The sequence below is a fragment of the Melozone crissalis genome, unplaced genomic scaffold (genome assembly GCF_028551555.1).
Source record: "Melozone crissalis strain CALT ecotype California unplaced genomic scaffold, PUWL_Pcris_2 ptg000036l_1, whole genome shotgun sequence".
Classification (NCBI taxonomy): domain Eukaryota; kingdom Metazoa; phylum Chordata; class Aves; order Passeriformes; family Passerellidae; genus Melozone; species Melozone crissalis.
This window is the reverse complement of record NW_026535814.1, coordinates 5,756,185-6,332,900: the sequence shown is the minus strand read 5'-3', so window position 1 is coordinate 6,332,900 and position 576,716 is coordinate 5,756,185. Positions and strand designations below refer to the sequence as shown.

The 576,716-nt window shown below is 39.4% G+C and overlaps 4 protein-coding genes across 7 annotated transcripts; 2 read left to right on the top strand and 2 right to left on the bottom strand.

Moving 5' to 3' along the window:
• Positions 1-10,859: 10,859 nt before the first annotated feature.
• Positions 10,860-66,254, top strand: MAMDC2 (MAM domain containing 2). The gene is made up of 13 exons (XM_054283236.1): positions 10,860-11,454; positions 39,444-39,709; positions 40,431-40,515; positions 41,546-41,683; positions 43,966-44,222; positions 46,895-46,988; positions 49,576-49,722; positions 50,611-50,876; positions 60,323-60,416; positions 62,108-62,260; positions 64,017-64,276; positions 64,899-64,983; positions 65,299-66,254. Exons 1-13 carry the CDS (start codon positions 10,860-10,862, stop codon positions 65,358-65,360), a joined length of 2,502 nt encoding a protein of 833 aa, XP_054139211.1. The 3' UTR covers positions 65,361-66,254.
• Positions 66,255-69,116: 2,862 nt separating this feature from the next.
• On the top strand, positions 69,117-110,386 carry SMC5 (structural maintenance of chromosomes 5). 2 transcript variants are annotated; one of them, XM_054283266.1, is made up of 24 exons: positions 69,117-69,274; positions 70,546-70,687; positions 71,772-71,824; positions 73,952-74,114; positions 75,289-75,423; positions 76,021-76,161; positions 80,749-80,910; positions 85,227-85,298; positions 86,106-86,361; positions 87,531-87,685; positions 90,181-90,294; positions 91,278-91,372; positions 91,569-91,701; positions 92,575-92,748; positions 92,878-93,047; positions 97,713-97,836; positions 99,014-99,136; positions 101,226-101,351; positions 101,985-102,080; positions 102,429-102,533; positions 102,745-102,864; positions 105,647-105,826; positions 105,915-106,010; positions 108,718-110,386. In XM_054283266.1, the coding sequence occupies exons 1-24, from the start codon at positions 69,180-69,182 to the stop codon at positions 108,856-108,858; spliced, it is 3,171 nt and encodes a 1,056-aa protein (XP_054139241.1). In that variant the 5' UTR covers positions 69,117-69,179; the 3' UTR covers positions 108,859-110,386. The 2 variants fall into 2 exon arrangements, with proteins under 2 accessions (XP_054139241.1, XP_054139242.1); XM_054283267.1 differs by lacking the exon at positions 90,181-90,294.
• Positions 110,387-115,706: 5,320 nt separating this feature from the next.
• KLF9 (KLF transcription factor 9) lies at positions 115,707-130,175 on the bottom strand. The gene is made up of 2 exons (XM_054283500.1): positions 129,575-130,175; positions 115,707-119,357 (listed from the first exon to the last, which is right to left on the bottom strand). The coding sequence occupies exons 1-2, from the start codon at positions 130,041-130,043 to the stop codon at positions 119,125-119,127; spliced, it is 702 nt and encodes a 233-aa protein (XP_054139475.1). The 5' UTR covers positions 130,044-130,175; the 3' UTR covers positions 115,707-119,124.
• Positions 130,176-190,099: 59,924 nt separating this feature from the next.
• TRPM3 (transient receptor potential cation channel subfamily M member 3) lies at positions 190,100-573,100 on the bottom strand. 3 transcript variants are annotated; one of them, XM_054283455.1, is made up of 26 exons: positions 572,915-573,100; positions 326,127-326,206; positions 325,283-325,487; positions 316,751-316,964; positions 313,541-313,665; positions 307,237-307,408; positions 287,430-287,604; positions 277,077-277,200; positions 260,591-260,663; positions 253,514-253,614; positions 250,821-250,955; positions 248,189-248,239; positions 241,847-241,882; positions 241,568-241,708; positions 240,117-240,146; positions 238,761-239,050; positions 237,679-237,907; positions 235,055-235,222; positions 227,849-227,989; positions 222,416-222,544; positions 218,296-218,547; positions 213,116-213,290; positions 203,924-204,074; positions 203,181-203,380; positions 201,923-202,055; positions 190,100-192,715 (listed from the first exon to the last, which is right to left on the bottom strand). In XM_054283455.1, exons 1-26 carry the CDS (start codon positions 573,098-573,100, stop codon positions 191,266-191,268), a joined length of 5,166 nt encoding a protein of 1,721 aa, XP_054139430.1. In that variant the 3' UTR covers positions 190,100-191,265. The 3 variants fall into 3 exon arrangements, with proteins under 3 accessions (XP_054139430.1, XP_054139431.1, XP_054139432.1); XM_054283456.1 differs by lacking the exon at positions 572,915-573,100 and adding an exon at positions 450,775-450,955; XM_054283457.1 differs by lacking the exons at positions 241,847-241,882; positions 572,915-573,100 and adding an exon at positions 450,775-450,955.
• Between the last annotated feature and the right edge of the window lie 3,616 nt (positions 573,101-576,716).

The window sequence follows — 576,716 nt, the reverse complement described above, 5'->3', positions numbered from 1 at the left end:
TTCTTCCTTGGCTTATAACTGTCTCACAAGCAAGCATGGAGTTTCCTTTCTCCCTGCCTTTTTCTGGCTGGCACCAAAACAGAACTCAGACATAACATATACTTTCAGGGTTACTTAAGACTGAAACAAAATGGTTTCCACAAAAGGAGTTACTAGGGAAAACTAAAGAAGTAATTTTCTATAGTGCTCCATTATTCTCTGGTATTCTTTGCTGTTTCCATCTAAAGCCTAGTAATTCCACAGGTCTTTGGATTAAGCTGCAGAAAAGATCACAGGTTCTTGTTTCTTGGTTACAGAAAGGACTGGATTCCTAAAGGACTGGATATCAGAAGATGAAATAGAAGTTAAAATGAGATTTTTTTTTTCACCCTCTCTTTTGGAATTCATAATTTAAGTTGCAAGCACCCACTACCATTTAATTATCTATTGCAGCTTGAGGATCAAACAGCTGGAATTGGATCTATGTGCATTTGCAGAGTCTCACTGCACTTATCTTGGTGTTCTGCGATGGATGGAAACATACTGACATGGCTGGAGTGCTGTGATGGATGGAAACAGATTCTTTAGGAAGGACAGGCTGGGTGAGTGAGGAGATGGAGCTGCCCTTTGTACAAAGGAGCAGCAGGAGTGCATGGAGCACAATCCTGCAATGGCTGGCACACATGAGTGGTGTTGAGAAAGGTCTCTTCTACAGAAGACATGCTTAGGAAAAGAAGATCTGCTTCAGAGAAGATCTGAAGACCTTCAGATAAGGTCTTCAGAAGATATTCAGATAAGGTCTTCAGACAGCTGGAAGACACTTCACTTTCACTTGCCCTCAGGGGGTTCTTCAGTTCTTCAGCTTTATCTGCTGCAGAGTTAATGCAGTAGAGCACAACTCAGGAATTTTCCGGACTCCACTGAAGATGATTTCCTGACATTGGTGACTGAAAATCCAAAGAAGTTCTGTTGTTCCTGTTAATTTCACAGAAAAAATAATTGGTTGGTAATGTGAATATTGGGAGGAGCCATGACTGCAGTTAGCACAAGACAGTGTAGTTCACTGTGTGCAAATACCTGATGGGGGGCATAAAGAAGATAAAGCCAGACTCTTCTAATGGCACCCGGTGACAGGATATGAGACAAAAGAGAAATATAAAGAGACAAAAGAGAAATATGAAGAGACAAAAGAGAAATATGGGAAATTCTATTTAAAGAGAAGAAAAAAAATTTTTGGTGTTTGGACAACTAAACAGTGGATCCAGTGTCTTAGGCAGGTGATGGAGTCTCCATTCTGAGAGAGATATTAGAAATCTGGTTGAAAAACAGCCCTGGTAAACTTCTTGTAGCTGATAGTGCTTGAGCAGGGGTTTTGACTAAGGGACTTCCAGAGATACCTGCCAACATTTGAGATTCTGTGACATGGGTCTGTGATAAAAATAGATTCCAAAGCACATTTCATGGTAAATTTTAGAAAAGCTTATTCATAGCGAAATTACAGGGAGGAATTCCAGCTGACAAAGCACTCTTCCTTTAAAAACTCAGGAGCATCAGATTTCTTCAGTCTGTTATGCACAAGCAGCAGAACATGCTCCTATTTATTCTCCCATACACTTCTGTGGCCCTTTCAGCCCATGGCTTCACTGCTGTGTAGAAGGTGAGCTAAGTGTCACAGTCATCTCCCATATAACTGGGACTAATGGGCACCATCAATTAATACTATTATTCACAAGCTGTCAGCTGGGGTGATGACTTGCAGACCATCAGCCAAGTATGAAAGAAATCAATACAAAGTTAATCAGGAGATTATGTGTTGACAATGCCCAGCTCTCCCTTCTCATAAGGCTAGGTCTGGACAAAGGAGTGAGAAGCCTGGTGCTTGGGGCAGGTGGAACAGTGATGAGCAGCGGCCCAGTCAGTCTGAGGAAGCTGATGAAGTTGTTGCTATGTCACGGTGATAGATGTAAGATGTGTGTGGGAGCCCTGCCCTGGAGCTCTGCTCAGACCAGTTCTTGTTGGCCCACCTGTAACTGAGCACCTCAACCCTTATTCTGGTTTGTTCTCTAGGTGGCTATAGATATTGGCACAATATAATCATAAACCTCTGTGTGAGAGTTCACTTGGAAAAAAACAGCTTAGGCAATCCTGCACGTCTCAGAGCAAGCAACAATTGACATCTAGAAACTTCTGGAAACAGGGTATCTGGCAGCTTGCTAGTTATTGGACCCATCTTATGATGCTAGAACTAAAAATGGAGTGTTCCTAACCAGAAGAGAACACAACTCTAAACATATACATGTATTGTGTAAGTCAGTCACAGGGCCTCGTCCATGACTGCACATTGTTGTGGAAACCTCATATCCAGTGTCATTAATTATTAGTCATTTCCCCCCTTGGACCTTGCCATATACTGTAATCCTCACTCACTGCTTTTGTCTCTACATGGTTGCAAGAAAGCCACAAAATTGTAGCTTGGTTGACAAATGAATTTTGCTTGTTTACCATGATGTGCAGCTTTTGGTGCAAAGACCACTACTGGCTCATCTGGTATGAGGTAGCCAGGGTGCACAGATTGTTGGAGACATTGACCACATCAGCTGACAGGGCAAAACCACAGCCACAAGAAGGGGTGTAATTTTGGCTTTTCTTTGTTTGCCTAAGTAAAATCTTTAGAAGAAATAACCTCATCTGTTTTTTAGTTTTAAAAACAGGAAGAAGAACTTCTAAAGTTTCTAGATTTAATTTTTTTCTTTAGAGATTATCAATGTGAGTCAGTCATTCCTTCTGCCAACCTGGAAGCATTTATTTTGTCCAACAGTCCCTAATAATTCCTAGGGAACAAATATTTTAACCTGTGGAAGACACTTTTGTCCCTGCAGATTGTCAAATTGGCAAGGCTTTTTGGTTGGAAATCAAATCAAGAATGACAAAGTGATGCTCTCTCTTTCACAAAAATTGGCTTCTAAAATACACAGTACACAGGGATTTTTCTGTACCTCCCAGGTTTGCATTCTTTGTGTTCATTATTTGGGTCCTATACTCCCTTAACTTGGCTTACATAACATTTCAGTTTGAGAAGCCACACTCTTCCCACACCAACCCCAGGGCAAACTAGGAAGAAGTAGACTGAATGATAAAATTGGGATGTGAGATGCCAACTAGGCCTTAACTGTTTAAATAACACTAAATAGATAAACACCTGAGCTTATTAGCATGCTGCCCTCTTGCTGAGGAATGAAACGGATGATTCCAAACAATAAACAACCACCCTGTTCATCTCCCTCATCTCCCATTTTTCTTGTTCCAGCAATTTCCCTTCTCCTAGCACTGTAATAAATGCTGCACTAAAGATTTTCAAAACTGCTTGAGTGCCACAACATTTGCAGATGAAAACCAATTGGTATAGCAGGGAAAAGATTGGCCAGTTTTCCCCATGAAATAGGGTTTAAGTCAGATCAATTGGCAATGCAGGAGCACTGTGGAGCTGCCATTCAGGTTTTTCATCAGGTAGCTAACAAGTTATGACCTGTAATCAAAGTAAGCAATACATCACAGAGATTCTTCTTTGTTGTATGTAATCTGTTGAAATGCTGGCATTTAACATGAGTGGGCTGGGGTACCCTGTGGCAACATCTGCCTGCACAGCTTTAAATATATATTCATCTTATGGCCCATATATTTATGCTATATATCAAATAGAAAATCGATAAGCAGCTGGAGCTGCCTCTTTGGAGGGTTGTAAAAGTGAAGCTATACTTCTTGTGATACTCAGCAATCTCTAGCGTTCAGTGAGTGTCCTGATTTCCTTTGCAGTTGTTGTAAAATAAAGAGTATTCTTCTCTTTGTTATGAATTTGTAAAACTGCAGCCATAGTTTCTTCAGGCAAAAATGCCATATGTATGTCAGCTCTTTTGTTTCTGTGGTGGTTGGTTTGTTGGTTGGTTGTTTTTTGGGGTTTTTTTGTTGGTTTTTTTTTATTATTTTATTTTTTTGTTTTTTAATCTCATACACTTCCTATTTGATGTTGCAACTGGGACTGCTATTGCTGTGAGCATGTCTTTCATTTATGTACATATGTACATGCACTTGCTCTATTCAGCATGTTTCAACAGAAGAGATGGTTCCAGTGCTGGCAAAGGGAAAGGTCTGACACAGGCAGGAGGAATACCCAGCTAAGAGGTGGAGTACTGCATGCCTTCAAGCCACACAAAATTCCAGCCCAGCAGCCAGGTGAGTGCAGTAACCTGCAGCTGTAGGACCTCAAACCCTAAGGATACAATGCTGAGATGGTGTCTACTAGCTCTTTGCTGACTCAGGAGACAGAAAAGGATCTGACACAGCTGAACTAATCCTGTGACAGATCTCTCTTAAAGAGGGCAACCCTTTTTTGCAGGATTTTGATAATTTTTTGGGCAGAAATTTTGCCCCTGACAGGGGGGTTCATGACCCTATTTCAGTCTCAAGAAGCCCCTGGAAAGCTACTTTACAGTGGGATAAGGCACATGCAGGTCCACTTCACTGAATTCTAAAACATAGACTCTAATGATTTTCAACAGCACTGAATAAATCTTCCTTTTTTTGTCTCACTTCCTTTTCCCCCCCTTGTTTTCCATCCCTGCACATATCGTCATATTTGGCTTTGTCCTCTGTTTTCTACAAAGTTCTGCAAAAGTAATGTCATCTGAGGAAGAAACTGTCTGCAGGGCATTTATTTATACACAAATAACGTTTTACCATGGCAACCCTAATTTTTTCCATTGTGCAGTCCTCTGTATCATGAAATAGCTTTTGAACAGCTGGGCATTCCCCTGCTTCTTCTACAGCTGATATCTCAGAGAAATCTTAAAAGTATATTGTTGCAGGCACAGAACCAATAAACAAAAGGGACACAATTGATAGAAAAGGTTTTCTGCAGTTACCAGTGGCTTTTGTTCATGACAATAAGAAAGAGTTACTTATTTTAAAACAATCAGTGATGTTAATTGGCTTATATTTGATGTTGTAGGCCTAATTGTATTTACTTTTACATGTATACTGTAGCATCTGGTACAAATTACTGTCCATGGTGTTTTGTTATTTCTGGATTAAAAATTTTTGTTTACAATTTCTTCTCTTACCTGATTCATTCCACAATGTCCTAAGAGGATAATGGCACTTGAATGCTTTTTGAGCAAAAAAGTACTTTCTATTTTCAGAGCTAAAATTTGCAGCAGAATATAGGTAGTCTGTACTGGAAAGAACAGTTTACTTTGGCCAATTGGACACTGGTCCAATGTGGTCTTCAGATAACTCACCCAGACCCTGACTTTAAACCAGGTACCTTTGTGGGGGATAAGACCTGTTCATGATTCCAGATGTGTTCTGAGTTACAGCTTTTCCTGAGCCCAGCTGCCATCCCAGGTCTTTGGGCTGAGCAAGATGTTGCTGACACTTCAGCTCTGAGGTCTTTGATTTCCCTGGCCCTAAACCAAATCCTAACTCTAGTTTTATGCAAAGCAAAACTTCTCCAGTTCAAAATATACTCTGTCCTTCTACTCTATCCTGTGACCATCTGGATTTTCCTGGAATTTTGTCTTCATGGGAAAATGTTGCAATTTACAAGCTAGAGTTACACTGGTACATCTTGTTTCAGAGTACTGTGAATCCCTTTTAAAATGAAAAATACACTTGTGTTGGAATAAATATTTAGGCTATATTTTTGCAATTAGTCCTTATTCTCTATTTCACAGAATGACAGAATATGGTGAGTTGGAAGTGACCCACAAGGATCATGGAGTCCAGTTCCTGACCCTGCACAGGGCACCCCAAGGGTCATACCAGGTGTCTGTACTTATTGAAATTCATCTTTTCATGTTGACCAGCAAAGGTTGTGTTTTCATCTAGATATAACTAACCCTCAGTAACAGCACACTCACAGGACGGCTTTAATTGAAGCGTTTCTTTTTGTTCTCACCAGAGTAGCTGAAATATTCACTAAAATGCCTGAATCTTTAGAAGTTCTGTGGGTTTGTCCAGGAACCAAAATCTCCTTGAATATTAGTCCCCAAAACCCAAAATATGGTAACATTTCTTCCTTCTTCTTCCTGAGTTCATTTCCTAACTGCTCATCCCTAGCAGAGTATATGGGGAATTCTAGAGCTCAGCTTTGCCTTGAGAGGTCCTCACTTGTGGTGGTTCCTGTCTCTTGCTAGTGAAGCAATGTGCTGAAGCTTGGACTTATTACAAGAAACTCCCCTACATGGCTGCATGTGGAAAGGCTACCTTTTACTACTACTTTTTTCATCTGTAGTTCTCATGGCTGTGAGATTGCTCATCTCCCTTTGGCTCTCCTGCTTTGCCAAGGATGGTGCTACTGCAGCTCCTACCTACTGGCTTCCTTTCCTCCACAAGGCTGACCAGCCTGAAGTGTGAAGCTGTAGAAGGGACTCTTGTAGAGCTGCATTCCCTAGGATGGATCAAGCTTGGGTATTCTTGTGACATTCCTGATCACTTATACCGACTGCAAAATCAGTGACTTGAGCACCTTCTGTTGACAGAAAAGGACAGAATTTGTAGCTAAAAGCAATATCCAGAGGCCTTCAGGAGCCATTACCTGGCCAGCAGGCCCATTCTCAGCCTTGTAGTCAATGTTTAGATACTGCACAGTTCAGTCACAGAATCACAGAATAATCGAATGGTTGGGGTTGGAAAACACCTTTAAGATCATCCAACCACTAACCTAACACTGCCAGGTCCTTGACTAAACCATGTCCCTAAGTGCTACATCTACATGTCTTTTAAATTCCTCCAGGGATGATGAATCAACCGTTTCCAATAATCTGCTAACTGTCTGGTTTAAAAAAAAAATCATTGAACTCAGATGTGAGAAGAATTGTAAAACGTTAATTAGCTATTAGACTGAGCATTTTGTGGCAAGCTATTTCTCTGGCACCTGAATGGTGTCTCCTTTTTTTGTTTGGTTTTTGAAAGAGGAAGTTGCTGTTTGCTGGTGCCAGCAGAGATTTAACAAAATGACAGATCACTGGGACTTAACTCATTTGGTAATTTCATACGCAGGTGTCATTCTTGACTGCCCCTTTCACTCTTCTTCATGAAACCACAATGTGGTAAAGCAAGAGCCCACTTTGTTCCAGCATCTGGCTTTCCTTTACAGGGAATTAAACAAGGTTTGTAAAGGTAAAGTAAGTTCCTAGTAAAATAATATAGAAATTATAAAAAGTAGCCTGATTATTTTAATATAAGAGAGAACTTATAATGTACGAGAGGGTTCCTGAGGTCTCTTTATTGCCCCTCACAAAGAGTCAGCTTTACTGAGCAGTGTCTGCATGCCCAGGTTTAACTTTCCTGAGATTGGCCTCCTGGTCTTTTCCCTGCTATGAGAACCCCACATATTACAGAATTATTGAATATTTTTTAAGGATTTCTCAGCTCAGTCACTAACTAAACTCTTTTCTGTAAGCACTACCTATAGATATACATGTATCTCATATATATATACTTATATACAGCAAATGCTGACTTGGCATCTAAAGCAGATCAAGCCCTCCTGTCTGTTGTTGTGGCTCTGTATCACAGCCCTCAGCAGCAGCCAATCCTGCCAAGCTCAGTTGCTGCAGAATTCCCTTCACTGAGCCTCAGCAGGTGACACAGCACTGCCCTGATTGCAATTTCCATTCACAAAGTCATGTGCTCCTTAAGATCAGTCACCCACCCTCAGCAAGCAGTGCAGAGCTCCATGGGTCTCCATGTTAGTTTTCAGAACATCAGTGAGTAGATGCACCTTCAGTGCTCAGAAGAGTAAATACACAGAATTGAGACACAAAAAGTTGAAACAACACAATGAACACGTGCATTTGTTAGGAGTAAACCATGTTGGGCTGTGCAGAGCAGGGCATTCCAAAGTGTTATACAGAATCAGTTCAACAGAATGTAAATTAATTTCCTCTCTGAGCCATCCCCAAAAGCACATAGGTGTCCCTGCTTTGCTGGTGAACACGTGGCTCATGCCAGAGACAGCAGTAGAAGAGCTTTCCCCAGTGCCCCAGCTGCAGCAGTTGCAGTTTGCTCCTAAGAGTACCACGTGATAGCAACCAGAAAAATGAAATAATACTGCCAGAAGTTTTTCCTGCTCATCCCATGGGTACATTTCTTCTCTTACTCCACCCTCAAATGGTAAACTATATGGGAGCAGAAATGTCCAGCACAGCCACTGGCTGCTAGTACCTTCTACCTTTCCAGTGGAAGTATTCCTACAGCACGAAATACTTACAGAGAATGGAGAAGACAGCAGCTGCAGAAACTGGCTCATAGGCAAGATCAGAATTGTCTGAAATTGTGAATCACAGGACACGATGGGCAAAGGACATAAGAAATATGGATATGCCAAAGCAAAGTTAGATTAGATGAACTCAGCTCAAATGATTTGTATTTTTCTTATTGAAGATAAACACAAAAAGGAAAAGATGCCAGGACTTCTGCCTAAGTACACTTACAAAGTGTCATGCATGATTATATTTCAATTAAAGCATAAAAAGCATAAAATAATAATATTAACACGTGTATATGAGAAGACTGAAGTTTGAACACTGAAAGGTACTACAAGACCCCATTTCCTTTTCCAGTCCTGATATTCTTTTCCAACTGAGAACAGTACTGGTGTCCAATGTCTGAGAACAAGTGGAAAGTTTGGATGTGCCTGGGCACGCAAAGAGGTTTTTTTTATTAAGTGTATTTTCCAGGATTTCAAAGCAAACACTGGAGAGGACAGTATCTGTAGAATTGAGGACAAAATCTGCAGAGAATTTGGAAAAGCTCAGACTTTAGTTGCTGCTCGTCTCCTTCTCTGGTGCTGCCATTAATCTGCAAAAATGGAGCCAAATTAATAAAAGTCAAATGGTAGCCTGTGGATTAACTTCATACTCAAAGCAAGCTCACTTAGAAATAGGAGTAGACAGGAGGTGTAACTGGCCTCCTGCCTTATGCTAGATCTCTGCATTCCCTGTCTCAAAAGGTAGTAAGGACAAACGTTGCTTACCCATTTCCTGCCTGGTCAGGAACAAACTGGGTAAGTGCTTATGGAGCTAAACTCAGCCATCTGCAGAAGCCTTTTGTACCATTCAAATACTCCTATATAACAATTAATGGGGCTTCTGACATTTGTTTTCCCTTGCAAGGTTGCCTGGTTAGCATGGCCTTGATTATGTTACTCCATGATATGAAGAGAGCAACTTAATTAAACCAGCAGCAGGAAAGGATGGGGTGAGATTTCAGGAAACATGAGTCAATAAGGGGCAAAATGATTTTACAAATTCATTATTAAGGAGAATGTCTTCTATACAGTTCTTGGAAAAGAGTTTAGTGGGCCACTGAGGTTTTACACCAGTTTCAGCAATTTTAATGCCATCTCATTCACACACACCTGCTACTTCCTTGGCTGCAGGTGCCAGTTTTTATAACCAGTTTACACATGGTGCTGTAAACTTTGGTGGCTGACATGTGAAGCTAAGCCACTTCTGCTAAGAGGTGGAACACCTTGGAAACGAACAAGGAAAAAACTGAGGGCATGAGCCACTTCAGCTGCTCTTAGTGAGTGCTTATATTGGTGAATCATCAGCATCCAAAGGCTATTTGTGCCATCAGCTTTTCAGAAGTGGTGTATTCTAGATAATGCACTAAACTCAATTCTGTGTAAAAATAGGCATGTGTCAAAGCTGCTGGAGAAATTTAGCTAATCAAGTAATGGAGATCTTGAAATTGGCCAGAATAAACTTTCTAACTCAATTTGAAGGATTAGAAAGCAAGCATTCTTTATCTGCACAGGACACACAGAGGATCAAACTCTTTTCATTCTGTGTGTGAGGTGAGACTACAACAGGGGGTTTGTCCATTGTAATAATACATATTCATTAAAAGGTGTTTCTTATCTAACACATAAATATCACTTCCCTAAAAATAATTTACACACATCCACCTCCTGCTGGAAGTCCTTTTATGGTCCTGGAAAGTAACAAAAGGGGTCTCTGGTGGTCCTATTCACTGAATGCTTTGATATTAAAGCATGGTAATAAAATGGAAGTCTGTATTTTAAATACTACTGTGTGCCACCAGTCAAATCTGAACAGTATGCTATGGCTGCAGCTCTGATTAGACAAATAATTCAGAATTTCTGTATTTGCAATGCAACAAATTAAGTGATTTTAATCCCTTTTAGATGTGAGGTGAGAGAAGGCCACTGACGCAGTTGGCCTGGACGCCCTGTCCTGTGAGGAGAGGGTTCAGCTGGGAAGAGAGGCAACTTTGGCAATATCTAACAGCAGTCCCGGACAGGAGAGGAACAGAGGAAATGGAGCGTCAGGACTCATCAGGGTGGTGCATGGTTGGAGAGTGAGAGGGAGTAGCACAGCTGAAGCAGTGGAAATTCAGAGCATTCTCAAGGAAGAAACACTTTCCCCACAAAAACAGCCCAGGATTGGAGCCAGGCCCAGCCAGGCCAACCAGCCTTGGAGGTTATCTACCCCCAACTGAGCAACCTCCAAGCTCAAAGCTGGCTCTGCTTTGAGCAGAGTTTGGACTGGATGTCTCTTGTGGTCCAAGAGCTGAGCTGCTCTGTAAACTGATGAACTACAGCACTTGGAGCATCTCAGCAGCTGCTGGACCATTCTTAGCTAAAAGTGCCAGGGTACCCTGCCATGGTCCTCTGAAGGTCCGGTTTAGTGGAAGGGAAGGACAGACAGGCAAGGTGTGCTAACACGGGAGCTCTGGTGCAGTGGGAGCCCCCTCATCCTCTGCAGATGTGTTTGAGTGGTGATCTTCCTGTTGTGCACAAACACCTGACAGGCACTGCGTCAGCCAGAGCCAAGCTCTTCGAGTGGTACCCAGCGATGGTAAAACAAGGACGGGAGCGATGCGCTGCGTACAAGCTGAAACGCGGGAAAACAACACTTAAACGTACGAAAGCACATTTTCCCCGCGCGGGGGGAGGGATACTCTTCCGCAGGCTGCCCGGAGAGGCGGCGGCAGCCCCCGCTCTGGAGGGCACTGCAGCCTCAGCCGCTCCGGCCCCGGGCCACCGTCGGGCCAGCCCCGCTCGGCGACAGGAGCGGCACGGGCCGCCCCCCGCGCTGTCCGCGGGCCCTCCCCGTGCCTGCCCCGCCTGCCCGGCCGCTGCCCTGCCCTGCCCGCGCCCCGCCGGCCGGGGTGCCCAGGCCGCGCTCCCGCCGCTCTCCGCGCCCCGGGGAAGATGCCGCGGCTCTGCCTGCTCGCCGCGCTCGGTAAGCGGCGCCTCCCGCCCGCCCGGGCTCCGGGGCGGCGGCGGCCCCCGGGCCGGGCGCGCCGTGACCGCGGCTCGTTTTGTCCTTGCAGCTCTGCGGCTCGCCGGGGCGGCCTTGCTCTCGCCCGGGTCGTGCACCTTCGAGGACAGCGCCTGCGGCTACCAGTGGGACTACGCGCATCTGCCCTGGACGCTGCACGGCGAAGGTGAGAGCGCCGCCGCTGCGGGCGCAGCTCCCGCTCACCTTCCCCCGGCGCTGCCCCGGCCCGCGGCCGCCTCCCGGGTGCCGGCGGCGCCGCCCGGCGCTCGCGGGGAGCGGCCACCGTCGGGATCCTCCCTGTGCTCCCCCTGACAACGGGCTGGCCCTGCGGGGAGGCGTCTGCGCTCCCCCGGCACTGGTATCTCCGCAGGTCTCTGCAGGATGCCTCAGAAGTCTCCTTGCTTTCTCTGTCTTTCACGTTTTGTTGGGAAAAGGTGTCTTTTATAAGACCTCTTTCTAAAAAGACCAGTCACATCGGTCCCATTCCTTACGCATTATTTTCCTTGTGCATTCCTTATGCATTATTTTCTTTCTAAATGTATTTTGGGTTCTACTCCAAAAGTTGATGCATTTCCAGGGCAAGAGACAGTCTTTGCCAAGAGTATCTTTGCGACATGTTCAATTAAGACTTTTCTCTGATTTATCGTATGTCCAGTTCAACAGAAAAAGTGAAGTCTTTCAGTAAGTTGTACTAGGCTTTACAAGACTAAATGCTGTTGAAAAGAATAATCAGTCACTGCACAGTGTCCATGCAGCTCTGACTGCTTGGTAAGTTTTCAGCGTGGGCTCCAATATTTGACAGAATCTACATAAACAAAAGACTAAACAAAAATATACACAGCATAGTTGTAACTGGGTAATAGAATAATTTAGTTTTGATTATGTGTTCACCAAATTGTCATTCGTGAAGTGAAAGCTGTGCTCACACAGAAAGAGAGACTATGTGTTTTTAAAGTTTTTAAGTCCAAAAACACGTGCCAAGAATAATGAAGAGGTGAGTACAGATACAAAGAGATAGACAGCTTCTCAGAAACCATTAATCAGTGCTCCATTCAAAACTGGCTGGTCCAGTTTTGTATTCCACTTGTCTCTCATTTGAGAAAAACTGTTTTTTACCCCTGATTCATACCCAGTTCTCACCTATGCAAAATAAGTCACCTTCATTGCTCCTTTTTAGTTTACTCAGTAGGCTTTGAGAATGTACAAAAAACCCTAACTCAGAAAAGCCTGCAAGGATGTAATAATTGAAATATGTGCTTTTTCTCTTTTTTGATATATATTTCTTAGTGTATTTATTTATTTAAATATACATAGATTTTCCTGTATTTTTGAAATTTCCTGTATTAGTAGAAATTTAGTTACCACCTTTGCTGTCCCAGCTATGCCTCCCAACACCATGCCCTCCTAGTCTGTCTGTCTGCAAAGCAGCACTTACTTCCTCCTTGAGATTTACAGGCAGCCGCATGGTAGTGGTATTGATTCAGCTCCAAGGGACTGGGAGCTGCTGGGAGCAAAACCTACGTGAGTGGGTGTGCATCATGTGGTGCACATCCACGCTGCAGTGTTCCAGGATATAAGGACCTTTGACCAGGGCTTTGGGTCAGCAGCAGCCTGCTTTTTTGGTGCACAGAACACAATTTTTGTTACCGTAGTTTGATCTCTCTTTACAAACAAATAGACCAGCAGCTGCGGGGCTTCTGTTATTGTACATCTCATTTTCAGAGATACATAACTGAACTGCTGTACTCTGGGAGGATGTGTGGTATACCAGCTCTCGTAATTGGCATAGTTCTGTCAGGATTTCCATTATAAACAGTTTTTGTGCAGTCTGTAATTTGATCATAGCAAGACATTCTGTGCAAACATTTGGCACACAAGGTATTCTATTAGTCTCCTCAGAAATACATTCATAGAATCACAGCTAAACCTAGCTGAAAAGAATCCATTCTAATCTGCACAGCAGGTGTGCAAAACTAACCTTCCTTAGACGCTCTTTCATTCTTTTATCTTATAAAACCATGCCCCTTTTGGCAGCACTGTGTCCTGGTATTTGCTGGTCAGTGTATGTGCCTGTGGCGATTTACTGGGACAACAGAGGAGGTTGAGAACAGGAGACACAGCTTAGCTTTGAATTGTTCAGTTTCTCCTTGCATTGCTTCAAAGTTGCTTTATTATTTTAAAATATTATTTGTGCTATAGAAATTCACAAATAACATTTTAAAATAACAAAGCAACTTTGCATTCAGTGGGTCTTTAACGGGGATTATGTGACTTGCAGTGCAAGTTCTTGCATCTTATAAATGTCTCAATAGTGTAGTCTTGTGCCAAACTGTCAAGGTGATGTAAATATAACTAAAACCATGCCCAGAAAATTCCGCTCCATACTTGAAAGTATTTTGCCCAGTTGCCAGGGAAGCCAGCATCTTCTGATGGGCCAGGCACACAGAAAGGAAGTATGAGTTTTGCTTTTGTTTGCAGCTACACAGTCCCACTTAAATGAATGTATTTCTAAGGTTCAGCTGCTGTTTTAAATGTTTCTGGTTTCTCTTTAGTGTTCCGATAGTTCCAGCATACAATAATTTTTTTTGTTTAATTTTAGAATTTTCATAATTGAAAAAACTTTAATTTTTAAAGTTTTGATACCTGTAACTGGCATTTTAGGGCCTATTTTAATCAAGTGCAAATCAAAAGAAAATACTCAGTGCTACAAAGGATAGCTGTTTCACTGCTAACTGCTTTACTCAAGACTGGCAGGCCTGGCCCTAGTGAAGTGGCTGTTTGTGGGAACAGCTATAAAGGAAACAATTCAGGCATCTGTCCAGTCAACCTGTGCTCCCATAAAACCTCTGCTTCAGTGAACCCCTCTGTCAGCCTCAGGCTCTCTCACATGACTCTGAATTCAGGAATAGGACCTTCAAGCATATCAAGGTGCTTTTTTTAACTGTCAGCTTTTTCAGTGACTGGCGAGCTCAGTGTTTGCCTTTTAGAACTATGATGATTTTAGCAGACAAACACCATGCAAGGGAAAACGCAACATACAGAAAAAGCTGGACATAAAGGGGATATAAATTTCTGGTGAGCCTTGGGGTGGTTTGGGAAGCACACCCATCTGAGGTCATGGCCCAGGCTGGTTAAGCACAGCATCAGGCTTGAGGCAGCGTGATCCCTAAGGAGCCAGTTCTGTTTTCAGTGTAGCATGGGAAATTCCATGCAACATGTTCTGCTGTTCTCTTTCAGGTGTTTGTAGGATACCAACTACACAAGAAACATTGTAATGTTGTTGCTTAGGAAGAGAGCGTCATTATGTAATCCTGCTTCTGAAAGGAGCAACAGATCAATTTGTATGTTACCAGTGATAAGATCTGAAAGCTTTGTGAGTTTCTGCTATGCATAAACAGAGGTGACAATGGTCCATTTTCATTTCAGTGGTGTAGGCATTCCCGCAGAAATGTTACTGCATTCACGATGCCTCTGAACAGATAATTTTACTTTAAGTTCAGAATACAAGACAAAGATTATACTCTTGGACTCAACCAATGGATAGGAAATTTAGGAATCACATCTATATTCATCACTACTATAGTAGTTAGAGATAGTTGAGAAGCTTCAACACCATGCTGGTTCTACTAACACCTGCAGGTGTATGGAGCATGAGTTCATGTCCAGTTATTTTGGGACATAGAGCTTTGCACATGCAAAGTGGCTGATTTTCACAAGAATTCCCTTTTTTGTCAGGAGCATATGTGTTTGCAAGACAAATACCAGTTAATTCTGATACATGCTGTCAAACTGTGTAGGGTAAGATTCATCAAATAATATTGAGATTTTCTTTAACCAAATTGCACAATTATTTTAGATGGCAGACATGCTCTGGAAATCCAAAATGGTCTTTGAAACAAAGGAAAATGCTGTGTGTGATAGGCAGTAATCCTCAGCTGAGTAATTAATAAAACCATGCAGACTCACTTGAAACAGCAGTAGGAAACACAGCCTTGGTTCAATTGTAGGCATTCTAAAATGTTAAGTTTGGGCATTTTTTGCCAAATCTTACACTTAGTCATGGCCAGCACAGAGCTGGCCATAACATGATGGTAAGAACATCCTGCTCACAAACATTATTAGAGATAAATTTCATTAAACGCAATAACAATGGCATGTCTTTTCTGTGACTCTGGGCAATGTTTACATTTTTGCTTAGAATATCTGTACAGCACTTTATGTGAACTGTGGGTATGTTTTATTTTCCATTGCCCTTCACTGTAACAGAGACCGGTTTAATACTGCTAAAAATAATGTGCATTTTGGCTTTCAGCTTAACTCTGCCCTAATGGAGTTTACTATGCTGCATCAGCTTGCCTGGATTTAAGCACTAGATAAGAAACTTGTCTATTATGACAGCAACCTATAAGGAAGAGTGATTTTATATTGGCAATATGCTCCAAAAAGCAAGAGATCATTGTTTCATGTGCCTAATGAGTTTTGTGGCACTGAAACACTAGAGCTGTCACTGGTAGTTGATACAGCTGAATGCACCTGGCTCTCATAGGATAATTGACAGCTTCAAATACCTATTTTTTGAGTGTTGCTTTCCTTCAGAAATTCTGGAAGTGTGTATTTCTTCATATCTCATGTCACCAAGGGTACATTTTAATAGCCCACATTTCAGGGGTTTAATAATGCTTTTCTTTCTGCAGTATTTTGAAGGAAAAGAGATAGATTTCACTCAGAAGAGTGATGAAATGGATTACATTACATACAAATATGGCCATTTTTTCTTATTCTTAAAGCATATGCCTATTTTTGCCTATTCCAAGATGCTGCTCCTGTGGTGCAGTCCAAACAGTGCACCAGGTAACAATTTATAGAAAGCAAGCAACATCAATAACAGTAGCTTCAGGAAACTGAAGTTTGTCTTTTGGAACAGATTTATCGCATTGCTACACTTAAAAATTTTTGGAAAATAATTTCAAGAGACAGGACAGCTATTGCAGGCCATCAGATAAGTCAGGCGTGAGAGCAGCAGCATAAGGAATCTCAAATCTAAACATTGCCTGCATACCATTTAAATAGCTTGTATTTACAGCTGTGCCATATGACTTAAAATTGACCTCTTTTGATCTGAGCTCTCTGATCTTGAATGTCACATCATGTGGTTGTAATATGCAGAGTAATGAAGCAGGTGATAATTGGCAATCCTAGATTTTGTGGCCCAGGAAACACAGTTCATGTCTGATATGTGCTCTGTCATGCTTCTTTACAAACCTATTGGCAAATAAATTAGCACATTTGAAGGCTTAGTTTTCTTTCCATCTATCTACAGTACTTTCTTGTATGTTTGGAAATACATAATTTGAAAACGTAAAGAAAACTTGTAACATTGCTGGCTTTGTACAATTCTTGTACAAGACAAGTGGTCTTGTGTTTGTTGTGAGATCACTGTGTATTTGGGAGTCAAGGGGACTTGCACCAGCTTATACCTAGCTGCAGCAGAACTGGGCTGGCATACCCCAGCGCTTGTTTGCTGGCAAGTTCTCAGTTGATGAATTCACCCTGCCACAGGAGCTTATTGGTTTGGGATTTCCAAACCTGTAGCCACAGCATCTCTGCTCTGAGTGCTGTTTGATGGAGGGTAGCGGCCCTTAGATTGGCATATGGTCTGTTTTGCCTTGATCTGATAATTAAAATGTTGGTGTTCCTGGCCAAAGTAATTTAATTTAGGGAGACAGCTGTCCTTACTGAGGAGCGGGGAAAGAAAAAAATTTCTTTTACACTTAGACTCTCATGTTCTTCTTGTTTTCCTTTACTTCTGGTGCCATTTCTCCTGTACACTCTACTTTGACTACTCAGCCACCACTCTGGTGTTAGCAACTCCCTTCTTCATACTGTTTTCCTGTTCAGGCTGTCACTGGCAGTTTAATAGTAGTACCTGCCATGTGTGAGGAGCATTCCATTTTGCTTCAGCCTATCCCTTGTCTTGCTGATCCCAGATCCCAGAATTTTACATTTTGCTTGCCCAGGTGTAACATCCATCCTAGGCTCCTGGTTATTGGCATTTTTATTGAGCTATGCCCAAATTACTGTTATTAGTGTATTTTTCCCCATCTTCAGAGGCAGGTCTTGTGCAGAAAAAAAAAGACAGCCAAGGGCACTTTATGTCCATCAAGAGCTTCAGCAGCAGTTGCCTGTGCATGATGACACTTGTGATAAGTCTGGCCTTTCCATTTGCCGCAGGGGAGCAAACAAAGCCCAAGTTGTTGTCAGTGAGTCACTACATGAGAGATGAGTTTCAAAGCATTCCTCTTCTCCACAGAATGGTAACATTCTCCTAAGTGTATTTTCATATACAGCTGTTACTGATTCAGCACTTACAGAGTCGACAACTGCTGTCGTGCATTTTGCACTGAGCCATAGAATCTGGCCACAAGTGAGGGAGGATGGCTCTCAGAAAATTAATGTTTACTGAATATACCTTGCACTTCTGACAGTAGGCTGGACTTCGTTTTGCATAAAAGTACTGAAAATAGATGATTTGCCACTTGAATTTAGGAAAAAAAAAAAAAAGAAAAAACTGTAGGAGGGCAAAAGAGAATTTGGGAGTTGTGATGGAGGTGAAATCACCTCAGTCAGAAAAATCACTTGCATGTAACCCCTGGCCCTGCAGATGTTGTTGAAGTTACCTAAAATTCAAGTACAGACATGCAAATCACTGAAAACTGCTAGAAATATTTTCAGCTTTCTGAAAAAGAATGGAAGATGCAAATGAACTGATGTTAAGCTTCTTTCAGGAATTTCAAGATGCAGCATGGCATGAGCTTTTTTATCAGTAAAATGCTGTTAGGCAATATTTTGTGGTTGTTACACCTATTGCATTACATGCATAATAATTTTGAAAAAAGAAGAAGAAAGCCAATCATTTGCCAGTTCATTTTTTTTGAGGGAAGGGAAGAAATTTTCACTATAAATTTTGGTCAAGATCCAGTGTGAGTCAAGATCTGTAGTGAGGAAAAGTAAGCTTGCACTTGTGCTGAAAGGATGGTCACAGATACTCCAGAAGCACTTCTACTAGTAAAGAAGATTTGTTCATCTTGCATATGGTCCAGACTGTTAAAACTTTAATAGAATCAGCCTGAAAATGCCCTAATATTCTCATTATATAGGATGCTGTTCAGTAGAAATATTTGGAAGCTTATTGAAAAAGTAAGTCCAAACCAGTTACAACTAGCCGGTTTTGTTCACTTTTTTTGGAGCTCTCCCATGATGTTACTTTCTGAGACGTTTCATCCCCAGCCACTGTGTGCAAGAGCAATGCAAGCAAAGCTATAATTACTGACTGATTAAACTTACCAAATAGGGCCAAATCTTCTGTGGTTACATCTCATGAAAATATACTTTAAAAAATGGGGAGATTTTTCTTTAACGTTTGCGTTTTTACTGTCTTAACAATACTTTTTTGTTGTTGTGCTACAGAAGGCCAGATAAAAGGCCACAGTCATCCATGTAATTTTATATAATGCTTTGATTGCTTAGAATGCTTTATATAATTTGAAGAGTTTTATTGCTCCCAAGGAAAAAAGTAAGCCTCTTTTGCCCCATCTTTCACTGTGTCTCCAGACAGCCAGAGATTAACGTGTGATTATTGTAGTCCTTCTTCACAGCACAATCAAGCCAAAGATTCCTACAATTTTACCTAACAGTATAGTGGTCTTTGATTAACAGTGTGTTCTACACTATATGGCTGTTTCTTTCCTCCAACACATTTTCCTTTGCAAATGTGGCTCAAGATCAGTATTTGAGACTACTCTTCAAGTGTGAGTAATTGTGTTGGTGTACTTTGAATGCTGTTTTGAATAGATATATTCTCTGATAGAGTATGAGCTACATGTTACTAGCGCTTCTCTCTGTTCTGAAAACCTTGTAAGTCTAGTATGAAAATAACCATGAATCATGGTAATTAGAATTCCATTTGAAACATTAGCCAAAGTCTTTTAGGAAACAGAGTCTTCACAGTTTTCAATTAGCAAACTGTTAAAATGTTTTAAGAGGCACTCTTGTGATGTGCCAAGTTTCTTCAAAATTTCCTGGGCTGCAAAATGCATTTGATATTAAAAATGCATAAAGAACTACAGTAATGGAAGGGCAGTTTACAGCTGTTGTATACAAAACCATATTGAGATACAAAGTTATTAAAGGAGGTAATTATCCATATTTCAGATGATCTTATTTTTTGGATGTTACATCACTAACAATTGATCAATACTGTGACACTGTTGCCTTGTCTGTCCCTCATGCTTCGGAAAGACTGGAGCAGGCTTCTGTGTGACAGTGAACTCTAGGGAAATGCTAATGCATTTGTCGCAAAATTTTACACCTGGAGAGTAAGGAAGACAGAAAATTATACCTGATTATACCTGTGAATAAGCAGATTTCCCTGTTTTCTAGTAATAACATTAAAGATGATGTTCTAAGGCACTAAACAAAATTTAGATTTACTCTGTAAACGCTTCTCTTTGGTAAAATTTTTAAGTGTTCCAAAAAGAACTTTCCTCTTGCAGTAGAAATCCTCGGCAGATACATAAGATGGGGAACCTTAATTGTCCAATGAACTTAATAATTCATTTGTAGATCTGGCAATGAAAATATGACTCCCTTCACCAGCCTCTTTCATGTTTGCTAAACAGTGTTTATTCCAGCCTGGAACATGGTTTTTTGCTTTTCAGAAAATACCATGAACATGACTTGAGAAGGCCCTTGAAAAAGGCCGGAGTCAGCAGGTAGGATGAGTGCTTTCTCTGGGTTAGAGAACTGTGGAGTGCAGCAAACACCACTCAACATCTGTCTGTTCATTCCAGGGTTAGATGATAAGGTTGGTGCCTGGCTATAAGAACCCAGCCAGGCTTATGGAGTTATAGGCACCTGTAAGGCAAAGTCACTTCTGAATTAAAATCTTTATGGATGCTGCAAGATCTGTGAGCACTGGAGGGTCTTTTGGGAAAACATTCCATGTTTTTTATATTGTGGCCTAGTTAGGAACAGCTCAGCAGAAAAGGCCCTGGAGGCTTTGGTGGGTACGAGGTTGGACATGAGCCAGCAATGTGTCCTTATGGCAAGGGCAGCTCGTGGTGGCCTGGGCTGCATGAGCAGTGTTGCCAGCAGCTCAGGAGTGACCCTTTCCCTCTGTTCAGCACTGCTGGAGCCCTGTCTGGAGATCTATCCAGTTCTGGCCTTCCCAGTACAAGAGAGACATGGACATAGCCGAGAGAGCCCAGTGAAAGATTGTGAAGATGATTAAGAGACTGCAGCATCTCTAGTGTGAGAAAAGTCTGCAAGAGCTGGGACTGTTCAGTCTGGAGAAAAGAAGGCTTGAGGGTGAAGTTTATATTATAAATAAATAGACAGACCTGAAGGGAGGGTGCAAAGGGGACAGAGCCAGGCTCTTTCTGGTGGTAGCCAGTGACAGGACCAGAGGCAATAGGCACACACTACAACACAGAATGTTCCCTCTGAACAACAAGAAGCACTCTTTCACTGCGAGGGCAGCTGTGAGGCTGTGGAGTCTCTATTCCAGCTGATACTAAAAAGTTGTCTGGACATGGTCCTCAGCAACTGGCTGTAGGTGGCCCTGCTTGAGCAGGAGGGTCTGAACAGATGATTTCTGGTGGTGTCTTCCAGCCTTAACTAGTCTGTGATTCTGTGGCATCTATGTATTTTTGAATGAAAGTTAAAAAAGCCCTGCTGCAGTGGCCTTTCAGAGATATCTTCATGCACAGGAAAAGAACATAAGAATTTCTGGTTCCTTTTAAAGTTAAGAATTAAACAGAATAGTCGCATGCTATGTGTATGTATATATGAAATCTCTGATCCATTTGAATGTATGTATATATGAAATCTCTGCACCCTCATGCAAGAGAAGAAATTAGTTTGTTGTAGATCCTGTTAGATTAATGACCTCTTAGTTGTAAGCAGGATACAGAGAACTTGCTGGTTACTGGTATCTTTGGAGCTTGACTGTCATGTAGCTAATGTTTCTAATGCTTATGGCTGCAGAATTTCATGGGAAGCAGACAGGTTAAAGTGTAGAGTGCTCTGATGCATTTTGTGACAGGATCTGTTCTTTATAATTTCCTACCTTTTTAGTAATTTCCTTTTGAAAGCCTGGCTTTGCTGTGTTCTGTTTAGACATGGTTGTTATCCTGAGGAAGTTTTAGCAAAATAGTTGTGCTCCTTCTAATCTTGGCAGATCATTCTGCAAATGAACCTCCTTGACTGAGACCACAGTTTTGCAGCTGTTTGGCCAAAGTGAATTGAGTTCATTTTAGGCCATATGAGAGAGTTGATGGTAACTGGCATCATTGTTTTCTGGAGCCAGCCAGGAAGCAGATGAATGAATGAACATTGACTCTGAGTTGCTCTCAGCTCACCACTATGTTCAGGCAGGTGATGAAACAGATGTAGATGTCTGTGCTCCCTCCCACGCATCTGTTTGGGAAATAAGAGTCCTTAATTCTCCCAGGCCATGTATCCTCAAGCTGGCCTGCAGTTCATTATCAGTTCATTATTCATTATCATTTATTGCTGTTGTCTGCTCCTAGCAAATCCCATCTTCTCTCCTTCTCCTGAGTGCCAGATGTACAGCAAGTTATATTCTCTGCCTTGGACATGTAAACACTTGTGGCAAACAATCACAGTCATTTGCGGGCTCTAGGCACAAGCTGGAACCAGCAGACTGGGTACCTGGTGACACATTTCTTCATGCTTCACAATCTTCCTGAGATATTTTTTATCCCAGGAGAATCATATTTGTGTACCCAAGTGTCAGTTTTGTCCTGTATGATTACAGTAGTACAACAGTGAGAACTGGAGTAATGCCATTGTTGCTATATTTTGCCTCTACTCCATAGTCATTAATTTTCCATTATGGAGCCTGACAGTTTGGTGTCATCTTTAACTGTTCAATTCAGAAAATTTACTCAATACAGACTGCAAGAAAATGAGGAACTTCTAGTCCTTCTCTGGCTTTGGGCTACAGGTTGGTTTACTCCCCTGGCTGAGAGCAAATTTGGATATGGTTTTCCATTGTGTAAACTACTTTTTGATTGTGTCAATTCCTGACCTCTTAAGGAAAATAAAGTCTGCCTTGAGTGCTAGAATACACAGAGATACCCAAACACAAACTGCAAATGCAGCTATCCTGGTGCCTGGATTTTAAAAGCTAACAAATATAGCAGCAATAAATGTTTCAAGAAATCTGGATATATTAGATATTTTCTTCCCTTAGAGGTAGGCCTTAGCAACATGATAATGTGGGCACAAGCAGCTATAAAATCTGACACTGTACAGAATAAAGTCCATTTTCCAGTCTGTGTCATTATACAGGTTTGCTTAATGTTTGCATCTGCAGCTTAATATTGAGCTTCACAGTGCTCACTGTCAGTATTAACATCTTCACAGACAGCCTCGAAAACTCACATCTAGCTATAGAAATGCTTCATTTTAAGATGTTGTTTTATAGCATTTCAAGTAGAGTGACCTTTAACATTTTGAATATGCATCCATGTAGCCAGGCAGTGCTAATCTAAGCTGAGCTTTGCAGAAGTTTAGTTGAAGTTCACTAACAAGCAGAAGGAATTCAAATGAATGAAGCTTTTCTAGTTCCTATACAGTCATTGCTTTGCATTTGCATTCTTACAAGACCTTTCACAGAGAAATTTCTTTCCTGGCCAAGGATACTCTTGTGTGCTTGAGTAGAAACATGAGAAACTTTATACCAATACCAGATTGTTCTCTAAATATAGCCACTTCTAGTTGTTATTTTAAACTGAGTGTCAAACTGGAGAGTTATTAGGGCAGTAACTGTGGTTTGTTTGAAAAAGAAGAGAGAACGTTGCACAGTGAAGTTGTCTTATATGGAAATAAGATGAGTGGTATGTGTAGTTTGGACTACCACATGTAGGTAGAAACCTGAGAGCAGTAATCAGTGTTTGTTTTTATATAAACTTGGAGTGAGTATAAAGTGAATATAAATTCACAGCTGATGGATGTTGAAGCCAAAAATAGGGTTACATGATCAATCATCCCTTACTAGCATAGGAATGAGAATCTTTTCCTGTGCTGGGTCAGCTAGATATTTTTCTGTTAGTTAAAAAAGTTCTCTTTTCATGGTTCCTTAGACTTTGTGCTGGTTTTCTGATTTATTTTTCTAATTTTTTTGAGAGAGACTATTTTGTGTTTTCTGTTAGCTATGCATCTAGAAGGAAGTTTCATTGCTATGCCTATGGTTGACCTGCAGGTTAGTCCACTGTGAGAAAGTTGAAGCCCAGAGCAGTAAGAAGTCTCGACAGAAGTCCACAGACTGAAAATATTTAAACAATTCTGTGAAAAGGCCAAAACCTCCTACTTTATCTTTGAAACTTGCTGGAAAATGGAATTGTTGCCTGCTGGACATCTGCACTTGCTGAATCGTCCTCATAAGGTCTTTTCTAATGTAGTGGCTGTACCATCTGATTTTGTATGAGCTGCCTTGTCCTGCAGTGTACGCCCTGGCAGGGAAGGGTGGCAGACAGAAGGGGCCTCACAGGAATGTTTTGCTCTAGCCTGATGGAAGAAGGCAGCCTGGAATCTTTTGGGAAGATGTTTGCAGGCTTTACCTGGCCAGGGGGTCTGTGCATTTAAGCACAGGCTGGTGAGGAGGTTGCATGGTGTGCCCAGGGAAGCTGCTGCAGGGTTTCCATTAGTGCTGCTGTGGTCACTCTTGTCCCCTGAGGTGCCTGAAGGTGGCAAGAAAAAGCCCTGCAAAGGCATGGAGGAGAGCTGAGGAGTGGTAGATTGTCCAAAGCCATGAATGCATCAGGTAGGTAGACCACAGCATATCTGTTGAAAAGGCTGCTGAAGGAGTCCAGGTCAAAAAGGAATTGATATGCAGCATGGAATTTCAAAATTTAACCAGGAGTCCTGGCTCTGCTTTCCAATCACTTTATCTCTACCAGCTTCTTATATCAGTATATTACCAAATAATAAATCAATTTTTTTCCAGAAAGCTGAGAGAATTATAAAAATTTTGAAATATCGTGACCTCTGTCAGTCCTCTATCAACCACTTCTGCTGGCCATCATCTCTAACTAATGCCAGTAGTCTTGTATCAGCAACAGTCTGCAAGCATCCACAACCAAAGAGCCATAAGCTGTGAGGGAGGATGGACCACTACTGTGACAACTTCAGTGAGCATCAGAGATGAGCATGAGATGGGTTGCTCAGTTCCAAACTTTTATTCATCATTGATGATTCCCTGCTCAGAAGAAATCAAACCAATTATATAAGTAATACTCCAAATAATTGTTTTTGCTCTTTTCTCCAGTTGCAACATATTTTTAATTTTCATCTAAAGCGATTAATTAAATTAATTGCTTTTAAAACACCAACTGTAATGAACTAGTCTATACTTACTGCTTTATTCTCCTATTTCACCAGCTTATTGCACAACTGCATAATATTTAATAATAATAATGTGGAGATAAGCACAACACAGTACAGTGCAGGCACAGAACTGAGGGCAAGAAGTGGGTGTGGACTGTAGGGGGAAATGAAGACCACCGAAAACTATCAAAGCCCTCTGGACTATTTCCATAAAAGTCTAAAAGAATGTACCATGTGTGGTAGCCGATTCACATAGAAGGCAAGAAACTTATTTCCAGGCAGGGATAACTTACCTGTAGGAAGGTAGCTCTGCAAAGCCCAGATGCTTGGGCACTTCCAGGACCCAGCTGGTTCAATACTAGAGCCAGGACTGGTGACATCTTTTTCTTCCTTCCTTTCTCTCTTTCTCTCTCTCCTTCTTTAATTAACATCTCTCTTCCTCTTCTCTTTTACCCTACGCCTTTATCCAAAACCCGCTGTTTTGTGTTCATATAGCAGGTCAGGAACAAACACACCAATTTCCTTGCAAGGGTATAATTTACTAACAAAACTTCACAAGCTTTTGCAGGCTCTCTGACTTCTGTCATTCCTTTTGACTGGGAGCCTCTATGAATCTTACAGAATCTTTCAGAAATATGTTACCTACTTGCAGGGTGTATTTTATTGACCCGCCCCATTATAATTTTTTTAAAACGGAAATAGTAAAATGCATATAGCAAAGTTCTTTGCAGCATTCTTGTGTCATTACATTTTCCTAAGTTCAGAATGGGAAGAGTTTTTGCCTTAGATAATTTTTTCGTACTAGATCAGCTTCTATCAGCTTCTTGGTACCTTTAGAGACCAGGGTTTTGAAGACTGGTATGTGAGTTCTTGTGCTTTCTTTCCTTCCTCAGAACACTGCAGCTGTAGGGCTCAGTACTTTGGGTTACTTCAGTATCATGCATTGAAAAGTTGTCTTTTCTGAGTTCCCAATGGTTATAAATATTCCCCTTGTTTTCCAAGATAAAACATGGCAAGCATCTTCTCTTGTGCCCTAGTTTACTCTCAGCTTCTGAGGTGTGGAGGAGCAGCAGCTCCGGGAGTTTCCCTCTGCATGCTCTGAGTCTTTCTCCTGCTTCACAGCAGAGGGAGAGGCTGGGCACCATGTCAGAAGGTTGCACTGATACCCCGTTTCATGGCAAATCTCATGTGTGTGTGTGTTGTGAAGCAGCTGTTGATGCTATTTGAGTCTGTAGCTTGGAGCAGAGGCTGGAAAAGACATCGCTACACCTTTTTTTTTAAAGAGTCGAGCAGCCTGTGTATGAAATTTGAACCCAAAATAACAGTTGTCTAGTTAGTCTAATTGCTCATTAACATTTAATAAGAAATTAATTGTCTCTGTATTCCCAGAGATGTCCATTGATACTTCTTGGATGAGCACACCTGCAGATTTCTTCAGTAAACAATGAGCTTTCTCTGCAAGCAGCAGAAATTTCTGGCTCTGCAGGGTAACAGGCGAAGCTGGTGGGATCAGCTGCAGGGACAGGCTTGAAAATCTGTTTCTTGAATTGTTTCACTAGAAGCAAAGCAGTGAGGCCCTGCCAGCAACCAGCAGACATGCCAGCACTCCTGACAGAGCTGTGAGCAGTGCATGGGAGCACTCACATGCGCCCCATGCGAGCTCCTGGCTCCCATTTCCCCTACAGGGACGTGTATTTGCAGAAAATACTTTTGCAGCAGAGAATTTGCTCTTCCTGGGGAAGCTGCAGACACAGAGAACATGTGTTTGGGATCGGCACTGAATGTGTTTGTTGATGCTGTATGAACTTTGGTAACGCCTTCAAGCCTTGCAACATTTGCCTTGTCTCAACTTATGAGTTATACTTCATGGCAAATATGACACTAAAAAGCATTCTCAGAAGACGTGGACTAAGGACTGTTTTTAGAAAGACCACACAAAGCTTGGCAGATAGAGCAGAGTTATTTCTGCAGGGTTTATTTTCTGCGTAGTTTGTTTTTATTCAGAATAACTGCGAGGCACATGCTGCTCAGTTAGGCTTGTGTGTTCACACACTTGATAGCACAGCCTGCACAGGCAGACCTCCACGCTGAAAAACAGCAGCAGGAGCTGGGAGGCCACAGTGCCACAGTGTGCTTATTCTATGCTTTATTCATACCTGGGCATCCATCTGAGACCACTCTTGGGTACTTACTAACAGCCAGCTGGGAGGAGGTGAGGTCGGATCTGCTGGCACATTTTGGGGTTCTTTAACTGCACTGTGAGCAATACTGAAATGCAGGGTGTACATTTGCAAGGGAACTACTCCTTTGGGGTAGTGCTAAGTGCTCAGTGAGATTTAGTACACTGAGTGTAAGTTAATTTATACAGTGTTTTATGGATTTACATAAACTTCAGTGATGTCTATTTGATCACCCTAGGGTCACAGAATCACAGAATATGCTGAGTTGGAGGGGTCCCATCCAGATCATCGAGTCCAACTCCTGACCCTGCTCAGGACACCCCAGGAATCACACCATGTGCCTGAGAGCATTGTCCAAACTCTTTGGGAACTCTGTCAGGCTTGGTGCTGGGACCACTTCCCTGGGGAGCCTGTTTCAGTGCCCAGCCCCCCTCAGGGTCAAGAACCTTTTGCTGATATCCAATCTAAACCTCCCCTGACAAAGCTTCATGCTGTTTTCTTGAGTCCTCTCACTGGTCTCAAGAGTGCAGAGACAGTGTCTGCCCTTCCACTTCCCCTTGTGAGGGTATTGAAGAGCACAGTAAGTCCTTCCCTCAGCCTCCTCCTCTCTAGGCTATTTAGGATATAAAATAAGTGGAATAAGTCCTAATAGCCTTAGTGATCCCTTAGGGGGAATAATACTAATATAATAATAAAAATATCTAATAAGAGGCTATAAACTCAATTACTTTGGAAAGTTTTGATAAGCTTTTACATTGACTTTGACTGTGAAACAGGAGTCAGTGAGGACATCTTGAAGAAAACAGTTTCATGAACTGGCAGGGTCAGATTTTTTCAATGACTCATTTATATCTCAGGTTTTACTTCAGTCTTTATAAATGTGTCTTATAGCTCAAGTGGGATTTGCTGAATTCCTTTGTGAGCAATTGCCCAAGGATAATACTGGATATTCACTGGAATGACATTGCTGAAAATACTAAAATTCACCAACATTCTCAGGAGCTTTTCACTTCAAAAGTAATCTAGGAAAAAAAATTGAAATGTTTGAGGCTTTTGTTACCCATAAAGTCTTACCATCTGTGGTGACAAATGTCCCAGGGCAGCTGGGGAGTACTTGAAGGGGATGCCTGTAGGAATTCATTTGTTGACTGTTGCCTAGCAAGGGGAAGCAGAGAGGCCACCACAATGTGACAGATGTATGAAGACTGGACTGGGACAGACAGATGGCAGAGCCCTGTGCCTGGTGACATCTGATGGCCTGAGGCGAATTTAGATGTGTTAGGTGGTTCACTGAGTTGGACAAAGAAGGGTTTGACAAGCTATTTTAATAAAAATAAAGCCTAGGGAAGATAAAAATATATCAAACCTCAATTGTTTACAATCAACAGTTAGATACGCCATAGAAACACAAATACTGCTTCCTAAATCTCCTAAATGACTAAACAGTCATAGCATTGACTGGTATCTATCTCTTTCCGTCCCTTATATCAGAGTATGCTCATGGAGTTGTCTTTTGCTTTTGATACTAAGCAATCCTCAATAATTTTGGATAGTTCAATTATCCTGCTTGGAGCAGAAGCTCCATGACTGAATCATCTTCCTGTGGTTCTAGGGACTGTGACTACTTAGGGACAGGGGAGAGAATCCTAGGACATCAGCCCCTCCCCACTGAGGCCCACAGCATCCTGTAAAACACTTTGTGAATTTTATGGATATTGAGACCTTCAGTAAATTCACCACTGTCCTAGAGATTAGAGTTATATATCTTGGGACTATTTTGATAAACTCTTCCCCAGTTTTGTGGATTCTGGCTCAGTCTGTCTGTACACCTCATACACACTTTCAGTTGCTACTAGCCCCTGCCAAGCAGAAATGATGTACAGAAATGATGTACTGCAAGCCTAGAAGCATCCCTAATAAACTGAAGCAGTCTTTGAAATAGTTATTTGATGCATGCAATTGTGCAGAACTCCAGGAAATGTTAGCCATGGCCTGGTGGTTGTGATGTTCAACATCAGTAGATGTGTTCCTTGACTGAAGGTTTTGTGATTGTGCATGTTGAATCTTCACCATTGCATGCCCCTGGTGCAGGATGCAGCTTGCTGGGGCAGAAGATGAGTCACTGCAGCTGCTTTCTTGTCAGTTTCTCAAGAGTGGCCACCAAGTGAGTAGAGCAGGAAATGAGGGGCTGCCCAACAGCAGCCAGTGACAGACTCATCAGAAGACAGTGATCTCCAGCAGGTTTTGGAAACGGATGGTGTGGCTAAGCCAGTTCCCTCAGGTGACCTGTGACCAGGCTACTGCCCACACTCATCAGGATCTGATTAGCTCTTTCTATAGCCAGCTGTTTCAGCTCATGTATATAAATATGTGCCTCACCTGTCTGCAGCTTTGTTTGTATTTTATGATGTGAGATCATTGATCAGCCCACCATGAGCCTGCCAGTGATCCCAATGATTCTGGTACAAAAAAGAATATGAAACCACTAAGCTTATGTAAAGCAGGAAACTGAACTCATGGGAGTTCAACTTCTGATGTTAGTGAAACCAAATATGTATTTCAAGTTGTTTTTTTTTTTTCATCTGTGTAGGACCGGGGGTCCAGCTGGGTATCAGAATAAATGGAATTTCTACTACCTAAGTGGATCTATAGTTTCCCTTGGAGAGACAAGGCTTGTGGACAGAGGTTACATTTTAGTTGATCTGATGTAGCTGGGAGAGACAGACAAGTGTTTAGGCACATGAGCTGTTTTCCAGGGTAGTGCAGCATGCCAAGTGATTTGGCAGATGCTGAGAGAGCAGATCCAGGCAGTAGAAAAGTTTAGCTTTTATAGTCATGCAGTTAGTGCATCCACATGGTTTGCAGATGCACTCCAGAAGGCCACCAGCTGAGGTTTTTTTGCTTCCCCAAGGGAAAACCTGGTCCAGGACCTCCCATGCATGCTGTGAACCTAGTCCACCATGAACCAAAGCCAAGTCATGATGGGCAGACTTGTTCCTGGCTCATGCCAACTCCAAAGCTTACCTGCCCTCTCCCTCCCAGCACCACTACTTCCTGTGACCAGTCTGACTGCTTCCCTAAGCCCAGGATTGCTTCAGAGCTTGGCATGGATGTGAGCACCATGGGCTTTTGGTTTAACCACTTTGGAGCACACCAAGGACATGACTCAGCCAAGAAATCTTTACTTTTGACATGCCTGATCTTTCAGATGATGGAAATCCAGACATACAGAAACCAAAGCAGTGTTGATTGCGTTGGAGTATCTCTTCTTCTCTTTCTTGAACTCCTACTCCCCATGGCTGTTCTTGTCACTCTGATCCAAGGAGGAATAAATGCCCCATTTTAAAACACAGCAAGAAGTCCCTTGTTTCATGGTCTGGCTCACCAAATTCCTTCTGCTGGCTCCCTGTGGAATGCTGGCCTACAGTTTGATGTGGATTGCAGTTTTGATAGTTTTTTCTTCCAAGATGTGCCCCCAAAGCTGTGTGGACTACAGTTAGGCAGGTTTGCCTTGGCCAGGCTGAGATGTGCTCATATCAGAGAGCACATTTTGTGCACATAATACAATACAGAGCAATGCAATACAATACAGAGGTTGTAGTATGTCACCTGCATACTGCTCTACATCACATCACGTGCACCTATGCAAGCAACTAAAAGGAGTGATAAGCGAAGTAAATAGACAACATAATGCAAAAGGAATGAAATTTTGTATTTTTCTGCTGAAGGAGGGATGCACTCCACCAAGGCAAGCAGCTGCGCTGGAAGAAATGTCACAGTGCATTCCTTTGTGTGTTTGCTCCTGGTGGAAACATGATTTAACAAAGAAATAGAGCTAATAATGGAAGAAACGAGAAATGTAAACAAATAGATGCTTGGTGATTTCTACTGTATCTACTTCTTATCTTTAGTATTCCCTATGCACTGGGGGCAATGGAAACTCATTTAGGATGCCAAAGAATAAAGGAAAAACTCTTTTCAATTATTTCCCATCCAGAAATTCACAGCAGAGAACCTTGTGTTTCCAAATATTGCCTGTATTGGAGACACAAGATGTTGATGTATACCAGCTAACAGAAGTCATGGAGATGTCTTTTGGAAAGAGCTGTCTCAAGGAAAATCAGAGATACCCAATAAAAACTTGGCAGCCTTTGTGTCAGCAGATGAAAAGTTGTCAAAATTGTGTGATGAGTAGCATGAAAATGAGAACTGAGTGATGTGAACAGCAGTTTCCTGAGACTGATGGGTCGGTTGAAACAAGAGAAACAAAATTTGAAAGTGCATGAAAATTGTTGAGGTCATTGTGAAAGGAAAAAACCACATGCTTGTGGCCCAGAACAAACAGGAGATCTGATGCATGATGTAAGGATCTTGGGACTTGAAGGGGAACAAGGAGAGGAAGCATCCCCAGTGCAGTGGAGCAACTCCTCTAAATCAGAATCAGAAAACAGCAGCTCAGGCTGGACCCTGGCCAGACCTCCACAGGCAAGCTGATGGATGGAGGCTGGAAGAATTTTCCAGAGTGGTAGTAGCTGCAAGCAGATGCTGCAGTCACAGAGCGTTTCAGGCTAATTGTATTGGTTTTGACAGGCTTTCTAACAGCTGCATTTCTGAGCTTCCTGAGGGAACAAAGGCCAGGGCAGGAGGTGGAGCTGGTAGTTAATTCATAAAGCATCCTTTGGGAAAGGAGACTTGGAAGATTTAGGCCCCAGGGCTGGCAAACAGTTCTCTGGCGTGGTCTGGGTGAATGTGGCAAGAAAAAGATCAAATCATTAATCTCAGTTCCTGTAGGGAGACTCAGCTTGTAAAGTAAGGTGAGCTGGAGAGAAAGCTGCTGGAGGAACTGCTGTTGCCAGGTTTGTCCATTTGACCAGAGGAAAGTGTGTGACTACCTGTCTGAACTGCCTGTGTGTTCATCACACCAGGCTGTGCTTTTCTAAAAAAATTCTTCTTTTTTTTAACATACTACTCAGCTTTGTGGGAGTTACCTGGAACCCTGTTGACTCCCTGAAGATGACTAGCACAGGAGCAGATCTGGTGGGGTATTCAGGTTCCCTCCCTGCCTGGAAGGGCAGCCAGGTGGAACCACAGGCTTTTTATGGAAAGAAATTATATCTTTGGGCTTGAAACTGCAGCTGCCCCTGTAGATACAGAAGAGAAAGCAAAACCTTCACAACAGCAGTCACTGCAGACAATAAACACAAAACACCCACCTCCTGCTTCTCCATCCCTCAGCTGCTTTCACAGACCTGCTTTTAAGAAACCATGGAGGACACAAGGAGGCTTAAAGAACAGAATGTTTTTTCAGTGATGACAACACAGATTAGTCCCAGGGTATACCACGTAGGTTGTCTGGTGTGAATCTAACAGCTTAACAGAAATAAAATAGTCTGTGGCTTGATGGGAATGAAAACAGCGGTTACACCCTGCAGCATCAGGTAGCTGTAACCATGGCACCCCCTTGAATGTCTGGGACTGACACTCTACATTCCTTATGTCGGCCAGGCTTTTCCACTCAGCCCTGTGTGTGCTGTGAGTGCATCCATCTGTTCAGGGGAGAAACTGCTGCTGCAAGTCTCCCACAGGCCAAGGGGAAGGGATTAAACACTGCTCTGGCAAAAGCAGATCAGTGCTTGTGTTCTTTTGAGACAATTTAATAAGTAACACTCTGAAATGAGCTACCTACCCTTACAGTTTTAATCAATCCCTTTTTACCAATGAAGAGAAAGAAATAGGAGCACGTATAGGTGAAGAAAATGACACTTTACTAACAAAACAAAATAGCAGCAGGCAAAAAATAACACTAACAGTCACTAGTTACGAAGGTGCTGAAATCTCACCGGCTCTTGGGGAGCAAGGGGAAGCTCCAAATGGGGGAGTGAGGGTGCCCTCCTCAGGCACTGCATGGTCTGGGAGACACGAGGAAGACACAGACAAACTCTGTCCGGTGCAGCCTTCTCTCTGGATCAAAAAACCTGGAAGGCAGGAGCTTCCCAAGCAGTTCTGGTGGCAGAATTGCTGGTGTAGCAGAGACATCAGCCTTTGGTTCTCTGGGTGCTGGTGCTGGGGTCTTGCTGCCTCCTGCTGAACTCGGCCGGTGTTGGTGCTGCTGCTGCCGAGCTGCGGGTGTGTTGGGGGGCAGAAAGGATCTCCCCAAGCACTGAGGCAGCACCCTCCAGCCCCTACAGCTCTAGCCCCACCCTGCAGAATTCACTCCAAAACAGGCTTTGATTGTGAAATGCATCTTCTCGCGTCGCTGCTGTTGTGGGTCCACAAACCTGCTCGAAACAGCCTCCTCTCTCTGAAGGCAAGAGAGAAACTAAAAAACTCACCAAGGGGAGCCTCAGGCTTGAGGCAGAGCTTGGAGGCAAGGGAGCTCTGCTTGGGGGACCCCGGCTTTAAAAAGACCCAGCACCTGCTGGCCCCCTGTTTCCTGGCACACTGCTAGGTCTTAGAGAGACAGTAACAATTTTGGGCACAGGTAGATGTGGAATAAAATAACATTTTGGGTTATCCACCACATTGTTGCTGCATTTTCTTATCTGCAGGATACACTTCATTATTTTGTCCCTCTGGCTCTATTGTTAATATTTCCAACTATGTTTTTCTGGAGATGTAAGAAGACTTCATAGATCTCAGAAATGTACTGCTTTTCTACCCTTTTTTCTTTTTTTTTTTTTGGAAATAAAATACAAAAAGAAATCCCAAAACTAAAGCCAAGACCCAAAATTGAAATTCTGAGATTCCACAGAAGGCATCGATAGATCAAGTTTTGTCCTAAGGAACCCTGGTAACATTCCTTCCTGTTTCTGTATGGGAAATACAGAGAAAAATTAAAACAGGACCTTGCAAGTGTTAGACATTTCTTGAACGGTCTTCTGTATAAATGAGTATTTAATCAAATGTAGTTCTAAAATTTTCCTGCCTCATAGTTCCTTATTATTGTTTCTCTTGGAGCTTGCTGCTTATATTCAGTTTTTCTTGTAAAGCTGTACTGTGGCTGAACTAAGTGAACAGCTGTGTCAGACATAAACTCTACCAAGAGCCAGAACAAATCTGTGGTTACCCTTCCAAATTTTTACAGAGGAAATGTAACATTGAACTGGTAAATTTTTTTTTTATTTCAGTGGATATTTGGGGGCTTTTAAAAATTTTTCTCAATGCAATTTGTTTTAGTTTATTAGCCAGCATCTGGCTTTTTTGTCTTGTTTGTGCTATTTACAGCAGAAGCAATCAGTGTAGTTTCTGTGCTCTTTTTTGGAAAAAGCACAATTTCTGACCTCAGTAGCCCTTATTCCTTAGCCATTGATGTAACCACTGCTGACAGATCTACTGATGCCCACCTTTATGTATATATTTTTGGAAAACTTGGGTGAATGACTCATGGAGTTAGTGCATCACCAACTGTAATTGAGAAGAGCTTTGTATAGAACTGCTTATTAGAGCAGCAAGATGACAGACATTGAAACAGGAGGATTTTAAATATCTAGTTTCATCGGTGCATAGTTGCACTGAGGAAGGATAGGCTTGAAACCCAGTGTCCTAATTCCCCCTGGGCTCAATGTTTTGCTTGAACATGGAGGAATATAAAATGAACACATGCTTGGTTCTGTAAAGTTTGATTCAGTTGTCAAGCAGAAGACAGTCAAGTTACATGGTAGGTAAAACATCATCATAGAAATGTGAGTAGAAAGTGCGTTACTTACTAGCCTGAGTAGTGAGAGAGGGAAACACATCTGAGTCTCCTTTCTCCCACCCCTTGTCCTGGCTGTAGGTGTTTGCCTTCACCAGGCATCTGCTGACTGTCAGCTGTCAAAGGTAGTTAGCAATCCCTGGCTTTTGTCATGTCTGCAGAGGTTTGTCTTTGCTCAGGAGTGAGCAGGCCTCATTGATAGAGATTTGAACTAGATGTGTCAGGGAAGGAGACAGTGTCAGGTTTGCCCCTGACAAGCTGTGGGATGACATATGAAGGTTAAAGGGACAGGGTGCAGGTGAGGGTCCTCAGCCAGGGGACCTGAGACGTGCTGGCCACATTGGAGCACATTTGATGTCTTGTGGAGACAAGCCAGGGGCTCCTGAGGTAACAGAAGCCAAGAAACACCAGTGAAATATCTCAGTGAGATTAGAAAGTATTCCTCCAAGAGGGCAGCTCAGCTGAGGTGCCTTTGCACCTATACACACTGTGTGGGCAACAAACAGGAGGAGGAGGAAGCCACTGTGCTGCTGTGAAGTTATAACCTTACTGAAACTTAGTGAGACAAATCCCATGACTGGATTGCAGCTATGGATGGCTACAGGCTGTTCCAGAAAAGTAAGGGTGGAGGGATTGCCCTCTGTTTCAGGAGGTGGTTTGAGTGTAAATTCTGTCTCTGAAGAACAGGCATGAGCAGGCTAAATGCCTGTGGGTAAGAATCAGAGACAGCAAAGGGAACCTCATGGCTGGTGTGTTCCACAGGCTGCTCAAGCGAGGGGAGCCTGCTGACAAAGCAGCTGCGAGAGGCATTGTGCTGGCAGGCTCGTGTCTGGCCAGGGCCTTGAACGCTGGGCAAGTAACAGGATGAGCTGTGGGCAGTCCAGGAGACTCCAGCAGTGCACAGAGGATAACTTCTGAAGCCAGGTTATAGACAGCCCTACAGAGGGGGTGTGATACTGGACCCATGGGTTGCCAACACAAGTTAATTTGAGCTGTCAAGATTAGAGACAGCCTGGGCTGCAATGATCATGCACTGAAGGAGTTTGCAGTCCTGAGGGATATGGGTCAGGTAAAGAGTAAAGTCAGAATGATGAAATTTAGAAAAGCAAAATTCTAGGTTGTCAAGGATGTAGTCAATAGGATCTTCTGCTCTGAGGGACAATAGGAATCTGCTCTGAGGGACAAGGGAGCAAAAGAATCCTGGCGGATCCTTAAGGTTGCTTTCTGTAGAGCACAAGAACTAGCAAAAGGAGGAAAAGTTCAGGCAAAGAAGGCAAAAGACTGCAATGGGTTAGTTGGAACCTGCTGGTTGAACTAAAGGGTAAGAAAGAAATCCACAGTGAGTGGAAGCAAGGACAGGTATCCAGGGGAGACTATGGAGTCACAGCCCAGTTGTGTAGGAATGGGGTGAGGAAGGCAAAGGCAAAGCTGGAGCTGAATTTCACAAAGGTCAAAAAGAAAAAATAAAGAGCATCTATATGTCTGTCAGCCAGAAAAGGAAGGTCAAAGAAAGCATTTGTCCCCTTGATGAGCAAGGCTGGCAAATTGGTAACTAAGATGAGGAGAAGGCTGAGGTGCTGAAAAGTTTTTTGCCTCAACCCTCACTGTCAGCCTCTCTCCGCATGCCTCTTGAGTGAATGGAGTGTAAAATGTGGCTGGGGGAAGCCAAGTCCCTCAGAAAGAATTAGGTTTGTGACCACCTGAGGAGTTTGAGCATACATAAGTCTGTGGTACCTGATGAGATGTATCCCAGAGTCCTGAGGCAGTTGACTCTACAGTTGCCAGGCCACTCTCCATGATACTCAAAAAGTCAGGTCACTCAGAAAATGACAAAGAAAGTTCAGCTTTCCTGTATTTGCACAGGAAACTAAGGGCTGCATCTACCTCCCTGAGCAAGTAATTGCTGGAAATTGCATGCTTGTGTTTCTGTGTCATCAGGCTTTTCCTAGAGTTTTGTGATTGCTCTCATCTGCCTTCCTGTGATTTTGAAGAATAGCCCTCTCTTGATAACTCCTGAATGACTGCTATAAATTAACTGTCATGGGCATTTGCAGGAGGACTGTGGCCTGCTGCAAAATGGAGCTGCATGTTACATTTTTGAGAGGCTACATCACTGTGCATTCATCAAATTCTCCACAGACTGGAAAATAACCTTCTATTACTCCCACAAACAAGTGTGGAAAGTTGTCTGCTTTAATCTAAGGGCCCCCCCCTTCTCCTTGCTTTGCTCTCACAATTGCTCTGTGTCAGTCCTTGAGGTCTGCATTGTGAGACCTTCCTTTCTGCACCAATGGCCACTGCTGTTACTGAAGTACAGTTTAGGGCAAAGGCTGTGTAGTCAATGCTGCCATTCATTTGGAAGAAATTTAATGTTGGCGTTTCGCATGCTTGGTACTGCCAAGTGCCACGCTCCCTGATCCTGATTAGCAAAGCATTTGAACCTACACATAAAGCTCTCTATCAGTGCTCACATTGATTTCAGCAAAGCCAATTATACATTTAACTTTTCAAAAGAAGCTAAAAATTATTAGGTTGGGAGTGAGAGCACTCTCTTTCTGGAGAGTTAATGAGTATGTAAAATTAATCCTTCTAGAAAAAGCAACCAACCCCCATCCCCAGTTAAAAAGGGAGTTCATGATCTTTGCTCTCATACCTGAGGTGAATCAAACAAAAGTGGGAGCAAGTGCACAACACACAGACAGCAGAGTCAAATTTACACTGACATAATCATCCCGATTGGAAATTATAAGAGGCTTTCTTTGAAACCACTATTTTTGTAGAAGAAACCTTAGTCTATATACACTTAAGTTTTAAAACCTGGCAGCCATTTAAGCCTCATAGCTGGTAATTTGAGGTCTTCATGTGAATGTATTTTCCTATGTCAATGCTGATTTATTTCTGGAAAAAAAAAAAAAAGGAAAGAGATTACTATTATAAGAAGGATCTGTTTTCTATGGGGTTTCTCTTGAAGTACAGGCTAAAACAGGACTGAAATCTAAACTAAAATTGCCAGGCATGGATTCCAAATTGTAGGTTTCTTTGTCAGTAAAATGATCCAAGTTCAGGCCAGCCTAAAAACATAGATTCTTCATCTGAATAGGATATTATCAATTACATCAATGAAAACCAAATGTGCAAGAAGCATTTGACTTCTGATGGAGTCTCGGTGATTTCCCTCTATCTTCCTGTGAAAAGGCATGCGTACCTTGGGCAGGCATATGTCAGTAAATAAATGCTGTCTGTGCTAACTTGTGTGAGCTAACTGGATTAAAACATGAAAGTGGTTGCTACAGACTTCCTTGTAACATAGTGGCAGATTAAGTATTTGGCACGCACATTAAATGCCTATTTTAAAATATTTATTCATGTGTTTATTTTTCTTTCAAATACTGCTGGAGTAACAAGTTACTTGTACTTTACCAGTTATTTTGTATCTGCTCCTGGGGGTCTGTGGGAGAGGACTTTGGGAACCCCATAAAGCAGATCTGCATGTGTGCTTTGCCTTGATGGGGTGATGACCGTCTGTGCAGATGATTTTTCTCCTTCGGAGAGAATACTTTAAAAAAGGCAACAAGGGAGCTTCTGAGAAACAACCCCAGCGTGTCTTGATAGAGTGGGAGGGTACAGGCAGGATTTGGGAGGGGATTTTTGTGCCTCAAAGACAAGCAATGTATTTAACATCAGTGTAGTAGCTGCTGACATTTCTGAGTTATCCAAGTATTTACATATGCACGGAAATTGACAAGCTCTGTGGTCAAGTGAGATGAGATTAAAGAACAAGTATATTCCCTGGAAAGTGATGTGCTGCTAGGTGAAGGCCTAATTGGACACAGGCCCTGACAGCACTTTTAACTCATACTTGCAGCTTGGGTGGTGAGAATTAGGTATCAGAAATGTGATTTGTCTAATGTACATTGACAATAGGTTAGAAGAATCCTTTTCCTGATAATCTGGGAATGTGGGACAACATTTCAGACATGGGTGTCCTAGTTTGTCTTACTGTTTTGTTTTGAGGTATTTTGGGCTTTTAAAATTTATTTTTAAGTTTTTATTTTTTGTATCACTTGTTTCTGGCATTGCATTTCAGGTTTCTGTGACTCTTGTAGTCCATTTAACTCTTGGTTTTGGTATCTTAGTAGAGCTTCCAGGACCATGCTTATGCTTCACTATAATTTGCTGTTGTCTCATTTTTCTACACATTGCTTCTTTTCTACTTTTTTTTGCCTCCTCATGCACTTTTAGTTTGTCATTGCACCCTTTTATTTTTATATGGAAGGCTGTTTTAGATTTTGTCCCAAGGAATAATTTTAAAATAATCTTGGACTACTGGTATGTTTAAATGTTGCTTTACATTCTGTAATTTTTTGAATCAGCAGACTTGAACATGTCAGTTTTACTTAGAAGTGTCTTTCTAGTTTTGTTATTTGAAACCAGAAGTGCTTTGGGAGTTTTTAGCTGCAATGTCTCATTTTATGTGTTGATTTTAAGCCTACATGAAAATAAAAAGTTTTGATCTTTAAAACAACTAAATATTCCTGCAAAATATTTCTCTGTGGGTAATGTCAATCAAATTGTCTATCTACAGCTATCAGTTCCAAAGAGTACTACTTAATAATCTGCTTTACACCTATAAAATATCTCGTCTCAAATTTTCCAATAATTTAAAAATTGTTTTAAAAAGACATGGGAGACACATGAAGTCACATTTGGGAGAGTACAGCAGGATATCAAAAGGTTAAGTAACTTATCAGAGGTAACTCAACCTCCTGACCTAGTCCCAGAACTACCATTCTTTCCTAAATAAGTACTTTCTCCAGGGATGCAAAAGCGAAGCCTCTGACATTTGTTATTGTGGTGTGTGTCTGTTCCCAGGACATTACATTTCTGTGGATACATCTTACGAGGGTGAGAAAGCAGTGCTGTCCAGCCCTGACCTGTACTCCGAGGAATGGAGCTGTGTCAGACTGATCTATCAGATAGCAACAACTTCAGACACCTCACCTGATCCTGCCAGGCTCAACCTGTACCTGAGGCAGGAAGGAGAAAGTTTTGATCGTTTGCTGTGGTCAGCCAAGGAGCCATCAGACAGCTGGCTCATAGCTAGCTTAGATTTAACCAACAGCACAAAGAAGTACAAGGTAAGCCCAGTTAAAGACACAGGCTTTCTGGTGCAGCCCCGTGCATATGCTGGGCTGCACAAAGCTCTTTTTTTAATATATGCAGACTTTGAGCCCTGTTCTTGGCTGTCATGTCTAAGGCTGGCAGCACAAGTCAGCTGAGCCCTCTGTCCCTAGCACCCATGAGCAGGGCTGGCACGAGGCAGCGCTCTGACCAGCAACTGCCTGGAGCAGCTCCGGGGACACACGGCCAGACGAGGCCTGCCATGAGGATGCTCCATCTCCTGGTATCCCTGAGGAGCTGCTGGTGCCAATGGCAGATAGAGGAACCCCCAGGTCCTGTGTCTGCAGCTGTGCTCACTTATTCCTGCCCTCTGTGTCTTTCTGGAAGGAGTCACATGCTGACAGAAGAGTATTTCTACCCAGAAACCATCATGTTGCATCATTCCCAATAATGTCTTGCATAACCACAGCTGAGGAATATAGAATTCCATACTCTTAAATGAAGTGTGGGAATTTTTTGCCTTGTCTCATTGTCCTTCAGCGTGTCTTCTGAGGTTAAAGAAGAACACTAGCTCCATCTTTAATGCATTCTGCCAAGCTCTCTCAGCAAAAGCACACCTGACTGTAAGAGGATGATGGTTCCCCAGGAAACATTTAATTTGTTCTCTTGTTTATCCTGTTTAAATATTCAAGATACTAATGAAATTCTAAATATGACGGTTTGGTTTATATTGTGCAGCTGGTACTGGAAGGTGAAATGGGACAAGATAAATCCACCAGTATAGCAGTTTTTGAAATCAAAATAACTTCTGGATATTGTATTGGTAAGTACTCTTCTCTCAACCCTCATATTCTCTGCATGGAAGAGAATGTCTTGTTGGCAGTTTTAAAACTGGATGGAAGATCTGGCTTTAAAAAACAGACAATGGCTTTTTCCTAATTGAAAAGTACACTGCCATATTCAATACAGATAATATTTAAGCTAAGAGTGCACAAACTAGTAAGTGGGGTTTTTTCATCTATCTCTGTGAAATATATATACACAAATACACATGCACACACACATGCACACACACAGATATATATACATATATGCGTATTATATACAACAGTGTAATTCCAAATCTATTTATCGTTCAAGCAGGAACAAGTGTTATATTTTAAAACACTTGCACTGCTTCAAGTATTAGACATAACAGCTGCATGACTATTTCTGTTCTCTGCCTGCTCATGGCTTCCTTACAAGTATCATCTTGAGGCTACAGACAAAAAACTGTGCTGATATATATATATATTTACACTTACTACCATTTCCTCATGATATTTGCTAAAAACTGCTAATGAAGTTCAAAAATTCCAGTGTCTAGGAGGCTGGGAGATCTTTACATTTCTCTGATGGAGTCCAACCAAGTTGTCACAATTCTTTGGCTCTGTCAAGGAGACAAAGCAGTTGCATTACTGTTATAAAATACTTATCCCGCTTTTCTTCTGGCCATCTCTGATTTACAAGGGAAAGTTCTGTTTTGACTATTTACTACAAGGAGGTGGTGTATTTAAATCTGCTTTGTTTGGTTCTAAATTACAGCAGTCCTATCCTGGCAAATTGTGAAAATACAGATTGGGCCAAAGAGGATGGAAATGAAAATTTCATCAAAAAATTATCAAAAAATTATCAAAAAATTTGGATAGGTTTGCTTCTGTTTATTATGAGTTCTTAAATGCTGTGTCCAGTTTTATAAATACAGGCATTATTTGCTCTGCTGCATGTGAAGTGAGGTCAGTGCTTAGCAATTTGCTGTTCCTATTTCTGTGATGAAAATGTGTGCACTCAGCTGGTGGTGTCTGCAATTGCAGAATGTGACTTTGAAGAAAATCATCTTTGTGGCTATGTGAACCGCTGGAATCCTAACGTCAACTGGTTTGTTGGTGGAGGGAACATTCGGAATTCTCAGTCTATCCTGCCCAAAGACCACACACTTAACAGTGCACTGGGTAAGCAACAAATGTAGAGCAGAAATATAGTGGAAAAATCCGAGTGTGTGATTCATGTATGACTCTCATACTGCGAGTTATTATTATGTGAGTTGTTTCCATTGTGGGGTTGGGGTGGGGATGGTAAGAGTGATTTGTGGGAAAAAAGGGGGATTAGAAAGAGGTTGGGGGATTTTGCAGAAGTTCAGACAAAATTGCCTGTAAGCTTTATAAAAAGGTTGTTACACTCTTTGCTAGGATTCAAAAATACTCAGAGATAAGAGTAGAATTTTGGATGTGAGAGCTGGAAAACTCAACTTTCTGTGTATTCTATATGTATGGACTGCAGTAAATTTTAGATTCTTGTACTGCTGCTCTGTACATCTGGCAGGGGTTTTCTTTTCAATGACTATTGAGAAAATTGAGTAGGAAAACTAAGGTATTAAAACATGCTTGGAGAATCTTGGGTGAAACTGTACAGTTTAGAAGTCTTGTTTCTTTCAGTCAAATGTGGTGCTGTTAGAACAACCCCTCAGAGACATAATGCTGGGAAAAATTATTGGAATTTTTGCACTTGCCTGGTATGAAATGCTTATCCTGTAAGACCTTGATCAGGGAAGAGATTTTTACACAGCTGTGAGGAAAGCTGTAAGATAACTTCACCTTTGCACAAGGTACCACAGCAGGTGATGGTCAGGACGTGGGGCTGGTGCTGCACACTGTGTGTCTTGCTTGATGTCTGCCTGATGCTTGTGGCAGTGCAAGGAATCACATCTCATGAAAAGCAGGGTTGATCCTCTTTCCTTAACTCATGCCGCTGTGCCTTTTTATTTACTTCACAATTGTGTGAGTTGAGTACAGAGTGTCTCTCCATGTCTTTGTCACCCCCTGGCACTAAAATGCCTGTAAAATTCTGATTGAAGTTTAAACTCACCACAACTTCAACAGCAGACAGTGGATCAGCCTATTAAATAAGTACTATGAAAGGAAATGCTCCCAGCTGGGAGGGATGTTTTCTTGTAGCCACAGCATTTCTGTTTCACACCAAGCCCTCGCTGCTGAGCATTTACTGAGAAGACTTCAAGAAGCCTAAAGTCACAGAAGAGCCTTCTTTTTGCAAGAATTGGGCTGTGAAGTTGCATCATCCAGGGAGATTGTAGCTAAACTATGAGATGTGCTAAAACTGCAGAACAAAAGTGAAGCTGAGAACCTTGCAGGCAAGTATGGCTGAAGTCACCACTCCCTGGCAGTGGGCAGTCTGAGGGAGACCCACAGCCAAGCAGTGCTTTCCCCTCCTTCCACCCGAGTGGAGCGAGAAGTGACCTCTGAAGGTCTGAGAGTGCTGTGTGCCAGTTGATGTCGTCGTGCCACTCAAACTGAACAGCACAGTTTGCAGTGCTCGTGCTGAAGTACCCCTCCAGTCTGACACTTCTGTCTTCTCCAGGCTTTCTACTTGTGAGGAGCCATTTTTTGTTCATCAAATACTGTTTGATGCTGTGCTTCTGGGAGTGCAGAAGAAGAAAATGCAATGCACAGCATGTTTGTGAACATGGATGTGTCCTCCTTAAATTGAGATAGCACTCCCGAAATCAAAATATTAGAAGCTGTACCCTTAGAAAATCCTTCAGGTCATATTGGCTCATATTCATGATGGGGAGATACTCTCCTCAAATGTAATGCATTTTGCTGGTCATTAACATCTCCCAAAAATCTTCTTTAAGGATTTTACATAAAAAGTCCAGTCTATGCAGTAAAAATAAGACATTTTTTATAAACCAAATTCTAGATACACTAAGTGGATATCTTAAGGACTAAAAGCTATTTGACAATAATTTGATATATTAAATGAACTGCTTTGTAGAAGATGAGAAAACACATGGCTTACAATCTTGTTCATTTACTTGAATTGCTTCAGCCGAAGTTGCACTTAAGAGAGATGAAATACTACACCGAGGGAGATAACATGGTTGTTGCACATTTTTCCATTTATGAATGGCTTCCAAAATTTAGAGTTTATTATGTTTCAAATATAGATAAATATATTATTTCTAATAATAATAAAGACTTAAGAAAAGAAAGAGCTGGGACTGACTATTTTGCCAAGTGGTATCTTAGCCAAACAATTTTGGGTTGTATGTAGGAGGAAAAGAGAGGAAAAAAAACTTTTAGAATCACTAAAATTTTCTAGGAAGCAACCATGTTGCTCATATATATGTATGTCTAGTCCTTGTTCATCTGCTGATACTTCTTGTACGTGGTGTTCTTTAAAGAGTGTCTTATGCCAAATGTTTCTCTGCTTCTAGGTCACTACATGTACGTGGACTCTGTGTATGTCAAACACTTTCAGGAAGTGGCCCAGCTAATCTCACCAAGGACCACAGCCCCAATATCTGGCTGCTTATCTTTTTATTATCAGCTTAAGCTGGAAAGCAGCATTGTTTTTACTGTTTACCTGAGAGACATGAGTGGATTTTATGAAGAGATCTGGAAAATAGACAGTGCACTGAATGCAGACTGGGCGTTGGCAGAAGTCGACTTCAATGCGCCGTATCCCATGGAGGTAAAGCAATCCTTCCTGCTCGGTCCAGCTGCGGCTTCCAGATTGCCTCAGACACGAGTGCCAGCTCAGGCCAAGCCAGGAACACAGCAGGCACCATGCAGTATCTGAAAGACAGCTGCAAAGATGTTGGTGATCTGTGATATAGTTTACCCTTTGCATAAAGGTCAAGGAGAGATCGCTTTCCATACTCATGCTTGATTTTGAAGCCAGGGGGTTTAGTGCTTGATCAGAGTATCTTGGGAGGTTGTAGAGTCTCGCTGATGGGAAGTTTTTAGTTGCTGAATAATATCAAGGTTCTCTCCATTCCCTGTTTCTATGTCTCTCTGATTCATTTTTGAGGATGCTGAATATCATAAAATAGTGCATAAGAAAAATACTGCAGAAGAAAAATTTTAAAAAATATTTGAGGTCTATTCTCCACCTTACTTAGATCCTGCAGTTCATGAGAGAAAGTCCAAACTTGGGTCCTTTGTACAGTAGTCCTTAAATGTGAAAGACAGCTCTTGATGGTTATTACAATGACTGTCAAGAGTATTAGAAAAATATTGAATATTTTATTCCCTAGTGTTTTCTAAAAAGTACCCCAAACTTAGAAGACTGAAATAAACAATGTATGTATATTATATACATACACATATACTTACATATATGTATATTTTACACATATAGATGTAATTTTTGTATATATACAAACATATACTCTCTCTATACATGCATGCTTCTAATACATGGATTACAGATAAATTCTACTTGCTTTAATTCTACCTAAGTTATTTGCTAATTCACCATAACCCTGTAGACTTCCAGAAATTACTAGGGGTAAAGCTAATTTTCATGAGATATTACGTAGGCCTTTTGCACTCTATAAAGTCAGTGATAATCCATTCAAATCTTCACGGGAAAGGAAGGCAGCTCTCAGAAGGCTTCATAATACAGAATGGTAAGTGAATTACTGATTCACTTAATATAAACTAAATTCATGTTTAAAAAAGGGAAAATCAGTCCTAGCGCTATCGATGGAAATTAATTAATGATCACTTAGAACTTGGCAATACTGTTGTTGAGTTCATGAAAATATCCTCTCATTTCCTGGCAGCATTCAAAAATCCATCCAGAATGTTGGAAACTATCCATACGGGAATAAATAGCAAAACACAGGATGTTGTACCACTGGGTAAATGCACAGGGAAAGCTTGTGTTCAGCAGGGTATGCAACTTCAGCTCTCTCAGTTAAAAAAAAAAAAAAAAAAAAAAATTAAGAAGGTTTTTAAAAGATTAAGAAATATTGTCCAAGAGGGAGATGCAGATAATGAAAAGTATGGAGAAGTTACATCAATGAAATAACAGTTTTCAGCCCTTATAAAAAAAGATGGAAGTAGAATATGTTAGAGGTTCTTAAGAGTCATGAAGGACACAGAAAAGATTAACTGTTCCCTGTTTCTCAAAATTTACATTGCTGTTCCAAGTTCTTAGTTACCATGTAACAGTTTTAAAATAAAGTGAACAGAGGGTCTTTTCATATGTGATTCAACCACAGAACTCACTTCCACAACATACCTAGATACCATTATTAAGATCAGTTAAAAAACTGATCAGAAAAATTAATGGGAAAGGAAGAATTCATCAGGAATATAATGTAAGGGAAGAAGAACTGAAAGCCTGTGATTCTTCGGGGCACCTGTAGGTGCTCTCTGCTGGAAAAAAGGCACTGGGCTACACAGGCCTTTAATCTGCTCAAGAAATTTCTATGTAATTTAGCACAGAGATAATTTAATAGAAATAATATTAAACGTTAACACATAAATTCTTTGGTTACTTCGAGAGGGTGTTCTTCTTTGTTTCATCTAGCTAAAGAAGATTGCTCAGGATTCTTTCACTAGCTCTCCTAGTCTGCAAAACATCACAGGCATTGCTTTCACTGAAATGAATCTCACTCTGAAAGCTTTTGTCCTTATTTCCTTGCTTTGTCCCTGGGGCTGGCTCTCAAAGTTTTCCTGTATCTCAGACCTTTGATACTTAAGAGAAATTTTAAGACACTTCCTCAAGAGTTATAGACGGTCCTCCACTTACTTGAGGAAATTATTTCCCCTGGGAATGACTAAATACAATACATTGTTTGATCTTTGTGGTAAACAAAACACAGCAATAGCTTTTCTGGTTCTTAAATAAATTCTGTACAGGAAGTCTTCCCTGACAGCTAATGCCAAGTCATGGGTTTCAATATCTGAGGATATTTACAGAAAACTATAAAATTTAATATATTAATAGCAAAGTAATGAACACAGGGGGTTTTTAGCTCTTGATCCAGATAGATTCTAGATAAAACTGGAGGTTTAGTCAGTACAGGCTGATGATTGTGAATAGTGGTTTTGTATAATACAGTGGCAGAAGCCTTACTGCATCTTTAAAAGTGGTGCTTCATAAAGCAGAAGAGCTATATTCCTTTTGGTGTTTCCTTGACCTGGAGTGAGCAATGATCTACACCTAAGGTCAGGCTTGATTTATATCCCTAAGAAGTGATATAATTTCATTATTCCCAACACTTTCAGCACTATATGAGATGTGCTGGAGTCTGTCTGGGACATTCAGTCAGAATTCTGTATTTCAAAGATGTGTACCAAAATTATTGCTGAGTGTATGGCAGACGAATAACAACTTGTTATAATTTCTAGGTAATATTTGAAGTGGCTTTCAATAGCGCCAAGGGAGGTTATGTTGCCCTTGATGACATTTCTTTCTCTCCGGTTTACTGCAGCAATCAGACAGGTATGATGAGCTCTTGCTGCTTTTTATCTCCCTTGTTTTCTCCCTCTGCCTTGCCCCTCAGAACTGTGTCAGTATTTGCAGTTTTGGTGCTACCTTCTCAACTGACCAGCACCACTGGGCTCCTCTTCCTTCCGAAGACATAACAGCAGATAACACCTGTGCCATTCATTTTTTTGGAAACCAATTCTTAATGCTTCCTTTCCAAAGACCTTGCCTCAGGGTTCTGCAGCTGGAGTGCTGGACTGAGTGCTGTATTTGCATCACTACTGGTTTTAAGAAATTACCACTTGCAGGCTTGTCACAGAAGGAGAGGGTGGATTTTCCCAGGTGTGATGGTATGAGGAAGAAAATGCCCTGGGCTTTTCATTAATGCCAGTGTAGGCATTCTTCACGCCACATGCCCTGAGGTGTTCTACAGAGCCAAAACATGAGCTTTGCCTCCCTGTCTTCACTCCTCCAGGAGGTATTGCTCATCTCAGGCAGGGCGTGTCTGTCGAGTATTTGTTAGGTTTTCACAGCAACAGACACCACCTGAATCCCTGTGACCTCTGATGCAGAGGCACTTGGCACAAAGGACATTGGCATTTGTGAGTGCAGCCTCTTAAGTAGCTGGTTGCTGCCATTTTACTCTGGCGCTAAAAGATAGTCAAAAGTAGATGCCATCTTTTCCTTTGGTCAGAAGTTTGAATTTTTTGGCAAATTCTCTAAAGTGATCAATGAAAGAAGGGCTGGTTTTTTCCCTTTTTATCTCAGAGTATCTGCTAGCTCTGCCTCCACTGCTGAAGTATCACTGCTGAAGCAGGCAGGTGCCAGATACATTAATCATTACTAATCCATATCTCATGGCTGGGTAAATCCATTGTTTCATTATTTCCTCAATAACTTTTTGGTATTTGCTTTATTTTGTAACAAAAATCCTAAGCTATGCTCGCAATTTTCACAGGGTTGGAGCTGCTCATCTGTTTTTTCCATTTTAATTTTCAGACAACTTATATCTGTTGAGAAATGGGATAAATTTTATAGCATTTTCTGCCTCAATGGTTGAAATTCAGATCTAATCTGAATGGATCAGAATCTGTTCTGAATATGATAGGTTCAACTAGAACTCCACCTACTAACTTTGATTTTGAAGGTTTGTTTTGTGGTAGTTTTGGGATTTTTGTTTGAGAAATGAAAGTAAATTATTTGCTTTATAATCTTTTACATACAACATATACAACATATACTGTTTGATCCTTCAGACTTATCAATTATTGTCATCTTCAGTTCTTCTGAGTAGAAATGTTAGAAAGCAAGAGCTCTCGATTCTCCTTGTATTTGGCCATAGTAGTATATATAACAGCACTACATTTTTTCTTTATTTTTTTCTAGAAGTTTTGTTCAACAAAAGTCTTGATGTTAGCCAAATGGAGGAAAAGGTACCAGAGTACTTGCTCAGCAAAGGCTGAGTCAGAATATGGGTTTAATGTCACAGGGAAGTGCTCCCCCTGCCTTTTCTTTAAGTAGGAAAGCAGAGGTGGGAGGCCATGGCTGCAGAAAGAGTTAAGACACATAGGAGGGCTTAGATTTGGCCTATCTGAGACTCCAAAGGCCTCAGGCATCACTCCAAAGCAACAATTTTTGTTCTCCTAAAGCTGATAGCCTGTGTACCTGCCACTGGTGTAAAAGCTCTCTTCATCTCCATGAAGAAAGGTCATATGTGCTGCTGTAGAGTGATGTACACAATGTCCTGTGTCTGGGCTCCTGGCAAAGCCAAAATTTGCAGGATAGCTTTGAGTTCTGCCTCTTCTTCCCTAAGCACCTTCTATAAGCACCTTCACCTCACCTATGGTGAGGCCTTTGAAGAAGTAGAAATGTTTTACTTACTAGCATGGCCCATATAGTATTTTTTCAGATTGAGGCAAGTTCTGACCCATGAATTCCATACTGCAGGTCTAGAGAGAGCCATCTGCAGGGCTGGGCGGGTCTTAGCTTTGCTTTTAATGAACTTTACTATAAATGGTTCAGCTTTCTTCTCTGCAGTATTAGCACTGTGTGAGGCGAGCTCCGGAGCAAAGTTGCCATGAGGTGGTACAGGAACTAAAAACTGTTTTGCTTATCTACTTCCAGCATGCACATGCACACACGTAACTATACAAAAGATTTTTAATAAATGCTCTTTAAAAAAATACTAAATGTTGATGTTCAGTGCACACACAGGCACATGGACACACTCATTTTTTCTGAATAATCTTTTGAATGAAGAAGCAGATAAAAACAAATGGTCTGAATGTCTTTGTGAATTACTTATCCTGGAGGAATAATCTGGTCTTAGTATCTGGAGCTCATTTGTGTTTTAGGGGGGCTATGAAGCAAAGTTTCTCCTGGCTGCAGCAAAAAGTATAAGAAGATAAGACCAACTTGCAATAGAAATTTGATAGTTTGATTTCATCATGGCTGTGCACTATATGTGTAACATCTTTGCACATGCTTATCGTCGGTAAAGAAAAGCAAGATGAAGCAAAGTATGCTCTGGCATCCTTCTGCATCAAACCTATGTTTATCACACTGTACTCATCCTAACAGAACATATGCATCTTTCTTTTAGGAGCTCCTTTCAATCCTGCCAATGCAGGCTGCAATTTTGAGGAAGATCTGTGTAATTTCTACCAAGATCACAAAGATGGCCCAGGATGGAGCAGAGTGAAAGTGAAGCGCAATGTGTATAGAGCAGGAGATCACACTACTGGATTCGGTGAATCAAAACTGCTTTCTCCTAGAAGAGTCAAACTATATATAAGTGTTGTATAAAAGGTTAAGGTTAACCTATTGTATCATTGTTCACTTTGTTAAGTCATATCACTGCCACAATGATTACCTTGTCTCAGTGCAACTCTCTGCCATTAAAGATCAGCGCTTACAGCTTGGTCCTGTCTGGAGCTCCAGCTGTGCTTCCCCATGTGTAGAGGAGGAAGGTCACCTATTGAATAGTCAGGCAGGACCACAAATCAGAGTATCTTCACTGTAGTGCTCTCTAGTTGCTGGAGGGATGAATCCAAAAAAATATGGAAGTAAATGTAATAATAGGTTAATGCATTTTTTTTTAGAGAGCAGAAGTGGTCATTTAGCTCTTCTAGGCTTAGAATAGTTGGCTTTTTTAAGGGAGAACATTAATATTGTGTAGTGAAACCACATGATGAAAAGACTGTTAATAAATTCTGAAATTCAGACATCTCTTTGAGTAGAGTATTCATGGTTATTAATCATATGCACTAAGGTCTCAGTTCTTTATACTTGGTGCAGGGAGTAATAGGCCTTGTACCCCACCCTCCTTTTTTTTTTGTCTCACAGTGCTAATCCTGAAAAGGCTAGTTTTCCAGTGAGGCCAGCAACCCAGGGAATTTTTCAATATAAATTTGATAAGTGCTTATTTCTGGTAACTTAGCCATGTGCTAGTTTAGCTAGAAGCAGACAGGATGCTTTTGGAAAAAAATTGTTATTTCCTGTCAGAGTGTGATAATCTATTTCTTGCCAGTTGGAACTGTTTTTATAACCCAAGTCTGATGCAATAACAGAAGCTGCTTTAATAGCAAATCAGCTGTATTAATACCATATTAAATACAATAATTATGCTGTCTTGCAGGCTATTATTTGTTGGCAAACACAAAGTTTACATCACAGCCTGGATACATTGGACGTCTGTATGGCCCGACCCTGCCAGGAAACCTGCAGTTTTGTCTGCGTTTTTATTATGCCTTATATGGGTTTTTCAAGATGAGTGGCACTCTTGCAGTTTATATTTTTGAGGAGAATCATGTTGTTCAAGAGAAAATCTGGTCTGTCTTGGACTCTCCAAAGGGAGTTTGGACTCAAGCTGAAATCTCCTTCAAAAAGCCTATGCCTTGCAAGGTAAGACTCTTAAAATCTTCCAAATTCTGAGACGAGATTTTCCTTGCCTTCTCAGAGTTCTTTGTTATAGGATTAATCCTAAGTGAGCTATACCTGCAAAGTGAATTAGCTGGAGATTTCACCAGAGGAGGTCTACCAAAAGCCATTTGAGTCTTAGTTTCTTAGCATGCTCCACATCCTCTCATTTTCGTTTGCTTGTTTCCTATGTGAGTCATATCATCGTTGCACTCAGTTGCAGATTTTAATTAATCTAAAAAGTACTGGTAAGTTCTGGTCAAAATGGGGATCTGTTCCTTCCCTAAACTCAACTGCTGGGTTACAGTATGAAACTAGAAGTCAGTGTAAATGAGAGCAATGGACTTGAAGAATTAGCAATGTCTCCTTGGAGAGGTCATTACATTATCTCAGCACATTAATAACACATTGGTACTTGACATCACCTCCTGAATAAGTCCTTAAGCGATTGTAATTCCTTATCTCCACTCTTTTTTCAAAGACTGACTTTTACACAGATTTCTATAAGTGCTACTTCTGTATTTATCCTGATTTCTGTAACAGATTTTCACTATCAGTGAATCATCTACAGAGAACCAGATGGATCACTACATGTTGGCCAGAATGTGACAATATGTTGAACATTTGAATGGAAACTTGTCTTGCAACTCTCAGTATTCCTAAATTAAAGACAAACATAAATATTTTCTCCACTAAAAATTAGTTTTTGAAATAACAGCAGTTACTGACCATAAAGGTCAAAAACCAGCTGCCTAACTGTGTTTACACGCAAATTTACATTTAAAATTTCAGTCCTAGTTTGGGGAAGTGTTTTATGTCAGACACCTGATATCTTAAAGTTTCAATGGGTTTTTTATGTACTTTATCCATAAAACATAACAGAATTTGCAATTCCCTTTCAAGTGTTAGAGAGTAAAAAAAGAATTTTATTAGTGCCCAGCAAGTGCATACTAGAAAAGTTTCTCATAGTATCATCCCAAGATACTTGTAGAGAAGTTAAAATGACAAGCTTATAATTTACTTTTGTCATCTCCTGTTTAGTATTTCTTTATTACTTCTGGAAGGGTTTAGTAGCATAATCAACTGCATGAGTAGTGGTGACATCTGAGCATGACTGTTAGAACTGGTTGACAGTCTTGGAGGTGGCGTGTTTTTAGCATCAGACATATACATGGAAATTCTTTTCCAGCATGAATTTGTGAAGAGCAATTTTTGTTTTCCTAGAAGTCAGGATATGTAAAACAGTTGTGAGGAAGCTTGCCTCCCTGCTTCTGAGTATGGAGATGTGTAGGAGGGGGAGAAAAACTATGTTCTGCAGAATGGTTTATTGGCCTCTGTCAATTTTTAAAAAACTTCTCTGGAGGCTTCAGGTCTTGTGAAGGTCTTCCTTCCCATGGAAACAAGTTGCAAAAGGTTTCTGTTGAGGAGGCATTCCTCAAATATCACAAAATATTGGGAGATTTATTTGGCTTTACATAAGTCAGCATGTGTTTAGCAAACCATAATTTAGGCACCCCTTAGCTAAATAACTGTATTTGACAGGGGGTTAAGTTCATAAGGTTTTCCTTAGATAAACAGAACAAAATGGGTGAAGTTCTGAAACATATTAAATGGAAAAGTACATCAAGGTGTATTACAGATGGGAAGGTAGCATAAAAAATACAAATATTGCCAAAGTTTAAGCATGTCTGCTTAAGGCAGAGGGTGAAAACCTGGTGTAGTTACAGACTGTCTGCCCATAATATTTAGAAGTAGGCTCAAATGCAGTTGCACAGTGAATTTGATTCTGACTTTTCCTTGCAATCTCATGTCCAGCTCTTCAGCCTTAATACTTTTAAAAGTCTTTTCATGCTTTATTTTGTTTGTTTCTTCTTTTCCAAGGCAACAGAAGGAAACAAAGTATTACTGTGTGGTACTGTGTAAACACTCAGGTTAGTTATCTGTGAAGATGTGTCTGCCTAGTGGTGAAATAGCTGGCAAAAACCACGCTACACATTTCAGTGTGGGGCAGCCCTGGAGGTGTACCAGAGCATGTTTTGGCTGGTAGAAAGGAGTGGTAGGAACCAGCAAGTTAGGGACTACGCTTCTGTCTCTGGAGGGAGACAGTGCTGAGAGACATGACAGAAGCTTGACCTCTTTTGTCCTGTCTCCTGCAATCCGCCCTTATGTCTCTTGTATCCTCACTGAGGCATCTTCGTTTTATCTAACCTGTCCCATAGGCAATGAATCACCCCTCTGCCCCCCACCCTAGTCCTCATCTTACTCTCAGCTCTGGACAATCCAATTTTTTTTTCCCTGTAATATTATTCATGTTCCATTCTGTTTGCCCTGCTTGTCCCATTTCTTACAAATTTTAGTTTCTCAAAAACTAATGACTTGACAGAAAAGATAGCACTGCCATAAAGTTCAGACTCTTGACACTTTTCTGCTTCTACTCCAAAGCCTTGGAGTGCTCAAGCTTTTCACAGAATTTTTTTGTTTAATAGGGGCAAAATAAGCCCTTTTTCCTAGCCTTGTTCTCGGAAATGATGGAACTGTTTTGAATTAAATCTTCCAAAATAAGGCTGTACCAAGGACCTAGCATGGAAAATCTGAGCTGAGATCATTGTGTCTTGGCAATGTTATAGACAAGTGAAAAACAGTCCTTCAGTGGAGAGAGATGGTCTCAAAATAAGATAGGGCTGCCACCTTTCCTCTAATACAGACGTAGTGACTGATGAGCCTATTTTATTTTTTCCTGAGATGTATCATATGTAGACTTGGATGGTAAGAAGTTGTACAGTAGTTTGGCTGAGCATCTTCTTGGTTACCAGGAGCCACTTTTGGATCAGGTCAGCCCATGTGGAAACAGTAAAGAGTCTCCTGGCACTTCCTTAACAGCCAGTCAAGTCAATGATAATGTGTCCTGAAGGTCAAAATTATTTTTTCAGCCAGAAAACAATTGCTATAAAATAACCAATTACTCACATCCTTCATCTTTTTTCTCCTACAAATACTACTCCCAAAGCTTTGAAAAATATATGAAATCCATCTGATACATTTTAATTTTGATAGCATATTTGTTTGCATCAGGACAATAAAAAGATGCAGATTTTCAGTTCTTGGTTTCTGTAACGGTTTTTGCAAGTTCTTTTTGAATTAGCTAACTGCAGTCTGGCACAAGTTGATGGCTTGAGTTCTGTGAGCAGGAAATATGAAGCTGGCCAGCTGGCTTTAATATGACATTTTGAAAATAAAATGTTTTAAAGGCTAGGCAGGTATGATCCAGCTAAGCAAGTCATAAATGTCTATACCTGCATACATATATGTGTGTTTGTGTGCATATATATTTATATTTATATATAGGTGTGTGTGTGTGCACATACTGTAAATACACATGCTGATAATGCTAGTGAAAAGGCAGGGAATTTAAAATCCTGATTTTCTAATTTGTACTTGCAGCACTGTCTCATTATATTGATTTATACTGTACCCAGGAAATCAGTGTGAGAAGAAAGAAATACAAAAAAAATTTCTAATGTTTTTTGACATCACTTAAATCCTTCATGGTTTATTGTATAAGCCTCTTTAAGGGCAGCATGAAAACCTAAATCTGAATTATATAGATTATTTTCAGTTGATAGAATGTACTGAAATTGATCTTCCATGCTAATACATGTCAGGAAAATGTAGGAGCTAACTGGAAGAAAATTTGACATGTCATTTACATCCTTGAGAAGCTCACATGAACTGTGAAGCAAGAATCTACATTTTAATATTTTTTGTGTGTGTGTGTGCGCACGCGTGCGTGCACGCATGTGTGCATGTGTATGTGGGTAAACACCAGCATGGAAAAATATTTTTCTTATGCAGCTTCACAACGAAGTCCAAGTACCTAGATTAAAATGAAGGTTTGAGTTCAGTTGGGTCTGCTTTTATCAAATCTGCTCATTTTTGCTAGATTTGGGTTACCATTCTGAAGCTCAGGTTTTGAAAGCAAACATCTTGTGGTTTTTATCCATCATGCAAGCTTTTGCAATATTACCTGGTAAAATAGTGCTTGAACCTCCCAAAGAGTTCAAAATCAAATCCTCAGAAAGGTAATTGGCATAACAGTCTATCCTACTACCCTATCTAGCTGTGGCTGCATTTTTATTTTTTCATTGCTTAAGTATTCTCTTACTCCTCTTTGACGGTTTTTTCCTCACTCTCTTTACTTGAGTTTATCTGCTTGCTTTCTCTTATCCTCCGCAAGTAATTTTAGTTGCAATTGTGAGAAAGGAAAATCAAGTGACTCTGTGTTGCACTTGAATATTTACATGTTTTAAAACAAAGAGAAGAGAAGACTTTCTCAGAACAATAGTGAGAAACTTTCCTGCAAGATGCTGTGGAGGCCAATAGTAGACATATATTTAAAAAAATATTTTAAAAAATAATGGAAAATGGACCTCACAGTGACTGTAACCACAGTGGTCCAGTCGTGACCTCCAGTTCAGTAAGTTCTTCAGCTTTTTTTGGGTCGGACATAATATAAAAGCTTTAGTGCTGGTTTGTTTCTTGTACTGTTTTCCCTAAATATCTATTATCACCCTGCTGCCTTCCTGGTACTTGATCGGAGTATCTTTGGACCTTTCTTCTCACATCATCACCATGGTGATGCTCAATGTTAAATTATTCTTGCATTTATTTCTCTTTGCTGGCAAGAAATCTGTATTTCCTGCTTGTCCACTCAAGTCACAGGTAAATGACTAAACTAATCTTGGATAAACAAAAACCTAGATCTCTGTGATCAAGTCACTAGTGTAAAAAACACAGTTCTCTAGTCCTCCTCCTCCTCCTCCTCCTCCCCCCTCCTGTTCCAACAAAACCTTTATTGGTCTTCCCACAATAAGGTATGCACCCTAAAGAGGCTGGAATTAGCTGCAGTTTTATAGAACAGTCCTGTCATTCCTTCCCTTACCTTTTAAAATGAAAAACTTCTTGAAGGACAGTCACCAGAAATGCCTAAAATAAGAATGGTAGAGTTAGTTTGGGAACAGTAGGATAGTGCTGCTAAGTGGGAACCTCAGTTCCTGTGGTGCTTAATACGTGGTTATGGAAACAGCGTACTGGAAACTGAAAAAAGTTACTTAGGTTAGGAAGCAGTGCCTAAATGCCTTGCATCTTCTTACTTGCTAAGCAAGGTGATATGTTGCATGAAATATTACACATCTCCTTTTGGAATCTCCAATCCTTAATGGTCAGGAAACTGTTTAATGGGAATGAGGATAGAGCCCTTACAGTAGATTTGTGGAAATCTGTGAGGGTGGTCAGGGACAGATGACAATATCAGTGTCCTGTGTATATTTGTGTGCCGGCAGTGTTCTCTACTGTGCAATCCAGCAAGAGGAGATGTAGGATAAACAGCCTGTGGCACTAGGTTGTTTTGTTAGCTTTATGTTTCTCTTTCATTGTTTGTTTCTGCCCTTGGACAAGAAAGGTTTTCAAAAATACTTGTTCAACTGTCGCAAGCTTATTACCAATGTTATCCAATTATTTACGTAGAAGCTTTCATATTACATTATTTTTCCAATAGAAGCCAATTGTATTTACATGGCAAGAAACTGAACTTGCCTGGCAAGTGTCATTTTAAATCAATCTGTTTTAAATGACAGAAGCTCGCAGATGTTCTAATTTTGGCTTACTTGAATTCTTGATAAATGCCTTTCTGACTGTTTAGGCCAAAGAAATACAAGCCACTTAAAATCTAGTTTTATTTAAGCTAGCTATGAGTAATTTGGTCTACACTTAAAACATCTGTATTGAAAATCCCTGAGACAGTCAAAATGGTTTTCCCATCCCCTGTGTGGCCAGTCCTTGGCTTACATGCTTATATGTAAGCTCTTTATTTGCATAACTGACTGAAAAGTCAGGCTCCCTGTCTTGTGTGAAAACATCTTGACTGCTTATTCCTGTCAGGTCACACTTTTGTTTCTAGTATTCCAATTATTTTTTTATTTTGTAATACTTGTGTCACTGTGAAGAAGTTAAAACAGTAGCTTCTCAGAAAAAAACCCATGTGAGACTCCACTATAACTGTTCTTCTTCTTTAGGAAATTGAACTTTGAATGTGTCTAAGTGACAGACTGAGTTTTGTGTCTACACAGATTTACAGTGTGTCATTTAAACTAGGAATATTCATTAGGATGGAAAAAATAAATTACCTTGCTGCAGAGGCATAGGTTGCTTTTAAGTCACCAGTTTGGACTATTTGCATATTTTTCTTCTGTTTGGCTGATCTGGCTCTCTAATTGAGCAAGATGTATATGTTCTGGGATAAACAAGGAGGAAAGAAAACACACAGAACATATAGGGATCCAAGGGAACATATAGGCATCTTCTTTTCTCCTGTTCTCAGTCCAGCTCCCACCAAACCTTCTATGGCAAGCTTCCCACTATCCCTCCTTACACTGAAGGTACCTTACTGCATGTCCTCCTATTACTTCTCCTCTAAAAGCAGATTAACTTTATAAGCGTGTGAGCTTTAATTCCTTTAGCTGAGTGCTAAAGATGAGAAGTCCCTTCTACCTCACCCAGTATCTGCAGCACAGCCCAATGTGGTGTCTTAGCAGAAGCTTGCTCAACCGGCCGTTTTCATCTGGCATTGCTCATACCTCATATCATCCAGGATAAGTGCTAAGAAAGGATTATTGATATTTTGAGACTGAAGGCCAGGACCATTGATTAGGCACTGCAAGATAAACAAACCAGCTTCTAAGCTGGGGCAATGGTTTGGAAGGAAACTGACTCCCCAGCCATGTCCTGTTATTGGAACAAAAAGAAACATGACAGATATGTTTTATTTTTCAGTAACACGGGCAACAACTGCCTTCACTGGATAGTGTTTTTAATTTAGCGTCCAAAATAGTATGAGAGTCCAGGAATCTCTGTTACCTAGCTTGAAACAATCAGTATGTTGTTCATCTGCCATGCCTTATGACAAAAAAAGCTCAGCACAAAGAATCCCCTATTGTCTTCTCCAAGGCATGAGATAAAGTCATAAGGTTTTATTTTGGAAAAATTGACCAAGCAAATATTTTAATTCAAAACAAGAACAAATGCAAAGCAACTTGAGATTAGTTCTATTGAGACTGCAAGAAGGATTCAGAGATCTGACTTAGTGTGAAAATTAGTAGTTTTGTAAATCTAAGTTGATACAATTTTGGTAGGTAAAGTTCAAATACTCAAATATTTTGCTTTATGACAGAAAAGTATATTTAAAACAGAAGAAGAGTGAATAAATTTGACCTGTGAATAAAAATGTTCTAGTCCATTGCTTAAAATTAAATCAAGAATGTAACAACAAAATAAATTGAGGGGACTGTAACAATTTCAGTAGATTTGCTATAGCCAGTACTGAAAACTCTGCACTCACAAGTACATGCTCCCAAGTAGAAGACTTTGTAATTTCACCCCTGAAATTACAGAGTTTGCTCATGGCAGTGTGTCCCTCAACACCACAAAAATCAAGTGGAAAACTAGTGAAACTTAAGCAACAGATGGCAAAGCTGAACAAGTCACTGAACCAGATCGATCCTTTAGTTGTACAAAGATTACTGGTTCAATGGCCTTTGAGAGACCACAGTTATTGTTGCGATGCTTTTTAAATGGAGGGCTTTCTCCAGGACCCAATGGGTAGTTACACACCTTGTACGGAACAAATTACTGCAATCTAAGAATAAAGAACTTAATCCCGCTCCCAATGAGGTCAGTACTAAAGCATCGCTTAAAACATGACTCCACAGTGTGGAAATGTTATTTCACAAATGGGGACTGACTTCACTCTTACATGCGTGGTTTTCTGAAGATTCATGGATTTAGGGCTATAATATGTCTTTAGTTCATTACAAATGTTCACCAGAATACATTTATTAAAATTTTGGCCAATGGTATTCACCCAATGTCAGTATCTTATTTTATGCTTATTTTATGCTTTTTTCCAAGAGATGCTACTGTTTTTAAGGGATTGCCCCTGTGTCCTGACAATGAATTTATAAAGTATGAAAAAATTTTTGTCCTGTTAAACCTTGAGGCTAAGATACAGTTCCACAGTGGGGAGAAAAGAACAAAAAAAGGTGTGAGGTTTAGGCCACCATATGCTGAGCAGTTTTGCATTCTGTGCAGGGGCACTCCTTAACTCCATACCAGTGGTAGTTTACAAGACAGATAATCAATAATAATCCGGCTTGGGAGCACTGAATTGAAGATTTTCAAAAATTGCTCCTCCCTGCACAGCATAATGCATACGCCCTTCCAAGTTTTTGGTGTAGTTCCTGTTATTATAAGAAAATGAGTCAATAAATACTACATAGCAAAACAAACTGGCAAAATACCATGTAAGTACCATACTGAAAGTGTTACCAAGGCTACTAGAAGAGAACGTACTAAATAATGCTCTAACAACTTTTGAATGCCGTTTTGTACCCATGTGAAACTTGTCAGTCAGCATTTAACCTCAAATATGCAACTGAGGTGTTGTCCAGAAGATTAAACAGTTAGAAGTGACAGTAATCCATCTGCAATCACTAGAATAGAACTCAACACAAAGGAATTGTTTTGAAAAACTCCTCCTGAATTATGGTCATAACCCCAGTGGTCAGACAGATGGTTTGGTGTAGTTAGGACAAGAAAACCGCCAGCAGTGTTTTCATAAAATAAATCCTAATGTGTCTACCGTAATTCAAAGAAATCTGTGTCAATTTTGGCAGAAGGGCAACTGAGAGTCTTAGAGGTTCCTTTACATTTTATTTTACTATCTCATGAGTGACTTGTATTTTCCATGGCAGAATTAATGTTTACTCAAATCAATGATCTTGGATGCTTTCATTAACCTCCACAAACTCAGATGAGCACTGTGAATCATGCATAACATTTCAAGTCTCCTGCGCTACGATGTCATGGCACTGAGTCATTTATGAATAATCCCATTGTGTGCAGTAGTTTGAGTTCCTCTCTATTATTCTTTGTATTTTGCCACAGCCTTTTTTGTCCATCACTCCACATTACTCCTTCAAATTTATTTTTCCATGGTTAAAACCTCCTAGTTTTCAGGATAAGATAGCTGAAGATATTTGAGCTGTTCATGTTGGGTGTTGGGCAAGAAAAAAACACAGCCTCAGTGAGTCATGTTTTCTCAGAGACAAAAAAATACTCTAGTAAAGTGGGAATTACATAGAGATATACATAATTTGCCTACAAAAGTGAGAAAATATTTTCTTTACATTGAAAACATACATTTAGTCCCCACTAGAATTGATATTTCAGTCATTGGCAGAATGTGCCAAGGCAAAGTGCATCCATTATTCCTGTTCTGTAGATTTTAAAATTATCTGTGCATTTGGAAAAAACACTTAACATTTCAGACTCTTAACAGTGCCAGGTTTTATACATGACACTTCCTTCCTGTATCACAGGTTGTCTTTGTTAGCTGGTGTAAAAGCTTCTGGGACTGTGGACTTGTGGCACTGGATGATGTATCATTGAGCCTGGGAAGCTGCCAGGCTGCTGGTAAGACCATGTGTATTTGTCATCCAACAGCTGCTATCCTTTTCAGAAGAGTTCATACACCTTCATTTTCCAAGCCTGTCCTACAGCTGACTTCATCCTGTTGTGGTTTCTTGTCTTTTCTTTTTTTTTTTTTTCCCCCAATAAGTATTGCATAAATCCTATTTTTGCAAAGTAGCAAACATCCAGCAAGGACCAGTTTTTGCTCACAGGGGTACCAGCTAACTCCTAATCAATTTCAGTGACTCCAGAGCAGTTGCATATAGGTGAAAGGTCCTTTGAGGGCATTAAAATAAACTCACAGTTCAACTGAGTGAAAAGTAGTTTTCAAATGGTCCTTAAGAAGCCAGGAATGAACTCTGTGTTTTTCAAAACACAGCGTAATTTTTTTTTTTAGGCAAGAAATATAGTTGTGCAAGGTCAAGGCACAGCCTCACCTGAGCTGCAGTTCTTTGATGAAGACATAGAAAAGCAGTCCAAGACTCCCACTGTAGTGAGAGAAACTGAATGGTTTTCAGCAAAATTTTACCCTCTGACATGCACAGGCCAACCTCTCTGAACTCACCAAACTTCCCCTTTTGTGGCTTTGTGAGGTTTGACAATACAAAATTGTATCCTGATTTTTAAAAAAGTTCTCATGAGGCAGGCACAATCTACAATCCCGTTCCTCTTTGGAATAAAGCCATGCCTTTGCAATGATCCTAATAGCTTTTTAATGACCTATCTTGATTGGATTTTATGCATTCAGGCTAAAAAACAGAGAGAAGTCACATGTACAAAACAAGATGCCATTTTTCCAAACTATTTCCAACAGTTGTCTTGCTGTAATTTTTAAGTAATTGGAAAAGGAACCAAAGCTGCAGAACTGGTATCTGGGTGTAGAGTCATGCCATGGCTTGTCTCTGATGGCAGCAAAATAAATGCCTGAAAAATGCCCCAGAGGTATCAAGGCTTCCTCCTCTTCAAAAGGTGTAGGCAGCTCAAAATGTTTCCTTCTGAATGACAAATTAGGATTACCTGACAGAAGCTTCTTGGCATGCACCTGAATTATATCACCTTTTGTATGATCTAATAGAATTGAAATAATGAAAATACTCCAGTAATTGCAGCTCTGTGGTATGTTGTAGGCTGCAGTAGAGTCTGGTGCCAAAGGAACAGAGGACAACTAAATGTGGCAGTGATTTCAGTTCACAGAAACTCCAGTCTTTGACAATGCTCATTTATTATGCATGTTATACATGCTGGGACTTATTAACCTGCTTGGGGTGCCAAAACAGTGAAGAAAATTACACTGGTAATTCTATAACAGTTATAGAATCATAGAATTGCTAAGGTTAGAAAAGACCTCTCAGACCATTGAATCCAACCATTAAAACCAAAAGATCTCATAACATCATCTAGTCCAAAACACTATTGTGAAGACTAATAAACTGTTTTAAAGAATCCTAGGACTAGTGAATCCTAGTTACTGAGCTAGACTAGGGCACAGATTTCCCCAAAGATGTGAAGAGATTTAAATTAAATTTTATACAACAGTTTGAAGGTAGCTCGTATAAGCTTGTAACTATTGTAAGCATTGCCAGGTAGCTGTAATTGATGTCAACAGGTGAGGAAATGCAATACATTACTTGTGCAATCTTTCCATGTATCGGTCGAACGTATTTGAAGTTTTAAACTATATCCTCTCCTTACAGATTTGTTGCTGCCCACTCCTGGAGAATGCACTTTTGAAAAAGATGAGTGTGTGTTTACCCAGAAGAAGAAAGGTCGTGGGAGCTGGCACAGGAAGAGGGGTCCAACTCCCACTTCTTACACTGGACCAAAAGGAGACCACACTACTGGGGTAGGTGAGTTAAATTCCACATTGAACTTTCAGAACAGAGTTTGGCAGTTAATAAAAAGTATTAATTAAATATTTTAAATTATAACCCAGAAGATAGAGAAAGCTTTTGCTCTTCTATTCAGAAAAGTTACCAATCAAACTAAATAAGCTCATTACACAGGGAACTCATGCGTGGTTTTGAGAATATGACATTTAATCTGAATTATCTCTAGGCCATGTCAATAATTTGATTGTCATGTCCCAAAGTAGCCTTTTCCTTAGGAGATAAAAGAAGAGGATGACTGTCCAGATCTCACAGAAAAAGCTCCTTCCAAACTCCCGGCTTACGTGAATATTCCCTGAAAGTGACTTTAGACCTATTTTCAGTTTACGTGGATCATTAAGTAGTCTGAGAAGTGAGGCTGATAGCTTGACTTTAAAACTGAGAGCCTTTTAAGCCTGGTCTGTGAATGATTATTTCTTAGTTCATTTCTTAACAGCAAGCTGTGCAAGGGGCTGGGATTCTTCTGTATGAACCACTTTGGGTTCAAACTTAGAAGAAAACATGAAGAATAAAAGAGATCCCACAAGCCTTTATCTTGAAAATGTGCTCCACAAGCTCACTAGTGTGCAAGTTCAAGTATTTAGGACTCCCATTAGCATGATGGCACAGAAAACTGCATCACCACCAACCATAGCCTAAAGCATACCCTCAGATGTACCTGCAGCTGTCTCAGAATTCCAATGAATCAACCTCTATCAGAATGCAATTCCTGGTGCAACAGCAGCTGTAGTATATTCTTCCTTTGGATTCTTTTCTGTGGCTACATATTTCAACAGATATAACCAAGTTTTAAGAGTTCAGGCCATGAACTGGTGGAAGGCAAATTCATGCCCCTCATTCCATCACTCAGATATCACCAGCTGGAGCAAACTGAAGTGTGTGAGAAGACTGAGGAGCATCCCCACATCCCATCTGCTGCATAAAGCAACTGTTCTGTTTTGAGATGTACGCTCTGCCGGCAGACAGTGAACTCAGATAATGCAGGAACTCTTCATGCAGTCCCAGTGTTCCCTTTTTGTGGTCTGTCCCTTTACCTGTCTGTCTGTCACCAGAAGTCGTGGGGGTGAGATTGCCTTCAGAGGGAGTGGGAATTCCCAAGGATCAGTTAGACAGGCAGAATGCTGAGAGCAGCAACAGCAGCCAGTGGATAGTTGAGAGTACCTTGTGGTACTCAAGAGTCCTATTTTCTGTGCAAGCCCCTAGTGAAGACATCTCCTCTCAGCAAGGTTGTAGTTTGGTGGTGAGCAGCAGTAAAGAGAGAACATGAAAAGGAACATTATCTACAGCTGTAGATCCATAATTCATGCAGTGTATTGGAGAATTCCCAGGCTGGTTTGTACCAAACCTAGTGCAATCCATTTCCAATACTTTGTTGTTCACTATGCATAGAAGTACCTTCAGTTAAAAATCAAAACCTAAAGCTCATATTACAGCATAATAAAATAACTTGCCTTTTTCTCTAAAGACTGAATCATATTATAAACTTGTTATAAAGACTAGATCTCTTGGCTTTATGAATTCAAACCCAGCGTTATTACAGCACACCATTATTACAGTATCTCAAATATTACAGTTCACAAATGCAGAAATTCTGTGAATCATTAACAAAATAGTTTCAATCATGGGGTTTTCTTTAATATAATGAGTATATTGAGCATAATGAACTTTCCAACGTAATGTATCCTACTTTGCTACTATTTACTTATGTCTTTTAAAGGATACTACATGTATATAGAGGCATCTAACATGGTCTATGGACAGAGAGCATACCTAGTTTCAAGATCACTAAGAGGAACATCTGGAAAACAGTGCCTGACATTTTTCTATCATATGTATGGAGCTGGGACTGGATTATTAAGTGTTTATCTAAAAAAGGAAGGGGATGATGAAGAAATACCTTTGTGGAGGAGGACAGGGGAACAAAGCATCTCATGGCTAAGGGGACTGATAGAATATGAAAGTGATACAAACTACCAGGTAAGAAAAAAAAGCAAGAAGCAGTCAAATTGGAATATTGAAATGAAGTATGTACTAGAATCCAAGTTTTGTATTGTTTAAAAAAATTACAATAAAATGTTTAAATGTAGGTGGCATTGAATGGATACCTGAAGAACATGAAATAATGCAACATTTTACAAATGAAGTTAGGGAGGGATTTATTAAAGACATGAATAAGTGGCAAGTAGGAAAATAGTTATGAATTCAAACATATTTAAATGTATTAAATGCTATTTTAAAGTACTTAAATTTAGATGCTATCATTTTTTATCAGTAGTGGTAGGGCTTTTTCAAGATCATTTGTGTAATTTCTTTTCCTTCAGTTGTCTGTAGCCCTGTCAAGATTTGACACAGCTACTGAGCTGTGATGAAATGGCAGCTTCTTGTAGGATGATCTTTCTAAGGGGGCACCAAGGAGAAGGAATGATGCAAAGCCAGAGGTCTGTCCAAGGAGAGGGGAAAACGAAAGGCAGAGGAAAGGAGAGGGGAAGGGAGAGCAGAGGAGGGGATAAAGGGTATCCCTTGAATAGGTTGCATGGCTATTATTTTTTTCAGTCCTTCCACCATTTGGATTAATGAAAATTTGTATTTCACTTTACAGATTATTTTTGAGGCAATCCGTGGTGTGTCAATAAGAAGTGACACTGCTATTGATGATATTCTGTTCCAGGCAGGACCTTGTTTGGGTAAGTTTCAAGATACTTTGTAAGAGACACCTGAAATTCCCAGTGCTTGTTTGTGGGTGAGTGATGTTTCCCTTGAGTCTCCTTTTGAATTTAGTATCAGGCTGCTGGGTTAGTGCAGAACTTTTACCCTCTAATAGGATGTGAGATCATCCTCAGAATCTCAACTAGTAAACCAGTGGCTGTAAATTTTTTAAAAACCACATGACCATTTAATACCATTTAAATCCAGCATGCCAATTAAATTCTGCAGTAAGTATTCTTATGTATGACAAAAATAAAAATAATTACAGTATTTCTTCATTCTTTGTATTCCAGAAGTGGAAGAAATTCAGTTCTCATCAGGCTATCCAGACAGCTTAAATGAAATTGAGTATTAAATATAGTCTGCTGAAAGGAATGAAGCACATTGAAGACCTGTATGTTAGAAACTGCACGAACTGCCTGTTTTAAAATATGATTTAATTAAATACTGGTCTGGTTTGAATACACACCAATACATAGGAAAAACTTGGAGCACTCATGTTCCTTGCCTTTTCAATGAAATTATTGACTCAGGGCTTGTTAGACCATAATTTTTTGATACTATTTCCTCTTCTGCATGAGGTATCAGTTATTACATAAAGACTTCCCATTTTGCACAGATCATTCATTTTTAATTTTTTTAATGTTTCTGGTATATAAGTAAAAAGAGGAAATTCAAGTTGCACAATTGAAGTCCAATATTGTGTTACCTTAAATCTGCATTCAGTGAATGTTTTGTGTTGGGGATAGAATGGATTTTTGTTAAGAAAATTATAAATGCTTTGAAATAACAAAGAAAATAGTGTTAGCTACTAGTATTATCCTACAGGTTAAGTGCAATTATTCTCAATGACAAATCTCTCTGGGAAACTTAATACTCTGCTGGCAATTTTTTGTGATAGTGTATTATTTTACTATAACAAATATATTTGTCAATAACAAACTCACTTCCAGTGTTCAGTATAATTCAGCATGAGATGCTGGCCTGTGGAATTATATGAAATGAAACACTTTAAAGCCATAGGTTTTCTGGGATGAGAGTCTTGATGTTTTCGGATTTTTTTTTATTAAATAAGTTTGTACACTCACAGAGAATGCACTTACACTTTGCCCAACCACAGATGTCTTGCATTTATATTAATAGGAAATCGAATTCACGTCTTGTTATTTTTTAAGGTTTTATGTATTTGTGTGTAAGGTTTTTTTAAAATTTACTATAACTTCCTAATAAAATGAAAGTTTGAGTATCATCCTATTGCTCTGCTCTATATTTCGTACTAATCAGTGTAAGGGGAAAGAACTGAACCTAATAAAGTAGCCTGAATTCATTATTTTTAACATGAAGAGAATGAAATGTGTGGATCACATTACCTAAGAAGGCCAACAAAAAGTAATCTGAACTGCTGCAGGAAGCTATGTACTGAGTGGTAGAAACTATTCTTACAGCCACCATATCCTGATCCTTTCAGAACAAAGAATATGCTTCTCCTAACAGCCTATAAGGATCAACAGCACCTGGGATGATCTAGGCCCTTGCATCTTTTGTAAATTTTCATTTTGGTGGCAGAAACAATTGAAGAGAATGTTCAATGTAATACGTTCAATACTCATGCATTTATTTAACCACACAGATTGAAGCCATTTTTCGGTTCCTAGAGACTCAGGAAGAGCCAGAAGGAATTGGTATCTTATCTGCCTCTCCTAGGTACCTACAGTCTCCCTAGCCAGCTGCTTATGAACACGTCACTCTTGCTATTATTCAAAAACGAAAGCAAACAGAAATAATGGACTGTTTCCTATGCATCAACACAATTTTACAGTTGTTCTGTGAAGTGCATGTTTTGTTATCAATATTCAGCTCAAATTATCTAAGCAGAAAACAAGTGAAGATGAAGTGGTTCAGATAATCAGACTTGGTGGTTCTCTGTATGTAAATGAAATGAAGCATGAAGTACAACTGTTAGGCTCTATCTCTAAAGTTTTACATAACTCTGCCTCACTCCATCAAAATAATCAGATTTAGGCTGATAAAATAAAAGCCTAAATGAAGGATTCTAACCTGTTCTCCACTGAGTAATTTCTAGGCACCTCAGTGCTACAGTGATTTTATCAGTATTACTGAAGGAAATACTTATCCACAAGGTGTGAAGCATTGTCCTGATGAGGGGAGGGGGACAGGGGGGGAAGCAAAAAAAGGTGGGGGAAAAAACTCACCAAAAAAACCAAACCAAAGAAACACCTAAGTTCTTCCCCAAGTAGGGAACATCACCTTTTCAATCATTTTTTTTGCAGGAAGTAAAGTACAGAGGGAAAATTTGACCGTTGGCTTTCATTTACTTCAGTGTCTGATGAATATCAGTTCATAGAATAGGAAATTCAGAAACTAGTGAAAGAATGGCTACAAAACATTTGAAAACTGGGTATGGTGCATTAAGATTTCTCCACTAGCAAACTTCAGTTTTATGGTGAGATAAAAAAAATATTCTATTAGCTCTGTCCAAATCGGAAACTCCTCATGCAATTGATTTCTGCCCTGGAGTCATATTTATTTACTGTTTTTTCTTTTCTTCACTGCTGCAGTAGCTGTACCAGTACCACAGTGGGGCAAAGAACAGCTCTTTTGAGACTTGCCATACCAGGCCTGTTTAATGTCTGAAAATTCTTCAAAAGCTAGTGAAGACCTTACAAGTAATTGCTTTGATCCCAGTTGTGTCACAATCTGTAAAATGGAAACGAAAAAAACCTTGAAAAGCAGGTAAATGCCCCAAGAGGTAATGGGCTTGTATTTGCTTGCCATAAATGTAGCTTTGTGCTGGACTGGAGCCCAGCTTATCCTGAGATCACTGTAAAGCCCTTTTATTGTCTTCCTGTTCAATACCATCCTTATTTTAATACTGGTTTTATTTTTTAAATATTGACCCATTAATTTTCATTTTATCATTATCCTTAATAATTTCCAAAAAGAGGGGCCAATTCAGATCTCATTTACACCAACAGAAATCCAGAATAACAGCTGTTATAAAATGTCATTGTTATTCTGTCTCTGTAAAGTAAATGAAATGGTATTCTGACTATGGTGTCACACCAAAATAAACCTAATACAAACTTCACAATAATGAATATTAATAAAGACATGTCAAGCCAAGCACTAAAAGAGCTGGCATTTTGTCCACCTGGATGTGAGCAGCGCTTGCCAGTGTGACTGCCCTCACTCAGGAGACGCAAAGGAGCAGCGGTGTAGGGCAAAGCCTGGAGAGAGCACGCTCCTCTGGCAGTGTGACAGACACACTGAGTCCTGTTCCATCTCTCATGTTTTGAGAGAGAAAACCTGACTCTGATCCCACCTCAAAGAAAAGACGAGCCGTCTGTTGTGATGGATTCCCCGGCCACTCAGGAGCTCTCCGGGGGCCTCAGCCTCGATTCTTGGCTCCGGGGCTCACCCTTGAGCTGTGTTCCCGGGAACAACTTCTTGTCTGACAGCCTGTCTTGGAATGTTATCTACCCGAACCATTAGCCTGAATCATGGAATCACAGAATTGCTAGGGTTAGAAGGGAGCTCTGGAGATGATCTATTCCGACCCGCCCTGCCAAGGCAGGGTCATCTACAGCAAGTGACACAGGAATGTGTCCAAGTGGGGCTTGAATGCCTCCAGAGAGGGAGACTCCACAACCTCCAGAGAAAGGCTGTTACAGTGCTCTGCCACCCTCAATATAAAGAAATTCTCTTCATGTTGAGGAAAGCTCTTGAACTTTACTTTATGGCCATTGCTCCTCATCCGGTCGCAGGACACCACTGAAAAGAGTCTAGCAACCTCCTCTTGGCATCCGCCTTTGCATCAATGAGATTTCCTCTCAGTTTTCTCCAAACTAAACACGCCCAGCTGATCATAACGCTGTAAACGAACGCAGGGAACGCGGCGGTGACCGGCCCGCACGGGGAGCGGAACGCGGCGCTGGGCACCGCTCCAACCCGGCCCCCGCAGGGCGCTGCGCCGCGGCCGCCACAGCAACGGTGGCCGCAACGCCCCGCCCCGCCCCGCCAGCCAATGGGCGCCGGCGCTCCAGGCCAATGAGGAGCTTTGGGGCGGCTCAGTCCCGCCCCCCCCGGGCAACCGGGTCGAGCGCGCGGCGCGGGCTCAGCCCCAAGGGGGAAGGAGGGGCGGCCTGGGGGAAACATGGCGGCGGCGCGGGAAAAGGGAAAAGCTGTGCAGCGTGGTGAGTCCCCCTTCGTACCGGGCTCCATCGTCAGGATCTTCATGAAGAACTTCCTGTAAGTGAGCGGGGGGCGTTTCTTCCCCCTTAAGCGGCCGCGGCCTGCTCCTTCCGCCCCGCTGTAGAAGGGCCGAAGCAACGCAGCGGGGTCGCGCGGGTACCGAGGGCTGGCGCGGGGGGGCTGCGGAAAGCGATGTTCCAGGGAAGGTGGTGTCTTACTGGGCGTGGGGCGCTGGGAGACACTGCTGTGTGGGTGACGAGTCCCAGGGGTTGTCAGTGTCGCTTCCCTGGCAGCGCGTTCCCCGGTGCTGGGCAGCCTTGCCCAGAGACGATGGCTCCTGTCGGCCGTGCAGCCTCTGCGTGCTCTTCGTCTCTCAGGCAGGAGGCTGCCAAGCACTGGAGAAGGGGAGACTGCAGAAAGCCCTCGTAAGGCAGTGGCGACGCCTTGAGACCCATTAGGATGAAGAGTGTGTGGTCTTTGCGCGTATTTTTTTCCACCTGCTGTGTACTGCGAATACCATGGTTTTTGGACGTATTTGGACCAGCAGGAATTCGTCGGACCATTTTCTTACGGCTCCATGCTAGCCTTGAAAATCTTCAGTAGTGTAGTGCATGAGTCACGTATTAGGTGTTAATTGAATCCTCAGAGATAGTAGTCAAATCTTCCTCAAGGCTTCATGTACCTTCTCTTCCGCAGGTATATGGTTTATAATATTGCGTTGCCATTATGTACTTTGTACTCCTCCTTTTGTGGTAGTATTTCAGTTCTCTGTGTTTGGCACAGTTCAGGAATAGGAAATTCGTCAAATGATTCCTTATAAATTTAGGGTGTTAACTTCAGTTTGCATGGATGAGTTTGGTCTCTTCCCCTAGTTACTACTGCAGTAGGCATTCTGGATGCACATGGTGAAAGATGTCTACTGCAGTTAGGAAAAAAACCCGAACACTGGGGATGATTTGATAAGAGTTGAACTCCAGAAAGCTACTGCATTATCTGTTTTCTGTCTTCTTTTTGATGCATAAAATAAAATGTGATCCTGGTAAGTTTATTTAAAAAGTTATTATTCTGTTGCTGGATTTTATTCTGCACAGTCCCCGATTTTAAAGAAAGTTCTGAGTACTCTGGCTGGTGGGAATGTTTTTCATGGTGTTTCACTGAAATGTTAGTTTTCACTCTCGAGACTTTCTTACAAAATGGTATTTCACAATTGAGTCTAAAGGAGGTAATTTTATCTGTTTAATAAAGTAATGAAATGTTTCTAAGCAAGTTCCTTTTTTTTTTAAGGTAATATAGTGTTTTAAAATTCAAAAACTTGCTGTGCTTTCCAGGACATACACTGTCTGTGAAGTACATCCAGGGCCCAACCTGAACGTGGTTGTAGGTGCTAATGGCACAGGCAAGTCAAGTATTGTTTGTGCCATCTGCCTGGGACTGGCTGGAAAACCTGCTTTCTTAGGGCGAGCTGATAAGGTAATTATGAGCTTTTGTAATTTTCATAGTTAAGGTGAATTTCATTCAGAGCACTGTCTAGCAGAGGATGGGGGAAAGACTCTCTTCCTTGATTTACTTTACTTTTATAAAAAGTGAGGCATCTGAATTGAAGAGTAACCTGGTCCAGAGACAAAGGGGAGTTATTTTAATTAACTACTAGCTGTCTTGTATAAATTATGAAATGAAAACACCTAAATTGTAGGGCAGTCTGAATTGACTAGAGATTTTATTTGAAGATGACTAAGCATCCACGGTGGGGGAGAAAAATGCCACTTAATGGCCTAAACATTTGATAAGAAGTACCAACTAAAGGAGGAATAGACAAAGTCTAAAATAAATTTCAAAATACGTAGTACCTCTAGAAATAACATACTCACTAACGTGTCTTGAAAATTCATCTGAAAGCATAGAGGCACTGATCTTTGATTTAAATGGAATTTGGATTGTCTACTCTATTTTCACTTTTTACTGTCAAGATAAGCATTGATTCTGTAGTAGGAAGGTAGTATCTTGACATTTTCAAATTTTTGCACTTGCTTTCTTGGATATTCTCGTTGGATGCAATTTCTCTGAGTAGGTTTGGAGCAATGAATCTGGGTGCCTGAATGATTGCACACATTCTCTTGAAGCTGCTCAGTCATAAACAAATGGGAACATGGGAATTGACTGGATGGCAATATTGTGTGTTGGTATTTCTCTTTAATTCTCATGATGTATTTTCATACTATTAGAATAGTCAGTTCTAGTACAGGTACTCAACACTGTCTTTTCACTTGTCTTTGTTCCCCAAATTCACAAGAACTTCTTCCTGTCTGTGGATCTGCTGATTATAATTTGTTCAGTTTTGGAGGCTCAAGTTGATCAGAAATTGTGTGGAGGAGGTTCTAATGCTGATGGTGGAGGATAGTAGTGTCTTCCTTTATTTTTAGTTATTGCTTTATTTTGCTTTTAATTGTGAGTTTTCAATAAACTACATTGTTAAGTAGCTCCATTATACAAATGTGTATTCTTGTAAGATAATACATTTTATTTTGAAATAACAACTTGTAATTTAATTTTGTAGGTTGGTCTGTTTGTGAAGCAGGGGTGCATGAAAGGCATAGTGGAAATTGAACTGTAAGTAGTAAAACTCTTTCCTCATGTGCTTTTAATTGGATCATTTCCCCACACAGTAATTCACAAACTTGTGAGAAAAAAATTTGTTGTGCAGAGGTTTGTCTTTAAGCTTAATTTGTCCTTTTTTGATTTCCGCAGGCTTCGGAACATAAAGTTATTTAGTTATCATACAAGAAATAAGCAGTGATGGATACTCTTGATCTTGCTTTCTGAAGCATTTCACCTTGTCTTGATGTACAAAAAATGCATAGAAAAAGATAGTTCTGTATGGTGTGTTTACCTTTTGATTACATTTAAGGTTCTGATGATTTTGTCACTCCTGCCATCACTATGTGGTGGTTGGAATTCTTTTCATTAAAGAAAAAGGACAAAAGCCTAAGTTTTAAAACAGATTGTTCCATCTTCACTTTCTTATACTGATATTGCTGGAAGGAGGGGCTTGCCTACATTCTCACTGAAAACATCACATATGGATAGAAGTAAAAGAAAAGATCTGACTAATTCCATGTAATACAGTCTTGTAGGTAAGCTGTGGCAAAACAGAGCAACTGGAAATCTTTTGGACTTAAAATTTTATTAGTAGCTTATGTATAGGGCAATACTACATGCATCTTTTTTTGTGGATGCTATGGCACAGGTGATTTTAACAAGCCTTAGCCTAGTCTGTTGCCCTGAATGAAAGAGAAAATAGAGATAGTGACCTGATTCATAGCCTGTGTTAATTTGCATAACAATTGGCCACCCTGATCAGAATTTCAGAGAAAATTTCTCTAAAAAGAAAATTTTATTGTGACAAAAAAAAACCTGCAGCAGGCCTTGGAAAAATTTTTGTCGGTCCATTTTGGTTATTGGAATGATCTGTTTGATTACTGGAATTTTGGAATGATCAAGTAGTGTTCTTTAGTGTTTGGCCAGACAAGATGTATTCAGGAGATAGGATGTCTTTCAAGTAGATGGTGCGGTTGTTTTAACATAAATATATTCCAATGTTACTTGAAATTCCAGAGAGAATCTTGCAATGTGTGAAGATTCTGTGTTTCATAGCTCATTAGACCTAGCATGTCATGGTTGCAGTGTAGTTGAGTCCTTTGTCTGATTGGTAGAAAATGTTTGAATGCAACATGTAGGATGGGAGACGATGCCGAAGATTGCTTTTTTGACAGGAACTAAAAATTGAAGTTCTGTAGGCGTGTGTTGCCTTTGTTGAATTTGGCACTTGAAATGTAGCTAAACCCAAGTTATGATAGTAAAATGATTTTATTTTAATGAAAGGAAGGAGCATGGCTTTTTAGGTCTTTGGAGTGAAGCCTCATAAATTAAAATGAGGTGATGCAGGAAGTAGTAGTTCAGTAATCAAGAAATAGGATTATGCCCCTATGGTGCTTAGTCCAAACACCAGCAGCAGATGTGTACTCACTTCATTCTTAAATGTCCTGAGGTACATGGTCACTCTGCAAGTCTATATTCCCCATCCTTAAGAGTGTGCTTAACAGGCACTAGGCAATTTTAAAATCAAAATGGTAAACCAAAATTCCAGGAGTTTGGCTTAGATGTTATTGCCACATCTTGACCAGACTAAATTTTTGAAAATAGGTATGGAGCTAGAAAACTAAATGAAAACTAATGTATCTTCTGTGGTTTTAAAAAGCAGAAAATGAAAATAAGTATTTTTGTGTTGTATGCTGTTTTTTCTCTAATTGAGTATATATACACAGCTTACTGATGTATTTCTGTGTACTAATACTTAAAGATGTACTGTACCTCCTTCACACCAATTTTAAAACTTATTATTGTCACACAGATTATGCTTTTATAGAAACTGTTCATATTTGTAACGACTTTTAAGTATTTCATACATTCAGCATGAGCATCTCATTTATGTAAGTAACTTCTGAGTTAAGATTTGCAGATGTTCTTGATGTTTCCTATGTGAGTTTAGTTCATCACTGAAGTACTGGATATTTTCTGAATCATGAAAATAGGAATCTGATGCTACTGTCCAGTTAATTTATATTAAATATTTAGCTATCTCTAAATTTTAACAATACTTTGACACTGGGTAACCTTTAAAGGTGGAACACATTTCAGATGTTCTTGGAAGTGTAAACACTTCTTTCTATTAATCAGGTTTAAGTCACCAGAAAATATTCTTATCACACGTGAGATTTATGTGGTGAACAACACATCAGTGTGGTTTATCAACAAAAAACCAGCAACCCTGAAAACAGTAGAAGAACAAATTGCAGCCTTAAACATCCAGGTGGACAATTTGTGCCAGTTTCTTCCTCAGGTATGAATCAATTTTGAAAGATGGTGTGTGCAAATGGAGTGCTGTGGTTTGAGAAGATTTTGTTGCTGGTTAGCTTTAGCAGCACTGTGCCTAGTTCAGTGGGACAGCACAAAGAATGAGAGGGTTGAGGCAGCCATGCTGGTGTGATGGTGAAAGAAAAGAGGAGCTGTGTGACCTTTAAAGCTCACTAATTGGACAATTTTGTACATGTTGACTCTGAAAGGAGAGATGCTGGTGTTCCCTGTCTTCATGTTCAAGTAGCAGCACTTGCTAATACAGCCTTTCTGGTAATGTCAGCACTTTGCTGAGCATAGGGCTGAATGATGTATAGGACTGAATTATTTAAGAGTAAAATCATTCTAATGGAAAATAAGTCTTAAAGGAGAGAGATTAAAGAATACTACTGGCAGTTTCTGTATTTGAATGCATGTTAAAGCAGGTCAGGATTCATGTGTAGAAAGCTAGGTTGCTTCACACTGCACCCTAAAGTTGTGACAGATTCCTTCCCAGTTCATGTGGATCATCAGGAATGATACTGAAAGGAAATCTTATCAGAGCCTATTCATGGGGTTATTGTTGAATTCAAGAAGACAGAAGAGCATTAAAGTTTAGAAAGCTAATACTGCAGAAATAAAAATATGCCAGCTGACATATCGTTCATTTTCACCTGTGTACAGTATTTGTTTGGAACTTCCAGCATACTCTGGTAAAACACCTTTTTCTTTAAAAGAACTTTTTCTCTTTAGTACAGTTAGTTCAGTCAATATTACAGTGTTGATAGTTCTGGTTTATTTGTTCTGTCCCAGTGTACCAACAACAAGCACACTTCTTGCATCAGTCTCAGTTTTGAGCAACTCTGCTCAACAGAGTATTTCGGAGTATTTCAGTATTTCAACAGAAATACTTCAATAGCCTTGTCTGCCAGCTTTGATAATAACTTCCACGTGGCTTAACTTTCCTGTTGGTCCTAGTATTTATACTGCAAAAGATGTATACTGCAAGGCTGCTTCAACATCCTGAGAAGGAATTTTCTGGAAGGCTTGATGCCTACTCCATGAGATGGTCATTAACTATGACAAGAGTTATTTAGCATAGAATAAATCCAATACAGTATTACTGTATTGCACTGGTCTAACTAATCCTATATTTTTTATAACTTTTTAAAATTTTGTAGGACAAAGTTGGAGAATTTACAAGATTGAGTAAGACTGAGTTACTTGAAGCCACTGAAAAGTCCATTGGTTCTCCGGAAATGTACCAGTTTCATTGCGAACTGAAAAATTTCAGAGAAAAGGAAAGAGAACTAGAGGTAAATATGTTCTTTAGAAAGCAGTGAATGTAGGAAAAGTGAAATAAATATTACCCTGACATGTAACAGAATTAGAAAGTGATATTTATTTACCAAGTCTGTGGTGAGTTGATTTTACCAAATAATCTTCTCTCAGAACTCATTCACTCTGACACTCACATGCTTGTAAGTACGAAGATGTGTGCAAATGGTCCAGACCCAAAAGATGAGGAATGCCTGTTGTCAAGTACTCCTTTCTTTGGGATTTTTGACTGGCAACAACTTTCCTAGACAAATATTTTGTCTTCTATAGGTCATTGGCTTATGAATTAAAGCATAGTCCTTTGCTTTAGTGTTGCTCACTTCCTCAAAAACAAAGAGACAGACAAAAAGGAGAAGGACTGGTGTTCCAGGAACAATGTCTGTCCTTAGCCATACAGGCCATTCTTTTAATGCTTTGTTCTCCTGTTCCTGTTGTTTTGGATGGTTCCCCTCCACTTACTGCCGTACTAAAATGTCTCCTCTGATGGTAAATTTCTGCTTTAATGTACAGGTGAGATGTAGACTATTTTCTGGGAACTGTTTAGATACTGTAAAACCTGAAATTATATATTACAGAACTCGTTCAGAGAAAAAACCACCTCATTGGAGAAAATGAAGCAGAGGGTTGAACGGTACAAGCAAGATGTTGAAAGATACCATGAATGCAAGCGCCATGTAGACTTAATAGAGATGCTTGAGAGGAAAAGGCCATGGGTGGTAAGTTTAATTTCCAGTGTCTTTCTCACTTAATCTGTTTTCTCTAAGATTGTGAAATTAGAAATAGGCCAAAAGTTGCTTTAGGAGAAGTGTGACTGGAGTAATTTGAGTATCATTGCTTAATGCTTAGTGCAAGCAGGCCAGTTCTTGAAATTCTGTTCTTGGTCTAACTGTGATGTTTGCTTACATACCTAGCTGCATAGGTTGCTTCAAGTAGTTGTTCAGGCACCTGCACATTTAGGAAAGCCAGTAGTGCAGGCCAAGAAGAGTAGTACTCCTTTTATTCTGTGCAGAGACAACTGGTTTAAACTCTAGACAGCTCTGCTTGCTTCTTTAGCTGTAACTTTTTTATGGGTTTTTTGTTAAAATTTTTTAGCGGTTATATTCCTCTTAATTTATTAGTTGAAGTTTAGTGTGCGTGACAGACATGTCACTGAATTTAAGTTGCCAATCTCAAAAATATTAGCATTTGAGCAGAAAAATATTTAAACACATTTGAAAGAACCTAGAGTAAAGAGCAGGTCATTTAAACAAATCAAAGTAAGTATTTCTGAGGAGCACTTTAATACTACCTTAGTTTAGTGTTGAATGATCAATCAGATTAAATGATTCTAAACAGCTCAAACTGATGGGGATTTCACTTTACTGAAACAATATGTTGTTTGCCTTGTTTGCAAGCTTAGAGTTAATTATATTATATATAAGTATAGAGTTAATGAAATGCAGATATAGAACTTCCAGAAAACTGGATTTACTGCTCGTGAAGAATGCAGAACACTTACTTTTGCAATTTTGCATATAATGAAGCCTCATATGGCTGTGCAAAGAGCATTATGGCCTTTGCATCTTGAGCAGCTGGGAATCCCATCACTGCCTTCAAGTCATCTTGCTAACAGCAGGGGGATTTAGGAGTAGCAGTTTAAATAGATGGATGGTGGTAGGTATTAAGGAAGTAGGATATTCCTTTTGTGATGTCAGTACTTTCTGAATGGTAGGATTTTTTCTTACTACATGTGTTAGCCTGGTGTTGCTTAATAAATGTAGACTGATGCTGATTGTTCTCTGCTGTAAGATACTTGCTTACACAGAGCTCTAAAGGCTTGCTGGACACTGATAAAGGAAGACTAAGCTAATGATTTTATCTGCTGTCAGTTAAGTTGCTTTCCACAAACTAGAGAACATTGCTATTAGTTATGTCATACTTAAGCATGTTTTGTCAGACTTTGATTAAACACCTTATTTCCACTGCTGTCTTCTAGACAGTTTATATTGCTCAGTATGTTAAAGGCTCTTAGTGGTTGCACTCAGTTAACTGTAACTTTTTGACCCCCAAATCCATGGAAACAACAGTGTGCTTTGACACCTTGGCGGAGTTCTGATTGACAGTACAGAATCAGTAGTGTATATTAGATTGACGAAAAAGAGAAGAGAACTGAAGGTAAATGTGCACTTTAGAGATGCTGAGAGCAGCGACTATAGGGAAATTCTAATAAATTTTAACACAAGATCTTTCACGTACTTAATTTACATTTGAAATTGAAGGGCATTGATGCAATTGTTTTACTAGGTAGAGAATATCTGAATTACAGGCTATAATAAAATTTCACATTCTGTTGCTGTTTTGTGATTTGTTAAACTGTGACAGAATTTTACATCTCTTACATTGCAAAGATACCAAGCTCTTTCTAAGAGAAGAATTGCATTGTTCTGCAAGAGCATGAGTTGTTTTTTTTTTTTTGTTTTGACCTAGCACTGTTTAGTCCTTAGAATAAATTGATGGGTTTGTGTTTTAAAATGGGGTTTACTGAAATTGAGAATAGTATGGGAGTTTATTCATCCTTGTTGTAGCAAAGACTCGTTAGCTTTACTAAACTATTTAGCTGCTATTTTCTTCTCTGGATTTAAACCAGATTCTAGGGATTGGAAGTCGAGTGTAATTAATATACTAGAAGAGTAAGGTGCCCATCAGTAGATAGAAATGTAGAGGAACGATGTCTACGAAGTGTCAGTATCAGGTGGCTGCTTCAAATCTGAAGTGGTGATTTGATGTGAGGATATTTCATTTGCTCCGTCCTCCCTTAAATGCAGATTTCAACTTGAATACTAAACACACCTACCTGTTGAATTTACCTTTGTAACCAAGCAGAGTAGCTGCACCTGAAGTTTTAAGTCAGCTGGAAAGCAGATGTATAAACACTGCATGATGTTATGAAATAGAGAAACAAACAGCCTGGAAATATGATAACTCAAATATGACATTAGACTGCTTTTTAATCACAGAGGAAAAGAGAAGTCTGGTGATGAGCTTTTTCATGTTCTGATCACTGTTGAAGTGCATTTTAATTCTGAAGACTCTACTGCTTTTTACCTGAGGAAGATTTTTTTGTTAAGCGATTTTTAGACAGTGACAACTGTTTCTATATATGGAGAATTTTACACCATTTTCACATATAACTATGTCTAATAAGTTTTTGAACATATACTTTAGGTTCCATAGAATTCCATATTTCCTAGAATTATGTCATGTAGTTTTGAAAATGTGTTTTGGTCGAGCTACGTCCATTCTTCTTTTCCTCCCCTCATGTTTACAATTAAGAAAAACATTGGTTTAAGATGCAAACATCTCTTGAGAAAGCTTTCAGAGTTCTGCAGGTCTTTAGTGGAGTGCATGATTACAAGCATCTAAGTTACTTGAGTACAGATACACAAGATCTCTGTATTTTGATTGAGTCAGAATTTCTTAAAATATTAAAAGAATTTGCTGTGTAAAAATTATGTCATGACAGTTCTCTGGAACTTGCTCATACTTTGTATTTGTGGAATCTGAAGTGTAATTGTACATGTGTGCATTTGCTTTCATCTTGAAATAAAGTGCCTTATTTAGAGCAGAGCTGAATTTTAAGCTTAATCTTTCAGATAAGTGAAAATATAATCCTTTTTTCTGTGTAAGTTTGTAGCACTGGCTACTGACTGTACTTCACAGAATTACGGCAGCTTTCATCAAATACCTTTTGACTTTATGAAAAAGATACTGTCAAGAAAGACTTTGGATTTTGTAGCCTAGGTTGATTTATCTGTGATTCATCAGGTTAGTTAAGTAGCTATGAAAAAGTGGTAGCACATAAAGCCAATTCACCTGTTAAAATTAGCTTCCAGGTGGTCTTCATGTAAAATTATTATTACTACTATTACTGTTACTGTTGTAATATTAACCTCCAGGGCTTGGGATAACTAGGCATATGTTCTGAATTAGGGGCAAAGTCAAACAGCCTTCCCTTCCTCTGTCCCCCTGCATACCTGAATCTACTCCTCTCTCTGGACCTCTGAACATCTTATTTTTTTTCCTCATGAAGCTTTCATGGAATGTACGGTTCTCTTATGTTTCTTAGTTTGGAGGGGCTGGGGAGAGGTTCCCCTTCTTTTTGTTCCTTCCTTTTTTAATGTTTTTTCTCTCCAGAGAGTATAACACACACAGAAAAATCACTAATAATGACTCCTTTAGCTTAAACTGCTTTCTCTACAAAATTCCCATCTTCTTGAAGTGGAGCTTCTTGGTCACCCTACTGCTTACCATCTCTTTTCTCTCATGAATGTATCTTGAGTTAAACTTCCTGGATAGCAATGGCTTTGTTGTTTGTCGTGTGTGGTGGAGTTTTTTTCCCCAAAAGTATTTTCTTTCCCCAAAACTCTCTCCCCTTGGTTTACTTCCGCAGTGGCTGTGTCTGTTACTTGCTCTGACAATCTGTCCAGCTCGTTTTCTTTTCTTTCTCCCAAAAGTGTCTGTCGGAAGTGAAGGGAGACGAGCACATCTTATTGATGATCATTGGTCTCAGATTTATTGATCCAATTTACACACTTTTATAGTAGTGTTAATTAAGCTCATACATATTGCAAAAGCTAGGCTCATCATTGGTTACAGATTACATGTCAACCCCTCCTTTGTGGCTACATTCTCAAAATACTTGTGGTTTTCTTGTTGAGGCTAATACTTGTTTTTACATCCTGCTGTTGACTGCATTCAAGGGCACCATGTTTTTCACCATGTTTTTCTGGTTATTTGCTCAAGGACGCAGTGTTGTTGTTTTTCTCGTAAGGTAAAAGACTGAGAACTTACTGCTTACAGCTGCTTTTTACTGCTTAACCAGCTGTATATGATCATGGCCTTTTCCTCAAGCCAGGTCTGCACAAAACTCTCCATAAGTGTCTGTGATTATTTGCTCCTTGGCTTTTAGACTCCTGTGTAAGTAGTCTCAAACTATGAACAGAGAGGGGCTAAGGGGTTTTTTCCATGATCCCAGATGAACTTGGAGACAAGGTAATTGCAGACAAATGGGTTGTTTCTTCTAGTTGATTGCATATTATTTAAGTATTAATAATGTGTCCTTGTTCACTGGTGACTGAATGATCCCTATAACTATTTGTCATTTGAACTAGTAACAGTATTAATTACATAGTTCCTGTAATGCTAGTTTCTGAAAGAGATATTTTTCTAAAACTCATGAGCAGTTAAATAAAACCTTTGGACAGTATAAAACTCTGCAACAGAATACAGCAGTTTTTAATTGTTTTACTTTCAACTCCTCCAAGGAATATGAAAATGTTCGTGAACAGCATGAAGAAGTGAAACAGTGCCGAAACCAAGTTAAGAAAGAACTGAAGTGTCTGAGAGAAATGCAGGCCCCATGGACAAGAAAAATTCAAGAAGCTGAAGAAAATTTAAACAATCTGGATATGAAAACCAGAGATAATGTAGGTATTGAAGTTCTTGTTTAACATAGGTAATATTTCAGGTTCTCTCTGTTCAGCTTTTTAAAATGTAAAGTAATAACCTCTTTTTTCCTAGTGTGTCATAATGATGTTTCAGCAGAAATTTTCCTGAAGCACCTGTGCCCTTGGTTCTTAGTGCCTTCTCTATGTCTGTTCAAGGAATATATTCCTTAGTAAACCTTTAGTAGCAGTTCTTCAGTCTGCTCTTGGTTTTGTAAAAGCAAATCTTTAATGTACAATAAAGAGAAATTTTAAAATCTGCTAGGATATATTGTTTGTAGTTTCCCCAAGTTAAGTACTTCCATTAAATTAGATGCCTGTTTTCATCTGTCCTGTGGTTTGGGTTTGTGGGATGTTCACTCCTCTTATCTTCTTGAAATATGGTTTATTTAAGGTAAATTACAACTTTGCTGGCCTAAAAGCATTCCTCTAATATTGAACATAATTGCATAAGTAGGACTTCATTTTTTAATTAGACAGTAATTGTTCATTAGTTGTGAATATTTTTATGCATAAGGGATTTTAATGGTAAACCTACTTATATGTTACAGTTTATGTAACAGCTGCTCTTCCTGGGTTTATGAAAAAAATATTATTTCCATATGGAAAATAAGAGTACTGTAATTTCCTGCAGGATTTTGATTAGTATTTGCTATTCAGACTGCAGAAGTCACTGTGTGTATAAGCTGCACAAATTTGTAGTGGGTTAAATGATCACATGAGAATGTTTGTTTGTTGCAGTGAGTTCTGTTTGTAGAATGGGGGTCTGAAACTTCAGTGGCATTTAATACACTGTGAGTTAATAAACTAGTTATGTGCTTTGTCAAAAAAAAAGGCGCAAAAACACACACCTTTGCCCCAAATATAAAACAAACCCAAAACCAGAGCAGAAAGACCAGGCAAAAAACTCCTGCAGATTGTTGTTCACAACATTTGTTTTGTTGTGATAAATGCTACACTAACATTAGGAAGTACTCAAGTACCTCATAATTATAAGAAAATTCTTTGGTAAAAGTAATTAGGTTTTGTCTCCTACAGTATTGCAAGAGTTTATTGTGCTGTGAGGCAAAATATCTCAGTGTTCCAAAATGTTGCAGTCTTACTGCTGTTGCCTTTTTTTGGTCTGGTTGGGCTTTTTGTTTTGAAGGTTTTTGTTGTTTAAGGGTAAATGTACTTTCTTAGAGAAAAGTTAACATCTGGAAAATGGAAGTTGATTTTCATAATGCAACAATGCCTTCATGCTTGTGAATTGATAAACTTTGTTCTCATTGCTTGGTCTTACTGTGTTAGGTTTTACCCATATGTATCAAACTACTCTGTTTTTTTGGAACTGGGAGCAGTTCTACTTAATCATTGGTACCTCTGTTCTTGGAATATTGGGCTGTATTCACATCAAAGTAATCTTTTTTGTTAAAGGTTGTACTTTGTTTCTATAAGAAACCTAGGACAAACAGTGATCATTTTAGTTTTAACTTGCAGGGAGCTTGCTCAGCATAGGCACTTCCTGCAAACTAGTGGAATAAAACCTGAGAGAATGTTGGAGATGATTAATTTATACTGTTGAATCAGCATATTTTTCTTTTCAATCTCAACTTGTTGAGTGAAGCTTTCATGTACTGTATATTCAAAAGGTTAACTGTGTGCTAATTAATTATTAATTAATGAATTAATAATAAGTAAATAATTTATGTCTGGAAATTGGATTAGGTACATTTGTTCTACAGTATTCCAGTAGCCAAAAATACAAGAAGAAGGAAAGAGGATAAATTGGAAATAAGTAATTTATAGAAGACTTACTGAGATACTCTTAATACGACTTTCCAGTGATGAGTTACAATTTTGTATTTTATTCATAACTAATAATATTCTGTATATAGTAGTATACTATGACGCTTCCAAACCTGTTTTTTCTGATGTTAAATGATATGTTCAAGTCTAGATTGAATGATTACAATTTTGTCTTGAGCTCAGAGTCCAGAATTGTGGAAAAAAGATGTAAGGGAATGTATTATATATGCTGTTATGGCATTAGCTATTTGCAGGATACCAGGCAAGTTAAGAAGATCTGAGACACGTATTGCTGCTTTCTGGACTTTCATGAAGTACCTTTTTTTCAACTGCTGAAATGGATTTCCCTCACACATACTTTGAGACTTGGGCTGTTGAAATGTCTTTGGAAAGGAGAATCAGTGCTGGTTGCACTGTCAGGAGATAGTTTTGATGTAGTATGAAAGTGCAAGACTTAAGTAGCTTGTAATGGCTTTTAGCTGCTCTGTCATGATTAGTTCCTCACCTTTTCATAGACTGCTTGAATTTTTTGTAACTTAAAATTCTGTCTTTGTACAACTGCAGGCATTTGGCAAGAATTTCACAGGTGAATATTCTGTGAGCCAGAAGGAGTTGATTAGTTTCAATTTGGCATTAAAGGAAAGCAGTTTAATATTTAAGTCTGCTCTATTCTGGATACACAGACCTGTAGGGAATATAATTCTCTTCAGATCCTTTGCTCGAGGCTTATTTCCATTATCAAATAACTTTAATTTTGACTGCTTCTTGAGATCTTTCTCTTAACATGAGGATATTTATGTGAGAGCGGAAATAACCACACCTTCATTTTGTCTTTCTTGAAGTTTGTTGGCAAAAAGCCCAGTATGGATTTGTAGTTTTGTCTGGAAGGAGCTGAACAGCAAAGAAAGGTGGAGTAATTCTGGGAATTGTATTAATATATCCAGATATTGTATTACTTTTTCTCCTGTTTCTGTGTGTAAAAACACTTTCAATTTCTGGATTAGAATAAAAATTTTTAGTAAGACTTGGTGGTTTGAGTGTGTCATGTAGAATGTGGAAAAAAGAAACTGACCCATTTTATAGGAAAAGTTTGAAATGGTGTATTTTCAGAACAGTTTCTTCAGGCTCTTTAAAGGCATTTGAACAGAGTTAACTATGTAATGCAGTTTTCTAGCAATATTTAATGGTGTAAAGCAGTCTTTTTTGGTTATACAATGAAAATCATAAAGACAATTCTAGCTGTTTGTCTGTTCTGTAGATAGGTCTATCTAGAAACATATAACTGAAAATACAGTGGTAAGTGAAAAACAGAATTCTGGTTCCTTAGTAGTGCCCCAATTTTGAGAGCCTTCAGAACCATTTTGTGAACATTGTGTATCAGTTTCCTGGAGAGAGCTTCCTCTTCAGGCTGCCTCTGTGAACTCTTTGAAAAGAGCATCACAGAATCATTACTTCATAGCAGTCAACTGCAAGACCCACATGTATTTCTTCTGTGTTGACTTCATGCAAACCATCTGCACGAGTCTTAAAATTTGGGGGCTTTTTTGAGGTTGGGGTAGAGAAAAAATTCTGCATAGTTTTATTTTCTCCTTTTTTTAATGCATCTTAGTGTTTTCAGTATGACTTTTCATAGGAAGACATTTCTTCTGCTGGGAGTGCTGTGTTGGTTTCCATGTCTGCACTGGAATTTACTCAATCTTTCTATCCTTCTACAGTGTTCCAGTATTCTCTTCACAGTGCTTCAGCCTTGAAGGTTTAGGGAAGGAGGAATGCAGTTTTCAGAGAAAGGATAGTGTATTTCCCCTGTGTTCAGAACTCAGCTGTGTGAGTGCCTGGGCAACTTGACCTAATAAAATCATGCTCTGAGAAAGGATGGGACTGGGTAATGCCAAGAAATTCCTTCCAACCTATATTGTTCTTCTGCTTTATAGAAGCTGAGCATAGAGAAAGAGCAGAGACATGGATGCCTACACATGAGCCAACAAATTGTCGAGCTCAGTTGTGTAGGATCTAGCTCTAGCAAAATGCAGTTCAGAGGTAGGATGACTTGGACAAAACCTGGTTTGGCCATCCTGTGCCTAGAAGCTTAAGCCTTGCTTGCTCTTTAGTATCACCTTTCTTTGCAAAATTTGTTTGGAGAAAGAGGGAAGAACATTTCATAGTTGTAGGCATCTGAATGTAACATTTTCATTGAAATCAAGGATGGAGGTATTTTAATTTCAGATTAGGCGCTTCCTCTCTATGTCATGCCAAAATTTGCAGAGCTATAGCAGAATGGTTGTGAACAGTACAGTATGAATGCTGTTATACAAGTCTTGACAAATTGCTGAAATTATACATGCTACAGATACAGTTAAGAATAAGAAGTGGGTAAGGATGGCTTTGTCAGTAGTAAAATGGGGAGTAAATACTTAGTTATGCATATACAAGATGTTCTTAAAAATCTGACTACTTTTTACAAATATAACTGAATTTATTGACTGTAAATTTAAATATCTTGCTGTATGCAGACTGCTGAAATCAGAAATATTTCCCAGAAATGTAAAGAGAAACAAGATGCTTTGGAGATGAAAGATAAACAGGTAAGAGTCTTGCTGACTTTTCTTGGTGTTTGTTTTTGGTTTTTTTGTCTGCTCTTCTGTTAGCAGAGTGGCAAATTTCTGTGAAGATGCTGCAAGTGCTTGTACTCTTCCCTCCCTCTAGTACACAGTGTATCTTTAGAACTCTATCAGTCAAACGGGAATTACTAAGAGAGAGGTGTGTACTGCATAAATTATGTTGCCTACTAAAATAGACAGTGTGTGTATATATTGATTGACATAAACATATGTACACATGCCATTTGTGATAGGCTTTGAAAAGCTGCAGCCTCTATAGTGTGAGAAGTTACTCACACTGTAGAGGCTGTAAGTTACTGCTTCTAAGGATATACATATTGCATCTTGTAAAAGAAACATCCTTTCAAGGCTGTGAAACAGTCTCATCTATGCACTTGATCACGAAATGCATAGTAAATGAAATGTATAAGGATGCAAAGTCAAAACTTCTAAGTTGTGTTTGGGCTATAGATTTTACTTAATCATAGACTAAACTTCAGATGTATTAAGCAACTGTTAGTCAGTTAATTAACCTTTAAGGTTCTGCTTTTGTGAAAATGAAGGAACTTCAAAAATTGATTTATAGGCATGATTGTATTTTTGCTTATGTTCTTCAACTGCCGTAGTGCTATTGGAACTGTGTCATAGTGCTGTTGGAACCGTAACAGACTCTTGGGGTTTGAGTGCATGGTTATGAAAGCATTTAATAGCAGTTGCACAGGTATCCTAGGTATTTGTTGTAGGTTCTGTATATCAAACTCATTTCTTGTTTGAAATACTCCAAATTTTTAGATTGAAGAAATTAATCAAGCATTCAGAATGAAAAAAGATGAAGAAACAAACAGGCAGAAGAAAATACACCAAACTCAACAAATAATAGAAGAGTGGCAGAATGAGCTGGATACAATGGCAGTCTGTGAGAATCTTCAGCCACAAATTGATGCTGTTAATACTGAGCTGAAAAAATTACAAGAAGAGAAAGCAAATATTGATAACGATGTTAGTGATCTAAGAGCAGAAAAAACCAACCAAGAGCGGGAAGAGAAAAGTAAGTTACTTAAGGTTTTTCTTTGTCAATTTATTTCATTATTTTAATGCATCTGCTTGTACAGAATCTCCTTGTCCTGCTGTAGTGAAATAATTCAAGGTGTTTACTTCAACTACTACTTGTAGTTGGCCTACATGTATAGCAGTCCTCTCTCTTGTTTACAGCTTTATTAAAAGTAACAACCACTTTCAAAATTGAACAAAAAGATGCAAAATTAAAAATTGACCTTAAAACTATCCTTCAAGGAATCAGTATTTCTGATATCTGAGTAAGGAGAGTCCTTTGGCAGTTTGGAGGTTTGGGGGATTTTTTGGTTAAAAAGGAAGGTGTGTAGTTAGCAGATTGTGAAAAGCAATCCCAAACCTGATGGAGAAAGCAGTTTGCTTTGAAGAGACAATATTTTAGCTACTTCATATATTGTATGTAGTATGTTAGCTGCATATGCTGCAGTTCTCCTTCTTAGGTGAACCTTAATTCCAGAGTTTCTTTACATTAGTCCGGGATTTACAATTAGTCCTTTCTAATAAATGAAATAAAATTTAAAAACTGAAGCTTGACAGCTAGTGAAGATGTTATATACATATTCCTCAGTGAATGTTGCTCATTTGCACATACCTGTCTGGTAATCCAAGAACCCTAGAATCCAAGAAGAAACTGAGATAGGGAGTCCAGGTGACCTAGGGAAGGAGACGCTATGTTTTATCTTGAGTAGCACAAAATTCTCAGGTTCTGATCTCTGTCTCTTCTGAATAGTAGATGCTTTCATACACAGTCTCTTGTCACACATTTTGGTTTTTGCTAGCATGAAGTAACAGATATTTCACATTACTAGTCCTACTGTCTCTTTCTTCTGGGGAAGTTTTTGTTTTTGATACAGAGGTAGGACAAGTCTTGAAAAAACCTACTTCCATGGCAAAATTCATGTGTTTTTACTGTGCTTACCATATTTTATTAAACTTTGGATAAGTTTTTAATTCTATTTTAAGCTTTTATAATTTTATTGATTTCTTCAGAAGTAGCAGCACCTCAATTCTGGAAAGAGAAACTTAGTTCTTTCCATTTACCAACAACCTTAGTTTTGGAGGAGTGTAGTCACTAGATACCAGAAAATGCTGGTTATAATGTGTACTTACTGTGGACTCTGTTTAAGACACTACCTTAAATTACAGGAATAATTGATCGCCTTGGACAACTTAATAATATAATGCATATGAAGGAAGAGAAGCTTAAACAGAGGTTCCGAGACACGCACTCTGCTCTTACGTGGCTAAGAAACAACAAAGACAAGTTTAAAAAAAAACCTTGTGAACCCATGATGCTTGAAGTAAGAGGATTTACTTGCATACCACTCTGTAAACGGTTAGATTATGTATGTCTTGCAAGGCTTCAAGAATGACTGGGAGACTTTTGAGACACGTCTTGGAATGTACTGCTAAGTACATGCAGGATATTCATAATTAGAATTCCATAGGCAATGTTGTAATTGAGTAAGGTGGGATGGCTCCTTTCCTCCACAAGAAGATGCCTGTTGCAGGCTTCCTCTGTGGTGCAACCAGTTATTATCCAACTTACTACTTAAGTAGTTCTTAGTTGCTGCTTAAAAAAGCAGTTGCCAATTGAGTATCTGCCTTTACAGCGCAACCTGCTCAGCTGTGCTTACTTCCCTTTGTGATCTCGGAGTAGTTTTTTTGTTTGCTCTACCCAGCCATCTAGAGACACAGAAATCAGTTGCTGGTTTTGTTTTGTGTTTTGGTTTGGTTTGGTAACTTAAGTATGATCTAGAAATAGCAGGGCTAAATTTTCAAAGAGGATATTACTTTTTTTAGTGTAGTATGTTATGTTCTGTGTTATGTGAAGAGGATGAAGATCTCCAGTTGCACTTTTCAGAATTGCAAACTTACTTAATATATTGCTACAATTTAAATTAGTATATCAGAATATTTATATATAAATTCTTACACTTGTTACATGTACTAGGGCTGTTCAAAATTACTTTTGTTTAGAATAGAATCCCAAGTATTTCTTGTTATCATTAGAACTTTGAATTCTCCCTGAAAGACCACATCAAGATAGCTTTATAAATGCTTCAATAAGGATATCTTTACTTTTACATACGGCCTCATTAACCTCTGTGACATCAATTGATGTGTGGATTTGTTTTCTCTCTGAGGTGTAACCCTGCCCATCAGTCAAGCCCCAGGCAGCTGCTCACTCACTGCCCCTGTTCAGAATTCAGTCGAGAATCAAAAGAGTAAAAGCTTAGACAGCTCATGGTATAGACAATTTAATAGAGAAAGCAAAAGCCATGCACATGAGGAAAGCAAAACAAGAAATTAAGTCACCATTTCCATGGACGGGCAGGTGTTCAGCCATCTCCAGGAGAGCTGGGCTCCATCCTGTGTGGCAGTGACTTGGTGTCTTGGTTTTGGCCAAGGATGGGGTTAAATTTTGGTAATGCTTGAGAGGACGTGTGGCTGAGAGGGTGTGGCCAGACCCTAATTTGTTCCATATAACTGTACCTCTTTGCAGGGTGGGTGGGGGAAAGAGACTTTTGCTGTAATTTTGCCTTTCAGGTTGGGAGAAGTCACAGTGGGCAGTCAGCATTTGTTGGGGGTGTAAATTGTTAGTCTTACACCTTTTATTATTGAAATTGCTGCAGTTACTGGTTGCTTTCTTATCTTATTGCTCTTTCCAGTAAATTATTCTTATGTCAACCCATGATTTTTACCTTTTTTTGCCTCCAGTTTTCAACTCCATCCTGCTGGAGCAGGAGGCAGGGAGGGGACATGGGGAGCAAGCAGTGCCATGATTTTAATGGGCCTTCTAAATTGAAGAATACCATTCCTAAACTATGACATTTCGGAAGCCATCACTCCAAGTGTACCTCCTTCCTCTCACATTGTATACTGAGGATGATGATCTGGAATATCCCTTTGGTCAGTTTGGGTCACCTGTTCTGGCTCTGTTTCTTCCCAGTCTCCATCATCCCTGCCCTACCACTGTGGCAGCACAAAGAGCAGAAAAGGCCTTGGCTTTGTGTAACCTGTGCTCAGAGATGACAACCATCTCTGTATAATGAACCCTCTGTTGAGCACAGGCCCAAAACACAGCCCCATACTGGCCACTGTGGAGAAAATTAACCCTACCTCAGCCAAAACCAGTACACTTTGGTATTATGTAAATTAGTCTGGTGTACTTAAAAATTCCAGCTTTCAAATTGCTGTTAACTGTACCCAGCCTTTCTCCATTTTGAAATTATTAAATTGTGTAGTTCTCTGTAATTTTGCCTTTGTGTTTCATGTATAGTGACATGATGTTTAATTACTAGTCAAAGTCAACTGAAAACCACAAACATTAACATTTCATTCAGATTTGGAAGGCTTCATCCATTTTAAGTATGTGGGGCTTTTTTCTTAGGAATTCAAATGCACTTCAGCTTAAGGAGTGTGATGTTTTCTGTTGCTAATGGAAAAACCCTTACTAGTGCTGGAGCAGAGCCATTAGACATAAGATGGGGGTGGTTTCAATTGTAAGGCCAGGATGGAGCGGGAGAGGTGGTATGGTGAGAGATGGTGATAACTCCAGGAGTGCTGAAAAAGGATATGGATGGCTAAAAATTAAGCACAGTGATCTGTGACTTACCATAGGTTTCCTCCCAAGAGAATTGGTTGCAAAAAAGGCAAAGAAATATATTTTTAAAGACATCGTTCTTGGTTTCATTAAATATATGTGTGGATATCATCTTGATTATTTGAAGTGTTTTTTGGGATGTTAAGTTGAATTGTATTAAATCACTTGCTCATTACCTTTCTTTATTAGATCAATATGAAAGACGGTAGACATGCAAAATATGTTGAAAATCACATTTCATCCAATGACTTGAGGGCTTTCGTTTTTGAGTGTCAAGAAGATATGGAGACATTTCTGGTGGAGGCAAGTTGGCACCAATTTTGGAACTTTATTAAGTACTGAAGTAGGAACCCTGAACTTGGGAGTCTAGCGAGTAAATCTGTATGATAATGATAGATACCTATATCATAACAAGTGGATAATGTGTAGTGTTCAAAAATTTTCTTCAGAATTAAGGTTTCCTTAAACCTTAGACTAACTGGATACATGTAGGACTATTAGAAGATGTGTTTTTTTACATTGTCTTCCTCCTTTCTTCCTTCCTTAAGGCAATAATCACTTAAGTAGAAAATACTGTGTACAAGAAAATGGGTAGAGCAGAAATCTACAAATTTAGTACCAAAATTTTCCACTGCCCTTTGAATAAAGAGGCAGGAAGCATCTTTTGTGACATGCAGTGGTCTAAGCAGCAAATTAAGCTTGTTTTTTCATAGTTCTCCCGTCTCCTGAATCAGTGAGAAAATTGTTCCTTTTGAAAGTCAGGCAGATGATGCAAGAGGAAAAAAGCAGAAAATACGGTATTGAACTGTCACAATGTTTCCCAACTACAGTCAGCACAACGGTGTATTTAGTGACAGACTGTCCTGCAGTTTTTGAAGACTCATCCACTCTTCATGGAAACTAACCACTTTTTTATACCTGAACAGTAGTAGTGATATCTGAAGTTCTGGGGGCGTATCTTGCTTGTGTGGTTGTGGAACTCAGTTGAAGGCTGCTTTAACCAGCTCAACTGATCTTCACTTATACAAGTAGCTCTTTCGACTGACCACTTGGCCCTGGGTTTCTTTGATTGCTTTTATTTTCTCTAGCATATAGTGTTTTCAGGGATGTTAATAGAGTTTGCTTTTAGAGAACTTGGTTATTTCTGAGCCAGAGTGAATTTGTAAGTTCTTCCGGAGGTCATCAGTTGAAAATAATTCTGACTCTGAATCCGTAATTAATATTTTATTTGCACGTGGTTTATTTTTCTGGTCTTTACCAAATAATCTAATATAATCTTAATATAGGTGCGTGATCGTCAGAATCTAAGAGTGAATGCTGTATGTGCACCTGATCAATCATGTGCTGAAATTTTACCATCCAGACCTATTGAAGAATTACAGTATGTATCTGATTGTATTCGGATTGTTTTAAATGCAGTGGCTTTGTTTTGTTGCTATATATTAGAATTTTTTATGCAAATCAAATTATCACCAGTTTAGTTCTGGGTTAGTGGGACTTCTTTCTGACCCTTCAGTAACTTCAGCTTGCTTACCTGCTGAATTTGATTTGTGATGCTTACTTTATCTCTTCTCCAGCCGATACGGATTTTATTCATATTTACGAGAGTTATTTGATGCGCCTTCTCCCGTGATGAGTTACCTTTGTTACCAGTACCGTGTTCATGATGTTCCTGTGGGAACACAGAAGACCAGAGACATGATTGAAAGGGTAAAGTATCTGAAGAAGCATAAATGCACCTATGGTGTGGAGTTTTATTTCAGAAGTTGTTTGGCAAGTAAACATGGAGAATGCGAAAAATTGCTTTAGCAATTTTATTTATCCTTTTTGTTTGCCTTGTAGAAGTGGGAACACTTCATTATGGGCTAACATATTGCAAGACATTTTAACAAATTCAGTCAGCCTAATTATTTACTAAGCCTAATTGACAGAATATAGCTGATGCTGCATAAATAAACTGAGAAACATTTTTAGTCAAATATAACTTATCCTGTGGAGGCTTTTTGCTGTTTCTGGTGTAGTGGACATATTTTATCTTTATGTATCTTGAGGTATGGTAAATCTTTGGTTATTTATGGTATCCTTTTTGATATGAAGCTTCTAAGACAAGCAGCTCTGGTATTTCTATGCCTTCTTTTTTCCTACAGACACATTTGCTTGACTAATACATTATAGCTCACCTTATGGTTTCATCTGTTAATTCTTTCGTACTTTGTTTCTTTGTTACACAGGATACCTGTGCAACATGTTAGGTATCTGAAGTAAATACAGTCCTTGTTCACTATGCAGTACCAATGCTAACAGTTTTTCATTGGTGTCTGTAATATCTTGACAATCAGACTTGTTTAATTAGTTATGGTAATATACTCCAACAGTATCTCAACAGTTCTTTGCTTACCAGTCTGAATTACAAGTGTAATGCTGCATTAAACTTAGCATCTTTTTGCAAAGGTTGTTAATAAGTAGGACCTGCAGAAGCTGAAGTTTTTTTACTGTGTTTATCAATCACACTTGTTCCGTGTTCTGAAAAGTATTGCCTTCAATAATGCTTTTGTCAGATTAATATTTTTCTGTATATCTTAGGTCATACAGGAAACCAATCTGAAGCAAATTTATACAGCAGAAGAAAGATATGTTATTAAAATGTCTTCTTACACAAAACAAACCATCACTAGTAACATATGCTTGAAGGATGCACAGTATCTCACTAGTTCAGTGGATACAGAGGAAAGAGGACAGTTGGAAAACCAGCGACAGGTACCAGTGTATTTCTGTAACTGTGTATGTTGTGAACTTTTAGGTGTTTTATCATGCATTAAGCAGAGCCTGCATATGTTAGTATGGCATGCAGTAAGGATGCTAGTGTTGCATTTTCTTTTGTTTCAGGACATCAGTAATACGTTAAAGTCATTGGATGCACGTTTGACTGCACTGTTCGAGAGACAGAAACTTCTGGATCTCAAGGACAATAAACTCAGGCAGGAGAAGAAGGCACTTTTAGAGAGAGGAAACCGGAGGAGGCAGTTGGAATCAAAAATTGGTGTGAAGTATGATAGGTAGGAAACAAGCTATGTTATCTATGAAAAAATCTACAATATCTATGTTATCATTTTAAAAGCAGAGATATTTTTGTTTTCTCTTAATACAGCGTGCTTTTACCCTTAAAAAGTAACCAGTATTTGAGTATTAGATACAGGTGATAATCAAGACAAGGAAGGTGTTTAGAAATTATGACAGTATCTGAGACAACATGTAGCAATGTTCCAGATTATTTTCTGTAATAAAATCATAGGATTCCAGTTAAATATCACTGCATGTATTTACTCAAATATTAGATTATTGTTCTAACTTTGTAGCATATATCTAGATAATGCCATAATGTGCATAAATGGTACTAAGTAAGCATGTCAGGGATTGAGTAAGGCCCCAGTTGTGCATAGTATCATTCATTACATATGTTTTGTTTTTGTGGGTCTCTGCAATTGGTTTTTCTGTTGCCGTTTGTCTTATGAGACGTGAAGTCAAGGCATTTTTCAACTGGTATTTTATTTAAGCACACACTCCCAGTAGGCAGTGTAGGCAACATTAACATCCAGTTTGGACCTTTCTTGTTTTAACCTAGGCACACTGTCTATCAATTCTTCTACTATGTACCTACTGTGTACCCAAAGAGAACTTTGTTCCATCCTGTCAGTGGTTTCTGTTGGTACAGGGCTGTTATTAGTCTCCTGTCTATGGTGAACAACCAGAGCACCTCTTGTGCTGTAGAGTGTGTGCTGTAGCCCCTGACCATCTTGATTGCCCTCTGGGTGAGGTTTTGCACAGTGGTCCAAACTGTGTGCAGTGCTAAACAGAGAGGAAAGATCACTTAACTTGCCTGTGCTCCTATTCATACAGCCTGGTTTGCTGCCAGGGTGCACTGCTTGCTTATGCACAGCTCATTGTCCAGCAGTGCTTCAGGTTCTTCTTTGTAGAGCTTTGCTGCAGTCAGTCTGTCATGAGCCTATATTACTGCCAGACCCACTATCTTCGCAGGACAGGACTCTGCATTTGTCTTTGCTGAATCTCACAATCTTCTGTCAACTGCTTCCCCAGCTTCAGTAGACCTCTGTGAACAGCAGGCTTATTGCTCCCTCCCAGTAGTTCAGTGTCTAATAACCTAACAGCAGGGCCCTCTCTTCGCTCTTCCACGTGCCAGTGAAGGAGTCCTAAACAGGATAGGATCCAGAACATAATCCTTGGTACTGACTTCTGGGCAAGAGAAAACAAACCAAGAGTCGCCATAGAACCACATTTTTTTACCTATTTAGTCTTCAATTAATCCAGACTGTGGTCTTGAAATTCAAATGCATGAGTGGTGTGGGACACAGCACTGAAAAAATGAGAGAAATTCGTCAATATCCAGCAAACTGAGAGGAAGATGAAGCTTATGCAGGTTAATGCTCCTTCTGCATGAATCCAGTAGTGGGGCTAAGCCTGACTTCCCACTAGACACACACAGAACACATCTGAACAGCTTATGTGTATGTAGTTACACACTGCACAGTGGTCATACAGAGCAACTGGACAGATGCAACACTGGTGGTTGGCTCATGTTTGTACTGTGTCTGAGCAACATGAGATTACCCATAGATATGCACAGGTGCATTGTCTGTGCATATCTGCGGGCAATGTGGATCCCGTTGGCAGCTGGTTCCAGACACTCTGAATCTGCGTAGTCAGTACCCCTAGACCTCAGTCTCCTGAACTGCTTGTACCTGGAAATGCAAACCCCTGAGGCTGTAGCCCTGCTTCTGTTGGTCTGTAGAGACTGCCTCCCTCGCCCATGTGTGCCTGCATGCTGAACTGGCTGTGACTCCCTAGTTTCCAGTAGCTCATTCTGTGGTCTTTGTCTCAGAGATACAGAGGTAGCCATGACTCCCCCAATTTGCACCCCATAGCCAGTACTCCTGTCATCTTACCCGTAAGCACATGCATGTGGCAGCAGTCTGTGTCAGGCTGATCCTCCAGTAGGCATTTCTTCCTGCGGTGTCACTCTTAGTGACTCACTTACTGTCTTGGCTCCTGGGCCGCTTACTGTCTGGTGTGCTTTGGTCTTTATTAGGGATCAAACGCTCTCTTGCACACTTGTACCATGGTGCTGGCAGCAAGGACAATCACATCATCCCATGGTACACTTGCTCTGGTCTCCAGCCAGGTGCAGCCATCACAGACAAGCAGGTTTCCCCCTCTGACTTGTGATTTGACTACAATTGCTTGCACTTAGACTTCCAAACATGTGAGTGCCTGAGTAGAAAGCAAGAAAAGAGGGAGGAATGGAGTTGAGTAAAAAGTGAATGTGCCAATTGGGTGTGGCTGGACAAGGGTAGCAACCAGCCCACTATTTACATCTAAGTGTCCCTCTTATCCTCATATTCCTCTGTTTTCCTATATGTGTTATTCTCCAACTTACCTAGTTCCTCCCTTTCCTCACATTTTTTGCCCTCCTAAATATGTAATAGTAAGAGTCCTGTGCTTTTCTGCTGGATCCCATAATGTTTATTCTATAACACAATGTCCAGCACTATGCTGTTCTACAGGACATGCAGAGGACTGGGCTGGGGGCTGAACAGCTTGGGAGGAGTCTCAGTGACAGCAGCTGATAGCGGCTTTTTGACTGCAGAGGTTGAAGGACTCTTCAGTCAGGGACAGTAATGTTACCCTCTACAGACTGAGGTTTCTTTTGACACTGAATTGATAACTAGTGAAGCTGGAGGACTTGGCCTTTAGGAACAAAGATTCAGGGCACTCTCTACTGAGATAACAGCAAAATTGTCAGAAACAAGACGTCTCCTTATGTTATATAATTACTTTTTTATTTAGATATCTTCTATATCATAAGTAGGAACACAGTTTTGTCTCCTCTATATAATTTTTACACACTGCTGCTTCAAAAAGATATCCATGTGTTCATGAGCTTCAGTGAACAATAGGTAACCCTTGTGAACCTTCACAGGACTTGGCCAGCAGTGAGGCTGCTCAGCCACGGTGACAAATTTGGGTCACTCAGTATCCCATAAATACACTGTGGCATGTTTGGTGCATTCCCAGTACTGCTAATGCAGACAGAAATGCCCACTAAAATGTGAAAGAGCCACAAAACCACAGGGTTTCCAGATGAACTGCAGTCAGTGAAGAATAAGTGGTTTCTTAAAGAGGAAGGAAGCTGGAATGGTGGTGTGACTGTCTCTTTGCCAGGAGAGCTGTTGCCAAAGATTGTGCCACCACTTAAATTAAGGTAGGGGACTGCTGTTGGAGTCACAGACAGGCATGTGTTCACTCATTTTCTGTGTGATACCCCTGTAGACTTACTTGACAATAGTATTTTCAGATACTACTTTTGCATTTCAGAGCCTGAAATTACATGAGAGCTGTATCATTGCCTGGAAGAGTGGATTTTTGGTTTACTTCAGTTACTTTTTTGGTTTGTAACATGACCTGTAGGTGTGGTTCTTGGGGACATAGTTTAGTGAAGAATCTGGCAGTGTTAGGTTGGTGTTTGGACTAAATGATCTTCAGGTCTTTTCCAGCCCATCCAACTCTGTGATTCAGTTGTGGTGCAAGAAGGCAGCCCTCCTCAGTCCAAATCGGTTCTTGGTGTTGACTAGATTGATTGGTTTCACACCTGGACACTGGTATTTGAGACTGTCCTGGGACAGAGTGTCCCTTTCTCTGAGTCTTGAATTTGCATTTCCCATCTGCTCCCATGGCCCTGTGCTCGTCTGAGCTTGTGGAAATGGGCATTTCATGGCCTCATGGCTCATGTAGTAGGCCTGGGCGTAGCCAAGATGCAGGGTATTATTTGGACTTCTGGCAGCTTCTGTTGTCTCTTTTATATGTGTGGAGGTGAGCTTCTGTCAGGTACCCTAACAGGCAGCTAAAATTGACGTAAGTAGCAACGGCTTGGTCTCCGTCACCCCATTGTTTTACAGTTGGTTCATGAGGTATGGCATGCCCTTTGTAAATGCTTGATGAATCTCCATGATCACCTTCTCCATTATGCCCGTAGAATTGCTTCCTGAAGGGACTTGTTTTACTGTTTTCACCTTCTCCATTATGCCCGTAGAATTGCTTCCTGAAGGGACTTGTTTTACTGTTTTCTCAGGGATCGAAGCGAGAATGACCAGTTTGTAGTTTCCTGTATCATCGTCTTGGCCTGTTCAGCAGTTTTGAAAAATCTCCAAATGCTTTGCAGCTCACTAAATATCATGGTTCCTCTTCCATGTTCCGAAGCTCTATAACAAGTGGAAACTGTTTTTCTTCACTGAGATGAGGATATATTTATTTTTTGGCTAGACTATGTAACAAGAATTAAGTAAACTTCCTGAACTCACCTGTGTTGTATTGTTACAAAGAGATATTAGAAGAAGAAAAGTTCATTCCTTACACTGATTTTTTTTTTTTCTCTGATTTGAAATTTACAGAAGTAAAGGACTATGCTTGCACAATGATGCTGTTAGTGGCCAAAAGTGGAGTTTCTTTAACTGCTACTTGTTTTGTCTGTTGTATTTCTTTGGTTTAAAGTGCATAGGCTGGGAATGCCTCCGGTATGTTTGGAATGGTTATGATTATAAATTCCTATTCTTGCTAACTGTTGGTATGTCATCAAGTGTAGGAATGTTTGTGTTTTTAGTATGATTTATTTTTAATCACAATGAATCAAATATTGATTCCTCCCATAGTTTAAGACAGCTGGAACAAGATGCTATTGACCTAGAGAAGGAATTTCAGCTGGCAAATGTAAAAATCAAAGAAATAAATAAACAGAAAGCAGAACTTGTTACTGAACTGATGCATCTCATGAAGGTATGTATTTTTAACTTGGTATGTGTTCCGCTTTTGTGAAGAGTCCAGTTCTTGTAATATAAGTGGGAAGCCTGCAACATTTGTTACTGTCAATGTTTTCAAGCTAGCTTTCCTAATTATTGAATAATATTAACTTTTTCCATTTTTCATCTCCTAATTTTTTTTAAGTCTGTATTTCTGATAATTATTTTGAAGTTGCTTAAGAGAATTGTAAATGAATAAACTTTTTCCTCTGCCTAACTTTATACTGTAGAAACTTTGTGTTAAAATGACAAATAATGAAGAACCTTAGCTCACCACTGTAGTCAGATGCTAGCACCCTCAAAATTTCATCTTGTACATCCCCTAGGTCTACAGTAGAAACCTTTTTCTCTTCCATTAAGGGAGAGGATTAATTTGTATTTATGTGCTGATCATAAAGACATGATAAACAGTTGCTTTCAATGGCCTAATTGTAGCTACCCTTTAGACAGTAAACAATGTGTTGATGGTTTTGAAGCCTCTGGACTGTTGCTGAGGCTGACTTGTTTGAAAAAAACCCAAACGCTTTAATGTCAGTGTCATGAAACCAGATTCTAGTGATCATTAAAGTCTGTTACGTAACTGCCCAAACACAACCTTGTTTAGTTGTCATGTGCTGTTCCAGTTAAGACATCAGATATAAGGGTTTCTGTGCAACTTGTCAGTCAGCTGCAACGTCATTACAAGTTGTGTATGTCTTTTGTGTTTATTTTTGACCTTTTCCCTCCCTGTGTGGCATATGACGTCCACCGATATCCACCTGTTGGATTATTCTCTCTGAGTAACAATTGGGATGGCCTTAGCTCTTACATTTCACATGATAGTATATAGTGAGAAGGGAAAGAGAATGGGGCGAGGGAGGGTTGATGTAAAATTGTGGGTTGAAAGTAGACGTGAATATGTATCTACATATGTGTATTTATATCTATTTGGTGGAAATTATATATGTATCTGTAGATACTTAAAAGTACATGTGGACTGTACCTCTTTAAGAACTTGGGTCACCACTTTTCATTGAATTTGACAGCAGTATTGATGACCTGAGCACAGTGTGAAATTATATGCTATGACTAAAAGGATGGGTATTTTCTAAAGTAGTGATTATATCAGTTTTGAGTCTGGTGAAAAAAAACCTACTTTCTTTTCTTCTGTGTAGAGGATCATACCATTGAACGTCGACAAAGTTGATCTGGCTTTTCAGATGACCAGGGTGACTGCTAAGAAGAACAGACTACAAACAGAGTACAAGGCAGGAACTGTACAGCTAAGAGCTGCACAGGTAACAATATTTATGGATATTGGGATATCTACTATGAAAATGTCTCATTGGGAAGCCTTTATGCTGTTGAAAAGGATGCTTCTGTGTCTTTGTTTAGAAGTGGCTGTTAGTACTGCTAAATATTTAGCCTTGATTTCTGTGCTTTGACTTCAGCCTCTTCATTTAAAGCAGAATACTAGCTTTGCCATTCTCAGTTAAGACAGCTAAGCTGCTGTGAAAATGTGCCACTTAGTCATCTTATCCTGGATCCTTTTATTGTAGTAAGAAATGTGTAAACTCTTCTTTGTATAACAAAGCCATGAATGTCATGTCAGTAATGTGTATTGTCACTGGGAAACTCATGTAATGTTTCTAGTTGTCTCTGCACACATCTTCATCATTTAGGGAGAAGCTTGGGCTGGTACATAGTTAGATATCTGGTCAGATTGGTAGACAGGATTTGTGATTTGTAACATTCTGATAATTCTTAAAAATTGCCTCCTTCCTAGTGAATGGTGTGTGAGTAAAGTGGAGTCCCATTGAGGCCCCCTCAAGAAACCAACAGGAACATTGCCACATACTTTCTAATATATAGAAGAAATAAGGAATCAAAGCTTGTGTATTTATATTTGTCTAAATTTTATTTTGTATGTGGGCATTGACAGTAAACTGGCAAAGTTGAGTGAAAATTGAAAATTGACTTACTGAATTGTCAGTGCATTTACTAGTACATGCTTGATATTAACATCAAATTTCTGTTGCTTTCTAGTTTTTCTGTCACATACTGAAGTTTCTCCTGCCAACTATATATTTTCCTTTTCACTGAAGAATTTTACTTACCATAATTTGGATCAGGCATATTCAATCTGTTGAATATTGAATCTGTTTCAGATTTTAAGTGCCTGCAGATCAACTTGAACTCTTGTTTCATGCAGCTCTGCAGACCTCCCTTCAAGTGGGAGCTCTTTATACAGTTGAGAATTGAGATTCCCCACTTCAGTTGATTCAGAATTGATTTGGGCTCTGAAAATGATCAAATACATAAAATTTACGCTTCTTGTAGAAAAAAAATATGGGTGACTCTCACAGGATCTTTTGCCTTCATTATCATGTCAAAATATTTCAGATGAAGCCATTTGACTTTTAAAGTTGTGGGATCCAAAAAACTATTACAGGGCATATGTGGATATCCAGTGGAAGGTAACTATTGTGTTGTACAATAGCATTTATGCTAATTCAGTATAACTTGAAATCTTGGCTGGAAAGAAAAGGGAGGATATCGTCCCTTTACTGTTTTATCTGTACAGCTCTAATGCCAGTCCTTGCAACCCTCCTCTGCAATGGACTTCATGAAGTAGAAGAGATGGTCTAAAAAAGGCCTCTTCTAAAAGTTTTCCAACCTTTCTGAAAGCACCAACTCAGTATAGAAAAATATTTTTACAGTTCGTTTATGGAGATTGTGAAATGCTTATCTATAATGCAGAGATCTTTTGTGTAGTGCTTAGTGGAGAGGGAGGGAAGAACAGGGTTTTTTTGAGTTTATAGCTGCTGAGAACAGGTAACTAACTTGTGTGAGATGATCACTAATGATCATACCCATTATTACCACTTCTGTTGTATTTAGTAAATAACAATCTGTTACAGTTACAGAAAGTAATGTGAGTGACTGTCAATGTCTGTGTCCTGTTTTTAAATCTGTGAAACGAGTATTTCTCTAGCTGTGTGATTTCAAATGAAAACTGAATTTTTTTCACCACTGGAGGGCTCCTATATTTAGCTGAAGTACACAACAGTAAAACTTGGGAGGATAACTCTTGAATCTACATGCACACTTACTAAGCTGAGAGAAAAGAAATTTAGGTATTTCTGAAGAACTTGCTTTTGATCCGTTTGCCTTGGTATCTGTTGACTTGATGAGCAGAGATGTATAATGAGTTTTGGTTAGTTGAAGCAAATTGTTTTGATATTTTAATAGTCTGGTTTCACCTACTTTTTCTGTTTCAGATGTTGTTTATTGGTAGTGTGCTAGAGTTAGCTCTGGAAATTCACAATAATACTTAAAAAAAATATAGTGGTGATTTTTAAAAATATATTTTAATATTTCTAACAGCAACGTTTACATGAACTGGATAATAAGAAGCAACATCTTTTTGACAAGTGCAGGGAACTGATGAAACAGGCTCAACACATCTGCAGATTGCGTCCAGATCAAGATTTTCCAGAAGAATTTAAAGTTGTATGTACAAAAAGAAAATTTCATGCATCTCTTGAATTTCTGACTTCTCCTGCAATGTATTTTTTTTTACTAGAAGGCTCCTAGTAAAGGATTATGTGTACTTCTGTTACTCTCATTAGCCTTTTAAACCACCTTTGCAATAGTGCTGAAATACCCTTTGACTGCTACTTTGTTTTGTGCACAGGGGGGAGAAATTTAGACCTGTGACTTCAATTGAAATCCACAGTTTTGTGTTCACAGAAATAAAGAGAGGCCATGTTTTTCTACCTTCCTCCTCTAATGGAGCAACATCAAAGAACTGAGTTCTGAACCCAGCCTCTCAGGAGTATTCATTTGCATGACTTATCTAGCATAGTCCATGTCTTACACTGAATCTCTGAGTATCTGTGCCTGCACAGTTTAGGCGACTGAAGAGCAACTGATTATGTATCTTAATTATGTAACCTTCCAACCTTCTTTCTCGGTCCAGAATAGTTAGTGGGGGAATCTTGCTATGATAAATCTTGAGTATCTGACACCCTGATTAAAAGTAACAAAATAGTTTATGGTTTATCCAGTTGTTTTTTTTTTTAAAGAAAACTTGACCCCTTTATTAGTATTGCTTTGTAACATGTGCAATCCTTTGTCTTGTAGGCTTTTCAGACTCTTCCAAACACATTGGAGGAAATTGATGCTTTTCTGAATGAAGAGAAAACCAGGGCTTCCTGTTTCACAGGCCTCAATAGTTCGGTATGTTCATTGCTTTCCCTCCCCCTCTACCCACATTGTACTTGTTTCCCACTTTCTGCTAGATCTTTCGGTATAATAAGCTAGACAGTATGAACAATGTGCTGTAAATGCCAGATTCTGCATCTACTCTGATTTAAAGTAGGTTCTTTAAAAAAAAAGATGTTGCAATAATCTGAGAGAAACCAAGCTTTACTGTTTCCTTGCTTAAAATTAGAAATCTGTTTTGTTTAGTGTGCAGTGCAGTAGTCTGCAGTTATGTTTGAACAGTATTGATGCAGTGTGGTATTTTTACAGTCAGAGTTACAATTAGCAAATATTTTGCTGACTGCTTGTTTTTTGTTCTGGCAGGTTGTTGAAGAATACAATAAGCAAACACAAGAAATACAGCAGTTAACAGAGTATCTAGAGGAAAAGAGAAATGAGTTGAATAACTATAAGCAAAACATTTCACAGGTAATAGCTCAAGTTACTACTTTATCATTATTATAATTCTATGTTCTTGTAAGAGTGTATGTACAGAAATAAATGGTAACATTTCAGATTGTTTTGAGTGTAAATGGAGATGCTAACTTCCCTAATTACGATGGTTTTTTCAGTGTAAATGCTATCTGCAAGGGAAAATTCTGGTCTTAAATTGATTTCACATGGATATGTCTGTTTTTAGATCAAAGAAAAATGGATAAACCTCTTGAATGTGATGATTGAACAAATTAATGAAAAGTTCAGTAAGTTCTTTAGTTCTATGCAGTGTGTTGGTGAAGTTGATCTTCATAAGGAAAATGAGGTATGATTGATTTTTTATATAACATGCATATTTTCTTGCATAATGTTTTGATGATCTATTGCTAGAGAAAAAAAACAAGTTGTCGGGTGGAGAAGTTTTTTTTAAAAGCGCTGAACTTTTACTCAACACGTTGAGTGTACTAGAATGGACTTTTCAGTCTGATTGAAGGCAAGTGAGTCTTTATCCAAATGACTAGAACTTCACCTCCTGGCTTTTGAAATTGGCCTGCAACTTACAAAGCTTGGTTAGAAACACTATTTACTTAGCTGTTACTCAGATTTATTAAGCTCATTATTTAATTCTGAATTTTCAGCTAACTTTTGTCCTTTATTATCATCTAAATATTCTGTTATTAGGCATTGAATTGATTTGCTTCTACATGTAGTTACTACTGGAGTCTGAGGGCATTTATGTGTTCTGAAAGCAGCTGTCATTTGGCCCATCCTGTTGCCTTCTCATAACTTTTATAGGTAGGGTTTACCTCTGGTGAAGAGTTTAAAGCATCGGTAGAACTTGGGGAGAAGTATTCAGTGCAGTGAACTGGAGAAGGAAATTTGGTAGTTCGTTTTAAATTGATCACTGAAATGATGATGTCAAGATTCTCATATGTTAACACATAGACTACACAGTAGTGAAATTTAACACAATTTTTTTCTGACTTTTATTTTTTTGTTGTAATTTACTCAAGCAGCTTTTCTTAAAATAGCAGTGGTAGTTATTACTTAGGGCAGAAGAGTGACTGGTAAGGCTCTTTATATGAACTACATAAAAATGTTTACCTGTAGAATAGTAATATGAAAAAATAGAGCATTAAAACACAGATTTTTCAGGCCTTTTGACAGTTACCTCAACAGATCTATATTACACAAAAACTCTGTTTTGAATAAAAGTAGGTTGAAAGAGAGACCACAGAAGGAACAGTAAAGCTATTTAAAAGCAAAAGGCGTGTGGACTGCCTTTTTGAATCTCTTCTTTGGAAGGTCTTGCTTTTCTATAGCAAAGATGTCACAAATAGTTTTAAGAGATTAGCTAGCAGTACTGTGCCAGTGAGTAAAACTTCTTTCCTCAAGGGATCAGTGACTACAGTCTAGAAGGGTGAATAATCTGTTCTCAAGTTTGCACTCCTTGGTGTTCTCTGCAGGAGAATCTTTTGCCTTTCCTGTAGATAAGAAGAGAGAGACTCTTGAGGTTGACTTACTTTTTGTTAGAGATATTTCTGTGACACTGAAGTTCAAGCCTCTGTTAGTCTGCCTTATAGGAGTCTTGAGGTCTGTGGATGCCCTTGGTGACACTACTTGCTGTCACCATTGGATAATAAGAGGAATTGGATATTAGGAGGAACTTCTTTACAGAAAATGTGATTAAACATGGAGTGGACTGGGGAGGGATGTGATGGAGTCACCATCCCTGGAGATGCTTAAGGAACGACTGGACAGAGCACTCAGTGCCATGGTCTGTTTCCCAGATTGGTGTTCAGTCACAGGTTGGGCTCTGGTCTCAGAGGCCTCTTCCACTGGGTTCTTTCTTAACGTTCTAGCAGAAGCCTCTGTTCCTCTGGGAGCAGTCTGACTTCCCTTGGTAACACAGTAGCCAGAATTCGTACTGCTAGCCATGATAACATTCACATTCCTCGATCCACTACAAGGAGTTTTGAGCATCATTTTTGTCAGGTTTTGGAAAATCTCTCAGTTATACAAACGGGTATTCAAAATACACAACTGTGTGGCAGTTGTCAAGGTCTGACTGATGCCATTGTGGCTGTGTTTCACAGCAATCTTTTTAATTTGGTTTGCTAGCCTGTATTTTCACTTTTTCAAACCTACTTTTGCCAATGTATCTGAAATTACAGTGGGCTTAGAGACCTTAGATTCTGGGATTTATTTCTCCTTACGTGAAATTGTAATCAGAACAACTCACAGAATAACAAATCAGTTGGAAAGGCTCAGAAGGATCATCAAGTCCAGCTCTTAAGTAAATGGCCCATACAGGGATTGAACTCACAACTTGATGTTGTTAGTATCATGCTCTGACCAACCAAGTGAACTCAGTGGCCACTGAACACAACTTCAGCAATCCTAGAGAGTCCTCTGGAGACGACTTTTTCATCTTAAGCATGAATGCATTTCATTTTATGGTCCTTCTTTTGAGCCACATCTGTTATCCTGATACCTTGCATCATTGGCTGAGGCTGCTGCCAAGTTTCACTTTCCTGTTAAAAGAAAAGCCAGCACTGGAATCCTTGTGTGTGGTTTTCCCATTGAAGTATAAAAAGGAAATGGCTGTCCTGGATTTGGACAGCAGTGGCTGATGGATTTTGAACTGCTTGTACTTAAACAGGTTCAGATTGGTACACAGCCTACACACACACCATTACTCCGCTCTTCAAATTGATAGTATCCTAAGGCTTTTTTTTTTTCTTAATGGGATTTATAGGGGCATTGCTTTCTTCTTTTTCTGTCCAAGATTTTTATTTTCTTCTTGATGTTCTTACTGCATATAAAAACTTTTCTTAACAGGAATTAATAAATCATAGTCATGAAAAGGGAATGGTGTTGGAAATTCTGTAACAAAAGTAGACATGGAGGAAAAGAATAATTAAGGAAAGCAAATGAAATAGGATTAATATATATAGATGAACCAGAATTAATATCTTGACTTTAAGTTGATCCTGAGTAGTTGATAGACCCATGTACATTTGTATAAATGCCCTGTAATTTGCATGTCATTGTAAAATAAGCTATAATAAAAAGAAAATGAGTTTTAAAGGTACTGGCTTTCACAGGAGGAGTATGAGAAGTATGGGATTCGCATTAGAGTCAAATTCCACAGTAGCACTGAACTTCATGAATTGACTCCGTATTATCATAGTGGAGGTGAGAAAACTGTTTCCACTATGTTATACCTGATGGCTCTGCAAGAACTCAACAGATGTCCCTTCAGGGTTGTTGATGAAATAAATCAGGTGAGAATCAATGGTGTGGTATTGCTCTTTCTATGTACAGATGCTTATGATATAGTGGAGAGAACAGACTTTTTTTTTTTCTTTTCAGGGAATGGATCCAACAAATGAGCGAAAAGTTTTTGAAATGGTTGTGGAAACTGCTTGTAAAAAAAGGACATCTCAGTACTTCCTCATTACACCAAAGGTGTGTGGCAGAAAATTAAATAGGAAGTGTAAAGTGTAGGAGAATGGAATTTGGTGTGATAATACACCAATAAACACTGTATAACTTACCTGTGTTTTACCTAAGAAATTTGGATTAAAGAGAGTATTTGTCCATTTTAAGGACAGTCAGGCAAGAATTCAGACAACTTAGACCAAGGCTCATCTCAGAAGCCTGCTCTGGAGTTGTGGTCCCCACTGGAAGTATCACGTGTTAGCCACCAGTGGATGGGGTTACCATGGAAAAGGCTGTAAAAGGTAATGCCTCTGTCTAACACAAAATTCAGACTGTAACAGAGACCAACTTCCAGACAAGTCAGATGAGGACACTGGAGGAGGAGCAGGCTAGTGCTGCTGACATCAGAACTAGAGGAGTCCCACATGATTACTTGAATAATTTTCCTGTATTAGTCTGAGATTTAGAGGCCCGGAAAAGATGAGATCTGTGCTCTGAGAGTGACCAGTTTAATGGTACTCCTCAGTCAAAATTTAAATAAAGGCAGTTAACTCACTAGTCATGCAGTGATGCAGTGCCAAGTCTTGAAAGGGGTAAATAAGGTGGCTGTCCACCTGCGCCATTAACAGAGACTAATGTTATGTTGAGCTTGATCCAAGACAAATCGAAACAGTAAATATTACTTGTACACCAGGGAGACAAGCAGTCAGTAAGTGTGCTGATTTTCATTAAGAGATCACTCTTGGATCGCTTTATACACTGTATTTTAGAAAATCTGGCTGATACGTCCTGTTTTTTCAGTAAGTAGCATTGGAAGGGTCTGAGTAAGGCCCCCTCATAGCATTTACCTTACTGGAAGGAGATGGAAGGTAATGCTTGCTCTTCCTTCTGATCTTGCAGTATGCTCACCTCCATGCAGTTTGGTCGTTTCCTGACCACATTACTTCTTTGTTGTTCTGTGTTACCTATTCCCTTTTGTCTTCTTGTGATTCTTATTGAATCAGGTTTTCCATGTTCTCTCCTGCTTAGAGAAAGAACAGCATGATCTGGATGTTCAAAGATAGCTCAACTAACTAATGCTTCCCAAATTTAAGGAGTTGCAGAAAATTGCTGCCTGGGGTCCAGAGTTTGTTGTGAAAGTTGAGTCTGTTGTCAAATTACTAAGAATAGAGACAGGCAAAATTTGAGTCTGCAGAGCTAACCAGAAAGATCAAAATTAAAATGAGAGAGCATAATTTAAAAAATCTCCAAACTTTAAAAAAACAAAAAAAGTCAGCATCATGGTAATAGGGAACTTGAGGACTATGTTGCAGCATTATTCAGCAACAAGAGACAGGGTTATGAAGAGGTGGCTGAAGTGCCTCCTTCCCTCTTTCCTCCATAAGCAGGTGACATGATAAGTTGCAATAGCCTGTCACAAGAAAAATTAGTGAGAGAGCACATTGTGTAAAGGTTGACTTGATTGAGAGCGTTTGTGTGGACTGCATCAGAGGATCATTAGAAAGGCTGCACAGGGTGGGCTGAGAAAGCCAGACTCTACTCTTCATGGCTTACCTGCAGTTCCTGAGCCCCTGCTATATGTCACCACTTACTAGAAAGTGTGACAGTTTGTCTAACCAAGCCAAGTTCCATGTGTGTACCCAGTGGATACAGGAAAAACTGCAACCCTGTTTTTCAGTGTGTCGACACCTCCCGTGGTTGTATTTTTAAGCAAGCTGCAGAGGGAAGTGGTATAATTTAATATGCAGTAAAGTTGATTGGGAATACTGTATTTTGAGTAGTTGTGATCCGCTGTCATAGTGAGTAGATGAACTGAATATGTTCTTAGAAGTGGGTTTGAAAATTAGTATTTTTAATACAAATCTGGTGAAACATTATGTTTATTAAACATACAAATAACTCCCATGTTGGGAATTAATCCTTTTTTCGCTGTAAAGTGAAATTCTGAATAATCTTAGGTTAGGTAAATTTTATCAAAACCAGGATTCATTTCAGTACAGACAATCAAAAAATTTGTATTTAAGTGAGAAAAATCAAAAACAGCATCTGGTGTAATGCCTAAATGACTGGGGAGAGGGAAGTGACAAGTTGAGCATCAGTTGCAGGTAAATTGTTCAATGTCATCCTGAGCACTGCTTATAATCTGTGGTTTGCATGACATCTTTGTCTGCTGGGCTTGTGTTTGGCACAGTTTGGATTATTGTAAGTATCCAGCTTTGGCTGTTACACTTCAGAAAAGTAGTACAGGCGCTGGACTTACTCCAGAAGGTAGCAGTGCAACTTGTAAGTAATTTTGATCATTCTGAGTTTCCACTAATGGAAGTTGCTTAGCTCAGAGAAGGACAAGGCTAAAAAGAGACATAGATTTACTTGGGTACAATTACTGTCACCTGTCCTGCCCTGGGGGAAAAAGGGAAAAACATTATTCTGTGCCGACAGAGGAGTGGAGGTATTCTCTGGATGCAGTAAAAAAGCAATGAGGTTGATGGCAGCAAGAAGGTGCAGATTAGATATGAAAATTTTCCTCTAATAAGAATAGCCATGCACGGAAATTGGCTGAAGAGTGAGTCCCTTTGAGGGGGTTTCTAGGAACAAATACACTTCATTTCTCAGGTTGTAATCCTGGTATAGTGATATTTTTGAGATCTCAGGTTTCTCATAGATCTTATTCAGCTTTTTTAGATAATGGGGAACATCTAGCTATTTTGACTTTTGTTTCTGTGTTTTTCACCAGCTCCTGCAGAATCTCACTTACAATGACAAGATGACTGTGCTGTTTGTCTACAATGGACCTTTTATGCTGGAGACATACAAATGGAACCTAAAGCGCTTCAAGAAACGGCGACGGCGCCTTTCAAACATGACTGAATCTTAATTCTACAGAAGTATTTTATATATCTTTATTGAAACATCTGGCTTTCAAGAATTCAGAAATTGTCCAAGAGGAAAACCCTCAAAGAATTGATGATTGTGGACTTTGGTTCTTAAAACTTACACAAATGTTTGATGGATTTGAAATGCATGGTTTTCTTTTTCAAATCTTTCATAGTGATCACTTTCTCCAGATAACCTACTTTTCTCAATTGTAGGTGTAAATAAAAATTTTCCTTTTTTTTTATATTCTGTCAGCTAATGCAACATCAGAAGTGCATGTAATTTTTCTAGGTTATCCTGGACTTATTCTGTGACTGTTGGTTTTCTAGAAGTTGGGGATATTTTTCCAAAAATTGGAATTTGCTTTTGGTAAACAATTTTACTTTACCTCAGATGTGGGTATTGTCCCATTTCCCTATTGAAATGCAATTTCTTAAAATTACTTCAGGTGATCTGTAGAAAAAGAGTGGTTTGTAATGGTTTGTTTTGTAAAAATAAACCTGAAATTAATATAAATAATATTATTATATGACTATATTATTGTTGAGGAAATACTTTGTCTCAAAATTAACAAATAAATATAGTAACATTTCATTTTGTAGTGCTCTAATGATAAGGTTTTCTTGCAAATCTCTTAGCAAGAAGGCCAACAGAATTCCAGGTCTTCCTGAAACAGTAAGCCTAGTGAGTTTGCAGAAGTAAAACTAAGCAATATATAACTTCTTGTGTGTTTATTTTTCTAAGTAAAACTTCATACATTTTGGGTGATAGAGAAAATAGTGCTGCAGATTTGACATGTAAGTTTAAACCCCAGGAGGATTTTACAAGGAGTCAGCTGCATTGGAGTGACTGTACAGTCAATTGCTTTTCAACAGAAAGCCATAAAAATGTTTAATAGAGTGTTGGCCATAAATGTTAAGCATTTGGAAATGTATATTACAACAGCATGTTGAAGACCTAAAATAAAGTTCTGATTATTAAGTTAACTATTAAATAAGTAAAATTCAGCAATTTGGTATCTGCTTTCAGTGGATGTTTTTCTTAACAGCATCCTGGCAATTAACTTTGCTAGTTCAACTGGTATTTCAGGCTTTGATATTCATGCATTCAAAATAAAATAACCCACTACAAAATAAGAGCTGGAATCTGGCAGGTTTTAGGTATTAAAGAGGAAGTATTGTAACTGTTCCTTTGAAGAGATAGATGAGCCCGCAGTGCAGCAGAGAACCACACATTGTTGTTACTGCAGGCCAGTGTTAGTCAGTGGAATTGTGTGACTGTGAAATAAGCTCCTGGAGCAGTTTCTATGATGATTAGTGTCCCAACACATGTACTGAGCAGAAGATACAAAAGTGTGGAAACTCAGGCTGTGATCTAGAGTTAATTTGGGCACCAGAGTATGTTTGACATAATTGAGGCTACAGGCCTGTCTGTCCACTGTATTGAAAGCTCTTGCTTTTAGAAGTAGTCTTCAAAATTTTGTGTTACTGTGGAGTTTGTTGCTGTTACTGTTCGTTTTCATATCTCATTGCTGTTAGAAGTATTCTTCAAAATTTTCCGTTACTGGGGAGTTTGTTGCTGTTACTGTTCATTTTCCTATCTCATTGTTGTTTACAGTAAATAGTTCTTATCTCTCAGCCTGTGATCTTTGCCTTTTGTGCCTCCAGTTCTCTCCAGCACACACCCCCCCTGCAGGGGGAGGGGAAAATTGAACAAGAGAGTGGTGTCTGGTTTGGAGAGTCTTGAGGGGGCAAAAATTGGGGAGTGCCATTCCTAAACCAGAACAGATTGGCACAGTGTCTGATGGGAGGTGTCTGACAGAAGAGCTACAGCATGGGAAGCAGGGGAGGGGGAACCTTGGCTCTCTAGCTTCTCTGTAAATAACTGAGCCAGAATTATTATTTTCACTTGTTACGCACTAAAACACAGTGTCCAAAATTATTTTTCCTAGAACTTTTTGTAATGGAAGCCCTTTTCCCCTCCATACCTTGCTAATTAAGAATAAAACCACGATTAAGTACACTATAATTTGTGAGAGAAAGGATATGTGGAAGTGAGTTAACTCCTCTGCTCCAAAAAAAGTTCTTCACCTGCTCCTGCCTAAACGTCTGAAAAGCACAACATTTCTATGCCATCGCGCACAGACTAGGCTTGCCAAAAGCCATGCCTCTGGGAGGCTCATTGATACAGTGTCCTTTGCATGTTGCAGTAGCTTGGGTGAAGGGCAGTTCTTGTAGCAGGGGCTGATCTAGTAGTTGCTATAACCTCGTTTTACTTTGATGCTAACTTCAGCCACTGACAAGGCTGAACTAGTAGGGAGAGGGGAGGTAAGTGCAGAAGGACAACATTTTTAGCCACTGAAAGCTTTTCAGACATGACTGTAGCAGTGTAGAAAGCCAGCAGGGAAAGCATGGAAAAATAAGGAGCAGTAGCAACAGTAGAGGCAGAAGTAAGAGAGGTGAAAAGCAGCACTAGAGCAGCCTATCAGCCTCTCCTGTGGCTCAGCTCTTGCAAGTGGTGTAATCCTCTGACACCAATTCCCATCTTTATGCTTTCCACCAAATTCCTCCACTTTTTCTCCACTAATCTGCTCCTTGGTTACTCTTGGAAGTAATTCCTCTGTTGTCCAGTCTATCTTCTGCTGATTTGTTACCCCTACTAGGCCTGTGGGGGTTTTTTGGCAGTTGTACTGGTTTTGGCTGGGATAATTTTCTTCATAGAAGTTTGCATGGGGTTATGTTTTGTGTTTGTGATCAGAATGCTGTTGGTTACATAGGGATGTTTTTGGTACTCCTGGGGAGTGCTTTGCACTGCATTTTTGCCTTTTCTGTTTCTCACGCTGTCCTGCTAGCACAAGAAGTTTATAAGAAGCTGGGAGAGGACACAGGTGGGACAACTGACCAAAGGGCTATGTCATGCTGTGTGACATTGTCCTCAGCAGTAAAAGCTAGGGGAAGAAGGAAGGTGTTTGGAGCTATGTCTTCTGAAGTAACAGCTCTGTGTGGTGGAGCCCTGCTTTTCTGGGAGAATAGCTGAACACCTACCTGTGTTGATGGGAGGTAGTGGATGACTTCCTTGTTTTGCCTTACTTGTGCACATAGCTTTTGCTTTCCAAATTAAACTCTTTCTATCTCAACCCAGAAGTTTTCTCACTTTTACCATTCTGATTCTCTGACCCATCCCATAGGGGGAGAGTGGGTGTGTGGCCTTGAGCTGCTGCCCAGGATTAACCCACAACAACAGCGTGTGTTGGTCTCAAAACACGGTGTTGCACTTGTCATTTTTCCATCCGGAGCTAAATGAGATCTTGACAAGTATCTTCTCTTGTTGTGTATTCATAGAAGAGCAAGTCATTTACAGACTGACCTCTTTGGAAGGCATGGTGATGAGAACGTGGCAAGCTAGCTGGAAAGGAATGACAGACTTCTTTGGGGATAAGAAGCCATGCGTAGAGGTGGACAAAGTTGATTTTGCAGGAAGCAAGATGAAGGGAAGGGATGATAACTCAGAAAATGGTGGCAGAATATTCCAGAGAGCCATAGAAAAGAACTGAGAGCTGAAGAGTGCACAGGTAACACGTGAACATGAACATGGACGGTTCAAAAGAATCTGGATCACGTATTTTAAAGGGGAAAGATGTCCAATTCCCCCTTCCCAATTTGTAACCAAAGACTGTGAACATTACACAGCATGACCTTAACTGCAATCCATTGACAGTGGTTTACCTCAGCTTGGGTCAGGTAATAGGTTTTCATGGACAATAAAGGTTTTTTTGGATGGTTGGGTTTTGTGGGTTTTTTGTTGTTTGTTTTAGTGGTTTGGGTTTTTTTTGCAGGGTTTTTACTTGTTTTGTTGGTTATGTTGTTCATTTTCCTAAGGAATTACAAACATGGTGCAAATCCAAAGCAGATGATCAGTACAAGGAGTCCAAAGGGACATCTCAGATACCACCAAGAGTACCAGCCTCACTTTCTCCTCCTGCAGTGAAGCTTAAAGGACTGTTCAGGTGAAAAGCCACTAATACTGCAGTTTTCTGTGGGCCCCAGCAGTGAAGAATCTGATTCTGCTTTATGTTTGCTTCTGAGCTGAACTGTACCGTCCATGAAGGACTTTCTGGTCAGAATTTTTGTAGAATTTAAAATGCACTTTGCTGTATAAAATATACTGACTTTGGCCTATTATATTTTAAATGGTAGAGTTGCCAGTGTGCATGGCAATTCCCTAAGCATCAGTATGTCAAAAATCAGTACGTTCATTAAAAATCCTTGCAGTAGCTTATATTGGAGAGAATCCTTTATTTCGGTTTGAATAAATTTACAGGAAGGCTGTCCCCCTTGAAGTGTTTGTTTAAAAATGATGTGCCTAAGAAATATGGCTTATTAGATGTAAGAGTTGAGTGTAGTTTAGCTTCTAGATAAGGCCTGGCTTATTTCATGCAATTCGGGAAAGCAGAACAGCATTGCACAGGCTAGTAATAAAATGTGGTTTTCCCTTGTATTTTTTGAGAGAGCAGTTATGCATGAGTTTTCACAGGCCCTTAAAATGTGCCTTCTGCTTGGGAACACTGTTCAAAGTCACCAAAGCAGTCATTAACAACAGAAGAGCCCACATGGCTGTATGTGGTGCTTCTGGGAAGCTCTAATATACCTTTCATCTGTGTCTTCTGAAACTTCTGCTGCTGTCATTCTGTTCCCTGACCATTAGCCACAAGAGAAAGAAAAAGCCATTGGGAAAGTCCAAAACTTTTCTGTTCACCTTTGGTTTATTTCTCCATGTGTTCTGAATCCCAAGAGGGCATTGTTGGATCTTGTAATGGTGAACTGCCCTTACGTACTCAGTGATTCTCGTTTGTGCTATGGTTTATTCTTTCCATTTCCTTTGTACCTTGTGTTTCACTGTGCAGACACACAGGTGTTATGTGGCATAAGAGGCAGTAGGCATTATGAAACAGACAGTGATGGGGATTGATATGAAAAGTGATAGGATGTTTATTAATTATGAATTGAAGGTCACAAGCCACTAAAAATACAGCCAGTAGTTGTAGCAATTTCAAAAGTACAAGCTGAAAGCAATACGGATTCTTTTTACCCACAAGCCATGGATGAGCCAGAAAAATACTGTGTGTAATCATACAGAAATAAATGTCTGCTAAGGATTAGAACTTATGTCAGTCAAGATCTTCTCTTCTTGAAATGGGAAGATTTCCACAATACCTGTGGAAGTGTTTGAGGTGTTTTAGATGCCAGAGAGTTTCTTAGCTGAGGACAGCATGGCAGTGAAAGCATGGTAGCTGAAAAATTCTTCCCATTGGGAAAGCTTCCTCTCCTTTAAGGGAGTTCCATAAACAGTACTTGAGTAAGTGGAGTGTTCTGACAATTAGATGTTTGCATTAAGTTACTGATGAAGAAATTTTTCCGATGTGGCTGAGCAGTGTGAGGAGTTCAATGTGAAAGTTTTGCTTCCAAAGCAAGAGTCATTGAGAAAGTAGTGGTTGTTACAGAGCTCTGGTGCATTAATAAAACCTCACAGACTCTTCAGCCCTGGAAGTGTGAATGCTGAACAACATTGTTATAGACTCCTGTGGAGATCAAAATTGTACAGGTCACCCAACTGACAGATTCAGAAAGCCAGCCCTCCTTGTATGCAACTTCCTGAACCACTCTGCAGGCATTTAATTAGACTGTTAAGACATTTTGTGGCATGTTTCCTTTCTTTTGTCCTTGGCAGAGAGGAGAAATGAAAGCACAGGATACCCTTACAGCCTTGTAGAAACTGCTCTCAGAATCAGCAGGTCTAGTTCAGGGTCACACTACCCCATGCCAGCGCCTCTGTGGTGCACCCAAGACTTTGCATGACGTACCCATTCCTAGTCAGAATTTATACCACTCGAGGCAAGACCCCTCTGTAAATGTACTACATCTCAGTGGTTGGAAACATTCTTCTAAGGCCTCCTCTACACTAGGCAGATTTTGGTAGCTGTTCAAATTACAGCACTAAAACCAAATATTAAAAGGTTTAAGATAAAGAATTTGTGGGAAGTCTTTTATGATGGGATTGCAAGGGAATGAGGCCAGTGCCACAGCCCTGTGTCCCTTATTCATAAAATCAATGACAAGCTGAAAAAACATTATGCTGAGTTTTTTTTATCTGTCTTCTAGCCATCCAACACAAGAAGAGAAAACTCCAACTCAGCATTGAGTAAAATCTGGAAGCTAGTTACAAGTTTTGTTCCAGCTGCAGATGGCAATCTTCCACCCATTTGTCCCTGCCTGCATTGCTGGAAGATGGCAAGTTCCCTTGGGTCCAGGGCTCATCCTGCAGTCACATCTGAGCCCTGTGCCCACACACCTGGTTAAGTTCCTGTAAGTGGGTGCTTTCAGTGACTGTGATGCCCATGGCTGTGCATGTCAGGGAGCTTTTTGGCACAGGGTACCTTGCCTTTCTCTTTCAGAGGCCAAGCAGATGCTCTTAATCTCCATACACCAGTGAATCCTCCAAAGCCACGGAAAGCTCAAGGCAGTAGTGTGGATGCAGCATCATTTGCTCACAGAGCAGGTGCGTGGTGTGAGGGAGAGCACCACTCTGAGCTCAAAGGCCAAGGAGCAGTGGGAGACAGAGTTCTAGCGAGCTGGAGCATGCAGGTGATGGGACACTTCTTCCTGAGTGCAAGTTTTGTCTCTAGAAGGAATGCCTGGGAAAACACACTGGAAAGGTAGAGAAAGACAATCCAAGCCAAATGATGACTAGAAACACTAAGACCTTTTAAGCTGGTTCACACGCTGCTCAAACTATGAATTTCATAATGTGCAGTATTTTTTTTTTTTGTGGTCATTCAGGCTGGTTTACATGACCACTGCTTGATTCCAGTCATTCAAGACCAAGTTTGGATTTTTTATTCCTTTTTTCTTTATTTGGACAATATATATATACATATGTACAAAAACACCTATGCCTACTTTTTTTTCTTTTCCTTTTTTTACAATTTCATGTGATTTACAAAACAGGACAGCAAAATAACTTATAAAGAATACGAATACTGTACAAAAATAAAACTGATTAAACTATTGGGAGTTGGTATTTTACAGTGTTACAGATCACTGGTTTGTAGAACAGCATTTTTAAGTATGTGTCCAGTCTGGTGTATGCTGGCCTAAGTCCATCTGCAAGCTGAAAACAGATCTGTAATGTCGGTCATGAAGAAAGTTCAAGAAGTATGTTATATAGCTATACCTTTAAATCCATGACTTCTCTATACTAATGGACTTTCTTAATCAAGGAGAGGAGCTGTCCTAACTTCAGCGCTATTAAGTACTTCCAAAATAGTACAACAAGTACATACAGTATTAGAGAACCTGATTTTCCTTTTCTTTTCCAACACTTGCAACACTATTCAAAACTTAACTTCAAGATGCAAGGATCTAACCTGCAGTTTGTTTTAGGTGTTAAAGCCATTGTTTGCTTTTACTGAAAGAAAAAAACAAAAAACAAACCAAATTAACAAAACAGTACAATGATATCCCCAAACCTGGTAATTCCCAATGCATTCTCTTAGAGATTAATGAATCACATTAATCCTGTCTGTCCAATGCTGAAATACAGCATACACTACCATTTAGGAAGGGTTTTTTTCAGAAACAGGATCTTGTCACTGGCAGTGGTGACACATGCCTTGCATGTCCCACTGTCCCATGGACTAAAGTACCTCCCGCCTATTTCAGACTTTGCAGGAACATTTCTTTAAGTGTGCATTCTACCCCAAATACACAACATGGATACTGTAAAGCTGGCCATTTACTTCCATATATCAGTTAATCCTGGTAGCTAAGTGACCAAAAGGTTTACATACTGATTTAGGAGCTGCTTATCAGCTGTGGCTTCTAGTTGTGGTTGATTGGATGTGAGGATCTCTTGTGTTTCACAGGATCAGGCTTTAATTTGCCAAGTGCTGTATTTGTCCCACAAAATGGCAACAATCCAGACTGCAGGACAGAGACTTGAAATCTAGCTTGATCTTCAGAGAGAAGAACAAAGATGAATAAAGATGCACCTCTGAATCTCATCGGGCTGCTCATGGCCCTGACCCTACTCCACAAGGCAGCATTAACAGTACTGGTAAGCAGAATACTTTCTGTATTTCTTGATCAATAAACATACCAACACTACCAGATTTTATTACAAAGAACTCATGTCCCTATGACTTAATCTGAATACGAGAAATTAAAGTTTGGTTTCTAAAATAAATGTTTCAAAAAGCTGAAACGGAGGTAGAAAGTGTGCTTGGTTTCCTGATGTCTTCACTGAAGAAAACACATCCCTTTTTATTCCATAGACTATTCAATATCCCCAATGCTTTAAAAGAAGTTCTCTTCACATAGACGAAATCTATCATGAGCTACACAGATAAAAACACAGTATGCAAACTGATTTCTATAATGCTGAAAGCCATATACAACTGTAGAGGAAAACACTCTACTCTCCGAGTTAATTTTTTATGTTTGTTTCTAGGAAGCAAGCTTTTTATCAGATAAAACAATAAGATACTGTAATTGCAGGTGTGCTAACAAGATCTTTTATGTACAAAATTTTACAAGATGACCTAAATTCATCTGCAGTGGAGACACTTTGGGTTTCAGTGTAAATACTCACAAAATTAATTTGGCCCTAAGTCTCTAGTAGGGCTGCACCTCCCCTTCCTCTTCTGGAGGAAGGGGAAAAAATCAAACAGAAGAACATTGCTGGAGAAAAATAATGTGTAAACAGAATTCTCCCCCATTATGCAGCTGGGGAGGGGAAAAAGTATATCACTGATAACATCTTAAATTTCATGCTTTTAACATACAAAAATTTTAAATATTCACTAATGATCACATCTAAAAGTTTTCATTCAGTGGTCTTTCTGCTCCTTTTAAAGATCAAAAAATAGCTTTAAAATAAAAGTTAACATTGCTTTTATCACCATTTGACGTGCCATGCATGACACAGGTACAAAGTACTAAGAGAAGCTTATGTCACAGAGGAGTATTGCAAGACACCTTCTATATTTCAAATTAGCTTGTGGTATTCCCCCATACTCCAAAGAAAGATCAATCAAGAGATACCGGAGCCCTTCCAAAGAGCTCCTTACAGTAATTTTAGGTGTTTCCATTATCTGAGTGCTCTTAAGAAAAGGTCTACTCTCTCCATAAGCACACACAATTCCCATAGGACTCCAAGGGAGTTAGGCCATGGTATGAAGAGAATAAATCTTTAAGGCAAGTGTAGGAAGAGAAAAAGCCTTTAAAAAAGCAGCAGTTTGTAAAGATGGTAGCTGCTTTGTGCACCCATTCAAACAAACCACAGCAGAATAAAGCACTGTTAGTGGCATTTCTGTAGTACAGTACTATATTACTGACAAGTAAAGTATGGGATCATATGAGAGACATACGCTTCAGCTCCCACATGCCCGCCACATAATTTAGGCTGAGCTGTTTTTTTCCAGGTAAGTGAATAACAGAGCTAAATACACACACAGTCAGAAAATTACTGAGCTCTTGATGGGGATTTTTTTTGCTTTAAGTATTTTCTTGAAACATACATGTTTTTACTGGAAAAGTCCAGCTGATATTCAAAAGTATAGTTAATACAAAGAAAAGTTAAAAATACCTATTTACTTTAATGGGCCTTATTGAGTATAAATTCACCTTATCTCAGTATATCAATCAGATACTATTGGTAACATATGTAATGTTTCTCTTAATAGTCTCTTTAAGTGCAGAAACGCAGAAGATACACAGAAGTAAACCCACTTCTACAATGTGCTATGGAGTTTTTATCTGAGTTATTTATGTGACTCGGAAAGTGTTTTTACTCGACAGACTCTAAATACAAGCAGCATTACACTGTTCAACAAAACATGTTCATGACACAGCAATCACAAAGACTTTGGGGTCATGCTACTGTGGTGGCACAGGCCAGACCGCCCAGTCCTATGTACGTACACCAGTATCAACGCACACCTTGGAAGAGGTGGTCCCTCCTCCCTGGCTGCCCCTTCCCTCCTCTCACCCCACAGTCCACTTGTTCCAGACTGTTCTCGGGGCAGAGCCAGGAGGTGGAAGATGGGGACGGGGATACTGAGTAATTTTTTTTTTTTAAATGCCGGCTACATGTGCTTTTGGACAGCGAGGGTGACCGGCAGCGCAGTGGATGCTCGTGTTTTGGCCCCACCGCCTGCACCCTCGCCACAGCCCGCCCCTCCTCCACTCCTTCCCCGGGGCCAGCCCTGCCTTCACAAGGAGCTGCTGGAGGTGGACCTTTTGGATCGCTTGATCATGCTGGGGTGGAACTCGGTGTGGCGGCGGGCGTGCTTGGTCAGGTGGTCGCTGCGCATGAAGCGCTTCTCGCAGAGCGGGCAGCGGAACTGCTTCTCGCCGGTGTGCGTGCGGTAGTGCCGCGTCAGCTCGTCCGAGCGCGAGAACTTCTTAAGGCAGTCGGGCCACGTGCAGGGGAATGGTCGCTCACCTGTGGGCAAGAAAGGACGGCGAGAGATTATGGGGGGCAGGGGGACTGCAGATCGGCACATGCCAGCCTTGCTGAGGAGCCAGAGAACATGCTGCTGAGGGAGAAAAGCTGCTTTTGTTTCCTGCCATGGTGCCAACGTCTGTGGAGTTGTTGATAACTCACTTCATCAGGTTTCACTCTCGCCTCCAGCAGAAGCCAAAAATCCCTCCAAACACACAAAACTCACATTCTAGTGCAGAACCTTACATGACCTGAAGACTGTCAAAACAAGAGATGAACTCTGCCTTTGCCTGTGTGTTTTTCATATTGGTCTCACTACCGTAGCTTGGGAAAGGTGTGCTAGAAATATTCCTCTGACACTCCCATTCTACTGAATTATTTGTAACAGTTAGAAAATGGCACAAAAAAAAAAAAATTGTTTAGCTAGGACAAGTCTTTCCATCCCAGGAAGAGCTGAGTGGGGAGGCACTGGGGAGAACAGTGAAGCCTCAGGGCTGTAAACATGGAGGGCAAAACTGCTGCACCTGCAGAGGGAAGTCCCATGCTCCCCTTTCAGCCCTTCCTCTGGAAATCCAAGGTGTTCCAGCAAGTATCAATCTCTTAGACAGCTGGTTTGAAGACAGGAAAAACACCTCATTATTCCCACTCTATTGGAATAAATGTTTGCTATAATGATTAAAAACAAACCCAAACACATTAACCTAAATGACACCACAACTTTGATTTTACAAAACAAGGGTGCAAGGATTGAAGACCAGTCCACATCATCTTCCTGGCACTCCACATCCCTACAGTTCACCTCTGTGGGTTGCATAGGCTTTGCCTTCAGGCACAAACACAGTGCCTCCAAAGCAGCAAGGCTGACCCTAGTACACAGCACAGACGGAAACTGAAGTTGTTTAACTTCACACAAAAGATTTCCACCATGCACTGCTGCAGGTTTGATCCCTTTCATTTACCTTCTTCAGAGCCTCCTGGAGGGAATATAAATGGCAGCTCTATAACAGCTATTTATAGATAACCATGAAATACAAAAACTATCCCAGGGGGTCTTCCAGCTTGGAAGAGTTGGAAAGAAACTCAGGAACTCCAGTATTTCTTAGTACTATGAGGTTTGGTACAACAGGTGAGCTCACTTTACATTCAAAGATCAACAGGAGTGATTTACAAAGTGGGTCCTGGAGTTCTCCCCAGATACAACTACAAACTACAGACTTGAATGAACAGCCCTGAATCCAGGAGGACAATGGTCCATACAAAGTATGGTAGAGCTGCAGGGAGGGACTCACTGATGGCATCCAAAAGGCCAAAGGAGGATAAGGACAGGCCAGGTTAGCTGAGGTGTAGTTACACCAGGGGCCCTGAAAGCCCTAGTAAGCTTCACTAAATAATGCTTCACTGTTTGGGCTCCCAATGATTTGTGCTGCTCAACAGGCAGCTGCCCTATTCCAGACCAACCAGCGTGCCCTGGAGCGGAGCTGGGTGAGTGGCACTGCCTCAGTCACAGCACAGCCCTGTGCCTCTGCCCCTGCGCTGGCTCCTGGGCCTCATGGCCATGCTGGTTCCTGGTCAGGGGAGAAGGACGGAGCACAGGAGGCCACACCAGCTGCCTGCCCAAGCCTGGTGGGGGCAGAGCTGCCAGCCATCATGAGCCAGGGCTACTTTGTTTGTTATAAATGCATTTCTCGGCTCCCTGGCCTCCCTGGCATACGCGTTTTGACACGGATGGAAGACCTTCTGAACAACCACTGCCTGTATAAAACAAATTAATTAAAACAGCATGGAGGGTCACAGGTGCCTGAATGCCACAGCCACAGCTCCACTGTGGAGCAGCACCAGGAGCTGTAGGGAGGCCTCACAACACCACCCCTGCCCAGCCCTTAGCGTCTGAGGCAAGTGTTTCACTTGTGCTGCTCTTTTGCAACCTATGTCATGGCTTCTGTCACAGCTCCTGGAAGCAGGTGGCAGTGGGAGGTGCAGAACAGCTTTCTTGGCCCCTGGGAGCGTGGGAGGACTGCTACACATCTTGCACCTGTGGAGCTATCTAGTGTATGCCTCTGTGTCAGGCACTCACACCCCAGAGCAGTGGGAGCAACTGAGGCATCCTGCCTCATCCCTGGAAACCACATTTCCAACCATCTCCCCCAGAACAGCTCGTCAGTCTGCAGAAATGCCCAGCTGTAAACAGGGAGATTAGGTGCCTAGGCTGCATCAGTCTTTGGGGAGCAGCACCTATTTTAGGCATGGTAGTATCCAACTTGAGTGTCTAAAAGTAGTGTTTAAAATCTGGCCTCAAGCAGTCCTTAAGAAATTGAACTCCGCCCCCACGCCCTCCTGGAATTTCACTTGGGAAGATAAAATGAAGCCCTGCTTCTGGAATTCCCTCTGACACATGACAGGAGCAGCATGACCTCCACCATGGCTACCCCACACATCCATTGCACATGCCAGGGGAAAGCACTCTGAGGTTATGCAGTGTAGGCACAAAGCTTTAGGGAAAGGCACGGCTTGCTCAGGATCACATGAGGATCACCTCACCTGCTGTGCTTTGGTACTGTACTCCGCAGGGAATCAACCCTGGGCCCAGCTGGGGGAAGATACAAAGGCTGCAGGAGCCTGTCATGGTGCAGACACCTTGCTACCAACAGAAAAGCTGCTGTGCATGAGGATGGGACACAGCAGAGATCACGGCGACAGATGGGTGGCCATGCTCCCTTGGAGGCATCAGGATGCCACCAGCACGGCCCCCCATCCACTGCAGAGCTCCCAAGAACAGTAGTGAAGAATGACTCCATCACCTCAGCAATACAAACCTGCAGAAGATGTCACAGCCACTTTGGAAGTTCCTGTATGAAAGTAGGCACTATCCCTGACACCTAGATGTATTAAACTCCAAGCTTCTCAGAGCAGAGACAGGGGGAGGGAGGCATTTCCAGGCCCTCAGGGCTCACCTCCGAGCCCAAGAATTCATGTCTCCCCTTGGTCACAAAGCTGTAAGGGATGAGAGCAGCCCAAAGAGATGGCACCTCAGTGACAGCCTCAATAGGTGCAAGGCAGGCATGGAGTGTGTTTCTGGGAAGCACTTAAAGCAAGGCAGAGATGGCTGATGGCATGTGATAGCCATCCACTCTACAAAGATGGTGGCTGTATCTGCTGTATTTGACGTGCTTTCTTTCTGCAGCAGCAGAGATGTGTGTGGAAGAGCCCTCTGAGAAAACAAGTTTGCAACTCATCTGCTTGCTGAGCAGGCAGTGGCAGAGAGAGCCGCAGTGCAAGCGGGTGCTGCCTCCATCTGGAGACACGGATTTCTGAGCCAGCTCAGGCAAGGCGTGCATCTCCCTCATGATTCTTCTCCCTTAGTTTTGGGGATAGTAACGCTAAAGGCTTGAAACATCAACAAGCAGTGCTGTTATACACTGCTTCCCTTAGTGGCTATATGCTACTGAATTTTTACATTATGCCTCCGATGGGATTTTCCATCAAGAAAATGGTCAAAGGTACATCATGATAATCTGAAACTATGTGTGATTGGACCCTAACACAACAGACACAAGAGGTGAATAATTCTCTTTAAAAAAATAAGATGAGTATGTATACACATATGTATCCAGAGCAGCTTACAGAAGTAAAAAGTGAATGAGAAACTGATTTATGGGTAATAGGAACAGGTGCATCTGCAGACTCCCATTCTTTGCGTTGTGTGGCACCAGGAATAGAATGAGACAGTTTATTCTAAGTTAACAGTGGTGTTTCACAGGTCTTCTCTACAGTCTAAAGAACTACTGCAATCCTGGCTTCCTTTAAATCCCATATGGATGTAAAGGCCTTTGCAGATCCTTTTAATCTTAGCCCTCTTGCTACACCTGCCATTTTCAACTTGTTCCTTCTCCCCACCCTCTACAACAAATGTTTAGTTTGTTCTTTCTGGGCAAGTTTAAACTCTATATCCAAGCTCCTTTGTATGACCTTCGGCAGGTCGATTTTATTTTATTCTGAATAGATTTAAAAAAAAAAAATCTTTTTTCCCCTACCCTGGGACATTCCAGATTTTCCCACACTGCAGTCTTACACAGAAAAAAGAATTCCGAAAAATGAATGCAGAGTGGGCATTAGCAGGCTCATTAACATAAGTACAGGTAGTAGTGGTATCCTGATTAGTCATGTGCCTCCTCACCACAAAACTCTGCTTTATGCGTGGATGACTGAGGTTAGGAGCTGCAGTTCATGGTGGCTTTAACACACAGAATATCTGCCGTCTCAGGTATACTTTCTCCCCAGTTATTTGCTCCACACACTCTGAATGAGCAATTTCCTGTGGGACACTGGAGTTTGACTGACTGAGTGTCCACATGCCAGATATTCTGGTGAAGATAGATCATCTGGGCAGACAGACTGGAGGCCTTTCAAGCAGGCTTTTTCCTCTTCTGAGATATTCCAAAATCAGATCATTAAAACACATGCCAACCAGGTACAGATACTGGTGCAGAGAGAGGTCAGCAGTGTGCATGTTTGGGACCATATGCCTAAACCAACGCTGTCTGGAGCACCTAAACCATGGTCATCTAAGCAGACAACTGACCAAAAAGACAGGATAGGCGCAGATGTTTGGGTTCCAGCAAGGGGTTTAGTCCACCAGGACTTAGGATTAAACACAATAGGTTGGTTCAAGTATTAAAATGCTGCCTTCAGCAAGTACTTAGGGTGTTCTGACATTCTTAAACTACCAGTCAGCAGCTGCTTGGACATACAGCTGTTTTGAGTCTCTCTCCAAAGTCCAGATGCAAAACTACCTGCTAGAACCTGCTGCTGCCGAGCCTAAATTCCAGGAAAACTGTCTTGCTGTTATCCCACTGCGATGCAGTATCAGACAAAAGAGATGCCCTTTCAGCTTCTCTGTCAGAGCACAAACCTCCTTTAACCGTGTTACAGAACGCTTTCTCTGGGGGACTGTGCCTCCATACGCACAAACATACAGAGAGAGAGAGAGCACTCAGGTAAGCTACTTGGGAAAGATCTTTCCAAACCTCACCAGAGAGTAAAATCCGTGCTTTGGTAGCTAAGGCAAGAGCCCTCAGCAGTACATTCATAGATATGTGAGACAAGTTCCTAGCTCTTCTCCTTTCCCAGCTCGTCTTCATGTGAACTTCCTCCATTTTACAGTAATACTTGAATAACAACAACAATGGAGAGACACCAACTCCTAGCCTGGTGCTTACATACCTAGTGCACTTACCTGGGAACAAAGGACATTGGGTAGAAGCTCCTGTCCAATACAAATGATCAAATTTCCTTGCTAGGATGAAACAGCTTTGACAGGGAAAGGAGGAATCCAATTTCACATGTATTCAGAAAGCTAATGTAACTTATGATATTTCACTCTGAATTTATTAGCCAGTGTTTCAACAGACTTTTCCCTCAAGTTTAAAGTATTTATGGAGTGCTCTCAGGCTGTGCACATTAATCATAACCTGAATACAGATGGTGAACTGCGCTACCACAAGTGTACAGTGTCTGAGGTATTCTCTGCCATCACTCCCTCAGACTCTGTTTCTTTAATCTTAAATTGGCCCTCCCCTGCTCTTCCAGCTGCAGGCTTGGAAGCTGTTCAAGGCCAGAAGCACAGGAGCAGCAGCCTGGTGCACAACAACAGAGCAGCCAACAAAGAGGAACAAAGGAGTTCCTGCAGCAATCCCAACAGCTGGCGCTGCAACAAACACAAGCTAACAAGAGCAATGACACCCACCACATGGTCTCCAGTGCCACAGCACAAACACTGAGCAGAACTCGGTAAAACTGCAATTTCAACACATCCATCTGGAAGCAGAAGTTGTGCTCTTACGGATAATGCCTGCTCACTGCTTCTGTCCTACACGTGAACTTTGTCATGCTGACTCAATTGATAAATTTTTCTGGAGCACTTTCCCACAACTGACACATACACTTCCTTAAAATCTTAAATTTTTATCAGAAAAAAAGACAACAGGGAATTGGACAATTCTGAACCTAATCTTGACAATTTCTACCTACCTTATTCAGCTGGCAAGGCTCCCAGTCAGGATCATCATGTTTCTCCAAGACCTGGAAACATGCCCATTAGAACTCCAGCAATTTGTGCATTTTCATTAACCATGGTATTTCACATGGCAATCTGAATTTAACAAAAAAATCTGTTGCCGGCTCCACTTTTTGCTCTTGGGTCCTATTCTAAAGGATCTGGGTAAGTGACATGGCATGAGCTGGACAGGAGGGTCTTAAAACGCTGTATTTCAGATTATGCTCAAACAAAATTACTGAGAAAGATCTCGGTGAGCAGAGGACTGTCAACATACCAGCACCTGTACAGTCTGATGAGTGAGATAATCTAGAACACAAATAACAAAGCACTACAGTTAAACCAAACCAATACAGGGGCTGGTCCAACACCACAACATCTGGATAGCAGTAACAGGCAGCTGGAAATGCTCCTCCACTTCCCTGTGCAGACTGTCAGCCTGTGGGCTCTCACCTCTGCCCAACCCCTGCCTCCGAGCCCTGCTGAAGCCAAATGCTGGGAGCACTTAAGAGTGCATCAGCTGCCTGGAGTAACAAAACTCTCTGCATCGTCTGGATTCAGTTTACATGATGATACAGTTGCCTGAAAAGCTGAGCTGAAGAGGGAGAACTTTTCCCACATCTGGATTTTGAGCATCTAAACTCTTAATTAAGGGCATCTGATGTGTATGTGGAATTCCCATCAATCCCCAGCCTCCCCAGGCAAGCATACACCTAAAAGTCCAGTAGGAGGAAGCATCTCACAAGCTACTTTTATGGTACCTTTCTGGTCAGGAAGGAGGAACAGAGAAGATCTAGTGTCAGTGGTAATGTGCCCTTTAACTGGATTATATTCATACTATCATAGCAAAAATGAATTTTGTACAGCTTGTTTCTCCTGCCATTTTCTCTCCCTGCCCTTTGCCCAGCACTCCCTGCCCAGGCCTCCTGACTGAGATTGCTTTTTTGCTGTATGCCTTCATTTTCCCTGGAAACCTTCTGGCCTGCACATCCGTCTGTATGAAGCTGTTCCCCCTGCTCCATCTTTAAGGCTAATGATAACACTACACACCTACACCTGTCACCTGAACACCTGTAACCCTACACCTGTCATACCCAAACCTCTAAACCCACCTATTTAGAGAATTTCTGTTTCTTCTTAATTTTGGAAGTAACTCTGCTTATCTGCTGTTGCTTGTCTTTTTCTTGCTCAGATGGGTCCTTCACCTTTTCCCAGCCTCTGTACGACTTACAGGACTTGGGTCCCACCTAGGCCTGGCAGCACAAGCAAGGGGACTGCTTGCATAGGCAGGACGTGCAGTGCCATCTGCTGATCTTTTTCTGTAAAGATCAACTCAAAAGACAGTTTCTGATGGATGGCTAATTTGGGCCTCCTGGAAATTGAACTAGCATTATCAAAGGCCCAAACTTCAAGCAAACAGTTATATAGACATTTTTAGTATCTGAAATATGTAATCTTTGAAACAACAAGTTTAAAGAATGGTTAATAAGATAGAGACCTCTAACCTCTCAGCATCAGGTTTTTGCCTTCTACCCTTCTACCTTGATTTGGTATTTTGTTTCTTGCTTTGCATTAGGCTACCAAAGATGAACTGGTGAGTTTTCAGATGCCCAACCACTACACAGAAAGAGAAGGATCTAGAGCTTCCCAACTTGCTTGGTTAGGACTAATGATTAAAGAGAACTGTGAGTACGCACAAGTTCATGGGTGTGAACAGAAATCCTTAAGCCATTTTCCAAGATAGAAATACTGGGATTAAATATTAAAAATTAATACCAGGAAGCTTCAACTGGTGGCTGTGCACCTATTTCCACTAAAGGCTACACTGCAGTAAGTATCCTAGTTGGTGACTGGGTGAAAAATGGCAGAGAGAGACATTATTTGGAAACAAGGAAATAAAATGGTACTAAGGAGGGCCCATTAATGCTCTGTGATATATAGTTATGAATAACTCCAGAGGTCCTATTGAATCCCACTGTTGCTAAGGAATTGTTGTCATCTATAAAGACAATTAACATTATCAGTATCATTTAGCAGTTCAGTTAGCTACAATTAACTTCACATTAGGAAGCTCTGAAAGTTCATTATTCCTGGATGTCTGCAGTGATTTTAATCACACAGAACTACCACGACAGTACATCAGTGTTTCTGAGTCAAATGCCTCATACTTGGAGCTAAGGCCACCCACTTGGGAGCAGCACATGCTAAACCTCATACCACTTGAGCAGTACTTATTATAACACTACTGCTTACAGCAGGCTGTGTGGGTTGTACAGTACATTAATTTACATGTCATCACACAGAATGCTATCTCAGCCAATATCTATTCTGGTTCTCTTATCAGGGTGGATATTTGAGCGTGGGGTAGTAAATGGAAATGATACTAACGTTTTCTTTGTCACTTATGAGACAACATCTTGGAGAGCACCAGTTACACTCAGCCTCCAAAAGAGCATCTGAGCTGCAGTCTCTGAGCTGGTAACACAACTCCTGGCACCGGTCACGAGGTCAGCACAGGGTCACCGCTGACCATCCTCTTTCCCAGCTCAGAGAGAAAGCCTAACCGCAGAGCTCATGGCTGAGCCATATCCCGTAATCCTACCCCTTCTCTCCAGCCTCCAGAGCAGCACGCAGCACACCTGCCAGCAAAGCGCCGCTCGGCAAGGAGCCCCGAGCCTGTTCCTCTGCAGTGCACGCACACCTAGGCACACCGGTGAAACGGAGCAACGGAGCCTGAGCTGGAGCTTAGATGCGGCCACATCCTACCCAATCCTTATTAAATTCTACAGCAATGCCTGACGGTACATTCCTTGGGTGATCAACTCACTTTGTATCACACCGCTAACCATCACCACCAACAGACAAAATCCAAAAGGTACCGTCATTGACAGAACTGATGTAAAGCACATGAAATGTCTTGGTTGTGTTTGTCTCATTTTATTCACGCCTTTCTGTTACTGAACACAACCCTTTAATTCAGAACATTTTTAAAGCAGCCTTTTGTACTCCACTATGATCCGAAGAGCAATTCAGACCTATAAAGGTTTGTATTTAATCACTTACACTGAAGGTCTAAAAATAAACAAATTAACAAACAAAAACCACCAAAACGAAAACCAACAAACGAACAGGGAAGTCTGCAGCTGCTGTCCCCTTGGGGCTAAGCTGCCGCAGATATGTTTTATCTCCAGGTTTCCATGTTGCCACACCCTCCGAGGCGCCCGAGCGAGGGCCGGGAATGGGAACACACAGCTTGATGAATGAAGCCCTTGTGGAAAGCGTCAAAGCTGGATCTCGGTAACCGATAGTGCGAGGCGCTGAAGCCGGCAAGAGCGGGCTCGGTCCTCCCTGTCCGGCGCCTCAATGGCCCGGGATGTGCTCCGCTCCAGCGCCAGCTCCAGCGCCCGACACCGGCTCCCGCTGCCGCGCGCGCCGGGCGCGCCCGTGCCGCCTGCCGGAGGGGGTGTGTCCGCCAGCCCCAGAGGTGCCGCTCGCCCGGGCTCAGCGAGACGCGGCCGCCGCCCCCTCCCGAGCCCCGCCAGCCCCTGCCCCGGCGGCACGGCCCCGCGGCACCCTGCCCCGCAGCCGGGCAGAGCTCGCCGCCAACTCTGCGGCCCAGGCCGCGGCTTCCGACGGCGGGAGCAGCGAGAGGGGCGCGGGCGGGACTGCGCTGCCCTCGCCTCCCTTGCGGAATGGGCGCCCAGTTCTGACCCTACAGCGGCAGGAAACCCGAATCCCGCCGCCCCGGTGCTTCCCTCGCCGACGCCCCGAGCGCACTCGGGGGCCCCCGCCGCCATCCTCCCCTCCCAGCCGCGCCGGACAGCCGAGTTCGCTCCGCTCGCCGGCATCTGCCGCCGGCCCGCGCTGCCCGCGGGGCCCGGGCCGGTTCCCGGCCGGCGCAGGTGGGCGGCGGGCAGGGCGCGGCGGGAGGCGCTGCCGCAGCCCCGCCCGGGGCGGCCGCCGGCTCCCGCCGGACAAGGGGCGCCGATGAGACCCGGGGGAAGGAAGGGGGGCGTGAAGCCGGGGAGACACGAGCCAGCCCCGAGCGGAGCCGGAGCGGCGCGGCAGGGCGGCGGGAGCGCGCGGGGATGCCGGGCGCGCCGCTGGCCGGGTTCATCCGAGGACAAGCGCTCGCTCCCGCCCCCTTCCCTCCGCCACCGCTGACCTGTGTGCACCCGGTAGTGCGCCTTGAGGTGGGAAGACTTGCCGTAGACCTTGCCGCAGCCGCTGTAGGGGCACTTGTGCCGCTTCTCGGCCGCCAGCTTCCCCTTAGGGGCGGCCCCGGCGGCGCGCAGGCGGGGGGGCGGCCCCGGCGGGGGGCTGCGGGGCGGGCTGGAACCCTGCTCGGTGGCCGCGTCGCTGTCGGAGCCCGCGTCCTCGTCGGGGCTCTCCACGCTGTCACTGCAGACGGAGGGGGCGGGCAGCGGCCGGTACTTGTTCAGCTCCAGCAGGCTCTTGGCGATGGCCAGCAGGGCGCAGTAGTCCTTCCAGGCGTCGCGGGGGTCGCGCAGCTCCCGGGCCGCCTCCCCCTCGCCCGGCACCTTCAGCCGCGCCGCCTCAGGCACGGCGGAGCGGTTGGAGATGGAGACCAGGCACTGCGCCGCTACGAAGTCCACGTACGCGACGGCCGACATGGTGCGGCCGCGCCCCGACGACAAGGAGGGCTCCGTCCGCCCTCACTGCTCGTCCGCCGGGCCGACCGCGCCGCCGCCAGCCATGGCCCGCCCGCGGCGCGGGAAAGAGCGGGGCGGAGGAGGAAGGGGGCGTGGGGGCGAATAAATAGCGGGGCGCCGGGCAGGTCCTTCACCGCCGCCCCCCGGGGGCGGCGCGCAGTCGGCGAAGGGGGAGCGCCGCCCGCGCGGCCGGCCCGAGTCCGGCGCAGGGGCCGGGGGAGAGGATACCGCCCGCCCCGCGCCCCGCGTGCTCCTGCCCGGGGGCGGCCGCGCCGGGGCCCATCACGTCAGGCACGGAGCCCCTCCCGCCCCGGCCGGTCCGCGGGCAGGGCCGGCCGGCTGTGTTTACTTTCTCCCCCCGCCACTCACGGCGCCCCTTTTCTAGGGGGGGCGTGTCCGCCGGGCGGCCTCCCAGCCAATCGCCGCGCTCCCTCCCCAGGCCGCGTGCTACTCCGGGCGCCCCGCCGCGACCGCTTAAAGCAGCGATGCCGGGGCACCGCCGGGGCCGCGACGGCGGGGGCGCCGCGGCTCCGCTCCCCGCCGCGGGGTCGCGCCGCCGGCCCGGTCGCGGCCCGGAGGAGCCGGCGGCGGCCTCGGGCGGGGGCCCGTGGTGGGGGCGACCCGGGGCGGCGGCGCCGAGCGGGTTAAGTGGCTCCCTGGAAGTCCTACGGTCCCAGCAACGGGCCGGCCAATGGGAAGTGAGCCGGCTGATGTCACTGGCAGCACTCCGCCAATCAGCGCCCAGTCCCGAAAGGTGCGCAACGCTCGGAGGCGCGGGGAGCGGCGGGCGCGGGGAAGGGCGGGAGAGGCGCGGGGATGCCCCGCCCGGGCGGGCTGTCCGTGACCCCGGCGCGACCCCGGGCTGGCCGCCCTGCCCTGCCCTGCCCTGCCCTGTCCTGCCGGGGCACCGGGGCCCGCCCGGTGCGGCTCCCGTACTGCCTTGGGACGGGGCCCCGGCCTGCGCGGGCAGGAGACGGCAGCAGGGCGCTGTGCAGGAAGCGGGAGCCCGAGAAGCCCTCGGAGGAACCCGGTGGCGGCGCTGGGTGCTCCATTGCCGCAGCGTCATCGTTGAGACAGGCGGCTCCGTAAGGCGGGGCGGAGGGGAACCCGCTGTGCCCCCACGGCGAGCGGGGCAGGTGCCTGGGCGGGGGTCACCGAGCGGCACCCCCGGTAAAGAGCTTTAGGGCCACCTGATAGTGTGTGCCGTTTGGCCTCTGCTAGCAAACATAAAGGTCAGGTTGACACTTACCCCCTCGCCAAGTAAGTGCCATGCAGCCTACTCGAATCCCAAAAACCTGTCACGTCTACCCAAATAACACGCCCCTATCTCTGCCCCATCGAACGCGCAAACCTCGTCGAGTGTTGTGAAAGCTGACTGACCTATGCTCAGCCAGAGAAGAGTGAAAAATTGGATTCTGGAGCAAGCACTGTTTAAAAAAAGGAAAAGAAGTTACCATCATCCCTAAGCCACGCGTACCGAAGTGTGAAGTATGTCAGTGTGTTTTGCTGCTTTGCGAGCATCAGGAGAGAGGGTAACAAAAAGATTCTGCCTTTGAAATAATGCCCGTGAGCCTCTCTACGGCATTCCCCACAGTAACACGGGTGTGCCTCTGAAATAAATCACCACCTAGATGGAGAAGCACTCCTGTTAGACAGAGGAGCTTTTCCCGGCTTTTGTGAACTGCATCCCAAGCAGACTGAGTCCTGGCAGGCCAGGGTCCCTGACTGAATCAGCTGCAGCCCACCCTTCCTGACAAAAACAGACAGGGCCTGAATGGTGAAGAGCTTTATGGATTGCTATTAATTTCATTAGCTGAATGTGGAAATGATGAGGAAGTAGCTACCGAAATGAGGCAGTGTTGTTCTGTTCCTGCAGGAGATAAAAATTAGTGATGTCAGCCATTTTGTATGCTAGCACACTAGGTCACTGTGTGTAACCTCGAGCAGCAATAATTCTTTGCCATGGATAATTGGCATCAGCCATGGATAATTTTATGTGCCATAACTCAGAAAAAAAAATGCACAAACAAAACAAAAGAGCTAGAGGCTAGGTCTGTAAGTGGATCATCTGTAGGCTGATGAAGACCAAAGAGAGAATGTGAATAGAGCAATGTTTCTAACGAGGTGGTCTTCAGGTCTCCGTCATCAGTCAGCGAGTCACTCTTAACCCTGTTCTCACAGCATTTTTCCCAGCTAATCTAGCACCTGTTGGCCTCTGGTGCTGAAGAGACACCAGGCAGAATAAGAGGTGTGATCTCCAGGTCTGATAGGAAGGAGGAACAGAAGGTATTGTTGTTTCTTTACCACTAAAGCTGTAGATATATGTCTGGTTTCTGTATAGTACTGGTGCCTACAACCTTCTGTTTCCTTCAGAGGGGCACCAGCATTTTACACAGAAAACAGCATCTCAGGTTTGTTAATCTGGGTATCCTGGATGTAATTTCACAATCTGGATGTTTGTAATCCTTTTTCACAGCACTTTCAGAGCTTCTTTGGTTGACAGTGTCCAAAAGTTCCTGCTAGGAGATGTCCTAATCCACATTTCAGTAACATGCAAATAGCTTTCCAGAAGGTGACTTGCTTATTTCATGTCAGATACTCACGTTAGTAAACACCTCTTATATTAATTTGTACAGTTCAGTTCAGAGAGGAAAGTGTTAATAACAAATTAAAATTAAAAAAACAAACCTTTTTTGTTTACAAGCTTGTTTTGTTTTAAGGTAACTCTTGGCTAATTTAAAGATTAGAACATAATCTGTGCCCAGTTGCACAATGAGGAAGCATACCAAGCTTTTAAAATGATTCCAATATTCCTCCAAGAATATACTGCCAATTAAGACAATGTATTGCCTTTTTTTTTTTTTTAATGTATCTAGTAGTCCAAAACCCCAAGACTCCAAGGGATTTAGGTCCAAACAATATTTAAATAGCCATGTCAATGTTATACAGAATTTTATACTTGTAGACAGTATCAAAGTTACCATGTTAACTTTCTGAACAGCAACGCACATGTGCCTGGAAACAGGATTGTGCTCACAAACCTGTTTGTCTCCAGATGATACAGGCCATCACTCAGATTTGACTGTGCTGATGGTTTCAGAGCATGCATTTAATCCATAGCTCGGTTTATAATTCACAGCTAATTTTTTGCAATAACTGGGCTAAACAAGGATGTTCTCTTGGACTGTACAAATGTGGCGTACAACTTGGCAGAGGGGTAGGACCTAGGTGATCTTTTAAGGTCCCTCTCAACAGAAGCCACTCTATGGTTCTGAACCCACAGCAGCACTTAGATATAACCCCTGACATCCTTTGTCCCCTGAGGGCACTCACTTGTGAAAGCCTGAAGCCCAAATTCATCCCACTGTTTGCGGCTCCAAACCAGCTTCTGGTGGGCAGATGTTTGCCCTCTGCGCAGTGCCTGGGCACAGGAATGCAGCACATCTGGCTGGAGTCAGGGTGGGACTTTCAGCGGCTGCTTTTAAGGCAGCTGCTGGTTCTCTGCTCCAGAGGGACAGTGCACGGACAGGAGCTGTCGTGGGGAGTTGGGAGCAGTGAAAACTGTGACACCCAGGTGAGTGAGGGAGGCACAGGTAACAGCCAGGGACTCCTGCTTGAGGGGAGCACCGGGAGATGTTGCAGGGGAATAGCAAAAAAGCATGAGAAGTGAGGTTCAAGGGTCCGCAAAGAAGGTGAAGGAGAACAAGGCTGTGTGTTTGTGAGGGACGACTCTTCTCACCAGAGGGATGGGCACAGGTTCTGTGAGAGATTTAAGGCCGTGCAGGAAGAAGAGCTATTTATTATTTCTGAGGCTTTCAAAAACGTCTTCTGTTTTCAAAATCAGAACTTTTCAGAATAAAAACCATGTCAACCATCCTTTACTCCATGCCCCCAAGTCTTGTGCACCTGACCCCATGCCTAAAACATTGCACCCTCTTTCTGGAGGATGAGGATGACATGCACCTGGCAGGCACCTTTGGAGAGACCCAGACTGTGGGAACCCTCAAGTTTTTTGCTCCAAAAGCCAATTTATGTGATGACCTTTAGTGCCACTGTGGCCAAAAAACCTTTATTTTGAGGAGCAAATGGTCTCATAAAGACAGTCTGAATCAGGTGTTCTGCGTCAAACCTTGTTCTATTGCTTTTTGTGGGCTATTCTATGGAGCACAGAGGTTTCTTCTCTGATGGTAACTTTCTTCCAAGACAAAATGAAATCTTTCTTTCTTCTGTATTAATATTTCCTAATATTTTGAAAGTCACAGGCTCCAAACATTATTCCAGATTCTGCTTTGACTTTTTTAATTCTCCAAGGCTCATGGCATAAGCTCCAAATGATTTGACAAGATGCTGAGGGAATGATCAATTGCTAGTAATGGCTGAAATTATATATCAAGATAAATGGCCTGTTTGCTGACATGTGTTCTTTAAGCCCATGGCCACGCTGAAAATTCATGACTGATGTTCTGGCAACATGATAGAATGGTAATTCAGCTGTCATATAAATATGAACACATTATATTTTACACGTGTGTGGTATCTTTCATACCAATGCATTGCCCAGATTGTCTGTATGTATCATCAGGGGAATGCAGCAACCTCTTCCACCAGGCAACTGCCACAACTCCCATTGTGAAGGCTGGTGCGGTAGGAAGGAAGTGCTTTAACCTTTTGAAGGAATGGCTCTCAGTCACTGAACACAGAGCAGACAAAATGTTGCTTTATGTGATGCAACAGAAACCTTCAAATTCAATTTTTGTAGATCAGAAGGATTCAGCAGAGTTGCTTGCTATGTAAAGTCTTTCAAGACACAGTAAATATCTACTAGCAAACTGTCCTTCCATCTCAAAAGCAGCTGTACAGTGGAAGACTGCTGACAGAATACACTTCTGGCCTGAAAATCCAGGAGTATGAGTACTATCAGTCTCAAATTCAACTTCTTTTAGAAGCAAGCGCTGTGGATACAGAACTGCGCTCCTTTCCTGTTTACTACTAAACTTACTGTTTACTACTTGGAGACTATGTTTCTCTGCTCTTACCTTTAACTTCTTCTGGTCTAATTCTACCCTTATTCTGCATGACAGGATTGATTGTGGTCTTGGTCTTGAGGTCCTTCTAATACCTCTTGAATTGCAGCTTAACTGCGAGCAATTCAGCTGCTCTCGAGCCTCTGTGATGGGGATGGCTCCTCCCTGCCGGGTTTATCTCCGCAGTGGTAAGCGTGCCGAGATGCTGTGCCTCAATGACATTACAGTCCGCTTGGGCTCCGGGGAGCTGCATTTCGGCTCGGTTTGGATGTGATAGTGGTGTAGCCATGGCAGCATTGAACTCAGCGTGGGCTAGCTGCTTGAGTATGCACCCAGGATCCCAGATGGGTTTTACAGCCTGAATCAGACACCACCCTGCAGTGTGCATATGGGTGTGTGAGTCTCAAGTTCAAAAGCAGAAAGCTAGACTAGAGTTAATTTGGGAACATCTACCTTTGACTGTCGAGAAGACATCCAGTGAAAAACAAGCTGGCAGCAGAACAGCCACAACATAATGTGGGGAATGTGGACTGGAGGTCAGCCTCCATTGGCAGCCCTAGCTCAGAGCTCATCAGGTCAGTCTGTGGAGTGCTGTTGAATGCAAGGCCTTCCAAACTTCCTAATTAACACTGGCACAAGAGTTGGTGGCAGCTCTGCTGTTTCGCCCTGGAAGGCTGTCACAGTGAAGGGATGCCGTGATACAGGTGATAAGTAAGCACCGTCGGGCAGCTCACTCTTTGGATCAGGTGTTGCAAAAGAAGAGAAAGAAGCAGAAAAAGGAGAGGGGCAGAAAAGCAGCGAGCTCAAGTGCAGTCCGTGGGCTTCGAGGATAGTGCGAGGTCCTCGAGGGCGGACAGGCGGTCAGTGCGGGCAGGGGCCCGTGAGCGGCGCCGTCGCAGCCCCCCGGGCTCCGGGCAGCGCTGCCCGCAGCCCCGCTCCGCACTGCGGGCTGCAGGCGTACGTGCGGCACGGCGCGGTGGGGCCCACCGCCGCCGTGGCCGCTTTAAGGCGGCGCGCCGGAGCGAGGGCCGCGGCGCCGGGTTCAGCTGAGGACACAGCCCCAGTTCTCAGAAATCCCCGCGCTGCGGGAACATCGCGCTCCGGCACGGAACGCGCTGCCCTAGATCGGGGGTGCCGGGCCCGCCCCCCGCCCGCCGCCCGCCCACGTGAGAGCCCCCCCACGCACAGCCCGCCCGCGGCCCCCGCCACACCGGGGCTCTGCGGCTCTTCTCCGAGAGCTGCTGTTTCGTGTTATTGTTTTGTTCGTTCGTTCGCTGGGTTTTGTTGCGTTTTCTTTCTTTTTTTTTTTTTTTTCTAATCAGTATTTTTTTTTTTTTAAATTCACCGTGGGGAGAACCCTGCAAGAAAACGGCGTCATCTTTTTCAACCCTCTGCCTCCAAAAAACCCGCAACCCAAACCCAAAAAAACCCCTTACGTTATTTTATACATAGGTATACTTTAGATTACGTATAGAAAAAATTTTAAAAGCATATAGAATATAATATGTTGTGTATGATCTACATATATAAAAGTAAGATCATGTTATATGACCTACAATATAAAAATACATACCTATATTTTTGTTTTATATTTTATATCTAATAAATGTACACCTATTTTATACATCATTACATATACGCATGCATGCCTACATCGATATATTATAATTACAATACATGCGTATTTAAATAATAAACATGCAAAATGCATGTTACATTTAAATTTTTTATTGTTTTCGTTTGTTTGTTTGTTTGTCTGTCTGTCTGTCCTGGTGGGGAGGTGTCCGAGCGAACCGATGGGTTGGCCTGCGGGCTGGGCAGTCGGGGAGCGGGGAGCCGGGAGCGTTTCCTGGGAGCCGGGAGCGGAATTACAGCCACCCGCGGTTTATTAATAGCGCCGCGCCCGCGCCGGTACGTGTGCGGCAGAGATACCCCTGTCCCAGCACCGACCCCCTCTCCAGCCACGGCCCATCCTCCTCCTCCTCCTTCTCCCCGGGAAGGGGACGGGCGTCCCCGCCACTGGCTCCGCCTCGCTTCACCTCGGATGCCCTCGGCCGCCTCCATCTTCCTCCCTCGCTCCCTCCCTCCCTCCCTCCCTCCCTCCCTCGCTCCCTCGCTCCTTCCCTCGCTCTTTCCCTCGCTCCCTCGCTCCCTCCTTCCCTCGCTCGCTCCCTGCTGCCGCCGCCCCCTCCGTGCGCGCCACCCGCGCCCTGCCCCGACGGGCGGGAGCGGCGCCGAGCCGGCTCCTGCTGCCCGCCCGCCGCTGTCCCCGCCATCTCCCGGGGCCCCGTTTCATCCACTTCCAAAGTCTCCCGGACTTCTGTGCGCTTATGGCTTCCTTTGCTGCGCGCTGTGGGTGTATTTTTGAGAAAGGCGGCATTTCTCTGCAGAGGCGCCTGAATGGGTTAAATCCAGCCGAGTTGACCCATCACTCAAGGGCCTTCAAGCTAAGACGGTGTCACATTAACTCCTCCACAACCCATTGCCAAAACTGAGATGTCACATTAACCCAGAAAAAAATAGAGACCGTGCCACATTAACCCACAGCCAAAACTTGAGATGCTGCCAGGAGATGAGGCGTCACCTTCCTGCTGCAGTAAAGCTGCAGTGCCCTTCTGCCACCAACACCCCTCGTGTGTCCCTGGCCTCCATGTATGCAGAATTCCCGAAATTTTTAATGTTCTGCAAAACCACGATAGCAGGTTATTCTCCTTTTACTTATACACTCAAGATTTTCTGCACAACAGTTCTTGACAAAAAGGTTTTAGAGAGGGCGAGAGGCATGGAAACAACACAGAGAATGCTTGTTTTGTACATCCTGAAAATCATATGTATTTTTAAAAATGTTTTCCAATACAGTATTTCATTTCTTTGTTTAATTTCCTTCCCCTTTATTGCTGTTTTTCATCAGAAACAAAAGGTTCAGGGAGAGGATGCAGGGCGGGGAGAAGGAGGGTAAGGAGAGTTGGTGAGTGTCTGACTTTACATTAGACTTTCCCGAAGTGGGAGTTGAAATTGAAGATGCCTGAATTTTTCTCCCTGGACGATTCTCCCGAGGAAGTGAGGAGCTTTTGCAATCAATCTCTCACCACTGTGTTGCTACTACTGCAAATTCTCCAGCAGTGGGAATCCTGAAGCATTAGCACAGACTGGCATTGGAGCTTTCTCAACTATAGCGCATGGGAGACCTGCTGGATTGCTGTAAGAGTACTGGCGACTAAATTTACAGTAATGTGGCAATTGCCCCTGCTGATGGAGTTGCACGGTTCACTTGTGAGAGCTTTCCTTAGGAGGTTTGGTTCTTCACCAGGAGAAATTCTTTCCAGACAAGCGCCTGGGAAGCGGCTTTGCAGTGCGAGGCCGGGTGTCCCAGCAGACACCGAGGGGAGCAGACGCCGGCAGCTTGCTGTTGTGAGAAGCAGGTGAATGGTGTGCGGAGCTGCCGGCAGTGGAGGGAGGGGCCCTGTGCCTGCCCTCACCCTGACGGTGTCACTCCGGAGCGCTGGGTCCTGCTGCGGACTCCCAGGGACCCAGGAGCCGTGGCCATCCTGCGGCAAGGCCAGCGAAGGGCTGCGGAGATGTTTAGGGGACTTTTCCTGTGAGAAAATACAGGGAATTGTGACTTCAGCCCGCGGAAAAGAAGGCTCAGGGACGGTGGAATCTTAAAAGTGTACACAAATATCTGGAGGGAGGTCACACACAGAGAACAATTGGTGGTGGGCACAAACTAAGAGCACAGGTGGCTCGCTCTGAACGCCGGAGGACACTTTTTCACAAGTAAGGGTGACCGAGCAATGGCACTGGTTGCACAAGGAATCTCTGAGGACTCCATTCATCAAAATCAGCTGGAACACGGCCCTGGGCAACAGGCTGTAGGAGGACTTGTCTGACCAGGGGGTTGGACTACATGACCTGCACTCCAGATGTCCTTTCCAACCGCACCCTGTCTGGTTCTGTGATCTGATAGCTGGACAGGTCCAGTCAATGCAGGTTCAGAGTCAATTTTTGGGAATATGGGGCAGAAAAAGCAAAGTATTTAAACCTATGCCCTGGGTAACCCAAAATGTTATTGTATTGCACATCTCTCTGTGCCCAAATGTGCTTCTGTCCCTTTCAGACCCTGCAGCCCCAAACCAGATGGGCGGGGCAGGGGCTGGGGGTGCTGCGATCTCTTTAGAATTCGTGGGACTGACTGAGGCAGAGGCTCTGTCCCGCTGCTCCCTCTGCCTCTTGCTTTTTTCCTGCCTGTACTCGCAACAGTACCAACACTAGAAGCTGCATTTCTCAACCAAAACCTGTTTCAAGTCGGATTTTTGCAGCATCTGTCGGCAGCTGCAGCGCCGTGCTGGGACAAGCGAAGCAGCCCCACTCCATGCAGTCACCACTGCTTTTGCTTGTTAATAAACTGTTATGTTTTCAGTTGTATCAACTCACCTTAATGGTGGAAAGAGATTGGTTAAAACTAACGGGTGGCAACTCATTTTAAAGTATCCCCCTCAAATGTATTAAACCAAGACAATTCATTAACTTCCTTTCATAATTTTGGATACTGTTGACTAAGTAATATCTTCATATTAATTCTTCTGTGCTTACTGATGCTGGGTCTTGTGAATACTACAGTTCATGTCCCTAGTGCTATTTTACCTTTTAGGATTTGCTTACTACACAGCCTTTGCACATGTAGCACAACATGAACTGAATAGTGCTTGAGTAAGTGTTTGCTTGCATATTTGTGCCATATTATCATAAATCACCTCTAGGGACAGTAGCGAGACTAGAAAGATGTCTCTGGCATTAACCCATTCTCCTAGCCACATTATATTTTCTAAAATAAGATATATCCCTCTTAAAGAATGTTTTATCTTGGAGAGCTGTACTTAAATTTTATGATAGTAGGTCCTGTTTTGAGGTTTGTCTGTACCAACACAAGCTTTATTTAAGGATCTGTTAGGAATCTTAACTTGCTCTTTAACATTAGCTTAACTGTTACATTTGCCCCAGGATATGAAAAGTGCTATTATAGCCCTAGACTGAAGAAAATTAGAAAATACGGAATTGTTTTCTTACACTTACTTTTCTGCTTTTCTGTATAAAAATCAACCATTGATTTTCACTGGCACTCCTTTTCTGTGCTCCTGTTATAATGTTTTTATCCTGTACTGGGTTTAGGTAAAATCTCTTCTCATCAGCCTTGCACTGAAATCAGCTTAAGCTAAAGTCTGTGGCAAAGGAGCTTTAGTCAACTTGATTTTGGCTGTTGCAGCGATGCCACGGCCAATAACCCTGTGCCCTGGCTAGCTGAGAGGGTGGCCAACAGCCCCACTGCAGCAGGGGGTGTCAGTCCCGGTGGCGAGGCCCCAGGACTGGCAGCTTCAGGCACCCCTCGGCGGTAGAAGCCTCGGGCTGTGCCTGCAGGATGAGGTCTCGGTGAGAAACTGCGAGGCAGGGCGGAGCGAAGCAAGAGCCAGACACTCTCTGGGGTTAAACTGGTTTAATGTCCCGGGGGACGACCAGCAGGGGGTGACAAACTGGGAAGGACCAGCAGAGAGTGACCAAGAAAAACGGCAGAACATGGGATTATAAAGGGAGGTGGTAACTGGGGGTGGGATTTACAGAAAACCAATCAGGGAGGAACAGGGGACGAGCTTAACATAATAGACATGAAGGGAGAACCAATAGATACATTGTAAAGGAGGGGCCCCGGGACCTCAGCCAATCACTACTCCCACTGAAGAGAACCTTCTAGAAGACTGGGAGTGGTGGGGAGTGATTGACTGGGCCCAGGGAGGTGAGAAAACTATACATATTTGGAGATATGGGGCGGGGAAATTACATAACAGGGGGGCAACCATGGTAACGAAATAATAGACAGAAACTAGGGCGGGGAAAACTGGGAGGACAGAACCATCACAACAAATGGGGGAGAAACGGAACAAACCAACACACCACAACATCTCCCCGTTTTTTGTTAAATAAAATTGAAAAGAACGGGAAAGTCCATATAAAACTTAAAGGTAATAGCTTAAAATGAAAGAGTCCGTGGCTGATCTTGCCAAGCGCTTTCGATCTTCAGAGAACGTCCATCGGCCCATGGATGGCTCTGAGGTGGAACGGTGGACCCCTCTTCATCAGCAGCTCTCACTGCCTCTGAAGAGAGGTCAACGTAGCGGGGTCGCTCATTTCCATGGAGCCAAGGTACTACGCGTTTGCACTTGGCGCTGTCAGTCTCTCAGGACCAGCTCGCGGACCAGGGGAGCGAAAATCAACAATGAGTCGGGGAGATGTACTAAAAGGCAAAAGGAAACAGTTAGACACAAACTACTTAAACAGATGGTTCTGCCCCAAAAAGTAAATCAAGTTCGGAGGAGGAGTCGGACACAGGGGAGGAAGGTCGGGAGTCAAAGACAACACAAAAAGGGGCACGAAACAGAGGAGGTGAGGAAGAGGATTCATCCGGAGGGAACCTGTCGAGGAAATAAAAATGAGAAAAGGTGGAGGGTTTCCTCCTCCGCTGCCAACATGCCTCTTGTACCTGTGGTACAGCCTCGGTTGCCTTTGCCCGCTTTGGAAGGAAGGGCCTGACCCATTTCGATGGTATCCATTTTGGTCCTGAGGGAGTGGACACGCAAGCGTATCCCCTCCCCCAGGTAACCAGGTCGAAAGGCCCTTCCATTCGCCAGGTCTCCGGATCTCTTATGAGAACTGGAGGCCTGGCTTTCGGCTGCAGCTGTTGGTGACTGCCAAAATGCCGGACAACTGGAGGGTTCAGGTTGTCGAAAGAGCAGTTTAGGAAATTGAGAGTGTACAATGCTCTCGACAACCGGACGTGGGGGGTCTCCACCTTCACTGCCGCGCGTTGTTTTTCTAAGGTCTTTTTCAGGCTCTGGTGGGCCCTCTCCACCATGGCTTGGCCTGTCGGGGAATAGGGGATGCCGGTCTTATGCTCTATTCCCCATTGTTGCAGGAAGCTCCGCAGCTCCTTGGAGGCATACGCTGGGCCGTTATCTGTTTTTAAGGCCCTAGGGATGCCCAGGACAGCGAACGCCAGAAGCAGATGCTTCTGGACATCCGCAGCCCTCTCACCTGTGTGGGCAGAGGCAAAGATAGCTCCTGAGAAGGTGTCAATGGAGACGTGGACGTAACACAACCTCCCAAAAGATGGGATGTGTGTCACATCCGTCTGCCACACTTCACAGCTCGCCAAGCCCCGGGGATTCACCCCAGCCATGATGGTAGGCATCTGATGAGCTTGGCATTGGGGACATGTGGCCACGATTGCCTTGGCCTGGTCCTGCGTAAGATGGAATTGCCTGACCAGACCCGGCGCATTTTGATGGAACCGCTGATGGCTGATCTTAGCCTGGCCGAACACGTCGGGGAGCGGGCCAACCGTGACAGCAGCCGCGGCCAAAGAATCAGCCCGTCGGTTGCCCTCAGCGATGAACCCTGGCAGGTCGGTGTGTGACCTCACATGTATTACGAAGAATTGATGCTCTCGGTGGGAGACTAATTCAACAAGCCTTGAGAGCAGATTAAATAATTTTTGATTTGAGACCTCTTGCAGAACTGCTGACTCTGCTCTAGATACCACACCAGCTACGTATGCTGAATCTGTAACCAAATTGAAGGGACCAGGAAACTTCTCAAATGCTCGGACGACTGCGTCCAACTCAGCTACTTGTGGAGAAGCCTCCACAATGGCAACATCAGCCTCCCACCGCTGAATCAGAGGATCCTTCCAAGTCATCACTGACTTGTGGGATGCTCCGGACGCGTCAGTGAACACTGTCAGAGCATCTAGAGGCTTCCTACTCTGAATCCCTTTGATAGATAATTTAAACTCTGAATTGAAAAGTTTATGGGCCGGCCGATCGACTGCAAAGCGGCCAGAGTAGCTATCTAAAGCAAATTGTAGCATCTCATTAGTTTCAAGCAGTTCATTGAAGGTCTTTAATTTAAGTTGGCCCGAAACCAATTGAATTGGAAGATGAATGCATATAAAATCACAGCCTGCCAGCTCCCTGATCCAAGATCTCGCTTTTCGGATCAGTTCGGCTATCAGCTCTTGTGGCCTTGTCATTCTTTTGGACCTATGGTGGCTGAGTAACACCCACTCTATGATTAAGAGGGGGTCGCCCAGACCCTGGTCCTTTAGACTCTTGTCCCACTGATGGATAAGGCCGTGAAGATGTGGCAGTTTCCCCAGAATGATGAATTTGAATGGCAGGCCCGGATGGTAGCGGTGGGCCTGCCTGGCCGAAATGGTTTTTTGCACATTCTCTAGGGCTACCTGAGCCTCTGGGGTGAGTTCCCTAGGAGAAATCAGCTCCTCTCCCCCTTTCAATAAATTGAAAAGAGGGGCTAGGTCTTCGGTTGGTATACCTAGCCAAGATCTGACCCAATTTAAAGACCCACACAGCTGATGGACATCTGCAAGGGTCTGGACTGAAGTCCTTATGGCCAATTTTTGCGGCACAATGGTCCGCTTTGTAATTTCAAGGCCCAGGTATTTCCAAGGCGGCATCCTTTGAATTTTGTCTGCTTGGAGCTCGAACCCTGCAGCAACCAACGCACTGGTTGTCAGGTCAAGCGCATGGGCAAGTAGATCATCTGTTGGGGCGCAAACGAGGATGTCATCCATATAGTGATGTAACAGGACGACATCCCCAAGGGCTGTACGTACAGGAGACAGCAGCGAAGCGACGTACCACTGGCAGATCACAGGGCTGTTCTTCATTCCTTGCGGAAGAACCTGCCAGTGGTAGCGCTTGGCTGGGGACTCACGGTTGATGGAAGGAACCGTGAACGCAAAACGCGGGGCATCATCAGGATGTAGGGGAATTTGGAAAAAACAATCCTTTATATCAATAATAGCCAATTCCAATTTTGGGGGAGCATTGTAGGGGATGGCATCCCTGGTTGGAGGGGACCCATATCAATTATCTGTTCATTAATTTGACGGAGGTCGGACAGGAGCCGCCACTTGTCCTTATTGGGCTTTTTGATGACAAACACTGGGGAGTTCCAAGGTGACATGGTCTCCACCAGGTTGCCTCTGAGCAGCTGCTCCTGAACGAGCTCATTGAGCGCCTTCAATTTTTGTTTGTTAAGTGGCCACTGCACCACCTGTACTGGCTCATCTGATCGCCAATCCAGCTTCCAGGTAGGGCGCTCCTCAGTGGCCACCGTCCGAAAAACCTGTGGAGCCTTTGGAAGGTCAATTCTGGCTTCCCACTGGGCTAGCAGGTCCCTTCCCCACAGGGGCTCGGTGTAATCTAAAACGAATGGGCGTACAGAAGCCCATTGCCCATCCGGCCCCGTAATTTGTACAACGCTCTTCGATTGCTTAGCCAATTTAAGAACCCCTACACCTTATATGTGTCCGGCTGCGTTTTGCAAATCCCAATGTGACGGCCAATCCCGAGAGGGAATGACCGTCACATCTGCTCCTGTGTCCAGTAACCCCCGCATGATCTTGCGGTCTGCACCCAGAGACAGTTGACACGTCAACCTGGGCTTCTCTCTCCCCACAACCTGGGCCCAAGCAACCGTTGGAGGCGAGGACCCTTGAGATGGCTTGGAGCCCTGCACCTCCTCCGGCACTGGGATGGCTTGGGCGATGACCTGGCCCTTGGGGAGAGAAAGTGGGGGCCGGACGCAGTACAGCCCTAGTGCAAATCGGTCCCGGTTGGTTGCCACCAACCCCGGGACTATGTGTAGGTCTAATGGTGTATATTTTGTGTCCCCAACAATGATCCACCTGCTACGTCCAAGTCTCCTCCAGCTGCCGGGATGCTGAATGTCGGCAGTCACCAGGTGGAAATCAGTGTCCGCAAGATGGATGTCGCGGGTCAGCTGCAGCCTCTATGGAGAAAATGAAGAGATTGTGGTTAGAGCAGGCTGAGGCTGTAGCCAACAGGTACAGTATGTCAAGTCCGGGCGAAAAAAGTCAGGTCCAGTAGAGGCATGTGACGGGCTTTTCTCTTTTCCCTCCTCCCTGCCCGATGTTACATGGCCCGCCTTATTTGTATCGTGGCGCAGGGAGGGACTGCGCTCGCTATCTAGTTTTTTGATGGTTTTCCCTCCTGCTTTCCAGCAGGGCACTCCTTCCTCCTATAAGTTAAAAATTCCTCCCGCAGAGGGCAGTCAGGCATCCAGTGCCCCGTCTTTCCGCATAAATGACACGGGTGGGTGCCTGGATGTCTTCTGGCTGCTCCCGGGGTCGACGATCCAGCTGCCACCGCGCTGTAATCTTCCTCGTCGGTGCTGGAACGCGATGCAAATGCCACTTAGGTCCGCTTGTTCTTTAACTTGGGGTCAGGCGCTCCCTGGTCTGATGGTAATGGGACCTCCCGTGCCACGACCTCCATCATCTGTTTGATGGTAGGCCGTGGGCTACGGGGGAGGGTTCGGATGGCTCTCCTACATTCAGAGTTCGCATTCTTAAACGCCATCCGCCGCAACAAGTTTTCTCTCTCTCCCTCCTCAGAAGCTTGAGTCTCCACGTACCTGTAGAGTCTTTCTAAAAACATTAAGTATGGCTCCTGTGGCCCCTGCCAGGGCTCTTCCTCGTCGTGCTGAGAGAAGACCGCTGGAAGTTTAAAAAAGGCCCTCTCTGCAGCACAACAGGACTCGGTGATCTGAGTTGGGAAGAGCACCCGCGCCTGAATCGCCCCACCAGCTCATGCCCCTGTACCTATGAGATGGTTTGTTGATATCAACTGGCCATCTGCGTCATGTGAGGTTGCTTGGCTCTCCCAGAGAACTGGGAGAACTTCTGCGACCTCCCTCCCCCACTCTACTGCCCAGGCCCTAAACTCCATAGGGCCTAAAAGGCTAGAGAAGAGAGTTCTCAGATCAGCGGGGACCAGATCTCCCTGTGCAAGGGCCAAACGGAGGAGCCCCCGGAAATACTCCGATTCCCGGGAGTACTCTCTCTGGGCCTTGCACAGTTCCTTGATCCGGTCCTGTGCAATTGGCACTCACTGAGCCTGAGAACTCCCCTCCCTGCTCAGGCGGTAGCTAACCGGGGTGGCTTCAAAAACTGGGGCTCGCCCTGGCTTCCGGTTACCCACTGCCCCCGCCCCCCGGAATACAAAGCGTGGGAACCGGAAGGGAAGGCGTGGGAACCGGAAAGGAGGGAGGCAGAGGCGGGGCCTGGTACCTGGGAGGGGCAGGCTGATGGGTGTGGCAGAACAGGAGGTGGTGACTGAACTTTCTCCGCCTCCGAGGTGGAGTCCGGAGGCGGGGCAGAGTGAGGAGGCGGGAACGAGGAGGGACTATTGAGGGGCGGAGCGTAGGGAGGAACAGAGGGCGGAGGCAGAGGAGAAAGGGGTGGAGAAAGGGGTGGATCTGGGGGTAGGAAGGGGTTGGGCTGAGGGAGGAAGGGATTGTAGGAAGGAGAAGAGAAACTGGTGGGAAAGGACACGTGGCCGCCTCCATCTTGGGCTCCATGGGAGCCATCTTGTGGAGGCAGTGGGACATTAACTGGGGGGACATTAAACCGAACACTTTTGGGTATATCAACTGGGTACTGGGGAGATTGGGAAAAGGGGTAGGAAAACTTGCTCCGAGGAGTCTGGCCAGGATCTCCTCGGAGTCCTCCTTTTGGAGGGCCAGGTCGGGCCGATCGAGAGGGGGCAGAGGGAGGATGGAGCCTCTGCTGTGTGCTGGCCTTGAGGACCCCCCTCAAGGGCTCCGACCGAGGGACATGGGGCGAGGTAGACGGGGTAGGGACAGCAGAACTAGGAGAACTGGGGTGAGAACGCAAGGTTGATGGATTTTTCCACAGTTCCCCCTGAGGAGACAATAATTGCAAAACCTTACCCGCCCAGTAAGCGGCTGGGTAAAGTTTTGCGTCCCCAGAGCTGACCTCCTGATCTAATTTTGCCAACACAGCCTTCCAATATAGCGGGTCTTTAATTTGCTCTGGGGTAGTGTTGGGGAACTGGGAAAAAATCCACCTTATTAACTTTTTCAAATCAACCTTCGGGGGATCCAAACCTCCCCCCATTAACAAACTTTTAACTTGGTGAAAGGCTCGCTTTTGAGGGGAACTCTGCCGCGCACCCATCGCGGAACTTAAAAGAAAACGAGAGAAAATCAAAGAAAAGAGTCCTCCTCAGATGACAAAAACCACCCAAACCGGAACCAAAGACAACTAAAACAAGAATCGACCGCTCGCCTGCTCCCACACTACCGCTGGCTTAGGGGATCGGTCCCAGAGCAGGCATGAACCCCCCAGAGGCCAGACAGTATTAAAAGGTTTAGGGAAAGTAGGAGCCTTATCCTAGTGGCGGTCCCCGTCGGGCATGACCACTAGGCTGCCGGTCCCAGGAAGGGCATGAGCACGGCACCCACAGGGGAGAAAAAACAAAAAAGGAAGGGGTGTAGGGAGAAGAGGGGTTGGGAACAGTCCCCAAAGCAGGGCTCAATTCCCGGGAGGGGTTAAAAAGTTGGGAGGGAAGACCCCCAAGGCAGGGGCTTACCAGTCAGACGAAACGGCGAAAAGAAATCCGGTAAGGGCAGGACTCCGCCCTCGGAGCTCTCCCTGGGTGTTAGGAGTTGCAGCTCCGGGTCCACCGGGAGCGCCGCTCCTACAATGGAGCCCGCTGTGACCGGTGGTAGACAGACGTCCAGAGGTCTGATGACCTCGTCCGCAGGGTCCGAGCGACGGCCCAGGCCCCACGTTGGGCGCCAATCTGCAGCAATGCCGCGGCCAATAACCCTGTGCCCTGGCTAGCTGAGAGGGTGGCCAACAGCCCCACTGCAGCAGGGGGTGTCAGTCCCGGTGGCGAGGCCCCAGGACTGGCAGCTTCAGGCACCCCTCGGCGGTAGAAGCCTCGGGCTATGCCTGCAGGACGAGGTCTCGGTGAGAAACTGCGAGGCAGGGCGGAGCGAAGCAAGAGCCAGACACTCTCTGGGGTTAAACTGGTTTAATGTCCCGGGGGACGACCAGCAGGGGGTGACAAACTGGGAAGGACCAGCAGAGAGTGACCAAGAAAAACGGCAGAACATGGGATTATAAAGGGAGGTGGTAACTGGGGGTGGGATTTACAGAAAACCAATCAGGGAGGAACAGGGGACGAGCTTAACATAATAGACATGAAGGGAGAACCAATAGATACATTGTAAAGGAGGGGCCCCGGGACCTCAGCCAATCATTACTCCCACTGAAGGGAACCTTCTAGAAGACTGGGAGTGGTGGGGAGTGATTGACTGGGCCCAGGGAGGTGAGAAAACTATACATATTTGGAGATATGGGGCGGGGAAATTACATAACAGGGGGGCAACCATGGTAACGAAATAATAGACAGAAACTAGGGCGGGGAAAACTGGGAGGACAGAACCATCACAACAAATGGGGGAGAAACGGAACAAACCAACACACCACAACAGGCTGTTTTCTGGGAGAGAAAGAGGAAGTTTTAGATACATTGAACACCATATGGGCACAATAAACACTACACAAATTCAAAATCAAAAAGACCTGCTCCATACCTGATTCTTAATGCTAAAAGAGCATAAACTCCTAACCTGTCTTAAATTTCTCTGAGTTCCTGCATGCTCCCTTGAACAGTTAGGTCTTCATATCAATAAGCATTTGGTTTGCAAGTTTGCCTAGACTTCACCCCCTGCTAAGAACAAGGCAGCTGCAGTGAACCTGCCAGGCCCATTGTGCTGTCTGTAGCAGTAGCCTAGCGAAGAGTTTAAGAAACTCCTTTAAACAGTCTTCAAAGCAGCTCAGAGGCTTTTTGGCATCTTTATGTTTGATTGAAGAACCCTAAGGAGCCCTTAGAGTGAAGCCTGGGGTTCAGAACTCACCCTGTTCTGCCTAAGCATCCTAAGAAAGAGGTTCATTCTCTCATTCAGAGTTAATGGCTTTAAAGAGGAGGGTGGATACCATCTTCTTCAGAACAGCCCACCAGCCTGAGTCCCTGGTTTCAGGGGGTCAGTCTCCTTGGGAAATGGGAAACTATGGTTTTCTCTAAGGATTTATGCTCTAGAAAGAGCCATGTCTTCAGAACACACCAGGCTGTGGTCCAGGTAGCAGACTGGAAGCTGGGAAAAGCCTTTCACTGACTTCACTAAGACTCCTAATTTCCAGAGAGGAGTGTGGCTAAAGGTAATTGTGTAATCCCTAGTATTTTCTTGGCTGCTTAAAATGTTTCGGTACTTAGCATGCTTGCTCTGAAAGCCTTTCCAAGGCTGCTGTTGTAGGGCAGACAGAAACAGGCTCTGCTCTGGCTTCCAGGATACTCAATTAGAAGTGAGCTCCAGTGTGGGGAGTTAACACAGCGCTAAATTAAAGCCAATCAGTAGTGCTGGTGTGAAGGATATTAGGTTGTGCTCGCTGTGCTGATTTGCTTGCATAGCCTTTAGTTTGGAGCACAGGCAGGGCTGGAGCATGGCTGTGCAGCATAGGCTGAGCGACCAAGCCCTTCTCTCCATTGAGTATGGAACTTAAAGTGCACCTTGGAGCTCTGCCCTGCCACAGGTCTGTGAGAAGCACATAAGTATTGTTGCCCACATAGCTGAGATGCCTTGCTGTTGCCTCAGTAACTGGCAGAACAGGTTCCTGTCAATGCAAAAGAATTGAGACACTTATCACTGCAGTTATATTTCTGTTTGCACCAGAGTTCCCTTTCCTTTTCCCTTTTCTCTTTCCCCTTTCTTGTTTCCTTTTTTCCTTCCCTTTCCCTTTTTTCTTCCCTTTCCCCTTTTCCTCTCCCTTTCTCTTCTTAAATCCACCAAATAGTTTCCATCTATTCTTCCCAAGAACTAGTGCCTCTAGCAATGGAGATCTCTGTCATCATAAATGCAATGCAGGCTTCAGGTCCAAAGGATTGTTTTGTGTGCGTGTGACTTCCCCGCAGTGGATCACTGTGCACGTAGGCATTGCAGACTTGCCTGGTTCTGTAAGCAGAGGACAAGAAATGTGCAGAGAATGACAAAAATGTTAACCAAGATGTCAGTTAGCTGAATTTAGTTATGTGTTCAAGGACTTGGGCAACCAGATGGCATAAAAGACACTTGATTTCCACAGTATGACCTCTGAAAGGACATGATTCCCTTATGGATGTGTGTTCCTTCTTTCTAATGCATCTATTATATATCTGTGCAAATATTTATATATATATTTCACTTGTATGAAACCTGGGAAGAACAGTGATCAGTACTCATAGCAAATAATTGAGCGCTAGCTATTTTTATGTTACAAATTCAACACTGAATCAGACAAATGGCATGTCTTGCTCTGGGTTCAGAGCTCTGTGACAAGGTCAGAATGTTGGACCTGATGATTGGCAGTGTGCTGTTGAGCATTTCAGGTAAACCTTGTTGTTCAGATGAGTAGCCAGGCCTTGCCTGAGTAGGTCTAGCTGACTGTAAGCCAATTTGTTTACTTCAGGATACGCAGAGAACAAATCTTTTAAAGACAGAATCAGTGAAAACACTGAGTTCATGGTGGCCTTGTACTGTACAAATTGTGGTGCTGAGATTCGAAACCAAATAATTTAACTCTGTGTAACAGCTGTAGAGGTTCAGTTTTTGAGTGAAGCCACAGGAGAGCTACAGGGAAGCTTTGCAGGATAAATAAGCAGTCCTTCTAATACCATGTCTAGCTTTGTCTTCCACACAAACTTTCTCTGCGAAAAAGTTAGTTTTGTCTCACTAATACTGTTCAAGGAGCAACTAATGCTGTCAGAAGTACTAAATTAGTATGAAATATTCATTCTTATTCTTTAAAGGGGTCAGGAAGAGAGAAAAAATAGGTCTATTATTTAGTCTTTCTTAATTTTGTCGGCTGCCACAAAGCTCCCTTCACTTAATGTGGCAGAACCTGGAAAATTGTCCTTGTATGTTCCAGGTTTATTCTGGCTGAGAACCTTCCCCCACAAATGCATGTGTATCAGAAATCCAGTTATGTGTAGCATGCTCTGGTCAAGTCACTCCAGCCAGAAGCAAAACTGAAAATATAATTTTTTTTTTTCTGATGGCCTGTAATGCAAACATATATTTTGCCTGTTTGGTTTGGATTTAGCGCTGTAAAGTCCAAAGACATTCAAGTATGATTCTACTGGTTGCAATAAAATTTGCAATTTCTTGCTACCAGTATTGCACTTGAAGTCCCTTATGAATATTCATTTAAATTACCTAGCTTGCTACTTAAGTAATTATCTGTATACAGCAAGTAGTACTCCACATGTGCAGTATTTACACCTGCAAGGTGCTCATTGCCCATGGTGCTGAATCTGCCAAGAGCTGTTCAGATACATCATTTGTCCTGCTGAAAATTCAGTATAACATCAAATAATAAAGGTCTGTTGTAGCAAACATCTGCCAATAGAGAAAACATCAAATGACTGTGCTGCCCCCCTTAATATGCATAATGCTGTATTTTGTGTGAGATTGTGAATGGAAATTCAATTTACCTGTTGATGTTTACACCAGCAGATGTGTTGAGGATTTCAGTGTTCATTACATCAAGTAAGTAAATATTCAGTATTCTGTTTTCTTCCTAAAGCAGCATTGGCTGTTATTGACTGATAGCAAAATAAGTTTTAGTATTTCTGTGGAAATTAATACATATTTCCTCCCAGGAGGCCTCCCCTGACTATGAAAGGCAGGAAAAATGTTTAAATGTGCACTTTGGTATATTTACACGTACATAAAACTTTGAGAAGCATATTTCAACATCAACACATTGGGTTGGACTCTGTGATCTTGAAGGTCTCTTCCAACTTAGTAATTCTGTGAATTATGTGAATTATGTGAACATAAGTAGTGTTCTTCCTATTTTACATATAAGCATTTGCTGACTTTCAGTCTGCTGTACCAGAGGAGGATGACAGAGAACAATACTACTCAGCAGATGCCAATGAGGATACAGTCTGTGAGCTGATTTCATCTGCTTCTTGGGTTTCTGAAGGTATGAGTAGGAATTTTCTTAATTATCTTCTTCCCCTCTTTGCTTATGAAATAAATTTGCTTTGTGGAAAATGTATTGATTGATACTGGAGTGAATACAGAAAGAGTTTGTTCTTTGCAACAGATGCAAATTTCATTTTACTTTGATCAGTTGTTACAGACCTTGCAAATGCTCACAGGTGCAATTGGGAAGTTTGTGTGTGGAAGATCATGCAGCATCTTCACCATCTTACTCTGTTGAGATACAAACATTGGACTTTTTGGGATTGCAATCCATTGTTCCTATAAAGTTGGTCTAAAATCCGGGCCTTTAGTTGCCATTGTAACCTTTGTTCTTAATCAAACAGCTTCAAAGTAATTGCCACCTCTCTTAGATAAACTTATTTCACCATGGAGTAGTTTGTCTCCAATAATGTAAAAGATGTGGAAGCACTCTGATAAAGCATCATACAAGTTTGAGAGAATTCTTCTCTTCAAATTAGATGAACATACTGGAACATTCACAAACACTACCTGCCTTATGTGGATTATGCTGGTGGAGCTCTAAATTACACATGCAGTGCTCTCCAGCTTCTCCTGGCATGCAGGAATGCACAGTCTTAGCAGTGGTCAATGTCCCCCCTTTGGGAACAGCTCACTCCAGAATTCTCTTAAACGCTGGCGTATCACATCCCTGAGCATCCCTTTTCTGTAGTCACAATGTCTGTTGATTACTTGATATCTTTCCATGAATTTTAGTTGTTATTTCTATTAAGTACTGTGTGTTGCTGATGTTGTCATTGATGTTCAGAATAGTTTGTACTTTTGCACAAACATAGTACTATACTTAGAATAAGTAGCATTTTAATTTTTTTCAGTGTTGCACAACAAGTATGGAATACAATCTATTTTTAGGTCATACAAGCAATAAACATTGCTTTTGAGTTTGGTGGTGGTGTTGTTTTTCACAAACAGCATATAGTGAAAAGTTCTTCCAGGACAAATATAAAACAGGTTCTGATTCTTTAAATTAATCTCTTGAGATATTCAGTTACTTACTAGGGCATAATGATTGCTATCAATAAGAAAGATGAAACTTTACATTTTTTGAAAGAGGTTGGATATATAATGACCATAAATCAATGTATTTTTAAACAATATTTTGTTTCAGTGAATATTGCTAATTGACTTATCAAAATAAGCAATTAATGGAACCTTAAAAATGAATATGACACTTTATTAGGAGCTATCCTTTTTTTTTTTCCTTTTTGAAAAGATGCAGTATCTCAGAATGCCAGCAGTCAGTGAAATTCTTCAGTTTTTAAAGCATTTCTTGCTCTAGAAGTAAACTTGCTCTTTGAAGTAAACTTCTAGACGAACTCTGCTACTTCCACAATATTGTTTCTGGTAAGTGTTTTTTTATGGAATTATTGACAGAGTTTGTCTTCTGCATGCTGCTTTATGCAGTCTTTTTTTTTTAACAAAATGCGATAATAAAGGAAAGAACTATGAGAAATCATGAAGAATAGGGCATGAGTATGCACTGTCAATTTATGTTTTACAGATAGTATTTAAAAATCCTGCAAATGTGTGTTGTATCCCTGACCCAAACATATTTGCCATTGGCATTTGGAAAATAAAGATCCTTAGAGACCAGCACCCCTTGGATCTCTGAGAGCCAGCCTCAGTAAATTGAGAGTTAGCAGAGATCATGATACTCATTCCGTATTGTGCCTGCCAGAGGAATCGCCAAAAGCTTGAAGAGAAGGCTTGGGAATTGTAATTTCATCCTGTGCTGGAAGGAGCTGCTTGCTCACAGGAATTAAGTAAATTCTCAAACAGCATAAAAGTGTAGAGGAAGAACTGAGGAATGCTTTTAATTCAGCTGCAGAAATATATCCAGAGTGTAAGTATTTATGTTGGAATTTTATCAGGAGGTTTCAACTTCCAGTCTTTCATGCTGAGAACTGCAATGGCAGCTTCCTAGCTACCTCATATGGACATGGGTTTCTCTGCACTGATAGTTGAAGAGCATTTCCTAACTCTATGATTCCTAGTTCCCTGGAATTTCTAATTAATTCTAATTCTAATTCTAATTCTAATTCTAATTCTAATTCTAATTCTAATTTAATTCTGATCAATTCTACCTCTTGAATGATTGAATTTTTTTTTTAACTATCTCCTTACTCTCTAGGATTGGCCATTGGCCAGAGCCATCATTACTCAGCTGATGAGATGTTGTCAAACAAGCATTGCTAGATAGTGCTTTTTATTAAAAACAAGAATGTGCTTTTAATGCTTAAGTAGTTAGAACATTTCTCTTTCCTGGTTTGTGCAAAGAGATGGTTCTGCAGCACTGCAGAGCTGCTATTGGGTAGTTTTAACTCCCAAATTTCCCCTCCACCACCTTTTCTGTGCCTGTTGTGTGTATATCCATCCCTCTTCATTCCACCATCCACTCCATTCTAAGCCAGCAAGCTACTGATAAAGCCTCTTGATGAGGCACTGAAACCAGTACCAACACTGCATCTTCCTTCCTGCTGGAGAAGATGGGTGTTTGATAAGCACGGAGCTTTACACAGGCAGCTACAGCTATAAACTGATGTTGGTTACTGAGGAACAAGTAAGTGTTGCAAATGTTTAATTATGTTGCTCCTCTATAGCAAAGGATTTATATTTCAAAAAGAAAGTAAGATCTAGTCGGTACTTTGTTTCACCCACCCATGTGTGTGGATGCTGGCTGACTAACAGAGACGCTTGATTATATTATAAATAAGTGAGATAAAATGGTTGTGGCCTGAGACCTAAGCCACTAAATGTCTGAGCTGTTCTATATGAATACTGTCTGAAAAATACATAAACTTCTCACATAAAATATGTTTGTACAGTTTGCTTTTAATATGCAACAGAGTCCTTAAAAATCTCAAATACTCTTAACCAGTTTTGCTAACAGCTATGCAGAGCTTGCTGTGTCTGACATATATGTTGTGGAAATGAAAAAGATAAAAAACCAAACAAACAGAAAAACCCCAAACAAAACCACCACCACCACCACCACCAGAAGAACCACCCCAAAATTTAATTGCAAAGTACTCCATAGCAAAGGTACTGTGTAGCTGTTGTGGTAGCATTCATATGCTCATTTTTATCCCTGCAACTAAGAATGAATATTCATGCTAAGAATGAATCTCCCTAAAACAGAAGAAAATAAATGGAAGCTTTTAACATTTGGCTGAACAAACTCCTACAGCTTTTAATGATCAAGGCAATTGCTGAGCAAGAGTATTTACTAGGCCAGGTTACCTCACTGCACACAAAAATAAATAAACGTAGAGGAGAAGGGAAACTGAAATGTGTCTCTGAGCATGCATTGTAATCTATGTCATGTTCCTTTGGGATAACTGTCTGTCTGTAATTTCTTCCTGAGTTATAAGAAGCGCAAATTGCAGTGAATATAATTTTATGTGGGTGGCTAAACTATGGTCTAAATATGAATTGACACTAAGATGGATCTTTTATTTCCCCATGCTTTCCTATTAGGAGCTTCAATTCATGGTTCTTGGAGAATAAAGCCTGCCAACCCCATTCTGATTTAGAACAAAAATATGGATCAGTTGAGACTGTTCAACCACTCGCAGAAAAATCCAGACAAACTTCCCTTTGCAGCTCAGTACCATGAAGAGCTGCAGCTTTGCTGAGAGGTAGTAGTCTCACCCTTGTGATAGGCTGTTGCCCTTGACAGTGTCAGAAAGGATTAGTATTTGGATATGCTTACAGACACTAGAGTGGGAGGCTTGTGAGATATTTGTTTCCTCTCTGCAGCTTGAACATTAAAATAAAAAAAAAATTACAATCCTAATAACTTACATAAACTTAATCAGTATTTGTATACCAAGAGGAAGGAGAGTGTCCTCACAAACGAGAGGCAGAGAAGTAGTTGTTCTGAGAGAGAATTAGTTAATAACAGGGGAAAAACTGAATAGTGGATGAGAGGGCAGATTTACTGATAGGGCTAGTGGATCACAGCCAACTGCTTGTTAAGACCTTACAGCCCAGCACAGATGTCATGAGATAAATAATCAGCCAAGCTATGGTTTTAAGGGGACTGCAGACCTTACTGTACCTTCCTTATTAGCACAGAGTAGTATAGTGCATGTTCTTGTGCTACCAGGCAGTACTTGTGCATTGCTAGACTCCTTTCCCCCATTTAGATTGACTGATTTCCACCTTAAAAGGCTGTACCACTGCACAGCCTCCCACTTCACCACTGTGCCTGCATTTAGTCCCATTAGAAAATGCAGATTGATAAAAGATGTTCTTGTTTTGGAGCACCTGCTATAACCATGTGTGTGTATCTCTATCTCTATCTCTATCTCTATCTCTATCTCTATCTCTATCTCTATCTGCTGGGAAGAGCAACAGCTCTATCTTTCCTTTGTTCTGCTGTTGCCACCAGGTGTTCTCTAGTACTGTGACATGGTAGATGTATGTATATATTTCTCACTTTGTCTCTATAGTAACAGACTGCCAGAAGAAGTCTGGGAGCTCAGCCATAGGAAAAATGGAGAAGTATACCCCACCATCAGGAAAGCAAATTCTTTAGATGAAGTGTTATGAATGGAAGATGAAATGGCACATGTAAGTTTAGATGATTTAAAAGCTGTTCTTCCCATTCTATTTTGTTGCATGAAAGGCAGTTGAAATGTTTGGCCTCACTTCTTAGAGGAAAGTAATGGGCATTCCAATCTCAACGTTTGCTTTTATTGTTAATGCTTTACCACAACTTGTAGTGTTGCTTTGTGGGTGACCACCATATGCTTTTCCCTTTCTTCACCCTTCATATCCATCCCCAATCTACTCAGTGCAATCATACTTCTGAAGAATTCGGTTAATTCCTCAAATTTCTCAACCAGTTTGCTGATTTAAGCCACACAAGTTCAAACGCCCTTGCTTTACTTTCAGTATTCTCTGTGATCCAGCCTCTTACATCCACTTTCATTTACTATGTGGTGCTATCATCACCTCCCCACGTATCATCAGATCCAGCTTAATCCAACACCACCGTGTTCACCACTAAACCCTACCCCCAACTGCTGCATCTTCTAAATACCTCCAAGAATGGTTACCCCACCACTTCCCTGGGAAGCCTGTTACAATGCCTGACCACCCTCTCAGTGAAAAAATATTTCCTAATATCCAGTCTAAAACCTCACTGTCAGAACCCAGGAAATTCCTCTGGCTGCCCTGGATGGCTCGAGCCCCTGCCCAGGGGGCTCAGAGACCTTGGCACAGAGCCCAAGACACCTGTGCCTTTGATCTTGACCCAGGGAAAACAATTACCAACCTCTATATGAAGAATTACGAGTCAAGGAAGTTTAAATAGTGAGTTTGTCACGGGGTGAAAAATAGATTTTTGAGGTTTTTAGAATGGGGGTTCGGGGTCCCAAGATGGAGGAATTTGGGTGTGCCATGTCCTTTTTCCTTCCTCTTCCTAGCCTCCATCTTCTGGGTGATGTTGGCACTTTCAGATTGGTTTAGAGTAGAAGCTCAGTGTCTAACATATGTATTGGGAAATAGTAAATAGTGTACATGTAATTTTTAGTATAAAAGATATCACCATCCCAAGAACGGGCAGTGTGCCTCAACCTGACCTGCCAGACAGACCTCGGTGGGTCAGAGAATGAATTTTATAGATAAGAAACAATAAACAACCTTGAGAATGAGAATAGAAGAGTTCTGACTCCTTCGATGGCTGGGCTGGGAAAAGACACTTTCTAACTGTTATGGTTTAGGCCTGGCAAAGCCAAGGCCCCCATAAATATACCTTTTACCTGATATCTGCTGTGAGATGTGGCCAGGAAATAAGCAAAGCAGGCTCCAACTTAAACATAAAGAGAAGTTTATTAACTAAACTACACACACAATTACTAAACTACACACACAATTACTAACCTACACACACACAGGGAAAAAAACAAGGAGAATGAAAACTACACAGAAACACTTCCTTATCCTCCTCCCACCAAATTCCCAAACACATTTACATTTCCCAAAAAATTATCCACACTCGGTCTGGCACCACCCTTTGGAAAAAAAAATCAAATCTTCAGCTCATAAGGGATAGACGGAGTCCTTCCTTGTGCCACGGACTTCTTGTCACAATCAGCAATCCGCCCGGTATCTTGCTATCTCGTGACATCTCCTTTCCATGCCGAGGTGCTCTCACCACCTGGCATGGGATGGGGCAGGGGCCTGCCTTCAGGGCCTTTTAAGAATGCCTCGTCTCGTTCCAAGCAGAGTACAGTCACAATCCTGGGACCTCTGTCCCCCCCCCATGTCTTCTATACCCCCTGGGGCCGAGGGGTCTCAAAACCAAACTCTCTTGACGCCGAGCCTCCGCTTCCCCCTGCAATACAGCCTCTGCCTCACCAGGAAACAGTCCATGGAAATACAACAAAAAAGAGTCCAGCAAAAAACTGCAACTCCATCTTCCTCCATTCCGTCAACATCTCTCTTCTCCCTTTGCCAGACCCTCCTTACTGGCCTGATTTTCTTCCTTCATCTTCCACTCCTGTCCCTTTCCCAGGAAAGGCAATGTTCTGCGAAGCCTTCATTCCCCAAAGGGTTAAAAGCTCTCCCAGGCGGCCGGACTGCCCGCTGCCCCCCCCCCCCCCCCCCCTTTCTCCTCCCAGCCGTGCTGCCTGCCGGCACATGATATCAAGTTTCAAGATATACAGTTCGAGCACGGGCTGCATTCTCTGGGGGGGGAAATAAACTGGTCGCTCAAGGGTCTGCCACCCTTCCTCCGAACCCGGGCCTACCGTAGATGGCCCACGTGGCTTTCCCCTCCCCCAGCCCAGCCAGCAACTGGGCCGGGGGAGAGACTTCTTCACGCCGGAAATCCCAAGAGGGCTCCGAAGGCCAAGAGCCCTGCTTTTAACCCCTTGGGTTCGTAGTCTCAAGAGGCGGATCCAAATGTCCCACTGGTCAAACTAAGTGCCCATCTTAAATTCCAATTACCCATTGGTAATCACAGCAAAACAAAATATCCCAGATGTCCCATTTCCGGTCAAACCACGACACTAACGCATCTTGGGGTCACTCTGACCAGCAGAGATTCTGAGACCTCACCTGGCACAACTTGAGGCCATTTACTCCTGTCCTGTCCCTTTTTTACTGGGAGAAACTGGGAGAAAAGACTGACCCCTCCACCTTGCTACAGCCCATTCTCAGGCAGCTGTAGAAATCTGAGCTTCCCTTTCTCCAGGCTGAACACCTCCAGCACCCTCTATTGCTCCTCACGGGATCTGTGCTCCAGACCCTTCACCAGCTCTGTTCTACTCGCTCCAGCGCCTTGATGTCTTTCTTGTCATGAAGGGCCCAGAGCTGAAGACAGGACTCGAGGTGTGGCTTCACCATTGCCCAGTGCAGTGGAACTGTGCTTTGTATTCGCATTTTTTAGCTACCACATGTATATAACGTACCTCATGTATGTTACCACATGTGGTTTCTGGGCTTGCAAAGTGTTTCTGCCACATTTCAGAGTGTGAGCCAAAAATGCTACTGCTTTGTCTTGCCTTCAAAGTTCAGCATTAGGATTTAAGGAAACAACAGCAGAGTATGTAGCATATAAAATGTTTTGGTAGCTATTGAAACTAAAGCAAGAAATAGAAAATTAAAGTGATGAAATGCAAAGAATCCAAAGACTCACCAAATCCTTGCTGAGAGATAAAGACTGCTTCCACTTGAGTTTCAGATAGTCATATGTTTGTCTGAAAAATGGATGTGAATAATGAGACCTTGTTTATCTTCCATAGGCCATAAGCATCTCTCCTGTTAGTAGCACTGCAGAAGCTGTTCCAGCCACTGTGCAGGTTTGTGGAAATTGTGTGTGGGTTGTGTGTGCAGACATACACGATGATGTAGGTTTGCTATGGTATGGTAGGTATTGGTCTTTGAATTTATATTGGGTGAAGGCAACAATTGTCTTTTGTGTTCACTGCTATTCTTGCCAATATTTAAAAATTCAGAAAACCCTTGCATTTCACCACTGTCTGTAGAACTGGGGCAGCATATTAGCTATGAAAAATAAAAGACACAGAAAAAAATCTTGTGAAATCACTCCTTTGAAGCCGAAATAAAAACATTGTTATGCTCAGAGATTAATTATGAATAATCGGATTCTGACTTTAATCTGTTCAGTTAAGGGGGGAAGCATAGATGAGTTGAGGAGGAATATTTTTCCATCTTAAAATGATCAAAGTATTTTTGTATATTTGCAGAAATTGGTGGAGACATGACAGGCAGAAATCGGGAAAAGGAATACCAGTTCAGAATAAATAATGGCATCAGATGAAACATGGAACAGATGGTGAAAGAAATGGAAGGAACTTGTACTAGGAGTTATGCAAACTCCTGTTTGGTTTTGTAGAAAATACTAAACCCTCCGTTTTCCATTTTCAACGATTCAGCTTACTCTATAGGAAGCCAGTTACTTGCAGTTTTCGTCTCTGCAGATATACAAATACCACAATGTAAAAATAATGCAGGTACAAAAAAATTGTAACAATGGTCAAGGGCTGTTTGCTCAATGTGAAAGCAGTTAGACTTTGTATATTTTCTTTTGGTTGTGGATTTCATTATTAATTTAAAAGTTTTTCTCCATCCTTTTTGAAACTTATGCACCAATGAACCAGAAGTTCAGTCCTGGAGGAGAGAAATGAAGAAACAATGTGTTCAGGCCAGATATATATTTTTTGTTAGAGAAGGCAATACTGGGAATGAGTAATGTTTGTTGGTTTTTTAACATGCTGATGGATCTGGTAAGTTTAAGGCAAAGCTGGATATAACTTTGTCTCCAGCATGCTTCATTTACTAGCCAACAAGGAAACTGCTTACATGCAGGCATTGTAAGATTGAAAAGACAGCAAGTACCACAAACTTTTCAAGACATACTTTGGAAAGTGTCCTTGTGTCATCCTGCAGCCCAGAGCCAGAGCCTAAGCCTGTTCCTTATAGTAATCTACATGGCACATTGGCCTGAGCTGCATCTCTCCACAGATTGTGGAGATTCCTGTGATCCCTGTCTGCCTTCCCTATTAGGCACCTATAGCCTACAATTGTTACCTACATTGTTAAGGACAAATAACATTCCTTCTTCATGGCTTTTTCTCCCTCTCAGCCTTCACTGTGGTGACCTCTGGTTTCATTTTTTTTTTGGTGTAACTTTGCACTAGGAACAAACTGTCATGAAAGTATAGATCAGTTTTAGAGTCAGTTTGATTTTTTGTGTTTGTAAGAATTCATACCTTTTTCATACCCAGGTTTCAATTAGAGATTATCACCAAACAACAACCTCAGTGCTCTTATGTATATGGAATTCTTGTGGCTTTTTCAGTTCTCTGCATTTCTTCAGATACAGGAAAAAAAAAGCCTGATTAAATGATTAGAGTGCAGTACAAGTCCCACTTTCCTACATTTAAAATGTAACAAGACCCAGTGACTGCTGAAGCAATGAATCACCACAATTTACATATACAGATCAGCAGGGAACATTCTCACAGCTGAGAGCATTCCTTCCTGCAGTCAACACTTAGCTACTCCCATTGCAGCCACCTCTTGGCAAATTCAGATGCATTCCTGTTAGTGTCCCTGAACCAGCTCACGGGCGGGAGGAGGAGGACACACTTTCCATTGCCGGGAGGAGGCCGGAGCCCTGCGGGACCCTTCCCTCTCTGGCATGTAGCAGGGCTCGGCTGGCTGCAGCCTGCGGAGCACAGAGGTGCTCCCCTTTCGAGCTCACAGTTCTCTTGGAGGCCAGTCAGAAGTCCGTGGTGGACCAAGGTGCGGCCCTGCAGTTCAGGTGCAGGTGACAAGCAAGAACACCTTATCCAGTGCTTGGAGGAGCGGTGTTTGCAGAGAGGGGGAGGTGCTCCCACCATCCATCCCCGGGTCACCAACCTTCCCGTGGACCTGCTTTCTCACTCAGACTAAAATCGGCGGAGAGCGAGGGTTAGGGTTAGGGTTGGGAAGGAATGGGTTGGGAAGGAAAGGACCCTCTGCACGGCTCCTAGAGCGGGGCAGGAGAGGCCAGCGCTGGCCCCGCACGGGGGCGAGCAGGGCGGCGGGGCCGGGCCGGCTGCGGGCGGGCGGGGAGCGCCGGTCCCGCTGCCCAGGGTGTATCGCAGCCACCCAGGGCCGTGCCGAGTACACAGTGTTCCCTTCCCGCCCCTGAACTGCGATTGAACTTCCCCAGCCCGCCAAGCACCGGGGAGCGCGCCGATACCCTCCAGGGGGCGGAGGGAGAGGCAGGGAGGAGGAAAAGCAAGAGGGGTGGAGGGAAGGAAGTTCCAAAAGGGTTTATTTCATCCTAAGTACTTAAGGTGGGGTGTTGTTTGGGTTTGCTTTTTTGTGGTTGTTTTGGTGGGGGTTTTTGTTGTTTTTTATTTCTCTGTGTGTGTTTTCTTTCTACGTTGAAAAAAAAGCAAACAAAAAAATTTCAAGGCAATCAGCATCCCTAAGCAAATACACTTTCAGAAAATATGTAGAAAAGAAAAAGACATTGCTTTTACAGAAATAGATTTATGGCACTTTTGTTTTTTTGCCTTCCTGCCATTGTTAAACAAGTACTTTTCCTTTACTCTTCTCTCTGACCCGAACATTATAATTATGTTTCCTTCCCGAAGGAAACCGAAAGTGCTGTGACCCCACACAAGAAAGAAAAGACCAAAGGTTTGACAAAGACCTCATCCCCACAAGTTGTTTTCTTTTTATTAGGGTACCTTTAAAGCCGATGTCTTTCAGAGGTTCTGTGCCATTGTGGTGCTCGTCTCAGGCAAGGCTGTGTGCCCGTGACAGGTGCAGAGGAGCAAATCAAGCAGTTTCAGCCTGCAGCAGGTCAATGTGTCAGCAGGCTCAGAAGTGTGCATGTGTTCCTTGGGACTGCATTACTGGGGCTGTCTCTGTGAAACCTTTGTTAAAAAGGGTTAGCAGCACACTTGGGTGTTTTCCTTGTTTCGTGAAATTAGGTTTGTGCCAATCTTGGATCAAAATGAATAATAGATCTTGAGAGATTTTGGTAGGCACTATTTTGTATAAGTGCCTGTATTTCAAGCAAGTATCACAGTATTTGGAAGACTTTTTGCCTTTCTCTGATTTGGTTTCATTATGGAGAACATGGAGAAACCCCATTTGTTACAATTGTGTGGTATTCTTCACAGTAGCTAAAGTTACCACCTAGTCCAGTAAAATTCACTTTAAGTTTTTTATTCAGAGCTATCTGGACACCATCTGCACATTTTGGGTTTGTCATTTAGTGGTTTTTTTGTAGTAAATTTGTATTCATATTATTGATATGTTATATCCTTAGTGTGTTCCTGTCTGTTAACCACCTCTTAAAATCCTTTACAAATATTGGTTTTAGCCTGTTCAATAGCTAAATGATGCAGCCTCTTGCAGTCCACAGTTCAACCAGATGGAGCAAGAGACTTTTTTTCTCTTCTTTTACTACTGTGCTGCCCTGAATATAAGAAAAATTTCTTGTCTGTCAAATGCCAAAAATTGCAAAAAGCCCCCACTTTGGAATTCTTTGGAATCTTTCCTCTCACCTTGGAATTCTTTCCCTGTGAGATGGGTTATGCCATGTCCCCTTTAAAGTCTGTGCATCCTGGCAGATGCCTTCAGCAAGTGCAAGGGCAACTTCTCAGGTAGCACTTCCTCCAAGCCTTGTTCCAGTTGGGGGTGGATGCGCAGGAGCACCTTTTGGGCCTGATTTGCACCTCTGGCAGCTGATTACCAGCAGTGCCCTGGGGCTGAAGTGACCAATGCAGCCTTGTTACAAGCTGTAAGGCCACGCACGGGTGGGGCCTGCGGTCTGGCTCTGCCTGATGCATTCCTTGCCTGCCAGAGAAGGAGACTCCCACTCTGGTCCCTTGTTGGACCACATCTGTCTTACTCATTCTCTTTCTAACACAGGAACTGCTTGTCCTTGTCCCACAGATATTCTTCTCCCTCTGCTTTTCATCCTTTATCTTCCAGCTGCAATGCCTTTTGGCTTTTCTCAGATGATAGTGGTAGTGCCTAGCACTGCACTGGCAGCCACTTATCAATTCATGTGTTTGTTTCATCAGTCTTGTCATTTTATATTATCCACAACCCTTGAAAGCTACTTAAGACCTCTTTCCTCATGTTTACAAGGCTGTTGTGCCATAACTACGCCAAAAGTACTAAATGGCTCCTTCCTTTCTAAGAAGCAGCCATGTTTCATGGGCTGTGGCCCAGAACTTGTGACCAGAAATGACCATTGCCCAGGATGGGGAGACAAATAAGCCAAACACACCTGGAGCCTTGAAGTGACTGGCAATAAACTCTTCAGAAAAAATAGGGAAGGAGATGTGGAGGGCTGCTGCCCCGAACACTCCGGCTCTCCCCTGCACATCCTCACACCGCTCTGCCGACACCGTTTTGCCATTTTTAGCAAAGTTGCCAACATTGTTTTGCCATTTTTAGCAAAGTGAGTGGCCGCTGAATGTCACTGTTTGGTCTCCGACAGACGGACACACGGACATTTTTCTCTGTCTCGAAATACAGCATCCTTAAGGACAAAACCGAAGAAACAAACCAAATCAATCCAGGCACAAAGACAGAGCTCAGCAGTGCATCCCAGGACAGCTGGTCATGGCATTCTGCCCTGGAAGAGCGGGTGATCCAGGAGCTCTGGGGACAAGCGGGGGCCCTGCTAAAAGAGAGGTGATGCTGCAAGGCTGGGATTGCTGGCTGAAGCACGGGGATCCCGGCTGAGACACTCCATCAGTTTCAGGTCTGTGGAATTTGTACACTTGGTTCACTCAGAGAAGCCATGAGGACTCCTTCACATGCGCAGCACTGGGAGATGGCAGATCACTTTGGCACTGGCCATGCAATGTAGAGGCACAACATTGCTCCCTCCAGTCCTTTCTCACATTATCTCCTCTGACAGAAATCTGTAAGATGCTGTGGGAAATGGCAGAAATGTTCTCCACACCACCTGCCATCATTTCCCAGCAGTCCTGGCTAACTGGAGAGGTGCCAGGTGAGTGGAAGTTAGCAAAAGGGATGCCCTTGCCGTGGGCACTGGGGAGGTCAGGGAGCAGATCCTTTTCAAAGCAATGACACAGCCCGTGCAGAACGAGCAGGGGATCAGGGCCAGCCTGCGTGGCTTCCTGAAGGGCAGGTGCTGCTTGGCCAGCCTGATCTCCTTTTAGGAGCAGGTGACCTCATCCAGTGGATGAGGAGCAGACTTTGGGTGTCGACTGCCTGGATTTGAGGAACATTTTTGACACTGTTTCCTACAGGATTCTCTGGGAGAAAGTGGCTGGTGTGGCTTGGAGGGCTGGCACTGCTCATGGAGCTAAAAAGTGGCTGGTTGGCCAGGAGCTGCATGCAGCTGGCAGCCAGGCCCCAGTGGTGTTGCCCAGGCTCAGTCCTGGGGCCAGTGCTGCCCAGCAGCTGTGTCGATGGCCTGCATGAGGGGATGGATGCCCCTCAGTGGGTTTGCAGTGACACCAAGTTGGGCAGGAGTGCTGCTCTGCAGGACAGCAGGAAGGATCTACGGAGGGCCCTGGACAGGCTGGATTGATGGGAGGAGGGCCGTGGTGTGAGGTTCAACGAGGCCAAGTGCCGGGTCCTGCCCTTGGCTCACAACAGTCCCTGCAGCGTTCCATGGGCTGGGGCAGAGTGGCTGGGAAGCTCCCCCCTGGGAAAGGAATGGCTGAGGGAGCTGTGGAGCAAAGGAGGCTCAGAGGGCCCTTAGCACTCTCTAGAGCTGCCCTAGGGGAGGCTGTGGTGAGGTGGGGACTGGTCTCTTACTCCAGGGAACTGGTGGCAGGACAAGAGCAAAAGGCCTCAGCCTGTGCTGGGGGAGCTTCATCTCGGCTATGAAGAAAACTGAATTTTCACTGGATGCTTTCTCAAGCCTTGGAACAGGCTGTGCATGGAACACTGGAGTCACCAAGCCTGGAGGTACAGTATAGGAAAGCTGTTTGGATGTGCCATTCAGGGACCTCTTTACTGATGCACTTGAGACAGTTAGGGTCATGTTGGACTCCATGATCTTTGTGGTTATTTCCAACCAAAACGACTCCATGATTCCAAAGCAGTATTCAGAAGCATACTACTTCGGAAATTACTTGGGCTTTTGTGACTCTTGTCCCTTGTTCCTGGGCAGCATCCTGAGTAAACAAGAGCTTTGCTCTCCATCCTCTGAACCTGCAGCCAGTTCTGATCAAGCATCCATGCAGCTGATTTGGATGAGGGAGTTCATCTTCCTGAAAAATGGTGTTTTCTGTACTGCAGTTCTACTGGATGGGGCAGAGCTCAGAGACCACAGGGTGTGGGGGTAGTGGGGAGAAGGATGTTAGGTGAACAGAGGTCTAGAATTAATTGGTGTGCTGCATAAGAGTCTCTGATTAGGCACATTGGTCTCCAGGACATGGATTTGGGTTTCTTGTGCCAGGCAATGTTGAACTTAAGGTCTGCATGAAAAGTCAGGGTTCAAGGCACAGCTGTCTTTCAGGTATATAATATATATATAACTGTATTTGGTGTTTGTTTATGGATTTATATATTTTGTGTTCTTCTTGACAGTTTGTGAAAACAGGGTTATGCCCTCACAGAGCTGTTGTTTTGTTGTGTTTTCTTGTTATGTGGTATTCTTGCTAATTGCAACAAGGGCATTTTCTGATGGTTGGGGTTTTTTTCATCAAATAGATTGTTTTTACATCTGGAGTAAGAGTTGGCATGTTTCATTGCAACTCTTGCATTGCCTGCATATCCTTCTCTGTACATATTATTGCCTGGGCTCAGTTTTCCAACACTTAATAATGTCTCACCCTTACATTCCCAATTTCCATAAATACTGCAGAGATCTTATATTCTTCAGATGGATGAGACTATTTGTCATAATAATTCTGCTTAGTCCTGACTATTGGCTATGACATGAACTAATTTAATCCCTAATTACTCCACTTGATAGCTCTTTAAATTCAGAGGGCTTTGTCTTATTCATCAGGGTGTTGTGGCACCTCAATCTTATAAGGAAAATATTGTTTCTTCAAGTGAATTCTTTCAACATGGCAGCAAGTATCAAATTTTGCATCCATGGAAATAGACAGTAAGTCTCCAATAGCTCAGAGCTTGCTGTGTGCAGCAGTGTGGAAGATCTCTCTAATAATTATTTTCCTTCAGTTTCACTTTATTTGGTATAATGGGCAAAGTTGCAACCATTTCTGACAATCTTGTCAAGTTTCCTCCCAGTTGGGATGTCGCAGGCAAATAAATATATTTTCTGAATTTTCAGTTGTCTTTGCATTGTTAATTTGGCACTAAACTAGAACGGTCCCACTGTGACATGGAGTAAGACTGTTCAAGGAGGAGGCAGTTATCAGCTCAGTTGATTGCTCACATCAAGCTGTTATTTTCCCTATGTCAGGCCTCCAGCTGGATGGGCCAACCACCTCCTCTGTGCTGTGTTGCTCTCTGCCTTGTTGGAGGTAGAGCTAGCAGGGTAGGCAGCCACTTGGAGTTAGTAATCTCTAGTGTGATGACAACTGATGAGCTGCCCATTGATGAGAGAGAGAGAGAGAGAGTGGACAACAGTGCCTTCCACTGATGCTGTATTGCAGCATCAATAACAAACGCCAGACAGGAGTGAGAATTGCAGAAAGGGATGGATAATCAATGCCTGCTCTTGCCCCTTGTTTCGAGCTGCAGGTCCACAGGTGTAAATTAATGTAAAGGTCATAATTCTTTTAATTTTCAGAAGTGAGGCTATTGCCCGTGTCTGTGAAGGAAGCAGCTGTATGCTGTCAGCTTGAGGCATTGTAGTCGGGGTGAGCTCAGGTGTGCGGAATCCTGGGGGAGTACACAGTGTAATCTCTTTTGATGCCACTTGGAAATGGGGGTGCTGTGTCCTTCCCCTCCCAGAATTGCTCTGCTCTGTCATCTGGCTCCTGTCTGGCAAGGCTCCAGTGCTTCCATCAGCAGCAGCATTCCCCACCCTTTGGCTTTTTCAGCTGTGGAATCCTTGTCTCCTGTAGGAGCGAGTACTGATGGCTATCTACAGCTCTTTTCCCTCCACCTTGTGTTTTGTTTGAAGGAACAATGAGACCTGACAGTAAGACATTTCATTTCTGTAATAGGGATTGTTTGTATGGGAACATCAAAAATGTAATTTAGACATTCAACATGTATGAATAGTCATGTTAAATGTGTATGTGCACACACAAATATGTGTGCATACATATTTCTTATATGGCTGTAGCAGAGCTTTGTCTTTCTCTCGATGTGCTTTTTGAGACAATAATTGGTAACTTTATGAAAGTTTCTGATATTAGTGAGCCCATCAGAATGGTTCACTAATCCTCATTTCTATTGCTTGTTCAGAATTGTTCCAGTTTTTGCATCCATTCCCTACAGTCATCTCTGGGCCTTAGTTTTAGCATGAGATCTTCAGCCTTAATGATAGCATGTAGCTCTGGCTGAACTCTTCTTCCTCTTCCAGAAGACAGACAAACTTCTTTTGTGATCTGTTGCGGTGTGTTGTAATGTCCTGTTTTAAACTTCCGGGTCCCTTCCCAGGTGTGCCTATACCTCTCTCCCTTCCCCCTCGCCCCCTTGCTGAGTGAGTCCTGTCAATCCGGCTGAACATTCCAGGAAGGTCGTGGTGTGGTTGGTCAAGTTCAAAAGATGCCCCTATGCCCAGAGGTCATTGGCCTGTCTAGGTGTCATCCTCCCCCGAGACCCTGCCCCTCCCACCTGGTTGGTGGCTCACCTGCCCCTTCCCCTCCCCCTCCCCCTGGAGCTTAAAAAGGTAATCAGACCATGTGCTTGGGATTCTGTTGGAGCTGTTGCCTGTGATTCAGACCACTGTGACCATGGAATAAAGCTCTGGATATAAACCCTCCGGCAGAATCCGTCTCCTTTTCCTCCTCACCATCGCCTGAAGCTCTTCCTCCTGAGGTAAACGGAGTTCCTACCAAGTCTGGACTTGTTTCAGTGCCCAGCTGCAATCTCCAGCAAGCTAAAGGTATCTCTGGGGTGATACGCCACAGTTGCTGCCTTTGGCCCAGCAGCAAGGGTCAGACTGGCCCAGGCACAATCTACCTGGTAATATTGGGATTCTTATTCCAGTAGTGATCAGTCATTGGAAAATCACGCAAACTTGCATCAGAAGGCTGAGCAGTGTTAAAGCAGGCCCCGTATTTTTTTTAAACTTCTGAATATGGGTATAGGGATGCTTTTAATCTCTGACAGGTTTTTTGAATATATAATGTATATTCCATGGAATCTATGTGCCAGGTCTGGCAAGGCAGAATTTTCTTGGGAAGTGTTCTTCATCCCGAGAAGAAGCTGCAAAAGAACCGGTAGGAATTGCTTACAGTGGCGCAGCAAGTGTTGAAAATCAGGGAACTTACTCAAACGTCTGAATGTGAATATAGATACCTAGATTTGAAATCTTGAGCCATGATAGAATAAACTCAGGAATTTTTACAAGCAGTGCTCTATATCTGTATCATGTTGTGAACTTTGAATTGAAGAGTTTGACTATGGTGATCATAATCTTTACTTGCTTAGCTAAACCATATATGTAAAAAATCGTGTTCCAATTATCTGGAACTACTTTCCCTCCCCAAATAAGTAATCTTTCAGCTAAAGATAAGACAGAAGAAGTTCTAGAATTAGTTTGGGCAAGCAGAAGTTAAAGTAGTATTAATTTACAAGTCTAGCTATGAGATTTGTATCACACCTTTACAGTGAATGTCTTCCACATAGAGTCATTGCAAAGGACCTTTATTAAGAACATTTTTATGGCAGCCATATGGAAGTTGTGGATAAAAGGCAGAAGAGTAACTCTGGCCATTTGCCTTCTTTCTCCTGCTATGTACTATACTATAGTACAGTCCAATAACTTTTAAATAATTTGCAGCTGCAGATAAAAGGCTGATTTTTCCTGAAAATTAAAGTAATTTTGTATCTTTTTTTTTCAAGAATAAAAAGGAGTCATTAGGACCTCTATGATTGTCGTGCTCTACAATTAGCCAAAGCTCTTTTATGGATCAGATACAGCCTGTATATAGAGCAGGTGTGCTCACAAAATGTGCTTGAAAGAAAACGGGATGCTTAATGGATTTATGCCTAGCTTTGTTACATTTGGAAATTCTCTCTTTGTATTGCCGCCAAAGATGCTATTTCAGGCTCCCAGGTTTTCTCCAGTACCATTTGAACTGCACACTTTGTGCTTAAACCTCTCTGAGAGGTGACAAACAGAATAGAACTCCCTGTCCTTTTCCAATACTACACGCAGACATAAAGAAGATACCAGGTCATTTACCCAAGGCATGGGTTATACCCACTGCTGGGGCCTGTGCTCCTTGCAGGATCCTCTCAGGGAGAGACACAGCCACATCCCAGGCTGCTGCTGCTTGCACTCACCTCTCTGGGTGAAGCAGAGCTGCTGTTCTTGCTCTGTGCTTGTGTTATCACAGAGGTGAGGAGCCCAGGGCGGGGAGGAGGACCTCTCTGTGCAGCACCTGTGCAGGTATCAGCTAAAAAACCAGACATGCACGTGACAGGCCAATGTGATAAGGGAAAGTAGGAAACAGACAAGTAGAAGGAAGTAATTTGACAGCGCCATACCACTCCATCAACAGCTTGGCTAGATGAGTTTTTTGTAGGCATTGAGCCTTGCATATAACCTTGAAAGATTTCTGGTAGAGTAACGAGGTCCCTCAGAAGTCCTTCCCAGGCATGGAAAGCAGTCTGTGAGGGAGGCTGGCATCATGACTGACTGGAGAAATAGAGAATAGGCAGGGGCACAAAACTGGAAACAAATACAAGATCCAGAGATGAGAGTGGCAGTCATGTTTGTGCAGTCATAGCCACAGCATATGTTCCTCTCCTCTGATTGTTGGTCACTACTGAGAGTCTGCGATGGCAGTGAGCACAAATGTGCCTCAGACCAGCAGGAAATTGTCTGCTGCAGCAGTTTGGATTTTAGAATTTATGGGGTTGTGGTTTCATGAACAAGTTTGGAGTTAAACTCTAGCCTAGCCACTCTGGGGTTTACTATTGTAGTTTATAATTTTGTACAGCAGTAAACGGAGGAAAAGACAGCTCCCAGTTCTGCTGATGGGCAAGATCAGATGCTTGTGTACAGGCTATGATATTGAAACCAGGTCATAAATTAAAGAGGTCGCAATCAACTTGAAAATCCTTTTTTCTTTCTGACATAATTTTCCATATTGCTGCTGATAAAAGGAAGACAAGCTTATTTCAGTTGCAGTACCAGCTGTACTGTTTAGTTAACATTTCCATGTGAGGTGTAACTTCTAGATTAAACTACCTTTTATTTTTTCCTCAGGATATTGTGTTTATATAGGTCTTTTGCAACAGTGCAGGAATTAAGGGCACTGAGAATCTTGTGAAATTCTTTAAAACTAATTTCAGTTGTTTAAAAAGGAAATTTGTCTGTCTCCTTTTAGAGTCTGTGTATCGCACAAATTCAAACACTAACCTATTTTTTTTCTCTTTTAATCTGAAGGTAAGCCAGGGTTAGCAGTGCTGAAGAGGAATAAAATATAATTGATGTGAACTTAAAGGTAAGAAGGAGTCCTTTCCAGCATATTCCCTCTCAGATTTTTGGCAACACAGAGAGTCTTTACTTTCTAGTAATTCAATTTTTTGCAATTGAAGTAATCTGCTTGAGGCTCAGAAGGAGAACTATTGCTCATAGAACCATTTTCCATCTTCTTGGCCTTCTTTGATGTCTGGGAGGCAGGGAGCTGGGCAGGGGCAGCTGTGGGGACCTGGTGGTGGGGCAGCTGTTGGGCTGAGTGTGTTAATTGTGAAAGGAGAAGGCTGGCTACCCGTCCTGAGTGCTGACCCTGAGGGTGACGCCTGCTTCCACCAGTCACTGCATCAAGCATAAAGCTCCATCTATGCTGTAATTCTATATCCTGCATGTGAATGGGCTACACTTTGAGGTGCCCATATAGCCTCAGTTACACCCCTGAGGTTTGTGTTCAGCAGATTTAATTATATGATTATTTATCATTTTGTCCACAGGATTTTCCCTCAGACTGTGCATGAGATGGAATTGCTCTGGGGATGAATAAGAGGTGTGCAGCAATAGAAGCATTCGTCTGCAGGAGTCAGATTTCGTTTCTTTCTGGAGTCTGAAAAAGCTGATTGGTACCTAACAATACTTTTTGTGGGGAAAAATGCATTTGGGGTTTGATGTGGCTTTTAAAAATTTTCTTCTTGAATTGGTATTAGAATTATGGGGTTTGTTTTGCTTCCTTGATGCCTGATGCATAAACTAATTATGACAAGACCCTACCAGTCCTGTGCTATTAGGTGAAGCCTCCCTTCCCCTGCCTGGCTGACAAGGAGGCAGAGAAGTCTAGAGGGGAGGCAGATGGCAGCATGCACAGACAGGGAGGAAAATGGTCTGATTTTGGGTGAGCTCTTGAAGAAGGACTCTTTATGCTTCTGCAGTTTTTCTACATCCTAAATAATGTATAGTTTTCCAAAAGAGACATTTTCTGTCACCAAATACTTCCTCTGGAAAGTTTCCAGTAAGGGGTTCTGATTGACACAGGAGATTCCAGGAAAAAAAAAAAGGAAATGATGGAGAAGGCATGGGTCAGTCCATGTTTCTGCCACAAAGCTGTGTTGGTTTTGGTTAAGTTGTTGTACGTTAACTTTTCACAGTCACCAAATCTCCCCTGTTTTACAGACAGCTGCATTGAGGCCATTTGTAAAGGCAACATATGTTTACAGATGTAGAAAACACCACCTAAATTCAGTATAAAACACTCTAGAGGTTTAGAAGTCTCAATGACAAGTTTTTCAAATAGGATTTTCACAAATACAAGCCCTTTGTTAAACTGAGATTATCACTATTTATTCATGTTGAAGTTGTGGAAATAAATTAATTAATGATAATTTAAAATTACTATCACAGAAAAAGGCATAACATAGTGACAAGTTGAACTTTGAGAGCAGACTGAGAAAGCTGTGCAGGCATTGATGAGAAAACAGCATAGCTGCTCATACTTTAAACCAGTGTTATGGGTGGATTGGGGCAAGGAAGGAGAATTATTTGAACAAGTCCCAAAGGAAATGCATGGAGGACCTTTTCAGGGCTTTGCAACTTTAATAATGCTTTTTGTGGAACACAGAAAAATGATAGTTGGTAAGTAGAGCTCCCCTAATACAATAAAAGACATTCTAGTATTTATTTTAGTGGTTACAGTTTTGAAGGACCTGCAAGCTTGTAGGACCACTGAACTGCTTGTATTAAAACATGTATTATATCTCTCTCACATAGTCTAAATAACGTACTGTGCCTGGGTCTGTGACCCTTTTGAATAACCTCAACTACTCAGTTGCAAAAGGTCTATTTTGCTGAAGGAAAAAAATTCAACTTCTTGGGTATTTGCATTTTGAACTACCCAGGAAGGATTAGGTACTAAACACTTTGAAACATCCAATCCCAACTTACAATTTAATTACATTATAATAGAAATATTAACTTCTGATTTCCTTGACCTGGCTGGGGAGAAGACCCACTTTATCTCATCACCTAAAAGCTTGTGCATTTTGTAAGGCATGGATTTTCCTTGAAGTCTTAACTGAAGAAGAAGTTTCAATTGCTAGTTTCATAATCTTTTAAAAAACACACCTCAGATTCATATGTACAAAAACTAATTTCCCAGAGAAGGATTTTAATATACTGCAATTTGTCAAATAATTAAAAATGTCCTGTTCTTTTATTATCTGGTCAGAGAGAATGAGCTGCTTGCAACTAGTCAAGAGCCAAGAAAGCATTTTCCAGATATTTGACAGATCATTCAGCAGACAATGCCTCAAAAGACCAATATCTGCCCCAAAAGTCCATGTACTGTATGCTAAGAAAGGTGAACTTAATAAAAATAAACTACTGTATTGATAAAAAAATTGGCCAAAACATTACTTTAAAAATTGTAACAATTCAAAGCTTACCCTAGTACTTCTATTTACTTGTAGGATATTTCTTTCTGGCTTTTATCTATCTGTATGTTTTCCAGTGTTTTTTTACAAAAATAAAGTGAATATTTTCAAGATGTAGGATAAATGTTACCATTTTTCCTGCTATTTTTGGGGGGTTTTTTTGATGGCAGCTGTGTGTTGAACAAATGCAGGTAAGAAGCCCATAGAAATGCATGTCTATGGTTTTAGAGGAAGGGGAGAAGTCTGAATTAAGTCCTCCAGAGAATGCTTTTCTAACATGAAAATGGCAAGATCTGATAGTGGTATGACCCTTTCAGGTGGTGTATGTAATCCACCATCTCTACTGAAACAGGTACAAAGCAGGTGCAGAACTCAAGAAACACATACAAACACACCCATACCAGATACCAGTGCAGAAGGCAACTATTGTAACATTGTCAGTGATATTAATCACTATAAAGTGATTAATAAAATGGTGCTCCTTCTGTGCATCAAAATCCAAGCAGATCTGTGGCAAGAATGGTTATCAACAATCTGCTTACTGAGGTCCTGTGATGGGCCACATGTGGTGGTTCGTGGTAGCAGCAGTGGAGCAAATGAATGCACATGAGGCAACAGCATGGTAAGAAATTATCTGTAAAGATCACTTGTGACCCAAAGACTGGCAACAGGAGCAGTGGGACTTTAACCACAGTTTAACCCTCTAACCTCAGTCTGAACCTACGTGCTCCAGATTCATCAAAACACCCTCCTTGACTTGTGCTCAGCACTTCTAGTCCATTCCTACCTCTGGGCCTTTGGTTTGGCAGCTGCTCTTTTTTCTTTGGGGACATTTCCTCACTGAAAGGGATTGGTGGTTTTTATCTTATGCCCCCATTTGGGACAGCAGTGACCATGCAACTTAAAGCAAGGAATCTGTGATCTCCCCAGAGCCTCACCTGCTGAAGCCCCTCAGTTTGCTTAATTGCACCTGTCCTGAAGGCAAGGCAGTGCAGATTCCTCAGGGGTGAGGCAGAGCACTCAGCAAGTGAAACTCTGGCTTCTTGGGAGGCTAGCATTACCACCGTGGAGCACTGGGACACTGGTGCTAATGGGGATGGGACCTGGCAGCAGGGAGGCCTGGCTGGAGTGGGGCTCGAGGGAGGGCAGCGCAGGGGTGGGTGACGGGACTCGCGCTGGTGAGCGAGCCCTGTGCTAGCAGCGTTCTGCTCCCGTCCTTGGTGACCCTGCGCCTGCAGTTGGGTGCTGGGGTCTGGACTCTGACCCCTCCACCCTGCAGGGGAACGTGCAGATGGAGCAGGAAATGGGAAGTGAGGTGTCCCAGGTTGCTGTGACAAAGAGACAGGCGTGCTTGGGACTCTGCATACCCAGGAGGCCAACAGTCCCAGGGGATCATGGGGAAATCTTCTGCTCCCCGTAACACCTTAAAGTCAATTTGTGCCATGCACTGCTCCCATTACTCTGGGATGACCTAATTTTTTTTTTTTTGCAAGGAGGTGGATGGCTGGGATATATTGTCCAGTGCTTTGATACAGTGCAATTTCACCTAAATGCTGCCTAATCAGACACTCTGTGCCCTCCCATCTCCCATGTCAGCTAATTTTGCCAGAAGGAAAGGTGGCAGCTGGCTAGCAGAGCTCATCCTGTGCATCCATGTTGGCCTTGTGAGTTTCTTTTGAGCACAGGGTACCATCTGTGTATCTGTGTCGACAGGTAAATGCTCTATTTCTTTTATTTCCAAGATTATGCTCAGGAAGTTGCTCAAAAATGCTAGCTTAAAGGAGAAGCCAAAGAGATTTTTACCCTTACCTTTTCATTGATTACAGCCTTGGCTAATCATCTGCTATGAATTAAAATAATTTGTGGGCATAAGCAGGTTCTAGGAATCTGATGTTGAATTTAGAAATGTGGCCATCAATAATGGCAGTAATAGAAGTATATGCCTGTAGTTTGCTTCTATGCCTGGAGTAGGAGATAATTATCACTCCTCTTCTTTCAGCCCTGATTACTGCAGCTCTTGTTCTGATAGCTGGAGCAATGTTTTTCCTTGTTATTCTGAACAATAGCTTTCCCAGAGCAGGTCAAGGATATTAAGCTAGGTTGCCCGTTGAAAGGAGATGAAACCTTGCATGCAGCTACTATGTAAATTCTGATGAATCATTGAGGCTCACATGGTTTATGCTTCACTAGTTTCACTAGTTTATATCAGAAGTGGGCTGTAGTGTTGGGTTTTTTTTGTTTGTTTTGGTTTTGTTTTGTATTTTCTGGTAGAAAGCCATAAGAAAAGTAAGGTGGATACATCCTTTTAAGAGAAATCTGAGGTAGCTCTTAGTCATGTGAGTTTAGGTGGTTCTCTCTTTGGAACAAATAGCCAAAATTACTGATCCCACTGCATTGCCATTTCATTTTTTGTGCCAAGTTTCACTGTTAGTTATTTAAGTGCCCAATTTAAGAAACTTTGTTTCATCAGTGGAGCAGCAGCTGAGCAATTTGGGCTTAAACAAGGTGAGACTTTGGTCTTCAAATTAGATTTCTCCTTCTATTTGCATTTTTGATACACTGTTCAGAAATCACAGATATTGTTGTTACTTTGTCTAGGGGAAGACAAGTTTTTAGAGTAGAGTTTGTTTTTGAAAGTTTTGTTTTATTTAGATTGTAAAATATTGATTTTGATCTCTGTGTTCCCGCCCGATGTTCTCTTTCATCAAGATTTACTTGGTATTTGTATATCCATATTGCTGTGTGGCTCCTAGCCTGGACACGCACCTTTGGATCCCATTTCAATTCATCTGTGTCTGTTCTAGTGGTCACAATGGGAAGATAAACTGGTACACAGGAGCATAAAAAGTGCTGCTTACTGAATGTTTCTGAATGTTAATTTAGTACTATTTTTGATATTTTGATAGCAAAATCAAAGACATGAGGTGTGAAGAGTATTCAGTGATAGAGTTCTGTCATTTGGTTTCTTGCTTTAACTAATCTATATTTGAGGAAAGCTGCAAGTGCAAAGCAGAGGAGAGACTTCCTATTGTAAAATTAGGTGATCTTTGGTTAGACTTGAGTATTGGGGTTTCAAACAGATAGACTAGCAACCAGGGATTCTCAGTATTCCTTTGCAATCCTGGATGGCTTCCCCTTTATTATTATTATTATTTTTATTATTGTTATTGTTATTATTATTGTTATTGTTAGTATGAGTATTAGTATTAGTATTATTTATATGCAGAATATATTATAGGATATATTATAGGTGGTACTATGTCGCACAGAGAGAGAAATAAACCTGTGAGTCTTGTGATTGCTCAGCTGCTTGGGTAGATGTAGTAGTCAAGTTCCCTTGTAGTTAAGGCTCTGCTCTGCATTAAGTAGGTACTAGTAATATCCTACCCAAATTCCAGATTGTTAGACTGGTTGAAGATGTGCTGTTGTAGGGTGTTAAAATCTTTGATACCAGCTTTGACAATAATCAATCCTTTTTCTTTTACAATAGTTCAGGTGGCAAATATGAAACTGAAGGAGTGTGAGATTTAGCCCTGGACCTCCATAACAACTCATCATAATGGCTGTCTGAAACAACTATGTTACAAAAGTTAGATTGGTAAACCTGCCTAGTAGTTGCCTAGTGCATAAGTCCATAACTGCCTGTGTATTCCCAAAATCTTTTGGGAAGGACATATCCATTACCTTTTACACATGATTTTCTCAGGTAACCAGGAGCTTTGGCTAATATATGGAGTCCATTAAAGAATCATTAAACAGTTTTTTCCCTCCTATATTTTTTCTTCTGATTTCCAAGATGAGGAGGCTAAAAATAGGCCCACTCAAAAAATGTATGATAAAACAGGGATCAGGAAAAGCAGCTGGTTATGTCATTGATGTACCTTTTCTATACATCATATAAAATGCACTCTGAAAGATTTCCAGCATTTTGTGATATCGCCTCTGCCTGAAACCCTTCAAAATTGCACTATGAGAATTGCCTTAAGGTAACTTTGGACCCTTTGGCTCAGGAATACCTTTCAACAGTTTCCTGACTGAGAGTGCTTTGCCTGAGAAGATTCACAGATGGGAAACTGAAGAGATGCTTTCTGGGGAGATGTGAGAGAGGGATGTTCTTAGACAAATCTGATGTAGAGGGGGGATTGTACTCCATTTTTCTATGTACTGGATGAATGCTATGAAAAGAAGGTTCTTAGCTCTTGTATATTGGAGCAGGAGGAAAGATGGAAAAATGCTTTGTTGGGAGATTTAGGCCCTGATCAGGGATATATCTGCTCAGGAGTTTCAGCATTATATGGCAGTGCACAGAGAGTCATAGCATTGTTTAAGTTGTAAAAGATATTTAAAATCCGTAACTTGAAGTAGAAACCAAGTCCACCACAGCATCACATCTTCTAAATGCCTCCAGGAATATTTATTTTAAGCCTGCCCACTAATATGAGAAGCCTATTTCAAGTTGGAATGATTGCAAAAGATAGTAAATAAAAGTTTTATGATTGAATGTCTGTTCACCTAACATCCCTCTCCCCACTACCCCCATGCCCTGTGGTCTCTGAGCTCTGCCCCATCCAGTAGAACTGCAGTACAGAAAACACCATTTTTCAGGAAGATGAACTCCCTCATCCAAATCAGCTGCATGGATGCTTGATCAGAACTGGCTGCAGGTTCAGAGGATGGAGAGCAAAGCTCTTGTTTACTCAGGATGCTGCCCAGGAACAAGGGACAAGAGTCACAAAAGCCCAAGTAACTTCCGAAGTAGTATGCTTCTGAATACTGCTTTGGAATCATGGAGTCGTTTTGGTTGGAAATAACCACAAAGATCATGGAGTCCAACATGACTCTAACTGTCTCAAGTGCATCAGTAAAGAGGTCCCTGAATGGCACATCCAAACAGCTTTCCTATACTGTACCTCCAGGCTTGGTGACTCCAGTGTTCCATGCACAGCCTGTTCCAAGGCTTGAGAAAGCATCCAGTGAAAATTCAGTTTTCTTCATAGCCGAGATGAAGCTCCCCCAGCACAGGCTGAGGCCTTTTGCTCTTGTCCTGTCACCAGTTCTCTGGAGTAAGAGACCAGTCCCCACCTCACCACAGCCTCCCCTAGGGCAGCTCTAGAGAGTGCTAAGGGCCCTCTGAGCCTCCTTTGCTCCACAGCTCCCTCAGCCATTCCTCATGAGTGTTGTGCTCCAGACCCTTCCCCAGCTTTGTGGCCCCTCTCTGGAATTTCTGCAGCCCCTCGTGCCTCGTGCTGAGGGCCCCAGAGCCCAGGGCCGCATTCCTGGCGCTGCCTCACCAGTGCCACTCTGCTCCCAAATCCTGCCCCACTCTGCTCCAGCCCATGGAACGCTGTAGGGACTGTTGCGAGCCAAGGGCAGGACCCGGCACTTGGCCTCGTTGAACCTCACACCACGGCCCTCCTCCCATCAATCCAGCCTGTCCAGGGCCCTCCGTAGATCCTTCCTGCTGTCCTGCAGAGCAGCACTCCTGCCCAACTTGGTGTCACTGCAAACCCACTGAGGGGCATCCATCCCCTCATGCAGGCCATCGACACAGCTGCTGGGCAGCACTGGCCCCAGGACTGAGCCTGGGCAACACCACTGGGGCCTGGCTGCCAGCTGCATGCAGCTCCTGGCCAACCAGCCACTTTTTAGCTCCATGAGCAGTGCCAGCCCTCCAAGCCACACCAGCCACTTTCTCCCAGAGAATCCTGTAGGAAACAGTGTCAAAAATGTTCCTCAAATCCAGGCAGTCGACACTCACAGTCTGCTCCTCATCCACTGGATGAGGTCACCTGCTCCTAAAAGGAGATCAGGCTGGCCAAGCAGCACCTGCCCTTCAGGAAGCCACGCAGGCTGGCCCTGATCCCCTGCTCGTTCTGCACGGGCTGTGTCATTGCTTTGAAAAGGATCTGCTCCCTGACCTCCCCAGTGCCCACGGCAAGGGCATCCCTTTTGCTAACTTCCACTCACCTGGCACCTCTCCAGTTAGCCAGGACTGCTGGGAAATGATGGCAGGTGGTGTGGAGAACATTTCTGCCATTTCCCACAGCATCTTTGTGTGAATTCCCTCTGGGCCCACAGGCTTGCGCGTGTCTAATTGGTGTGGCTGTAATCATGTCACCTTGGAGTTTGGGAGCTTTCTTCCACTCCCCGTCCCTGTCTTCCAGCACCCATCCTGGCTACCCAGAGAACAGCTTGGTCGTGTTTCAAGACTGAGAGGCAAAGAAGGAACTCAGTACTTCAGCCTTTTCCTCCTCCGGTGACCCCACTTCTCTCCCCACATCCAGTTCTAATTGGGATTTGTCCCTTCTCATGTTCTCCCTGCATAAGCTGGTGAGATCTTTGTAGTCCTGCTGAGTGGCTCAGAAGGCAACTCCCACTGGCTCCCATCCATGCCGAGTGCTCAGCCCCATGGCACACAAGAAAATGGTGTCAGAAATTCAGAAAATGAGGAGAACAATGCTATCATATCTCCTTGTCTTTCACGGCTTTTTTCTTCTGAAGAACAAGCGCCAAAAACTGGGTTCCTCAGCACTCCCCAAGTGCAAGAGAGATGCCAGGTGCTCAGCACATAGTCAGTGCAGCCTTTGCTGTGGCGCTCTGTCTCAGCAGATGTCTGGAAGTCCCTTGAGGGAAAAAGGTTTTCACAGATACAAGCTTTCTCTATTCAGCCTTTCTTTGTCCGGCCCTGGTTTAAAGCCAGGGCAGGTTTAAAGCCAGGGCAGGCCTTTGCAGGGGAAGGTGTTGTGGCTTGGCTCGTGAAGGATTGTGCGAAACTTTTACACCTCACAGACCAGAGCAACAAATCCAGCTTGCAGGACCTGCTTCAATCCAGCCCTTGCAGACTTTGAGCGCTCCGCAACTGCAGCTTTCAAGCAGGGAGAATGACCAGCAAATTGGAAACATGAGTATCTGCCACACAGATTTCTGTCAGAGGAGATAATGTGAGAAAGGACTGGAGGGAGCAATGTTGTGCCTCTACCTTGCATGGCCAGTGCCAAAGTGATCTGCCATCTCCCAGTGCTGCGCATGTGAAGGAGTCCTCATGGCTTCTCTGAGTGAACCAAGTGTACAAATTCCACAGACCTGAAACTGATGGAGTGTCTCAGCCGGGATCCCCGTGCTTCAGCCAGCAATCCCAGCCTTGCAGCATCACCTCTCTTTTAGCAGGGCCCCCGCTTGTCCCCAGAGCTCCTGGATCACCCGCTCTTCCAGGGTAGAATGCCATGACCAGCTGTCCTGGGATGCACTGCTGAGCTCTGTCTTTTTGCCTGGATTGATTTGGTTTGTTTCTTCAGTTTTGTCCTTAAGGATGCCGGCTCCTGTATTTCAAGACAGAGAAAAATGTCCGTGTGTCTGTCTGTCGGAGACCAAACAGTGACATTCAGCGGCCACTCACTTTGCTAAAAATGGCAAAACAATGTTGGCAACTTTGCTAAAAATGGCAAAACGGTGTCGGCAGAGCGGTGTGAGGACGTGCAGGGGCGAGCCGGAGCGGCTCGGGCTGCGCAGAGCGCTGAGCGCAGGGTGCAGCCCCTGCGCTGCTGCATGAAGGGCTGAGCCTCTACCTTGCCTCTGATGGAGGTCCGAAAACTGTGGAAATGAGTTTGAAATCACATGTTTCCTTACCCTATGTAATACGTGTTTTCCACATGTTTTCCCTCCCACCAGCTTTTGACAGGGTCTGTCTTTCTTCTTGAATGTCTTAGGCTTGGGTACTGCGCACTGACACACCCCTGCCAAGTCTGGCGGGTACCAAAATTTGGAAATGGCAGTACCCATTGTGCCATGCTACCAAAACAGAACTGGGACCCCATGACCCAGTCAGTATGACAGAGACATTCTGGTTGGTGTGCACTCTCCTCTCGGGCTGTCCTGCCCTTAGAGCAAGGTTTGGAGGCACAGCCCTCAGCTCTGATTGCACCCTTAGGGGAGGGGGCTCCCACAGACACAGGCGTGTGTGAACCAGAGCACGTATGGCACCACGTTTGGCCAATCTTCCCTGGATCATGTACCTTGCTAATTCCTGTATTTAGCATCCAAGGGCAAAGAATGAGTGGTTTTTCCCAATTACCTCAGGTCGTAACTTCTATTAAAACATGTTAGCAATTTAAAACTATTTATTCTGTAAAATATTAGAATATTTTGATTCCAACTGAATGGAACAGTGTAGTTATTAAATGCTTCCCTCTTGGTAGAGGAAAGATGAAATTCTTGGCCCCTTCTTGTACATTTCAGAGCAGTTTTAACAAATAATGTATACTGTGCGTTATTTTGTGTTTCATCGTAATATGCAATTTAAAAAATCCTGAATTGAATTCCAGTGTTAAACTTCCACAGAATAGCAACTTGTGTCAGTATTCATCCTTTCCTGATTAACATATTTTAATATATATTTATTTTGTGCACCTTCTTCTGAAGCTAAAAAATTCTTGATCTGCTGTGACATTTTCTCCTGCCAACATAATGCTGAAGCTAATAGACCCAGTGGATCCATCCATCCCCCAAAGGGGATGGCTTGCACCCATCCCTGATGCTGGTGCAGGGAAACAGAAGCATGCATTGTACATTTGCATAAGACAGCTTAATTTATCCAATGGCTAGGACAGCACTCTGAGACTTTGGAGTTGCTGTGAGATGAGTAGGATCAGCTACTGTTAAGGGAACTTGCTTTGCTGTAAACGTCCATGGTGATGTACTGTCTGAAAATAGTCAGACATTTTAGAAGAAATGGACTATGACTCACATAACATAATACTAAAGTAGGCCTAGTTTATTTTAAAGACTTATTAAGAATGTAAAAAAGTACACAAAATTTCAGATAAATATTTAAATTACTGCAGTAGGAGTGTAGTTCCTAGGTGTGACTGCACAGGGAGGAAAGGGAATGTCCTTGCATAGCTCTGTACTTCCTGCTGTGGCTGCAGTTCCTCTCTGATTTAGCTGAACTGGGGTGGGAATGCAGGCAATCTGTTCTGGGTAGAAAGCCAAAATGTTTCAGGGAGAAAACAATCCATGGGGAGCTGAGGACCAGGCTACGTTTTCTGAAACTTTGGTCGTTTCTTGAAACAGGGCAGCTAGTCACCACCCCTCAGATAAGACTGGAGCAAAGACACAGAATGTCCTTTTAGACACTCACCAAAAACCACTCATCAGATCCTCTGAGATGTGGACTATTTATTCTACATGAAGCACAGATTAGCCTTTGTTGCTGCAAGTTGTTTGTCTAAGTTATGATTCCCTGAGGGAATGCTACAGTCTTAGCAAAATAAATAGCACGGTTGAAACGGACTAATCATAAACTTACACTATTGACAATTGACAAGTTTGCTCCCCAGATGTCCACTCAGGGGAAAAAAAGGTGGAACTTCACCATATATTGTGAGAGTGATGTGAATTTTAGAGTTCATTGTTCGTATGTTCCTTTGAGACTAACTTTTTTCCCTGTTCATCATGTGCTCACACCCCTCATCTGCTCCCCTCCTCCAGAAATTACAGTGCAGTTACTGTGGTTCAGCCCTTGTGGGTTATAATTCAGATCTGTGACTAATATTTCTAAGGAGTCTTTGCAGAATGTAATTCTTCAGTCAGATTTACTGTTTTTACTGTTACTTTCAGAAGATTCATTAATTGCTAAAGATGTGTTTTTTAGTTTCAAGATTTTAATTAGTGACCAGCAAAATGCTACATTGATAGTTGATTTTTTTGTTGTCTTTCAAATAAAGAAAAAGATCGTGCGTTAACATTTTCTCTAATGTCCTTAGAGCCTTGATATATTATTTTCCAAATCTTCTAAAGAAAATTCTCATCTTGCATGCTATGAACACAAAAACCACTGGAATATTTTGTGAGGATAACTATTATCTCTAGAGACTGATTCTGTAGTGTCCATGTGGCTATTGAACCTTTGGCTACATGTTTGATTGGGGAAAGGTGTAGCTAAAAAGTTTTAAGTTTTAGAAGGTGGTACAAGCAGAGCAGTCTTGCCACAGGTGTCAAACTTCTTGGTTTGGAATCCAGACTAGCAAAGACAAAGGCAGTTTCACCCACAGTTCTCTGCAACAGCAGCCTGTATCATCTGAGGTGTGATGTCTGTAACTGTTCACAGACTGCTATTATTATTTCACATAAACAACCCTCTCTGAGATAATGCTTGTCATTATTGCCTCCCAAAAGTAGAATCTAAATATACTGTATTTATGACCTCAATCAGTTGTTTGAAAATTTCAAAATGGAATCATGTGAGCTTACGTTTTTTTTGTTGTTCCAGAAGTGTAATATGGTAAATTCGAGCTCTGGATGCAAAATCAGTGAGGGCTGGTGTAAGTCTAAGCTTGTGCTGCACTCAGTCATGAGGATAATGAATCATGGTGTAAGTTAAATGGAGTTCTTTTCCATTGCGTACTAATGACATTAAGAGACTAGATCTCTGCCCTAAAGGCTACAAGATAACAGCTCATCGGAGTGAAAATCAAGGCTACTGATATTTTTGTTTGTTTGTTTGTTTTGTTTTTTTGGTTTGGTTTTTTTTTTTTTTGCTTGCTAATTGGCTGAATTTAGGTGAAATTTGTTACTGTGAAAAATCAAAATCCCAGGGAGACTAGAGATATAGTGTTACCTGGAGTGTAGCATAATGACAACTCTTTCACATAGGTTTAGTTTTTGTTTTAGAAAACTTCAAAGCTCCCAGTCTTCACTGAATGGCAGTCCCTGAGAAAGGATGAAATTAAATCTGATCAGAAAGTTTAGCATTTCCTTCTTAGATACCTGAAATAAAGAACAGTTCTCTGAACCATTCCTCTCCTGAAGTACAACTGATGTATGCAGAACTGTTTTGAGTATCTCTTATCTTTCTGATTCAATTGGATGTTTGTTTTCCTGCGCTTCTTTTTTTCTTTGGCTAAAACATGATATTATCTACGTGAAGGCTTATTTGTAGAGGTAGAAGATTCTGACCTTGGCAGATTTTGTGTCAGCAGTGTTTTTTCAGCATTTCTGTGAGGACGTATCAGAGCTGGCTGTAGCTGCATGAAGAGGGAGACAATGATTTCTTTTTGAGGAGGTGAGATGCCAGTCCAGAGTCGGCCATGGGTACTAGTGGATTACTGGGTGTCCTTTGTTTTTCATGGAGATTCTCTGGCTGCAAGAGTAGGCAATACCACCCAGGTGCCATACAAAGGAGCACACTTCTTCCAGGCTATGTGGATGCAATGCAGAGAGGATCTGCAATCAATGCTTTTGTTCCCCCTTTGCTGGAATGGGAGCGACAAAGCAAAGAAATTATTCCCTCCTTTTAAATAAACCCACTGAGAAGTACCTCTTTCTTGGTTCTGATATTTGCCAGAATAAGGGACACCTTGAATGAAATCTGATCTCAGAAGTGGAAATAATTTGCAACATTCAAAAGGCCTGTGTGCAACATAGTAAATATTTTGGTTTCCTTAAAGTCTGTAAAGTTAGAACAGTGAGAGATCTTAGAGAAAAGCAGCTACCATTGCATCACTCCTTTACTGCCTTGAAAGCAAATGAACATAAATAAATGCTCCAGCAAGAACAGATGTTTTGATCTACATATCTTTTTTTTTTATTGCAAAACAATTGTTACAGAAATTTCAGAAAGTTCTACTGTAGTAATTGCCAACTTCTGCTTTTTATTACGCATCTAAACACAGTCTAAAAGTGCATTGTGAATCCAGTAGACCTTTGGAAAGGACCATTTTCCCTAGTTATGTACATTTAGACAAATCATACTTGAAAAGCTTTGTATTAGTAGGAATTTGTTTAAAATAACATTTTAGTAATTTTTATCCCTTTATAAATGATTGTTATACACTTACAAATGATAGCCCAAATAATAAATGATTAAATAGCTATTAGTATAGAATATTGCAAACACTGTTCCAGACAGCAGTAGCAGCAAATAGACTCTCGTTATGTACAACAACTGCAGTGGTGGAAAAAAGATATAACTTTAATACAATTTACTCTTGTGCAGGCATAAAACTGTATTTCACATCCAGTTCCCTCTTCTTTCCCTTCCCCCTCCCTCCTAGATATTAAAATAAACAAGAGTTATTCTTCCTTGCAGCAGAAACAGCAGCAATTTAATAATCCAATGTTTTTACCTAACAGCCTTTTGGAGTAAGTATTGTGTGGCTCTATGAATGATCTGAAAGCATACAGCAAAAATTAAAAGGTCAGAGACTGTTTCACAACCAGAATGGCTCAATGGCTCCATCATTAGACCTCCAACTTGAAGATGATATAGTGGAATCCATGCCATAACTCAAAGTAATATTGAGTTAGAAATGCAGAATAAATCCATCTCCTGACAGAAGTCAGAGTATGCCACTGAAATCAGTGGATTTTCTGCAGATTTGCACCAGCATTAGTAAGACCGTAATTGTAGTCAATCATGGAGACGAGAAGCCTGTGTGACCTGTAGAGTTCTGTTTGAAATGTACGACTGGCTAAAAAGCAGGGTGCAGAAACAAAGTCCCTCTGCATCCAATACTACTGCGCTTATGCCAACGTGTGGCAAGGACAGTAATTCCATCTACAGTACTGAAGGGTTTCACTAGGTAAGCAGACACCCCCAATGCTTCACTTCTCGTCCCAGTTTGGACTGTAATTTTATCTAAGGTGGTTGAAGGGAAAATTCAGGCTTGGAATCTTACCCATTTGTTTTGAAGAAGATGGTCTATACCTAGCATCTCTTGATAGAACTGAAAATGTGGCCTTTGTTGAACCAAATATGCATATCTGTGCAAAAAATGCAAATAAATTGTCACTTTTAAGCAGGGGAAGACATCACAACTACCTAAGTGTTTCAAAGGAAATCCAGGAAAAACCCTCTCACACTTTCCCTTTGGATGATTATCAGATCCACTTCACTGTTTAACCTGAGCAATGTAATAAGACATGTATGCTTGTTTTGAAAACCTGCACCCCGAGTTTACAGGGAATTTTGTTTCACTGGCTCACTCTAATACCTCTGATGATGTCTGCTCTCAGGACAGGTACTGGCTTATGCCCACTGCAGTCATTGGACTAAGGCTGTGTGCTGCTACCAGCACTTTTTTTTGAGCAGTTATTCACATAGTTGCATTTTCCATGCACTGACAGTTTCTAAGAAACAAATCGTTTTCTTCTCATACAAAAAATATACCTAACTAAGATATTTATCCCCTGACAAAAGGCTATCCTTTCCGCAAAAGGTACAAATCGGTTTCGTTGGTTTTTTTTACGAAAAAATCTATAAATGGAAAATTAAAAAAAAAAAAAAAGTAATCTATGTCTGGAACCCAGAGGGATTTCCTTATGTAGATGAATGGATGTTTTGGTTTTTCATTATATTTTCAAATTATCCCCTCACTGCCATTTGCTAACTGGCACTTGTGCTAAGAAAATAGTGTAGCACCTGATCTCTTCCAAAAAAAAGAGAGAGCCAAATGTCTGAGCACTGCTGTAGGTTCGCATTTTGTGTTGAGTATTCAAATTTCATAAAATACAGTTGTCTTTTAAAAATAATAAAAAAATCACTTTGCTAAAGATCAAAAATAATGGAAATAATGTAAACATCCAAAAGTTTTAATTCATTCCTAACTGGATTCATCTTTACAGGCAGGCAATAGCAAAATGTTAAGTCTCCTAGCAGTCCAAAGAAACTCATGGAACAATGCATGCATTTTCTTTGACACAAAAAAAGACTGGACTTTAAGGAAGAGAAACTACTTCAGTCATATCACACTGTTATTGTGAAAGAATAATGTGCTATAACACAATACCTAGGACAAGTGTATACCCCAACTGTAGAATAGAATCACTTAAACTGGAAACAACAGAATGGATTACTATAGGAAAATATTTATAAAATACTGCACACTGCTTCCTCAGTCAACCAGCATATGTAAACAAACAGCTAAGTTCAGTTGAGTTTTAAAATATTATTAAAGTTCATATATCTTATAATCTTTTGCATAACATGCCAGTTTGTCTTTCACACCATCACAACTCATCTGTCACAGCCCACAGTGGCTCGTTAGAGGTTTATACATCAGCCCATACAGACATTAAAGTGGAGCTATACAAAGAAATGTGCGAAACATACCAAACTTACACACCGTGACCAGAAATGCATATTCCATACGTAAGCTAATAACTGGATAGTGGAACTTAATGTTTGATGCAACATGTGCTATTTTATTGAATGTTACAGATTTACAAACAAGACCATGTAATGAGATATTAAAACTGTCCTGTAACGTTCACTAATATTACCACATGTCACAACTACATATGTGTCTATTTCATAAGCTATCCTTTGATACAGAATACATTATATGGCACATGCTATAGCTACATGATGATGGATGATGAGACTTCTATCTCACTAAATATGGGAGAGAGAATGGGAAGTCTGGTCCCATTGCAAGAAATGGGAATGTTTTATCATCAAATTCAAAAAGGAGCCGTTTGATGCAATGTGTAAAAACCAGGTGAAAATAAAATAATCTAACATCCATCATAATATATTCTATAGACATCACATTGTAGAATAAATGGGAAACATTCAGGAAAAGTAGTGTTCTGACCTCTTGCAATCACACTTTTAACATCTGAATTTACATTTTATATATAATGGCAGATTTTAAGAGGTAAATAAAGTGTTCTGTTTCATTTTGCCTGGAATGTGTGCTCCAGATCGATAAGGTGCTGTATCCTAAATATTTATACAGCTTCTAGGCTTGGCAAATTTCTTTACCCTGACAAACTAACCAATGGAATCTACCCCAGAGGAGAGCCCTATCTCTAATTCACTAAGCGCTGTTGAGGAATTTCTAATGAATCTGAAATTCCTCTTGAGTAGACCAGTAATACAATGGAGATGAAAGAGTCCACAACAGTTTTAGCAGACATTCATAAAAGTAACAAAGAAAACGAAGTAAGAATATCCCCCTCTACTCTCCATAGATAGATAGATTTGGAGAAGCCTTAGGAAAAGGCTGCTAACAGAAGGTTGGCACATTTGAAGCATATTGTTAAACACAAGTTCCTTTGCCCGTGGGCATTTTGCTATTGTTCAACAATCAGCCTGCCACAAGCATGCTTCATAATGCACAGAAAGGTTTCTGACCTTTCTTGGTATCACCATGTGACTGTAATGCTGCACATGGCCTGCAAGGCAATTGCATAAACACGGTGTCTTGGTGGAGTGTAGTTCACTGAAAGCCTGATCAAACAGAAGAAAGCAAGGAACACGTTGGTGCAGGAAGTGTGAAACACATTGTTCTTAACATCCCCTTGCTGCATTTCCTTGTTTCCTGTCCTGTCCTTCCAACGCAGTGACTTGTTAACTAAATGTTTTCACCTCCTTTGCCTCTTTTCTTGAGGCTGATGATTATTTTTCTGTCTGGATTAGTCGTCTTTTGGACTTAACTCTCAGATGGTGCTCAGAGTCTCCCAGAGTGAGGACTCAGTGAGAAAATATCAGCTTGTATTCTCAAAGCTGCCTAATTCAATTTAAATAATGTGAAATATGTACCCCACTCACAAATGTCAATTTTTAATAACAAAAAGGAGCTGGTTCCACACAGATATTGGTAACTGTTGAGATATTTTAACTTCTGATAGCACTAGTGTCAACTTTTAAAAAGTTTAAAAGTTGTTCCGCCATAAAGGAATGTGAATTGTTTTTCCAGTTGCAGCTTATGCTTCTCCACCCTTCTCCAGTCTTCTGTTTTCCCTTCCTCCTGGGACCACTGGACACTGCCTCATGAGAAGTTTGACACTCTTGCTGACAATGTGGGCCCTCGGGACGTGGGTGGAGTCAGTGGAGTTACACTTGTCTTCACCCAAAGCCCGCACCTGCGCTACCCCTCAGACACGCTTTCCCAGCACCAGCGCTCCCTGTGTGCTGTGCTGATGAGCACACTGTGATGATGAACACTGCTGGGCTGCGGATGCCTACTCACAACTGATGGCTTTTGCTCTTTACACACACTTGCAGTTTCACTTTGGTTCTTTTACTTACCTTAGAAGCATATAGAAATTCTAGTGTTTTCCAGTCCTCTGCCAAAAATACTTTGCTTTAAGCAGCTTCAGTCTAAATACACGAATCTGGATTCAGACTTCTTGATAAATCCTGTATAATTTAAAAAGTCCAAATACAGCTATGTTCACATGAAAAAAAAGGGGAAAAAGGTGTGAATTTTATAGGTGGGAGAATGATGTGAAGAATCGGCAGCTCAAATGAAACAGCAAGAAGAACCTGGTAGCAGCATGGTGGATAAATCTCCCAATTTATATATATAATTAAACTGAGCCATGAGAACTGGACACTATTACTGTGCTCTGCTCTGATCGTCTTGTACTTACTGTTTCATTATATCCTTTGATTTAGCGAGACAACATACTGATGGCAAATGTGGTAAAAAAATAAATATATACTACTCCACTTAATTACATTCATCCTGAGCTTGCTCACCTGTGCTAGAATCTAGAATGCCTGTTTTACACAGGAAATCACCTGACATTTTAACACAAATTCTTCTTCCATTTAAGTTGCAGTAAAGAAGGCATTTCATTTCCCTTTCCACTCTTGAAAATATAAACTTTCTGTGGCACTAGAAGTTGATACAAAAGGAGACAAGTGAACATTTATAGTTGTTGTTGTGTTCATCTTTCTTCATTTCCACAAATATGGGATGCAAGGGACTTGGGAGACTTTAGGGTTTTTTGCTGCCAGTTCCTACAGAAATAACAAATGCTTTTCACCAGTCATCACAATAGTGACATAGATGAAAAAGAAGTTGTGATTGAAGTTTGGAACACCTAATTTGTACATCTTTTTTTTGCCAGTTAATTCCTGCATCTTAAAAACTTGAATAATGATAAAAGGTCTTAGGATACCCTCTAATAAAAGGCAGATATCTGGAGCTATTAATCTGTCTTCTGACTTCATTAAGGGGTCTTGTTATTCCTCTTGTTTACTGAAGGTTTTGTAAAGCTTTCATCCCTCCCTTTTTTCTTAAGTGCAAATGTCAATTGGGTCAAGATGGAGTACAACTGTAGTGATGCTGAGATTAAAAATGTGCTCCCTTGACCCGTGGCTAATGCCAATTGGACTCAACACAGGGTGATGTGAGGGTTTTTAAAAAATTCTGCTAAGAAAAACAGACTGAAAAGCAGATGACCCTTAGACTGCTGGTGAGCTTTGTATAAGCCTAGCTGTGCTTGCTTTCAAAGCTGCAGAAGGCTCCAGTTCTTGACAGTCTCCTCATGGACAGGTTGTCCCCTCTGCTCTCTGGCCTCGAGGACTTGCTCCTCTCCAAGGGGTTCCGTGGGCCGGCTGCGTTTCGCTGCCTGTCAAGTTTGTCACTGATGGAGTAGCTCTTCCGTGTGTGCTGTGCATACAGCACGCTGGACTCTTCTGCAGAGTAGCTGTTGGCTCGCTCTATCTTTGGGAGTGGGATGCTGTTGGGCAGAGTTGTTGTAGCACTGCTGTCTTGAGGAGATAAGGGGATTCCCTTCTTGTCTTTGACCTCGATATCCTCATGATCGGAGCTTGGGTGGGTTAGTTCAGCTTCTCTCTCTGGGTGGCAGCATCCCAAGTCTTCCACTTTGCCCCTGAGGCTTCCAGGGAAACTGGCCCTCTCTGCAATGGCCTGGGGAGCGCTCACACACCTCGTGTCTATGCAATCTGTAATACTTGTGTACTCTGCTGTTTTGACTGGGACACCAAGGCTGCTGAAGTAGCTTCGAGAAGGAGAGAACATGAAGCTGTGAGATTTCACAATTGGTGTTTCCTCCAGAATAAATGGAGTGGTAGCCAGGTAACGACTACTTTTTGATCGCTCTAAAGTATGATACAAGGGAGGGTCTGAATCCCACGGGATTTGGCAGTCTGTGATTTGTGAATAGTCTGAAGAAAATGCTCTTGTTTCTATTCCAGAAGTTTCCTCATAATCAAGACTCCTACCAGAGATCTTTTCACCAGCTGTACTGCTGATGTATGCACTATTAGTTAAAAGGGAAGAGGCTATGTGAGCTGGCAGAGCTGCATCTTCAGGACCAAGAATATTTATGGAGCTCTCGAGAGGTTCTGTGTCAGAATGCATCTCATCCATGGCAGAAACATAGATGTCTATGCAAGACGAAGGTCTTCTGGAGTCTGGGGCGATTGACAAAGTGCTGGTAGGGGGTAAAGGAGCCTTTCCTTCTTTTGCTATTGAGTGGGAACTGATTGCCCGATGCAGGCTTGGAGATCTTTCCTTAAAAATGCTTTCCAGCTTTTCCAACCCACACTTGTCCTTTATATTTGTTGCATAGAAGGAATGGCTTCGCAAGCGGGGTGTGATCGTAGGTGACGTTGGGGACATGGACTCCTCTCCTGTGGGATCAATGCTCTCTTGAAGCTTGTAGGTATTTCCTTCCTGACTGTTGAAGCTGCTCTGCCTCACAATGTAGGCTGCATCAGTACAGTCGGATGAGGTCCTGGATCGGATCTTGGTTGTCTCGCCTCTCTCAATGCCAGCCATCTTTTCCAAGGCAGTCACCATTCGTCCCATCATGTCTTCCAGCTGAGCAAGCCTGATGTCAACAGTCTGCAGAGAGGCCTTCATGCAGTGCTCTCTCTCGTTTACTTCTTCCAGCCGCATGGCCATGTTCTCCACCCTTTAGAAAGGGAAGAATTAAAAAGGTAAATTTCTACAAAGCAGTGGATGTTCAGCTAACCAGGTCAGGTCACCAAACCACTTGGAAAAAAATGCATCTCAAACCCCAAAGGCACTGTACACCACTCACCACCTCATCTGCTTCAAAATCCTGCTAAAAGAGGTTTTTCAAAAAAAAAAAAAAAAAAAAAAAGCTATGCACTCAGGGAACTGATACAGTGGATTAAACCAGGGGCATCATTTATGTAGCGCAGAGGGGCTTGGGTGTTCCTCAGTCCAGGGAGAGGAGACTTATTTAATAAATGTTACTGTGAATTACCGCCTCTTTGCTTCCAAAGCTTCTAATTAGGTTATTATGAATGAATAACACTTAAAGCAGATGCCATATGATGTTGTCCCCAGTTGTGCCACAGTCAGGACCATCACAGGTGGCTTAAATGAAGTAAAGAAAGCAGGAAATGTGCCACAGAAGAGAGGCACTGCTGTATTTTTTCCTTGAGTTAGCCCCAGATTTGCACTACCTAGTCCTATGCCGATCTAAGGAGATAGTTTCTTTGTTCTCGGGTTAATATTTAGCTCCAATTTGTAGAAAAAAAGAAATATCAGCTATTTTGTTGAATATATATAATATTGAGTTAAATATTCCTGAACACTGCAAGGAAGAGAAACACTGATGAAGCCGAATACAGCCTGCAACAGGGTACACGCACTAAGATTGCTCCATTACTGTGGTTGTGCTTTGGGTAGTCTGCATTCATAGCTCAGGGATTGAAATGCCGGATTTTAAAGTTAGTTTTCAGCTGCTATCATAATATAGAAATAAAAAGTTAGATTAAAAGAAATACGTAATAGCTGAATGTAAGATTCAGTATTTTTAATTTAATTTAAATTTTAGTATGTCTTTTCTAGACCATTTATCTGCCACATTTTCAAATATTTTCAATTTTTAGGGAATTGTGTACAGATTTATGCCAGTGGCTTCTAAGCACTTCAATTTTCTGACTTCTAAAGCATGTCTTCTGAAGGATTTATAGAGTCTGAAAATTTTACATTATGAAATTGCCTGTAGCACATGAGAAACTTCTATAATTATTTTCTCTGTTTGTAATCCCTATGACAGGCTGGGACTTCCACTTTGCATTGAAGAAGTACTAAAAGCAACAAGTTTATGTAGTTCTCTGTGTCTGATAGATTATAATTTTGGTTTTTGCCACTGCTGTCGACATTGAAAAATGATCAGAGATGCAAAAGATAACAAATGGCAAAATTTCCACACTCTTTTTCAGCACAGGCCTCTTACTCTCTTCCAGTTAGTGCAATTCATGCTCAAGTATTAATAGTCACACTGCCATAGTTAATAGGCACACAAACAATTCCCAGGATTTCTGATGAGGTAAATATCATGTTCTACTACTGCTAGTTATTTTTTCAACAGGACAAGTGATTTGGAACTGACAACACCATAACCACTCTTATTTGCATAGAGGGGAAGATTATTGCTAAGAATAGAATATTGGCACTAATGCCCTATTACCTAATGCTCAGAACTTTTTCTGGTAAAACACTGAAGTCTGACTACCTTGTGGTGATGAGCAACAGAATCTGCCCACTGAGAGGAGAGGAGAAGAGAGGACAGGGAAGAGTGTGACTCAGCTCCCTACAGCAAGTCTCAAATTCCTGGGAAATACAGGCTTTTCCTGTGAAGTGTGTGAGTTTTGAAGGCACAAGCACAACAAATTAAATGTGCAGCAGCAACTGCATTGCTATCATCAGTCTTCGGGAGACAAATGATCAAGTAATCACTGCTAAGAAATGAACTGGTAGCTTCAAGGAATCTTATTCTACTCATTATCATTTAGGGACTGGTCTGTTTCTAGTTCTGCCAGCTTCTCCAACAAAACAGATTAATGTTATTACAAGTACAGGATGTAATTCCACAGCGAGAGCAGTTTATATGGGAAGCAGTTGAATTTTCACTCATGTTATTACTTATATGAACTGCTATTTTATAAAAGCAATTATACTTTTGAAATATTTATTAGCCAATCATTGAGTCCTTCACCCCACATTCAGATCCTATAAGAACGGCTTCAAGATGATGAACAGGAAAAACTTTGCAATTTTAGGGCTGTCAGACATAAGGAAAAATTCTACTGGATTTCACTAGACAATTACAGCTCAGATTACATGCCACAAAAAACCTTTCACCCCTCCAACAGTTATCAAGAATTGGAGTGAATTTATAACATTATTTAAAGCTAACTGGATAATCTGGTTGTGGTCTTGCTACCTTGTTGTTGTTGTTACTGCTGTTTTTGCCATTGTTTTGGTTTGATTTGTTTTTTTTCTTTCCTGCCTTGACACCTGTACACAAGTGAAATATTTTTAAATACAAACGCAGCCAGTTGGTCTATCAGTGTAACTGCCTACAGTGAGGTAAGTTTTGTGTCTTGCATTCACATGAGGCCTACACAATGCTACTGAACACAACCAGGAGAACCTAGAATAATACCTGTCTGGTAGGTGTTCGTGTATTTGTTCTGCCTTCCCTGAATGCGATCTTGCAGCTTCTGTCAGTGGCACAGAGCGTCAGACAAGACGAAGAGAGACTTTCGAGTTACGTGGTCTCTTGGTTGCTATGGAACTGATGACAAATGTGATTGCATTGGTAGTGTGGAAAATTTATGGAGAAAGGTAACAAGATAAGCACCGAGCAGTCTGGTTTTGGAAACCACGGGTAACCAGAGATGTGCATAGGTAACTGAAAAATGCATACACATGTTTGCACTTCATGAGCCCCAACTACAGAATTTTATTTACAAAAAGAAAGCTTGAAAGATGATGGTCTCCTCCAACCCCCAATGATACTAACTTAGTCACCCTTAGTTATATATATTATATAATATATAGATACATATATATGTATAATATTATACATATATATATATATATACATATATATATATATATATATATATATATACATATACACACATAAATATATAAAATATGGCTACTCCAGAACGTTTAACAAATATTTATTCTATTAATGATATTCTCTTGTGTTGGTAAAAAGAACTTGATGTTCAGTTCTGTAACCATTCATCCTGCAGAACAGCACCATGTTCTGGGAGTGAGCCTATTAGAAACATGATAAAATCACATCAGCCAGACAAGGAGGTTATGGTCTGGAGAGATACACCCCTAATCTGGTCCTTAAAATGTCTTAAATAAGTGATTTTTTTCTATTTTCCCATATTCTTGGGAAAATGTTTCTGCAGTCAGTGAATAAACAGCTTGAATTGTATTTCCTTTAGGAATAGTTTTGAATTAAAACACAGTTTCAAAATGAGATTGCCTGTTTTGCTTTGTTTTTTTTTTTTTTTTTTTTTTCTCCATGGGTATCCAGGAGCAAGGATGAATCTTTTAGCAAATCTCACAGTATCCATTTATGATGTCTCCTTCACACCTGTGCTTATCCTTGCAGCAAGTTTCAATGTATTAGAAAGGGTATTATTCAATATGTTATTCAATGTATTAGAAAGTGCCCAGCCATGCTAACAGAATGAGAAGAAAAAAAGAGGATGCTACATGTAAAACATGTATCAAGGTGAGCTGCTGAAGCTCAAAAATTTCACATAGTGAAACGAACATGGACTTTACCAGGACAATATGCAATAATGAGGGGAGAACTCAGAACCTGACCAAGATTTTATATTATTTGCAGTAAGACTTTTTAATTATGGTTTGGGAGATGATAACTTTTGCTGGCTTTCATTTTGGTTTCTTTATTTTTAACCTTTGCACATTAGTTCATCAATAATTTATTTAAAATAATTCTTTAATGGGACTCAGTCACTCTTTTCAGAGGTAGACCTCCTAATTGAATGGTAGAATTTGGTTCACAAGTCTCTTAGTTGACCTAGGTCCATTTCTAAGACATCAGTCATATTTCAAAATCCTTTTCTAAGACATCATTCATACTTCAAAATCCTTTTCAAAAGCCACAATGACCATTGACATGAAAGTCACTTACAGAGATCCCCCTGAGCTTGTGATAGGCGATTGTGGAATGGTTGTATTTAAGTAAAACACAGACAGCAGCTCCCAAGCCTGTAACAGGGTACTTTGCCTGACATCTTTTGATAAAGCAGTGCTGATGCAAGCAGCCAGCCAGTTTTCCCGGGTGCAGTGGTTTTTCCTGGCTAAGGGAGTTGGGTTGTCATGGCTGCATTCCCACTGGAGCCTAAGACCACTTAACTCTTTATGACCACAGAGAGATGCCACGAGAGTCACGGACCTTTCCTGCTGTCATTTTTCATGTCTGGGTCTGGTAGGGTCAGTCCTTTTTACCAACACAAAGCTATTTCTGTGCACTTCAGCCTGCCAGCTCTGAAATCAAGATAATAGCTATGTCCTCATCCACACAGACGCTGTATTTGTAATTGCACTGCAGATTATAAAGTGCTGTACTAATGGATACCACAGAGTACCAAAGATGACATAATAATATCTGCTCTAACCAGCTTATCTGCTTTTCAAATACTGTTATGATGTGACCCTGCTTCTTTTGAAAGCAACATGATGTTTTGCACAGGTATGAAAGAACTGGGACCTGTTCACATGGAACAAATGTGCTGGGTTACTGAAGTGATTGTTTCAGTGACTTCATGCCAGATCAAGAAAACCAGTGCAGCATTTTTTGATCATATTCCACATGTCTTTCTTCTGGTCAAGATGCAGTACAGTGATTAGAAAGGAAGATTCTCCACAATAGGTCATGATTCTTCCATTGCAATGAAGTGAATTTGTCCAACTTAGCTTTCCTCACAGGTTTTCAGGAGATTCACCATGCACGCTTTGATAAATGCATTCAAGGGAAAAACCTTACAGCCTTGTACTGCTTTATATTTTTCCACTTAGCCCATCACTTCATCTGATATGTATCAGTAACCTGATGCTACTTCCAAATGCTTGTGTGAAATCCCAGATAGTGGGCTTCTGTAGCAGAGCATCTCAGCCCCCACAACTGTTGTTTGCTAGCCAGTCAGATAACTCAAACAGGACAAGCTGTCTTGTATTTCAGGGGGTATAACCTTGAATAATCACTAAGTGATTTTGGTGCCATGGTCACTGGTCTAGCATCTCCCGACTGCCAATAAAAATCTTAGAGATCTGGCAAGACAGACTGCATTTCTGACTGACATCCACTCACTTTACAACTATAAAAGCCACAGAAAACCTTCACAAAGCAGAATTCTTGTATACATTTTCCTGGAAATGTGTGAAGTTTCTCCTGTTAGTAGGAACCTACTTTGTAGTTACTCCCCAGGGGTCAAGTGAAGGTATTTGTGTCCATTGTCATCGCTTTGGTGGTAAGTTGCATTTGACTCCTAATCAATACTCTTTCTTTTGTTAGCTTTAATATAGGTACCTTGATACAGTGCACTGTTTCATGCTGTAATCCACTAGTAGTTATTTTAGTTATATACTGTGGACTAATTCTGATTAAGGTTTTTCATCTGTTATCTACTGTCTGTTTAATAAATAATTCTTTTACATAAATATATCTGATTTGCCATCATTAAACTTGCCAGACAAAGTGATTCCTTAAATTTAAACTGTTGACAAAATCTGAGGTTAAGGAAGGACTGGTCTTGATTTAGACCCCTTTCTGTGAAGGAATTTAAATACACAGTGTAGTTCTTTCTTCCCATGAGAGTCGGAAGGCAGAAGAAGCAGGGCTTCTTTGATAAACTTTGTCTGTAGTTCCCACTCTCCCAGCAACAGCTGCTCCTCTCAGCTGCTTAGTCTGAGGTCAAGGAAAGACAAACATCAAAGTGCTGTTCTATGCTTTTAATTTCTGAATGTGAAGTGATCAGGTAAAGGAGGGATCCTGTCTGGTGACATCAAATATGGAGACTTTGGTGGTATCTGTTGTTACACGAGAAGTAAGGAGATTCCTGAACTGAGGCAGGCCCACAGGATGCCAGGGTGGACTATCCCAAAGTGAGAGCATCAACTAAAGCTTGTTGCAGGTGAGTCAGACAAGACATTGTGGTCCTGCCCCAGCACAGCCCCTGACTGCACAGTTGAAATCATTCATTGACACCCAAGTCAATGCATCAACGCACAAGATCTCTTCTTGCTTTGACTTCCTGAGCCCCTTCATCTGTCTCTGTCTCTCGAACCCATTGAGGCTTGAAGCAAGACTCTGTTCCCATCTTACATTTCCCTTCCAGTGCTAGCCTCCTACTCCTGCTTCCAGGTATGCTGGGCTTTGTATGCAGGGTGTGCAGCTGTTCCTCCTCCTGGCAGGACCTGGAGCTGCTGCTCAAGCAGAGGGGAGCATTATCACACATGCACAGAGGTGAGGGAAGGCAGCGACTGGTCCAGGTGCAGGTGCAGGTGCAGGTGCAGGTGCAGATGCAGGTGCAAGTGCAGATAAGTCACACAGGGCCTGTCCCAACCCTTCCCTTCTTGAGCCTAACAGCATGCTCAGCTTCTTGTAAATGAAAGGTCCTTGGGAAGAACTTCACTCACATTTCCAGGGTTTTCTGGTCCCATTTTACACCACATAAAGCTGACCTAATTGGACAGATGACTAAATTGATATCTCATGGCTCTAACACGGGTCTTATACTTGGTCTACTACTACAGGCTAGTGACTGGGCATTGGAAGAGAAACCATAGTCTTGCATCTTCTCTGCTTTCTTTGCTTGGTATCTTGTTACTTGTGCAATGATAACTCTATAAAGAAACTCTAAAGTGCAAATCTGGATTTTACATATTTGAATGTTCCACAGGTTACAAAAATAATTCTAGTGATGTCATGGTTTAGGAATGGTATTCTCCAATTTAGAAGCCATGATGCCACTTCCCCTCCCCTGCTTCAATTGGAGGCACACAAGGTGAAGTTTGATACAAGAACAACTTACTGGAAACAGCAGTAAAGAAGAGAATAAACAGTAACAACAACTAAACTACAACAAAAGGTGGAAGAAAGAGAAGGAGAAGGAGAAGGAGAAGGAGAAGGAGAAGGAGAAGGAGGATAAATATTTACAGTGAAAATGCCCTGTTCCATCCATCACGTTTTCTCTACCAGAAGGAATCCCTCCTCCTAAGAAGCAAGAGTCCCTTTCCCATGCTCCTGACAATGACATAAGGTGGTATCAAACAACCTCAGGGTCCTCCCACCCCTTCCTGGCTACTGCAAAAGTTTACCTCACCCTGGCTGGAACCAAGACAAGTGGTTTAGATTTAAGAGGACTTGGTCACGACTGCAGGCAAAATAGAAGACCTGGGCATGCTGTTTCTAAAATGTGTTATGTACGATACTCAGATAGCCCTGATTCGTCAAGTATCTTTTAAATATTCCTCAGACCTATTATGTAGTAAGAACTGCATTCACCTGGGATGTCACTGATTGGGCCTGGGAGTGACCTGTGTACCCCACAGGGTCACTGCCTGGATCTCTCTTACAGAGCTGGGGCACCCTGGTCTCCACATTAAACTATTGGCTAAGATAAATGGATTTTTAAAGAGCTATTTCTCTGTGAGGCTCAGGTGTTTGCCTTCACTTAGGATTCATATTCAGGAGCTTGATTCTGGAACAAGGTGCTTTAAGCTTTTCATTTAAATTAGAGATAAGGGCTCTTTTCCTACAAAATAGGGTCAGCACAGAATGGAAAGGCAGCCTGTAATGTTTTCATTTTCAAGGACTTACAGCACTTGCATGATGTAGGAGAGGACCTAGCTACATTACTTCTTATTTACAGCTCTTCAAAGATACCTCTTTCTTCCTTGGCCACCAAATGAAAAGCTATACTCAGAGATTTGAACCTGCATCTGTGACTTTTCAGTTCAGTTCTGTGGCCACCAGACCACAAGAAAAAAAAGGTACTCAGTTGGACCACAGACCAGTTTATCTACTATCTTACTTTGAAGTATATGTAGTTCTTTCGCCTGTATATTCTTCAGTCTTTCATATTTTTTGCTCAGGAACTTTATGTGCTCAACATGATCTCTATGTATTTAGCAGTCCTTACTGGATTTCTCTTTCATAAGCTTGTCTAGTCTTGTTTGAATGCATGTAGCATTTTAGCTGACATCATCAGCTTCTTTTAGACCTCACCATCTTTCAAAAATTTGTTCTGTTACACTATTTAGAGAGTGAAAAAAAAAAAAGATCACCTATTTTCTGTTTATTTTGAACACAGGATCCTGCTAAATTATTCTCTTACTCCCCTATATCTTGTTCTGAACGTGACAGCAAACAATTGATTTCTGTGCACCCTTTCCTTGCTCTCACACTTACACAGACCTCTATAATTTCATCCCTCATTTGTCTCTTCCAGACCCAGGAATGCCGGATTACTTTGCCATCCTTTACAAGGTAGCCATTCCATGCCTTACCAACTTCCCCTCCAAAATCATTTGAATTTGCAGACTAGCAACTTCCACTAAATTACTGTATTGCTTTTTCCCTCTGTTCATTACTGTAGGTGAAAGGTCTCATTCCATCTAAAATCCATGTTGCTATTGGTTCCAATGAAACTAGCTTACTAGCCAGGCTATCCCGAAACAAGGCTTGCTTTTTATCTGAATCACTCACAGATAAACTCTAAAGTCAGGTTTTTCTTTGAGGAACTCTAACTTACTCCCATTTTGTTGTGTCTACTTGTGCCCTGAAATCCTGTTTCAAGAGCTGAAATGCAAGCATAATTGGTGCCTCTCACTGCATCAGTTATACTTTAATACAACTGGATAAAAGATCCCTCTTACAAACCTTATCATACAATGATGTGGGTTGGAAGGGACCTTACAGATCATTCAGTTACAACCCTCCTGCCATGGGCAGGGACATCTTCCCCTAGAACAGGTAGTTACGTGTGGTTTCCCTCAGAGCCACACCTAGCCCAGCCTTAAACACATATGCTTCAGCAAAAAAACCCCAAAAAACCAAAAAAAACCCAAAAAACCAAAACAAACAACATCAACAACAAAATAACAAAACCCCCCCACAAAAAAACCAACCCAAAATCACAAACCAGAAAAAGAGAAAATAAACTCATCACATTTTATCACTTTACTTTTTAATTACAACTTACCAAAATTACTTCATTTCCTTTTACAAGAAAAAAAGAAAGAGTGAGGGTGGTGACAGAAACACATTTCCAGATTAACTTATGAGAACAAAAAAGTGCACCTTTCTGAAGTGACACGGATTCTTTCATCATTGGAGGAGTTGAATCTGTCATCCTTTTCTCTAAAATACTCTTCTATGCACTGCTCTTCAAAATCATGGACCTTTTTCAATTCATCCTCAGTTATGAAAAGTTCTGTGGAAAAATTTTGAGAAATAAGAATTTGGCAAATATTAACATGTGAACTAACTACATTCTTATTTGTGAAACTCATGGACTTAAATTTCATAAGCAAGTATGTGGCATTTTGATATCAAAACAGATAGATGCTGTTAATTATGGAATTAGTGCTTTAGTTATATATGATTCTGTAGACAGAAGCACCTAAGCAGGCAAATGCTGACCAAACATGAATATGTTCTGATTTCATGAGATCTAAGCACAGCTGCTGGTCATGACTGGACAGATGGTGAAAGCCAAAGTCCACCTTTAACCTAACAGACAAATAATGAGATTAGCAGACTGCTAGGAAGGAGTCTGAGCATGCAGGGGTCTGTCTGATGTGGCCAGAAGTGACACCTGCAGGCAGCAGTGTGATGGGAGTGGGAGGAGAGCCGTCTGGCTGCATCTCCAGGGCCACAAGTGACTCCTGCTCCCTCCTCACAGAGAAGTGGGCTGTGGCATTGGTTAATGCTGGGCAGAGATACCCATCCCTTAGCTCCCTGCCTCTGGCATGCACATTGGGCAAGGTGGAGATATTCTAACTCAAAGAATTAGATAGAGAAGAGGAAAGCATTATCAAAATAATCTGACAGGTTTCTCATCATGGTTATGGGACTTCATTTAAAGCCTGTTGAGGAACTACTCCTCCAGTCTGAGTCAGAGTCAAGGAGAGATTATGTAAACAAAATTGCCTTTTACCATCTCTAAGCTTATCTAGGCAAAAAGTGTGCTCAGGAGAAGTATGCGCTGTTTGCTCTGTATTTTCAAAAATAAAGCTGGAACTGTCATGGAGTGAGAAGAATTCCAGCAATAACAGACCACTAGTAACAGCAAAACAAACCTCTCCGCTTTGAAGGAACAAACAGGCAACAACCCCAAATAGTTCCAGAAAAACACAGCCTCCTTAACATTGCAAAGAGAATGAAGGGTTGGGCAAATCAGGTAAAACTAACTAATTTAGGCAAGGTTTTTGCAGGTGAGAGTTGTTACTTTGCTGGGAAGGTTATCAAGGTTCAGGGCTTTGACTTCATGCATGTCAAACACTAGACGTTATGAAAGGAATTGTAAAGCCCCCTTTCTGCATCATCTGAGTCTTACTCAATCCATAGTCTCTCTCATCTGGGTCACTTTCATGCTTCCTCCATCTGCAGCAGAGGTGTTGAAATATCATTGTCATGTGGCTGAAAATGATCAGAGGTGGTGGGAGAACAGGTCTTTCGTGGAATGTCATGATGAGCTGGTACCTTTGAAACTTCCAAACTTGGTTTGATATAGATTTGACTTCAAAAAACGTGTTGCTAGAAGGCAAGAAGAAGAAAATAACATCAGCCTGAAAATGGGTTTGGGTGCTTTGCCAAAGATGACATGACAGCATCATAACTAGATACATTTCAATAACACTGGCAAATGTTTCCTTGTCACAAGAACAGGAAGCAGAACAAAAGAGGAAGTTTTTGCCTGGGCAAAGCATGGTGATAATCAGCCTTTTTGAAGTACCTTATGATTGTAAATGTCTGCACTGTACAATCCCTGAGTCTTACAACATCCCATTGAGATGGGGAAGTATTTTTACCTTTGTTTTCCCTATTGGGAATGAATGATGCCATAACTGAGCCTTATTTGGCTTCTTTGCCCTGGTTCCCATCAGGTGTCTGTCCTTGTAAATGAGCACAATGTGAAAAACTCGGCATTTCCCTTGTTTCCTGGAGACAAGCCTCTTTCCCTCTCCCCCTTACATCCTAGGAAAATGTATCTCAGCCAAAGCCAAAGCTCAGCAGTCTTCGCAGGCTGTGAACAATATGCATCCTCCCCAAGTCTATATTTTGCAAAGTGCCACTCACTTGAAAACTGCAATGAGGAGATTCACCAAAAGGATGTTTGCTACCAAGAGGTAGCAGGCCATGATGGCAGGAACGATCCATGCTCCTGTCTTGCAGGGAGGTAGCTGGATAATTTTGCCATCTTCTCTGGTTTCATTTTGACCACAAGGTGCTGGGAACAAAATTTAGAAACAAAAAAATGCAAAATGGGAATTAAACATATTTTTTCAGTAGTTTGTGCGGAAATATTTAAATATTTATAATGGCCTGCCTGCCAAGGCAATATCATCCAAATTACAATGGCATTGACATTCTCTCCTCAGAAGTTTATGCTTGGTATCACAGATTTTACAGGCTGTAGTTTTTGTTATTGTGTGTTATGTGCCATGGGTATCAAGATATTTCTCTCAGGACACATGCCTAGTGCGAGTAAGCTGCCTATTTGCATATGTAATACTAAATAATATGGTAGTCTGGTGGCAATTAGTGGCTGTGAAAATGAAATTATTGAATTGTTTAATCCTACAAAAAAGCTTGCATATTATTTATTTAACAGTGAAAACCTTGTCTTTTTTTATTGATTGAGAAGGATGTGATAAATAAGGAAAAGGAAGTCCATGAAAGTAAATGAAAGAGTAGACATTTATTGCTGTGCACTGCACTGTGTCAAGCCCCACTAGGACATAGTCATAATGACTTTCTGCTATTAAGGACTCTTGACTGCATGCCTAGAAACAGTGGGGGAGATTATCAAGTCTTTACTGAACCAGGTACAGGGACATATATGCAGCAGAGATGCCACCTGTTTATTCCACAAATACATTGGAATCAAAATGTTCTTGATATTAATGTTGTAGAACTGAAGCAAGGGGAGAGAAAACATGGTGAAATAGTTTTCCCTGCTTGTGTTTTAATATGCCTTCATGTGCAGTGAAGGATAATCTTCATCTCTAAGCACGGGTTCAGTTTATGTCTCCTCAGCTTCAGTCCTGGTGGTTCTACGGATCTCCATAATCAGCTCTTTGAGAAAATTATGGAAGCAGTAGCTTACAAATACAACCCATCTTAGTAAATTTTGCACAGCACTACAGCTAGCTTTCTCTCATCCCCATCAAAAAGAAGTTTAAGTGAGGAATTTCCAAAGTTCTCAGCACTGGCTCAGTTCCTAGTGATTTCATTGGAGGTTTTGTACCAACTTCATGGAAAATGAGGTTTGATGATGCCATATGTAGAATTTCATTGTACAGCAGGAAATTCACATTTCCAGTACCAACCATTGCATCTTCTCGAAAATGTTCTTCTGAACTTGGTTCATTGAGCTTGACATTCACTTGTGGATGTCTGTACTGGCCATCATATTACATTATGTGTGATTTTGGTACTTTGTTTTGGGCACTATTACACACAGAACCATTGTAGCCAAATGTGACACAAGACTACATGACCTCTCCAAAAATATTCAACTCACTGAAAAAGAAATCCCAGAGTGGAATACAGGCAACCCTGCTTTTTATCAGCAGCTCCATTGTATTTGGGCACATGGTGTTACCAGTCCTTCCTGTTTGCAAAACCACATTTTATTACTGGAGCAGGCTGAGACTATGCAATTCTTCATTTCCAAGTAAACATCACTTTGCAAATCATTTTAAGGCAGGGCTATTTTCACACTCCTCCAAGCACTGGTTTCATTTAGACATTCAAAATACCATCAGTGTAGCGCTGGGAGTGTGGAACTCTCTGGTCTTGGCCTTCACCCAGCAGAAACTGCACCATTCAATTCCTCTTGCTATCAGCATTCAGTGTGAAACTTATGTCTCTGTTTGTGTGGAAACATTAACTTGCTCATATATTGAGTCAGAGGTACAAAGTCCAATACAACAAAGTACCAAAACCCATTGTGATTTCACCAGTGATAGAACAATCACAGTATCTGAAACCTGTTGTCCTCTTTTGTGCTGAAAACAGAACAAATAATATCTTTCCAAATAATGAGAAAAATTTTGAAAAGCATTTTTCAAACCTTAGATAAATGAGATCAAAAACTCAGGTCCAACTCTGGTTCCAATTCTATTATCCTTTTTTCCCCCTAAAAAACATAGAATTTAATCTAGGAAAAAAAACAGTTAAGAAGACAAGAAATATTTCTCCAGCTCCACTTGCTTACAAGTGGGTAATCTCTGTTGGTATGTGCCACTCAGTGATGGCCAAATTAGATTTCTTTTGCAGACATGTTCCCACAGTCTATTCTATCATACCCATTGTGGTTCAGCTTGTCCTGAAGCTTTGCAGTAGTTTTTCTCTTTTCTCTTTTGCATATTTTGTTGTGGGAGCATGGGAATACTAATTTCTTGCCTTACTAATGGAGAGCTAAGCCACCACTTAATTTTCACATCTTCAGCTGCAGAAGAAAACATATGATGTGTGCTCAAAAATGCAGAAGTCTGTGTTCCATGGCATGTCATTGAACATCTTCTTTCATATTTAAACTATGACATGCATTTTCAAGAATTTTTTTCTCTATGGTTAATTGAAGGTATGTACTCTGCCTTGCCCCTGAGGAATCTGCTCTGCCCTTCATGTATAATATCATTCAAAATATGAATTATTTTTGGAGAGATGAAGTAATTTTTGTAATATGTGCATTAATATATTGTAATATATTTCAAAGCCCAATGTTAACATGTATGCAAATTTGACTCATCTGTTTTACATTATAGCCTTGCTCTAACACAAACCACAGAACACTTAATTCTAGCAAAATGCTTTACTGAAGAAGCAAATTCTGGTAGCATAATGATATGCCAATCTCAGTTAGCTGAAAAAGCCAACAGCTCTGATACCTATAGGCCACTGAATAAAGTTCAGACACTATGTCCTGAACCTAGGCTTTAGAAAACAGTAAATGGTTGGAGTTTTAATTTAAATTATATGAATTAACTTCACAAAGCTTTAAAAAATTGCCTCTTGACACCTGTAGATGTACATACTTTTTGCATCCCTTGCTTCCTTTTTCACAATCTCTTTCCATGCTTATTTTTCCTTTCTGACTCCCATTTACAGTTTCCTGCTGGGACTTCCTTGCTGCATTCCTAACACTTCCTCTTTCCTGTCCAGGGAATAGTTGCAAAAAAGCCCAAAAGTAATTCAAGCTGCTGTGTGTTTCAGGCCCATCGTGGAGGCAGAGCTCAGGAAGAATTTCCCTGCTGTAATTACTGTCATGACAAGGACACTGTCCACATTTAATGTGTGTTGGGTGGAGGGATTGGCAAAGGATGCTGGTGAGTTTCTGCATCATGACTCTTACCCCAGCTGCACCCTTCCAGAGCAGGCGTGGGAAATAATGAAAAGACCAAATGGCACAATTGAACAGCTCTGCCACTAAATAGCTTTTTGCCTTTCATGAAAACTTCTCCTATAAAAATGTATACCACTTTTACAATAGAAATTGATTGGTTTGAAATCACAATAAACTGAGGGATGCTTTCCTGTTCACAATTATAAATAAAGTGGAAACAAATAAGTGCAACCAAATAACAAAACAAATTTTTTTTAAAAATTCAAGTCTGGTTATTTTTAATGCACTTTCATAATACTATTTATGGGTATGTACACACCTTCCAATTTTGACCCACAATGAACCCAAAATATGTGAAAGTATTTTATTATTTCTGAACCAAATGTCTAAGCAGCCTTACCAGCTTACCAGGCTGGTAAATATTGAAACGCATTGCCCTCCCACCAAAAATATTAAGTGGCCTTCCTAAAGTTGTTCTCTTCTTCAATGATGGAGAAAATACTAAAATCTGCAAACTCTGAATTTCACAGAATTACTCTGTTCATCAATAGAAATATCCAGGGATTTGATGTGTGTCTCCTTACTTCAAGAACATTTCTTTAACTGTAGCATCCTGACCATGTTGCTTCTTGACCCAGGCCACATTAAATGTGACTTTGAAGGGTCTCTTCAATCTGCTGGCATTTTAATAATAATTTATAGCAAATCCCTGTATTTTTCTTGTTCACTCTAGTGCTTTATTCCTCCTCTACTCTACTTCTTACCCCATTAAAAATAGCCAACCAAACAGAACTTGAATTAGAACATCAGGAGTGCTAGATATGGGAATACTGCTGCAATCCAGCCCAGAGTGACTTTCAAAATTGTTTGTAGTCTGTGCAAAAATCTTATCCACCACCTTTGTCTAACAACCTTAAAATTATTGCCACAGGTATGATTTATTCTGTTTTGTACAGAGCTTTCTGTTCTGTTTGTTCTAATTCCAGAAATGTCCATGAAAATGACAGGCCAAGTAGGAAGCTCCTATTGAAAAGCATGCAGCCTGTAAGGTCATAACGAGTTTAGTATGTAATTTTCATTTGTACAAAGAAATTTTCAAGAATTGTAAAACTTAAACAGATCTAAAAGACTAAGAAATTTAAAGAATTTTTAAGTTTTTCGTATTAATTATAGTTTACTCTGAAGATCACTAAATAGTTAAAATCTGTGTATGGGAGTCTCTCATCTTCTAAAACTATTGCATTCTGGTTACTTGATATTCCTGTCATACAATTGAAACAGAAAGAGGTCCCATCTTTTCCTCTTAAACTAGGTAGGTTTTTCCAAAACAGAAATAGACATAAGAAATAAATTCAGACTGATCTTCAGATTCCAGATGGCACGTGAAGTACTGTCAGCTGGTAAAAAAATCCAGATGGAAATCCAACCTGTGAGACACCAGGAAAACCTGAAAACCTTCCCAGAAGCCATGTTGACTAACAGCAGGTTCAGTTTCTTGGCCTTTTGAATACAGGAAAATGTGAGCTCTGATGTTCATTTTCTACAGATAACTGCCATTTCCCAACCTGGCATTTATGTCCTCTACCTACATGTTTTTTACCAACAAACTCACATTTCCATTTCAGTATTTCTTATATCCTTCTGTAACCATAGTATTCTGGAGGGGCAGATAGTTCTGTAAGGTGAAAAAAAGTTCTTCACAGGTGAGAACTGTCCTATGAATATTCCTGACTAAAACTGCCAGCACAAGTGCCAACGTGAGGTGAACTGAGGGAGAGATTTTACAGTATTTGTGGGAAATCCACTTCTGGACAGGCATCCACTGAAGCAGTTACATGGCTGGCTGCTGCCCCACGGATCCCATTGGGCAGCACAAGGCACAGATGGATTAGGAAAAACAGCCTCCAAGTGAGACAGTTGCATGTGCCATCACCAGCTCCCTGATTCAGATTCTCCTTCCTCCCCCAGCTATCAGTGGATAATAATATATTTTTACTCAACTACATAATTGAGATCAGTCTATTTTTTTCAATTTATCAAGCTCTTATTATTATTCCTTTCCTGAAATATATTAATTTTTAATTTCCCAACCTTTAAATAATTTATAAATTTGATTAGCTTACTGCCTGCTTTCAATTCTATGGTCTAAGCCTTTATCTGAATCCCAATAGTTGGTAATTGGAGTTTTCTAGACCCAAATCAAAACTCAATAGCTCAAGTTGGTTTCAGTCATGATTGATGTTTCACTTGGACTGGCTGGACTTTTCCATGAAGTAGCTTGACTATTATAGTATACTATAGTAGCTTGACTATTCCTTGATCTTTACATACTTTCAAAGACTGTTTCATGAAATTGCTAAAACTTCCTGAGTAGAAAACATGGTATGTGAAACCTTCTGTCAGTGCCAGATCAGCTACATGGAATGTTCTGAACATCTGCATACAGTTATGGGGAAAATATAGTCTAATTAACTGTAATTGCACGTCCTTTGTTTATAGATCAAATTCTACTCATTTCCTGCTCAAACACCTAGAGGAAGACCGTTATGATTGCACTGTGACAGTGAAGTCTGTCTTTTCTAGCTCCCCATTCCCCAGGCCACGTGGAGCTGGGCTGTGGACTGGATGGGACTGAAAGGGCACCAGGAGTCCAGGATGTCCCCACTGCTGGCAGCAGTCACTCTGCCATGTGCTGCTGTCTGTGGCTCCTCCCTCAGCATGTTTTAGGCACATTCAGCAGTTCTCACTTCTCACACTCTCTTCATCCAAGAATCACTGAAGCCTACCATTCTAGTTCTACATCTTTTCATATGGAGCACCTGTTTAATATGACAAGCCTTTTAGATTTTTTAGTGGTCATATTATGATGAACTGCCAGTCTGAGAGGAACTACTTAGAGAGTGGTTTTTCTGGTTTTATTGACTTAACCTGAAAATTTGAACACAGATCTAAAAGATTTACTCTCTTCCACCCCACTTTACAACTGATTCTTAGTCAGAAATTTGTAGGTTTGTAGCAGTTATGGACATCACTGATAATAAAAACCACCACTGAATAATGTGTTCATAATCCCAGAAGTGAGGATATAGTGTGTCCTCACTTTTGAGTTGAAGATGAGATCACATACCAACAGGACATTAACACATACTCCAGCTTACATATTTTTCCTTAAAAATGATATGAATACAGAAATGATGGGTAAAAAAAGTAAATATGCACTGTTTTACAACAAGACATTTAGCAGTGTGCTGAAACAAAAATCACAGTAGACCCACTGGATGAAAAGGCTGCCAGCTGATGAGATGGACTCAGGCATTGTATCTGGTCAGCCTTGATGGCATGCTTCACAAATAAAATAAAAATAACTAATTAAATAGATAAAACTGATTTTTCTTTAAAAAAAGTACATTAGAGATGTTAGAGTAGCCTACTTTTCTGTACATTTCTCAGATACCAGGATTGATTTCCAGGAGACTAGCTCAAATAAACATGCTTTTCCATGATCAGCACTTTTACTGAAACCTAAGTTTGCAAATAATGTAGCAATATTAAACACCAAAATATAAACAAAATCACAAAGCAACCCCCTTTTTTTGCTGTTAAAATAATGCTGATTAAAAAAAGAATGTGCTCTAAATCATGAAGATAAATCACAATTTAGATGTAGCATAACAATTTTAGAACATGCTTATCTTATTTGAGAAAGTACAAACACTGTAGCACTTAAACATGAGCACAGTGGCTGATTTAGCTTAGAATAACATGGAAAACATAAATAACAGCAAATGTTTAAACAGTGAAAAAATGTGAGTATACTAGTAAAACCTTCTGGGTGTCCATTGGATCATTTTGATTGTGTAACAACATCACCAACTATTGCTTGTGCTGCCACAGATAACATTTTTGAGACAATTGAGCATCAGACAGACATGACATACTGTACACAATTTGTGCTAGGAGAGTGGCAGATTCTAATTCCCTGCATCATCTGCCTCTCAGGAAGGAGGAAGTAGGTTTTGCTTTTCATTTTGACATCACTTTTGCTGCAACTCCAAATTTCTGTGACACAGGTAGAAAAACAATATGTCTATATGTAAAGCCGGAGTTTAGGCCACCAGGAATTTTACTTTCCCTAAGCTTCAGAAATAATTACTCTGCATCTTTTTGCATTATTTAAATGTTGTGCATCTAAATAACACAAATCCTCATGTAAGGGTGCGCAGTCTGCCACCCTGCTTTCATACTTAAACACCCTTCAGTTTCTAAAATTTATGGGTTCTAAACTGTAATCAGCCCTTCATTAAAAAAAAACAAGAACACTTTATTCAGCCAATTGCCATGTTTGTTGTACTATGGTAGTTACTCAGTACAATATCAATAAATGGCCACTTATAGAGGGACAGACATTATTCTGCTTGTAGAAGGAAGTATTGTTTTAATGGTACAAATCTTTATTGCTCTAAAATATGCCTTCAGAGCAAGACAAAGTTTTATATCCCCAACTATTACGCCTTTGGAATTAATGAATTTTTAAAAATAAAAGTATAGGGTAAAGGATAAAAAGGAGGGAACTGGGTAAAAAGTGAAAACATAGTGAGAAATTTTGTGATTATAGCTATTTGCTTACTTCCTTGCATGCCATGCTGCCTCTGAAAACCAAGTAGGGAAGCAAAGATAAAAAGGAGGTTTCATCTGTATCCAGAATAATGATACTGTGCTAGCCAGGAAGAAGATGTCAACATGAAACTGCTGCAACATCTGCCATGGGATACTGAAACTATATTCAACTGGGGGCATTATTTGTGATATAGATACATTTACTACTTTTAATCAGATCAGGAAAATTTTTTTTCACTCAGATTTTCTCACTACTGAACAAACATCAAATAAATTTTGAAAATAATGTCATTTCCTAAAATGGTACATAGAATAAAATGAAATATCCTAAACAGAGCTTTAATGGAAGCCATCTGCCACTGGAAAAGGTACTGACTTCCAAATCCTGTCAAGACTTGCATGTAGTTAAGTAGGAATGATGAACATCAGTTACATGACAGTAGCTGCAAAAGATGACATTGTTTGTGATTCTTAGTTTGGTCATCTACTGCATCATTTCTCATGACCAGATCTCTCATTTGGTGGTAATGCAATGAGTGGGACCCCAAGATTTAATCTAAACAGCAAACCAGCATTTTCCTGATCACCTATCTGATGAATCCTGAGGAGTAAATATATTTAATACTGTCTCTTTTCCTGTTTGCATTGGAGTGAGCACAGTTTTGCTTTCTAAACAAAAAAAAAAAAAAAAAAAAAAAAAAAAAAAAAAAAAAAGCAGCAATATTCTAATTCTAAAAATGGATCTAATTATTAGACCCAAAGAATTGCATCAAAGGGTTTAACTTAAATGCAGTACTGAAAAGGTAACAGAGAAAAGAAAACACATCAGGTTAGATCCCTATCAAATACAGGAGCTGAAAGGTCTGACCCCTAATTATTAGACATGATCATCAATATGAAGTTAGACAAAAAGTATTTAGGTCTAAAAATAAACCAAGGGATGAGAAAAAATAAGTGACCTTTTGTGTCCCAAGTACACCACCAAATTCATGTTGGATACTAGGAAGGGGATTCTTGCCACCAAGCTGGTAAAAAGGACACATTTATAACCTTCTCTACATGCACGATAATTTAGCATTACAGATTTCCAGTGAAATGATTGCCAAGTGATGCCAGAAGCATGTTCTGTAACTGACACCCCAATACTAGCTGAAAAAAATTCTTTTGTGATCATTCTCTGTGTTGGAGAAGTTCCTCTATCCAGAGCCATTTATTGAGCAAACACACATGATCTAATAGGACATCATCTGATCAAAGTTGGATACCTGACTTTGGAGTATGAGAATCATAAACTTGCTTACGGTCTATCTGGTCTGCAAACACTTCCCCATAGATCATCCAGTAAGGCATGTAAAAAATGTTTTTCGCCAGCTTCCACGAAGGCTCCTCATTGGGGAAGAGAATGGCCTGTCTTGCCACACCAAAGCTCATCAGAACCACCAACATGATGATGACAAAGTACATCATGTCTATCATCTGAATGTAATGACAGGAAAAAGGAGAGAAAAAAAGAGAGAAAGGACAACAATTAGAGGAAATTTTTGTCCATATTCCTATTATCATGAACTGCAAAAAAGGAAAAAGGTCTGTGAATCTTAGAATTTTCAGAAACAAATTTTGAAAAGCCGTTCTCATTTACACATAAAAAATATTATTTTTCAAAGAAGTGAAGTGGTATTATCGTGTCCTTGATTTTACCCAGTGTGACTTCCAAGAACAATTCAAATGTTATGAATAGGCTTGAAAATACAGAGTACCATCTGGTCACACCAGTTGCCTCAACAAGAATATATGGGTTCAGTGGAATCAGCAGCCGGGTCTGGGTAAGGGTCATGAGATGATGTTTATAGGCACCACGTGGCAACTGTACCTAAGCAAAAGGACTGACATGGATAGTTTTATTCACTGGTAGTCATTATCTCGGAGCAAAGGGAGCTGCAGCTAACATACGGAGGAACGGGTGGCAGAACAGCCTGTTTCTGCAACATAAGGGACACCATGGTGGTAACCAGTGAGAAAGGAAAGCTGTGATACTGGCTGGGATAAAAATCCGCTTGGTGGGGGAGTCTGACAAATGCCACATTAAAAAAACCCAATCAGATAACAGACAGTGAACTCTGCTCTTCTCCACTGCTGAGGGCCTCATTCGCATATGCCCAAGATTAACTAGTGTTTGCAAACAGTGCCCACCCATTCAAAATGTTCCTGAAAACTGTGGGACAGCAATCCTACAAGATGCTAAATAGATCTGAAGATTAGAAGAAGCACTGTTCTAGAAAAAGCCCTCAAGGGAGCAGAACAATGGGTGTCAGGCAGGTACAACAGAGATTACCCAAAGTGAATGTGAAAAAAATGGGAGTTGTGTTAAGTCCCTGGTAAGATCCCTTTAAAACTTAGAGACTTGCCAGGTCTTCATAATTGTTACAACTGAGCTGTTTTTCACAGTTCTGGACATAACTTTTACCTCTGCCAAAACTCAAGTTGAGAATCCTCTAAACCTTATGAGTTTTATTCCCTCCAGTCTCTGCATTTTCCGGCTCAGCTGAATCCAGCCCTCCCTGCAAGAGAGGCGTGAGCCCAGCCCGTACCTCAGCTGGTGCCTGGTGGCTCCGTAGGGCACCGCTGCAGCCCCAGGGCAGGCTGCTCGTGGCACGGGGCTGGTGGAAGAGGGACCTGCCTGCAGCAGGTGGAGCTGGAACTGCTGCAGGCGTTCCTCCATTTTAAAGCAACCTGAGGTCAAAGCAACACTGGGGAAGTATGTACCAGAGAAAAGAGGCTTACAGAGAAAAAGCTATGCTTGTGTTTAGAGAGAGAGGATCTAGGAGAAAGGCACCAGCAGAGCAGGGGTCAGATGAGAGAGAATCAGGAAGATGGAAAGAAGGACCCAAGGACAAGTGCAAAAAAGCAGGGGAAAACAAAAGTCTTGAGGTTCATAAAATAGCAGGAAAGAAAGAAAATAACCTTGGGGACATAAGAGAGGAAAAGAAATGCTTTAAATAATTAAAAACCAGTGAAGTCAACCATCAACATTCCTCTTTAACTCAGGGCATTAATCTCTAAAAAAATACTCCTTTAAGAAGAGAAATTCCAGATCATTGTACTTCAGAAAGCATCCTGAAATGGGAAAGTTGAATAATGACATTTAGTTCTCACTGCTTTTAGGGAACAAACCTAGAGGTGAAAACCAATTCCTCCTTTCTTGTCTGATCAAACTTTGTTTCAGATGGCAATATATAACTTGATATGTTGTAATGTAATAACTATTTAAAAATTTCATGCAAACAAATAAACAAAATCAGTATTTTGAGGCAATTTAAGACAATGTATTAAATGCTTCAAATATTTTTGATCAGGAGTCACATGGGTGTGACCTCATGACCTCATTTTGCAAGAAATAAAATTTTTAGTGCTGTTCCCCATTCAAGATCCACATTACTTTTCTCCTCCCTCAGCTGGGTATCTTCTAAACTCTCAGTAACTTGTCTGAAATACAATAAAATATATGGACAAATTTCCACTGACTTTAATGAGCATTGTATCAGGTCCTTTGGCCTGTGATGTCAAATTACAATTGGTGTTTTAGCAAGGCAATCTAAAGAACTCATCAGTTATCTGTTTAAAAAAGTGTTAAAACACAATTTTTTGGGGAACAATTTAATAAAGAATTATTTCAACTTTTGTATTTGCAGAAATGCTAAAAAATGCAGATATTTCCACACATTAAAGGAACTGATATACCTCTGACTCTCTTGACATTCCACAGTTATTTAATTCAATTTAATTCCTGAAATTTCCTAGAGGAAATTAGTTATATCACTGTGCAGAAATCAGAAAAGCAGAAGCATATTCTGTTACTGAAATCAGTAGATAATAATAAGCTTGGCCATTCAGTTTCCTCCTTGTACCTTCATCTTTGCTTTAACCTATTGTTTTTAAAAAACTCAAGCCCATTCCTGCTTCTTGCTTAATTTCCCTTGCATGTTTGCTCAGAGTGGCCAGAGGTAAAACTTATTATGGGTATTTCATTGACTGCAGTGTAGAGGCAGGCAAAGAGAAAGCTCCTCAACACTGGAAAGATAGAAAAAGCCGTAATTTTCCTCCTGTGTCTAAAATTTACAATAGAAGCTCAAGAAAAGGTCTCAGGCATTAAATATGGTCTGTTGAGGACCTCAGTAGTTGTGATGTGCTTACTTTGTAGAAATATGTATAATCAACTTTATGTCCTTCACAGTGCTGAACTGAGCTTTCAACACCATTTGGAAGAATGCAGGGAGGTAGAGAGAGACACATGATTTAAACAAAAATACACAAGAGAGCCCATGGAGCAGCCTAGAATCAGCAGGTGCAGCTCCCAGGGAGTGTGTGTGTTGCACAAGAGAGTAAGCTGGTGAGAAAATAGATGTGAGAGGCTGATCTGAGTAACTCCAGGTGGTTGTGCATTGCACGTGTGGGCAAAGGGGATGTGCCAGAGTGGCTGAAAGTGCAAGGAAAGTTGAACAAATGATGAAAACCAAGCAACTGAAAGGTACAGAATAGAAGAATTTGCCTCCTTTAACAGCTGCCCAGAACTTCAGAACAATTTGGCTGCTAAATTCAACACCCTCTAATGTAGATACTGAGCACACAGAGGTTAGAGATTTTCCTGCATTTGTTTTCCACAGAAAGTGGAGTGAGGTTTGATTTGTTGTGAGTGACACACGTGTGAGTGACAAAGGAATGAAAATGCTATTAATTTTAATCACTTCCTTTCTGCCTGACATAGCAAAAAAATGAACCACTCTTTGTACTGCTGGGGGAGCTGGACTCCTATCAGCCACCTGTAACACTGACTACTAGAAGTTCGTTGCACATGGGCCCTCTATTATTGAACTGTTGCTCACTCTGCCTGTGTTAGCACCACAGAAACTTTAAGTGCATGTATCTGTGAAAAATAAAGCAGAGTACAGGGGTTTTTTCAGATGTTTTATACATTTTGTATTGTGTAAGCCCCAGTGACCACCAGATCCACTGGCAGAAAGGGAGTCCAAATGTGGCAGAAAAGAAACCTGCTAAAGCAGTTTTTCTCTTTGATCTGTGTTCCTGCTGAGTATTTTCACTCTGGAGCTCTGCAAAACCTGATGCTAACCTCCTTTATGCTTTCTTGGAGGAAGGGCACTTCAAAATCCCTTTTACAGGACATAACAACTCAACTATCACTTTCATGTTTTCTCTCAATCTCTCTCCCTGGCTTTTTTTCCATTAAGCTCTTTTTTCTTTGTCAAACCCAGCACTGTGGGCTTGCAGTAGAAAGCTGGTAAATTGAGAGATAAGACAATGGTTCCCTGTTGGACAGAGTGTGTAAGTGGAAGTATATTTTGCATTTCAGTTCTACACCTGCTCACTGTGCCTGTTGTGACTAATGCAATACCAAGGAGATATTGTAGCCCATGCACTCATACATGTCCCCTTTTCTTATGATAGTGAGGATGGACGAAGCTTTCCTTAAAGGACCATTGTGAGATAAATACAACAGACAGCCTGTTTGGACTTGCTGATTATTGTCCCATGCCAAACAGATAGCAGTATTTCATCTAGAGGAGTTAATGTTAATTTTACTTTTTTTTATTTAAAGTGAGCTTCAAGCGGCTTTAATCTATTTAGAAAACCCCAAATCTTAAACATCAAAATGCATGAAACAGACATGATTTACACAAGAAAAGCTGGATACTGTATGTGAAATGTGCACACATGTATCAGCTACATACGCAGATATCCAAATATCAGGGATGTGTGCATTTGCATCTGTAAATCCAGCCATTTTCTTTAACTGAAACAAGCAAAATGCTGTTTAATTGCAACAGTTCAATGGAAACATGAAAATTGAAAATTGAAAAGTCAAAAGTCAAGCATGTGGAAGTAAATGTCTCTTGATTTCTTGTGCATGCATTTGCTATTACACAAGCTGTTAATATTCCTGCTATGGTGTGTATGATTGATGTGGCCAGGGCACAGAGGTTGCAATTATGCCAATGGATTTCTCATGTCACCAGGACACACCTGAACTTCAAAGATGGAAGACCATGTGGATGTGGATCAAACTGTAGAAGGGTCAGTCTTCACCATAACCATTATAGTTTTGAACACACCATGACTGTCACAAGACACTGAGAGTCTCAAGGTACTACACACCTGAACAATTTTTTCTTTACCTTAACAAACCACCTTCCTTTAAAATCACTACATCTCCTTTGTACTTTCTGCAAATGAGGCACACAGGGGTTTAGGGTGGCTCTGCTGTTGAAGAGTGATGTCAGAGAAAGGAAAATGATACATATCTAACAGAAGAGGAAATACCCATCCTCGATTCTGGAGGTTTTGATTCAGTCTACATGGAAACACTAACGTAAAAATCATACGGGTGGATCTGCAGCAATGCCACTGACTAAGGACACCGAGCCAAGAACACGCTGCCAAAGAGAAGAGGATTGCCCAGTGCTGTTACCATTTTCCCGATCATCATGACGTAGGGCCCCAGGTACTTGTTGACACCGAAGATGTCCAGCAGCCGGATGTACCAGTAGATGATGTTGACGCAGTAGATGACGCGGCCGTCGCTCCGTAGAGGCAGGTCTTGCAGGCGGAGAACCATCCCAACAGAGAACAGGAGGATAGCTATGAGGTCAGTAACATTCCAGTACTCCTGGAGCCAAACTTTGACTTTTTGCAGCAGCTTCCCAGGCTCTGACATGAGGATCTGAAGGACAGAGGAAATGCAGAGGAGAGGAGCTGAGCTGTTTTCATATAAAGGTGAAGAAATCTGTAGTAAGCAGATAGATATATGCCACAAAGGCCAAAAGAAAAGCTGATAGATCCTTATCATCCTTATCATACAAATATCTCAGGTACTCTCTGTTATTTTTCTCTTGAAACCTTCCGCAATTCAACCATTAACATGTATCTATGTGCAAGAGACTTTAAAGGACAAAGCGGACAAAGGACTCAGTCTACAATCGTCACCAAATCAGTAGAAATGTGTGTATGTATTTCTGTTTTTCAAATGTATTAACTCTACCTAGGGTCTTGGAATGGAGGGTAAAATACGGAAAGAGTTTTTAAATCAGAAAATTCACATCTAAAGAAGCTATAGATTTGCAGAAAGTTACATTAAAATATGCATCAAATGACCAAGAATAATTAATAACCATAAAGCTCTGCATCAGAAATTTAATAAAGAGAGACACTAGATAGTACTTGGGCCTGTTTTTTGAAATTAGGTTACACAGCTAAGAATAAAGGTCACAGAAATAAATAATCTTACCTTATGAATTTATTGTCATTCTCCTTGAAAGATCATTTATGTAACTCTATTGTTTTTCCAAAATACTCTTAAAACTATTATTCAAGTGATCTCCATGAATAAGTCCCACCATTTAGAGAGTTAACAAGCTGTTGGTTTTCATTTTCTATATTTAGCCCAAGAACATTTGAACATGCTCACACAGTTCCTCAAAAAAGATGAATTTGTTTTTGGAATGAATTTTGGGCTCATCTGCGAACAATTCCAACATCTGCTTAGAAATCAATCGTCACAAATGTTCTTGGTAAACTTTTGTGGAAGTGCCAGTTTGGGCTGAATGATTAGGCAAAAATCAGGTCACACAACTCCTGAGTGCAGCCTCCTACCTGCTGAGCCAGCAGTGCCTTGGCTCCATTAGAATTGCAGAGTCCTCGTGTGGCTACTGCCACTGCTTTCCTTTCTCTTCTGCCTAATGACGTGTACTCATGGGCCACTCAAGCAGGGTCTTTTCCTCTGTTCTTTTTATTTATTATGTAGCATTTATTACACAGTGTCAGAAACCCATCTTTGAAGCCCAAGTGTGGCAGGCAAGCCCATTTTTAGTCTAGTCCTCCAGAGCACTGGCTTCAGAATGTACAAACACAAGTGGTAACAGATTCAGCCCAGGGGTACAAATGTGTTCTTTCAGCTGAGGTCAATGGGACTTGCATTCACTCACATTAGGGCTGAACTGGGCCTCTGGTGTCACTGTGGGATAAATGGACCTTTGGCTAAGTGAAAGAGGACAGCATTAGGTAGGAGAGACCACGAGGGCAGGGTTAACAGAGCCACTTCACTCATTTTATAGACCGAGTGCTATTTTATATGCTCTGTCTCTGCTCTGTGTGTCTGCTTTTGCATCCTTAGGCAGATGCACACTATTGCTTGACACATCAAAAAAATTTTAGAGTCACATTTTAAGGAATTTTGCCGACCTTTAAGGCTTGTCAGAAGGTCCCTATGTACTTGTGAATGCTATTAAAGGAGCATCACTCTGAAATTTGAACACAGAAATTTTGTGGGAGTAGAAGGAGAAAAGGAAGAAAGGGAGGGAGGGAGGGAGGAAGGAAGTGGTGGAAGGAAGTGGCGGAAGTGGCGGAAGGAAGGAAGGAAGTGGCGGAAGGAAGGAAGTGGCGGAAGGAAGTGGCGGAAGTGGCGGAAGTGGCGGAAGGAAGTGGTGGAAGGAAGAGGCGGAAGTGGCGGAAGGAAGGAAGGAAGTGGCGGAAGGAAGGAAGTGGCGGAAGGAAGGAAGGAAGTGGCAGAAGGAAGGAAGGAAGGAAGTGGAGGAAGGAAGTGGCGGAAGTGGCGGAAGTGGCGGAAGTGGCGGAAGGAAGTGGCGGAAGGAAGGAAGTGGCAGAAGGAAGTGGCGGAAGGAAGTGGCGGAAGGAAGTGGCGGAAGGAAGTGGAGGAAGGAAGTGGCGGAAGGAAGTGGAGGAAGGAAGTGGTGGAAGGAAGGAAGGAAGGAAGGAAGTGGCGGAAGGAAGGAAGGAAGGAAGGAAGGAAGTGGCGGAAGGAAGTGGCGGAAGGAAGTGGCGGAAGTGGCGGAAGTGGCGGAAGTGGCGGAAGTGGCGGAAGTGGCGGAAGGAAGGAAGGAAGGAAGGAAGGAAGTGGCGGAAGGAAGGAAGGAAGGAAGGAAGTGGCGGAAGGAAGGAAGTGGCGGAAGGAAGGAAGGAAGGAAGGAAGGAAGGAAGGAAGGAAGGAAGGAAGGAAGGAAGGAAGGAAGTGGCGGAAGGAAGTGGCGGAAGGAAGGAAGGAAGGAAGGAAGGAAGGAAGGAAGTGGCGGAAGGAAGTGGCGGAAGTGGCGGAAGTGGCGGAAGTGGCGGAAGTGGCGGAAGGAAGGAAGGAAGGAAGGAAGGAAGGAAGGAAGGAAGGAAGGAAGTGGCGGAAGGAAGGAAGGAAGGAAGTGGCGGAAGGAAGGAAGGAAGGAAGGAAGGAAGGAAGGAAGGAAGGAAGGAAGGAAGGAAGGAAGGAAGGGGCGGAAGTGGCGGAAGTGGCGGAAGTGGCGGAAGTGGCGGAAGTGGCGGAAGTGGCGGAAGGAAGGAAGGAAGGAAGGAAGGAAGGAAGGAAGGAAGGAAGGAAGTAAGTGGCGGAAGGAAGGAAGGAAGGAAGGAAGGAAGGAAGGAAGGAAGGAAGGAAGGAAGGAAGTGGCGGAAGGAAGTGGCGGAAGGAAGGAAGGAAGTGGCGGAAGGAAGGAAGGAAGTGGCGGAAGGAAGTGGCGGAAGGAAGGAAGGAAGTGGCGGAAGGAAGGAAGTGGCGGAAGGAAGTGGCGGAAGGAAGGAAGGAAGTGGCGGAAGGAAGGAAGTGGCGGAAGGAAGGAAGTGGCGGAAGGAAGGAAGGAAGGAAGGAAGGAAGGAAGGAAGGAAGTGGCGGAAGGAAGGAAGTGGCGGAAGGAAGGAAGGAAGGAAGTGGCGGAAGGAAGGAAGTGGCGGAAGGAAGGAAGGAAGGAAGGAAGGAAGGAAGGAAGGAAGGAAGGAAGGAAGGAAGTGGCGGAAGGAAGGAAGGAAGGAAGGAAGGAAGGAAGGAAGGAAGGAAGGAAGGAAGGAAGGAAGGAAGGAAGGAAGGAAGTGGCGGAAGGAAGGAAGGAAGGAAGGAAGGAAGGAAGGAAGGAAGGAAGTGGCGGAAGGAAGGAAGGAAGGAAGGAAGGAAGGAAGGAAGGAAGGAAGGAAGGAAGGAAGTGGCGGAAGGAAGGAAGTGGCGGAAGGAAGTGGCAGAAGGAAGTGGCGGAAGGAAGGAAGTGGCGGAAGGAAGGAAGGAAGGAAGGAAGGAAGGAAGTGGCGGAAGGAAGGAAGTGGCGGAAGGAAGGAAGTGGCGGAAGGAAGGAAGGAAGGAAGGAAGGAAGGAAGGAAGGAAGGAAGGAAGGAAGTGGCGGAAGGGAGTGGCAGAAGGAAGTGGCGGAAGGAAGGAAGTGGCGGAAGGAAGGAAGGAAGTGGCGGAAAGAAGTGGCGGAAGGAAGGAAGGAAGTGGCGGAAGGAAGGAAGTGGCGGAAGGAAGGAAGGAAGGAAGGAAGGAAGGAAGGAAGGAAGGAAGGAAGGAAGGAAGTGGCGGAAGGAAGGATGGAAGGAAGGAAGGGAAACTACTAATTTTAAAGAAGATAGACATTTTTTCCTGCTTTTTTTTAAACAATCCATTTGCCTTTCTGAAAAAAAGGGCAATTTTATGATATGCTCATTCATAAAAATGAACCCTGAGAGAAATAATATAGAAAGATACTAAAATGAAAAAAAAAACAAACCTCAAACCCCATGCTTATTCCTTTTATACTATTTATTGGCTGGGGAGACTTTACCTCTCTCATCTTCTCTATTCCCAGAGTGAAAATGTATGAGATGACAATCCATTCCTGAATAGATGGCCAGCGATCCATCTTCACCAACACAATGTAGTTGAACAGCATCAAGTAGCCTATGTATGCCAGCTGTAAAGAAAAAATATGAGTATCAATTGTCGCTATCTATACAACTGAGCTAGGATATGATTTGATATTCCTGATTCTACTGTAACCAGGATTTCACAGACAAAAGAACAATGAGACTGTCCCGGTTGTCTGAGAAAGCTTACATTAAGTCACATACTGTATAGCATCTGCAAAACACATGCACATATGTCCAGCTATATCTATCTCCTCAAAAAGACTTTATTAATGCAGTTCCCTTAGATCATCCCACAGTGATGGCAATCCTAATACCACTGTGTCAACTACCCAGTTATGTAAGCTATGTGAGATTTCTCCCTCATCTGCTTCTAAAGGCCTTTACTCCTCTAACACCCCTTCTTCGTGTTCCCCCCCGCCCTTTCACCTAATCTGAGCTGTCTGGGATTCTTGAGTCCAGATTTTAGGCATTATTAGAGGTCTTCTTACCCAGTGTAGTACTGACCTAACCTAAAGTATGTTTCCTCCCCAAAAGTATGTTACTCCTACTAACATGCTGCAGCAAGGAGCTGCCCATAGCCATGCATTTATTTGCCTTATATCTTTTTGCAAATTTTTAAGTGTGAATGTTTTTCTTTTCCTTCCTAATAAATTCACCTTCCCGGTTAATTTTTGATCCAGAGGAAAAGTGAATTCCGTTTTTAGTTTATTTTTCTTTGTTTTTCTGCATGCTGAATGTAATTAAATGGTCTGTCAAAAAAGACAATGTCAGGCAAATTGAATCATCAAGTTCCTAAAGTTCAGAGAAACCCTAGAGTCATTCTGGAGCATGGGCTGTAGCAAGGATTCCACTCTGGTTTGTGGAGGCCAGAATCCAGCCTCCTGTCTACTTTGCCTTTCAAACAGCAGCCCTATAAGAAAATGCATCTTAGGACTAAATATAAGTCAGAGAAAAGATGACTCAGCTCTGTGCATGAACATTTAGTCATTGTGATAGAAAGCTGTAATAGATACATCTATATTTGAATTCAGTTTTTATCTCAGTTGTATGTTACTCACTATTGCGCACATGGGCTCACATGTAAGTTGAAACAGCCACAAAGGGCATTGAGACTTTTGGGTAGGATTATTTCAATACTCTGCACATCACCGAATAGAGTTTATAGCTCTATTGTATTTGTTAGAGAACATCACTTCTACTCTTTGTAAAAGCCACAGGATTCTGGCCTTTGTTCCAGTTGCTGGCTGAGGACACTCAAGAGAATTTGTTCTGTGGGCCATAACTATGAGTTTAGAGGAAGCAGACAGTTAAAGCGCTACTTCTGGTCTGCATAAAACAGAGGAGGAAATGATCTCATTTTTCTTTCAGTTTGTGAGGGATGATGGATTGCAATGTGCAGTCATTGGAGGCTGCTCTTCCCTTACCAGTCCTAAAGGAAATGGAGAGCAATGTAGACCAACACGTAGGGTGACACTGGAGTCAGGAGAACCTCTGTCTGGGCAGTCAGAACTGGATACACACCTCCCTAGTGGAAATAGCACCTTCTAATACAGAGCAAAAAGCCAGGTGATACTGTTACTTAACACTCCTCTTAAACCTTATTGATTACTAATTGTCAGGAAATCTACTTTGATCTGCTTCAGCAGCCTTTGGTGAGCACTTGCAGTCAGTACAGCAAAAGAATGAGGGCACAGAGGTTACAAAAGTGACAGAAACAGCAAGAATCTAACTGTAACTAGGGGGTTTTGCTTCTTCCAGGTTTTCTTTTGAAATGCTGGCTTTTTTGGTTTTGGTTTTGGCGGGTTCTTTTATGTCAATTCAAACTTAGTAAAAATTGCAAAATATTTTTGCTTGACAAAAGAGAAAGGAATCTTGATTTGTGAGTAAACTTATACTGAAATGTCTCCACTTTGACCCAAGAAATTAGCCCTTCCGTGACAGGGTGAATGACAGTCTCCTCCCTCCCCACACTTCTAACTTGCTATCACCTTCCCGGAGGTGACACTGATCCAAGACTGTGGTCAAACTTCAGTGTAGCTGCTTGAGCTGGTACTCAAGATTCTTTAAAAGTGCCACTACAAAAGTAGCTGAACCCTGTCTTTTCTTGCTTTTGCCTGGGTTGACAAAGAGCTAGGAGCTGCCACTGTCACCATTGAGGACTGAAGAAGCTAAGGAAGGAAGTGCTACTAAAAAGTTTCAAATGTAGAATGCACCTGGCCCTTTTATGGACGCAGTCCCATTCCACAGAAAATACTGGAATACTCATAGTGGTAGAGGACACACCTGGAATTGTACCAATAGGTTAATGCTTCACGAAGGAGATCACCCTCCTCTTTTCTGATTGATTGCAATAATTAAATTATCATAAACTCTTACTTCCTGCTAGTATCTCAGTTAATGCTAGTAGCAGTGATGCCTAAATATTTTGCTTTTTATGTATTTTTCATATATTTGCAGCTTTTTAGACTACTATTGAATAGTTATATAGTTCCTAGTATTTTTGCTACCATTTCTCTTAGATTTTAGAGTAGTAAGTTAACCTTTTAACACATTCTTGAAATACAGTTTATTTTTTTATTCTGTCTTATTCTTAAGAAAAAGAAGTCTGACAAGGAACAGGCTTCTGTTTTCTGATCAGAATCTGAGGAGACACAATATGAAATGGGGCAAAGAAGTCCTAGATCAACTCCAGTGGGGCGGTACCCAGAGAAAATAACCTAACCAACTACTCTTCTAATTGGACAATATTTGTTAGTTATGCTAATTTGTTAAACTTATAAAAATTGTAGAAATCCAATGCCATGTGAGCTCATTATCACCAGGATACCTGGAAATTTCCAATAAAACTCAATTTTTTATGTTACTATTTTAACATTTTTTGATATTAGGATAGTGGGAGTAGTCAACATTAGGAGAAGGTCATCCTCTTCAAGCAATCTGTGGGATGAAACATTTGCATCATGGTTTCCAATGCAACAGCCACAAAACACAACAAAGCAGTTGACTTCTGAAATTGCTTCATATCTAAAGAGAAAGACTGAAGTTGGTGGGGAGCTGTTGGTTTGTTTGTGTTGTTTTTTGGGGTTTTTTTGATTGGTTTCTTTTGGTACTTTTTTTTGAGAAAAAGTTGTCTAGTGTCTGCTGAGCCAAATGTTTCTTACTCAAATATCTCATTTAACTTGCTCTTGTGTATTTGAAGAATGAATACAGCTATACAGTAATAGAGATACGTAAATGCAGAATATTCAAATTGTTTTAAGTGGCGTACAATAGCCATAGGACCTTTACATGCATTTTGGACTACAGAATGTAAAATTTGAACAATTTATTTTGAAATCCATAAATAATATCTGTGCCCATGTATTTGCAAAATGTGATACGCTGTACAATTTTAATCCTTCTCTTAAACTTGTTTTGCTTTGACTCTCCAGGAGTTCTCAATATACACAACAGGTCAAGTATGGCAGCCAGAATCCACCTTAACTTGCTCTCCAGGTTCAGTGTATCCAAGATCCAGTTTTAATAAATGACCTTGATTGAGACCTGCCTCAGGACATCAAACTGTAGGAACAAGCCTAAATGGAAATCCAATATTGATTTCTCTCTCCCATTTAAAAATTGAACTAACAGGATGCTTCTTTCCATTTGCAGTGTAAAGACTTTTCTGTTTGTGCATAATACACACTGCAATTGATAATGAGATTAGGCTGCTGATGAGTAGTTTCTGGACTTGTGGGCTTGATTAATGTTCAGTGGCCACTGAGTTGAGCAATAAATTACTCCAAGTTGTTAAACTCTGCTAGTCTACAGCGTCCACCACAGTTAAGACTTGATTGATGTGAGTTGTTCCCAACATCTGCAAGGCAATTTTTCTTATAAGAAGTCACTTGCAGAAGGATCCATTCTTTGTGATTTGCTGTGCTTTCAGCAGAATGATGGAAAATATGACTGGGAAAAACCACCTGAAACTATCTAGCCAATTCCATTGGGTTGACGCACGATTAATTCCAGTGTACCATTACGAACGCATGTCTTGATTGAGATAGTTTAGAAATCACTAATAATGGAAAATCTAGCATGTCCTCACACAGTTCATGACAGTACTTCTTGGACCAGTTAAAAACTGTTTCCTAACTTCTTACCTAGAACTCTCTGGGTGTTATTTTTTGTCCTATTCAGCAAGAATTTTGAGGTACTTACACATATTCAAAAACTGTTACATTCCTTCTGCAGATCTTTTTTTCTTTTAACAGAGAAAACATTCTTGCTTCCTTAATCTCTCCCCTTAAGTATAGCTTTACAAACTTGAAACATTCTCCTTTTTTGGGGTCTTTCAAAGCAGTCCACACTTGTCACATGATGCAGAAGCTGAATTGGGATGGAATATTCCCACTAAGAAGACTGAAAAGATCGCTTTCTGTGATCTTTTTAGTTTTATTCCTCTACATTCTAGTGTAATTTGCAAAATAACTAATAATAACTAAATAATAACTAAATAATAACTAAAATAATAACCAATCTCTACTCCATCATCCAAGTTTTGAATAAAAATATCAGATAGCACTTGATATAGAAGAAAACTTTAATCTTGGCTTCCAGCTTGATAATGAATAATTAATATCTACTCTTGAGGACTAATTGTCAAAAAGCTTTTTATCCACATAGTAACTTTAATATAACTTTATTAATTTAGCTGTGAGAAAACCCTGTGAAGTTTTTGGTACTGTTTTACTGTAGTTGAAATCCGTGATATCATTTTTTTCTGCTCCTTCTGGAAGCTTAATTTATTTCAAACACAGTGAATATCCTGACTTAACTAATTTGTCCCTGAAAAATGTACATTGGCTGTCAATCATGTTTTTGATATCTTTTGGGTACTTACCTGCACATTTTTTCTGAGAAACACTCCACAGACTCATCAAAACAGAAAAACAAATAAAAATGTTCCAAGGAAAGAAATGCTCTACCTCTTTTTTTCATCAGTTATTAGATAATTCATATTCTGACTCAGACCAACCTCCCACTGGGCTTACTATTGGAAGCAATCCTATTTTGAATTTTCCTATTGGGAATTCCTTGGGAGCACTACAGCAAACCGCCCCTTACCATTTTATTGAAAGAAAAACATACACAATAATTCAAATTTTAGCCATTAACTTCCCGAACAAAATGGTAATCTTTAAAATTCTTGCAATGCTAGCAGACTTCTACCAAATATTTTTATTAAACTATTTCTGTAAGCCCTCCAATACATATAAATGTAGACATCAATGAAACACAAAAGATTACTTTAGTCCAATTTCAGTATTTGTACAAACAGTATTAATATAATAGGAAAGATTTCTTACAGTGTAAAACCAGAACTTCACGATGGGAGCATTGTAGAACTCGTAGATCTTTCTTCCAATGGGGATCATTCTGTGCCTGCTCTGAACTTCCTCATCCTCCTTCTTTCTTGAGGACTCTCCATTGCCCCGTCCAAGCATTGCCTACAAGAAAGATATATTTACGTTTCTTTCTTGTGAAAGAAAAATTACACAATTTTTTGAAATGTCAATAGGAAACTGTTCTTGATCTCTAGATAAAACCAGATGACCACAGCTAGGCATAAAATGCTTTGCTTTCAAATTGCCTTTTTGCAGGGAGGCTTCTCTTTCATACTTTGAAAATGGAAAGCTATAGCTTTAGCCTCAACCCTCAGCTTGAGAGGGTGATTCCTGGCAAAAAGTAAGTGTGATTTATTTTTAATTTTTGCTGTGTGAACAGAAACACTTTTACCTGACAACAGCTTTATGTGGTGTACTTCTATACAATAAATAGATGCAGACAGATAACAGGTAAATTTTGGTTTTAAACAAAGAGAAGTTCATAAAGCTGAGATTGAGAGAGAACAACAAGGGAAAAGATGATAGTTGATAGTCACTGAACTAGAAGCAAAGGAGACAGTGGCACTTTACAGGTTAATCACTGGACCTGTCCCAGGCTACGATCCCACAGTGAAGCTTACATGGATGCAAGAGGACTTACTAGTAAAGCTCGCTGCAGCAGAAAGGCCTTCAATTGCAATATTCATGTACATGATTTTAACTTCTTCCATAGCGAAGTTCCAGACTGCTCATGCATTGCCTTTGCTGGGCTTGATCTCAGAGTTACCATTTTTTAGCAAATCAGACCCACTGAGAAGCTACACTGAGCTAAATAAACACATACATAAGAAGTCCCCAGTTATGAGTGCAAACCTAACAGTGAAAAGAAGGCAATATTTTGTTTGCTTACCCTTAACATTCATTATCAGCTGCAGAGAAATGGAAGAACTAAACTACAATCACTGAAGTTAGTGCTTAAAAGAAGTTCCTTTGTATTTGAAGTGTAATGCGACATATTAAATGTTCATTCTGAAGCAGTTATTTAGTGAACAGCAGACTAAGCCTGGATTTTAGCTCACTGTGCCTTTTGCAAGTTCCTACTGTTTAGTTTGTGGATGCAGCACCCTGCACAGGAAATACCTGCAAGAATTGAGACAAATCTAAGTATGGAGGGACTGCATAACGATGCATCTGTTTCCATGTTTCTATAATGCTTTCCTACAAGTAGATGAAGGCACCCTTGTGCTTTTGTGTTACTTGAAGCAAACCTTCAACATCCGTGAAGATAGCATTGTCCTCATCTACAACTTAAATGGTAGAAAACCAAGGGAACAATTAGATGCCAGACATATAGTCCTTCTGTAAAAAGGTCCTTCTTGTCTCTGTATCTGTCCTCTCCAACTCAACAGGATGCACAGCACATACTTAACTCTTTGGCTTCAGGTGAGCTATCTGATCACTTTCTACAGTCCTGCAGGAACTGGTGATGTACTTCTCACATATTTAAAAATAAGAATCACAATTTAACCTTTTCTTCCTTTTTCCAGTCTCATGTGGAGCTATTCATATAGGTCTTTTTCCTGTGAAATAGTAATTTGTAATGATAAACTTTTTTCGGTCAGTGCAGATATTTGTAACATTATTAGGACTGGGCTTGGTCCATATGGCTTCTTCTCTTTCATTTCATCATTTAATTTAATTTAATTTAATTTAATTTCATTTCATTTCATTTCATTTCATTTCATTTCATTGTTTATTTATTAATTTCATTTATGCAAAGTATTATTAGTCTAGTATTATTACTTTCCTTGTGAACCCTTATATTGTTGAATCTGACAACATACAGATGTTGCTGTGCACATTTTCAATAAATACAACAAAAATTCAGAACAGAAGTATACTGCACTAAAACTAAGCTGCTGTGACTGTCTCAAAAACTAAAGCTTGCTTTGACCAAGTTAACCTATTTCCTTTAGTTTTAATGGCTGAAGATTTTTAATTTAATTCCCATAACCTGTTAAAAATTTAAATGTACCTCCTGTTGGCTCTCACAGAGCCCATAAAACACCTTGAAAGTCCATCAAGACTTCTATAAAAAAAGAAAAAGCCAAAGTGGCTATTAAGCAGAGGAGAAGGGTTTTTATGGTTATGAGACTTACTGAATATAACCACAGTAGCAGAAGTTACACAACATCCACAGAAGATATCATTACCTGAATTCCACAAAATCAAAGTGATCCTTTGATCCATATCATTGATTGGGTTTTGGGGGGGGAAATTTGAATGTGATCAGAATGCTTTGGGAACACTACAGACCAAGAAGGTAGTAATTTGTTTGCTTCTCTCTACTTACTGATGCTGTTCTGGTAAAACTGCTGTCTGGAGCTACTGAGTTTACTGTAGCTTTTTCCAAGGCTTTGTCTCTGCTGTCCCCTGGTGCCCAGGAATTTTGCAGCAGAATGAAAATGAATGCTGCCTCCTTTAACAAATGAGCAATGCCGTGCTTTAGTGAAAGGGATTATTTTACAGAGTTCAAATCCTTCACAATTTTATAAATTTACAAATTCTGAGACAGACTTAATTCCCAATGAAATCAGTGAGTTGCGGATATTTTTATAATAATGCTCTTTCAATATCCGGACTTAGGCTTTAGCTTATGAATTCTGATTTCCTGTTTGCTACTGCTTTCTTCTTGATAACAATGTGGTAATTTTGTCTCATTACAATTATTTTTGAATTAGTTCTATCATATAATAGTACCTCCTTCCCTCCCCCATGCCACAGATGGGGAATTTCTCTGAGATGGCTAGGGATTAGGTTTGACCTGATGTTCCTGACTGTTAATTATACCTCAGTATTAACAAACTGAAAAGCTTCCCCATTAGAAAGATTCAGAAATAACCTATGTAACTGTGTTAACAGAATAATTGCAGTGCCAAATGTGAACAAATGTTTTTCTTGGAGTGGGATGCAGTAGGGTGGGAACAACTCAATACACTGCTCTGTGTGGGCGGCATCTCTTTCTCTAATACATGATTTTGTCCATGATTCACCATGAGTCATGCAAGGTAAGCTTGACAGCAGCTCAACCTCATTGTGAAGTACAGTACAACTGCATAATTTTAGCCTGAAGGGATTGATGTTTTCATAGTTTTTACATGGAGATTTTATTAATCTGGTTTTTGTTGTTATTGTTGGGCCAGATTTTGTTTTATGTAATTGAGGACTGTTTGCTGATAATGAACTATCAGGGGAGAGTTTTGGGTTGTTCATTTTGTCATTAATATATGTTAACAATCCTATACTATGCTTATGTGTTTCATAATTAAAGAACAGGAATTTCAGTCTTTCTGGAATGAATACAGGCTCTTCCAATTTCATCTTGAGTGAAGTCCACATGCTCTATAGAGACTTACCCCAGTTCACAGAGAACTGGTGTGGAAATTAGACAGAGCTGTGTAGAAACACCTCCCTCAGCACACCCTGCTGGATCCCACATGGTGTGGGAAAATGCTGCCCCCATGGTAGTTGTTCTAGGATTACTGTTCTCTGCCCTGAAACACTGGTAGAAAAATGTTTTAATGTCTTTGATTGACAGACATATAAAATTAGATTTTGCACATGCTTGGTGGTTACAGTGAGCACAGAGGAACAGGACCAAAGTGACAGGAGCTCAGAAATCCTGTCTGCTAGAACTAGACCTTGCCAGGGCCCATATGTGGTGGCAGTGGTGGTGGTATGGAGGATTTCCAAATTCCTGGGAGGAAGAGAGAACCTCTTCTTATGGAAAGGGTCAGCACTTCTTCCTAGACACCACCAGCAGTGTCTCCCAATTCTGTTTTCCAGACGAGCTGAAGGGGAGCCTGGTTGCTGGTGTGTGAGGTGCTGTGAGAGCTGTCTTCCACCAGGAAGGGTAAGTTGGGCCAGGGGCACTAGGACACGGATCTTTAGACTTTTCTGCGCTAAGGACTGCATTTTTAGTGATATGATTATTATTGTGCTATTTCTTGTCATTGAGAAAAGACTAAGTACACCTACTACAGATGAATTAATGTGATCCCAGAGGCCAACAGAACTAGCTGTGCTGCTGCTGAAAAGTTGTCAGACTAACTCAGTGATGCTCTGGAAGCCCAAACTTCCTATTCATTGTGGAATATTGAGGCAAAATGAACAAAACAACAACAGAAACACCTTTTAAAGGACTTAGATGTGTTCTGAAATAAAACCATTTACTGGGGAGCTCTAATACCTAAACAATAATGCACTGAATGAGGTTAAGGATGCTCCTAGTTATGGCTTCCAGAATTAGAGTTATTCTGAGTGGATGGGAGACTTCTGAGTTTTCTGACTGACCTGAATTTCAGCAACTAAGGCCTTGACTGGGACACAAACAGAAAATATCCCTGGCTGTTAGACTTTAATGCCCTTCTACTTCTCTGTGTTTAATATTCAGGATTAATGACTCTCACCTCCATACATAAATTGTGGTAAATTTCTTGGTGCTGAGGAGCACTGACAAGAGCAGTATTCAAATGCGTTTTTGTGAGTAGCTGCTATAAGCCTGTTTCTTAGCATCTAGGTGTAAAGAAATGTGGGTTTATCACTCTCATGTGTCTGTTATAAAGTTAAAAGCAGCAAATAACAAGTAGTTTACAGTGAATAAACACATCTTCATAGTATATCCACATGTTCAGTCACCCACCTGACCCTTTAAGAGGAGCATAAAGCAAATACATACTTGCAGCAGACACACCCATGTGGAGACTTAACTTCACTGTTGCTGTAGTCTACTGATCACATTATTCTGTGCAAATGAGTTGTAAAATAGGGAAAAGATGATTGTGGCCCTGTACCTCATGCACTCTGCAAAAGTGCAGTACAGAAGAAGAAACTGAATCCTTGGCCTGTCTTTAGTCACCTGGGCTTAGTGCAAGACACACAGGAAATCAATGAACAGACCCCGTGCCTAGATGAGACCTCTTTGTCTTCACTTTAGCAGAGAGAATATGGGTGTGACATGATGAATACAGAGACTTGAGAAGTATTCATAGGGAACGGCTAGAAGGAGAATCAGGAAGACTATTTCAATTATATATTATTTGCTGGAAAAGGAACTTTGAGATAAAAATGATTTTTTTAACTTTGCTTTTGTTTGTTAATCTTTATGCTGAACAAAACTCAGGGTAGGTGAGTGACTAATCTATTGATTCAAAGTTCAGCAATGGATTAAACATTTATGATATTCCAGCACAATAAATTATTAATCTTATTGAAGTATTTATAAGGTATCCTTAATACACTAAAGGATGCCATGGGTAAGGGGAAACGTCACAAAGGGACTTCCCAAAACATCTTTCAGGCATCCTCTGATCAGCGGAAAAGAAACCTGACCATTATGCCAGATCATTTGACTAAGGCTGGAACAGTATGAAACTTCAGTCTAAATTATTTTCTTATATTTAAAATATGTCAGGTGACTAAATGTAACTGCCTGTGGCATCTAACCACAGATGTGCCAAGAACTCTCTGCTACCAATTCGTCTCTGCTCACCACTGAGGGGCACCTGAGTGAAACAGCTCTGTTAGAAGTTCTACAGTGTGGTATAAATTATATGCAGAAATACTAAGTGAGCAGTGCTGACCAAAGATACTGTTTCTAAACTTGCTGGACTCCACATGAAGAAATATTATTTTATAGAAAATATTTCAAGTGCCTGAAACTTCACTAGAGTGATACACTGAATTTGCAGGAATTAAGGGAAGAGCCAATGACAGAACAGAGCAATAGGACTGTCAGCACATGGAAGGGAGAAGAGAGGGAACATCTAAGGTTCATCTGGAATAGCAGATCCACTGCACACACCATTTATTTGCAGCAGGAGTCAGAAGAGAAAAAGAAAACAGTATTGTAGACAAGAAACCGGGAGCTGGGATAGCTACAGCGGGATGGAAAACACATCTTTCCCAAATCTCTCCCCATTGCCAGGTAAAAGGCAGCTTGCAAAGTGCTTATTTGATTTGAATAGGCACTTCATAAGGGGATCAGAAGCCAAGGGTTAGTAAATTGCAATCAATAGCTAATGAGCAGAGAATGCCCCATTGCTGCTATTCTGGCTTCTGGTCCTTCCCAACAGCCAGGTTCTTGCCTGCAAACGGGTCCTGTAGGTGGGTCTGGTGGGCTGCTCCTTCGGTTTGCCTGCATATTGGGTCCTGTAGGCAGGTCCTTCTGCCTGCCTGCAGTCGGGATCCTGCGGGCAGCTCTTGCTGTTTGCCTGTGGGAAACAGTCTGGGTTTTTCTGTTTTTGTTTTTGTTCTTTAACTTAATCAGGCAAATCTCTTTTATGTCTCTATGCTGACCAACGCGGGCAGAGTTTTAAGCCTTTCAAAGACACCACAATCAAACCCAAATAAACTCAAACCAAACTTGACTAAGGCAGATGTAATAGCCTGTATAATAACAAACGAAAAAGTGTGAGAACAAGATACAGGAGGTAGATGACTTGTGCAGTTTTCAGAGCTTTAGTTGTCTGATTCTTTGTGGTGTAAATTATTCCTCAAAGGCTATGCCGCTAATATTGACAAGTGTCTGCTTACACAATTCTGTTGGATTGTAGAAAGGGAGCTGTCTTGCTGCTTGCTAGTGTCTTCAGTGGATTAAAGACTGGATCTGTGTGTGAAAGGCAATGACCACAAACACAAAAAGAATTTTAGACTAAGTTTTCATAATTTTTCTGGCCTGTTTGCACAGTTGCCTACTCTCTAGTGAAGTCAACTAAAAGAAAAAAAACCTCTGGCTTCCATGAATGTTTGGGCATTTCCAACCAAAGGTGAGCCCTTTTCATACCAGAGAGGTCATCTATCTTGGCTGAGTGCTTCTAAAATCTAATTCACTTAGTTGAGACAATGTGGCATCAAACTGAGTCAAAATATGAGGATATTTGAGTCAAAATACGAGGATATTTGAGTCAAAATATGAGGATATTACAGCACAGCATCTCCATGCACTGCTGCAACATGGAGGCAAATGATGGCAACTTGTGTGGCTTGAGTCTCATGGAGGAGAGGGGAGTGTGAAGTGTGATATCCTATCATGTGCTATATTTAGCCATCAGATGTTCTGCAATGCCTACAGAGGCAGGAATTACAAATTGACAGTGCTGAGGCTGATGATATATTGTGAGCACTTACAGTGAGTTCCATGTCTTCCTCATCTTTTTCTTTCACTGGCTTCTCTGGTTCTTCTGGATCTTTTTCTTGAAGATGGATCTCATTGGCCTGGGTCATGTAGGGCATATCATCTTTGTTCTTGAACTCCAAGCTGAGGATTGAAGGAGGAAGTAGAATTCCTAGAATTACCTAAAGCAATAATAATGATAACAATAATCATCACAGAAAACAGATTATGGTCATAATGGTTACTTAGCATCAAACAGAACAACTCTATTGGGAGATTTAGGAAAAGAAAGATACATGCACATGTGAGTTTCTATGACAATAAAGTATTTGTCATTGGGGGTAATGTTACCAGAGCACTGAATCAAAGCATGTGACTTCTACTAGTGCTGCTGTGAATGCTCTTGAATGTTTTATCTACTGCACATCACCAGGTGCGTAGTGATACATAATAGAATACATTTACAAAATATTATATAAGGTCAAAAGTAGGTGGGACCACGTGGGTGTACAGACCTACAAATGTCTGCATTTTACATAATACAAAACACCAGTATAAATGACGCACAGAGAGTATTTATTTCTACAGAGAGGGTTAATAGCTCTTTGTGTCCATGCTTAATGTACACTGGCAGTCAATGAAGTGCAACTGTGTGTGGATCTGAGGAGATAAGGCAAAGCCAGCAAAAGCAAATGCTGATGTGCAGTCTCCTTAGATTATGTTCCAGTAACAAGGCAGCTGTGTAATGGTCATGTTAATGTCAGCTCTTTCTTTTCTGCCTTCCCCCTCTTAGATGCTGGAGTGTAGAAACCACTAAAATTTCCTTTTCAGGATTTATATGTAATGAACAATGCTTGGGTTAAACCATTAGTACAACTGAATAGACATCACAGTAAAACAAAGCAAAGTCTGTATTCACAACCACAATAACTTCTCCTGGTTATGCTGCAATTTGATGGAGAATGATTTTCATTGATAAATCTCTCCCTGAAAGAGAGTAAAACCAGATAGTTAACTACTTGGCAGGTTAGAGAGGATGCTTGTGATCATCATATCAGCAGACAGCTTGTTGAAACCATTCAAAGTACACAATGAGGAGCAGGTAGGGTGTGCAAATGCTGCACTTAGCCTTGGAAAAGCTTCCTGCACTGTGCTGTGCTCACCAAATGATGGGTCCAGGGAGAGGGGGTTACAGGCAGACCTGGCTTCACAGAAAGGCTATTTTTAAGAGCAGCTAGGATTAACAGCTGCCCCTAGGCCTTCCATTGGTGCCATACATTCCTAGCAAGAATCTAAATAATTATATTCAAACTTTCTACCATTTGTCAGTTTCAAAGGGAAAAACTGTTCTTGGGAAATAAACCATGACTCATGCTTGCAAATTTATTTCTTTGTCATGCTGCCTCATGTAGCTTGTAGCCTTCTCTAGCTTTAAACAAGCTCTGCTAATGAGCTTCATTGAAATAAAATACAGACTAGAAACTGAGTAAAGGATCCTTGTGAAGCCCTGATGTTAGAAGAAGCTGAAACAGAGCCTGTTACCTTCAGTTATGCGTTATGAAAGAAAGGTCTATTTCAGGGCTTAAGAAATGTGCTGAAAAGTGGAATGCATGTAGCGGGAAATCAGTTGCTACACTGTCCTCCATGTACCTAGACTGAATTTCTGCAAAGCTAAACAGGCTGTCCCTTTGAAGGATAATAGGCCTGTGAGTTCAGGAAATAGGTAGGAATGTCTCCAAATATGAGAAAGTTTTCTATCTGCAGCAGAACAATGTGTATGCACAGGTCCTGCATAGGATTGCTATCAACCACTTGCTCTCACTCATCAGTGTCACTGGATTAAGGGCCTGTCTGGAAGCAATGTGCATACTCCTAAGCACTCTTGCCATTACTGAACATCTTTTCACAGGGCAACACAGTTGAGTAATTACCAATTTTCACACAGGCAATTAGTGCAGAAGAGAGAATCCCTTCACTGAAAATATTTCTCTGTGATCTGGGAGGGAGAGGCAATTGCTGGGTATGTTCTGACTGCTGACTGCTTTGGTGAAACATGCCAGGGACTCAAATTCATCTCAGAATTCACTTTGCACTGTTAGCAGTTTTGTCAACTGTGGAAGTAAAGCTGTAACAGCTTTGAAAACTAAATTATCCTTTAAACCCTCTAAAGGAGTCCCTTCAGATGCCATCAGGAAGATTTGCAAGGGTTTGTGAGGAAATTTGTGCTGCTTACTTTGCCTCTTCTGGGAAAGGTTGTCAGATCAGCACCTTTCACTAATGGTTAATTCACTTATACTTCCTTTTCCTTTATTTATCTTTAAAACTCTTGACTAACTCCACAAGTATACAGGCAGGATGACACACTAACCTTCTAGCTCAATTCTTGTTCTGATAAATGATGCCAGAGAGGACTTTAAGAACGCAAATGAAAAAATCTAAGCTGTGTGCTTTGAACTTAGGCTTACGATGAGCCCCATCTGAAAAACTGAGCACAGGAAGAATATACCATGCTTAATATCACTGCAAATAAATATCTGAAATACGGTTACTTTAGACAGTTATTACTGATTTTTTGTGAACCGTGTCACCATCTATTAGAATCCTCTGAATGTTAATTTTATTTTAAAACAGGAATGACCTTTAGGCCAGAATTTTTTCGCATCCGGAGACGACCCATCCACATGTCAGTGAGCAGCATCTGGCTGCAAGTGTGAGCGATGAAGTCCCTGTGCTTGGCTGCCACTGCAAGCTGCAGGCATGTGGCGTTGCTCCAGTTCTTCAGCTCATAGGTCAGCAGTTTCATGGCCAGCTGCTCGTCCTGCTTGTATGACTGGTCCAGCAGCTCGACCGCCAGCTGGCCGAAGTCCCTGCAACAGAGGGACACAGAGGGACACAGAGGGACCCCGCTCACTCCGTGGGCACACACAGCCCCGTGCTCAGAACGTGCCTCTGCCAGGGGCACGGCGCCTTCCGGCACGCAAATCAACGTGATGTTGACTCAACACACGGAAACCCACGGTTTCAAATGTGAGTGGCTCATGTCAGGCATATAAATAAGTGCCCCAGCTTAGCAGCGATGAGCACCCACACCCACCAGCTGTCTGCTCCCACCTCCCTGCCCACCTCCCTGACATTTTCGAACTGAAACCCTCTGGTTATCTGCAGCTTAAGGGATGGCTTCTCTGCTGTTTGCCCACAGCTTCATGGTCAAGCCTCCTGGAAGAAGTGTCCAATATCCTTCCTCAAATCCTAAATTTCTGAAATTTTAACATCAGGAAAAATTCTTATGAAACCTAGAATCTCGCCTTGTTCATCTAAGCATGACCTCTTGGTTAATTAACACTTCTGCCTGAATACTTTGCTCATAAAGATTTCAATAACTGTTCTGCTGGGCAGGTACAGAGTATCCTGAAAAAGCACAGAGAAATGTTGCAGTCTGACTCTTGAGGCTGCAGGGAGAACACATGAACAATATAGATATTTCACTGTCTTCTTGACAGCTTTTCATTTCAGAAGTTATGCTGCTAACAACTTTGCTACTCTGGCAGACAGACTGTTTAAAAGCCATTTGGATTTTCTCTAAAGGGACTGCGCTTCCGCTACAAGTTAGAAATTAAAGCAAGCTACAAATAAGAAAATTTTAGGAAGGTCCAGAAATCTCTCTTTCCTCCTTTTTTTTTTCTTCCCCCCTCAGGAAAGTGTACTCTAAAGGAAATTCACCTGGAATTGTGGTTCAGCTCTTGGGATATGTCATCCACCATGTCATTTTCTGATGCCTCGTGGGCCATGGCTTTGCAGAGTTTGCAGGCCACCAGAGCTTTAGCCATAGCCTCTTCCCCGTGTTGCCAAAAGAAGAGGGCCATCTTCTGACGTTTCATCAGCACAGCCCACACCATCAGCTCGTGGAATGGGAACGGAAAGTGATTGATCTCAGGGTCATCCATATCAATATCAACTTCTTCTTCTTTTTTCTTTGTTGGTTTTCTGCCTCGACGCAAAGGGACATCATCCTGTGGGAATTGTAGAGATTTTTTTTTCATCAATGAAGGAACAGTTCATGCAATTCATTGAAACCAGTACCTAACATGTTTCCTGCAGGCCAGCCCATTCATAATTTTTTGGACAAAATATTTAACATAGGTAAACAATAAAAAAGGTATTGGTGCATGCACTGTAATTAGAAGACAGTAAACAGGGGAACAGAGCCTTGGACTATCACCCTGAATCAATAACATTATCACTTGAAACTAATAACATAGAGCACAATCACACAATATCCAGAACTATTTTGGAAAATCCACCATTAAAATAAAGGTAAGAGCTCACTGCAAATGTAACATCTGCTGTAACGCATCTGCCTCTTTCCACCTCCAGAAAGTACATATCCAGGGGATTTTCTAATCTGCTGAGGACTCCTTCTATGCTTATTCTTGTGTTTTCTCCCTTTATCACCTTACAAAACTAGCAATTTCCCTTCTTTACTCCTATTCTGTGTGTTTATTCCTTTCTTCTCCATCCATTTGTTGCTTCTGATGCCTTTAGTTTCTTTCCCATTTTAGCCTTTTGCTTTTATCAGGTGTGCTGACCTATTCTGTCCTATGTCTATGGATGGAAAAATGAAAGTGGTTGTATAAAATAAAAAAACATGAAAATACTACCATACCCTTGCAGCATCAGGGTAGCCAAATGTGCCAATAAAACTGAGATAACTTTGGATGTCTTCCTATAAAGATTTCTGCATCATTCTCTGCAAGTGTTTCATTTCTCTGAATATGTTTTGAAGTTAGATGCTATCTGACTGAAATTCTGCTTGCCCTGCTGGACCGAAACACTTTGTTTAATTCTTATTAAACAAAAAAACAAGAAGATCTATGGCGGGGGCAGAGCCCTCTTTTTCCTTAGCTATCTCCTGGACTTTAATTAAGAAATGTTTCTTAATCTGCCCCTTGTGTAAACCAACTATCTGGATGAAAATACTAGTCATATTTTCATTACATTGAATTTGAACATCATTTAGATATAGTTTATATTTATCAAAGAAGGAAAAGACATTAAGATTTGTCAGAGGTTGCCTACCTCCATTCCCAACAGCTTCAGAGCTTTTGGCTGTACAAAAAAAAAATTAGAAAAAATGTTATTTCTCAGAGAATAGTGATGAAAAACTACAGCTATTTGTGTATACATATACATATACATACACATGCATGTAGAGTGATGTAGAATATACAATAAAATTTAGTAATAATAATAATAATGATGAAAATATAGAAAATAAAATGTACTGCAATAGCATATATATACATACACCAATCAAATGATTGCATGCATATATATATATATACACATATACTAATCATATTATACACATACAGTAATCAAATATGCAGTTATTTCAAACTTGAGTTTCACATTATTTCACCAAAACCACATCAGAAGACATATATTTGGATTCAGGTAAAAATTACAACTGGTTAGGGCTGTTCTAGCAAGAAAGTGATAGGGACCACTGATAAGGTATCATTGGATTTCTCTGGAGTACATCAGCATTTTGGCCACTGCCATGGAACACTTTTATTGACTCTTGTGGAGCCCTCTGTGTGTTGGTTCAGTTTGGTGAAATCACTGCTCAAATGCTTTTGTCAATGGAGTGACTTTGGGAAGGAATTCTCTCCCACCAGCTACAATCACTGTCTTTCCTTTCAAATGTGAAGAATCTTAAGGACAAGCATATGGAAACAAATAAGCCCATTTTAGGTAGCTGTCTGCAAGCTTTTCACAGAGCTGTTGCTATTTATAGCGATTTATTAATACTTTCATTGTTGTGTATTGCTAAAATCTGAAATGTGAGGCAAAAGTAGGCAAAGAAGGAACTGGGAGGAACTGGGAGTCATTCTGGGAGGAGCTGAACAGACTCCTGTTCATGGTGAACTGGGTCAATGGCAATATGGATGATAATTAATAGTTTTTGTGTTTTAGAAAGACTTTGTATTCACTTATCAAACAAGGAACCCACAAAAATCACAAAAATACTTAACAATGGTGTTGCCATGAACCCAATGACCGCTGGAGCCACATCCAAAAAACAAAACATGTTTTGAGTTATGGGTTTCTTTGCCTTGAAACCTTCAGATCACAATCAGAAGATGAGCCCTGAGATAGGAAATGCGTCTAACAATGCAGAAGTTTTCAAATCTAACTCAGGAGTTAGAATTACAGTATTATTAGTTTAGGTCAAAAGACTTGCCTTTCAAAAGCTGTGAATACTCATAATTACAGGTTTTAGAGTCAGAGGAGACTGTTTTATGTGCTGGTTTCTGCAGGGCAGCTGAATGAAATATTTTTTTCATTAAATTTATAAAAACCATAGCTTGTATCAGTGTCTGGCTTGTGATGCATTATGGTGAGATAATAGCAATGCACATAATGGAAATGAATCTGGACCCCACCAGTCTGGAACCATCTAAGATGCTATGGTAATCCCTGCCAGTTGGTACAGTCCTGAGGATGGCAAGCAGCTTGTTTCTTACCCTCTTGGGCCCGAACAAGTTGTGGTACAGTGTTCTGAACCGCTTTCGGGTGTAATTGCAGCGGTACGCTCCTCCCATCAGGTACTCTATCACCAACCCAATATCAATCAGACTTATCCGGTAATCAGGAGGTAAGTTTCCCTGCAGTGAAAATAAGGATGATGGAAAAAGAAATTCTCATTACTGACATTGTTAAATGTACTTTAAAATGGACTTAGAATAAAACAAATTAAATAGGTAAAAGCAGGAATGTATTATTATGCTGGTTAATTAATTCACCTTAAAATAGATCCAACCGAAACCTGGATATTCTCGCTTGGAAAGAAGACATAAGTTAAATAAGAAGGTGAAGAACTTGTTGGAAGTAACAGAAGATAACGTCAGTACACAGTACTCATATTCTTCAGCTGGGGAAACAAGGAACATGACTGCAGAAACAAAAGCATGAGGATCGGTACACTTGAAAAGTCAGGCACAATTGCTGGACTCTAGTTCTGCAAGATAGCACTTTTCCTGCACCAGCTCTCACCCACAACTCATCCTGGCACCTCGATCTCTGCTGGCATCTCTCTGGACTGCCTATTCTGAACTGTCAAGGCATGTGAAGCAACATCACACAAAATCTTTTGTTCACATGGGACCAATTCCTTCCCATGCTGCAGTGTTTCCTTCCCATGTTCCAGGAAAGGAAGAGCAGGAGGTAAGATTGGTGTTACAGCTCTGAAGGAGTTACACAGGACATGAGCTATCATTATTACTAGTTGCTAGGGGAAAGGAGAGTCTATCAGCATTCAGTCTTGGAGTTGTGTTCAAAGAATACACACCCTTGCTTAAGTTTCACACCAAGAATGAGGAAAGCATCTGTATGTATGAAAGCTGTAATAAACAAAATACCTATGTGGCTAATTATTTTGGGGTTTTCTTATGAAGAAAACTAAAGGCCTAGAAATTTTTTGACATATTCTCTGAGTTCCTTACATATTTTACTAAAAGCCCTTTTAAACACATTATCTAGTTATGTAATTTCCAGCAGAGCCATGGAGATTTTCTCACAAGAAATGAACTGAGTTTGTGCTAAGGGTCATTAGCAGGATCCTGGAAAAGATGCCTACATACTTCTCCTTTCATTTCTTTTCCTCTCCTACCCTCTGTTAGATATTTCTATATACCTATATCTAAATAGATATATGTGTGTATGTGTATGTCAATGTATATCTATATGCCTGTGTGTATGTATGTGTATATGATGTCTTCAGCGTGTACTTTTTAACTTGAAAGGATACAGAATGACAAATACGTCCACATCTTACTGTCCTTTTTATGGGAACTCCCTTGCACACATCTTCCTACTCTTCACTTTCAAATCTGAAAATGGCATCACTAAGGTTATGAGCTCCCCAGTGCTTGGGGGTTGCAAAACTATGAAGAATGATTTCAGTAACAGATTGTCTCCTACTGCATATAAATTAACTCTGAGTTAATGGGCCATTTCTATTCTCTAGTTGCACTGAACCCAACGGGACATCTTGTATGCTGAACAATTTCAGGCTGAGCTGCACTCACAGATGTGCCAGTCAAGTCTCTGGGGGAGTCTCTGGCAATGGAGGAACAAAACCCCAGTGTGGGCACACCTGCTCTTCTATTCTCTTCAGAAAAATCTACACAAGGTAAACTCTGACCCCTTTACAGGAGGAAAGGACTAATGGGAAGGGAATGAACCCAAAGGAAGGTTTACCTCCTTCTCTAACTCTCTGCTTCTGAGTTGACTGGATGAGAGGTCTTGTTTCAGTAAGCATTCCCTACCAAAAAAGAAGGGATGATTCAGGAAATTGTGAATAGATCACCTGGCTCTAGAGACCTCACCAAGAAACCTTTCAGATTTAGAGAACCCTCTCTGTTCTGCATGTCACTGTGCAAAAGAAATGACTACAAGATAAAGGTGGAGAGACAAATTATCCTTCTGTGTACTGTGAACAGTAGCCTTGAAAAAAAGGAATATTACTCTAATAAAAAATTGTCTCATATAGCCAATATTGCAGAAGGACCAGAAATTGTAACTCTTCAAAGCTTCAAAATTTTTCAGTGCACTGTAATAATCTATTGTTCTATAATGATATACAGTACAGATTACAGTGAGCCTGTAGCTTATTTAATGTGTTCATTAGGAGAAGGTTAGTAATTCACATGGAGCAATTTTATGACTATCATGTCTTGCTTGAAATATCTGCATGTCTGGAGATATCTGCCTGGCTTCTCTGGAGATGTTCTTATTAGATTACAGCAGAGAATCACTAATGGAGAGCAGATGTCTACTGGTTCTGCAGAAGAGAAAAAATGGATGCAAAGATCCTCCTTCCTTTTAGACTTCAGCCATGAAGGACAAGGCTTATTTCCTGCCCTGCTACCATGGTGCAAGCAGCATGCTGCAAAGGCTGAGGAAGGAGAGAGGGAGGTTGTGCTTTCATAGTGTACCATGCCCAGCAATCAGCTGGCATTCAAAGGGACAAAAAATCAAGCAAATTTACTGGAAAAAATGGAGCTGCCAGTAATTTTCAAGTAATGTCCTCCAGCATATCTTTTTGCAACCTTCCTAATCTTGTTTAATTTGATGAGTGGGGCAATTACTATAGTTGGCAAGAATGTGTATTAGCTTAGATAATTTGGACATGGTAACGTTTATGCTGAACAGTTTAAGAAAGGTAACATCTAAAAATTAAATGAAAAATAAACCTAAAAAATTATATTTCAAAAAGTAAATTCTGCTAGGTTTGGTTGGTTTTCCCCCTAAAATGTTCTTGTCTTCCCAGAATGTATAAGAGGATAATTCTACTAGAGCAAGGATGAAAGGATTAGCAGAAATGGGAGTTGCACCTCCAAGGCAGGACTCCTTCCAACTTAAGGTCTTCACTCAAACTGAAGGCTTTAATGTTATTAAGTGGCAAAAAACATTTGAGCAGTTAAAGAACAACAGGCATCAGGGTGCTATACGTCTTATAAAGCTGAGTTTCTTGACACAGTTTTGATTTCTAAATTTTCATGAAAGATTTAGATAGAAAGATTCCAGTAAAATAACTTTGATAAAAGATGCATCTAAACCTCCCAGATAATACTGAAACACTTCACTAAAGAAAACTCCCAAATCCACAGGAAAAATACGCACTTCATAAACATTCCTTTTCCAAAGTGTGATACCCTAGTAAAGAAGACTGGACCATCCTTGTGACAGGAGTTACACACATTCCAAAGCACTTGCTCTGTCAGCAGACAGCTTGAACCACCCTGGCAGTGCTAAGAATGCTTGTAAATGAAACACAGTGGTGCAAGTGGGACAGAACTGCCCCAAGAACAACAAGAATTTGGATGAACTAATTCTAGTGCAGTCTAGGTGGTCAAGAATAATCAAGGAAAAAGTTTGATTTTGAGCTAAGATTGTTGTTCTGGTTAATAATCAACAAATCTTTTAATGCTGGGACAAACTCTTCAGTGTTAATGCACAATTCTTCTCCTGAAGAAATTTCAGGTTTAAAGTGTAGCTAGTCAGTTGTAGTACTTTTTTCACTTCAAGTGCATTTCTGTGTCACCATGTATCAAACCTCTGAGTCTGCATGCTGAGAAAGAAATAATACTGCCAAAATTCTATATATTGCTAGTTTGTTCTTTGGAAGTGCAGATGTGCAGAAGCAGTCCAAAAAAACCCCAACTTTGGAAATGTAAATAATCCTGAAGTGGAATTGAGATCTGTTAATTATATACAATGTTTTGGATAAATGAAAAAAAAAAATCTATCTATTAGTTACTACTGATCTTCATCAGCTAGTTGAGGCAGGGAAGGATTTTAATTTTTTTAAATTCATAGAGGGCAACCTCCACTTGCAGACAGGGTGTCCAGGAGAGCCACTGTGTGATTCTTTCTGCTTAGATTGGGTACATTCCTGTATATGGTCTATGGAAGGAAGCCAAAGTTAAGTTTGAAATCCTGGACCCTTGACAGGAGATGGCAAAATGGCCATGAGGCCAAAAGTGCAGGCAGGTTGGCCCTGCTATGTAGCTGTGAAATTGAGAGGACTGAAAGGTGATCTGAAGCAGAGTCATTACGACATAATTTGTCTTGTTAATACATGCAAAATTAATGCACATTCAGATTATTGTAGATTCTTTCAGATTTTATCTCCAGGCCTTTACAGTATGCTGCCTAGGCTATCAGTCTTCACAGCAGTATTTGGAAAACCAAAGGGAAAATACATTGTTGTATTATATGTTTTGTGTGCACATGTGTGTCTACAGGCTGCCATAAATGGAATGTGATAATATGACTTCTGTTGTTCTCATTATTTGCTTTATGAAGCAGGCAAGATTGTTTTTCAAACAAAACAAAGCAAAACAAAACAAAACAAAACAAAACATAACAAAACAATACTCTCCTACTGATTTACACAGCTATATAGTACAACAGTAGTAAATTACTGCTCCTATGATTTTTAATATCCATTCTCTATCTGAGAATCCACAATGCTCAAGATGCAAGTTTTTTAGCATACACCGTTTTAAACAGTGCAGGTTTTAAAACTGAGAGGTACATGTAAATGCACAGTGTATTTCATATCAATTAGGTATTGTCTCAAGGTGGTATAGTACATACTTTGGTATTTATATTCTGTGACGCTGTAATTAAATCTGAGAGGTTAGGTGTGTGGCATCAAAATATACATGAACTCAAAAAACTAGCAACAGCAGTGTGGTCTGTCTTGCATGCATGATGGGCCATCAAATTGTCAAATGGTGATGTGTCCATTAAGAAGTTTTTTCCAAAGAGGTGTTTTCATTTAAACTGTTGTCGGATCTGAGGACTGATTTATGCTTGGTTGATTGGTAAGGGATCTGCTCAGCTGTCAGGGCTATAGTGAGCTGCCACCTCTCGTTATGAAACCTGGCTGTTCTTCATCCTGGACAAAATGAGAAATAGAGCCCCAGAGGTCCAGTTTTCTTCAGGAAGGTGCTAAAGAGCCATACCAGACTGTCTGTTTTCAAAGCCCTCACCTATGCTCATAAGACTGATTCAATATAGTTGGAATTAATGAAGATTTTAGATATTGACAGAGGAAAGAAAGATAAATTTATCGAAAGATAACCATCACTTACTAGTTAGAAATCACTATGGAACAAATAATGTCATCAAATATAGTGTAAGTTTATTCAGTGTCTATTCATATACATCCATGAGTACTGATCATCTTTGACTACTTTGATGCCTTTTCTTTCAAGAGTTTCTTTAAACATACATATTTAGTTAGGGCCTCAGAAGAAAGAGATACATATTATTTAGTTACTCAACATACAATTTGCTATGCCTTTGAAGAAGATCTTGGAAAGGTGACTCTGGTGAAGAGAAGGCATTTGGAAAAAAAGTAGAAGACAAATCATGCTTCTTTCAAATTAATAAAGGCACATAAATAACTGCATATTGAGTAATAAAATATTCTGGAAACTTCAGCTTCAAGAGCAGTATCCATTCTAAATAGATTCTAGCTTCACTCTGCTCAGTCCAAGGGGATTTGTGCATACTTTCTTTTTGTAGGCATTTCACACTTTTCAATGGTCACTTAATACCCTATACATAATTGGACAATGATGATGCAATTTAACACACCAACCAAAGAATACCACCAGAACCTTCCTAACATGCTACTGATTACTCTGTAAAATTACTTAGGAAAAAGGTGCTATATGACACAATACTACTCTCCTCTCTTAGGTGGCTTCAATTCTGTCACTGTCAGAAAAAAACACAAAACCCTGTGCTCTTAGAAAAAATATCCTCTCCTTTTAAAATTTTCTATCTAGTTCCATGTACAGAGATATCCTTTCTCAAGTATGCTATCCTTGAGGTCGGACTTACATAATGTGCAAGGTTGTAATCCGCACATGCTCTGGGGGAATACTCAAGTTGATGAGGTCATTTGCAGACTCAATCTCCTTACTTGATCCATATATTTAAAGGATAAGGGATTTTTATTCCTTGCAGCCACTGTAACTCTTTTAATCCTGAGCACATTGGTAAAGGTATTTCCTGCCACTAGACCTTTCAGTATTTCCGTCCAGCTCTTCTAATAGATTTTTATAATTCAAGATTCTTGAAATTAACATGATAAGGGTCAGGGGGAACTTGCACTGCTAATTTTTATATTCTGCTGAGGAAGATAGCTAAAATGTACCACACAATACAGAATGAGGAACTGTTCCAAAAAGCCAGGATCCAGCACAAGGGTAATAGCTATTTTACAGGCTTGGAAGTAAACTAGCAACACAGAAAGTAGCTTAGACAACAGCTGCAGGTATGGAAAAATACAAGTAACAGCATAAATCCACACAGTATGTAAGAGCCTACAATTATGGCAGCAGACACACTATTACTCAAGCGTCTAAAACCACAGAGAAAGCAAGCCAAATAACTTGCTAATTGTGCTTTGTATGCAAAAAGTTCATATTTGGAGCACACAAACAGGACATTCTGTACTGGCAGGAAGGAGAAGGCTCTGACTGAAAGCTCATGCAGAACAGAGATTGTATCTAGCTACGAAAAACCAATAACATTCTTTTCAACCTACCGTCTGTTGGACTCACCTTTTTCACATCCCTGACTAGATGATGCAGAGTGTTGGATGGTCCGTGTCTCTGCAAAGGACAAATGAAGAAGAACAAAATAGTTTGCACAAAATATAAATGTTGAGATAACTTTCTCACTTTGCTGGTTTAGAAATCAGGCAGCTGAGAGCACTTCAATTGTACAGTGTTATCAATTAAAAAAAACCCCAAACAATTACAAGAGCATTATTTCACCTGTTTTTCTCTTTTGTAGAAAACTCTTCCTTCAGAAAACCCTGTAACTGCCACAGTGGATGAAAATGGAAGTCCTATATATTGGGTTAGGCTCCTGGCTTAGAAAAACCAGTAGCACAGCACAGCCTCTGGGAAAGAGTAGAAGCAAAACCAACTGCTTTAGTCTTAGCCTTCCTGCACTCAGGACCTCCAGTTCCACCGCTGGTGGTTCAGAAGCACTCTGAGCCTGGCATTGCATTGAGGCTGTCTCATCTGAAAGCTGCTCCCTCTGAATGCACATGCATGTGAATGCAGAATGCAAGGTCTGTGAATTTTTCCAATCTCCTTTTGACTCCAGCTGTCATTGCAAAAATATTCTGCAGAGGAGTCCCGCAATTTTGAATTTTGATCATACTACTACTACTACTACTACTACTATTATTACATCTTACTTTATTTTCTGCTTTGTTTTGACTGTTGCTAATATTTTAAGAGACTTTTATGAGAGGTCTCCTTGGTTGTAGCTGATATGGATGAGACCACTACACATGTGTAGAGTCGATGTTTCCGTATGTTCCGTATGTGCATTGCTCTGCACTTCCCCAACACTTAATTTTATGTAATCCCATCTCTGAGCATGATGAGACTTACCTGTGATTCTTCATATGCTGCTTCAGATTTTCTAAAACACCTGCAAATATTACTGTCTCTTCTGTAGGTACTATTTTTCAGATCTTACATAAACAAACTGAACAGAGTCTTCCAGAGTCTTCCATGACCCTGGTCATAATGTCCTTTTGTGGTAAAAATGGACCATGTTTTCCCTCTCCCTGTTTTTAGCATTCAAGTAGGTTTTAAACCAAAATTGTCCCTGATCTTCTAAACCATGGCAGCTACATTTCTTTAATAACCTTTGAAATTTTAAAATGCTGTCAAAGTTTTGCAAAAATAAAAGATGGAACCAAGTGCAACATTCTTATTCTCGTGCATGCTGATTGCAGAAATAGATTTCTAAGGCTTAACGTTTTCCTATAGAAGCTTGATAAACTCTTTGTTGACATAAAATTGATTCCCTTGCCTGTAGTTCTGTACTTCATTCTATTTTTACAAATTTGCCATAGCAGAGGTAAGATTCACTGGTTTGTAGCTTCACAGGTCATTCCTAAGTCTTATGCTGAAATATGGTCATTTTTAACTGGCCATGTAATTTTTTTTGAGGCTAAGGCAACTATGGATGCATTTGGTCATATAGTATAATTGGTAGTTCAGGCATTTCAGAGCCTGGGTCTTTTGGAATTTGTGCATGAAAAAATGTATGCTGATTTCTATAGCAATAAATTTGTTCAAAAAGTCCTTCTTTTAGCTGTGGAACTGAAGACTTCTGTCCAACTTATTCCCTGTAAAAACTGGCTTTTGCACAAGAACTACCATACTTATCCCTGTTACAAGGAAGCTCATAGGCATTCTGTTCTTAATACATAGATGCCAGTCAATAGGCAAAATGTAAGCTGACCAAAGTTCAGATGGGAGTTTGTCTCTAGGGTAGCTCATATGTACCCTATATATATATATACATACATACATACATACATATCTATCTATCTATCTATCTATCTATCTATCTATCTATCTATCCCTGTCCCTCCCTATTTTGCCCAAATTTAATGAATCCTTTATGAATATTTGATATTTTGCAAGACTGACATCTGGTCACCAGCAGTGTGATGCACATCCAGACAACAGTCCAGTGCAGCAGCTTATGACAGCAAAAACTGGGAATTCTACCAACTAGATTGGCCTTGAAGACTTTTTTTCATTACACATAAGAAGTTTGAACTTTCTGAACTACTACCTAAGTAAATAATAAAACCGTGAATGCTGGAATGTATTTTGCATTTGAGAATTCAGAAGCAGACTTAATTTGTGCAGTTTTATATTCACTTTAATTGTAAGGATTAAAAACTTTCAAACATTTTTTTAAAAGTCAAAGGTCTAAGCTTTGGAACTCAGTAGGGGCATGGGGAAACCCTTCATTGTAAGAGAGACTGATTAAGAGTTGGAAGATTTTTCTGAAACCATATTGTCAGGAGTCATATAACACCACTGTATCAGTCCTAAATTGCCAGTGACCGTCTTCCAGCCAGTACTACCTGCCTAAATCTTAGGTTTGTCATATTGGAATTACAATGACAAGAAATTAGCTGGCACTGTGTGAAGTTCATTTTATGTCTTTACAAAATCCATACAGCAGATTATGTGGACAAGGCACAGCATGTTACACTATATGAGAGACAAGCAAGAGAGACAATATGGACTAATGAAAACTTTCTGCAGCAGGTGTTGACTGCCTGATGCATCATCATCATGCCATTACAATACAAGTGGGAGCTAGAACAGTGAATATAGAGACAGAAAATTTGCCTTAGGCTGGCCCTACCGTATTGTACAATTCCTCTAGCCGGGAGATGGTGAGAAAACGATGCATGCTTACTCCATTTTCTATGAGTAATTTCACAAAATCCACTCTGTCCAACACCAGTGCATCCAGCATTGCTTGCTCAAGGGAGCCCACCTGCAAAGCAAGCGATTAATTGAAGCTGTTCCTGGGCGTGGCAGGCTACACCCAGCTGGTTCAGTCACTCCAGCACAAGCAGAGGGACTGACAAAATTCTGAGGGTTTCTCTTCTAGGCTTGAAATGGGATAATCACGGTTTTAATCTGTAACAATTTTTCTAATTCAGGGCTGCATTACAAAAAGGAATATTGGAGTGCTGGTTAAAATACTCTAGGAAAAATTGTTTAGGACAAAGGAACTGGAATCCAGTAAACTGGAGACCATATCTCTACCTTCACCATGTCATTATTATCATTATTTCTTTTCCTGTTAAACATTTTATTTATATTAGATACACTTGTTACGTGCACACGTAATCACTTTAATTCTGTCTTTTCTGGAGTTTTCTTTTGTTTGTGATATGGAACCTCAGGGAAATTTGAATACCAAGGAAACAGAAATAGCTTCATAATTTGCATTCCTTTGAAGGCCCAAATGCAAGAGGTCTTCTTACACAAAACCTCTCCTTCTTAACTCCTGGAGGTCAGGCAGAATTAGAAGGATGAGAAATTATCTCATCCTTCCAGCTTTTAGCTTCCAAAATGTTTGCAGTTTGCAGAATCTATTCAAATTTTTGCTATGATGTGGTGATGAAGAGATAACAATGAAGACAGTTCAATGCCATTATAATCCCTCCTGTGTTTTGACACCTACTTATGCCCAATATCAAAGACAAAATAAATAGTCCTGCTCACTCCATGACTGAAAAGGCAAGGATTTTTTACTAGCTTTTAGGGGTAGCAAGCTGTAGAAAGCTACATTTAAAGCAAGGATACTTAAACAGAAGCTTTTCCCATTGTTATAATTTTTTCCATTGGGAATTGTAAATGCTCATGTAATGATAGCATGTGAAATTTTAATGACAGTGATGAAACAAGTGTCACAGCAGTGACTAATCTGGTCCAGTTGAAACTCCTGACTGAATAAGTTGGACTTTAAGGAGATACAGGTAAGGATGTAGACCTTCCTTTTTTTTTTTTTTTTTTTTTTTTTTTTTTTTTTTTTTTTTTTGTGCGTGACTTCTGCACCTGTAAAAGCTGTAGCACAGTCAAGGAGTTGACTCTTCCTCCTCTGCCTGACAGACTATTCAATAACTCCTCTATTTACAGTCCTCCCTCTCCTGAAGAGAATCCACACCCCTGGTGCTCCCTGAGAATGGTATTAGCCAGCGCAATAAATAGGTATGATTCGTGCTGATAAAAATTGAAACAGTAATTGATTTTGATACAGTAATTAATATTTGAGAATAACAAATAGTTAAAAAGTTGTAACACCAAAAGAAGAGAGGGAGAGGAGGGGCTCCATCCTCCACTTCTCAGCATATCTTCTCAAGGACCACAGGAAAGAAGCCAAAGATACAGCTGCTAAAAATGAGCAGGAACCTGGTTGGGTCCAAGGAAATGCTAATTATAAGGGACTTATTGCTTTGATGTGTAGATGCAGTGATATGTTAGTCTTGGCTTACATTGTACTGGCTTGGTGCGCATGTGTAACCCAAAGGTGAATTAAAGGACAACGAAGAAGACTGCAGGGCCTTCATCAGTGACGACCCCCAAAGACTTGTGCGACCACCAAACCGAGTGGTGGCGCATGCGTGATGAGGGTGGTAATGAGGGCGGAGACAGAAAAGTGACGAACTGAAAATAGGAGGAGATGGCATTGACACATGGCATATAAGGGGTGACTTTCACTTGGCAAGTTTGTACATGAGGTGGCAAGGGTCATTGAACTCTGCCCTCCATACCCCGCGGTTGTTTTTGCTTATGCGCTATTATTGGAACCAAATTATCCCTTATTTTAATCGAATTATATTGTATCCAATTTTATATTTTTTTCATTTTAACTATTCAATTAAAATTGTTACTACTTTTAATATTTTTGGGCTTTTTTATGATGGGATAATTGGGCAAACAAAACACCAGGGAGGAACTGGAGCACAGGGCGGTGCAGATGTAGAGCAGGCAGATCGATGCAGAGCAGCAGTGGGAGCAGAATTAACACCACCAGAGGTCTGGAGCCACAGCCCATTCCTGGTGACACTGCTGACCAGCTCCTGCAGTCTACCTGACCTCCAACATTTGTATGGTATCTTTTATGTCAAACCTTCACCTCAAATTCAGTATTTGCATATAAAAGTGTGCTGCTTGAAGAAAAAAAAGAAGTTTTGACTTTCCTTGAATTTGTAGTCTAGCACTAAAATATGGCTGTATACTCGTTTTCCTCAGCTTGCAGAATCATGTTTGGTAGCATAACTCTGGTACTTCCCGTTTTTTCAGAGGTATGGTGTCCTACTGTTAAGGCATCGCTAGATGTCACCATTTCCTTGGACAACAGAACACATTAACCTCTCTGCAACTGTGCCTGCCTTCAGCTACTGTGCCTGGGAACCGTGAGCTTGGCAGGACCCAGAGTATTTCAAACCACACTAAAACCACCACTGCAAACAGAATGGATTTAATACTCTGTAGGGTGCAAAATGTTTCTAACAGAAGATGTTGTACATATATATACGGTACCGGCCACTGCTGCCCATAAATAAAGATCTGGCTGCGGGCGATGTCCACTCTGTTCCAGGCTAGCGCTAGGCTCAGCTGGTCGGGAGCAGATGCATTCGCTCCTGTGCACACAGACAGGGGAGCAGGAGCAGAGCAGGAGAAAAAAGAAACAAGACATTAGGCTCAGTATGCCCTGGTAACTCCTCTTTGTGAAGTCTCACAGATGTCCATGTGATTTCTGCAACTGATCTCATATTAAAACAAAACCAAACCTTCCATTGCACCTGTAAAAAAAAAAAAAAAAAATCCATTTTCAAATCTGCATCTCTAGTTCTCAGATTGCCTTACATACATTAAATGTTTCCTCATATTTCCCTTCAAAACACTGCAGATACAGGTGATATCAGAAGAGGCAATTTTTGGTTTCCCTCCTACTGAATGTGAAGCAAGAGAGCAAGCCAGGATACAGATGGAACTGCAGGAATACACACAGCCCCACATGTATCACATGAACGTGCACACACACACACACACACACACACACACATACACACAAACATACGTGCCTCTCGCAATTACAAGGAGATTCAACTCATACAGACACCACTGATTTCAGCAGTTCTGAATTTTTTTGGCATCTTACACATTCCATCTGGATAAGAGGCATAGGAGTTTCTCCACTATTTGTACTGAGGGATCCTGGTGGGACAAATTTCCCTTCACATATGAAATATCCATGTAAGTAGGCATTCTGTAAAGCTTGTGTCAAGGTATAATATATCCAAATTAAATGAGAAACTATGCAGATGATCAGATGGATTTGGAGCTCTTTGTATTTGGAAGGGAGGGTATGATTTTCCCTGCAGTTTTAATGGACACTGTGGGACATTCCTGTCCTGCTGTGCTTTTTTATTTCACAGTTCTCAGCTAATTTGTAATAATAAAACAGCATTTGTGCTTCAATGTCAAAGGGAGAACTGGCCTGAATGAACTGATCAACCAAATAAATAAAAGGCTCTTTGACTTTTAACTACATATCTGCTTGCAGTGGTTAGGTGATTATATAAGGGCTTATTTTCTAAAGACTTCATACCTCTACTGTTATTTTGTGTTTATTAATTCTTATACTGATATCATGGAGTGAGCAGAAATAAAAGCTTTTCATTACTTCAAAGCATTTGTGTCCCCATTTCAGTACTATTCAAACCCACACACTGTTCCAGTTGAAAGTGGACTCTGAAATTGGAGGCAATGAAAACATAAAATTGGCTGCTGAAATTCTCTGTGAAGACCTTAATAAAAAACTTTGTGGAGCTTAGCCTATAATTTAATTTCATAACGCTGAACTTTGAGGTCAGTTTACTGCTGATATAGCCAATTCCTTGTCAATGTCTACAGTAGTTGTTTGGGAGATGGTGAATTGTGAATCATCCAAATCCCATTCATACAGAAATGAGCTCTGATAAAAAGGTAGACAATGCAGGAACAGAATAGAATTGAAACAAATGAAGAAGGTAAAAAAAAGCAAAAATACTTCTGTGACTTCTGTGGCTAAGATGTATCAGGAATGCCCCTTTTCATAAGACACAACTTCTCATTCTATGTACTGCAACATAGACAAGAGCTCTCACAAGAGACCTCAGGGGGGATGCCAAAAACATCTGAAACTTTTGGAGTTTCTTACACAAGCAATATGCAGCATTCAAGAACAGAAAATATTTACCTTTGGGAAAGGCAAAAATGTCCCTACATTTCAACATCCCAAGATTTATTTATAAAAACAGAAAAAAAATACCTGCAGTGAGTATGATAGTGTAAGTTAAACACAGAGAGCAAATAATGTTCTCCCCCCTTCTGAAGCAAACAAGAGATGTTCTCATCAGATCTCCTCCTTCCCAATCATGTGCCTGTAGAAGAAGTGAGAGCTTTAGCAGGTGATTAGTCAAGGTTTTTGGGGATCCATGGAGGAAACACATGGGTGAACTCTAAAACCTGGGGGCAGTGATGGTGATCCCACAGCCTGAAAACATTTCACACATGTGATGAGGGAGCTCCAGTTCCTGATTTTCCTACAACAGCCTATGATATGGGTAGCCAGAGGTGCCATCTAGTTAGAAATAATTTTGGATCAAGAGTGGATCAGATGGACTTGGGGAGGGAAGTGGGCTGTTTACACTGCCCCCACTTGAGGCAGATGTCAAGCTAAATCACCGAGGCTCCAGGTAAATAACCTCTGAGCCCTAGCAGGGAGTGCTCTCCAGCTTGTGGAAACTGACCCTAGCAGTCCTGGCCCTTTTCATGCTTTAGAAAAGATTCAGCTGGCAGATAAACAGAGGGTCTTCTGGTGCATTTGATCACAGGAAGGAGCGGCTGGCATCCATTCATCAAAATTGTTTTCTTTGAGCATGCTGATTGCTCCAAATACTGAGCAGAGGGTAAAGCAAGCTGTGGTCCAGCCTGTGTCCTTCCCATCTCCCTTCATTGTGCTTAAGGCTGCCAGCAGTGGCCAAGTTTTCCTGTTGGAGCATGTGCAGTCCCAGAGTTGATGCTCTTCTCAGTGCTTGCTGCCACGATGTTTGAGTTCATTGTCTCACAGAGCACTGCAGGCATCTGGCAGTAGAAGGAAATGTGTGGCTTCTCAAGGGGATGTTGTACTCCAGGTCTGAAGCAGCCTATCAGCTAGGGTGTAGATTATGGTCGTGCATCCTGGGGCTCTGGTGCATTTGGTTGGATGGGTGCTTCCACAGTACAGTTTCTTGCTGGAAAGCCCTTGTTTCCTTCTCCTCTTTCCTGTCTTCTCTGAGGGGTTTTCAGATGAATGTGGGACACACTGATTTTACTTAAGAGGAGAAGGAAAATCAAAGCTATAAATGTTTGTACAGAGCAGCATAAGGGCTGTGGATGCCTTTTAATTTATTTTATTCTAGGATAGAACTGATGGCCTTTGTCTCACATGAAAAAGGAAGTATTCAGGCTATTTTAGGTGGAATTCTACCCACGATTAAGAAGTATGAATGATTCCACTCATATAAGAAAAACTCCCCAAAAAAACCATGAGATGGCCTTCTTAAGATACAGTCTGCTTTCAATCATTTCCTTGACTGCGTTTAGTGCCATGGAATATGGACTTGAGTCAGCAGGAAGAATCCAAAATGTGACCTCTCTGGGGATGCCTGTTACTCATGAGTGTCATTGGGACATGCCCAAATCAAAGCCAAAGGATATTTGGGAAATAAATAAGGTAGAGTTAATAACCTATTGCATTGTATTATTTTAATTACCATATCATACTTATTGCATTAAATAATGTTTTGGGTAATATGACTAAGGTCTCTGTAATATTTACTCAGTATTCTGGTGTCTGGCTGATTCTAAGATATGTTCCTCAAAAGAATGTTTTGAGACTATGACAGCATCTGCAGTGTAACCCTTCCTTTCATCTGCTCCTAGAAGAAAAGTTGCAGTTGGGATGCAATACGTTGTTTTGGCAGTGTTTTATCTTGGTATAGATACCACTGGATATAGATAGACTGCTGGGACAGCTGTTAGTTCCTGTAGATGGTAATTTTATGTTCTTAGGCTGCCATCCAGCAGTGCTTGCATAGACTCTTTTGGTAAAAAGTCACATTGTCTACTCAATATTTTGGACTGAAAATGTAATAACTCCTTTATGATACAGCCAGGGACTATAAACTGAACGCTGTCTCCTCGGGGAGCCAGGGTACACATCAGACAATGAGCGCTGTGTACTTGCAGGATTACTGAAGAGCTTTTATATACTTATTATTACAGGCTTTTATGTTCTGGCTAAAGCTTACTGTGACCAACACAGACCCCTAAAGGATTCTCCTGGAACAGCCTATGATCTTGGTGCTGAGGTATCTGGAAAGATGAAATGACATGAAACATCTACCTAGACAGAAATGGTTGTGGGATATCCATTTCCACAGTGCACCTAAGCATGTCAGTCTCCTCTTTGAATCAACATCTAAAGAAAAGAACTAGATTAGGGAAAATGAAAAAACAAATTAACTTTTTGCTCTGTGTCTCTGCAGGTCCAGTGCTATGTCCTGTTTCAGCAGCTCTCTAGTGCAAAGGCTACCTTTCCATAGCATTTGCTACAGAACCATCCTGGCAATTAGGAAACCAATTGACAATATAAAAGCAGATAGCAAAACCAGCTACAAGTGCAGTAACCAGATAGCTGACCTAATTCTGAAACCTTTTTGTGTCTGTGATTTCATGATTGGCAGACTATCCTTGACCATCTGATACTACATGATGGCTATTCAGTGAGCATGAATCATGACTTACTCACAGGCTGGAAATTATGCAGAACTTCAGCTCTGCTGCAGCCTAGCATGGTTTATCCCAGCAGGTACACGGCAGTAATATCACTATATGCACACACCACTCAGCACTTCTCCCTTTCCCCGTGCTCACAGTAGCACTGGGGAGGCTTCTGGAGCACCATCTGAAACAGGGCTGGCACTAGTCTGCTCCAGACATTGCAACAGCTTCGTGAACTAGGATCTTTGAAGCCACTTCAAAACAAGTGTTTTTTTAGACCATCTCCATATGCTGTCTTTAACTTCCCTGTCGTATGCCTTCTGCTTCACTAGCAGCTGCAAAAGGACAAATTCCATTATGGTGTGAGTTCCAACTGCTCAAGTTAAGAGAGCACAAACAGTTAAACTGTATTGATAAACTTGCCTGCTATAAACTCATGCCTTTGGAAACTTACTTCCCACATTTGTGTCTCTCAACATTAAAAAAAAAAAAGAATTTGCAAACCATATGCTGTTGTGACATCCATGCAATGTAAATTGATAACCAGTTTGGATGCCATTCTGCAGTTTATTGAAGATCACTTCCAAGAAAGATAAATCTTGCTGACAAGATTAAACAAGAGACTTGTGAAAACAAACAAAGAAATAATATGTGGTGCTGAGTTTGGGGCTTGTGGAATGTGATGTACAGGGAAGCTCCTGAATTGGCAGTGTGTCTGGTGTGGGTTTAAAAAGAGATTAGCTCATCACAAACTTTATATAGCAAATAGGAAGTGATATTTTGTGTTTCCAAACCTCTGTCCCACTCCTCCATGACCAAATCACTCACGCAAGGGTGGGATGGTCATTAGCTGATATGCTCCTCTTGCACTACCAAAAGCTGCAATTTCCTCATCAAGAAGACTGAATGAAAAAAAGTTACTGGTAATCACTCACCAGTTTCATACATTGCTCTGCTCCTTTTTTTTACACAGTACTTGAGAGTAGGAAGAGATGAATTCTTAAATTTAAATTTATGAATGCCAAGATAAATCAGACTCAGTCTTCAAATCTCTTAATTTACTGATTACAATTATTATTTTTCTTTAATTTTAGAGACAATAAACTGTAGGAAGTAAATTTTCAATGCTGTGGAAACTCTACTGCCATGAAAATTTCAATGTCATGAAAATTCCAAAATAAAAAAAAACCCCTCCATTTATTTTACCTATTATAAAGAAATTACTTATTAAAAAGCAATAGATAAGTGGTTCAGGATTGCTACCCTAGACTTTGATGAAAAACCCAAGTATCCATCAGGCTAGTGCAGTATATTTTCAGAAAATCAGTATTTCTTTCCAGGTGGGCCAGAACACTTGTACAAAGACATGGTGTGAATAAGGACAACTGACTTGGCTGAGACAACAGGTCTCATCTTTGCACATATTGATAAACACCTTGTGATCAGGAGGCTTATGTGAACCAGAGGTGCCTGATGAATCTGATCTTCATTAAGTACCTTCATAATCAGAAAGTCCAGAGGACCAGGGAAGATGAGGTGTAAGTCTTAGTTCCTCTGGCTCTTTCTTGAGCAAGAAACAAATGTTTCTGCCACCAGCAGATTTTCAAATCAAGGTTCTCAGACAAGCATGAAAGGAGATGTCAAAAGTACTTACACAGATCCAGGCACCTCCTGAGCTAATAAAAGTTTCTTATGATGACTTGCACTCTTTAACACCAAGAGAAAAGGAAATTTTATTTTACTAAGAGGCCAACAGCACCAATTAAGTACTTGCAAAATGGATATTCCAGACCAGGAAGGACTGCTCATATACTGAGACGGCAACCACTAAAACAGTTCCTCATGTAAATACTGCAAAAGAGCATTTCAAATAGAAAACCATCCCTCAAAGGCATGTGACTTATTTACTTCAGCTTCCAAGAGTCAGTTTTCAGAAGACTCCAGGGATCTATGTTAAGATACAGATCTTGAAAACACATTTAGAAAAAGCGGAATCACAACTCTAAGACATTCTTTGCCTTATTAATAGAAAACAGGAGCAGTACTTTCAGGGATTGTCTTAAGAATAAATGTGAAGAGAATACCTTCACACTAAAGGTAATGAAGGATTCAGTTACATTTAAAATAAAAATGAAACCTACAATTATATTTCCAAGGGACAAAAGAGAAATTTGGCTATAGATGAAATTCTTGATTCTTGTTTTGAACTAATTTTTTAATTAATATAGACCAGGGTCTATCATGAACTGTAGCAATAGGAAATTTAAAGTCAACATTTTAAGAGCAGAAGTGTAACATGTAATGGCTTAGAAAGATGTAACAACCAGCCAGGTTTAAGATTAAAAGCCCAACCATCCCAATAGCTACACTCTTAAATCTACAAGTGGAGGCTGAAAGAAACCTCACACTACTTCCAGACTTTCTAGGGATGACTACAGGTAACATCTTACTTTGTCAATAGAGCCAGCTTTATCTAAATGGCTGTTTTAGCTACCAAGGTAATCTGAATTTGAGGAGTTCTTTGGCTTCTCATGAATACTGAGCTTCTCGAGTAACTGGTGTTGGGGGTCACCGCTGATATTTCTTGTGACACATCAGTGATTGTGGAGAACAAAAATTCAGAAAGGAAAAACAGTAGCTGTTTAAACATTAAAGAAAGAGCTGGGTTTGTATAAAGCAATTAGAGCAAGAAGCATACTTCAGTTTCACATTATAGATTTATCATCTTGATAGATATGTCAATAAATGCAGGTTTCAGGACACCAGAGACACAAAATGGATTGATATAGATTCACTCAACTCTGTTACCTTTTAGTAGTGCTGTCAGGATAGCTAAATCAATATCCTGGTGTCCTTCTGATCCCATTCGAAAAACTGTGATCTGCAATATTAATAGACAATACCATTATTGAAATGAGGGTAATTAAAAAAAAAGCAACTTAAATTAGGGAAGTATGATTTGAATCTTAAAATGTCCTGATGTCTATGAGATAATCTTACTTTATTTGCTTTATGAGAAGCTAATTAAATTGGATTAACACACAGTATATTTTGTGACATAAAATTTGGTAAGATAGAAATTGTATTAATCTTCATATGGAAAAAAAGCACTCAGTGAAACTTACAGGGTGAAACTAGAGATGAAGGAATGTTCCTGTATTAGAGTGACATTAGACTTAATGTTCTCAACAGATTGCAAGAAAGATTTAGGTGTCCTATGAGTGTCGACCTAATTGATAGCATATGGAATAGAATAAATATTTTCAAGTGATATTAGAAACCTATTCAACCTTGAGATTCTACACAGGAAAGCCTTTGATAAATAATCTAAGAATTATGCTTCTAATAGGTCTGGGAACATCTTCAGACATGTATGGTCAATGACCTATAGCTCTAAGTTACAGGCTCTGAGGTAGTGAGGTGAGATTCACAACCCATGAATTACAAGAATGAACGTGCAGCTGTTCCTTCTTGCCAGAGTCACTCTTGGTTAAGACTGCCCTGAAACATACAGAAGTGTAAATCCCCTTGCTCCTTTTGTTGCCATAGCAATATCTTTTTTTGAATCTCTGCTTCTTATCAAGCAACACAGATTGCAGCTTTTAGCTTGTGCCTTTCCTTTACTCATGAAAACTATGCCATCATTTTGATCTGAGCACTTGTCTGTTTTTTCTTTTGCTGGTATGGGCTGCCTCAATTCCTTTTTTTTTTAGAATAAGTGACACTTTTAATTAGGAATTACATAAGCATTTTTTATATTCATATTGAGCAACATCTGTTGTTTCTGTGTTCCTAGATTCCTACTCATACAGCACTGAACTGCAGCAGCATCTGATATTGAGCGAACGTCAGGGCACCAAGTACTGTCTACTGTCACAGGAGAAGGAGAGATACAAGGTCTGAAGGACAAGGCAAAACTTCAGTGATAAGCTCCAGTCTGACAGCTGAAAAGTGCTGTAGAGTGTATCCCAGGAAATCCAGCGCAGCCCTCCTTTAGCACCTATTCTGCCTTCATTTGATCCTAGAGTTTCAGAGGCTTTGGTAGCAGTGACAGTAGAACAGCATCTTAGAGGCTAAAAAACAAACTGGATAAAGGAATAGGAAACTAGCTTAGCTCAATTAGTCAATTGAGTTGGGAGATGTAAGACATTACTTGTGTTAGGCAATCTCCTCAGCTAAAGTACACTATTTCCAAGTTAGACTTGATTTGATCCTTCACAGTGCTCTTGATACAAAGCATAAATGATACTTTAATGAAGTGTTTTCTCTCTCTGGAATATGCAGATGTTTCTGGCAAACGACTTGATATCTATCCCCAGATCACAACTTCAGAATGGAATAGAATAGGACAGAATTGGAATAGGAATAGAATAGTAACAGAATAGATTATTTCAGTTGGAAAGGACCCTCAACAATGATCTAGTCCAACTGCCTGATGCAGAGCTGGCCAAAAGTTAAAGCATGGTACTAAGGGCATTGTCTAAATGACTCTTAAACACTGACAAGCATGAAACATGAACCACCTTTCTAGGACCCTGGATTTGATCCTGGGTTTGATCACATTCTTGTAAAAAAATGTTTCATTATAATTTTCCATTTTTTTTTTCTATTTCCACGATGTCTGGCAATGAAGCTTTCCTAGCAATGCAGGCACTCTGCCCACACGTAATGTGAATAGAAATACACATTTCTATGTATGTCTCATCTCAAAACACAGTCAGTACGTGAGCTGATGAGACCAGACCCTCTGCTCTACATGGTTATGATGGGCTTCCCTTGCCACAAATGACAAACTTGGAGCACGAAATGGCAAAATGTCCTTCTCTGTCTTCAGGCGTCAGGAGAAGCAGTCTGCACATTGGGGACTGAATAGAATGGATAACACAGCTTGGAGGAGGAACAAACAACATCTCAAGCTAAACACATGATTGATGAACTCCCAACTTAATAAAAAGTAATCATATAAATTGCAAGCGCTGAACAGCTTATCACCACAGGAAAATTAAAGAAAGTACTTTTCTGACATTGGACCACATATAACCTTAAACTTCCAATTTCTTGTTCAACCCTCTTCTCTGCATGCATCAGAAAAATAAACCCATTAGAAGAATGAAGTGTTGCTGTATTAAAAATAAAATGGAAATATGTAAATTAGTTACATCAGAATAAAAAGGCTGTTCTTCCACATCAACTATTGCTTTATTATTTTTTAAGAGGCCTAGCATAATTCAAGTAGCAAAACAGAGAAGACAAATAATTGGGGAAAAAAAAGATGGAAACTGAAAGATTGCTCAGACCTGACATTAGAATTATAATTTTGGGGTCATGTCTGATATTGAACTAGAATTTCATACAGAATCAAGGAAAAATATGATACTTCATACAGTCACATAATCATAGGATTTTTAGTTTGGAAAAGATGTCTAAGATCATCCAGTTAAACTGTTAACACAGCACTGTCAAGTCCACTGGTAAACCATGTGCTACATCAACTCATCTTTTAAATACCTCCAGTAATGGTGACTCAACCATTTTCCTGGTTTGACAAGCTTTTCAGTGAAGATTTGTTTCCTAATATCCAATCCAAACCTGCATCTCCCATCTGGGAGAAGAAACTGATCCCTGACTCACCACAACCAACTTTTAGGGAGTTCTAGAGAGTGATAAGGCTCCTTTGTGCCAGGCTAAACACCTTCAGCTCCCCCAGCTGGTCCTGATTAGATTTGTGTTCCAGACCCTTCCCCAGCTCTGCTGCCTTTGTCTGGACATGACTCAGCACCTCACATTATCACAGAAATACAGAATGTCCTGAGTTGGAAGGGATCCACAAGGATCATTGAGTCCAACTCCTGGCCCTGCACAGGATGCCCCAAGAGTCAACCCATGTACCTGAGGGTATTGTCCAAATGCTCCTTGAACTCTGTCAGGTTTAGTACTGGGACCCCTTTCCTGGGGAGCCTGTTCCAGTGCCCAAACACTCTCTCAGTGAAGAACTTTCTTCTAATATTCAGCCTGAACCTCCCCTAACACAACTCTGACCCAAAACCAAACACAGGGCTCGAGGTGAGGCCTCAGGGAGTGACTCTCACCTCAGGCTGAGCACAGGGGGACGGTCACTGCCCTGGTCCTACTGGCCACACTGCTGCTCATATAAGCCAGGATGCCACTGACCTTATTGGCCACCTAGGCAAACTGCTGGCTCATGTTCAGCTGGCTCTCAACCAAATGCTAACTTAATTTCAAAATGCTGTGTGTTTAGGACCTCAAAGACTCAGCTGGCACTGTGGATTTCTGTATTTTCTGCATTCACAGAGGCAGTAAACAAACATGTCCAGCCTCTTCTTATGGTTTAGATTTACTGTCATAATCCATAGCTGCTTGCTCTCTGTGGCAGAGGCACTCCTCCTGTTTAAGGCAACTGAACTTTTGTCCAGGCAGATACTCAGTAAGAAGGAATAACTGAGGGTAACCCTATTGTGTGAGGCTGTCAGTGAGAACACAGAACCAGCTCCAAATAAACACTCTGACTGGAGCCTGGGCTGAAAAGCAGAACATAGCAGAAAATCTGATAACACATCAACCACTTTACACTATAGATATCTGCAGACACAAGGCTGTTTCAGCTATCCATCCACAGCAGCTGGCTGGGTGGCATCCACCTCTCCTTCAGTATAGACACCTCTCACTGTTATTGCTTGACACTGAGAGATTTTTTACCTGGTGCCAGATATTGATGGGTTGATAAAAGACATTTTTCTGCAGGCATGGAAGGTTTAAAATACTTGTAGCAGCCTTTAATTTCTGTAGTCAGAGGCAAGAGGAAATGCAGACACGTCCTAAAGTACTTATGCAGAATTTGCATTTAGAAATGTCCAATATCTTTAGGTCTTAAAAAAACCCATCTGTTTTGCTGGAGACCTCTTGTTCTGGTGTCTTCTTTCCCCTGAGTTCACAGGTAACAATTTTAGGTTTCCAATGTGGTCAACTCCAAGAGTCATTAATGTATGCCACAACCTGCCAATGCAACTTACAAGTACATTGGTGGGTGAATCTCTGCAGAGAACTGATAAGGAACACACTGGGGACATTGGCTGGACCCTGTTAAAATGGGATACAGATGCTTCTGCACTACAAAACATGCTGTGCTAAAGGAAAATATCTCAGTCAGTAAGCTCTATTCCCAGCTACCTCTTTCTGGATGAGTGTCTTCCACCATGGTAGATGCCAAAATAACAGAAAATTAAAGCCTTAGAAACCCATTTAATAGCTCATTGCTAAGAAAAAGAAAAGCCTTTCTTCTTTCAGAGAAGAGACAGTGCCTAAGAGCACCTGTCTACTGCAGACCCTTTAAGCCTGTTGAGTTTTACCCTCTGGACAACTTTAGAAGAAAAAAATACAGAAGGAAGAACAACCTAGGAAGGTGTGCATATGGAATCCAGGACATTTCACTACAAAGTAATAAATCCCCTCTATTTAAAAGTAATATATGCCAAGGACTTGCTCACGTACCAAAAGGAAATCAGTAGGTAAGAGTTCCAGATTTAGTCAAACTACCACTAGACAGTCCTCTGTATTGCTGCGCAAAAGGGAAGATTAGTTTTAAAAGAAATTTTGTCTGTGCTGCTCTGTTTCACATTGTATCTATGAAAACATTTCCTATTTCTCATAGGAACATAATGAAAGAGTGTTAGAAAGTAGAACTACAATTTACCCTACCTTGCTGTTTCCATTTACCATTTATCCCACCCCTCCACACCCCACTATTCTTTTGAGCCAAAAACCAATTTACATCCAAAGAAGAAAAGAAACCCTAAAATCAAGTACTCCTTTTTTCCCATAGTGATTTGGGTCCAGATTATTACCTCTGTGTAGCTGGTATTTTCAATCGTTGGTGTTAAACTCAATTATTTTAAAATTACATTTTTTTCCTGCTCCTCTGCCACCCCATCAGGTAATTTGGGGATGGTCTTTTTCCTATTTCCTCCTTTCTTTCTGCAGCCTTCACACTATTTATAGGCTTGAAACAGCCTTTTCAGGTAATTTTCTGAGTCATCTCAGTGAGAAACTGTGATTTTCAACAGAAAACATTTTTTTAGAAAAAGTATTTTTCTTTTTTTCATTTCAAATACAGGAGTAGCCGTATTCCTTTCAAAAGGAATTGTACCATTCCTTACAAAACCAAAATTTTATTGCACTGCACTGAAAAGACAGATCTTCAGAAAGGCATACGTGAAACAGGCAAATGAATCATCAGCAGAGGTTTCCCAAAAAGCTGCAAAGCAGTTGATAGGCAACAGGATCCTTGCTAAATGTCTTGAATTCTTTTGGTGTGCCCATAGTGATCTCCTTGCAAAATGCAGTAGCAGATAGTTTCAAAGCTGGAGCAGCTGGACTCCATCCAGGTGGAGGTGCTTGGAACCTGACAGTCAAACTTTTGCCAAAAGAAACTACTTCTCATTTCCCTCCACAAAACCTGCCTGAGCAAATGCAAGAGATTTGCCCTTAAGGAAGAAACACATGCTCCCCTGCCCCCCCCACTAAGTGTCCCCCCACAAATCAACAGACCACAAACCAACAAACCACAAACAAACAAACAAACAAACAAACCCAGCGACAAAAAGCTGGGGAGGTTCTACCTCATTGCAGATTTTACTGAAGTACTTTAATGTGAACAGGATTAACTTCCAGGAAAATAAACTAACTGCATCCTCATTCTGCCTAGGAAAACGTGGCTGGAAATCACTGAGCCAAAACTGAGCCTTTGCAAGCAGGATTACAGCACACTGTGAAGGTTGCCAGCAATAATTACAGTCCAGCAGGGCAGAAACCTAATTTTCAGGCAGGGTAGGTAGAAAGCAAGTAAAAACCAAGAAGATGGAGTAAAGAACAGCAGCTGGATAGAAAGCAAGGTGGGAGAAGGCTGGAGAGGTGTTGGGGGGAAGTAGAAGGAAAGTATTATCTGACCTTGGACTCTACCAAAAGCACTTATTTTAAAACTGCTTTGCTCTGTTTATAATCTGTTAAATCCTTGTTTGACAGATTACTTTTTCTTTCCTTTTCTTTTCTTGTACATAGTATCTGGCTCAGCAGGGTCAGCTTAGTCTTATGTGTTTCATTCATTTTTTAATTTTTTATGCCTTCATGCTGATATTGCATTGAGCTCCTAAAGGCAAAGTCAGGTGACAGCATTTTACTTGAGAGCAGTGAATATCAAACAGACTTTCCAGACTGTGTCTGGAAAACCAACGTCCAGATTAGCAAGTAGTAAAACACAAAATTTTGTTTTGCTTTAAAGAATGCTCCCTAAGCCATCATAACTGTGCCACAGCTTGCCATATTCCGGCCTAGGTGAACATATAAATGATTAGCTTTCATCAATATGAGCTGCTATGCATTGGACAGTATGTACAAGTTTGTACTGCACATGAGCAAAGTTGATTTTACTCCTAGAATGAGAAGCAAGAGCAACAGATAATAATCATCAACTGTAAATTTCCTGGGCCATAGGATGGTAATGAGTGTAAAAACTGTTCTGAAATAGTCTAAAGCAGTGTCTGGTAAAATGAATGACAGATCAAAAATATTCTTTCAAAGTACCAGCATATTCAGTTCCTCTTTTCATGCCTTTACTAGCCAAAAAATAAGTCTTTCCCTCCTAACACAGAACTTTTCACCCCCTAAGATTTATTCTGAAAATTCCACAGAAATGGAAGATCTTATTCTGTTTGAGGCAATTGTAAGGTGCCAGGATTAAATTGGAATAGCTATGTAGCACAAGTCTGCATTTATATTTATTTTGTAACATGTGAAATTTTTTTTTTTTACAGTATGGTAAACCTTGACCACTTCAGAGTATGGAGAGCTGAAATATGGTCAGATTTTTAGCATGTATTTGTTTGGAGAGGGAGACTGATATGCATAATTGTACAGAAAGATGTTTTACCCTGTGTCATGAAGGAGACAAGAGATGAAGGAGAAAAATAATTTTTTAAACCTCAAATTCACTGTACCTGCTGACTAGATAATGGATAGCTGAAGATGAAGGAAAAAAATCAGGACAGCAGTGATGAGAGCAAAGAAAGCACCAAGTGTGCTCACTTTACAAACTTAGCACTCGAAGAATGCTGCAAATTATTCATGCTTTTAGAGATGTAATTTTTTTCTTATCGTCATTTCATTATGACATCAGGAGAAACTATATGGTGATTTAAAATATATTTGAAGTGATCTTTTTTAGTTACCTCCAGAAGATCTTTTAGTGTCTTTAAATTTCACCTCTGAAATATAAATATCACCTCTGACACACAAACTTTTGTTATGCACCTCAATTATATAAGTAAGAATAAAACCTCTCCCTTTTCTAAAAAGAACACAGATGCAATTGTGAGTGCAACCTGAAAGTCTCCTCTTTTAGAACACAGTTTGGTTTGGCTAAACAGGCAATTGCTTCCAGAGTACATGTTGATACTCATAAGTTAGCTAGGCCAGGCCTACTTAAATATTTCAGCAGAAAATCACCCTGAAAATAAAAATGAGAGTTTGATAAAACAAAACATTAAAGAAGGTCAGTTATGCAAATTGTCAAAATCGTTCAGGTAAGATGGGAAAGCATTTCCCTTTTTCTTGGATGGAATAATACTTTTTAACACAGGGGAAAAACTGTTTGAAGAGGAGGAATTTCAAAGATCAAAGTGAGCAGGTGAATCAATGGGTCATACTGCAGAAGAAGAGGGATGGCCAAGTAAGAGAAAATTCAGGGACAGAAAGATTAGAGGGAATTGTGTTTAGGGAAAACATAACTTTAGTAGTTTGTTATTTTGAGGAATATGAAAGAGAATTCCAAATGAGGAAATATGAGGGGAGAAGTTTGAATGTTGGTTGAAAAATTTCAAAAATTTTACCTCTCCTTCATTGTGTGAGCACTGCAACAGTTCATGTTTTAATTTGATTTTTCATAGACTCAATGTCTAGTAAAAAGCAGGGAACAAGCAACACAATCAGTGCTTATAAGAAAGCCAGCAATTCTGCAATTGAGCCATCAATTGATGTAAGTTATTGTAAATGTTTGTCTTTCCCTGCACCTGGTACCTTTCCTTCCAGACTGGGCACCTGAGACAGCCTTAATGACAGAGAACAGATTATGTAAATCTCACAGCTCTGCCCCATTAAAAAAAAAAGAAAAAAAGATGCACACATTCTGTTTAAGTCTTACAGAACTATCAAGATTTTGGAATAGAATATGTATATTTTCCAGTGGAATAAATGACCAAAAATGTTTTGGTAGTAATCCTGTTTCTTTTCCCCTACAAAACAGGTTTCACACTGGTACATTAGGACATTTCACTGCCTGAATTAACAGTCCCTGTGATTAAAGTTGTAGATTGATGAGTAAATATAAATTGTAGATCACAAAATATATAAGCAGGCTAATACAAGCCAGACACTGTCCTGTAAAACTCTGGGCTGTGCACATCACAGACTGTGAACTTAAGCAGAGATGTGATTTCATGTAGACTTAGCATAAACTTGTTAGGATCAGGCAAAAGAGAGTAATTGTTTTAACTGCTGAGATAGACATCTTCATTCACACATTCATATAATCCAAGGTCTGCCATTACCCTGTTTCAGACCAGAAATGTGGAAGTGTAATGTAGCTCACTTCCTGCAACTCTTCTACTATAGAGAGAGTTCTTGGAGGTAATGGCAAGGCACTGACATAACAGATATTCTTCTGAAACATAAAAGTTACAAGTTATGGAGAAAGTTCATCACTGAGACGGATATTCTGTTACTCTAAGAAAACAAGAATTCAGTTTGGTTATTCCCATTGATGTATATCCTGAAAAATTTGTGTAATGCAAGTCATGGCCACAAAAATATTGCCTGCAAGTCTTACATGCACTCATATGTCTTCTGAACTGAAAATGCTGACCTTAGAAGGAAGTTTTGTGAGTTGATTGGGTGGCAACAATATTGATGCTGGGGACTGTTGCTCCATGTTAAACTTCAGTTTCTACTTTTCCTTTGCAACAGTTTTCAAACAGTCTGATGAGACGTGGATGCCCGGATGCTTTGCTATGGATGATGCAGACATGGCTATTCTGTACTGAGGGTGACAGTGTCATGACAACACGCAGAGACCAAGCAACAAAAACAGCCACAAGCCATTCGTTTCTTAGCTGATTTGCTGGTGAGACTTAACAGGCAATACCTGGAAAAGGCAGTTTACATAGTGAGAGATATTCCTGCAGGACGGTAAATTTGCAGTTCCTGCTTTATCTACAGAAACCCTGCATCTCATACAGTGAGCTCCTCATCTCTGGCTGAGAAATTATAGCACTAATGAATGAGTTTCTGTGCCCCATGTGAAGCCACAGAAAGGATAATTTTATTTTCTAAGAAAGATAAAAGAAATTATGATTTCCCAGACACAACAGATCCTGGCAGAAATAAAGGTTTCTGAGCGTTATCATGGAATATATAAACTGCATGGAACCCTTCCAATTCCCCGACTGCAAAAACTGGTTTATATTATCTAACATGGAATTTTGCTGTGCCACCAAGTACTGCTTTGCCTTCAATTTCCTTATCCAGAAAATTTACAGAGCTGTATAACAATTCAGTGTGTATTTCCCAGTATCCCTGTTGATAGTGTAAATGGGGTCATGGATATTTTCAGAAGCTCACATTTTTAGAGAGAAAAGAAACATTCTAAATTTTATTTCTGTAGCTGCAATTTTAACCACAAAATATGTAGGAAGATAGGAAGTAAAGAGATTGGTAGTAAGTTTCTATGGTATCTATCAGATGACTTCACTGTATGCACCAAATAAAACAGAAAATGTTTGCTTACTGAATATAAGCCACAAAAGGAATACTGGTCTTTGCAGACATGTTCCAGATGTGAGGATGGTGCAGCAGAAGTTTAGGATGGACCCAATAAATTGTACACTTCTGCTTCTGTGGTAGGTCTGACGTTTTTGTAGTTTCTATTAGCAGATGCCCTGCCTCATCTGACAGTAGCTGGGAAGCAGATGGTATGATCAAACGCTTTTCCAGGGTTCAGTGTAGTACAACAGCTGCCTTTGTTTTTTGTTTTTTTTTTTTTTCATTTGGGGCTTTTTGGGTTGTTTTGGGTTTTTTTGTGGGTTTTTTTTTTTCTCTTTTAAATATAGTTCTTTTTTTGTGAAAGTTGTTCTCTGAGTTACTGAAATGGAAAAAAACCCCTACTCCTAGCATTAAATTTTTGCTCTCTGTGGAGTCAATGACTAGCTAAGTTAGCTTCAGCTAGTTTCATCTGGGTTTTTGGCAGCTGAAAGCAAAAAATATGGTCTTGGTTCTTTACCAAAAAAGAATCAGGTGGGGTTTGCAGAATTAAAAACCACTACTCATTATCTTAACACTTACAGAGGTAGAACCTAAGTACTAGATTAATCCTATTGATTTGTATGGGCTGGATAGGGAGGTTTGACCTTCTCCAAAATTACTAGAGTGTCACAGTCATTCCTGAAGTGGATTGGCACATCAGTTTGGACACAGAGGACAAACTGCATTCCACTTTATGCTGTAAATCTCACAGAGTGTTTCCATGGCAGAAATGAGAGCTGTTTTAGCAACCAGCAGGCCAGCAGTTACATGATGCTTTCCTGCTCCAAATGCCTGTTGCCAAATTATATGCTGTTCATGGCAGCTATGCTGCAAGAGCTACAGTTGACTTTTACTGTTTGAGAAGACACCAAACCCTCTTCAAGTTCCTCTCTAAGAGAAAAGAATGACGTGAGTAATAAAAAACATTAGCTGAAATAATTTTATTGTTTCTGAAGAAAAATTTCTTAAAAAAAACAGACCTAAATGAACTTCTAACCTCTGGGAAGGGCCAAAGAAACGATGCGACAATATGCCAGTAAATTCTTAAAAGTCCATCTGATTTACCTAATATTTAATTCAGATCAAAGTGTATACTAATAAACTGTTGCAGCCAGCATTTAATTAGCATGTGAATTCGCTGAGCTTGCACATCCAGCTGAAAGGCACAACGTTTTTTGCAGCTAGTATATGATCAAGTCAAACTCTTCCCTGTATAAACTCTTCCAGAAACACGGAGAGGTTTGCTACAGTAGCCTTTTCAGTCATGCAGATCTGAAGCCATCAAGGATCAGTAAAGCCTTATTGGTAGTCCATGCAGAGAAGAAACTGCAAATCACTGTGAGATGCTGGAATGTTGATGACTCAAACAACCATTTGCAAAAGCTGAGGATGCTTTGCTGACGATGATGCTCCAAGTAACTGCAAAGAGGGTGCACACCTAACTCTGGACACTACAGCTGAGTGGTGAACAAGATAAGGGAAGAGGCTGAAAGGAGGCAAATCCTGCGAGGCGGGATAGTGCTTTTTATCATGCCAATGTCCTTCCACAGGTGGCTCAGCTTCCCACATAGCCTGAAGGTACTCATCCTTTCTGATAATTGACTCTACTACACTGAATTAAGAGGCAGCTGTAACGTTGTTGTGTCCCATGATCCACAGTATTGCATTACTGTGTAAAACTCCCTACTCCAGCAGAGGAGTAGGGCATTCCCACGGAGCCCGAGTGTAGCATCAACCCGCTGGACTTTGTGCTGCATGGCCTTCCCCCAGCCCCAATGGATCGAGACTGCGAACATCACTTCAACCAACAGACACAGAAATTGCAACAATCAGGTCTCATCTTTGGACCCACAGGCGGTGAATACACACCTTTCTAGTCTTATCCTCTCTTTTTCTTTCTTTTCCTTTATACATTTTCTTAAGTGTTAATTTTTATGCTTTTATACTGTTGAATTTCTAACCAAAACTGCTACATTTTAAAATTAACCAAGTATCTTATTCTACCTTAAAAGTTCTAAAGTTTGCAAGTAAAAGTTTGATATTGAGCTTCCCAAGAATCTTGTTTTTTTTTTTTCTCCCATGCACTGCTCAGAGTAAATCAAACAACTTTTTTCAACAATGACTCAACAGCTTCCCAGTACTTTGTGTAAGTAATTAAGAAGAGTCAAAGCCCTACAAAAGTGTGGCAATATTGGCATTTGAATACTGGCCATGCAAGGCAACTTTCTCATGCACTGTGTATTTTGGGAAAATGGGGATCCACCTCTGTTTGACATAAAAGCACAATAAATAGCAAGCACCTGCATGATGCAGGTAGTCTGGATCTCAGCGCAATGTGCTCAGTTACTACAGCATGACACCTCCTTTGTTTCAATCTGACAGCACCAGAACTGCAAGTTGCACACTCAGTCATCTGGAACTACCTACTGCCATACCCATCAGCAGCACAAAGCTGAAATGAGGTTTGCACTGTCCCTGTGCAGCCATCATGATTGCCACAGCAACCATACACTGTGGTACAGGAACAACAGGGAACACTAGAGGCAAGAGGAAAATATCTATTACTTGCTGCTGTGAGCTAGAGACGGGATTTTATTTTTTTTCTTTTAGTGGGAAATTAATCAAATTGGATCTCTTGCCTCTTGGTGGAAATGTGTTCCATGAATGAATGCATGCACACAATCCTATGCCCACCGACCACACTCTCCTTATTCTGCAATTCCTCCTTGTAATGCACTAGAAGGCAATGATGCTATCAGTTTGCTTAACGTAGTCACTGAAACTTCAACTATTCAAGGAAACAAATTAAGTGGAAAATGGCCATGGTAGTAATAAGAAAACAAATTTAACCAGCAGGTGGCACATTACTGCTGGAGTTAATGTGCCATTTTTTATTACTAAGGTGTTTAGATGGGACCTATCCTGATTCACAACAATTTCCATTTTCTATTAAATGAATAAAAGATTAGGTGTATTTACTCTCAAAACACTATTTTGGAATAATTAGCTTTATGACAAACATCTCTCACTGCCACAGATCTGGTTGTTTTCAAGGACACAGACCTTTCTGGCTTGACAAAGTGGCCTTTCCCAGTGGCTGCCCAATGAGGCTCCACAGACAGACCCATGCAGCTTGCTGGAAAAGGCATTCTGGCTTCTGAGAAATTCACATAATGATTTATGAAAAAAGCACTCCAGCAACATGCCAGTCCTAGCTGCAAAATGAAGTGCTCCCAAAGAGCAGAGCAGCCTGTATTTGTCAGAAAACTCAGACACCAGATTTACTATCTTTAAGGGAAAATACTAAGACTAATTTTTTATTGAGACAGAAGTAAATACTCCTTTGAAAGCTGAAAACAGACTTCTGAGCTATTACCCAACACAATGTGTTTTTCAGAGATGGCTTGAAGTCTCCTAACCTGCTTTCTGACTACTTAGCTGTGGTGACCCCTCATGCTCTTATTTTAGCATAAAATAGGTCTTGGCAGAATCTTTTAAAAGAATTACATGTAAACATGACAATAGACAATCTCCATAAATAAGCTATAAAATAGTATCCTACCCTTGTAATCTACAGCTATATGTACACAGACATGCGTAGTCTACTTCATTTTAAATAGATTTTTGTACCTTAGCCCACATTAAGCACCTTGGTCCAAACACATTTCTGAACAAAACTGTGATGCTTGTAATGTCAACTCAGATAAGTATGTAATTTCATAAAAATTATTCATTGAATTGAGAAGTTAAAATTCTTCTGTCTTGCAAATCTAACACACCTAGATCACTCACTCCCCTTCTAGGGCCTCACTTTATCATTAATTGTGTTCATTTCAGCTTTAATTCAACAGAAAATTTAAACTTAAGTAAATGGAACATACAATTCTTATTCTTATTCTTATTCTTATTCTTATTCTTATTCTTATTCTTACTACTTTCTGGGTGTACAATTCAGAGATCATTTTTTAAGAGTGAAATCCAAGATGTCAGAGCTTGAAAAAATCTCATGATCTGAGAAAAGAGGTAATTTTTGCTATGATTATGCTTTTTCCCTAGCTACAACACTTGCATCAGATTTGTATAACTGATGAAATAAACAGGGCAGGAGAATTTTTCTCCTTTTAATGCCTTTATTAAAAGTGATCAGCTCGGGGTTAGGAAGCCTGACCGGTGTGCAGTCTCCGTTGTGACTTAGAGAAGGAGAATATGCACAGCTTTGTTCACTAGGGTCAGAGCTGGGGGGTCCCATCCTCACGAGAGCACTATGATGTCACCCCAATTTTTCAACTCTACAGTGACTCCCGGCTGGGGGTCTTATTATTTCCAAGAAAACCTTTTGTTCCTTGCATTTGTTACTTGCATTTTATGTTCGTTCTCCTCATCTGTGATTCATCTGTATTGATGTACTTTACAAGAATCCTCCTGGCTGCACCCTGTTTGCACTCAATTATTTAGTGGCACACAGAAATAGGACAAGCCTCTCCTGCACTGTCTAGTTTGTTCTCTATCAATCCAGCAGCTACAGAATCAGATAGGCAGGCACACTGACCACGAACATAGAGAAAATAGCTAGATCAATCTATCTGCTGCTGAGCAATCTGAGACAATCTGTTGCATCTTCCTTCTATTTTTTCAGGAGTTGATCAGACTAATGAAGGTCAGCTCATCAAGCAGAGTTTTTCCTTAAGTCAACAACCAAATCAGAGAGTCAAGCTTGAGGAAGGACAAAATCTGGGACAGATGTGAAAATGTGAAGCATCTAGCTTTGCAGGAACAAAGGACATCTTTGAAGTCACCATTCACCCCTGCAAGTACTTCAGAACCCCAAGTTCATCCATTTCCTCTGGTTATGCTGCCCTCAGCACCACGAGCACCACCTTTCTTTTACACACATACAGGAGGCTGTGAGTTTTACAGGACCATTAGCCTAGCAACCACACCTGAGACATAAAACTTCCTAGCATACTGATGTTGGAATTACCTGAGTACAACTTAGGTACTAGACAGAAACAACTGTTCTAATGTATTATATTTACATATAGTTAGGCTAGTGTTACAAATTCAAATTCAGAATACTTAATTTTGGGCACACCATCTCCTCACTAATAACTCTTCACAAGATTAGTAGGTGGAGAATGTCAGTGGTTACAGATGTTGCATATCTGCAAAAAAACCTGTAACAAATGCACAGCCTTGCTTGGACTAAAAATCTTAATGCGAATACTGTGGACAGAATCTTCAGTTATTTCTCAGTAGCAGGGTTTGTTCAAAGCCTGACAACCTTTTCTGGACTTAGATGCCTGGAGTAATCAAGAAATGCATTTTCCTAGTCTAGATAATTCAACATCTGCCTTTGCTTTCTATCTGTCATTCCATTTTTGTTCCTGCCTTTGTGTTTGTCTCTCCCTTCCTCTCTCTCTTCCTCATTCTTTTCTTTTATCTTCTATCTATAGGTATGCTTTTTATGTCTATATGCAGAACAGTGGTTTACAAGTAGGTGCTATTATTATTAAAATTATATATTATTATTGCTACTATTGCTGCTACTACTACTACTACTACTACTACTACTACTTCTACTACTACCACTACTACTACTACTGTTACTACTGCTACTGAGATGGCCACAAAATAATTAATGCTGAAGCCCTAAAAAAATCACTCTTTCTGATCAGTGGACCAGAAATGTTACAGAAAATTCACTTTACAGCATTATCATCAACCTGGAGTTCCCAGAAGCTCTGATGTGAATCAAACCCAAACCTTAGAAGACATATTAAGTTATAAAATTTGAGCATGTCTGTCCAGTCAGTTTGTGGCATATGAAATCCCCAGTCAGTTTGTGACAGATAAAAATTTGAATCGCAAATTTTTTCAATGTGCTTTTTCTTCAAAAATATTCCTGCAAAAGCAGCCTTGTTGATCTCCAAGAAACTGCTGAAAGATCTTGTACTCTTCAAGAGAATACAAACATGTGTTCAAGGGTAGCCTTGCCACTGCAGTATATGAGCCTCAGAGAGAAGCTGCTTTCCTTTCATGCCATGTATCCCCACAGTAAGGTAAGAGCCCTCCTGATACCTCTGCAACTCTACAGCGTCATTAAAATACAATCCCAGGCATAATTATGACTTTTCTGCTTTCTGTAGTCACATGAAGTAGAACTGCAGTCATGATGTGCCTGAGGATGACTGAAAAATAGTAATATCCATATCCTACTAGCTACATTCTATGCTGTCAGATGAGATGTAGAGGAATTTACACAAGGGAACAGATCTGTTGCATTAGTCACTTTAAATGCAAAAATATTGAGTAAACAAAGGTCAGCATGATATCACTTTAGAGTCTGGAAAACAGAGATCAGATTTATGATACCTTCCAACAGGCACATAAAAGACTTGATCAAAACAATGCATTGAACTCAACATACCAGCTCCTTCTTCTTCATGCACTCCATGAGGATAATGAAGAGGTGCTGTGCCTGAGTTCGGGTGTATGTGAAAGTCTTCTGGATGGTAACTAGCAACTGGTCCCTCAAAGACTCGTTGATCAGTCTGAAATTTAAAAAGAAAATATTAAGTATAAAAACAGACATGAGTGAACACTGTAACTTCATTTCAACTGTTTTCAGGGACAAAGGTCAAAAATAAGAGTCAACAGATCACTGGAGGTTATTTTGGGCAGGTTTCAAGCTCAGGAATTGCTGAAACCATAAGAGATAAACTGGAAAACACTGTTCTAGGAGAAAATGTTGATTGTGCTGAGGTCCCTCATCTACAAAGTTTTCATACCAGTTCCCACATATTGCATGACAGAAGGTCATTCAAACGATCAGCTCAGTGGGATTTCCTAACAAAAACAAGAACCACACCGACAGTCTGAATTTGAGGGAGACCAACACTTTTAAGTGAACTGAAGACTCCTTTCTATCAGTGAGTTAGAAAAATTCAACTTGTATTTAGTTTTATGAAACTGGAAACATTTTTGTTGTCAGTGGTTTTGATTTTAGTTTGAATGTCAATTCACTCACTACAGATGCTACACAAGACCTCATAAGCAAACAAACAAATTTCTCTGTTTTTCACTCCACTCAAAGAAAACATTTTGTTTGGCCGTGTTGATCTTTCTGAAGCTCAGGAGAATCCATTTTATATTCCTCCTCAATGCTAAGGCCAGTACTTGCAAAAAGTGGCCTAACAGCAGAAATAAATAGTAATAGTATATGAAACAGAAGTACTGCCTACCTCTTCATTTAAAAAAGTCTATTTCTCAGGATTTTTCTGGGTGAAACATTTCAATTCTCAATGTCAAAATTACAAAATAGTGGGATTTAATTTAAAACATATATCCTTTGATGCTTCTATACTACAGCAGTTTTCTCACTTAAAAATTATATCTCAATGTTTTAAATTAGCTAAATTGAAATATTTTATGGGATAAGTCATCCAGTGGAGTGAAAATCAGAGAACCTTCATGTCTCATACTTTAGGCCAGAAGATGAAAACATATTTAGTCCTGCAGCAACTGCAGAGAGATATCAGGTAGCTAAAAGCCATTGTTAGCTTAGGGCAGCTGCTTTGGGAGAACAATGACCAAATCCTTAATTTTGCACACTGTTGGCTAAAGGTACATGTACTACTGCAGTGAAGAGGCACAAATGAGACTGCAGGATATTCATTACACCACTGATTTTGAAATCTGATTTAATTATCTAGTCTTTATACCTGCAGCAGACATGTTGTTAGAACAGACAACAAATGGGAATCAGAAAGAAGTGCATGGAACTATACAGAAGATCTGACATACGGAATGCATATGTTCTCTACCACATGAATTTGATTTTGGCAGTAAATATTCCTGTTGAACTGAACTTTGGCTTCAAAAAGAAGCCTGGAAGGCATATGTCAATGTGTTTGGATTAAAATGAGTTGACATGGGATTTTAGACCATGCTGTGTGGACGGATCACTGTTCTTTCCATGCCTGGCTTCTTCTGTTGTCTTCTACTCTATCACAGACTCCCTCTGAGCAGTAAGTCCTCCTCTGCACTTCCTGTTTCCATCTGGGAGCAGTCTGGCCCCTGGATGTCCTATTTCCTGGGATGCTGGACAGGTAGCAACCCTGCATCCACTGCTCATGCATTAGGCAGCATGTAAGCCCACTCCTTCCCTGGAGCACGACCTGCCTCCCGAACAAAAAGGCCACACGTGATGAGTTACAACTTCCAGCCCTCTTGGTGGACAGCACTGGAGCTGGCAGCAGAGGACTTGCTGTGAGGGAATTGTAAGAGAGATAACCATGACCTCCTGTACAGAAGCAAGGATGTTGCAAGCACATGGTGACACGAAACCCGATGTCAAGAATACAAGAAGAAATGAAGGACTCCGTGCTGAAGAGAATCAGCTTGGAAAGACTGATACCCGGACAAGCACTAATATACTTTGAGTTGCAGGCTAGTAGGTCATAATTGATATAAATTTTGATTTTAGGCTCTTGAAAAGAAGGTGTTGGAAATTTGCTTTAATCAAATTTAAACAAAATGGTGCTATCACTGTATTTATAAGTAGACCAGAACTATGCAATTTTCCACCCTTCAAATGAAGAAAGAAAAAAGAGGTTATTTGCAATGAACAAGTTTCCTAAAAACATCACCTGGTGAACCTAAAGAGCTATTTATATTTTCATATAAATAACTGATTTCCTTGGAAACGACATATGAAAGTGAAATATAGGAAAGAGCAGGAAAAGTATATGAAAAAATACACGGACTTGGAAGAATCTCAAAAATTTCAGAAAACATTTCCAAAGTTTCTGGAATATAAACCATCCCACTTTCTTATAATAATCTAATTTTCCTTAAAAAATGTGTAGAATGCAAATCTGAAATTTCATTTCAGAAATTTACTCTCTTTCAGGCCAACTCACACAGACAGCAAGAGATAGTTGCATTGAGTGAAAGCAGAATTGTGTCCTCAGCAACCATCACTTTTCTTTCTTGAATTAAAGCTCTCAGAAACTCTATAATAGCATCAGTTTAAGCAGCATGAAAAGCAAACTTCATGTGAAAGATGCAGCATTTAAAAAACCCAAAAAATCAATAAGTGTTTCCTTAACTACAGGGTGAAACATCTGTTGAAGTACTGCTGCTCAGAAACTTCCTGTAGTCATAATTTGATTTATGCAGTTTTCTACCCTCACTAAATGTTTTTCTTTAACATCTCCTTGGTCTGCAAATCTACATCAAGCCTATTCAATGTCTTCATGAGATCAAAAACTTGAAGTGATTATAATCAAAAACATAAACAAAACAGCAATCTTTCCAGTAAAGTAATCATAGCTTTGTTTGCACTGAAATCAGTTATATCAAGAATGTATCACTTTTATTCCTTGGGAGTCTATAAATGTCAGAAGATATCAAATCAAAGTTCCCAATTGTGTAGTCCAGCCAGGACAAACACAAACTGTTCCATGCTATAAAAGACTCAATCTGTGAGGCAGACACGAAATCCAATTTGTGTTAAACAAGTAATTTCACAGAGTACTGTGAGGAAAACAACTGTGACTTGCAGGTGGGGGGATGACTTACCTCCTTTGCAAACACCACTACATTTCTTACACACACACCTTAAATCCATGCTTTTTAAAAGCAAGGATTCCTAGTTTTAGATTCAGAAAAAGAGATGGGCCCACTTTACCAGACAAACACTACACTTATGACTTCCATCAAAGTCAGCATAGACTGAATAGTGTCAGTAAAAGATAGTATTTTTATCATCTTTCTAGTAGACTTCAGTTCTAAAAATATTTTGCAACATGCCAGTTAAATCCTTTCTGGGGCATTTTGATGGCATGATTCTCTGAATTCCACTTACTTGACATGGAAAGTGTCCTGGTCCTGCCTAAACAAAATGTGCCACAAAAAGCCCGTGTAACCTGTTCTGTTTCTTCCTCATGTAGTTTGAAATTATTCTATGGAATTTAGGTAGCTAATGTCAAAAATCTGTCATCTAAAGTAGAGCAATATACATTCACATTTATTTTCAGAACCAAAATTTACTCATAATTGTCATCTATGAGTGTGTGGGTCTGTTTTGTTCGCTTGTTTATTTTCAGAAGATGCCAACCACAGTTTTGACACATCAGATTATCAGAACTGAGCTGTATGGCTTTCCAGAAAAGTCAGGATCTTGAATTTTAAGAAAAAACCCTTGAATGGGCTCAAGGAGTTAGTCAATAGGACCCCCTGGGAAGTGGCACTCTGGGCAGCAGAGCTGCCCTGGGAAATTGCCTTCAAGGAGCAGAACAGAGCTCGCATATTTCTAAGGACACTTTCCATGCAGCACAAGAATGAGCCATCCCACGTGAAGGAAGTAGGGCAAGGAAGGCAAGAGATCACCACGGAGGAGTGGAGACCTGCTGGTTAAACTAAAAAAAAACAGTAAATGCACTATCAGTGAAAAAGGTACAGGTAACCTGGGCAGAGTTTAGGGACACAGCCCAATTATGCAGGATGGGGCGAGGAAAGCCAAGACAAAGAGGAAGCTGAACTCGGCAAGGAATAAGAACAACAGGATGGATTTCTACAGGTATGTCAGCGAGAAAAGGAAGGTTGAAGAAAGCATTTCCCCCATCTGGTAAGCAAGGCTTACAAACTCACAGTGATGTACAAAGAAAAGGCTGAGGTATCTGACAGCTCCCGAGGCCAAGTGCAAAGGCCTGCACCTGTGTTGGGGCAGCACCTTAGAGCAGCACAGGCTGAGGGATGAACAGATCACAAACAGGCCTCTGGAGAAGGACTTGGGGCCCTGCTGCGTGAAGGGCTGGACAAGGGCCCACAGTGTGCACTCACAGCCCAGTAAAACAATCATGTCCTGAGCTGCACGCAAAGCCCTGTGGGCAAGCAGGGCAAGGAAGAGGATTCTGTCCCCCTGCTCTGCTGTGATGAGAATCCAGTGCAGTGCTGCATCCAGCTCTGGGGTTCCCAGCACAGGAAGGACATGGGCCTGCTTGAGCAGGTCCAGAGGAGGCTTTGCTGTTGATCAAACGACTGGAGCACCTCTCCTGCAAGGAAAGGGTGAAAGAGTTGAAGATGTTCAGCCTGGAGAAATGAAGGCTCTGAGGAAACATTATTAAAGCCTTTGAGCACTTGTAGGGTGCCTATAAGGAAGATGGGGACAGACATAGTAGCAGAGCCTGTTGTAATAGAACAAGAACAATGTTTTTAAAACTAAAGGAGTGTTGATTTAGATTAGGTATAAATAAAAAGATGCTTACAACAAGATTGTTTACAACAATGATAAAACAGTGAAAGAGGTGTCCCAGAGAGCTGGTAGGTGCCCCATCCCTGGCAACGTTCGGGGTCACGTCAGAGAGGACTCTGAACAACCTGATCTACTTGAAAATGAGCTTGCCCAGGGCAGGGGAGTCAGATTTGATGACCTCTTAAGAGGCCTTCCAATCGAAACTTTTCTATGTTATTATGATTTATTGTTTAGGATCAATCAGGAAAGGCCACTTCAAAAACCTGAACTGACAAAGTAAAAAAGGCTATACTCTGTTTCTGTCTGAGACATACTGGATGATTAAACAGTAAAGCAAAACTTTCTTCATTGCTTTGGTTGATGCAGAAGATTGATGACATTTTGGCCTACTCCTCAGAAAGAATTAATTTTTTTAAGCTATGCTTAATATTTGAGGAGACAAGAGACATTTCACGTAATCTTTCAAACTCATGGCATATGATTTTGTAGTGATTATTGGAGAAAGATCTGGCATGTAGCCCACCAACTAACTTGTTTAGCTTTCTTTTTCCTCAAAGATTTTTAGTACTGGAATCATACAATATACTCGAGAGTTAAAAAGATTATGCACTAGCCCACTTTCAAAATGCAACTCCATTATAGATTTTTAAAAATGTATTGTTCTCAAAATGCTTTGAAATGTCTTAAAATAATACAATTCACTCAATGAATTGCACATAATCGGTTTCTAACTCTTAATTTTTGAAGTATTTTTTTCCCAAGGTAAATATATCCATAAAATATCAGTGGAATATGAAAAGTATTCCCTGCCCTTCCTTTTAGGAAGCTTAGGGGATTTTTTGTTTTAGTTATAATTTGCACTCTAGACAAATCACATCTTATGTAAGAAATATGACCAGAGGTTCTACTTGTATTTTTTTCCACTGGATTACAAATAAGTTGTCCAACTTTGCAGGACTGGCTTACACATTTTCAAATTCACACATTTTGCATATCATTGTTTGTGAAAAGACAGAAAATAAATTATTTGTAAGAAATAAATCATTAATATATTATTATTTGCAATAAAATAAATTTTATGTAATTATTTCTTCACTGAATTCAAACATGGATGATTTCTGTGTGCTTTCTGAAGAATCACCTTTTCACTGCAGACCTTCACTGGTAGTTGTTCTACATCATTTTTCCCTGATCACAGTTTATTGAATGGCTGTTTCTTCACCAAACAAGAGATGAATATATTGACCCTCCCAAGGTCAACAAACTGACTTTCTTGTGTCCCGGTTTTGATTTGCAAAGTACTTTGTTACAAGAGAAAAGTAATGTTATAAAAATATATAATGTGAAAATAATTGTACAAATTAATTCAGACATGATTTGGATCAATGATTTCCAGTGATGTGGTACAGACCATGGGGGATACTGAAGAACCATATCATACATTATGATCCCTTTTGCTCAATGTGAAAAATTCCTGTATTTTGCGTATAAGCAAAAAGGGATTTAAATAATCTTCTTCAGATTTGAAACCTAAAACTATGCCACCACGAATCCAGAGAAAGATCAGTCCAAAGATCATCTTTAATGATTCTCATATGAGGATGCTCATTTAAAGCACAGAGAATGTTTGATATTTCCTTGCAAAAATTAGGCAAGAAGCAAATTTTTATGGCATTAAATTGAACTCTTAAGAGTCTCTTGCTTGCAGGAGTAGAACTGATAGAGTAGTTAATGAGGTATAATTTCAACTTGGAGACTGCATTCCAATACTGCAAGTAGTTTCTCATTCAGTAAGGAAATATTTTTCTAAGAAGTGACAAAAATTCTAACCTAGTGTTTTGTTTCTCTGATTTTAAATTCAGTATATAATAAAGAAAAAAATCTCTGAGAATTAGAAGCTTCAAAACATTCCTATAAAGTTGCAGTTTGCATTTGTTTTACTTTCAGCTTTTGCTTTTATGCAGGTAAATGAAATGAAAAGGCATCCATCCTTGATTATACAATCCAAAATACTCCAGCTGTATGTGAAGGAGATTTACTACCAATGAAGATATTCACTTAGGGCTTAGTAGAGACTAAATTTACATTTTTATGATTGATCTTATGTTCTTATTCCTCAATGCTGTTCATCATATTTTCAAGTAAAAGAAAAAATAAGAGTCTGAAAATCCCGACCTTTAAATCAAGGCCAATTGTGAAAAGCACCCAAATAATTCTACCAATTTATCACATGGGGAATGTTGCATTTAAGATGCCTTCTTATTAAAGTTATACTGTGGACATAGCTTGTTTGTCATTAAAATGTAAAAGGTACCAGGAATTTACTCAACTCTACTAAATTACTTCTGAGAATTTTATTTACTTGTACTGAAATGTAGCCACCTATTGAATTCTTAAAACTCTGTTACAGACTTTTCCAGACCAAGGAACCAAAATTTAGTTTCTGATATTAAAGTCCTAATAAACTTAAACCCTCCCCCCGTGTTAGTTCTGTGCATCTGACACTTGTAATGCTAAAAATTCAGCTGCACACGTGGACAACCACACACGTGCCTTACCTTCCCCTGCAACTTCAATGAGAGAGATGAGACAATGAGACCCGCAAGCTGGTTCTGCCCCAAAGACATCTTTCCGTCAGGGTGCACTTCACCCGCGTGGGGCAGCGCGGGCTCCGCTCTGGGCCCTGCTGGCAGCCTCCTCCTCCTCCTCTGGGGCCGCTCTCACAGCGAAAACTCCCACCCAAAGACTGTCCCGTGGCAGTGAAATGCCTGCCTTGTCATGAGAAAAGCTTACAATTGGGCCTTAAAAAGGCAGATTGAAGCTTGTCTCCTGTGCTTTCAAAGATGCAGCAGGCATTGGTATTGCACCACACCTCCATTAACATAAGAAATAATGAATTTTTCCGCTATGTGGAATGTTCTAGGAAGAATAATTAACAAGGAGGAAGGGCTGGCACCGCACAATTCTTTGAAACCCAACACAAAAGGACCCGTCGGGCAGATAGGCAACTGCTCAATGCACTAAAGGATTTGTCTAAATGGAAGGATTGGCACAACACTGATCAAAACTCAAGCAGAGAGATGTATTTTTTCTCTGTCATTTCCAGACATAGTTATTTTCCCCATGGAAACAAACTTTCAAATTAATTTAAAAGCTCACAGAACTCACAGCAGTGCTTAGTAGACACACACACACATTTTTATGTGTAGAAAATTAATCTTTGTTGGGCTGCTGTGAGTTAAAATTTAAGATTGTGCAAAATAAGCATAATAACATAAACATGCAAGTGAGTTTGTTTCTGCCATTACTGATCCAAGTTTTGAATTATTTAAATTAGATACCCAGTCCATAGCAGCTGGAAGATATGCTGTGTCTCAGAGAACACCTTGCTTCTGACAGGTGGCCAGAATTAAAACAGGCTTTTGATTTGATAGTCTGATTACACAGTGACTGCAGAATTAAACTTTGCATGCAACTTAGATGTACTACCTTGATTTAGAGTTTAATAAACACAGTTTTGTATAACCTACTTAGATTGTATCCAAAAGAAAAATTGTTAGCTGAATTCAGTTAACATGGCAATTATTTGATATTCTCCTCATAGTGCTAAGCACTACTCAAACATAGGTTAGAGATGGGGGAAATGGATCCAATTTATAGCTGAAGTCTAATGCATTTAATCTATTAATGAATATAATAGTATTCATGTTTTACTTCTAGTATTATTGAAAATATCACTACATGCCAGACGGATGTTTTCTGAACCAGGATGAACACATAGAAATTTCCACTGGCTAGTTTGGCAAATTTCATAGTTTGTGCATTCTATTTAGTGCAAAGTGAACAGAAAAAAATGAGTAATTTTGTTGGTCAATAATGCAGGAAACAATCTGGAATGGGACCCCGACATCCCCACATTAACAAGACCCATAGCAAGACAGAATAATACCTTTCACAAAGCCAGATGTGAGAGTTTCAGGTAAGAAATTGCATGTTCTGCCTCTACTGATACTATAACTTGCCTTTTCTACAGGCAGGAGTTTGTGATGATGAAATAGAACCACAGCACCATAAATTCACGGAATCATAGAATGGTCTGGGTTGGAGGGGATCTTTAAGGATCATCCAATTTCAATGTCCCTGCCGCGGGCAGGAGCACATTTCACTGAACCAAGTTCCTCAGAGCTCCATCCAATATGGCCAGGAACAATTCCAAGGCTGGAATTCTCTCAGCAGTCTGTGCCAGTCCCTCAACACACTCACAGTGAAGAATATCTTACTTATATCCAGTCTAAAGCTACCCTCTTTCAGTTTAAAATCATTGTCCTTTGTCTTGTCACTACAGGTCCTTGTAAAAAGCCTTTCATACAAGCCACATTTATTTACATTTAAATACTTTAATTAAAGTCTCCTCCTGTATTTTTTATGGTGACATCAGAACACAGACAAGGTAGATGTACATAATAAATACAAGGATAAAGCATATTTGAATAAGGTTATGTGAAGTGTTATCAGTGAGGTCACTGAAAACAGAGAAACAACTTCTCAAAGATTCAGTGAAACCTGCCACATTCTTATGTATCACAGATGCAATGCAGTACTAAGCATGAACCTGAATATAAAATGGATTTAAGCATTTGTGGAAAACGATCTCCTTCCCAGTAGGAGTTTTAGGTTGAGTGAGTTCATGATCACATTTAGTTCTAAAAGACGTAATACTGCTTGGTCTAGAGCTCAATGTTTACAGATTTATATTTTTAAATTGTTAAATCTTCTCTTTATTTGTTATTTTCTAGTCTGGGCATCAGACTGAGTTATGATTTGGGAACTTCTGAGAGGAAAAGCCCATGATCATTGCTGAGCACCTGGAAACCCTCTGAGGGTGCTTGTGGCTGTCAGGTAAGGAACAGGTTAGGGCAGCCACAAGGCTGTGGACCAAGAAAGTTTCAGCATTTTCTAGTGGAAATGCTGCTACTCTGCTGATCTAGTGATCTAGGATGCCTGTAGCCTTATTTGAAACTGACCCCTAATGAGGCAGGGCCAAGTCCTTGTTAACTGGTGCCTGAGAAAGACCTATTCAAGAAACAGACCAAGAGCACAGCCAAACTTCTGCAAGAGGGTGGAAAGAAGGGGTCCTCAGATTAATTTTTTCCATCATAAACAATCTCCTCTATGGTGGTGACATACTGCAGAGTAGCTTTCTCCAGGGCTGGAGTAGCTGTTCCTGTCTGAGCAGGGCCACTAAGATGATGAAGGGACTGGATCACCTCATACATGAGGAAAGGTTGAGGGAGCTGGGACTCTCCAGCCTGAAGCAGAGCAGACTCAGAGATGAGGCTTGTTTTAAGGCTTATTTTGTTATGTTCTGAATACCTTCAGCATTTCACCCATATCAAAGATGGAAATGGCCATGTGAGGTAGGTGTTGCTTCTGTGCAATATTGATAATAATTTCCTGTGCTCCGCTTTACCATGGAATTGAACCTGTGGATAGAGAAAGAACATATGTCATGAAATGACTTACCCTCCTTCCTCAGAATATTTGTGGCCAAAGGCAAGGATGTCAGATGCTCGGCCACTGCCATCACATATCACAACAGGAACAGGGGGAGTGTCTCGCAGGTACTCCAGAACAATGGAGATGACATTGGGACCTCCTTCCACAATAAGGGCCACCACAGGAACCCCTTGGCCAATTCCTGGAGCAAAAGAAAGAAAGAAACAAACCAAACCAAACGAAAACAACACAAAACAGACAACCAGCCAATAAAAAACCACAAACACACAAAAAACAAATAAGTAAATAAATGCAACAAAAAAGAAATAAAAAAAATGCAAAGCCAGCAAGGCAAACAAGACATAACAGAAGACAGAAGAAAAAAAAATCAGACTGAAATAACTGCATTATGACTGTACAGTGTAATGTCAGAGAAAATGCATTCAGTAAATCAGGTATTTTGAGGACAGATGGGACCAATGTAGCCATCTCCTCAGTTTCACTGCATAAACCATTATATTCTGGAATTATCTTCTATTTCAAATACAATAGTTATGTTTAAATAGACCATGATTTTTTTTTTAAAGATCAAATCTTGTTTTGAAATCATAAAGAAACTATTGCATGTCTTCCTCACATGTTCATAATCAAGACTGGAATCTTGCTTGTAGTGTAGCTTTTGCATGATGTCAGCTTCCCATCATTGGGTCTTCCCATAGTTTTGCTTGCTGTTTCAAAATTACCTCTATGATATTTTTCCTGCTGTGTGGGATCCACTTTGAGGTTGCAGCTGGGCAGCCCTTTAACCTTCTCTTCAACAAAATAAACACACTCTCAGTGTGTTTATTATTGCAAGTCAGTTCTATATTTGTTTTTCAGCTCTAGTCAGTCTCATGGTTTTTCTCTGAATTCCCTCAAATTTTCAGCATATTCCTTGATTTGCAGACCCCACACCAGGTATACTGCTCCAAAGAGAGCTGAACTAGTGCTTAACCAAAGGAGAGGCATATTCATTTAATGCACTTGTGGTGTAATTACATGGGAGCCCTCTGCAGAAGTTGTAACATGGACTGCCAGGAAAGTTGTGTGGATTTAGAGAAAGGCAGTTTGATGCCAGGCTGCTGTTAACATAGCTGAAAAAGCTTTTATGGTATTCACTTCTTGACCAGCTGAGATTGGGGCATTCAAAAGGACTCAGGCAACAGAAGTTGAACATTTTCTATTAGCAATTTTTTCCTGACAGAAGCTTCTTTTCCTTTTCAAGTAGCTTTTTCCAAGAAAACCTATATATGTTCTGCTCAAAATTCTGACATTTCACTGGAAAAACAAAAATAATGTCCTTCACTATTAATAGCTGGGTTTGAAAAAAGTTGCACGAAGCCATGTAACAACTGTTCATATGTCTGATGAAGTTTTTATTTAGACAGGGTACAATTCTCCAAAGCAAAGGTAAGCCTGTGAGGCTGGAGCATTAAATCTGATTAGATGCTCTAGAAATATTCACAGATCAAATGGTTTTCAATAATTTTAAGGACTTGAAATAGAAAGAAAAAAAAAAACCCAAATTTGTATATATAACAGGAAAATATTCTAGGCATTTCTTGAACCATTTTGAAGGAAATGTTATGTTTCCTGAAGTGATTCTCAGCATGCTTTGTTATGTTTGTCTCTACTGTTTGTCTGTGGCTTTTTAATCATATAACTTAAGTAAAACGTGTGCTACTTATTTATGTTAAAAAAATTACAGGTAGAATTATAAAATATAGGCTAATGAAAGAGTGTATGAGGGGTGGAGTATAACAAGGTGATTAACAGAATGATTTGCACAGAGATCAAGGGTTAATTTTTTGTATAATATTAAGGACTTCCCTGAATTGCTGTTCTACCCAATCTAGACACCTGCTAATAAGATAATATTAAGCACTACTCTTAGTAAAATGACAAATTGAGTCTGGATGACATTGAGGATTAATGGGGATTGAGAAAGTTCACAGTTTGAGATGCAAAGCCATTTATGCGGTATTTAATAAATCCTTCTGTAAACTAGGAACTCATTAGGAGGAAATACTCGAAAAGCTGACGAAAAGAGAACTTTCTTTGGTATAGCAAGACTACTAGAATACACACAGCAAAACATTTTCAGAAGGAAATTGGCAATTCAGTGCCATTGTTCAAGCCAGTCCAGAAATTCCATCCAAAATACTATCTGTACCTGTGCTCAGGCTTGTTCAGAAAGAACAAGCTGGAATGAATGGAGGAAAAAGCCAAAAGGAGCGTATGGGGAATAAAGATGTCATCTTATGAAACAAGATACAATGAGTTTGACTCATCTTCCTTACCAAATTAGGAGAGAAAAGACTCCATGACTGAATACCGCCATGACATACAGCACATTAGAAATTAACAGTTTTAGATGGCATTTGGAAGATTTTTGGTTATCAGAGGAGCGAAGTCTTTACAGTCTTCTTGTAAGACTACAAGGTAAAACTTTTTGTACTGAAATTATGTTCTGATGCTCACCAATCATCACAATTGCAGCTGTGTTGTGAATCTCAAACTGTTCCTGAGTCAGGTTCTGTCCTTCTGCTGGAACTCTGTTCATTCCCAGTGTTTTCTACCAGACAAATAATTCTCATAATATAAATGATTATGGCTAGTCTAAATAGCTATTTTTGCCTTGTTGGGCCGTTTGAAAACACATCTAAAATTTCTCCTGCAACCTTTGATTTTCCTTATAAATTTTTAAACATATATATATTTTTTAATTTAAGTCTTTATAGTCACAAGAGTTGCCTGGCATATAAAAGGTTTCTGCAAGTGTTCCAGTTGTGTTCACTGTAGTTAATCAGATGGCAATTTTTCTCTACTCTGGTTCTTCAGAAATATATTCAGCCTGAAAACAATCCTCTAATTCGGGGTTAGTAAAAGAAAATAACTTTTCTCCAATTCAGACTTCAATGAAACTATGTAGCTTTAAATTTAACCCCTGACAAAGTCATGTGAGCCTTGGTTTATCATATACAATTGAGTTCCAGATTGAACTAAAACTGTTTTATCGTTTTGGCACGTTTCTTTCTGAGACAAAAAATAAAGATTTAAACACAAACTTGATGTCTATATCTCATTTTCATTTGGGAAATTCTCTCTGCTTTCAGCAAATAGATGATTTTTTATTTTACATTTCATTGTTCTCCATAAATAATTTTGATTTGGAAAAATCTACTGTTTCTTTATTTTAGTGGGCAAATTATTCCAGTTAATTTTTGGAATAAGAAATAATATTTTAAATCAGTTAATAGTACTTTGTTGATATTTCTTCTAAGTATATCAACTTATGGCTTTCAGGAACATTCTCTTGATTACAGCTGTCTTAATCCTAATGTTATGAACTTCCATGGATTTATGATAATTAATTTCTGAGCAGTAATGGTCCACTGCATGAAAGAAAGTTAACAGACATGGTGAAATAACAAGAGGTCATGCCTGCTTGAGTACCACAGAATTTCAAAAAATGGGTAAATGGGAATTATTGCATCCTCAGCTTTCTATGATGTTCCCAATCATATTTAAATTAGTTATGACATTATATTAATTTCAGAAAAAAAATATATCTACTTACACCAAGATGTCTGTAGCTCAATAACTCTCAGCCAAAATGCAGAGTATATTTGAATTGAACTTTTAGATATCCTGATACTAAAAATTCCTGGATGCTTCCCTGCTGCTAAATATTAGGAATTTGGAAATTAATATAGAGGGTCTGCAGAATAATTTCAGTGTGTCTGAAGACACTGACTGACTATACTAACACTGCATTTATAACTATGATGATATAAAACTGAGAACTGACTGTGCTTTGCTCTAATATAACATTGGGACAATTTGGGGAACATTAGCATGTGATGCAAGCAAGAACCTCTGACTTTGAGAAGAAGGTATCTGATGGACCTCTCTTTAACTGCTAATCAAAATCTGCTTCCCATTAATTCACCTCAGAAATAAAAGAATGAGAAATTCTTTGTAAGAGCTCCATTTCAGCTTGTTCATGCACAGTAAACAATAGTCTGCAAAGAAAGGGCTGGCAGTGCCTCCACAGGGAGCCTATGGTTTCAGACACTTCATTTAGAAAGACAACGGCAGGCTGTGAGGTGGGATGCCAAATGCAGAGGTAATACATTCCTTACAATGTCAAGGAGACCATTGCAAAAAGAGTTTCTCACTTGAGTTGAGATTGCCAGAAAGGAGGCAGTGCCAAAACGAAACCTTGCTGACAAAAAACTGGACTACAGTACTGCAGCTGCTGCTTCCTAGCACACATCCACAAGGTGGGAACTTTATGCCAAGCACTATAATGGGCAGTCCAATAAATGAACAAGGAAGAAGTTTTCTTTTCATGTGTTTTTGTGGAATTTACCAAAAAAAATTGCCTTAGTCTGGGAAAAAAATAAGGATAGCACTCATCCTGTTGGGCTATCTTCAATAAAACTGTTGCTTTCACTAATAAGTACTCTAAAAGTATACAACCTTAAAAAAATGTGTGTTTCACATTTTACTAACTAGAAAGGGAGTTGTATTAACACACTACACTGAAGTATTGCACAATCTGAAACTGTGAAGAACCTTTTTTGGTACAGGGCAATGCACTATTATCAGGAAAGACTATCACTTGGTGTTGTCATCCAAACACAGAAAGTACAACACATTTTTGCATATCTGAGTACTTTTTTCTGTTTCCTAGAAGGCACTATATTACATATTAATCAGCTTTTTATTTAATATTCCTTGTAGATAAACATTTTAGGTTTGGGTGAATTATTTTTAAATATCTGAAAAACTATGGTCATCTGATAATTACATGGAGGATTAATTTTTAAATTTAATTAGTTCAATTTCTAAAGCATTTCTAGGATGAGCTTTGGTTTCAAAAAGCCTTTTTTCCTTCTCCCTTTGGAAGGAAGAAAACTTCTTGTCTAGCAGTATATCTGTGAACTTGAAATTGGCTGTGAATGCTGACTAATGTGTTATCACTGTGATATTTATGATTTAGTTAAATAATAGTTCAAGATGAAAAATAGCTGGTTGCAAAATCAAAGGTCTTGCAACTTAAGAGTGGTCTCTGCATTTTTATTCTGTGTTATTAAAAAGAATTTGTTAGACAGACAGGAGATTTTTTTTTTCTCTCAGATTTTCCAAAGAAATATTAAGTTTGTATCCAATAGCAGGTATGTGGGAAACATCTTGTACTAGCTGGCATATTACTATTTAATAAGCTCTTCAATTCATGTATTAAATTCTTGATATTTCTGCTATAAATCCAAAAGTATAGGTAGCCTCTCATGACTTCATTAATAGAATACAGAAAAATAAGCCATTATTTTCATTCAATATGATGATTCATACAAAAAGAAGAAAGTACCAAAGACCTGGTGCTCATCACTATACTGATTTCTAAAATAATAATTGCATTTTAAGTATTTCAGTAAGTATGGATTTTTGTAGGTTAGATTAGACTGCTTAGTATTTCACAGTGTCAGGTATTGCTGATGAAATTAGACTGCAATATTGTGCAAAAGATTTATGTAGTCAACTTAAAGCTTTGTTACTGTGTTATTGCCTTTGTGGTCAGAAGCAGAGCCAGTGTGACTTTCCGACAATTGTGATTCCAGGAAAGTATGTACACATCAGAACATTTTTCCCAATATGCACCAAATAGCACTTGTAGGCTTTCCTGTTAATATATAAAAACCCCCATCATTTTACCCTTGACATAGCTGTAATGCATAAATATGTAAATTAAAATAATAAACTAGAAAAAATGAATGCATTTGGAAATGCAAGGAATGAAAAGCTGCATAAATGTCTGTGTTGTGTGTAAAGGGACTAAAAAATATCTACTGTACTTTGTGGAAGCCCGATTTTGTTTTCCCAGTTCTTGGAAAAACATTAATATTTTATACTGTGAGTATATTTATAAATAATGTATAACTGCCTTATAAATTATTACTACTTCTCTTAGTGAAGAGCTAAGCATGAGTCACCCACATTTTTATAGACCAACAAGTGAATAAAATGCCTCATTTACTACAAAATGCATTTACTACTCATGTTTTTAAGCATGGTTTTAGGAGTAACTGGGAAATATCACTATGCTGTATACTATCCGTAAGTTCAGCCCTGAGTTCAGTCAGATAAAACAGAGGCTCTCTAGTTGACCAGCCTGGCAGAAATGTGTCTAATTTCAGTATCATAACACTGCACAGTGGTAGGCACATCTGAGTTGATTTCCTGCTGGCCACCTTTGCTCCTTCATCAGGCCAGACTCACATTTTGGTGTGAGTTGTCCAACGTTAATTTCCTTTTTCTACCTGGAAATTCTGACTGTAGAATTTGGTAATTATTTGAACTTGTTTGGGATGTTGGGGCCTGTGTCTGTCCTGCTGGAGGAGTTACTGCACAGCAGCTAGCACAGGAGTGACGTACAGCTGGAAATGTGTCACACCTCATGCTCAACATGCAGCTGGAGAGCCAGATCTCCAGAGGCTGGATGCAATGGAAGAACATCAGGATTAAGGTTACACATAAGACTGTGGACCTACTGAGAGAGCTCAAGCTGTCCCAGAGGAGGGGCAGAGTAAATCTGCACAAACTTTCACACGGTGCATGAGCAGCCAACCTGACAGCTCAACGTCTTTTCCTAACGAGGCACACACTGCTCATCTGTGCAGCACAGAAACAGGGCTCTCAGCCTTCCTAGAAAACCTGAGCCTACCCTAGGCATCTACAGGGATGTGTGCGGCATCACTGAGCTGGAAGGGTTCAACATGTCTTCAGGAAAGCAGGTGAATTTGCATGATCAAGCAGCCTCTACATGATCAAGGCCTACTCTCCAGGTCCACAGATGGCTAAATCTTCCTGGACCTAGATGTACTGCAGATGGTGGGGTACACAAATTAGCAGTTTTCTCTGCTGGTCATCATACCTCAGGTTTGCATGTGCCTATCTCAGATAATGAGACAATAGACTCTTAGCAGTAGACAATTCCTGTGACAGGTTTTAGACTTATTTCTCACCACTACCTTGTGAACATCCTGCAAAGGATCTGCTGCTTGCAGACAAGAGCTACCTTTATAACTGCAAAATTCTCCTAGGATAATGGCTTCTGTGAGTGGTAAACTCAATGCTCTGACTGACAAACAAACAAATCCAAAAATACAAATCAACAGATTTAGCTGTGTTAGAGTTCCTACAAATGTTTGTTAGTGCACAGTGAATGGAAAGGCACACAGACCATTTTGCACGAATGCTCCATAGTGTAAAAACACTTTAATTGCATCAAACAGATGACATGTTCCCAGATACAGGCTATTAATTCAACAGATGAGGTTATTTTACACAGGGCCTTTTAATGCAAGGATTGTTTACTTGAGGTATTTAGCAGAAAATCTCATTTAATTGTCAGTGGATAATTGATAAAACCGTTCTGAAGCTCAGTAACAATACTGATGCAGTAACAAGAACTTAGCTGGCTTTAAACTACATTTTGATCAAATCTGACCTTGGTTTTAACCTAAATATATATGATGAACTATGATTTTTGAGGGGAAATTGACTAATAAGCCTTATTCATTTGTATTTGAAGCACCGCAAAATAGCGTTTCCTTCCAATTTTTTTGAGAGGCTTAAGGTGTCTTGAAATTTGTATCAGAATTTTGTGGTTCTGGTAAGTTAAAGAAATATAAAGAAAGTCCTTGCTCAAGAAGTCTGTCTTAGAAGTCCAGTTTCTAGGTTATTGCCATGCTCCATGGGACAAGCAGGCACATGAAACCTGTGCCTTCCAGAAACGTTTCAGTCCAAGTGTTTACATAGTACCTGGATATATCCTAGCGCAAGCTACCTACACAGATTGGATAAACAATTAAACATGAGTTGGAATCTTAATAAGCAGAAGAGCTGGCGTAAGCCTAAAAGATTGAGGAAAATAATTTTAAAATTCTCAACCAATATTTGCCTTACAGTAATGCAGAGTCAAAAAAAATTGCTCTTCTGCTGTTAATACAGCAGGTAAGTGATGCTCAAATAGATTTAAAATTTACAATGAAGTCAAATTCAAATAATTTATACTGAATTGACAACAGTCATTAAAAGGTTTGACCACACAAATGTGTTTGCTTCACCTCTGGACATCTATGTGGTACTCCCTATGGTCCCAACTAGCTCAGAAAGGCTAAGTGATAACAGAACATCATAAAATAGTCCAGATCCTTCATATTAGGTTACACTGAAATAGCATTACAACTTGGGTCTTTTTCTAGGCATTTTTTTCAGGAAACTTTTTGGAAACACCTTCTAATGTGTATGACACCTTTTTGGCTAAAATATCAATAGCAAAAGGCAAAGAGATAGGATCACCTGCCCATACAATCTGCATGCTCCAGTTCTCCAAATCACAGTTGCAATATGTTTACCACTAGAACAATTACATTACTAAGTGATCACAACTGGAAAAAAGGGAATGGATTTTGCTTTCACAGGATGATGGGAAAGAATGCTGGGTTTTATTACCCAGAAGTACAGGAACATCTCCCAAATGTCACTTCTAGTTCAAACCTAATTTCACACAGTTCCACTTTTTAGTCAGCTTTTCCTTTTCCACATCCCTTGTCTAGAGCATCTTCACTAGAGCAGAACCTCTTATTCCAGATATGGCAAAGATAAGAGGGGTATTTCTTTTAGCCCTTCAAGAACTGTTACATAACAAAAGGAGAGAAACTTACAGATTAAAAAACAAAACAAAACAGAACAAAAAAAAAAAAAAGAGAGAGAGAAAAGAGGTCAAAGTCATTCTACTCTTTTCTGAGCAGCTTTAGTAGTTTTGTGTATTCAGAAATTAAGGGGAACATCGTTTTTTTTGGAGACTCATTACCAGTTCTATGTCTAAAGAAATCAAACTGATCTGGAAAGCCAATAAAAAAAAAAAAATCTAAGAGTATTTGCTGTGTTCCTGAAATTCACAGAACTAGAGGATTATGTGTGATTGAATGATACACAACCACTACTAATAAAAAGAAGCTCATAACAATTTGACTTATTTTTTCTTTTCAATTTATTTTTTGACATTTCTACTATAGGCTTGGTGACTATCACAGAATCACAGAATTTCTAGGTTGAAAGAGACCTTTAAGATCATCGAGTCCAACCCATGTTGAGTTGGACTCGATGATCTTAACACCTCAACTAGATCATGGCCCCAAGTGCCACATCCAGTCTTTTTTAAACACATCGAGGGATGGTGACTCCACCACCTCCCTGGGCAGATGATTCCAGTATTTGACCACGCTTTCTGTGAAAAACTTCCTCCTTAATTCTAGCCTGTATCTCCCTTGGCGCAGCTTGAGACTGTGTCCTCTTGCTCTGTCTGTTGTTGCCCGGAGAAAGAGACCGACCCCCAGCTCACCACAGCCACCCTTCAGGAAGTTGTAGAGGGTGATAAGGTCCCCCCTGAGTCTCCTTTTCTCCAGGCTGAACACCCCCAGCTCTCTCAGCCATTCCTCACAGGGTTTGTGTTCCAGGCCCCTCACCAGCCTCGTTTCCCTCCTCTGGACGCGCTCAAGCGTCTCAATGTCCTTCCCAAACCGAGGGGCCAGAACTGGACACAGCAGCCAAGGTGTGCCCTCACCAGGGCCGAGCACTGGGGCAGAATGACCTCCCTGCTCCTGCTGGCCACACTGTTCCTGACACAGGCCAGGATGCCATGGGCCTTCTTGGCCAGCTGGACACACTGCTGGCTCCTGTTCAGCCGGCTGTCAGCCAGTACCCCAGGTCCCTTTCTGCCTGGCCTCTGTCCAGCCACACTGTCCCCAGCTTATATCGTTGCAGGGGGATATTGTGGCCAAAGTGCAGGACTCGGCTCTTGGACTTAGTGAACTTCATCCCATTAGATTCTGCCCATCCATCCAACCGTTCCAAGTCCCTCTGCTGAGCCCTCCATCCCTCTAACATATCGACACACGCTCCCAGCTTATTGTCATCTGCAAATTTGCTAATGAAAGACTCTAAACCCTCATCCATGTCATCAATAAAAATACTAAACAGAACTGGCCCCAGCACAGACCCCTGAGGGACACCACTGGTGACTGGATGCCAGCTGGATGCAGCACCATTCACCACCACTCTCTGGGCCCGGCCATGCAGCCAGTTCCTAACCCAGCAAAGAGTGCTCCTGTCCAAGACGTGGGCGGCCAGCTTGTGTAGCAGTGTGCTGTGGGAGACAGTGTCAAAGGCCTTGCTGAAATCCAAATAAACAACATCTACAGCCTTCCCTGCATCCACTAGGCGGGTTACCTGATCATAAAAGGTGACCAGGTTGGTTAAACATGAGCTACCCCTCCTAAACCCATGCTGTAATTTCCTTTTTATTTTCTTGCTTCCCAAACACAATTTAAAATCACTACTATGAATTTTATTTTGTTTGGCTATGTTTTTTGCCTTTGTAGTTTCCATTCATTCTCCTTGGTCTCCTTGTTATGTTCACATCCATTCTGCATTCTTATCTTTATTATTTTCTTTTTGGTAGCCCAATCACATTTTCACTTCCTCTCTGTCTCCTTCTGCTTAATCCATAGTCTTCTTTTATCTCGTTTTTGCTAGGAGTGTGATTGTATTATTTTGTCCCAGTCTGTTCTCCTTTCTCTTCTGCTCTACCTTGATACTTTAATTTTCATGTCTATTTGTTCAGTGCTCCTTTCTCACCTCTCTAAATCTACCTACTGATGTATCTGCCATCCTGCCAGACCTGACATTGAAGAAAAATCTGTGCACCTGACACCTGGAGCCATATCTTCATTTAATAATAGACTGATCCTAAAAACTTCTCAAAAGGAAATTCAGCATGGTAATGAGAAAAGATTTGTGGTATCTTCTTTTGATTTTTTTGCTTGTCTTTGCAGAAGCATAAGGTTCACAGAGTCCTCAGAAGAAATGTGACATGGGAAGGGCCTATTGTAAGACTCTGCCCTGAGATTTGTGAGCCTTACAAGCATCCAAGCAACCACTTGGATAAAATGGCAATACATAGTTCAAAGCTGGCACTTCAAGTTCAAAGACACACACACACACACACACACATACACACACACACACACTCACACAGAGGAACCTTTGTGGATTTCAGTCAAAACTTACCCTATCTGTCCTTACAGTCAACTGCTAATTAGGGCAGCACCAGAGGACCTAACAAGTTTCTCTCTTGGAGCTCATCACCTGTAAGCAATGGCCCAAGAGACACAGGAGCAACTACAGTTTCAGAAATTCTCAAATCCTCTCTGATCTCCCCTGATGCTTTCCCTGGCTCCTTTGGATGTGAGCACTACCACATATTGCACGCAGCACTTTCAAAAGCTATCGCATTGTAACATAACCAAATTCTACATTACCTCGTATCACATATTGAGATGCTTTTCCTTGTCATATTGTCCTTGTTTTTCAACATATTTGTCTCTATGCAATCTAGAAAATTATCCCTTATTCTCACCTGTTTCAGGAAACTACAATAGGTGAGATACAGAATAGCAGAAATTTGGCAGAAGTGGATTAATCCTAAAATAATGTTTCTTAGTTTTGCAGCCTTATGAATTCAATAAATCTAAAACATACAAAAATTAGGGAGCTGAAATCATCTGTACTCTTTTTCTTCTATATGAATCATATGAAAACACATGTTTTAAACAAACTGATCTGTTTAAAGTCAAGTTTGTGAAAGGAATTTATAGATCCACTTGCATGGATCTATTGAGTGCTTCAATAATTATTTGTAACCTTGGGCTTTGTCAGCCATTTCTGACATATGTTTATCTTCAGTGTCTGATCAACAAACATCATGATGCTTTTCATGAAAAAACCTAAGTTTCCAATCTCTAACAAAATCTGAAATGAGTCAAAACTTCAAGAAGTTCTGGGGTTTACTGAAATTTCACAGTAGTCAAATTTTTGATCTTGAATCAGACTTCTTCTAGAAAGTAGTCTGTACCTAGATATGTAGTTATGAAAATGCATCTAGGACTGCACAGGACATGAAGGAAAAATCTGAATCAAATGAGAATTCCAATGCATTTGATGATGATGTAATGGTCAGAGAAGGTGCCAGTGATGACAGTTGAACGTCCCTTTGCCTCCCCAGCCCCCTTCATATATTCTCAGGCATAGGATGACAAAGGGAAGTCCACGGGTCACATGAACAGATACTGTTGACATATTATACTGTCTAAACTGTCTTCTCTACCTAATCAAATCACCCAGCTTTATCTATCAATTTCTTATTCAGAGGTAATGTTTTTCTCACAGGCCTACCAAAACTCAACTACATTAACCAACTCTATAAAGAAGGAAGATTAAATACAAGGTCACAGGTTCCAATGCCTATTGTCTGTCTGTTTTTCAAACAACATATAGGTAGAGCAAACCTTCAGCACCAAATGGCATGTTTAGAATGAGAATAACTGCAGCATGATAATGAACAGTACAATTCTACATTTAGTCCTCTGTGGTCTGGGAGAAAATTCCTCCAGAAATGCACTGCTCAAAGGAAGAGTATTAGTTTCACAGGGTGAATCTACACACCCTGAGGATTTGATGTGGTCATCTTCTCAGAAATATTAACATGCTTCAATGTGTAGGAATGGACCTAGCAGTGTAAAGTGGTTCTTGTAAGCTCAAAAGGCTATAGAGTATACAGGTTAAAAGATTTATAAAAGGTTGAAAAGTTTATGAAAGATACAAAATAAAGCAAACTACTTCAAACTTTCTGATTTTTTTGAAGGCGTGTATTTCCACTTAAACACACACTGCCTTTACATCCTCTGGCTCAATATTCTTGTTTCAAATATGTTTTTGGTTACATATCCATATTTTTACATTATTTCTGGTTCTCCTGGAAATGGAATTGTTAAAAATCTAAGAAAAGAGCTTTTTTTTCTTTGCCTTTTAATTTTTTTCCAGATAACTCTTCCTGAAGAAGAATGTGGTAGCTAATTTTATGTAGAGAAAAGAGTTTTCAATAGCAGAAAAAAGTCTTCCCTCCTCATTAGCACAGCCTCGACTTCTGCTGGCTAGGTGACATTACATATGCTTGTTACACTCATTCCTCATGTTAGTGAAGTCCTTGTGCTCATTTTGTTCTTTTCACCTGCCTCTTTCCTTCTCTGAGGCTGTGTCTAATACTATAAAATGTCAGAAATCTAACAAGTATGAAATCATCTTTTAAATCATTAGAGGAAACATTACATCTTTTTACATTTCTGTCTATGATGGTAGCTGTTAACCCCGATTTGAACATCACTGCTTTACTGACTGAACTCCATCTATTTCCAAAGCAAATTGTAAGAATTTTAAACCGCTGTCAGAGAGTTACAGAGAATAGAAAATTCTGGCAGTCTTCTGACGAAGATTTTAATATTTTGATGTACAAAGCCTTCAATATAAGTAAAATATCTGAATCTAAAAATAAAACGTCATTAGCAGGTGGTCAGTATATTTTCAAGACATTTGTCAGGTATGCAAATATCACACAAAGCTTTTTCTATTCTTTAAATCACTTACTACATTGCCATTTCCTGACACATTCCTTCCTAACACATGCTGAACACAAATTTTATTACTGACCCATATGTGGTATAAGACATGAAATGTACACAAAAGACAGACAATGACTGTATGTTTCACCAAATGGTAATGCACACACAAGAACACGCTATGAGTGTGTGCTATGCTGCGCTGCGGTGGGCTATGCTAGCCTCTGTGTCATGTCCACATTCTGATTCTGCTGACAAAATTATATGTGTTCTTTTAAAGAAAAATGTTCAACATTCTTATTAATTCACAACACCTTTCCTTTCATTCAAATTAAAAGAGTTCATACATGCAATGTGCAATGATCATTATATATATAAATGATCCCTGTCCTTGTCTTGCTCCTCTGCTCCAGTAAGAGCACTCATACGAAGAAGGAAAGTAAGTATTTGTGATGCAAGTGCTTGGCAACTGTGCTGTAAGCTCTTTAAAGACTTGAGAATACTTTGAGCACCAATAAAAAGTCAGTTAATACCAACAACTATATCATGTGAAAGGAAGGCCATAGTGCAAACAGCAGGAATGAAATTAAATGAGTATTATAAAACTGCAAACTGGAGCCAAAAGGGACAAGCTTTAGGTAGGATTTTTGAAGATTCTGCAAGTGCTGGTAGAGGCCCTTTATATGTAATATGAAGTAATTCTAGATCACACTTGTTAATGAGAAAACATTGTTCTGTGTAATCACAAAATGAGCGAAACCCATGGCATGTCAACCTATTGGACTTTGTTTGAAAATGATTAACAGACCTCAGATCAAATGTATTATCTGAGTTGCAACATTGGTAATTTCTCTAATCTAACCATCTGTGGAGTAGCAGGAATGAATATTTTATGACTTGTAGCTTCCAACGCACATTTTGTAGACAGATTTCTTTTATATTTCTGGTTCAAGGCACAACTGTTGTGCCTATTGCATTACTCAGGAATGCTCTGCAGAAAGGGTAATGAAGTACATCTTAGCAAATGACCAGGCCATTCTACAGCTCTTTGGAAAAATAGTTTGCTAGTGTCCAGGAATGTTACAATTGCAGAATTTGCAATAGGTAATCTCTAGTAATTAGATGCTTCATTTATTTCCTTTCTCTGTTTATAGATTACATCATCTGTTTGGTGACGTATGAAGTTCTTTTTCTGTATTGACCACTAGTACCTCCACAGGATGGGGAAAAAATAGACTAGCTGCACTTCCACATCTTGAGTGATCATAAGATATGCATTCATTTTGAAACCAGTGACCATACTGGTGAAAATTATTCTGCCTTTTTTTTGTCTCCAAACAGCTTCTTTGGAAACATTTCTTTACACCATTGTGACCCATTAGAAAGAAGGTCTAAGTATACAATATTTTGGAAAAAGCAGTTGTAAAGGGTATAAAAAATTTACAATGTACTGAAGACTTCTCAGGCATCAGGGAGAAGAGAAAGAAAAGAAGAAAGTCCTTGCATTCCTTCTGAATAAAATTTAGCATTGAAACATAGCAGCTCAGAATGGCTCAAACCAAGGAATAGTGTAGACAAGATGACATTGAGGGATGCACATGAACTTTAGAAAAAGAATAATTAAATCATAGGCTGCAACATCATGGCAGACTGTGTCCTGAGGATGGATGCCTAACGACTTTTAGTTATTTTTATAAAGATAATCAATTAGACTTCATTGTTTTAAATGGATTTTAGGTCTCAAAGACAGTAAGTACTTGTATGATATTTATGAAAATCAAGTCCAAACTTGAAAAATCCCACATAAATTGCAGTTTTTCTGTGTTAATTCTTAAAAGATAATTCCAATGTAAATTATGGCTGTTCAGAGTAAAACTTGCATCTTTTGTTCTGAGCAGATAACCATATCCTTAGGTCATGGAGTTAGGGTTACAGTGAGTGCCCACTGTATGAATGTGAGGCACCAGCACACTCTTGGTGCACACGAAGCATGCCAGGCACTTGGGCTGCATTGGACCAGTGTGCCAAGTGTGGGCCCTTACCCCACGCTCACTCTGTTCTTCACTAGCAGGGCTGTAGCTGCAGCCCTGGATGCAGGTTTGGGCTACCCATGAAGGATGAGGAGAAACTGCAAGGATCCAGAGGAAAGATGCATATGCCTAAGGAGCAGAGTTCGAGACAGCAGTGCTTGTTTAACCTTTGAAAAGGAGTCCAAGGAGTTATCCTATACCTGTTCTACAACCTGCAGTGATGTTAAAAAGGTGTCTGAGCCATATTTTTCTTGATAGGGTGAGGTTCTCTGAAGGGAAAATGTCCAAAAGTAGCAGTTTGTGAGCTTCAGATAACACACTGGTGATGGGGTTGGGGAAAGTTTGTAAACCTTTTGCTGGAGTCCTTATAGATTGGAGTAGGTTGAATATTAATATAGGAAGTTATCAGCTAAATGAAGGTTGAATATTAATTACTGGAGGTCATCAGCCAAATGAAGCTATGGATAAACTTACTCAGCATTGCAAATACTTCTCTTTGAGAAGAGACTCACACTGGGGACCTTCAGAAGCCTGTTCCAGTCTGTGTGTAATCTGTCATTCTACAGACAGCTGTGAGCTGTCTTGTGTCCAAGGCAATGAGACAGAGTTTAGTCTCTTGAGCAGTTCCAGAAGCAGTGAATCAGAAATCAGTAAACTGGCAGTGGTGGATTACATCAGCCTGACATGCCATGGATCCCTTCCTGCCATGGAACAGTACAAGGAGAGCCGAGAAATGGAAACACAGCTGCCCTCCAATTTCTGCATCTCCCTATCGAGCTGGGGCATTTTATTGTGTTAAAAATCTCTATACCCTTATCCTGAGAATCTTCTGCTCATTAACACAATATTTTTGAACAGTATGGACTCCATATTTCAATGTAAAAACTTTTACATGAGCTACTGAATTAACCATGTAATGCTATATAAATAAACTCTATGGCAGAGATAGTTACAAAGATATCTTTCCTTCCTTCCAGTGTATATCTTCAAGTGATCTCTGTTCCTTGAAAATTCTGCAAAAAGTCCAGCACCCAAATATTTTTTGAATTGGAAACCAGAAACATTTCTGATTAGATTGCTTTGAATATTTCCTTTTGATCTTAAAACACTATTAGAAAAGTTCTTATTTTCAAAATTTCATGCTTCAAAATGATGCACTTTGAAATTCCAGGACTTTGAGACAACTTGAGGCTCACTTCAAGAGACGGTTGCTGGGCTATGTTAAAATAGTCTTCCTTTGTGAAAGTAAGAAAAACCTGTGCTGAGCATTAAAGCATCAAATTAACCTCCAGGTAGTTGCTCAGCTGAGTGACTCTGTGCTGAACTTGCAGGCTCAGGGTCACAAATGACACTCTCTGCTTTTCTAAAAACTATTTTTTAGTTCCTAGTATTTGCTGAGGACAAAATAAGAGCAATACAAGTGGTAAAACCTAAAAAGGTAGTGGAAAACAGAATACTCGATAAAATATTTTCCCTAGTGTTCATAAGGGGCATAATTGGAGATTCTTCTTCTTCTTCCTATTATTATTCCTGTTCTTATTCTTATTTTATAGTACACTGATTCAAGAAATTGGATACTGCTGAATTACTAATAAAGATGCCATATTAGGAATAAAAAAACCTAAGACTAACAGAATTATCTGACATATTTAATGACCCAATTTAGTCTTAAATTTTATAAAAGAGATTGCCACTATTGTAGTCTATATGAAGGGAATGCCATTTTTTGAGTTTTTAATATATGAGAACAAGTTTAAATCTTGAACTATATGTGACCCCAAATATCCAGCAGAGCTATCACTGCACTGGAGAAAAACAAAGTTAAAGCAAAGGAAAACAGATAAGAAGAAATGACAAGCCTGGCATGTCAAACTCAGGCAGGCTTAAAAATAAGAATAAAATCTACTTTCAGCACTACTGTTGAGGGGCAGGCTGTGAAATAAAAAGTTATCAATTGTTTACGAGTTCCTAAATCTATTCTGTTTTCTAGAGCAGACTCTCTTTTTTAGCGATTAACTAAAAATTGCACATTTTCCTGAGTCTCTCACAAAGAAAACTGTGACGCTGTCAGTGTTTTTCCTCACTCCACATGCTTGCCAGTGGAATATGGTAAGTAAAGACATACATGCATGGCTGCACAGACTCCCATTTGGATAAAAATCCCTTGGCAGCAAAGCCCAGTCATGCACAGGATGGAGGATCTACATTGCTCTGCTATAAATAAGGGTAAAGAAAAGCATCAGAAATTGGCCATCTGTTTGGCTGACCCAACAAGGCAGGTGGTCTTTCTAATCCATATGGTCAACTTCCTAATAACAAGAGTGTGGGCAGGACTCAGTCACCCTCTTTTAAAGCAAAGAAAAACAAAACATTACAGAAGCATTCTGGATGCCACTGAACCAAGATGTACAAATCTTATTGGCAGGCTTCTTTTTGAACAATTTTTTCACGTTTCTATTTTGAGGAAGTGCTGTGAGATCCAAGTACCTTTGGGTTTATAAGAGAGAAAGGGAGCGAGTGGTTAAATGGTGGACAGTCTCTGTCACAGAGGAAAGTGAAAAGGAGGATGCTTACTTTTGTTTGTGGGGCATACTGCAGAAAGAAACCAGAGAAGAGAAGTTCTTCATTTTTTAGATGTTTGAAGAAGTCAAGGAAGCATTTGACTTGAACCACCAAAGTTTATAGTTCCATCGATCACTTTTTAAAAGATAATCCTCTTGACCAAATCTGAATTTAGTTAAATCTCTCTAAAGAGATTTATTCTTTAAGATAAGATTTTACCACCAAAATGTTGTGATGTAAACTATAAAAGCTCACACATTTCTTTTAAAGGCCTTCAAAATAACTGCTGTTAATGCCACAATCTTATGTATTTTCATGATATGCCATTTATGGCACACACAAAAAAAATGTGCCTTTTTGCTGCTGGTCAAGCAAGGATTAGATTACACCATCTTCATTTTCTAAGGAAGCTCCCAGGCAAGCACCCACTGCTTATGGTGCATGCATTTTGTGCATATCAATATAGTACTCTGAGAAAAAAACAATGTAACTGTGATAGCCTAAAAACAATAAGCCTGTAGTGAGTGGAGTTCATGCAGTGCTGTTGAAGGCTGTAAGTGGCACAACATTTTAATTTAAAGATTGTATTCATCATACAGAAAACTTTATCAAGCATGAAGAGCATTCTGATTAATGCTCACCCAATTGTGCCTGCCTGTAATTCCTTGGCATCTGATGTCTGACAGCTAAATGCTTTTCCCAGTCTCATTCCAGTTTCACATACCTATGTCACAAAAAGTTCCACCATTCCTCAAAATTGCATGTTTCAAGAGAGTTATTAGCAGAAAGGCTGCAAATGATCACTTTTGAAAAACTAGATCTGTTTTATTCCTAAAGAAATCTAATGGAGGCACAACACTCATGTTAATTTGTAAGACCAAAACAATAATTGAAATTAAGTCCCCATCTCAAAGCATGTGTACACTACATCAAGCATCAAGTGTGGGTACACTACATAAATAATAATGTTAGTAGTGAGATATCATATTTTATTTTATCCATGCAGAATGCTTACTTAGGTGATTATTTTTTCTTTTAGGTAGGAAAGTAGTACATGAAAAGAAAAAAAATATAACTTTGAGAGAAAACTGGGGCTTCAGTCTGGTCTGATGTGATATCATCAGAGTTGCAAAAGATGAAGTGGAAGGAACACCTAGGTTCATAACTCAGCTTCTGGCTTTGGCTAATGACAGCTGCCCAGGAGAAACTAATAAACACAGTGCAAAGGTATAGCAGCACTTTTATGGAACACTCTCATGGCCTATAAATATCAGTGTCTCTTCAACCTGCAAAACACTTTTAATACAAAACTCTCCCTTACATTTTGTTACCCGTTTCTGTAACTGTACTAATTTCACCTTATTCTTTACTAAATGAAGGAGAACCTAACTGTACAAAGTTCTAAGGAAGAGAGTCTACCAAAGACCTCAGCGGAATCTGAAACTTAGCAAATACTGCTTGAAACTTAGCAGAAACAAATCCAGTTATTTTTGCTCTGCAGTCTAAAACCCATTGCACTCTTAAACATAATTTTATTTTCTTTGCTCATTATTTGCTTTCCTTAGATCATGGTCACCATAGACAGTAGAACCACTCCCCCAAATGTGCAGAATTATTGCTTCTTTATACTGAGTGGTTTTTGCAATTATAAAGCAATACAAGCAACATGTTACTCACTTGTATTTATCTTCTGAAGTGAAATGTGCTTTTCCAGGTGTCTACGAAGCTTTACCTCTGCTCCATATTTACCAGTAGTACCATTGTCAGCCAAAATAAAATGGGAATGCATGCTGTTGAGCACTGTCAGCTTGCTCATGGGATTGGACATTGTCTGGTATGGTCGGACCACCTGCATTTTAGAGACAGAGGAAAAAGAAGGTACACTTAACAGAAGAGCCTCTGAACTAAATCAATTACAAGATATGAGCTGACAAGATGAAACAAAAGAAAATAAAATCAAATTAAAGTACTGCACTTGAGTACTACTGTCTTTTGTGTATAAAGTAGAAAATGACCTCAACACTTCCCTTTCAGATGCAGACGTGGCTTAAAGGGTTTTCCATGGTAATCTGTTTCAATAGTATCAATGTTCACTGCTTCCTTTAAAATCCAGCTAATGCTCCAAAGGTCTGGGTGCCTACACACACACACTGTACACCCTGTCTGATGGTGACTATCTAGACAGCTGGTGTAAAATCTCACCTTGCTCTGAGCAAATTCTTTGATTTGTCCTTCACAGACCCCACCCAGCATCATGCCTCCAGTGCTGGCTCGTGCAGAACCACCAGCACAGGAGATACACAAATACAGGTGAGTTCCCCTCCTGGAGAGGTGTATACATGATATTATGTCCCATTTTCAATTTTCTTGGAAAAACTATTGGCCCACTCCTAGCATCAGTGAAAGGGCAGTTGTGTGTGTTGAAAACAGCTCTAAAAATTTTCTGTTCAATGGGGAGCTTGCTTCACTTCCTTTGATTTGACTTCATCAGGAGAAACTGTGCAGCAGACTGAGTAAATTGCCACAGAATTATCCCACTCATAGCTACCAGACAGACCAAATAATAGCACGGGGCCACATTTGGCTGTCAGCTGCTTTGGTGGGTGTCTATTGACATAAGCAAGACTGTGCTAACACAGCAAAAGAATTGGTGTCGTGTCAAGGCATTCTGACTGATACTTCAAAGGTTTTCTAGCAATACTATTCCTTGCCTTTCTTATGTATGTCTTGTCCTTTTGGAGAGACAAAACAGAAAATCCCTAAAATGAAGTCCTAGCTGAAGAAGTGATATTAGGACTTGTTAGAAAACTCAGCTGAGCTATCCTTCATTTGCAAGGAATTTTCTTCAGACTTCTGATATCATTAAGTTTTCAGATCTAGTGCTTTTAATGCACAAATATGTACACTCAAAATCCGACATAGATGCTTGCAGACAGAAATATAATAGGTTACTGATTTATTCCTAAGCTTTTCTCTCTCTGTAATTCTAAAGACATCTCCAGTTGAGACACAATTCTTTAAAAATAATATGTATTAGCAATTCTTTCGCCAGAGATCTCTCTATATATATTATTTTCATTTGCAAATGTCTGTCTAATTTTGATCAACTCTTAGCCAGCAAGGAGAAATACACAAACTTCTTTAGCTGTTATAAAACGTCATGTAAAGGGTACTCTGTAAGCTCTTTGTCCTGCAAAAGGAGGGAATAGGTCTGAGAAGACCTGGAGGGCAGCTGGCCAACAGCAAGGGAGTGCACTACACTCTGTGAGAACAGGTGATAGCTCTGGCTCAGATTTTTCAAATGCTGTTTCTTTAGGTAACTCATTCATAGCAATTTATTCTACAGCTGCATATGAGTCAAAAAATATCAGTACACTGCTGGAATGTGTTTAATAGCTAGCTTCTACAGATACAGAAACCATGTAGCACATGGCACTGTCAGAAAGAGAAGGAAGGTTCTTTCTCGCATCCCTAAGAATCAAATAAAATCAAATTAAAACAGTGCAAATTTTCTACACTGTTATCTACCCCATGTCTCAATAAATGGACACCAGCAAGGCCTTACAGAAGAGGAGTCCCTTGAGTTGCCCATTCATTGTATGAGTACAGGCCACCCTGCAGAAAATTCTCCTGGCAGCTTGTGGTTTGTTCCTGAGAGCCACAGCTAAAAACCTTCTAACTGTGACATCTCGATCTGCAGCTCTAATGAGCTGCAGTACTGAAGCCTTCGTATATTGGCTCAGTAATGCTGCTGCAGGACAGATTAGGAAGCTATGCTTTTGTTCTGCGCTTAGGTACAAGGTGAGTTAATTATTAATAAATTTAATGGATGTGAAAATGAGACTACAATTATTTTCAATTGAACTGTTCACAGCATGCACAATTCAACATCTGAATTATTTTTTTTTTAAATAAATTTTTCTTAAACCACACTGTGAGACTTTTCCTGAGAAAAGGGTAAACAAAATCCTCAGGAAGTAAGAACACACTAGGCTTTGAGGCTACTTCCTTGAGGTTACTTGCTCTTCCACAACACTCAGCAAATTTGTGATTTCTGACTCTTGCAGTTTCCATTCCTCTGGTTTTTTTTCAATCCCTTGCATTTTACAAGCAATTTAAATAGTTGGAAAAAGTTATGACTTTAAGCTGTGCTCTCAGCCTCTTTTTACAGATATAGAATTGCATGACAGTTTGGGCTGGAAGTGACCTTAAAGACTGCTTACCATGGGCAGGGACACCTCCCACTAGACCAGATTGCTTAAAGTTCCATCCAACCTTGCAACAAGAATAGGGAGAATAGGGAATAATGTTCCTTGACATCTTCCTCTGTGGAGTTGAAAGGAATAGTTTGTGCTCAAGACAGTCCCTCCAAATAGTGTTTAATGAATGTGACAGCAGCCATGCCATGAAGCAGTATTCATGCTGCATGGGCTGAGGGAATTCTGCCAATAGGTAAGTGGCTGGGCTGACCCCAGCCTTTGCCTTTGCACCCTGAGGTGGCAGCGAGCTTGAATGAGAAGCATTGCTGTTCTCCTTAGATTCCCTGCAGGCATATGACACTCAACATAGAAACTTGAAAAATCTCTCAGGGTAACTCACCATGACAACGAGCCTGCAAGTGCCATGTGAACCAGTGCATGAATCTGAGCAGTCTATGTGGAGGCAAAGAGTTTGTGACAAACTGTGAGCTCAAAGTAGTGATGGAAAAAGAAAGAGATGCATGCCTTGCTTCCCAAGGAGTAGCAGCTGTTGTTCAAATCAAGCCATTTCTGCAGCCTTGTTCCTCTGGAGCATACCAGGGAACGGAGCAGTTCCTGATTTAATGCAGAGGTTCCTGGACCTTTTGGTTCATGCTCAAAAATTCTCCACATATGCTACAAATATGCCAGATCTTTGCCCCTGGTCTCCTACTGAGGTGACTTGGAATTAAACCCAAATGAGGACTAAACAGACCCTGAAAATAGAGACATTCATACTACAATGACTTACAAAGTGAACTCTTTTAGAAGGGAGAATGGTTCAATGTGTAGGAAGAAACTTGTTTATAATCACGGTTTTCTACAAGACTGAGCAAGCCACTTTGCTTTCTCAGTTTTATCGGAAGATATGGGGAAATAAGGCAACTAACTCCCTTGTGTCCTTTGTTTCTAAATTAGAATCTTAGAGTGTTAAGAATTGCACTATTTTCTGGTATATTGCTTTCACAGTACTGGAGTAAGACATGTGTCTTTAGGGATCTTTAAACATCACAATATAACAAACAGCAAACAGCAATAATATTTCCTTTAACTTGGTCAGTTTTCTTTATGGCTCTGAGGAAGTCCCCCAGGATTCCCAAAGGCTGACTGACTTGGAAGGGCTGGTAAACACAATTAAAGCCCTCGGCTCTGGCTCCTGGATCCGTAAGGCTGAGGCACTAGCAGAGGAGCACCTCTGCTGACTCACCTCCCTTGCCGTGAGCCACAGGGAGGCCACACGTGCTGGGGCACCTGCAGTGACCACTGCTCCCCATCTGCACCCCCTGGCCCTCCAAAACCCATGACCACAACAGCCTTCTGCCTCTATCTGATGCTGGAAGGGTATGTTTTCATAACTCTTCAGTTCTGATCATAATTTAACTAGACATAGTGCATATAGGCATAAATCCACATTGATGCCAGAGTTCACCAAGTCTTTTACTACTGGTAGACTTTTCCCCCCCCTTGTATAATCCTTTGTGGCCTTTGTTTCTTGCTTAATGATGATTCATTTTACATGCTGAGGGTACTATTTACATTTCCCCTTCTCGGTTCATTTCACAGCATTCACCTCTAATGAGCCAGTCAATACAGCACACTTTGATTTTTAAAAAGCTTCCAAAACAGCTTCCTCACCAAATGCTTCTAAAGAAACTGCATGCATTCAATAAGAGAGAAAGTCCTTTGAGGTATAAGTAACTGAGGAAAGCTGGGGGGAAGCGTGGGAAAACAGTGAGAAGGAAAAGGTAATTTTTCCGAAGGCTCTTACTAAGAAGATTTAGTGACATAAATGGCCTACCTCAAGCTGTGTAATATTCTGTTTGACATAGGTGTAAGGGATTTGTGATTGATAAGAAGGGTGAAAAGCTTACAAATATTTCAGTGGACTAATGTCTTCATAAAACAGGTTGATGAGGTAATTAAATGGAAGATGAAATTTTATATCAGTAAGCATAAAGCAGTATCATTACATGTGCATCAGAGATGGATAAAACCAGAAGTGCTTTAGCATTACATCATGCCATTGATGAATAATTTCATAAAACTATTTCGGCCAGGAGGTTGAGAGAATAAATTTTATGTTGTCTATCAAAGGTAGAGTTTGAAATATTTTTGTCTTAGTGATGACCCTGTAATTGTAACCCTACTGACATACTTGTGTCTGCCTTAATAGAAAACCCTACTCAAATTAGTTCTAACTTTATATTAAACTTTTTTCATTTTGTATCTGATGATCAGAGTAAGTTTTAAGTCTTTTATGATGTAATCAGAAAGGCTTTTTAAAAAAAAAGTTGTTTATTTTAAAATAAAATTACCGTAAAACTTATTGGTTTCCTGATAAATTGGAAGGATATTTAGTGGAATGCATTGCTTAAAGAACTCAGAGGTCAGGGGAGTTGCTCCACTTGGCTGGAACATCTGGGAAATCAAGGGTTTTTTTAGCTTTTTCTGCAAAAGAAGGCTCCAGATCCCTTTAAACAGGCAGTGACTGCCTCAGAACTGAGGTAAGTTTGCAACAGGAGGAAAAAAGTAATAAAGGAATAGAAATGTTTGAAAATTCATGGCTAATTTTAGGTTTTTCTTAACTTTGTTCCTGTTATGTATCCAGAACCCCATGCCTAATCACTAAAGACTATATATTTGAAAATGATGTGTACATTACACTTCTTTAAGGAGATACAACACATCCTTGTGATTATCTTTTTTTGCTAATTGCCTTCTGCACTGCACCTCAGAAGAGCTCATTGGTGACTCAGAATTACTGTGGCAAAGTCTGATCATGCTTTTTTTTGTGGTATTAGAGCACAAAACTCCATGCTAATACACTTCCCCCTAAGAGTTTTACTTTCATAATGGATTGCAAAAAATTCCAGTTGGATAATTTTCTTTATAACTTCATTGTAACTCCCCTGACTTAAGAGACACTTGAATCTTCTTCCCCTTCCCAACTTGGACATGGATACAGAACACACAGAGAAGAATGTTTTACGCTAATGAAGACTAGGAGGAAGTTCTTCATGCAGATTTAAAACTCCTCCACTCACAGTTAGTCACTAGTTCTCAGACAGATTTCTTAGGAATGAACCAGAAGAGGGAACAAAATAGTTTCAGAAAAGTTTCAGATAACAAATAACCAGTGCAGACGAACTATTCATTCATTTAAAAATTGAGGAGTTAATCTTACTGTATTACAATTTTAAAAGAGAAGAATGGTGTGAAAGGAGAAACACCTGGCCCCGTCCTTCAGAAAGTGGCTAAAGCTGAATAATTTGAGGTCGCTCTTATCTACAACACCCAATAGGACCTTTCAAAATTACATCAATAAAAATTTGTGGAGGGAATATATTCTAAGGAGGATAGCCTGAAATTTTGAATTTGAATTGAAACCAAGGAATTATAGTATTGTTTGAAAATAAGCCAGATTTCAAGTTTTGCAATCAGTATTCTCTTAAGCACCTTTCTGGGTTCATAGAGTTCTAAGGATGAAGCTTTGATATATTTTTAAGAACAGCTTTTAATGAATTGCCCTGATAATTTATTTTTAAATAACATACAGTAGAGAATTTTTAATGCTGCCATGGCAAAACCTGCCATCAACCCTAATGGAAAATCTGTGTACATATTGACTTTTTGCTGCAGATAAGATTTCTAAGAGAAATTGCTAAGTGAGGGATGGAGAGGACAGAAAAATAACTGGAAGATTTATAGATATTGGAGGTCATCCATGTCTATATAGGTCTTACATCTTTGCCAATCAGATCCTCTTGGTTTTCCACAATCCCCCAGGGAGCTATACCGATGGTGCAGATCTTCCCTCGAGATTTTGAGGCATGATCTTTCAGGGCATCTCCAACATGCCGAATGACCCCTGGCAAAGAAGGAGCATAAAACAGAAATTCATAATTATGTCTTTTTCGTTCATTATCATAAGGATTTTGTATAGACCTGTTTTTTTAGGGAATACCTGTGCCTATTGTTACAATTAAGTAAAACTATAAATACAGTCCTATTTCTTAGTATTAATTTCCTTGAATCTATTTTATTGAATCCAAAAATTACTAAATGAGGTAATAGGAAAAAATACACAGCTTTAGAAAGAAGAATGGAAATGCTGACTGTTCACTGCCGCTTCTTTGTCTGCACTTGTGCTCACATGTGCATGCAAGCATTTGTGTATTTCCAGGCACAGAAAGAAGCATAGGAATTAATTGTGCTCCCCGCCCCCCACCCCCCAACTCCCTCAGAAGTGCAGCTCATACACAAAGGCTCCCAATCAAGGATGGAAATGTGAAAACATCATTATGCTACTCTGTGATGAAGCTATTCTGCCACTCTTTCCAAACAAACTCAGTCACCTGAGATAGCTTCCAGCAGAGTATTAGTACCCACCCTGGCAATCAGTGAAAAAACAGAAATTAGTACAGAGAGAATGGCTACTTCCCAGCATTCTTCCAAGGGCTTCTTGCTTACCCTAGACCAGCTTTGGCAGTGTTTCAGTGGTATCTCTGTGCAAAGGACAAGTGTCATTTCTCCTTTTTTTAAAATTAAATAATCTTTTAAATTATTAATTTAAATATTTTTAATTATTAATATAATCTATCTATTAACAACTATTTTTAGAATGTGGCTGCACTGAAGCAGACCTGTGGGTTTGCTGCAGATGGTATCTGATTTTCAATTGCAGAGTTTCTATGTTGTTTAAATTTCACTATTTCAAGATGACCAGATAGAAATTACACTCACACAATTGTTAGGATTTTGGTTTTAGTTTTCTGAACTGTAAATGACTGTAAATGTAAGAAAACTCCCCACAACCTAACACATCCCCTGTGTGCTTGAGTCTAGTATTATTCCTGTGGTGGAAGGTTAAAAAGTCCCAACCCTGGACCTGCCATCAGCTATGAACTAAGCTGTTATCCAACAGCCTAAAGGATTTAAAGCAGAAAATCTGCCCAGACTGCAAAATTTTATCTTGTTTAGAATAATCAATTTTCAGCATGACGTGAATATTCAGAACAACAGTCATGTTTATAGCCAGGTATGCTCTGTCTCTCCTATGTAACTGATTCTCAGTCCAACAGCAGTATTTCAGCACATTTCAGTTATAATTTTCATTAAGAGAAACTCAATTTTAATATTCATCTTCAACAAAAGAGACTGTACCAAGAAATTCTCAGTTTTTATGATTTCACAAATAATTTTCAGCTATGCAGTTTGAAAACCTAGTCATTAAGCAATCAACTGCTTTCCTCCAGAAATTAAAGACAACAATGAGAGATTACTGACATTGAAAAATTTCTTTTTAAATTGTTTGTTTTTAAAACAGCAGAGAGACACTTGAACTACATTGTTTTGTCTAGGAAAAACAGTCCTTTCTAACAGCATTTATGATGACTTTCCTGGTTCATTTGTAAAGTTTTGGCATTTGCAAATGTGAGGACTTGAAAAATGGTAGGAAGCAGTTATGCATTTGCCAAGTACAAGTGTTATCATCTGTCCTTTTTTAAAAAAAATCTATATTTTGATTTCTACAGTTGCTCTGGTAATCAACTGCATTAAGTGTACGACACGTACACTTTTCTGATGTTATTTTAACATAGAGCTTACATCTATCTTTGCCATCACCATGACAAGAGTGTCTGACAACTAATATAATTACCACTAGATTGCACAGATCAAATTTAATCTGATTTTATTCTTTATTTTAAAGAGATATGAGGCATATTACATTTGTGTCTATTTCTCTAACACTCCAAAAGCTATGCCTCTTTGCTTTCTTCAGGCACCAAGCCTGCCAGAATTCAAAAATTCTTTGGACAACATTCACAGACACATGGTGTGATTCCTGGGGCTGTCCTGTGCAGGGCCAGGAGCTGGACTCTTTGGTCCTTGTTGGTTGCTTCCAACTCAACATATTCTATGATTCTGTGCTACTTGTAGTGCTGCTGTGATAAAACTGAGTACTGCTTTAAATTTGATGTGCTCTGAAAACCAAGTCCAAGACTCCTATTAAGCATTTATATTCAAACATGTAGGAGTTGATCCACCATGCACTAAAATTAACGATAGAATGATTACATTGTTTTTCAGAGACAGTAAGAAGATACACTCTTACTAAGTAAAAATTATAGCTTTGTTACTGCAGCAAAGGAGAATGACAAAAGAATTTACAAGTTCATGTCCTAGCTCAAAACCTTTTGCAATTCTCTGTAGCAGAACTTTTTTGACTTTTCCCCAAATCTCTCCCCCTTTCTGCCTCCTCCAGGGAGGGTAACTGAGATGTCAATGCCACAATTTTCTGTCTAGGGATCTATGTTTTGCAGCTTATTCCCAAAGTGTACATGCTGTCTACTCGCAGTGCTGGGCCAGCTGCTGTCTTGGGTCCCTAGGACATGTGTTTGGTGTATCACAGATGCTCTTTGACTAGAAATGGCAGATATAGCTCTTGACAAAAATGTAATAGCAAAAAATTAGGTTGAACTCTCTACAAGTAAGGAAGAAGTTTCCCACCACATCCAAAACGCAGAACTTTTTTCCTTTAATACTTTGGGTCACCTGACTAAATAAAATAAATGTCCTTTCTGGATGAAAGTGTTTCCGGTTTTGTGTAATAAGAGCTCGACTTTGACTAGTAGTCCTTCCATGCAGCTTACAGCTGACCTTATAAAAGTCTTCCTTGGTGATATACTAATACAATTGCCTTGCAGAAGGTTTTATTTTCAGCTCCAAAGTGTGCTTTTCATACTTTAGTGAACCTTTTATTCTGTTTTATACCTACCAGCTGCCAGTTTGGTATGAACTTCGCATTTTCTTGTTTTCAGATAGTACAGAAATTACTAATAAAAATAAAACATAGAATGGCTTTCTAATGTCATAATTCCTACTTTCCCCACCTTTTTTTGTGATGAAGTCTCTTAGATGCCACTGTGCTTTTTTTTCAATGTTGCTCTTACCTGTGTTTACTCCTCCAGTGAATATCCATGCTCCAGTTGTCATTGCAGCCTTAATAAGTCCTTTTCCAAAGACCTGTTTGAGTTTTGGCTGAAGTTCAAAATTCTGAAGGCCCCCGTGCACAGAGATGAGAAGTTTGGGGAGCTCAAGTTGCCACTCTTTGGTCATCAAATGCAGAAGAAGGTCAGGCTTTGTGTCAAAAGACACACGTACATACTGCAGGAACAAGGGCAACAGTAGAGAGTAGAGAAAAGAAGATTGGTTATACCCACTGGTTTCTAATGTATATTATCTGTGGCCAAGAGACCACAAAACCAGTAACTATTTGCTAACCCGATGATTCGTTTCCTAGTTGAGAAACAAGGAATAATGGAACACTTGCACTTCACAGGCTAGACAATTTTCTTTGTTTAGGAAATTAAGAAATTAATTGTTTTAAAATCCTTAGTAGTGTTTGAAAGATTAATGTTTACAATTTATAAATGCAAAAGCTGGACCAAAAATATAAGAGGTCTGTCAAAGGGGACCTAGGTAGTCAGGGTCACAACTGTGTATTAACTTACACCTCATTTTCAAATTACTGAAGTCAAACCCTCAAAAGGTAAGAAATAATGGATAAAACCCCATTGTTCAAGCACACATAGGGTTAAACTGGGCAAAACTACCAAACTGATACTTTCCAGATGAAAGAATGCTAACTATGTACAATTTCATGATCTTGCCTTAGAAAACTCTAGATCCTAAAGGAGCTGTGAAACAAATTTTTGCATTTCCAGTTGCTGGCTGTTCTGTGCTACACATGCAGCAATTTGTGCCAGGGGAGACCATACCCATCTGTGTGTGCTCAAAGATAACAACTGCATTCAAAATTCTTACAGCACTATTGTATCACACAAATACATGTCTCTCTCTGTTACAAGCCTTTCTCCTACTCTTTCTGTTGCTGTTTCACAAAGCCCATGACAGGGCACGTAATAATTTTTTGATTTCTGGTTACATAGCAAAAACGGGAAAAATTCTTTCTATATTTGCTAAGATCTGGAAGACCCTCTTAATAAAATAAAATAGGTTGCAGAAAGCACTCACTCGTCTGTCAAACTTCTGATTGAATCAATACCTATAGAGCAGCTTCAGCAGTCTTTCCCTTGATGGGTTGTCAGCACAGGCATCAGGTGCATGCCTTGGCCTTCAGCCTGTGGAATAACTTGTCCTAATTTGTTTAATGCAACATGCCAGGTAGTATAATATCCGTACATATTTTGTAATAATTTTGTCCCTTTTTGACACATCTAATCAGTATTTCTTGCCAAAAGTTCATGATCTTTTAGCAAGAAAAATAAAAATAATAATAAAAAACATATGATAGTAAAGTGGTTTCCTTTCTAGTTGATTAAGAAATAAGGACCTGACATTTTCCAGAGGAAACTACTAATAAACAGTATTTTTTGCAAGAATGGGTTGTTGCACAGTAAACATCTACTGGTAACATTTCTGGAAGCAGAAGCCTGTTTGCACAATTAGTTGCTGGGGGGTGCAGCCAAACTGAAAGCTGATTAAGAACTTGGGAATGCACATTCACCCCAGTGCACCAATAATGTTCTCTGCAGCAGCCAAGGAAACCCACAACAGCTACTGGGCATAAAAACACAGTGTTCATGTCTGTCAAGCTCATTAATATAGATGAACTGCCTCCTCGGTAGCTACTCAGTCAATTTCCAGTGTGAAATAAAATCTTGTATGGCACCTGATCCCACTGACTAGACTGAGACATTAAAAGTTTTCAAATTGGGATTTTAGAGTTGTCAAAGTTTTAACACACCAGAGAGTGTGGAATAAGAAGAATGATCCTTTTTCCCCTTTTCATGTCTTAAGGGAGATGTGAGGCTGCAAAGGGCACCTGGAGGCGTTCACAGACAGCATCCTTCATGGGGCCAACATGAAAACTCTGTTGGTCAAACTACAGAGCCTCTGGTTTGGAATCACTGGTACCTCACCCTGCTTTGTGGTGAAGACAGACTGCAAGTCTTCAGAAGATTAAGGTGAATTCATACTGGCAATGACCATATGTTGAAAATATGTTCAAAACATGCCATTGCATCATCTGGGATGATGCTAAGATGAAGGCACAAAGGGCATCAGATGTGTATTAACTAATCTGGACAGTGACTACTTTTTTCTTCGTTTTTTTATTCTTTAGATTTTTAAAAAAATACCTCAGAATGTGTGATTTCACTGACCCTACCTTCTTAAGTCTGTGTGTTACTCTTCTTATACATGAAGACCTCTGAATTCCAATAAATATAAATCTATAAAGTGATTACAAAAGAAGTATTTTCTTACATTTATTTGAAATGTAGACAATTTGTATTAGAAGCAACTGCTTGCTTTTTATACTACAAGAAAATCCCCTTTACATTTAGTATAATTTTACTTTACAAAGTGGAAATTTAATGAAAAATAAATATCTAAGGTTCTTTCATGTAAATTAAAATTTAAATCAAGTAAGATAAGATTTAGTGGTTTAGAAGTTTTTGGTAAGGATGCCAAACATGATTTTTCTGTTGCGCATAGCATTCAATTTTTATGGCTATTTGAAAAATTTTTCTCTTAGAGAAGGAATTTTTAGTTTGGCATACTTGAATTTACTCTTTTGCCATTACTTAATAGGTTAGCTAGTAAGTAAAAGAGAATTCTTCTGTCCTATTTTTAAAAGTTTACATTAAGTTATAAATCACACCTTTAAGGCCACTTTATCCTGTAACAAAAATTCTTGTCTTCCAATCTTGTAATAGAATATTTATCGCTATCATATTTTGCTTAGAATGTTAATGAGTATTTCTTTGGTTTCTGAATTCTCTTGCTATAGCCTCTGGAGGTTACAACTTGATATAAAGATACAAAATTTGAATCTGAGCCAAACCACTATGCTGTTGTGCTATGAAATTCCATGCCTGGGGTATCTGTCAGCTGTAGAAATTACCAGTTCTAATGGGGAATGATTTAGCCCTTTCTTTATGGGAGAAGTATATGGACAGGATGCAAGAATTCAGTTTGTATGTGTTGGCAAATCAGAGCAAGTTAGGAAGCAAAAGTACAGTGTTGGGAAATTTAGGAGACTAGAGAATGGAAAAGTACAAAGCCGTGGCTAATTCCAAGTCCTGCACCTGTGAGATAGCGTGTCCTTGGGCCTAGCTGTAGTAGGATAACAAACAGTGAAAGAGACATGAGAAAAGAGAGATGTAACCCCTAAGGAATGAGGATGAGTTCATGGTATAGTTTAACCAATAGATTGCTTGGCTTACAGAATATTCATAAGCTTATTATTTGCTGTATAAGTGTTTGATACTTTTTTCAATAAACTGGACCTGTGATGAACCAGCTGGTGTCCTGGTCCCCTTCCTACGACAGTACAGTTCTGAATCACAAAACCTACAGACTGGCCTGACTGGCATCAACACAGAACGTGAAAGGACAAAGCATCACACTTGAGCTGCAAGGCCCATTTCATCCCAGACCAGCATGGTGGTAGTCAGCAAGGGTGCATTTCACTTTTTTTGTCAAGTGTTCTCTAAAACAAACCTATGCCCACCAACCAGTCAAAAGGCCAGACACTTCCAATTTCGACTCCAGTGCTCTAGGGCAAAAGTCAAAGCTCCTGAGAAAGAGAATTACTACTCTGTTACTTAAGCACAGCTGTCTCATTAAAGTACTTGGTGAATGATTGCAGATGAGAGCATCAGTGAATAAATTAAAGACACTCAGAATTTGTTGTATTTCTGAAAGTAAATCTATTCAGACAACATTCTGTGATCTGAATTCTAACATTGCTCCTATGTTTCTTTTTGGTAACTTAAGTTTCTACCACTACAGATTTGCCTTCAAATTAAAGACTGGTTGCCCACCACTTGCCCCAAAAGTGTGATCCTCACAAAAAAAAAAAAAAAAAAAAAAAATTAGATGCAATTCTCACTGAATTAAACAAAAACTCTGCTGCTTAGACTGAAACCAAATTGGTTCTGTACAAGTTATTAAGTTAATTCCTCTTACACCTTAAGGCCTAATCCTAGTTCCACTAAACAATCAGTGAAAGGACCCTCATTGATTTAAATGGACTTTGGATAAAGGTTTTTCTGTGTGATTTCCCCTTTTTCTCCATGTAGAACACCATCTTTTAAATTTTGTAAATATTTTTTAAGAAGTAATTTACTATAACAGAAACAATATTTGCTGTTTTTTCATGGTTTATGCAAGTTATATGATTATCTTTTTTTTCTTCTCAAAAGCCCTGATGACTTTTGGCATCCTTTTAATACAGTTTTTATAAAACTCAATGCATTTTAAACCAAGAAAAATACCTTTTCCTTGACTGACTTCCAAATAATAAAGTTTTAAGGATCTGAATATTAGCAACTTTGGTTAAGGAACTGTTAATGTTGGAATCCTACTGATGCTTTTTCATGTTTCCTTACACTATAAGAGAAAGCAGATAACACTGAAGTAAACTTCCTTTCTTTTGCAGCTGCAAACTTATTTTAGGATTTTACTCTGCATATGAAATGTATAATTGAAATGCATTCAGTGAGGAGGAATCTATTTAACTCACCAAAGGCTTTTCAAACAGCCATCTTCCATTTAACCCTGAAAAACCATGAGGAAATTTTAGTTCTGCAAAGAGCAATCCTTTAAAGAAGTTTATAGACGATCCAGGCCCAGCAGTTAATGAGAGAACATTAAGGGTGTGTGTGTGTGCGTCTAAAGGCAGATAGTGTATTATAAAAAATGGGTTTAGTTTGCTCAAAACTGCAGTGCACAATGCATCTCTGCAAGATTGTCTAAATTGGTACAGTGATGAACAGAACACATTTTCAAATTTTTCAGAATATTGCCCTTAACTGGAATGGAATCACTCACATGAGTTTGATAATTGCTTTCTGATTTAATAAAATGCTAGTATAAAGTTAGATAAGTGTGTTACTTAAGCTGCAAAGAGCTGACTAGCATAAGCAGATAATATTTTATTAGCTTTCCTGTATTTTTCTCAATTTTATTAGCAAAACGTATTAATAAAATTTATGTACATCCACATGCCTCTCACATCTTCTTACAGTTGTTAAATTTGAAAATCTGCTATAAAACTAAAATAATTGCAGACAAGCAAAATTGTTAATTGCATTTCTTACATATTAATGGGATGAGTCACTTGTAAAGAAAATATGAGATTGACAGAGATCTAAATACCACAGTCTTGTTGCAGGATCATCTGTGGTTGCATGAAATGGAAGGAAAGGCCTTTTTAGTAATTGATCTTGTTAACCAGTGTTACCTAACCTCACCTATGTGTTTCTATATAATATCCTGCACAAATTATTGAGCTATTTGTATGATTGATTTAAGAAGGATAATGGAGCTGCACTGAAGATACTTTAACAACTCCATGGCATTAGCAAAAGTCATTCTGTTAGGGAATTTTTGTTCCGCGCGGCTGTGGAAATGAAATTAATGGCTCAGTAAGTTCTATTTACAATATGTAAACCTATATCTTTGTTGTTTTGTTCCAAATCCACATGTCCTGTTAGAATTTCAATATAATTTTCATTTCCACAGCTAAAGATCTGTTTGTTGTTGTCTGGTGGCAACTGATATAATATTTTATTATGGAAAGTATTATTACACTTGCTATATATTTTGTATTAAAATCTAATTCTGTTACTTCAAATTGAGAAAACAATTATCTGTCAGTTTTACATTGAACTAGTCTGTTCCATTAGTTGACTCCTGGTTTCCAAATTATAAATCTAAGGTTATGGTTCCTGTTAACAAACCCCACCCAATTCTCTGAAGTCCAATTCAGAACAATTTAACAGTTTTGCTGTTAGCACAGACCCAGAAAATACTGCTCAGTTCGGTGTTTCCTTAGCTTAGTGATTTTCATGTGTGGGCATCCATTTCAGGAAATAAAATAGGGAATAGGTGGAAAATTTAATGCCAATTTTTTCCCTTGAGGATTTTCTTGATTTTGCCAGCTTGCCAAATCTTGCTGCTTTGTAAGGTTATTTTATTAGCCAATAGGTAAAATATAAACTTACCATGATTGCCAGCAAAAACCAGCTGGCATGCTATAGCGTTATTTGATAGCCAGTATGAAAAACCATTTTTATAAATATTTATCATGTTTTCTCCCCTTTATCTGTCTTCCCTTATCTACACTGATCAGATTCTCTACATTTGGGTTTGAGAATGCACAGCTGAGCAAGAATACTTCCAGTAGCTACCATGTACTCGCTCCTTTTTTTTCAAGCCTTATTTTATCAATAAGCCTACTTTTTCCCTCCTCTGCTGAAAAAGTTGGTGGTTTCCTTTGGTCGATCAAATTCTTGTCTTCCACAGAAACCTTTGGATTTTTAAAATTTTATTATTTGTTAAATTTTATTATTTTATTTTGGGAAAATCCTAGTACCCAGTAAATGCAAAGGTAGGAGTTTAACTTTCTATTAATAAAACAGCAAAAGTAGTTAGGCAACTTTTTGACCATAGTGTACCCTAAAACAATGTTTGGGCATGGAAATATGAACACAAGGACATCTTCATGTTGCTTCTGTGGCAAACACATTATAACAAAATTATTTTATCCATTTCCATTTAAATTGTTATGCAAGCCTCCTTATTTGTGTTTTGGTCTTATGTAAGGCATTTTCCTCACTGGTGGAAAGCAATCACAAAACTCATTTGAGAGATATTTACTGGATTGTTTAATTTGAAGCACTTTTCCCACCAGTGGAATAATCAAATTTCAGGAGATTCTATAGGCTTTTTTTAATGAATGGAGAATGTGTTTTATTCCCATGTTTTAGGTGGGGTTTAATGATTACAAATAGATGGCATGTGCAGCTTCTTGATTCTATTTATTCTGACAAAATAAATCTGGAGAATTTATTCTGACACAATAAATCTGGAGAATTTCCAGCAATAAATGCATTGTCTTTATCCCTAAGTTTTAAATTGTTATTTAGTTTTCTGGGAGTTTAAGTCTCTTTTTCCATTTTCTTTTTTTCTTTTTTCTAAATTGTTCATGGTTTCACTCCTGACTGCACTCTGTGACAATGATTTTCTTTCCCTTTTGCTGACTTCCAGTTTTATCTCCTCAGTTGCACTTCAACTGTACTTCTTTGAGCACACAGCATGAAACTTTGAGTGTGTCCTGTCTCTTCTGGCACTACGCCAGGACATCAGAATCCCAGCAAATATGAGAAATCCTCTAAAAGAGTTGGTGTCAACGGCTTCCATAAAACCTTCATCATTTCTTGGCTCTCCAAGACTACTTTTGCCTGGGCAGAGCTGTTTATTACCTTATAGCAATCTTCAAGGACATCACTGAAAAAGCTCTTATCCCTTCTCATAAAACTGATCCAATGCAAAGAATCCATGTAAGGTTAATAACATTCATTACTGTATCTTTGGACCTCTGGCCTTGCAGATTTTTAGGTGGTTGGTTATCAATTGAACATTTCTCTCAGAGAAATTACCTAATTTTCTGTTTCTTGGTGCAGCAGCGCTTTCTAGCTTCTATCAAATAAGCAATCCATCTGCACAAACAGAACCATACACTTGAAAAGTCACTCCAACTCCAGCACTTCTGTACACATCTGAGGAAAATACTTTGCCCTCGCTAGCATAATACCTGAGATTTTCACTGTCTTTACTCTCTGTTTTTTATGACAGACCTGAGTCACCTGTTGGGAAGAATTCATGCACAGAAAACAGTACTGGATTGCTGCACAGGTTATTCTGCAAAGTGCCCAGGAGCTCAGCTTCTGCCCTCAAGCCCAAAGAAGTGTATTGGCCATGAAGTCCTAGGCACATGCTCCTCTGTTATTCCCAAAGATCCAGTTCTGCAGTTTAGATAGAGTCAGAGAGATTGTTCCTTTCATGTAATATTACATAGAAGAAATAGACTCATGGATTAGTGTGTGTGCTGGAAATGTATCTCCAAGTTAGTGGAGCAAAGCCTTTAGATCAATGCACTTTGATACCACTCCACAGGGATGGAGTAACTACTTGATCAAGACATTTTGTAGGTCCTAGATTAGACACTTCCTGGAGCCTCTTACCTCACTGAAATATGAACCTATACTTCCTATACACATCTACTTCCTATACATGTCTGGAGGAAAATTAATGGGAATTTGGTATTTTTAAAATCTGTCAGCTTTACAGACACAGCCAGGAATGGGAAATCATAGATGAATTCTAAAACTCTTCAGAAAAAGAGCAATGAGTAGCCATTGGAATAAAATTAAGACAGCAGCACATTAAGGCCTTCAGCCTTCATAAAGGTAGCTCCTCTTGCACTGCGCTCCAGCTTTTACAGTTAATTTTGTTCACCCACTCTTTGACACGTGACACATAAAAACATACATTCCAGTCGTACAGGCAATAACACTCTAGCATGAAGTTAAGAAAGAGCATTGTCCATTCTTTGTGAAGGCTGACTTTTAGCTAGCAGCATTATCTATCTAAGAGAAAAACATGGTTACCATGGCTTTATTGGAGTGGCCTCCTCCCTGGAACTCGATGGTTCCGAAGGCGTCCGTCGGGCTGAGCTGCGTGTGCTTGCTGATGGACCACTTCTCTGACTGGATGTCATTGCGAGCCAGCCTGGTTTCACTTTTCTCATTCTGAGTAACGGAGGCGCTTGGAGGCTGTCCAATGTGTTGGCCTGTCAGACGCCCACAGCAACACCTATGACATTAAACAAACAGAAAACCCGAGTCACGTGCGTGTATAAACTGGACAGGGAAAAAACTACAAAAAGAACCCAACCCCTTTTCAGGTCTGCTGATTCCTTTCCTGAAGCCTTTAGGTATGGAAGCACCAAAGTATATATATTACCTTTATTCCCTTGTGTCTTGTTTACTTTGGACTCCCCTGTATTTCAAAAAAATCATGCTTTGTTCTAAATATGTACCAAATGAAATTAAAGAATATCTCTTTTCTTCAAGTAACATCAGGACAAGTAATCAGCTTTTGCATGGATTTGTACAAATTTTAAATTGCTAGTTTAATGCATCTATTTGCTTTCAACAGTGTTGTGTCATGTATCCAATTTAGGTAAATATTCAGTGCACTGAATATTGAGCTAAGAAGATAAGGAAATTAAACACAGATGCTGATCTACCCTTGATTTATCTTTTTTTCTTATGAAATAAGTTTTGAAATGTAAACAAATTGTTCCCATAGGAATCCATCACTGCAGATGTAATTCAAACACCTTCTGAGTAAGTTTACAATACTAATACCATATCCATACTATGCATACATATATAGAGTCACTTTTTTTTTAACCAACTTTCATTTTTCATACAAGTAACATGCAATTACCTATGGGGGTCTTTGGTGCTGGGTATGATATGGACACATTCTCGCTTGTAAAATGCTCTTTCTATCCATGATTTCTGTGCCTAAAAAAGAGAAAGGAAATGCCTTGAGCTCTGGTTTTGTATTATATACAACCTTTAGTACAGCTGTAGAAAAATTTTAAACAGAAGAGGAAATTTCACTGACTCTTCAGATAAGCAGTGCATATTTTGTAGAGGGCAAACATTCCATTAGAAGTATGTTTCCCTTCTAGAGCTAAGCAACCAACACAAGGTTTTAATATTCTTTTCTTATTCACTAGCCAGATAACCTCTTTGCTATTACCATATTCTCCTAACAGAGGAAGAAATCTCTGGAGAAGAATGAACTCAAACTCTAAACCTTTCTGTATGGCAGAAAAAACCCTGCGCTTATTCACTAAAAACACCTCTGTTTCCATATCAGTGATACAACTAAGCCAGCTCTAATTAAAAAAACCTACAACTAGACCAACAAAATTACCTGAAACATTTTTACACTAGCACTGAGAGTACTGTTTAACGCAGAGGCAGAAACTACAGTTTCTATGTGGACACTTAAAAAAAAAAATCTGTTTTTGAAACAAAACACAGAAAATTTTAACATATTTAGTCAGATGATTAGCAGGTAGCCTCTAAAATAATAGCTGTGGTTGTTCATAACACTCAAGCTCTTCCATCACATATTCACAAAAAAGCAGGAAATTTCCTGCAACATAGTCTTAATTGTCAGATACAAAAGAAGTCCTTTCAAACAGAGAGATGGGTAGGAAAGAAAAAAGGGGAAAGAGAAGAAACAACACAAAACAAGAAAGGAGAGAATTTCAGAGCTCTGAAATATTTTTAATTATCTAGGAAATCCTCACTACATATAATATGAGTTCCGGCAAGCTCTCTAAAACACTCACACACATAGAACTTAATAAGACAATTGAAGCTTTCCTTTGAAAATTCATTTAAAACAAATTCACTTAATACATTTAAATAATAAAATTACCCACTTAACTACACAGCATAAACAGAACTATAAACTATGGACTATGAAAAAATTATCTGAGAATTAAGTAATGTTATGAGCATTTTTCCTCTATGAAAGGACAACTTTTGAAATTGCCTTTGTAACTAACTGATGTTAGTTTTTACTATACAATGATATAAAGGTAATACCTACATATTACTTTAACTAACTAATCTTACATCACTGTCTAATGTTATCTTCTTGTCTACTCAATCTGTATCCTGTTTTCCATGTTTAAAACCAGAACCCTCTGCTTCTGAAAAATGTGAAAATTACTGTGAAGTAAAGAAATTTCTTGGAGTTGGTGAATGTCACTAGCACAAACTATAAAATAACATCACAAGAATTTCTAGCTATGTCTACCACTTACCAGTCCCAGTATACAGAATTTATTCTTCTGCTTTTTACAGAGAAAATAATTCCTTGCTGGATCTAGTGGTTACAGGTGCTATTTAGCAATATTTTATCTTTAGTGTCCATACATTTTTATTTGAAAAATCTGCTGGACTTAAAATCTTGTAGGAATAGCATATACCTAGGCTTACTTTCACAGTCAGGAAAAAAACCCCAAACTTAAATAAAACTGTATTTTACTGGGCAAGATATATTTTGTTTGAACAAAGTATAGTTAAATAGAAATTCTGAAAGCTAAAAGAGTTATACTTCACCTAAGAGAGACTACCTTGAGATTTAATTTATCATAACTTCTAAATATCCTTTTTAAAATATATTACTGTTTTCATCCTTTTCTGCGAACAATTTGCCATGGTGAATTTCCTGGCTACATAGAAGTAATGTGTCTTTTCTAAAGGTGGTCACTAGCTAAATTTATCTTAAGTTCCAGTATGAAAAGGTGCCATAACAGGTACTTCACTGAAATTTTTTCACTAGATATAAAAGCAATATTTCAAAATGCAAGAAATTTACATTTAAAATTTATTTTCCTACTCTTTCTCCTTTTTTTTTTTTTTTTTTTTGCAAGTGGAAAAGAAACACAGCTACATTTAAAAAAAAGTTAGTAACAAAAATAATAATTTGTGTTGGAATTTTCGTCATGCTTCTTCAAAGGTAATATTGTAAAAATAACAGTCAGGTTTAAAATATTTATTCACATCAGAAAAAGATACTTTCCAGCTTTTGGATCTCAGACAATGTACTCTCCTATCCAGCAGAGTTGTGATGACAAAATATGTAATTTACTAATCTCATAATTTCTTGTCCTTCCAAATTTAAAAGAAAGCATCTGGTTGCACTGCCCCATGCCAGTTATCCTTCTGCAACTGATAGAATTTGCAATGAACTATAAACCTCAGAGATATAATAAATTATACTACTTGCTGTAGAGTCTTCCTAACAGAATAACTTCAGGAAATCAACATATTAATAACTATACTGTCTGCACAAAATTCTCACTTATAATGCAAATTAGTAAAGTAATAAAAAGTTTAGAAGACTATAGCAAAGTATTTTCAAGACTAATAGAGCAAGAAGCTTATCTTCTGTTTCTCTCCAAAGACTCCTTCAGTAATGGTTAATGAGACAATTTAAAGTCCACAGTGAATTCATAAAGTACATGCCATACTTGAATTCGGGTTATTCATTGTTTAACTCTCCAGGTGCGTCTCTCTTTTCATTAACCTCGCTGCAAAATCTCACCAAGAACATTTTGTTTCTCTTTCCTTTACCTGGGTATCATTTCCTTGGCGTTTGAGGCTGTCCCGCAGCAAGCCCTGCTAGCCGGTTTCGCCGCGCCCGGTCGCTGTTTCTGGCCCTGGGCATGGCGAGCACAGGCAGAGCCAGCAGAGCCCTTGCACCCATTAGCTGCCTGGAATGTGCTGCTCTGGGATTAGCCTTGTTAAGGGTTCACTGGGCACTCACCCATGGCCCCACAACACTGCTTGGTTTGAACATCTAATCTGACACCAAAAGAAAAACAAATCCCTTGAGAGCTTGGATTTAACTGGCACAAGCCTTGATGGGGTTTTTGTCTCCTCTCTTCTTTGCCCCCTGAGAAAGCGAGCTGGTCAAAGTGTGATAAGATGCTTGGAGTGCTTAAGTTTGACTCAGGAAAACCAATCCATCAAAAGAAACACTGTACTAAACTGGAAAGAGCTTGAGAACACAGGAGAAACTGTTAAGCTCCAAAGAATGAAAGCAGTGTATTTATTGGGCAACTGTGAGAAATCTATACAAAGTTGAAATATATTGCAAATAATCAACAATAGCATTTTCCTAAAGAAACTGGGGGTTTGTCTCCGTTTCCCACCAAAACTGCTGTACTGTAGTGCATATAACTTTTCATAAACACAAACCTTTGTCCCACAGAAAAAAGCAGCTGCATTGTTTTCATCATAATTAAAAGCTGGTAACTTTAACCAAAAGTTGAATATTAACAAATCTGGGGACTACTTCTTTGCTGTGCCCTCTTGATATTAACACAGATGAACAACTTTTTCACATGAACATCTTAATTTTTATTTTAGTACCTAGCAATAACATAGCTTTAGTTACTTACTTAAAAGTTTTTGACACATAAAGTATTTTGACTCTTAACCCCCACCACTATATTTACATTAGCTCATACATATGCCTACATCCCTTCCTTTCCTTATCATTAATGTGCATGAAAAATATTCTGTCCACCCTTGGTAATGAAGAATACATAAGCTCAAAACTGTTCTGCATGTCCATTAGATCTGATGGGCCCAGAATGGGCGAGGCTGAGAATATGCATCAACTTTTAAACTTCTTACGCTATCACACATGTGGAGAGCTTCTGCTAGGCTGGCTAATCCACGAGATTGCTTTTGTCTCTTGGTTTCCTAAGTTTTTGAGTTAAATGCATACATGTGTTTTGTAAATATTAATGTATATATTAAGAATGTACACACACACATACACATACACACACACATACACACACACATACACACACACACACACACAAAAACACACATTCTTTTCCAGCAAACCTGTGAGGTTTCTGCTTATCTTGTCAGATCTCTTAAACACAGGATTGGACCAAAGATGTCTGTGGATATTGATGAAGGTGAAGTTGGAGCCAGGAAAGCAGCTAGTAAACAGTTCATTGAGGTAAAAAATATGATGGGGAGTCAGCAGGTAAAGACAGCTTGCTTTTTAACACTAGGGAATTTGGTTTGGTTAAGAGGATGGAGAAAGAGTGAGGCAAAGAAAGGAAATATCTAATGACTGAGACAACTGGTTAAGAATCTCCATTGACTCTGAAGTGAAACTTCAGTATTTAAACCTGACAAAATATGGAGATTGATCCTGGATTCAGGTTTCAGCTTGCAGAGTAACATGGGGCAAAAGCCACATCTTTTGTCTTAAGAACAATGGTTATATTAATTCCTACCGTGGCACTAGGACATTTTATAGGTAGGGACTTCAGAGTTGGCATAAACAACTCATGCTAAGGTAATTACAACTGTCTTTGCTTATTTAAAGATGCATGAACTTAGGACTGTGTGGCAATGAAACCACCAGCACCATACTTATTTCTGTTTTCTGAGGTGTAATAAAGAAAGAGCCAGTACACAGAGACAGGTATTTGTTTCAATATTGTACAACTGCAAAATAGTGCTTTCAGAGTGGATGCTGCCCATTTAATGATAAAATCTTCCACTCACCTCACTGTTTACGAAACAAAATATTAAATTAGCAATTAGCAATGAACTCAGTCCTGGCTGCTCATGGGAGGTGAGGGCAAATACTTAAAGAAGTTTCATTGGGGAAAGAGAAGTGTTTGAAGCCTTTCTCTACTTTACGGAGGAAAGAGAAGCTGGACGGGCAATGGAGTATTACTGAAGCATATTACGGAGAGGATCAGAGGAGGATATGGTGACAGAGCAGCATCAATGCTATTGCAAACTGATGTGATTAGTATTCCTTAACCAAATGGGAAAATTCCACTGTCTCTGAATAACAACCCTATACCTGTAAATTTCTGTATCTGTATTAGTACGAAGGAGGGCAATGCTTCAGCTTAACCTTATTACAAGGTGTGCTTGGGACAAATTTCTAAGCCTCATTTCAACACTGTGCAATTATAAGAACTATAAGCACTTTTATGTCATTCTTGAAGCATTAGGAATTTACCTGCCTGAACATTAAATCAGGAACCATTGGGCTGTCCCAAAAGATTTAGTTTTCTAACAGAAATTTATTGCTAGTAGCCTCTTAGAGGCTGGTAATCTGACCTTTACCCACTAGACCTGTACTTATGTATGCTTTGTTATTTTTCTAACAGGCTTCTCAAGCACTTTATCACCACACTTGTTACAAAAACAATGCTGAATTGTCTTGAAAACCAAGTTGTATGCAGTACAGAATAGGAGGGCATAGAATACAGTCATTTGCTGTTACAGTATGTTACAGAAATTATCTCCTACATTGTTTTCCAATTTTTATATGGTACTTAAAAGAAATAAAGTAATTTAAAAACAATTAGGAGCTTTTCATTCAATGGTTAATTATTTTAGTAATTATATCTGAGATTTTTCTTACTGCAAGAACACAGAAAATGTTATGTCTTTGCTAATGCTACAGTGGAAATGTGCATTTATGCTTTATATAGACATTATATGGAAAAAGCATATGTCATTATTATCCATACTATGACAATTTGACTGAAAGCTTAACAGATATTTTAAAAAGAACTAGGGAGAATTATTAGATCCAAAATTGGTGTAGACATTCAGGTTCCTACAGGCTTCCTTAAGATCTGTAGAAGTGTAAGGGGAAAATTTTAAAGAAAATGTCATTAAAATGAAGGATATAATGTAAAGAACACTTTCAAAAAGTGTTTTCCTTTTATGAATTTTAACATATGAAAGGAAGAATGAAGCTATCAACCTAATTAATGAGGTTTCTTCAGATACATATTTATGATTTCACCAAAGTTGCTGTGAGTTTAAAATTCTTTAAATAAGTAAATAAACCCTTTCTAATAAGATTTACTTGATCCCTAAACCTAGATAGGTTTATCTAGACCTCTGTTTGATCCTTACCAGTGTCATAAATAGGGGCTATAAGACAGGGAAAACACATCAAATGTGTATAAGGCTTTCCACTAGGACTTCCTCAGCTAACAAATATCCTCTGCTCATGGACTTTCTGCATATTTGTGATTTCTACATGCTCTGTAACTCTTAATGGGATTTCTCCTATCAACTTGCCTGCTGATTTCTTCCAAACTTTCAGCTTCTTCACCTCTTTCTCCTTCCTGCAGAGGGATACACTGCCTTCTGTTTGTTTTGAATGTGACTCCTCATACTTTCCCAGAAGAGAGAAGCACTGAACACTCAGTTCCCACTCATCCTCTTCATATCAGTCATGATTTTCACGATACCTTCTGAAGTGATGTTCTTCCCCAGATTAATAATTTATCAAGTATCCCCTTCACACAGAAACTTTTGATTATCTTTTATCATCCTTGCTGCCCCTCTCCAAACCTCCTTGAACTTGATTCTTCTTCTGGGAGGAATCAGAGCTGTGCACCAATGGTAGCCGGACTACAGACTGCTGTTGTGGCAAGTGGATATTCAGTGGTTTGGTACATATTTCTTGCCTAGTAACTCTCATAAAAGATTGATTTTGTGTTCTTGACCATCACAACTGAGCACTGTGGTAGACTCACAGAAGTATCTGGCTAAATCCCAATACTTCCCTTAAGTGTGGTAAAGAATTTACAATATTAATGGTGAAGAACAGCTATAAAAATCAAGCTGTTTTAATCAAATCTTTATTACAGAGCAGTAATAAACCTATATGAAGTTCTAATTTATGTCAAATGCAGCTTAAAAATCATAATAAAAAATGATATCATGCAAGTCTGTAGCTGCAAATACATGACTAGAAAGCAAAACACAGGAAATATTGTTCTGACAGTCTGTGTTGATAGATTATTTATCTTTTAAACTACTAAGCTTGTTTCTGGATTCTAAACGAGTACAAAATTATTCCTAACTCTTCAAACTAAGGAAAGAAAATACCTTTCACATTCAGCAAGGTCCTATGCTGTCTAATAAAAATTGTGAGGTTAAAATGCACACGTAGGAGTTATGCACTGAATCTAATTCTGGACTGAACTAGTCATTCTACCTCATAAATGTGTGACAGCTATAACATTGTCTGCTTTTTCATTAGATTGAGGTGGTTTTGTTAGCCACTGTGTGGGTGATGAGCTGATGAAGGAATTAAAATTAAACTGTACATAGCTGCATGAAAGGGCCTGAACAAATGAGGATTCCAGACGTTCCCCAACGCGAAACATTCAGCTGAACCAATTTTGTGTCCCTGTTCACATTTCATCTTATCTAACATGCTGTGTTTACCCTCTTGAGCCCCCTGACTGACGCAGTCCCACAGGCACCCTCTGTGGCAAGGCTTTGGTTGAGGCCGTGGTTTCAGCACCTCCAGCCACCCTGGGCACATCACGCCAGGTGTCCTCTGACTGTGGTAAAACTTCAACCACATCTCCCAGCTGTTCTTGTAACTAACTTTGTGTCACACATGTCAGTGTGTGCCAGCTGTGTTGGAAGCCTCCTGGACCATTCTTGCCATCTTTATAGTGCAAAACAAGAGTACTAAATTGCACAAATCCTGCACAGATGCAGCTATTTCGTTTTCTGTCCCACCACCTGTTTCTTACTTTTCTTTTCCTAAAGCTTTAAGCACCAGATTTTACTGAATTCTAGGGAACCCTAGGGAACATCAAGTAACAGAGAGATATGTTTCAGGTATGTGCCAAGCCCCATGTATTGTTTAGATTTCAACAGCCAAATGGTGGCATTGACAAGAGTATTTTTAATGCTAGCTTGTTTATATATGTTCTCTTCAAGAGATAGTGGACATATTTTGAATTAAGTTATAATATTTCTCCCTCATTTGACATTCAAATTTCATTATAAACAACAGCTTCAAAATTTCAGATGTAATTATTGTTATATGATCCATCGCAACCTTTGATTTCAGTGACATGTGAACTGAAAACAAATGCACTACTTTAGCTAACTCCTAAATATTACAGGGAAATATTTAACAAAAGATGCCAGTGATTTATCACTTGAAACAAAACTAAGTAAAATCTTAGCAAGTCTTGATACTGCCATCAGATCTAAGGAAAACATTTCTAGCACATTATCAAAATGACTATTTTGACTTTTACTGAAACAGCTATAATTCACCAAACAGGATATTGAAAAGACAAGTTTTTAGGTTTGAGAGTTTACATTCAAATCTGACATTAGCACAAAGCATGAATAGAAAAGCATTCAGAAATATGACACTTAACAAGAAGTAAATGCTTTATTTTCAATTTGTTGTCTGTACCTGCTCACATTATAGTATTTCAGAATTATTATAATCTAGGCTTAGCTGTATGGTTAGCACTTTTTCCCCTGTTAAGCCCCAGAGACTTTTAATATTTGATTTTCCTGAAAAATATCATTGAAGCTTCAATGCAAAGTCTACCTAATGCAATGTTTTAGTTGAGGAATAAGTAAATAAATAAATTAATAAATGAATAAGAAAAACACAACTAAAGTATCATCTGATTATTGAATTCCTGAATTAATCAGGAATATAGTAATAACATATAGATATATTTTTCTTACAAAAAGATGGTTTCATTGTATTGTCTACAGCAAATTTACACAGCTGTGAACTATGAAGTTTAAAATACCTAGAGAATACAAGTGTTGAAGCAATGGGAGTGAATGATCAGTTTGAAACACTGTCAGAAAACCTGGTTCAGCTTTTGTGAACAGTATGAGAAACTGTTTCTATGGATTTTGCTTCTGCTTTAAACCTACAATGCTGTTGTGAGGCAAGAGTGTGCAATTGTGTGATGATACAGGCAGCATATTTAAAATATCATAATTCAGCAAAACTGAACACTTAGACCATTGTAGAACCAGAAAGATTCTATACTTCTGATCAGATGTTTATAGCATCATGTAAGTCAGTAGTTTTTCAAAGAAAGGTCTTAGATTTGATACTATTTTATAACCTACATTGCTGTGCCCATGTAAAAATGACTCATGTGAAAGCTAGTGACACATTGATGTTTTTTTAATCATATTCTGCCCAAAAGAATTCTATGTCAAGCACATAGCTGTCAGGTTCAAGAGACAAAGAATTTTTTTTTTTTTTATGTCAAGGAGTTTTCCTTGTCTTTCTAGTATTTCTCAGTTAGAATCGCAAATATATGAGAAAAATTACAGGCCTTTGTGTACTACACTAGAATATTTTTCATCCAGGTTAGGTTGATGCTCTAGTGCTGATCATTGCTCCTTTACTCGCTGCGGCAATGCAACTTTGCTTTTGCCTTCTCTTAATCATCAGTGTGATTCAACTTCAAATGAGAAACAAAGACTGAGTGCCTACTGCTGTCAGCTCTTCTCCCTCTCAGATGGAAGCAGTCAGACTACCTGATCCAAGAACCCCATAACACTCTGAAAATAGGAAAATTTCTCAGAGATAGAATTAAAAAGTAAATAAATCCATCATTTTTTGAACCCAATTTTACAGAAGTGCGAGACGCAAGGTATTTTTTTGCCATATAGCTCCCTATATGGCAAAAATATTGTACATATAGTGTACAAGAATTATTTGTGGCTTTCCCTGTGGACTGTGCAATTTCACAGGTTGTTCCTCAGCATGCACTTCCTAAATTGGAAAAGGAAGTAAAACCTTGTAAGTTACATTCAAAGCAAGATATTCCAGTGTTCTATGACTCAAGTATGACTGTAAAAGCACACCCATTTTTCTAAGATGCATTAGTATTATCATATTTTTTTCTTTCTGCGCACATAAATCCATTATTCTCTTTACTTCTGAGATTTGTTGCTAACCACATACCTTAAGCAAAAGTAATATTATAGTATTTTTAATAATAAATTGGCAATCAACAAATAAGAGCTTATAAAGTTACATTACTTTTCTCTAGCGTCAAAAAGGATAGCCTTGAGACATAAATTCTTATTAAATCTCAGACTAAGAAAAGAATAAAGTCACTAGAAATATAAATTTAGATAGGTACATTTCATGTTTCTTGTTTGATCTGAACAGAGTGTCTTACCTTAAAAGGAATGTTGCAAAAAGGATCAGCCAGTATTTCTGTTTCAGTAAATATTAAACTTGGTTAAATCTGCAGAATTCCATAAGGAAAAGAAATGATATAAAATCTCAAGTGGGATTTTAATTTTAAATTCTTGTGTAAGAAATGACTTTGAAGGTGATCTATATCAAAATTTAATCATATTAACCATGCTGTGTATCAACATATAATTACGACCTACATTACAGATAATAGAAAATACTTCAGTGGATTTTCCATTCTGTTTTAATTTACAGAATGAGCTTTGATGATGTTTGAAAGGTCTACTGAAAGGCCCTCTTTCAGCCTGCTCTGGCTCTGATTTAACAAGACTATTAAGACAGTCCTACAGTTTCATTTTTAATCCTTGAATTAATATTAGGATTAGAATTTTATAGTGAACCTGGGTGGGCTTCATTAAATCTCAAATCGTGCAAATTCTTGCTTTTGGGAAACCCACAGTTTCATGACTGGAAAATTTGAAGGACTGAAGCCTAACAATGAGAAAAACAAGCCCCATGCTGTCACACTGCTGCCATAGTTTCTTGTTCTTTTAGCCACAACAGGTAATTTTTTGTCCTAGTTTTGTTAACTAGCTGCCAGAAATGATATAATAATAATAAAAAAATTCTTCTTTGACATGTAATATTTCTCACATGCAATAACTCCTGCAACTGTGTCTATATACGCATAAGAACAAAACACAATTTTAGTGGAGGATCCCCACTACAACAATGTAGAAGTAAACAGCAAGCATGAATAATCTTGTTGAAGCCTTGGAAAAGGACTCAGACTCAAAGGCAAAAAACCCATTCATCCTCCAATATCCCCACTCTGTGGGTCTGAGCACTGTTTTCTCTTTCTCCATAAAATTTTGAAATTAATAGTCACGGTAAAGGCTACTGATTGATGATACAACCTGCAGAGGATTAAGATTATATTTGTACCATCACAGGAAACATCTTGGAAAGTCACTGTGAAGGCATTTGAACATGAAGACAGGAAGAAGACAATGGTCTCTACTTCTTGGTAGATCTTCTGGTTTTTTCCTCCAAAATCCAGTAAAATATTTTCATGTGAACAGACGGATTTTGTGGAACAACCTTTTATGAAGAACTGAAATAGTTTCTGCAGGCTAGTCAGTCCCTCTCAGAAAAGCCAAATGACTTCCTTAAACCATTCTTGACCCCACTGCAAGCTATGGGCCTAAGAAAATAGGCATTGGTGTGGCTTCTGAGTCAACTGGTCAGTCTAGGTAGTCACAGCTGACTCTTCCTACTTGGAAAAGCATACAAGAGAAAGAGACTTTAGGTGATCTAGGATGGTTTAGATCATGTAGTGTAAAATGCTAACACCACTGGCATGGCACTGCAACTTCCACCCTGTCACTCCATGAAAGTTGGTGGGGTTGTTGAAGGGTCAGACAAGACTGCTAAAAATTGCCATTATGCTCATCCACCGGTAACAGAGTTGCAATTTAAATTCCTACACACAAAATTACTTATATGAAATCTTATACTAGGCAATTCATTTGGGGGATTTTTGGGAGTTATTTCACTGAGGTGTTTTTTTTTTTTGTTCTCTTTGGTTTTTTTTGGTTTTTTAATCCTTGGTTTTTTGGGGAGGTTGGTTTGGTTCCGTTTTGCTTGTTTGTTTTATGGGGTTTTTTTTGGTGTTATTTTTTACTTTTCCATTCTGTGAGACTTACTCTGAGATTTGCAGTGACAGAAATCAGAATACAAGCATGTCTGAAGAATCCTATTCCTTTAGATGGAAACACTTTGGAAAGCAAGGTGGTATGGGCCTTTCTTTAAATTAATACCAATCAAATATTGTCTGTTAAAGACAATGCAGTGCTTACAATACTTGACTTGAACTCTACAAGGGTATTCAATACTATGCACCCAAATACATGTGACTGAGGACAAAAATCCCTGCTGCTCTCCAGTGCTCTATGTTGAAGGCAGCTTGCAATGTTCTAGAGGATTCTGGAAGGAATGAAACATGTAATTTGTGATTAACTAGAGTTTCCAATTTTAATAATTCTCATAGTACAGATAATGTGAAAAGAACAGTTAAGAAGAAGGTCTTACTATTTGCAAAGTTTTATTTGCAAAGTTTTATCCACAAGGAGGGCATACAAGTAGTTTTCAATTACTTTCTTGTTTTGACTTGACTTTGAAATGAAGGCTTGAATATAATTCTTTTTATTTTTTTTTTTACTATGCTGAATATTAAAATCTAGTGACCAGAAAGAAAACAATACAAACCCTTTTTACTTTAAAAAGGCTTAAGAAATTTCTTCTTTTTTCTTGTATTTTGTAGTTTAAATATTCTGGAATTTGATTACACAGCACATTCCAGCTATCTGCCCCAGCAGGCCCATGTATCAGGACTTTCTGATTACTGCTTATGCATTGTTCCAAAGTGAACCCTTGAAGGATTTAATTTAATAGAGATTGGTACTTTTATTAAACAGTGGTTAATTGAAGCCTCCAAGTTCTGCTAAATGTTGTTCAATGAAGGGAATTAGTTGCTTTAATTTTTGCTCTCTCACACAAGAAAATAACATTAAGTGAAATAAATACCTTTTCTATGGGTCTACTAAGGGTGACATTATTATAGGGCTTTTACCTTATGTATTTTAAGCTGGAAGTTTTCTAATTTACAGAGGTACCTCTGGTTCAGCAAACTTACTATGTTCAGCAAACAAACTATGTTCATCCTAAAAACCCCCTCTTGGATTGGTTTAATTTTTAAAAATAATAAATTAAGACCACTGTCAAGAACACCTTGCTAAATGTATGACCAAAACCTATCACTGTTTCCCCTTTCTGATACAAAAAGGAAAAAAATCAGAAAAAAATTGTTATGGAACATTCATAATTTTTATTTTAAGTTTGATTGTTTCCCTGGGTTTTCCTCTGAATAGTTTTTTCTGTGACAATTTTCAGTTGACCCCTCATTTTAAGAGGGATTGTAAAAACTTGTAGAATGTCAGTAGCTCATTAAAGAATATTGGTGGCTCACTCAAGACCAGTTTATTAAAAGCTTATTTAGAAAATTTTAGATTCTAAATGAAGATGTCTGCTTCATTAATTTTATCTGTTGACTTCTCAACAAATGATAACTCAAAATTTAATTAAATGTAATAGGTCATAATAATTTTACTGCACTGTCTTTTCACTGGAATTCCTTGCTTAAAGAAAAAAACCTAATTCTTAGTAAGATTTGGAAGAGAACTAAATAAAAGAAAATAACTCATCAAAAGCAACTGTACCAAAAACACTGGGAAAAATACTTCTGCTTTTATGAGAGTTGTGATAATAAAACAGCTCCTATTTTTGCCAAGCAGAATAATTCCTGCTGAGCGCCAAGGGGCAGTGAGGAAAGGCTCAGTTCAGAGTTGAGCAGGCATTCCTCTGGTTGCTGCCTAGCACAGGGCCCTGGCCAGGTGTGCAGGGAGGTAAGAGGCTGCTGTAGTAGAGATTACTTCAGTGGATTTCACAGGGAAATGCAGGAGGACCCAAATTAGTTTCATCTTTTGAAAAGCATTACATGAGGACTGCACTTGGCCAAACTTTAATATTGCTTCTGACAATCAAAGATTGCAGAAGGCAACCAGTGATGTAGCTTCACTGAAATGCAGAGACAAATTTGGCCCTGAACTTCTCTGCTTTTATGTCAATGCTGAAAATACATTATATATTATCAGATTTCATTTATTGCATTTAGTGCTTTCTAGTGTCACTTCCCCAGGACTTGCCAGGCAATGCTCATGGATTAAAGTGTCATTAACAGCGCTAACCTCATCTCTAGAAGAGGGTCTGCAACAGGAGATATGACAACTAAAAATGAATTCATCTTATCCAGCCTGCAGAATTTACAGATTCACAGCAGGAATGAGGCTCAAATCAGCCACATCTGCTTGAAAAGTCTGCAAACAGAAGTGACAGGTCAAGCTAGAGCGGCTACTGATGTGGAGGGAAGCCTGATTTTTTAGCAATCCAAATGACTGCACTGCAACACAACCAGGAATATAATTCCATTTTCTATTTAATGTTTCTGCAGCAATTTTACACCTTTTCAGAAGAAAAATAATAATACAATAATAACACCTTCATCTCTGAGGATTTAAAGTGCACTTGTTAGTTCATAATTATGCACAGAGAAAACACAAGAACTCATTGATGGTTTGGGAAGGTTGCAGCTCCAAGGGCACAGATCTCTGCATGAGAACAGGCACATCAGGTCAGCAACCCCAAATCAACAGTGGCAGCCAAGGAAGGAGATCTGAGGAAGGAGCATAACTGGGCTGGGTTTTCTCTGCGTCTCCAGCTCTTGGAGACATTGAGAGCTGGTTGTGGGGATGATGCTGGTGAAGGTGGCCGATTTCCATTTCCATGCATTGGAAACTTCTCATTACAACCACAAATCTGACAGAGATCTGATATAGATTTCCTGTTCTCTTTGTTCACACTTGAATGTTACTAGAGGGCAAATCACTCATCTACAGTAAGCATCTGCACTATGCAATGTCTTGCATCCTCCCATTCTTTAATTACTTTTCTGCATGTTATAATTTTCAAAGACTTCATAGCAAAGGAAACCTGCAAGATTAAACTCAGTAATTCCCCATCAGTGAACCAGTAATTCAGCACCATGGCTCTAGGTGTAGTATGTTTTGAAGCAGACATTTAAAGTCAACCTGAGAAAGTTTGATCCTTCACCAAGTGGAAGAAATCTAAATGGTTCTCCATGAAAGCTCCCCATGGATTCTCGCACATGTCACTATTTTGTTGTCCATGCCTGCAAAATGCTCAAGTTAAGGAAGAATCAGAAGCCTGCATTTATGAAAATCACACTGCAAGTCTCAGAAGCACAAGGTCTGCTTGTGAAAAAGGCTCATCTCTGTGTTATTTTCTCATGAAATCACATAATCAACACAGGACTTCTAAGTGTATGTTTGCACTACAATGAAGTTTTTAAGAGCCTGAATGCTGATGGACAATTTGCTTGTCCAAATAAACTGTGTTTAAAATTCCAGCTGTGATACTGAAAAGTACTTCACAGTGTTCTTTGGTTTAGGCTTCCTTTTCAGCACAGATAGCTGTATTCTATAACATAAGTTGTACTTCTTTTGTCTATATCAAACAAAATAAAAAGTTAAGATACCTCTAAAAACTCAGTGGCCAAAGGATAAGTCTAAAAGCTGGAAGCTACAACCTCAGAGCTGAGATTCCCTTTGCTATAAACGTCTATTTTTCACAATTTAATGAAGAAAAGACTATTGCCTTATTCGATAAGGCAATGCTAACAGGATCTAGGTCACATGGCTTGCTATATTACATTCATATGCAGCTAGCTAGCTAAAACATGTGAAAAAAAATTTAATAGGGAAAAAAAACTCATGAGAGAGGTAACAACACAGAATAAAAAAATGAAAGGATGTCACAGGAGCTGAAAACGAACACAATATATCTTAAGTTTCTGAATATTTTATTCAGACTGTTATTACTTAATTTCCCCTAGAGCTTCCTCATAAATGTATTAGGCCTCAAATATTGTGGGAAAGTATAGAGAAACAAAGACAAGAGGATATTTTACAAAGACAGATGTCCAACAGACTTGCTATTTTGTAATGTACATTTGCAATGAGAACAGTTTGCTCTCAGTTTAGCTTTTTGATGGTATCTTGACATTTTTACCACAAAGCACATATTGTCATATTAACATTTTACATAACAGAGCTGAAGACACCAAACCAAGCATTTTTGGAGACCACTATCAAGCAGACTTTCCCTCTAACAACAACAGAGGGATCCTCCAGGGTAAAAATTGTTTGGCTCAAAGCACAAAAGCAGAGCATTGCCTGGAACACTTTTCTGCTATGATGGAATGGATCCCATTGATGGAAAGTAAAGCAAAATTATCCTGTACTTTCTTTCAAAATTACCCAAATACTGGGTTACCACTTTCCATGCACTCCACAGCTGCTTCTTCTGAGGTCTAATGATAAAACCTACTTCTACCCTCTCCATCAACAACTGCATTTAGAAGTGGTTCTGTTTCCTAAACACCTTTCCTAAAGTCTCCTAGCTATAACCAGAAGGCTGCCAACACTGGCAATCTCTTGCCACTGTAACGAGCTTTGCAAACTGAGTCAGAGTAGATTTTTGAGTGGCAATTTGGAAATTTCATTTATGCTTTTTCTTCAGCATTTTTCTTCTGTCAGTATTATAGAAAAATAAGATTGTCTATTAATCTTTTAAAAACAAATTAAATCCCGTGGCATACTTTCAAGCAAGTTTATGCAGATTTTTCTCTTACTACTACCCCTTTATTGCAACAATGGAGAATGAACGATTCCCCCAGCACTGTGATGGATTTTTTGTTTAATTAGAACTTTTTCATGGGCAAGAAATGATCAAATGTCTCTCATGTCTTCCCTCCATAATTATAAGTATATTCTGCTAGGAATCTATCATTAATTTAACATTTATCACTTCTATCTGTAGTTACACTTAAATCCAGTAACTTGCAGATTTTTAAACAGTTTATGTAACTTAACACTTCTCCGTGCAGATATAAATCTACCAATGTTCATTTGTAAGCCTCAGATGCTGAGTCTTAAAGTTAAGCACAGACCACTTCATTATCCTTAGCTAAATGAATGCAAAAAGCAAACCATGAAAAAAAGCAAACATGACAGAATTGAAAAAGAATGTCCCTACTTATACATATTTAGCTTTTTATAACTGAGCATGATTTTATTAGTGCTTGGACACCTATAGGTTTATTCTGTTAGGAAAAATCCCATTAAATGCTATTAAAAGGTAATGAGAGCACACCCCTCTACTCCCTATAATCCGCCCACTAAACATTGTCCAAAATGAAGAACCTTGAATCTGATATAAGTTTAAAAATTTTGATTAGCAGGACTTGACAACACAAAGTACATTGTTTCACCCTAAATATTTTGTCAGCATTCAGAAGGCCCATTTTCCATGCCTCTGCAAGGGCTGATGCTGTTTAGTGTAATTGTTTGTGTCATTATGAAGAAGATTATTTTTACGGACTTCACCAGGCTGAGAATCTGTGATTAAACTTCATTTGGGGTGTTCATGGAACAAAGAGGAGGAAGACCCGGGGCTGTGATTACAATCTGCAGGTGTTACACACACAACCCTACGCGACAGAGTTGGGTTGCTGTCAGAAATTAAAGGTAGCTATCAATTCCATATCGATCCCATGCATTTGCAGCCAATCATGTAGATTTTTATTATTTTATTTGAAGGAGCTCAACTACTGTTAGCAATTAGTCAACATAAAAAAAATAAAGGTCATGTTTGTTTAAGTCTTTAAAAAAACCCTCTAATGGGTTTTTTTTAAAGACTTAAACCAACATGACCTTCACAAAAGTCTCCAGTGACTATAACCCAGCTTGAAAAATTCTATTTCAAGTAAATATCTATGGTCCTGACATTTTGAAGGACTGTAAAATGCAAGAGTACAGGTGCAAGTGGCATGGAGTGTGGTGAGGTGACTATATTTAGTATGACTTCTTCAATACATGTAGCATCTCCAAACATAGAAAAATCTATCACTGACTCATCTCCACCTACAAATGTTTACTTAAAAGCCTGAGAAGGGCTTTCCTATTAGCAAATCATTGCCAGAGTATTACCAAATGGCAACACATAGAGTGCAAATGAACATCCTGGAATTTGAGGAGTTTTACATATTTATGTATGTATTCATATTTAACCATAGATGATCCAACTATGTATTCCAAAAACATTAATGGTCATAGATTTCAATGCACAAGGCAGGCAAGATTATACCATTTCTTGACATCTGACATAATTCAGATTTTTAAAACATTAAGTTCATCTTTGGCAATTAATCAGGACAGCTTCAGACTATAGCTTCAGCCATATTCTACAGTTATTGGCTCTATGGTGCTAGTTATCCATTTCACTGCATGTTAAAATGTTCCATATAATGAGTTGAATCTACGCACAACATGAAAAGTTTAAAAACCTCAGATAATTCACTAATCATTAGAAAACATGTAGAAATTGGTTACTACTCTAGTTTTCAAAACAAACACACCTTTGGAATTAATATCAATCAAAAGACTGAAAAGTTATCCTAAGCCTTCAATCACAGATTTTCTTTTGTGATTAAATGTGTAAGTGATTGGCATCTGGATCTAAACAGTGAATCAAATTCAGTTTCAATCTCTCTTGACTGAAGTGAGATTTGTGCGCTTACATGAAAGGTGAATTTGATCCATAATACACAATACACAATTATTTACCCAGACAGGCTTAATATCTTGCAAAATTAATTTTCTTTGCAACCAAATATACAATGTTCTTCCTGCTGTATTAAATCTTCCAGGCCTGAGCTACAATATGAATGATTTACACAGCCTGTGTGCAGAGCCTTTCAGGTAATCTGCTTGGGGGAAAAAAAAAAAAAGGCTGTATGCATTTATTGCATTTATTCTAACTGCAGCCAGAAATTAATTATCCTTTTGTATTTGTGTCAAGGGCGAAAACTGAAGGTTATTTTTAAACCTTCAGTTCTTATTTAATGATGAGGTAAATGTCTTTTTCCCCATGGACTCTATATGTGTCAGGGCTGTCCCTGTGCTCTATAATTTCTGGGCTCTCACTTACAGGATGTGCAGTAAACACATTATCACACTTTCAACAAACTGCCAGAAAGATTCAAAGGGAAAAGTGGTGAAACCTGCAAGAGGACAACTTGAACTCCATGTGTCTGTAGCTATTTTTGGAACAGAAATCAACACTTTAGGCTTAGAATTATGAAAAATAAACACAAATCCTTTTTTTAACCTGGTTCAATATTTCAAGCAGCAACACATTGGGGATGCTTTAGCTCAGAAGTTTTAGTTCAGCTTATTGTTAACACCTATGTTACTACTACAATCAAAGTATTCCAAATTAGGTCTCAAGAAGTTTTACAGAAATCACAGAAATATTCTTAAAATTAGGTTTATTTCCCTTAACATCTTGAAAGCAGCATATAATAAGCAGCCAACACCAACTCAAACAAACAAACAAACAAGTGAAAAAAGTTGTCCACAGCTATCTTTCTATGGTAGTCCTTTAGAAAGCCACAGAATTCACAAAGAATATTTGTGGAAAAGCTGTGCTAGATATTTTACAGCTATTATGGCTAACTCACAACATTGCCAGAGAAGACTTTTTCCAGTCACATGGGACGGTTTCTACCCTGTTTCTTTCTACTGAATTTCATGTTGTGCACAGCTGCACAACAGACCCTTGTGCTCTTGCAGCTGCTGAGCACAGCAGCCAAGCTGAAGGAGGTTGCCTCCCATGCTGACAAGGAAGGCATCTGATGCTTTTGTGAAAATGAAGTAACATAATCAGACCTCATGCAGTCTACCTCTACGTAGCAAATTTGGTGAAATCACAATGCTTAGGCCCTATCGGATATTCTGCCCAGCTAAGTATATTTAGATAAACAGGTTCAATTGTCTTACACTGTGCATTAAGATTAATTCAACAGCACGTGATACTTTAATGGATACCAAGTCCTTCCCACTTCCCTTCATTTCCCTCCACAGAGTCCTCCAACCTACAACAATGTAACAAGCTAGAGGACACATCCATCTGTTTTGCTGCAAATGAATTGTACTTCATTTAACTTTCTGAAAAAACTGACCCTAATGCAGCAACAGGGACATGATCTGCTGCCTTAAGACCTGAAATCATAATAAAAGCAATTCTTTCATAACAAAGGCATTATGTTTTAGTGGTGCTTTTAAAGAGTTATGTATAGAAAAATTTCAGCAATTTATTGCAATTTACTAATCTCCAGTTTATTATAAGTGCCTCATGATCTCACTGCCACTCATATACACAGTCCTGATATTTTTTTTAACAATCTCACACATTGAAAAAAAGTCATGTCCCTCTCTTCACACTACTCTGCTGATAGCTCATATTTTCACTACAAAATGTAGTATATTATAGGTGGGAGTGCTGCCTTGAGAAAAGCAGCTAAGAAATAATATTAGCAATTTTGCTTCCAATGCCGAGTCAGCAGGATATGTATCTGAACCACGCAGTACCAGCTTCAGGCTTGTAAAATACATTGGCACAAGAAAAAACTCATGTTTGCTGGTTTTCTGGCTTCAGTGGAGATCTGAGCTACAGTTTACCACTGACAAAATAACTAATGTGATTGCCCAGACTCTGAACAGGAACCTCCACCCTGAATTACACAAATTAGTAAAAAATAGTGAGGATATGCTGTAACCACTTTTATCTTTCACATTCATCTTTGTCTTCCTATGTCACAAGACTGTTTAAAATAAAATTCACTATAAAGAAAGTATGTTATTGTGAGACATGGGCATTATGTTAGAATTAAAGAAAAATTAAGTGCAAATAGGAAGAAAAGCAATCAAGCAACTGAAGAAAACCTAAATGAAGATATTAGGTTTTTAAAACCCAATTAGTCTTTCAAAGCTTCAAAATGCCAGAATTAATGGAGACTATTGAGTGTACTTCTAGAAAACTTAATTCCATTGTGAAAGATCAAACACATGTATAACCAGCCTTGCATACTGCACATGTATTTTTAGGGTGCCAGTGGCCTTTTTTAAAATCCAAATGGTGACGACTAAAAAGGAACATGCAAAATCTGAGCATGGGTCTATTGCAAATGCTTAAGCATCATAGTGAATCAGCAAGCTTTTCCTTTTTTTTTAAATTAAAAAATACTTTCAAAACTACAGCTAATCAAAGGATCTGGTCTTAAGCAGCAAAATATAAATTAACAATCATTGAAGAAGACCAATTTACATTTAAGTAAAAACCATTAAGTTAAATTCAGATCAAGACCACTGGAAGTTAGTGATTTTATTTTTACTGCTGATTTCTTTTACAGCAACTTAAATTTTCTCTTCAATATGGTTACATAAAGCAGTATGTGAGAATTGCTATTTTTTTGTATGTCTTCAATACACAGCTTATCCTTCTCATTCATATATTCAGAGGCACTTTCCCCAGGAAACATTGATATTAATGCCTCAACACAATATTATATGGCTTTCTGCAAAGCAAGTATAAGTGGAGAAGTGGTGCCAACAATTCTGCAATCAGGGGTTGCAAAATATGAATACCTCAATTGGTCTACTGAACCAGAAAGACGAACCCACTTTTAGTAGTGTCACTTCTAATACAGTATAGTAGTAAGGAAAAGCTGAGCAGATTATTTCCCAGAGATATTTTCAAGGCCTCAGAAACTTCTGTTTGAACCAGTGTTTAATTATTTCTGGCACAGACTTCAGAAAGCTCTGTGCAGTCAAAAGTGAAAGTATTAAATGAATTTTGCTCTGGTTCAATAAGAGTAATTATGATTCTCATACAATGTAAGAGTCAACTTTGTGCAGTATGTATTGTTGATGTGAACATTAAATAATACTGGAGATTAGTTGGAAGGTCGCTGCTTTTGTTTTCTGAGAGTTCCTGGTCTGGAAAATCCTGAATGATCTCAATACCCATTGAAATTTATGGGTGTTGTAGCCACTTCATGCCCTATGGAACTGGTATTTCAGTTCTGACTTCTCCCACTGAACAGCTAAGCCATCACACAAACATTGGTTTGGAATCTCCCTACTGAGACAAGCTGCCTCCTCCAGTGAAAATTCAGGGGACATGTGGAGGGAAGCTGCTGTTCTACACATCGTATGCACATTTTAATTTCTCATCACATCTTTGGCAAAACACATGGGCTTGCAGCTTCTCCTTAAGAGCAGAAAAAATCAAATCTGTTGAGTCAGAAACAATTCTCAAAGACAGTTTATTAGGGTTTTGATTTGACAGTGCTTGATGCATACTCAAATTCAATAGAGCTGTCTTCATAAATCTAAGCCTCAAAAAAGCATTATTTTCTCTAAATACTTTGCCAAATAGAAATGCTTTCCTGAAGACTTCAGTCTGCTAGAGTGATTAAGCAATACTATAAATACAATCTTGGATTTCACAAATTCTTTCCATTTTAAAAATTTTCTAATAAGCTTCAGCAGGTGACAAATGCATCATTTGAAAGGAGGGAAACAAATACTTTCTCTAGACAGCATGATAATTTATTGCCATGGGCAATTATTTATGTTAATCCATTAAACTGTAATGAAACATATAAGACACACAGGGAAAAAAATAAGAATCCTTATTGGGAGTACATCAAGCTTTTTCAGAACAAACCTGTCAAAAAATTGCTACAAAGTCTTAATCTGAACCAAAACCAGCTTGCCTTACAAGTATGAAAATACTTGTTAGAATATAAATAGCTTTAGTTTGATGATTTTCCATTGACTACATTTCTGCAGCTTAAAGTAAGTGGAATGGGATACTACTTCATACATAAAAAAATAAATTATATAATATATATTATATATATAACAAAGCAACCTTATGAAATTAGACTTCTTTTTAATGCACTTCTTGCTAGCATTTTCACCTCATCCTCGTTTTCATTCATTCCCTTCCCTGTAATGGATTCATCTTTCCCTCGAACATTTTCACCATTTCTCTTGTTTTCTCCTTACTGGCTTTGCTACTTAAATGATCTACCTCCTCTGTTCAGTTATCTCACACTGTATTTGTTCTGCTTTTTTCTAACTTGTTCTGTCAGCATCTGAGCTGACAACATGGGCAGCCCACAGCTGGCTGAACACCACCTCAACTCAGTGGTGCCTGGTCACACCCTGCACCATTTCCTGATGGCTTAGCAGCCTCCACTGAATACCTTATGGTCCACAAAGCAAAGCTTTTGCCTGTGAGTGCCAAAGAGGATGGCAGACTACAATTTGAGCAGAAAGCCAGCACTGTATTCTCCCTAATATGAATGGGGTTTTATTTTGTCTCTGAGCTTCTTTTCAGGATTGTCAACTTTCATTTTAAGTTCTTTCACATTTCCTATTGAAACCATTAGGCCAGAGTATGTAAATTTGCAGTGATTCTATCATGTGTGAAAGGCTATAAAGAATAAATGTTGTCTGCCAGAGATGCTGCCTCAGCTATCAGCAGCTTCCAACATTCTCCATGGAAAATAAGCACACATGCACAAGTGCATCTGTGCAGGCCTGGGTTGGTAGCCCAGTGAACAACAAACCAATGTTGGCAATATGAAATGACAGGACAGCCAAACCAGCAAAGACAGCAGTGTTTGTGCATGACAGTGATGGAGCTTTACTCTGGAAAACTGGGTATCTACCTACAAATATAACTTCATCCCTGTGTATATTTGTGTTGAGGAGAATGTAACTCCCCTGAAGCAGACCAGTGATTATGGTGTGATGTAATAACTTCTAGTTTTGAACAGTAGTTATTTCCTATGAAAATAAATCTAGACCTTGCTAACTGTAACTTTCAGTCCTGAGAGAGGCAAGACTATCACTGTGAGTCTGTGTAGTTAAATATGAACCAGGGTTTGATGACTGGCCAGGAAACAAAATCAGCTACCCAAAGCATATTGCTGGAATCACAATGTTATTCCTACAAAACATCAAAGAAAATTTTTAAGTATGCTGCATTATCAGTGCTTCTTTAAAGAACAGGCTCCCAAATGTCTTTCCTGGCCTTCCTAGGTCATATTGCAGGTTGAACTTTTCACACATGAAAATAAATAGCAAACCAATGGTCTGTTTTGTTCTGCAAAAAGCCAATGGACTGAAAGCAGCTTGTGCTTTGGTGGTTTCTCTTTTACATTCTGTTGGTAAGAAAGTTGTACGTCAAATAAATTTAAAATCCGTGGCTCGAGTAGCTTGGCACATAAGAACTTGTGCTTAGCATATCAGTCAGAAGCAAAGATTTATAAACAATCTTTAAATACTCTTATTAGGTCAATATAATTCTCCCACATGAAAGAAAAGTCTCTTTAGGTTAGGGCATTTCTAAATCAGGTAAATAATTTTCTGAAGCTCTTTCTGACTAAAATTTCACTTACTCTAAAAACTATTTTCTAGCTTATCTTTAAGCAGAGAAAGGACACATTTAAAAGTATCCTTAAACAAAATTTATGTTTAGTGCTATTTAGCTGAGTTTTTTTCCTCAAGTCTTAAATAAAATTTGTCCTGTCTTTTCCTCTTTCAGTTCCATAAATCTTAAATCATATAATGTGCCGTCTTTTCCCTTAAGGTGTATAACACAAATGTTCAGAATTGCAAATTAGATACATGCACTGGATATTTACATTCAATCTTTTCTATTTCTGATAATTTATCTGTTTTATAATAAAACTAGATGCTCTGATTATATTCCCTGAAACACTGTTTCAGTCTTCCTGTTTATTTGGTAACAGGAGGAAGTAAAAACGATTTTGTTAGTCAGATATATCTGATGAAATTATGTAATATTCTTTACCTATCCCATTTTTCCTTTAATTTTTAACTGGCTTACAGTCACACAAACCACAGGTTTGCCCTGTTTTTGCTGGCAAGGTAACCCTTTCAATCTGCTGTATTGGACTGTTCCACTGTGCAAACAGAAATTGAACAGTGCATTTCCATGGGAAAATTACAGTGATGCAGTTTTTTCACCAGCTTTCACCAGGGGTGGTATTTTAGTAGAGTCGGAGGAGCTCAGCTAAATTAATCCCCTTTAGAAAAACAATCTAGTGTTCAACCCAATCAACTGATTAGAATGCAAAATAAAAATCTCCAAACAAATCTGGGATTTTAAGCATTGTTATGGTTAGGTTCACAGAAAAAGATGAAGGTGAGCACAAGGGAGGGATTAAGAAAAAATTAAATGAATTTTATATGAACAGCAATCACAATGGGGATTGTCATAGTTCTGTTGCTCTACTTTGTGGATTGTGATACATTCTCCCTCTAAGCGAACACTGCAGGCACAGTTTTGGCAATACATGGTTGATGCCTTCTTGGAAGCAAAAATAATGCTTTTTTGCTGTGTAGACGATAAGAGGATAATTCACTTCTGATGATATTTTTCTCCAGCCTTTCTGTGATGGTGCAGATGCATCTTCATGTCTGCCAAACACAGCTGGGCAGGCAGACACTCATTCAGGCACAGGGCAGCGGGATATGAGTGAGGGTTTCTATTACACTACAGGAGAGGAGTACTGTGTTAACAAAGATGACCAACTGCAAAGAAGAATCTTCAAATTCCAGAGGCAACTGGATTTAAGCAGGATTTACATGGACAAGTAGTCCTTGGTCTCTTAAGAGATGTGCACAAAGAGAGCTGTTCTGTTTCACGCAACACAGCAGACACACACCATCATGAAGTATATATGTACAGAGTTAAAAGGAGAGAGATTGTAAAGCCATTTTATTTTTGAGAGTATCTTGTAGAACACATTACCTGAAGAAATAAGATTACAATAAAATAGTGCAACTTTAAAGCTCTCTATATTTCCTTTTTAATTCTTAACTGGAAGACATCTGAGTAAACAAAAACTGTGGTTTCACCATCTTTATATTGCTTTACTGAATCACTAGAATACTCAATTAGACTGCATCTATCATTCAAAATTTAGAATAGATTCCTTAGCAGCAGTCTATTCATGGTCTTGAAATAATTAGGCTGCTATCCTGCTGTGCTTGAGGCAAGTTAGTTCTATTTGGCAAAAGCAGGTGATTAAACAGCCCTCAGGTAGCTCTTGTCCCACTGCTGCTGTATCCTAACTGGGAAATTAAATTATCTTGGCTCAGCAGCAATGCCCCATCCTAACTTGGACTAGTACCTCAAAGCTGGTCTCTATGGCTGTTTACTTGCTTCCTCCAGATAAGGACCATCTTGTCTTTAACTCCAGACCTGGTCAATACTGGTCTGCCAGAACTGCATCCAGAAGTTTCACCAGTACTTTCATCTACAGTCAGGAATCTCAGTAGTAAAGCCTTTAGCCATTCTTTACACTGACTAAAGGACATTTCTTACATTCTTTGCAGTGAGTTTCTGATCCAAAGAATATCAAAGAATCTGCATGCTCCTTTAACTGCAAAATTAGTTTCTTACTTACTGGCACCCTCTTAAGAGACTTTTGCTCATCCTTAGCAAGGACAAAAATCTTTGCATTTCCAGCAGTCTGAGCTACTGAAAGAGCCAGAGGTTTGAGTTTCCTGGGAGTTAAACAGCTTACTGCCATAGGCTCTAAAATTCCTCACTTGAAACACGGGATTTAATGGCTACACCAACAGAGACACATTCTGAACGGGGTGGCTCTTTTTCAAGTCGTATTCCACACACATTTCTGTGGTTAACTGAGGTTTAGAGTTCTTCTCTTTACCATGACCTGTTCTTCATCCTGAGATATATACACACAACATTACCTTTTACAAATAATAATTATCAACTAAAGCAAACTCTTTTCTTCAACCTCAGTTAATTCACAGAAGCTATCAAAATATAACTGGACGGTATGTTTGATATGATGGTAGTGGTTGGGAGGACTGCTTTCAAACACAAGCTTTGCCTTAGGATTTCTTTTGGCAAAGTGATACGGGACTTAGAACTTATGATACTGAAACAACACCTAAGATTTCTTTAAAAAAAAAAAAGAAATTCCAGTAACTTCCGCCACTAATTTTCAGGTAACAATTTCTGCATCCACTTCCAGATCTATCTATTCACAGGAAGCTCTCCAAGAGCAGAGTATCACTGAGGATTTTTACCAACACTGGCAGGTCTGCAAACATTTTCACCCTTACCTGTAACCTCCCTTATTTTGTCACCAGCTGAGTGCCCTCCTGTCCTCTTCTATCTGCCACAAGTACACTAAAATAGAGAAGGATGTGGAAAGATTTCCCCACAGGAAGATTTCCCCTACCCAGTCTTTCAGTTTTCTGTACTGTTTTGGTAGGAAGACCAGAACCTCAGTAAAGACTAATAATTTTCTGAAAAAATACTACATAAGAGTAATTACATAAAATGCAGACAGAGAAATCAAGTTTTAAGCTGTAGTTGTCTTAATGAGATTTTCACTATCTGAAGTCAGGGTTTGTAATGCAAACACATTGCATATAATCTTCTATATCTACTTTGTGGTATTAAGTCCTTTCTCATGGAAAAATAAGTAAATAGTTCACTTTAAATATTTATTATTTCTTGAATTTGCTAATTGAAAAAAGTTTATCATTAGTTGCTAGTGAAACAATGGAACTCTTATGCCAAGCAAATACAAAATTTCCTACTTTTTTAGCTGAAAATTATAAGTAATTCAGGTCTTACTAATTAACAGCTTTCTGAAGACTACAGCCAAAGCATTGGAGAAAAATAACGTCTTTCACATTGCATATAAAATAATACTGCTTTTGTTGCCTAATCAATATAATGCTTTATCAAAATAAACTCAAAAAGGCACTGAAAATTGTATACGAAAATATGGATACTCTTCTGCCTTCTTCCCTGTCAATGTGCTTGTTGAGCTAATAATGATTTGCCTTTCTTTCTTTGCATTTTCCATTTGCAGGTTTCATTTATATACCCATCAACTGATGACATATACATATACATGCATTATAGAGAATAATTTAAGAAATCATCAAGCAAACCCTAGCAGCTTGAAATTAATCAGGGTCTTCTTTATTTGTTCTCTCCAATGATAAGCACCAAATAGATATAAAGTTTACAAATAGAATTCAAAATTTGGGGTGATATGGTCTTTAATGTTAACACCATATACCATCTACAGTAATTTCCCTTTCCTCCTGAAAGTGGCATCCAAATATGAGAGTTTCTGAAAGAAAGAAACTCATGACAGTTTTATTTTCCTGTGCCTTATAATATCAATTTTATCAGGTGACTTAAAGCCTCCTACAAGCATTTTCTTATCTAATAATACTTAAGAATACATAATTCTCTAGTCATTGAAATCATTTGTAACACAGTAGTAAAAGTGGAATATGGTTCAGAGATATTTAGTCCAACAAATCCTACTTCCATTACTTGAAGAGTGGAAGAAAGGAGAAACTTACTAGCTCTCTTTAGACTGTATCAAAATTGAAGAAGTTTTGTCTAGAAAGGAACATACAAGAAGCAGTATCTTCTGAAAAGCACATCTGTTCCTCTTGCCACTCACAAAAGCATGCTGGGAGCCAGTTTCTCTGGTTGATTTCTTATGCTACACTGAGCAAACCAGCTTGTCTCACATTTGTTCCTCAGTGAGCTGGGGATACTATTTCTTGAAAGCCTTATAGACAGGAAGCATCGTGTCTGAAGTGTAGGAATTTAGTTATGCAATATTAATTGCATTATTAATAATTTAGACTGCACTAACTCATAGGACCACTGTCTGAAAACAGAATCTAGTTGTTACAGGTACTTGCCACACAAATACAGGGACTCAGAGCTCAGCCTAGCCCTGGCAGCGAATAGAAAGACAAGCAGACGTGGAGAGTAGGAATACAAGACTGCACTGACAGCACCAAAACGAAGATCTGAACTTGATTTTCATCAATTTCCACTGATGTCGTATCATAAAATTTTACCTTGCAATATGATATCTTTGTTAACAGTCACAGCCAGTTTTGAGCCACAAATTCATCTCCCAAAACCTCTCTTGGATATATCTATTTCAGTCAATTACTTTTGGCTGCACGTTGCTTTCTTCTTGCTGGTCCCTGTATATACGACAGTTGTTTGTTGTTACAGACATTCCTTGCCTTTACAAGGCACATCCGTCCACACAGTTTATTACTAATTGGACCACATTTATCCTGTTCTTTGACCTTGAATTTCTGTCAGTTCAGTTCTTTCATGCTATAGAAGTATTCCTATTATCTCAGCTCTCTTATGCTGTAAAAGATCATAAGTTAGACAAAGGCATAGGGTTACATCCAGTTTTCAGGGACTGCTAGTTTGATACTTGTGTATTTTTAATGTTTATGCCCCAGGCATGCATAAACAATGATAATAATCTCTTTTTTATTTTAACAAGTCACAACAAAACAAGAGCTCAGTCAGCAATAGGAATTCCAGGGGAGGCAGGAAATGTTTCACAGGGATTCATCTGTGACACTGCTGGGTCCTACGTCATGGGAGACACATCATGAAATATGCCCACATGAAATACCATAAATATGCACTGATACATATGGCTTTTGAAATAAGTTTCTTCAACACTAGGCAACTTGATCAGGCGTAAATCTGTTCACCTGCCACTCTAGAAGTGGATATGTCATAAGAAAGAGGCATGTGTAATAAATGATGTGTTATGCATATATATATATATATGTGTATATATATATATATATATATATATATATATATATATATAGTACACATGTACTCCAAGAAAGGGATACTAAAACTCATAAAAATCTAGACACATCATTGGTTGCATTTGAATAAAGAGATTAAAATGTGCAACATGTTGAATCGCTCCAGATGAAAGTAACCTAATGACCTACCCAAATTCTGAGTTTATTGGTCGTGTTATCTTGAAAAGAATATGGAATCCAAATCATGACATTGGATCTCATATACCTTGCACACAATAGCTCAGGGCAGATTCTTTGACAGTAGATAGCTTGATATACAAGCGTTATATGGATTCCATACACCATTGTAGCAACAAATGCAGCCTAGCATGAGTCTGAGAAAGAGGCACTGTACATGCCTTACTGACTATTTAAGCATCTAGTTATTTTTCTGTGCTTCTAGCTAACAAAAACTCCCCTTTTCACACATTATGTGTGTTTCATGATAAGTAGAATTGTGACTGAATGGTGGAGTCTGAAAAAATTCTGTTTTCTGGATACTTCAATCCAATGCCTTCCTTCTTGCCAGGACAGCTGCAGAGCATTTTTTCTCAATGGTCAGAAATTCATCTCCATTCCTATACCATTATCATGTAATACTTAATCGAGGCACTAAATCAGAATATGTTTACAAACACCATATAGCAGAGAGCCATCAGATATTCTGCATTGTTTTAGGCTAACATGGATGTTTTATATTGCCCTCAGACACGTTCTTTCCCCATTTAGTATATATGGCACAAAGATTTTTTGCTTAAGGAAGCCGAATTGTATCTCACATTTTTAATGCAAAGTAAAACTCATCACTCTTCATCAATGAAGTGGCAGTGTTGCCAGCAGCTGGAGGGAGGTAATTCTGCCCCTGTTCTTTGCACAGCTGATGACACACTTGAAATGCAGAGTTCAGCTCTCGTCTTTCCAGTTTAAGAAAGACACGGACATACTGGAGAGGGTATATTCAAGGGCCAAAAAAAAAAAAAAAATTACAGACTGTAAGAAAGTCTGAGAAGACAAGACCCAGAGTGTCATATCAATGTTTATAAGTATTCAAAGGGAGGGTGACAAGAAGATGGAGCCAGGCTCTTTTCAGTGGTGCTCATAGACAGAGACAGAGAAATGAACCCTCACTGACATATATATGCCACTTAAACATAGCAAAAAACATTGGAGCATTTGAACAATGGAACAGTTTCTTCAGAGAGACTATATAATATCCATCCTTGGAGATATTCAGCTCCTGATTAGACCCAGAACTAAGGAACCTGCTTGCTCACCATGCTTAAGCAGGAGAAATTGACTGGATGATCTCCAAAGGTCCTTTTGAATATCTCCTGTAATTCAATAAAAAAGATAGTATCTTCCCTTAACTTCTTTTCACTGGATTTTACTTTGAAAAAGTAAAATCCACCCTTTCATCATCCTGGCTCAGTTGCACAGGGTGTGTGGAGACTTTGGAGGGACTGTCACTGATCTGCATAGATGTAAGTCATGGTGTGATAAGGGTGTGATATAATTTGCAGGGTGATAGCAGCTCACCTATGCTATCACTGCAAGTGGTTTGTTTACTAAACAGAGATTCTCATCTGTTGATATGAAGAAAACTGTGTAGCACAGTAAGAACAGCTATAATTTAAAGCAGACTTCAGGCCAGGTAAACATTTTTTTTCTTTGATTTTACGAATACTTTTGGGGATGTGCTGAGTATACACACGTCTCACTGTATCCTTTTCCAGAGGTCACTGGGCGCATGCTATCATCTCTTTGGATAAAGCAAGAAATCATCCCGACATTACAGAGAAAGCTTCGCGAGACGAAGCATCTCAGAATAAAGAGCAGCCTGAGGCTGTGGCAGACATTAATCCATGGACGATCTTCACAAGGAAGAAATGTTCACTGGAGGATTGTGGTGGAAGGAGCATTATAGGGCCAAGGCCGTGACTAACAAACAGGCAGTGGTTGTCGGCAGTGTAATGTTACTCCACCATGAATCCATGCAGGGGCATGTTGTTAGCGCAGCCAAAAGCCTGACAGCAGGCAGAAGTACAAAGCATGGCTCTAGCTTGCAAGCCCAGGTATCGATAGACATGTAATCACTGAAATCAAAGTAAAGTATGGGTTGTAATACTGATCTTGACCAAACACTCAAGCAGTGAGCCATGCCAATCTTTGGGCTGGCTTAACCTTAGCTAGCAGAATGCTCACTTGAATGCAGCAGCATGAGTTGAATCAGCCTTTTTATTAGAGCATACAAATATGTAGAGTCAAGACATCTGAATTACAGGTCAGCAATTTTCATAATCTTTCTCTTCCAGTGCTTACCAGGAATAAAAGCCAGTTGTAAGTCTGGGGTTTGGAAACATATAAATGCATATCACTACCTAAGGAACTTCAAAATGGCCTATTTAATACCTTCTCTCAGTGTTTCCTTTATGGAGTTGCTTCTTACTAAACTATTCCTTACAGAGAATAATAAAAAAAAAAAAAAGGTTTTGCTGGAGATTTTTTAGGAAACAAAATATAAGCATCAAGCTACATGCAAAAAGCTCCATGTTATTACTGTGTTGCATTCTGTATATTGGAACTCCTGGCATTTCAAGTCCCTCTGTTAGCACTCAAGCTCTTGTTTCTAGGTCACTGACCCTGGACAATGTGGAGGACTTGCATACAGTCTGCAGTGTAACAAAGCTCTGCACTTGAAACAATTATCAGTTTTCCTTGTTGATTAAATGAGATCCTACTCCTCACCAGATTTTTAAAAACCTCAGCAGATTATTATGGTGGAGTATGACTGACAAGTTTGGTTGTGGGGATTACAGTTGTTATATGTAGGTGACAAATCAGGACCACTCATGAGAAAGAAAAAAGGAGAGGCTGGAGAAGGATGTCCCAGATCCTAAATCTGAACTCGGTTCTGATGACTACTCTGCTCACTGATAGTCTCTATAGGATCTCATTTTATTCTTGGTTATTGAAAATCATAGATCCTGAACTTTTACAAGAGGGCCTTGAGCCAAATTATTTCTATTCACTTTTCCAAAGTAAAATTAGAATTTAGAGACTACATAAGGCAAAATGAACTCCATCAAATGTTCTGCAAAAAACATGAAGGTGTTCATCTGTAGTCTTTGTTTTCTTAATAGGTGTAACTTTTATCTCACTGCCAAAAAGACATACTAGGAATTTGTAAAATTCAGTTTTGAAGAAATGTAGGTCATTAATAATTATATACATGTAAGCAAAAGGAAAAATTGTGATAAACCCTAATTTTAATTCTGAATTTCTTATTATTATTTCTCAGCACCTTCCACACCAGTGAATGGCTGCATTACTATTTTTATAAAAAATATTTGTGATTGGGCAGTGGACATGCACTGTGCTAAGTACCCCAGATTTTTGCGTAAGTTTACACTGAAGCATTTAAACATGGGTCAATTCCAAGTCATACCAACCCTGTTGCTCCTTTGTCTGTGTATAAAAAAGCTGTATCTCCCAGGGCAGACAAGAGAAGTACAATTTTTCCTTCACAATAGCTCTCTTCTACCTCCTTGTTGAGATTGCAAAACAGTCTCCTTCTTGAGATGAAAAGCAAACTACAAACATTAAATAACATGCCTTCAGTACATAGCTGATGGATGAATAACAATATTGGATCTTTGCGCACTTCAGCAAGAAAATAACTTTACTGCCATGCTGTTAGCAATTTCAACAGAAACAGCCTTTGGGGCCTCATGATGCCAATTGAACAGTACCCTCTTCAATTCATTTGAAATCCTACCAGTGTGACACTTTATTTTGGCTTTCATTGAGAAACAGCAAGCTTCCATCCTCTTCTAGTGTGGAGAATAGCTTTAATATCCATCTGATTGTTAAACCTTAAAATACATAGTTGATTTTTTTCTGGAAATTTGCATTATACAAGGTTAGCTTTATAAACAAAACCCCAAGAAAATATTGTTTTCTCAAAAGGCACTAACCAAACTAAAAGATAGAAAACATTTCCGTATTTTACCACTTATTATGTAACAACATTAGCACTTAGACCTGTGGTGAATGCCCATATTACTTCCCTTACTAATCTGGGATTTGAAGCAGTTCCAGTGGGTGTGAATCATATTCCTCTTGGAAAACAGTGGAAATGGAAAGACCAGCTCACTGTGGTTTCCATACGTGTGCAAGGCCCCAGTGGGGACACAAGGCTGGTGAATGGATTGTGTAAATGCAAAGAAGTTCTCTGGGATACGAAGCACACTGCATGTGCTAGCACACATCTTCAAACCTTCCACTGCCACAGTAAACACACGACAGTGCTTAGCATATGTAAAACAAGCCAAACTGCACTGGTTATTTCATGTTCTTACACACTCATCTATAGTGTCCCATGGCCCTCATAAGGCCCAAATCTCATTATTACACAGATATGGCAATTCTTCTGCTTTATGTACCCACTCTGCCTTCTCTTCCCACCATCAATTGACAAGCCATTGTTTTTGTTGTTCTTTCTTTTCTTAATATTTTTCTGATGGCAAAGTCTATCACATTGGACTCCTAAAAGATACAGCTTGATGCAGTCAGTGGCCCCAGGCAAACAGAAAATTCATAAAATATTGTGAAGGGCAGATCAGAGTCTTCTCTGATACTGGGTAATTTCATACTTGGCAACACTATGAAAAAAAAGTTGATAAATGATCAGTTAACCCGAAGAACAAGAAGAGAAAAGAGCTAACAAAATTCAAGAAAAGGAAAATCCCAGAACTTGCAATCTGCGCCAACAGACACACTGGACGATGTGCCCCTGCTGTGGCTCTGTTGGACAGGCCTCTTGGCAGAAGCACACCACAGATCCTGCTGATGACAGGTACCTGCCTGTGTACCCACAACTGCAGACTCAGGCTTATTACACTGCAGAGTCTAGAGGGGATCCCATCATCTGAAGTTTGCATTCCTTGACCTTGTATTGTCTCTCTGTGGTGTGCCCATAGCCACTGCTAATGCCAACAGCCTCCTGTGCCAGTGATCACAATTCCAGGACAAGTTTTACACATTTTAAAAATTGAGATGGTTGGTAGGAGGACTTGGGGCTTTCTGGTAGCCCTTCAGCACCTGGAATACACCATGGAAATTCACTCATAAACCCAGGGCACAGGGTACCATGTAACATTGCCACAACATGGATGGGTACGTTCTCCACATGATCCTGGTGAGAGGAGGTCTCAGCATTCTCCTTTAAAGCAAGCATGATGAACATCACAGGGACTATGGGTCCTCCCAGGACAGGCAGTACAGCTGTGCCCAAATTTTGTCTGGTGCTCTCCAAAGGTCTGCATAACAACAGACCTGCAGGCCACCCTGAAGTTTTTAGCCACTGATTTGCATACTCCGACAGTCCCAAGGTTTCCTTGCTAGGGTGACAGGGGTGTTCGTGGACATAGGTATAGGCAAATTCCCAAAATATCACCAAAGGAAGTGAAGTCAAGGCATTGGCTCTTGGCAGAAGTTTTCAGCTGTGCTGCTCTACATCAGAAAGCTTTGATTTAACCATTGATTATTCAGTCCCCTTGAGTAAGAGTAGTACCCACACATTAAAATTCCCTGCCCCTCGCTCCACTTTTTCTTTGTCATTTTACTTCAGCCTCCTCAGAGTCAGGAAGAGATTCAAATCACAGGTACTGTTGTGACACTTGGCAACTCACAGGGACAAACAGAAATAATGTCAGAAACTCAGCAGGGACCAGAATAAATGACATGTTACCATGGTTGCAGTAACATGTACCACCATCTGCAGGAGAAAGAAGAAAGGGCAGTGTGGCACATCTTGGACCACTGAGCATTCACAGTCAAGTGAGCAATTTTTCTTTTTGCAGTTTCAACCCCATCCATGACAAATATATTGTACATAGGGGACTGGTCAGAAGTTTGACTGAAGTAAAATGTCCAAAGTGCACATCACATTAATGTGGGTTCTCAGCATCAACTGCAGTAGTGCACCACATTTCTTCTGAATGTAGACCTGGTTCTAGTAGAGATACATCTCAGGAAGCTCTATCTGCTCAGCAGGCCTATGATGACGTAACATCTTCATTAGTTATTTTAAACTGCCTATTTAAGCAGACAGACAAACAGAAGCTAATACAAAATAATTTTAAAACTTTTGCTTTTTTCTACTAAGTGACCCAGATTTAACTATATGTACAATATTTCAATCAAAATGTGTAGAAAAGGACATATGCACATTTGCAAAACATATGCAAAACTTATTTGTTTAAATAAGTTTTCTTGATCATCTTAAAAATTTAAGTAAAGTCTAGTCCTATGACACTTTTGTGTTAAATTATTCACTGAAAAGCTGAGGCATAGTAACATTCAATAAACAAAATTTGATAATTAACAATATATTTACTCTCAGCTATATTTGTAACTATCCTTTATACGTAATTATATATATTCTATTGGATATATATGTATATATACACATTACTCTCAGGCTATCTTTATTTTGCTGGGATAGGTAGATATCTCTTGAGACCACATTTCAGATTTGAGATGCACATCACGTATATTTTAACTTTTAGTTATTTTTGTGGATCAAACACCTTCCCTTCACAACAGAGATAACAAATTTACCATACTGCTACAGAGGACTAAATAATTTTCTGGAGCACAGGCACAAAAGGTTCCTAGATAATTAAAACTATGTGTGTCCATAAGAAATAACATTTTTTGGAAGAAAAGAAATCCAAACGTTTCTCTAAAACCACAAATAAACATTAACATCTCAAACATGAAATGTATTTCAGAGCATAATCAATTATTTTCTTCCTGAATTATAATGGCCAGATGAAAATATTTGAGCCATCTTGTAAGCAAAATCATTAATTATTAAACATTTCTTAAATCTTAATTGTTGTACTTTCATAGCTGATAGTGACAAGAGTAATTTTTATGCTATATGTTGTGCTGCAAATATTCAGCAGCACTGTGCTTTCCTGAGCAAAATAACTGCCTTTACAGACATCAGAAATTGCTGACTAAATGGAGAAAAAAGCAAATTGAACGTGATAAAAGTAGTTCACAGCTCATGGCAAACTAAAATTTAAACCTTGAAAAGAAAATAGAAGCCAACATTGAAATACACCTGTGAAATTGAAGTTAACAACACTTATTTCTCCTTATTTTGAAGTTATCATTACTCATGTCAGAACCCTTCCTGACCACATAGCACAATTTGGGTTTTAAAGTCAGAAGTATAGTGTGCCTGAGAAGTAAGGCCACATAAGGATGACAACTGAAAAAATACAGAAAAAATAACTCTGTAGATGTCTTACTTCTAAAAAGAGATCATATAATTTATCACTTATGAGCAAGAACTTTTCTCATTTAGAAAATCTGATCATAAAAAGCTCTCCAGTAACTGAAGGCTCAGAAAATGGACTCGAAAAGTTCACTGAGCAGAGCATACATGTCTGCAGATAAAGTAAACAAGAGTCATAAATAAGTAGTTATCTAGCTAGTTTCTTAATTATCAATTAAGAAACTTAAGTTTCTTAATATATTTTACCAGAAGTGATCAACTGAAATCACTTTACAAATAATAATTTTGAGCCATCAACTCTCAAGCTTTTTTTTCACTGCTATTAAAATGACAACTTTTGAATACTGAAGGACAGTTTGTAAACTTAATTGGCCACTCTAGTATTAAGATCTGAAGTTAAAATAGGCATTGTCTTCTCAGTGAAACCTTTTTTGCCCTTATTAATTGTATGTTAAATTAATTAGAATAAATTATTTACTTGATTGACTCCAGCTGTATGGGATATAGAGCATATCAAGTTTGGATTGTTGTTCTTTTTCTTACTTGTTTATGAAGATGCTTCTGACAAAGTTTCTAAGGTAGGGTTAGCACTATGCCTGAGAAGGCTGAGTCAGAAAAACTTTGGGAGTTTAGATAAGAGATCCATTGATGTGATACTCATTTTTCCCAGTGATCCATTTTTATGGATCTCTGAGCAGCAAAATGAAGTATTACTTCAGTGAAAACAACTGAACAGCAGGCAAGCCATTTTAACCAGCACCACCAAAAAGGCTCTGAAAACAAAATGACAATGACCATCTGCTGACACAGCTATTAAAACTAACCATCTCCTTCTGGCAAAACATTTTAAGATAATGCTATAATGGTTCATGGATATATTTTGCTAACTTTTGCTGGCAAAGAGTGAGAAGAAATCTAAAGGCAAAAAAGGTGACCTGAAATCTGGCTGACCTAATGTTAAAGCATGAAGGGAAGGTTTAGAAGTCCAACAGCTTCCTCTGCCTTCATCACCTCCTATCTCTCAAATAAGATGGGGAAGGAGGTGAACATGCATTGCTTACCACAAGAACCAGGACCTTTGTGAGTAGAGTTGATGCAAGCATGTGCTTATTATCTCTATGGAAAGAAAATATATTTCTTCCAGTTCAAAAAGGATTAAAATCAACCTCTGAAACTTGTAAACTACTGTGAAATCAGGACATGAGCCTTTGCTCAGGTTAAGCCATAAAGACATCTTTAACAAAGAGGTTGAGTCTATTTCATGTGGAATATGCCCTTCCAAAGGCATCAGCATGATCATAGGCTACCCAAGGGATCAATTTCCACTAGGGTTATCAATCCCCCTCTATAAATATTTTCTGTTGTTTGTGACTTTCTGCTCCACTCTGTCTCTAGCTACCATTCAGATCCTTAAAGACACTAGTGCATTTTAACAATGTAGTGTTCTTTGCCCATATACTGAAAGAGAATTTAACATCAGTTCTATTATTAGAACAAAACAGATGGAACATTGTTTCCTGGTCCTAGAATATATGTATTTGGCCACAAGACTTCTAATGTCACCTGTCCTTTTGGATGCCTTTTATATTATATTGCTTTCTATGGAATCGTTCTTGTTATGATTTCTCCTCTGCTTTGGCAATATTTCATTTAATCAAAAAAGTTTACAGATGCAAAAGTCTTGAAAATGACTGATTGATTTCTGTTATCAAAGAGGCACAAATGTTATTTTTTCCATTAAAGTGAGCCTTACAGCCTTGTGATTTTGTACAACAGAGACTTGGAATGTTTTCCTTGCATATTTCCATTTGAACTGATACAGGCAGAAATAAACCATTATGACTAACTGAGGATTAAGATTGCCAGATCATGAATAGCAAAAGCACCGTCCTTCATATTTTTAAGACCATCAGTTTCCCTCATAAGCATTTAAATATATCACCCAGCAATTTGTTATAAGCACATCTCTCCACTGTTTCCTTGTAGCATCTAAAAAGTCTATTCATCAACCTAAAGCCCACTGGCAGCTCTTTTCTAGCTACTGATTAAGAGGAGGCTATCTCCTTGATAATTAAGAATATTATGACAGGTGTCATGCCAGGTGAGAGCAATGCCTGGGAATCCCTTCACTAAAATAACTTTTGAAGCTCTGAGTAAAACAGACCCTTAGTTCCTCCCACAGGACTGATGTTATCATTGTCCTTAGGTTTGAGAGACATCACCAAAACCCATGCCTTGGAGACATCTTTGGAAGGGTGCCACCCAGCACACCCTGGCCATGGTTGTTGTCTCGTTCCTGACTGAGGCTGTTTCATGGGGAGGGTCCAGCCCCTGCTGTGCCAGGAGGCCAGTGCCCATACTCAGACTTGCTCCCCCACTCCAGGCATTGCACTGTGGGGTCCCCTGCCAGACTGTAGCTACGGTTTTTGGGGGTGAGGTAGCTGTGGCCAGCTGAAAAGTAAAAGAGTGGCAAGAACTGAGTGCAAAGACACAACAAAAAATAATTCAGAACTTATTCTCGAGGTGGATAGTGCTTTCAAGGAGCACAGACCAAAAAAACCTCCCAAAACATAAGCAAACTATCTCGAAAAAGAAATCCACAGTGGTGGTAACAAGCTACAAAACCAGGGATGATGAAAACAGAAACCACCTCTTGAAACCACCACTGCCTGTTTTCTTCTAAATCTGTGTTTGGTATCTCAGAGCACAATGAAGTTACAGAAAAAGCTTTTCTGGCAGATTAATATTATATATTTTCAGTCTGTGTCCTGTCTTTCCTGAGTTTGCCACTTAAATACCATTGAACACTGCAGCACAAATGGTTTTATGATTGAGATCCCCGATGAGATTCAGTATAACAAGAAAAGAAACATGGTAAGTCAGTAAGAGAGGGGTAGCTGTTGACAAGCAGAGAAGCATAAGAGAAGTGAGAATTTGCCATCCAGAAAAGAAAGGACTATTTGGAAACTTCTGCTTAGGTACCAATGGGTCTGCACTACTTTTCAGCAGATGGCACTACAGTCCTAGTGTTGGACTTATATGTGCAAGTCACTTGGACTCCCAGAATAGGACTGCCTCCCTGTTTATGCATATGGTTTCAAAAAGGGGCTTCACACTTTGTAATTGTTTGAGAAACAATGGCCAAGCAGAGCTAATTCCCCCTATGAACGCAAATTATTCTTAAATTGTAGAAGTCAGCAAAAGTTTACAGCCATAAACAAATTACCAATTATTTTGCAAATGTAATCTGACTATGTTCTATTTTAGAACCACATTGTGAAAATATCAGTGTCAGATAACACTAGTTATTTACTAGAACATTGTTTGTGAGCTGTCAAACAATATAAAAGCTCTGGAGAAAGAATAAAATCTATTTTGACATATACATCGATTAAGACCAAAAAGCAAATGCAAATTGCATAGATTCTATTAGGGCCTTACAAGTCAAAGACACTTTTAAAAGAAAATAACATAGTCTACTGAGCAAAGAGCAAATGCAAAGAAGCATTTTTCCTGCCGAGAACAATAGGCATTACAATGGGAAAAAAAATCACCCTCATCTAGGGCAAGGACATGATAAATTTTTCAATAGTGATGACAAGAAATTTCAAGCAATTCCTTTTAATTACATGAGGCAGGCTTTCCATGCATATTATAAACATATTTTCATTTTTTAAAAAGCTTGCTTCTTGAGGTAGATGCTAATATTCAAAGAAAATTAGTTCACCTGAATAAAAACCCAATTTCCAAACCCCCAAACCTCTAGGGGGTTCAGCACTGATTAAAATAATAGTTTGGAATGCCATCTAACCAAGACCATTTGATACTACACAGGAAATGTGTACTCTGATTCATTTTAGAGCATTCTTCTCACACCCAATTGAGTTCTTCAGCCGCTTGGGATTACACTGGATGCCTAAACTCCAATATGTGCTCTAGGTACACTGACATTGACTTCTAGAAAACACAAAATGCTTATTTGAGTCACCTCCAAGAAAATCAGAATGTGACAGTCAAAACCCCCACAATTGGTTCAGTTTCTTTTGATTTCACATGATTCCTAAATAAAACTTTTCACATTCTTTTTCTCTGGAGGCTGTCATGGTTTTCATGTTTCTAGAGAGACCAGACTCTCTAAAATGTTGAAGCAATAAAGTTTTTATAAAATGCAAATTCCAAATTTTCCCCCAGCTCCAGCATGATTTCAAGCAGAAACATTTAGCCTAGATGATAAAAAGAAAATTTCTAGTAAAAAGTTTGTTTTTTTTTTTAAAGGGGAAAAAATGGTACACTAGGGCAGTTTCCAAAATGCCGTAGATGATCAAAGAAAATATATTAGGACACGAATGTCAGCATCAGTTGAAAGTCCTAATAATAGCAGCAGAGAATATGCCCTACATTTATACTCTGATAAAAGAAGCCTTAGTATTTTAACATTACTGAAACACAGCAGATGCATTTCATAAAGGTCTGCTAATCAAGTTAGACTTAGAGCAGAGATGCTCCTGCTTACACAGAAAGAAAGACAAGTAAATTTTTCTCCAGCATTCATTCAAGTTTTAATCTGTTTTTCAGATTTTACCAAGCAGCTTATATGAGCCATGGCTGAACCACATGAAATGCCTAGCACAGATCATGTTAAGATACCTCCTCATATTCCAAAGCTGTTCTTTACTGCATCTCATGGTCCAGCACCCTCTGATGTGTTATTTGTTAGTAAAGCTCTCTTCACAGCAGGATTTCTTTGATTAGCTTTCTACAGGGAGACTGCTCAGAACGCAGGCTAAGTGCTGTTAATTTTCTGTATATACCAGATCATAATCTGCAGAGAGACCTCAGCAAACTAGAGGGCTGGACAATCACCAGCCATACGAAATTTCACAGAGAAAAGTGCTGGATCCTGCAGCTGGGCTGGGTCAGTCCTGAATGAATGGACACACTGGAGAATGAGAGGCTGGAGAGCAGTGCTGCAAAAAGGGACCTGGGGCTCCTGGTTGACAGCAAAGTGAACATGGGCCAACAGTGCCCTGGCAGCCAGGAGGGCCGAGCGTGTCCTGGGGGGCATCAGGCCCAGCATTGCCAGCCAGGCAAGGGAGGGGATTGCCCTGCTCTGCTCTGGGGCAGCCTCACCTCGAGTGCTGGGGGCAGTTTTGGGTCCCTCAATGCAAGAAGGCTATAAAGCTATTGGAATGTCCAAAGGAGGGCCATGAGGATGAGCCTTACAAGGAGTGGCTGACGGCACTTTGTTCAGCCTGGAGAAGAGGAGACCTCACTGCAGCTACAACTTTCTCATGAGGGCAAGAAAATGAGCAGACACTTTTCTCTGTGATCTCTTCTCTGTGGTGACCAGTGACAGGGCCCATGGGAATGGCCTGAAGTTGCATTAGGGGAGGTTTTGGTTGGATGTTAGAAAAAGGTTCTTTACGCAGAGGGTGGTTGGGCACTGGGATAGGCACCCCAAGGAAGTGGTCACAGCACCAAGCCTGTCTGGGTTCAAGAAACATTTGGAAAATACTCTCAGGAGCATGGTGTGACTGTTTGGTATGGTGCTGTGCAGGGCCAGGAGATGGACTTGATGATCCTTGTGGGTCCCTTTCAACCCAGCTTATTTTGCGATTCTGTGATCTGAACAGTAAAAGCAGGAACTAATGGAATGCCATACAATGAGATTCTTTTTCAAATATCAGCAGACTTCAACTAAAGAACGAGGAGTGAAAGCATTTCTTTTCCTTTGCTCAGATGAATGCCTCAGACCACACCAAATTTGTATAGTGGTGAGTATTTCTTAAGATTCAGCTTGGGCATTGTTTCTGCTTACTAAGGAAGGACAGTAGAAGACAAAGCCAGATAGGAAAAATTCTCTTCTTTCATAAAGGGCCACCTTACCTTGGATTAGTTTAAGGCTGTATTTTAGTTCCAGGTAATCCAGTTTTTTTCTGCGTTCCATCATCCAGCTAGATAAATACAATTTTTCTTAGCTCAAAACTAGCTAAAAGTAAAGCTTTTTTGCTTTATATCATCACTACTTGATGCTGTGATTTGCCTAGTGAGTTCTCCTTCTGAAATCTGAAATTCACATTACCTACTATATTTCCTTCATATCCATTCTCATACTGCAATTGGTTTCCATTTTGCTTTTTGATTTTTAGTATTTTTTGCCTATTACCCTGGAAATAACAGCATTTATTAATTTATGTCTGTTTACATCACAGCTCAGGCAAGTATTTTATTACACGTTGCCTGAGAAAACTTTGTTAGCTTTTTACTAACTGATTCACTACCTAGATTAGAGGGCAAGCAATGAAAGGATCTGGTAAGGCATTTACTGCATTGAGCTCTCACTTCAGTCACATATGTGGAGCAGGACCAGTACCAAGCCCAGAAGATGTAACTTTTTGACATTCTGCCACACACCCAAAAATGTGCCAGGACATATTGATGACATTTAGTAGATTTTCTGTGGGCACCTTTGATATTCCAGTTTTAAGCTGCATTTGACCTGAAAGGAAATTCACCTTTTACAGAGCCCAGCTATTCCAAAAAACGCATTCCAAAACACTATTTTAAGAGGCTAAAAATAGGAAGTGGTCTTGCCATGAAACTATAAAAAGGGAAATAGGGGTTTACAAGTTGGTATATATTAAATTATTTTGTGTCTTTTTGCCAACAGAAGGAAGTCTTTGAGTTACATAAGCTTGGCAGTGTCTGTGTTCAGTGGTACCTGAAGAATTATGTAATTTTTTCTTTTTTATGAGCTAAATGTCTTCAGCATCTGCCTTACTCCCAGTACATTCTCCTAAATAATCAAAAGACAACATGTTTACAGTTTCAGCAGTACAGATTTCAGCACAAATATTAATCTTCCCAAAACCTGAATACCTTGTTGAAGAATGAGTGATCACTGATTAAAGTATTAATATTCTAGTACTTACCACTAAAATATCTGTAGGCCAGGTGGTCCAGGTACTCATGGTTATAGTTTGCCTAAAAAAAAGTCTTGCTTGTTTTTTCAGTTAGAAATATTTTTATGCAGAATAATAAGAAAGATAATTTATAAATCAACTATTTGGCAGACCAAGACACAGAAAGCCATTGAAACTGCATGACACATTCAAGAGCTTCTTTATATATTTATAAGGTATGTATACATGTATATAAATATTTATACCTTTATGGTTGTTATCTAGTAATTAAAGCAGTTAGTATGCTGAAAAAGTTTGAGATTTTAAACAGTGAAGTAAAGCAATCATAGGCTCATAGGATCATCAAGTTTAGAAGAGATGTTTAAGATCATCCAGTCCAACTGTCAACCCAGCACTGCCCCAAATCCCTAAACTACATCACCCAGTGCCAGATCCAGATGCCTCTTGAACACCTTCAGGGATGGTGACTCCACCACCTCCCTGGTGCATCCTATTCCAAAGCATGACCACCCTAACAGCAAAAAAGCTTTTTCTAGTATCTAATCTGGCTCTCCCTTGTCTCAGCCTGAGGCCATTTCCTCTTGTCCTCTCATTGCAGGCACTGTAGCAGATTCAGGCCCCAACTCACCTCAGCCCCTTACGGGGAGCTGCAAAAAGCAACGAGGTCCCCCCTGAGCCTCCTCTTCTTGAGACTAAACAACCCCAGCTCCCTCAGCTGTCCCTCATGAGAGATGTTCTCCAGTCCTTTCAGGAGCCTCGTTGCCCTTTGCTGGACAGGCCCCAGCCCCTCAGTGTCGCTTTTGAAGTGAGGGGCCCAGAACTGAGCACAGCCTTGAGGTGAGGCCTCCCCAGAGCCCGGTGCCGGGGCTCGATCCCTGCCCTTGTGCTGCCGGCCACGCTGTTCTGGGCACAGGCCAGGGTGCCACCGGCCTCCTTGGCCACTGGGCACACTCTGGCTCATATTGAGCCAGGAAATAAAATTAAAAAAAAAAAGAAAGAAAAAAAAAAAAGGGGAAAAAAAAAGTAAAACAAGAAATAAAGCTATACACTTGACAAGTAGAAATGAGTTTGTTCCACATCCACTTCTGGACAAAACCCAGTGACTTTGGCCAAGCTACACAGGGGTATGGTAAAACTGCTAACTTTAATTTAAGTATAATTTGTAACAGTAAATATTTCTACATACTCAGAACAGAAAGATTTTCATTTTTTACCTAATCACAGTCTGCTCTTTTCAAAAATTTTGAGAAGAAACAACCATCACTTTGCAAGTCATACCCTTCAAAAATAATATTCCACCCTGTCACGTATGAGAGATATCTAAGAGCAGCTGCCCAGGGCTTATTTCTTTGCAGTCTCTCCTTTGATGCTTCATTGGAGAAAACAAACTGGATTTTTCTCAGAAAGCATCAAAACTGCTATGTGAGTATGACAGTATGATGGACAAAATTTTATAGCATTATGGGGTATTGCAAGAACCTGCTTATGATAGCTGGTGTAGCGTCCTGCTTCCTGAACTTGCAGGAATACAATAAGTTTGTTTCTAGGACACTCTATGGTACAAGTTAGTATATGATACATCTGGTACATCTCAGGCTATGTCCATTGTTGTCTCAGATTTAACATTTTATGTAGCTGGTCTTTTACTGTGGTAGACTCAGCACTTCAGGAGTATGACAGAAGGTTTTTCTGGAAAGAAAAAAATTCTGTGTCTACCTCATACCAACTGATACAACCCTTCCTTTCATTCAGTGTGTTCTCTCCTTGCAGTGCAATCAACAGAAGGTTGTGACCATCAGTGACACTGATGTGATTTAAGAAGGAAAAAACATGGCTGCACTACAGCAGCCATAGAAGTGAGACTGTGACAGAAAGAACTCTGCAGACACCAAGGTCAGTGGAAAAGGAGGGGCAGGAAGGGCTCCAAGCTGGGGCAGAGAATCCCATGAAGCCCATGGTGAGGCAGCTGTGTCCCTGCAGCCCCAGGGTGCACAGAGATCCATCTGCAGGCTGTGCAGGACCCCAAGCCAAATGGGTGGATGCTTAAAGCAGATTGTGATCCCATGGGAAGCCTGCAATAGAGCAGATGAATTGACTTCAGACCCTATTTCCCAAGCACCTGTGCTGTTCAGGGGTAGGAGACAGAGAATTTAGAAATTACTGTCAGTCCAGGAGTAAGGGAGGGGTTAATGGAACCTAGTCTCCTTTGATTGGCAAGAAATTAAATAATGTTCATAAGCTGAGCCTCTTTTGCCTGTAACAGTAATTACTGAGTGATCTCTCCTTATTCTTATCTCAACTATAATGAGCCATTGGTTAATTTTTTCTCAATTCAGCTGAGGCAGGGAGTCATAGAACAGCTTGCGAGGGCACCTGACATCCAGCCAGGGTCAAACCAGCACAAATGCACATGTGTAACACCAATGCAAATATCTGTCTCTGTGTGTGTGTGTGTGTGTGTGTGTGTGTGTGTGTGTGTGTGTGTGTGTGTTTGTGCGTGTACACATACATATATACACACACATATATACAGAGTACCTTTTTATTTATATATATTTAATAGAAAAAGTTATTTCAGAATTTACTTGGATTCTTATGGAATTATGATGATATATGAAAATGCTAGTACGGGAACAAAAATCTTTGTCTGAAAAGAAGAAAAACTATTTCCTCTGTGAAAGCAAAACCTCTTCTTTTCCAGAATGCACTCACAGTGGCTGAGAGATAAAGGCCCACAGCACTTCATGCAACCAACCTGTCAAGAATGAAAGATGCTCCTCCACACTGGTCTCCAGATGTGATGTTTTGAATTTTAAGAAGCTGAAGTCTAGTTTAAGAAAGGGAACCATGAGTTTTGCCAGAAGTATCACAAAATATGCCAAGGTGGATGAGACTGACAAGGATCATCAAGTCCATCTTCTGGCTCTGTATAGGGCTATCCCCAAGAGTCACACCAAATGGAAGATGATTCCATTTAAAGAGTAAGTAAAGCACTTGATCCTTTGCACACTCCATGTTACTGCTTCCCCTGAACATGGCACAGAGCTACACAGAAAAAGCCAAATGCATATGAAATTTCTTAGTGAGAAATTAACGTATGTGTGAAAATTGTACTATGGAACCTTTTCCACCTGAAGGAATAGTGTAGGAGTAGTAAGGAGATGAGTTTTTCTGAAAAAAGCACAGCCTGTTACAACAGTGATTTGTCGGCAAGTGTGTGGAGTCTGTGAAAACCTTGAATAAATTGAAAGGAAATATTTGTGGCTTTTTTTTTTAGACAAAAAAGATTACAGAAATAAAATTATCTAAAAGATGCACTTTATTAACTATATTTTTCAAACAATTTCAGAACAAGACTAACGTCTTCAACAAAACTTTTACAAGACAATGTGGAAATTCTCCTGACAAGACAGAATTATCCTATAAAGAAACATTTTGTGAAAAAAAGAATTGCTAGTGAGTTAACATTACCATCTGCTCTTGCACTCTGTAGCTATATGCAACTTATTATATCATTGTGATTGTGGCTGGATGGCAGAAATACAGACCTTGGAATCCAAAACCCTGCTAAGGTGCCAACAACCCTTAGGCAAGACTGCAAAATCAATTGCAGTAGACAGGTTTATTTATTTCTTTATAATATAGTAAAAGTTTTGAGTTTTGGTTCTTTGAATTTTTACTGAAGTGAAGACCGATCAAGCAGTATATTTTTGTGTAAGACATTTAAATCTCCTTACTCTTTTGGTGTGAGGGGAAACCTCACATAGCATTACTCTCTATGGATCACTAGTTATCTGTGATTTTCAGTGTAAATTAATGATTAATTAATGATGTAGCTAATTCCCTGCATAAATTAAGGCTACAATATTTTTGAATTAGCATATTATAAACTACTTCAGTAATTAAGAAAATTTTGAATTCACTGTATATAGGTCCCTGAGGTGATTTTTGTATATTTCAAGAAAATATATACTGGTATAGATTTAAAAACCCTGATAAAATACAAATGGTCCTTAAAATAATTAATGATTGTCTTAATGAAACAAAGGGATACAATGCTTTAAAACAGCCTTCCAAAGCCCACAAAAATGTAAGTGGTGATAGATACAGGAAAAAAAAAGATATTGAGGAATTAATAGTACTCTTCTACAGCAAAAATGGTTTTTTCCAAAGCTTTGGAGACTGAGTGGAAATATAGTTTGCAGGTGGGTATGGTGATTTTTATTTTTCATTACTATTTCCCTGAGACCACTTTTACCAGCAGTCCAGTAGTCTTCCTCTTATCCTCAGTATCTTTTCTTTGTTAGCTATTGATGTAAAGTGGGCCTTAAATTCTGGAAAATAGTTCCTTCACCTCCAGCCCTTGAATTAGTTACTTTGGGGAACATGTATTTCTCTGGTAAAAACTGTGACTTGATAAGACTGATAATAACAACAACAGCAACCACCACCATCTTCATCAAAATCATCATCAGAATTGACTTACTCAGACTGTGGACAGTTTGCAAGGGAGATGGTAATGGGACACCAGTATTGCCCTTCTGACTCTAAGAAGCACTAAATAATTTAGATTAACTAAGCCAATGTTTACTTCTCTTTCCAATATCCTGGAAAAATAATCTAACCAGCAGACAGGTAAGAAGGGTATACCAGCCTTTACTTTGATTTGCCTTTCTATTGTCAACAATAGCTAGTCTAACACAATAATAGGGAAGCCATTTTTAAAAATTCTGTTCTGAAAGATATCTAAAAAAAAGATATTTTTCAGAATATTTTTCATTAAATTGACAATGCTTTCATTTGAGCTAATTAAATCTTATCAACCTAACGCAATGCAATATGTACAAGGCCATATGCTTTTAAGTATTAGCTCTTTAATACTTGCTTATTCTGTGCAATAACTCACACTATAAAGTATTTGTCATGAAAAAAAAAACACCATGACATTATTGAAGAAGTGTTAGACAAGTACTTCTACATTTTGGAGAAAACAGTAATTTTGCAGGGAAATTACTGAAAGAGGACCTCATCAGGGTCTATAATTATCTGCAGAAAGGCTGTCAAGGAGCCAGGCTCTTCTTGGTCAAGTATTAAGACAAGAGGTAATGGGCAGAAACTGATGCACAATATGTTCCAATTCCTGCATATGAGGAAGAACTTCTTTACCCTGTAGGTGACTGTGCACTTGTACAGACTGCCCAGAGAGGCTGTGGAGTCTCCCTCACTGGAGATGCTCAAGAACTGTCTGGACAAAATCCTGTGCCAGGTGCTCTGGGATGATGCTGCTTGAGCAGGGGAGTCAGAATAGAGGAATCATTGTGACCCCATCCTGACATATTCTGTGATTCTGTGAAAGTGCTATTCCTGCTAAAGATCAGGTGGAGATCTTTAGCAGGAATAGCACTTTCACAGAATCACAGAATATGTCAGGATGGGGTCACAATGATTCCTCTGATCTTTTCCCTTTGCTTTTATTTATCTCCACAATTTTTTTGTTCATACCTTTCCTATTTTCCTTTTATAGAAAACAATCTGTTTTAATGAAATATGCCATTCCCCCAGTTTTTCTTAGAAGTTGGTTAATCATCAGGAAAGACAAATCTTAAATGTTCCTTTTTTATTAATACTGTACGTACTACATTCTTTTCACATTGCTTGGGGATGTGACAAATTGTCTTTAATTTCCACACACAAAAGACTTCATTTACAATTTTTTTTTCTTTAAATGCACTTCATTACCAGCTGTCACAAATTATCTAAATAAAAGATATTTGGATTAAGATTAGAACTCTGCAGAAAAAGCAATAAGAATTCCTTATATTCAGTGTGGTATGGTCTTTTGCATTTGTTTCTGAGTACATTCCACTTACAGATGTGCTAACTCAATAAATGCCTGTAATAGCAGCTCTCTTTATGATGCATTGATTTTTCCTAGGTATGGGTTTCATAGGTATTGTTAAATATGGTCATGAATAATAAAGAAATTCTAAATGACTGTAAGTACTTGTTCATATTGGCTTGTTTGCCAGTATGTTTGATAATCTTTGAAAATTTATAGTTCACGCAGCCTTAGAAAATAATAATTTGAACTATTTTGTATACCACAGATTTCCAAAGTGTTCTTTTCCTGTAACTACCCTAGAAAATTCATCTAAAAATCCATACTTAGATCCAAATCCATCCCTTTAGAGTATTTGTGGTAGTTACTTCCCATAAATAATCAAAACTTCCTTACTTTTGATATTAGCATTGGTTAAAACAATACACTTCATTTTTTTCTGCTAATGTGTCAGTACCTATAACAGCTGAAAATAATGAAAAAATAATGTAGATATGCTATTTGCAAGCAAATGTAACTAGAAAGACAAATGTGTCTATGTTGCATAATATGCTAACCTGAGCAGGTTGGGGGGAAGGACAAAAACTTATATCCATCCCAAGCACAAGAACATGCTGGGTAGGATATGGATTGAGAGCAGCCCCATGGAAAAGGACTTGGAGGTGTTGGTGCATCAGAAGGCAGACATGACCCAGCACCAGCAGCCCAGAAAGCCAGCCATGACCTGGGCTGCCCCAAAACCAGCATGGGCAGCAGGGCAAGGGGAGGGGTTCTCCTCATCTCCTCTGCTCAGGTGAGCCCCCACCTGCAGTGCTGCACCCAACTCTGGGGCCCCCAACACAAGAAGGACATGGAGCTGTTGGAACTAGCGCACAGGACAGCAACAGTGCTGATCAGATTGTTGGAACACCAGTCCTAGTCAGGCTAAGGGACATGGGGTTCCATTGAGCCTGGAAACGAGAAGGCTCCAGGGAGGTCAAGGAGCATCTACTGCTCTATAAAGGGGCCCCACAAGTGAGGTGGAGAGGGACTTTTATAAAGGCATGGAGTGATAGGAAAAGTCGGTTATATATACCCCACAATTTTGTTCTTTGTATTTAAAGGCTTTATACTGCTTAGGGCTGGCAAGAAAAACAGCATTTGTAAAATACAGAAATTTGATGAATCTTGACAGAAATACTTCTGGGAGTAGTTCACAGCTGTATGCTTTGTCTTGCACGTAATCACTCCTCATCTTAAACAAGACATGCTGGCCTGATTTTTAGGAAGAGCATTCAATGCAGCTGCCAGGAGAGGAAGCAGGGGACCACTCTGTACCCTCTGATACACAGATGCTCTCTAGAACCTCTGCATTCAGCTCTAACACGATCCAGAGATGTTCTGGCATCACCTCCTTTCCCCTGTTACACAGGAGCAGCCAGAAGGAAGCAGGAGCAGCTGCAGCAGCTGGTTCCCAGGTAAGGATGTGCTCACAGGGCTGGTGGCCTCCGAGCAGCTGCCTGCAGGCACAGCAGCTCCCGGGCTCGCAGCCCCTGGGCAGGCCCCGCTGCCTCCTGCAGCCCTCCTGTGGGGGCATGGAATGCCAGTTTGCAAAATATCCCCTCAAACCTTGCTGTCTCCGCAAAAGCCTCCTGCAAAATGCACAGAGAGGTCTCCAGCTATGTCTGCGCTTCCAGCAAGTTGGTGCATAGTTAGGGCTCCTGCTTCAGCAAGGCCAAAGTGCCATTCAGGCATCGTGAGCTCCCTGACAGCACTGCACCTCATCCTGGCACTAAGCTACAAAGAATGTGCAGTGGCTGGGATGGGAAAGGTAGGTCTTCTAGCAGATAGCAGAGGGATTTAAAAGAAGTGATAGAAATTTTCCTTCTTTCCTAATATTTGTCAACTCCATACATTGCTTTTTTTCATAGACTAACAGAACAGACATGCTGACACAAGAATGTCCAGTTAAAAATACAATCATTTGAACAAGGAACAATTTATCACATTTAGGGACTTCCCTAAAGACCTTGGTCAAAATTTCCAATGTGATGAACTCTTCAAATTACATCTAATTACAAAGTTATTAGCTCAGTAATAGCACAACTGAAAAAGAAACTGCATAAACCCCTTAATTTCTTGCCTGTCAGATTTTCAGTTGTATCTAAATAATGGTCAATACTGCCATAGAAATACAGTGTAGAAACAGAGGGTGAAACAGATTCTTATTGGGTATGTCCTTTTATGAAAATTCATTCAAATTAAGATTTTGGATACTAGCTTCAATACAGTGGAAAACTTGCCTTCAAAATAATCTAAAATGCAAACTTTCCTCCTACCTCTGATACAAGAATATAAGGAGGCAATGGATCATTTCATTAAATAAGACCAGAAAGTAGCCAATTGTCAAATATTTAAATAAGTCCTCCCTGCAGTAGCATGTCTTATAGTGCATGTAAATATTTTAGTTGCTTTTAATGGCACATCAATCTACTCTCAGAGGTAAAACAAGGACAACCTGTGAGAACTACAGCTAAAGTAAAGATTTTTGAATATTGGATCCCAAATTGAGGCTGCAAAAAATGAAGTGCAAAGCTTAAGAATGCATTAGAAAGGGGATCACCTGAAGCCACTTCTCAGGAAATATGTGAAAGTGCCTAATATGGAATTTTATGAGGATAGATAGATAGATAGATAGATAGATAGATAGATAGATAGATAGATTTCAAATGAAATGTTATGTTTATGTTAGGAGGAACAAGGGTGTATTACACATGGTCAATCAAAGATGAATATTTTGCAAAGTTATCTAATTTGTATACTGGGTGCTTGCATATAAATTATTTAGATAAGAGCCTTGGAAAGATGAGTGAGGAAGTTTGACAGAATTTTCACTGACTACTTTGAATCTTTTACTTAAGGAAAGTAGAGTTATAGGAGTGGAGAGTTCTGAAGGTGAATAGAAGGCAATTCATAGATGCAAGCTCAGATTAAGTCATGCAAACTGGAACCTGTTGGGCTGGTCTTCAAAATGTGACATTTTGCTTAAGAAAAGAAATAAAAGAAATCACATATTAAAGAGTAAGAGAGAGGAACAAGATCATCTGTAGATCATAACTAGCAGCACAAAAAAAAAAATTAGATATTCCATAAATAGCCAAAACTCATGTGGTTTAACCCCAGCTGACAAAAAATGGAGTCACTCACTAACTACCCTTGCTCTGCCCTGTCAGCATTGAGATCGGGGGGAGAGCAGGAAAAAGATAAAACACTTGGGTTGAGATAAGAATAGTTTAATAATTGACGTAAAGAAAAATATCATAAATAAACAAATACAATTACCAAAATAATATTTACAATAATGAAAAAGAGAGAGAGAGGAAGAAACCCCCAAACCCCACAGGTGATGGAGACTACACCTGGTCACCATTTGCGGATTGATGCCTGGCCTGGCCCCCAGCTGTGACCTGCAGCTCCCAGCCAAATCCCCCAGTTTATAAGCTGGGCATGACCATCTATGGCATGGAATACCTCTTTGGTCTGTGCAGGTCAGCTGTGCTGGACCTGCTTTCTCCCTGTTTTTTGTGTGCCTACACACTGGCAAAGCACAGAAAACTGAAACTCCTTGATTTAGGGTAAGCCCTGCTTAGCAGCAACCAGAACATCAGTGTGTCGCCAACATTCTACTCACAGTAAATCCAAAACACAGCACTAAACCAGCTACTAGGAAAAAAACTATAACTCTATCCCAGCCAAAATCAAAACAGTGAGGTAGAACACATCCTTTAAAACATCCTGGCTAGACCTCATTAGATTCAAGCACAGTTTCTTGCCATTCTGTTTTGACCAATTTAGATTCAATTTTAGGATCCATATAACTGATAGCTTCTTTGAATTCATTCAAAGAATGACCTTTAGTGTATGATTATGAATTTCTGTAAATGAGCCATTTAAAGATGCACATTTATTCCTGCAAAGCCCTAGACAATTACTTTAGGGATAATAGGATAATTTTCTCTTTGTTAAATGGGTAAAGTGAAATAAAAGAAGAATTTACTGCGAGAAAAAAGAAGTTAAAACTGTTCTTTCTGAAATTATTTTTCATATTTACTCCTGCAAATTTTTATCATGCTAGATGTTGGTACTATGTCAAGTTTGCATAGAATCAGCAAAACACAAGAAGTCTGATGAATAAGGAAGATATATAAACTGCACTTTGAGAATACAAATAGCTCATGCATACACACAAGAATTAGAAGAGGACAGGAATGAAAAATAACAACAGGAGCAGGATTGAATAATACCCTAGTAATGTCACAGATCATTTAGATCCATGACTAGAATGATGACATTTGCTAAATGAAGAATAGTATGGTAGGAAAAGCCATAGAAATGGCAAGAAAAGCCTCAAAAAACATGCACCCTCAAGAAAAAGACATTAAAAAAAGAACATACATGAGTACTCTTTGCTGGTTTGTGAAAGACCTAAAGTATCTCTTATTACAGTATAAATGGAAAACCTGCATCACAAAGAATCAATGAAAAGGGTAGTTCTCAAAAGCAAAGACCATTTTTCCAACCAGAGCATGGATTGTCAGATGGGATGTTTTTTGTGTTCAGGTTCTTAAAAAAAAAAAAACAAAAAGAAGGCAGATGACTACAAATGACTACAATACAAGATTTTTACAGATACGTATGGAAAACTTACTTACTAGACTTAGTGGTTTCAGTCCAAATTTATGCAATTTGCAATGACAAATACTTACTCCTTAAGAGAGGGGGAAAAAAGAGTGTAATGAACCATAACTGAGAACATTAAAATTTGTAGCCAACAGCTGGAACCAAACCAAGACCCAAACCTTCAAGCCATAAAAAGTACTTAGCAAGCTTCTATTTGCCCTGTCATCAGACCCTGTAGCGGGAGACATTCTGTTGATGGGAAAAGTACAACCTTCATGGCTGAAGATGTCTTGGTTTTAAGATTGAAATTTGATTAAACAGTCTGCCTTAGTTTGTACAGTTAAAATGGTGACCTACCATTAAAACAAGCAAATGGACTGAAGAAAATGAACTATGAAAGAAATAGATTTTGCAAGAGCAAATGGATTTGCAAAAGCAATTCCAAGCAGAAGCTCGTGGGAAAAAACCCCCAAAACAACAGAAATAGGAGGAGGCAAATATGTGGTGGGGTGGAAGAAAAAGAATTAACGTCAAATGAACCTAAAAGCATGTAATTGAGTAATTAGGACTCTTGACTACAGCATGAAAGAAGCTGTAGACATTTGATGTCGCCTCCAATTCAAATAAACAAATTGTTCCCAAGCGATGGCAGAGCACCGATCTAAAGTCACTCAGACAAAACTATTTAGAAATTCTGAATTCTATATGAACCCATTGCTCACAAAGTAGGAACAAATAAAATCTATCTCCTCCCAACTCCCATAAACAGGTCTAACAACAGCTACTCCAAGAACTAACCTTTCCTGACCACCTTGGGAAATCGTGATTTAGAAAACTAATGGCTGACTTTGCAGACCAGCTGCTGATTGAAGAAGTCACAGTGTAATTAGTGAATTCTTTTCAAATGTACACATCTGGTTAGCTCAGATTTTCTCTAGGATTCATGCTGACATGACAGGGAACAGGGCTTGGTGAGGGCAGCTGTCACATTGTTCCTGGGCCCTGTGCACCTATCATAGACATTGTATCCCATAATCTCCTGACTGAATAATGGGACGCATCCCTAGAGAGGCACGGTCTTCTCATCTACAGCTCTCATTGTAATGCTATTTCATAATATTACTGTTGACAAATAAATGGTACTTTTCCCATGCTCCTAAAATACATAATATTCTGCATTTAATAATGCTCTGCTTTTTTACCATCTGTTTCTCCATCAGTTGCCATAAATATATTTTAAAAATATCCTTTAGGCTCTCACGGATCATCAAATTTCCTTTTCCTAAACGCCTTCCAAGTTTGGCAATGCAACCTGCTATATTGCTTTGTAAAATAAAATAAACAAAAAACCCTAAAAGAGCCCCCCACCCATAAAAAAAACCCAACAGAAAACAAAGCAAACACCAAAAAATCCACCACAAACTATCCTAACTGTCCTTTTCCTAAAAGCTGCACTCAGTCAGCACAGGCTGGAGTTTTGTCCCTACCACCATACCTATATCTTCCTTAGAATATTGCATCCTTTATAAAGAATAATTAAGTGTGTATTGATTGAAAAATTTTTCCGATGTTTAAAAAGGAAAAATGGAAGTTTACCTGGAACAGTTAAGTACAAATTGCTCATACTTACCTCAGGGATTTTGCACTCTGGGACATTCTGCCCTCTCACTTAATTGCTTCTGACTCATAAAAAAATGCAAAAGAATCCATTAACTTCTTTTAGATATTAGTCAATTTGTTCCAACTTTTCTTTGTTGATTAAGAAGGGTCTTATAAAGATTTGCAACTCAGGAGGTTTACATCCACATTTACGCCCATGTGAGACATGAATTGGGGGTGTTGGAGAGTAAGGGCCACTGGGAACTTAGAATAGAACAGCAGCAAAACAAGAAGACAGAGAAGGATTGTAGATGCTGCATGACATGCACTGTTTCAGTTCTAGAGCTAGTTCTACTGCTTCATCCAATGCTGGAAAAACAAGATAATTCACCACTAGGAGTAAGTTCACCACATACAATGTTTTCTTTCTTGGCTAGTGCTTCCTGGGACCTGAAATATGCAGTATGCTAATAAGACCAACAGCACAGCATCAATGAGTCTCGCAGGCCATACACATGCTGAGCATTACAGAAAAGGAAGCTTTTTTTCACATACTTCCTCTAAAATTGCTCCCATAATTTGGTATAGTTACAGATAATTACACAAGCAGGACAGAAAAATGCTCTGTGTACCCAAAGGCTAATGATTTTTCAACAGTTTGTAAGGAAATAAAGCAAACAGACCTCAAAACAAGTTGTTGGTTTAGATCAAGCATTCAATGCATCACAAAGCTAGGGGGGAAAATTCAGAATGGTCTGAGACTGATGATCTCAACTGCAACAGTGCCAAGAGAGCTATCTTCAGTGACCTGAGTGAAAGTTATAAAAGAAAAGTATGTCTCCAGTCTTTCTGAGGAGGCAAATTATCATAGCTGAGGTTTCAGAAAGCTAATTCAGTCCTTTGATCTAGAAACTGGCAGTAGGATAATGCTGGATTATCTCTCATCTTTCCCAAAAGAGCAGGGGGAGATACCACCACAGATGAAACAGTACCTCAACAAGAGTTATGTTTGCTACAGGACAACTAAAGAAGCAGGAAGCAGCACACTCCAGCATTGCAAATACTCATGCAAACATCTGAGAGCTTGGAATTACCAATTTACTGCCAGTTATATTAGTTTAATAATTTCTGTTAAAAGTCAATAGTCAACTTATTTTTATAAATAGTTTTTTCTGGTCAGGCCTACAGACAAAACCACTTCAGTAGCAGGTAGAGCTGTCCACATATGTCCTTGATACATTTTTCTGACAGAGCCTGAAATCTGCAGCCTGAACTACTGACAATGACAAGATGATTTTCATTTTCAATGTATTTCTTTTTCCAGATACCAGACTGCCCCAATTGAATATTTAACATCAGCATTTCTTGTTCAGACCCAACAATATCCATATTCACATTACTGCTGCCTCCATGAAGATGACACTGACTTAACTCAGGCAGGACAGTGGCAAAGACCAAGCAGCAGCAGGCTGAGCACTAGAATTCCAGTGCCACGTGAAAGTTTCAATCTTATTGTACCATACCTATCTTTACCTTTTTGATTCTTTAATGAAAATTGAATTAGAAAATGATAAATAAATTATAATCCTAATGAAGGCAACCAGAATAAAAGACAATAGGTTCAGCGGTGGAACATGAACCAGCAAGCATCTAAACCTAAGGTCTTATTTAAGGTCTGGCTACAAGATCAGAAAAGTCCCAGTTATCTTCTTAGAAATTGATGGAAATCATTCCCACTCCCAAGCCTCTCAAAATACACATCTCTAATAGCATTTGTTTTCTGCAGCTTTCATCCTAGTGAAGCCTTCCCTTCTGCTTTGAAAAGATAGCCCAATTAAGAATCAGTCAAGAAGAACAATGCCTGTTGCAGGCCACAAGTATTTCTTAATAAGCACATGGGGAGAGTCATTAGAGAGGCTGCCTGAAATTTTTGTGTAGTTGGGGATCACCTTTCAGGATGATAAAATCACTCCTCATCTGAACACCATGCAGTCCTCTGCTATGACTACAATTGGACATAACAGGAACTCCTGCAAAGCAGTAAATGGCTCTCCAGAACTGTGTCAAGAGAGTGTGTGATATAAATGCGTTTTAGTTTCAGTAGAACCTGGTGGTTAATAGTCTAGAATTACATCTGGCTTTCTGTAAAAGATTTCCTACGTAATTACGACCAGATGTCTGAACTGAGGCACATGCTCCAAGCACTAGAGGTAAATACCTTCTGCTGCTAGACCTGTTAGGTTATTAAATTGAGCACAACCACTGTGACAGTTATGAACTTCCTTGCAAAAATTGCTACAATATACATTAGAGCATAATTTGTCATTGAAAGGACATTTCAGGGCTACCACTTTACCACTTCCAGTTAAAGCCTTCTGTTATCACATTTTCCCACCATAAACTCACCAGAATTAAAGCAATTCCTGAAATGGTTCCAGAACCTTCTGCACGTTTTGGGCTAGAGTATCAAATAACAAAACAGTCTACAGTGCTGTCAGTGACATGGAGATCTAATTATGAAAATTAGAGGGTCAGACAGAAGCGAACTATCTGCAATTGCAGAGCAAACACATGCCCTGACAGGTGCCTGATGAGCAGACTGTCACCTAAAATAAGTAGATGAAGACATACAAAAATACTAATGCAGAGCAGCATATACTCCCCCTCAAGAAAGCAACACCAGTTATTTCTGAGACAGAAACAGGAATGGCAGAATTGGGCAGTTCACGTTTGTCCTGATCGCACAAAACTCTGTGAATATTTTTCACCTGTGTGAAAGCTCAAATACCTGCCAAAATCATGGTCTGCTTCCTTGGATATCAACACAAAATGCCCAGAATAAGGAAATTAAAAGGAACCAGTTAACTTTTTCAATGCATACACCTCAAAAATACATTTTTGAGGATTACTGTATTCTGCAAGAATATGTAAATATATTGAACTATGGATTGCCTGTAACAGAAAATTTACAACACAAAGAAGGGAATGTTCCACTCACTACTGAGTCAGTATTCATGGCACAGAGGGACAAAGGCGTTTGCACATTTGCATTGCTCTTGAATAGGCACTTAAAGTGAATGGAGAGAGTCTGGGAGGAATGCAGAGACATCATATGAGCATCTGGAGATGAGGCTGGGAAAGCCAAAGCCCACATGTAACTGAATGCAGCACTGGATGCCAGAGGCAATAAGTAAATCTTCTCTATGTAGACAGGTGAGTAGGAAATCTAGGGAGGCTGGTGCCACTGTTGAGCTAGGAAAATCCTTTTCAAAGGGAATCACTATTTAGTATTTTTTTACGAAGTGATTTGTACACTTTTACAAAGTTTTTAGGGGGTGGTGTTATCTCAAATAGGTGTTACTCGAATTTTGGTTTGGCTGGTTGGGTTTTCTTTTTTTCTTTGTGCAAATTTGGATAAGCAAGAGTTCAAGACACTAGTGGCTTTTTTATGTTCCATGACAAGCAAATTACTGTGGATAGGAAAAATTCAACCTTACATATAGTGAGCTCATGTCATGTCAGTAATTACCAAAATTTACTGTACCTTTCCTACAAAGAGCACTTGATGTTTGCCAATTTTAACAAAATTTTAAAAAATACATTTTTACAGCATCATAGATTAAAAAAAAAAAATCACTGCTTTGGCTTACACTGCAGCATTTATAAAAAGCAAAACTCGTGAGTTCAACATTTTCTCATTTCCTTTGTATGTGTGTATGTAATATAAGTCTGGCAAGTCTTCATTCTGCCATCTAATCCACTAGATAAATCTCTTATAGCAAATTGAAATCAAATCTCCAAAGGGAAGCATAGCAAGTCAGTTTTCAGAATGAATATTAAACACCCGATGCCCTCTTAGTTGATCGGTTACAGAAAACTTTGGAGTCTGCTTCCATCCTCCCTGGTTTTCTGTTTTTTCAAGATACCCTTCCTGAAGAGCATTATAACGATGTAAGCATGTAAACAGATCTTGCTCTCATTCCTACCCACAGCATCTTTAAATAAAGAGAACCTCTTGTCCTGCTGGCAAGGCAGGGCAGTTCTGGAAAAACGTGGCATAGAAATGTGACAGCACATCACACTCTGTTCCCTTCACTGTAAGAAACCACAGTTTTTCTTGCTACTTTGTAAAAAATACACTGCTAGTAATACAGTTGCTTCCCACACAGGAAGAGGAGCAAAGGACTTTTCCTTCAGTGTAAGGAACAAATGCCACAATGTTCCTGACACTTGCCAAACTTGGAAAAGTCATCCCACTGAGCTTTCTTTTCCCTCTAGCCCACTGCAAAAGGCTTTGCCAAAATAAAAGAAATGCTCTAAAGATGAGAAAGATTAATTACTTTTTTCCCAGATTCTACATTTAAGTAGAACATGGATGTGCCTTTAGGGAGGGATCCTTGTTCAATATAAACAACTCCCTCTTCTCCCCCTTCTGCCCTGCCAGACCAGAAATATATTCTTTCCAAAACTAAGAGGGAATTAATCAGTTGTCTAACTATTTGTGTAGTTACTTTGCAAGTGGAAAGCTAGCAAAACATGCTGGTGATCTGATTTAGTTAAGTTTTTCTTGCCACTTTTGTACCCAAAAGAAGAGACCTGGCTACAAGACAATAGGAAGTAAAACTCCATGACTATTGCCTCACAGCACTGTTACAAAAGACACAAACAGAAAAGTCAGCAATGCTATCTAAACCACACATTTCTCCTGATGACCCTCCTACATAGAGTCTTCATCATAGTGATTCCTTCCTATCGCAAATATGTAGCTAAATAGTAGCAATTATTAGCTACAATTAATAGTAGCTAATAGTAGCTAAATAGTAGGAAATTATTTTATATTTGTAGTTAATATTTGTGAAGTTTTATAGATTTATATTCAGGATACCTAAAACATCAGGTGCAATCCCTACTTATGTTTTGAAACTAAAGTTTTATTCCCATTTGTCTGTATTCCCCAAATACTTTAAACTTACTTCTTATAAATAATCATTATTCAATCAGTCTTCTTTTACGTGTGTCTGTGAAATTCAATGTATTTCAATCAAGTCATTTTTAATTTAAACTCATGTCAGGAAAAGGAAACTGAGACTCATGAGCACATGAGCTATGAATTTAATATAACCAAATATATATATTTGGTTATATTAAATTCATAACTCATGAATTTTATTTTTATATATATATATATATATATATATAATTTAATATAACCAAATATAACCAAAGCTATGAATTTAATATAACATTTACTTAAAGCATTTTTTTCTTTTGAAATGCTTTTTGCCTGGAGCTAAATTAATTACTTTCTTGTAGTGACATTGTTCTTTCAACTTTAATTGAACAATGCTTTCATATTTTTCATTTTATAAAATTAAAAGTTTAAGCACAGAATGCCAACTTTTCAAAGCACGACTGTGCATAAGTGTCTCTCTTCAGATGTTTCAGTCAAATAGCAAACATCCATAACACTTCCAGTATGGGACACAAGGGTCTTGTACAGCAAAGTGAAGATCTGCTGATATTTCACTGAATTTTGAACACTGGTCCTTTGTCTTAGACACATCATGGATTATCCTAGTTCAGTTTCATAAAGAATATCTTTAGTAGTAGAACCGATTTGGCCCATCTACAACACAAGCATATTTTTCATAAAAGACTTAAACGCCTCTGGAAAAAAAAATAATCCTGCCACAGCCATGCCTTTATAACACTACACTAGATGCACTGGAAGGAAAGAAATTCTGCTATTCCTGAAGTACCCACCTAGAGATAAATTATCTAGAAATTAATTTTAAATGGGTTCACAGAAGACGATTTGAAAGAGGTTTTGTGATCATAGTGTCATCTGTGGGCTTGAAATACTGTAGTTATCAGCTGCACTACAGGCAGAACAGACTTGGTTTCCATTTAACCACTAGTATCTTACACCATCAATTTTATCATAAGCATTACTTCAGGAAACTAACACCACGTATTACAGAAGTTTTGAAGAAATTATAGTCATTTAACAAATATATAATGTCAACCAAGTACAATGTAGCCCTTCATGAGGTGCTGTTCCATGAAATATTCCACTAAATAATGTACACCAAATTAATAGTAAAAGACTGCAAAGGGGAAGTGAGAATTTCTCTTAGAAAACCTAAAATGTTGTGCATTTAAGGACTGTAAGTAAAATGTTAATCTAATCAAGCAACAATTAAAGCCTCTTTTCATATGTGTGTAAGTAGAACTGACAGATTAAATTTCATTCCTTCTGCAAGATATTATGGTGCTGCAAATGTCTGAAGATTGCTCCCAGTGCAATTTCTAGAGCAGTACATACAGTTTCTATTCTCATTAAACTTGATTCAGCACAATGAACATCCAGCTGCTGCTCTGCATGCAATGACTCTTGGAGCATCCATGGAGCTAGCAAGGAAACATCTAAATTTTACTCCCTTGCTTTGTTTTATCAAAGTCTACACTGAGTCTTTTATTCAAATTGTAGAGGAGGAGGTGATAGATGTAAAAGTAAGCAGTTGAATCATCTGGTGATAATGAATCATGGGATAAGATGATTTTTTTAATATCTTCTAAAAATGATAAAGAAAAATCTGGAACCATGCTGTCTTAAAAATTAAAACTAAATAAATAAACAAAAAGCCCTCTGAAAAAAATTATTTTCCCCCTTGTCTTTTTCTTTCATTTTTTCATGACCATTTGTACATGACCCCACAACCCTTTCCTTGAGTTATTCCAACTTAAGAAAAGTAGTGAATAGGTGAGAGAGACATTATGATGACCATTGCTTTGTCACTTCATTGTTTCTCTTTTCACTTATATGTCACCAATTTTTCAATTAAAAAAAAAGATGGGAAATCTTTCTTCAGGTTTTCTTTTTTATGTGTCTTATTAATACCTCTCCATAGAATTCCCTTTCATAACATTGGTTTTTCCATCTAGCTTTTTCTTTCACCATTTCCTTTGCTCAGTTGTCTCATTTCTTTCCCGTTCCAACCCCACGCTTTACATTTGCCTTTCTGGACTTAGGATACTTGTAGATACATGTAGATATAGACTTAGGATACTTGTAGATATGTGTAGATACATGTAGATGCCAATATGAAGTAGCTGAATTTTACATGCCTTTGACTATATCTGCACAAATATTCAGAATCTGTCTGTGGAGTTCAGCAGAAACTTCCTTCAATACTTTGATAATGGTACAAAAATATCTGAAAACAGAAAGAAGTTCAACGCTTGAGTAAAAAAACCATCCTCATTCAGAGATTTTGATTTGCAAATCAAAAATACATATGTCCTTTTAAGGAGGATAGCTCCCCCCCTCCCCAAGTTGTTCAAAAGAGCGCAAAGGTGATTTTGTTAAATTCAATCAGATGGAAAAAAATGTTCACAAAGAACTATGGCGGTACAGCCACTTCCCCTCTAAATGAATAATTCAACCTCAGTACCCTTCTCAGTCTCAAGGAATTTGAATCTAAATTGATTGGTTCGAGGACGCTACAGGATTAGGTACTCTAAGTTCTTCTTAAATTTGTATTCTCAGACAAACGGGTGTTCACTGCAGTCTGACACTCGTCTCCTAGGTGGATGCACTGCAAGCTCTGAGCTTGGTCTCTCATACTCACTTTTGGGTCAAACACATACAAGAACAAGCACAAACAGGACAATTGTAGGCACAGTTAATGAAAGAAGAAAAGAGCACCCTTGAATGCATTACTGTCACCTGAACAACCCTTTCAGGCCCAAGATGGTAGGAAACACCGTTTGCATGCATTGCCAAAGAACAAATGTAAGTTGGTGTCTGCCATTCTTCCACTCTGCAAACTCCAATATCTCTGTTTCAGGAGGCTCACAAGTACCTCAGTCCAGTACTTTATTTTAAGAGTTACTATTTCAGTTGCTAGGGTATTTTCTGGACATGAACCATTCACCCCAAATATCAGTACTACTGATTTCCCTTTTCCATGGACTTAGAAACTGCCTTACTTACCAATTTTTTTAAGATTCCCCAAAGACAATAAACCTGTGAAAGTATTTGTTTGAGACAACAATTTCAGTTGACTGTGTGACTGTGTGTTGACTATTGATCTAACTCAATTTCACAGAAACTCCTTGTCCAAGAATCTGTCATCAGAGTGAATTTCCTCATATTTCTCTATTTCTTGTCAAATCCTCAGATCCTGTTGACTCTGAAACCAGTTTTTAAGCTCAGCATGAGGTACAAGACTCACTATCATAAGCGAAGTAAAATTCAGGTTCACAAAATGTGAAGTCAGTAAATGTGAATTTTACAATGGTCTCCAGTATGGCTATGGACCTAAATAAATTTTGCCTAAACCAATTCAGATGTAAGATGTCTTGCACTCCTGTGGGAAATTCACTACTTCTCTGTTTCCTTCTTGTCTCCAAGACCACAAATACAAAAAATTTATAAAGTTCCTAAAGGAAATGTAGCAGAAAGTGTCTGAGTAGATCCGGAGCTGGTATGTGACATTGCTGAATATTCTAGAAAATTCTTGAACTCTCCTATTATGAAATTTCCATTCATTTCAGAACCAGACCTTCCAGAGACTGGAAAGTAAGATAAGTCAGGCAAGTGTTCTTCCTATTTTTAGCTTGGCTCCTCAGACCTATGTTGTCAGGTTTTGTGTTCCTTATATCCAAGACTTCTGACCCAAGTGACTGCATTCATCCACAGTGGTCAATTTTAAAGAAGTCACAGAGGAGTGAGGTCCTAAAATAGCTTGAAGAGGAGAAGGAAGTGACCCCCTAGGTGTTGGCAATGGTAGGAAGACTGCAGAAGCAGCATATGCACTGCTTGGCACAGTGAGTCCATGGAGAAGAAAAAAAAATACCGGGAAACATCCTCAAAAGTGAAAAAGTCTGAATAAAATTTTCCTTTATCTTTAAGACTAAAGTCAGGCACCACAGAAAGGTAAATCTGGGAAACTCATTTAAAGGCTTACAGAAACACTTGTTTAAATGACACTGTTAGAAAAATGGAACAAATGCTCATAAGAAGGAAAAAAATATACAAACAAAATGGGTTACCACAAAATGTAGATATCCCTGTCTCAAAGCAATTCAAAGTTATCTAACATCAACAAAGCATATAAAAAACACTCCTTAGAGGCTTAAGAAAAAAGTGTAGAATATTTTGAAGGTGCTATAATTTGGTGCCAAAATACTTTGTATCTTCATTACATATATAATGTTAGTTCCCTCTCTATCAAACTGACAGCTCTTTTAACAGTAGTCCATTTCCCACCCTCAAGAAATGCACTGTGGTGGGAAGTGTTACAGAGGGGATCCCAAAAGGCTTCCAAGTATTAAAGATCTTAAAATCAATGATTGAGTGGCAAAACAATCCATATATTTTTTATCATGAGGAGTTATTTTCTCATTGCTGTTTTCTTTTAAATCAGATATCTCAAAGGACAAAGTTAAATGGGTAATACTAAAAATAGACTGGCACCATGTACTGCAACAAAGAGCAGAAAAAGGGAGCCAGACCTTCAGTAAGTTTTTGTTTTCCATGGAAGGAAAGAGCGTGACAACTTTTAAGAGTGATCTCTAACCCCAGCTGCCAAAAATGAAATACAGGCAACAGAAGCATAAGCATCTATACGGCACTGCTGGAGACTGGAAGATGATTTATTAAAGCTCTTGTCAAGACAGCTCTTGATTTCTTCCAGAAAAGGTACAATATAAGATGGCTGGGCAGGGTTGTTGCTGTTGGATATACACTTTAAACTTTTACACTTTACATGGAGGGTGATTACAGAGCATGACATATTTCATCATAAAATAAATAAGGACATTAAATTCTGTAATCAAATCATTAGAAAATCAAAAAGTTTTATGCTTGCTGGGTCAGAACCTTCAGGTTTTAATGACTTTCAATTGTAGACAGATGGGCACCATGAATTGTTGTGACAGAGCTGAAAATGTCCCATTCTTCTTTGTAATCTCAATGCATCCAGAAATCTATATTGCTTTTCTGCATGGTCAGAAAGCTGAAAATCTCTATTCTGGATGAATTTATGGAAACTTAGGAATGAGCAAAATCAGAAGGAAGAAGAGGATGGAATCAACTTTTCTTTCAAAAGCATGTGTAAACAGTGTTTGTTTTTAAGTCTAAGTTTTTATTATTTCCAGTGATACTGCTATGTTTCTATTAGAAAAGGCACAAAAAGCAGCATGGGCAGCAGGGTGAGGGAGGGGATTCTGCTTCTCTGCTCCGCTCTCATGAGAACCCACCTGGGGATACCATGTCCAGCTCTGAGTCACCAGCAGGAGAAGGTGTAAGGACTCAAACACTGTTAAGGCCACAGAATTACTTTGCCATAAGCACAGAATGGAATGACATGATGGCACTAACTCCAGGTCTGGTGGAGGCAAGATCTGATTAGCGGCTAATGCAGCCAGACAAAAATTCTCACTCTGACAAACTAAAAAAAGAAGCTGCTGGTTTGTTTATCACTGCTCAAGCAAAGACTCCCCCAAAGTTATGGGACAGACCCCTGAATGTGCCCACCCCCAAATATGCTTCCAAGGACACCTGGAACTTGGACTGCAAGTTAAGTCACCATTGCAGGAACTTGAGATAAGATAAAAGTGGTACTGTTTTTTGGGTCTTATGTTACACCTAGGGGAAGATTAACAAAGCTGGGGAAGAAGAATGTGTCACTGGTAATGGACACAAAGAATGCAGAATGTATGGGTCAGAAGGAAAGCAAACTCACCAACTGTGTTGAACCAGGTCTGACTGAGTAACAGGTTGTGTGTTAGGCTAGATACAAGGAAAAAGCTTTTTACAAGGAAGCTGATTATACATTGGAACAGGCTGTCCAGAGTGGTGGTAGATGTCCATCCCTGGAAACATCCGAGTTCAAACTGGATGGGGCTCAAAGCACCTGATATAAAGATGTTCCTGCTCATTGTGGGGTGGTTGAAGTAGGAGGAGTAGTTTCTCCAACACAAACTATTCTAATATTCTATGCTTGTATGATCAGGAGGTTCCCTCAAAAAGATTCAAGTCTATTTCTGGAGGGGCATCATTGGGGGTCACAAAGGAAATTCAGAAATTTTTTTCTTCCTCTTTGTTTTTCCTGAGACATATGAAAGGGGAAAAAAAAGTTAACTAAAGCTTTTAGGAACGCTTTCCAGATGTTGCCCTCAGAAAGAAGCAACGACAAACATAAAGTGAAGAACATTTCCCTTCAATCTTGGAGTCACCAGCTAGCAAGTCACCTCTAAGTTATCCCTCTTTTTGATAAAAAACCTCTTTACTTGGTTAGTAACATCCACTTAATCTCCCAGAATAAAACCTGGAGTCCCACAGAAACCATCTGCAACTTTTTTCTTAGTCAGAGAATAAGAAAATTAAAGTTATTTGAACAACTCCAAAAGGTTGACCTGGTTAACTTCAAATCACACCTCTGTTTCAGTAAGGTGTTTTTTTAATAGGAGAATGGCCATACCCAACCCACACCAGCCTTCTGTGAGCTTGAATGTTCAGATAAATCTTGCATGTACCTTCTATATTGAAATCTTCAAAGCATTTTTTGGCATATGTACAAATTGAAAAAGAAAATCATTACTAAAGTTACATAACTGTTTTGATTTGTTTTATGAATGACATTTTATGAGAAGACAGTTCTGATAGCTTACATTTCCCTTGCTCTCCTCTCATTCCAACATTGTTTTCAGAGTATTTTTGCTTTTATAGCTTGATATTATTTATTTTCTGAGCATAAAAACATTAAATTTCTCTCTCTGTTTACCCAATGTGGCAGTCATTTTGTTTCCAGACTATCCAAGTAAAGTATACTCAATCCTGTCTAGAAAGCAAACTAGCAAGTAAAGCACAGTCTAAAACCTTTCATTGTTGTAAAAGCACGGTTTGACTAAAGCATTCAAAGCATGGTTTGACTTTTTTCTTCACAAAAGTCAAACCATTCCTACTTTCATAAGGAAAAAGTATTTTGACACGACTGGTACCTGAAAATGTCAAGGCAGTGATAGTCGGACATCATCACAGCATGGAGGGAGTCAGAGGACACCACACAGACATGCCAACGTGGCAGGGAAAGCTCAAAGCAAAGGGCTTTCCTCTACACTGGTCAAAATAAGGTCAAACTTAGCAAAAAACCCAAGACTGTCAGAGAACACCCTAAAAACTGCACAGGGAAACATACAAGAGTGCTCACTACAGACATTTAGCTCCACACTTGGATAAACCCTGCCCTGGGTATGATCCTGTATGGAGGAGAGTCTGGTACATGAGTGGCTGGAAAGGAAATCTGTGGATCTAAGTTCATAAAGTATCACAGAATCAGCATGAATTTTAATTACATTGATAATAATTAATATTTTATAAGGCAATCTCTCTTCATAATAGTCTTATATTTATAATTTTTTTATTTGGCATAATCAGAATTTACAGATATTATTACAGATATCTTAGTATGGGCAGAGAAAAGGAGTTATTCCTCATATTTTTTTGATCTATCTGTCCATAGAAAGGTAGTTGGACTAGATGATCTTTGAAGGTTCTGTCCAATCCAAGCCATTCAGTGCTTCTCTGGACACTACACAAGTAACATATATCCACTTTACAACTTCTGTTAGCTCAATATGAACACCTTGCAGGCAGTCTTTCTGGAAAAACAAAAGAGTGAGTTCTAGAAGACAACACTTCGGTTTGCAAGACAACCAATCTATCTAAAAATTTGACCTGGAAAGGTCCTTTAGTCATGACTGCTGGTAGGCAGGAAAGTTATAAATAATGCAAAGAAGCCTGACTTCTCAATTTTTCAGTCCTACTCTGTTCAGATAGATCACCACCAAAAATCTGTCTCCTGAACTACAGGTCTTATAAGGCCAGCAATCTCTACCTACAACGTGTGAAATTTGTTTGGAGGTGTATGTTCAGTTGTCAGACATGACAGTTTTACAGTGGAAATAAGTGAGACTGATGCTGGAATTTACTCCAAGTGAAGGAAAAAAAATGAAGCTTGCAAGCAAAGAGAAAGGGCAAACCTTTAGCTGAAAAGGTATGAGTACATCCAAGGCAGAACTAAAGAGCTGCTGTGCTCTTCCAGGACAACTCTTAACTGTGTAAAATTTAGACACAAAGAGTGAAATTCTGCTCTACCCTCTATCCTTAAAAATGAATGCAACAGGTAGATTAAAACTGGAAGAGTAGATAGCCAGAATTTCTGGCCATTTTAAGTATCCACAATAGCTACTCACTCCCTGAGCCTGTCTGTATAAATAACATGAATCTCATAATCTCAGTATCTGTCTCTATCTGACAGAGCCTTTTATTTTTTGATTGATACTTGACATTTATCATACTGTTTGGACAGATCCTAGTGACAATTTGGAAAGATATTTGCTGGGCTTTCTGTCAGTATTTCACGTTCACTCAGCAGACCCCATTAACACAGAATCAGAAAAAACATCTCTTGAATGCAAAAGAAACAAAATTAGTTCCTTTCAATTAAGTCTGTCAATTTTTCAGAGATTTTTAACTCAATTCATGGGACATGAAAATCTAAAGCAATGGTTTATATGTTATTTAATGCTTCAGGAGAAACTTGAAAAAATCACATTATTTTATTAAGCAGCAGAAATATATTTCCAAGAGCTCTGATCTATTACAGGTTCCTTTGATTTTCAACTTCATTTGGACAGCAAGGAAATCACATAAGTAAATTACAGTTAGCATAGGACAAATATTGTGTAAATGGCCTACTGTAAGAAAAGTCAGCAAATTCGGTGAGATTGGAAGGTAGAATAGAGAGCAAGATCTAAAAAACAATGTTCCAGGCTTTCTTCCACAGTATATTTTGGATGAAAAATACTGTGTTCACACGACTTTATATAATATCTGAACATGGCTTGTATCATCCAGAAAATTTAAATTTCTAGTACAGCTTAAAACAGAACTCCAGATCTGAATTAGTTGTAAAGGTAATTCCTGCCTAACTTCACATTGCAGTTACTTCAGTTCTAGGTAACAAGTAGAGAGAAATTTTAGTATATTTAGTGGATTCAAACAGAGACATGGAGAAACTAAGAAAATATCACGTTTTACAAAATTTTAGATTTTAACTATTTTAAGAAGATAAGTTCTTTTCTGGAAGCTGTCAATTTTCATTATTGAGGGGAAGATCTGCTGAGATTAAGTATGGAAGTTTCCTAGGTGAATGCAGGAGAGATGATCTTTTTACTTAGAAAGTGGTCAGAAGTGCTAGTTTAAAACTTCCATCATATCAATATTCTTTGTTTCCAATTTAGAAACATGTGTACATAAGTGCTGTTATTTATGTAATTAAGTCTCATTTAGTTAAGTGAATGTGCATCCACTTGAATGATTATATCATCATGCCTCATATTTTTGTAGAACTTCAGTCACTATACTATCAAACTCAAAACATATACATTACTGTTCCATTTTGCCTAATTCCACTGTGTGAGAACACTCACAAGAAGATTCACTTTTTTGACAGATGGGTTGTCACAATACTTGTTCACATCACCAGATTTTATGAAACTTCTGGCACAGGTGAATGTTGCAGTACTATATTCTGATCTATAGAGCTTTTAGTCATCAGAAAATGTAAGGAAAAGAGGTTCTGGTGTACCCAGAAAGTATATAATTAATGCTGTGCACTATGTTTATGATTTCTAAAGAATATTCATCCTACACATACGTTTGTGCAAATTCTTTAAAAAACCCCAATTGATGTTCTCCACTCTTTCCCCCCATGGAAGTAATCCAAATGCTTTAAAGGCATGCAAGAACAAATAAAGAAAAATAGCATTTACTGTCTTACAATTATACAAGGAAAACCTATCAGGGCTTTGGCTGTAATTCCTGGTTTTCTTTAAATCCTCCATGGCTTTTAAACTTACTAATTTTCAGAACACTTCATTGTTTTATTTCCTGATATCTTCTGGTTTTACTTATACATATCACATGAATTTCAAAAACAAGTTTTTCTAGAATATTCTTTTCTGACAAGGTCATGGAAGAGAGTAAAACAAAGAAAAGCCAGATTAAATTTTCTGAAGCAGGTAATATGCAGTTTGTAAAGTTCTAAGTATTGTAAACTAGGACAGTGAGTCCACATATTATATCAAAGGTCAAAATACATTTAATTTATTTACAGTTCAAAACACTGTATTTGGAAGCACAGTAATGAGAGCAGCCTAGCTATTTGCCATAGCATGGATGTCTGGGAATACCTATTTTCTATGGGTTTACCACCGCTTTTCTTTGTGTTTACCACCTTTCAAATCATTGGTTGATAGCAGTTTCACCGTCTCTGACATTAAAATGCATCTTTTCTGTTCATTTTTCTTCAGACTGTTCATCAGCAAGATCAGTTTGCTACCAGTATTTTTGTAAACAAACAAATTAAAAATAAAAGAGGACTATTAATGACAAGAAAATGCTCAAATGCTAATTGCACTGAGTGATTATCTGTCACAGCTGGAGGTCAAACCATAAAAACTCATGAACTTTCATGATTAAACAAATGTATGGCCTCTATCAACAGAAAAAAAATGTACAATAACACTTAAACAAGGTGCTACTATATGCCAAACAGTAAAGACAAAAAAAGGAGATATGGTTATGCTAGATTCTGTACCAAACATAAATTTCGTCATCCTAGGTCTGGACAAAATTTGAACAAAATAATAATTGCAAAACCAATTCAGAGCCAAGTAAAAATTAACAAGTTTAGCAGATAAGACAAGTTCCAAAAAAACTAATGTTTGGCACAGCTCTGCACTTCAATAAACTTTTTAAAAAACAAAGGTATAGTGCAGCTGGTTTTTGTTTCATTTTTTTTTTTCGTACCGACACAGATGACACCTCTGATTATTTTAATCATTATTCACATACATATATTAAAAGGTACATAAAACCATTAGAAGTCTATCTTTACATGTGTAACATTAGTCAAGACATGAGCCTTGACATCACTTGAAAACAAAGTTAGAAAAATTTAGTTTTGCCTTTGAAGTAACTGCCTAAATAGATGGAGTTACTGGAGTTTCTAAATTTATCATAAATCTTTTAATACCTATGATGTGAATTTATTTGGACAGAAATCTGAAATTCATGTGTATTCTTTAAAAGAGCTCATTGTTCATATAAGTGAGGCAATAGTCAATGATTTCTGAAATGAAAAGCAATACAAGTGGGAACCATATAAGTTTACGGAAGGTTGCCAGTTCACATGTATTGCCATTTCTGGTACCTATCTCCATATTTTCTTTCAGGAAATGTTGTTAGAACTCAGGTTTATTTACTGCTCTCTGTTGGTTTTGTGACTTAAGTGGGTGTTGAAAGGGCACAGTCATTCTTCATTACAACCTCAGTCCTTTGAAGAAGCGAGCAAATGATTTAAATAACTAAACCTGCCCTGAGCACCTGCCTTGAATCACCTCTTCAGACACCTTAAAATACTATCAAACGCTCAAACCTTGCAACTAACTTAAAATAATGGCAATACTCCCTAAATTCATTTTGTTCAACAGTCTGGATTAGAAACTAATCTTAGATGAAATATGGAAACACTAACACCTTGTGTAATATATGCTGTGTTTCTAATAAAAACTGATATCCTTACAGATAAGGGAAAAATCCAGAAAAATATAATTGGTCAATCAAATTACTTTTGCTGGGACGGATTATATGAACTGTAGGATTGAACACGTGAATTTTGCAGTGTGGATGTTGATGTATCATCCTGAAATGCCTAAGTGAATTTCCTGCATATAATGAATCATTTGCACACTTCAAGGGAAAGTGGTGTGTCTCAACAGGCTGGAAGATCTGAGGACTCTTCAGCTGAGCTGCAGGTGTACAGGTTGATCAGAGGAAAAAGATCAAATGGGAATTACTCCACTGCTCTAAAGGCCTGCCCCACACGCCTCAAGAGGAAGATTCAAATGAAAGAGCTGTATTTGCATTTGGGGTCAGGGTCAAGGAGACAGATTACTTTGTTTGCAAAGGAAAGAGAGAGAGTGAAAGGTGAATTTACACACTCAATGAACAGAGATACAGTGAGTAAAATGTATCAGGATGAAGATGCAGTGGTAATACGGGTGGGGGTAGGGAAGGAAAAAAAAAGGGAAAGAGAACACAAAATTTGTGTGTGTGTGTGTTTTGCAGTTCTGAGAGGTTAGTGTTTATGTTCAGGCATTAGTACTGAAATAGTACGTTGTTTTCTGACAACCAAAGTTTAAAACTTAAAAACCAGTTTTTGAAAAACATCTTTTTAAAAGAGTTAGTCAGTATGTGGTACAAACATGCATTGTCTCAGAAAATCAGATATGACACTCCAGACCATAATTTTAAAGAAATCCTGAAAATTTACTGATATTGTTCTGCTGTGTCCCCCCCTGTTGTGCTCCCCCAAAAGAGCACAAAAAAACCTCAAGAAACCACCATCACCACCAGTAAAAAAACTCCAAACAACAAGACAAATAACAAACAAAAAACCCAACCAAAAACATGCCAGAAAAAAAAATCAAAAACCAAAAACCAAACCGCAAACCAAACCAGAAAGAGCTAACAAACCTTAAAAAGGCCGCATTCTAGACATAGGCCCCATCTCCCTGTTCTATCTGATCTAACAGTTTAGATTCTTCATCCTGACCGTGCCCAAACTGACCACCCTTCTGGCCAGAGCACAAAATCCCTTTTCCCCATCTGTGGAGTGTTTTCCCATAGATGATTTGACCTGACTGATCTTGTAGAGAATGCTGAGTTAGCCTTGTAAGGGCTTCAGCTAAGATGAGGATAAAATTATATCAATTAATCAATTAATCATCAACTGAGCCACCTCGAATAACTCTTGCACCAGTAAGGGAGAACGGAAAACTTTTGCTCAACGGCCTTCACCATTTTTGCACCTGAATTCCCCTGGAAGCACTGTAAATTCAGAGAGCTCAGAGGCACTGATCTTCTCTTCTTTTTTGTAAAGCAGAAGTGGAAATTGCTCAATCTCTACACTGACTGAAAATGCACTGGTGCCCCATGCAGAGAGAGGGGCTTTTTAGGACGCAGGGTTTGAAAACAGTCAGGGCTTTCTACATTTAAGTATTATCATTAAAGCATTTACAAGCCAGCACAGAAACAGAGACACCACCAAAACCCAGTGGCTGCATAAGCCGTAACAATGCTACACACATTTTATTTTGGATTCATGGATAAACAGAGTTCATGTAAACTATACTACAGCAGGTGGCTCCTGAGAGGAAGAGTGCAAAGAAACAAAGGAGTACTATATCTTAAACGGGCAGAGATGTAAGAGCAAGGTTGCTTAAAGATCATTAAAAAATGTAAAACAAGATACTCCAAAAGAAATTTGAAATTAGAAAGTTTAGCAAGTATCTGTTACAATAAAGTTAACAAGATAGATAATTGGCTTCTATATTTTTAGTTATTGTGGATCTTTGTAAAACTCTATTTAGGATAGAAATTTATGCTATTTATGCAAGATATCATAACAGGAGTTACATCCAAAGATCAGGACAACCACTTAACAGCTCTCGCCTGTGACATGTAAATTCCTTCTCTGCAAGTCCTCGTACTATTTAAAGTAAAAGATTCTCTAGAATTAATTGTCAAACATCATAGAGGCAATTCAAGTTCCCCCATTAACTAACCAAATTAAGGGGACCACAGTGTAATTCACAATTGTTAACTTCAACAGGTTGAAAGTTCATAGTTTTTTCTGAGAAAAACCTGGGTCCTGAAACTAAGAAGACTACAGTCATTTGAGTATTCTTGAGGGTCTTGGGACTACAAGCATTAGAAATAAAATTTTCAATTTTTACTGAAAATCAGAGATGCTGCTTTGCAATTTCAGAACCTGGCTTTATTTCTGCTTAAATTAGCTGTAGGAGATGCAGTCACTCACTTTGTATGTTAGCTATGAGTATGTGCTGAGTACCACAAATGTAGAAAAAAATCCATGAAAAAAACTATTAATCTGAGTTTTGAAGAACTGTACGGGACAACTTTCCTAACTGCAATTAAAATCTGCAGTACCTACAGCTGAAAAAATGGTAGTGCATTTACAGTTACAATTTACAGCATTTGACATGCTGTAGGTGTTATCAAACACCTAGAGTTGCGAAGTTATTCAAGGAAGATTAAATGAATCTCTGCAAAGCCTCTGAACTTTGTTATGGCAATATTTAAAGACAATCAAACGTAACATGCATACTGCTGCTTCCATCACCAAAAAGCTGCATCCCAAACTTCTGGAAATGCTCTTATCTTTATGTTATCTCCTGTCTGTTCATAAACCAAAGGTTCTGATGCACAACACTGCTGATACTAAATAAACAGAGAAAATTCTAATTTGCATTTATTATCTTTTTTTTTTATACCAAACATCTATATGTCATATTGAGACGGAGGTGTAGACTGTGAGTTGTTGGCTATTGTGGCTTTTGATATAACAATAATGCATGAAACAACACTGACAACTAAGACAGCTAAAGGAAATAAATCATCAAGTACTACTCTAGTAAAACAAACATCTTGCATATATCATATCTGATTGTATTTCCTATGTATTATGAACGGGTACTCTCAGCCTCTCTGACAGAGTGATCAGAGAGGAAAATCCTGGCCCAGTGCTAACAACACAAGATTACAAAATCATGCCTGGCAATTATAGGAAAAGTCAAGACCACTGTGTTTGCGACCTCTACCAAGGCAACTAGTGTAAAGTACAACGATGAAACAGAGAAAGTAAAAGGATGAAGATACTCTATAGGAGAGTCATCAATACAGCTCTGCAGATGAAAATAACTCAAAAAGATGGTAGAATTCTGTGACAGATCCAATGAGCATGTGGGTGAGCAGATAGTGTCTAGGAATATTGTGAGAAGTCTGCTGTGATGGAAGGAAGGGAGTCTCCACATCCTGTGTGGAGGTATTAAGAAGATGCCACAATGTGGGAAAGGTTATAGGCGCTGTGAAACCTACTGTGAAATGACCTGGAAATGGGATGCTACACCACACAGAATTACTTTGAACACACAGTTCCTAAAGGCATCCAGGGAATACAGACTTCCTGCAACACTGAATAAATTGGTAGTAAGATGGAAAGCACAAATACTGCCTCTGACTCAGGCTTTCCAGAAGACAAGTACCATCAGCAAGTCAATAAGAATCTTACAAGCCGTTGGGAAAGAATCTGAGTGCAAAACAAAAAAGTTATATAGCTCTATTTTGTAAATTTTTAGAAATATATAATATAATAATAAAAAAAAAAAGATGGTAATGATAAATGACAACAAAGATGACTAAAGGTATGAAATACGTGTATAGTACTACCCAGTAGAGGAGATAAGGCAGTTTCCCCAAATAAACGGAGGAGACGGAAAAAAAGATAAACCACCAAACATTATTGTGAACATTGTTGAGAAGGCCCTGAGATGGTAATTTCCTATTTCTCATAAAAGCAATTAAGAATTAATAATTTCAATGCAAATGTAAAAAAAAAACCTCCTCCAGCTAGTATTATTTAAACTGTAAACTACTTTGATACAGTACGTTAAATGAAATAATTAAAGATGGATGAGTTAAAAGAATAATAAAATTATAATTTAATGAAAGAGACCATAAATGTCTCTAAGCAAAGTTATCGAAACCACACTGCTCTGGAAGATGCTCCTGATTGACCTATTAAACTACTGTCTATCACAAGCTTGAGGGATCCATAAAGAAAAATAATTTTATAGTTGTCCTACATTTAATATAATTTCCTTTTTTAACTGCTGCTGCTTATCATTCTCACACAGAAGAAGAAGAATATGCTTCTTGTAGACATTCAAAAGTTTTATACCTCAGCTAATTAGCTCAGTGCTGTAGAAATCAAGAGATCTTGATGCTGGTTCTGACTGCCCAAGGAGTCTCTGTACAAAGATTTCAATTTCTCCTTCAACTTACTGTGATTGCTGAACTGTGATTTTTTTAGCTCTAGCTCAGTTTTTCATATAAGCTTATTGCTTAGAGCTTTTTGCCTATTTCACCTGAGCAGTTGTTACAACACCCTGTGAACTGTGGGACTGACCACAGCAACCAGTCCCTTAACTGGGATCTATTCATACTAAAATACTTAATGGAAATGTAAGAGAGGCTTGGACTTGTATTAGTCCTAAAAGCCTTCCCATCTGGCAAAATCTGAGCTCTAAAATATCTAAGAATAAGCTAAGAAATAGTAAAGGACTTTTTCAAAGGAGGATCACTTGTAACAGTGTCCCTTGTGATGAAGAAAGAAGAGTTCAGAGGCAAACCACAGAGACTGAATTGCTGGTCAGGTGGGTGAATAGCCTCATTCCCATTTTTATTTGTTTCTTCATGTGTAGTCTTCCTGTCTAGCACTGTACCTTTTCGAGAACACCTTTATGTGCCAGTATGGTGTGTGCTAAAAAAAAGCGTACTGTTAGGGTGAAGATGCCTGAAGGTACCTCCTTAATGTATCACATCTGTTTTGAAAAGGATTGTTTCCTTCAGACCTCATGAAGTAATGAAAATCGTAACACATGGATTTGTAAAGAGCCATCATCACACATGTGCATTCAAGGAAGGAAGGAAGGAAGATGAAGGGAAAGAGGGAGAGAAAGGAGGGAGGGAGGGAAGAAATATTAAAGAAAATAAAATGAAGGAAATATGAAATAATTCCCCCATTAAAATATGATCACTATCCAAAAGCTTAAGAAAAATATTTTTTAAATAAAACATGCAAAATCCCAACTTACTTTACTCAAAATTGCTATACAGGTATCTTAATAGCTATTTGAAAATGAAGACAAATCTGGCTTTGATATGCAATGTGTACTTCTCCATGACTGAACTGATCTATTTAACTTCATTGTGCATTCTCTACTTTTGTTTTCAGTGTTGCATTTTTGCTCCTGCTCCAACAAACAGTTCAGTACTCATTTGCATCTAGCTTCAGTAGTTGCACATTTGCGCACTGATGGGTAACAAATATGGAAGAGATACATCAAAGAGGTCTTGTGCTTGCGCGAAGAGATGAGGTGAGCCTGACCACGCAGGGTAAAGCAGCAGCCAGCAGCAGCAGTGGTGTGATCACTGCAGGGTGTGTTCTTGCTTCAACACTGTGGTATCACAGAGTCCACCAGGTTACCGGGCCCTCCGGAGACCGCCCACGCATGGTCATAAACAAGGGTAACACTGATGCTGGAAACACTAAAGCAGGATCAGATCTACTTCAAAGAACTCACACCTGTATCAACTGATTAGATATCTATGTCCAGAGAAAGCATTTTCTATGCTAATGTCCATTACTTCCTCCAGAGCTGGTAAATAGCAGCAGTTGTGATGAGATCAGTGTAATAACACAAAAACAATAACACAATAACAAATAACACAGATAACACGCTGTTATCTCAGATGGATCTAAAATGATTAAACCAGAAGGAAGAGGGGTAATTTATTTATCTGTATATGCAATGCAACACTTCAAACATCTGCATTATGACCACACTAATCTTCTTTTCAGTGCAAATAATTTCTCTTAATTTTCACTTTTACTAAGCACTGCATACCCTCTTGATGTTACTCAGAGATTTCTGGTAGAAATACTATTGATGAAAATAAATAATTTTCAGTCAGAAAAAACAGCAGAAGTGCTGGAATTTTTTTGACAATTGTGGTAACACTGTCCTTGAAATTTGATCATTTTTTTAAAAGGTGGCTGCACACTCCCCACATTGAATAACATTGAATAAGATATATGTAAGATGTAAGTTATATGTTGTAACTCAGATGTAAGAAACTATTGTAGTGATTTCTTTTTTAATTTTTAGTAACTGATTACATGAAAGTAATGAGTAGAACAAAAGCTATGCACTGTCTCTCATCCATTCTCCAGGTCACAAGAACTACAGCCTTTGATTATGCCTCTTCTCTGCCTTCACTGTTAATCTGATATAAAATTACTAGAAAAAGGTAAGGTTTCTTGTCACTAGCATATGAATATTTGAAGAATAGGGTAATTAGGAGGACTCCAGACCACATTTCTGATTTTTTGAAAGCTAATGTTAACCCTGATTAACTATTTCAGTTAATGGAACTATCTCTGCTTATTTAACAACTAATTTAACTCTTAATATTTCATTTTCCTGTATTTGTATGAATGAACTAGTTAGCAAATGCAGTGATTTGCCTTCTTTACTTCAGCTGTCTAATATAAGCTCAGAATAAACAACTTCTCCTTGGGAGAAGAGTAGGCATCTATCCAGTGCCTTCAGCAATATTATACAAAGAATGTGTCAGAAACAGATGCTCTGTTTTCTTTTTTGCTAATATGATGGTTTGGCCCTGGCTGGAAGCCAAGTGCCCACCAAAGCCACTCCATCACTCCCCTCCTCAGCTGGGCAGGAAAGGAAAAATGTAACAAAAGTCTCATGGGGCAAGACAAGGACAGGAGAGATCTGTCACCAATTACTGTTGTGGTAAAACAGACTCAACTTGGGGAAATGAATCTATATTTTCTCAAACCAGAGTAGGATAATGACAATTAAAAATAAAATTTCAAAGAACTTCCTCTCACCCTTCCTTTCATCCCAGGCTAAATTTCACTCCCAGTTTTTTCCACATCCCACCCCCAGTGGCAAAAAGAGACAGAGCTGTGGTCACTTCACCACATTGCCTCACCACCTCTCCTTCCTCCTCAGGGGGAGGACTCCTCACACTCCTCCCCTGCTCCAGCATGGGACTCCTCCCACAGGAGACCATCCTCCATGAATGTCTCAAATGGAGTCCTTCCCATGGGCTGCAGTTTTTTCCAAACAGCCCCAGCATGGGTTCCCTCCCATGGGGTCAGGCCTTCAGGCCACTCCAGCATGGTCCCCCACAGTGCCACAAGTCCTACCAGCCCTGCTCCAGCATGCGCTTCTCTGCAGGAGCACAGGTCCTGACAGGAGCCTGCACCAGCATGGGCCTCCCACGGGATCACAGCCTTCTTGAGGCACCCTGCTGCTCCAGTGTGAGGTTCTCTGTGGCTGCAGTTGGATATGGACTCCACCATGGACCTCCATGGCTGCAGAGGCACAGCTGCCTCCCCGTGGTCTGCACCACAGGCCGCAGGGGAATCTCTGCCTATCCTTCTCCACTGACCTGGGTGTCTTCAGAGTTCTTTCCCTCCCATATTCTCCTTCCTTGCCTCTGGCTGCTGTTGCACTGCTGTGTTTTTTCTTGTTAAATACATTATCCCAGAGGTGCTGCCACAGATGGGACCTGCCTTGGCCAGCAGTGGGTCTGTCTTGGAGCACTCACTCTAGGGCACATGGGGAAAGCTTCTAGCATCCTCTCACAGCAGCCACTCCACTGGCTGCCCTGCTGCAAAAATCTTGCTATGCAAACCTAATATATCTAGATGATAATATTAGCTCATAATGTTCTTGATAAATGACTGAATATTTTATCTCTCCATCTTAAATCCATACTGCACCATGCAATGCATGAAAATATGAATGTATAGAATAGACTCCCAGCTACCACAGAGTCCATTGAAGGATCCCCTCCTGACAGTTCCTATGTATAATGCAGGAGACTACTGGCTGTACAATTTAAGCTTACTCAAGACTCAATTGTCCCTTTACTCCTCCCCCACTTTTATATAAGCTCATGACTTAAATGATTTGAGCCTTATGAAACCAGCAGATCCACATTCTATACTCACACAAACACAACCCAAACCACTTCAGATGAATAATGAAGACAAGGAAACAGTACCACAACTATCTCTGTGAAGCCACTGGAGTGTGGTTATGGAAGCTGAAGTGAGATTAGAAAGTCACTGGAGAAGCAATACCAACTACAAAGTTAACCGTACTGGAAATGTACTGGAGGACACTATTACATGATGACTTCAGGCAGGCAAAGGCTGACTTAGAGAGGGAGTGAATAAGCTAAAAGGGAGGGAGTTGTTTTGTTCTTTTGAGGCTTAAAGGAAAAACAGGCTTGTTGAACCTGGGGAGTTTCAGCTCCACAAAGAGAAACTTTGCATGTCCATGCAGTTACACTTTGCCTTCTGTAATTGACCTTGCATATACCAAGTGAAGCAAGGGATATCTTTAAATTCAAGCTCTGCCAGGATTGCTATTTTTGGCATTAGAAACAATAACAGCTTCCTCATCAAGGAGTGTAATTATTTACCTGTGTTTCAGTTGGAATTTTTAAGCCTCTTTAATTGATGGTGAAGGACATCCTGGAAAGGAAAGCTTTGAATATATCCCACTGATTTTCAGTGCATAATATTCAGCCCAAAGAATGTTGAGTTCACATTGTGCATAACTAACGTCTTCACTTACATTAATAATGGAATTATTAGTCTCACCATGAAATCCTATGTCTACTCATACCAAACATTAGAAATGTCGATTATATTTTTATTCGCATTTTATTTACTTAGTACTTCTAAGTCAAACATAATTTCCTTGGCTATGCAACATGCCATACAATGTAATTTTGTCTTAGCACCCTCAGTGCTAAGACCCTATGTGTTTTGCCTAGCTGTAGTGAGTTGACTTTTGATTTGTGCTAGTAATGACAGATGATGGGTACTTTCCCCTTCCAGTGATAAATATAGCCTTAGTACATACTTAGTTTGGAAAACGCACTGACATTTTTCACGATAAAAGGTTCTCTACAAACACAGAATATTGCATGCAACACTACATTTCTGTCATGGCAATTATTAGGCCTACATTATTACTGCCTTAAATGAAACATGACTATTTTGCCACAAAATGCAATGAGAAAAAATTTTAGTCTGGAAGATTAGATTGGGCTTGCAGTCAGAAATAATAATCAGTGCTTACCATGTGATGTTTTTCAATTTTCTGTATGACAAAAACAGGAGACTAAAATTGTTTTTTTTACTTACCTGAGGGCATTACCTCCCTCCAAAAATAAGGGCACTGATTTTTCTAGGCGTATATGTAAGACAAAATAATTGGTAAAGCATGGCCAGAAGTGTGGATCTGTTATTGTAGTGAACCATACACAAGGCAATAATTCTTGTTATAACCATTGTGGACCATTTTACCAGTCCAAAAGATAATAAACCAACAGACATGAATATTTAATATTCAAAATTAATGTGCAATAGCCATTTCTTGCATTGCCAAAAAGGCAGTTTACCCAAACTAGGAAAAGAAAATTGGCACTCCAACTGCTCTGAAGAAAACCAAAAATAAATTCCTTTAAATTGAGTTAGAAAAAAAAAATGTTCTTATAGTTCTCCATAGAACTATAAGAAACAAAAATAAACTAAACAAATACCTTAACTGCATACTCTGAATATGAATTTAGATACATTAGTAACATGTGTGTCCAAGCTTAGAATTCTGTCTATATGAAGTTTGATTTCACTACAGTAAAAATTGAATTTTTTATATTTACCTGCTAGTCTTACCTAGAAGAATGCTTTTCTATATACCTAATTAAAACTAGTTTTTTAGGAAAGTAATATCTCAAACAGATATACCCCTTGTCTTTTCAATTCATATGTCACATCTCTAAAATGTAATTTCATTTCAGACCAGTTGCTAAAATAAAATAGCTTATTTAAATAATTTGATTCAGTTATCTTTTAGTTCAGACGTGGTTAATTGAATGACCCCATATTAATTGACTAGATATAAAATGAATTATAAAATAGAAAAATAGTTTCTTTAACAGGAATACATATCAGGTGACTTTGTAAGGTCAGCCTGATGACAGGCAGCAATTTACACATTAATTAGCAGCTGTGGGACAAAGAACAAAAAGGCATGGAATGTAACTGTCATATTGAGAATACACAGCTTGGTGATGTTTCTTTGAGAGAGATAATATCAGCTTTTCTCTTGTTCTAAACACACCAGAGTTCCTACTTTTCATTTCTATAAAAGTTTCCTCTCTTATCATGTACATTTTCAGTCATCAGTTTACTCCCAAGAGATACAAGATTATTATCCATGTGTAACACAGCATTTATTATAAGTCTTGTACCCCCTGTATTCCCCTGCTGTCATCACTGTGCCTGATTTTAACATTAATTGATAAGCAGGTTTTGCTATGTATGGGATCTGTGGAGATTGGCTCCTTTTGATAAGGGTAAAACCATTGTGATGTTAGGAAGTACACATGGCAACAACTAGATTTGATTAGAAGAAAGTAGTATTTAATGACATTTAAAGGAATAAATAGCCTGTTTGACAGAACTGTGTTTCTACTCTATGGATGGCCATTCCATGAGATGCTCCTCAAAGAGTTTAGATATTATGCTCACAACAGAGTGGATTTATTGTGGACAGATGTGGTCACATGTTTCAGTATCCCTTAAGGGAATTTCTCTCCTAAAATGTGTAATAAAATAGAAAGAGCAAAGCATCCAAGACCACTACTAGAATATGCACATAAAGACGTGCACAGACACACAGTTACATGTCTCATTCTGCAAGCTCTCAGCAGGTCTAGTCAGCCAGTGAAAGGATCTTAGCCCTGTGAGCCTTTGATCATCAATCCAAAAATACAATCTATAAATTATAATCAGCAGAGGCATAAAGCAATAATTGCAACCAAGGAATTTCAAAGCAGCCCTGATGCCAAAATGGTTTCATAGACACTGAAGAGTTTTTTGAGCAATGCAAATTTTTCAAGATCTGTTTTTCCACAGAAGATGCTGAGAAAAAAAAAAAAAAGGGCTAAATTAGTCTAGTCTATATTTGGATTACTGCTGCTTGCCCAGAGGATAGAAAAGTCAGAAATAAAATGGGTCTGACCACTGGATGTCACTCTCGACTTAAACCTTGTTACATTATCTGTGTTTCTGGCAAAAGGAAATTCTGGATTTTTCTGTCATTGTGTCTAAATTACAGCGTAGCTGAACCTTCAGAGGGATGACTGAAGGCTGAAAGTGCTGCTTTGCCAACAAATTCCTGAATAATCTTAGCATTTGCTGGATTTTGCCTCAGTTTTCGAATCTGCAAATCATTAGCAAAATGAAGTCACACTTTTTTATCTCTAGGAGATAAAGGATTAAGAACTAATAAAACAGAAGAACTGTGGCTGAGAAGCACTGTGAAAATACTGTTACGAATCCATACATAATCTAGGAAATGTAATTTTTACAATGTTGTGGTAGCATATTGCTTTATAATATGGAATTACAGAAGGGTTTGGGTTGTAAGGAACCTTGGAGATCCTCTAGCTCCAACCTCCCTGTCAAGCGCAGGCACACCATCCTCTAAGACCAGGCTTCTCAAAGCCCCATCCAACCTGGCCTGGAACACTTCTCCAGGGATATGGCATTCACAGTTTCCCTGGGCAACCTGTGCCAATGCCTCCACATCCACACAATAATGCCCTGCTTATGTCTAACCTAGAACTACCCTACTCTACTACTGCAGAAGGACTTTTCAGGACTCTTTGAGTACTCTTATCAGCACTATGACTACTACTGTACTTTCCTGTGAGTAACATGCATTTTTGGACAGCAGACAGTCCCACTTTCTGTCAGGGTAAATATATCAAACTAGAAATATAATGTTTCATGAACTAATGCTCATAGATTTTTTTTTAGATCTGATGGCTGATGATGTCATGATCTGATCTGATGATCTGATCTGATGTCAAATGAAATATTCATTTGACAACTGAAAATCAAAATCTCTGTCGTATTCAATTCAGTAATTTCACTAAATTGTCTTGGAAACATAATGGTCAAAATACCAGTGTAGAATTTTTCTGAGATTTACCAACACTCTCTGGACCTTACTGGAGAACTTCTCTGATGAAATTTCTGAGTGATTTCCCATTAGATTGGGGCTCTCTTGGAGGGCCCTCAAGGAGAGTCTTGGATGGCAAATCAGCTGCAGGTGGTCCCTAAGCAGGAGTCAGAGCTTGCAGAATCAAAACCCACACCCCACTCTGTCTCAAGCCCTAGTTCTCACATATTTTTAGAGCTCCTCACATGCTAGTAGTCCATTATTTACCTGGGTTTTCAATGAAATGTATTTTTTCTAAAGAATCCAGGTTTTGTTTCTGAAACTGTTCTCCACAAGCAAAGAAGACAAGGGAAAATCAGATGGGGATCCATGGTGGGTGACCTCTGCTGATTGGGCTCCTCAAGTGGGAGCAGGAGAGCAGCCCGCTCCACCAGGAGTCCTGAGATCCATTGTCACTGCAGCCCCACACTGCGAGGCTCTGGGGCTGTGGACAACAGAGCCATGGGACTTCATGGTGGGAAGAATGTTTTTGGCTCGTGAAAGATTTATTATGGGACATTCAGTAGAAGGACCAGGAGTGACCTGGTTGGATGGGGGGGAAATAAGCATGGAGGAGAGCCAAAAGAGCATGCTGTACGGCCAAAAAAAGTGGGGGGGCGGGGGGCAGTGGAAGGGACCATCAAAGTGCAAACAAGCGTGGTCAGGACACTTATCTGATGTGGACTGTGCCTGATCAGTGCGTTCTGCTTTGCCTTCTCATCAAACGCCATTTCTAACTCTTCCCTTGGTCAAGGGACCCTATTCTGCATGTGTCAGGGCATGGCAAATCTACATGCCAAGCAGCTGACATGGAAACCACTGATCATGGGGCCTGATCTGTCTTTGAAAATGTACATGAAGACAACATTTTCCTCTTGCTTTCCCCAGTATTGTAATATGGAAAAGGCTTTTGAGAGTACTGCAGCCATTTACGGGAAAACTGACTTCGACAGCGTTAGTCTGTTAGAATGACAGGTACTCCCACTTACTGCTTCCTGCATGCAAGAAGGAAATTATTATCAAAAAGCAAAACAAAGGGATGTGAAGCCACAACTCCATAATAGTTTTCTTTGTGTCAAAAGCTCACACTTAATTGAGGACCACTAAGAGATGTATCACATATAAAGACAAAACTCTAATGATGGTCCCAAGTAGCCAGCGCCGTCCTTCAGCATTTGGTGTCTTCTCCTACTTCCTGCTTGCAGCAAGCACATTCAACAGTATGTTTGCTTTAAGCAATTAACTGTCGCTTAAAAGATGACCAAGCCTTTCCTGGCAAGGACCCTGCAGGTATTATTCAGTGGTAGTGATGATGACAGGGTTAAACACCCCAGTTAATGAGAAATACTGTGTAGAGTAAGTGACCAAACTCATTGGAACTAGAACCAGGAAAAATGGGCAGGAAGCCAGAGGTTAAGGAAAACAGGCAGAACTAACTACTCCTTTTGTTACAGACCTAACATACAGAAATACCAAACACATAAGTCTGTTTCCTTATAGTTCTCATTTCCAAAGGAAATTCTATTTAAATTTTGTTCTAAAATACTACCAGCCCTACTTTTTCTGATGGCAACTTCTCAAAGCTGGCTCTGAAATGAAAATATTAATATATCCTGTTCACACTAGTCTTCTGTGAATGGAAGACTCTGCAGTTTAAACTTCTCCATTTCCTGTTTACTTTCTCTTCTCTCAAAGTAGAGAAATCCTATTATGTGTCTAAAGTGATAATTTTCTATGCAACATTAATTAGGAATCTAGTGTCTGATATTATCTGCCCTGGTACAGCCATTGCATTTGATACATGCAAATAATCACCTTACCTATAAGACCATATATATACAAAAGTCCAAATTGGTTGGATGTTCTGTTAATCACTAATAGTTTGACTGGCTTGTTTTTCCTAAAATCAGGCAAAACATTTTTCTTTCTCATGGAACAACAGAGATTTCCTAAAATGGCAAGTTTCCATGGAGAACATATGCAAATTTTGTCAGTTTGAGTTTTCAAACTCCTGGGCAATGAGATTTTCTTGCTAATTCAACATTGGGAGCAATGATAACAGCAACAACAAAAAAACCCAAACCCAAACTAAAACAAACAGACAAAAAAAAAAACCAACAAACCAAAAAACCCCCAATAAAACAAAACAAAAACCACCAACCAAAAAGAAGCAAACCAAAGACAAAGTAGGATAAATTCCCAATCATTTATAAAGAAGAAACAGTTGAAGTTGCACGGTACTGCCATAGATAGTGTGATTACTGCCTTCTTCTGTGTTTCCTAGCTTCTGCAGGACCCCCACAAGTGAACAACGTGACAAGCCACTACCACCAGTCAAATCGAGGATTCCAAGGCACATATACCATTTATGTGTCTTTACACATCTATGTATGAGATATCTTGACTCAGATATATGTACAGAAAACATTAGAATTATTTCAACCTGGCAGTAAAATTTGTTTGTTTATGCACATGTTGTGGTGTCAAGCAGATTACCCATACCAGGATGGTGTACTGAAGAATCAGCCCCAAACTTTACATTCACTCTGTGCCAGCTTACGCCTTTTAGGTTAAACTTGTGTGTCAACTTGAAGACATCTCATCTTCTCCACATAAAAGTGCTACTTCATTGAAATAAAGGGAATCTGAATGCTAAATACCCCTTGTGTGCCCCTAAATGAAACCTAATTTTGTGTTTGAGAACTGTCTATAATTAAAAAAAAATATCTTCCATTTGCTAGCAGTCTTACCTCCCATCCACTGGCTGAACACAAGATGAGATTTGTTGTGTGTTTCAATTTGAGAATTTAAAGGTTGTGGCTGGCACCATGAAGTTTAATTTAATATTATTATTATACACCTACCAACTGAGGAAAGGAGAAAGTCTTAAGCAGATCATCAGAAAGCCCCTCAGTCTGCTAAAATATAAGCAAGAAACTGAGATGTGACATGAACTAAACTGCTACATTGAACTCAGAAATGAATGCATAGGTTATGGAAAGAGATATAAATATATTTTCTGTTTCTACACATGAATACCCTTGTATTTAGTGAGTTCTATTTCACTGCCAGCCTCTAAATGGGCTATATTGATTTAGGGCTTTTTAATTTGATACTAGTAGGAGGCAGGAAAACAGAACTGGAAAAGAAGCAGGATCAGAGTGTGTATAAAGACTGTGATTCACAAGCACTGGCTTAACATTATACTTAAATAAAATTTAATTAAATTACTGTTGCTTGCAGCTGATTTTTAATTCTATCAAGAATGTAACAAAGAATGGCTTTACATAAAACAAAGTACTTTTAACTCCTTTTGAATTAACTACACAATGTTTAAGCACAAGATATTTCCCATTCAAAAATTAAGCTTTAGAAGACATTTTGTTATTTCTGAAGGCTAGTATCTTATATTTTCAGGAAGGAAAAAAAAAAATGTATTGTTTTCTATAGCTCTCTACTTCTCTTGAAAAAAAATACCAAATAAAGAGCCATGAAAAGTAGTATTTTGCTCAGAGGAAAAACTGATTTATCACTATCACCTTCATCATATAAATCCACAAAAAGAAAAAAATAACAAAACAACAAAATTAGAAAAGGAGTACCTGTCATTAGCATATTCAGCACTTTACCCTTTCTCACATTGAGAAGGCAAGTACTCTGCCTTCCTCATGGCCTAAGGAAGCTGCATTTCCACTACTTAAACTAAAGAATTTCTTGTCCTATAGGTGAGCTCCTGTACTACATTATAAAATCCACGGGCCAATACCAGACCCATCAAGTCTCGTGCATTCAGAACAAGCCTTATGCATGTGTTTATCATCCCCCTCCATGCCAGTCACTCCTGATGTTGTGCTGCCACGGTGCTGCTGCTTTCATGCTGGATGAAACTTAAGCTTTCTCACTATTACAGCAGTTTCAGTGTGGCATGAATCCTGAGAGCAAGGTGAGAATCCAGGAGATCACTCACATATATATGAAAAAAAAAATTCTTAGTCTTGGTGGGAAGGATACAACTCAATCTAAATTCCTGGTACTACTGGGCTTTTTTTTTTGGTTTTATTTTGTTTTGTTTTGTTTTGGGGTTGTTTGTTTGTTTGGTGTGTTTTTTGGGTTGGGGTGTTTTTTTTATTTTTTATTTTTATTTTTTTAAAATCTGAAGCAGTAATCCAGGTCCCAACTCCACCATCCTGTGCTCTCAGCTCAGGCATGGGAAAGCTGCATTGACAGTATCTGTCTAATGCATGGAAGAGAGTTGGCTCCATCCCTGCCAGCAATCACTTGCTGCTGGTTTTCAGTATCCATTTGACTCCTAATCCTTAGAGTACTAAAATTTTTTAGAAGAGGAAGTCAGAAGACAATTCTACATCAGCAGCAAAGGATAGTTCTTCATACATGAGTAGGAAAATGCAATGAATATTTTTCATCATGAAATTCTAATGCAATTTTAAAAGTAACTACTGGCAAGTTCCAGTTACATGAAAATTCAGCCTTTTAGCACACAGCTATTTCTCAGTTATATGCACAAGAACTGTTTACGGAAATAAGTAGATATCCATTTTCTTTTCCCTTGCATAAGACTATAAATGAGGAGCAGTCTATGCTAATGATGTTTTGCAACTATCTCTGCTGGTGTCTGAGAACTTCACAGATAATCAATTTTCACAAGACTTGTGAAATCAGCAGTTGCATGATCTGTCTGCCAGAGACAGATTCATGCCAACATACATTTTATTTTGGGCATCCAAAAGAGCAAACACTACGGGGTTTGTTTTATACTTTGTTTTTAGAACACTTGGCATCACAGAGAGAGCTTTGCTATTTAAAACATACCTTTCCCTTGACTGCAGCTGCAAGTGTTTCACATCTCTGCCTAACAGAGCCTAGATTTTCAAGGCAGTTAGACAGATTCTATTTTGGATTAGTATCCCAAACATCAGGAAGAGTAGTCTTCTCTACTTCAAATAGTATTCTTAGTCCTATACAGGGTAGATATGAAAGAAAAAATCATAGCAGGAAGGGACTGTTGAAATTTATAAAATACAATAACATTCCCTCTTCATGTACAAAGAATTATCTAGTATCTTCATAAAGCAAGTAATTTCAAAGAAGTAGTCCAGTCAGTCATTGATCTGATGATGCCAGATGAAACCCTACTAAACACTTCTCATATTAAGTACATTTTCATACAGTGTAGTAAATGGACTCTTGTCTCAGTGAGTATTTAGTCAAGTTCTTTTCAACTCAGCTCAGAAACAGTGAATAAATTATATTAATTAGAAATTTCATGAAAAATACCAATTATCTACTGCTGGGGACTCTGGCATGTTTTGCCTACTCAACATCTGTGTTGTTAGATTAAAATGTTCTTTGAGGCACAGACTGCTTTATGCCTTATGCAACATTCTTCATGCTTAGCAAATAAACAATATATGTTTTGCAGATCCACTATTGGAAAGAAGTTGTCCTCTATTAAAGGATTTTTTTTTTCTCTCTGCTTTTAAATGGCATTATAGAAGGAAACAAGATTTAGCTGTAATGTTGATTAGAAGAACAATTTTCAGTTCTTTACGGTGCTACACTCATATTTAAGCTCTTGCTTAGAACATTTTCAGCTGCATTAGGTTTGTTGAGCTAGACCAATTCAACTTAAAATCTCAAAACCCAGCAACTTAGGCACAGTTCACCTCTTTCTGCTCCACCTTTTTTTTTTGCACCGTCTTTAAGAATAAAAGCACCGTCTTTAAGAATTAAAAAATCAGATTAATTTCATGAGGCCAGCCAATGTGAATTTTTTTTTTCCTCCCATGTTTTGCAAACACAAGAAGGAATAGGATCACTGTTAGGCACAGACATGGAAATTAGTTCCTGCTGTCATAAATTGCATAGGCAATTAAGTTATCCTTGAGAATTGAATCTAGTGGGAGAAGTCTCCAAACTCCAAAAGCTTGGGATTTTTCCTTATACGTAGAATAACAAATTCAGCAGTTCCTGCTGGGACTGTGATTATGACCAAAGTGATCTGTGAATGCACAAACACGAGAGAGCTACTGACTTTGGCTTGGGGATGAAAGCATTTTATTCAATGCTGTTTAAGGACAATGTTTAAGGACAAATTAGACAAACAGCCAAACCATGGTGTCTTGTGTTGGTACTTATTTTCATAAGTGATTTCTCCAGCTCTGTTGGTCATGGGAGGTAAGGGAAAGATAAGGAAAGCAAGAAACTTCTATTTAGAACTTTGCTATGTTCTACTCCCGGCAACTAATGCAGGTTGGTTTCTTACAATGTTGTGTATATACATATATAATACATACATAGAAATATCACATTTTCTGTATCACAGAACTTATATACACCCACACTACATTTAAATACTATTAACTTTTTTTAAAAAACTGATTTAGAAGTACTATAAAAGAGGAAACCAAATAGGAAGCGGCTGACAAGAACTTGTATATTGATGATAGTTCTGCAATGCTCTAAACTGAATTTGAGACAAACTACTACTGTTGGCATTTCTAGTTTTGTTCTTCTCACTGCTAAAAATTACAATCGAATGATAAATGTTTTATTGGTGGCTATCTTATAAGAGTGGGAAAATTATGGAATCCACAGAGGAAAGAAGATTTTTCCTACTGTATATTCTACAAACTGATGCAAATTTAAAATTCAGGATGGTACTTTTGGCCAGATTTCCCCTGCACAATTTCAAATTCAATTCAATAAAGTTCCATATAAGATCTTGTGGAATTCTGTATGGTACACTCAGGATCTGCTCTAATTACAGTTAACACACTTCCCTGAGAGACTGCATGTATAATTCAAAGGTGAACCAGGTTATTGTCTGAGGCAGATTGGCCACTGGCTCATTATGAAAACCACAAGGAATACTGTGACCTGATGGCACTTGTACCAATAAACTGATACAGAATGCTCTGCCAATACCCAAACTTCTGTGCTCAAATGAAGTAGGCCTTAGGGGATGCTGGTCCTCAAAATGTACTCAAGCCTTTTGTCTAGTTCAGCCACTCAGCCTGACTGGGGGAATGTAGGTGACACAGTTATCACAGGCAGAACAAGAATGAATGGTATGGTCAGAGACTTGATGGAGCTGGGTGGTCAGACACGGCAATTACCTCTATGTATAATGCAGAAGAAACAAGCTGAAAATCGTAAGGAAAATTAGGAAAACAGAAGGGCTGGGGTTTTTTCATTTTAGAACCTGAATTGTAATTAATAAATGTTTCATAAATGTTATTTCTTTGCGACAATTTGGTTTTGTTAGCTAAATCAACAGTAAAAAGGGATCCAGAAAGGCAGTAGTCACATTAATCTGCTCTGTGGAAGTTAACTTCAGTAATAAGAGGAACGTGAAAACCTTAGTACAAGAGCATATGACATGAGGAGCAGATAAGGGGATTGGTTAATGCAGACTGAAGAAGGTTAAAGGTGGGAGGTAACTGATGTGCTTCACAAAAATAAGAAACTTCTAGAAAAGACTGTCAGAGTTTGCTCAGAGGCACAGTGAAAGGACAAGAGGCAGTGGTTGCAACTAGCAATAAGCAAAATTTACCTAATATACAGAGGTAAAATATTCTGTTGGGGTCATCAACATGAGGAGAGACCGCCCAAGCAGTACCTCCTTGAATAGCGAGAACCTTATTTTGAGATTTATTTTGAAGACCTTATTTTGAAATTTGTTTTGCTTGCCACGGGGCTGGACCAGATAAGCCCCAGATGTCTACAACAGTGAAGAGCTTCCTTCTCATTACATTCAAGACACTAGGTAAAGTTCTTCACACACATGCATCCAGACAGAGGAAAAGAAAACGTCTATGGCCCTGGAAGAAGGCAGCAATTCAAATATCAGTTTACTTCTCCAAACACCACCGGTAACTGATAAGGGAAAAGACATTCTACATGTCTGACATTCAGGAATTTTATCACTAGACAGTTTGAAATCCATGCAAGGCACAAGCCAGCATGGATACAGCAATACCAATAAGGCTGGGAGTAGTGCACAGTTAGTGTTGTATAACTCTGGCTCAGCTTACCAGATTGTTTCAGACTAACACTAACCATAAGAAATATGAGTTTTTACTTCCTGGGGGGAAAAAACCAAAATCCTAAAAAGCAAAAATCTATGGAGAAAATAATAAATACAATACACTAGATCAGCACACGAAAGCAATGAGACCTTTGTCCAAAAAATACATTGGACTCTGAGGTGTTCAGTATTTTGCTTTGTCTTTAAGGGGAAAGACTTGAAAGCTATCTGCAATGAGATGATTCACATTTTAGAATAAGCATAATCTATAATTGAAAAATCAGTTTGTTTCCTTGTGCAAGGTAGGTTGCTAATAAGAATTTGGTTTGAACAGTTAAATGTATTTCCCAATTGTACTTAATTGCAGTTTTAAAATTGTAGCCATATTTATCTGAGTATGTGGGGTTTTTTACATATTTCTAAGGACAAACAAGTACATTCCTTGTCTTGGTAACAACACTAAGTGTTGTAAAGAAGCAATAAGCAGCTTAGAACATTATATTGTAGCCTGTTTAGAGGGAGAACATCATGCTTTGAAGCAATCACAGGGGAAGTGCAAGCTGAACCCAACATAATTTCCAGGTTTGCCACGACAGCAATAACCCCCTATATATAAATATAAGCATATACATTGTAGTAAAAAACCCAAAAACCCTAACCAAACAACAAAATAAAACACCAAAAAAAAAAAAAAGAAGGCAAAGAGACCAAATCAAGCAAAACAACAATAACAAAAACCCTCAAAGCCAGAAGCGTAAGTGGGTGGACAAAGAGTGAATTTTCTTCTCCTCTGTCCTTAGTCTTAGGTAGGATTAGAGAGCAATATTCAAAGAATACCCACTTTTCCAGTCCCTAGAGTACTATTTAAGAGAGAAATATTTCAGATAGATTACAGGAACTGCTGCTTAGTTAGTAAAGACAGAGAATCTGAATAATCTCTTAGGGGAATCATCAGCTTTGATTTTCTTTCTACTTCTAGAGGTCATTGCTTCCTACCTCCTGCAATGAAGCACAGCAGTTTTGTAAGGGGCCATTACAGCAAATTATAAAAGAAATCCGGATCCTCCAAATTCATTATCTCCATTTCTACTGTCACAAAAACTAGTAATCCGAGGAGGCACCAGATCTGCTCTCTGCCCTGGTACAGATGCGAAACAAGATGTTAAATATGTGCTCTATCTCCACATAAAAATAGATTACCAGACATAGCAAACAAAACATGCATCTGAATTATGGTTAAGACACTATTATTTTATTCATATAGAAAATATAATTGAACTAACCCAAAGTATTAAAATATAATCAAGAACTACTTAAGTTTTGTTAGATTTTCCATTGCATGTGGCACTTCTTTCAGACACAAGACCTCTTTAATTTACTTCTGGTGAAAGAAGAAAATTAGTTCTTGCTTTCCCCCTAATGCTATCTGTTACTAATTGCAATCATTCCTTCCAGTGCAATAACATTAAAAAGATGCAGGAAACCCAATTCCTAAAGCATTTTTAATGCAACTTCCATTCTAGGCAGTATAATGACATTAAAACTCTCTGATGCACTGTGCAAATGGGTAGAGATGTACTATGCCTACTCTGGCTTCTCAGGGAGAGTGCAAGCAATAAAATATTGATGAGGTGGGATCTGGCAATGAAGAAAATTCCCTTTTTCTGAAGCAGCCAACAGTTACAAACTAATTCGCAGAGCTAGTTCTCTTCTGACAAGTCCCTTCAGTGCAGCTTCCACTGACACAGAAAGTGACAGGCTTAGGAGCTGTGTCTCCAGCACCGTCTCTGCTAATGTCCTCATGGGGTACCCTGGCAGAAGATAAACAAAACAGAAACACTGATGTTATCTGAACATCGAGCCCAAACAACATCTGCAGTGTTGCACACACACTGCTGGATTTTTAAATTTTTTTAAAGCAAGGGGAGCGAGAATGTTATGAAAAAGCTGGGTCCTGATTAACAGTGCAGGCAAGCCACTCCCTGGGGAGTCCCAGCAGAAGAGGGTCCCCTGGGAGCGGAGCACAGCTGTGCTGGCAGCTCCTGGCTGCCTGTTGCTCTGGCTGCAGCAGTGGGGCTCCCAGGCCAGCTGGGGACAGCACAGGGACACGGGCACATCTCTTCCGAGCAGCCTCCGCTGCCAGGGCTGCGCTCCCTGAGGAGCACAAGGATGTTGACTGCAATATGAAATTGGAGAACGAGCTGCTGGTAGGGAGCTCAGGGAAATCAGGCAGACGCTGCTGCCCTGGAAGGCAGAGGAGACAGGAAAACACTTGCCTCCTGTGTTACCAAGGCAGAAAATCCCTCACCACTATTTCTGATGATGACCCACACTAGGGGAAAGAGAAGAAAAGCACCCATTTTACAATTAAATATGAACAAATAATTTATATGTAACAAATTTCAATCATGTAAGTCTATGGGCAAGAAGAAACAATGATCATAACATTTTCCATTCAAACACAGCCAACTACTTTTATAAGAAGTCCTAATTACTCAGACAAACATGCATGAGAAGATTAGTCAAATCTATAAAGAAAGTAAGTCATGTTGGATGGATAGTGAAGGCTGAGTTTAAGGAGGCAGATTAAACACAGGTGGCTCACTCAGTTTCATTTAGAGTTTTTACTGTATGCCAAAACCCCTAGCTGTGATACAGCTGAAGGAAGTATGGAAAAGACATCTTGTGTGTAAGAGTGAACACCTGAACTACTTGTTTTGAAGAAGAGATTAAGATAGAAGATCACAAATCACTAGTGAAAACGGAAAAAAACCACTGAGATATTAAATGAAACTTAAATCCAGTAAAAAAATTACTAAAATTAACGAAAAGGACTTTTTTTCCCATATACTATGGAAAGAATTATGATTAGATATAATTCAAACTAATTGTACCATTCACTCTTCTGTTAGATGTGATTGTTATATATGTACATGATTATGCCTTTGTAATATGCCAGACATTTACCATGCAGGGTAAAGCTGAAAAATTCCCATTTATATCTTCTGTAAGATATTTTGAAGAGCTGTACAAAGGTGGAAGCATTAGTCAGAGACACAATGTTATTTGGAACATGCCTTTGCTTTCTGACACTTACAAACCTTAACACAAAAAAATTTGTACCTTACTTTCTATATTCAGACTTACATTTCAGTATTTAGGAAACATTCACAAGCAAAATTTCATAAGCAAAACCTGTACTCACAAGCAGAGAAGCTATACATTAGCTTTACTAAACACATAGGATTAACATCATCAGGTTAAGAGGTCTCAAGCCTTTTTAAGTTCAGTTCTATTTAGGACATCTATACTACAGATTCACTGCCAGCTCCAAACTTTCAGCATGACTCACTTCCCAAAGAGCAGTGCCACATTGTTTAGGAAATGAAGGGAAGGAAAACGTAGGACTTTTATGAACAACCCTTTACACACTGAACACTCATTCCTAGAATGTGTAGAAATGCTGCTAATGAGCAGCCATCTTCATTCCTCTGGGTACTCTACACCCAGAAGTGTTGTAATCCACTTGAGCCTCACTCTTGTGGATGCACAAAAGGAGATTATATGCACAGTACTTTCACTCTCCTCAAATCCTGTGCAAGGGGTGTTCAGCCTGTACTCCTATGATTAAACACTGTGCTGTAACCTACACTGGTGTCCCAGTGGATAAGGTACCAGTTTCTACAAAGGTGAAAAAATAGGATAATGAACAACCAAGAAAAGCTGTTCCTGTGGAAGGCAGTATCCCTTCAGTGGCTGAGAAGAAGATGTTACTCCTTTGCATGTGCATTTGATGTCAAGGAAAGAATACTACTGCAAAGTCCTCTAAGGACACCAGTCAGCAATAAGGTATCAAGCCATCTCACACACATCCAAAATCTGCAGCCTTCCAGACATGGTCTGGCCTGTAAGTTAATCACTGCTTAGTATTCCATTTATTAAATGGAAATTGGTTTAAAAAAATATTTCAAATGTCTAAGCCCTTGTGAGAACATCTCTCACTGGAAGACTCTGTAGAAAAGACCTTTGGAGAGAGAGAAAATTTTAGTAATATGCACAGTATCTTTGTTTGTGTTATTCAGAATGCTATGAAAAAGGAAACATGTAAATATTTATGTAGGACAACCTGTCTTGCCAAAAAACCCCAAAAATCTCAAAACTGAACAAAACACAGAAAGCCCCAAGATATGAGTGAGATCAGCGGAAACCAGGTGGGCTGACTGAGGGATGTGTTCCAGTATTGCTGGCTGGTATATGTTTTAATGCTATGAGAGTTCATAAAAGATGCATTCACTTTTGTCTCACATGAAGGTCACTGTAGCAGTTCACTTCGAATTCCATCTGTTTTGCATTTAATTTTCACTGATGAAACAAACAGTTAAAATAGCTTTCCTCTTTCTATGTATCTTTGAAATATCTGTCTGGGTTCTTTTTCATTAAGATCAAAATCATCAAGAATTCTGTGCTAGTAATTTTTTAAAAGTGCCATAATCTTCTCTAAAACCATTTATGGATTTAGATGTAAGAATTTCTGTGGGAAGTTAAATCATTACTGGGTTTTGGGTAAAAGAAATGGGACAGTGGAGGAAGAAAGAATTTCCAAAATAAAGGACTAATGAATCTTAGCAAAAAGACTTAAAAGCACCTCATAGGCTTTTTTTCCTTGGAACTTTTAGAAATGGAAGAGAGCTAATGCTCAGTAGAGTCTACTCACACTACTGACTTGCACATCTAATTTTTCTTCTTGGTACCCATGATAGAGACAAAAAGGCTACTCAGACCTTTCATTTGGATTCCAAAGCTTTCTCTGTCCCTAATCTTCCCTCAACTTCTATCTGAAATGATTTTGCATTTTTCCCCCGCTATCAACTGCGTGTTGCCTTATTTTGATGATTACAGATTTCATAGGTAATTAATTTTTCTATATACCTAAGAATCATTCAGAAGAACAAAGATACTTCCCATCTAAGTCATAAAGAGAGGTCAGGTATTGTATTTTAAAATCCTGACTGAAACACTTTTCCTGCTACTCTAACATAGCACAGCAAATGAATAAGTGTACAATATGGAACGGTTCCAGTGAGGACTTTGAATGTTTATGGTCCTGACAGCTGTAGTCCTTCTGGCTCCACTGAAGCCCAAGATATCCTGGATTCAATACAGCTGCTCATAGTACTCCACACTGTTTCCGGTTTTCCTTGCAAAATTCTATCCTTCTTCCCACTTTCCCCATGGAAGATGTGGACATATATTGAGTAGAGCAGAAATGAAAAGACTGGGTATTTCACAAATGAGGTTCTCAGCCTGAATAACACTGAGAGAATGTTTTACAATTTTTTAATGTCATAAAAATATCATTATTCTGTCTGGTTGACATTAGTTAGGATAATAGCAGTTATAAGTTAATATAAATTAACTAAATTGTGAGGATTATTAATAGGTACTGCTGTATTAAATTCTGCTGCAATTCCGCCTGAGTTCAATAAACAGAGAGATGTGTAATACAGGATACCAGTAAATAAAATACAGTTTCTTCAGACAAATGGAAAGAGAAAGATTTGAGTGTATAGAAGGAATAACTCATGGCATATAACGAGTGGATGTTTCCTTTTTTTGTCATTCAAACAACTTCAGCAATCAGCATTCTTCCCTACTATAGTGGCAGTGGTTTATACATGGGTAAGAAACATATGGGCCGGGGAAAATGACCAATAGGGAAGCAGGAATTTACAGTTGACACCAAATTGTCATTGCCAAGTAGGAGAGATTGTCCATGGCTTTTATGGATGATGTCTGCCTTTCTCTCTGCTATCAGCTCTGCTCCTGACATATCCACAGATGGCTATGGCAGTAATTCACATTTACAAATAAGAGGTCTAAATTCTGGTTCAATAATGACTTATTCTACGCAATGTGGAACCTTTGAATAATCTGTTCAAGCATTTGCTCTGAACAAAAACACCTTCCTGTTAGTTCAATACCATGTTAAGTTTTTGTTCAGCTATGTGATATATTACAAATCACTTTTTTTTCTCTCTCTCCTTTCTGGTACACTAATTTAAAAAAAAAATATGAAGGCTTGTGACTTAGTTTAAAAACATATTCCTCTTGCAGTAGAAAATTATAAACAATCTCTTGTATTCTGAAGTCTAGTTGTGTGCTGTCAATTTTTTAAAATTATTTTTTCATTTCCACAAAAATAGATAATCTGGTAGAAAGTCAGTATTCAAGTTCATACAGTTAAATTGAAATTTCTCTTTTAAACTAAATGCTTCATTTCTAAAGTAATTCAAAACATAGCCATTTACATCAGTTCCCTGAAAACAAATTATCAGCTTCATCATCTGTTGAAATTAAGAAATAAAGCAATGTGGGTAATAGAACTTCTATTCTTAGGAAGCCCTTTTGCTCTCAGAAAGACATTTTGCTTTGTCTTCAAGACAAAGTATCACCAAAAAGACTGTTTAAAAAGACTGTTTACTTGAATAAAACCCAAATTCAATATTGCTGAAAACTCTGTGCTGCTCAAAATGAAAGGGCATATATTACAAGAGCACTTCTTCATGAATCTGCATGTATATGAATAGTGAAATATTTAGCTGACTCCTAGAATAAAAATAATACAATCATAGAATCACTCTTGTGTTTGCAGAAAATTTGCCTCAAATTCTTGACATTTCACTATTGTTGTCAAAGATTTAATAAGCTTTCATAGGTAAGCTGTAGGTGTCAAAAATATGTCATAATATGCTAGCTTTTAAGAAAAGCAGTGTATTTTTACTTTCCAAATTGAATGTAGTTCTGAGAAACCATCATTTTGTACCATGAAACTAGAAAGTAAGGACTCCCTTCACGATGACATCTCCCTAGAGGAAGTCACAGTTCATTTCTAAGAAGGCTGTGTTGAAAAGGAGGCTGCTTCACAAAACCTGCCAACAGAGCTCCTGGCATGTGCAGCGGTGATAAAATCTCCATAAATATAGGGATGATGTGGAAGGGCAGTAAACCGTCGTAGTAGCAGAAATGTGTCTGGATGACCCAGACTTTCCCACTCTGAGAATCCAGTACTGTGTTTTGTTATTTAACTAGAGCAATGACAATGGAGAAAAAACCCTCAGAAGGATGAAAGTGCTTTCAGTTTGTTTTATCTTGCTTCTTGTATCTGGTCAAGTCAGCAGCATTCCAGTGTAGGAAAGCAAAAACTAGGATTCTAACAACTCTGAAGAATCTCTACAGTCTGTTGCAGGTATTCTCAGTGATTTTAATTCACTGATAATATTTTCTGGGGACAATGCTGATATTCTGAGGGCTTTGCTGCTTGTTGTGTTTGAAGCTATGCTTGAAGCATATCTACTTGCTGTGTTTGAATTTGATATGGGTACATTATGACACTTTCATGCTCCTTTGTTTCTGCATAGTAAACACACATGAAGGATAACTATTTCCTGTCTGGTTTATTATAAACATAAATGAGATCTAAGCAACTCAGTAGATGTAAAGAATACTGGCAAATCTTGTGGGGAGGCAACAGATGATTTTTGGTTAAGGACTACTGTAATTCAGAAAGCCACAGATGACCTTATAAAGATATATTGGTTCAATGAATACAGATGTTTCACAGAGTTTTCCTTACCTGACAGCCAGGAATTTCTTTGAGATCAAAGAAATGATCTAGTAATGAGATCTCATTCATATGTTTGTAAAATGCCCATCACAACATCCTGCTGAGTTGTAGTTTTCATGCATTTTACAATATCAATGTTTGTAAAAATCACCTAGAAATGAAGATATTAACTACCTATTGAATGAAAAAAATTAATCATAATTTCAGTACACTTCTTTAAGTATCCCTCACTTAAGCTGTATCTACACATTCTGCACACACAAAACATGTAATCTTGAAATCTTAATTTCTAGTTATTTGATAAGATGATATTCAAATATTATGTCAGCTGATATGAATGTTCTCATAAGGTAACACAATGAAACTCAGGGATAACGCCTCTCCACTCTACCACAGTAGTTACTTTTCAAAGTCATTGCTACAAATTCATAAAGACTTCAAGATATTACAAAATTATTATTTTTTTTCCTCTTCAGAAAAGACACGCAATAATATTCTGTCTTCCAGTAGGTGAAAATTTTACTTTTTACTTTTTACTTCCAGATGATGTCCTTGCTGAGGCATGAGTCTTTCTACTAGCATCCAGCAATTCTGTAACTTCGTCATGCACTTTCAAGAGTAGCTACTCTCTAAAGATGACAATAGAAAAGACCTTACACTTTGTTATCAAAAAGAGTACTCACATGATATCTAACTCCCATAAACACCAACATTAACTGAAGTTTGACAGGATTTAAAGACAAAAGCTTTCACCAGGCAAGACTGGAGGGGCAGACACCAAATAAGTTAAAATAGCAGATTGTTCTGAAAACATTTGTCTTTTTTTTCTACAGTCCATAGACACGACATAGTTACAACAAAGATTAGCTCCATATTAAAAATACATATTCTGAAAAGAAGTCAGTTAAATCATGTGGCAAAGATCCCTACATTATTATTATCTTGTGGATGAGGACAAATTCACTTCCAGACCATCAAGATTAAGAGCTTCTTTGTAAGTTCATACTCAGAGGATTTGAAATACAGAAAGATAGCATCACTGGAGAGATGAGATAATAAACAAAATGTTTTGATTCATATTTTAATAAATATTTTAACAAAATGTAGCAGCATAATAACAGCTACAACTGTTAAAGTTGGACCAGTAATAATACAGTGAGCATTAAATATAGTTTAAGTATTGTATTATATTAAAATGAATGCACAATGCCATTATTTAGAGATAACTCCGGCAACGGTACTTTCAAGTGAATCATTTCTGTAGACAGTACCAAGTTTCACAGTAACCACATACAGTTTAAAACTGCCCTGGAGAACCAGAAATCACCAGCTCTTTTTAAACAAGTAAGGAAAGCGGCAGGGTTTCAGCTACTCTGCTCTGTGTGTTACAGCTTGGAGTATGGGTTATACAAACACCCAATTTCTGCATCTTTTTCTTTCTTGGCACTTTCACTGCAATAATTTAGGACTCATTCATATATTATGTTTGTACAATGCCCATCACAACATCCTGCTGAGTTGTAGTTTTCATGCATTTTTACAATATCAATGTTTGTAAAAATCACCTAGCATGCCAAACTGCATTTGGAGGCCTGCCTACAAACCTCAGCCTTCAAAACTTACAGAATTCCCAAAGTATTCAGGTTTCTGGCACTCCTGGGTATGCACTACAATAGTGCCCCTAGTCACTCCCTCTCTTGCCCAGCACTTACTGGGTTTTTAGGCAGATGTCTCCCCTCACTCTTCAAGGACAGAAATGGAGTAAGGAAGGCTCTAAATTCTCCTTTCTAGGGAGATATGGTGGGGGAGGATGGGGGACAAATAAAAGAAAGAAGCAGCATTTACCAGTGGCCAGCATCTTCCCTACCAGTTAATCAAGATTTACAGAAATCTCGTTTTTCTAACATTAGACAGAAAACTGCCTTTGCATTCTCATACTTCCTTCCTAGTTATGTAGTTCACTCATAGACACAGAAGAGAAACTGATCTCCTTGTCCGTATTTTCTACAACTGGGCTATAGTGTAATTTCTCCACCCAGTCAGGATAAAAACCCCATGCTGATCATCTTCAGGTTTCTTTAGGGGATCTAAGGCCCTAAGGCTACATTTTTTCAAAAGGGGCACAGGAACATAAAAAGCCACAGCAACACAGTGAAAAAACATTGATCTGTATTTGTAAATGGCTCGTGTAATTCACATGGATTTAGTGAAGAGGTTTTTTTAGGTTTTTTTAATACCAAAACATTTACTGAGAATAGAAGAGAAAGAAGGGAATAGTTTCAAAGGCAAAAACTCCTATCAAAAAGAAAATAATAATCACTGCAAGCTGTATGGAAATAAAGGCATTGTTGTAGATACACCTGTCATTCTACTTCTCTCCCTTTGAAACAATTACTTGTGTCCATGAGGTTTTGTGCCACTGGTGTCTTAACATCTTAACATCTGCCATATGCTTACTTGTCTATATGAGCACCGCTGTTGATCCTCCTGCCGGCCACAATTTAAGATGATTTAAAGACAGAGAGAGCATCTGGACCTGATTGCTTATCCAGTTTTTGTAGGACACTTTCACTACTGATAAACATGTAGAGGATGAATTGCATTTAAGTATTGAACTTACATATAGGTAAACTGCACAATTTATTTGTATACAGAGGTGTATGTCCACCTTTTGTACTCAAAATAAAACAGATGAAAGAAGCCAAGTTCTCTGGTTTTAAGTTGATTAAATGTATTTATTATGAAGCTGCCCTGTATACAAACGGCAGCATCAAGTGGTTTTGACTTGCTAACTGTGTAAAACTGATGTGAGGCAGGGAACAGCATGGCCTACCAGGATTTATGTTTTCAGAAGCATTTAAAAGTCAGATCAAAACTTAAGCAAGGACTGATGAGTTGTACTGACACAATGAAAAAATAAAGGTAATGATAGAAATGTGTTTACTGACCCCTTCAACACAATTTTTGATTACTTCTGCTCAAGGAGAAAGATAAGGAATGCAAAAGCCCGAGATCAAAACACATCATTAAAATACAGACGTTTTCAGGCAAGGATCACAAAATATTTTCTTAGTCAATTACGTACACAGCCATTGGAATATATTTCATTTACATAATCAGACATGCAAAGAATGTATTTGGTTGAATATTATTGCTGTTGGTGGCAATCTAATGGATGTTGTGCACAACCCGAGGAATTTCAAGGCTCAAGAAATGCAGAAATTCCTAGAGTATTTCGGTGCTGAGTATTGGATAAGGAGGGAAGTTCAAAGCCCAGTTCAAAGCACTGGGTTTTTAACTAAATCCTGCCACTTTACAAAATCTATTCCTGTTATTTCCCCTTTTATTTTTGCAGAAAACATCCTGTTGATCTGTTGCAGAGACATGTAAATAAAATGCTTTGTCCTTGTTTCACAGAGGTGTGTTCAACTTCTCAGTGGTTCAACAGACTGTCAGTTACACAAAAAGCTTTGCATCTATTCCCTGCATTTCCTCCCATTCTAAAACAAGACAAAAGACCATAAAATATAAAAAGAACATACACTTCATGTGTAAAAGAAGCAAACAAGTATTTTCTATTTAAATATGGTGGCTCATCATATGATGTATGTCCATAAGACAACCTAATGCTGGCTTCATAATCAAATGTGAATACATGGAAATCAAAGTCAAAAAACTTGAGTTTCACAGAAGAAAATATGATCTGAAGAAAAAACTTTCTACATTTCTATTGTAAATAGAAATGTCGTGGCAAAGACAAAAAAATCAGCCTTATAAATCTCATGTTGCAGAGCAGACAAGCAGGAATGCCTAATTTACAGGGCTTACAGGAAAAAAATGCAAACTAGGAATGTGCAACAAAGTGCATGTAACCTGAAAAGACAAATCACTCAGTTGGAAAAGATGCTCTATAAGAGTAAACCATTCCACACGAAAGCAAATGTTCTGTATAAAGGAAATTTTTGGATTTGCAGAGATTTACATTCTTATAATGAAGGCAGAAGTCAACTGTCAATGGATGCTCTAAATCCTCACATTGTAGGGTTTTAGGTAAGATAATCAAACAAAAATGGGTTTCTTCAAGCAATGTCTCATGATACTCCATAAGGTGATAACAAAGAAGTCAACTGTATCTTCATATGCTGTAGGCATCCCAATGAACTGGAACCATTGTCAGCCTCCAGAACAGCAATCAGCCAGCAACCTGAGCAGAAGCGCAGATCCCCACACATAAGGTGCAAGAGCAACCAAAGCCTACAAACCTTGCCAGTTAAAATCAGTAACACTGTATTTGGACTAGATGTATTCAAATATTCTCCAGATTGGTGCTCCCCAGGGCTCAGTATTGGGGCTAGCTTTGTTTAAAATCCTTTTTTGACGAGAGGACCTGGACAAGGGCACTGAGTGCACCCTGGTGTGGCAAGTTTGCAGATGGCAGGAAATTGAGTCCTAGCATTCATCTGCTAGAGGGTAGAAAGGCTCTGCAGAGGGATCTGGACAGGATGAGGCCAATTGTATGAGTTTCAATAAGGCGAAGTGCTGGGTCCTGTCCTAGGGTGACAACAACTCCATGCAGTGCTACAGAACTGGGGCAGAGTGGCTGGAAAGGTGCCCAGTGGGAAAGGACCTGGGGGTGCTGGTTGGCAGCAGCTGAACCTGAGCCAGCTGGGCCAGGTGAGCAGAAAGGCAGCAGCATCCTGGCCTGTATCAGCAACAGTGTGACCCAAAGGAGCAGGGCAGTGATTGTCCCCCTGTGCTCAGCACTGGTGAGGCCACACCTCGAGTGCTCTGCTCAGTTTTGGGCCCTTCATGGCAAAGAAGACTCTGAGGTGCAGGACCAAGGGCAAGAGAGCAGGTGAAGGGTCCAGAGCACAGGTCCTGTGAGTGGCTGAGGGAAATGGGGGTATTTAGCCTGGACAAAAGAGGGGGGTGGAGGGGAGGGATTTATCACTCTCTACAACTACCTGAAAGGACTTTGCTGTGAGTTTAGGTCTCCTCTCCCAGGTTACAAATGACAGGACAAGAAGAAATGGCCTGAACTTCTACCAGGAGAGGTTTAGATTATATAGCTGGGGCGGGGAAAAATCACATAAAGGAATATAAAACATTGGAACGGACTGCCAGGGAAGTGGTGGAATCATCATCCTGGAAGTGTTCAAAAACTTTGGAGATACGGCACTTGAGGACATGATCTACTGTTGAACATTGTGATGGTGCTGGGTCACTGGTTGGACTTGATGATCTTAAAGGTCTTTTCCAACCTTAACAATTCTATGATTCTATGAAAAGGGAAGTGAAAAGATTGCATTACTCTCAAAACCAGATTGCATTACTCTCAAAACCAGATGTTCCATTTTTGTCATTAAAAAAAATGGAAGCTGCCTTGTCCTCACTAGTTTCATGCAAGCAACAATCGCAACTGAAGCAAACCCAATGTTAAATATACTTTAAAGCATGAAAAGGATAATAATGTTTGTAAGTGTACTAAAATATCACATTTCTGTCACATGTTTGCTGTAAAATAACACATAGCAGACCTGTGAGAGAAAAGATTTTCACTAGTGGCTCAAGGTATTTTTTTTCAGTTGGTCATAAATTATTTGCTGATAAGTACACAAAAATAGACCAAATAAATTCTACAAAATTAGACTACATCTAATGAATCCCTGTCTCATCCAGGCATAGAAACTGAAATATTAGCAGTATTTGAGTGTGACCTCAGCGTAGCCTGTATAAGCACCTCCTCTGATCATCTCTGTAGGATCTGGAGTAGAATTCCACAGAATCTGAAATATTGCCAGATATATACACATCTGAGGATACCACACAAATGCATCAGACTAGCAATATCATTCTGAAAAAAGACAGCTTTATCTCCATAACAATATATTAAGAACAAATAAAAGGAAAAGAAACACATCTGCATGACTTAACTTCATGAAAATTTAGACAACTGAGTATGTTACAAATTGTGTTATCTACAAGACCCACAGAAAAGCAATTAATAGATCAGGTTATAGAATACATTATCTATTAGAGAAAACATAACAAAAAGCCACAAACCAAAAACCCCAACTTATTGTGGTGTTAGCCCTGAAACTGCCCAGGGACTTTATTTTTAAAGAACCATTCATTTTTCTACAACCTAATTAATTTTATGTGTTCGTATCCGAGCACAACAGCAAAATGTTTGTGCCATAGGTAGAAGTAATCAAAATTCTATGAAAGGGCAGGGGCAGAATTATGGGCCTAATTTCTCCCAATTTCTGTTTTGCCATTATATGGTTCCAGTCAGCTCTAAGGACTATAAATTACAATAAGATGACATCATACCACAAAAGTCAAAATCAGCCAAGATTGCAACTGCAAACAATTCATATTTTCTAATAAACTAGGTTTCTATGCTGGCTGTACATGCACCTCAGTAAAATCAGGACTCAGAATTTGGAGGATGGTTGAAAGAGCAAATATTCAATAACAGGTAATTATCACATTTCTTGAGGTGATATAACGATTTCCAAACAAAGAGTCATTCAGAAGAGCATGATAACATTTTTTCTTAATTCTTTTTCCTTTATCAGGCATCTGATTGCAGCAATTACACGATTAAACAAAAATTAGTGTTTCACTTAAGCTCATTTGTTTATATCTTTTGTTTGCTTCTGCACAGATACTGAGCATGATAACATGTTATATTGCTTTATTAATCTCAGATATATGTATTTTTGTGTGATTGTTGCAAGGATTAAAAACAGGCAGACTATTATTTGTAGCCATACAGTTCTTGCATTCTGATAAAAAATCTAGTTTAATCAAGGCTTCATAATTATGTAGTTAATGTTCACATTTAAAAAAATTTAAAGTAGCTGTATCTGAAAATTAATTTTTTAGCTAGAGGCATATTATTAGTGTTAATATACTAATACTTATATATACTTATATTATACTTACATAGTATTTTATTTGTATCTTTATTCTGCATGGCCTTGGAAAGAGTAACTTATGTTTATCACCTTTCCCATTAACATTCAAAAAAATTAATAACAATCTGAAAAAAGAAAAATTATTTGTATTTGTGTGAACCATGCATTCTGTCACAACAAAGCATTAGGTCTGGACTGAAATATGCAAGTGATTAGGTAAGCTTTCTTATCAATGAAATACAGATACTTCAAAGCTGAGAAATGTTTACTCACTCCAAATTAGATAGGTAATGTGCCAAAAAGTGTATTTGCCTGAGACACAGATGTGGGTTCTTAGTGATTAGATGAATGAGCTGAACCTTATATTTCTATGTTCCATCAGAAAAACCTACACAGTGCATCTAACTCTATATTGAAGTACTGGTTCAGCTCACTGGCTCAGAACTTGTAGAATTACATTTGAATCATAAATGCTGCCTACCTTCCTCCCCTGAATTGTGTCTCAGTCAATTAATCAATCTCAAATTAGTTGGCTCATACAACATGAAAGCATCACAAACTGAGAAGCTACTCCCCTAGGTTCCCACTGCTTTTCCTGAGTACAAATCCAAACATGGGTTTATAAAATATTGAGATGAATACAATATGTCTTAAACAACAATTGGAAATGGGAATAATAAGAGAGTACATCATATTAAGTCATGATAAATGATCCAAATATTAAGTTAATTAAGAATCCAAGTATTTTGTTTTAAATTTGAATTGTATCACAACTGATATAATTTATCACACAACAGACCACATATTTACTAAGAAAGATATAATTTCTCTCTCTTTTTATCCAAATACAGAGTAAATCTTATTCAATGCAATGAGTTTTTGTTTCCAGCTCCTGTTGAAAAAATATTTTAAGAAGAAAAATGAGATCTGTTCCTATTATATTTAAATAATTCAAAGCCATTCCAAAATCATACAATCTGACCTTCAGTAGATTGTAGATATCCGCATTTCTCTCAATTATTTTTAATTAAAACGTTTCCAAACTTGTCTTGGTTTCACACTGGCTAAAAGCCAGGCACCCACAATATACCATTCACTTATTCTCCTCTGCTACAGTTGAGCAGAGAAAGGGGAAAGAAAAATCAAACGGCTCATGAGTTGAGATGAGGATTGGGAAGAAACACTTTAAGGGCAAAATAGGTTCAAATTTAAATGGTATAAAGCAAATTTATTAACAGAATTAAAAGAGGATAATGAGAACTGAAATAAACCTTTTAAACACATTTTTCTTCCCTCCAGCCCCTCCTCCCTTCCCACCAACAGCTGAGGGAGACAGAGTGTGGGAGTTTTGATCAGTTTTTAATCTGAAATTATTCCTCAGTTTGCTTTGGGAGAGGAGTCTCTTCTACTATGCCATGGGATCCTTCCCATGGGAGACAGTTTTCTGTGAACTTTTCCAGCGTGGCGCTAATTTTCATGAGCAGCAGTCCTGCCCAACCTGCTCTAATGTGAGTCCCTCCCCTGGGCAAGAGACAAACTACATGGCATGGGTCATTTTAGTTTATGGGATGTAGTCTTTTAAGTATAAGCTGCTCTAGTTTGGAAGCAAGGGTCCTCTTTTTCTATCTCTGGAAGCAAGGGTCTGCTTTCTCTGTTTGGGTTTCCTACTGGACTACAGCTTTTTAGCATGCACCTGCTCCAGTGTGAGCACTTGTTCTCGTGGGCTGCAAGTAAGATCTCTACATCCACATATGCACCTCATGAATTACAGGAAAGCTGTAGTATTAAAGTCCTCACCACGGCTTGTAGAAGAATTTCAACTCTGATGTTTGAAGCACCTCCTCTCCCTCCCTCCGTTCACTGCAACCTTAGTGTTGCCGTGTTGTTTTCCTCATGTGTCCTCACGTTTCCTCTTCTCTGGCTTGGAAGAAAATTGTTGTCTGAAGGTTGGTTTGTTCTCAAGTTTTGTCAATTGAAAAGTTCTCGCAGGGTTTTGCAGCGCTGAAAGGTTGATCTCGCCTGGGCTCTGTATCAGGGAATTGCTCATTATGCCCCTCTCTGTCAGCCACATGGGCCCCACTGGCAGCACACGGGGTACCAGCCACCGCAGTGCTGGCACCATTCCACACCTTTCTTCATGTGGGGTGCCAAAAAGAAGGAGCTGCTGCAGCCACCTCTGCCCTTCTGCCTGCATGCTCGCTAAAAGAGGTAAGCAGGCAGAGTTCACTGTGAGCCATGCTGACACGGCCGCATGGACCCAGCCACTCCGGGTGCCGACTCCATGGCTGCTCCTGGGCCCACAACAGCCCCAGACCCTGCACCTCCACACTCCCTGGAAAAAGGGCATGCATGCAGCTTTTATTCTTCTGAAATATGTCTTCACAGAGGTGTTACCAACTTCTCTAATTGGGCCAATTAGCAATATGTCCAATGCCAGAGCCTTCAGGGACTGGCTCTGCCAGACACAGTAGAAGCTTTGAGGAGTTTCTCTCAGAAACGACCTCTGTGGCTTCCCCCACCGTCACTAGAATCAGGCTGTATTAAGCTAACACAAATCTTTACAAAACCCTTTGCCATGTCCTAAAGGGAAGAAAAAGCAGAGCTCAAAGCATCATCAAGGCCCAAGGCCTGGTGAGTAACTGGTGAATAACTCATATCTCATTTAGATGGATAGAGCTGCATAATCTTAACAGGGGATTAAACTTCCATGCTTCAAAAATGGGATTATCTAACTAGATCTTCTAGCTTTGGGGAAAATGCAGGTGTCACTACTTCAGTACTTCAGAAGGATCCTCCAAGATCCCTCAGAGGAAGCAACTGTGAGCTGATACTACTTTGCTTTCACTTAGGCACTAGTGCATCTTTCAAGGAGAGAAGAAGAAAGAGAAGGCAATCTTTGACCAATTGGTGGGAAAATGGAAGGAAGATAATTCTTCCAGAGCATTTGAAACCATCTTGGGTCAGGAGGTCTGAGTTTCAGTATCTCAGTACAGAACTATTAGCAAGTTGGGGACTTCTGAAGATTTTTTGTTCCCTGCACTGAACAAACAGACCTTTGGTCGACACATATTTTATTTCACATATCCTTACAAGACAGGATTGATAACTACAGCTGTGATTTCCTACACTGTATGCCCTGCTTCAGATTGTACCCACAATCATTCTAAAGCACCATGAGGCACAATCTACAAGGAGATGTATGATGAGCATACATTCAACTCAGTTGGAGCTGAGTGACACTTCCACAGCACTGGTTTAGTAATGCAGAGTAGGCTTAAAAGAAAGCTAGTTCAGATGATGAATGTGTAACACCAGTAAATTTAAAAAAAACCAAAACTGCACTACAAAAAGCAATTGATGGGTATGATTACCAGTATCAATACTGAAGAAATAATTCCCCAGCTTCTCAGAGAGGTATCATTCATGTTTTCCTTTGAAAAAGCAACTGTAAGGTTGAAAGTGAAGAAAATACTGAATTCCTAATTTCACACCTAATTTCACTAGAAATACTTTTGCTTCTATTTTCCATATTAATACCTTGATTAATGCTTCAAACACTGTGCAGATTTTTGAGAAGGAAGCAGTGGCTTAGTAGTTGGCTGCTTAGTACTTTACCCTGAAAATTTGGTCATATCAGTGCACTCTGCAAGGGGGAATATTTAGCCATAAAAATATTACTCCTGAATATTTTTCTTAATTGAAGACTAAGGAAAATAGAGCTCAGGTTTTAAAACAGTTTCATTCTGTAAAGTACACTTTAACCAAGTATAAATGTACAATATGTACAAATATGTAGAAATAAAAGTATTTAAATTGTCCATTTAAACAAAATGGGAAAGATAGCAGGGAACTAATGTACCATTCAGATTCCTCAACTGCTTACAGTTCTTTTACCACTTAGAATGATTCAAGTGAGACTAGGAAGTCTTCCACGGCTCCCCTTGGTGCTCTGTTTCTCCCACCTCCAAATAAACAATAAATAAGTCTGATCACTTTTGCATCCCCATGCAAGGATTCATCCAAGGCCTTGAGCTCTGATTGCCCCAATCACTATCCAGATCCTGAAGCTGACTGTGTACACTAATGTGGGGGAGCGAGCCCATCACAGCTAGGGCTGGAATGAGGCCATTGACATTGAGATGACTGGGGACAATCTGACCCAGAGCCTGAGGCCTCTGCCAGAGCTGCCTCTCAGAGCTTTGTGGCCTTTCAGTTTCCACCCATCTGTGTTCCACATCAACCAACATCAGCCAACATCAACCGCTGTCTCTGTGGTAGGCAGCAGAAACATCCAAAGGAGATCTAAAACACCAGTGAGATCCCAGAGCCTTTGCTCTTTGTCATCCTGCACACCATTTTCCTATCACCCTTGCTGCCATGATTGCAGCAGCAAAACCTTGTGGTTAACTGACAATAAGGATCCTCCTCCTGCTTCCCTCTGGGAAGGAGATAGATGGAGCCTAAAGATAAAACCCTGCCTCAGGATCCTTAGGGATGCTTCTTCTACAATAGCTGTGAGTGGTGCCTTAGACTCACTCATAAAGAATATAAAGAAGTCCTGCTAAAGAAATGATGGATAGCCTCACTGTGCATTGCTGTGCAAAACAAGTAAATATTCAAATTTAAATTAAGTAGGTCACAGAAAACAAACAGCTTGACAGCATGAGGCTGATAAAATTTGCTAGCTCAACTGCTAGCCTGTGTAAGAGCCAGAGACACAGCAGCTGTCTGAACTTTGTGAAAGCTGTTGGTTGCTGCAAATCACTTTCTTCAATCGTGATACAGTCATCCCAACAAATTTGTGAGACACTCAGCTGCAATGACATTACTGCCAAATCAACTCTAGAACATAACTGCAATGTAATGTGTACCTAGAAACCACTCTGCTTCACATCTACAGAATACATACCAAGTTTGTCACCTTTCCTCCTTGATGTATCTGCTGCCACCAAGCACTGAGGGTTACTTCAGAAGATTCTTCTGACAACTCCTGAATTCAAGAAGCTTCTGTGATAACAGCCTCACAATTGCAGTACTGTTCTGCACTACTTTAGTGTTTAAAAATATATCTTTGTCCAAATTTTAAAACAGAATAGACACCCAGATATTTTCTTGGAAGATTAACGGCCTTTGCTCCATTTTGAAAACTCAAAAAAAAGTTTGAGTGAAAAATCAAATCAGGAAGGCACAAATCACAAGATTTCTCCAGTTAGATCTGGCTGCTCAGGTCCACAAAACCTGTTTTAGTTCTTACCCATGCTTGTGATAACAGCTTGTTTCCATCACTCTTGTCCTGATCCTCAGCATCCTGGAAAAAACTCTGGCTTCATCTCCTCTGGACCCTCCTTCTAGATATATAAAGGCAGAAATATTATTTCCCCTCTACCTTCCTTTCCTATAGTTGAACAAACCAAGTGCTTTTTTTGCATGTCTTGTGTTAAACTCCCTGACAAGTTTAGTGATCTCCATCAGACTCAACTTCAGAAAGTCCATATGCTGCCTCCTGTTCTGGGCACCCCAAAACTGGACACAGCACTTAGATATGTTCTCACAAATAGAGAGATGGCATTACTTCATAGTATCCTAGAGTAATAGAATCTTTTAGATTCCATCACTTCCCTTGACCCCTGCTCTCCACAGCCCTAACAGAGTACAAGATGCAACTTTGCTGAAACAGCATACTGCTGCCTCCTCTTCAATGCTGCTGTTCACCATGAACTCGTCTCCACCACTCTTTCAAGTATTGAAAGTAAAATAGCAAATGGGAAGTCAGGTAATGTTTTAATGTTTGTATAAATTATCTAGATGCAGCAGCTGAATGTAAATTCAGTCATTTTGCCTACCACACTAAACTAGGAGAAACTGTGAACTCCCTTGAGGATAGAGGGGCCTTAGAGAGACCTCTGGACAGATCAGAGGGGTGGGCAATCACATTAAATTGAACAAGAACAAGTGCTGGACTCTGCATCTAAGAAATTATTATCTTGATTGTACATACAAATTGAAGATGAGAGAGTGGAGAGCACCCCCACAGCAAGAGATCTGGCAAGATTCCTCAAGACAAGACTGAGGAAGAGCAGGTAAGGTTACTTGGTTTGTACAGTTTGAAGAACAAGGGCTGAGGGGTGACCCCATTACAGCCACAGCCACCTCGAAGAGGGCAGCAGAGGAAGAATGGCTGATCGCTTCTCTCTGGTAAGCAGTGACAGGACACAAGGAAAGGGACCAAAGCTTCCTCAGAGGAAGCACAGATGGGACATCAGGAGTAGGTTCTTCACCCAGAGGATGGTTGGTCACTGCTCCATAGGGAAGCAGTCAGGGCACCGAGTCTGTCAAAGTTCAACTGGTTAAGTCATACTATTTAGTTTAAAAAGTTCTGCGAGGACCGAGAGTTTTGGAGTGAACGGTCTGATGATCTTTATAGGTCCCTTCCAATTCCAGATATTCCGTAATTTTATGATTCCAAGTACACAATTTAGCACAAATAATTTTAGCACAAATCAGGAATTATTAATCTGCTCTTTCCAGGATGAGATCAGGAAGTAGACAGCAAACAGCAGCTAGTGAAAGGATTAACTTGATTAGATAAACTTTCTGCAACAAACTGATATTAGAGATATAACATTCTAAAATGTATTTGTATTTTATTTTGTACATGAAATCCAAAGAACTTAAACTTCTCTATTTTCATCTGCTTTATTTTGTTTATAAACGTCTTGTCAATATTTCTGTTGTCAACCTACTTCAATTTTTTTTTATTTTTTAAATAATCCAGTTCTATGCATGGTCTACGAATGGAATTAAAAAAACCTAAGTAAACAGAGATCTGCTAATATGTATGCTATCCAAAGAGGTGGGATATATTAATAATCACAGCTTTAAGCATAATGTGTTTTAGCATTTATGTCTTCACAGAGTATTCAGATCACAAATCAGCTGCACAAATGAGTTATCAGTACCTCATCCCTTATTGAAACTCACTTGGGGCTTTTTTTGTGTGTGGTTTTTTTTTTTTTTTTAATTATTATTAACATTGAAACAAATGTGTTATGTTTTGTTGCCTGTGGCCTCCCAGTGAACAGCTGAAAGTCCTCACAGCAGGAAACAAGTGTTTTAACGACAGTTGATTTGAGTTTCTGAGAAATGTATCAAAGGAAAAATTCAGGAGAATAACCTATTGTCTTGCGGAAGCACACAACAGGAAATCCACAAAGAGCTGAAATTTTAGTGGAATGGTTTTAATACAGACCCATTGTACAGACCCATGGAGCTCCTCATTTCATCAATTTCAATTTCTTCAGCTTTAGGAAACAAGATAACAGGCTGTTATTGCTAATTGGAACTGTTACTTCCAGAGTATGTTGGCTCAGCAGTTTCTGCAAAATCAGTTTACATTCAAGGGATATCAATTCCAAGAACACAAAAATAAGGCACTATACAGCAACTTTGAGGATATTAATGGTAGCCTTACTCATGATGATACACAATACATACTTCCAAACTGGGATTTTTCATTGGCAGACAGATTTTTTTAGGGTTTTCATACACATCCATTGCTTTCAACACCATTATGGTAGAAATGCTATGGGAGAAGAGACTCATACCATCTGAGTTCAGCCTGTGTTGCAGTATTAACCTTGTTTTGTCCAAGGCCAAGGAAGTAAGTGTGAATTAGGGTTAACACCCACATCAGCCAAGCTTAAACCACCACTGGAGAGAAATCCTTCCTGACATGAAATAACATCTGAGTTTCAAAAGAGCATTTACTACCATGTGCTAACAGTAGAATTGGGCTCGGGATGACTGTCACAAAGAATCTAGTTATCAAGGCTTGAAGCAACATCACATAAAGTGATCCTATTGCTACTGAATAAATTGCATTCCACCAAACAAACTAAAGGAGTTTGTTTGGTGGAATGCAATTTCACTATGCATTTCCAAAGCACCAGGAGCCAATATTCCCTCATTTATGCAGTTTTAATGTGATAAAATCTCATTTTTCTGATTACATCAATGCAACCAAGGGCTGGAATTGCCATGGATAGTGAACATTACTTTTTTTTTCTCAAAGAAAATTTAAAAGCAATTTTTTTCTATGTTATGCTTCTAATCAATTTATTTAATAAATATTCTACTGTAATAAATATTACAGTTCTTGGCAGATACTCATATTTAGTTAATAATATGAAGTAGTTTGGTTCAGCTGTTTGCTCTCCTTATTTATTTTTAGAGAAGTATGCATGGGATTTGATATGGAAAAAAATTGCAGCATTGGTTGTCCACACAAGCATTTGCAGCAGAGAAAAACTGCCACAAAGTCAGTCATGAACCAAAATAATATAATGTGCTTTATACATATCCTGGACTATTGAACTGTTTCCCCTTCAAGCTTCAAGTTCTGCTATCTGGCAGGGTCACACCACCAAAAAATGGGTGTGTCTCCATTGAAACAAATGGATTTCAGATGGGTTGGAAATAAATAAATGGAGATGCTAAATTTTCCAGGTAATTTTGTGCAAACTGTTTGCTCATTTCAGTACCTGATAAAAACTTCCTATTGTGTTCACATCTGTAGCAGACTAAAATACTGGGTGAAAAGTAGTTCCAATCATTTGCTCTAACTCCACAGACATTCATTTTATCATGGTATGTCTTAGTAAGGAATTTTTGAATTATGAATAAGACATTCAAAAATTTGCACTTCTTAGGAAATAAAAGTAACAAAAAGAAAATAACCTCATCCTTAGATTTTATATGATAGTAGTAGCAGTTATCAGATTCTAAGAGGAAAGAGCCCCTCTGAGCAATTTACTAGTCCCATTCTGAATAAGCTAAAACTCCCACAGTTACCACTAATAAGGAACTGCACAGGATATTTTTGTCTTGATAGATCAGATTTTTATCTTTAAATTATTCTTAAGTAACAGCATGTATCAAGATAAAATAAGCTGATCGCATTTAATTTCCCACTAGGATATCTCTGAAAACATTTTTTATTCTGCCCCCACTACCCTCCAACTGTGTTAGAAGGCTCAAAATCACCTTTTTATCCCAAAGAAATGCACATAAACATTGAATTTCCTCATTTTTATATAATAAAGGTAGCACACATGCTTGAAATTCAGTGTCTTAATAAGTACTGTGCTTCTGGTTGTCCCCCACACAGAGGTTTAAAATTTCTTTGCTAATGTGGGCATTAGAAAGCATTGGTTTTATTGCTACACAAAGAAACAGGAGTATTTCTGCTATGCAAATAGAAAGAGACTGTGCTCTCCCAAAACACTCCCTGAAATCATCGGCGCTAGTCAACTCACATTCTCGAAAAGTCAGCTAGATTAGCAAAATGTTGTAGGCAATTCAACAGAAGTGTTATTGAGTCTCTTCAGGACACAGAAACGAAGGAGGGTTGTGATATCCTGTGTTTCCTTGTTAACCCTTCCCCAGTTCACAGAGCCAGGATTAGAATGGAAGGCTGAGCAGGAGTCTCACATACCCACGCTGGTCTTTTCAGTCAGACTCCTGACATCCAGAGGAAGAGAGAAAAGGATGAGCAGCAAAGGACTCTCAGTCTTACTTCTGTGGAGGATGTAGTGGAATAAATAATCTGATAATCTTTATTGGAAGATAACAAAGAACCATATGTCATGTATCTATTAAACTAGCCAATTTCCAAATACTGCAAACAAGAATTTTTCAGCAGGAGAAGCTGCCACATCCGTCCCCTCTGCTCATAGTGGACAAAACAAGAAATCATAGATTTCAAGTGCAGCAAAAAAGATCCAGGCAGATGCCTCAGAAACATAAATAGGGTCACTGAAAAGATTGCCTGTGTGGGTTATGGGCTTAGGAACTTAGAAAAATGTCTATAAGAAATCATGCATGATGAAGCAGTTCTGATGGCAGAGTAATCATGTCTCTTTTCACACATACCTCGATTTATCCTGGTCTCATAGAAGAAGGTAAGTGTAGGACCTCTAAAAAATTGGCACCATATTCTTATTTAAGACAATTTTGGATTTGAACTGAATAATTTAAAAAAGTACATGGCTTCCAAGAAGTATCACTTTGCCGTCAGCAGTATCAAGGACAGCACAAAATGAAAGCAGTCACATCCAAACCCAAAGGGATACCTTTAACTACTGCTCTGCTTGTCTAACAAGCATTTTGGGCCATCTTGATACCTGATTTACCCATCCTTCAGCCAGAGACATCTGACCTCTTCCTTGGCTGGCTCAATCAAGCCGGATTGCATGTAGCAATTTTGTTGTCACCATTATTGGCATCATAACCTGGCACCACTACTGCTTCTGTGAGCACAGGCTAAGATAGATATCTGAAAACTTCTTTGAGTAATGCAGTTCAGGAAAAGGGCTAGCAGAGAGGTGGGCAGAAATGCAGGGATTAAAAAACGGAGAAGAGATGTAGTATTATGTCTGGGTTGGGCAGATATTCACAGTTTTAATGTAAGAGTGCACAATTTGCAGAAAAAACACTGTTCATTAAACCTGTTCATCTTCTGAATAAGACACTACCTAATAATTTGAAGTACTGAACACAAAAGTTGGATAGGAATGTATTTGTAAAATTCCTTCTGCTATTCAGAACACTAAGAAAATGCTACATACAATCACAGGAAAGTCAGTGTGAAAGGTCCTCAGGTTACCCTGCAATTCATCTCTTCATTTGTTTTGGTCTCACTTTTAAGCTACATGCAAAGATGAACATCCAGCCATTGCTCTGCAAAATAGCTGTGATATTTCATTACAACAGACCCAGTGGCAACATGCCACACCAATTTAATACTCCAGTAAGTTAAAAATAGGGCATCCTTCTGAAAAAAAATAATGGATCCTCCCTAAATTCTTAATTATGATTGATTACTAATTTTCTATCTCTCCTGTCCGCATTTACAAGCAACAGGTGAAGAAAAAGGTAAATGAAAAAAAGTGTTTCAGTCAATCACCTTCTCACTAATGAGAAGTCAGTCTGGTAATTGTTCTAATTACATAATAGAGTCCTGATATTTTCTTCAGTAACTTCATTGACACTGTTAAAAGCACTTTGTCAAACTGTTTCTTGTCATTATATTATTTGGGGGATCAAAGATATTTTTGATGAAGTGATTTTGTTTCATGCTTTATTACTAGCTTTGACATAAATTCCCAGAGAGACCCAAGGGCATTCCTTTTTACACTGTAGCATAGTCTTGTTAGCAATTCAGGTGGAATAAAACCACTCAACTTCACTTTATGGTCTTGTGCCCTGAATTTTTCACATGGCACCCTCCCAAACATAAGAAACAGTATAGCAGAACATTAAAATCTTATGCTCTTAGGACAGGATTCTTCTAACACATTGTACCTGTAATCTCTTGATCGTATGATTTCTACACTTAGTAGCATTTAAAAATTATTTTAAAACAACACTGTGCTCAGAACAAGTTCTCTTTTTTCTTCTGTTTTATTAATATACATCAAAAATACTTTTAATTTTTTTTTATTTTTCTGGAAATTACTTTATCTCTTACACAATCACAAATTAGGAATCATGCATCTGCTTTCTCATAAGCAAGTTAACTGCAATGTTTCACATATTATCAAATAAAGGCCAGCGGAAAATGGTGCCATTTTCCACCTTTTCCAAGTCTGAAAAGGCTGGACCTCATGAGAAGCAGAGATCAAGCCAAAACCACCTCTGTGCAGAAAAAAAATGTAAAATCCTGGAGTTGTTCTCTGATACCCCATCTTTGTCACTGTAACCCATTGGCCATATGCACAGAGGAAGCCAAAACCTCACAGCAGTATTTAAGATGAAGATAGACACACTAATGAAAGCTAGGTTAAGGGAAAACACAGAATAATATTGAGGTGCAGGAGGATAAAAACCTGTACCAGTTGCAGAATCCTCATTTTATACAGCTAAGTATTTTTCTTCCATAGTTGCTGCATCAAGACCAAAAATTTAACATTATCTTTTCTATCACTTCTTTTTTTTTTTTTTTTTAAAAAAAAAGCACTCACATGGTAGTGACATACCTAGAAGTAAAAATCTTGTGGTTTTATCCCCTTAAATTTTCTGGTTTAAAACAAGAAACTTTGCATTTGCAGAGCCCTCTCCAACTTGAAAATCAAAACTATTTTTTCCCTTTACATGACATTAGTAAACTACAGACTGCCATCAAAATGGCACTGATATGTCTACCTCTTACATGTAGGTTTTTCCATGGAAACATGACTTCCACTGCTACACTCTTTGTTTTTATCCCTCACTCTACTTTTTCTTAATTGGGAATACATCCCTTGTTGTGGAAACTGATTTAATGCTACATCTCTTCCAAGTCAGTGGCCGTCAGCCCAAGTCACGCTCAAGGAAAAGATTCAGTCAACAAGGCAAACAGCAAACAAGCTCTGACTTGCCCTGCATCACATAAAAAATGTACACTGCACCAAAGAATTAACCACAGAGTACTTTATATAAAATGGAAAAAAAAAATTACCAACTTCCACATTTAATTTCCTTCCAGAAGAAATGAACTGGCATAATCTGTCAGAAAATCCTTAGACATGAACATGCCCAGTTACCACATTAAAGGGATCAGCTCAACTTACTGCTGATGAGAAGCACAACTTCAAGAAAGAAGCAGTTTTTGAGAATGTGCAACCTCCAAAAGGCATATCATCAGTTCTTCAACCTGGGCTGTGAAATGTCCCCACCACTCTGCCTTTACTGGGTGATAGAATGTGAAGTACTCGAGGCACAGCTGGCAGCTGAGCAGGGTAATGCGAGCACGCCTGTGCAAAGGTGTTCTGAAGCTACATTGCAACAACCATTGCTCCCCTGATTTGGGGTGTAAAATGAATTTTTTACATTAAAATGGGAGACTGCAAAGACACAGCAATGCCTTAGCTCCAGGTCTCTTTCCTGCCATCCTTAAATGGTGGAACTGATGGCATAAGGAGCAGAGCACAGAATGGAAAGCTGAAGCTTTCTCTTTGCTGGAAATATGGCTTTTGTGCTTCTAAGGACAAGTAATACACCCCAGAAAACCTGTGAATGAGAATCAGAAACATGCAACATGTATTACAATGGTGATAGATACAACTATGTTCTTTCTGACAGGAAAACAGAATTTTATCAAATAATTTCTTCCTAAATAAAACTTGCATGCATGCATAAAACTCATCTGTATTTCACACCATACACAACATGCCACCATACACAGAGGTGTGACTAGTTTTTCTATTAGTGAATTTATAAAAAGTTTGTCACTGACTGATACTTTCTCCATGTCTGTGTGTCAGTCTGATTTTAAGGGCTTCCACAAATGCATCAAATCCTCCTGAGGGATGCATACTGTTGAATTTTAGTGTCTAATCTCTTTAATCTTAGTTCAGGAGCTAGCATAGACTACTACTTAGGTCAGGTAAATCTTATTTATTTGGTAGAGCTAGCTAAGGTGACATTTTTGCCAAGCTGTATATTGGAGAAGAATAGACAAAACATTTTCCCCAGTGCTTCTTCTGGTTGACTCTGTTTCTTTTTCTCTCGTCCTTCCAAATTTCCTGCCTTACAAGCCCAGTTATTGACATGCAAGCCAGAAGTAAAAAAAATTTACTGCTCTTTTTAAGAAAAAAAAGGTGGGTAATCAGTTACATTTCAAATATTTCTTACAGTATTTCTACACTTGCACATCTATAAATCTGTGGTGTTAAAGCTTATTGCACATTGCTGACCTTTTGTTATTCAGTTCTCTTCTACTCTCAGTTTATTTATTTATTCATTTATTTATTTATTTATTTTACTTGAGCATATTGCCCATTTTTTGGTGGCATGGCAGGTATTATATCCGTTTCAAGCAGAAGTACAACATCTGCAGCCTCTCCTAGGGCACAGTGCCCTCTGAGTGCAGTCTTTAGCATGATGACATTCATTCATTCATTCAGTCATTCATCCATTTTTTAAGAACCCAGAACATTGTTCTAAAATGTCGGAGTTTTTTAAAACTAACCTGATTATCTCAGGAGAATGACAGTTCTGCACAAAGCCACCCTCTCTGCATATGTGCTCAATGTACTTCTTAGTCCTTACTCCAGACAGGAAGACATTAGGCAGTGTGTTAGCGTGTTTTAAGCACATTGAAACAACTAGAAAAAATACCAGCATGGAATCTGCTACAGGAAGTAACTCATTAGAGGAAAAAACAGGAGCAGCAAAGGATGAGCCAATGACACAAGTGGCAAAAAACCTCTCCAATAAATTGTTTCAATCTGTACTTCCAACACAGCTCCTGTGCTGTATCGGAGGTACAGATCCTGGAACTCATGCACCTGTCAGGAAATAGAAAACAGGATTGCACAACTACACCTAAACATGAGGGTATTAGTGAAGTGGGTTAGAACAGAATATGTGCCTAGAAAAAAAGGAAAGGGAGCAAAAATTGGACACATCTACAGACCTAGCTTATCTAAATTAAATGAGACCACTGTGGCCAGAGCTCTATCCAACATCAGTTGATGCAACTGAGCACTGCTTGTCCATTTCAACATGGTGGAACAAGAGCTTAACCTACCTGCTGAATAACTCCTCTCAGTACCTATTTACAAAACAAAAATTGCAAGACAACACAAAAAGCCTTGCCTCCATGAAGTTCTAGATTTCACTGTTTATTTAGTTCCATCACTATGAAAGCACTGATGCTACATGTAAAATTTTATCCATAGGATAGGGACTTTTTACTTTTCATTGAAAAAACATGGAAATAATTCAAAAGTTCATTCCCTTTATTAGGAAGGTCCAGGTAATGTCACAGTGAATTTTTCTGTGTGTAAAAGAGGAAATCTCTGCTATCTCTCAGTCCTACAGTTTAGGAAAAAGCATATTTTGGACGTTAATGGTCATTTAATTTTGTTCTGATAGATTAAAATAAGTACAGAAATTAAAAAGGCAAAATAGTGGTTTACATTTTCTTACTCTAACTAAATTTACAGTGTACAATGATGGACAAGGCATATCATAATAAAAATGTACCATAACATATGAGGCTTTGCAAAGTTTATTTTGTTATTGAGAGCATTGACTGCAGAGAAAAGCTGCATAGAAAAGGGTCTAGTGAATGCCTACTTAGAAACAATATTGCATTAGCCCTTAAGACCACTTAATCCAATCGGAAACTGAGCAATTAAAAACAATGAGCTTAGATTATTGCACTTGCCTTTCCAATGTTTTTGGATTTAGAGGAACACCTTTCATTTAGAAAAAGAAAAAAAAAGTTTCTTCTTTATTTTGGGAAGGAAAACATGAAATAGGAAAGAATATTTTGTATGCAGTAAAATATTCATACTACTTATCTGGTAATTTAATGCTGCTGTTATTACACTCTTTCCTCGATGGCAGGAAAATTTCCTCGGGTTGGCTGATGGAATTCAGACAATGGGTCCCTGTTCTCATGTCAGTCATTTGCTTTAAACACATTAAATAATAAAAGACAAAGATAAGGAGCAAAAATTAAAGCTTTTTGGGGGGAGGCTTGAAGATGCTGAAGTAAGCAATTTCCTCTCCAGCCAACAAGCACTGCTCACGAGCTGAGAGAGGAGCCAGAGTTCCACCTTCTTTGCTCTGGTCTTTCCCACACCTCACACACCCTCTGTGCAGAGCTTGCTTATCTCTGGTTATTTTCCCTGCTCTTTTTAACTCTGCAGGGTCCAGTCAGTATCTTTCCCTAACGGGTTACAGCTGTAGCTTCAGAAAATCCCTTTTAGTCAGCTCTTTTAATAATGAATCACAACGTTCATCCTTAATAAGCAATGAAGAGAAACCATACACATGGGGCAACATTCATCTGCCAAAGAAGAAATACTGCAGACTACGCCCCCTCAGCCCCTGATCCACTGGTATTAAGAATGTCAGTAAAACTCCTCACATCTGAGTCCTCACACCTTGCCAAAATTATGTTGTTCTAAAAACATGGGACTTGTGGAATTTGCATATTCTCATGAGTGCTTCTGGGGCTGGGGGGGAAAGCCTTTACAAAACAATCAACACCACTTTCTGATCTGTTCTATATTAGTTATGTTTTGATTTTTTAGAAATCTAAGTTTTACCTTTCTTTTGTTCTTTGGAGATGCTCACAATTTACCCCCCCCCCCAGTAGCCATACATCTGTTTTGGAAATAGAAATATTTTTTCAACTGTAGCCCCTTCCCCTGAGGATGTGAAAAGTACCTGCTAGGATACACAGCATGGTCACTTGTGAATCATATATACAACAATTATACATACAACATATGTCTGCTAAGTGCAATGTCATACGCTACACTACTGCTCAAGCATGTTGCAGTAGTAAGAACTGACCTAATTTCCAAGCTACTCACACAAAATCAAACGGTTATATCAAGCATTACCATCTAATGCACTGTCAGACTAGCCACGCTTTACCTGGCTGCATGGTAATTTCAACACCAAACTATCAAACACCATGATGGAATGAGATAAATATTATAATGAATAAAACATTTTATAAAACAAAGCCTATAGGGAAATGAGTTTATTGTTTAACATGTCATTGTACAATCCAGTTAAGATATTCCAAGAACAAAGTAGACTTTTCAGGTTAATGTAACCTAATTTTTTCCATTTGATGTAACCTATTTGTCACCAAAAAGTTGATTCAAGAGATTTTGTTTTCCAGCTACAAATACCTCTAAAACGGCTTCAGTGGGGCACATGGTAGTAATGGCACTTTGCATGCTGAGAATAAGAGCCCTCTACATTATATAACCCCAAATCATTTTTTCAAACAGAAAATAATTATTTCCTAGGAAAGTGCATTTTAAAACACTTCTTTTAAAAGCACCTTCAAAGATGTGACACTTAGTTTAAATAAATTAAAAAAAAAAACCAAAAACCAGAAAGTTTCACTGATGCTGTTTGCACTGCCAGTCTTTAACTGATCCTATTCTCATGTACAGCTTTTAGCAAACCAAGATAATTTTTTTCCACCCACATATTGCTCCCCTTACAAGTTGGTCAGAGTGGTACTGGATCTTCAGGTACTGCCTTAGGGGCTAGGTAACCCAAAAGAACAGATAGTAGAGGGCTGCTCACAAAGGAACACGCCTTAGAAACAGACACCTTCTTCATCCCTGCAAGTTCACAGCTTGATAAGACAAAGCAAATTGAAGCACAGATGATATCCACCATCCCTTATTTCCCTTTTTACTCCTTCCACAGACCTTTATGGGCAAGCACACACACTGAATAGAATACAGACGCACAATATTGGTACCTTCAGGTACTCACAAGGGGTTTTAAAGGCAGCAGGCAAGGTAATTAATAGTAAAGTTGGGACTATTTCTAAATTAACTTTCCAGCAACAGCGACCGCAGCCCTCCAGGCAGGTGCTCAGCGGCAGACACCGGTTCCCGTAAGCAAAGCGGGCTCTCACCGTACCTTAAGGAGTCTGACAGAGGGGAGGAAGGCGGCATGGCACAGCTTCCGGATGGTCCAGTTGAGCGGCCGGGGTGCCTCGCTCTGGTTCATGACTGTCCGCAAATCCCAGCGGGCGATCCGCCGCAGCCCTGGCAGCGCCTACCGCGGCAGCCGCGCTCCGGGGCGCGGGCATCCCCCGCTCGGCGCGTCCCGCCCGCGGCGCCGCAGGGCACGGACTGGGCTCGGCTGGGCTGGCTCGCGATGAGCGGGGCTGGGCTGGGCTGGGCTGGGCTGGGCTGGGCGCGGGGGGGCAGCGGCAGCCGCCGAGCCGCCCGCATAGAGCAGCAGCCAACTGCGCGGGCTCGGCGGGCTCCGTGCGTGCCCCGGGCGGTGCGGGGCGGCAGGAGCACCGGGGTGAACGCCGGGATGAACGCCGGGATGAACGCCGGGATGCAGCGCCGGCGGCCGCTCCCGCCCGCCTCCGGGAGCAGCCGGGCTGGCCAGGCTCGCCGCCGAGGCACCTGCCTCACTCATGCGCCTCATGGGCCAGAAGCAGGGCAGGAGGAAGCGGATTCAAATAAAGCAAGGGAGGGGTACCTGCACTTTCTTTCCCAGAGCATTGCGAGCAGAGGGAAACCGGCATGAGGGGAGGTGGGGCCAAGGCTCAGAAAAGAGAGCGACCGAGGCGGGGGTGAAATAAATGAATTCACTCTTGATTTACTGATACAATGGCCCTAGGAAGCGTTTAATTGATCTAGCACAGTGTCGGTGTGCTAGTGGCAAGTGACTGTGGTTAGAACCTGTACTATGAGGGCATTAATGCTAACCTGCACGTCCTGGCAAAAAACCCTCAGACAAAGCCAAACCAGTTCAGCTCGTTTGAATATTAAATATGCTTACTAAGTAATTCTATTAAAGATATGAAAACACATGAAGTAGTATTGCTTGGGCAATTCAAGTATGGCAAAATATGTTTCCATTTGTCCATTTGGGGCAGTTAATGGCCTTCCCAGATAATGGAGATGTTCTTAATGGCAAGCAGCTCTCCAGCCAAAGAAGAAATACCTTTTCCCCCCTACTTTTTATTTTCTTTGGGCATGAAGATTACATGAAGGAAGAGTTAGGAACTGTAAAAGAAAAATTCTTTAAAGCAATGGTGACTTTTCATGTTGCCAGTAATAACCAGTTTTTACTTAGATTATCGATGAAAACACCCTCTTAAACTTTACTGCTTCTCAGTAAAGTTTAAATCTCTCAAAACTGAGGTTAGGAAATAGACATTCAATTTATTTAGCTAGGATTCACTGATCTGCCGTTTTCACATTTCCTTTTAATCCCCTTATATTTCCTTTTAATATAAAGCACATATATTTCACCTCTATTTATAATTTATTCTTAGAATTGTGTCTACATGAATCAGAAAAGCTGAATAATTGTCCAAATGAGGTGCAAAGAGATGAAGGCTACTGTTTCTTTTGAACATAGGTGTACCAATCAGCTCCTCTTCACTGTAGCCTCTCAGGAACTGCATAAAGGTTCTTGTTCAATGTCAGTGTTGGATTCAAAAATGTTCTGCCCAGAATATAAAGTTCAAGAGCAAAGTGCAAGACTCACTGTGCACCAGAAGAGGTCACACTTGTTCCACCCCACTGTACATGGAAACATTATGGAACCTCAAACGTACAGGGACTAGACCATGAGTTGTCTGTAGAATGGAGTGGGTAGAACACCAAGAGACATGACTTAGTGACAAAACTTGTGCAGCTGAATTTCTGATTGTGACTGAGCAGCTAGTTAAAACGGTATCTATTTAAATACCTCTTGAGTTCTGAATGTATTTCTTTTATGAAAGGAGGAAAAAACCTTGCGTTGATAGTGAAATTAAACTTGAGTAAGTAAATATTATTATCTGCAACTGCTTTTCCAAAACTGTATAAAGGAGACAAAATTAAACAGGTAGAAAAAAATAATCCTGACTTAAAATAGCACAGACCATGGAAGATGTATAGCATGGTAACTTTGGTCAGCTATAAAGGTAATCATATCCAGTGCTTAAGCTTTTGGGGTTCATAGTTAAAATAAAGAAAAGAACTCAAATGAGAAACAAGAACTCAAGACCGTGGCTTTCCCCTGTCCCACACCCCCTCAAGAAATGCTCAGATCTTTTTTCTACCTTTGAAGTTCAGGAAGGAGTTTCCTGGGAAGGTACCATACTCATCATTAGCTTGTCCCTTTCACATCTACTTTGCATTAGGTATCTGCTGTAAAACAAAATGTTCAGCCTGTGCGTTTGGCACAAAGAAGACAAAGGAGTCAAAGCATGCTGCCCTTCTTTTCAATGAGTAGAGTAATAACTCTCTGAAGATGCTAGGGAGCTAAACACAATGAAGAAACATAACAGATAGCTTTAATAAACTGAAAATAGTGAGCCCAATGTATCTTCTAGCTTCCACAGGGCTTCCTGTCTTTCAGATGAATTCTATCATTGCCTTCTTCTGCAAACAGTACCTTAGGGATGAGAGTTGTTATATGCTGCAGTGTTTAATACACAGCAACCCTTATTCATATGTCTGTTTTCCTTGGCTTTGTACCTTGCCTAATCATTTGTACTTGCACAAAATGAGTGCAAGAATATCAACTTCTGTCTGTGGCAGTGAGGAAGTTCTGATAGCAGGATATTATCACGAGATAGGAACTTCACTTCCACCACAAAATCCTTGGGTGTCTTTGGGCAGACCATTTAAACTGCTTGTCCTTAAGGCCAAGTTAATAAGTTTTATTTTTAATGTATGTTTCTTACCTATAAGCAATATTGGAATTATTTTGAGGCTATTAACTGTAAATATGAGGAAACTGAAGCAAGGAGATTTCTTTCTATTCCCAGTATGCCCCTACTTCCCTACCACCATATTTGGTAAGCATAGATGGTGAAGATTTGGAAAGTACAGAGGCAAATTCTGAAAAGCTTCATTTTGTCCCCAAGATTCTGACAATAATGATTAAAAATAGTAGTGAAATATTAGGAATATGATTTTGTGGGGGGAGGTTGTGTGGTTTGGGGGACTTTTTTATTACTCCAGTGAAAAAGTCAGAGTTTGAGTCTCATATTTCTGTTGGAAAAAGCAAGTGCTCTGATCAGATCAACTCCTACAATCTGGGGCTATTGGGAGATGCAAAGATGTAGCAATCCCACTGGAATTTAAGACTTGCTTTGCTAGATTTAAGAGACAGAGCTGCCACTTTCATATTAAAACTTTTTTTCCTTGAAGCATGCTCCCTGAACCATCAGTATTCACCTCTGGTTCTTTGTCTCTTGCGAAGGAGCACCTTTGGTACCAGAGGAGAGAAAAGCAAACAGAAGACAAATGCCATTGCTTCCTGCAACACAGACAGATTTCTACTCCTCTTAAAGCCATTGTTCATGGAAAGCATTTTTTGACCAGCTCTTTTTGGATTCCTGCAATCCAACATGACAATAATTCTACTCTTAGAAAGCTCTGATACGGTAAAATTTAATACCTCTGGAAATGCTACAGAATGAAAAGCTTCTCAGAAACACTTCAGCATCCAGACTACTCTGAGCACATCAGCAATGTCCAACATTTTCAGCCTGAGAGCAAAATTAAACAAAAAGGTATTATAAGCAAACCACAACACTACTCTCCTATCCTGTCCAAGTAACAATTCCTTTATGAAACAAGAGATGCTATGTAAATGAAAGATGGAAAGGGCAGGACCAACAAATGAGAGATGTATTGGTCACCATGGTAGAAAACCTCTTCTATGTGGCCACTACCTACCTGTGGAGAAACATCTGGCAGAAGAGTTTTCTCATTATATCACACCTGTTTTCCCATGTACATCATAGACCAGGATCATAAAATAATAAAATCATAGAATAGTTTTGTTTGGAAGGGATCTTTAAAAGTCATCTAGTGCAACATCCCTGCAATAAGAGGGACATCTTGAAGTAAACCTGGTCAGAGTCCTGTCCAACCTGACTTTGAGTGTTTCCTGAGCTTAGGAATCAACCATCTCTCTGGCAGCCTCTGCCAGTATTTTACCCCTTCTCACTGTAAAAAACTTCTTCCTTATATCTTGTATAGATCAATCTCCTTCAGTTTAAAAACCGCTGCCCCTTTCCCCATCAGGAGGCTGTGATAAAATGTCTGTCCCCGTCTTTCCTATGGGCACCTTCAGGTATGGAAGACTGTTGAGGGTCTCTCCAGAGCCTTCTCTTCTTCAGGCTGAATAACAACAAGTCTCTCAGCCTTGAGGTGCTCACAGGAGAGGTGCTCCAGCCTACTGATCGTCTTTGTGGCCCTCCTCTGTCCTGGTGACCCCCAGGGCGGGATGCAAGGCTCCAGATGGGATCTCAAGAGAGCAGAGCAGAGGGGCAGTATCCCCTCCCTGGCCCTGCTGGCCACGCTGCTTTGGATGCAGCCCAGGACACAACTGTTTTTCTGGGCTGCAACTGCCCTGGGCAGCCTCTCATCCACCAGCATTCCCAATTCCTTTTTCTGCAGGGCTGCTCTTGATTTGCTCATCACCCAGCCTGCTCTGATTCTTGCTCTGACCCAGGTGTAAGGCCTTGTGCTTGGACTTGTTAAACTTCATGAGATTCCCAATGCCCTACTTCTCAAACTTGTCCAGGTTCCTCTGGATGACACCCTGCCCTTCAAGTGTGCCAACTGCACCACTCAGCTCGGTGTCATTTGCAAACTTGCTGAGGGTGCTCTTGATCCCGCTGTCATTGATGAAGACATCAAACAATACTGGTACTACTACAGACCCCTGGAGAACAATTCTCGTACAGATATTGGTCAAAAAATTCACCACTACCCTCCAGATGTGATTATCCAGCCAACTCCTCATCCACTGAATAGTTCACCTATCAAATTCATATCTCAAATTTAGAGAGAAGGATGATGTGGTGACCATGTCAAAGGCCAGAATGTGACGCATGTGAGAAGAAAGACATCTTCACAGTGTAGCTAGAGAGCCACTTTGTCAAGGCTGCCTTGCTCTTGGACCAAAGAGCTTGCACTTCCCAGTAAGATAGCAAATACCAGAAAAAAATAGGGCTACTCTTGTATTTAGAAATAGAGCTACCTTTGCTTGCAGTGGCCACCATGGGTCTACTACACAAACATGCTGAGGTGGAGGTGCTAGTTCTTCATAAGATATTTTGATCATCTCCTAGGTTTGTGGTGGAAATGGCAGGATGGCAATAGAAAAAGAAGTAATTCAGAAGCTCTTGTTTCAAAGTCAGTGCTAACAAATTCTTCCATTGGTAAAGAATCACAATTCACCTTAGTATCCAGTCACTTTGCAGGGCTATTAGCTAAATAGTTGAAAAGTACATCAATGAATAGAAAAGCTATGATAATAACAGCAAAAGTCTATTTTTCTACATACTCATATTCCAATTTGTGTCCATTTCATATGATTTCTTGCAAAAATCAGGGGATAGAAAGATAAGTTTGTTTTATAAGGTTTGGATAAACTATACTTCATTTGATGTTTGCCATAACTTGTTAGGAGACACAAATTTTATTGATGCTTAACTCAACTGATAATTAAATTATAAAATTAATCCACCGCTCTCACATCTTTTCTATTCATTGCATGCCTGAGGTGGTTTTTCTGCTGTTATGTCTGCCAAGATATTTCACAGGTCTTTTGCCACATGCTCATAATTCCCTTTTCCCTAGACATAGACACACATACTAATGTAACGTCTGTCTACTTATTAAATATTAATTAAATAACTTGCTACAGATGAAGATAATTCCATAGTTTCAAGCACATATATAAACATTATTGTATGTAGCTATAAATCATGTCTTCTGGCAACTGACTGAAAAGATTAAGTAAAGGGTATTCCTTTTATCCTAAGTTTTATAAGGATGTGATGAATATTGAATATGATTATTTTATATGCCTACTACCTTGAGATTTCCTTAAACTGATCTGCATCTGGCTTTTGCCTAGAAAAGCACCTGGCTGGGCTGCCACAAGAGATCCCCATGGTCCCACAGCGCTGAGAGCAGGGGAAGCAGACTGGGGAGAGAGCAGGTGACCTGGGCAGTGCAGCACGCCCACTGTGTCCCTGTCAGAACTGTTTTCCTAGAGACCCTGTTTGATTGTTCCCAGTTCCAAAATACACAGGCGGAGGAGTCTCAAAGTCACACTGTGGACTGAAAATGTGTTTGTACAGAGAGGTCACAAGGAGCCTTCACCACTATTTGTGGTTTGTGGTGTCTGCAGCTACTGATAATTTGCACCACTTTGCCTTCAGTTGCTCTCCAAGTATTTGTAAATCTACCTATCCTTAAATAGTGAAGCTGTATCTCTGAATGGTGTATTATATCAGAAATTCCTCTTAAATTGCAGGCTGAAGCCTTTTAGAATTTATCTTTGAAGGAGGTTAAGACATAGGCATGTAACAGTTATATTTTGGGACTAGAAATGTCCATGGTTGATTGTTACTTAGGTACAAATGCCACATTTTAAATTGCAGTCTGTCTTAGTTTAAATAGAATTTCAAGTGTAGGCAAGCTGTCAGTTCTTTAACCTCTACAGCATATGACAGAAATAAGGATGCTCATACATTTAGATTTATGTTTATGTTAAACATTTCTTTCCTTCTTAGCCGTCATGTTCTTATCTGAACTGTTTAACTGTGTGTAAATACTTTATCAATTTTGACCTGTAACATAATTTTCTTTATAATTTCCCGTTCAGATATCAAATTTACTAAGTTATTTTGGTGCAGTGTTTTTTAGTCTTGATTGTTTTGCTAGAGAAAATGCAGAAAAAATACAAAATTTCATGAGAGCAATTCACCCTGACTGTTATGCCTTTCAATGGAGACCCGACAGCACAACTCTCTTGCACTTCTGTACCTCACTTGACTCAAACAGATGCAGTATGAGACAAGGGCAACTTCCTCACTTCATCTCACAGTATTGCTGAATCAGAAAACAGTTTACCCTTTGAAAGAAACAATGAATTACAAAATATCTCTAATGCCTTCTTCTATGGAGTTATAAAAAACCCCCAAATAACCAAACAGGTACTACATTTCTGCATACCTCACTCCCACAACTTCTGCCCTCCTCCCAAAGGTGAAGAACCCTAGTGCAGACACCACATCTGATGATGAAGCCTCCTGCAGCCACTTGTTTCAGATGCTTTGAGCACATTTAGTGTTTCATTACTGACCTGTCTGCTTTCCTGAGTATTTCCTTTCACTATATTTTTATGATTTTCTAATGCATCAGTGTGGACAACTAATCCTACATTGCCTTCAGTGCTTTCCCCAGCTACTCAGTTGGCTGTGTACCACTGTTCATCCTGTTTTGAGGAACCAATCTGGCCTCCAAGCCCTTGTGGTGAAGGGCCTGTCTCTGTAAATGGTTCAGTCACCAACACTGAGAAGACCACAGAGGGGCACCCTCACACTTGTGAGAAACACACCAGTGGCTGAAAGCCCAGAGGAGACACAGCAGGCAGCACAACAGAAGCAGCTGCAAGGAAAATTGCCAAATCAATGTAACACAAACAGGTATAGTACTAGCAAATAACAGCAAAATTACTTGCTAAAGAGCTAAAATTGTGCTTATTACACAGGTACTATGAATAAACTAACGGTATACTTGAACTTTCACTAGGAAATCCTTCACAGAAACTTCTGGCCCAATGAAAAAATGAAGCTTGACTAGAATTTTAAGTATTTTTTCCACACACATCTTGCACAGCAATCTTCTACTAGGCAATGGGAGGACAATGTATAGAGTTCGTGATCCTCTGCATCACCTGAGAATTTGTGATTTTTTTTTTCACAGCATAACACAAGAAATTGTGTAAGGCTGAGCTCTTAATGAAATTAAACAAACAAGGAATAGCAAAATCTCGACAAAAATACTTCAACAACACTATTATTCAAAACCACACTTACCTTCTCAAATAGACACAAATTACTCCAGTGGTCTACTTTAAAATACACTTTCAAACTGATAACTTAATTGGGTCTATTTTCAGCACTTTGTGGATTTTATTTTGATTTATTTCTAAGTCACATATCAAGCCTATATATATTCTTTTTATATTCTAGACTAACAAACACCTGCAATTTTACACCCTATTTTCCCTGGAACAATTATAGGCACATCTGGAGAGCAACAAACTCTGGATGGTGTTTTCCATGTAGTCCGTTGCAATTTTTATATATTTGCATACAGTGTGATGTTGGGAAGAAACCAAAGCCTGGGGGCTTCTGGACTGGTCACTGATCAAAGCTGCAGGAAGAGTAGTCAATGCCTCTGGAGACAGTAATCTAGTTTCCCAGTCAGAGGCAACAGATGGGTGACACAAAAAGTGCCAGATGAGAGCAGCAGTAAAAACCACATCAATTGTACCAAATAAACTGTAATCTCAGCTTGCATTTGCCTAACAACTTCCTGAGGCTGATTTTCTTTTTAAATCTCTTTTGTTGTTATAGAATTTGGACCCTTTCCCTGCTTAGATGTGAAGTATAGTGTAGTTCCTTCCTCAAAAGAAACCACAGAAATTTAAACCACCAGAAACTAGATATTCATTGTTACCTTTACATTGAATCACATTTGTTTCATGGTTATAGCCAAATTAAATCAGTCCATTTGAAAAGCCATCACTCATAAACTGAAAAATCTGCCCAAAATGTCTTAATTTCTATGTCAATTTTCAGGTTGCTTGTCAAGCCTCATACTAAGTGAATAGCAACAAGAATCTCTTATTCATGCAGTTCTAAACTTCTAAACCAGACAGCAGAGTCAAACTGGAACATAAAACTACACTGAAGAAGGATCTATAGGTTTTTTGGTTGGTTTTTTTTGTACAACAAAACTGTAGTATTACTCATGACAGACTAACTACTAGTTTATTTAATGAGACAAGTTGCCCATGCTTAACTTCTCCAAAGAAAATACACCTAACTATTGGGACACACCAGCAGAGTCCATGGGAACAGGAAAACAGAGCAAAAGAAAATGGAAGAGGATTAATTTTTTTTAAGTGTCACTCAGTTATGCAACTGGTCTTTGCAATAGTCTTTAATTGAGCATTGTCTAATGCCGCATTGTGCTCATGGCTCCCCTATCACTACTGAAACATTCTAGCCACTCATACCAATACTTAAAGGACAGATTCCACTGGCAATATAAAGCTGCTGGAAGGCTTTTCTGGAGGAGCTTTTTTGGCTTCCCTAGCAAGAGTTTGTCAGGTCAATGTCTCCACTGTGGACTGTTCTGTAACATCCAACAGGCATAGCATAATTTGTTATTTTTAAAGTTATCTGATATCTGATATTTGAGTCCCATAATTGGTACAACTTCACTAAATTCTACTGATACTTACACATCCTTATTAATAAGATTTTCAAAACACATGCCAAGATAGCACATGCATATTGTATTTTAGGCTCTTCAGTACTAGAATCTGAAAAATAAATTTGAGAGACAGCAATTTCCTAATGTTTTATCAAACAATGGTTATCCTGCTAGCCTTAACCAATAACAGATTCTCTCCAGGATTGTGGGATTTCACTTGCTCTTTCATGTTTTTAGCACTTTCTTAATACGCTAGATCAGAAATTTCTGCTCTGTGATTTATGGTTTAGTCCCAGAAGTCAAACAAACAGATTCTTCCTGTGCTGTTGGCGCTAAACTTGATGCCCCTATTATGTTCTGTATAAAGTATCTGTTATATTGAGGACATAAGTCATGAATTATTTTTCAGATTTATAACAAGGACTTTCTGATTCATCTGTGGCTATGATTTACATATCATTTCAATATAGTAGTTAAGCTAGTTTAGAAGAGAAGAATCTGAAAACTCTTGAAACAGGACAGATATACACAAGTTAGAAGTTCTTAGGAGAAAATACCTCCTGGAAAATAATAATGAGCATGTATTTTTAACAACATCTTTGATAACCAATTTTTTAAATTATTTGATGTTTGATAAAATCTTTCGAGAAGTCAGCACTTGGGATTATATTTTCATATGTGGAATTTTAATGAAATTTTTATTTAACAGTATTTCTGTGAAAAGAACTGCACAAATGCTAAATACAATCTGTTTTTCTACCTAAGTTCATACAACAAGCCAGAGACATGAACATTTATGTGCTCTTGGAAAAATTGTGACATTTTAGATAATTCATATTATTTTGTGTTTATTCTATGGAAATCCTCTATTTATCAACTTTAATGGCTTGGGGGTTTTTGGTTTTTTGGGGTTTTTTTTTGTTTGTTTGTTTGTTTGTTTTACTTTATATTAATACACACAAAATTCCAGACCTCTGAACTAGCATCTTCTCTATTTTCTGTTTTATCAAAATCTACAGACAAAATGTGTTAAAATAATAATTTGTTTAGTACATTTTTATGACTATGAATTGCTCCCAGCAATCTATTTTTCCTTTTAAAATTATTGTTTTCTCCTCTCATTTTTTTTTAATCAGAGGCTTATAACTTCATGTTTTACAATTACCAGCAGCAGAAAATTTTGTATGAGGGCATTGCCTCTTGCACTAGTGATGCAGCAGAGAAGAGAAAGAAAAATGGCAGATGTGATACCAGAAGGTATCTGCTGACTTGAAAGTTCCATGAATTATTTAGGTTATCCAGTCATATGTCATAATTACTGTATTTATTTTAACTAATGTGAGAGAAAAATGGCAGCTGAATGTTGTTCAGTCCTGAAAGCACTGCTTAACACTGTACTAGATTATAAACTCTACCTTTCTAACTGCTGATAGGCAATATATTAATTTGACTTCAGGCATACTAAGTACAAAGTGGGGGTAACACAGGTGAGAAAAAGCCCAGGGCCCTTATCAGCCATTTTGACATCCACATAAACCTCCTTGTTAAAAGACATTTTGAGATAATGAAGAGGAAGAAACAGAAATGTATTCAAGTGCAATTAGAATAACCAATAATGGCCCTGGTTATATACTACATATTTTTTTCTTTTTTGAAAATTCTACTAAAAATAAATTGTCAGACTCGTAACATATTTATAAAGAAAACCTTCTTATGCATGTATCCATGACAACCTAGATTTATATTTTGAGCTCTAGAAAGTTGTTACAGCACAGCTCACATAAATTACTTTGAAGAATGTAGCAAGATAAGATGGTTTGCTACCTGAGGTTTTATTTGGCATAATATATAGTATTTTGACTATACTGAAGCATAAAGGAAAGCGAAAGTATTATGTAGTGGTTAGAAGCCAGTCTTGCCATAAAGTAAACATATTTTTAATACAAGGAAAATATATAAGCACTTTATGACAAGGAATGCTGAAAACTGAAAAAAATCCCTGAAGACTTAGTAATTGAATATTAGCATATCATAATTAGGAAAGCAGAAGTCAGAAATGTGAAGCATACATTGCCTGAAATAAACAAAACTTGTATTTACACTAGTTTGTCTCCTACTGTGGTTCCATCTGGACTGCTTTGGGCACACAAAACCTATTTTTTACTCTCTCTCTTACCTTGGGAAAGGAACCTGCTTTCACTAGACTAAGCATTACTAAAATTGCATTTCTGTTACACATGTTTTCTTTTTGCATTTGACTTGAGAGTCATAGTATATTATTTACATAATAGATTTACACAGTAGGCAATTCCCAAGTACAGCATGGAAACAACAGGAACATAGTTCATGAAATTTTTCCTAAACAGATATCAGCGACTTACCTAGAATTTTGCTCTCAAATAAATGCATTACCTACTTTGGAAAGAGACTTTGAGGGAAGAGAGATACAGTCGCTTCAATAACTGTTCTGTACTTTGTGAAGAATTCAAGTGGTGTTAACGACCACAGCCTCTATGAGCTTTTTTTCTGAGCAGAGCCTACTGCTTAAGATGGCAAGCAAAAATAGCAGACACGTTCGTAACAGAGCCTTTCCATGGTCTATCTGCTAAGGGAAAAAGTTCCTGACCTCAGAGACACAATGGCTGGCACTGTGTGAATCCCTTATTTCTAGACCCACACCAGCACCTTGGGGGTCCTGGTCATGGGGGATCTCCCTTGGAGAGTTATCTAGCTGAGAGCTACCCAACAAGATTAAAGTGAAATTCAACGCCTCCATAAAATGCAGCAGCACAAGTTTCTTCCAAAAGCCCATGACTGCAACCCAGCCATTATCTGCACCTTGTGAATTCTTATACCCTGAGATTAGCTCAGTTGGTTAAAGCATGATGCTAAAACCACGAAAGTTAATCCCTCCATAGGCCATTCTCAAAGAGTTAGACTTGATGGGTCCCCTGTGGGCCCCTCCAACTCAGAACATTCTGCGATTCTGTGACAGAAAAATAACAAAGTAACCTGATATAGGGGTGGCACAAGTTTTGCAGCAGATGTTCCTGAAGGAGAGCCAGCAAGTGAGAAGGATGTTTACCCTGCACGTATCCCCAGCTGGTCAGTTGTGGTCTTCTCTGGCCTGTTGTCTCCTCCCTAATTTCCTGATAGATGGGAAATAATTACACTATGACTCCATTTTCTTGCTTGGAACAATGGCCTGTATGTGGCACATAATAGTCCTGAGGGTCAGAATCTTTGCTCTTTTTTCTTAATTGTATAACAGCAACTTGAGGGCTAATTTTCTGCATAAGCCAAGTCTAGTTTTAGTCACTTGTATAAATATTTCTGGGCACATCATGCAATTTAGAAATGCCACCAGAGCCTTAGGTAGTCAAAGACGGTACTTTTCTGGGGAGGATTTCATAACAAAACATCATTATAAGCACATAAACTTTTCACTCAAATTCCTTTTTGTTCACATTACAGGATATTATTCTTTACAGTGTAGCATTATGTTTTACATAATGAAATGTCATTTATACCAACCAAAACATTCTAACCTAACTAATACAGTAAAAATTTGAGTCTGCCTTCAGTTTCTTTCAGTTCTCCATGAGAAGCAGAAAATGTGCAGTAAAATGAAATGCCTTAATCAAGAACCACCATCATGAACAATATCTTCTGATATTTTGTTACAATAATGTGCAAATAAGTGAGATCTCGTGATGTGTAACGGAAGGTACTTGAGTGACTGATTTAGCAGAAAATGACGTTATATTTTAACTAGAAATCTTGGGAATGCAGCTACTTTTTTTATGTATGAGATGATCTCAAGTCTGATGTCCTGTGCTGCCCCACCATGACTGAAGCGGACATCTGTGCCTCCAAAGAAAATTTCATCCTTTCTAAAAAGCCTGTAATAAACATATAGAGAGGCATCACAAAGGCCATATTTGAACACAACCATATTTGAATTTGTTATTAATCAGCTACAGTCAAGTAGTAAGTAAATTTACAGTGGTAAAAGGGTTACACATTGCTGTATGTTTCACAGTTTTACAACATTCAACTGCCTTTCTTCATATTCTCAATGGTAGGTTTATCACAACTGATTAAACAATCTATTCCTCTGATAGTCAGTAGTTTTCCATGGAAATTAATTTGTGGCCCATTAAATATATTACCTACTTTATGCCTATGAACCAGCACAATTGATGTATAAGGTTTTTGTGCAGACAGCAGTGACTCAAAAGCCATCATGTACAAATACTTTTGAGAGCTAAAAGCAAGAACAGATGCCATGCCATGCAAGTGTGATGCTATATAAAATTCTGTGAAATTCAAATGCATTAATTGAAATTATTGAGCTAGCTTATGTGATGTATTTCCTCTGGTGTTGATTAAAGAATATCAAACAATTATACATTAAGAACTGGAAAATCAGAATTTTGTATCAATATCAAAACACTGAGAAGTTACAGCTATTTCTCTTGCCTATAGTTATCCTCTACAATTTGCACTGTTTCAATTATAAGAAAGAATTACCTTGAAAGTTACAATTTTTCAAAGACCACTTTGAAATATTGTCCCTGTCTAATAGTTTTATGAAGCAGCCTTGAACAATGCCACATGATAAGAGCCGGTCACAATGAAATGTAAAATAGAATTAAGTGCTATTAGTACAAATTTCAGAGCCCAATTGTCTGCTTTGGTGCTGCTTTTCCCTTTTCATCTCAGTTAGAAAGACCAACTTAGTGAAGTTACATCTGGCTCTACTTGAAATAGTTGCTTAGATATCACTAATCAACTCCAATTAAAGAAGGGAGAAGACCTTCTTCAAACAACTGTGGAAAAATGACTGGGGGTTTGGAAATTATGGGGGAAATACATAATAATAAAGAAAAACTTCAAAAAAATTATTTGCCTTTTTACAGGGGCATTTTGTGACAGGACAAGGGCAAATGGTTTTAAACTAAATTAAGGTAGATTTAGGTAAGATATTAGGAGCAAATTCTTTACTAAGAGGGTGGTGGGCCTCTAAAGCAGGTTGCACAGAGAAATTGTGAATGTCCCATCCCTGAAAATGTTTAAGGCCAGGTTGGATGTGGCTCTCAGTAACCTGGTCTAGTGAACACTATCACTGTTCATAGGAACTAAATGACCATAAAGGTCCCCCATGGAATAATTTCTGTCATGATTTTTTGATAAACATTCATTCTCCAAAATGCTTACTTACTGTATAACTAAGCAGTAATTGAGTGCACTGAGTACACAGGCACAGAGCAGGGCCAGCAGGTTACCCAGGGCTCCATACAGGAAATTCTCACTGCTATCAGACCCCTCTCTCTGTCCTTGCATGTGCATCCTATCAGTGTACATGAACCTGTGTGTGTCCAGCATGTTTAAATGCTTGATAGTTCTTCTGGACTTTTCTGGACTCTCAGCACTGGTCTGTGCAGCCACGGATTCCTTACAGCAAGACTTACCACTAAAAACTAAAGCAAAGAAAACTGCAAATTTTTCTCAGCTCCTCTGTCATCACATTCTCTTCCCAGCTCACCAGTGGGTCCATACTTTTTCTCTTCTTCCTTTTTGCAGATAGATCAATAAAAGTCTTGTTACCTTTCAGTTTTTTCACTGGATTCAACTCCAAATGGATTTCTTCTTTCCGAACTCTATCCCTGCATGCTCAGAGTGTCTCTGAATTTCTCCTGGACCACCTGACCCTACTTTTACCTCTTTTGAACTTCTTTTTTTTTTTGTCTTTGTCAGAAACAACTTGCTCATTAGTGTTATCTTTGCTTAAATCTGTGATCAAGTTGTCGTCAGAGCACTCCAGAAAGCTCCTGGATTACTCATGCTTTCAGTGCTGGCTCTCCAGCACATAGTTATGCATTTTGTGTCTCTCTTGGGGACCAATGCCTACGAACATGAGTTTTCCTCTCAAGTTTGAAGGAAACTCTAAGTGATAAGGTCCAGTGTTGAAGAAAAAAATCTCTTCCTATTGATGAAGCTTTATCCAGTTTTTACAGAGGAGAACCAAGTGTTTTCACACCTTCAGAATCTGTAGAGGAATATTTGAAGGTAAACATGCAGTTCTTGGCTCACAGAAATAGTAACTGATCCCTGACCCTGGAGTAGTTTACCTCCTACCTCCTGCCTCTTGCCATTGCAGGACCATAAGCTCTAAGATGAGAGGGAGTCAGGTGCATTCACAGAAATGAAGGCCTGGGGGTTCTTATTTTGCAAACTAAACCCCATGTTTCTCAACGGGCAGACTTTACACAAAGTCCATTTCAATTCTTGAAGTGTTTTGCATAGGAAAAGTTTTGGCTTTGGCTTGATTTGGTTTGGATTTCAGCAACTCTAGGTTTTTAAATAGTGTGTTTAGATAAACAAGAATGGCCAAATTTTTGACAATGGCATTTTATTGACTGTAAATTTATATTTATACAAGCTTTTAATCCTGAAAATTAACAAAGTTCAGCAATTTCAAATTTAAATTTTTTAATGCCCTAATGTTCTTACATCCCTCTTCTTTAAAATGTGGACTTGTACATAGGATATGAATGACTTGTACATAGGATATGAATTACATAGTATATGAAAGGATCATTGCAGCCACACTAAGAGCTTTCATGGGTTTCAATATCAGAGACTGCTGTGGTTTATTAAATAGCAATCAGGTAATAAAAACCAGGAAGATTACATGCACCTTGACTTTTTTGAGGAGAGGAATCAGGATAAATAAATGTAAGTGGAAACCTGTAAGCTTACCATTAAAATTAAGCTAGTTTAGTAAAAATGTGGTGGAAAATAATATTGATTACTTTATTAACATGAGGGCCCTAGCTAGCTTTTTGTAATCGTAGATCTTCTTCAGTTTGTAATTCTCAAATAGTCACTGAGGGTGCTTTGAAAAAAGTGATGGTTTGCCTTATATATTTTGTATAATATGCATTTTATGTTTTCAAAGAAGGAAAAGGTATTCATACTGAAAGAGCTAAGAACTAACCAGTTATGGAATTATCTTTGGGCTCTGCAGCTTCCTGGGAGTTACAGACTAGTTCTGGTGTATAAACTGTGCCTCTAATCAGCAAATGTCATTCCCACACCATTCCTTGTGCCTGTACAGTCTGCCTGGCACAGCTGCCAGACCATGTACTTTCAAGGACCTGTGTGAGCACTCTGTGCCTGCTCACAAGATGCTTCACCCACTATAATCCTGTAGGCTTGATTCAAACCTCCATTTTAGCTCTGGATTGTATTCTACAAGTAAGGAATTAGCTGCTGAGAAATTCATGGATGTGACAAAGAGCATGAGTCATATTAATGAGGAGTGATCACCAGTAGCAGCACACAGGTGGATAAATCAGTGTCCATGGATGAGCTAGCTTTGCTGTATTGCTGTGCACAAGGATGGGAGCACATGGAGCAAAGTCAGATTCCAGTGTGAGCCAGCTGTTCAGGAAAAATCATAGAACCAGCAGTAACATGTATTTAATGTTTCATGAATAAGGAACCTAGTAATGTGCTAAAAGAAGAATTCTGAGTTTACTTAAATTTCATCAAATACTACCTATTTAGCTTAGTGGATTGATTTTATCTAGGTAGATTAAATGAATTGTCTCCTGAAATATAATTTTTGAGATTTAGAATTTATATTGTTAGGAGTGAGAAGAATTATAGTTGTAACACTAATTCTTTCTCTGTAAAATTAAGAAAAGTAACTTTTCTTTTTACATCTCCAGTCTTACTTTTTTCTTACCAAGATAAGAAAAGTGACTGTGACTTTTTTGAGAGAGATCAGTGTGTTTAGGAGGTTAAGAAATGTGATAACAGAAGATGAGTGGGTCTACCTCCAATTAAATTCAGTCCTCATGAAAACAAAGTCTAAGGCTGAAGCAGAATGATACAGGAAACCTAAGAAACAAAAAGTCATTCTCAGTAGCACACAAGACATTATTTAAAATGTTGGTAGTGAAAAGCTTTCAAAGGGGGGCAAAAGTATATTTTGATTCAGTTTCCTTAATGAGGAGAAAAAAAGAAAAAATCTTCATTAGAATAAAGCTGAGAAAAGTCTGCATGGCACTAAGGGAAGAAAGAGGATATAAGAAATAAGAAGGTATCTTTAAAAAGCTGAACTCATGTTTGAGGAAGGCTAATAAAAAGGATTATAAACTCTGGCAGGTTAAAAACACAAGGCAGCAAAAAGAGAATCTGAGAAGCACTTGCAGAGAGTATAAATAAATAAACACATTTAAAGACTTTAAGGAGAAGTGGTTTTTTTAAAGTTTTTTTCCCCAGTTTTTTTTTTCTGAAATAACTTCTTTTTCCCATAACTCCAATCAGCTTCCATATATCTAAGACAAATTGTCCAATTAATTAATGTTGAACTATGTTCATTGACAGAAGTTATTTAAATTGTCAAAATAATATGTTTGTGCTGGATAATCAGCTTGACTATGCAGTCTTTCCCAGCTCTGTATCTTGAGCAGGCATCTTTGAGTAATATCAGTGTGAACATATACTCTACAAGCTCTACAACACCCTGAGATTACTCTGATAGAGAACACATCAAATTTAAAGGATGACAACTGAAAAGTGGGAATTTTCTGTGAAATCACAGATGGTTGTTACAGACTGCACGGGCACCACGTCAGTGTGCACACAGATATGAGGAGCATAAGAACAGAAAGGCACTCAGACCAAGGCATCCCACATGTGCTAAAGGCAGTGCCCATGGAAGAGTGTAATAGGGCAAATACAATGGTGAGGGTGATGGTGTCCTAGAACCGTGACACTTACAGCTTCCTAAATTTGGGTTGGGGCCTAAGTTCTTAGCAACCCTGAAGCTGGCTTCTGTTCTGTGAACATTATCCAGCCTGCAACCAAACTCATTTAGCCTTTCTGTATCAGCAGCACCCCTCAGAACAGATTCCTAAAAATACTTAGGCAATCCCAAAAGGTCAGGGATCAGTTATGTGGAGGCACTTAAAAACCCTTACTATGATGTTTAATAAGTTTTAACAGATAACTTATAAGAGCCTTAACTTTGTAAAAAATGGGAAGAATTGGCAAAGAAAAGCAAAATTTTATTTGCTTTTTATACTTATAGACAAATAGATCTTTACATTAAATACTGCACAACATATGTATATTAACTTCCAGCATCACAAACATTTGAAAATATTACTTTCAACTAAACCAGGAATAAAACACTTAAGAAATACTAATTATGAGATTCTAGGGAAAAGGGAATTCTTCAGAAGAAACTTCTTTCTTTCTTTAAATATAAATTAGAAGAGTTTATAGCAGCTTACCCTTCATCCCGCTGCTGATTACATGATTTCAGAACAGCAACAAAAAGATGATAACCAAAGCCCAACACTAAAGCTCATTGAAGTTGGATGATTACTCCCTTCAATTTCAATAAGCATTGGAAAATACTTAGGAGAAGCAACACAGCCCAGAACATCTGTAATTACATATCCCTCTATAGCTGCAGTTTGGATGGAAAGCAAATTTTCAGTTTGGCCAGAACCCCTTCAGCAACTTATTTTGATGAGTGAACAGGATAATAATTAAGTTTCTAATGTTTGTGCCCTATACCCCATTTCTTTTGGAAGTTATGATTTACAGATATGGTGTCCAACAACATAACACCATTTCTATGTGTAAGGCCTTACTCTCCTTGGTCAAACACCTAGACAATTATCATAGCACTGATTTGTTAAAAATAAACATACTGCAAAATCACTCATTATTAACAGAATGTAAATTAGAATTTGTATGGAAGAGTCTGAAAGGAGCCTGCTAATGTGTAAATATTCACATTCGATCTTAATAGTAAAATTGTGGCTTTTAAAGCCTCTTCAGATTAGAGAGCGCAATTCAGATTGCATCATGAAGAAATTTTTTAAAGTGCAGAAAATGGAAATACTTCTCATACAGGAGAAGGATGCAGAAGTGTCCTGGTGCTACCTTGGTGGATTTTAAGAGGGTGATGCATAAAACAGAATTGCTTTATACATCACTACTTGGGAGACTGCTTCCTCCTCCATGACATATTACCATGGGACATTCAGCTTGCAGAAAGATTTGTATTTCTCTCCCACTTCATGAAGAGAGCTGCTGGAATTGTACAATATAAAGCACTCTTTGCCTTGACAACAGGAACATACTTCACCAAAACAGACTGGAACTTTTGGCTCACTGAGTCTCTTCCTGAGCTATGAGAGACTCATTTAGTTTATGGAGTATTTTGCCTTCCTGAGTATCTCTATCATTGGCCTTTCAAATGTCCTGAAGTTGCATTAATGCTCAGATGAGTAAGGCACTTGAAGATGCCTTGTAAGCCTGTATTAAAGGACTTGAAACCTTAAGTCTTCAGGCTATTTATTACCTGACGTGTGGTAAGGTAACAAGGAAACTATTTTAGCAAGATTTTTTTTTTTTGGTAAAACCTTCATGGTGTCTAGACGGATGTTGATGGTGTTTCCTTGTGTGTGTGTGTGTGTGTGAGCAGATTGCATGAGCTACGTGGCAATACATATGTTATACACCACTGAGTGAAAAGGATGCCATGGGACAACCCCAAACTGCTGCAGTATTCTACAGCTTCTCTTCAGCTCCTTCCTCCTAGCTCAGCATGGACAGGGCGAAGAGAAAGAGAGACACAAAAGTTACTTTTGGTGTATAACAAACATGGGTGAACCAAGAAAAATGTTCTTCTGCATAATTCTGTATGGCACATTGGTGTTTTCACAGAATTACAGAACCTCAGTACATCTCAAGTTGGAAGGGACTTGTAAGATTCATTAAGTAAAATTCTCCTTTACTCATAGGGCTACTTAAATCTAAACCACATAAGTAACAGCTTCCAGGACACTCCCAATTCACTGTTTTTATTAGATTGGCATTTATTACAGAGAATCTGGAGTTGCACTAGCACAAAAATAGTTTTATTCATGTAAATATAACCCTCCATAATGGAAGTGGAAGGAACTTATTGTGCATATGCCATACAAATTGTACAAGAGCGAAAACTAGAAAGATTTAGAGAGATTTTACTGCCTCTGTATGTATTTTGAGATAAATGGTACATTTAATATAAATAAATAAATAAATAAATAAATAAATAAATAAATAAATATGCTTTGTATCCATTAAAACAAAATAACAAAATGCCATTAGGAAGTTTGATTTTTGAAACATCATGTGTGCCGATCACGTTTCACTGATTCACGCTAATCAGTGTTATGGACAAGTACAAGGACTGCAGAAACACCTGTCAGTTTTAAACATTTCACTGTCCAAGAGTATTATTTTCAACATTCTGTACACTCACATAAAAGACTGAATTTTCTCTGTAGCAAATGTTGCAAATAGGCATGCAAATAAAATTAATGGAAGATGTTTGAAAGTGCAGTGACACTTTTGAAGAGAGCATAGTCCTTATTGTCTAGGCTGGGTTTTAAAATAGAAAAAAGTGGTGTACAGATTCTATGGTTGTTAGCACCTCCATAAGAAGACCATAGAAACTGGTCACATTGATGGTTGAAGGCTCAGCTGGACACTGTATCTGCAAACTTGCTAAATTGGATTACCTCCATTAGAACCCTCTGCTGCCAAACACAGGGGCAGGAGAAATTGAGGAGCGGTGAGAGGCAGAATTTTCTAAACCACTGGAGAGACCAGCATACAGTGGATATGACTTATAAAGTATTAATTAGCATTTTTATATGCAAAAGTGAGAAAAAATTCATTGTATTCTTCTATTCATATTCATTATTTTTCTAGAAAAATACTCTTGTTTACCAAACAATATGCAGGACAGCAATGAACATAAACACAGTACAGGAAAGAGGAAAACTAAGCTGATTATAATAGAATGACATGTCAAAGGATTCAGAAAATAAAAATGTGTACAAGAGAAATTGTATGTGAGAAAATCATATTACTGGGAATATACCACTTAGGATCTACATTATCTTAAATCCATAGTGTATCATATTTCCACTCTAAATGTGTAATTAGCAAGGCACTTTCTCTTTCTTCTGTGCATTTATAGTCTTGCTCTCAACAAGAGTTGTCAAAGCAAGAGGATCAAAAGAATTTTTTGAAAAAGAAAAGCAGCAAGTTGCGTGTAAGCCTCACCACTCCATCATTTCTTTTGTTCTGGTCACCTGAAACACATAACAAGAATTTTTTCTTATTCTTTGTTAAAAGCCTAGCCTACTTCTGGCACATTACACAAAAATGCTAGTAGACTCATCCCTCTTCCTATTTTAATTTCTGCTTATTAACAAGAAATATATTTGTATTTTACTGCAACAGAATTCTGTTTGGAGTCTACTGTAGTATTTTGGTCCTAGTTTCTTTTGTTTTGTTTTGTTTGGAGTTTTTGTTTGACTGGGGGTTTTTTGTGGGTTTTTTTGGTTTTTTTTTGTTTTGTTTTGTTTTTTTTGCAGTGCTGCGCTGATTGTAGCTGGGATACAATTAATTCTCTCCAGAGTAGCTAATATATGGATGTGTTTGGATTTGTGCTGGAAACAGTATTGATAACAGAAGGATGTTTTAGTTACAGCTGAACAGCGCTTGCACAGAGCCAAGGCCTTTTATGCTCTTCAACTCCCCACTGGGGAGTGGGCTGGCTGTGCACAAGAAGTCTGAGGGGATGGCCACAGGGATATTCCAGACCATTGGCATAATGCCCAGTGTATAAGGGTGGGGGAAGAAGGAAGAGATGTTTACAGAGCTGGTATTTGTCCTCCCAAGGCACTGCTATGCACGATGGACCCCTGCTTTCCGATGGATGAACGTTTGTCTGCCCATGGAAAGTGGTGAATGAATTCCTTATTTTGCTTTGCTTGCATGCACAGCTTCATATTTGGCTTTTAAACTGCCTTTTATCTCAAGAAATGAGTTTTCCCACTTTCACACTTCTGATTGTCTTCCACGTCCCACTGGGGAAGATGGAGTGAGGGGCTGGCTGGCGTTGAACCATGACAGGTGCCCAAATTGAAGGGAACAAAATAATTTAGGAACACTAAAGTGGAACTGAAATTTCAGAGTATTCCTCTTGTCTTTCTCTCTTAATCATTGGGGCTTAGATGGCAAACAGTATATATAATATCACAGACAAGGAACTGTACAGAAAACAAAGAATTAGAAGGGAAAACCACTTGATTTTTATTACCTCAATTTTTAAAAATAAGGAATCCAAGAGCATTTCCGAAGGTAATTTATAATAACATTTTATTCCAAAAAGATGGTTTGCTTAATTTGTCTAACAGATGCCTTTGACAGACATCTATGTAGACTTTGTCCGTACAGATTATCTGCAGCTATACAGAAATACAACTTGTTCTAAAGAGGTGTGAAGAAAGCAACACTCTCCTCTGAATTTCCTCCCTATGAGGAAAATTTTCTTTCTATTTCTAGTCTGTTTCTAGTTCAGCTAACATTTTGTTTGAAGGACATTTCTTATTTTGTCAGGTCTAGACAGCCTATATTTCCTTTAAATTTTTAAAGAAGAATCTAGCTGAAAGCAGTTAATAATTAATATGTTTCACTTTCTTTCCTTTGGAGATAGATTTCCATGGCTGAATTAAACAGTGTCACCCTTCTGGCTCTTGAAACACCCAAACTACTGTGAAAAACAAAAGATATGTAAAAACTTATTGTAAATATCCATACACAAGAGCATTCAGATCTCAGGGTAAAGCCAGGTATTTACTTAAGGTCTTTCAGTTCCTGCGTCCTATGGAACAATATCTGTACCCTAATTACAAAAACTGCTCATGAGTTTTTAGAATATGTGGGTGATTGAAAGGATTGATAGAAGATAGTTTTTTGGCACAAAATCTGTTAAAAATGGTTACTTTCTGAACAAAAATATCCTCAAGATACGCTGTTAAAAAGGGTTACTTTCTGAACAAAAAAATCCTCAAGATACACATTAATCACTTTTTAATTCCTTAGTGAAAAGGAGAAGCTGACACAAAAGCAAGAGTCCCACTGTAACAACTTCTGTCTTTTGCCCCCACAGAAATGTAGGACCTAATTAGTTGTATTGTTTAAAATAAAATCAGTACAAAGTAGCTTACTGCTGCCTTTGTTCCCAGATAACATGTGGGAAGCATATTCCTGAAAGGAGTAAGAACTTTCATTAGATATGAGCAGGTTATATAAGAGAAATAAGCCTGAACCAGACATCATTATTTTTCCCTACAGTCTTTGAGAAGTTTAACTTTTCACTTTAATTAGTGACACATCACCAATGCTGGCTCAAACTAGAACCCAAATATTAACTCAAGAAGTTAGGGAACATTGCACTGCCCACACATTCTGTGGATGAAGTCTACATAAAGGAAAAAGAGATCTCTTTATGCAATGAAAGATTTACAAGTTGACACCAGTGACCAAAAAGCAGTCACTGAAAGATTTTATCAGCCATCCTGGCAAGGCACTTGGTGTTTTGTCAAGACTCTGCTTACCACTAAGCACAAGTCACTGTTTCAGATTTTAATGGTACCCTAGGCAGACATGAGGGCTACCATATCAAGGTGCATGTGTCCCACAAAAGCACAGCAAAAATACCCCACTGTAATTCTCATGCATTGGACACTGTCTGCATCAGAGTGGTGGGAAAGAACTATGACCAAAGTCTGTGTACAAGTGGTTTTCCTCAGGGCACCTTGTGGCATTTTGCCACTGTCTGCCAACCTCAGCAAAGCAGCTCCAATGCATCTTAAGCATTGCATGCATTCCCTGGAGGTTAGGGAAGAGTGTGGTACAGCAAGTCAGAAAACCAAACTAATGTCTGGAAGATAAGGGAGCCTGGAATGATAGTAACAGCATCCTAGAGAAATCCATGGCTCTGTTTTTAAGGACAAATGCATTTAGCTGTTTTGTGTTTTTCCTTTATGTGTTGTGAACATAACTTTTACAATAGACTGCTTATACTTGAACATTATACATAGATTGCCTTGTAATAATATGACAATATTGTAATTTCTACAATTAGATTTTTAAAGGTGTCTTCTTCTCTGTCTTCTCTTATAAATTGAATCTGAATTCACAAGAGGAAAAAATGAAAGATGAGTAGTGAGCCAATAACTCAAAATTAGTTTACTTATGCAACTATGAATATTTCTGTTTCATTCCAGCTAGAAATAACATTTTCCTGTCTGTTCTGAAAATCTTTACAATGTAGTCTCCATACTCTTTTCAGTGAAAGACATAGGTACTACTTATTACTATGGACTACTTACAAAGCAGTAAGTAAAAGGCACATCAAGCTCTCTGATGACGATCTCAAGAGTTCCTTGCAGTTATACTTTCTATTCCCTCTGCAAGCTCACTTTGCTCTATATGCCCTTTATAAAGTTATAGAGTAAATGAGGATGTGATGTAAGTAGGCTTCACTGAATTATAGTAGAATTCCAAAATGAAAAGTTGTAGTGTACATCAACCCAAGATACAGACCTTCCTTCCACAAAAACCAGCCATGTTATTTATACTGGTGATTGGCAGCAAATAGCCAATCACCAGTATAAATAAAACAGTGAGGAATAAACAGTGAGGAATACAATTTACTTCTTTAGATAGCTGTGTAATCTTTTTGGTCTAAATGCTGATTATACTAACTGGGATTCTAAATAAGTTTGCTTGGGATTTTTTTTCTTTTGTGTGGTTTTTTCTTTTTTTTTGGTTTTTTGGTGTTTTTTTATTTTTGGCAGGTGGGTTGGGTTTTTTTTAAGCTTCATGGAAATTTGTTTGCAGTATTTCAGTTATGTGTGGAGGAGAAATTATTTGACTGGTTCATATTCCATATTTGACACTATTCTTCTCAAAAAACCCTTCTTCTATAAATATGTAGGGAAAAAAGTCCACCCATGATGTAACAAATGGTTTACATTTTGAAATGAATTAGATGCAGAATGAGAATGGCACATTTTATACAACTTTTAGAAGGTCTCTCACTATTCCATTAAGAAGGAGAGTTATTTTTCCCCTCTAGTTTTTTTATGGAGTTTCTGTGGGATACCATGTCCCACATTTTCTTGAAACAGGTCTATATATTTTTATGGCAACAGCATACACTGAAAAAATTCTACTACAAACAACATTTAAAAATCGCTAATGCTCTGCTATAAACAAAACCTGATGCATTAATTTTCAAAGCATGAAGACTAATAATGCAGGAGGTTTTTTTCTGCAGGGGAAAATAGTCTTTAGAGCTAAATAACATACTGTGTTAGAAACAAAAATATTACTTCAAGCAGTTCAGTATCAACCTATCTGCAGTAATTTCATCTGCCGGAGCTAGAAGTAAATGTACTTCCACATTTTTTATTTAGAGGAAAAACTATTAACTTTAATCTCTGATGGCACTGAAATCTTTCCACAGCTGAAATTATTTAGCACATTCATCCATCCATAATGAATCCTTATCCATACCATCTGATTTTCTTGACTCCTCTAAGCCTCTCTCTGCTTCCCTGTTTTGCTCAGTTCCTAATTTACAGGTCTGAGGTTGTCCTACTCTTCTTTCTGTGGAGATATATTGGAATTAGATATCAGGAAACATTCAGTGATATTTTCATGGTTTGCAACATGCACGATACATTGGGGATTATGCTGGATTTATGAAAGATAAACACAGGCTTCTGTTATAATTTCCTAATGAAGACTACCAACAATATTTTGAAGAGTTAATACAACATTGTGATATTGTTTGTATTCCTGTAAGAATACTCTAATCTCTGGGAAATTTTCTTACTTTGCTCCTCCACACTGGTATCACAGATATCTACAAGAAGCCCCTCTTGATCTGGAGGGAGCAAGCTGGAATCCCTGCAGAAGGAAACACTGCAATTTCTGAGTCAGTAAATAAGCAGCTTTGCATACAATTTTTCAGAATAGAAACCATTTGATATCATTTCCTGATTGTGTTAGAATTCAGTATTTATTAAAATTATTATTTTGATATCTTTTATTTATTAACAGAAGATGATATTGGATTTGGGGATTTTAACATTATCTTCTACCCTTTTTTTGGAGATTATAGTATGGTTCTGATGCTAAATATAGTTTTTCAGATGCCTTCAGTTTTCAATGCATAATTAGATGTGAATCTATTGTTATCCCTATTTACTAACAGCTCTGATGAAGTGGTATTTTCTCTCTGAACACTGAAATTAAGGAGTATTATTGTCAATGCTGCAATAGTGTTATATACCTTCACTGAATTCCCATGACTAATGCTGTATGAGACAATCTGACTGCCTAGCTGAGAAATGGCCACTGAGCAATGAAACTGAATATTCACCAGGGACACTGTTCTTCACTAAATTACAAGTATTGAATGGGTCAAATGTATCTCAAAACTAAGTCACTACCTTTTGCTTTGCAAATGCTTCTGAACAAGTTATGGCTACACCTGTTAAACAGTATTTCATTACAAAATTAGAATTAAAATAGTGATATTCCTAAGCCATCTCCTCAGCAACATGTTGAAATTGCCCTTTAGGCAGAGACTTTTAATCAGAATTACTGTAAATCAAACAAATAAATGCTTTGGACTCTGCTTCATCTGACCAGTTCTTTGCTCACTTGCTTGTTAAAATCAGACCTGTAAGTATCTAGGTTTTCATACTTATGTTTAGGGAAGACATTCAATGTGAGGTGTTGTTACACTGACTGACAATCGATGCAGATTGACAATCTGCATTACCCCCTAAAACCTGCCCCCAGAATATTGTCATTTTGGCTTATGCTGAAGACAATAATTGTTTAATTATTGATATTTAAATGCGTGAATTCTGAATTTTTTAAATAATTATCTCTAAATGAACTGTGTGTGTTAGCTATAGATCAAAATAGATTAGCAAATGAGAAGAACATTAGAAGACTAATGAAAAACTAAGGAATGATATAGAAAAGAGGCTATCTTCACTCAAGTGCACAATGCTTTAGAAAAGTGAGATAAAAAAATCTTCATATGTAGAATCCTTTCATCTCATCAGAAAACTCTATTCCTTCAAAGAAAAAAACACTATAGTGAATGAATAAAATCTATTGGGGTTTTTTTTTTCTGTACAGAGCTTAATTTCTTAGACCTTTTAGACTACAGCATCTCTAGCACATGGGAAATTGAACTGAAATAATTTTCTTAGCATTTTTAATAGCAAGTAATTGCAAGCACATCATGTTGCCCTTTCTTTATAGATATGTTTCAGTTTCACCAAAAATGTACATAAGATGAAAGGCTTTGAATGACCTGTGGTTTGAATTCTACCCAGAATTTTATTCTGGCCAGGAACTGAAGAAAGTAATGGAAAGGTGTCTATTCTGCCACTGTGTCAGGCTATTATAGGTGCTGTTAAATTGGATTACACACAAAGCTGAATTTAGTGTTGCACATGACAAAGCAAATAGCTACAAGTACAAATAGCTGCTTCAAGAGATTTATTTCAAGAAAGTGCTAGTAAGAATGAATACCTCACTGATGTTAAATGTTTCAAGAGGGCAAGACCATCTAACAACCAAACGTGTCAGCGTTCTATTATAGAAAGGCTCACCCAAGATATTTAGAGAACAAATTCTAAAATTAAATGTTGTATTTAAAGCAGATTGAAGAAGGACGCAGAAAAAAATACAGTGACATTTGAAAACATAGATATTTTTGTCATCCCATGACTTCATTAGGTAATTTTAACTGCTATTTGTCTTAATATAATTTGGAGTACTGGCACAATACAAAACCAAAGAACATGCAATCACTTGCAAATGATTTTTTTCTTATCTAATAAAATCTCTTTAGTATTCTAAGGGTAAATCTTCACCAAGCATCATCACAGCTTCCACAGGGGACCTTTTCTGCCACTGTCATTCTTTGGGCTAGAAAGGAGTCCCTTCTGGTCCTGCTTCTCAAATTCCTAGTGAACAGCATCTTATGACCAACCATGACCAAAAGAGATTTACCCAATTTTCACAACACCTTTACTCATGTGCTAGCATTTCTCTCTCTTTCTTTCTTTCTTCCCCACCATCAGCTCATTCAGATACAGTTGCAGACTCATGCCTTTACATGTAGAATGAGAAATGAAAGAAGGAAAGCAGATGATGCAAATGCTAAAAATGTTTATCTATGGTTTTCATTTTTTCAGGAATGGAGTGCATGGATTTCATTAGCAGCTTTAGAAAGTGGCAGAAGCTGGAGCAGTAGACAAAAGTCATAAGAGAGCAGAGAAAAGCAACAAATTTTATGGAGATATTGAAATACTGGCTTAATGTAGCAAGGGACAGACTCAGGGATGTCACAGCTGAACTTCCACTCCTGTTGTCAATGTCTATCCCTCTGTTCTGCAAGACTCATCGTACTCATGTTCTTGAAACTTCTCCTTACAGAGACTGAATCCCTGCTAGCTCCCCTCAAAATCCTGCATTTCTTTCTGTTCTTCATTGACAAAAAGAAGACAAAGTAATCGTGTGCCTGCTAACTTCTAACCACTGTGCTTTAATAGTTACCCACTCTTGCAGGGCACTTGAGAGCACACTTGCAGCACTCAAAAGCAGAATGTCCTGCATATTGCTTCTGGCATCAGCTGCATCACACTCAAAGCATTTATCACCACTGTGGCTCCTTGATCCTTCCCAGGATCGAACTCCCCAGTGTGATGCCCCTCTGTACAAAACTCTCAGTTATTCAGTACTTGTACTAAGAGAGCTCATGCTGCACAAACACCAATATTATTTCATGGTGAAGCAGACATTTTGAGAATGCACCTAGCAGCTTCAGGGAGAGCTGTTCTACAGCTTAACTTCATTTAAAAGATACACCAAGAAATCCTAAAATATAAATCTGCATAGCAAAAGAATATATTACTAAGCATTATAAAGCTTTTTCTATATTAGCAACATAAACTGCTTCACAACAGACAAAAAATGGCAGAAAGAGAAACCTAGACACCAATGTAATATCTACTTATTTTGTGAAGCATGAGACTTTTATACAAGACCCCAGACCTTTCTACCTGGAAAATCTTTCTCTTTTTTTTGTAGTATGCATTATAAACCACTCACAGAATTTAAATTTAAAAAATCAACCTTTGTCCCTCTTAACCTATTTTTTCCTGTATTGCATTAATTAATGCATGATTCTCTGAAAAAATAAAATTAAAGTGGAAATATTTTTACTTTCACAGGTGTACTGTCAAACTAAAATAAAATAACCAAAAATTAAACAATTAAAATATAAATATAAAAACACTTATTAAATTGGAAATTAAATAATATAATGATTTCTGAAAGAATATAGGCTTCGCTTTTTCTTTTTCAAAGAAAATAAAAGAAAATGTATCTTTTTCATATGCTGAAGAATAAATTACTATTTTAGTCCTGTGGTTTGGGAATTCTGTTTCTGCTACAATCAAGCCATCCTGTCACCGCATGCAGAACCTCATTCCCTGAGAAAGATTTAGGTCTAACAAGAGGTCTTACTGATCTGTTTCATGACTTGCTTACTTGGCAATTTCTTGAACACTGTAGGAGGATTACATTAGCTTTGCATGTCATAGGGAAAGAATATGTAGAAATGCCCATGAATATTGAACTTCAGGGTACTGTTGAATTTTTTACATTTCGAAGATCACTTTTTGAATAACTGGGTGAATGATTTGGAAATGGACAGTGAAGACAGCATGAGAGGATCATAAAAATAGAATTATGATAATACTTAAAACAATAAAAAACATTTTTCATCTCTTATTGTTAAAAAAAACATAAAAGAAACAAACCAACCCTCCACATTTCCTTTCTGAGGGACAGTGACTTGCTACAGCATTCATGTCTTGACAAGAGAAATTACTTTTATCTGCATACATTTCTCTTCAGCATTAAAGGGGAATGTTAATTAAATTAATTAAATTTAAATCATAGTGCTCTGAATGCTGAAGTATGCTGAGGTGCAGATAAAAACTCCCTCTCCACACACTGCTGTGCACAAGCAGGGCGAGGCAGGCAGTAATCCCACTGGATTGCTCAGTGGGAGGATCAGCAGTATCTGGTCACTGAACCTTGTGTCAGTGTGGTTGGAATAGCAAAGGCCTGAGCCCCTGACCATGCTGGACTGGCTTTCCAGACAGAGTAATTCACAGAACTGTGAGTTAACACTACATCTACACAGTATCATGACATAAGGTGTTTATACAAATGAGTTTTTCTCCCATTTAATGAGATATTTTAGCATGCTGTTGAAATATTCTTGCAAGAATTATCTAACAATATGTCCAGCTGTTCTGCCAACACTGTATTATTACTTTTTGTTCATTATTACTTTTTTAAAAAACCCCACAGAGGTAGCAAAATTCAAGTCTGAAGTATTGTCTATTTGTTCAGAAACAACAATAAATTATGCAAATTTAAGCAGCAGTAGATCCCCTGAGCATTTTTAATTAGAACACCTCTTGCTCTATATAATACACCCACATTTTTTTCCATACACAACTTTGGAATAGACAGTGATTTTGTATTATATTTCCTCCAACTTTCCAGGCAGCTGAACTCCTATGATATTTTGAAATTCTCCATCATCGAAGGCAACTCTTTTAAATGCAGTGCTGGAGCGACCAAGACCACAGTTACAGCACTGCAACTTCCTGAGCTTAGAAGTCCATTTATCCAATATCTTGCAAGGGCTCTTGCAAAAAGTATTGACAGGTGGCTAGAGTAAAGCAGCCAAACATGAAAACACTCATGGCCCTGCTCCTTCTGGAGCAGCTACAGAAGCTTCACCAGGAGCAAGTACCAGAGGAGCTGTTAGTGGCTGGGGATAGTGTGTAATATAATTTGATGTAGCAACCTTCAGAACAGAGACTGGCACTATTGCCACCCTGGCAGAAGGGTCTGCACTAAGCTCTGCAATGTTTTCCTGACTGTAGCGCTCCAGAACAGGATTAAGTGACAGTACAGTAAGTGTACTGTCACACGTGGCCCTCTGACCAGAGTATATCCATCTACCCTAAAGGAATTTCCTTTGGAAGCTGTCTGAGATGAGTTGCATGTCAAAAAGAATACAGGTGAGCTGATGGATATACAAAAATGTGCCTAAAGAACTGGTCATTTTTTCACCTCGATCTTGCCACCCTCATTACAGGCTGTTACCTCTCACAAAAGCTTTTGTTTTGAAAACTGCAGAGAGATAAGCTTCTGTGGTGAGGTATTTTTTCCTGAACTGACATTTCACCAGAACATGCATTCACAGGGCTGTTCTTTAACTCTGCCATTCAGTGTTTGTGTTCTATTTCCTGGAATCTCTAGAATGTTTTTCAAAAGATTGTGAGAGCTAAGCTGACAATTTTAGAGGAGAGGAAAAGGCCAATCCTATAGCCAAGGTGAGATGCAGCTCAGTTCATGACTTAAACAGAACTTATAAAAGAAGGAAAGGAACCTCCTTATGCAGATAGACAGTGATGGGATAAGGGGAATATTTTAAATTAAAAGGAGACAGATTTATATCAGGTTTTGGAAAGAAATTCTTTGCTGTGTGGGTAGTAAGGCACTGGCACAGATTGCCCAGAGAAGCTCCATCCCTGGAAGTGTTCAAGGCCAGGTTGGATGGGGCTCTGAGCAACCTGGTCCAGTGGGCTGCATTCCTGCTCATGATGCAGGGATTCAAAAGAGATGATCTTTGAAGTCCCTTCCAACTCAAACCCTTCTATGCTTCTATGATTACATAAAAATGATTCAGACTGTGTACCTAGGTAGCAAAATACAAGGAAATTATTTCAAAAAAATATCAGGAAAGGGGATAAACACCTCAATGTTTCTGGGACACTGAAGACTACTAATGGCAGTCACAGTTAAAACCAAATATACTTATCACAAAATCAAAAGACATATTTGGGAAAGCTACCAAGCTCCCTTTCTCATAAACAAATTACAATCAATATGGCTCATTTGGGAGTGGGAAGTTTATGTTCGGTTAGGAAATGTGATATGGAATGAGTAGGAGGCTCAGCTGGAATCATTAAAAGCAGTGAATCAGCCCTGGCTCTCTACTACTTACATGTTTTTCTCTCCTACTTGACTCAGCCTAGTCTAGTTGGCCACTGGAAAATCTGTAGGATAACATTTTCACAAAAACAGTAATATCAGCTACAAGTTGCAGCTGGTTAAAACAGGTTATTCAAAAATCTCAGTTCCTCTGTCTATATGCAGACAGATATTAGAGATGTCTGCAAGTTTTTGATTCTTTCTAGATTAATTTCACTTACTATACTTAAAAATTATTTCACTGCCAGTTTTTCCTCTTTTTTGCTGTAAAAATCAGCCCAATAACAAGAAGTAAATTAATAATACAGAAGACATTTGATAATGTCCTGCCAAGTACAAAAAATAAACCAACCAATCAAGCAAACAAAAAACAAGAAAGAATGAAGTTATATCTTTTAAAGATCTTAACAAAGATGTAGAAAGATCCTTAATGCTGGTTACATACAGTGACAGAGACAAATAACATCTTAGAACATTGGAAAGTCAAATGTGAAACTTTACAATCATAGCAATGTTATTGTTGAATAATTACGTCTTTCTCTAACCCACACAGAGAAATAATCTGAAAAGGTTTGAAAATATATGAGAAAGTGAAGGCCATGTGGGTTTAACACCATGTGGGTGCTACTATTTTGCTAGTAAGTTTTGCTAAAATGTATAAATTTTGCACATAACAGTCATGGTGGCACTGGCTAAAAACTCCAAGGGATTATACAAAGTGCTTACACTGACAATGTTCTAAATTACAACTAGAAGTTGAAGGAAAAATAATGATGTGTCAGAAAATACACCACTAACAAAGACTAATTTTAAGTATTCACATTAACAAGGTTGCACCACATAAATAATTAATGACTGCCAAACACATTTGAGTTTTTGAAAATTTACCTATGGAAGCTATTTAAAAACTAGATGACTACAGAACTCCCAGTTAAAAAGTCCCAAACAAACCAATCAAACAAAACCTTGAAAATGCCAAATGTTAAAAATTATAAAGAAAGCAAATGCAGTAGACAAAGCCACTTTTTGGCGGTGGTCTACAGAAGTTCATATATTGTTCCATGTGAATATTTCTGTTAAGAGCACAACTAGCAGCAACGGGAGCAGCAACAGAACGAAAGTATACTTTATTTATCCCTAATGCTGCCCTATGGAACATTTTCTTTTAAGGGATAGATAGCAAAGCAACAAAGTAGCAACTTATGTTAAATCAAGAAAGGAAGTAAGCATGGTACATTAGCAATATCGTGACCCACATCCCAGCAGATCAGCTTGGCTCTCTGCAGTCAATGAGAAAAGAGGTGTGTTTTCTAGCACAGAGGAAAAATAAGGGTTTGGAGGATTACCCCACCTGTGCATTAGATGCTTTCCAACTATATAACAGTAGCCCAGTTGTGTAAACTCTTGCTCTATAGAGTATTGATAACGCCTGTGCAACTTTTTAAAATCTGCAACTCTCTGTATCTACCTATCACATTGTAATAAAATGTTTTCAGAAGTCAGTTCTCCAGGGTATAAAAATCCTTAGAAACAAAAAACACCTGAGACTCAAGTCTTTCAGAGACCATGATAAGATATACCATGTCTTTCTCTAATGATGCATCCTGGGGTCTTGAGGCTATTGGCTGATGTCAAGACATCCCTCAAATTATAACAGCAATTGTTAACAACATTCAGATTTTCAGCTTGCTGTATATAAATGCTTTATGGTAATTTTATTCTAAACACTAGCCTGTCCTTAAACATTTTTTTTTAAATACCTCAAAACTTCATTATCTGAGATAGCATTTTAACAATTTTTTTTTAATTCCCTTTTGATATAGTTTGCCTAATGTCTTTTTTCTTGATTTTCAAACCCCATCTATCAGGATCACCTGCCACCATAACTTTGAGCAGCAGTTTGAGGTAATGGTTGATTTCAGCACAAGTCTCATTGCATAGTCCATAATTCTATTTCTGGACCAGAGAGATGGAAGAGATGATGATAATGATGATGATGATGATGGTGATGAAGATGCCTTTAACCACACTGTTCTCCTTCTACACCATGCAGAGGCAAACAACTGTGCTTTGAAGCATGTCAAAGGACCTGCTAGGTGAAATGCTGTGATTTTTATTTTTTCTCCAAAAGGCCCCTCTCACTGGATGTTTTATCCTAGAATTTGAACCAGAATTAGTCTTTCATGGGAAGATTTGTCTTGATAAATCTTTGACTTCCCTCTTAGACATAAGTACTTTGATAGACTCTGTCTCCATTTTTTTAACCTCAGTTACATTAAAAAACTTATTGCTTATATTTTTATACCAATATGGTTTTAAGGGAAAGTTCCTCAAGTATTCACAATGTTGTTTCACTTATTCTTCTTACTTTGAACTGAACATCCATGTAGTGCCAATACCATTAGAACTATCACTGCTAATTTATTTTCTGGCAGACTAAAGGATTCCATCCAGCATCATGGCATTCTGGGGAGGCTTCAAATTAGATGAAGTCCTTAAGTTGCACATTTCACTGAACATTTTTCCATTTCATTTTAGTCATTGCAGCTTGTATTATTCAGACCTTTGAAAATCAGACAGATGGATTTCTAAATCTAACAGGTAGACCAGTAACAAGTATGAACATGGAACTTTGCTAAACAGGTGATGAAGTAGCCTCAGTGCCTACAATAATGTGTCAACTATTTTTCCATTCCACAGTCCAGAGACTGTGTGGCTCTCACACAAAATTTTTCTCTGTACTTCCCTACTCTATGCCTGCACTTCTCACCTGTACTTTCTCAGGAAGAGTAAAAGTCACTTCCCAAACTCACCTTGAAAATAAAATAATCACAAATTAGAACCTGGAAAACAGGAATGAAAGCAATAAGTAGCCCTCACACTAGTAAGTTCTTCCACTTCTCATATAACTTAGTGTTTTCTATCTTTTTAAAATAATTATGCATACTGTTTCCATGACAACCAATCCAGATTCTTAATTAGCTTCCCTTGGTACCACTACTATTACTACTACTACTACTGCTACTACTACATGGAAGAATAGTAATTTCCTGTGGGTAGTTTTCCCATGTCTGTGCTCTAATTCAAAGCCTGACCTATCTGTCCAGGGTTATATACAGTATGGAAGGAGCCTCCAGCTTTGGAGAGTTTGTTCCTGCCAAACCCTTTCCCCCTCTCTGGTTTGGAAAGAGATTGGCAGCTGAGAGATGCTGCAGCAGCATGGAAAGCAGCTAGAAGACAGCCATAAGCTGATGTTATTTGGGTTTGACAGGAAAATTAATTCTAGTCATATGATCAAACATGTATGGATCCTAAGGGAAAATCAATATTTCTAGGAGATAAAATTTCTGTGTGTCTGCATGATTACTACCTTCAAGGTCTTGTGTATTGCCAGGACAGCTACAGTATCACTGTTTTATTCTGGTCTTGTATCTCACATAACATTCAGCAACTTTAAGAGGTTGAGCTCCAAGGTGGTAACACAAATCCATTCACTGTTCTATAAAAAGTCCTTCAATCTCTTCTGATAAGCTTGTTTAATCTCCCCTTATTCAATGATAACATTAACATTTCATGCTCAGCTAGGAAAGATTATTTTGTTGCTGGCTTGTGGTGTTGTTTTTGTTGGGGTATTTTGTTGAAAAAGGCATAAAACACAAGCAAGACTTTTCACTTCGACATTAAATCAAATTAGTTAGGAGAAATTTTATGAGGTTTTAAAATGTGAAAACTCAGTCATTATCAAGTGAACACTACCAGACTGTGAATTACCAAAGTATGAGTGGTCTCACTAGAAAGTTTACAGGAACATGGCTAGCCTAGGTGACTAGTGCTATATCTTTTCTTCTGCTTTTAAAGTCTGCAATGGTAGGCTGAACTCTTTTCCTTTGAGATACCCACGAAACATCATATATTTCTCATATTCCCTCTCAAGTGTTTGATACAACACCACCACTGAAGTGGTGATGCAAAAATGAATTCTGAGCAGCTTTCAAAAAAACTCCAGGTGTTTCCCTCAAGCTTTCTTGTTGACTTTTTTCCCAAATGGCATGTGGTACATCTATGAACACATCTTTTTCCTTTAGGGGTTTCATGGTGAATGGAGGTGAATTTTGATGTCTGCTTCACAGTTAACAAGTTCCACTTCCCTAATTCAATCATCAACCTTGCATCAATTTATATTAGTTTCTAAATCATGAATTGTTTCAGAGATTATAAGACGTTAATTATGACTGGCATAAAAATCAAAATCACTCAAAATTTAGGTATAAAATCCTTTAAATTTATTCACTTTTTTATACTTCGAAGTGGTCATAAGCAGTGCTGCTACTTAAAACCAACCTGTGCAGTTCACAAGGCTTAGACTATATTTTTCCCAGGTCCCTCTAGAAACACTTTGACATATTGTTTATGTTGCACTTCACAGTGCAGCTTGTGTTCTGTATTTCAGGGTGCCTCATAACCTGTGCCATTCTCCCATCACCACTACTGCCACAGTGCCTTGCTTTGACCAAGGACAAATTCTTTTCCCTTGCAAAAGCCATGAGGGGGCAGAGCCTGGAGCAAGGATGGGAGATGGAGCAGTCAGGCTGGGATGCTGCTGGCAGCAAGCTGAGTCAGGCTGGGCTCAGTGACATTTTTCATCAACCGCCCACTGTTTTTGAACACTTTAGTTATTAATATCAATGCTGGTATTGTTCATTTCCTTATCTCATTAGTGTTACCAGAATTGTTCCTATCTCAGCCCCATGATCTTTGCCTTTTGTGCCTCCAGCCACCCACGGGAGGTGGGGAAAGAGAAGGGAAGGGGAAGCAGGCAGTGTGGTTTGGAGAGAGAGGGGAGCACTAAAATGTGGGGGTACCCTTCCTAAACCAGGACAGTCACAGGGCTTTGTGGACACAGCATGAAGAGTTAATGACAACTGTTCATGTTTCTTCAAGGATACTCATACTAAAACTTGTTTGCAAATAAGAAGATGATGTTTATAAAAAAGCATAGCCAGTAACCTCAAAAAATCCAAAAATTTTTTTCTCTTATTTGGCCACTCACAATCACTTTTTTTAAGCCTTATCCACCTTAAAAATTGGTTGAGACCTTCCTTCCACCATCACACAATTCCAGTGAGAATTCAGAAAGGGAAACCTCTGAAAAATGGTGGTTTATTCATCTTTAAGAAAGTAGGACTAATCACATGACTTATCCATGCCTCAGAAATCTAGAATTTTTCAATTACATGCAGAGCACTAAATGTACCTGTAATTCATTGATAAATCAGAAACCTGGACTGCTATTCAAATTTCATTGCAATTTACCATGAAATTAAATCATTTATTTAACAGTAACAAGGATAATTTGAAGAGTTTTCTTCTGCTTCATTTTATGCTCTGCAAACTTGAAATTGTTCTCGCTACCATATAAATCAAAAAGGAATTTCCTTCTAACTGTTGGCAGGGCTTTCTACCTGCAGAAGACCATCCAGTGCAAGCTAACTCTGCTGTGATTTATCCATCAATTAATTTGTCTGGCTTGGGTCATACTGGATGATTTGATCTTTTCTATCACTGCGCTAAATTAAGCAAGTTTCAGTGCTCCCAACAACTTTGGTGACATTTGCATGTACTATTTCGAAAGCAGGACACCAGCTTCATTGCATTCAAGAAACACTTATAGACACCCATTAGTGCCCTCAGTTGTTCAGTGACTTTTATGCAAGTATAAATTAATAAATTAACCTAGCATCATCATAAAGAAACCTTAACTTTAAAAGCTAGCTTTTTTTTTGCAACAGTACTCTGAATAATATATTATTATTAGGTGAAGGAGAAGTTATTTATCCTATATTGTCCAAACCAACTCCAAATAGGTTTTCATGTGGAATGCTCCATGTAATTAGGATTTGATTTGTCATGCTAAAAAATAATAATATATCTTAATTGGAAATAATTAGTTATTTTTGTACAACTATCTTTACATCTTAGCTGGGATCTTTTAAAATGAAACATAATTCCTTCTGATGGTGGTTGTGTGCAAGCATTTTGAAAACACTTGAATCTGACTCATGTCAATATAGCATCAGATCAGATGTGTTTTCTGGAAAACAGGTAACTTATACTCATTTAGCATGTCCACTTGAACTATATGCATCAGCCAAGTCCCCAAGGTTAGCCATGAGCTCAAAATGATACAGTTTGTAATTACTGAAAGCTTCCATCTGACTTCACATCTACTAGAAGTGCATCCTTTTCCACAGTGCCCCGGTTCACCAATAAACTAGTGATGTGCTTAGTCTGAGCTGCTAAAACCAAACATCTTTCACACATTCCTAGCACTTGAGGGTTTGGTTTTGACACTTGAGAAAGTCATTTGCTGCCTTTGCACAGTAGTCTTTTCTACTTCAGCTTGAGAAAAATATTACCTTCTGTCTATGTAAAAGCAGCAAAAAATAAGTACTTGAACAGGAGGCTTCAGGAAATAGTGTTAATTAAAGCAGTATGTTAAAAAATTAGTGGCACAATATCAACGCCTACTAAAAATGAAAACAAGAGTTTGTGAACACCATTTCCCCTTTTCTTCTGGAGCTCATTTACAGCCTGATTATCAGCTGTGACCTCACATGCTGCTCACAAGCACTGAGAGCTGCAGCTGTGCATTCAGCTTACTTGAAAATAAGGCTGCAAGCACCTTCCTGGTGCTCTGTTCATTTACTCTCAAATCCAGGCCTGCTACCACTGGTCTTTTTGCTTCTTTGAACAAATGCATTTTAAAGACAAATCTCTAGAAATTCATTAAAAACGTATTTCTTGGATGAGTTTAATAATTGAACTTAACAGCAATTTTGACATTAAATTCCTGGAAAGGTCTCTCAAGATCCTAACCAGTGCATGCTCAACAGCTTTTCTCCTGTTTGAGGGTCTTATTTTAGGCTGAAATACATCAGAGGTTTTTTTGAACGATGCAAATTTTGTGAGTTATATTATTCACAAATATTACATAGTTAAAAAATGGTTTGGGGCAAAACAACAGCTATTATTATATTTTTGCTATATTATCTGATTATTAGGGTTTTTTGTCAAGACCAAAAATAACCAACTAAACTTTTCTTTTGCAGAAAATGTTTTCTAGAATTTACCTCCTCTAGGGGTGAGAGGTGGTGGGCTGAGGTGGTAATAGGTGCAGGAGCAACCAGAATTAAAATTTCATGGCAGAGAAGTAACAAGAGGAGAGGGGAGAGACGTACTTTAAAAAGTAAAATCAAAACCTGCTCACTTCTGAAACATCTGCTGACTAGTAGTTTCTCAGCAGTGAAAACTACTTGACAAAAACCAATGCATTCTATTTCTGTATAACTTGAAAAAAATCAGGTTATTGAAGTGCAACATGTTAAACAAAATGGTTTTTCATATTAACACATTAATTATTATTACACTTTTTTAAAATATCCATACCTTTGACATAGAAAGATATTAAGGAAGTTATGTTGTGCATGTCAAAATATTCATTCCAAATCCTGCATTTATCATTTAGCTACTTATTACTCATTATTGCTCTACTTCAAAATCAACATAAGGGTCACAAGACAAAGGATTCACTGTTCAAAATGTTATAGCTCTCTAATAGGGCCATTGCAATCTAATAAACTTGTATGTCAACACTGAGATTTATTTTAAGAAGCTGAAAGTAGCAGTAACAATCATCATCATAAAAGTATAATTCATTCATTTATTCATAGATGCTGTGATATATCTTAGGTCTGAAACCCACTAGGAGTACCCATTAATATTGTATTTCAATGTTTACAAAACTAAAACTTATACTCTAGGTTACCAGGAGCCAGATTAAAAAAAGAAATCCACCCAGACTGCAACACAAAGCCCACATCAAGAAAGGATCAACATTTTCCTGAGCCTCCTGCAGGGAAAATAAATATCAAACTTGGTTTAAATTTACTGAAAATTTTCAGTATGTCTGAAAGATATTTCACCAAAAATTCTTAACCTACTTTATTGCGGCATAGACATCTACAGAAATAATAATGATAGTGAGTAAAGAGTTCTACGGTTTTAATTCTTGTTGAAATGAGTATCTGATTAGATGAGAAGGATTAATGCGTCTTAGACTTTAAACTGCAATTTGGATTTGTAAACACAGCTGTCTGATATATCTGCCATGAGGTAAAATGAAAAATACCAATGCTCAGATATTACGTTATTTTTTTTCAAGACTTAAAAACAAGAAACTCCACAGACTATCCCAGGAAGATGGTAAATGCAGGACAAGTTTATTCTAATGCAAATGTGGCTATTACTGCTCAAGAATCAGAAAGAAGAAGCGAGCTATAATGGCCAGAAATACAGGAGAAGACCAAAACATTGAGTTTTCATTAGCAAAAAAAATAAATCTTTTTGTGTACAAAATAGCTGTCAAGACAGTAAAATTACCTATGGCTTACTGCACTATCAATAACACATTAAGATGGAGAACTGTCAAATTTAAATCTCTATCAGGCAGGCCTTTTACAAAGTGCCTCCCCTATGACAAAATCACTGGTAATCACATAATCCTCCATCAAGGCAATTTTCCCTTTCTGTTTCTAGGAGAAGCTGAGCATGTATGAGAAAATGAAACATTAAAAAAAGAGAAAACTAACTAAGGAATTTCACATTTTATATTAGTGAAGGGCTGGCACCCTTGATAATTACTGTCAGAAGGGTCTTGCCTGAAGGACTTCCGTCAATTGAAAAAAATTGAAGAACACTACTACAAGCAAGAATAATAAGTGAGCTGTCAAATTCATGTTTTCAACACCTTTTTTCCATGTTACTCTCTTCTTTTTTTTAACCAATTTTAATTTTTTTGTCACTTCCATTTGGAATGTCTAACCAATTTGTAGGTTTTTCTGTCAAATTTGTAGAGTCCTATTAGAACAGCAATGGGCAAACAATTTCAAGATGTGTCGGTATTTTTTCCTGACTTCCTTACTGTTTCCAGTGCAGTACCCACTGAGCACCTCAATTCCCTATCACTTTTTCCCCCTCCTTTGCACCAAAAGGCTCAAGCACCTTCAGACACTACATTGGAATCCAGGTAGCAGATTTCAAAGCAGGGAACATGGAATGCAACAAAAGTCTTAGCATGGAGCAAAAGAAACATGGAAAGCTTCGCAGCATCATGGGGAAGCTTTAAACAACAGACAGCAATAATCAGGAAGTGTAGCATTGCATATGATCCTTAAGAAACGATAGAGAACTTGGGACTGGAAAATCTCTTGCATATGATGAGACAGACTTAGAGCAGAGCAGATAAGAGTTTCAGGCTTCTACCTCCCTCAACTTTTACACCCCTCCCTAAAGAGCCTTACTGAACCACACTGCTTAGTCCAACATCCTTTCTCAGCAGCAGATATGAAGACCTTAGGAAGTGTTGGCATTTACAGGTTTCCCCTCAGGATGTTTCAATCCTCTAGCTGCTGTGAAGTTCAACAGTGTTCTGAGCCAGAGACAATTGAACATGTTCTCTTCAAATGTTCAATTCCTATGAACTATGCCTTCGAGAAAGACATCACCACACCCACTGTCCATCATGCCTGAAACCCATGAGCTTGGAGTTTGGTTTACACTATTTCATGTGATCCAGTTGCTTCCAGCTCAAGACAAATTGACTTTCTCACACCAATGAACCTTTCAGATCCTGGCAGCCCCCCCATCCAGTAGTGGTCCCTTAGGCACAGTATAACATTGTTAAGCTCATGACTGGACCAACTTTTCATATTTAGGGAGGTCAAACACTTATATCCATGCTCAAAGCCTTAAGGCTCAAAAATATAAATCTGCTCATTTCCTTCACAATGATTTTTTAAGAAAAAAATGTCTACCAATATTTTACTTTTTATTATATATATTTTTTATTTTATTTTTCCTTTTTTATAAAACCACTAATCTGGTCTGTTTAAAGTAGTAAATTATCCCCCATTTCTATACTCAAAATGTCACTTAACAGTTCTTCAGAAACTGAAATTTTATACAATAATGAGTGGAATCAAAATAAATCAATACTATTTATTTACTTGTTCCCAGTGCCTGGATTGAAAAGGTAGAATATGAATGGAGCACTCTGCACTATATTTTACTTGACAGTAAAAATATAGTCTACAGAGTACACATGATTGTCAGGATGTACAGCAAAACTTATTTAGTAAAAATGGGGTTCAATGTTATGACTAAACTCTTCAGACAAAGTCTCAGTGTGGAAAAACAAGCAAAGTGGCTGAGTTTCTGAGCCTTGTAAGAAACTGAAGAGGAGGTACTGGTACTTTGCATGCCTAGGGAGAAGCTAGGTTAGCTCTGCCATATTAAACACTTCTGCTTCTTGAGTGGTGGTTCACTCACAGGCATTCACTGCCTGCTGCATAAATGCAACAGACTTGGATCTCTTGATCTGCCTCACCATGCTAGACTTCTCTCTCCACAGAATAACTCTTCAGACATTTTCCCATACTTTGCTGCTTTGCAAATATGGATGTACCTTCTCCCTAAAAAAAAATCCTCCTCCCTACTCTTAAGCTCCCGTATTGGATTCTTTAAATTAGTCCTTACAGCCCTCCTGAGCCTAACCTAACTGCATTTGTTGCATTAATACTTTAGGTTTCCCTTTTTCCTATTTTTTAACAATAAATTCTGTTATTATCACTTCATTTTTTCACTCATTTGATTCATCTTTTCACTCATTATAACTTCAATACCTTTCACTTCAGCCTTGTTAGGTTTTGGGCTGGAGGATGGTGAGGATAAAAAAACATGTTGGCATGTATTTGAATAGCTAATACCAAGATCTGTGAATGGAGGTTTTAAGCAACAACTTAATAAAAAAATGCAACAAAGCAAGAGCAGGAAAGTGGGAAGGACAGTACTCATACAAATCAGAAAAAAAAGATATAGGACAATAGGACAAAAAAAGAAATAGGACAAAAGTTAAAGAAACTGGGGAAGAAATTCAGAGTATGCTAGAGAGAAACAAGACATAACATCAATGCTCCTACTACCATATATTGTTAATTCTCCTATGAAGAAAATTAATAGAGAAACAAACTGCATTTTTTTTCAGCATTAAAATCAATGAGATTTAGTATTGCTTCCTTTAAGACAAAAGGATGAATAACAGTAGCTCTAATAACAACAGCTCAAAACTGCAGCTTTTAAAGATCTCTATTTTCTAATTAATTCACAGGCACATTCATGCCCCAGCTTTCCCTGAAACAATGCATCACTTTGTTTGGAGACTACCATGTTTCTTAAGTTGGTGGTTCATCATTCAAAATTTATCTGTAGAGTGCAGCAGACATTCTGCTGGCACAAAATCTAACGCCTACCTAGAGGAAGTTCATTCTTGGCTATGAAAACAAAATTTGTTTCCAGTAATTGGCTTAAAAAGAGGAACAACTTATTTCATAGGTTGGTTGCAAAATAGGGGACTTCTGTCATTCTGCTGAATGTATGCTAAAGGATGTACCCACCCACTGAGACCTGACAGTGTCTCTTGATTCAAGAGTGAAACTGTAGAGCAAAGTCCAGAGTCTAACAGGTTTCTGTGATGACTCGAGAAGGGATCAATCTCTGCATTGTATCACTTCTCTCCTTCCACTGAGAAATATGGGCATCTCATATAACATCATTAAATTGGCAAAGTACCACTATATCAGGACCTTAATATCCATAAAACATGTTCTGTGGAGAGGGGCACTGAACACACCAGACCTATAGTGTTTTGTGAATTGAGAAAGAAACATGATTAAGCACTACAAATCATGCTGGGGAAATTGGGCTTTATTGACGTGCTCCACCTAAAGACTGGGATGAAATTATTGCTATTATGCAAGGGCTCCTCTATGTTGCTTAATATATTTTCTCAATTTCTCCAAGGTATATAATTGTGCCCTAGTGCTCTAGCCATAGAATAAAAGTAATTTTATAATGATCAGCAGAACAATACAAAAAGATTAATTTATGTAATGTAAAGAGAATGCTTTGGGTTTTCCTTTTCCATTTTTAACTTCACAGCATTTTTATCACTTACTCTACTTCAGTACTTCAGTGGCCAAGTGTCCAATAAAAATAAAGAACCAAATGCAATGAGAGAGATCTAGAGTACTGAAAAAGCATGAATATGACATTTTTAAAAGTAAGTTTTAAACCACTAATATCCTTCTCAGCATCATCCCACAATAAATGCAAGCATAAAATATGTTAATGCAATAAGAAGGAGAAAAAAAGACAAATTATCATGCACAGTTACTGTTATGAAGAATCTCAAACTACTTTGAGAAACTTTCCCTTACCTAGCCCCAGTAACATACATATATAATAACAAATGCCTCTTCTTTTCACATGTAAGCCACATGTTAATAAAAGTTTTCAGTTTCTTTAACAAAGTGTTTTATAGCAGTTCATGCTGATAAGACGTGTATCAATAGCAAAGACATGAAATTCTGTATTTCATAGAATGTCATGAACCTAAACTGTTTCTGCTTCCCTGCTTCTCACCAATAAATGAATCTGGGTATCATATTGTACTTGAAGTAACCTTGACAATAATTTGCTCCTAGAAACACTCTAAACCCTAGGTCATTAAAAATTTTCAAACTGAGAACAATAAATATGTATTAAACACACATCCTGCACAGAAACAGCATTCACTCAGCATTCCAGCCACCAGTTGTTTGCATCAGTGATCAAGTTTAATTCTGAGATCTCATACTGTGTCAGTTTCTTGCAGTTGATTCGTCTTTGTATTCTGAAAATAAAATCTCAGTGGCAACTGAAATGTAATTAAAACATTTCAGCATCTAGGGAAACATATAATGGCTGACTAGAATGTAGATGCTTAAATAAATCCATCTTATTGCAAGGGGTTTGAGGGATACCTGGGTTTTAGCTTTTCAGAAAATTCAGACAAATCCCCCTTAGTTCAAGTAAACAAAAAGACAGCACAGTACCCATGAGGAGACAAATTTTAAAATGCAGAATACTTGGGGACAGGTGGAATAAGTTTTGTTTGGTTTGGTTTTTTGTTCTTGTTTTTTCTTTTTAATATAAATAGTTTCCAGTGTCTTCAGAGTGAAACATTGCAGTAAACATTCTTAAAAAAATTAAAAAATGAAAGCCATGAGCCAAAACAGATAATGAGTTCATTAAACTAGCCATATCCCTTAAGTATTTATGACACTTGAGGAAAAGCCTAAGTTTGTTTTTCAAAAAAAATCCTTTCCTGTAGCTTATAACTGCTAATGGGATGATTCTGCCATCCTTGTGCGTAAATAAGTAATGGCAATGTATTACTTTAGCCCCTTAAAAGGGCCAGGAAAATACAATTATCTCAAAATGTCGTAGTATATTTAACAAATAGCTATGTGCAAACTGGGCACATCTACTATAATTTTAGATTTCCCATAAGTTATCTATTGTAGCTTTATTCAGCCTTGATATTTTTTAAGATTCAGAAAATAGAAATTTAAATAAATTCAGAACCTTCCTAAAAATAAAATCAGGGCCAAAAGTGTCATTAATTGAACATTAAAACGTACATTTAAAACCTTTCAGAAGTTGGGCCATCTCCCAAAATTTGACACCTGAAAATTTGAACAATTTCAGATTTACACTACAGTAAAAATTTGTTTGTAAATATTTACAAACAATGTGACAGCCATGCACAATATGTTCATTATTAAAATAAATATCCTGTGCAATCCTAATGTTATAGATACTAACAAAAAGGGAATTTCTGAGCAGTTGAAAATATCTTGCATTACAATAGTATCCACTCAAACTGAAATTTTTACACTAACCATATGCTTTCTTTTAGACAAATGGTGCTGACTTCCTTAAGGATTATCTTTTTCTTTAGTTTAGCATTTCCCTCCATCTCATGTTTTAAAAATGCATTTAAGAGGCCTTAAAAAAAACTGAGTAATTTTACTGCCTCATATAATCACATTCTCTATTCATGAACGCAACATGGATAATACCTCTGTGGAGGTAATTTTTCCATCTAAAAGTGTAAACACACTTTTAGATTGCGTCTTTTAGTTTACACGTGCTTCACCTTTCCTCTACAAATGTTCCAGCACTCCTGTGCCCTGTGGACTGATGCAAGGACTGATACAACTTGGACACCTGAGTACAATTTATCATCTTGACTGTGAATGTGCATGTCAGGCTTTCTCTGCGCATGGCAGGGTCTGTCCCAACGGCATCCTGTGTGTGGTGGCTTCCCCCAAAACAATTCTCCTGCTCATGAAACAACGCCTGTAAGAACATCAAAAAGTAAATGCGTCCTGCCAATGCATAAATATCTCAACTAATGGGGCTGAATCCCATCTAGAGGATGAAATGTGGGCCATTACACTAATTTTATGTGCAATAATTGAAATCAACCAAAATTGCACCAGTGCTTTGCTTTTCAGATAGATTCCTGCTGCATTTAGAAATGTCAGAAAAGGATATTCAGTTCAATTTCCAGTATGTATATGAACGGCAGCTCTTTTTGAATGAATCACTGCTTCTTGGAAATGCATACATGACACAAAATGTCTATTTCTGATTTTAAAATTGTCAGGGCAGTAGCTTCTGGAAACTTATATTTTGCAATGGGCAGTGCTCTGATTACTCTGATTACTCCAAAGATCGGTTTTTATTAGATGTATGTAACATTGGAGTCCCTGAGTGGGCAAGGATAGGCTGGATTTAAATCTACACAGAGACTTCACCTATCACATCCATCCCGGGCTGCAGACATCTCACTGATCAGGAGCTGGGCTGTGTGGGGACCAGACCAATCAGCAGTTGAGATCAAGGCATTTTGAATTCCCTATTTAAGAAGGCTCTCAACAGTAAAACATGCTGTTTGTCAGATGGACCTTTGAGGTGTGTGTGTTGTCCCTGTCTCCAACCACCAACCCCATGGCCTCTAAATGTAATAGATGCAAACTTGCCCTCTCTCAACCACAACTCCTGGCGTACTTGCCTGTTAGAACATAACATCTTACCATGCCTTTCCTGACACTTGTCAAATCACCTCCTAACTTTCCTCTTTGAGGAGCTGCTGGATTGAGCTCTGTGAGATACCTGCCTGACAGGGTCTTTAATGTCACTCTACATCCTAGCATGGGGGAAAAAATCCTCTACAAGAAACAACAGCTATTTTTGACAAGGTATTTTAGTTCTTGGTGGGGTTGGTACAGTATTTGTTTGTGTATAGCACTCTTACAACATTAGATTTTGTTCCTCTATTTTTAACTGCACCATAAATGCATAAAACCTGTACTGCAGTTAAATTATGGAACCAGAAAGCTGTCTCAATCGAAACAGACACTTCTCAAACCTCAGGAGAGCAGCTACTCAAAACAGTCTGTGCAAAGTAAATTTTGTCACTGGTTTTGAAAGCATTTACTCACAAATCCTGACAGCTGCCAATACTGAAGCTAAGCTTCACCACACATCCTTGAAGCATCACACAAACACCGCCTTTCCTGTATTGCAACAAAATGCATTTATGTGGGAAAAAAATCTATAATGTCACAAATGCATCAAATACATGAAATTCCTAAAAAGTAAGCAGGCAATACTTGCAAAAGAGCAGCATAAAAACCCAAGCAGCCCTAGGCACCTGTAAGATTCACTGCAGAAATGCAAGGTGCCCATAAGTCAAGCCTCACATAAAAAAAGAAAAGATCTTTGGGATAGGGTTTTTGCTCCTCTGACTCTAAGCACAGTCACACAAAGCCCTTCAATAAGTGCCAGTTATCATACAGTAACAACGCTGTCTCAGGCTGCCTAACATAGATTCCTGCTCCTAAAAGCATTTAGACAAAGTACACATCTAAGAAAGCCTTTTAATTTCAGAAAGGAAACAGCCTTCTGCAAAAAGGCACTCTTGGTGGCCAGCAAATTTAAGTCTCCTACAGCGTTACTTATGCAGATTTTGTAAAAAGGTGTGTTCAGTGACCTTAAAATTAAATAAGGCATTGAATAGAGAAAGTAGCAGATAACAACCTAATAAGATACTCATCTGAGGATAGTGTTTCAATGTCCTTCTCTGTAAAAAGACCTTCTGATATATGGAATAAAGCCTACTTGAATAAAAAAACTGCAATCAGTTTCTGATTGTGCCTTGGTTTGGTTCTTTTACTATTATGTTATCACTTACTATAAAAGTCATATGAAACATGAAAGACTAATGCAAATGATACATTTTCTTCTCTGCATTTTTTTTAAATTTTAATTCCCTAGTTTCTCAATTATTAGCTAGCAGATAAAGATCATGGGTTTCTTCCTCTGAAAGGCACCAGGAAACAGTAAGTAATAATTCTCACACAAATTACATTACAGCAATTGTTGAATCTCTTTAAACCACAAATTGTGTCAAAAATATGATAGAACTTGTTTTGCGTTTTATTAGTGTATTTGTTTAGCAAAAACATTTTTTATTCTGTATTTATATGGTGGCACTTGTCAGTTACAACACCCACAAGGGACATTACAAGCAACATGAAGAAACATTTCAAGGTTATAACAGCATCCATGTTTGAACATGATAAAACCAAATTTGATGGAATATATTCAGGGCATCTTGCATGAAAACAAGGCAGAACAGTAAAAGTGGCCTGAAAGCTCCTTAGCTCTGCTGCTTCCCAGAATATAATTCAGTATGGCAACACACTGGGTTCATGCAGACACTGAAGGGCTGCAGTCCTGTGTGGGGTACATCAAACAGCAAGACAATAAATGAAAACACAGACTAAGCATAAAGCAGCTGCTAGAATAAAGCTATTTTTCTGACCTTTAAACACTATGCCTTACACAATGGGTCGATCCAGATTTCTTTTCTATGTCCCTTTTTCGCAGGGAGTTCTCAATTGATTCCTCTTAATGAAAACCGAGGTGTTTATTTTTATTTATAAACTTCCTATGATCCATACTTTTGCATTGTGAGATTTTATTAAAAATATTTATTATGCTTTTTAACCCTGCACAGTGGATGGGAATTCAATATACATAAAGGTTTCCCAAAGACAGTAGAATATGGTTTAAATCCTTGAGCATTCCTTAAAAAAATCTTACAAAGTAGGAGAGTTCAGAAAGGCTAAAACCACCTTATAAAAATCTCAGATTTTAAATATAGCTCTTTTACCCTGAAATAATACTTTTGCGTTTCTCTTCATAGCAAAAGAGTAAAGCAGTTGCAGAACAACTGCAAGGAAAAAAAAATATTTAAAAAAGCGTGGAATAGACATGGAATAGACTATAGAATTTCACAGAGAATTCAATTATTAAATTCAATTCACTGATTGGCATCTTGGTCTCAACAGAAATGTTATTTTTCTACTGTATTAAACTGTTTATTAGCTGGTAAAAATAAAGCAAAACAGATAAAATTCTGGTCTCTTCTGAATGTATTTGGAAACTCAGCATTTCTTCTTGTAATCTTTATTCAGTTTACAGAAAAAAGAAATCTACCATCTAAAAATGGCAGTGAAAAAAATACATGCAATTTTATTGGGCACAAAAAAAGTTTTAGAAATATGAGGAGAAGAGACTAAAAAGCAGATTTCATTTACCCGTCCTGAAGAGTCAGCAGCAGTACAAAATGAACTTATTACAGAGAGCTCACACCACCCCCAAGACACCTCAGTAATGTCAGTGAAACAACAGAGGAAGGCCTTGGCCTTCAGTCCAAAAGCTGCTGGTTTTACACAGCACTGCCACAGAGGGAATGGTGTCCCTGAGTGCTGCAGCACCCAGCCAGAAGGAGCAGGAGAGCTGAAATTCCAGCAGTGTAATTCCTGGAGACTGCCCAGAGCAGCACCAGCTCTGCCCTGACTGCATGGAGGGATGGGAGCCACAGCTGGGGCTGGCACGGCAGGGAGTGCGCATGGAAAAGCTGAGCACAGAAAAAGAATTTAAGGAGTCTTTCTTGTCACCATGGAAATTGACAGATTATGGCGCGAAATGTTCCAGCCTAAAATAAATAACTTGAGATTTAATAAAAGACTGGATAAGCCAAATCTTGCTCAGTTGTTTGAAAAATGGAAATGCTGCAGGTACTACACTACAATCCATATATTAATGGATTAAGTTACTCCGATCTTATGACTAAAATGATCAGTGACTGAACTGCTGATTCAGTCTGCTTGTTTAACTTTTCATTAATTAATTAATGCACTCAATTTATTGAAACTTTTTGCTTGAAAGCATTCCACTGAGGCTTCATAATATTCCTCTGATTTCCTCAGGTATTCTCAATTATGTTGGCTGTTCAGACATGAAGAGATGCACTTGACAGGTTTATACCTCTCCCATTAAGCACACCAGTGGTGTGTTCTTGTTAATAATTAAGGGTAACTGCATTCCTCTGCTTCTAGGTGTGACACAAAAATCATTGCAGAACAGACCATAATTTAACTCTTAGGGAAAGAAAGTCATACCCATGAACGTTCAATGGAAAAAAATATCTGGTTTCCAAAAAGAGGGGTGTGCTTGTTGATTGCAATTTTATTTAGTGGCTGAAAGTAGTTCCTCTGCTCTGTTTTCTAAATGCAGTTGATCATTCACCAAGTCTAGTCTTAAACTAGACTTAATTTTTTTAAGAACACAAAAATAATTGGTAAAAAAATACTTTATGGTTTTGACCACAAAAACATAAAGTATTTTTTTACCAATTATTTTTGTGTTCTAAACTCCTGGCTAGCTAAAGATACTTTGCATACAGGTGGACCTGGAGATACTTGACAAAACAATCTAGTGTGGGCTAGAAAACATTAAGTGTTTTGGCCTTGTTCAAGTAAAAAGAAGTCAACAGACTACAGACCTATGCCAGTTTGCAACAAAATAAGTTTTATTTCTGCTTCAACAATTACCTTTTTTTGTGAAAGACGACTCAAAAAGCAACCTGCATATGACATTTTTAACACACTTATTTACTTAGAATACCTACCTTGAGTAGCTATCAACATGAACTCTTTAAGAAGAATTATTTCACACTGGAAATGAAATTGCTTGCTATCTTGAGACATTTTAAAAGTACACTTAAAGCAATACATATGTGAAGGCAAGTGATAGGCAGAATTTCGTCTTTGGAGGAAGGGTTTTTACATTTCCCTGCAGGTAAATGAAGGAAATACTGATGTATAACTAATAGATTCTGTGAATTTGAATTTTAAAAAGCCAGGCTGAATTTATCACTGCAGCCCATGGGGCTTGTTAAAATCTGTGTGAAGACCTAAGCATCATCTTCTCTTATCTCAATGGGCTTTAAAGTTGCTCTGATATAATATTAAACAATGAAAAAACTGATTCTTCAACATGACAGTATTACAAAAATAACTCCATAAGCAGAGCTGGGCTTTGAGATAAAAGCAGTGCACACCCCTCCTGTGCACCTTTGCTAAGAGTCAGAGCCCATCGGTGTAAATGTCTTGTGCTCACAGGTATGCAAGAGTGTCCTCCAAACTCCAATTTCAGGGAAGCAGAGGTACTTGCAAAGCTGCTGCTGTAGAGCAGTATGCCCAAAAAAGATCCCGTGTGCAATGTGGCAAAACTTCACTCAGTTGTGCATAGGGTTAACCTACAGTCAAACAGAGTGAGCAGTGTAGATTAAGAGGGCGAGCAAAAAGATTTCCTTGCTGCCTCTCAAGGGAGAAAGGGGCTGGGATAACCTCCCTCCAACATCAGCACAGATGGGAGTCACTTGTGTGTGTGAAGGGCCCCAGTCACCTCTCACCTGCAGGTGATTGTCATTAGGCACCATCAGCTCACCTGCCCACACAGCCGGAGCAAGGTGTTCCACCCAGAGCTGCAGGCAGATCTCACCACTCCGCGCTGCAATTGGGAGGCTTCAGGCCCTGCTCTGCCTGTTAGTACCACCTGAGCTCGCAGGAAACCAGGAAAGTGAGGACAGGGAGAAGAAGGGAAGGAAATAAATGTGAAGGGATGCACCTTTGAAAAACCTTAGACCTTTCAACCAAAACAAACCTAAATGCTTTTTCAAACATTTCTGGTGCTGAAAGGCTACACTTATAAAAGAGCCTTTGCCCTCTTATCTGTCCTAATACTAAAATAGGTTTTATTACACTTACTGTTCAAGGTAGATGACAAATAAGCAAGTACACAGATGCTTTTCACACCACAGTAAGCACAGTACCCTGCATGCTCATAGACATGAAATTTCTCTGCTAGACCCAGAGAATTCTTCAGTGATAATGCCCCTGACCCTCCCAGAAACTGCACTACAAGAAACAGAAGAAATCTCCTCTCAAGCAAGACTGCTCTATAGCTACTGAAATGTACATCTTCCCTGCTCTTTTCTAAACATTATCTTTCCTGACCTCATTAAAAATATCAAATTCAAATACTCTTATTTGTCGTTGTTTTTGTTGTCTGCAAAGAGAATGCAGCTTTTTAAAGACACTGTGGTATTAAATTAAATATTAAAATAATCTGCTTTGTGTGAATCTGCTCTTTAAAATCGTTGCACCTGTAATCAATGGTAAGATGCCATCCAGTGGCTGAAGACAACCCAGAATTAGCACAAAATCGGCGGGAGGGTTCAACTACAAGGACATCTAGTGGTAAGATATCAAACTGGTGGAACAAGTTTGGAAAACGAAAGGTAAAAAAAGGACGTTTCAATAATACTTACTTTTAAATTTAATTCAACCACAGGTCATTCCACCGTATGACTGAAGATACACTCTGCTGATTCTGTTGTATCTTCTTTCTCTTTCATTAAAAAACATGGCAGAGCATGTCATCCAGAATTATTAGTAATTCGGACTATTACTCGCAAAATAAAGCAACAAATTATTATAAAAAAGTATTATAAAAATATTCTAATACTCATATTACTATTAGAATTGCTTGTAAAGCTAAGTGTCATATAAACCAGTTAAAGGTAAATTATTTGGTTCATGAGTCCCCTGGGGTCTCACCCAGAAGCTTCCTTTGTAGAATGCAAGGTATAAGAGGCTTTAGAATCCCTTTTAAAAATACTCTTAAGAATTGTTATATTTTATAAATTACATTCCTAAAGGATCATATTTATTTAATTTTTAAATTGTTTCTTTGATATTATCTCTTCCATTTATTCTGGTTTCTAATAAAAGTCTTAAAAAAGAAGAGGCTGATTTAATGCCATGCAAGTATTGCAGATTCTGAGAATATCATGCTCAAAGAAGAAGGGAAAAAAAAACATTTACAAAAACTCCACTCTGACACAAGGCTTAGATCCTACTTACTTCAAGTATGAATTATCAATACTGATTTATTGTATAGCAGCACAAAAGAAACCTGACAGATACTGATTCTAGAGGAACAAAATGAATAAGGGCTTGCATTTTGAAAAATCTATTAGTCAAGTGCCAAAGCACACTGAAAAGCATTTTTAAAGACAAATATTAACTGAAGATGATAGTGCTAGACTTTCTCTTTGCTTATAGACTTTACATTTTGTACAAATTACATTTACATTTTATTAACAACTATATGTCTCTGAACTGAAGATCTGGTTCATTACCAATAAGAATTCCAGTTCAACACATTACACAGCAGAAATTCTGTGTAAATAAAGAAAATAAAAGCACAGAGGAAGTCTGTGCTTTCTTGCCAGAGATGTGATATCACCGTCAGCAGTCCCCAGTGACCCAGTGCTGTAAACACAGGCCAATTCCTCAGGTGCAGTGATTTTCACTTTGGAATATGGGAGATGGAAGGAACAGCAGACAATGTATGAATCAAGTCCTGTGGGAGTCATGTAGTTTCAGCCTTAAGTGTCAAGTTTGTAAAAGCATAGGATTAAGAAGATAATCTTGTTGAAAAATAAGAAGGTAAGCAGTCTGAAGAATAACATATAACCAGTCAACTCTGAAAAAATAATATTAATATACATGCATAGGTTTTTCCCCTTTGGATTCAGTCTAGAACAAACTGCATATATAATAAATGCAGGGAAAAGTCCCAAAAATGATAAAAAACACACAAAAAAACAATGGGGAAAAAGATCAACATAAGAACAATGGAGTACCATGGATGAGGAGGATGAAAAATACAACAGGGAAAATAATTTTTAGCACAAACACAGTACATCCTACAGTTTGGCCCCCCTAACTACCTGGTGTCAAACAGCAGTTCCATGATAGTAAACAGGGGTTTGTTTAGCTAAGCTTTATCTAGTTTACACACCCACAGCTCTACACAGCCGATATTTTAGGAGTTTTGAAGCCGTATTATTCAAATTAATGAATCACCACTGTAGAAAAACAGTCCCATAAAGACATGGTCCTTTTATAAGGGGCTCACTTTTAACACAAATACCTAACTATAGGACTTGAGACTGTATATCTAATTAAAAGGGCACTGCACAGCATGATTTAGCAGGTAAAGAAACTTTAGCTGTAATAAAGAGGTTAAAAGCATAAAAGACTGCCAAAGGAACTTGATGCTGGATCCCTTCCATCCTCTAAAAGCATTTCTGTGGACCAGTCTTTGATTGTTGCAGATGTTCCAATCTGTCAGAGCAACATTTCTTAATAAATGGTCAAAGTATATATAAATAAGATAGTTACCTGAACATCCCCTGTGTCAACTTTCTTGCAAGTAAAGATAGTAGAAGTAGCTTTTCTTTATAATAAACTATTAATCTTACTTATTTAAAGAAATGTTCAAGCCTAAGCAGTATTCATTTAAAGAAACAAAAGGAAGATAAGAGAAGAGCGATTGCTGGCCTTGTGCAAAGAATTTGACACTGTTCTGTGTAACACCCCTTATCTCTAAATTGGAGAGCCATGGGTTTATGGATGGACCACCCAGTGACTAAAGACTGGGCTGGATAGTTGCACTTACAGAGTTGCAGTGAAAGGCTCAGTATCCAAATGGAGACTAGTGAGGAGTAATGTTCCTCAGGGGGTGGAGCTGCTCTTTAATATCTTTGTTGGCAGCACGGACAGAATGCACTCTGCAGTGTGACCTACCCCACAGGGAAGGAGAGAAGGGATGGCGTTCAGAGGGACCTGGACAGGCTTTAGAGCCAGGTGTGAACCTCATGTAGCTTAACAAGACGAAGCACAAGGTCCGGCACTTAGGTCAAGGCAATTCCAAGTGCAAGCATAGGCAAGGTATAGAATGGATTTAATGTAGTTCTAAGGAGGAGGACTTTGGTGGCTTTGATGGCCAAAGGGCCTGACAAGTCTCAGCAATGCACATTCGCAGCCCATAACGCCAACTGTATGCTGTGGCCAGCAGGGTGAGGGAGATGACTCTGCCTCCCTGGTCTGCCCTTGTGAGACCCTGCTGGAGTCCGTGTCCTCTTTGGGTGACCCCAGCATAAGAAGGATGTGGACCTGCTCAGAGTCCACGGTGAGTTCAGAGCAGGTAACAGAGATGCTACAGGGCTGCAGCACCGCTCCCACCAAGTCAGGCTGAGAGCTAGAGATTTTCAGCCTGGAGAAGAGAAGGCTCTGAGAGACCTTAGAGCACCCACCAGTACCTAAAGGAGGCTACAACAGAGCTGGAGAGAGACTTTTTAAAGGGCACATAGACTTAGGATAAGGGAAAAATGTCTTTAAGCTGAAGCAGCATAGGTTGGTATTAGATACTAGGAAGAAATTCTTTAGTGTGAGGGTGATGGGGCACTGGCACATCCACAAGAAGCTGTGTTTGCCCCATCCCTGGGGATGCTCAAGGCCAGTTTGGGGGTTTGGGGAACCTGATCTAGTTAAAGATGTCCCTGCTCATTGCAACTAGCAACCTACTTCCAAAGTTATTCAGACTGACTCATGAACAGGAGTTCAGCAATGGAGCCAAAGTACATTACATCTCTTTCCCTAAGAGAAAAGCTTAATTTCATTCCTGTAGTTGTGAATTTGGAAATTAAAATACTGAGAAAATTGATACAGTAAGAATAATTTAGCACTAATGATATTTCTAAATATATTTCAGTATATTAAATTGTCATAGGTGTATAATTTTCCATAAATAAATATTAGGTGCTTCTTAAATCTTTCCCTGCAAATGTTGTTATCGATTGATCTACAATTCATTACCACACAGAGATGTTTTTGCCACAAAGTGCAACATACAGACAATATGAGGGGGCAAATATCATATTTTGGGAAAAGTTTAGCGGAGAGTGTGTGTATTATTTTCTGACGGAACCTTAGAACAAGAAGATAAAATCTGGTTGTGAAGCATTTTGTTAAAAATCAAAATTATATTTGCATGATAATTGAACAGTTTGTTCCGTCTGCCTAACATGTAACACCTACCCAAGTCTCTCATATGGAAATTGATTTCATATTTTACTTCAGTATGAACTCAGAAAAAGCTGACTTTGAATTTTCTTGATGTAGAAGCTGGAAAGAGTTATGTCCCAATTTCACTGTTTCTTTCATTCAGTACGGCTAATTTTTTTCTGCAAAATATTAGTCACATTAATTATTTACTTTAAGATTCCTTTGGGAAAAGTCCCTTGAGTGTTGAAAGGAGTTGGTAGTTATGCTTCTGAAATGTCCTAAAAGTATCAACAGAACTAAAGAATCCTCTAGGACAAAAGCCCAAAAAAATCCTATGAGTGAGCAAAAGCTGGGAAAGCAGCTTCATAGCCATATCTTCTGATGAGAACTTCAGCTTTTTTAAAAGAACAGAACCAGATGCTGCTGAATTTTGCTTAAATTTTTATATGGGGGCCAAAACAAAAAAAAAAAAGTAATTAATTTGCACCAAAAATTTGCATATTCATTACAATGAATGCTATTTTACCAGTATATTAGGAGAAAGTGTTAAAACAGTATAGGCATCATAACAAACACATTTGCAGTACAGAGAAGAAAAGGATTTTGAAGGATCACATTTAGCATCGATATGCTTTTCAGAATCCACTGAAGCATAACTTTTATGAAATGAACATAAAATCTCATACAGAGATGCAAATTCATTGAAGATCTAAATGTTTAATTTTATAACCTAAGTATGAGCAGCTGTTTAATAAAACTGATTTCCATGGAATACAGTAATGTGCCTGTGTTGCATTGAATACAGTAATCCATGAAACTGTGACCAGAGAAGTCCAGTTTTAAAAGAAGAACCAGTTTTTTAAATAGCCTTAGTCTCATTTTATTGAGAAATTCTACATTTCTCAAGCTAGAGTGCATTGCTGTTCAACAGTTACTTCTCTGGTAGCATTGTTTCAATGCTGCGGAAGGGATCCTTGCATTCTCTTTGTTTTATAAGAAATTCAATTGCTAATCTCAGCATTCTGAAATATTCAAATAAAAGCTGTAGCAAAGTTAATAGACGTTAACAGAACTAGCACTTAAAATGTTCCAGTGAGAAGAAGCCTAAACCCATATATTTTAATGCAAAATTAGTTACTGAACCAAGACCATGCTGTGTCGAGTGAGTCATGCTTTCTTCGATGATTTGGGTATTCCTGTTTTCATTTTCTGTACTCTCAGCACTGCTTTGTCCTATTTATTCAGAAAATTTTTAAAGTTTTCTATATTCAGTTCTCTCATCTCAATAGACTTATTTCCTTGATCATGGCCTCTGCCAATTATAAAAACGAGCTGGCAATCCTTAAGCAGTCTGAAGCATCTGCCAGCCTCAGCCCAAAAGCAACAGAGTCACGTGTGACACAAGCATGGAAAACAGATCAACATTAGAAACAGCACCTCAGAAGCTGGTGGTGCATTAAAAAGTTGTATGCACACAGAGATATATTATTTATGGAATAGTCATACTATTCAGAGTTCAGAGTTTCAGAGCTTGCCAAATTTTGCAGGAAACTAATATCCATTTTCCAGTGCTAATTCTTCCAGATAAGCAAAAGTTCAACCTCGCTGTAAATATTTAGGACAACAGAAATTAAATATGTCATCTCTTCACTTACATAGAATGAGATACAAAAAGGTAAGAAAATAAAATAGAACAGCCGACAAATAATGCACTTTACCAGCAGCATACAGGCTTTTTCTCAGCAAAAATAAAATGAAAAATCATGAGGGACCTGTTTTCAGACCATAACTTGAATTGGTGGAGAAACAGAAGGAAAAGAGGGAATGGGAAGTGACAACTCATATAATTCCTAATTTCCACTTCTCCAAAAGCCCACTACCAGTCAAACAGAAATTCAGTCTGACCAGGCACCAAATGTTTTTTGCTTGCTTGGTTTTATCATATGTTTTTCACAATAACTTAGCTGCTTTCAAAATCTACAGAGGAAATTGCACAAATGAAAGTATCTTTGTGGAAGATCGTGAGAAGAGGTAGGAAGGAGGAAAAAAGAATGTTGAAAATTATTGAATTAGTCAGAATAATTCAGGGATAAAAAAAAAAAAAAATCAATGTTTAAGGCAGAAGAGTTCATTTTCAAAAACTTCTGTGATTCTCAGACATGTAGAAATATCCCTAGAAATACAGTTACTGGATTTAATAGAGAAAAGAAGGAATTAATCTAATTCTAATAAATAAAAATCTTCATTTGTAACAGTATATAGTTTTGTGATTCAGTTATTACTGTTTGGATGGATAGTACTAAAACAAATAAATGGGGCAGATTACAAAAGGAAAAGAGCCACATAGACATACATTTTCTCTTCAGGAAAAGTTATTGTTGATCATTGCATTTCTACCCCTGGGTAATTCTTTGAAAAATTCCTCTGGCTATAAAGAAAGAAATCTGTACAGAAGCAGTGGGGAAACTTTTTTCTTTTAATTTCAACCCAGTGGTTATACTGTTTTCATTGTTTGTTGTGTAACATAAAAAAATTAAGACAGAAGGGAAACAATCCAAGCATTATGTGAGAAGACTGATTCACCAATGCCTTTTTAAAAATCTTGTACTATCATTTCAGAATATGTTCAACACCTAAAACTGTAACAGCAAGCAAATGAGATCTTTGCTACAGCCATTCAGTAACACACACTTCATTCTTAGACCCTAATTATATTTCTTGCTATTCATAGGTAAGAATTTTTAACATCATTCAGAACACCTATTGAAAGTCAATTGCTGATTTATGCCTCTGAAACATTTACTAAACCTAATGAGAGTCTTCTGGAAAATAGGGGGAGGAAGAAAAGCTTTGAAGTCTTTGCTAGTTCTCATATTAGGACACAACTTAAAATGAGTTTGCCTCACATGTTTTGAGCAGGCAGTTGGAGTAGAGGAGCCCCTGAAATCACTGCCAATGTTAAATACCCTATGATCTTAGGCTACAATCGCATACATTTGTTGCACAATTATCAGTGAATTCTCTGTGCCTCTCCTTTCACGTATTTCTTCAAATAACTTTTGATAGAGATAATAATAAAAAAAACCACTCTGAGATCTTAAAACTTCATAATCAGGAGGTTTGGGCCTCCTCGATAAGATAGATGTGCAGCTCACTTTTAGTACTAGGTAAAATAATATTGTCAATTTCTACTTCTCTTGGCATAAAGACTTTTTATTCAGTGATTAAAAAGGAGTGCTGGCCAGAAATAAATATTATTCTCTGTAGCTGGTCTTCCTAGACATAAAATATATTTTCCCTAGGTATTTGGGTCACTATTACTATCACTGATATTTTAAATGAGTGAAAACAGTTGCTGCTGTTTTCCTCCCATGACTTAGCAAAGTAGGTGAATGGAAAGATGTTGACATTCTCAGTAGAAAGTATGACCTTATATTTTTATGAATGTTACTCTGCATTAAGTCTACATATGTTCTGTGATTGGCTATACTATGTTTGCCTACTACCAACTATTAACCTACTATTACTATTGCACGGTTCTGTACAGTGCAATAAATTCAATGGACTCTGTTCAAGATTTCAGCGGCATTATGTAGAGTGCAAAAAGATAAATTATCTTGCACTTTCAAAAAGTAAAATACTGTTAATTATTTGATTGCAAAAATAATTTTAAAAATTAAATTACCTAAAATTATGTTGCAAAAATCTCAAGAATTGCACCTCAAAAATTCCACTTTAATTACTGGTGATGCAGTGTTATATATTCAAACTTGGTTAAACTTTTAACATTATTCTTGGAAGTTTTGTTCTATTACTGTTGTGTTTTTCTGTCAAAGGTTTTGGTTTCATCTTTACAGCAAAGATAAATATATTCTCCACAATATTCAATTCACTTCATAAATTTTAACTGTGTTGATACCTGAATTGTCCAATACCCTGTTGGTTATTGTTAGTTCCACATTTTAAGTAATCATTTATGCCCTTAAAATGAATTCAGGTTCACTTTAGAATAGCCAATGAAACGAAAATATGTTGGTATGAAACATTAGATTTTGCTTATTTGTTGAAACAGCTTGTTACAAGTTCTTTTGTAGATTTTTATATTTAATATTTGTGATTAAAAGCAGCTACTAATTTTACATATTTTTATTCTGACCATTTATTCCATTCAGAAAACTTAAAAAAAAAATGTTGGTGTTTTGTTTTATTTCAAATGGCTTCTCCTCTCACCCGTTTTGCACTCAGTTATGGATGTAACAGGAAATAAATGCAACATTTGAAAGTTTTTAACTTTTTTTTTTAACATTTGATGCTAACAGATGTTCCCAGTGAGTGTCTATTAATCATACACCAGACTGTTTTTTAGTACAAGCACAAATCTCATTTTTAAATGTATTGTTTCTGGAGAAAATCAGAAAATTACTGGATTTAAAATGCACACAGGCCAACAAATACGTATGCATTAAGAAACAGAAATAGCAATGTCGTGATGGGGACTTTGGTTCTTTGATGGGGTCTTGATGTCAGGTTGCAGGGTTGACTCCTCCATGGATGGGCACATTGGTGATGGTTTCAACTGCACTGCCTGCTCAACATCTCTATAAACTCAGTGACAAGCACCCAAAGCCTCGCTTGGAAATAGATCACTTCCATCCACTCTTTTATTGACACTCACATGGAAAAAGCTCCTACTCTTTTTTTAAAGCAAAAGTAGTTTATATCAGTATAAACTGCTTTTTCAACAAATTCTTCCTTGAAGGCAGTTGATAATTTGGGCCTTATGCGGAATTTTACATATTACTAATATACAGCAACCGTGATGAGTATACTGACCTATGACCAGTGGGAATGATGCAGAGAAAACAGAAAAGATCAGTTCCTGTAAGAGGAATAAGAATTGGGAACCAGCATCTTCAGTGTACCAATGAGAGAGGTTTTACCTTGTCTTTCTTAGCCACAGCTCTGAAGACGTTTTAGAACAGGCTGAACATATCACTGTCATAAAGTTTTCTTTTCTATCCTTACTTGCAGCACCATTGCAAGTGCGGAGAATGGATATTATCAAAATGGGATAAGGACAGGAGAGAGCAGCAGGAGAGGCCAGCAGGAGAACCCTGATCTTCTCTGTGGATGCAAATGTCCTTAAGTGTTTTGATAACTGGTTCATCAAAGTATCCTCAGAGCCACCACTGCAAACATGCCAGGAAGGAACCTCAGCCAAAAGACTTAGTGGCTGATAAGCAATTCTCCATGACATTTTTCACCTCTAAGGAATCTTCTAGGGATTTAGGGTTTTACTCTGCAGCTGAGACAGGTCATAGGTCAATAAAATGAAAATTACAGAGCCACCAGTGCCAGAACACTCAGTGAAGTGTGACTGTTTCTGAAATACTGTTCCCAAGTCAACCAGACACACACATACTGTGAGTGGGTTTCCATTAGAAAAGAGATTTTTCAGCATCAGCATATCAAAACTAATGTTTCCAAAAACACTTCACTCAAGAAATCAGCACAAAACACAGGGCGGGGGGAAAGCAAATTTTTAAAATTCCAGTTTGCATTTCATTAAACCAGCCATAGTACTGGTTTTAAAAAGTAGATCTGCTTGTAAAAGTCAGTGTTAATTGAAAACTATACATATAAATATACAAATAAGATGCACTTTAAACATGTTCTGAAGAAAATGAAAAATTTAAGCTGTGTCTGTTAGCACAAGAAGTTTCTAAGGAGACCATTCTCTTCCCTAAATCCTAAGATAAACAACACGAACATCTAATTTCTGGAAATAGCTTGCATGATGTTACAAGAGGAAATTACAGAAAAATTTATCTGCATTGCAATTTCTAGCACTGTAGGTTTTCAAGGAGAGGTAACTAGGCTGTTTTAGTATGTCACAGAAATACTGATACAATATGATAAATTAAAAGCTTTGTTTTAGAATATAGAAAGATTTTAAGCTATTTCCAGGGAAGAAAAAATCTAACTTCTGGAGGAGCCTTTTTAGGAGCTATTCCAGGAGTTTGCTGCCATATCACATCTCCTGAGTACAGGAGGGAAAGCATCATTTATACAGCTTCACAAAGGAGATCTCCTGCTGACAGACAGATCCACTCTCAGGAGCACATGAATTTAACTTTGAATATAACTTCCTGCAAGTTTACGAGAAAAAATAAAAATACTCATCTCATGCATATTGTAAGACTAAAAGTTCAATTTATTGACTAGTTGTGGGCTCCCTAACCCAGTAGTGAAGAGATGAGTATGTAGCAAACACCTCCTCCAGAAAGTGCTCCTGGTTTTCTTTCCTTTTTTTCCATCTTTTAATTTATACATCTTTTTAAAATGTCTCAACCTTTCTCTTATAGTCTAGATTTAGCAAGGTTGTCAGAGACCTGAAAATCAAATCTCTCTGACTTGTCTCTTAGTGAATCATCCTGCCTGATTTTCTATCAGGAAAGCTCAGGCACAGGTAGGTGTGCGGCAGAACTCCAATAAATAAAATAATGCACTATGAATTGTTTTGGCTTGAAACTAATTTGCAAGTATACACAGTTTTCAAAAGACTTAACAGGCAGATGGTAAGTATTCTTCAAGAAAAATGATTTTTACCAATACCTGCACTTAAAATGCAACCAGGCAGCAATGTGAAGATCACAAGTGAATTTTAAAATACTAAGAACAAATAATGTGCCTGGGTGGCAGCACCCCAAACCCAACCAGAATTCATGTTTTTCACATATGTCTATATCCAGATAGAGAGATGGATCTCATAGGGCAGCTTTGCATTTGGGTAGCATCTCTGGTATAAAATACTCTTAGTTTGATGTGATCAAGAAGGTATAGTAGTCCAGGCATTATAACCTTTTTAAAGAGTGAAATGTCTCTCTTAGCATCTAGAAACAGATACACATTTTTTCAGATCCAATTTTCCAAGAAGGGCTGTACAGCCAAATAGTACACACATCACCATGGCCTATAAATGTACTTAATTTACTTCAATAATTTTCATGGAAAAATATGAAGAAATATATTATTTCAGTACTTAATATAATGTCAATGCAGGGCAGAATTCATTCTTTGCAAGACAAAAGCTTTCTCTGACAAGTTAAGACTTTTAAAATGTAATTTATTTTTTTCTTTAGCATAACATAAAAGCTTTTGTCTACATAACTTCAAATCTTAACTGACAAAGAGAAACATAAATTAGTTTGCCAGCTGGCAAGCTAGGTGCATGAATGCTTGCATGCAACATTTAAAAGTCTAAAGCCATTAGACCAATGCATTTCTTAGCTATTCTAGTCATAGTTGCATACAGCTTCACATGCAAATTTGTGCCAACATCTGAAACACATACCCATTTCTGTAGTTACGTAGAAATTTATTTTCTTTAAATGGGATTACTTAATTTTCAAAACTTTTGCAACATTTGCAACATTTCCAAAGCATTATGTTGGAGAAAACACGAGGAAAAGAAAAGAAATGAAACCAAACCAAGCAACAACATCCAAACAATCCCTCAACAAAACAAAACACAGGAAAACAAACATAAAAACCAAACAACAGAAAAAAGAAAGAAAACAGATGAAAAGGGAAAATTGCAAAAATACTTTCATCTCCATTTTTTGAAAATATTTTTCTTTATCTACACATAAGGGTAAAGAGTGATATGAAGTCTAAAGACATAATCTAAGATGAAAGTGAGAAATTCTTTATAAACATATCATACTTTGGAGCTCCTTACTTGAGTGTGAAAAATAGAATTGTTTTCCTCTGCATAGCTTTAGTTTATTGTGTAGTCAAATCAGAAGTGATCTAGTAATAATGAAGATGTCCATAGGTTTTACACTTCTGGTTTAAGAAGGCCTAACAAGTAACATTGGATAATTTACCAAAGCTTCAGCAAGAGAGGAAAATAGATTTACTTCATCATTGGCTTGCTGGCTTCTTAATGTTTAAAATACTGATTTTTCTTTTGTTTGTTTGTAGGTTTTTGACCATTAGCTTTCACCCTATGACTACTCTCTCTGCTCCTGTTTGCTACATACTTACCTCCATTTTCATAGTCATTCACCAAAAATCCCTTCACTGCTGTGTTCTTTATACTGTCATCTCCCATGATTCCCATCAATGTTTTCTCATAAAGCATCAAAGAAGGACCCTTGTACCCAGCCAGTGATGTTCTCACAGGATTCTGAGACTTTCTGCACATTTTTCTGTACACCTACTTGTTGAGTTTGCTATACATACAGAGAGTAAATTCTGGAGTGAAAAGTCACACTCTGGCAATAAAAATCACTAAAAAAATATGAAAAGGAGATGAAAAGCAAAAGTGAATTAGAAAAAAAAGGGTTAGTTCTGAACTTACACAAATTCATAAATACAAACACTTATCTTTAAGTGTCTAAGCAATCTATCTTCAAGTTCAGTAGCACAACCTCTATTTTGGCAAGGTGAACAGTTGCAATTTTAATTCAGTGGAGAATTTTTAAAGTGAATGTATTTGTGCATATGGTTTGGAGATGGTGGTAGGGTCACTCTGGGCTAGGAGGGGCAGGGTACAGACAGCAGATGGATCTCTGCCGGACTGCCACCTCCTCCAGCACAGAGAATATGTGTGGGAAGCCCTACCTGCCAACACAGGTACCATAACGCCTACAGGGAACCACGCTCGTCTGCTAAATTAGTTTTATGTGACCTACAAGATGTGCAGAATTGAACTATGTTTAGCTGAGTTAGTCATTTATGAAAGTGAACAAATTGAAACATATTTGGAATTTTGGACTCCAGTCTGAACTCTTATCATCACATCAGATGGAAAATTCACATTGTGGGAAACCTGTGCAGTGAAAATTAAACAGTCTGCTTTACCAGAATCTGAAGAAAGCTTTGACAGATTGTTTTTAAAGTGTTCCTGGAATATTTTGCCATGGTATTTAACCCTTCACTGATATTTTAGGCAAGCTGTCTCTATTTCTGCTAAGTTAATCAGTAAGATGTAAGGTAGCAGCAAAAATAATTTATAATCATAAAACAACTTTCACCTAGCCTGTATAGATTGGTGTCTTTCCCCAATACAATTTGTGCCAAAAAAACCCCAAAACAAAACAAAAGGGCTTCCATATTTATCTACATATGTAGAAAACTTCAAAGCAGAACTGCAAGCAGAAATTAGAAGCTATTGGCAGGAGACATCTGTTGTACCATCTGCACAAAAATTGAAGCTATAAATCCACCTTTCTGAAGCGGAGCATTTCTCTTTCCTTTTAGGCATTGTAAATCACTGAAATCTTAGTCAGTGATAATTACAGCTCACCACAGAAGAATATAATTTTAACCCAATTGTTAAAAGAACATTTTAATGACAGGGTGAAGAAGCAGTTGGAGTAGACTGTAGTAGCATTGATATAAGAACACTTTCTGATTATAGATTCTACTAAAGGTAACCACAATATAATAGCTAGAAGGAGAAACAAAATGAGAAATAAAAATGTGGATTGCATCAGTTTCCTTAAAGCTGGAATTTTCTTTCTGTATTCTCATCTGCAGCCTCTCTGTAGAAATCCTTGAATTGTCAGGAAGAAACTGAAGTTCTCAGAAAAAAGCAACCAGAAAGGTGAGAAAAATCAAAATAGCAAAAGCTGGAACTAAAATGGATGTTTGTTGTCCTGAAACAAATCAGATACTTTACAAAAATACTGAAAACAGGAAGAATCTATAAAATCAATGGCTTCAGGAAAAGCTGTGTCATCAATTATGGACAAGCTAAGTGAAGAAAATACACACAGTTATTCAATGAAGAAAAGAGTTGTCCACTCAAGCTAATTCCACTCAAGCAGCTATTCATTACAGTTGCAAAACAAAAACTATTGCACTCTTCTAGGCACCGGGAAGCTTTCCAAGGAACAGAGAAAATAGAATAACCTAAGAGAATTCTTTAAACAGGCAACAATTATAAGCTCATCATCAAATGCTAGTAAACATCTTTAAGTTTGTATGGCATTGCTGGAGCTGATGTGCAAGGAAACAGACAAAGCTTTGGTTACTAAAGTGAACATCAGAAGAAATCCTGTTTATAAGTTCCTGGCAGCTCCCACGTCCAGTTTAAAATTGGATTAGAGCTAAATTGTTCAGCTAGAAAACATAGCAGACAAAAACAGATCATCTGAAGTGTGCAGACCACTGTGTTGCCATAGCCACCACCAAACTGCAGACAAACTCACATCTTTTTTGGTCTCTCATAAAAAACCTAAACTAAATCAAAAAGCTCCAACCATACCCAATCAAACCAACAAAGTTTTACGTATTTCTGCCCATCTAAAACAATACCAAATCACATAAAGAAATATGCCTGCCAATGAAGAGCTACCAAGCAATATTTTTAATTCCTGGTGGCTTCTGTGTTGTTATAAAAGCAAATATATTACTAGATCTAGCTTCAGCGCCTGGTCTTGATAGCAGTCTTCATAACAGACCTGCTTTTGAGCTGGCAAGCAATGATCTACCAGCCACGAGTTTCTAAAAAAAATTACAAAACACCGTTGATAGTGATGAAGTTACAAGGATCTTCAGCAATACAATAAGATTGGTAATGAAGGATTGTTATGGAACAGAGTTGATTAAGGTTATGATCAAGAAATTAATGCAAGCATAAAATTTTTATTCATCTCTAAAATATTTCCTGTTAGTGGAAGGAAGTTTCACGGTGGAAAGTTGTGATATAATGAACATGTGAGATGCAAAAGAGAAATTGTATCTCTGACATTTCATTTAGCTTGTCTAAGCAGTAGATACAAGTAAAGAGGCTGACAGTACCTCTGAATTCATAAAGGAGGCCCCAGTTTTGCTGCGTTTGTTTGTTTGGGTTTTTTTTCCAAAAGAGATTGGTAATTAATTTAAGAGCATTTTAGTATTAAGTATTATTTTAGTATTAATATTAAGTATTATTTATTATGAAGGGTAAATTTTGTATTAATTTGGACCAAAAAGTGGGAAGAGAAAAATCAGAAGGGTAGTATTTAATTGACCAATTTTCATCCTAGCAAAACAAAGAACTATACTCTGTTTCTCTGCATCAACAGCAGAGAGTTATCTCAGCTCTCCTCAGGAAGACCAATGTTCCTTGGGGTATTTTGTACTGGTGTAAAACTGAAAAAATTTCTGGATGACAGTTAAAGTTAACCACAGCCACAAAATTACATGCCAGCACCTGAAGGCTGTAATGCATATTTTCTTGCAAAATTTGGATACAGATCTATCATCAGCCTCACAAAGCAGCCCTTTATGTGGTAAGATACTTAGGAATGAAGCAGTACTGCCAAAGGTACACAAAAAAATTTAGACATAACCTGAGCCTTTTTAATAATCAGAACTAATTTATGAATGAATTTGAAATTCCAGTTACTTTGAAAAGTGAGTCAAAAAATTTTCAAGTTTTCAATATTCTTTAAAAAAATAAGTAAATGGACTAAATCTATTCAAAATTCATTCAAAACAAAAGTGAAAGTTCTAATTATATATCAGAGGTAATTTTGTTAATATGAAATTTTGCATATGGTCTTTGCAGTGCTACTTTGATAACGGCTAATGTGAGTTTCAGCACTCTGTAATGATCAGTTTGCTGAGTGTTATTTTTTTTTTTTTTCATTTTAACCACTAGATGTCTCTAGCTCTATTCACAATAAAGGCAAATTAGCGCCTAAATCTGCTTGGAAACACTCGAGCTGTAAAAGCAGAATCCCACAAGTTTCTTGCTCTGACTCCAGTAGAAAGTCAATGCTCTGTATGAAAGGTGCTATCTTGTTGTTTTAAAACAGAAAAGGAAATATAAAAAACTCTGTCTGCAGAATAATTTTTAGCTGCTAGTAAAAAAGTTAGAACAAGTATGTCCTGCAAACCGAGCAAAAATTCTGAGGCCATGAGTAATTCCATTCAGTTTTCAAAGCTGGTCATAATATAAATGGGAGTCTAGATCACATCATTTCTGAACCAAATTATTTTTTGCTTCCAAAATATATGGAAAATGAACATTGCCAGTTAGGTTCTCATCAGCTATTTAAAACATGAAGCATTAAGCATTGGAGAAGCTCAGAATGATATTTAAGTTACAAATAGTTTGACAGTTCCCATATATAAAATACTTATGCCAAAAAGGACATTCAACTTAATTGTTAGATGTATAAAATCTCTATACGCACAAAACTCCATTGTCATTAATCTGATTAACCTGAAAGGAGGGCTTTCTTGAGAGAAAAAAAAAAAATTAAGGGCAACAGATAAAAATCTTATTTAAATTTTAGTACGAGACAATAAAAAATAAAATATAAACTGAGCAATGGGATCATGTAGTAGTAGAAGAGAAGTATCACAAAATCTTCATTAAAAAAAAAATCAAATCATCAACCAAAGCCCCCCCAAAAATCCCAAACCTAAAACCAAATTAAAAAAACACCAAACCCTAGTCTGACTCTCAAAACTGCCTTGTCCTTCCCTTCATTCAGTCAGCAGTTGAGGCAGGAACTTTCAGTGCCTTCACACACAACTCTGTCTATAATTTTAATTCTTCAGAAAAGCATTATGACAACACCAAAGTGAACAGACTCCATACTCAGAAAATTCCCCCTAACCACCTGAAAATTTTTTGTTTTCTATCTTTGGTTATAAACAGAGCTTATCTCACTTAATGGTGCTACTTCATGACACAGCATGAGGACAGAGAAAAGCATATTTTTAAGTCCAGATCCAACAGATGCAGGTTTATCACATTATTAAGTGTTTTGGTTTTGAACTTTTTCAGTTCCAGAACAAATTATTTCCCTTCTGAAGGGACTTTTTGATCCACCAGTATGCAAAGGTAATATTTTTTTTTAAATGGACAAACAGGCACTGTACATTTTTGTCATAATTATTGAAGAAGCAACAATCAATTATACGCAGTACTTAGGTTATGCTATAAACAGAAAAGCAACACAAAATTTATAAAAGCTCTGGGAAACATCTTCATATTTTCTGCAGTTCAACCCAGGTTCGCACCTTCTGTAAACAATGATTCTACCAATGGACTGAATTTTTCTATAAATATTTCTTCAGATAATATTTTGAAGACCAGAGAATAAAGTGAGCTTGTGCATCTCTAGCAGGCAATATTATGCAGAAGAAAATAGATAATTTCTTTTGGATTCGAAAGTTTTGCTCTAGCAATAAACTGAGGAATATTTCTTAAATTAATCACTTAATGCTAATGCTTCGTCAGCTAAATCAAGGGAATTATTCTAATGCACTAGTGAATAATTCAGACTATTATCTTGGTAAAAATTTACCTTTTCATTACCTTATCATCAGTACCTTATTACAGTGTTTTAACACTTATCTGTGTTTTAAGTTTGTCCATCAGTAATATTTACTTTTAGCACCAGAATACTAAATTTTAATTTGGACAAATATACTAATAAAAATTTTAAGAAATTCTAGGAAAAACAAAAGAAATCAGATTCAGTTCATGATGATGTAAGATTGCACAAACCCCCAAACCACCCAAAGGCCTTCACAATAGGAGCAGTCTTTCCAATCTTAAATCTTTTATTTAATTACAGCCGTACTGAATGATCATGTCAGAGAGCAATGTACAATAAAATGCAGTGCATAGCAAATAAGAGCATTTTAAAGCATGCCAGTGTTGTTAACAAAATAACACTCCATCCCACAACATTTCTGCAAATATTTTGTTATATAAAATTAGTTGCTGAAGACTCAGCTTGAGGATGACTCACTTCTGGCAGATATGACACTGCAGAACAAAGATGATGTCCTTAAAGGCAGTAAATTCCCTCTGTGTTACATATCATGGTCACTTAAAAGCAGCATTCAAATATAAAAGTACAGCCTGCTCACAGATCACAGTAGGGCAAAGACCACTATTGCAGAAGCAAGTTTCACAGATCTAATGTATATTTACATGTTCACTGCTTCTTGGAGAACAGGACACAGAACCAGAACAAAAAAATCTAAAGAATTTAACAATGTATCAGCTAATGAAAGGAAATTCTGTTCCTACGGCATGTCTGAGATTTCCTTAAACATAAAGAATGAACACCTTGAGTATTTCTCTTGCTGTGTTTTGAAACACAGCTATCACTGTGAAACTGTCCAAAATAAAGTCTTGCCCAGCAATTTTTAAGAGTAACAGCATGCAAAGCTGCAAAGCTACCCCTCTGCTTGATGGATGTCTTCAATGACAAGTCACAGCAGTCAGACAAAGAACCAAATATTTAGAGAAAAGGAAACATTGCACACATTTTTAAAAGAGTAAAAAGAGGACCCCGGGGACTACTGACAACCTCAGAGACCAATTAAATAATGGAACAAAGATCCTGGAAGATATTTGAAACATACAGGACACAGGGAGGTGACTAAAGAAAGCCTACATGGCCTCACCACTGGCAAATGACGTCTGACTAAGTGACTGCACTCCAGGATGCTATGACTGCATCAGTGGACAATGAAAGTGAATCTATCATCTACCTGGATTTCTGAAAGTCCTCTGAAACATGGTCCCACACAACCTTCTTGCTGCCAAATTAGAGAGCTATGGATTTGATGGGTGAATTATTGGATGCATAAGGAACTGGCTGAACAGTCACATCCAACAAATTGCAGTAAATGGTTCAATGTCCAAATGGAAATTGGTAATGAGTGAGTGGTGCTCCTCAAGGGTCCATACTGACACCAAGGATTTTTAAAATCTTCATTAGTGACATGGACAGCAGGACTGAGCTGCAGCCTCAGCAAGCATGCAGATGACACAAAGCTTGAGTTGTCACAGTTGATAAGTTTGAGCAGAGGGATGACATTAGATGGATCTTGGTGGGCCTGAAAAGAGAAACCATGTGACCCTTGAGAAGTTAATAATTGCAAGTGCAATGCCTGATACCTGGGTCAGAGTATTCACCAGTTTTAATACAAAGTGGGGAATGAACTGATTGATAGCACCTCTGCAGAGATGGACTCAGGAATACTGGCAGATGAAAAGTTATACATGAACCAGCAATGTGCTCTTGCAGCCTGGAAAGCAAACCTTATCCTGGGCTGCACAAAAAGGGAAATGTGGCCAGCAGGCTGAGAGAGGTGAATCTGCTCCTCTACTGTGCAGCCATGATACCTCATGTGGAGCTCTGAATCCACCTCTGGACTTCTCACTACAAAAAAGCATCTGTTAGGATCTCACTCTTGGAATAAAAAACTGCAGACTTTCCTCCACAAAGAAAGAGTGAGGGTTATTCAGCCTGGAAAGAGAAGGCTCCAGGGAGCCCTTAATGTGGCCTTTAAGAATGTAAGAGGGAGCATAAAAGAAGGAGAGAGAAAGACATTTACCAAGCCCTGCAGTGATAGGATAATGGGGAATGGCTCCAAACTGAAAAAGGACAGGTTTGGATTAGATATGAGGAAGACCTTTTTCTACAAGAGTGGTGAGGCACCGGCACAGGTTGCCCAGAACAGCTGTGGATGCCCCATACTTGGAAATGTTCAAGACCAGATTGGATGGGGCTCCGAGCATCCTGGTCTAGTGGAAAGTCCCCCTGCTTGTCATGGGGGTGAGACTCCACGGTCTTTGAGGGTCCCTTCCAGTTCAAAGCATTTAATGGTTCTAATTACCCCACAGAGCTTACATGAATCATCAGCAGACCTTTAACTCCACATTTAGGGGAATAAATCAATTAGATGTCAGTGACTATGCAATATTCTACTGTCCTTCTAGAAATCACTGTTACCTTTAGATCTGAAATACAGAAAACCCTTCTGTCCCTATTCTAACAGAAAGTTCTAGTCAGGTAGAACAACTGTTCCAGTGACACATAATTTGTTGACAGATATCTAATACTTGGAGAATACTGAGAATACTGTTGAGAAAAGTATATTGCAATTCCACATTCAAAATGCAAATGAGCCTGAAGAGCTTGATTAAAGTCAAGCACTCTATGTTATTTCTCTACTAATAATGAAAGTGCTCAAATCACTGACTGCATTTAACCTGAAATTTTAATATCTTTTCTTATACTATAGATATTTACATCAAAACACATAATTATGTTCTCATCAGGAAAGAAACAGAAGTACAGCAAATGCCTGCACATTAGCTATATTAACATATAGCTTAAATTCAATTGATCGTATAAATTTTCATAAATGACCAACAAGGTTCTAGTCAATGAGTACCTCTTACACATCACAGTAAAAATCTCACAGCACATTAAAATTTTATTGTGTCATTAAAAACGAAATCTCCCATGCTATGGCTGTATATTAAATAGACTTTGCACCACATATATATTTTAATCTAAATATTTAAATAAAATTTCTTTTTATTTCAACTAAGACTTTAAGTGAGATTAGGTGTCATGCTCTAGCTTCGACTCAAACTAATTTACCTCAGCAACCAAAGGAACAAGAGTTCTTTGACAATAATATTATTGCTGCACACTGTAAATTGAACTAACAAATGACAAGTGTGGAATAAAAAGAGCTAAAAACAAAAAGAGCTAGAAACAAGGAAAGTTTCAGTTTTAAAAATTCAGTGAGATTAAGTAAGAAGGGGCAACAGGGTTCCACACTGCGGTGAGATAATTAATTCCTTGGGATCTGAAGTCCTGCCAACTGTTTCTGTTTATCTTCAGATATCCCCAGGACGAGGTTTTTCCTTATTTCCATTATAATTAGAATGGAAATGGCTGAAGAGAAATTCTTTGCACTAAAATCCATTATTAAATTCCAAGGCTTATTTTGTCTGTGCTGTAAACACAGACCAAGCCACTCAGCCCACATTTAAAGTCAATCATGTTGTACTGATTCTCTGCTCTAACATATTAGCACACACAGACCCCAGTCATTTTAAATATGCCACTTTCAAAACTGCTGTCTTAGACTGTATTTCCAATGAATTGGTAATGGATTAGGACACAGGGTAAGGCTAATGTTGGGCACATGCATAATGCTTTGGTTATCCCTGACTTGCTACAAGGGCTTTAGTGGAGGAATGCAGCTTAAACTAAACTGCATAATACTTTCTGCCCTTGCATCCCTTGCAGTACACATCAATTCCAGCAGTGTCTTGGTTTTATTTCTGCCTTGGTTTTATTTCTGCCTTTTAGAGTAGATGCTCTTGGACAAGTGAAAAGTAAAAAATGTGCCTGTTGTCATATTATGGTGTTTTGTGAAATGCATGAAAAAATAAAATGGAAAAGAAAAGTAGGAAATGTCTTTCAGTCACGGTGACAGTAAATACTTACGCAAATATTAAAAGTAATACTTATGCAAAGGCACCAAAGAAAATACATCCATCTACCTCTAGGCATCAGGCCTAGTCCACACATTATGTACGCTTTCTCCCTCACTGGACTGTAATATACATCGCTACAATTTTTCCTACTTAGAGGACACAATCCCATTAAAAATGGTGTTACTTCACTGAGACCTTCCCAAAAAATTAACATCCTTTATGACAAAATCAGTACATCTACAACATGATGAATTTAATTTTACCAAGGCACACATGTCTAAAGCACATCTGCATATGGAGCCGAGAAACAATGATTTTGGACTTGCTCTGGTTTAATACCTGAAGATGTAAAAATTTAATTACACTGCCAAATTTCCAAATCTAGGCAACAAAAAAAATTGCCAACACCCCCAATATCAAGCAACAGGTAGAATAACATTTGAATCATTGTGCATTCACTACTCTCTAGACCACCTAGTACCTGTGTGACCCACATAGCTATGAAAGTACAGGGCTGACTTTTCCCACTTTTTTGTTACATTTTCCTGTAAAAAGAAGCAGAGCCAGAAGTCTGGGTACCCATGAGACTTGCTGGAACACAGTGAAAGATTCTCACATCCCATCAAATTTTGTGTCCTAAATTACATGCCCAGGTTCCTTATGCTTGAATATGAAATAGAACTACCACGCTAAGCCACTGTTCTTAGCCTTCAAGATGGGCTGTATTAAGTCTGTGTGACAAAGCTTTGGTAGCAGAAGAATGAGTAAGATTCAAGGCAGACTCACCACTGGCTATGGCCAAGGTGACCAGTGATGACTACAGCACCTACATGATAATATATTTAAGAAGTGGCTAATGTTGCCATGTATGAGCAGTGAGAAAATGTGAGAACAACTCTGCAGGTTGGTGCAGAGGCAGGGGAAGGAGGTGCTCGGGGTGCCAGAGCTGAGATTCTCCCACAGTCCATGATGAAGACCATGGTGAAACACCTGTGCTCCTGCAGCCCATGGAGGACCACAGGAGAGCAGATGTGGACTGGACTGAGGGACTGAGTCCTGGAGGACTCCATGCAAGAGCAAGTGGATGCCAAAGAAAGCTGTGACTCCATGGGAAGCCCATGTTGGAGCAGGTCCTGGCAGAAGCCGTGCCCTCATGGCAAGGGAAGCCCGGAATCAGCTTTGCTGGCAGGACACGGGACCCTGCAGGGACCCACACTGGAGCAGCCTTTGAAGAACTGCAGCCTGTGGGAAGCACTAACACTGGAGAAATTAATGATGGACTGTCTGCTGTGGGAGGGTTCCTGCTCTGGAGTAGGGGAAAGTGTGAGGAATCCTCCCCCTGAGGAGGAAAGGGAAACAGAAAATATGTGATGAACTGGCCATAACCCCCATTCCTTGTCCCCCAGTGGGTAGGAGGTGGAGGAGATCAGTAGTAAAGTTCAGCCCAAGAAGGAAGGGGTGGGGGAAAGGTATTTTTAAGATTTGTTTTTATTTTACATTATCATACTCTGATTTGATTGGTAATAAATTAATGTAATTTCTCCAATTCTAATCTGTTTTGCCCATGACAGTAACTGGTGACAGATCTCTCCTGGTCCTTGTCTTGCCCCTTGAGCCTTCCATTATATTTTGTTTCCCCTGCCCAAGCTGATAGAGCAGCTTTGGTGGGCACCTGGTGTCCAGATATTCCAGAAATAAAATCTTTTCAGTCCAAGTGAAATGTTCTTTTGCCCTTTTCTACTGCGGTAGTTACTAAGGGCATCTACAGCCTATTAGGATTTAAGGCAAATCAGCATCTTTCAAAGAAGGAAGTTGTATCTGTTGCACAACATTTAAATAAAGGTGCAAAATGTTTATAGTTTTTGACTACATGTATTTTGGATGCAATTTTGTATCCACTCTTCTTTTTGAGATAAAATTCAGTTTTAAAATTCCAGCTTACCCAGATATTCTAAGCTGAGAACTTTCATTTTCCTAATATGGATTATCAGCTGCTTTTACAGCAATCTAGAATGGAAGGGAAAAGTACAACATAGACAAAATAAGAATCATATCCATTAACTTATCAGTTGAAGACAGAACTGTTATTACAAGACTTGGACCAATTCCTAACCAAGACAGCAACCTAGTATCTCCACTAAGTCAGAGAATCATTAAGTCATAAAATACCCTGAGTTGGAAGGAACCCTTTCCACCAAAGTCTGACTCCTAGCCCTGCAGAGGACTACCCTCAAGTCACACCACATGCCTGAGAGTGCTGTCCAAACCCTCCTTGATGCTGTGACCACTTCCCTGGGGAGCCTGTTCCAGGGCCCAACAGCCACTGAGTGGAGAACCTTTTCCTGATACCCTAACTAACCTCACAGACACAGCTTCAGGCCATTCTCACTGGTCCTGTCGCTGATCACCATGGAGAAGAGATCAGTGTCTGTTCCTCGTCTCCCCCTCTTGATGCAGCTGTAGACTGTGATGGAGCCTCTCCCCAGCCTCCTCTTCTCCAGGCTGAAGGAGTGACCTCAGCCCCTGCTCAAAAGACCTCCCCCCTACACCTTTTACTTGGGTTAAAAAAGTCTCAGCTGCTCTTCCAAGAACTGCTCACATTTACTGAGGCAGATTTCTGTCTGAGGTAAGACCTATCAGTTCCTCATACACTTTCTCTGAGTTTGACTGTGGTGGTCCAGTTTTGAAAGAACCAGACAACTGCAGATGTCCAGGGCTCTGAACTCAAACCCATCTCAGTGAAATTCATGTTTATTTGGAGTGTCATCTGATATTGGTAGCAGGAAATACCACTGGTCTGGTTGTTTAACCTGTTAAACCAATTTGTTGAACAATCAATAGGCTTTAAGTTGACTACTTTTGTCAATCCTTTCTCTTCTCTGTGCAAATTCAGCCAGGTCACTCAATCTCACAGTTGCTCTGTAGATGTTTCAATTCACCTTTGCATTGTTTCAATTTATTTATGGTTTTAACCGTGGAAATAGTTTGTGTCATTTAACTCTTGCGTTCATACCTGGTTGGAGCTATGACAGATAGTACTAACACTAGGCTAGGACTATGTCGTTTCAAATCCAGAAAGGCAGGAACCACACTGGGATCAGAGGAATACAAAATCACACCATTTGCATGTCAGAAATAACAGGAAATAAATACTTGTAAGTTATACAAGTGTCCAGGTCTCAGAGAGCTTGAGACAGGCATATTCAGACTTCTGTGCCTTCTGGTTGCTAAAGACAGTGATTACACTGAAACATGAACAATCTTACTTTCTTGTAAAATTTCCTGCAGCCCAGGGAGTGCCAGATGCCTCACCAAGTCAGAGATGGTGCATATGACTGCGTAAATGACTTAAGTTAATGCAAATAGCTGTGAGTCACACTAGAGGCCAGCGCACTGCCAAGGCAAAAAAAATAGTAAAGCAGCACCTTCAACTTATTTGTTTGATGTTTGGTAATTTTAGCTAAAAAAAAACCAACAAAGTAAATATACTCTTTGAGATAAATACCACAGCAACATCTCTGTTTTCTCTTCAAATAACATTATTTTTCTATAAAATTGGTCTTTGTTTTTTACCTCCTGTAATGCAACCTCAAAACAACAACAAAAACAAAAAAACACAACAAAAACAAAACAAAAAACCCCCCCAAACCAAAAAGAAAACCATGAAAACCCCACAAAAGTACACAAAAACCAAAACCAACATAAAACTAAAAACAACATTATGATCTAGACTGGAATATTGAAAATACTTTTAAAAATTCAAAATGTTTGTGGAATGCTATTCCTGGAGGAGGAGAAACTATGTTTATATATAATTTTCCACCTGTGCACATTCTCCTGTTAATTAGTTCTCATAATTTTAATTAATATATGGAACACTGCAGATGTAGCTCTCAAAATCCAATTTTAATTAAATACATCAGATGCAGCCATATTATGAAAGCTGCTGTATTGTGGTTAGTTCAAATATATTAGCTTAAACCAATTAATTTGCTAAATGATTACCTAAATTTATCTAAATCTGCCAAAAATCTTCAAAGTGGATTACATTGACCACACTGCAGAATTTGTCATAAGAAAAAAAATCCAGAGAAAATAGGAATGATAACAGAAATATTCAAGAAATATGAACAGGTAAGTTGTTTTGATCCACAGACTCCTACTTTTGCCTATATACAAAGAATAGCTTTATTCGAAGACAGCAAATATGAGCACAGTTCTCTAAACTCCTGATGGGGCAGCAGGGTGCTGGTACTTCTACCAAAATATATTTCCATGAACTTGACTACTTTGTCAAAAAAAATTCTTAACTCTTCCATGTAATGGTGGAAAACTGCATCTGCTTCAATGGTGATCACACAATAATTACTCAAAGACTTGCTTTTTAATACTTAACAAGCTTAATTTGTTAAGTATTAAAAAGCCATATTTAATACTTAATTTGTTAACAACCTTTGTGTACTAAAGGGTTCTCTCTAGCTGTAAAAGAAAATTTTCCTTAAAGTGTGATATCTGTGTCTCATAAGCTAAATGAAGTCATTTCTCTCAGAGCTATTCTGTTGGGCTATCTGTAAACTCACAAATATATTTTGTCTATTTATAACATGGTTTTTATTACTATAAATACCATAAAGTTTTTGATGTTTGTTTCTATATAGCTTTTTCTTCCCTATTAATTATTAGCCCATATGAAACTAATGAATTCTCTGCCTCAAATAGGGCTTCATTATTTATATGTTTTGAAGGTCCCAAATGAAAACTTATATCACTGCATATAATCCATCCCTACTTTCAGGACAAGAACTCTTGCTAAACTAATATATTCACAAGAATCTGCCTTATACTTACAGAAATCTACATTAAATAAATAAAATTATTCTGATTTTACAAACTATTTCCAGGCTTTGTTTCCTTCAGCTATTCAAAATGAGACAGCAATCAGCTCAAACCCTTTTTCATTTTTCAGGAAATGTTTCTACAGACTCCATAATGTACAGAGAAAGAAAAATTACACTCCAGCATACACTTCACAATGTTTAATTCTATTACATATTGATAAGAGTGTTTGGATTTGCTCTTCATTTAGTACTTTCAATATCCCCATATCTCTTCTGCTCCACGAGTTTCAGATTTTATGGACGACATGTAAAACAACACAACCCATCAAGGAAGCTGAACAAACTTTTTGAAACAAGATGCTTTCCTGCTCCTTCATTGTCTCTCCTGCATTTTTATAACTTGCCTTCCCTAATTCCTCTTCATTCATATCAATAATACCCAGCTGTCATCAAAATGGAACTTCATCCGACAACTCAAGAACCAAAATATGCCATTACATCCTCACCTAAAAATATTAAATTTGCTAGCTGAAAAGAGGGGTGAGGGAAGAGCATTACACTCCTTTAAGCCATAGCTGGATGCTTCCAGAGCAACAACAGCAATTATTGGCTGAGGCATAGATACAGATGGGCCTCTGTCCTAGGAGAAGCCACAGAAGCATGAAATGAATGAAAAGTAATTGCACCATATCAGCAAAGTAATATCCTTCCTTAGACTGGAAGTGCAAAATAAGAGAAGTCTTTTCTTTTGATCATGGTAAGAGTATATCTTACTGGAAAAAAACACAAACCAAACCAAAACAAAAACAAAACAAAAGCTTATATTTAGTAAAATCTATTTAGGGAACAAATACATTTTTCATTACAAAAACAGCAATTGCATCACAGAATCTAAATTCCCATTCTACTCTGAAAATCTTTATAAGTTCTCAAAGATGCTGAGCAATTCTAGACAGAATTTATTTAAATCCTTCATTTTCATGCCAATATGTATGTGAGCTATTAAATGTTTATGACACGGGATAAAGAGAGAGCAAATCTACATCATCAAGATTTAGTTTTGCTCTTAAATGCCTAACTTCAACACAACATAGTTATTTCATGGGTTATTGCACACTCTGTGCAACTGGCAGCAGGGGAAGTATTTTGTGGCTAGTTCTGATTGACTCAGCAGGGATGAGGTGCCCAAAGAAAGAGGCAGGATTTCAACTCACTGCAAAATTTAACAACTATGTGCCATACAAATCCAGCTCCCTCAGTTATAACACTCAGCAGGCAGCTAAAACCCTACTCAGGGCCCAAGTGCATGATCTACAAACCTACTCTGTGTGTCAAAATCATAAAGAAAAACAATACTGAAAAATGATACTGAAGGACACTTATTTTAGTGGTCATGAAGCAGCATACAAAAAAATATACCCTCAACACCATCCTGGTGCTGGTTATGACCTGAGTCCAGTTACAGAGGGGCAGTCTGCCTGCCAGGAAAGGCTGTTCTGATGGAAGGGTTGGTGTTCTCTTTTTCACTATCATGGTTGGACACTGCCCAGTGCCAGGCACCCAAGAAAGCTGCTTGCTCACCCTCTCCTACCACAGCTGGGCAGAGGAGAAAAAAACCAAACCAATGAAGGCTTCATGAATTGAGGTAAGGACCAGGAGAAAACACTCCAAGGGCAAAACTGGCTCAGCTTAGAAGTGCAAAATGAATTTATTACTAATAGAGTCAGAGGAAGATTATATAAGAGAAGCAAATTAAGCCCTAAAACCACACACTTTCCCCCCACCCCTCTCTTTCCTTCCTCTTTCCCATCAGTGCAGGGAGACAAGGGAGTGGGAGTTTGATTAGTTTGTCACCTGAGGTTTTCTTCTGCTGCTCCAGGAGTGCAGTCCTTCCCCTGTGAGGCCACGGGGTCTCTCCCACAGGATACAGCTCTCCATGAACCTCTCCAGCACGGATCTATTCTTATGAGCAGGAGTCCTGCCAAAACTGATGAGACATGGGTCACCTTCCACGGGTGCAGTCCTCCAAGGACAGGCTGCTCCAGCTTGGAACAAGGGCCCTCTCTCTCCACCAGGTCTCCCACTGCACCACAGCCTCCTCCAGGCATTCACCTACTCCTGCATGGGCACCTCTCCCATGTGCTGAGGGTGGATCTCTGCATCTCCCATGGATCCCTATGGGCTGTGGGTGGATCTCTGCATCCCCCATGGATCCCCACGGGCTGTGGGTGGATCTCTGCATCCCCCATGGATCCCCACGGGCTGTGGGTGGATCTCTGCATCCCCTGTGGATCTCCACAGGCTGAGGGTGGATCTCTGCATCCCCCATGGATCCCCACGGGCTGTGGGTGGATCTCTGCATCCCCTGTGGATCTCCACAGGCTGAGGGTGGATCTCTGCATCCCCCATGGATCCCCACGGGCTGTGGGTGGATCTCTGCATCCCCTGTGGATCTCCACAGGCTGAGGGTGGATCTCTGCATCCCCCATGGATCCCCACGGGCTGTGGGTGGATCTCTGCATCCCCTGTGGATCTCCACAGGCTGAGGGTGGATCTCTGCATCCCCCATGGATCCCCACGGGCTGTGGGTGGATCTCTGCATCCCCTGTGGATCCCATGGGCTGCAGGGGCACAGCTGCTGCCCTGCCCCATGGTCTCACCACAGCCTGCAGAGGAATCTCAGCTCTGGTGCCTGGAGCACCTCCTGCCCCTCCTTCTCCACTGACCTTGGCGTCTCCATGTTGTTTCCCTCACATGTTCTCACCTTCTCCTCTTCTCTGACTAAAAGTAAAACTGTGTGCACTTTGTTTTGATTTTTCTTAAATATGTCATCACAGAGGCGTTACCAACCCCTCTCATTGGCCCAGCCTTGGCCAGCGGCATGTCCATCGTCAGAGCCATCTGGGACTGGCTCTGCTGGACATCGTGGAAGCTTCCAGCAGCTTCTCACAGGAGCCACTTCTGTGGACCCCTGCTACCAAAAACCAGGCCATGCAAAACCAACACATTCACCCATGCCATGTGTCATTTATGGGCTGCACTATAGGAGGCTATAACTCTATGGGCAGACAGCCATGGAATATATGTACAAAGTCAAAGTGTTCAACAAGAGGCTAAGTAAGGAATATATTACCAAAAAGATTAAGAGGTGAAATGTTTTATCCAGAGGATGCTTTGTAGTGAAACTACTGGATCTACAGGAAGTACTGCTGAAAATTTTCAGATAAAACTGCTAAAAAATGTTACTGTAAAAAGTGCTGTCTCTCACATTAGCTCTTTCTGATTCAAAGCCTAATTATTCAGTACATTGTGTCACTCCACAAGAATGGCAGTGAATGTAATGAAGGCACGCCATAGTTACATTTGTAGAAACTAAAATTCTACAAATCAAAATTTTATAGTCATTTACCAAAGAGACACACGCACTTGCACAATTCCCAATGTAATACTAAGTTTGAAATCTGCATTATTCAAATGCGAGAAATTCACATTTTAGGTTATATTTCTTTAGAGCAAGGATTTAACTATTTTTTTTTTTTTGGAATTACATGATTTGTGCAAGTTGGAGTCAAGGGACACCTTAAAAATATAAAATACTAAGAAAATCACTTTCTTCCTCTGAATATACTGAATTCCCCAAAAGAGCCACGAGAGAATAACCATCAGAGCAAGCACTAAAGAAGAAAAAATTTGAAGCCAACTCAAAACAGAGTAAAAAGTCTTGGTATCTGAATCAACATTACATTAAATCAGAAATTTATTCAAATTAATGGAGTCCTACAGTTAAAAATTTCTATGTTCTAGAAAAATAATTTGAAACACATACTCCAAAAATTTTTCATTTTATAGATGTATATAATTAATAATGAAGCTGTTGCTCTTTTGTCTGACTTGAGTACATCAGTCTGATCATGATATCATATCTTTGCTGAAGTGCAAGGAAAATGCAAAAGCAAAAGCTGTAAAGAAAAAAAAGTGGACCATTATTCCATTTAGAACAGAAGAACTATATTTAACACTATATGAAGTACTTACACAGGGAAAATATTTAAAATAAATATAAAATATTTATTTTAAACTTTAGAACCTACGCCATCAACAAACACTATTCTCAGTTTAGGACTAGCTCACCAGTTCCAGTAAAATAAAGGTAAAACAGGGCTGCTGCCCTGGTTTTGGCCGGGATAGAGATAGTTTTTTCTTCATAGCTGGTACAGTGCTATGCTTTGGATTCAGTGTGAGAATAATATTGAAAACACGATATTTTGGTTGTTGTTAAGGTGGTTTTATTCTAAGTCAAGAAGTTTTTCAAGTTGCATATTCTGCTAGTGAGGAGCTTCACAAAAAAGTTGGGAGGGAGTATCGCCAGGGAAGGTGACTTGAACTGGCCAAATAAATATTCCACACCATAGAATGTCATATCCAGTATATAAACTGGAGGAGTTAACCAGAAGGGCTGTAGATTATAGTTGGGACTGGCCTGGCAACACTTGGAGAGTAGCAGCTATGCATCACTTCTTTGCGTTATTATTTGCATCAGAGAGTTTCTCTTTCTTTTCTCTCTCTCTCTGTCCCTATTTTTATTATCATTTTCAGCAGCATTACTACTGTATTTTCTTTGGTTCAGTCATTAAACTGTTCTTATGTCAATCCACAAGTTTTCTATTTTTTTTTAATTTCCCTCCCCATCTCTCTGACATGAGGGGAAAGTGAAGGAATGGCTGTGTGGTACTGAATTGCTGCAGTTAATCCTCAACAGTTGGGTCAGTCATCTTTCTGTGACCCTGTCCAACAATATATTGGATGAGGATAATTTAATTTCCAGACCCTGGTCTATCCTTAGCATTGCAACAAGTGCAGGAAGGGTCATATTTTTTGCAGCTCTAAGATGGAGCATGCAGTGTGTCATGGCACCGTGGCCTCATGGCACTTACCCCACTCTACCAGCCTTGCAGAACATAGCAAAGCAGGGACATCTGCCTGAGACTTTAGTTAAATTACAGCTAGAAAGGACACCTAACAGTTGTATTGCACATTCACCACAAAACAGAAGTTCTCTAAAGTTCGTCAGACCCTAATCATACTGACATGTGTTTGCCAGGCAACAATCACACCATCTGTAATACAACAGCAAGCATTTAAGTATGAGATTAAAAAAGTAATTTTCCAGCTGCTCTTCCCTTCTAGGTATTTGCATATAAAATTTACATAGATGATAAAGAAATTAGATTTCTTGAGAAAGATCAATTTGCTTATTTACAAAGATTGGAGACTCAAATTACAGGAAATTCTTGTCCTGGAGTTAATGTTCCTTCATAATTGTGTATATTCTGTAAAGTGAACAACATGAATTCACTGTGAAATACAGCATTTCTGATTTTAACTCAAATAGTAGATTAGGTACTTTGCACTACAAAAAAACCCAAACCAGATGTGAAATACATGGAGAGAAGAGGAGGTTGTTTTAGAATGCTTGCCATCACAACACTGAAAATCCTCAAGGCTCACCCCTGTGCTCTGAGTTCATATTATGTGAGCAAAGTAACTTTTACACCACTTTGTCCCATTTTTGAACAATTAGTCTTCAATATTCAGTACTCTGTGGCACTTCAGAAGTGTCAAACTGGCCAATTTTAACATTTTCTGTCTTATAACCTGTTACTGAAATACTAATTGATTTGGCAGTGTCCTATTGTATGTCTTTCACATAGTTCCAATTAATCCTATGTCTCAAAACATAGCTTCTGGAGATAGAATTCAGAACACTAATCTAGCTAAGCATGTATCTATCTCTTCATCAAATGATTTTCCACCGTACAAAAATATCATTCATTACTGACTTTTAATAAAGACAAATTCAGTATTTTCCTCAGACTTAACTTGCATGTCATAGGATGAAATATTTTTTAAAATAATGAAAAGAGGGAAAGTAATTCAGCAAGAAGCTAATAAAGTAATGGATAGCACCATCACATTTGGGACTCCTTAGAACAAAATATGAGACCAAATGTAGTAAAGTTAATAAATTTACCATGTCTGTCATAGCCCCTAAGTTGCCTGAGAGCTGAGTGAAGTACTTCTAGAAATTTGTTATTTAACACAGAATTTGGGGGATTATGTGTTTTTTAAAGCTATATAAAAACAAACAGAAATGTTATGAAGCTGTCATAACTGTTTCTATAATTTAAGACGATGAACTTATGAATTTAATTTGAAGTGAATTTTGGAGGAAATGGGAGGTGTCAAGAGATATCCCAGATGTTAATGACACAACAAATATTCAGAGTATATATACATCTATAATTAAAACATCACCTCAAAATTCATCCATTCAAAGCATGTTGATTTACATAAATTTGTAAAATTGACTGATATTAAATAAATAGAAAACAAAAAAAAACCCCAACGAGAGATCTCTGTGTAAACAGATTTTTTCCTTTTGTTTTTGTGCTATATTCAAAACAAGTTATGCGCCTCTAGATTTTTATTTTCCTCATTTTCAGTCTACAGGGATGTTCCCAGAACAAAAAGAATTTAGGGTAGGCTCACATATATAAACAGAAAATTTCTGACAAGGAGATCACTGGTGCGAAGGGGGTTACTTATACATATGTGTCAGAACATTCATTAGAAAGTCTAGCCTAAAACATTTACAATATCACTACAGTTTCTATAGAAATAGATGTCAGTCACAAAACAAAATATTTTGGACTTCAAAGAAATCATTAAACTACACAATCAAAAGTGCACTTCAAAGAAATCATTACACTATGAAACAAAAAACCAAAAAGACCAAAGGAAAAACCCTAATAAATTCAGTACGCCCGACATAATTTTCTTTCAGCACAGTCAGCTTCACTCACTGTACAAAACAAACTTTTGATCTGGTTATCAGCAAGTTACCCAAAATCTTAGCTATTAAGTAAATACCTTATTGTGAAGTGACTCCCAAAGATGAGTCTCCCAGCCTGCCCTGGAGAAGACCAGTGAGGTTTTGCTATCCACAGATGGATCTCATCCTTCATAGGGCCTCACTGCCCCCTGGCAGACAAAGAATACCTCTGCTGTAGTAAAGTGCAGCTTGTCTTCCTCCCAGAGACGTCACCATCTACAGTGAATCACAGAGGGCCTTCCAAGAAACCTAGTCAGAGTGGCCAGGTGAATGTCTTCACTTTCAAACAATGCTTATGGAATTCTCATGCTGAAACTTAGCTTCGAATTTTCAAGGGATTTTGTATTAATATATTAAAAACTTGTTTTTAATATATTAATACAATGTTTTCTAATTCAGTGAAGAAAATGGAGTGGAGCATAGGCAATATACTCAAATACTGAAGGGATGGGGTGTGGTGTACATGCATGTACATTCCACTTTTCAAATGTAATAATTTGTTTTCAAAACAGCATCCATTGATACAGAATTTCCAAAACACTAAGATATTTCAGTAGGTATCTGTGGAAGATTTTTTTGTGAAACATTGTGGGAAATTAGTTATTTATCTACCCAGACAGACTGTGAAACTGATGAGTAAGAGCCATACTTATTATTCTATTTAGACATGTTTAAAGGGAATAACAGGCACATCTAAACATAATATTAAGTATATGCACCACATGTTGAGACACATACCTAGCTGTCTATGAAGGAGGGAGGGAAGAGTAGGAAAAATAACATAAGGAACAAAAAGTGACGATGGCTAAATGTTTGCACTTACACACTTGTGGAGGTAGCTTCTCAGACAACAGGAGGGAAGTGGGTGGATACAAATGTTAGTCAAGGCCCAGGATAAAGTATAAAACAGCATAATCAGAAGAGAGCAAGAGTATCACGAGGCCTTTGAATTTTAAGAAGAAAAGGCAGAGAAACGAAAGGTGAGTATTGAATAAGGCTTGTTAAAACTGGATAGGGCAACAGATCTGTAGGTGAGTCACAAGCAGGAGCATGTTGGGAGGTACCTGTATGCCTACCCAACAGCTGAAAAGCCTGGAAGACTGACAGAATGGGCAGGACAGAGTCACCATGAAGACTGACATAGAGAACAGGCAGTAGGAAGGGGCAGTGCTTTAGATGTTAATTACTCTGAAAGATTCTGACTACAGGAGCAGCTGCTTGTGCATTGAAGAGAATAGTAAGAAGATCAGGAAGAGGTACAGGACTGGCATGCAAAGAAAAAGACAGCAAAATGAAAATGTGACCTGAGACAAACAAGATGCTTTCTGGTACAGAACAAATGTAAACTCCCCTGAACCCCATATATAAAGACTTTCTGTCAAATTCTACAAGAATTTGGGATGAGCTCCAGACCTGATGCTTTGACTTGGTCTACCATGGGACTAAAACAAAGGTTCACATAGGGCACCCCTCTATACCTTTCCCTTCCTTCTATTATACTCTGCCTTTCCATCTGTACATCATCTTTCTTTCACCACAAAGCACTAAAAGCATCTTGAAAGAAAGGATGAAGAAATTGCTTGTGGACTTCTTGTTAGCAGTATTTGTGACATCAAAAATAGAAGAAATACTTATCCATCTAGTGTTACTGTTTGGGAATTTCCAACATAACTGAGCACTTCCACGTAACTATTCCTTACTATGCCCAAGAGGCCTTTATGACACAGAAGAACTCATGTCCAGACACAGTAGAATAAAAGCTTGGCTTTGTGGAGTATATAAAACTCTGTTTACAAAACTTTTGGAGGCTTGGTTTTCACTGATCTGCACCATTGAAGGCAATTGAACTTCATCTTCTTATTCTGATCTGAATGAGTTTACATCAATAGGTTTTGGTTTTTACATTATAATTTGTAACACTGGAGATCATACAGTGTGTACACAAATGTATGTACAGATATCCACATATTTACACACATGCTGAACTACATGTAAACTAGCTGAATTTAAAACAATTCATCAGCCCAGCCTCTTTTTCATTTAATGTCAAGCACCCAAGCTCAATAAATTCCTTGAGTCAAGGCAGTCCATTCACAGTCTTACTTGAATAAAGACTGAAGCACAGACAGGCCATCAAATCTTTCTTTTCCTGTGGAGGTATTTCCTTAGTTTCAGCCACTCTATTTCCCACTCCAATGGTCCTTGTAGATATATCCACTCAGAGACAAACTTTATTTTTAAAAAAAGAAGCAGAATCTAGAAAAAGAACTGACAAGAAGAATTGCTATGTGGCTATTCTACACTAAAAGAAGGCATATATTTAACAAATGCACAACTGCACTCACGGGGAAAGTAATGTACTTTGTCCAAGAAAATCACTTAATCATGAACCTACAAAGTGTTAATAGCCTAATTCTCATCTAGTCCAAGCAAATTATGTTCTTAGAAGTCAAATTCTATTAGAGAGAGCTATCAAAGTATTAATGCATTCTTATGTAAACAATGAGTGCTGCATGCCTCTGTAACAAATAATATCAGGAGGCGTTTCCTCCCTCTGGACAACCATAAAACAATATAAGCACAATTAGCATAATAAAATATCAATAATTGCCTCTTCTCTTATATAATACAAGAACATACTGAAAGTAGTCCTAGAGCTAGAAACTGAACACCCACAGGCACACATGCATATCCTTGCCACCTTGTTTTGCATAAAAGCTTCTCCAGCTGTTTGCTTCGAGAAAATTCCATTGCATCTTTATGTTAGATGACTGGATTTCAATTTCTTCTTCTGATAAATTCAAATATGTATTCTAAAGCTCTGTTAAGATCCAAGATCTTGCTTTTTTTCTGTATACAGGACACCATTTTAGACAGCCTGACCTTCATCAAATTACTAAAGCTATACAGCTTATGCAATGATATAATCAGTGTTTTACTTAGACAAGGTTTGAAGACACTTGTCTCAGTGACAGCTTGCTCAAAGCAAGACTAGCTTTAAGGCAATATCAGGTAGCCTGGAGACTTGAATTGTCAGATTTCTTACCCTTAGATATCTACAAAATTAGGAATGGATCATTAAACCCCATGTTTTAAATTCTTATATCACATTATGAAAAAAGATGGGGAAGTTATGTAAGCATGAGAGCTGAAAAGGAACAACCTGTCCCTGTTTAAAACCTTGATAAGCACTCCTAGCAGAAGTAGAGATGTCTTGGGAGAAACTGGGGTGCTTTTTGCCAAGCAGTGCTACCTGCAGGCAGTTTGGGGCCTTGGCTCCTTTCAGAACTGAGTGATTATCAGAAGACAACACTGCCATAACCATGACCACCATTGGCATGCTTGTTTTTCAGCATGCTACATTTTCTTGGAGAATCTGCACTTTCCCCTTTTCCTGCACAGAGCTCTAATTCCCTTGACTTGCCACACTGCTTTCCTGCTCATGCCGGTTCTTCACAACACAGACCAAGAAACAGCCAGGAAGTTCCAGGGCAGGAGATTCTGCATGAGCCTTTCCACTCCATCAGCTACTCCAAGAAAACTGATCAGCAACTCAAGATACCCAGCCACTAAACCCCAAACAGTGACAAATTCCTTCTAAGAACTTGCTTTTAGCATCACTAACCATGTACCACATCATAGGTCTCAAATTTATTTTATCAAGGCTAGTCTGAATCAATTTTTTTTTTCCTGGCAAGTTTAATGCTTTTAAATCTCTGATAAGAAAAGTAATACAGTGATCAAAATATTCCCAACATTCCTTCTGAGCTCTTGTTTTCATCTAAATTCTTAAGCAGAAAAAATGGTATATAGTAGAACAGTATTTTCAGGGCACAAAACGTAAAGCTATCCATTCTTTCTTCACAGTCTATGATCAATGGGGTTTTTTTCCTGACTTGTATCCTGGAGTGACTATTTTTGGTCATTTTTCTTTTTAATATGCTTGTCCTCTTTGAAATTCAATCACTACGCCAACTGTGGTAAGTACCCAGCTTGTTCTGCACAGTATAAAGATGAGTGCATTATTCAGTTAAAAGATTTTTCACAGACACGAATAATTTTAAGCTTAGTATTTAAAACCTGTTCAAAAATGCCTCATGGTTGACTTGCAGATGGATCACAGAATCAGTGAGTGGTGAGATATTTCATTTGAGAAATCTTTTGAGGAAAATACCCAGCAGCATAGAGCACTATTAACTCTTGGAAAAGGACCGTGACTTTGAAGTTTAAATTTTATTGAAATGCAGACTGCATTTCACATAAGCCTAACATAATTCCATATTTACAGGACTGATAAAGTGAACTGAATTGCTTCCCTACTGGAAAAGACTGAGAAGGGTAGAACTGTTCCATTTATAATGCAGAAAGTTGAGGAGAGCACATCTGGGACTTACAAAATCATAACATCTGTGGATGCAAAACATGCCCTTGATGACACTGGAGAGTGCACCTATGCTGCTAGTTTTTCTCTGCTCAGCATTTTATGCTGCATTGGACAAAAAGAGACTGCTGGAGAGCAGCACTGCAGAGGAGAACCTGGTGGACAACAAGTTGTCCATGAGCCAGAAGTGTGATCCTGGGGCCAGTGAGGTTCCATGAGTGCTGTGTGCAGCTCTGGGTTCCTCAGAACAAGGGACATGGAGCTCCTGGGGTGGGAGGGGGTCCAGCAGAGGGCAAAAAAGGTGATTAAGGGATTGGAGCATCTCACAAGGAAAAACACACCAGGTGGATTTGATTATCCTAGAGGGGTTTTTCCCAGCCTAAAGGATTCTACAATTCTGCGGAAGGCTGAGAGTTGGGTCTCTTTAGCCAGGAGCAGAGATCACTGAGTGGGGATCTTATGAATGTCCATGAGTATCTGAGACGAAGATGTCAGGATGGAGCCAGGCTCTTCCTGGTGTTACCAAGCAACAGTCAAAACAAAGCAGGCAGAAACAGATGCACAGGAAGTTGAGGAACAAGAGGAAGATGAGGAACTTCTTTACTGTGTAGGTGACCATGCACTGGAACAGATTGCCCAGAGAGGTTGTGGAGCCTCCCTTACTTACTCTTCCTTACTGGAGATAGAACCGTCTGGATACAATCCCATGAAATGTTCCCCCATTTTTTTTTTTCTTGGCAGTAACAAAAATTAATTTTTTATTCTTTCAGCATCAACATCTAGGTTAGTTCATAAAACCTCTTTCCTAAAAAATCTAACTTCAGCCTTCTGTTTCATAACAGTGGTGTCACCTACTTTTGACAAGTTTCACAAAACAAGAGAGAGACACTGGCTGTTCACCATCTCTAAGTGGAGCTGGACACCAATAGCAGATTACAGGGAAGTCTGAAGTAAACAGGAAGGTCCAGAGTCATCCAGCTCAGATTAACAAGGAGTGATGCATGGGATCCATGTCACACCTATCTGAAGCAGTAAATGACCAACCAGTTTCAGATGCTGGAAGGTCACTGCTGAGAAGAGCACTGTCCCCACAAACTCATACTGTCCTGCATGCATGTGTCATACAGAAAAGAGAAAAAACATATCTTCTATATGGGTTATCTCAGTCTGCAAAGGTCAGCATTCTACTTCAGAAAGTTTTCACAACAGTTTTTAATAAAGCTAATTAAAGACATGCCAGTCTAATCTGCAGCCTGGGCATATCCTTTGTTCACATAATTCCTCAGTTTTTTTCATTTCTGACTGTGATGCAAGACTATTTTAAAAATTCAATAAATCAAAGGCACTAGTTCATCAAAAGTAATGCATTTGAGAAATAATGGGAGCCAAAAGGATAACTACTTTCAATATTCAAAAATAATTTTTTTATGTTTTAAGTGACTGAAACATGGCAAAGACAAATTAGGAAAACAAGTAAATTTTTTGAAGTAGAGGTAGCAGATTTTAAGTAGATGCTTGTACTTGCACTAAAAGCTATGGTATCACCTGAGAAGTAAACAAATAATGAGAAATGAGATGTTACATAGAGATTGATATGGATATGCAAAAGACACAGTATCTGTAAAACAGTGACAAATATACATTCAGCCAACAGTCATAATTTTTCCTTTTTTACCATCTTAATTAATCAGAATTTGGGATATACTTCTGTAATCCACTACACCTTCACAACACTTCAACCAGGGGATAAGAAGTTCTAAAAACCTACCTAAAAGATTAAACATTCCAACAACTTTGGGATGAACAAAATTGTCCTGAGTGACCTCGGCTGTCCAGTGATGTTCCATTTCTGCTGCACCAGAGGCATGCCAGATGGGTGGGAACTGGAAGGATGATTCTGACAGTAGCAGAGACCTCTTGGAGATTAACAAAATTCAGATAAACTGTGCACTAAGAGGACACGGATGCTTGCATTGATCTATTAGAAATACTAACTTTGGAAATACCTAGAGAATGAGCAATTCAAATGACAGAAAAATGAAGTTCTGCTTTTATTTCTTGCACCAGAATGTTATGACTCACCAATTAGTACTGATTATTGCTCCTAAAAAGATGAGAACATACTCTGCTCCCACTATTAAGGAGGGCAAGCAAGAACATCAGCAAAGCAGTGACATTTAAACAGTAGGTTAAATACCCACCAATGCCTGAGGGAGCACATCCTAGCACATTTCCTATGCTAGACAGGACAGGAAAGTTCATCAAAACCATCTTTTTATCTGATCTCACAATTAATTTTCATAACAAATATTTACATCTCCTGAATATTGTCATTAAAGTCAACACCAATTTTAACAAAGGTGTTAAAATCACCTTTTAATACAAAGGTGTTAAAAAACACCTTTTAACAAAATGTTTTCTGATAAGCATCAGAAAAAGCCATAGCATTTCTGGAGTGCAACTTTTCTATCCATGTTTTAGGGATGACAGATCAAACTCAAAACTGTTATTTTCACCCTACTGGAAGAAGCTGCTTGTATTTACCTGAACTGCTGAACAGAATTCAATTCCATTCTGGTTGTTAGATGGTCTGTTCTCAACTATATCACATTTTTGAAAAAATATCACTGAAAACAAGTGTTTTCCTTTCACTGTCTTAATCACTTAGACATGCAGAGATGTCTGTATCAAAATTCTTTTTTTCCAGTGCATCAGCTTCTTTCTCACACATTTCTTCTATTGAATTTTTCTAAGTATTACTACAGTTATTATGGGCTATTGAAGCATAATTGAGTGAAATCTAATAGAACTCTTTCTGTCAGTTTCATTAGGATGTGGCAACTCATGATAAATAGAAATGAAAATCACTAGTGACCTTCAAGATACTTAATAGGTATTTTTGCTCTCACTGTTTTCCAGTTGGGAATATTTGCTTTGTCAGTATTTTCAATTGGAAACTAGCATGAAGACTTACTATGGAATTCAAACACACTATTTCTCCTAAGAATAAAAGAACATTGAAAGAAAAAGATAAAATTGAAATTATATTCTGTATTCTTTGAGATATATTTAATTTTTTAACAGTCCAGAAAGTGGTCTTCAAAATATGAAATTTCCTTCCCTATAAATAAAGCCTACCTGACCTTAGCTTTTCTGATTTTGGCCCAACATCTGCAGGAGTTAAAAATGTAATTTCATTAATCTTGGCAAACCCAAGGCAGAATCTGCATTTCCTCTTGGTCTTGAATTCCTGTCAACTATAACCCAGTATGTTAATTTGATTGAAGAATGTGAACATACCCTCTGACAGAGCAGGGATTTCCTCTCCTACGAAGGAGTTCCTGACTTCTTTTAGTTTCCATGGGTGCTGGAAATTAGTTTGAAACACCATCCTCTACACTGTCTATTTTTCCCATGCCTAAATATCTTCTCCAAAGTAGGAACTAATCTATTAAAATAGATTAGCATTTCTATTAAAATACCTACTCCTACATGCCCAAAGTGAAGTCAGGAAAGCTAAAACCAAAATTCATCCAATTCAGCTCTTTTGATTCAAACGGGGGTCTCTATTAGACAGAGCCTATGGACCACTCCCACGGTTTTAATGAATTTATACAAGATTTTCAACCAGAACTGTATGATGATAAACAGTCTTGGCCTGTAAAAATTTGCATTTAAATATATAACATGTACACTGCAACACTTCTTTGAGGGCAGCATTGCAAACTTAGTGATGTCAGAGCTACATCATAGTATTTAAATATTGCTTCAATGTTTAAGCTTCTCATGTCCCTGCATACTTTGGAACAAAACAGAAAATGGATTTAGTTAAACTGTAGGTACTTGGCAGATTTCACTCTTACACGCAGGCACTGCCAAGCGCATATTTATTTTTGAAACCTCAGAATACCAAATATTGTACAAATACTAGAGGGCTAATTTGTTCTTCCCCACAGAACATATGCTCAGAGGGAAATCCAAGAAATGGTAGGAAACCAAGAGTTAGATTATTTAAATAAATAAAAGTAGGCATTGATCTGTCTATATATCTGCAAAGATGCAGATGGAGAAGCACAGATACAGCAAACTACAGTTAAGTCTGAATGCCTGAGGACTGTTCTGCTAAACCAGGAAAAATGTATAAATACTGTACTCATAGAGGCAGGGAAACATCTGTAGGAGAAACTACTTGCCAAATCCTCATTCATGATATGAAGAGGCAAGAATGATAAGAAGTAAGCAGATGAAACAGGAAGTTAGAAAAATTAGTGCATGAACTTGAAGGTTGTTCATTTAAGCATAAAGAAGTAGTGACAAATATTATCAACCCTCCCATTTAAGCAGCTGAACTACATTTGAACTGAAAAGCAGGAATGATGTGAAATCTGAGTGATTCAGAAGGTGCCAGGATAATGAAATATAGAATAGAAAGAGCTGAAATCAATAAATATACCAAAACTTTGGCAATATTTCTGAGAAGAGTGGGATTATTTTGTGCAATAAGGTGAACCTTTTGTATTACAGTCCTGAGAAACTACTCGATGACATCATTCATAAAGGTTCCCCAGTTTATCAAATTATCAAAATAAAGAATTAATCTGCTATTTTAACCTAAGCAGACTGCACTGAGGCAAATAAATAGAATGAACAGTTTTCGCTGATGAGCAGTAGGAATCAAATTCAGTTACTTAAACATTCCAAGGCATTCTTAAATAAAATGCCCAACGCTACTGAATACGAAACGCTGTAACTACTAAATTTATAATTGAACTGAATATATATTTTCAGAAGAATCTGACATTTTTCCCTGAAGACGCAAATTTAAAAAAACCTAGCAAAAGCATTTTAAATATGCAAGAAAGTGTGTGTTTTAATAAATATGTAGAGTGTGTGCATATTTTAAAATAATTGCCCTGTATAACACAAGAAATTTTTGCCAGACAAATACTACAATATATTCTACCTATAAAATTAACAATGTTTTAATGGAATATTGGAACTAATTCCTGATGCAGCTGTACAAAGGTGATACTCCTCTATGCATATATACTTATTAAAATGGAATGAAGTCAATTGACTTGTCATCTGACCTGAAATTACCTTTTGTAGTAGCTGTCAAAGCTGTCTTAAGCAGAGAAATTGTTCATATTTTCCACATACACTGTTGTCAGTAACTTTAATTTATACAATATTAATTGAATAATATGGGATTATATTTTTGACTACACTATAACCTCATACAAATTAATTAACAAAGTCATCACTATATGAGCACACAGTGACATTATAGTTACACTTTGGAGTTCCATTCCTTCTTCAAAATAAAAAGGAAAAATTGCTCAAATTTCCAAAAGGACATGCTGTTCCAAATCATCTAATATTCACCTGTAGCACTAAACATTACAGTGCAATCCAGTTTTACGAAATCCACCCACAAGAGAGGCTGAACACACCCAGTACTTCTCAAGAGGATATTCCTTCCACATTCCTCAGTTTGCCTGTGTTAGCATCACTTATGACTTTCCATAAGGGATTTACACTGCAAAAGTGACACATGTCTAAATGTATGCGTATACACAGCATCATCTCCTGCTGAAACTGATGCTAAGCAAACATCAGAAAATACTATTCCTTTCCTTTCCAAGACTGAGCAATTTTTCAGTGATAATGATGTTTCCTCTGCAAAGTGAAAGAGTTATATTTTAAAAGTTATTTTAACCAACCCGCTGTTCTCTTGAGGATATTACATTATAACTGAAGGCTGGTTGGAATTATTTTATTTACTAGTTTCATAGAATTTTTCTCAACTATAGATGACATCTGAGCTTTTTCTCTGTATTCAACATACCAACAATAATTTTTATTTTCTACTTCTCCATGTTTCAAGTTGGAAGAATAATTTTTCTCATGTATTTAAACTGGAAGTGTTTTAACCCAACGCCTTACTCAATGTATACACCACTGCATAATACAATCTTCCAAGAATAATAATGACAATTTAATAAAAAAATACCTTTTGAAAAAGTGACAGGTAAATAAGAACCTGTTTTTAATTAAATAATATTGCATTTAGCTTTCATTTGGCATCTTACCACAAAATCAGCCTGCAGGACAGGAATGAAACTATGCACAGATGAGCTGTGTTATCAAAAAGGAGCATGAGGCTTTGGAGCTCTATGCAACCATTAACTTATGCAGAGATTAAGGATGAGGTATACACACGATATTCTAGGGGGAGGAGGAGAATGCATCACTGTGCTTAGAAGGGTGATTAGCAACAACTATCTTCTCATTACCAGTCAGATACTTGCGTATTACAAAAATAAAAAGCAATTGTGGGCTCCCTGCTGTGACTTACATAAGATATTCTTTCCCCTATTTCAGCAGCTTTCCAGTAACCAACCAAGCACAGCAGTATCCTATCACAGCAACACTGAACGGAAGACAGCAAGCAGACAACTAATTTTCTTTGCTACATACTCATTTGGAACAGAAATAAAATAAAAAAAAAAAAAAACAAGCCCAACCTACACAAGCATCTAGGGAACCATGTTCTTTAGGAAAGAAAAAAAAAAAGCATCCAGTATTTTACTTCAGTATTAACCACTGGGTGCATGTCTTGGTAGCATTTGCACATAAACCAGAGCAAATACCTTCTGGCAGTTCTGAACTTCAGATTGTTTCAGTCACCCCATGCCTCCCATAAAACCAAACACAGCAGCTTCCCCATCGAGGTGTTACTGTCTGTCTCTCCAAAACACAGTGACAAGTGAAGACAGAAACTATATCTTCTATGAAAGTAGTAATTATAAAAAAATAATTTAAGTGAAGCCTGAAATAATATAAGAAAATGACTAATCTTCCACTCTTATAGTAACAATACCCTAGACACAATGCCACATCCTTCACAGTCTTCTTCTGGTGTTTTGTACTGCTTGTTTTGTTTTATAAGTCCTTTTATATCAAGTCACAGGCCTGAATTAAAGAAGTTACACGAACCTGTTACAGAAGGTTCACAGCTGTCCTATGTAGACAAGCTCCCCCCCAGCTGTCAATGAAATTAAGGAATGGAGGAGGGACAAACTGTAACATTTAAACACAGACAGAACATTATTTTCTTAACAGAAAATGTATCACCTAAGTAGAGGAGGATAAGGAGAGACAAAACCTACCAGTGATATTGGAGAGCATTTCATATTTTGGTCCTACTTGGTTTGACATAGAGCCACACGTACACACCCACAGCTCCAGGCTTAGGCTGCTCCTGGGAAAGCTACCCAAGAACTCTGCTCTGACACCAAAGTACTGATACAGCAAACCTCACAAAACCAAACCCAAACCAAAGAACAAACAAATGAACCTCAAAACAAAACAACCCCAGTCATTTAGTGTTAAATGTTAGGTAACTCACACAAGATCATTTTCTGTGAGTTAGAGGTAAATGATTTAGCTATCTCCATTCAAGGCTTAGAAAAATTGGAAAATCAGCGTTGAAAAAGCACCTTATTGTGCAGAAAGAACAAGTGCTACCAAGCTGTGCAATGTCTTTTCAACATACTTTGGGTTTTTTATATTGTTTGTTTATTCGAAACATCCTGAACTGCATTGAAAAAAAACCCCACCAAACCAATACCACATTTTTCAGTCTAGAATCCTAGGTGGTCTGAATCATCACTGCCACCTCCAGAAGATGGCACCAGCCACCTTTATTATATTTCAAAAGAATATGTTTTCACTTACTACTGTCTTCACTTCATTAATACACACAAAACCTGTCATTTTCACTGACTTATTTGCTTTTGAAGGAGTAAAGTAGGCTACAAATGGTTTTCCCAACTTACATCTGCTTTGTAATGATTTAGTTGTTTTGCAGCATTAGACTTATATCACTAAAATGAATAACATCTCAACTGACATTGAGTCAATTGAATTAAATTGAGTTAAATTTTTCTTGCAAGAATGTCTTTATGAAAACAGATTAAACCAGGTATCTCCTAGAAGTATGTGTATTTTCTTAGAAAGTATAAAAAGTAATTATCTTAAACATCAAAATACACTATTAGAAAAATATTTGTTTTGCCTTCATGGAAAATACGCTGTATAAAATATCAGTGGATTAAAAAGATACTATTTTCTTCACAGATTGCAGTAAATTGCTCATAATTCTAAGTATTGTTTCTAGACCAGAGATTACTAAAGTAATGACAATAACATTCCTTTGTGGGATTATTACTGAAATACCGTGATCTTTTTGCTTGATAGAAAGGGCACTGCAATAATTATTTTGGGGTCACATTTGCAATTCTAACTTATCTCAAGTTCAGATCACACATGACCTTTGAGTCCATGTGTATCTTGGAACACCCCACTGAAAAAAATCTTTTGCAAAAGTAACCCCTCATATGTAGGAAATTTTTTTTAAATCTACAAATGTAATTTTTAAATGTGGGAAACATTCCTTCGTTCTCTTACTGTTATCTGAATTTAATACAGCCACAATTTTATTTTCCCCTAATTTCTCTCTGCTTGTGGCACAGAGACACAGAGGGCCGGCCACAAGCCCCTGCCTGTGACAGATTCAAATCTTTACCCTGCTTGCACTGCCATATTCCACCTCCTCCTTTGTTCCAATACTTACCACTGGAAGCTCTCAACATTTTTAATCTGGAACATAAAAGCCCTGTCAACAAAGTCAAACAACAAAACTACATCTTGAATGAAGTTACCAATACTTGCTGATACACAGAAAGCTTCAAGAAATACTTGCAGTTTAGTATATTTTGTTTGGGTTCATTAAGACACTTTATCCTCTCATTGCTCACTAGAATACAGATTAATACCTACTATTTTCTCTCCACTTTTTTACATTCCAAACTGATTTTCTGGGTATTTTTTTTTCATTCCTGCATTAGCTGCAGAAATACTACTGAGAGCTACCACTCTCATCATAGCCATTAGAAGCCCCTAACTAAATAAGTTTCTTTTTCTCCATGATTCTCCTGCAGACCTGCCAGTTAGCAGCTTCCAGTACTTTATCTGAATAAAGCCTGTGAAGTTACAATTTTTGTTTGTCCAAAGGCTCTTGAAGAAGCTGAAAGGCGTGTTGGTTCCATCTGTTGACTGCAGATGTCAGGCCCCGGGCACAGCTCTCAGCCTGCAGATGTAGGTGGGCTCCAGACCTGTCAGGATTTGCATGGAGCAGCTCCCTGCACAGCCAAGGTGGCTCCTCAGAGATGCCCAAAGAGAGGGGTGGGGTTGCAGGGCTCCCCTGGAGGTGGGAATGGTGGGCATGGTGTAGTCCATGAGACCCGCACCAGCCTCGAGCAGCATTGGGAGTGAGCCTGAGCAGCAGCAGCAGGGCAGGCTGTCTGCAGCAGCCATGGACACAGACTGCGCTGCTGTGCTGGAAAGCCAACACCAGCTCGGCAAGACTGGCTGTACCTAAAATCTTCATGGTATACTGGATTTGCAGTGTGCCTTTTGTGTAAGCAAAATGCCAGGCAGCGCACACAGGCAAACACTGAGTATAAAAGTAGCAGAGGTTTCCAGGCAATTTCATTCAGCTTTGTATGAATCCCACAACCAAAGATCAACACAAGAAGAAGGTAATTTAAATGACAGGGTTTATTTATTTATAACTGCCTAGTCTAATTTCACATACACTTGTGCAAATTAATGCTATTCAGTGCAGTAAAATATTGTATTTTCTTTACCAGGAGTAAGAATCACTGAGTATTAGAATCTCACTTTTCTTTTCAAAGAGTGATAAGTCATAATACACTATATCTCATGTTGAAAAGAAAGGAAAGATGTAACCTAAAGACTTCCCTGGAGCATATCCCGAGAATTTGCAATGAATCTTTCACCGCAATTTATTTAAATTTGCCTGGAAGTGTTTATTTGGAATTAAGAGGAGCCAACTTACTTCTAAGAAGAAAGAAAAATAAAGGCTGCTAAGAAAAGTTTCTATTAAATATCTCTCAAACTGAATTACAACTTACTCCTCAGCATAAATTACTGCTAGACATGTTTTCTTCACTTCCCCTTGCAAGAGCAATGTAAAAAATATCCTGAATATCCCTCATCAAAACCCACATATTTGATTATATTTAATGATATACCACAAAAAAGAGTTACTCCACTATTTACTAAAAAAAATTCAAATCATAGCTCAAATCACATTGATATCAAATATTTTCGTACCATATTATTATGAATGATGGCCTGTTTCAAGTAAAATAAAGAAGAAAAAGCCCAGCTATTTCATATAGCCAGATGTAGTTTAAAAAGCAATCAAATATTGAAAAGAAGGTCACTGGCAATGCTACTGACCAGAGAGAACAAACCTCCTTCCTAGTCTGTAACCTATAGACTCTGAGACCTCAGAAATTGGGCCTGAAATTGTCCCTGATAATAGGAACATCTGATCAGATGATCAGTCTCCTGGAACCTCTGAATACCACAAAGAATTTCAGTGGTTGACCAACAGTTTCAATTACATATTCAAGGACTTCTGAGCTGACAGCGGATGTAGGATTTGTCCTTCTCACCATGGAATGTGGTAATATCCAAAAGACAGAGCTGAAGATATTTACAAAATTCATTCACAGAATCACATTAGCAACACCATAGAATGAAACATTTTGAACAATTTTGAAGCATTTTGAGAAAGGAAACAAAGTCATTTTCATGCAGCAATGTAGACCAAGGCAACTAGGTTTTTCTGCTCAGATCTATTTTTCATTAGGCCTGCAGATGACACAAATGTGGGATGAGGGCCTGCAAGCAAGTGGGTGTTCTGCAAGCAAGAGGGACCCCGGGAAGCTGGAGAAACAGGCTGACAGCAGCCTCAATTGGTAGCCCTCAACACAAGGAAGCACCAACTCCTGTCCCATGGGAGGAAAAACTTCAGGCTCCAGCACAGGCTGACTGGAACATGTCTTTCCAGAAAATGCTGTGAGGTTTCTGCCGGACAACAAAGCAAAGACCAAGGTCATCCTGAGTGCATTAGGAAGACCACTGCCAGCGAGAAAAGGGACATAGTCCTTCACACATAGTCTACTCAGCACCGGCGAGGCAGCATCTGGAGTGCCACATTCAGCTCTGGATTCCCCACTACAAGAGAGACATGGAACCACTGGAGATAGACCAGCAAAGGGCCATGAAGATGGTGAAGGGCTTGAAGCAACTGTTGTCATATGAGGAGGTGCTAAGAAGGCTGGATTGGAAAAGTGAAAGCTCAGAGTGATTTTATCCACATATATCCAAGTACCTGATGAAGGGAGAAAAGGGTCAAGGCTTTTCTCGGGGGTTCACAGAGACAGGACAAGAGGCAACAGGCACACACTGAGATACAGGAAATTCCACTTAAAAAGAAGGAGAACCCTTTTCAGTGGTGATCATGGTTATGGACTGGCACAACTTGTCCAAGGAATTCCTGTGTCTGTCCTTGGAGATATCAGAAGTGGACACATTTCTAAGCAACCTGCTGTATCTGAGCCTGTTCTGACCTGAGGATTGGACAACTTGCTCAACACCACTGTGGGATCTCTCATGATGAATTTGGTGCCATTTCGTGATTGTTTATTGATGATTAGGAACAAAAATTGTTTCTAGATAATTTTGAGGGTACTTTCACAAACTCTTACTTGGAAAATATATTGAAAGAAGAAATTCAGTATTGTGAAAAGTTAGACCAAGGTAAAGTTGACTAGGACCTCAACAACAGCCCAATTTCTTCAAGGACTTTATCTAGATTCCACAAAGCAAGAACTCTGTCTCAAAAATGACATAATTTTTTCATATCGTATTTAGGAAATGTGTTCAAAACTCAATTTACATTATGTAGTAGCTATAAAAATGTCATTAAACAGATATCATCTTCTTTCTCAGGTAAGGAAACAGCTCTGATTTGGTTGTGTTAGCCTAAAACACCTGTCTCCTCTGCCTTTACTGTGAGTTCTGGGGTTTAAATCAAGACATAGCAGAATAGATTAGGAACAGAATTTCACTATGCTCTAAATAGAAGGAGTTCATAAAAAAAGCACAAAGGGGCCTGTTATCTCCCTTAATATGGTCCTTCAACCCACAGACCCTTGGGTGGTCAGCAGATGAAGCCCATGCTTGAGCACACATCACTGCAGCACAGCTCAAAGTAACCCTTCCATGAGTCCTTCATGGGCGAAACAGCACATAAATTTACAACAGGGAGTTTGGTTTCTGGCATGCCAGCTTGCAGAATGAAATGCAGAAACTTTTTCAGGGGCCCAATCTGTTCAGATATAGTATGAATGACAGACAGGACTGTCTAAACACATCTGTGATTGTGAGAGATTGTGCTGAAAATCATGTTGTCACACCTCTCTTGCCGTGTGCTGAGTGGAGGTCTAATGATCCCAGGGACTCTGGCACATCCCATTCCAGATGAGGAAATCATAAGGAAGAATGCAGAATATGCATACAACTAAGCCTCTTCCCCTTGGTTTTTCATATGGTTCAGTAATCTGTATAATATATGCAGGCTACAAATTTAATACTGATTTTTTAATAAATAGATATATGTTTGCATTATTGATATCCCTTTATAGATATGACAATTAAGCCCTGGAAAAGAACAAACCCACAGTTTACACAAGGCACCTGCTCCATATTAGGATTTTAGTCTTTTCCTGGAAGGGTGCCAGTATATTAGATCTTCTAAATTTTTGCCCTCTTTGTAACATAAATAATGCATGTCCTCATACTCCAGAAAGCAAAAGTTGGTATTCAATAATTTGAAGTGAGACAAAAAACAAACAAACAAAAAAAAACCCAACCAAACAAAAATACCCCACAAAACCATAAAGCTCCATCTCATCCCTCATATTCTTGAAAATACATGCATTATTACTATAATACTGTTTTAATCACAGCACTTGCTTGCTTGGCAAAACTGTTTATGCAATCTGATCTAGTCTATCTTCTTTCTGTAATATAGGTTTCATGTTCAGCTATTGATTTCTTCATTGTTTTGGTTTGTTTTGTTTTTTTCTAGAAATACACATGTGCAACTAATTCAGAATTTATTTTCAAAGGATTGTGTAGTTGGCATAACTTGATGATTTAAAGGCAAACCAACTAGCATCGCATTTGGTTTTTTTCCAGTATTGGAACATCAGCTTTTTTCAGTGACAGGACTGAAAGAACGTTTTCCCAGACGTTGCTACTCATTCATAGAATCACAGAATGATTTGGGCTTTTAAGGGCCTTTTAAAGACCATCTCCTTCCAACTCCCTGCCATGGGCAGGGACACCTTACACCAGACCAGGTTGCTCAGAACCCCACCCAGCCTGGCCTCTAACCTTCCTTATCTAGGGGAGTGTTTTGGTTCTTTTAGTCTCTGATTTCTGTAAAGCTTGCATCTTGGCAGCTGAGCTTCCTCAAGTTTACTCTAAAATCAGGTAGATATTTCTCGTAATCCAGAGGGTTAAATTAAACTATGTAATGCAATGATGGGTTTTTTCTTTGCAATCATCCCTCTGCTCTGGAGAACAGTGCTACTAGATGAATATGTGTAAGCAGTTCAGCAACAGTGCATCTAAACACTCTAGCATAAAACACTGTGCAATGTATTACAGCAAAAATATTAAAGCCAAGTACATAAAAATACTTGTTAATGTAGGAATTTTTGATTTATTTTATGACTGCAAGTAGATCCAGAGAGGAAAGTAAGGAAAATTAGGATGCCCTACCATTTGAAATTTTTACTCCAAATTATACAGTAGCTTGATACATATAACAAAACACAGAATATATGCATCAAAATTAAAATAGTAATAGAAATTCTAAAGGCTCCTGTATGGCTTTTGAAACAAGACTCTTAAACTTTTCTCAGCTCAATTAGATTATACTTTCAGGCACTAATTTACACTGTTTCTGCCCTTTGCCCATTCCATTAATTCAATTAATGCCATTCTATCTGACATTTCTTTAAATGTTGAAAATTCCCTTCAGAGCACAATACTATGAAAAAGATTTAAGAGGAAGAAATGTTGTAAGAGAAGTAGTTTTGGTTTGATATTTTCACAGAATGTTCAGTATTGGAAGAGATCTCTGGGAGATCATGTAGTCTAACCTCCATGCTCAGGCTCAGTCCCCCAGGATTTCTGAGAGGATTCTCTTCATCAATATTGCACAAATTATACAGTGATACCCATGCAGCAATAAAGATACCCAGGGAGTGTCTTTACCTCTGACAACAGCCAGTTTTTCTATTAAAGCCTGCTTAGTTCAAAAATCCTCATGTAGAAGCGTTTCTACACAGTGGTCAAAACTACTGCTGAAGCATTGGTTAACCTGAATCCTGATGAGGAAATCCATGGCAGTGAGTCACATGACAGCAAACATTTGCCACAAACGGGAAATAATGCAATCTTACAAACTGTAGTTTGCACCTAGAAACATTATTGATATGACTGAGGTGACCATAGCAAAGCAAAGATGTAAATTACATTTCATTTAGAATACAAGAGGGAGTAGAACCTGGAACACAGATTAACTTCATCAAGTTCTGGAGGCAACTTTCTGAAACGTTAGGTTCTGCCAGTAGCAACAAGGGCCACACATTACTTGCTTACCTCAGGCTATACAAATACGGTAATTTCTACGAAGGCAAAACCTGTAAATCATACTGACTGACGTGTATTTGGCGTATAAAAAGAATGAGTTTTCTACTTGTTATTTGTAAATGCCTTGCCCCTTCATGGAGACTTTGAAACACTGCATAAAAATAGAATATAAGACACCTTCCAATGGTTATCACTGCTCAACAAGGAAGAGGCATGATGGCTAGGACAGATTATATCTGGCTACACAGTATTGATGTGTCCAAATTCTTATCAGGACACAAAACTAAAAACAAGCCACACACCTCTGGTCAGTCTGTGGTTCCTGCTTAGCACTGAAACTTTAAAAAACAATTACTGTTAGGCACGAGTGACTGGTCTGTGAAAGTGGCCTTAGGGATTTGCAGTGGCTCCTCCCAAGTATCACAGCATACCCTCTGTAGCATCTAAATTACAGCATACAATTGATTTCAAGGTGGATTCATGTTGCACAAGATGGAGATATCAAGGCTTTGCCCACATACTTACATTTGGTGTAATCATGATGTGTTGTCATAATGCTCCTCTGCTTATGTGGGGCACATAAACCTCCTTTGCCACTTGAACTGTTATCTTCCAATTTCACCTCCTTCATATGCTCCACTTACAAAATTCTCCTGCCTCCCTGACTAGAATGACTCTGGTCTCTTCCCAGGAACCATCACACACACAAAAAGGAGAATAGAAGGCAAGAACTCACAACAAGAAAGGATGGGAGCCATCCTCTACCAGCAGAAATATTGTCAAATGCATTCAGTACTTAAAACCTTTATTTCAGTAGGAAGATTCAACTAAGATGTCAAATTTGAATGACAAATGACAGTGCCTGCATTTACAAAGTCTAGAAATTTATATAACAGCAATGTAAAGCCAAATATATGTCAGGTTTCAGGACTATTTTTTAATTATAAGTTATTCCACTCTAAGCAGAATACTTAAGAGAAAAGATACACATATGTGGGAGTTTTTCGACATTTTAATGCAAATGACAATCAAAAGGCTGCTTGAGGAACATAAATGCCACACCTTATCCTTGCTGTGGTCTCTCTGGTTCTTTAATAAAATTAAACTTTTTATACAGTTAAATGTAGGACTAAACTTTATCAGTAGTTCTTTATCAGCAGTGCTTTGGGAGTCTCAGGACTACTCAAGTAACACTCCTGCCCAAAACTAAAAAAAAAATAAAAATAAGAAACCCCCTGAATTTTTCACACAGTTGTGCAGAAAAAAACAGCTAGCTGTTTCCATTCGATTTAGGACAATAATTTGAAGAAATCTGGCACAAATTAAGTTTGTTAGACAGACCAAACAGCCTCCTTGGATAAAAAAGGCCATGTTTCTGACTAAAGGGGAAGTGTAACAATATTTTTTAATCTTCTGACTGAAAGAAAACATTTGATATGACACGTAGCAAGAGATTAGATACACTACAGGAGATTAAATTGTTAAAGAAAGTCAAAACTACATGGAACGATAAGCATAAAAATGCATTAGACAAGAGGAAGATTACAAGAAGGTTTCCTCATGTGTCATTCTGAAGCACAGTCTTATTCCTCAGCTATGCAAGTCACCTTCATGTAAAAAAACTGCTTCACCAGCACCAGTCACATTTTTAAAAGACAGAATTTTGGAAAGTACCAGTCCCACAGAAGTACCTGGATGACTATCCATGTTAGCTAGCAGAAGAAAGATCATTTGGTAGTACAAAGGGCAAGATTATATGCTCAACAGCTGTTAAGTGACAAGGGGGATTACAGGATGAGACTATATGCCACCAAGTCCTAGGAGGTATCAAGAAACAAACCCATGGGAGAGAGAAATTTTGAAATTCTGTGTCAGTAAACTGTACTATCTAATCATTCATGAAAAGAAAATGGGGTAAAGGGCTGAGAGAGGGTTTGCTTCTTTTAGAGTAAGCGCAAAGAAGTGCTCTTGAGTTTGAAAAATGCCTGAAGAATAGAGAAGTAGACAGAGCAATGCAGAGACACCTTCCACTGAATTTATTGAAAATTTATTTAAATAAATTTTGGCCCCTTATGGTTGCAGGGCAGACAACTGGAAGTAGCTGAGGTTTTGGCCACGTTAAACAAGCTCTAGGCAGGTGATGTCCTCTAGCAGGTCTCTAAAAGACATCTCAAACCATGAAGGCATTTCCTAAAAAGTCCTCCAAAGAGGTAAAAACAAGCTCGTGTGAGCTCTTGAGCCTAAGATGAATCACAGCATAGATGTTAAAATGACTAACAGCCACAAATTCGCTAAAGAATGCTTGCACAGTTATCTGTCTTCTGGAAACTGATAAGGAATCTTCGAAGTCCCCTCCAGATTGTTACTGGAGGCATCTTAGAACAAATGAGAGTTGAGACTGCATTTCTCTCGTGCATCAGCCCTTTTTTCTCTTGGGATATCCCAGCTCCAGGTATTCAAGGATACAGATGCTCAACACAATGCCAGGGTAAGTATTTTTGACAAAGGCAATTTTTGCACCATGTAGACTGTAGAGTCACATAGTATAACTATATTAGTACAAAAAGAACAGCCAGATTCAGAAATGGAAAATAATTTCTGGATTTCTTTCTTCTGACTGTTTAGTTCCTACTACTATTTACCTGACAAACCACTCTTATGCTTCACTTCCAGGTACTATCCTGGCTAAGCAAGGACAGCCCAATGGGCTTGGAGTATCACACTGAGAATGCAGCTAAAAAGCAATCAAAGTCCTCCAAGTATCATGGAAGGAAGACTTTGTGGAGATGGTAGCACCCATTAATCAGGGTCAATCAAGACTTGCTGTAGTCACACACAGAACTTCATTAATTAGATCATTTCCATCTGAGAAAATAACCTCCATCACAAAAGAAAACACAATGAAGCTCTGCAGAAGTCCAGCACCTGTAGTGATGCAGAGCACTTTTAACAGTAAAAATTCAGAAGAAGTGATAGGCAAGAGAATTTGAAATCACATTCTGCATATAGGTCCCTTGAAACCAAGAAGATTAATATTTGTTCTCCCATGCTGCTTAGACAGACTATTTCTGCTCTTTCTGAGGACTCTGTTCAAGACTTACTTGCAGGCCAGGAACTGTTTTCCAACAACGCTGAAACAAAATTACTTATTACTATGAGCTGTAATCTAATCTTGTCTATCTACGTGTGTGAATCAGTTCTCATGTGATGTTGTCAAGTGGAATTACATTTCAATGGAAAATTTTGTGCAATATACAAAAATCGGATACACACTTTACACTGCATGCACTCAAGTAAGATTCATTCCAACAGAAAGAACTCTGATTCAGAATTGAATGGCCTAAATATTTGACTTGACATTGAGGTTTTTTTTCATTATAAAAATTTTTGGGTTTAAGTCCATTTGCTGCAATAGGTGGCCTGCACAATTTATGCGTGTCTTAACTGTGTGTTTTTCTACAACAGTAATGAAAGATCTCAATTTTTTTGCCAATGTTCTCCAGACACATCCCACAATGTCTGGCGAATGCATGACTGTGTTCAACAAAAATTTCAGTGCTCTTTGTGGAGAGAAAATAGCCATGAGAAATGCCTTTCAAATACACATATATTTGTTTGTTTGTTTCTCTTCTCTCCCAAAAGCTTTTTTGAAAGGGCAGATCTAGCTATACATTGAGAACAGATTAATTGGAATTTCTTTTCTTCTGTTGTTGACATCTGCTGACAGGTTCCAAATTCAGTTGAGAATCCTGTCATAAATATTTCTAAGCTTACAAATGAAAAACTAATAACAGGGTATATCAGGAGTAACTTTTCCTTCAAGCACTTTTTAAAATAAGTTATAAGTTGCATATACTTCTGCAACATCTATACACTTTAAATTTATGGACTTTGAAATCCAAAAAAATAATCTTTGAATTGTCATGTTTTAAAATATATTCTAATTATTATTCCCTTTCCTAATTTCATCTTACCTCTGTGGGAGTAACAATTCAGCAGCTCAGTTGTGACCTCTCTTGCAATGAAATAAGGCAAATTATTAGGCCAGAATTTCTCACCTCTCACATTCCTCATACCATGCTAAAGTAGACAAGGAAAAAGCACATGGTCATCTGCACAAAAATATTCCTAAAAGCAATGTGAAAATAATGGTGTTTGCCTTGAACTTTAAACTTACTGAAATTAAGACTATTATATTTCAGAGCAGTCTTTAAAAATCAAAAGAACAGGTTGCCTACATTACTGCAACTTGGCAACAAAAAAATTTGTAATGCACTTTTTAAATGTCCTATTTCTTATATTTCATCAGCCCTCCAGGAGTTTTAGAATAACCAACGAATGCATTCCTAATATACCAAGTCACTGCTTAAAATTTGGGAATGAACAAAAGGTTCATTCTTCAGTGAGAACTATAGCTGCCCTGCCCTTTTTTCCAAGAATAAAACAGTTGACATGCCGTTGACATGTGTGAAACAGTTTATGTTTCACATGTATGAAAGCCCAGAGCAGTCTAAGTGCATCAGATGCCAAATGTACCACTTATACACAAGTCACTTTTGAAAACACTTGTTTTTTAGTAGATCTACCATGTATGTGCTAGATTCCTTATTGCACATGTACCCCAGATATGCTGGATCTCTGAATGAAAAAATAGCTGTGGGATTTCAAGAAAATACCATAAAAATAAAAGAATTCCACTGAACAAAGACAGGTAGAGGCAAGTTGAATACTTCCCAGGTAATATCTGTTAGCTATACTTTTAATATCTACTTCATTATGCACTGAATCAGCTGTTTGCCCATTACCAACCCTTAACACGAATTTTAAGTGTTGGGTGAATAAATACACAGCTACCATACTAACACTATGTTTCCAGCAGAATCAAGATTCTAGCAACCGATTTACCTCATAATATTTGAGATTTATCATCTCCTCCCTATCTGGCAGCAGAGCATTGATTTCTCTTTAAGGGAAACATCAAGATCCAGAGGCCTGGCAATTGCAGCAGCTGGAGTTCAGCCATTAATAAAACAAATTAAGAAAACACTTAAGGATTTTAACAGAATGAACCTGAGACCACACTTTCAGTGGTTTAGATCTGATTATGATGGTATGGGCATCTCCATCTACTCAGATTACTGGAACAATGAAAGATCCTCAGTTTTCTCAATTTAACTTAAGTGTTCTTTTAGCATTCACTCTACTGAGATAAGCAGCTGTTAGCAGAACACCCATCCCAATAAACAGCCTAGCAATAAACCATGATCTCCCTTGCTGCCTGCACTAACAGCATCATATGCAGCAAGGTCATTAGCAGAGGAGGCACAATCAGCTATAGCTTTCTAATGCTACATTATTAAGTGAAGCAAAACAACTCTTGTGAGATGGTAGGATTCATTTTTTTTTTAGATTCGCTGCCAATAGAAAAGTAAAAATATTTTAACCTTTATGCAAATAGAACACACCTTATATTTTCAGCACAAAACTGAAGATTACCCTCAAAATCATGACACTAAAAAATATCAACTATGAGACTAGTCCTATCACAGACCATCTCACTTTCTGCCCAGAAATGAGAATCACTTACTATCCTGCTACAATGCCAAATGAGCAGCTGGAAATGTCCTTATACAAATCCATCATTACATTCCTTTAACCTTTGCCAGAACTTTAAAAGTAAATAAACAAAAGAGGAAAAAGCCAGACAGAACACATATTTGGACAGGCACCTTTTTAAAGCCTTGCCTCCAGTTTCAACATTAAATGGCTTGTTTTATGTCGTAAGATCTCCAGCTAGACATAGGAGTACCAGATATTTTCACCAGCCCTTTCTGGCAGGTGGAGTCTGAGACAACTCTAAGCTCCAGCCCACGCCTCAACTTGCCTGACTCAGAAAGAGCCAGGTACCAGTTTGAGCATCATATTAAATATACTGCTGTTTCTAAGAAAATGAAACAAAAGACGAAAGGCTGTGAGAACAAAAAAAATAAATTAGTGGGTAGGAGATGTTGTGGTAAAAAGACATTGCTTCAGGCATCCTGTACTTGTCTATAGATAAAAAACCAAATTAAAAAGTGGGATGAGCCCATCAATGCTTCTCAGTTTAATAGCACTTCTGCTTATTCTTCAAAAATAGCACAATATAAATACATCCTCATGACTCATCTTTCAAAAATACTTTGTATGCCTATCTATATACATACATTCATACATATATATATATATATATATATGAAAATTGGAAGTGGGAAGAGAAAAAGATGCACAGAGATGGTAGTCTCAGTGTTGCAGAAAGTCTGAAGGAAAGAATAGCACAGCTAACTCACGCAAAGAACAGCTCAGGAAAGGCACACACAGATAAACCACTGATTTCCAATAAAAACCTGACATTTTAAAAATACAATTTATTCCTTAAAAGGGAGACTGAACTGTGGGAGTTTCAGACAGTCCTGTAAGTGCTAAAATATAAAATGTGGAAAAAGAAGTGATTATGGTGAGAAAAGAGAAGCACAAGAATATTTTGGTGAGTGCAAAAAGCAATCTACAGAAGCTGGATGAGCCGCATTTTTTCTTAAGCCAAATTAAGTCATCCTGCATAGGAATCTGATTTCCTCTTTGAGTTAGAAACCCCTCCAGAAGTATGCAGCAGTGAGGATGCTGGGTTTTATCCTCACCCCTTTCTAAAAAGACAGATTAAACAGTTAAGGCAAACTTCTGCTTTAACAGACATTTTCGTACAAAGCTCCTACTTTGCTAAGGCTCTCTCACTGAGGTACCACAAGGAAAGGGCAATGCTGTACTCAGTAAGTAACAGAGATGCGAGTAGGAAGTTGCACTTATATTTCATAGTCATTGTTTATTTGGCATGCAGTAATTACCTTGTCTCTGTAAGGAAAAAAAATCCAAACCGGCATCTCTGTAGCCTAGAAGCATCTTGTTCATAACAATGAGAAAAACCCTTGATAAGCCAAACCTTGACAAACCAAAATCACACATGTGTTTCTTTACTGAATTAAGATTCAACACTTTTTTGATAATCTACTAATGGAAGGATCTTCATTAGTTAGGTATTGAATAATATCCTTCTGTGATTGTTTTCCAATTTTGCTAGTTGTACCCTCTTTAAAGCACCTCAGAAGAGTCACATTATTAACAGCACTGTGTCTCAGTTAATGAAACCACTTTCTTGTGCACCATTAAGACTGTTGTGCATTGCAACCCACCTCTTGTACTCTGCATTTTCCTAATTACTCAGCTTAGATTTTCAGCAACTGTAGGCAGTGTAACTGTTTGTAGTCTGAGTAATGTCACCCTAGCTGGAATGTGAAATAGCTTCTATACTGTCACACTCCAACACTGACAGAGGAATAAATTATTACTGCTGTATTTGCATCAAGATGTGCCTGATGCAACAGAGTGAAACAAGACACCTCAAATGTCCTCTCAGTACTCCAGAGAAACAACTACCTTAACTTTTACTAAGGTGTTCAAATCTACTTACAGAGAACAATCATAACTAAGGAACCTGCCTTCTTAATGGCCTATGAACCCATAAAAGCTTTATAGTACCCCTGGACTTTCACATTCTTATATTTAAAGCTTTTATATGCTCAGCATGAAAGCATATCCCACCAACTTCAAACACATTGTGTCAAACATGAATTTGAGACTTTTTAGCTCTTGTCCATGTGGGTTGAACACTTGAACTCTGATTAAATTGTGTTTTCATACAACACAGTATCTGTGCTCTTCCACTGCCAGTGTAAGAGATTGACAGATGTCTTTTAATAATAATTTTTAAAATAACTCTAATACCTAAACATCAGGGAAATACTTCAAACCAAAAAGCACATCTAAAGCACACCTTTGAAACAGTTTAACTGAATGAAATGTAGCCCTGTCACAATTTTGATAACTGAATGGGAGAACAAATAAGCTCATGCTGTGAGGTGAATCTCACTACATCCATCCTCACTGCTGAGCTCATTAAAGTCTCACTTACCTGTCTTGTTGCCTCAATAGCTTTCCACTTGTCTCCAAGCTTCACTCACAACTTCTGACACTACTATAGTCTTACTCACTTCCTATGACAACTTTTTGAGGACCAGCGCTTCCTACCAGGCCCTTTGAAATTCTAAGTCATCCAGTCACAGGTATTTCCTTTTCTTGTATCCTACTCTCTTGAGAGACAACTAGCAAAATTACCTAGGAGAACATGTGACTGTTGAGAACTTCTGGTATCTGGGAAACCTTTAACAGCAAAAGCTGGCTTACACTGCACAAGCAGAGAAATCTGAATGAGTAAAGCTACTACAGATTTGAACTCTCCATGATAACAACCTTCAAAATAAAAATAAAAAGAGCAAATATGGAAATCTATTCTAACCAGTCAGCTTTTCCAATGAGAAAGCTATTTCAGCATTTCAGGTTAGAGTCACCTTAGTTCTACTTTTAACCTACTTGGCTGCATCCCTACAAACCGATGGGGCCTGACGAGATTCATCTGACAATACCCAAAGAGCTGGATGATGCCATCATAAAGCCTTCCTCGATGGGTTTGGAGTCGTCTTGGAAACCCAGAGAGGTCTCAGCTGACTGGAAGCTGGAAACTTTCTCCTGATTTCCAAAAAGATCAAGAAGGAAGCCTCTGGAAACTACAGGTTGTCAGCGCCACTTCAGTGCCTGGTAAAAGCATGGAAAAGATTATTCTGGGAGGTTTTGAAAAAATACTGGGACAACAACACAGTCATCAGTGACAGCCAGCACACCTTCATGAGGGGAAACTCCTGATTATCAAAACTGACTTCCTTCTACAACAGGGCAACCCACTGAGATGATCTAGGAAAACCAGTAGAGGTAATTTTTCTGGCATCAGCAAAGCCTTGGAAACTGTCTCTCCTTCTAGACAAATGCTCAGCAGACAGCTGGACGTTACCTGATGAGTGAGCAATTGGCTCATGGGCTGGGCACAAAGGGTTGTGGCGAATGAGGTGACATCAGACTGGAGTCTGCTCATTAGTGGGGTTCCACAGGGCTCCATCCTCAGCCCACTCCTCTTCAACATCTTGGACAAGGGATTCAAAGGCAGGCCAGTGACACTAAGAAGGAAGGAATTAACACCACTGGAAGGTGGTGTTAATTCCCTTAAGGGTAGAGAGGCCCTCAGGAAATTAGTGAGCTGAGCATCAACTATATGAAACATGAACCATAGGAAGTTTAACAAGCGCTGGATTCTGCAGCTGGGAGAGGCAACCCTGGCTGTACACACAGCCTGGGGAATGAGAGGCTGGAGAGCAGTGCTGCAGAAAGGGACCTGGGGCTCCTGGTTGACAGCAAAGTGAAAATGAGCCAGCAGTGCTCTGGCAGCCAGGAAGGCCAAGCGTGCCCTGGGGGGCATCAGGCCCAGCATTGCCAGCCAGGCAAGGGAGGGGATTGTCCTGCTCTGCTCTGCTCTGGGGCAGCCTCACCTCGAGTGCTGGGGGCAGTTTTGGGTGCCACAGTATAAAGCAGACATTGAGCTGCTAGAGAGCATCCAAAGAAGGGCAAGGAGAATGGCGAAGGAGGGGAAGCCATATGAGGAGTGGCTGAGGTGCCTCAGTCCCTTCAGTCTGGGGAAGAGGAGACTGAAGGGAGATCTCTCAGTGGTCTTCAACATCCTTATGAAGGGAAATGAAGAGGCAGGCACTGATCTCTTTACTCTTGTGACCAGTGAGAGGACTCAAGAAAACAGCATGAAGCTTTGTCAGGGGACGCTTAGATTGGATATCAGGAAATGGCTTTTTTACCCAGAGAGCTGCTGAGCTCTGGAACAGGCTCCCCAAGAAAGTGGTCACAGCATTAAGCCTGAGCTCCAGAAGGCTTTGGACAATGCTCTCAGGCACATAGTGTGATTCTTGGGATGTCCTGCATAGGGCCAGGAATTGGACTTGATGATCCTGATGGGACCTTTCCAACTGAGTATATTCAATTAATCACTGAGGGGAAATATTTAGAAATTAAGAGAAAATAAATAGCTGCAATGAATTAACATATTACCATTATTATAGTATTTCTAGAGAGCAAGCACTTATAATCTGGCAATAATAAGCAGAAACTTTTCATTTGCTTGTTTATTTAGACAAAACATTCCAATTTTTTTTCTCCTTTCACCTCTGTGGTCACTGTGATTCACAGGGTTTCATAACATGTCAGTTTCTCTGCAATTCACAGTAAACTTAAAAAAATTGCAACAGGAGATTACCTGTTTTGAATACTCTCCACAAAACACTTCCATTATGTCGTTAAAGCAATTATGTTATCTAAAAGCAAAAAGAACATAAGAATACCAGGAAAAAAATACATGTACCAGGAAATAATAAGACTCTTCTTCTTTCCACATTCATTTTGAAATGTCACAGGATTGTTGAAATGCTGCTTCATCAGAAGAAATAAATTATGTCTGGAAAGAGTTGCTTTCAGCTACACAGAAAACAGGTTATAAGAGGACACATCTATCACTGTCCAGCCAGGTTAGACTAAGTTATGCTTTTATAACCAATATTACCATCTCCAATAGATTAACAAGTCCTTCTCTGTATTATGTTGTAATGAATAAAACCTCTCATAAGCCTCATATAAATTCCAAAAGCCTACAAACATGCCTCAGAGTAGCTGCATCCTATGGCAAAAACAAAACCATAGAGGAAAAAAAATGTGAAAAGTAAAATTGTCCCCTGATCTAGACAAAAGTTTTCATGCTCCTTGTCAAAGGTCTAGAGATTTCTCATCTCCTTGCACTGTTGGTATTTGTTTTTCTCCTATTTTCCTTGCTTCTAAGTGTTCTCTGTAATTTAAAGATATTTATCTTTCTAATTAATTCCATTATTTTCGAGGACCTCTCAGCCAGTGTACAGAAGGATAACAGATAAAGCATCCTATAGGAAAGCAAGTCTTCAGAAGGTTTTTTTTGTTTGTTTGATTGGTTGTTTTTTTTTTTTTTTCCCTTTTGTGGATTGGTCATGGACAACAGCACCTCTTACATCAGCAACTCTCAGACTCACAAGTTTATCCACATCCAGCATACAACTGGAAGTGCTCAAGATTTAAAAGAAGTCTATTGATTCTGGATGTTCTGGAAATCAATCTCTTAATAAAAAGGGAGGTCAGCCACCACTTAAAAATTATCAGGCCCTAAAGAAGTGAATCAGATAAAGCCAGAAATCCCCAATTATGAATAATTTTTAAATTCTGCTCATGGAGTTTGACTCTATCATTCTAATTATTAAACAACCACCTTCTTTTGAAATACATGTACTTTCATTTCAGATACAGAATAGGCTATACATTAATAATTAATGATTATTATCTCCATAAGAAAGGAAGAAAAAGAGCAAAATAACTCCAGTCTTTGGGATTTTCTTACATGCTATGCCTTCAATGTAATAATCCCTTATGTCTTTTCAGGGAGACAAGCAGATGAGAATTGTGAAAATTGAACTACCGTTCAGTTTTGTTCTTTTAATGAGAATTCATTTCCCCTCTTCACTTAGTTTTGGAATTTTTTTCCTGTATTTCATATCTTTAGTGCTAAAAATCACATTATAGCTCTGCAATGACTTGCATTACATATAACTGTGGCCACCAATATTACACTCTGCTCTACCAGGTACAGAATGCTACTCTTAAAAGCTAAAGTCATAGAATAAATTAGCATGGGCAGGACTTCTGAGGGCTGTCCTATACAAGCATTTTCCAGAATTATTTAAACCCAAAATCAGAAACTTCTCTTTCAGAACAAAATTTAGCTATTTCAAAATCACCTCAGACTAATCATAAATTAGTCTGATCCCTAAAATCATAATGAATTACTAACCTTTAAAAAAAAAATCACACTACTTAACAGACTAGTCCACACATGCATCAAAGAAGTAATGAATAGAATATAATATTTTTTCCCACCCCCGCTACAGGAACAAACTCAAGGTCAACTATTCAGACAAATATTTAGGACTGGTCTGTTATAGGAGCTTCTTGACCGGTTTCCTCACAGGAGACCAGTTGCAGGGAGACACCAGGCAATATATTCAGGAGAGATTCTATAAAAAGGCAACCTCATATATAGGTTCAGGAAACCCCATTTAAAGTGAAGCTTAAATAGTCATAATTTCTAGCTTTATTACTAAAGCATCCAAATAAGCAGTCAGGAATAGTGTTGCTCATCCATGGCACACAGAAACAAATGCAGGAAAACATGAAAACACTCTGCTATATACTAGATAAAAATCTTAAAGCCACTTTAAAGTTGCAGAAATTAGAAGAAGAACCATCTGCCTAAAATAAAAGCTAGACAAAATGTACAATTTGTCATACATGACAAATTGTTCATGCACAGGATTAGTTAGACTCCCTTCTGCTACCAAGAACTTAAAAAATTAACAACAAAAATAAATATTTCTTTCAGAGACAGTGTGTTATTTTCCATCTTACAGTATTAACAAATTATTCTACCAGTCCTTGCCCTAGGCTAGAACTAACATTTTTATTTTTCGTAAGAAGTGCATTTTCACACCTGATAACCAGGGTAGGCACGCTTATAAGGTTTTCAGGCAGGCAAATGTAGGCAACAGTTACTATCTGTGCTAGTGTACATCTTGTAAATTAGTTCTCAAAGGACTTTGTGATGTAGATTTACACAATCCCAAGGTAACTCAGGCTGGCAGGGACTTGGGGAGGTTTCTAGTCCCAGCTGCAGCTAAGAGGGACAGATCAGGTGGCTCAGGGCTTCACTCAGTTGGGATGTGAAACCCCCAAGCCAGGAAGAAGCCCCCTTTCCACTGGCCCTGGCTCCCTCACCAGCACAGCATCCCTCCCAGACTATAATGTCACAGCCCAGCCACAGAGGCCTGGCTAGAGCAAAGGCAGTTGGCATCCACTGCTCTCCTCTCAGCCCAATTACATTGCAGAAGGCGTGAGGGCTGGATCCAGCTCAACTGATCCTTGGTAAATCCTTACTCACTGTTTCCTGTCACTGTCAGCTCCTCCACGTGCCCAGATGTGGGTTCCAGGAGGTCTCCTTCCTTGGTTTCACCTCAGGCTGATGGCCAGCTTTCCTCCTCCCCCAGCCAGGCCAGTGTGTGCAGAGGCCTGGCAGACACAGGAGGTGAGGACCTGCCTTATCCATGTCTGCTGCCACTGTATCACCTTCAGCTGCAGGGACCCTGACAGGAAGGCCATTGCACACCGAGGAGTCAGTGATCCACACACAGGTAACAACCTGAGCACAGCCTGGCCTCTGCTGTGCGGGACTGCACACACGACTGGGCCTTCAAGCTGCACTGCGCTGCACAAATTCCTCGGTTGCCAGACAAACTCCTTTTAGGACAGGGGCCTGCAGACAGCTCCCCCCCATCAGCAGCAATTGTAGCACCTGCACCACCATGCCTTCATCAAGAACTACAGCAAGAAATTCTTGTAAGAACAATGTTTCTGCTTGCCAGCAGAAAATACAAATATATTTGAGCTATTGTTTGGGAAAAAGTCATACAATAGCTAAAATGAGCAAACAAGTCAGCCTTGCATGGACAGGGTCACAGTGTGCTGTTCAAGCACCATTCAGGAACAAAATGTTTTCCTTACCCTCCAGCAATCTCCTGCATGGCTGGTGTTCTGATGTATTACATTTCCCAAAGAGGATGGAGGTGTTCAGAGAAAGCTCCATCTGCTTCCTTACCCTGGTCAGTGATCTGTAGCACAACCCAAAACACCCAACAAATGCTCCTCTGACCCTGACCCACAAGCTCTATGCAGACCTGAGCCCTACACATCTGAGCTGCTCCTCCATGTGAAGGGCAGCCCTACTCCTCCTCTTCCCTGCCTGCCTCTCCTGAAGGGCTTGTCTCCATCAATCACAGCACTGCCACATCACAGGTATCCCAGCAATACCCCAGCAATGCTGCCCAGCTCTGACCACAGGCTGAGCCCTGGGCCCTGCTGCTCGAATCCCCAGCAGTGTGCAGACAGGAGCACACCCTGCACCCGACTTTAACAGGCCCAAGCTTTGCCTTGTTACCCACACACCGTGTACTTTTGCTTTCTGTACTTGCTCCACCATTTTATCGTACAGCTCAGGGCTATAATGTGCCTCCCATGTCACTGCTAGTGTAACACTCTCCTCACCAGACAGGCCAGCCTCATGGCAAAGGTGCTTTTGCTATAATAAATGAGAAAGGGAAAATGACATCGGATTTCTCACAGGTCAAGCTAAATTTTGTCCAATCTGCTCCATAACAAACCTGAAATTCAGCTCTTCACTCAGTGGATTATGCCTGTCTACATAATGTTCCTCACTCACATACACATGGTTCTGTTCTGCCATCTCTGGGAGAGACTACTTCTCATCAGTCATCTGTACTCAGCCCATCTGATTTTCAGCGTCCAAGACAGGACCAACGACCTGGTTCACAGCTATAATTTCACTAGTGCCACAGCAAAGAAAAGTTTTATGCCATGTGGTCTTATGTTTCTCACTTGTCATTTTCTATCTTAGCTACTGTAAATATCCTGGGGAAAATTTCACCTCAAAAGCAATTTAGTCTTTGAACAAAAGAAAAAAATCTGCTGTCATCAGAAACTGTAGAGCAGAGCAGCCAGTTATCTCAGTTTTTATTGAACTAGAACACTGTGCAGTGTCTGCTTAAAATGGGTTGGAAAACTCACATAATTCAGAGGCTCCAAGTACAAATGACTCTCAAGATCTTGGCAGAAAACGTCCAAATTCCCTTTATGGGCAGAAATTCAATGTGATCCAAAATGTGATCTGCTGGTTTGCATGGCAAAATTTTTATCAGTTTGAATAGGGGGGGTTCCACACTCTTTTCCCTTTCCAGAGTTACAAAAGCAGATGATAGAGAGAGGAAAAAAGCAGAAAAGGCTTAATTTCTAAAGCTATAACCATATTTCACTCCTTCAATATGTAATGCCTTCACTCAAAATGAAACCAGGGTTATTCTAAACAAATATCATAGCTAGACATCGTTTGGAGTCAGCCACATGTGTGCTCTATGCAGCATTGGCTCTTGCAAACCTTTTCCATCTCAAATATTCTTCACTTCTTCAGCTCCTGTCAATGCAGCAATTTCTTCTCTATCACTCAAACACTAATAGCAAAACAAGGTAAATAAAATTTAACACCCCTCCATCCCACCCTCACCCCCCCAAGCCCCCTTCCTGATCATTTTGGTAAAGAAATAATATTACCAATATTACCAAATAATATTACCAATATTATCAATTATCCTTCAGGAATTAACAAAGTAATAAAACAGTAGCCAACCCTTAGGACTATTCAATAAAAACGTAACACTTAATGAATAAGTGTGAAACAACAGTATCAGCAGTTTCAACAAGTGTGTAAAGAAAAGGAAGGCCAGAAAATACAGATTTGGAGGTGGGAAAAACAACCAAAAAGTACACGCGCATATCACCACTTGTACCAAACTCCTGCTTCAGCACTGCACCCCAAAAATTCTCCCCAGACAAGTCACAACCTTTAAAAAGTAAACTGTGGCAGACAAAGAGAAGTTAGCAGAAGAAAAAAAAAATAATTCAAGAAACAAGGCTGGGGGGATGAGGCCAAAACACTGATGTTAAAAGGACTGAAATATTACACTTTATTTCCCCCCCTTCCTCCCCCCCAGATAGTGTGGTTGCAAGTGGGAAGGGGAAAAAAAAGGTGCTGGTGGAAAATGTCTCAAAAATTACTATGTTCTGGCATTTCTTTGGAAAGTGGTTCCAAGTGATTTATTCTTAGTGTTGAAATGTGATTTCAGAAACCCTATTCTCTCATTAAAAAAAAAGGCATAAACGAAGAAGACAAACTAATAGTTACCCATTCTCAACAAAAAACCCCATGTTTTCAAAGAACCTGACAAAAATTAAAAAAAAATAAAAACCCTAACAAATTACCAAACTAAAAAATTCAGAATCTGTCATTCCCATCTGTCCTGCACTTTATGAAGTTTAGTGGGCTTAATGTAATGAAAATTCATTAACATAAAAACCACCAATATAGTACTACTTTAGAGAAAAGGAAAGGAAAGGAAAAAGTTGCTCATCCTCTCAGACAGATTCTGGAAAAGCAAAGATTAAGCAAAGATTAATACAACCTTTCAATTCTGGCGAAACACTTGCAACCTGAATCCCATTCAGGGTTCTGGCTGGAGTAAGAATTCATCTCAGCTGTAAGCCACAAGAACAACAATGTTGTTTAGAACAACAGAAACTCAACAAGCCCTCAAAAAAACCCAAAACAACCCCCCCCCCACAAACCATCCAACCAACACCAGCCCTCAACTGCACAGTGCATTTTTCTGATGAGTTCTAGCCATATGATCCTTACCTGGGTTTAAGCCATCTATTGCAAAGTTTGTGTATTATTGGAAAAACCCACTCCAAAACCCCACTCTAAACTACTGTATTTTAATCTACAGCATGGTACAGATGAATGCAATGCTACTCCCATTCCCCCTCCACAAGATAATGTTGTTAATTTGTATGATGCTTTCTTGTTGCCATGACATCCTTTGTACCGTAGGTCTCTTTACCCTTATATTATTTTCCCCTCTGAAATTCAACCTGTGGTCATTTTATCCCCAGGTCAAAAGCTTGTGAATGTGTGTTTATTTTCAAAATTGTACATTTGATCTGATGAATAAGATTTATAACTCCAGACCTCAGACAGTCTGCTTTAGGTAAGAATACACAATGCTCTTTCTAAGCACATGAGAACTGAGATAGTCCTTGGACAGTGAGAAGTTCTTCCAAAAGCTGTGTTTCTGTGTGTTTGTTCAGCACTTACCTACAGGATTCCGATCCCAAGGAGACAGGCCACCAAGCACTCTAATAAATATCACTCCTGTTTGAACGCTCAATTTGTTCTCTCAATTTTCCTGTATGGTCAAGATGTTCGTTTTCCTAACTTAAAATCTATGCTGTAGTATGCATCTCCATTAAAATGTTTGTCTACCCACCCCAGAGTTTTCCCGGCACATCCCATCGATCTGGCAGAAGGCAGACGCACCAACAAGGGGGCACCCACCCGAGAGGAAAACCTCTGGTTCCCAAGGGGCAGCTTTCTGCCTACATCCCTTCGGGTCTTTCGCCTATGATCGCTCCCACTGTTCCCTCAGCCGCACACCGAGGGCGCGGGCGGCAGGCAGATATTGCCCCCACGCCAGCGGCGCTCCGGGCCGAGCCGAGCCGAGCTGCGCTCCGCAGGGAGCGCCAGGACAGAGCCGAGCCGGAGACCCGCACCGGGGAACAGCTACAAAGTCAGGCTCGGCGCACGGGAAAGGCGATTCCTCCTCCCGAAGCGCAACAGGTCGGTGCTCATGCCCCCCGCCCCAGCCCTCGGAGCGAGGAGGTACCCGAAGGGTGCAGCATGGCCGCGGTCACTGTCACGGTCACTGTCGCGGTCACTGTCACTGTCGCGGTCACTCACCGGCAGCGCGGGCGAGGAGGCTCCGGTGCGCTTGGAGCCGCGCCGGGAGCTGAGCCGCCGCCAGGACTCGGCCAGGCGCCCCCGGCCGCCGCTGTTGGCGCCCTCGGCGGCGCTGCCCCGCTCGGCGCTGCCCCGCTCGGCGCTGCCCCGCTCGGCTCTGCCGGGGCTCAGCCGCCGCTGCTCCATGCCCGCGGCGCGGCTGAGCCCCGCAGCCGCCCCGGGCCCGCCTCGGGCGCTTTATGGGCGCGGCGGAGGGGCGGGGCGCGGCGGGGCGGCATCCCCGGGCCCCGGCGCTGCCCCGAGGGGCTCCGGGCGGGCCGCCCGTCCCGCGGCGAAACTGGGTTTCGGTCTGCAGCGTGAATTAGAGAACAGGCACAGAAAGAGAAAGGGACAGGTAGGTGTACTGTGCTCAGACGTGACAAGTTGTGACACCTGCTCATCTCCCGTCTAGATCTTGCCAAAATCGTGCCAGGAGGCTTTTCCCAAATACACTACGTTAATAGCTCTAGGGAAATAAATTAGTCCTTTCCTATAATAAAATATGTTAATGCTTAATGTCTAGCAACTGTCACATGTGCGCAGCCTCCACTCTAAGCCAAGCGTTTTCCCCTACAGTTTGCACATCGGAGAATGAAAACACCAAGTCAGGGAAAGATGGCAAAGTACCTGTTGTACTGTGACACTCTTTGGGGGGCCATGTGGCCTGCTTTTCTTTCTTAAGATCAAGAAGGAGCACCTCTTAAATTTAGTCTCGTTACTAGTACCCGAAGTGCTTCTGCAGTGCTGGTCAGGGTCCTGGTTCATTACGCCCTTTCAGGCACTTAAGAACACAGGGGTTCATCATCTGTGCGTGCTGAGCACAGGACACTGCTGCAGTGCCACGGAGGAAATCTGCCTCTTCTCTGCCCTCCAAGCTCACTGCTGATTTTTCTCACCAAAGGCAGAGGATGCTCAAGTCTCCACAGCTGAAATAACAAGGCAGCTAATCTCTGTTTTCCAGGCAAGATTAAAAACACGGGGAGTGTTTTGCAGGTATTAAACCATTGATTTGCATTTATGATTTAACCCTTTTTTTAAGGATTTATTGAAGGGCCATTTTACTGATAAAGCCAGACATATCCCTGCTCCTTTCTCAAGTAGCTTAACTTTCTATCTAAAAAGATGTTATGACACTATAATGAATGATATTATTCTATCTATAGCTTAAGTGATTTGTGAAAGCATGTATTTTCATCACAGTGTATCTAATGTCATAGTATTAAACAAAAATACTGGGTCAGAGTTTCCAAAGAACATGTTAAACTCCTTACTAAATATATGTTAGAAGAAAATGATTAAGGGGTTTCTTGTGACTTTAGGTAGTCTAATGCTCTGCAAACCCCTAGTCACACTCCAGACTTCCATTCAGGGGAGACAGGCATTATTGGGAGGATCTGTTTTTCCAGTTCCTGTGACTATAGTAGGAAGCCACTTCATTTGGGTGAATTATTGTCATGAATGCTTTTATCTTCATTTATTCCTCTCTGAGGCACATCAGCATTTGGTCAGCTTTGCTGATTGTATTAATTAGCTATATCATTTTAATGGTGATTTTAAAAGTTTAATAGATTAATGGATTAATCTGTAGATTAATTCTCTGACATCTCCTCTATCTCTTAGTAATAACTATTAAATTTCCCAAATTCCATGTGTTCCTTAAAATATTCTTTAGAGGAATCTAGTGATTTTCAGATCCCACAAAAATCTGTAAGCAAGTTAAAAAGTCATATTACATAAAACTCATTAGACATGTTCTTATAGATTCTTGTTGGGACAATGGGGAAAAAGAATCTCAAGAAATCAAAAGAATTAAAATGCTGTTGTTATGGTCTTTATCAACATACTATATGCCTGGCAAGAAATTATTTTCATTCCTGGCAGAAACGGACACGACTGCATGTTATGAGTGCAGTTGCCTGATATTGTCATTTCAGCCCTTCTTCCACCTACAAACTTATTCTTCACAGTCATTCATTAGTATGTTCAAATATTTTTCAAGAACTACATGAAGACATGTCAATAAGTGGTACAGGGTGGTGACATTTGTCTGATTTAGATCTGACTGAGCAGAGTCCAAGACCCACTGAAGTGTTTGGAACAGTTTGAACTACTGAGAGGCTCGGGAACAGTCATTCAAGGCTGATGAAAAGCTTTCTTTTCACTTTCCATTAACAAGACAAAAGTTATAGGGAGATTTATGCTGGAAGGGGCCACTGAAGGTCACCTAGTCCAAGCCTCTCCCTAAAGTAGGTTTGTGTACATCAGTTTGTTTAGGGCTTTGTCCAGTCAGGTCTTGTAAAAACCCAGAACTGAAGATTTCATTGCTCCTCTAGACAATGTTTCAGTGTTTAAGCATGATCTCAGTCAAAAAGCTTTCCATTACACCTAACTGGAATTTCTCATGTTCCCATATTTGTGTGTTTCTGCTTGTTCCTTCACCATATAATTTCATGGGCAGCCTGGCTCTATCTTCTCTCTCTACACCTTCTCACTCAGCAGTCAGGGGCAGCAACTCAGACTCCCTGGAGTCTCTGTCCTTGAGACTGGACAGCCTTATGCTCCCAGCCTTGTCAGTCATATGAGACTCTCTGCAAAGAGCTGCAAGTAACTTCACATTTTTCAGTCCTGGTGCTCATGGGGGAGGTTCAGCCACCCCAATGTCTGCTGGCGCACTCTACATGCAGGCACAAGCAAACATTGGCCTGTTCATGAATCTGCTTGAAAGAGGACAAGCACCTCAAGTTAAAAGGGGTGCAAGAGAGTTGGTTGTTACTCGAGGAAGCAAGGAAAGGATGGCCTCCCCCATGCTCCAGAGCAATCCATCCTGATGAGCAAGGAATTCAGGAACACACCAGGAGGCCTCCATGGAGACTGGGGCAAGGAGATCAGGACAAAACACAGATGCAAGGAAAGTGTACCGAAGGCGAAGGCAGTGACAGGATGCCTGGGAGGAGTACAGAGATCCTAGCATCTTCTAGCATAAAGGGTTGACATCAGGAAAGCTGATGCCCAGCTGCTGCTGGGTCTGGCAAGGATGTCTTGAGGAAAGGCATGTGAATGAAGGCCCTGTGCATATTTCATAACTATGGTATAAGAAACAGAAAAGCAATCATAAGCACCATGTAAAAATGTGCTATTCCTTGCCATGTTTCTGAGAACAGTCCTCTTCCTGTTAGTGAAGAATTTGTATTTATATCTGCTTTAGGTGTACTCAGATTGCTGTCACAGCAGCATGGTGCTGCCACAGCTGTTACTGAGAGTCTTCTGTGGGACTGTCATCTTTGCAAGTTTGCCATTGCTGTGATGATGTAGGGCACAAACAATTCATTATTGGGCTTGAAAGTGCTTCTGCCTCAAACTCATGAGATTCCTTTTCAAAGTGTGGGTCATAATGTAAAATACACATTTTTCAAAGGCCAAGTACTCTGCCAAACTTTTTTTTCTTTTTAGTAAACAAATTCCTCTCAAAATTTTCTACTAGTACAGGAAAAACCCAATAACTGATGCTTATGATTCACTTCCCTTAAAACAGGAAAAATGTTGTAGTTTCTTTCATATATCTTCTATTATGAGTGGGTCATACACCTCTGCTTTTTATAAGCTGCACTGTGGAAGATCTTTTTTCTATTCTCCACTTTACAGAATTTTAATTAAGGAAGTTAAATACACTGAAATCAAAAGCTGGCAATAGTATTATTTAGAAGTTCTGTACTAGAGTTGTTGCATACTGTTCTTATTTTCTAACACAAGTGGTCTTCTTTTT

What these genes read in the sequence shown, in the direction of transcription:
- MAMDC2 (XM_054283236.1), top strand. Translation starts at nt 10,860, where the DNA reads ATGGTAAAACAAGGACGGGAGCGATGCGCTGCGTACAAGCTGAAACGC. An exon ending in AAAGTGATACAAACTACCAG is followed by an intron (nt 64,277 to 64,898) that starts GTAAGAAAAAAA and finishes TTCACTTTACAG; the next exon opens with ATTATTTTTGAGGCAATCCG. An exon ending in CCAGGCAGGACCTTGTTTGG is followed by an intron (nt 64,984 to 65,298) that starts GTAAGTTTCAAG and finishes TTTGTATTCCAG; the next exon opens with AAGTGGAAGAAATTCAGTTC.
- SMC5 (XM_054283266.1), top strand. Translation starts at nt 69,180, where the DNA reads ATGGCGGCGGCGCGGGAAAAGGGAAAAGCTGTGCAGCGTGGTGAGTCC. An exon ending in ATCTTCATGAAGAACTTCCT is followed by an intron (nt 69,275 to 70,545) that starts GTAAGTGAGCGG and finishes TGTGCTTTCCAG; the next exon opens with GACATACACTGTCTGTGAAG. An exon ending in GGCATAGTGGAAATTGAACT is followed by an intron (nt 71,825 to 73,951) that starts GTAAGTAGTAAA and finishes TCTATTAATCAG; the next exon opens with GTTTAAGTCACCAGAAAATA.
- KLF9 (XM_054283500.1), bottom strand. Translation starts at nt 130,043, where the DNA reads ATGTCGGCCGTCGCGTACGTGGACTTCGTAGCGGCGCAGTGCCTGGTC. An exon ending in GCACTACCGGGTGCACACAG is followed by an intron (nt 119,358 to 129,574) that starts GTCAGCGGTGGC and finishes TCTTGCCCACAG; the next exon opens with GTGAGCGACCATTCCCCTGC.
- TRPM3 (XM_054283455.1), bottom strand. Translation starts at nt 573,100, where the DNA reads ATGGAGCAGCGGCGGCTGAGCCCCGGCAGAGCCGAGCGGGGCAGCGCC. An exon ending in CACTGGAGGAGTAAACACAG is followed by an intron (nt 313,666 to 316,750) that starts GTAAGAGCAACA and finishes CTTCTTTGCCAG; the next exon opens with GGGTCATTCGGCATGTTGGA. An exon ending in AGGATCTGATTGGCAAAGAT is followed by an intron (nt 307,409 to 313,540) that starts GTAAGACCTATA and finishes TCTAAAATGCAG; the next exon opens with GTGGTCCGACCATACCAGAC.